Source organism: Pan paniscus, chromosome 5 (genome assembly GCF_029289425.2).
Source record: "Pan paniscus chromosome 5, NHGRI_mPanPan1-v2.0_pri, whole genome shotgun sequence".
Classification (NCBI taxonomy): domain Eukaryota; kingdom Metazoa; phylum Chordata; class Mammalia; order Primates; family Hominidae; genus Pan; species Pan paniscus.
Window position 1 is genome coordinate 168,708,705 of NC_073254.2, and position 576,716 is coordinate 169,285,420.

The 576,716-nt window shown below is 41.3% G+C and overlaps 1 protein-coding gene, 2 long non-coding RNA genes and 1 pseudogene across 3 annotated transcripts; 2 read left to right on the forward strand and 2 right to left on the reverse strand.

Annotated features, from left to right (window-relative positions):
• Positions 1-48,915: 48,915 nt before the first annotated feature.
• Positions 48,916-61,178, reverse strand: LOC117980733 (uncharacterized). The gene is made up of 5 exons (XR_004672216.3): positions 61,043-61,178; positions 60,236-60,296; positions 57,652-57,729; positions 53,483-53,653; positions 48,916-50,344 (listed from the first exon to the last, which is right to left on the reverse strand). It is a non-coding gene; the product is annotated as an uncharacterized LOC117980733 (long non-coding RNA).
• Positions 60,328-393,235, forward strand: UST (uronyl 2-sulfotransferase). Its single transcript, XM_003811525.4, has 8 exons — positions 60,328-61,333; positions 203,415-203,458; positions 257,378-257,533; positions 270,010-270,089; positions 280,549-280,702; positions 335,221-335,318; positions 337,409-337,566; positions 390,078-393,235. The coding sequence occupies exons 1-8, from the start codon at positions 61,087-61,089 to the stop codon at positions 390,359-390,361; spliced, it is 1,221 nt and encodes a 406-aa protein (XP_003811573.4). The 5' UTR covers positions 60,328-61,086; the 3' UTR covers positions 390,362-393,235.
• A 37,740-nt stretch (positions 393,236-430,975) lies between these two features.
• On the reverse strand, positions 430,976-432,336 carry LOC100993188 (U2 small nuclear ribonucleoprotein B''-like; annotated as a pseudogene).
• A 133,410-nt stretch (positions 432,337-565,746) lies between these two features.
• Positions 565,747-570,259, forward strand: LOC117980502 (uncharacterized). The gene is made up of 2 exons (XR_004671790.3): positions 565,747-565,837; positions 570,032-570,259. It is a non-coding gene; the product is annotated as an uncharacterized LOC117980502 (long non-coding RNA).
• The last annotated feature ends 6,457 nt before the right edge of the window (positions 570,260-576,716 follow it).

A 576,716-nucleotide genomic window follows, 5' to 3' on the forward strand; every position in this document is an offset into this window, starting at 1 on the left:
AGGCAGATCGCTTAAGGTCAGGAGTTCAAGACTAGCCTGGCCAACATGGCGAAACCCCATCTCCACTAAAAATACAAAAATTAGCTGGGCATGGTGGCGGGTACCTGTAATCTTAGCTACTCGGGAGGCTGAGTCAGGAGAATTGCTTGAACCTGGGAGGCAGAGGTTGTAGTGACCTGAGATAGCACCAGTGCACTCCAGCCTGGGTGACAGAGCAAGACTCCATCTCAAAAAATAAATATATAATAAAAAAAAATCTTAGAGTTTGAGGATGCAGAATTTAATTTAATGTTATCAGGGCAATGTTTTTTTCTTATCTTGGGGTTACTTAGCTTAAATACTTTTCCTTTTTAATTATTAGAGAGACAGTGTGAGATCCTAAGTAGATATTGTAGAATCTCATCAAGGTATCTCTGACTCTCAAAAAGTCATTTTTGAGACGGTTGAGAGAGACGAAAGGACAACATAGACAAACTCATCTTTTTTTTAACAGCTTTATTAAGGTATAATTGATTTGCAAAAAACCCTGAACATTTAATGTATACAATTTGATGGGTTTGGACATAGGCACACACCTCTCTATAACCACAATCAAGGTAATAAACATATCCATCACTTCCAAAGCGTTTTTGTATGTTCCTTTGTGTGTATATGTTTATTTTGCTTTTGTTTGTTGTTGTTGTTGTTTTGTGGTAAGAAACAAATCCATCTTTAAGTTCTAGGATCCAATCAACAGGGGCCAGTATACACAAACTAGTAGTCACAAAATGATTTTTAGCACTTAAAATGCTAAGAATAATTTTTCATAATCATTCATATTTTCTTTATCTCCCTCTTCTTCCTACACCTTCCCCCCCACTCAGCTTTGATTCTTTCCCGTACTTCTCTTTTCCTTATTTTACTATTTTTTCTATTTCATTCTTCCATCTTATTTGGCTGACCCAAACAGGCCACTTAATATTTTTTATTATTTAAAAAAGTTTTCCATAGGTTATTGGGGTACAGGTGGTGTTTGGTTACATGAGAAAGTTCTTTAGCGGTGGTTTGTGAGATTTCGATACACCTATCACCCAAGCAGTATACACTGCATCCTATTTGTTGTCTTTTATCCCTCACCCCCTTCCCATGCTTCCTCCCAAGTCCCCAAAGTCCACTGTATCATTCTCATGAACAGGCCACTTTAACATGTGATGGAATGACATGCTTTAAAGATGTTATGGCCAAACGTTCAAGAAAGCTGTTTCACAACACTATCAAAAGCCACGTGAATATGCAGTCTTGGAGGAAATAGATGATAACAAATAATAATTGAGTTCATACCATGGGCCAGGCACTGGCTTTCATAGAAGAATTTATTTAATCTTTACCACAACCTGTGCTGTATCCTTCTGATTTTGTACATGAGGAAACTAAAGAACAGAGAGGAGTTCAAGACCAGCCTGGCCAACATGGTGAAATCCCGCCTCTACCAAAAAATACAAAAATTAGTTGTGCACCCGTAATCCCAACTACTTGGGAGGCTGAGGCATGGGAATTGCTTGAACCCGGGAGGTGGAGGTTGCAGTGAGCCGAGATCACGCCACTGAACTCTAGGCTGGGTGACAGAGTGAGACTCCATCTCAAAAAAAAAAAAAAAAAACCCCAGAGAGATGAGGTACTTTGCTCAAGAGCACACAACTGGGATTTGAACAAAGGAAGTCTAGGTCTGAAGCTGGCATTCTTTACCAGGGTAATCCTCAAAGTGTACAGCCCTGTGCTGATATTTTTTATGGGGCTCCCAATTACACAAACAATTTTATTAAAATGTATTATACAATTCATGGGCCCATGTAAGGAATTGTGATTTATCAATGAAGATTTAGAATAATGAGTAGAGAGGAGGGGCCTACATGCTTTGTTATCGTCAAATCAGTTCAACCAGAAGACGATTCCTCATAGTGTCCAGGTACCATATCTTCCTGTGCAGATCCAGGAACCATCTTCCCAGACTTTATTTTCAAATGTTCCATTCCAGGCTAATTTCCTGTCTTTCCCAGTGAGATGAAAGGAGTAATACCATTGTGGTTCACAATGCCTTGACTTTTCAATTGGAAACGACATAGATCTTGTTGCCTCTGAAGGTCCTTAACACAATGTATTTCATCTGACTACATTATCATTCATGATGCTACATGCTCATCCATCCTCAGCTCATAAAAACTGGCTTCCAATGAGCCTCTCAGAGGCTGTTCCTGGGCTTCACTAAGTGACCGACTTGGGTGTCAAATGCAGGGGAGGGACAGAGTAAAAGAGTCCTGCAACCCCACCCCACTCCACTGCCCTTAAGTGCTGTAGACTAGTGGTGCCTCTGTGGTTAGAACTTACACAGGAAGAACTGATGCAGGTGCCCAAACATGTGTTCAATTCCAAGAGCAGATGGTAGATCCACAGTGATCATCAGAAGACTCAAGCCCTGAACCTATCCTGGGTCTGCAGTAAGAAAGCCCACTCTCAAAACAGATTATTAGTTATGTTACAAACACGTGCAATGCTCTGTAACTTTTTAAAATGGAATTTGAATACCTCTTGCATAATTTGCTTAATTTGGTAAAATTCCTAGAAATTTTGCATAGGTTAATAGGAAGCTACCAGAAGCCCTCTGAGAAATTGCTTCCCTTATGGTCCTTGATGTTAAAGTTTCTTTAGTAATCAATGATTTGTACTATTTGCATATTTGGGCATTTATTTTAAAAAATAATTATTTGTGCACTTCCTATGGGTCCTCACTATTTTAATTGTTTCACAAATATTAGTTCATTTCACTTCCATAACAATCCTGTTTCATAGGCACTATTATAATTTGTTTGTTGAGGAAAAGTCGAATTAAATAACTTGCTAAAGATTACACAGCTAGTAAGAGACAGAGCTGGGATCCCTACCCAGACAGTATGCACACTTAACCACTACACTCACCTGTGTCTACAGGATATAAACAATGGGTCCCCCAAAATGAACTCCTGTAGTCCTTGCCAAACCAGAAGCTGTCTTTTCTCTCTCTAGGTACCTGTCAAAGAGAAATGTTGATGTCCATGAATTCTTAAACACTTTTACATTTATACATTGTAAATTTGAGGCTATTTCTGTCAGGAGTCTGAAAATTTACTGGGTGTGATGGTTAATATTGAGTGTCAACTTGATTGGATTGAAGGATGCAAAGTATTGTTCCTGGATGTGTCTGTGAGGGTGTCACCAAAGGAGATTAACATTGGAGCCAGTGAAATGGGAAAGGCAGACCCAACCTCAATCTGGGTGGGCATCATCTAATCAACTGCCACCATGGCCAGAATAAAAGCAGGAAGAAGAACATGGAAAGACTAGACTGGTTTAGTCTTCTGGCCTACATCTTTCTCCCGTGCTGGATGCTTCCTGCCCTCAAACATCAGACTCCAAGTTCTTCAACTTTGGGACTCATACCTTCGACCATAGACTGAAGGCTGCACTGTCGGCTTCCCTTCTTTTGAGGTTTTGGGACTTGGACTGGCTTCCTTGCTCCACAGCTTGCAGACGGCCTATTATGGGACCTCACCTTATGATGGTGTGAGTCAATACTCCTTAATAAACTCCCCTTATATATACATCTAGCCTATTAGTTCTGTTCCTCTAGAGAACGCTGACTAATACACTGGGTAATGCTACTGCAAGTAACAGCCATTATGGGGAGTGTCAGGAGAGACTGCTAAAATAAAATCTAACTGTCAATGTATTTCAAAGAATGTCCTGCTGTGTTTCATCATTGCACAGGCTGTCTCTGTGTGGCAATATAGAAAGGAGCTTCCTTTCCATCACATTGGTTAAGTTCTTTGATAATGTGAAAAATAGCAAGAAAGTAAAGATCAGGGTTTTTCAATTACTTTTTAATAGGAGACAAAGGTGTTTGTGGTTTTTTTTTTTTTGAAACTAATAACAACTGGCTATAGGTCCTTTCCCATCTACCAATACTGTTCTCAACTTCAAGGTTGTATAGAGAAGTATTCTCATTGTCTAAACATTCATTATCAAGTCCCTGATATTATGAGATTGCAAAAGATGTAGCAAGCTGGAAAATTCTAACAATCACCTGACCCCATTTACAAAGCAGTCTCCAGCCATGCTTCAAAATCTTGGTTATCTGAGTATTGATGATAATTTTATGGTAGAAACATTCTACAATACAATGCAAATTAACTCAAAGAAAAATTGCCAATTTTGCCATCTATAAGATGACATAAAGTCATTGAAAAGAATACTAAAGAATTATCCTATTCACAAAGCCACTGGCAAATAAGGATCTCACAGAATTAGAACAGTTGACAACTGAAGAAGAGAAATTTGACAAGGATGATGATACTTGGAAAAGAATGATTTTAATAAAAAAGGATTAAGAAAAGATCTTGTAAAATGTGAGGATATTCTTGAATATATTTGCAAAGAAAAATGATCCTCTTTCTAGTTTGCAAAGGAAGACAAATGCAAACTTTGCTATCAGATAACTTTGTGGAAAAATTCTACCCCTGAAAAAGCAATAAGTAGTTAATTACTCTTTTATCCTAAGAATTATCACAACAGATACAATTATAACCTTAAAGTTTTTAATGTAATATAAAACAATTTTCATAATTTTAGCTTCACTTTTCATACGATCCTAGTCAAACTTTCTTTTTTATTTTCTATTTACTATTAAATTTTGGTTCCCATTTTGTGCAGATTCACTGTGAAGTGGATCCTTCCTGGTATCAATTATTCTTGGATAATGAGGACTTTCTGTACTTTATGCTGACAGAACAAGGGCTAAATGGGGTTACCAAGACAAGATTGCAGGCTCATCTTCAACTTCACTTCAGTAAAAAACTATTCTAAGGACCACAGAGACTGAAATGCAATGAGTTGAAGCACTTTTCACCTTGCTTCCCATTCAAGATTTATGTCCTCATGACAGCTTTGATGAAGGCCTTGCAGCCCTGCAGACAGAGGCTGATGCTGACATTTCTGGATTTAGCAGAGACATGGTAAAGACTCAGTTCTCCAGAGTAAACCCAGTTGAATCTGGGTCCTCAGGCAGAAAGGTCTTTTCCTTAGAAAATTATTCTAAGAATTCTTAGAAAATTATTCTAAGACTAAATACGCTGCATTGCCATGCACAGAGATGCATAATATTAACTGAGCAAGTTCTTAGAAAAACCTCTTTTTCTTTGTCCCAGAAATACTCTTATTCAGTTCTTACATACTACGGATAGTACTAAAAATGTGGGTGAAATGGTTCCCTGACATAATCAGATATTTTATTTACTTATAGATGCATCATGGTGTTATTTTCTTGCAAATGACTTAATAACAAGTAATTATTTTGTAAAATGTCTCTTAAAAATGACCTATAAACACATTCAGCTCTCCAGAATTCTGCCTCTCTCACAAAAATAATCTTCCTGTAGATTTTAGAATTTTTTGTTGTATACACTGTACAATAATCTTAGTTGATGAGGAAGTATAAATGCTAAAGATTAATCCTCAATTTAAATAATTTCTTACTTTTGGAAACTCCATTGAAACTGAGCAAATATCTGTTTAAAAGAGTACAAATTATATTTAAATATTCAACATACTAATATGAAAATAGAAGTCTTTCAAAAATCCATAAGCAGCTTTCTTTTTAGTCAATTATTTTTCCTCCTGGCTACTATAAAATGTGACTAATAAGTCAATAGCACCTTTCCTAAAAGGTTATAACCAAAAAATATAATCTTTGTTTCTGCTGAACATGAACTGTTTGAGTTTCTTGATGACAAGTCATGCCAATTTCACCTCTACTCAAAAGAGACAGACCTCCACTCCTCACAGAGTCAGAAACTATTCCATGTTAAACACAACTTACATTAGAAGGCCTTGTGGCAATGGTACTTAAAATAACATCATTTAAAAGAGATCTTTAATTTGGAAAACAAAGATTTAAAACAAACAAACAACAACGAAGAAAAAACCAAGCCCATTGAGATGTAGAGCTATGGCAAAATTGTCACGTGTCTGTACTGGAATATTAGTAATACAAGCATTAAGGCATCTTAATATTAGTCTCCTCTCAATAATTTTTTTTTTTTGAGATGGAGTCTGGCTCTGTCACCCAGGCTGGAGTGCAGGGGTGCCATCTCCACTCACTGCAACCTCCACTTCCCGGGTTCAAGTGATTCTCTCACCTCAGCCTCCCGAGTAGCTGGGACTAGAGGCACCCACCCACCATGTCTGGCTAATTTTTGTATTTTTGGTAGATACAGGGTCTCAACATGTTGACCAGGCTGGTCTTGAACTCCTGATCGCAGTTGATCCCAACCCCTCAGCCTCCCAAAGCGCTGGGATTACAGGCGTGAGCCACCACGCCTGGCCCTCTCAGTAATTTAGATGTTAGTTTGCCAGTCTGCCAGACAGTTTTCTTGTGTTTTGTTTTGTTTTGTTTTGTTTTTAGACGGAGTCTCGCTCTGTCGCCCAGGCTGGAGTGCAGTGGCGCGATCTCGGCTCACTGCAAGCTCCGCCTCCCAGGTTCACGCCATTCTCCTGCCTCAGCCTCCCGAGTAGCTGCTTGTTCTTTTGCCTCTCTTTTACCCTTGGTTTCCCTCCTTCCAAACACAAGGCCCATTGGAGCATCCACTACAAGGAGGATATAACAATTGGAAATGAAACTTCAATTTGTCTGCTTCAACAGTTGTTTGCAACTCTAATTCAAAGAGCTGAATTTAAAATGTTGATAGATTTAGGATCGTTTTTATGCACTTCCATGATTTGTACCGTTCCTGGTGAATTTTCTTTTTGTGTGATCAATGTGTATTCCCCTGCACCAAGTGTTAAGAAATGAAACATGCCATTAACTTCATTTTTTTTTCAAAAATACATGTAAATCTAACTCTGATAGAAAACTTAAAGGCAGTCGTCACTGGGACTCGATTCTCTATTTCTTTCTATCATCCCCAATTGCCACCCAGGATCCCTTTACAGCTTCCATGGTCTTACACAAGGCACAACATTTGGGAAGCTCCACTTCTCTGTGGCCCATTCCGGCCAACCTTGATATTGATTACACTTGCCTAAGGCTTCGTAAGCCTTGGGAGCTGCACCACAGTTTGAGTGCCACCCCTTAGACAGGAGGGTGCAGTGCTTTGGGATCAGCTGCTGGAGATGGGCACTCCCTCCTGCTCCTCTGAGGTTCTATACCCTCCTTCAGTTGCTAAAACTAAAAATCTAACTACTGTTCCCTTCTTGTCTAAATTAATCATTCTCTCTCATCCCCTTATCTTCTCCTTCACCCCCAAATTGGTTACCTGTCTCTGTTTCTTCTGTCAAAGACTCTCGATTATTTTGTTTTCAAAAACAAAACCCAGGAAGAGAGACTGTCCTCAGGCAACTTCCACTTGACTTTGAAACATAGAGTTCCCCAAGAAGGAAATCCCAAAGTCCATCACACTTCTTGGAAAAATATAAAGAAATAAATAAACGAGAAGAGTCAAATATAATAGATCTCAATAATGATCAATTATGACGTCGTTTAGATAAACAATAAGAAACATAAAAATGCAAAAAAAATTTGCAATGAGTAAGATGATGAATAAAGAACATCAAATGGAGGTGGAAAAAAGTTGTTTCTGGCCATCATTAAAAACTAAGTTGTTTTGATTTAATCTGAGCTCAGATTTTTTTTTTTTTTTTTTGAGACAGATTCTTGCTCTGTCACCCAGGCTGGAGTGCAGTGGCATGATCTCTGCTCACTGCAACCTCCATCTCCTGGGTTCAAGCAATTCTCCTGCCTCAGGCTCCTGAGTAGCTGGGATTACAGGCACATGCCACCATGCCTGGCTAATTTTTGTATTTTTAGTAGAGACAGGGTTTCGCCATCTTGGTCAGGCTGGTCTTAAACTCCTGACCTCATGATCCATCCGCCTTGGCCTCCCAAAGTGCTAGGATTACAGCCATGAGCCACTGTGCATGGCCTGAGCTCAGATTGCTGACAAAGATTGTGTTCACATGATTGCTGGATTCCACACCCCCAATTCAAAAGAGAATCTCCAGCTTTGATATTTTGGCCTTCAAAAATCAATTCCAATAACATTCAATGTTCCTTCAAGGAAAGGCATTGATATGGTTTGGCTCTGTGTCCCCACCCAAATCTCATCTGAATTATAACCCCCACATGTTGAGGGAGGGACCTGGTGGGAGGGGACTGGATCATGGGGGCAGTTCCCCCATGCTGTTCTCCTGATAGCAAGTGAATTCTCATGAGATCTGATGGTTTTAAAGTGTGGCACTTCCTCACTCTCACTCTCTCCAGCTGCCATGCAAGACATGCCTTGCTTCATTTCCTGAGGCCTCCCCAGCCATGCAGAACTGTGAGTCAGTTAAAACTGCTTTCTTTATAAATTACCTACTCTCAGGTAGTATCTTTACAGCAGTGTGAAAACAGACTAATACAGGCATGTACACCAAATGTTCTTCAAAATCACCAAGTGCAGATTCTTGGATCCTATTTGAGACTACTGCTCTGTGTCGTATTGATGACTTTGCACTGTTATAGGAGTCTACACACTCAGGCCCAACACATGACCTAATCAGAGCCAAGTATTCTTTCAGTCATTGTCCAGTTAAAAATGTCCATCTCACCTAGGCCTAAGGCAGCACTTGGTACCCTGTGCTCTCACTGGCCCTGCCAGTGGCCCAGCCTCTTAGGCCTTAATCTCTAACCCTGATCCCTTTCCCCAGGATTTCTATGTAGCTTGGTGTTTGAAAAACCAGGCTCTTGTAAACAATTCTCACCCTATGCTTTCTGTGAAAGGGTTGGCAGCAGGGACTGGCAGTGTTGGGGGGTGGGGGACACAGGTTCCTGCCCCCCCTTTGCTGGGCAGATGGTTTTCTGGTAACATCAGGCTGGAGTTGATGGGACTTGTTTGGAAGTTGAGCTGTTGGGGCAACTGTTTCTGTCCTCATCCATGTGACCAGGCAAAGCCAGCTCAGCAAACAGCCTGGTGCATAAGCTCACTGCTGTGGCCAAAGATCTGGGCATGGAGGCAGCAGACCCCTTTCCTGTCCAGTTATAAACACATTTATCCAACTTATCTCCGAGGTGGGGGCCCCTGGGGGTCTAATTCCTACAAGTCAAGTGTCTGGCTAGAAAACTTCCGTTGTTGGGACAGAGGAGGGGAAGAGAAGTTCTGAAAATGAATATCAAAGAGTCTCTGGGTGTGTCAGGGATGAGGGTTGCAGCCTCATGTTCCATAAGAACAATGGGGCCTAGGACACTGGCACTCGATGGCAGGGCCCTAGTGTGCTGGGCATACTGTGCTGTGTCTGGTGAAATCCAACTTCCCCAGGTCTCCTCACCCCTGCGGAACAGCCTTCCAGGCTGGGCACCTGCTCTGTCTCCTCATCCTTCTACTTTTTTCAAAAAAACAAATTCCATCTCAGGACTTCCATCCCCTTCTCAGCTTCTGTCATGTCCCCCTCTTTCTGGCTCGCCTCATTTCAAGGGCCTTGTTTGTGTCCGTCCCTGGCAGAGGCCGTGAGGACAGGTGAGTGTGTTGCTTACCTGGCTGGCCCGTCTGGCTCCAGGTTGTCTTTCAATGGCTCTGGTTATTGCCGCAAGCATCACTTTGTCACTGTCATCCCTGGAGAAAATCATCCCATCCTGAAAAAATCCAGACAAATTATCCATAGAATGCTTTTCTTTAAATATTTAGTCCAGTCTGTCTAATTCACCTTGGGCTGCATGCTAGGTGAAGCTCTTCTCCAGGTCCTCCAGGAGAGCTGACAGCTTTGTTTTCAGTATTGCTCTTGGTTCTGAGAGCTCACCTCTGCTCTGCACCCCATTCGAGGCACAGCTCCATTTTGTCATTTAGAATTGTTGTTATTCCGTGGTATAAACCTGCGTTAACAACCCTCAGCAATCCTAGACAAAGCATTCGAAATTGAGCAGGTCATGACTAGGGAAACCTTAAAATCATCTCAATCAAAACCTGCTGAGAGTGAAAGGGGAGCCACTGATCTCCCTGGGACAAGCGCCTAGCAGGACCATCCTGGGCAAACTGAAACGATCACCACCTTAGTCGGGACTGACGCTCTGAGAAGTGCTACCCTGGCCAGTTTCTCTTTATTTTTTAAAGACTGATCTTGACTTTCTGTTAAACCTCCATTTCTACTGATAGTTGAAAAAACTTAATTTTGCCATTTAAGACTAGCTTGATTCAGATTTAAAACATAACCCAGTTTCTCTATGAATCCACGCTCGGACTCTCGGTGCCCATCTCTCCTCCTTCCCTTTTCCTGGTAACATTTAGGTGCTGGTGGACGTTTCCTGAAGATTGTCCATTTCGGTGAGGATCCTTTGGTCTGAGGGCTGTCAGGCAGTCACTGCTGTGCCTGTTGACTTTTGGCTTATGGGCAGCCCAGCCCTCTAAGTCATTGGGCACGGGGTCCTGCCCTCAATGTGTCTGCTGCCCAAATGGCTCCACTGGAGTACCTTCCATTTTGTTTTCAGCATGATCGAAGCCCAGGGTCACCCGCCCTGCTACTTAGGCCTCACACTGTGTCCGGAATTGGTGGGTTCTTGGTCTCACTGACTTTAAGAATGAAGCCGTGGACCCTGGTGGTGAGTGTTACAGTTTTTAAAGGAGGCGTGTCCGGAGTTTGTTCCTTCTGATGTTCGAATGTGCTTGGAGTTTCTTTCTTCTGGGGGGTTCATGGTCTTGCTGGCTCAGGAGTGTAGCTGCGGACCTTCGCGGTGAGTGTTACAGCTCTTAAGGTGCCGCGTCTGGAGTTGTTCGTTCCTCCTGGTGGGTTCGTGGTCTCACTGGCTTCAGGAGTGAAGCTGCAGAACTTCGTGGTGAGTGTTACAGCTCATAAAGGCAGTGTGGACCCAAAGAGTGAGCAGCAGCAAGATTTATTGCAAACAGCAAAAAAACACAGCTTCTACAGTGTTGAAGGGGACCCGAGCGGGTTGCCACTGCTGGCTCGGACAGCCTGCTTTTATTCTCTTATCTGGTCCCACCCACATCCTGCTGATTGGTCCATTTTACAGAGCCGATTGGTCCATTTTGACAGGGAGCTGATTGGTCCCTTTTTACAGGGTGCTGATTGGTGCATTTACAATCCCTGAGCTAGACACAAAAGTTCTCCATGTCCCCACTAGATTAGCTAGGTACAGAGTATGGACGCAAAGGTTCTCCCAGTCCCCACCAGAGTAGCTAGATACAGAGTGTCGATTGGTGCATTCACAAACCCTGAGCTAGACACGGTGCTGATTGGTGTGTTTACAAACCTTGAGCTAGATACAGAGTGCTGATTGGTGTATTTACAATCCCTTAGCTAGACATAAAGGTTCTCCAAGTCCCCACCAGACTCAGGAGCCCAGCTGGCTTCACCCAGTAGCTCTCGCACGGGGGCTACAGGTGGAGCTGCCTGCCAGTCCTGCTGTGTCCGGTATTGGTGGGTTCTTGGTCTCACTGACTTCAAGAATGAAGCCATGGACCCTCATGGTGAGTGTTACAGTTCTTAAAGGTGGCATGTCCAGAGTTTCTTCCTTGTGATGTTCGGATGTGTTCAGAGTTTCTTCCTTCTGGTGGAGTTCATGGTCTCGCTGGCTCAGGAGTGAAGCTGCGGACCTTCGCAGTGAGTGTTACAGCTCTTAAGGTGGCGCGTCTGGAGTTGTTCGTTCCTCCTGGTAGGTTCGTGGTCTCGCTGGCTTTAGGAGTGAAGCTGCAGACCTTTCCGGTGAGTGTTACAGCTCATAAAGGCAGTGTGGACCCAAAGAGTGAGCAGCAGCAAGACTTATTGCAAAGGGCGAAAGAATAAAGCTTCCGCAGTGTGGAAGGGGATCCCATTGGGTTGCCACTGCTGGCTGGGGCAGCCTGCTTTTATTCTCTTATCTGGCCCCACCCACATCCTGCTGATCGGTAGAGCCCAGTGGTCTGTTTTGACAGGGCACTGATTGGTGCATTTACAATCCCTGAGCTAGACACAAAGGTTCGCACGTCCCCACCAGATTAGCTAGATACAGAGTGTCCACACAAAGGTTCTCCAAGTCCCCACCAGAGTAGCTAGGAACAGAGTGTCGATTGGTGCATTCAAAAATCCTGAGCTAGACACAGGGTGCTGATTGGTGTGTTTACAAACCTCGAGCTGGATACAGAGTGCTGATTCGTGTATTTACAATCCCTTAGCTAGACATAAAGGTTCTCCACATCCCCACCAGACTCAGGAGCCCAGCTGGCTTCACCCAGTAGCTCTCGCACGGGGGCTACAGGTGGAGCTGCCTGCCAGTCCTGCGTGGTGTGCCCGCGCTCCTCAGCCCTTGGGTGGTCGATGGGACCGGGCGCCCTGGAGCAGGGGGCGGGGCTGGTCAGGGAGGCCCGGGCTGCACAGGAGCCGACGGAGTCGGGGGAGGCTCAGGCATGGCGGGCTGCAGGTCCCGAGCCCTGCCCCTTGGGAGGCAGCTAAGGCCCAGCGAGAAATCGAGCACAGTGCCAGTGGGCCGGCACTGCTGGGGGACCCAGTACACCCCCTGCAGCTGCTGGCCCGGGTGCTAAGCCCCTCATTGCTGGGGGCCGGCAGAGCCCGCCGGCTGCTCCAAGTGCAGGGCCTGCAAAGCCCACGCCCACCCGGAACTCCAGCTGGCCCGCAAGCGTCGTGCGCAGCCCCGGTTCCTGCTCGCGCCTCTCCCTCCACACCTCCCTGCAAGCTGAGGGAGCCAGCTCCAGCCTTGGCCAGCCCAGAAAGGGGCTCCCACAGTGCAGCAGTGGCTTGAAGGGCTCTTCAAGTGCCACCAAAGTGGGAGCCCAGGCAGAGGAGGCGCCGAGAGCGAGCGAGGGCTGTGAGGACTGCCAGCACGCTGTCACCTCTCACCGCCATGTGCCCGCACTCCTCAGCCCTTGGGTGGTCGATGGGACTGGGCGCCGTGGAGCAGAGGGCGGCGCTCATCAGGGAGGCTCCGGCCGCACAGGAGCCCACAGAGTGGGCGGGAGGCTCAGGCATGGTGGGCTGCAGGTCCGGAGCCCTGCCCCTGGGGGAGGCAGCTAAGGCCGGGTGAGAAATTGAGCACAGCAGCTGCTGGCCCAGGTGCTAAGCCCCTCACTGCCCGGGGCTGGCGGGCCGGCCGGCCACTCCGAGGGGGGGTCCCTCCGAGCCCACGCCCACCCGGAACTGGCGCTGGCCCCGCAAGCACAGCATGCAGCCCCGGTTCCCACCCGCGCCTCTCCCTCCACACCTCCCGGCAAGCTGAGGGAACTGGCTCTGGCCTTGGCCAGCCCAGAAAGGGGCTCCCACAGCGCAGCGGCAGGCTGAAGGGCTCCTCAAGCGCAGCCAGAGTGGACGCCAAGGCCGAGGAGGCACCGAGAGCAAGCGAGGGCTATGAGGGCTGCCAGCATGCTGTCACCTCTCAACACTGCTGCAGTTTCCTCCCAGGCCCACCTCTATTTAGGGTCAGGCTGGGTGGAGAGGATTCACCTCTCAGCCTTGCTTCAGAGCCTCCTTGGCTTCCTCTGGAGCACTTCCTGGAAGATCTACTGCAGACCCTGCTAGGGCATGGGAGAATATCTGGACTTCTTGGGCACCACGCATGGGCTCAGGGTGAAAGGGGTGGGTTGGAGAGGTATTTCTTAAGCAGTTAAATCCATGATCTACTGCTCTTCTTTTTTTGACCCTTCAGTTACTTTGTTCACTTCTCTAAAGGATTTACATATTTTGAGTTTTTTTTTTTTTTTTTTCAAAGACAGGGTCTTGCTCTTTTTTTTCAAAGACAAGGCCTATCTCCAGGCTAGAGTGCGGTGGTGCGATCATAGCTCACTGCAGCCTCGAACTCCTGGGCTCATGGGCTCAAGTGATCCTCCTGCTTCAGCCTCCTGAGTAGCTGGGATTATAGGCATGTGCCATTGCATCTGGCTAATTTTTTAAAAAGTTTTTTGTAGAAATGAGGGGTCTCACTTTGTTGTCCAGACTGGTCTCAAACTTCTGGCTTCAAAGGATCCTCCCCTGGCTTCCAAGGATCCTCCCCTATGTTAACTCTCTTCATCTTCACAGCAACCTTATAGAGTACATGCTATTAACACCCTGAGGTTATGGATGAAGAAACAGGTGCAGCGAATGGGTGATTTGCCTAAGGTTGGGCAACAAATCAGAAACAGGTAGGATTTGAGCCCAGGAATCCTGGTATCAGAGTCTGTACTCAGAAATGCTAGGCAGAGAGAAAATTCTTGAACTTTGAGAGTAGGCTGTTAAAATGTGATTATTCAACAATAAATTTCTCTTCTAAATAAATTATTTAGATGTTAAAAATTCTTCTGACATGAGCAAATACTCTTGACAATAGTTCAGAGAATCTAGGTCAGATCTTTTACTCTGCTAACCCAGTTCTTCACTAAAAAGCAACATCTACTACCATTATTACCAATAATTAAAATAATAATGGCAATGACTTCATGGACCTGCTGCTTATAAACTTCACTGATATGATATTATAGTAAATATAATTTGTTCAGAATTAGGAGGCTGACCTCTAGTGTCATGATTTTAATTAGCTGGATGTTAATAAATATTGGGATCGTTTTTAGTGCTTTAAGTATTTTTTTTAATAAAAAGTCTTCTCCTTGAATACTTGTGATTTTTTTCATTCTTTTTTCTTTTCTTCCCTTAAGAAAGCAAATATTTATTTCACATACAGAGAAATTAGTCACTCTGTTTTCATTGTTCCTTTATTTTTACATCTCGAATTTAATCTTGTACTAATTCCAAAAAGCAATTGTGCAATTTTGGGTTTTTCTGAAATACGTCTCATTCATTCCCTAAAGCTTTGGAAATGCTCCATGGTGCTCCTTTCCCCAAGCCTTTTTGCATTTTAAAAAATTCCCTTTCTGTTTTAGAGCCAAACTTTGCCCTTGTCCCAAACTTCTATATTTTAAAAATACTCTTGTCTTATTTTCTAATGATTGGGTGAATTTCATTTCTACCACTTTTCTATTTTTTTTTCCCCTGGATTGTTTTGGTGATTTAATTTCTGGGCTCCAAATGTATAGTTGCCAGATTTTTACTGCTATTGGCCATAAAATCCTGCCCAGTCACTAGGCTGTAAAAAAGCAGATGCAAAATTGCTCCTACTGTCGGCTGCCAGCTGTGTAGCCCCGCAGCCAGAGGCAGAGAGGCCGTATTCCCCCCACTTTCCTTAGATTCAGGAGCCTGTTCAATACACACTGCCTATGTCACGACCTGCATAGCTGCCTGTCAGTAACCGCCTAGGGCCTCTTATTTGTGTAAATAAGTTAGTTTCATTTTCATTTTGTTTGAACTTCCACATTGCCACTACATAGAGAATGTTTTCTTTATCTTTTCCTACTGAGTTGTAAATAATTGTTACCCTAATCTTGCAGATACAATGATGCTGCCTTGATTCTGGTGTGTTAGGTTCAGTTCACAGGAGCTACTCTCCTTTTCAAAGCAAGCAGCATCAGCACACTGATTCTTGGCTGGAATTCGGAGACCCGGAGACCTGGGCAGGAGACAGAAGCAGCATTGTATGAAAGGATGAAAGAGAGACAAGAGGCAGCATCCTGGGTGTGAAACCAAAATAATATCATCTGTCTTGTCCAAATGAACTGGCAATGCAAGGGGGCCAACCATAGAAAGAATCTATGTGGTAAGCAATGGAGTAGAAACCAGATCAGATGAACGGCCAAAATGCATGTTTATTTTCTCATTGGATTCTCATGGTCTCACCTCCATGGAGAGACAGAACTAGAATTTGACCCATGCAGTGTGACCAGAGGGCCTGGACGCCAAGTCTCTGCTTGACTGCCCTGGTTTACGGTCTTTGAGAGGTTATTTTCTGCCCAAAAGCATCCATTAGTACATGGGAATCCAGACTTGGAACATGCTCTGTCTGGCTCCAGAGTCCTCTAGGTTTTCAAATATTCTACTGAGATTGAGGCAAAGGCTCAGGAAACATCCCCTGAGCTGGAAAGGGCTGCTGTAATTGGTTTTCATAGGACACCTGTATAGTGGGCTGTTGACCCAGCTTGTACACAGTCTCAGTGAGGGTGATTTTTTTAAGGGTTATTTGTGTTTTTGCTTATATCATGGCCCTTTAGAATACTCATTTGATTGCCTTGTAGTGGTTGTTATTTTTCTTTTATTTTGAGTGGGTATGTTATTTTCCTTTCTGGCTGCTTCTTTTCCTGCCATTTTGGGGTTTGACCCAATTTACTACAAAATATAGATGTTCCTAGTAATTTTTTTCATGTATTTAATCCTCTTCTAGTGTGTTCATGTGTTTAATGTCAAAGCTTCTGTCTTACCCCAAAGTTTATATGGTTATATGATTATATCTCTCCCTTTACCCTTTCTTTGGAATCGATTTTTAAAAAATTAATAGACTTCATTTCTTTTAGCAATTTTAGGCTTACAGAAAAACTGGGCAGAAAATACAGAGCTCCTATATTCACCTTCCCCACTCCCACACACCGTTTGTGGAAAAGACTATCTTTTTTCCACTAAATTGACTTTTCTTATTCATCAAATATCAGTTGACCTTATTTGTTTGGATCTATTTCTGGGCTCTGTACTCTGCTCCACTTATCTGTCTATTCTTTCACCAATACCATGCTGTCTTGATTATTGTAGCTTTATAGTACTTCCTGGAGTTGGATAGTGTAAGGCCTCTGATTGTATTCTTTTCTTTCTTACTTAATGAAACCCAATACTGGGTTGGCTATTCTGGGTCTTTTGCCTTTCCATACAAACTTTAGAACTAGTTTGTCAAAATTAAAAAAAAAATTTAAACCTTTACTGGTATTTGGATTGGAATTTCATTTAATCTATAGATCCAGTTGGGAAGAAGGGATATTTGACAATATTAAATCTTATCCATGTCCATGGTGTATCTCTCCATTTATTCATATATTCTTTGGTTTCTTTCATCAGAGGTTTATAGCTTTTATCATATAAATCTTATACATATTTTGTTAGATTTATACCCATTTTTTGGTGTGAATGTAAATGGCATTATTTCTTAATTTCAAATTCCAGTTGTTCATTGTTGATATGTAAGAAAGCAATTAACTTTTAAATATTAATCTTGTATCTGCCAACGTTTACATAATAGCTTACTAATTCCAGAAGGGGATTTTTGTTGTTGCTGATTCTTTTGGATTTTCTACACAGACAATCATACCATCTATATACGAAGACAGCTTTATTTCTTTCTTCCCAATCTGTACGCTTTTAATTTCTTTTTCTTGTCTTATTGCACTAGTTAGGACTTCCAGTATGATCTAAAATAAGACTGGTGAGAGCAGATATCCTTGCCTTCCTAAATTAAAAGGAAAGCATCTAGTTTCTCTTCATTAAGTATGAAGTTAGCTGTAGATTTTTTGTACATGTCCTTTATCAGTTTGAGAAAGTTTCCCTCTATTCCTAGTTTGCTTGGAGTTTTTACCGTAAGTGGATGGTGGATTTTGTTAAATTCTTTTTCTGCATCTATTGATATGATCATATAATTTTTCTTCTTTAGCCTGTTGTTGTGATTGAATACATTATGATTTTCAAACATTGAACTAGTCCTGCATATCTGGAGTAAATCCCATTTGGTCATGGCGTATTGTTTGTTTTATACATTGTTGGATTCAATTTACTAATATTTTATTGACGATTTTTGCATCCATTTTCCTGAGAGATACTAGTCTATTGTTTTCCTTTCCTGTAATGCCTTCATCTGGTTTTGGCATTAAGGTTAGGCTGGTTTCATCGAATGAATTAAAACATATTTTCCTCTGTTTCTCTTTTCTCCTTGTTTGTTTTTACTTCTAGCTTTTTTTTTCCCATGCATCCAAAAATGGTCAATAATTCTAAACTCATGTCTATTAAATATGGCTTGCCTTACCCTGTATGTTGCATCGTATTTTATGCAAGGAAACAGGGACAACTATTAGCTTTTAATCATTTTGTGTCCTGATGCTTTAACACTGTGGCTTCTTTTTCTAAAACTCCCATCTAAGCCAGAAATGTCTTATTATCAGCAATAGCGTAAAGAAAAATTTTCTGAAAGTCATCTTTGTCTTGGATATCATCTCAAAATCAATTGTCAATAATTCTATCTTTTTGGCATCATTGTAAATCAAGCAAAGTCGCTTTCAGAAAATTTCCCTTATAGGAATAATGCTTAACTGAAGAGATGTATACTCAGAGAAGAAGCAGCCTTTTGTAAGGAAAATTTCTCTGAATAAAACTGTCTTTAAAAGACTTTGCAACAACAAAAAAAGAGCTAGCTTCTGCAGGAGGAAGAAAAAAACAACTCCGACTCTAAATCCAAGGCCAGTGACACCACACTGCATATAATACAGTTTCTTTTTTGCAACAGTAAGAACATGAGCACAAAGGGAACATTTATGAGAGCCAACATGATCAATTTGAGGAAAACAGCAGTTAGAAACTGCAATCCAATTTTTTTTCCTGTCTAGAAAATCAATGAACCACAAACATCTAATAAATCGGTCAATTATACACAGATGCCAGGCTGTACAAAAGATGTATATTAGTTTTAGCAAATCATGACTGTCTCATAGAGATTTTATGACAGAAAGTTCCACTGATTAAAATGTCAGTATAAAACATTGCCTTTCATTCAAATAGCTAGTCCAGACTCAGCCTCTGTAATGATGGAATGTAATAATTAAATAGTGGGCAAAGCCCACATGTTAGCAAACAACAACAAAAATAATCAGACTGCTCAAAGAAAAGGAAAGAGCTGGTGAAGCACAACTGAGGTGGTCTCGGGCTTAGCTCCCCAGTGAAAGCATCCAGAGTAACACCCAGGTACTCAGATGGCAGGCACTGCACATGTTTCCATGACAACTCCAAGGACCTGGCTGGGGACTTATCACTGGGGTTGCAGAGTTGGGATTTCTCTGAAAGAAGAAGTAAGAATTGTGTTTTAATTAAAGAAATATTTTTTAAAGTATGACTCTTAATTTTAATTAATTAATAAATATTTTAATAGTATTAATTTTTTATGTTAATACCATTAATTGTTTTAAAATTGATATTCCTGCTTGAGCCCAGGAGTTCAAGGCTGCAGTGAGCTATGATTGTGCCAATGCACTGCAGCTGGGGCAACAGAGCAAGACCCTGTTTCTAAAATAAATAAATAAAATTTAAAAATAAAAAAAAAGAATATTTTTATCCCTAATTTTAAAAGTTAGGGATCATTTAAAAAGCCTTTTAGTTTTTCCTTGGCCTCACTGCCTGGGGTACCACAGTACAGCATGGCAAGTTCCCCTTTATATTCTGTAGTAAGATGTTCTAGCATAGATGTGGTCAGAGGCTTCCTGACTTCCCAGCAGGGCCTGCTTTGTTTGTACTCCCAGCCACAAGGCCCCAAGAGTAACTCTGGGCCTGAGTGAAAAAACCCTTTGTAGAGGGGTAATGGACCAGATGAAAGTCTTCACGTAGAATTTTCCCCACTCCCCCTTTTTGGATCTCGCACCTTTATTCGTATCATCTTCCCCCATTGTCCTCAGTCCTGACTATTCAGGCACCAAAAAGGATATCTCTCTTTGGCTTCTTTCCTCATTATGTGGGAAAACTCAGCTGAAAATCCACAGGCATCCTAATATTCAATAATGAGAGATGCTGTGTTCAGCACTTGTCTCCAGATCTTGAGTGACACTCTATCCCAGAATGCTGAGTGACACTCTATCCCAGAATGCTGAGTGACACTCTATCCCAGAATGCTGAGTGACACTCTATCCCAGGATGCTGTGGTCAGTCGCTGTTAGGAACTAAATGTCTGGGTTCCCCCCAAAATTCATGTTTTGAAGTCCTAACCTCCAGTGTTGCCGTATTTGGAAAGGGGCCTTGAAGAATTCATTAAGATACAGTAAGGTCATAAGAGTTGACCCCGATCTGATAGGATTAGTGTCCCTAGGAGAAGAGACACCCAGAGCTCTCTCCCCATTCCCCCACCATGAGCGTGCACTGAGGAAAGGCCATGTGGGGACACAGTGAGAAGGTGACCAGGTGACCGTCTGCAAGCCAGAGATTCCTCACCAGAAACCAAGTCACCAGAACCTTGATCTTGGATTTCCAGCCTCCAGAACATCGAGAAAATATGTTTTTGTGGCTTAAGGCCCCCAGTCTATGTTATTTTGTTAAGGCAGCCCAAGCTGGCGAATATAATGGCATCAGAGAGGGAGACAGCCATCACATAAGACTCCCTCCATCAGACACGAATGGTATCAGCCAGGCAGTCCCAGAAGCCTGCAATAGAAAAGCACCATTCACTGACCCTCATGTTTGGAGTGATGGTATGTTCTCCCATACATACAAATGTGTCTAGAAACCCCAAGGTAAGACAGCATGTCTAGTGAGTTCTGGAGAATGACTGCCCTGTGTCCACTTGGCTTATGTGATGGAGGCTACTGGAGCCTCAGGACACAATTGTTGGACACATTGAACATTGCCATAACATCTGACAGACGGAGCACAGATGTTCAGCGACTTCCACCAAGGCCAGGCAACCTGTGGATAATCCGAAAAGAAACCATAAGGGATGTAAAATCGAACTCTGCTTTTCTTCTTGATCACTGGGTACCACTTTGGGCTACAAAGTAGAGAATTTATTTTGACTTCTTTAGCCCCATCAAGGCTCGTGGTTCTCCCTGACACCCCTCACCACCTCATGTCTTCATCTGCAGACTGTGCTGGGATGCTAGGCTGTTCCTCCCATTAGGAGCAGCTCAGTGGGAGCAGATTCAAGTAGAAGGAGAGAGGAATCTGCATGCATTGGGCTGACAGTGATTTGTTCATTTCTTAGAGTAATCAGTAACATCTTGATTGATGCATTCTTAGTTTAGTGCTCTGGTTGTTACTGCTTACTGAGAATATTATTTTCTTCCATTTTTGTCTCTTTCTTGTTTTCCATCCTCCAAGTCAAAATTCTTAGAGTTCTTTGACTCTGAATGTATTTTCAGCTTATGAACTATAATACATTGAATTCTAAACTCCATGTGTTGTTAAAGTATATCACTGGTGACACTATTGTAGCTATTCATTTTAAAATAAATGTCTCTAGGGAGCTTAAGGTTCATCCTTGTATTAGTCAGGGTTCTCTAGAGTGACAGAACTAATAGGATAGATGTATATATGAAAGGGTGTTTATTAAGGGGATTTGACTCACACAATCACAAGGTAAAGTCCTATGATAAGCCATCTGCAAGCTGAGGAGCAAGAAAGCCAGTGGTGGATTAGTCTGAGTCCCAAAACCTCAAAAGTAGGGAAGCTCACAGTGCAGGCTTCAGTCTGTGGCCAAAGGCCAGAGAACCCCTGGCAAACCACTGGTGTAAGTCCAGGAGTCCAAAAGCTGAAGAACTTGGAGTCTGATGATGTTCGAGGGCAGGAAGCATCCAGTACGGGAGAAAGATGGAGGCTGGAAGACTCAGCAAGTCAAGACCTTCCACATTCTTCTACCTGCTTTATTCTAGCCATGCTGGCAGCTGATTAGAAGGTGCCCATCCAGATTGAGGGTGGGTCTGCCTCTCCCAGTCCATTGACTCAAATGTTAATCTCCTTTGGCAACACCATCACAGACGCACCCAGGAACAATACTTTGCATCCTTACATCCAGTCAAGTTGACACTCAATAGTAACCATCACAATCCTCCTCCATGACTCTTCAGATGCTGTTTTCTTTGAAGGAAACACTGTGTATGGACCTCGTTGATTTTTCACTCTAGTAGTTCTGTTGCTGGTAAATGTTTAATAATTGGTGCTCTCGGGGTGTTTGCCAAATTCCATGGTGTATGATCAATATCCCCACTATTTATTAACCTATTTTGAGCCACCAATATGGTGTCACTGAATGTGAAATTGGGGAAGAGATTCATACAATTGGCTCTCCAGCCCCTGCATGCTGTGGTTAGGGGGTGTAATTAACTCTCCACCTGACCTTTCATAAAAGCCCTGCTCCTAGGGGTTTCTTGTCTCTTAAAATCAACCTTTGTCAGGAGGGTCGCTTAAGCCCAGGAGTTCCAGGCTGCAGCGAGCTATGATTGTGCCACTGCACTCCAGCCTGAGCAACACAGTGAGACCCCTTTACTAAAAAACAAACAAACAAACAAAAAGAATAGCCTTTGTTACCTGACCTCACATACGAGTGGCTCCCCAAACATGATGGAGAAAATATAACAAGGATTTTAAAACACAGGAAAATCGGAGTGTTTTCCCACACCTTTCTTCCCCTAGGCCGCATCCTGACCTCTTTAGCTCAGAAACAATATTTCACCATACAGAACCATTTCCACCATGCCTATATGATCCAGTTCATTCATTAAACACTGATAAATACAATTTTCTGCTTCAGTGGAAAGTGGAATGACATTGGTGAAATAGTGATACATATTCAATTTGATTATAAAAATAAAAAAGAGTAAAAGACTTTCTGTTGCATGTTCATGTCAAAAGCAAGGAAATGGTTGATTGTATCTGGTGTATCAAACATCTAGTGGTCAGTGCTTGGGGCCACCACAGTGGTTTTCTCACCAGAGCTGCTCTGCGCTGGGGTTTCTGGGATTGTTCCTGGCTATCCAGTCCAGTGCCTAGCTCTCCAGCATTCCCAAAATTCTGTGGGCTGCCCACTATTCTTTGAACAGCTCTCTTTTCTGCTAACTTGAACCAAGTTGGCTTTTATTGCAACTCAGAACTCAGGCTCTAGGGCAAGACAGCTTTGGTTCAAATTCCAGATGCCTCAGCTACTAGCTTGTGTCCTTAGGCAAATTTCTCTCCACAAATTCATCATCTGTAAAAGGGGGATAATACTTCCCATTAAGTTATTATGATGCTTAAATGAAGTAATACGTGCACATGTTATAGAACAATACGGGGCACATAGTAAGCGCTCAATAACTGTTAGCTATTATCATCATGTTGGGTACATTACAGCAAAAATTGGTTGACGTCAACCAATTCCAAATACAAAGGGAAAATGAACAGCCGTGAAGCCACTGCTTTTGTGTCACATATTTTATGTGTTCTCAAACATAAGAAACCTCTTCATAGTATAATAGCTTCAAACTTGGTACAGAACAGAGAATATGTATTTACTTTTTCCATGGTAATCAGCAGTTTAGAAGTTGATCACTCTTTAAATCCAGCATCTGTTAATGTTTAAAGCAATTCATAGTTTTCCTCAGAGCGCATGATTTTGGACAAAGACAACAACAAATAAAAGTGCCAAAATGGGCTCACTAGCCTGTGTGCATAAAATGAAGTAATTTCAACAAATTCTCTGTATGTACTATGTATGTACTTATTCTATTCCATGTTAACAAAAGCTTTTATTGTCCTCCTCAAAAATTCCTCTGATATTTGCCTTTCAAATTCTAGAATGGCAATGCTAATTTTAATGTCACATTCTTGTTTCCTTCTTGGCAAAATGTATTGTTTTGCTTTAGTGTTCTGAATATTTTTAAAATGTTTCCAACATTTCTAACACATGGGCAATTTGAAAAACTCTAGCCTTTTACTTGTTTTTTTTTTTCCTCTTTCTTTTGATTTAATAAAATTAGGACGGAAACCCTCGCATTTTCTTTCTTTTCTTTCTTTCTTTTTGAGACAGAGTCTTGCTCTCTCACTTGGGCTGGAGTGCAGTGCCATAATCACAGCTCACTGCCACCTCAACCTCCCAAGTTCAAGTGATCCTCTAACCTCAGCCTCCCAAGTAGCTTGGACCACAGGTACATGCCACCACGCCTGGCTAATTTTTTATTTTTTTATAGAGATGGGATCTCCCTGTTGCCCGGGCTGGTCTCAAACTTCTAAGCTCAAGCAATCATCCCACCTTGACTTCCCAAAGTGCTGGGATTACAGGCATAAGCCACCATGCCTGGCCACCCCTTGCATTTTTCTAAAGCCTATTTTACAATTATCTCTTTGGTTGGTGCAAAAGTACCTGTGTTTTTCTCCATTACTTTTAATAGTGAGCTAGTGGCTTTTATAGAGATGATTTATCTATTCATTCAACAAATAGACACAGAGCCCTTATTTGGAGCAGGGCTGGGCTAATGCCAGGATGTTTTGATGAACAAAGCATGACCTTATCCTCAAAGAGTTTACAGTACGGTAGGAAGAGAGAGAAAGAAACAGGCTGTTCCCATAACCTGCAACTAGAGGTAAATTCATGATGCTAGGAGAACACAGCAGAAGGGCACCTAATCCAAACTCAGGGGATCAGGAAAGGATTCTCAGAGGAAATGACATTTGGCAGAGACTTGTACAATAACTAAGAGTTAGCCAATAAAGAATGGTATTTTTCTTTAACCTTCTTGTGGAAGGGTGTATAATTAAACTATGTCATGCTCTGAATGTTTCATAAATCTTTTTTTTAAAAAATGAATAATTTTTAATGTCCTATAAATATTCCATTTCTTTGAAAAGCAGGATGTAAATATAGTGGATTCCATCATTGAGAACTTTACACATATTTGCAGCATTAATTGTACTCCCGGTTCCAAAATTCTGAAATATTTTATATACGTATCTTAGTCAGTTGGGGCTACTATGAAAAATATCATATAATAAGTGGCTTCAACAACAAACACTTATTTCTCACCGTTCTGGAGTCTAGAAGTCTGAAATCAGGATGCCAGCATGGTCAGGTTCTTGGTGAGGGCCTCTTCTTGACTTGTAGATACCTGCCTTTTAGTTGTAACCTCACATGGCAGAGACAGAGAGAAGGCTCTGGTCTTTTCTTCCTTTTATAAAGGCACTAATCCACCACGGGGTCTGTACCCTCATGACCTCATCTAAACCTATTGACCTTTCACAGGCCCCAATACCATCTCATGGGAGATTAGGGATTCAACATATGGATTTTGGAAGGACACAGTCAGTCCATAGCAATGCTCTATTGCATTTATTTTTCTCTTCCTCCTCTCCTCTCCTCTCCTCTCTTCTCTTCTCCTCTCTTCCCTTTTCTTTTTTCTACAGTCTCACTGTGTTGCCCAGGCTGGAGTGCAGTGGCGTGAGCTTGGCTCACTGCAACCTCCGCTTCCTGGGTTCAAGCGATTCTCTTGCTTCAGACTTCCAAGCAGCTGGGATTACAGGCATGCACCACCATGCTGTCTAATTTTTGTATTTTTACTAGAGATGAGGTTTCACCATGTTGGCCAGGCTGGTCTCGAACTCCTGACCTCAAATGATCTGCTGGCTGCAGCCTCCCAACATGCTAGGATTACAGGCGTGTGCCACTGTGGCTGGCCATGTTTATTTTTCTTATGTGAGAAATAAATAAGTTTACTTTAGTCACATGTTTCCCTACTAATAAATTACATTCATTAAGATGAAACATTGAATTTTTAAGCCCAATACACATTAACTTCAAAGCAATTTCTCTAACTCACGATGCAAATTCATGCATAAAATTAAACATAAGTTTTTAAATTACAAAATAGAGGTAACAAAATTATTTTCCAGTTTTGCTCATACTTCTGCAATGTATGCAGTGGCTATTTTTTAAAAATAACCTCCTTGAAGAAATCTTTTTTTGAGATGGAGTCTCACTCTGTCACCAGTTTGGAGTGCAATGACACAATCTCGGCTCACTGCGACCTCTGCCTCCCAAGTTCAAGTGATTCTTTTGCCTCAGCTTCCCCAAGTAGCTGGGATTACAGGTGCCTGCCATCACGCCTGGCTATTTTTTGTTTTTTCAGTAGAGACAGGGTTTCACTATGTTGGCCAGGCTGGTCTCGAACTCCTGACCTCAGGTGATCCACCCGCCTTGGCCTCCCAAAGTGCTGAGATTACAGATGTGAGCTACCATGCTCAGTCTTTGAGGAAATTTTGCACCCAGTGCTTCTATTTGTTTTGAAACATTACATTTTTCATGTTATTCTAAGATGCTAAAATATGACATATCAAAATTGTTTACTCTCATCAATTTTGCCTGTCTCACCTTCCTGCAACACAGCACTTCACTGGTTAACCCTGACTAGATCAACTTTCTACTTGCAAAATGTTGAATCTGTCATTTCAACCAGCTTAACAATTGACATTTTATTCATAGCCACAAACTTCAAAAGGCACTCAATACTGCTCAGTACCCCTGTTTTCTAGTAAGTTTATTATTCTCCTCTGTGATAATATTTTAAATCTTCTTTCTCTGCTTAAACAGCCCATGCACCCTATCCCTCCCCACCCTCAATTGGTGACTCTGCCTTATTTTTCATTGTGGTAACAGAAATATTGTAGAAACAAAATTTACAATCATAAATGCTGGTGTGAGAAAATAGACTTATTTTTCTGAACTGAATGAGTTTTGCCTCTAACTCTCATTCCACTGATGATTCAGAAAATTGAATTCCAGATTTCTTTAGTCACTTCAGATTTTCTCAGTATTTTCAAACTCAGTCCATTCAGGACTATACAAGTCCCGAATGGGACTTCCCGGAGTGACATTTAAGATCCAGAAGGTTTACATTGTGTAATCAGGAAAAGACATATATTCTACTTTTGAACACTGAAAAAACCTGGAAAGAATGACCAACCGTAGCAATGTTGATTTAGATACAGTGTTTCTCACTAAAAGGTACCAGGGCTTCTGAATTCAAAACTACAGGGTGTTTTGCTTAATTTTTTCAATATGAAACTTGTTCCTCCGTTCACCCATACCACACATCCTGGTTGTCAAGAATGGGGATGATAAATGAGAATTTCACATAATTACTCATTTGGCTTATTCTAAATTACACATAAAACAATCTAAGATTAACAATATCATGTTTTTAGCAATATGATTCTGAAAATACTTTTACGTTTATTTTTCTGAGAATTCTTTCCATTCATTTTAGTTATTCTATTTCTGTATTGTCAGAAGTTATATTAACTTACTTTTTTCTTCCTTTCATTTCTCAGTTACTGTTAATTCTCCATATAATTATATATTTAGAGCTTACCACTAACTTTATGTTGATTTTTTTTCTATGATTCTCCAGTTTCTCAAGGAAGAACTGATGAGAACAGTATTTTCTGAATTTTTAAATTTTGATCATAGTTTGTCTGTGGTCTTTAACACTCGGCAGCCATTTTGGCTAGATATAAAATTCTTGGATCCACATTTCCTCTTCTGGAGCATCTTAAATGTTATATTCCATTTTTCTTCTAGCATAAAGCATTGCTGTCAAACCTTTATAGGGCAATCTATTTTATTTCCTTCATGTAGGTGACCCAGCCTTTTGCGAAGTGCTCAAGGAATTTTTTAAGTCCAATTATTTAATTCGAATCTATTTTAATATTGGTCACTCTGAGTTGGTTTTTCTGAGGATTCACTGTACCTTTTCAATATGTAGTATTAATCTTTTTATTGTTACTTAGAATAATAAAATGTTTCCTTTCTTTTTTGTAGTTTTTATTGTTTGTTCTGTTCCCTAAATTTGGTTTTCTTCTTCAGAGCTTCCTATTACATGTATGTTGGATCTTTCTTGCCTGCCTTCTGTATCTGTGGCTTTCTTTATAACCCTTTCTACCTCTTTATTCTTCCATTATTTTTATATTAAAGTTTTACTCTTCTTAATTTTAATTTTTCTGAAAGCATTTTCTACTCTATTTATTCATTATCTTTTTTCTGGCTTAGATATTATTTCAGAAATAAATTTTTTAGAAGTTTTACTTGTTTTCTGAGTTCTGTCTTCTCATTCCTGAATTTTCTTCTGCTCTATTCTGTCCTTTCAGATATTGCATCATTTTTTAAATGTCTTTTATAGTGTTGTAAAATATCAGTTTATATTTTTCATCTATTTGTGCACATGTCTCTTTGGCATGCTTTCATTGTTTTTAGGAATACTATTTTGCATTTTTTTCTTTTCCCCTTAATATGACCTTAATTCCTTTATCTTGCTCATTTTTATGTGAAATTAATTTTTTGAATTTTAGATTAATGTTTCCAACTTCATGGATCCTAGATCTTCCTCTTCTGTTGTTTTGTAATATGTTTCAAAATACAATTGGCCCTCTGTATCCATGGACTTTACATCCATGGACTCGACCAATCAAGGACTGAAAATATCTTTTTGAAAATATTTTTTAAAATTGCATCTGTGTTGACATGTTCACTTTTTGTCTTGTCATTATTCCGTAAACAATATGGTATAACAACTATTTACAAAGCATTTGCATTTTGTTAGGTATGATAAGGAATCTAGAGATGACTTAAAGTATATGGGATGTACATAAGTTGTGTGCAAATACTATGCTATTTTACATCAGACTTGAGCATCTGCAGATTTTGGCATTCTCAAAAGGTTCTGAAACCAATCCCACATGGATATCCAGGAACAACTGTACAATTGCTTATATTTTGAAATTTCTTGGCTTTGTTCCCTCTTGCTATTTTTAGCCAGACTTTCTTTTTTCCTTGGTCTCTGTTGACCCTCTCCTGCTCAATTTTGATTTGATTTCCAAGAATTTCACCTCTGTGTGGGGTGTTGTCCTGGAAGGAGGCTTTTGCTAGTTAGTTTTAAGGGTTCATAGGTCCAGACCACTTTAGCAACTTAAGGCCTTACAATTGGCTTGCTATTGTAGGGTGAAAACTCTTCCCAGTGTTAGCTACCATTCTCAGATTGACGTTCGGAGCTGCAGGTGAGCCCTGTGGTTATTCTGAAGTTTCTTCAGTCCATCAGTTGTACCATTGTTTCCATCTGCTTTCTCCTTCATAAACGCTGATTTTATGCATATTTTAAAGCTGTCAGGATAGAACTCACCTATATTTTGAAGTTAATGAGGTTACTTTTTCATTTAGTTTTGTTATAGATATTGTCCGGGTTTTATGTGCTTGTTATCCTAATTGCTGTGGGCTTTTATGAGGGGATTTAGGAAAATTAAAAACCAGTAGCTTCTTGCCAGCTATGTGTCCCAACTTTCCCCAGTTTAGTCCCTTAAAACTGTAATCCAGAAGGTGACATTATTTTGCATATAACTTTTTTTTTTTTTTTTTGAGACAGCATCTCACGTCACCCAGACTGGAGTGCAGTGGTACAATCATGGCTCACTGCAGCCTCGACCTCCCGGGCTCAGATGATCTTCCCACCTCAGCCTCCCAAGTAGCTGGAACTACAGGCATGCACCACCATGTCCGGCTAATTTTTGTATTTTTTTTGTAGGGATAGGGTTTTGCCATGTTTCCCAGGCTGGTCTCGGACTCCTGGCCGTAAGCAATCTACCTGCCTCGGCCTCCCAAAGTGCTGAGATTGTAGGTACGAGCCACTGCGCTAGGCCCACTTATAACTTTTTGGTGATTTTGCCTCATATTTAGAAGATATGTGAAGTCCTCACTATCACCTCAAAGATCACACATAATCTCGCCTCTGCCTATCTCTCCAAGTCCACTTTCTACCCATTTCCCCACATTCTCTACAGTACAGATGCACTGATTTGTAATAAACTAAATTTGTTCTGACTTTAGATTTTTTGTTTGTGGTTTCTTTTTGTTGCCATCTAAGAAAGTGTTTGTCTAGCTCTTCTGACTGCATCATTCTCATCCTTTAGCTCTCAGTATAATTGTCATTTTCACAGAACGGACTTTCCTAAATACTCTCTCAATGATCATGTTAGCTTAGCATCAGCCTCAGTCGGGGAATCTGTGCTTCTTGTCTCTGCAATTCTGTGCTCTGTGGGTTTAGAGATTCTAATTCACAAACAGAAATGCTTCTACCAAGGAACACATCATTAGTCCCATTGATTTATAAGCTATGGCTGTTGTCTAGGCACCTAAGGCTTCATGTGCCAAAGGACCAGCAGGAAAGAAAAGGAGTGACTGCCTTGTTACGGAAAATGGACCTTGATCATTAGGAGAAGGTTGGCAGCTCTTATATAATAAGGGCAGGAAAGAAGGTGTTTGGTACTTGGTGATCCACTTAAGCATCTCTCAGTAGTCCCTCACCCGGTTTTGAGGGTGATTGCTGCAGTGGTGGCCTGAGTAAGGCATGGTGACCAGCAGCTCAGACCCCTCAGTGGTGCAGATCTGGGTCACACTACCAGGTAAGCCACTGAGACCAGCAAACGTGCCAGCTGAAGGCAAGGGGAATGTAAAATGGATAATAGAAGAAGGATTTAAAGAGCTTCAGTGGCAACTCCAAGAACAGATGCAGCTCTTCCTTTCTATTAAATATTTTTGGGGCCATAGTTTACCCTGTTAACCTTTTGCTTACAAATTTCTCCCAGGAAAAGAGACTTGATGGTATCCAAGGGGGCTGGTTGTGAAACTTGCATTTATAAGTGTATTCGAGGGGCATATATGATGGACAGCTGTGGGTGCTATAATGTGCTTCCCTGATTCTCTTTTAGGAATGAAGAACTTATTTCCCATGTTTCTGAAAGTGCTGTCCACAGACAGCATCCCATTGTCAGCCCTTTTTAGGAATTGACTCATCTGGAAAGAGTTGTCTCAACTAAAGTCATACTCCTTTCCTTGGGCACCTGCATTCAATGGCTAGGCATTGCACATATATAAAGGCCCAGCCCCATCTATCCACCTTGAGACAAGGCTGAAGGGCCATCCCAGGCTTGGAATTTTTCCCTCTGCATGATCCACAGGTGCTGTCCCAAGGACACTCCCTAATACACTTTCTGCATGCAAATCACTGCTTCAGAGTCTGCCTCTAGGGACCCCAACCTGCAACAATCAGACTCACCCTAACTGGTTGTAGGGTTTCTGACATCATATGACAGAAACCCTACCACCAAGGAGGCACTTATATATCTCTAAGTAAGTGGTGCATTGCTCCCTTGGCAGCAGCAAGAAACCAGGTTTCTTCCAGCTCCCTGCTCCCTCTCTATATGAGTGTGGCTTTCATATCCACAAGAAAAGACAGTTGCTCCACTTCCAGGCATCACTTTCATGTTTCTAGGCAAGAAGGATGAAGAGTGAGGAGCAAAAGGCAAAGGAGCATGACTTTGAAATCTTTTAAAGAAGTCCTATCTGATGACTTAGACTTATGCCAGAATGGGTCAATTTGCTATCCTCAAGTCAGAGGAAGATTAAGCAGATATTTTCAGTGGTGCACATTATGACCCTGTACTACATTAGGGCTCTAATAGCTAAGAATAAGGCAGCAGGAGGTTACTGGACAAGCAGCTAGTGGTGTCATCCTCCTCTTGGAGCATAGAAACTCCTGAATGGCAGAGTCTTTTCCTGCCTTCTTCACTACTCTATTTGCACAATGCTGGAACAGTGCCTGACCCAAAATAGTAAACAAGTACTTGATGAATGAATGATTGCAGAACTTTTACTTTGACTGAGATGTACTTTGTGTTACCATATCATGTTGAAAACAGAATAATCAGAGGAATGTGTGGTTTGATTAGGGGAGAGGAGAGGAATATGAATACCCTAAACAGAAATTAAATTTTAAAGCTTCCTTGTGGAAAGGATCATAGAAATACTAAGTTATTTAATTGGTCCTTTGTCATTCTTTTTTTTTTTTTTTTTTTGAGACGGAGTCTTGCTCTATTGCCTTGCCAGGCTGGAGTGCAGTGGCGCCATCTCAGCTCACTTCACCCTCCACCTCCCAGGTTCAAGCGATTCCCTGGCCTCAGCCTCCTGAGTAGCTGAGACTACAGGCGCGTGCCACCAGGCCTGGTTAATTTTTTGTATTTTAGTAGAGACGGTGTTTCACCATGTTGGCCAGGATGGTCTCGATCTGACCTCGTGATCCGCCTGCCTTAGCCTCCCAAAGTGCTGGGATTACAGGCGTGAACCACCATGCCCAGCCTCCTTTGTCATTCTTAAATACAAAGCACGGCAAGATTTCAAATGAAAAACAGGCCAGTATGCAAAGCCTTCAGGCAACTTGAGAAATGGAGCCAGGGTTATTTGTCCTTACATCCTTAGCACTGACTTGAGAGGGATCCCATGAGTATTTGTTGAGTGAATGTTGATAGGACAAGTAAGTGAATTAATGGGATACAAGTCATCTGGATATTGTCACATTCTTACTTAAAATAATCTCTCAAATATTTGAGAGAATGCACTTTAGTCATGTAAATTGTGATATTAACATATATATAGCCCTAAGAAAATAAAAAATGGAAACCAAGCTGGTTCAAACAACTTTGTACTAACAGAATATCATTAAATTTTAATAGGAGTGTATTTTTATAAAGAAGTGCCAAGAAAGATTTCTCCACAATCTTTTTTTTTTTTTTTTTTTTTTTTTTTTTTTTTTTTTTTTTTGAGACGGAGTTTTGCTCTTGTTGCCCAGGCTGGAGTGCAATGGCACGATCTCAGCTCACTGCAACCTTCACCTCCTGGGTACAAGCAATTCTCCCACCTCAGCCTCCCAAGTAGCTGAGATTACAGGTGTCCGCCACTACACTCGGCTAATTTTTTTTTGTATTTTAGTAGAGACGGGGTTTCACCATGTTGGTCAGGCTGGTCTCGAACTCCTGACCTCAGGTGATCCGACCACCTCGGCCTCCCAAAGTGCTGGGATTATAGGCGTGAGCCACCATGCCCAGCCCACAATCTTTATATGTTGTTCTGATGATATAGAAACAAGAGTTAATTAAAAGGGAAGGATGAGAACAGCTAGTTCGCATCAGTCTTCTCTTTTTTTTTGCTAATAGGCTGTGTATAGTCTCACTGCTATAAAAAATTACCTGAGACTGGGTAATTTAATTTATAAAGAAAAGTGGTTTAATTGGCTCATTGTTCCACAGGCTGTACAGGAAGCATGGCTGCGGAGGCCTGAGGAAACGTTCAGTCATGATGGAAAGGGAAGCAGGCTCGTCTTACATGGCCAGAGCAGGAGGAAGAAGAACAACGCAGGAGGTGCTATATACTTTTAAACAACCAGATCTTGTGAGAACTCACTCACTATCTCAAGCACAGCAAGGGGGAAATCCACCCCCATGATCCAATCACCTCCCACCAGGACCCTCCTCCAACATTGGAGATTAAAATTTGACATGAGATTTGGGCAGGGACACAAATCCAAACCATATCAGGCAATGACCTCCGTTGCGTGTTTACTTCTCTTTTCTCTTTCTCACCTGGAAAATCCCTGTGAAGGGGTAGGAAGGCCCGCTTTTGGATAAGGAGGAAAAGAAAGAAAAGCTAAGCTAAAATTTTACTTTTGAAGTAAGATAGGCATCATTCAATAGCTGTTTATGGTGTTTTCAGTGCCTGCTGGGTCCAACATGTGTGATTAGCTGAGGACAATACAAACACGACTTCATCAGAGCTTTTGCCTTTTGAAGCTTCATAGGAAGCTGAAGGAAAATGCCAGCTTCAGGGAAAATCCTGAAAAATCCCGGAAAACGTTATGAGCATTTGCTTATAATGAACAAGAAGAGAGAAAGGACCTGCAATTTCAAATCACTCTGTCTCTTTTGTTCTCCTCTCCTCCTCTCTGTTGTCAGTTCTGCCATCCTGGCTCTGAGAGAACAATCCAGGAAGGTCAAGAGCAGGCCTCAGCAAATTCATAGGGACAGAAAGTAGAATAGAGGTTACAGGTTGAGAAGGGAGGGGGAAATGGGGAGTTTTAGTTTAATGGGTGCAGTTCCTGTTTGAGATGACAAAAATCTTTTGGAAATGGATAGTAGAGATGGTTGCACAACATTGTGAATGTATGTAATATTACTGAATGAAATACTCAAAAATGGCTAAAATGACATATTTTATGTTATATGTACTTATGAAAGAGAAAGAATGAAAAAAAGAAAGTTTTTTTTTAAAAAAAGAGGGAGAAAGAGTGGGTCTCAGGAATTTTCAGTTTATTTTATTTTATTTTATTTACTTTTACTTTTTTTGAGACAGTCTCACTCTGTCGTTCAGGCTGGAGTGCAGTGGTGCAACCTCGGCTCATTGCAACCTCCACCTCCCAGGTTCAAGTTATTCTCCTGCCTCAGCCTCCTGAGTAGCTGGGATTATAGGCACCCACCACCACGCCTGCCTAATTTTTGTATTTTTAGTAGAGACAGGGTTTCACCATGTTGGTCAGGCTGGTCTTGAATTCCTGGGCTCAAGTGATCCACCCACCTCAGCTTCCCAGAGTGCTGGGATTAAGGCATGAGCCACTGCACCCGGCCAGGAATTTTCAATTTAAATAGGTGCCCCTGGTGAATCTAACGCAGTCTGTGCATAGACCACAATGAGAAATGCTAGAGTTTAGACCCTAAGACAAGGACATTGGAGTTGTTTATGGTCTAGAAGTCTGGTCTGCCTCTCCTATTATAAATGTTTCCCAGGCCATCATTGACCTCATTGGGTCCCCAGTCCTTTTGAAGTTCTTCTCCTTGGTGTCTTATCAATTACTATCTTCCACTGTCTTCAAACATATTTCCCAGGTTATTCTTGTATATAGGACACGTTAGAGCCACTATATAAACTGTCACCTTACAAATTCATGACTCTAGATTTTGATGATTTTTTTCAAGTTTACACATAAATACCTTGGAGAAGAAATTACCATTAACATCAGATGCCTTAGTACAAATCAAGTTATCATTGGAACTCTGGGATTTCCAACCAGAGCAGGAAATGAGACCCAAGGGTAAAGGGGAAGCTTGGCTATCTAACCCTTGACTCCCTACCCAACCAGTGGGCTACACTCATTGAAAATGTACACAGAGCCAATTGTTCATGATGAAAAATAGTAAAGAGAAGAGGTTAGGAGCAGAGGGAAGCAGAATAACACAGACGAACAGCCCTGGATTGAATCACCAAAGCAAATTCAGATTTGCTCCAGTGTTTTCTGGGATCAAAACTCCCACTGCTGTGGCCTCAGAGACATTCATTCTGAGTAATCCAGGAAGTCTGTTGATTTCATTCTTGCTCCAGTGCTTCTGCTCTCCAGCTCCAGCTTTCCTGGAAAGCCACGCTCCTTCTTTTTCTCTTACAGTCCACATGGGATATGTATGTGGGGGAGGAGGGCCAAAAAACTTAACAACAATTCATGTATGGAAAAAATAAGACTTCTTTACTTAGCCTACGTCTATTACAGTCTTCCTCATAAGCTCCCAATCACTGGCTAGCAGTAAAAAAATAGTGAAATGTCCAATCTGGTTTAAAGTTTAGTCCAGTTTGGTGTTTTATGTTGACTCTCTAGTAAATCAAACAGTTCTGCCTCTCAGATAGACTTCCCCTCCCCTGCCTTTCCTGTAAGATAAAGCAAGGATATGAGCAGAGAAAGGGAACTCAGAGTCTTAAGCATGGTGTCCTCTAGTCATTGCCTCTGAGGCAGTGCCCTCTCCACTAGTTTGCTGGGCACCCAGCTGATCCCTGAAGCTGAGGTATGTAGCTGTTGAATTCATGATCTGTCCCTTTGGCTCAACCCTGCTCCCAGCACCACTCCCCTGGCTGACTCAGCCTCACCTTGGCTCCTGCTGGCTGCACCCTCAAGCCTTTGCCAGGGTCTCCAGCCAGCCATCCGGACTGACTGTCCACTCCCAATCTTCACTGTGAGATCACTTTGCCCTTTTCCCGTGGACCTGTGGCTGCCCCTGCTGCAGCTCCATTCACCATCTGCATCATTCAGTTAAAACTGAAGTCTACCCTTCCTGATCATATTGCAATATTCCATAGTTAATTAAAATTATACATTATCTGACTTGTAGTTACCCATAAACTTTAACTCTATTTAAATGTACACTTTTCTATCAATATCTAGAGTTTTTCATGAGCCATATCCTCTTTCCTCACCCCCAAACTCTCAGACTCTAGGCCGGCTTCCCTCTGTTACTCTCCTGATTTCCCTCTGTTACTCACCCTTCCTCAACAAGATTTCAGATCCTCTGGCCCATTCTGATTTGTGATATACCAGATTTACCAGATTTATCTACAAATCAATATTTTAAAGTTTACTTCACTGTTTAATTCACTCTACTGGCACGAGGGGCCACTTTCCTATTAGCCTGAGAATTTTCAGTAAAAGTAATGAGTAATATTCATTCACCAAATATTTATTGGTTACCTCCATGGGCTGAGGACTGGGGATGATGGGGAATACAGCTCCTTACAAGATGGATATGGTCTTTGATTTCACACAGCTTATTTTCTCTCAATGGGTAACTGACATTGGTCACCACTACAATTACGATGTACATTTCTAGTATGCATCAAAAGTTCCTAGAGCAGGCCCCCTCTCCTGTAGTCCTTCCCTGCTCCCTCTCCAGGTCTCCTTCCCTGCTCCCTCTCCTTAGCTCCCTCCCTCTGCTCTCTCTCCCTGTCTTCTTCCCTCTCACTGCCTTCTTCTCCACTCCCTCTCCCATCTGTCTTCTTCCCATGCCCATCTTCTTCCCTGCCTGTCTCCCAACCTGCCTGTCTCCCCACTTTTTCTTCCTCACCATCTTCTTCTCCATTCCCTCTTAAAAAAGAAAAGAAAAGAAAAGTTCCTAGGGCAGACTTATTTTAACTTGTTGTGAATGGGTATGCAAGGATGAATTGGTTAAAGCTGTTTATATTTGGGTACTATAACAGGACACTTTTGGCTGTACATCATAGCCTATTCAATTAGAGATAGCTTGAAGAACAGCAAATTAATTATTCATATTTTAAGAAGTCTGATAGTAGGGTCACACCAGTGTTGGTTGGTCAATTCAGTAGCAGAGCAATGTAGGGGGACCAACTCTTCTGGTTATTCCAGGGCTGAAAAATTTCTTGGGACAGAGGACTTTCAGTGCTAAAACTGGTACAGTGTCAGGTAAACTGGGATGGTTAGTAATCCTATTGTATCACCAAGCCAGTCCTTGGCTTTGTCCTCCTGGAGCAGCTCCAATTATTATATCTTCATCAAAAATCTTTTGAAAGTAGGACAGTGAGTGCATTTCTGTCTTATGTCCGTTTATATGAGAAAGAAAAAAACCTTTCCAGAAGCCACCTGGCAGATTTCTCCTCTTATATCATTGGCCAGGGTTTTATCATAAAACCATACTTATAATGATAATTCTAAATGGATATTAATCATGATTGATTAGGATTAATTAATAGTCATCCCTTAAAACTGGGAAGAAACATATGCAACATACATCTTACAATATGTGAACACATTCTGATTCTGTTAGAAAGGAAGAAGTAGAGAGAAAGGCTTCCCTGTAGATAATCAATGGCACTGTTTGCAAAACATTAGGATAGACTTTTGCTGCTGTTGTTGTTCATCGTGTAGGTTACGTGTTTGTAAGATCTTCACAACCAAATCACTTTTAGTATTGCTCTTTAAAAATGTTTGAGGTTCTGCAATTATGTAGTTATACTTGTAAGTTCCTAGGTAGGATGACAAGGTCTGTGTTAAATTTCTTTCCTGTCTCCAAGCAGAAAACTAGTGAAAAACAACAACAACAAAAAAAAAACTGGACAAAACCATTAAAAACAACCATCACAAGGTACTAGAAGATGACCAAAGGCAGACAACAAATTAAGGAAAATCTACTCATGAAAAACTGCTACTGCATGAAGTAAGATCGACAAGACTGTGGGCTTTTTACTTGAAAGGGTTCTCATCCTTTCTCTTCCACAGCTCAAGTAGTAAAGACCATTATCCAGTAGTAGTTGAGTTGTTGTTAACAGGTGGTGAAAACCTGTTTTTTCCAGGTGGAGATGACAGATTCAGTTTGGGGTAGGAGCACAAAATTTGTAGCTTTATCAGACAGTATCAACTATTTCAATTCAAGGAAGATGGCAACCAGCTAGAAATTTAAATGTGAGATATTGGAAGTGAGAGCCATAGAAGGGCTGAAATAAAACTCTCCACAAATCTCTGAATGATTGCTAAACTACACATATATGGAGAACCCAGAGAGCTTGTTAAAAGTGAGGTCAAAGGGGACTTTGTAATTGGCTGTGCCTTTGAAAGCACTCCTCAACTTACACAGAGCTTGAGTAACAAAGGATAGAAGCTTTATGGGCCCAAAATGTCTAGGTATAATCTCTGCCAAATAATTAGCCAACTGCTAAGCTATGCAGGCACAGGAAGACTTATGGAATGAGGCTAAAAAAAGCAAACATAAATCTGAGCAAAGACATCAGAAGTTGTGTGTCATGGTGTAGACATTTCTCAGCTTGAATAGAGGTAAGTTACTATAACAAACAAAAAACAACCCTCAGGAAAAAAATGAAATAAATATAGAGTTGCTTCAGTGTATTATCTACCATGTCCAGTTTTCACTTTAAAAATTACTAGGCATTCAGAGAAACAGAACAAATATACAGGTTTAAAACACACACAGTCAATGGAAACTGACTCCAAGTAGGTCCAGATGTTAGATTTTAGTGTAAAGAGACTTCAACATAATATGTTCAAAGAATTAATAGAAAATACACTAACAATGAGTCAAAATAAGAAATCTCAATAGAAAAATAGAAGCTATGAAAAAGGCCACATGGAAATTCTGGAGCTGAAAAAGTAAAATAATTGAAATTAAAAATTCACTACATAAATTTACCTTCAGATTTGAGATGTCAGAAGAAAGAATCAGTGAATTTGAATATAGATTAATAGATTACCCAGTCAGTCCAAAAACCACCAACCAACAAACCAAACAAACAAACAGAAAACCCAAATAGAAAAGGGATGGGAGAAAAATGAATAGCATCTCAGACATATGTGAGGCAACATCAAGTATTTCAACACTTGCACAAATGGGGTCCAAAGGAAAGGAAAGAAAAAAAAGACTGGAAAAAAATGTGAAGAAACAGTGGATCCAAACTTTCTATATGTTGTGAAAATATTAACTTACACATCAAGATGCTCAAAAAACACCAAGTTGGCTAAGTACAAACAAAACCACACCCAAAAATATCATAGTCAAACTGCAAGACAAGGAGAAAATTTTGAAAGTGGCAAGAGAAAAATGACAGATCACCTAAACAGTGAAACAATACAAGAAATGGCTGACTTTGCATCAGAAATAATGGAGGCCAGATAGCAATAGAATGATATATTCAAACTCCTGAAGGAGAAAAAAAGGTCAGCCAAGAATTCTATAGCCACCAAACTCTTCAAAAGTGAAGAGAAAATAAAGATATTTTCAGATAAGCCAAAACTGACACAATTCATTGCTAGAACTATACTACAGGAAATGCTAATGAAATCTCTTTAGGCTGAAAGGAATCTGCATCAGATGGTAACTTGAATCTCTGTTAAAAATATTTTTAAAATTTTAAAAATATATGTTTAATGCAAAAATTATGACAGATTGACAGATTGCATATTTAGTTCTTTCTCAGTAATTGATATTAAAAATAGAAAATCAGTAGTGATAAAGAAAACATGAACAATAATATCAACCAATTTGACCTCATTGGCATATATTATAACATTCCACTTCCAAGCAGCAGAATATTCATTACTTTTAAGTGCACATTGAGCAATCACCAGGATAGACTATATGGAGGGCCATAAAATTAATTTCAATAAATTTAAAAGGATTAAAATTATAAAAAATATATTATCTGTCCACAATGGAATTAAATTAGATATTAACAACAGAAATACATCTGAGAAATCCCCAAATATGTAGAACTTAACACACTTTTAAGTAACTCATGTGTCAGAAATCAAAACAAATGTTTTAAATTTTCTGAAACTGGATGAAAATAAAAATACAACATATGAAAATTGTTAAAGGTAGCTAAAAGAATGCTGAAAGGAAAATTTGTAACTTTATATGAGTATATTATAATAGAAGAAAGGTCTAAAAACAATACAAGTTCTTACCTTAAAAAACTGGAAGAGAAGATCAATAAAACACAAAGTAAGTAAGTGGAAGAACATTTTTAAAAGATCAGAGTGGAAACCAATAAATAGAAACTAATAAAATTTAAAAATATAGAAAAATAAATGAAACTAAATGTTACTTCTTAGAAAAAATGAACAAAAATAATTAAACTTTGGCTAGCCTGATAATAAAATGTAGGGCAGATACAAATTACCAATATCAGTAATGAAAAAGGGGACATTACTATATATCCCACAAAAATTAAAATGATACTAAGGAAATACTATGAACAACTTTATATCAATATTTTTGACAACGTAGAGGTAATATAAAAATTATTAGAAAGGCACCAATTACCAGAACTGACTCAGGAAGAAATAGAAACCCTGAAAAAAATCTCTATATGTAGTAAAGGAATTAAATTACCAATTAAAAATTTTTCCACAAAGAAAAGTTGTGGCACAGATGAATTAACTGTTAAATCAAACACCTAAGAAATAAATAATACCAATCCTACAAAAAAAAAATTTCCAAAAAATAGAGAATGAAGAAAACTTCTCAGCTCATTTCATGAGGCTAAGATTTCCCTCAATATAAAGATGAAAAAATATATCACAGAGAAGAAAAACTACAGAGCAATATACTTAATAAATATAGATGCAAACGTCCTTAACAAAATATGAATAAATTGAAACCTGCAACATACAAAAGGAATAATAGATCATGAATAACTATGGTTTATCACAGAAATGCAAGGTAGGGTTAACATTCAAAAATCATTTAATGCACTATACCATGTTAATAGAATAATTAGGAAAAATCTTAATAAACAGAGAGAAGACACTTAACAAATTCCATTGCCAATTTATGATTTTAAAAAACATTCAACAAAATAAGAATAGATGGGAACTATCTTAGTCTGTTTGTGTTGTTATAAAGAAATACCTGAGGCTGGGTAATTTATACAGAAAAGAAGTTTACTTGGCTCTCAGTTCTGTAGGCTGTACAAGAAGCATGGAACCAGCATCTGCTTCTGATGAGGGCTTCAGGCTGCTTCCACTCATGGTGGAAGGGAAAGGGAAGCCAGCATGTGCAGAAATTACATGGTGAGAGAGGAAGCAAGAGAGAGAAAGGGTGGAGGTGCCAGGCTCTTTTTAACAATCAGCTTTCATGGGAACTAACAGAGCAAGAATTCAGTCATTACTGTGATGATGGCACCAAGCCACTGATGAGGGATCTGCCCTCATGATCCAAACACCTCCCATTAGGCCCCAACTCCAACAGTAGGAATCAAATTTCAACATGAGACTTGAAGGAGTCAAACAAGCCAAACTATAGTGGGTACCTTCTCCATCTATTAAAGGTCATCAACAAAGAAACTACAGCTACCATCACACTTAATGGTGAAAGACTGAATACTTTCTACCAAGGGTCAAGAACAAAACAAGGATATTCACCCTTACCACTTCTGTTCAATATTATACTGAAGATTCTAGCCAGCAAAATAAGACTATTAAAAGAAACACATGGCATACAGATTGCGCAAGAAAAAGTAAAACTTAATTTACAAAAAGTCATGATCATGTATTAGCATATCATAGAGAATTTACAAAACACTACTAGAACTCATAAGTGAATTTAGATGGTCCATCCTCTAACAACAATCTAAAACTTAAATTTTTAAAAATGCCATTTATAATCACATTTAAAATACTTAGAAATAAATTTAAGAAAAGATTTTGAAGCCTGTGTACTGAAAACACAAAATATTGCTAACAAAAATTAAGGATAACCTAAATGAATGGAGATATACCATGTTCATAGACAAAGGCTTAATATTGTTAAGATGGCAATTCTCCTCAAATTCATCTACAGATTCAATGCAATTCCTATCAGAATACCAGCAGATATTTTCTTGTATATGGAAATTGGCAAGCTGATTCTAAAATTTGTATAAAATGCAAAGGACCTAAAGTAGTCAAAACAATTTTTAAAAAGAAGCAAAGAATTGGAAAACATACAATACTTATTTTTAAGACATATTATAAAAATTAGCAATCAAAGGCTGGGCACAGTGGCTCACGCCTGTAATCCCAGCACTTTGGGAGGCCGAGGCGGGCAGATCACCTGAGGTCGGGAGTTCGAGATCAGCCTGATTAACATGGAGAAACCCGGTCTCTACTAAAAATACAAAATTAGTCAGGTGTGGTGGCACATGCCTGTAATCCCAGCTACTTGGGAGGTGGAGGCAGGATAATTGCTTGAACCCAGAAGGCAGAGGTTGCGGTGAGCTGAGATCACACCATTGCACTCCAGCCTGGGCAACAAGAGCGAAACTCCGTCTCAAAAAAAAAAAAAAAAAAAAAAAAAAAGAAAAAAAAAATTAGCAATCAATACTGCATAGTATTGGTACAGGGATATACATGTAGATCAATGAAACTGAGAGTCCAGAAAGTCCACACATATATGATCAATTTGTCAGTGTAATTCAATGGGGGAAAGGACAGCTTTTTTGTTTCCTTTTCCCTCAATAAGGGGAATGAGAATAAGTGAACATATTTTGAGGGAAAATGAATACTCCTTTTTTATGCCATAGACACAAATTAACCCAAATGGATGATGGACATATACAACCAGGCTAAAGCTATAAAACTTAGAAAGAAATCAAACAAAAATCTTTATGACTTTGAAGTAAGCCAAATATTTTAGATAGGACATAAAAGGCATGAAATGCAAAAGAAAAATGTTATAAACTGGACCAGCATCAAATTTTTAAAATATATGCATTTCATTTTAAAGAAAATAAAAAGACAAGCCAAAGACTAGGAAAATGTATTAGTAAAATATGTATTTGAAAAAGAATATTAAAAAACTCTTACAACTCAATAAAAAGACTAGCAACTCAATTTTAAAATGGCAAAAGATTTAGAGGGATACCTTACAATAGACGATATATAAGAGGCTAAACCAAACATATAAAAAATGTTCAACATCATTGGATATCAAGGAAATGCAAATTTAAACCATGGTGAAATATCTTTACATAGCCACTCTAATTGCTCCAATAAAAAAAGAAAGAACTGTATAGTGGTTTCTCAAAAGGTTATGCATAGAATTTCCATATGACCCAGCAATTCTATTCCTAGAAATACACCCAAAAGAATTGAAAACCTGGACTCAAATATGCACATCAATGCTCATAGTAGCATTATTTGCAATAGCCAAAAGATGAAAACAACCCAAATTTCCATCATTAGATGACTGGATCAGTAAAAGGTAATCCAATAGCCATACAATGGAGTATTATTCAGCCTTAAAAAGAATGAAATTTTGAGATATGCTACAACAAAGATGAATGTTAACAACATTTTGCTAAGTGAAATAAGCCAGAAATGAAAGAACAAATATTGTATGATCCCAATACAGGATTTATATGAGGTAAAAATAGGTAAATTCACAGAGATAGAAAGTAGAGTGATGATTGCTAGGAGCAGAGGGCAGGGGTGAATGGAAAGCTAGTGTTTCATGGGTATAGAGTTTCCATTTGGAAAGAAGAAAAAGTTCTGGAAATGAATAGTGGTGGTGGTTGCACAGCATTGTGAATGTATATAATGCCACTGAATTGTATACTTAGAAATGGTTAAAATGATAAATTTCATGGTAGGTGTATTTTCCACAATAAAAAAGTACAAAAATAAATGAATGAACTGCTAACACATGCAAGACACGAATAGATCTCAAAAAATGTCATATGAGTGAAAGGAGCAAGGCAAGAGAGTACACTGTATGTCTCCATTTGCGTATCTAGAAAAGCAAAGTTTAGTGACAGAAAGCAAATCAGTGGTTCCCTGGTGCTGGGGGTTGGGAGTGGCAGCAGGGATTAATTACATTTTGGAATGATGGATTGGTCTAAAGCATAGTGTAAGGATGAGTTGCATGACAGTATACATTGTCTAAACCTTATTGAAATGCACAATTAAAATAGGTGAATATTATGGTATATAAATTATATTTCAATTAATTTTTTTCTGGGCTTTCTACCTATTCTGTAAGCACTCCAAAGTAGCATTGACTGAGCCCATTTTCAAACTATATGACTTTCTCAAAATATTTTGTGGTTCTAAATAATTGGGATAGGATCTCCTATTATGAACAACTTTGTAAGAGCTGGAATGTAATTATCCACTTTCTGAAGAATAAATTCCAGTTGGAGGAAAACTTTACATTTGAGCATATCTTTCAGTTTCTACTATCTAGTATTTCTAGAGATGGTAATTTGGTAGTGGGATTTTTAGGTTTGTCTCTTCATTTTTGCAAATAATGAAGAAGAAATATTCTACTTAAATAATGCTTCATCTTAAGGGAGTGCTTTAAATTTCCAGACAGAAAAAAATTCCCTCAAATTCCTGTTTAATGAGAAATTTCACTTCCCAGCAGCTAACAGGACAAAATTATAAGATGAAGGTTCACATTTAGGTTAATCTGTGAAATTAGATTTATTTTCACAATAAATAAAAGTATGTTATACTTGCCACTCTCCTAATTGTTCTTATCTTCTCAGACTTTGCTTCACCATCAAAACATACCTATTTTCGCTCACATTTCATTAGTACCCTAAGTAGACTGTTAAGCTGATTTTAGAAACTAAGCCATGTTAATATGTTTGTTCTGACAAAACAGTTCCTTTTTTGTTTGTTTGTTTTTTTAATTGAGGCAGAGTCTCGCTCTGTTGCCCAGGCTGGAGTGCAGTGGTGTGATTTCAGCTCACTGCAACCTCCGCCTCCTATGTTCAAGCAATTCTTCCACCTCAGGCTCCCGAGTAGCTGGGATTACAGGCGCGTGCCACCACGCCTGGCTAATTTTTGTATTTTCAGTAGAGATGGAATTTCGCCATGTTGGCCAGGCTGCTCTCGAACTCCTAACCTCAAGTGATCCCCCCAGTTTTAACCAGCCTCCTGGAAGAATTTAAAGGGGATATTTCAGTGGGGGAAGTTTCAAGTAGATCTGTGATGCAGACCTTTCTGAAGAGGCGGTTTTTTCGACAGCCCTCATCAAATAAATAAAGAGGACATAGGGGCCTTCCAGTAAGGCAGGACCTGAGAGAATTTTAGTTATAGCCTTGGCATCACCAGCAATGACAGTTACATGCGGTTGTTCCTCTTTTGAGAAATCTAATATCCACAAGATATTGTAATTGACTTCTTCAATTGTAGCAGGACTACACTGCAAAGTATTCCTAAGGTTATATTTTCTCCTGTATTTCTCTTATTTCCTTCCTCACTCACACCCTGCAAAGGGAACTCCCAGCCCACAATGAAGCAGAAACCAAGTCTCAAAGAGACTGCTGACCTAATTGTGAACCAAAAGATGAGGATTTATGCTTTCTAGCCAATCCCCATGCATCGTCTCCCCTCCATGATGCACCACATGTACCTGAGAGGAAATGATATGGAGCTGGGGAAGGAAAAGAGAAGGTGGTGAGGCACAACTGGGGAGCCAAGGAAGCTGTGGAGGGCCTGGATTTCTTAGTAAGGAAAGTAACCTTTTCACATTCAGCTGTACCTCCGGTCTTTTGGTCCCAGCCAGACTTATTATGAAGCCACCAAAGCCTAAGTTTTAGGGCCCCTGCCCAGCACAGGCCAGTGCAAGGCCTGGAAGGGGCTCCAGCTAAGTACAGTTGACGCTTTAAGAATGCAGTGGTTAGAGGTGCCAACCCCCTGCACAGCCGAAAATGCACCATAACTTTTGAGTCCCCCAAAACTTAACTACTAATAGCCTATTATTTCCCGGAAGCATTACTGATAGCCTAAGCAGTCAATGAACATGTATTTTGTATATGTGTTATAAACTGTATTCTTGCAATAAAATAAGCTAGAGAAAAGAAAATGTTATTAAGTGATGTGGTTTGGCTCTGTGTCCCCACCCAAATCTCATCTTGTAGCTCCCATAATTCCCACGTGTTTTGGGAGGGACCTGGTGGGAGATGATTGAATCGTGGGGGCAGGTCTTTCCCATGCTGTTCTCATGATAGTGAATGGGTCTCACAAGATCTGATGGATTTAAAAAAACGGGAGTTTCTCTGCACAAGCTTTTTTTTTTTTGCCTGCCGGCATCCACGTGAGATGTGACTTGCTCCTCCTTGCTTTCTGCCATGATTGTGAGCCTTCCCCAGCCTCACATGTGGGACTGTAATTCCAATTAAACCTCTTTCTTCTGTAAATTGCCCAGTCTCTGGTATGTCTTTATCAGCAGCGTGAAAACGGACTAATACATTAAGAAAATCATAAGGAAAAGAAAATCTGTTTACTATTCATTAAGTGGAAGTGGATCTTCATAAAGGTCTTCATCCTTACCGTCTTCATGTTGAGTAGGCTGAAGAGGAGGCAAAAGAAGAGGGGTTGATCTTGCTCTCTCAAGGGGTGACAGAGGTGGAAGAAAATCGGCATATAAAATCTGCAGAGTTCAAACCTGTGTTGTTCAAGGATGAACTGTATTCACCTGGTCAGATAATTTTTTGTGGCAAGTACATTCTCAGAGTGACTTTTAGACCATTCTACATGTCTTGATACAGACCAAGCAAATGTTTTAAAATTCATAACGATTAAAAATTAAAAGAGAAAAGACAGTCCTACTTAAAGAGAAAAAACGGGCAAAGGACATAGACTGAGACACTTCAATATATGCTCTTAGATATTTAACAGTGATGATGAAGAGTGATGTCCCTTTCCCTTTCCACTCTGCCTTCCCTCCTATCACACCTTTGCAGGAAGATGGTGTTGGAGGGGCTGTGGGCATTGTAGGGATGCCACTGAGGGAAAGTTTAGTAGGGAATGCATTTATATTGGGTTTAGTGGGGATAAAGGGCTCACAACCACCTGTGAAGAGAGTCATGTAATCGCCAGAGTCATAATGGCTGCAGGATTCCTCCTGCTGCCTGCACACTGGCTCCACTCTTCTCATGTAGTGACACAAAGTTGCAGGGCTGGGGGACTTATGCCCACAAGACCTTGTGCCATGTGGCCTATGCTAGCAACAGGCCTCTGCCAGCAACAGGTAGTGGAGAAGAAACAAGGTTAAAAATGTAGGGAAGCAATTGCTTCAGTGAAGCCTTTGTTCTCAGTGATGCCCAGGCAAAACAGAAGTTGTCTCCTGTCAACAAATATTCTCAAGGATGTAATGTACAGAAAATCACCCTGTGGATTTTTTTCTTTTATGATGGGAATCATGTAAAATAGAATTGATCAAAATTCCTGCAGTAGGACAGCAGAAACCTATAGCTATACTACAAAAAGCCAGGAGGTCGAGACCAGCCTGGCCAACATGGTGAAACCACATCTCTACTAAAAAAAAAAAATTAGCTGGGCATGGTGGCAGATGCCTGTAATCCCAACTACCAGGAGGCTGAGGCAGGAGAATCACTTGAACCCAGGAGGTGGAGGCTGCAGTGAGCCGAGATCACACCATTGTACTCCAGCCTGGGCAACAAGAGCAAAACTCCATCTCCAAAGAAAAAAAACAGCAAGCACATGGGTGTGTGAAATTGAAATCACATGATTTTTGCATCCCAGATATCTAGAGTTAAACATTTTTTCAGTTTCCATTCCCCATGCTAGAGGAAGGACTGAATTATCTATTTCCAGAATTTAAAAAATTATTACAAAATTGTTGTCATGTGAAGGGGTGGATCAAAGGGTATGCAACCAACACATAATATAATAATATAATAACGGGTTGGTTGTACACTCTTTGATCACCTTATATCATCTTTTATATGTATATTATATAAGAAAATATATAATAAAAGCATTTCAAGCAGTTAATAAAAATATGTACATTTTCTGGATTTGTTATGTTGATAAATATCAACATTATAAATTCATAATTTGTTAGAATTAATTTTGTCATTCTAAATCAATATTGTCTCATACCTAATTCTGTATTCATAATTTTGTCTTCTCATCTTTAACAGGGCTTCCCCTCAATTGTATTACTTTCAGGCCTATAAAATCTGGATTATTGTTCCCCTATTTCCTTATTTTTTTCTTAGTTTAGATTTCAGGGACTGTATGAGTTCGTTTTCACACTGCTGATAAAGACATACCCAAGACTGGGCAATTTACAAAAGAAAGAGGTTTAATGGACTTACAGTTCCATGTGGCTGGGGAAGCCTCACAATCATGGCAGAAGGGAAGGAGGAGCAAGTCACATCTTACACAGATGGCAGCAGGCAAAGAGAGTGCTTGTGCAGAGAAACTCCCCCTTGTAAAGCCATCAGACCTCACGAGACTTATTCACTATCATGAGAATAGCATGGGAAAGACCCGCCCCCATGATTCAATTACCTCCCACTGGGTCCCTCCCACAACACGTGGGAATTGTGGAAGATGCAATTCAAGATGAGATTTGGGTGGGGACACAGCCAAACCGTATCAGGGACCAACATCACACTGCTCTTTTGCAAGCATCCCTAACACTATTGGCATGTTCTCCATTTCCCTAATAAAACTTCAGCCATATCTAAGCACAACTAAACCCCTACTCAGCACCTACACACAAGACACCAAACTGAGCCACCAGAAAACACAGCACTGGTGCTGACTTGACTCACTTGAAATTCAGAACCACCAAGTTTAAATGAGCTCAAACTGTTCAGCAATCCTATGCACTTTCGTTGTATGTCTCTCACTCTGAAATAATCATGCCACTATGGGTTCTCTTTATTGAAACTTCCTACCTCTCTTCTTGCCCAAATCTTCACTCTCAGTTGCTGCACATTTCATTGATTAAATGGATGCCACCACATGAAATTTTCTGTATTTTCTCACCAATAAATTTTCTGGTACATCTTGCCTTCTTCGATGAATGAAGTGTCTTTGCTTGCATTAAAGACTATAAGCCCTCTACTTAATTGTGGCTTCATACTTTTCCTGTAAATTTCATCTGTCTTTCTGGCACCACAAATGAATCCCTTTCTACTGGATCATCCCAATTACCACATTAAATCTGGTATTTCCTATCTTTAAAAGAGAGAGAGGGGAAAGGAGACAGAGAGAGAGACTTCCTAAAGCCCTATAAGCTTCCCAGCTGCTGCCCATTTCTCTGCACCCCTATATAGTAGATCATCCCAAAGATGTTTCTGTAGCCATTCTATAGCCATCTCCAACACACACACACGTACACACATCCTCTCCCAAATCAGACTACTTCTCACCACCTTCACCGCTGTTATTCAAGCCCAAACCACCATCATCTCTGGCCTGGATGACTTGAATCAACCACTGATTTCACCCTTACCCTCATATTCAATATAGCAGCAGGATCAGTATTTTAAAATGCAAAATCTGGTTAAACCCCCTATGATGACTTCAATGGCTTCCCATCACACCTACAAAAAAATTGAAACCCCTTTTCCTAGTTTTCAAAGACTCTGATGATCTGGCATCTTTTTTTCTCTCCAATTTAATCTCCTTCATGCACTTTGATCACCTCATGTGCTGTGCTCTATAGCACATCCGATTTATTTCTATTCCTTAAGCAAGTGAATTCCTGCCTCAGGGACTCTGCAGTTTCTGTTCCCTCTTCCTGGTGTACTCTTCCCCAGGATTTCCACATAGCTTTCCCTTTAATTTCTATTTATTCAATTTTCTCAAAAGTACCCTTCTCTGAAATTCCTCCCCTGAGCACTGTTTCTAAAGTAGCACTTCCTCTCCATGATCTCAGCTTTATTTTCTTCTTAGCACAGGTCACTAGCTGGCCTTCACATTGACCTGTTTATGCGTTATCTGTTTATGTGTTTACTTTTTGTCTCCTCCACTAGAACACATGTGCCATGAGAACAAGGGCATTATCTCTGTTGTTTTCTGCTGTATCTCGCAGCCTAGGACAGTGCATGACACAGAATGAAAACTCAATAAATATGTGGAATGAATGAAAGAGTGAATGAATGGATTAGCTCTTCAGTCTACTCCTATCCCAGTCATACCTCTGAAATTGTCAAACTCACCAATCGGCTCCAGGGTGTTTCCTCTGTCATCTTTCTTTCTTTCTTCTTCTCTTTTCTTTCTTTTTCTTTTCTTTTTTTTCTTTTTTTTTTTTTTTGAGACAGAGTCTTGCTCTGTCACCCAGGCCAGAGTGCAATGGTGTGATCTTGGCTCACTGCAACCTCTGCTGCTGGGTTCAAGCAATTCTCCTGCCTCAGCCTCCTAAGTAGCTGGGATTACAGGCATGCACCACCATGCCTGGCTAATTTTTGTATTTTTAATAGAGACGAGGTTTTGCCATGTTGGCCAGGCTGGTCTCCAACTCCTGACCTCAGGTGATCTGCTCACCTTGGCCTCCCAAAGTGTCTGTCATCTTTCTTGATAGGTGAATTATTTATGGTGTGGGCTATGATGCTAAAATAGAGACCCCAAAATACAGTGATTGTAGAGAGAATTTAATTTATTTCTTTCACAAGGGAGTCCAAATGGCAGTAGGCAATCCACAGCAGATGGATGGCTCTGCTTAAGAGCATTCAGGTTCCCAGGTTCCTTTCACCAATTTCTCTGATATTCCTTGGAGTACTGTCCTCATGCACATGATTGAAGCTGAGCCCCTTCCATGTCCACATTCCAGCCTATGGAAAACCAGGAAAAGAGAAAGGTGGCGTGCACACCCAATATTGTAAGGCCAAGTATAGCAGATTGCATAAGCTCCTTTTTCTCACACCCCACTGACTTGAGCTCAGCCTCATGGTCACACCTAGCTGCAAAAGAGACTGGGAAATGTAGTCTCCATGTAAGAGACTGGGGAATGTAGTCTCCATGTAAGTGGCTTTGTGTCCAGCTACAGCTCAGTGGTTTCTATTACTAAAAGAAAAATGGAGAAAATGGGTACAGAGGACAAGCAGGAGTCTCTGCCACAACATCTTAGGAGCATTTGTTACAGAGGATCGTTCTCTCCTTCATGGAATACTTTTGTTCTTTTGGCTTCAGTGACACCACACTCTCCTGGTTTTCCTCTGGGCCCTCTGCCTACTCACTCAATCTCTTTTGCTGGGTGAACTTATTCTGTTTGACCTCTGCATGTTGGACTTCCTGAAGGCTTTGTCCTGTGCCATCTTTTATTCCTTCCATCTACATGCTTCTCTAGGTAATTTTATTCAATTATGTGATTTTATATACCACATTGATAGAAATAACTTCTGAATTTATGTCTTTAGCCATGACCTTTCCCTGGAGCTCCAAATTCATATATCCAGTTGCCTACTTAACATAGTTGATCATAACTCTTGGTTACTTTGGCCACCCATGTCCCTCTCCCAAGCCTGCTCCTGCTTCAGTTTTCTGCATTTCAAGAAACAGAGAAATAGCTTCAGCATCATTCCAGGTGCTCTGACAAAAACCTTAGGTATCATTCTTAGCTTAGTTCTTCTCTCACTTCCCCTCATCCAGTTCGTTGACAAGTTTATACCCTCGACCTCCAAAAAAACACATCCTGAGTTTAACTTCTTTCTGTCCTCCCCATTACCAGCCTGAGCCCAGCCAGCCTCACCATTTTACTGGATGACTCATCTTCCTACTGCCACTTTCACTGCCAACAAGCCAACCTTACACAGCACCCTAAGTGATGAATTAAAAACATGAATCAGCTCATGTTGATCATTGAACCCTTTCCCATCTCACCTTGAATAAAACCCAAACTCTCTACCCTGGTCTACAAAGCCCTACAGGGACTGGCACCACCCACCTCTCCAGCCTCATCTCATGTCACCTGTTTTCTCAATGACCCACTCCCATCACGGTGGCACATACCAAGTCTAATGAGGCAGAAAGACCTTAAATGGATGTTTTCTCTGCATGAAATGCTTGTGCCCCAGAACTTCCCCAGGAAGCTCCTTCTCATCCTTTAGGTCACATTGCAAAGGTCAACTCCTTAGAGAAGTTGTCCCTGTCCACACAGTCTGCAGTAGACTTGTCCTTTCAACCCATCACTCTTAGTTGCATCACCCTGTCTTATTCTCTCAATAACACTTAACACTACCTAGCATAATATATTTGTTTATTCGCCATCCATCTCCCCTCACGCTGGATGTGAATTTCATGGGAGCAGGGCTTGTCTTGGGCCCCACTGCAAATCCAGGGCCAGGCACACGTTGGGCCCTCAGTAAGGATCTGCTGAATGAATGTATGTCTGAATACAGCTCCAATTCTGGAATCTCTTTAGCACCCCAGGAGTATTTTAAAGACCATGACAGTGTGAATAAAAATTCTATATTTCCAACTTCTTTTGAAGACTTTTTCCAGACTGCTTTAGTACCATAAAATCTGCTTTTCTCTTCTGATATAAGGGCAAAAAATTAGATTCTTCTTTAGTAAATGCACTCAGGCATATTCAGGAGAGACCACAGCCTTTAGTGCTCAGGTTCTTAATCTGAGTCCATGGACCCCTAGAAGGTCCATGGGTGTGCTGAAATTATATACAGAAGATACATTCACTTTTCTAGGAGGTAGGTTCATAGGTTTGTTGGATACTCAGAGGAGGTCAGTGGCCGAAATGAAATCCATTTTATTGTGGAAAAAGTATTAGAGGCCAGGCACGGTGCCTCACGCCTGTAATCTCAACACTTGGGGAGGCTGAGGTGGGTGGATCACTGAGGTCAGGAGTTTTGAGACCAGTCTGGCCAACATGGCAAAACCCCATCTCTACTAAAAATACAAATATATATATATATTTTTTTAATATTATATATAATATAATTTTATATAAAATTATATATATTATATATTATATTTATATATAATTTATATATATAAAAAATATATAAAATATATATTATATATATTATATATAATATATTATATATTTATAATATAATATATATATAAAATTTTATATGTAAAATTATATATAATATATTATAATTATATAAATTATATATATATATATAGCCGGGCATGGTGGCAGGTGCCTGTAATCCCAGCTACTCAGGAAGCTGAGGGAGGAGAATCACTTGAACCTGGGAGATGGAGGTTGCAGTGACCCAAGATCACACCACTGCACTCCAGCCTGAGTGACAAAGTGAGACTCCATCTCAAAAAAAAAAAAAAAAAAAAAGGTTTAGAGATGGACTTGCGAGACCTCTATTTGAGTTCTGGTGATGTCAGTCACAAATAATGCAAATTTGTGCAGATTATGTAATTTATTTAGATTCTAGTTTTCTTGTCTTTAAAAATAATCTGACTTACATGTATTCTGACTTACATGTACCCACACTTAAAATATATTTAATCCCATCACGGGATGCTATGTGCTTTATCGTATCTCACAGGTAATGACAATGAGGCTCAGAATCTACTCAGGCTACTTGCCAAATCACATTTGTTCCCATATAAGTTGTGGATCAAGACCCATGTTTCTCCCATGCTTCAAATTGCCTGCTCTTTATTTTATTTATTTATTTATTTAGACACAGTCTCGTTCTGTCACCCAGGCTGGACTGCAGTGGTGCGATCTTGGTTCACTGCAACCTTCCCCTCTTGGGTTCAAGCGATTCTTCTGCCTCAGCCTCCCAAGTTGCTGGGATTACAGATGCCCGCCACTACGCCCAGCTAATTTTTGTATTTTTAGTAGACACAGGATTTCACCATGTTGGCCAGGCTGCTCTCGAACTCCTGATCTCATGTAATCCACCCACCTCCACCTCCCACAGTGCTGGGATTCCAGGCGTGAGCCACCGTGCCCAGCCTACTTTTTAAATAAGAGTTTGCAGTACCATCATTCTGCAGTCCAGTTTCTCTGGGTGGAATAATGTCTTGGACCACTTCACAGCAAGTACCATCGAGAAAAGCAGCCAGCTGGTGATGTAGTTTCCCAGCCAGGTAAGCGCGCTTCTGAACCAGACCAGAGCCCTGTGAACCCGGGAGTATGGGCTTTATCATCCATTCTTGACAGAAGAGAAAATGAAAGCACAAAGAGATTAAGTAATTGACTCTAGGTCAGAAGGTTAGTAATTTTCAGGGCTGAAAGATTATGCTTCACAATGTAATATTTTCTTAACTTTTCTACTAAAATGACCTTGGGAATCTTTACTAAGATTCTTCACTAGAGGGCTGACTCTTATCGTCATAGTTTAGTATTTGGCTGTTCTTCAAAAAATTATTTTAAAGTACTTTGCAAAGCTTGAGTAATATTTTTTTTCTAAAAGGACAGGAAGATATGTAATGTGCCCATTGAACAAGGATTAATGACATTGTTAGGAAGGAAGGAAAAAGGATATCACTTCTACATCGATTTCAGCTTTTATGCATTAACACCAGACAATGACCTCTAAAATGAGAAGAGCGCTAGCTTAACATTGTAAATTGACAAGGATCTTGGAAATGAGGAATTAAGGTTAGTCAGAGATTCGACTGTATAGATTCTACTCATGGCAGGGTAAGAGGCAACTGAGAATAACATGAAAGCCACTGGTAAGTATTTGACTTTTTTTTTTCCTTTCCCTCTGCTTATACTAATGGTCTATTATACTTCATGAAAAATAGAGACAGTACTGAGACTGTTTCCAAAAGAGCCTTTAGGTGGCTAATAGTGTCACACTGGCCGGTCTCAGGGACCAGTTGTGCAGTGCACTTTTGACTTGAAATACAGTTGTTGTTAAGCATAAGTTAAAAGCTGAGTTTTCAAAAGTTGTGTCATTGCATAGGAGTTTAAATATAAGCAATAGCTTATTGGCTACTAAGTGCAGTTTTTATAATCCTCCCATCCAAATGTGCCTCTAGATCATACACTCTGGTCAGATATGCTTTTGAGACACTGTTCAGGCAAAGGCAAGCACTACCTTCCCAGATGGTTTTCAGTGCATTTCTGCCCCAAAAACCAGAGCAACTCTCCAGTTTCTTTCTTTCTCTCTTTCTTTTCCAAGGTCAAAGCTCAGACAGCTTGGTTCTCCAAGAGACTGATGGCCCCAATCCCTGAAATGAACAGCAGTCCTAAAGAGCAGCAGCCTCTCTGGCCAAGGGGAATGGCAACACCAGGCAAAGCCAATAGACTCACATCTCTTTTATGATTCCATGAGGCGTTCATAATCACAGGCAGTAGCTGCATTGCTAATTAGGGGTCACGGAGGTGGTGAGGGCCTCATTCATTCATTCACCCTTTCTTTCAGTGAATACATCTTCAACTGCAAACAATTCTTTTGATGATTATCTGAATGCTCTCGCAGCACGGAGGCCTACTTTCTATGACCTCCACGTCTCATCCGCACTTGGCCCACCACGGAATCAATGAGATTTGACTCACCGAACATCAGACCCTTCCTATAAAAAACTCATCTTTTTATTCAACAAATATTTCTTGAGTGATCACTATCTGTGAGCACTATTCTAGGTACTGGAGAGAAAACAATAAACAAATGGGACAAAATCATAGCCTTCAAGATGCTTGTTTTCTAGGGGGGAGAAATATACAACACATACAAAATACTAACATTTCAGATTATGGTACATTCCATGGAGAAAGCTAAAGAGGTCAAGAGAATAAGGAATGTGGATGCACACGTGCATTACATAGAGAGTAGTCCCAGAAAACTCCTCTGATAAGGCAACATTGAGCAAAACTGGGAGGAAGTGAAAAGTCAAGCCATGCAGAGGTGTGGAAAAGAACTTTCTAGGCAGAGGGAAGTGTGAAAGCAAAGGTCCTAATAGAGGAGCAAGTTTTTGTCTTGTCTGATGAATGAGGATAGGTAAGGGTGAGCAGGAAAAGTGATAAGAGATGAGGTCAGAGAAACAATGGAGCCAGACTGAGTAAGACCTTAAAGGCTACTCTAGGATGTTGCCTTTTACTCTGAGTGCATTGGAAGCCACTGGCAAGTTTTGAGCAGCAATGGCTATTTTGGCTGCTCTGAGGAGAATGGAATATGAGGTGAAAGGCTGGGAGCAGGCAGACCAGTCAGGAGGAACAACAGAAATTGCTGATTGACACATAGTAGCCATCTGCCCTTTCTTTCTTTAGCAATAGAACTCTGATTCTTATTTGTGGCAGCAATGCACCCAGCTAAAGTCTAGATTTCCTAGATACTCTGTCCCCTGTCCCTTACAATTAGACAGTCATGTGATTAATTTCTGGCCAATGACCTATAAGAAGGTAGATTTATAGCACACTTTGGAGCACTGCTTAAAAAGAGCCTACTCAATTGGGAGGAGTTCTTTGCTCTTTTGCTTCCTTCTGCTGCCAACCTGGAACATAGACATAATAGCTGGAATTCTAGCAGCCATCTGCAACCATAAGGAGATCTTTTTGTTTTGTTTTGTTTTTCTCCCCTTCTGCATTCTTATCATTTATTTGTGGTAAGAACACTTAAAATCTATTCTCTTAACACTTTTCAAGTATACGATATGATACGTTATTAACTATAGTCACTACGTTACAGAACTCTTGAATTTATTCCTGCTGCCTAGCTGAAATTTTGTATCCTTTGACCAACATCTCCTCAATCCCTACCCTTCCCTCCTTAAACCCTGTTAACTGCAATTCCTCTCTCTGCTTCAATGAGATGGCCTTTTTTAGATTTCACATATAAGTGAGATCATGTAGTATTTGTCTTTCTGTGTCTGGCTTATTTCCTTTAACATAATATCCTCCAGATTAACCTGTGTTATTGCAAATGACAAGATTTCCTTCTTGAGGCTGAATAGTATTATCCATTCATCCATTGATGGACACTTAGGTTGATTCCATATCTTGGCTATTGTGCACAATGCTGCAATGAACATATCAAAGAGGTATGAAGATTTCATACCTTTTTGAAATGCTGATTACATTGCATAAGACGGCCTTTAAAATGGAAGCCACATGCTGAGGATGGTGGAACAGAAAGCTCAGGTGGGTCCCTGAGGATAGCATAGAAATACCACACCAAATCTGGACGGCCTATTTCTGGACTCGTTTCACATGAGAGAGAAATGGGCCAGGCATGGTAGCTCATGCCTGTAATCCCAGCACTTTGGGAGGCCGAGGTGGGTGGATCATTTGAGGTCAGGAGTTCGAGACCAGCCTGGCCAACTTGATGAAACCCCGTCTCTACTAAAAATATAAAAATTAGCCAGGTGTGGTAGTACACGCTTGTAATCCCAGCTACTTGGGAGGCTGAGGCAGGAGAATCACTTGAACCCGGGAGAAGGAGGTTGCAGCGAGCTGAGATTGTGTGGCTGCACTCCAGCCTGGGCAAAAGAGGGAGACTCTGTTTCAAAAAGGAAAAAAAGAGAGAGAGAGAAAAAAAATAAAGTTCTTTTCTGTTTAAGCCACTGGTTTTTAAATTTGGGTTTTTTTTTTCCAGCTCTATGTAGCTAAACTGAAACATGATGAATATAAGTAGCCTTTGCAACAATCCAGGTGAGAGAAGACAGTGGTTTGGCCCGGGGGGGTGGCAAAGGATGTCAGATACTGGACTTTTTTTTTGAATCCTATAGGATTTGCAGATGGTTTAGATACAAGAATGAATGAACTATTAATAGAAAAACTAAGACTTCTGGTTTGGGGCCCAAGTGACTTGAGAGTGTAATGATTTACAGAGATGCAGAAGGCTATGGAGGGGGCAGGCTTGGGTGTGGGACTGGGGTTGGTGGGAACGGCAGTCTAGGGCACACGTGGCAGCATGGCCTTGATAGAAGCAGGAACACGATGAAACAGGGAGGGAGGCCAAGAGCACGGGGCACAGATTGGTAGGAAATGAGTGAGCTCTCATCCTACTGCTTCTATTTTCTCAACAAAGGCTGATCCAGGTCATCCCCTGAGACTGAAGGGAAGAAAGCAGAGGGTGGAGATGGGAGGTTTGAAGAGAAAGACATTATGGAATAGTCCTTTTAGTGAGTGGGATTGCTGGGCAGCCATGGGTGTGCATCTGTCTGAAATCTGTGCTCTCTAATTTAAAGAAAAGCCACTTACCAGCGCTGTGTGTTTTTCTGCAATCCAGTCCAGTTGCATGGTTGGGTTTAACTGAGCCTGGGTTTCACCAGACAAGCACTGTAGGATATAAGATGAGAGAAATAGGGGGAATGAAGGGGTGTTTGCAAGAAGGAGATCAGAATGATGGATCAGGAATCAAAACTGGATAAAGAAAGAAGTAAACACATGAGATGGATGAACACAGAGTTGACAGTTCTTGAAAAGACCGAAAAACAGGGTGGGCTCCAAAGAAGCCAAACAGAAGGATAGAAGGTTGTGAAGGGGGAAAAGGAGATTTCGGAGGAGGTGCAATTAGTCATCAGTGAGGACAAGGTCAAATGAGTCACTGGAGAGAGAAGGAATTGAGAAGCTAAAGATATTGAACGGAGGTCAAGGTGCTGAATAAAGTATATTTCATTATAAGACTAATAATAAAATTCGTTCACAAGTTCCTCTAATTAGATTTGTTATCTGCTTTGAATAAAGATACCATTCATTAGTCTAAGTACTTTAAATTTAATTTTTTTTTCTGAAGGGATATTTATGGGACTTCAAAGAACAAAGTTTTACCCAAACAACTAAGTTTTTGTTGGGTGAAAATATAAAGCATTTTTTTCCATGTGAAACTTCTTTGTATCTTGATATCTCTTCTTTTTCTTCTGTGAGTTTTTTTAGGCAGTGAGTCTATTAACACAATCTTTTAAAGATTGACCTGTTTATTCTCTCTGAAATAGTTCATGTCATAGCTTGTTTCTTCTAAGCTGGACTTTGCCCCCTTGTACTTTCCTTGCAACTTTTTCATCGTTTTTTAAAACAACATTTATTCTCATATTTACTTATTTTCTCAAATGTTTGTTTCCTTTCTTCCTGCTCCATCTCCCTGTTCCTCAGATTCCTTTCCTTAGGAGAAAAAATTGGGGTATTTCCCACAGCATGCTGTGAGAAAAGTCTCTGAACTTCCTGGGGGTGGGACTTGTGAACACAGAGGGTCTTGCACACTATTTTATATCCAGTGAGTGTTCAGATTACAGGGCCAGGCCTCAGATACAGGTCCAGTTTGTGGAAGGCGGTCCCTGAAACATTATGAACACTGCTTTGCTCCTTCTGTCTCCTAGTCCCTCTTCTTAAGCTCAAACGTTATTAATTGGGAGTCTGTTCTGGGCTACTCATTGTACTGATTAAAGTAATTCACATTAATGGGCAATGACTGATCTACTCAATTCTCTTAGGGGAAGTCACATTTCTAAAATGTGCATATTAATCCAAATAAAACCCTGATTCATGAGATAAATGTAAAGCAAATGATTAACACTCTATTCAGGGTTTTCTGTGACAGAACAAAAGATTTTCTCTTCTCTTGGGGCCCCAAAACAGCCTTCTCATCCCTTAGAAAGTGGGCTAGGACAATGTAAAATTGGACAGTAGAGTTGTGTGTGTGTACGTGTGTCTCTGTGTGTGTGCAGCACCTGTCACCTCATCTACACATCTCTCTAGCTCATGATATATGTTTCAAATCATGAACCAGAGACATTCATATATGAACATGGTTAAGACATATTCATTCATTCTTTCTTTCCTTTATTTATTTATTTATTTTTTTTTTGAGACGGTGTCTTGCACTGTCGCCCAGGCTGGAGTGCAATGGCACGATCTCGACTCACTGCAACCTCCGCCTCCCGGGTTCACACGATTCTCCTGCCTCAGCCTCCTGAGTAGCTGAGGTTAAGACATATTCTTAACGAGTAAGTTCTTTGTCTAGGATAATATTTTGTAATTTTCCACAGAAAATTCTTCAGATGCCCAACTTGATGAAGGTTTTCAGGAGCCTAGTCTTAGAATCATAGAGGTTCTTGGCTCCTGGTTCCTTAAATCCAATTGTTCATTACTGGAATATACAAACGAGTAGGGAGCCAGAAATGATAGGCACCAGAAACTGAGGTTCCCATTTCTCAACGTGGCCTGAACTAAATGAATTAAATCTCATCCTCCTATGGGACGTGAAGGAAAAGGGCTCTGGCTGGGAAGTACTGCTGTGCAGTGGTTAGTATAGTGGGTCTGAGGGTCAAATAGATTTGAGTGCAACTCCCAACCCAACTCCTACTACTAGCTTTGGGACCTCGGGTGAGTCACACAGCCCTCAGGTGCTACAGCTTCTATAAATAGTGATATAGTATTCTTACTTAAAGTGTGGCTGATCAGAGCAGCCCTTCCGTGGATCAACCACCCCATCAGAGGATCTATGTCTACGATGGAGCCTTTTCTGCCCCGGGAGGTTCTTCCAGGTCCAGAAGCTTTCCCATGGAGGGAAGAGAGGCAGCAATGAAATCGGCGTATAGGCGGACTGGGCCATGTCTGCCAGGGCAATGACCTCCTAGAGTCCGCTATGCACCCCCCACTTGCCTCTCTGGGCACTGCGAGGTGGAGCAGTTGTAGGACCAGGAAAAGCAAGAACAGAGCGTCCTCTTCGGCTACTCTACCCGGGAGTTCAGGCGCTGCGCCTGGCCCTCTGGGGCGTGTTTGACCATAACTCGCACCGCTTGCTCTTTTCCCATTTCAGCAAAGTCTTGAGCCTGTATTTTAGTACCTTTTATCGGCCTTGGGTAAGCAGCTCGCACGGGGTATATAAGGAGAATCAACTTTCTGAACTGAAAAAAATGTAAATAGTAAAGTCAGTCGTGCTTCTTCCTGCCGGTGACTGTTTACAAGAGGGAAGTCAGCGGGGCCCCCAAGAGGTCGCTGGTGGCGCAGGAACCGCATCCAGATTGTAAAGAACGGGGGAAGGAAAAAAAAAGAAAACACCCAGAAACTTTCTTCCTTGTTGCGAATAATCGCCGCCTCCCCCCCTCCGCCCCCAGCAGAAGCAGTAACGTGACACCCGAGCGAAATCCCGAGACCCGAGCGGAGAGGGAGGGGAGAGGGAGGAGAGTGCTGCGGAGCGCCGGAGGGAGAAAGGGGAGGAGAAGGAGGAAAACCCCTGTCAAGGAGGTGGAGCGAGGGGATGGTGTCCGCCTCCTGTTCCTCCCTGCCGTTTTTTAGAGAAGCCTGAACCGGGACAAAACACGCCGAGACCTACAGACACAAAGCCGGGGGGTCCACGCTGGCGCTGGAGGCGAGCCCCGGCGGCCGCAAGCGAGCCCGAGGCGCGGCGGGGCGCGGGGCGTGGGGACGCTAGCGGGCGCGGGACGGGCGCGGCGCCCCGTCACGGGCAGCGCCCCGAACCGGGGCCGGACACCTCGGCCGCTCGGGCCGCGGCGGCGGGGACCATGCCGAAGAAAGTCTCCTGAGCCCGGCAACTTCGGCCCCTCCCCGCCCCCACCCGGCTGCCCTCCGCGCGGCCCTCCCCATGTGCAGCCGGCCAGCCGGGCTCTCCTCCTCGCGGCGGATGGGTGACCTTTTCCTGGCACGGGCAGGCTGTGCGAGGCGGCGGAGCAGGCGATGAAGAAGAAGCAGCAGCATCCCGGCGGCGGCGCGGATCCCTGGCCCCATGGGGCCCCTTTGGGGGGCGCCCCTCCGGGCCTGGGCAGCTGGAAGCGCCGGGTGCCCCTGCTGCCTTTCCTGCGCTTCAACCTCCGGGACTACGGCTTCTGCATGGCCACCCTGCTGGTCTTCTGCCTGGGCTCCCTCCTCTATCAGCTCAGCGGGGGACCCCCTCGCTTCCTGCTCGACCTGCGGCAGTACTTGGGTAAGGAAGCTGGGCAGGCGCTAGGGCGGCGCCGACTGCGCAAAGTTGTGCGGCGGGGAGAGGGTCGCGGCGGGGACTTCTCGCGCTGCCACCGCGCGCCGCCGCCGCCCCGGGTCTCTCCAGGTGCTAAGCCCGTAAGCATCTGTGCCGCGGTCGGGAGCGCCTTCTTCCTCCCGCGCGTCCGACTGTCCTCACCGAGGCGGGGGCGCCGCTGGGTTGCGCTGCCGGCAGGTACCCCGGGGCGAGGCACCGCTCACCTTCCCCCCGCCCCACCTCCGCCATCCCGATCCGGACTGGGGCGGAGTGGATGGGTGTGTGGGGTGTGCCGGAGTGTGTGTATCTTCAGGCCTGGCGGCGCGGGGAGTGGCGAAGGGAAGGGACGGTCCGCTCCGTGGCATTGTTAGTGACCGCAGTTCAGTCCCGTCCCGCGCCCCGGGGAGTGTGGGTGGGTTTAGCCCTTTGCCACCGTCCGCTCTGAGAATTCTGTCCCGCAGATCCCCCGCCTGCCCCCCGGCCCTAGTGGCTCCGCGCTGTCCCCGGGCTGGCTTGTCCCTTGGCTGCCACTGCCCACCCCGCCGCCCGCAGCTAGCCTGGCGCGGGGAACGGGTTGCATCCAGGGGTTTGGGGATGCCCGAGGGCGCTGGTCAGCCTGGCCAGCAGTGTCGCCCCCAGTAACCCGAGGATCCTCGGCGCTGTGTGCGTCTCAAGCTCAAGTCAAAACTTGTGTGTGTGTGTGTGTGTGTGTGTGTGGTTTATTAGGAGAGAGGCCGCCTGTCTTTAACATAAGTAAGGAAGGGGTTTGACGGGAGGGAAAGAGCCGCTCCAGCGAGAAGGCGTGACCCCGCAGCTCCCTCGTCTCGGCTGCGGGAGCCAGGGGTGCCAGGGACAGGCGAGCGCAAGCCCAGGTCGCAAGGACGATGCTGGCACTCGCGTTCGAGCCAAGGGAGGATGCAGATCCCTCCCAAGTCTGTGGCCAGAAGAGGTCGTGCGGGGGTGAAGGCTGGGAGAGCTCCAGCTTCTTGCAAGCATCCGAAGTGATAAGCCTGAGCATCTGCACGATGAGAGCGAGTGCGGGGAAGCAGAGCCACCGAAGTGCTGGAAAGAAAATGGGCCAAATGACCCGGGCCAGCTGGAGGCTGCCACAGTTACCCCAAACGTCACTTCGTGGCAGAAGCCACAGGTCTAGATAGTAGACCGTTTGGAGAAAAGAGAAAAGAAAAGGAAAAAAAAAACCCCAAAACAAACACACAAAACAAAGCAAAACAAAAACAAAACCACATCGGCCAAGTTACAAATGTGTTAGGGCATTTGGAAATGTAGATGTGGATAAAATAATATTCTTTACCTTGTACAAGACCTCATATTTTAAAAGTTACACTTTTATTTCTTTATAAACTTTGGGGAACTACAGATTACAGGAAAAGTTGGCCCAAGTAGATTTCCATAGCATTTGGTTTCATAGAGGATTTGGGGCAATATATCCTTTATTAGGGAATCAAACCTCTTCTTTTCATAAGTTCTGTATTGTGGAGTCTCATAGCTTCCTCCACTCTCTGACACCTGCTAGTGCCACAAAAGTTAACAGTATTTTCATCACCAGCAGCAATCCCTGTTAACAGGCATTGGGAGGCAAGCGTTGAGGCTCAGGGTCTTTCTCCATTAAATCTGACAGTGAATTCTTGTGGAAGTTCTTTTTAAGTAATAGATGGAGGCCAGGGGTGTAGGGAAAAGTGTAATGGACCAGGATGGAAGTCATCTGTGCTCATTGTCCTCAAAGCACCTGGCCTCGTGTAGGGTACTCAGACTTCATAGGCCTGGTGTTTCATGGCAGAATTAGAAGCCACACCTGACTGTCAATGAAACCTCCACCCAGCTCCTAAAGTTTTGGGGTTCTGACACCTTTCTTGAGGAAGGGAAATTCTGGGAGGAGGAAGGAGCAAAGGTACTACTGAGGATAAAATCAAGACATTTCAACATATATTGCATTAACATTTTCACTTTATATTTCCAAACAATGAGGCCTGATAAATTTGGGTGGTCAGTTGGTAGAAGGGTGAATTCTCAGCTTCTGCTCAGGAAACTAGGAAGAACTGAAAGATTGAATGCTGCTCCTGTTACTAGCTGATCATTATATTTCTGACTGATGTGATAGGTTCAAAATGACATCATTGTGAACTGAAAATAGAATACCCTTGGCCAAATTTGTTCCCTGTTACGTAAATATAATGATTTTTGGGAAAAGTGGGCTTGTGGTATTTTGGATGGCCTAAAATATACCTTTAAAAATATAAGGCCACTGTGTCTGCAGAATTACTTTCCCCTGTTTTCCTCCATTCTTTTATTTTAGTGTCTGTCAAAACAAAACTTGTGGTTAGTAAACACATCCTCTCAATTTCCTCAGCCAATTTTGGCAGCAAGTATTTTTCGTAAATGTAAGTTCATGTAAAGTAAAAATTTTCCAAATCAAAATATGTTTATATCAAACACTTTTCTTTACAGAGTATTATTTCAGTATACTTATACAATATTCTATGTCTGACACACAATGGCCACTCAATAAATATTGGTTGAATTAATGACCCAACCTGTTGTATCAAACAGGTAGTGTGATATTTATCGTACTGAATATTCTCATAGGAAAGCCAAGAGACAGTAGCATTCATAGTAAAAGCTAATATTTATCACGCATGTGCCAGTCAGTGCATACACAGGGTGACATTCAATCTGCACAGCAACACTGTCGGTAGGTTCTATTGTTATTTCCATTTTCTGTATGGAAAAAATGAGGGCAAAGAGTTATGAAGGACACATAGCAAGTGAGGCAGGACTTCAACCCATGTCTGTCTGATTGCAGTACCCATTGCATAGCACTATAGGCAGTTTAAGGGAGAAAATGGAAGGACAGCCAAGATGCAAATGGGAATCTAAAGATCGGGACTGGGTAAAAACGATCCATCACATTTACATCCATAATTCCACTTTCCTTTTCTTGATACTTGTACTCTGAGTATCTTGAGGAGCCAGCAGAGAAGGGAAATAATTCAAGCAGCTGGTCTGCTTTAACTCTACCTTTCCGTATTAATCCCCACTATGTGGCCTCCATTTATTTAGGGAACTAGACCCTCCCTGAGCTGGACAACAACTGGGAGTAATGTTGGTTGGACTCGCATCTTCCGGGCATTTTCTCTTTCTTTAGCAGTTGTGCTATGTGTAGGCTAGTGGTTCCCAATGTGGGTCCTTGGACCTGCCGCATCAGCCTCACCTGGGAATTTGTCACAAATGTACAAGCTAAGGTCTTATCCCAAAGCTGCTGAAGTCTGGGCACAGGGCCCAGCAATCTGTGCGTCAGCAAGTCCTCTAGGTGATTCCAACGCAGAGAATTTGAGAACCATTGTTGTTGAGCAACAACAAAGTATTGCTTTCTGGAGGCTTCCCATGTATTTGAGAGAAAGGAGGAATGTGAGGCGGGGTGGGTAGATTTATAAAGTATTTAAAGGTACTTTAATACTTTAAAGTATTTAAAAATGTGATTTAAAAATGTACATGGTTTCAGTTTTTAATTTCAACTTTTAAAAATGCATCTTGTTTGCTACTTAAGCCCCACCGTTTTGAGGGAAGGACCAGCCAACGGCACCCACCCCAGCTGGCTTTAGACCTTCCAAGGTTAGGAGAGGTGTGACGTGAGGAGTAGGTGAGGAGTAGGCTGACGTGGGGCAACCGGAAAGCATAGTGTGGGGAAGGACAAGAACAGAGCCACTGATGATGCTTTCTCTTCCCCATAGGAGACAGTGGTGAACAGTCCTTCTTCCTAGTCAATTTGGGGAAAGGCAGAGTATGTTCTACTTAGAGAATGTTCTGCTGTAACACATTTGAAAAGAGTAAAGGAAGTGATGGGGAGGAAAATCATGCAAGGATAACTGTTATCTTGATTTCCCACCCTGAGATTGGGTGGAGGGGAGCACAAACATACATTGGGGTAAATAGAAATATATAGCAAATGCTACACTTAAGCTTGGAGACCATGGTCTTTCCAATTCAGTGAATTTTTTTTTTTGAAATGGCATTCAAACTTTGTTTTGCTATGGAAAACAAACAAAAAATCAAATAAAATCTCCCCCAGAAATTAGGTTATGATGCAGCCTTGCTGCCAGTAGCCTTATTACTTATGAGCTGTGGAAATATCAAAAACTTGGAATAAGACTCATTGATATAAACAGAATAAGCCAGATGGCTTACTACTGATCTTGTACAACCGACAAACTCTAATGATTTATCATCCAGCCTTGGATATGTGATTTAGACTTTATGGGAGCTAAACTTGTTGGACTCATTCCAAGCTGATATGCTTTCCTTTCCATTTTTAATTTATACCACTTTAAATGGAGATATAGAACTTTAGTTCTCAGAATTGCCAATCTTTACATATATTATATATGAGCCTGGCAATTTAGAGTCAAAAAATGAAAAGTATGTCATGTTATTGAATTTGAAATTCTCTAAGTTTAAGTGCATTTAAAGGAAAATGTGAAAATAGAGGTCCATATCTGTTACAAAATAGTTTCTTTGAAGCTAAAAAGCCAAATTTTATTTTTCTTCTGCATTTTACACATGGTATAAATATAGTACTTTAGGCTCCAAACAGTAATCTAGGAAATGAATGCATAAAATATGACGTTATCAATAGAAATTGTTGACATAGAAAAAATGATATTCTTGTTCATAGCTACAAGTTTATATTGTGGGGTTGGTTGGGGACACAGTGGCACTGTATTAGAGAAAGGGTAGAAAATGGAATTCAGCTATGGTAATCCGTTCTGTAAACAAATAGCATGAATGGTGAAAAGCAATCTGCCTTGTAAACTATTTTTTAATGTAGACTAGTCTTAGTATGAATTGTCTAAGAACACATATAAATGTGGATTATCTAAATACTGTCTTTCTTCAAATTCCCTGTCATCAATCCAGGCTTAAGACAGTGGTTAGTTTTGTTTTGGAGAAACTGGAAAGAAAGTGGTCAAGCTCTTTGAGTCCCAAAAGAAATAGTATCTTTTGCTTCCTCAGAGGGAGACTGAAGGAGCAAAAGCAGTAGCTTGGCCTGCAGCTGTACTGGTGGGTGTCCATGATGGACAATGAAAACGCATCTTATTTGATGGATTGTAGCTGCTAGAATTATTAGGAGTTACTGCTTGTTTTTTGTTTTTTGGAAAGAAGACTTGACCACAAATGAATTTTGTCATAAATATATTTATTTGTATTACATAGAAACTCAGCTTTAAGCAAACAGTGATATACATAAATCCCTTTTTTTTTCAGAAATAGGGACAGCAACACTAACATTTCACAAAAATTCTTATTTGCAAAAGTCAATGTAGCAACTGTTTTGCAAGAGAATTCCAAATGAACTACATTTCAGCATTTGCTATTAGTTTTTAAACAGCTTTGTTGAGATATAATTCATATACCATATAATTCACCCATGTAAAGTTTTTAATAGTTTAATAGCTTTTAATATATTATAGATATGTGTAACCATTACCACAATTTTAGATTTTCATCACCACAAGGAGAAACGCCATACCCTTTATCCAACACTTTTGCCCCATCAACCCCAGTCCTAAGCAACCGCTAATTTACTTTCTGTCTGTATAGATTTGCCTATTCTTGGCATTTTATAGAAATAGAATAATATAATATGTGGTCTTTTGTGACTGGCTTCTTTTACTTGACATAATGTTTTCAAGGTTCATCCATGTTATAGCATGTGTCAGTACTTCATTCTTTTTTATGGCTAAATAATATTTCCTAAGAATTTTTTTTATTGCGGAATAAAATGTTCCATAAGACTGTATGGATATTCCACATTTTGTTTATCCATTCACCCATTAATGGACATTTGGGTTGTTTTCACCTTTTGTCTACTGTAAGTAGTGCTGCTATGAACATTTGTGTTGCAAGCTTTTGTTTCAACACCTGTTTTCTGTTCTTATGGGTATATACCTAGGAGTGGGATTGCTGAATCATATGGTAACTCTAAGTTTAAGTTATTGAGGAACTGCCAAGCTGTTTCTACAGTGGCTGCACCATTTTACATCCCCCGCCAAGAAAGTATGAGAATTCCAATTTCTTCACATCCTCACTGCCATTTCTTATTTTCCATTTTTTTATTATAGCCATCTTAATGGGTATGAAGTGGTATATTCATTGGCGTTGTGTTTTGCATTAATGATGTCGAGTATCTTTTCATGTGCTTGTTGACTATTTGTATATCTTCTTTGGAAAAATGTCTATTCACATTTTGCTGATTTTTTTTTTTTTTTTTTGAGATTGGAGGCTCGCTCTGTCGCCCAGGCTGGAGTGCAGTGGCGCGATCTCAGCTCACTGCAAGCTCTGCCTCCCAGGTACATGCCATTCTCCTGCCTCAGCCTCCCAAGTAGCTGGGACTACAGGCGGCCGCCACCATGCCTGGCTAATTTTTTTGTATTTTTTAGTAGAGATGGGGTTTCACTGTGTTAGCCAGGATGGTCTCGATCTCCTGACCTCGTGATTCGCCTGCCTCGGCCTCCCAAAGTGCTGGGATTACAGGCATGAGCCACCGCGCCCGGCCACTGATTTTTTAAAAAAAATTTATTTCCATAGGTTTTAGGGGAACAGGTGGTATTTGGTTACGTGAGTAAGTTCTTTAGTGGTGATTTGTGAGATTTTTGTGCACTCGTCACCCAAGGAGTATACACAGAACTCAATTTCTGGTCTTTTATCCCTCACCCCCTTCCCACCCTTTCTCCCTGAGTCCCCAAAGTCCATTGTGTCATTCTTATGCCTTTGCATCCTCATAGCTTAGCTCCCACTTATGAGTGAGAACATATGATGTTGAGTTTTCCATTCCTGAGTTACCTCAGTTGCCTATTTTTGAATTGGGTTGTTTGTATTTGTGTTGTTGAGTTGTAAAAATTATTTATATATTCTTAACAGTAGACCCTTTTCAGATATATGATCTTGCTATTAATTTGGGGGTTGGGAAATATGATACTGACTTAAATACAATACCGTTATGTATTGTTCACTATATTATAGGTGTTCACCTTATCAAGGAGCAAGAAATTAGTTTTATATGTAAATGAGTTTTAAAGTGTTAAGTACTGTATCTGGGTATATAGTAAAACCTAAATAAACTCTAAAGATGGATTGAAAACAAGGATCTGTTCTAAAGAATCCTGGGGGTCTTGTTTTACAGTTATGGATTACTTTGAATATTAAACACTTTACATTTATCTCTAAGGTATGATAATTCATGGATAGTTAACACTTAACCTATTTTAGAGATGTCACAAAGATTGCTGTGACTTGTATGTGGAATATGAATTTAGCTAATTTTTGAACAGCAGATTATAGTACAATGGTTATATTTTGTCTTTATATTTGCTCACTAGAATGGAGCCGATGAGCTCAGCAGGAGAAAACATTTGGGTTTATTATGTTCCTTATACAATATATGAAGCAACCAAGGAAATCTTAAGCATTCTCATGAAATTGGAATTCATATGCAATTTATTTTGTATTCATGTTGTGGTATAATATGAAGGACAAATATATAGGAACAGTATTTGCTACGTATGTTTCTCTTGAGTAAAATAACTTATGAGTTTTAAGAAGAAATATTGTTTTTACAAAAATGACAGAAAATTTTAGGTTTCAAAAATATATATAATCAAAATAAGAAGCTCTAAAATAACTGCAGTCAATTAGATGCTGCTTGGCCTCAGTTTGAATAATTGGCAACACTCTCTGAAATGGTCTGCCTCTATGTCTCTACCCAAATCTCATCTTGAATTGTAGTTCCCATAATCCCCACATGTTGTGGGAGGAGCCCTGTGGGAGGTAATTGAATCGTGGGGGCGGTTAACCCCCATGCTGTTCTTGTGATAGTGAGTTCTCATGAGATCTGATGGTTTCTTTTTTTTTTTCTTTTTTTTTTTAATACACATTCCCCAAAACTGGATTACTGGGGTCCAGTATTCCAATTATGAGCATTTTTAATTTATTAAATTTTGTTAAATATTTTAGATCAAAATGTTGAAGTAATTTACACATAATTCACATTTCCTGCCACCTCCACAGAGCTAGATGTCATCTCTATAGTTCTGGTAATCATCCAGGTGAAAAATGGTAATTTTTTAAAATTATACTTTAAGTTCTAGGGTACATGTGCACAACGTGCAGGTTTGTTACATACGTATACATGTGCCATCTTGGTGTGCTGCACCCATTAACTCGTCATTTACATTAGGTATATCTCCTAATGCTATCCCTCCCCCCTCCCCCCACCCCACGACAGGCCCCGGTGTGTGATGTTCCCCTTCCTGTGTCCAAGTGTTCTCATTGTTCAATTCCCACCTATGAGTGAGAACATGCGGTGTTTGGTTTTTTGTCCTTGTGATAGTTTGCTGAGAATAATGGTTTCCAGCTTCATCCATGTCCCTACAAAGGACATGAGCTCATCCTTTTTTATGGCTGCAAAGATCTGATGGTTTCATAAGGGGCTTTTCCCCTTTGCTCAGCACTTCTCTCTCCTGCCACCATGAGAAGAAGGATGTGTTTGCATCCCCTTCTGCCATCATTGTAAGTTTCTTGAGGCATACCCAGCCATGTGGAACTGTGAGTCAATTAAACCTCTTTCCTTTAAAAATCACCCACTCTCAGGTATGTCCTTATAGCAGCATGAGAACGGACTAATACACTGTCATTCAAAATTACCAGGGAACCAGATATAGCTGCTTAGTCTTGAAGCTACACCATACCTCTTGGTCTGTCTCAGGGTTTATATTGATTGTCTATAATTTCCCCAAAACTGCCACTGGTTCATTTTTGTTGTCTCGCTGCCTGCTTAGACTTCTGCTAATGTCTTTGTACTGGTTGTTTAGGAAGGTACAATTCCAATTAGGATCTCTAAACTCCTGTAAGTATTTGTTTATTTCATGATTTCTTATGAAGTTTTGACATTCTACCTTGTATTGTGATCATCTGTGAGCAAGCACCTTGAAGGGAGGAAGCTTATTCAGTGCTTTGCATCCCTGCTCTGACATCTCTTCTGGGTGCTCCACACAGGCCCTCAGGAAGTGGCTGTTGATTCAGTATATTTGCTGAGCAACTGTTCTTCACTAGGATTCCAAATCCTGCTTTGTTTGGTCTCTATTTAGAGAATATGGGGAGGGATGCCAAGAAGGACTCTAGCTCAGTTGATGCCTTTAGCCTATTTCTTTCTTGCTCTTTGAAGCTGATGCTCCAAGCAAATACATTACAACCACTTATGACATATGAGTACATATAGTTTTGTTTAGAGGTGGTTGCCCATTCTAGAGTGTAGTGGTGCCATCAGAGCTCACTGCAGCCTCAACCTCCTGGGCTCAAGCCATCCTCCCACCTCAGCTTCTTGAGAAGCTGGGACTACAGGCACAAGCCATCATACCTGGTAACACAAACATTTCCTTCTGTGCACAGAGATAACTGTCCACTTCTTACCTTTGGGCATTTGGAATTACACTTTTAGAGCTCTCTCTGTAATTAAGAATAGCTGAGATCAGTTTAGAGATTTGTGTGCATACAGTTAGAATGCAAACTTCTTGTTACTTGTCATTTTCTGAAATCCTAGACCAGTTGTTTTGGAACATTGCAGAATAGCTGTTATTTCTGTAGGTTAGTGTCTTCTTTAGGTAGCAATTTGTGTTAAATTAGCCAGTATGTTTCAAGCATGACTTTAAGTCATGAAGGAGATGAGACCGTGGAATGATGTGACTTTTGAAATAGGGACTGAACAGAGTTTAATCTAGAACTGCAACATGACCATACTGTAAAATTAGGTCTCAATGCACCAACCCATTTACACTTGTTTGGTGAAAGATACTATAATAACCTTAAGTCATGGCTTTGATTAGGCAATTCTTAGTTAATTCATTAATAGATGATTTAAATAACCTATTACCTTTAACTGTACTGCATTTCTGGAAACACCATTGCTGTTTTTTAGTTCAAGGAGTACAATTTTCATAATCTTGATGAAAGAAAAATGAGAATATTCTGAGACATATGAATTCCTTTGTTCAGTCATTCAACAAATATTCACGGAAGGCCTTCTTTGGGGCAGAAGCATCAGGCAGTAGGAAGGATATAGGTTTTGGAGCAGAGCTCCGGGTGTGAAGCACTGTGTTACCATTTATTAGCTGGGACAGCTTGAATAATTTTATTAACTTCTCTGAACCTCTGATGTTTTGATGTATACAATAGGATTAATAATTGCTGTTTTACAGGATACTTCTCTAACCCAAGGCCTGACATTTAAGTTCAACAATTGCCAATTTTCTCAGCTTGTTCTTTGCTTCCCTTTAACTCCCTCTTCATTTAGCACACATACACATATGAGTGTACACACACACTCATATCAGCACACAGCTGGGGGAGTATACAGATTCACTGATAACCTGGCTTCCAATTGAAAGAAGCAATCAAACCTAGAAATACACAATTACTTCACTAGTATTTGGCAAGGGCTCTTCAACACCTGACAAGTTCCGGTAATTCATCCATCCCACTAATTACATATATGTACCCCTTCCTGCTTCTTCTCTTCTGCTTCCTGGAGATAGTCTTTAAATGACACATTTTTTGCACAGCCTGATTTCCTCTGTTTTGAATTTATCCACACTACTTTTTTTGTTCCTGCATTCACAAAATAAAAATAGCTGTGTGGAGGGAGTATGCTGGCGCTTACTCTCTGGGATAGCCAGCTGTTCTAGGATTGCACTAGTGATCCATAAGATACACCCTTTCAGAAATAATCACAATGCCAGGCATACACTGTGCCTGCTCCCAGAACTTCCCCCATTCATGACGAAACTACCACGTCCAGTAGTACGCCCGCTTTCTCTTCTCAGTTCCCACTTCCCTCTCATTGACAGTCAGAGCAAGAGCAGTGAACCGCAGAAGCAGATCTTGTGTCTTCACTTGCTTGTTTCCCAAGCTCAGCCTCTCTGTGTTGCCTTGCTCTGTTAGCCTCCAGTAGGTGTTGCGGCAAGTGAGAGCCATACCATCTGGCATGGCCAATCACCCAGTTCCTTGAGCAGTTGAAGGCAAATGCTGATTTTACATTATTTCGTAGAAAGTTGTATTTTGTTTGGGGACCTTAAAAACCCTGACCTTGTCATCCAGCACAGAGCTTCCTGCTTTAACACAAAGGCCGTTTGACATGAATGCCTTCCCATTGGATAAACAGAACCGTCAGGCAGAGCCATGCGGCTGGATGGAAGGGGCACTAGGCCTGGGTGTGCAGGGCGACCCGACAATAAGTCAGTTGTCAGTGTTAAGTCATGTGAGCCTCCAAGGCTTCAGTGTCTTCATCTCTACAATGAAGGAGTTTCATTAGATCCATGATTCTCAGCTGTTTCCGTTCCTTAGGATCCTCATCCATAGCAGTGTTTCCATAGGGTCTTGACTGTCCCTATGGGAATACATCTCAGTGGCCAGGAGAGGGAGAAAGGGCATGGCATTGGAAGTCCTTTTAAAAAAGTCCCTGAGCTCACGCCTGTAATCCCAGCACTTTGGGAGGCCGAGGTGGGTGGATCACGAGGTCAGGAGATCGAGACCATCCTGGCTAACATGGTGAAACCCCGTCTCTACTAAAAAATACAAAAAAATTAGCCGGGCGTGGTCGCGGGCGCCTGTAGTCCCAGCTACTAGGGAGGCTGAGGCAGGATAATGGCGTGAACCCGGGAGGCGAAGCTTGCAGTGAGCCGAGATCGCACCACTGCACTCCAGCCTGGGCGACAGAGTGAGACTCCATCCCAAAATAAATAAATAAATAAAAATAAAAAATAAAAGAATGCGGCGTACGCGGTGGTTCATGCCTGTAATCCCAGCTCCCTGGGAGGCCGAGGCGGACGGATCACAAGGTGAGGAGATCGAGACCGTCCTGGCTAACACGGTGAAACCCCGTCTGTACTAAAAATACAAAAAATTAGCCGGGCATGGTGGTGGGCGCTTGTAGCCCCAGCTACTCGGGAGGCTGAGGCAGGAGAATGGTGTGAACCCGGGAGGTGGAGCTTGCAGTGAGACAAGATCGCACCACTGTACTCCAGCCTGGGCGACAGAGCGAGACTCTGTCTCAAAAAAAAAAAAAAAAAGTCCCTGAGGTAATTTTTCTGTGCACTCCCAGGGGAGAGTGTTTCTTTTCTCTTGAGAATCACTGAAGTAGATCGTTCTAAGATCTCTGCTGTTCTTCAGATCATGTGCTGAAAGAGACAAGAGGTCATATAATTGTAGCAACTGAAACAAATATAAGGCTATTTTCTTTGGACCCAAACACTTATTTTAAAAATTGCAGAAGTCAAGTGACCAAGGCAAGTAGAATACACAAAAACATTTTAGGCCATCATTGTCATTTTCTGAGTCTTAATCATAGTTAATTTTTTTCTAAAATTAAAATCAGCAGCGCGTTTCCTCCACCTCCGCCAGAACTTGCTCTAGAAATTAGGGGAAGCAGAATGTCCCCAGGAAGTCTTAAGAGAGAAGAAGCAGAGTAAGACATGGGTTTCCAGAGTTTAGAGTCTCACTATGTGATAGGTGAAAGCTGTGTTGTTGATGAGGATTTGCACAGCCTCCTCCCGGTTGCCTGCTACTGACCATCCCATTTCACTGTGGGCAGCTCCAGTGGATAAGAGGGTTCTTCACAGTGTGGTGAGCTACTCCTTTCTAGCCTCCATCCATTTTTTGCTGTTCTTCTGGAAGCTATATAGGCTTGTCTATTGGACTTTATAGTCTTCAAATAATTGAAGATACTAAAATGACTATTATGTCTACCCTGCTCTGCTACACACATAAATCTTGTCCAGACAAATAGGTCTGTTTACCAGTACTTTCTCATCAGAAGTCATTTGAAGACACAGAAAGTAAAAACCACAAAGAAAAAAAAAACTATATTAAAGTGTAAGCTCAACAGTAACACCCCATAACCATAGCAAAACAAAACAAAACAAAACAAAAAAACCCACAAACATCTCCCCAGGAAATGGAACTAATATGCAGGTCTTTAAAATTCAGTTTATCAATGAGAAAAAGATAAACCAACTCACGAGATAAATGGGCAGAGTACAGGAGCAGTCACAGAAGAGGAGACACGGCTGGCCAGTAAGCACAAAGAGAAATGAAATGGTTTTGATTCCCTTACACATCTTAGCCCCCTTCCTCTGTCTACATGGCCCGTAAAAGCCACAGAACTGAACAGTTTTCCAGTTCCCTCAGTGAGCCTACTTTGTGCAGTGGTATGTTACTGTCAGAAGGGATCCTCTTCCAAACTGTGGTATTTGAGAATGACTGCTCCTCCCACCGCTTTTCTGAGGGTGTTAGCAGGAGTGCAACAGAGCCTGGCTTCAAGGCCCCCAGCGGGCTGGCTGGAGCCCTGCTTCAGCTCCTCCAAGCACGTGCGGCCAAGTTCTGGGAGCCACGTCGATGTGGGTTGATGGGTCCCCTGAGACGCCCTCTCTGCTCAGAACACAGCCAGTAAGCCATGGGCAGATCACAACAAACAGCACCCTGCCTTCTGCTCCGCCTCCCTCCATCTACCACACTGCCAAGTTCCTAAGAAGCTTAGGGGAGAAGGAACTGCTGTGGTGCTTAGAATGCAGTGTCTTGCCTGGAAGTATTTTCTCAGTCTTCGAGAAAACAGTGGAACTGACTCATCTGGTCAGAGCTTTACAGAAATGTGATTGCAGATCTCTTGCAATTTCATTCTGCTTTAGTGTCAGAATTCATCCGACAACGTGCCAAAAAAAAAAAAAAAGTGTGTAAAATCACATACAGATTTAGATACTTCAAGAGGAAGTTATTTTTACCACAGTGGGGAAGAAACCAGAAAGTGCCGATTGGTGGAGAACGCCCGGCAGGGCTGAGGAAGGAGGGTGGGCACCTGAGCAACCTGGGCCTGGCCACACTCACCCCTGCAGCCTTGCCAGCCTGGCCCAGGGATTGTGGTGTGGTCACCTCTTAACAGGTGGAGGGAGGAGTTCCTGTGTGGAAGATCTGCTTGAAGGAGGAAATGTTGATATAACCCCCGAGCGTGGAGCCAACTTCAGCAGTGCGGGGTTAACATGGGTTACTCTTGAAAATGTGTTGCGTGCTCTCCCAACAGTCCATAGAAGCAGCTCTCTAACAGCTGCATGGGACGCGAAGGTAAAAATGGAGAAACGATTCCAGAAAACCACATAAATATAAAACCAAATGGCGCAGTGTCTTTATTTTGTTTTGGCAGATAACAGGATTGAGGCCACCTTGTTTTCTTTGCTCATGCATTTCCCAACTCAAAAGGCTGTTCTTGTTTGCTTGTAGAGCAGAGATCCAAGGCCTGAGAGACCCTGAAATGTTTGTAGTTATATTCTTCATTCGTGCTGCGAGATAAAGAGTTTTCCCAGAAACTAAAGGGAGGGAACAGGAAATATTTGTTAAGATCCGTAACCTCTGGCTTTTGTCTCCTCTTTTCACCTGGGCAAAGGATATCAGTGATAATATTTTGGGTCTCATAAGATGATGAATTGTTCAAATGTATTTGGAGAATACTTTATTCAAGCATCTTTGTCTTTCTCTCCTATTCCTTGTGGCTGAAGAGAGGCATGTGCTTTTTATGCAAGGGTCTTGAAATGTATGCAGTTACCATGGTGGCACTCTGTCTCTGACCCAAACTCTGGCATAGAGTGTATGTTTAGCCATGTTTTCAGGGGTGCTTCCTAGCGTGGTCAGGAGAAACTGCTAGAGCTGAATTTGGTTGCTGGGCAGGCTTCTATCCTTTTTTTTTTTTTTTTAATAGATGCAGGGGGTATAAGTGCATGTTTTTTACATGGGTATATTGCATAATGGTGAGGTTTGGGTTCCTAGCATACCCATTACCCGAATAGTGAACACTGTACACAAAAGGTAATTTTTCAGTCATCAAGCCTTTTCTCCCTCCCTGCTTTTGAGAGTCCCCATTGTCTGTTATTTCCCTCTGTATGTCCATGTGTACCCATTGTTTAGCTCTCACTTAGAAGTAAGAATGTGTGGTATTTGAGTTTTTGTTTCTGAGTTACTTCACTTAGGACAATGGTCTTCAGCTCCATTCCTGTTGCTGCAAAAGACATGTGTATATAGACCACATTTTCTTTATCCAGTCATCCGTTGAGGGACAGTTAGGTTCATTCCATGACTTTGCTGTTGTGAATAGTGCTATGATAAACATACAAGGGCAGGTGTTTCTTTGATATAATGATTCTTTTCCTTCCCGTAGATACCCAGTAGTGGGATTGCTGGGTCGAATGGTAGTTCGATTTTTAGTTCTTTGAGAAATCTCCATACTGTTTTCCATAGAGGTTGTACTAATTTACATTCCCACTAACAGTGTGTACATGTTCCCATTTCTCCCCATCCTTGCCAACATCTGTTGTTTTTTGACTTTTTAATACTAGTCATTCTGACTGGTGTGAGATGGTATCTCATTGTGGTTTTAATTTGCATTTCTCTGATGATTAGTGATACTGAGCATTTTCTTCTTCATATTTTTGTGGGCTGCTTGTATATCTTCTTTTGAAAAATGTCTGTTCATGTCTTTTGCCCACTTTTTAATAGGGTTATTTGCTTTTTTCTTGTTGAGTTGAGTTCCTTGTATAGATTCTGGATATTAGTCCTTTGTGGGATGCATTTTTGCAAATATTTTCTCCCATTCTACAAGTTGTTGGTTTACTCTGTTGATTCTTTCTTTGCTGTACAGTAGCTCTTTAGTTTAATTAAGTCCCTTTTGTTTATTTTTGTTTTTGTTGCATTGCTTAGCCATATATTCTTTGCCCAGGCCAATGTTCAGAAGAGTTTTTCCTAGGTTTTCTTCTAGGATTCTTATAGTTTCAGGTTTTACCTTTAAGTCTTTAATTCATCTTGAGTTAACTTTTTATATGGTAAGAAAAGGGGTCCAGTTTCATTCTTCTGCATATGGCTGTCCAATTTTTCCAGCACCACTTATTGAATAGGGTATCCTTTCCCCATCGTATATTTTTGCCAACTTTGTTTATGATCAGTTGGATGTAGGTAAGTGGCTTTATTTCTGGGTTCTCTACTATCTTCTATTGCTCTATATGTCTGTTTTTGTACCAGTACCATGCTGTTTTGGTTACTATAGTCTTGTAGTATAATTTGAATTCATATAATGCTATCCCTCCAGCTTTGTTCTTTTTGCTTAAGATTGCTTTGACTATTCAGGGTCTTTTTGGTTCCATATGAATTTTAGGATTGTTTTTTCTAATTCTGTGAAAATGACATCGGTAGTTTGATAGGAATTGCATGTAATCTATATGTTACTTTGGATAGTATGGGCATTTTAATGATATTGATTCTTCCAATCCACATGCTTGGGATGCTTTTCCATTTGTTTGTGTCATCTACAGTTTTTTTAATCAATGTTTTATAATTCTTGTAGAGATTTTTCACCTCCTTGGTTAAATGCATTCCTAGGAGTTTTATTATTTTTTGTGGCTATTGTAAATGATACTGAGTTCTTGATTTGGCTCTCAGCTTGAACATTATTGGTGTATAGAAATGCTGATTTTTGTACATTGATTTTGTGTCCTGAAACTTTACTGAAGTAATTTATCAAATCTAGAAGTCTTTTGGAGGAGTCTTTAGGGTTTTCTAGGTATAAGATCATGTCATCAGCCTACAGAGATAATTTGACTTCCTCTTTTCTAATTTGGATGCCTTTTATTTCTTTCTCTTGCTATCAGGGGAACCCACCCCCTGATAATTCAACGTGGGTTCTTTTCTATTTCCTTAAGTGTCGGCTGGTCTGAGAAATAAAGGGAAAGAGTACAAAAGAGAGAAATTTTAAAGCTGGGTGTCCGGAGGAGACATCACATGTCGGCAGGTTCCGTGATGCCCCCTGAGCTGTAAAACCAGCAAGTTTTTATTAGCAGTTTTCAAAGGGGAGGGAGTGCATGAATAGGGTGTGGGTCACAGAGATCACATGCTTCAAGGGCAACAAAAGGTCACAAGGCAGAAGGTCAGGGCGAAACTAGAATCACTAATGAACTTCCATGTCCTGCTGTGCACACAATGTCAGGGTTCAAGAGCAGAGAACCGGTCTGACTAGAATTTGCCAGGCTGGAATTTCCTAATCCTAGCAAGCCTGGGGGTGCTGCAGGAGACTAGGGTGTGTTTCATCCCTATCTACATCTGCATAAGGCAGACACTCCCAGGGCACCCATTTTAGAGGCCCCGCCCTAGGAATGCATTCTTTTCCCAACGCTGTTAATTATTAATATTCCTTACTGGGGAAAGAATTCAGCGGTATTTCTCTTACCCATTTTGGGTAATAAGAGAAAGGCAGCCAGACTTTAAGGTTATCTCCCTTGTTCCCTGAAAATCGCTGTTATCCTGTTCTTAAGGTGCCCAGATTTCATATTGTTCAAACACCACTTATTGTTTCAGCACCACTTATTGAATAGGGTATCCTTTCCCCATTGTATATTTTTGCCAACTTTGTTTACGATCAGTTGGTTGTAGGTATGTGGCTTTATTTCTGGGTTCTCTACTGTCTTCTATTGCTCTATATGTCTGTTTTTGTACCAGTACCATGCTGTTTTGGTTACTATCATCTTGTAGTATAATTTGAATTCAGATAATGCTATCCCTCCAGCTTTGTTCTTTTTGCTTAGGATTGCTTTGACTATTCAGGGTCTTTTTGGCTCCATATAAATTTTAGGATTGTTTTTTCTAATTCTGTGAAAAATGACATCGGTAATTTTCAAACACACATGCTCTACAAACAATTTGTGTAGTTAATACAATCGTCACAGGGTCCTGAGGTGACATACATCCTCAGTTTACGAAGATGATGGGATTAAGAGATTAAAGTAAAGACAGGCATAGGAAATCATGAGAGTATTGATTGGGGAAGTGATAAATGTCCATGAAATCTTCACAATTTATGTTCAGAGATTGTAGTAAAGACAGGCGTAAGAAATTATAAAAGTATTAATTTGGGGAACTAATACATGTCCATGAAATCTTCACAATTTATGTTCTTCTGCCTTCAGCCAGTCCCTCCATTCGGGGTCCCTGACTTCCTGCAACATCTTGCCTAATTGCTCTGGCTAGGACTTCTACTATTATGTTGAATAGTGTAGTGGGAGTTGGCATTCTTGTCTTGTTCCAGTTCATAGGGGAAGTTCTTTTAAATTTCCTCCATTCAGTATGATGTTGGCTGTGGGTTTGTCCTATATGGCTTTTATTATTTTGAGGTATGTTCCTTTGATGCCTAGTTTGTTGAGGGCTTTTATCATGAAAAGATGTTAGATTTTACGGAATGTTTTTTCTGCAGCTGTTGAGATGATCGTATGGTTTTTGTTAGGCTTATATCTTCATACTTCATTTGTTTTATGGCATAATGCGTGTCTGTGCCAAAATATAGCCTCTCTTCCCCAGATTTTTTCCCTGTCACCTTGTCAGAATGATAGTTGACTTTGTTAATTGCAGAGTAAGTCTTGCTCACAAGGCTTATTCTTCATTGAAGTCTCACATCAATGAGCCTTAAAGGATCAGAGACACATGTTCTCCTATCGCTCTCACCCACTCACCCACTTGCTCTCACCCACGCACCCACTTGCCCTCCTTTACATTTAGCTTGGCAGTCTTCCTCTGTTTTCTTTTCCATCTAGACAGGTTCATTCCTTCAACAAATGCTCATCAAGCACCAGTTATATGCTGAGTGCTAAGATAATCACCGTATTCATGGGGCTGTGTTGTACCTGGAGGGACAGAGAAGGACTTAAGATCCCGTATGAGGTGTGTTGAACAGGGGGAGTTAAAAGAGGTAGTAGAGGCAGTGATTGGTCATGCCTGGATATGGTTAGACTGATTATCTCTTTCCTAAAGGCCCTGTTGATGCTAGTAGATCAGGAGGTACTCAAGACTGGCTGCATGATAGAATAACCTGGAGAACTTTGGAGAATATAGATATGTGTTCATTTGGTCAAGGGTGTATGTGTTAAAAGCTCCATGGGTAATTCTAATATGCAACCAAAGTAAAGAACCACTGTAGCAGATACAGGGTCGGAGAGTTTTGTTTGTGCAGTAAATCCTCTTACAGTACTATTTAGGGATGCTTTATCCTAATCTATAATCTTTATTTGTCTATGATTTATAACACTTTAGCTTACAGCTTCTCTACTCTGGCATCTCTCAAACTTTAATGTGCATGCAAATCACTCGAGGATTTGTTAAGCTATAGATCCTGATGTAGCAGGTCTGGAACTAGGCTTGAGATTCTGCATTTCCAGCAAGCACCCAGGTGTAGCTGAGGTTGCAGTTGGAGGGCCACATTTTGAGTAGCAAAGGTCTATACCATAGCATTTCTGGGAAATAATGAATACCTGTAAACAACAAATATGACAGGGTTCAGCTTAGCTCATTAAAGATCTGTGCTATTAAGCATTTCATAGATATCTTTTAAACTGAATTTTCATTCACCAGTTTGATTGTTCCAATTTAAGAACATTAAGTATTTCTTAAGTGAGAATCACACCCTTGTATGATTTCAAGTTTAAAATGGCTGTTTTTATTTATCTTTGGATACTATAGTATTAAAATATAGGCTATTTGGAGTTTTGTGAACATACAGATTTTGACCTAATGTCAAGTTTGTTAATAAGCATTGAGAGCAAACCAACTGGTCTTAGAGATGAAGTTTCTTCAAATAGTTGTTGCAGATTCGGTACCGTTTTACCTTTTGACTGTTAGGCATACTATCAGAATTCATTACCAAAGTTTCCTGACATACAAATATTCTAGGTAAAGTTTTTTTTTTATAGCCAGAGAAAATAATTGGATGCACATAGAGTGAATAATTAGAATGATTCTGTGTAATTATTTAAAAACACAATTTTAAGAATTAATTAAAACTGTTAATACATGCTCATTGTAAAATACTGGGATACAGGAAAAAAACACAAAGAAAATAAAACGCACATTAATTTCTTTGTTCACAACTGCTTTGGTTACATGCTTCCTCCACTCTGTAGTATCATAGATATCGTTTCACATCTTTATATATTTTTTTACAACATTGGTTTTCATGGTGGCAGAGTGGCCTGTGAATGTACTATTAATTCCTATAAGAAGGCTTTTTTGATATTTGGCCCATTTCTAGTTTTTTTTGTGGTTGTAGATAAGGTTGTGGTGAACATTATTAAATTGTTGCAGACTTCCCTATTGCCTTGGGATAAATTCCTAGACTTGGAATTGCTGGTTAAATGTATACCAATTTTTAAACTGATTTTACAAACCGGCACATTGATATGGCTTTGTATATTTCACTAGGAGTCTATTACCTGTTTTGCCTATACCCTTAAAAACACTGGATGCAATCTTTTAAAAATCCTTTACTCATTTGATTGGTGAAAATGATACTCTTATTCTTTAATTTGCATTTGTTTCAATATTAGTGAAAGTGAACCAGTTTATGCGTGTAAGACATGGGTCTTCTTTTGGGAATTGCAGTTTTAAATTTCTTTTGCAATTTTTCTCTGTAGATGTGTTCCTCTTTCTCTTATCAATTCTAAGAGTTCTTTAGAGATGAAGGATATTAACCCTTTGACATACATGCAAGTAATAATTTCCTGGCTTTTTATTTGTCCTTTTGTTCTAAAAGTCAGTTTCTTTTATTTTTCCTGTGCATTAATTACATTTTCCCATTTATTATTCTTTTCTTTGCTTTTAGGCTTAGAAAAGACTTATATCCCATCAGATACAAATTCTCTATATTTTCTTCTCATTCTATTGTTATTTCACTTTTTCATTTACTTTTTAAATCCCATTGGCATTTATTTTGGTGTAAAGTAAATTAACTCAATGATATTGCATGTCTGTCTGGAAACAAAGTCGTCATTTTGAATGATATCCTTCTTTAACAGTAAATGAATTTTTAAAACATTAAAATGAATTGATTTGAGTTGAAAGCTTTTTAGAGGACTTTTGAAAGCCCTGTTTGTTGTTTGATCCTAAATTTTGGCAGTGGGAGTGCTTCTGAGGCCATCTGGTCCCTCTTCGCGATACTAGAACCTGTGCTTGGGCCTCTCCCTTCTGCTGCCTCTCTCAGCTATGATTCTCAGCACAGGTCCACAGATGCCCTTGTTCCTGGAGAGAACTTTTGTCCCCACATCTGTGGAACCTGTAGTTGCTAGCTCTCAGGCCAGGCAGACATGGCCACTGTCCTCCCTGGACCTCTGTTGGCCTGGATTGCCCATGTGCAGGATTGGGTAACTGTATGGATCTCAGCCTCCTGGATTCCTACTGGGTCTTGAGCAAAAAACACAACCCCTGGACAGCTGCATGCAGCCTTGCACATACACCCTTTGGGTGAGCTCCTCAACAACAGCCTGGCTGTCTGTTTGGGGTATCTCAGGAACACAGACAGCACTCATTTGAACACTATTTGTATAAGCAGCTAGATGGTGATCATTTGTTTAGTTCCTGTGAATTTTGGTCCTTTTTAATGTCTACAAAATTCAAGGCACCACAGACATTTAAAGGCCAACAAGATGGACCAGTAGAGGTATATTTTCTGTTTAGGAAATTACATTTTCTTCTGTGAATTTGCCTTTAATAGGATGTTTCATATCACAAGAGGCAGTGTAGTGTTAACAAAACATTGGGCTTCAAATCAGAAGTCTTCTGTTTGTGTCCTGGCATTGCCACCGTGCAGCTGTGTGACCTTGGGTAATTCACTTAACCTCTCTGAGTCTCTGTTGGAACTTTAGAGGGACTCTTTCTGTTCTATAACAACCACCATCAAATTATAAAGAGACTGCTGTGTGGTATTCTCCAGCCTGGAATACTGTGGAAATTTGCATTTGTAATACCTGTTAATACACATACATGTCTTCAGTTTAGTCAGTCACTCAGAAGCCTGAGCACAGCAGGTGGCAGATGGGAGTATAGGAATGTAGGAGCCTGTGTTTGTGTGTGTGTGTGTGTGTGTGTGTGTGTGTGTGTGTGTGTGTGTTGTCTTCAAACAAACTCATAAAAATTCTGCCAGTAGGCATTCACAAACAGTGGTTGTTTGTTGTATAGATCCCTACTCTTTCTGTCACTTTTTTTTTTATAGGAAAAGACCTTCTAAGATTATGTAAATTACATTTTCGTTTACTGGCTATTTTTATGCATTTCCTGTTCTTTCAAAGGACTAGATAAAAATTTTCTGTATGTCCTAAGATCTCTGACTGCCTCACTTTAAATTGTAAAGAACGATTAAGAGTTCTAAAACATTCACCCTGCGATCATTGGATAAGATTTTAATTTTTTCAAGATTAAAAAAATTGAGTGTGCTAATGACATAAAGCTTCTTGCAAGAGCTGCTGGTCTATCCTCTGATACAGATGTGTATAAATTCATCATCTTCGTGCAGACATTATTGGTAATAGAGATTTGCCCACATAACATGGGGAGCACAGAGGAGAAGAGAGAAGGAGAGGGATTCAGGGAAAAGGTGACACTTGAGCTGGGCATTGAAGCATAAATAGGCATTTTCTATGTAAAGATGTGGGAAAAGGGCATTCTAGATTCTAGAAAGAAGAGCACGTGCAAAGGCAAGCCACTGGGCAAAATTGTGGCATTTTTGGGCACACGAAGCAGTACGGAGTGGCTGGCCAGAAACCATGGTAGGGGAAGGGAAGAGGGTTGCTGCAAGGTAGGTGCCTACAGTAAAAGGAACTTGTATGTTACACTAACTGGTATGCAATGAGAAGCCACCGAACATTTTTAGACCACAGAGTGAGAGCAGATTTCTTATTCACAAACTCAACTCTATAAACAGAAAGGAAGAGCTGAAGCCATGAGAGAGCCTAGGGCAGGCGTCTGATACAGTCCTCATATTTGAACTGTGCTTTACAGTTTATAAAGTACTTGCACCTTTGTTGTCACGTGCACCTCTTCCCTCTCCTGAGTGGTGGGTGTTAAGCTTCCTTTGCAGACAAGGACCCGAATTCAGAGACATGAATGGCCCTGGGTTGCTCAGCTGGTGCAGCGGGCAGAGGGAGAGGTCAACATGTCACCGAGGTCCTTTGCCTTTTCGCCTCATGCCACAGGGAAGCAAATTTCAGCAAAATACTGAAATATTTTTCCAACTTTTTAAATGAGATTTGACTTTCAAAGTAACTTTAATCTTGATTTAAAAAAAAAAGTTTGACAAGACAAACAACTTTTATCCTGCAGGTATTGATTTAGTAGAACAGAGTCATGTCACTGTGCCTTGTTGCTGACATTTTCCTGTTATGATAGCCTTCTACAAGCTGATGGTTTGTTTTTTCTGATTAGCTAAAATGGAAAGAAAAATCTCCAGTGTGCTTTTATTAGGATAGGATATAACATATCTTGAATTTATGTTTCAGTTATTTCAATAACTTTGATCATACCATTTTGTCATAGATTAAGTTGGCATTGAGGCTGTAATTTCTTGCTGTTTGGAAATGACTCTTTATTGAGTAAGGCAGATTTATTTTCTTTGTGCCATTATTGAAGATTATAGAAGTGGCTCTGCTTCCATTTTACCTAAAGTCGCATAGGCTGTGGCTCTTGAGCTTGCATTCTGAGCGTAGCTTTTTGTAGAGCTGTTCAGCCTTCCAACGCTTGTTGGATGACATCCAGCCCCACCCTGTTCTGCCACCTGCTCTGGAGAGGTCTAAAGCAAAATGTTCCAGTCATTTTTGTTTCTAAACCAGAAGCAAGTTTCTACATCTTTAATTTTGTTAAAATATAGTTGGAAGAGAGTAAGTTTAGGTCACAGAAAATTGAACTGTGCTGAGATGGAGTGGGTAGGTGGATAGTCCTTTAGATAATGAGTCGACTATTAGAATTTAAGGGCATCTTTCTAGAGAAGAGATGAAGAAGAAAACAGCTCTAACAGGTGCTCCATGCCCCAACTGAGCCTGTCTGAACTTACACATGGTCTAGAATTTATTGGATGATCTATGTTTACTAAGGTACTTATAACGTGTACCTGAAATGAGAGAGTTTTTGCAGGTAACTACTAAATTTGTAGTTGAATTTTCTGGAGGCCAAAGCAAAAAGGGAGTGAAATGTATCATATGTTACCATTGTCCAGTCTAAGGTGCACACTAGCTCATTGGGAAAGGGTGGCCTCTGTCTTCCTACCTCCCCCAAAAGGAGATATCTATTCGATCTTAGAGAATCATAGGGACAATACCTCCTTCAATATTTTTTTTCCCCCAGAAATGGGGACATGTTCTTCATGAGGCTGCGCTATACATTGGCTGTTTATAAAAGTGAAAGCGTAATATCAAACCACAGCTCAGTGGTGGTATTTCCCTGGGGAGCTGAACCTTTACAGTTTAGGTGTCCTACTTTTCATTGGTTTTATGTGTTTAGAAAGGAGAGAGAATAGAATATTGAGTTTGTGCCTGGTGGTTTCTCTTTATCGGTTTCTGCAGCCTTATTTTTGGCAGGAACAGGACAGCAGTCAGTTGAAGGATGCTATGTGCCCAAGGTATAACAAATCAGTGTGAATCGCACTGGGTGGGTGATTAAGGAGCCAGGCGATGTGCTGGTTCCTTCTTCCCTCTTATTGAGCAGCCTGCTTGGGGTTGGCTGGGCCTGGTGGAGAACTTACCTTGGGTGGGCCCTTCTGACCTTTTTTTTTTTTGAGTTGGAGTCTTGCTGTGTCACCCACGCTGGAGTGCAGTGGCACAATCTTGGCTCACTGCAACCTCTGCCTCCTGGGTTCAAGCGATTCTCATGCCTCAGCCTCCTAAGTAGCTGGGATTACAGGTGTGCACCACTATGCCCGGCTAATATTTGGCATTTTTAGAAGAGACAGGGTTTCGATATGTTGGTCAGGCTGGTCTCAAACTCCTGGCCTCAAGTGATCCTCCCACCTCGGCCTCCCAAAGTGCTGGGATTACAGGCTGGGCCACCGTGTCCAGCCCCTTCTGAGCTTTCAGTGTTACTCCCCAACCCTAAGACATGAGATCTGGGCCAGAATCTTTCTCAGAGGGGAAAATTCCAAATGAACATATTTTGAATGTCTTAAAACCTTATCTGTTAGAGGAACTTTTAAGAAAAGATCAAACATACTTCCAATTTTACAATAGTTGTCAATTAGAGGATGGAATTGATTTTACTATTTTTCTACAACTTTATTAACATTTTTTTGAGAACCTCTTTTTCCAATTCAGCAAACTTTTGCAAGTCTTGACATATTCTTATTCTAGGCATTGGTGGGTACGTGATCTCACAAAATTGTTTAAGGAATTTTTTTAAAAATTATAGAAAATAGGATCTATGTTGAAAGAATTATGAAGTGCGTTACAATTTGAGACTTAAATTTCCATATCTTTTAATTTTACCTAAATTTATATGAATTTTAAAATGGTGATTGTTGGCCAGGTCTGGTGGCTCACGCCTGTAATCCCAACAATTTGGGTGGCTGAGATGGGCGGATCACCTGAGGTCAGGAGTTCGAGACCAGCCTGGCCAACATGGTGAAACCCCATCTCTACCAAAAATACAAAAATTAGCCGGCTGTGGTGGCAGATGCCTTTAATCCCAGCTACTCAGGAGGCTGAGGCAGGAGAATCACTTGAACCCGGGAAGTAGAGGTTGCAGTGAGCCAAGATTGTGTCACTGTACTCCAACCTGGGTGACAAGAGCAAAACTCTGTCTCAAAAAAAAAAAAAGTGATTGTTTTTCATGTTTGGAATTATATGACATGTGTGTATTAAGAGTCTAATTTATTTTTCAAGTATAAATGAGGTAAATGCAAATCCCAGAAGACTGTTTTCTATGCACACACAAAACTACATTTCTTTTAGTACACAGGGAAAGGTAAATATTCAAATTCTTTCCGTTGGGTGACATTTTGTTCACATATTTTTGTAGGGCATCCATACTTTTGTTTTACACTGAACAAAAGGACAGTGTGAGGGACAGATGTCAGAGTGAAGGTGTGAATTTGCACCAAATGCCAGGTTTAGGGCTCAGAATAGCGTTTTTTTGTACGTGGGGCGCCATGAACGCAAAGACTTCCAGCGGGGCGGGCGTTGAGCAGGGATTGTCTAAGAGGAATCAAATTGCCAAATGTCTGCTGCCAGATTATTCTTCCCTAAAACTGATCTCCCTGAGAACTTGTCTTGCGGCCCAATTCCCACCACTTTCCCTCTGTCCTCCCCGACTTTATAAAGAAGCTTATCTGACTCTATGCTGGTGTCAAACACCTCCAGGTGCCAAAGGAAGAATTCAAAATCCTGGCATGGAGAAAGTGAATGACTAGTGACTACAGCAAACCCTTTTGCAGGTCACGTGGCTCCTATTCTTGGCTTTCAACCAAAGTGAAGGAGGATCTAATCTAGTTATCCCTTCAGGTAGATCACCAACAGATCACTATGGGATTTAGAAAGATGTTAAAGAAGCGTGTGACACGGCTATAACTAAACACTCTCCATTCCTGTCTGTTAAAGCGAACAAGGTTATTTTATATATATATATATAAAATATAATGAATAAATAGGAATAACATTGAAATCAGTGAAATTTACTTATAGGCAAGGCCCTATTCAATGTATTTATGATCAGATTCCACTTTTGATTTTAATTATTTGTGAAATGTGTAAAATTTTTATATTGTTTTGATCAACTGTGAAACAAAGGTAATCTTAATAATAACTCAAATTCAGGATATATAGTTTAAACTCTTAAAGCATTATGGTCACAAGAATTTTTTTTAAATGAATTTTACTTTGCCTACATAGTTTTGTCATGTAGAAATAGAACAGAGAGATCAATACAGTAATTTCAAGCGTGAAGTATAATCTGTTAGAACAAAAATCTGTGGGGGGAATGGAATGAAAATACAAGCTGAAAAAATTGTTACTCAGACTTTCTTTTCAGCATTTTTTAGAGGATTTGTGAATTTCAGAGAAAAATGAGTGCATGAGGTCAGGTGCGGTGGCTCACGCCTGTAATCCTAGCACTTTGGGAGGCCAAGGTGGGTGGATCATCTGAGGTCAGGAGTTCGAAACCAGCCTGACCAACATGGTGAAACCCCGTCTTTACTAAAAATACAAAATTAGCCAGGCATGGTGGCAGGCACCTGTAATCCCAGCTACTGGGGAGGCTGGGGCAGGAGAATCACTTGAACCTGGGATGCGGAGGTTGCAGTCAGCCGAGATTACACCACTACACTCCAGCCTGGAGTCTGACAGAGTGAGACTTCATCTCAAAGAAAAAAAAAAAAGAGTGCATGAAAGAAAAGCTTGTTAATTCCTCCTTGACTTCATAATGATCTCACCTCTAACAAGGGTTTCCCAATATTGAGAATATCTTAAACATACATATGCTATCCTCTCCGTCCCTCCCAGGCCCGCCCTCTACCTGAGGTAACTAGTATTCTTGGTCTTGTATTTATTGTTCTCTGCCAAGGTTTGCAGGGCTTGAATATTGCGTGAATTTGAGAGCTTCCTTTGGGACAAAGAATAAAACATTGTCAGTTAAAAAAAAAAAGCCCACTCCAGTGCAGTGTCGCCCAGCGTGAGAGGTTGTGTGGAGAAGGGGAAGTTAGGATGGAGCGAGGTGGTGGTCTTTACCAATGGCCGTTTCCTTTTGCAGATTTTGCAAAAAAAACGTGAGCATGTGCGTTTATTGTTAGAGCCACCCCTCAGACTTGGAAAGGAGCTCATAAAAGTAAGGGCTCCTGAAATTTAAACTTCAGTCACTGTGAAACTACCTCTGTGTATGTGTATGTGTGTGCATGTGGGTGTGCATACACACATACATCCCTGAAAACTGTGTTGGTTTTAGTTGATTGTAACTCTTTTTTTTAATTAAATTTTTTTTTTTTTGTGGGGGAGAGAGTCTCGCTCTGTCCCCCAGGCTGGAGTGCAGTGGCACGATCTTGGCTCACTGCAACCTCTGCTTCCTGGATTCAAGCAATTCTCCTGCCTCAGCCTCCTGAGTAGCTGGGATCACAGGCACACGCCTCCATGCCCAGCTAATTTTTTTTGAAATTTTTAGTAGAGATGGGGTTTCACCATGTTGGTCAGGCTGATCTCGAACTCCTGACCTCAGGAAATCTGCCTGCCTCAGCCTCCCAAAGTGCTGGGATTACAGGTGTGAACCACTGCACCCGGCCTGGTAAAATATGAATTTTATACCTTGTTCTAGGAGAACAGGACATATATATTTGATTGTTATTGCTATTGTTTTATAACTTGGAGGAATTATGAGCTGAAATTTTATTACTTACACTTTATTTTCTGCATTTTTTAAAGGACATTGTGAATTCCAGAGAATTGTCCTTATTTATTTTGGCTGAATTAATAGGGCAAATTTGCCTCCTCTGAAGGAAAAAAAATAGACAACAAAGATCTCTTTAAATACCAGCCTGGTGTTGTTCTGTGTTAGAGAAATTCTGGCTTTTGCTTTAGACCTCCAGTCCTGGTTTCCAGAAGAGGAGCACTTTCTGGTTCTCATTCAGGCCCTTAGTGGATCTTCTTCCAAGATTTTTAAAAATATGACCATTAGCTTACATTTTCCTATGTGTTCAATCCTTTTCTCAGCAGAAGTGTTTGTGGTGGATTTTTGAGGGTGGGAGTGTGGTCAATGACGCAACTGAGCCTTTCAGGGACTTGGAAATAAAGCTGTTTTATTGTGACGACCAGTTTTGTGCAGAATCATCTCATTCTTTTCTGCACGTGGTGAGTTTTGAAGTGAAACTTAAAGTTTAATGAGATACAGCAGCTGGAGTTGGGCATTTTGAAAAGACGTAAAGAGAGATAATTGTAGTAAAACATACTGTAAGGCCTTACTTATCTGGAATAGCATGGAATGAAGAGCTCCAGATAATGGTGTTTTCTAGAAAGTGAAAGTTTAGAGCTTTAACCATCATACCCTCCCCTTTTTTCTTTAACCATTTGTTGGAAATCTCTTTAAAACATATTACACATGGCTTTCTTCTCCAGTGGAACTATTAGTCATCGTTTGAATCTCGTAAGACATTGTTTCTGGAATCTGGCTGTGATACAGTCATCTCCTCTGGATCCGTCATGATGGGTGGGACCCGCTGTCCTGCCCTTACCTGGCCTTGGTCTGTCCTGCTGGGTGCACTCTTGGGTCTGTTGTAGGTTTGCATCTCCTGTGTGGTCCCTTGGCCTTGTCCCTGCTCTCAAGTGGCTGGTCGTAGCAGCTCTCCATCCCACTAACCTGCTGATTCTAACAGGCAGTAAATTCAGGGAGCAAATACAGAACGTGTTGGAATTTGTAAAACAGCAGGAATGGCCCTCACTGGAGCTCCGAGTGCTTGCTGGATGTTTCCTCTCCTGGAGACAGGAGCCGTTTTTTCCTGGTGTGCCGGCTCACTTACCGCACTTAATACCGACTGCTCTTAATGAATAAGGGAACAGCGTGCCTCATCTTTATCTCTTTACCTCTTTTAGACGTTAGGCCATTAGCTCTTATTTTCAGTTGTGTTCTACATAAGCAAGCCTGATGGATGACTCTGAATAAGTAAATAAGATTTAATTGAATTATGCAATTTTCAGTTTCTCTCAGATAATACCAAATCAAACAAAGGTGAAGCCAAACACACATAAAAGATTCGTTTTGCTAAAGCACAGTGTGAATATTTTAATTGACTTTTATTGTATAGTCATGTGCCACATAATGATGCTTTGGTAAAGGATAGATGCTTATTCTGATGGTGGGCTCATAAGATTATAATACTCTATTTTTACTGTACCTTTCCATGTTAATTTTTTGTTTTTTGAGACGGAGTCTCGCTCTGTCACCCAGGCTGGAGTGCAATGACACAATCTCAGCTCACTGCAACCTACGCATCCCGGGTTCCAGTGATTCTCCTGCCTCAGCCTCCCGAGTAGCTGGGATTATGGGCACCCGCCACCACGCCCAGCTACTTTTTGTGCCTTTTAAATAGAGATGGGGTTTCACCATGTTTTCCAGGCTGGTCTCGAACTCCTGACCTTAGGTGATCTACCTGCCTCGGCCTCCGTAATCCCAAAGTGTTGGGATTACAGGCATGAACCACCACACCTGGCCTAGGTATATTTAGATACACAAGTACATACCATTCTGTTACAGTTGCCTGCAATATATTCTGTACAGTCACATGCTGTCCAGGTCTGTAGCCTAGGAGCAATAGGCTATACCATCTAGCCTAGGTGTAGAGTAGGCTGTACCATCTAGGTTTATGCAGGTTCACGCTTTGGTGTTTGTACAATGATGAAATGCCCTAACAATGCATTTCTCAGAATGTGTCCCCATTCTTAAGCAATGCATAGTGGTAGTTACATATCAACAAAATTGAAAAGTAAAAAATAAAAATAATACAATAATTGTAATGATAAACTGAAATTTTAACCTTCACCTTAGCTATAAGAATAGAGGTATAGCCTCCTTTCCCATAAGGATTTCCTGGAGTACAGAGCCCTAGTTCCAAATTTTTTTCCGAGGCCACTCAGAAAGGGTTGTTAAGCTTCTTTGTTTTCTGTTTTAAACAAGAATTTCAGAAGCAAGGTGTGGAGATTTTGCCTATTAGAGATTTTTTTCTTGGTCTTATTTTCTTTTATATCAAGTGATTTGACTAAAGGACTGAAAGTCCTGAGTGAGGATCCAGGGCCCAGGCAGACATACCAGGGCCTTGTGGGTGACAGAAAAAGGCACTCCTTGGGACTAATTCTACAACGGTGCCCTTCCTGAGGCGAACACTGGCACCATGGCTTGTGAATGGAGCATGGCCTCTCTTTCAGCCCCTGACCCCTCCTCCCAGGCCACGTCAGGCAGGGCACTCTGGTGTGGGGTGCAGCCCTGTGACAATCCCTGCATCAGTGTGGGGCCTGGCAGGAACATGGTCGGAGGCTCACAGACCTGAGTCCTAAGGCTCGCAGGGTCTGTCCAGGGCACCTGTAAGTAAGCCGTCATCACTGACATTGTGTTGATTTAAGAATTGAAACTCCAGGCCTGGGGCAACTTGCCGAGGGTTATAAAGCCATTACATGGTAGGGAGTGGGGCCTTGAGCCAGAGCTCTGGTCATCTCTGATGACGACCAAGGCCTGCCCCCCTCTGTCCCATCCAGAATCCAGATTGCATTGGTTGAGCGTATCACCCCTCTCTTCCCTCTGTTTTCCATCCTCATGGTGGTCACAGCAGCTCAGCCCATTGCCCTCATCTGCAAGGCCGAGCCCACCCTCCTGGGCTGCAGCCATAGCTGTGGCTGTCCTTACCCGCTGTGGATGCCGCTGTGGGACTTCTCTCTTTTTCTCTCCACAAAGAACCAAAGAATGTTCTTTGTGGCACATTTTTTTTTTCAACCAGAAAGTGCTACCTCAAGCCTCCTGGAAAATTCCTTATTATTTCAGAAACATCACTGTACTTCTTCCGTTGACTCAGCACTTTTGTCTCCTTTTCAAGTGTGGATTTCAGACCCTTGTCATTCTATTGAGCAAATGAAATACAGTCTTGAGGAGAAGCATTACGTAACATTAAATTTCATCACAGCTCTTTTCAAGAATACTTTGAGAATTTCAGAGTGTTTTCAAGGGAATCTCTTTGACGTTAGTTCCTCCTCTTGGTTCCTCACCAGATAAAGGAAATCTCCAACTCTGGGGAAGACATGTGAGGGAAGTCTGGGAGAATGTCGTGCATTGACACCCATGAACTTGCTGACATCTGGAGGAATGAGCAGGCCTGAGAGAATTCCGGTCCTGGTCCTGCCTCTGTTGCTCCCACCACGCCAGGGAAATAATAATTCCCACTCAGCCTGCTCCACGGGATGTCGTAAGGACAAAATGAGATGTGATATATGTGGAAACACTTGGAAAATTCAGACGTTAAAGTGACTCTAGAAATGTAGGTGTCAATGGCTGGAAATATTAGTATAGCTTTGAGAGAAAAGGACATTTTTGGTCAAATAAGTTTACAGAATAGTGAATTATTCTTTCCTTGTGGGCTCTCAACACGTCTTAACATTTTAAAGCCTCCCCTAAGTCCTGCAGGAAAGAAATCCTTTTCAATTCTGTTTAACTTAGTGTTTCTCAGTGTTTTTTCCCCCTCCTGTTAGCTGCCTCTGTGAACTGCTGTGAGTGGAGTTCTTGGAGGGCATGTGAACTCAGCAGAAAGACTTTGTGATATTTATTTTGGCTGCTTATTTACTCAGGTTTATTCCAGATACAGGAGGTCTCCAGACACTGAGTTATAGATCAGTGAGGTATTATTGTATTTTATTATAGACACATACATATACAAATACATGTGTGTGTATATATACACACACACACACACACACACTTATGCAGGAATACCTTGTTTTATTGTGGTTCACTGTATTGTACTTCACAGATAATGCATTTAAAAAAAATAAATGGAAGATTCGTGGCAAACTGTTGTTGAGCAAGTTTATCAGCACCACTTCTCATTTTTCTTTTTTTAAAACTTTTATTTTAGGTCCAGAGGTACATGTGCAGGTTTGTTATATAGGTAAACGCGTGTCATGGGAGTTTGTTGTACAGATTATTTCATCACCCAGGTACTAAGCCTAGTATCCTATAGTTATTTTTTCTGTTTCTCTCCCTCCTCCCACTCTCCACCCTCCAGTGGAGGCCCTGGTGTCTGCTGTTCCCCTCTTTGTGTCCATGTGTTCTCATCAATTAGCTCCCACTTATAAGCGAGAACATGTGGTATTTGGTTTTCTGTTCCTATGTTAGTTTGCTAAGGATAATGGCCTCCAGCTCCATCCACATTCCTGCAAGAACTTGATCTCATTCTTTTTTACAGCTGCATAGTATTCCATGGTATATATGTACCACATTTTCTTTATCCAGTCTGCCATTGATGGGCATTTAGGTTCATTCTATGTCTTTGCTATTGTGAATAGTCAGCACCATTTTTTCTGATAACATATGCTTACTTAGTGCCTCTGTATCATATTTTGGTAATTCTTGCAATATTTTCAACTTTTTCATTATTATTATATCTGTTATGGGGATCTGTGATGAGTGATCTTTGGTGTTACTATTGTAATTGTTTGGGGGAGCCACAAACTGCACCCATATAAGAAGGCAAATTTATTCAATAAATATGTGTGTTCTGACTGCTCCACCTACCTGTGGTTCCCTGTCTCTCTCCCTCTCCTTGGACCTCCCTATTCCCTGAGACATAACAATATTGAAATTAGGTCAGTTAATAACCCCACAATGGCCTCTAAGTGTTGAAGTGAAAGGAAAAGTTGCACATTTCTCACCTTAAATGAAAAGCTAGAAATGATTAAGCTTAGTGAGGAAGGCATGTTGAAAGCTGAAATAGACCGAAAGCTGAGATAAACTGAAGGCTGGGTCTCTAGCGACAGTTAACCAAGTTTTGAAAGCAAAAGAAATGTTGTTGAAGGGAATGAGAAGTGCTATTCCGGTGAACACGTGAATGGTAAGAAAGCTAAGGAGCCTCATTACTGATACCGAGAAAGTTTGAGTGGTCCGGATAGAAGGTCAAACCAGCCACAACATTGCGTTAAGCCAAAGCCTGATCCTGAGCAAGGTCCTAACTCTCTTCAGTTCTATGAAGGCTGAGAGAGGTGAGGAAGCTGCAGAAGAAAAGTTGGAAGCTACCAGAGGTTGGTTCATGAAGTTTAATGAAAGAAGCTGTTTCTGGAACATAAAAGTGCAAGGTGAAGCAGTGAGTGCTGATGTAGAAGCTGCAACAGGTCATCTAGGAGATCTAGCTAGGATCATTGTTGAAGGCAGCTACACTAAACAATAGATTTTCAATGTAGACATAACAGCTTTCTATAGGAAGAAGATGCCATCTAGGACTTTAGTTACAGAGGAGAACCCGGTACCTGGCTTTGAAGCTTCAAATGACAGGCTGATTTTCCTGTTAGGGGCTTATGTAGCTGGTATCTTAAAGTTGAATCCAGTGTTTATTTACCGTTCTGAAAATTGTAGGGGCCTTAAGAATTTGCCAAATCTACTCTGCCTGTGACAGCATATCTGTTTATAGCATGGTTTACTGACTATTTTAAGCCCCTTATTGGGCTTTAAAAAAATAGTGCTCAGAAAAACAGATTCCTTTCAAAGGTCACTGCTCATTGACAATGCACCTAGTCACTCAAGGTCTCTGATGGAGATGTACAAGGAGATTAATGTTGTTTTAATGCTTGCTAGCACAACATCCATTCTGCAGCCCATGGATCAAGGACTAATTTTGACTTTCATATCCTTTTATTTAAGAAATACATTTCTTTTTTTTTGAAACTCAGCTCTGTCACCCAGGCTGGAGTTTTTATAAGGATATAGCTGCCATGGATAGTGATTCCTCTGATGGATCTGGGCAAAGTACATTGAAAATCCTCTGGTAAGAATTCACCATTCTGGATTCCATTAAGAACATTTGTCATTCATGGAAGAAGGTCAGAATATCAGTATTCACAGGAGTTTGGAAGAAGTTGGGATGACATCGAGGGGGTCAAGACTTGAGTGGAGAAGTAACTGCAGATGTGGTGGAAATAGCGAGAGAACTAAAATTAGAAGTGGAACCTGAAAATGGGACTAAATTGCTGCTATCTCATGATCAAACTTGAACAGATGAACAGATGAGGAGTTGCTTTTTTTTTTGAGACGGAGTCTCGCTCTATTGCCCAGGCTGGAGTGCAGTGGCGCGATCTCGGCTCACTGCAAGCTCCGCCTCCCGGGTTCACGCCATTCTCCTGCCTCAGCCTCCCGAGTAGCTGGGACTACAGGCGCCCGCTACCACGCCCGGCTAATTTTTTGTATTTTTAGTAGAGACGGGGTTTCACCGTGTTAGCCAGGATGGTCTCGATCTCCTGACCTCGTGATCCGCCCGCCTCGGCCTCCCAAAGTGCTGGGATTACAGGCGTGAGCCACCGCGCCCGGCCCTTTTTTTTTTGAGACAGAGTCTCGCTCTGTCACCCAGGCTGGAGTGCAGTGGTGCGATCTTGGCTCACTGCAACCTCCACCTCCCGGGTTCAAGAGATTCTCCTGTCTCAGCCTCCCGAGAAGCTGGGATTACAGGCGCCTGCCACCATGCCCAGCTAATTTTTGTATTTTTAGTAGAGACAGGGTTTCACCATGTTGGTCAGGCTGGTCTCTCGAACTCCTGGTCTCGGGTGATCCACCTGCCTCGGCCTCCCAAAGTGCTGGGATTACAGACATGAGCCACAGTGCCCGGCCAAGTTGTTTCTTATGGATAAGCCAAAAAAGCGGCTTCTTGAGACGGAATCTCCTCCTGGCGAAGACGCGGTGAACATTGTTGAAATGACAACAAAGGATTTTGAATATTTCATAAACTTAGTGGATAAAGCAGCTGCAGAGCTTGAGAGGATTGGCTCTAGTTTTGAAAGAAGTTCTACTCTGTGTAAAATGCTGTCAAACCACATCATATGCTATGGAGATCTTTCGTGAAAGGAAGAGTACATCAATGTGGCAAACTTCGTTGTTGTCTTATTTTAAGAAAGTGCCACAGCCACCACAAGCTTTAGCAACCATCACCCTGATCCATTAGCAGTCACCAACATCGAGACAAGACCCTCCTCCAGCAAGAAGATTATGACTCACTGAAGGCTCAGATGATTGTAAGCATTTTTAGCAATTAAGCATTTACAATTTTTATATTAAGGTATATACATTATTTTTCGACATAAGTGTATTATTGCACACTTAATAGACTATAGTGTAACATAAACATAACTCTTATATGCCTTGGATAACTAAAAAACTCACTATATTGTCATATTTGCTTTATTCTGGTGGTCTGGAACTGAACCTCCAATATCTCTGGCACACATATACACAAATAACATTTCTGTAATCTGATAGTTTTGCCAGATAAGTCATATTCTCATTGACTAACAGCGCAAGTTTTAATCAACCCAGCAAAAAGCATTTCTCTCCTGGAGTTTTTCCCATGTACACCTTTCCCCTGAAGAAGCAGACGTATCATTATTTTAAATAATTCTTCCTTCTCAGGAAAAATTATGGGCATATTTTCTTCTCACAGCTACCAAATGTCCTTGATATCTGTGCACGCACATTTATATGTAAAATCAGAGCTTCTTGTGGTTTTAGAATTGGAAGAGGCCTTAGAGATGAACTTGTCTGGTGATTCTCAACCCCTAAGCATGTTCTTAATATGAACACTTGGGAGTGGAAGCCTGGGGAACTTGAAATAACTACACATTTCCTGCTAACCTTCTAATTCCTAGTCTGCCATCCTTGCAGTAGTAAGGTTCCCCTGTGCAGTGGAAATTTTCTGTCCCCAAGGGGTTGGGGACAGAAAAATGTTGCACTATAGATCTCATCCAACCCCACATTTTACAGATGAAGATGATGAGCTACAAGATTCAATGATACCTTCAAAGTCACACAACCCGGCCTAGAAATAGGCTGCTGCTGATCAATCCACTGCTTTCTCTGCCTATGAGTTTTCCCCAATGTCAGTGATTTCTGTCCTACCTCCGTAATTTATGGCATATCATGAAACCCCAACCCTCATACGCTTCATCATTTTAAATATAGACTGACTTTTATATGTGAATAATTTATAAAAGAAACTGTAATCCATATTCGATGTGGAAATGTAACCACATTTCACTCACTGTGAAAAAGGTAACACTAAAAATAAATGCTATGAAAAAATATATTAAATTTTAACTAAAGTTGCCCACTTAAGTTTCTGAACCTGAAGTTTTCTCTCTGCTAAAAAGAGAGATTATCAAGTTATGAAGAGTTTAAACATAACACTAGCCCCAAACGATGACACTCTTTTTATGTAATCGGAATTATTGAATGAAAATTTTGAAGGAAATAACATTCTCTCGACATAAGTCCAGGCAGTATTTACTAACCAACACACCATCTCAAATCCTCTCAAGTTCCACCAGTGAGTGAGATGTGTACCCATTCACGAGGAACTGTCTCCCAAAAGGGAAGCTATATCAGGCAAATCATACCTCTGTCTGTATCTAAGCTGGCTGGAAGGTATTAGATTTGGTGGCAATCAGAGTATTAATTGGAAAGAACAAGTGGAAAATTGTATATATATTGGCTGTTTATCTTGTGTGTGTGTCCACAGACACCCTTAGAAAAACTGAAAGCACAGTGCCTGCGATATGGTAAAAGCTCAGTAAATATTTGTTGAATGAATGGATGAATGCCTGGTGAATGGCAAGCATTCTGCCTCAAGTCAGGTAGGAACAATAGACTGGTAAAAGCAAGTTGCTGCATTTTGTTTCAAGGCACTTTGAAATGTCTTAGCAGTGGACATGAAGTGTAGAAGACTTAGCAGACTCAGGAAGAGCAGAGCATGGCCATGGAATATTTAACGGATAATGAAGAGCATATATGTGGCCGGGCGCAGTGGCTCATGCCTGTAATCCCAGCACTTTGGGAGGCTGAGGCAGCCGGATTGCCTGAGCTCAGGAGTTCGCAACCAGTCTGGGCAACACGGTGAAACCCTGTCTTGACTAAAATACACGCCGGCTTGGCGGCATGTGCCTGTAGTCCCAGCTACTAGGGAGGTTGAGGCAGGAGAATTGCTTGAATCTGGGAGACAGAGGTTGCAGTGAGCCAAGACTGAGCCACTGCACTGCAGCCTGGGTGACAGAGCAAGACTCCATCTCAAAAAAAAAAAAAAAAAGCATACATGCATTTAGGCATTAAGATGCTATAGACCATTATCTTTTATAGTCTGTGTCACACTTCATGTTATGCATCAAGAGGAGAAAAGCATCTCAGCCCAAGATTTGATTCCTGATTTTACTACTCAATAGCTAGATGATTTGGGGACAACTGCATAATATCTTTGAGACTACTTAGATATACAAATGAGGACTATGATAATGCCTACCTCAAAGGTTGTTGTGAGGGTTAAATGAGGCAATGCAAATGAAAATTGCTTTATAAAGACTAAAGTGCTATATTAATTTGCCTTTATTGAAATTACATACTATTAAAATGACCAGTGAACTACCATTTGTGCAAAGTGGTTGAAGAATATGGCACGCTGATTATTTGAACATTCTGGATAATAGAAGTATAGTACATGTCTTTCTGGTTAAAAAGAATTACAATAAAATATTCTTAACATCAAAGCTATACTAACACAATTAATCGTTTGGATGAGATTTCAAGATATTTCTATATATTTTGTGGGCAGCACTTGAATACTTGAATAGTATAAGATGTTGAGGAAAAAAATGCTTAGGAAAAGAATACACTCTAACTGATACCCAAACCATGTATGTTAAAAAAGTAGTTCCTTAAAATATACGTTTACTCATTATTGATCCCTTGCTTATAAAAAATGTATGAATTGAGCAACCGTCATTGGATATAGAGAAGTAGAATTATAGAATTTGTTTTTATGGGTATTTTGAGGGGTAGAAAACAAGAATTATTTTATTTTGCCCTGTTCAGACAAAAATATCATGTTAGCTTTTTAAATAATATAGTACCATTGGAACTCAATCTTAAGACATTTTTGCTTAATGAAAATTCTACCATGACAGATCTTTTTTTTTTTTTTTTTCTAACAGGATGTATATGATTCTCTTTTCATTAAATTTGCCTCAAAGAGTTTCAACTCTCAATTTTTAGACTAACTTCACTTTAGATAAAAGGGTTTTTATACTATTATTTCTTTTTTTAAATTTCCAGCTTTTATTTTAAGTTCAGGGGTCCGTGTGCAGGATGTGCAGGTTTGTTACACAGGTAAACATGTCCCTTGGTGGTTTACTGCACAGATCATCCCATCACCCAGGTATTAATCCCAGCATCCACTAGCTATTCTTCCTAATCCTCTCCCTCTTCCCACCCACTGCCCTCGAAATGGCCCCAGTGTGTGTTGTTCCTCCCCATGTATCGATGTGTTCTCATCATTTAGCTCTCACTTATAAGAGAGAACATGCTGTATTTGGTTTTCTGTTCCTGTGTTAGTTTGCTAAGGATAATGACCTCCAGCTCCATTCATGTCCCTGCAAAGGACATGATCTCATCCCTTTTTATGGATGCATTGTATTCCATGGTATGTTTGTGCCACATTTTCTTTATCAAGTCTATCACTGATGAGCATTTAGGTTGATTCCATGTCTTTGCTATTGTGAATAGTGCTGCAATGAACATATGCGTGCATGTCTGTTTATAATAGAACTACTTATACTCCTTTGGGTATGTGTCCAGTAATACGATTGCTGGGTCAAATGGTATTTCTGCCTCTAGGTCTTTGAGGAGTCACCACACTGTCTTCCACAACCAACAGTGTAAAAACATTCCTTTTTCTCCACAACTTCACTAGCATCTGTTATTTTTTGACTTTTTAGTAATTGCCATTCTGACTGGTGTGAGATGGTATCTTATTGTGGTTTTGATTTACATTTCTCTAATAATCAATGATGTTGAGCTTTTTTTCATGTTTTTTGGCTGCATGTATGTCTTCTTTTGAAAAGTGTCTGTTCATGTCCTTTGCCTGCTTTTAATGGGGTTGTTTTTTTCTTGTAAATTTAAGTTCCTTATAGATGCTGGATATTAGATCTTTGTGAGATGTATAGATTGCAAAAATTTTCTCCCATTCTGTAGGTAGTTTGTTTACCTATTGATAGTTTCTTTTGCTGTGCAGAAGCTCTTTAGTTTAATTAGATCCCATTTGTCAATTTTTGCTTTTGTTGTCTTCATCATTAAATCTTTGCCCATGCATATGTCCTGAATGACATTGCCTAGGTTTTATTCTAGGTTTTTTATAGTTTTGGGTTTTACATTTAAGTCTTTAATCCATCTTAAGTTGATTTTTGTATATGGTGTAAGGAAGGGGTCCAGTTTCAATTTTTTGCATATGGCTAGCCAGGTCTCCCTGCACCATTTATTAAATAGGAAATCCTTTCCCCATTGCTTGTTTTTTTCAGGTTTGTCTCAGATCAGATGGTTGCAGGTGTGTGGCCTTATTTCTGGGTTCTCTATTCTGTTCCATAGGTCTATGTGTCTGTTCTTGCACCAGTACCATGCTGTTTTGGTTACTGTAGCCCTGTAGTATAGTTTGAAGTCGGGTAGCATGATGCCTCCAGCTTTGTTCTTTTTGCTTAGGATTGCCTTGGCTATTCAGGCTCTTTTTCGGTTCCATATGAATTTTAAAATAGTTTTTTTCCAATTCTGTGAAGAATGTCAATGGTAGTTTAATGGGAATAGCATTGAATGTATAAATTGCTTTGAGCAGTGTGGTCATTTTCATGATATTGATTCTTCCTATCCATGAACAACCCAAATAGTGACAGTGCTATTAAAAAATTGTAATCAAAGCCACTGATATTACATGACAAATCTTTGTGAGTACTTTCTTCCTGTTAGATCATTTTAAAATAGTTTACATTCTTGAATTTTTAAGTCAGTTTTAAAAAATAGATTGCTTGTATTAGTCTGTTTTCATGCTGCTGATAAAGAAGTACCCGAGACTGGGAAGAAAAAGAGGTTTAATGGACTTACAGTTCCACATGGCTAGGGAGGCCTTACAATCATAGGGGAAGGTGAAAGGCTCTTCTTACATTGCAGCGGCAAGAGAGAGAATGAGAGCCAAGTGAAACGGGTTTCTTCTTATCAAACCATCAGATCTTGTGAGACTTATTTACTACCACGAGAACGGTATGAGAGAAACTGCCCCCCAAGATTCAATTGTCTCCCTCTGGGTCCCTCCCACAACACATGGGAATTATGGGAGTATAATTCAAGATGAGATTTGGGTGAGGACACAGCCAAACCATATCATCGTTCAACTAGAAAATATATATATATACACACACACACTTAGTGAAAGTTATTTTATTAATTAGCCAGGATAAACCTTATTTAAACTATTTAGATATGAGCCACTTTGAGGAAAGGTTATTATATGAAAATATCACTGAAATAATCAGAAATTTCTTTAAAAAATGCTGTTATTATGCTATAATTCATTTCATAAAGTTCTGCTTACATTCATAAACTTGAGCCGTTTGTACAGATCACTTATTATCCTCATATAATAATTTTCTGACACATCCAATCTGCGTGGCTGTGATAAAAAATGATCCAAAATGTTGACCTATAACGTGTCTTAAGAGCTCTTAAAAAAAAGATAAAATCCTTGAATGATGCCAGGCATCTAGAATAAAATTGTCAAGAGAAACTCAACTAATTTTGAGATCAAATTTTAAGATCAAATCTTACTCCTTTATTACAAATGTTCAGTAACGATCTCATCAACATGATGTCTGTAGCAAATTATTTTTACTTAAGGGCTCAGCTCTGACATTTGAAGTGAATGGTTGTGAGTGCCAGTTTAGTTCAGGAAAATGCTGTGGTTAAGGGCTGGCCCATTTTCACATGGAATAATATTATTCAGGTCTTGTTTTGTGGTATTTATGTTGTAAATAATACATCCAGAGTCCATGTAGCTACCTATGCCTGCCCGTGAATGATACCTACTTAGCGTTGTCTTAGATCCAGTGGCAATAACGTTTAAATGCTGAAGGAAATATCTTTTGGTTTGCTGAGAGTTTTAATTAGGGTTCACTTTGCTGCTAAGACAGCAGCATTTAAGCTAGTAGGTTCTTGGCACAATATTGTTTCCATATTTCTTTTTCTTTCCAGAAGGCTTAATTATTTCTTCACCTGAATTTTAACAACCATTTTAGCTGAATGATCTAGAAACTGTCCTCCTCAATGTGTGTTCTGAGTCAGCAGCATCAGCATCACCTGTGAACTGTTAGAAATGCAGAATCTCAGGCCCACCCCAACCCCACTGAATTTCTTAGAAGCTGCATCCAATGGAAGCATCTATATGAACCACACTTTTGAGTAGCAAGGATCTAGAGTTCTTGTGCAGATCTCTCTCTCTCTCTCTCTGTCACACACACACACACACACTTTCAAAAGTATTTTATTTATATAAATGTTTTTGATCATTGAATTAAAAGAAAATAATGCAACATTGAAAATATATATTTTTTGAGACAGAGTCTCACTCTGTCACCCAGGCTGGAGTGCAGTGATGCCATCTCAGTTCACTGCAGCTTCTACCTCACAGGTTCTAGTGATTCTCCTGCCTCAGCCTCCCGAGTAGCTGGAATTACAGGCGCCCACCATCACACCCAGCTAGTTTTTGTATTTTTAGTAGAGACAGGGTTTTACCATGTTGACCAGGCTGGTCTCGAACTCCTGACCTCAAAAGATCCACCCGTCTCAGTTTCCCAAATTGCTGGGATTACAAGCATGAGCCACTGTGCCTGGCCAAAAATATTTTCATAATGAAGACTCATAAATAAATATCACACATGTCAGTGAAAACCAAAAGCTTTTTTCTGTCATCAAGATTTCAGGATTCTTTTTTTTTTTTTTTTTTTTTCCAGCTTTAAGTGCCTATCCTTTTTGTCTGGGAAGGCTGATTTCTTTAGCTCTTTTCTTTCTCTGGGAATAATGCATTCGCATTGCTATCGTAGTTATCCTTGCAGCGGTGTCAGACTTTAGCTGCTTCCTGTAGCTCGTTCCCTGACAGTGTTCATGTAGCGTCTCCTCCTAAGGCGGCAGCCTCGCTGGGTGGATTGAGTGGTTACCTTGGATCCCTTCATGCCCGTGCTAATCTCACTCCGTGCTCTTCTGTGCCTCCAACTTGAATGAAAGCTTCTGGGAGTAGAGACCCCGTTTTGCTGTCTGCTCTCTCCAGCGCCTCATGATGTCAGATGTAGAATAATCCTTCACTATATTTGCTGTTTCTGGAATAGTAGAGACCACAAGGTTCTGAAAAAGAGGCCACTGGTTCAGATGAGGGTAAGGCAGTTGCCCAGGGGTAGATGGCATACCTCCTTGGCGAATCTGATTTTGAAGTCCGTGCCCTGAATCACCTCCACGTCCCACCTTGTGCCTGGTGAATGTCAGCCCTGCACTGTTAAGGTGCTGTAGCGGATGCTGTGATGTGCCACCATTCAGAGAGGCACTCAGGCTGCCAGCTTCTGAGCATGGCTACTGATGTGTCATGGCTGGGTCCCTCCTTCAGCCTGGAAGGAGTGCTGTGCCCCGGGTGGAAGGAAACCTCCTTGCCCAAGGTTATGCCTCTCCTCTCGGGGCATCCCACATCCAATGCCTGGTTGATGTGGGGATACAAAGGTCTGATCCCCTTGCGTCAATCTGGGACAACTCTGATGGGCCATCCCAGTTCCAGAGCTCCTGTGGGACAGGCTGAGCTCCGTTGCAGCTGCATCGCAGTTTGCCTTCTCTCTCTGCCCGTTCCTGCGTCTCCACTCCTTTGTAGGTTGTATCTGAGTACATGCACATCTCTCCCTCAGGGTCTGCGCAACAGTTAAAGGTGCATGCGTTAGTGGAACCTCACAACACATCAGTGACCAGGGTTACAGTTCGCTGACTACTGAATCTGGACTGGAACCTTTTTCAATCCAGTGCTTTTCTGACTCCACCACTCTGACTCCCTCAAGTGCAGTGGTTCTCAACAGAGGTGACTTTGTTCTCCAGGTGACATTTGGCATTGCCTGGAGACTTGAGATTATTACTGGCATCTAGTGGGTAGAGGCCAGGGTTGCTGCTAAATGTCCTGCAATGCACAGGACAGTCCCCGCAGGAAGAATTATCTGGCCCCAAATGTCAGGAGTGCTGTGGTTGAGAAACTCTGCTGAATGTATGGATGAGCATTGGTCACAAAGATAGAGGAGAAGAATTCAATATTGCTCTTCCATTATATTTTCCTAGGATGTGGACTCTATGTTTTAGACAATCTTCCATATTAAAACTATCATGTGAATAAATGTATTTTTGTTACATATGTTTTCTGGAGTTTACATTTATTGGTGGACAACACATAAGAAGTGCGTAGGGTCAGAGAAATGCCACTCGAGGTCATTATTTCCACTCAATTGCTCGTTGGGGAAAAAACAAACATGAGTTCTATTCTGTAATCAGTACTGCTGGCAACAGTACTGATCACTAAGCACTGTGAGAAGCACATTTCAGTACAATACTCTTGTTGTCCTAAGTTCTGTGACCACTTTTCCTAGATTTTCTGTTTTTCTTGGGATGGAAATAATAAATACTTCCTCTTGCCTCCTCTCAGTCTAGAGTAACAATAAGGGGGACATGTAAATCCAGGAATTTCACACCAGGATCCTGGAGGTTAGCTTTCCTGTTTTCTTCTTGCCAGTCTTATGCATTGCATGGGAACTCATATCTATCAGCACAAAACTCAGTAAACGATTGTTGAGCGAGTAAGTCAGGACCAACGCGTCAATCACATGATGCAGGATGCTGTATCTAAGCTTGCACACTTACTTTAGGAAACTCAAATGGAAACCCCACTCTCAAATAGTCTAATCTAATTACCTTTGGTTCTGGAAAGCAGCATCCAAGAGGAAAGAGATTGTAAAATCCTCAGAGGAAGCGGAGAAAGTGGGTCTGAGAAGAGGGGACGAGAGCCTAGGAGTCAGCAGGTAGCTCAAAGGATGAGATGGATGTCTCTCTCTGCTTCTTTCCAATCTTATGGAATTTCAGGATATTGGTATTCACTGTTGCTGATGACCTAGAGAATGATACTTCCCATTAATGTGAGTTTGAAAATAGTTTCTATCCTTGAATAAATTATGCTTGGCACCGTGCAGACCAAAATAGATTCAAGTTATGTGAGTTTCATACTTGACCAAAAAGCAAGAGGCTGCGCGTCATTCAGAGCTGACCCCGGGCTGGCAATGAGAGCTCACAGTCTTGCTCTCCTGCTAACACCAAGCCCCTCAGTGCTCAGCAAACCCCAAAGTCGCCTGGGCCTGTGAACTGTGTAAACTATCCTCCCAGACACTTCGGACTGGAGATCAAGACAACTTTGAAAAATCTTCCGAAAGGGAACATGAGGTCCACCTGGCCATAAAGTGCCTTCCCTGTGTCACCTTTTTGCTGTCAGCTTGTGGCTCAAGGATGTTGTCCAAAACTGCTGGAGCTCACGTTTCAGGCAGAGATGTGTGTCTCATGTAGCTGGGCCTTTCAATTTATGGGAAATGTTATAGTTTAACTTTAGCCATTTTCTGGGATCTATTTTAAAACTCCTATATGTGGGGAGAGACAAATTTAATGTTTAACACAACATTGCTTTGACTGTCTTTTGCTGTACTATTCAAAAATTAATGTTACATGAATAGGGACTCAAACACAGCTGATAGGAAAGTAAATTAGCAAAACTTCCTCCTGGGGATAATTTTTTAAATATCCTTTGATCTAAACATTCTTTAGAAAATTTATCTTAAGGAAATAATCATAGATGTGGTTAAATGTCTAGCTACAGACATGATTCTTACAGTGTTGATTGCAATAATGATTAATTATAAGCAACCTAAACATCAAGAAAAGCAAGGAGTAATTAAATAATTTATTGTACTGTATGTGTATGGTATGACTTGTGATACAGCAGTTGAGAAAGATGGAGAGGACCACTTAATGACATGAAATGATTTTTAATATTAAGAGAAACAAGATTATAGTGATGGGGAATGATCCCTGTATATTTATTCTAAAAATGTAGCCAGTAGTTATCTCTGGGTGAAGAGATTATGAGCAAGTAATTTTTTTCTTATGTGTATTTTTAATATATTCTACATTGAATAGGAGTTACTTTTGTAATATGTAAAAAAAAAGTTACTAAAAATAAGGGTGATGTTTGTGAAACACATAAAGAAACGTACACAAATCGTAAGTGACAGCTTACTGAATTCTCACAAAGTGAGTTCACCTATATAACCCAAACCAAGCTCAAACAGGATAGACCAGGTCCCCAGAAACCCCGCTCCTCACCCTCCACCGCCTCTAACTGCAGAGGGGAGTGCCTGTTTTTTGGAACTTCATATGCAGTCATGTGTTGCTTAATGATGGGGACACATTCTGAGAAATGTTATGTGCTAGACTTTGATATGACTGACAGTGCAGCGGGTTTGTTTCCACCAGCATCACCACCAACAGGTGAGTAATGCAGTGCACTACATCACAATGGCTATGACATTTCTAAGCCATAGGACTTTTTCAGCTCCATTATCATCTTGTGGGCCCATCATTGTATATTTGGCTCATGACTGCAATTGGAATAATATAGTATGTCTCCTTCTGAGTTCGTGGCTGCTTCTGCTCAACATTATATTTGTGAATCATTCATATTGTTTCTTTGGCTGCAGTTTGTTCAATTTCACTGCTTTACAGAGTTCCATTGTTTGCATATACCACCTTCCATTTTACTGTTGATTGATGGACTTTTGGGTTGTCTCTGGTTTGGCACTATTCTGAATAGTGCTGCTGTGAACATTGTTTTGGTTAACATCAGCGCATATTTCTGTTGGGGAGTACCTAGGAATGGAAATGCTGATTTGTATGGTATGTTTCTGTTCAGCTTTCATAGACACTGCCAAACAGTTTTCTGGAGTGGTTGTACCAACACACACTTACACTTCTATATTTTCCAGTGCTGATCACAAGATTTCTCCAAGATACTTTCAACTTTCCTGAATTATTTGATGCTGTCATATTGGGAATAATTTTTATCTCTGTTAGTTGAATATCAAATTGATGTTCTAGAAAACTCTTGAGTCATTACCTACATTTTTTAGGTGAGTGGTGTTTGATGGCTCAAGATGAACCTTCTCTTTCCTCAGAACAGCTTTAAGTTTCTTATACTTCTTGTGATTGAAGAGCAGGTGACAATGTTTTTCTTCTAGTAACTGCATTATTTGAATTTTGAGAGTATCTTACTTTTTTATTCCACTGAAGAGAAATTTATTTTTAATGAAGCTGCTTTTTGAGTAAAAAATGCTAGAGTGGTGTGATTAGAAAATACAGAATCCTTTTCTTTCTTTTGTAAGTGTTGTCAGCTTTAGGAGATTTGATGATCTTATAAGACAACCTTTTTTTAAAAGTCAGTGTCCTCCCATTTAGAAATAGTTGATGAACTCCTGGGAGACCAGCAAGCCCTACTGCCAGAAAATTTAGCTCCTATGTTGCTTGCTCGATCCCAGAGCCAGACCATTTACCTAGCTCTGGCCAGATAGAAGTGGCTGCTTGTACAGAAAGAACATCGGGTGGAATAACAAACTCAGAACATTGGATGATCCAACAAAAGCTTTGTGTGGAAGGTCTTTCATTTGAGGCCCTTAAATACATGGAATAATTAATGAAGGGTGGAAGTTGGGGAACTTATTCCTTCTGTTTCTACCACACTGCTGTGGGTATCCTTCATCCTTTAAACACTCCTTTTCGTCTCTGAGCATTCACTGGCTAAGAACACAGGTCCACAGCCTCTTTGACGGCTGCGTTGTCTTTTCCACATTCTAAGGAAAGGCAGTCAGTCATACTAAAGACTGACTCATGTTGTTTTTAAATATTAAAGGGCTCTGTTGTTGAGGCAGAGCCTAACCAGTCTTCAGTTTCCTGACTTCTGTTTCTGGTCCAGTTGCAAAGAAGCCTTTCTGTAATTTTCTGTAATATGATTTGTACTATGTTTTTCATCATGGAAAATTAAATTTCAAAACTTTACAAAGCCATAGTAAGAAATATTTGAGAAGTAGGCTTGGGATGGAGGTGTGCGCTGAATGAGAAGGGACAGGAGGGTGTCCCCAGCTTGTGATACCAATGTGTGGCTGGAGACAGAGGCTCAGTTGCCTGGTCTTCGATGTGTTCAGGAAGTGCCCTGACGGTGAGAGGCCTGTCCTGGCTGGTTAACTTTAAGGGTGGCCTGGCCTGCTGCTTTGCTCACAAGCACTTGCATCTCATGGCAGATGTGCTTCTGATTTGTGATGCAAAGTATCTCCTTGTTTGATTTCTTGGACTTAGTGTGAACGTGTTTTCTTAAGGAGTAGGTTTTGGGCAGGGCACATTACTAAGTCTTAAAAAGTTTTTTTTCTCTACTATATATGAAAAAAAAGTCCTCTCAACGCCTGCCGTATTTTACCCAGGGACTTTTAAAAAAACCCAACTATACCCTTAGGTAGAATAGCTTCTTCCATTGGGGTTGTGGGATGGGCGTGGGTCTGTAGTCCATGGTTTGTTCTGCTCTAAAATCTTCCATCTTTGCTGAGATGATGTATTTTTGCCTTCTAACAGACCTACAAAACCATGACACAGACTTGATTTGTATACCTGTTATGTCAGGTATGATAAATGTTAATGTAATAATATTGACTCATTTATTTTGCCGATTCATTATGGGCTGGTTAAAGTGATAAACAACCATTAATTTTGTTTTATTTCCAGAGACAATTTATTATAAGCAGAACAAAAGGTTGGCTTTTAACTACACCTGCATATGCTATCCTCAGGAAAATATTTATAGTTTAGTTAATCTTGTTTAGGCCTAAAGTAACTGTGGTTTAATCACTGAACAAACAAGATAGGACAGCGTGGTGGATAACTGAACCAAAATTCCCATTGAGATGCATGGGCAGACTGCTCCCATGTGGTTTCACAGCCCAAGAAACTGAAGGGTAGTTTTGAATCCTCATCCTCTCTAGGATGAGGATTGAGATGAGAAGCATGGCACTTTGCCCTTTATTTCAGTATATTTATCCATACACCTACAAGGGACATAAGATTTTGGTCAAACATTTCTTGATAATTGTATATAAGTTGAAGTTTTATATACAGAAATTTTCTTGATAACAGAAACATTTCTTGATAATTGTATATAAGTTGAAGTTTTATAATTCAAATCGTAGGTTCAGAGCTGGAAGGGAATCCCAGCATTTGGGAGGCTGAGGCAGGCAGATCACAAGGTCAGGAGTTCGAGACCAGCCTGGCCAGCATGGCGAAACCCTGTCTCTACTAAAAATACAAAAATTAGATGGGCATGGTGGCACGGGCCTGTAATCCCAGCTACTCAGGAAGCTGAGGCAGGAGAATCATTTGAACCTGGGAGGCGGAGGTTGCAGTGAGCCGAGATTGTGCCATTGCACTCCAACCTGGACGACAGGGCAAGACTCTGTCTCAAAAAAAAAAAAAAAAAAAAAGAGCTGGAAGGGAGAGAGTGAAGCACACTGAAGTGAAAAACTGATACCCGTTAGGCTTCAAGGTGAAGCCCAGGTACACCTGCTTCCCCGGTACAGGCTCTCTTCATGCCGCAGTGTTGCCCTTTAAAAACCAACTTTCTCTGATAATTCTTTTTTTTTCTTTCTTTTTTTTTTTTTTTTGAGATGGAGTCTCCCTCTGTCACCCAGGCTGGAGTGCAATGGCGTGATCTCAGCTCGCTGCAACCTCTGCCTCCCCAGTTCAAGCAATTCTTCTGCCTCAGCCTCCCGAGAAGCTGAGATTACAGGCGCCTCTCATGATGTCCGGCTGTGTTTTGTATTTTTAGTAGAGACGGGGTTTCACCATCTTGGCTGGGCTGGTCTCCTGACCTCAGGTGGTCCACCAGCCACTTCCAAAATGCTAGGATTATAGGCATGAGCCACCGCGCCCAACCTTCTCCGATAATTCTTAATAGTTTAGAAAGCACTGTCAGCTGGGTGTTGTGGCATGCACCTGTAGCCCCAGCTACTCAGGAGGCTGAGGTGGGAGGAGCACTTGAACCCAGGAGTTTGAGGCTGCAGTCAGCTGTGATCACACCACTGCACTCTAGCCTGGGCAGCAGAATGAAACCCTGTCTCTAAAAATGAACGAACAAAAACCAAACAAACAAGCAAACAAACACACCCCACAAAAACAACAGCAACAACAAAATAATAGAAAGCACTATTTTATATGCTGCTTTATATACTTTAGTTCTTACAAATAAATCCAAAGGTCAATACATTGTAAAAACAAAGAACTGTGTCAAAAAACATTCCTAATATGTTATTGATTTATTCAGCAAGCTTTTATGGAACACCTGCTATGTGCTAGGCATTGTGGTATGCATTGGGAATACAAAGCCTTAATGATTTTAAGCACCTGTTCTGAAGGGAAGACAGTAAGAAAAGTGAGTGTTCAGAGTACACAGTGATAAGGTATGTGATGGAAAATGTATGCTTCGAATGTTGTGGGAGCGTAGAGGGTTGGTAGTTGGAATAAACGTGAAGGTCTTCCCAGAGGAGGTGATATTTGCATTGAGTTTTGAAAGACGACGAGGAGTTGTTCATAGGAAGGAGGGAAGGAAGGCAGTTCAGACAGGAAGAACAATATGCGAGAAGGTCAGTGTGATGATTTTGAGAACAGCCCACCATTCAACATGTCTAGAGCCTAGGGGATGAAGAGATGGGTGCTAGGAGGGTAGGAGTGGTGGCAAATGATGAGGCCAGATAGGTAAAGCAGTGGCAAGTTTGTAAAGAGCACACTGGTGTACTCCATTAAGGGGTTGGGAGTTTGGCCATCATTCTAATGGATGGCAAACCATTTGAAGTAGGTGGGCAACATGGTCAGGTTTGAATTTGAGAGTGTTCACCCGGAAGCCAGTGTTGGGGGAATGGTGTGCAAGAGATTGAGGTGGAGGCTGGGGGCAGATATACAAGTAATCCAGCCCAGAGAAGAAAAGAGCCTGCACCGAGCAGGCACATGATGGAGGGCAGAACGGGACATTAGAGAATGAGAATCTCCTGGACTTGGTAGATTGAATGTGGACTCAGGGTGAGTCTAACCACACAGCTCAGCTTTGAGCTTCCCTCAGAGCCAAGGGGAAGAGTGGCTACTTTTAGAAAGAAGAGATTTCATTGGTTTGTTCTGTTTCCCCATTTTGCTAATATATGAAGAGGAGTGGGCTTAGTGGTGGGGAATGGGAGGGAGGCTAACGGGCTGTGTTTGGGGAAGGCTGAGTTTGTGGTGCAGGTGGGTTGGGTTATCTCAGAGGAAATGATACAGATCACGCTCTCAGGAGCATGCCGTGGCCTGGAGATAGAGGCTGTGGATCATCAGCATGATTGCCCTGTAAATTAGAGGATGGGGATGAAGTAGCCTAGGAAGCGAGTGTAAGTGAGAACTAGGACCAAGGATGGATCCTTGGGGACCACTCATATTTAAGTGATGAGCCTCAAAAGGACACAGATGCTGGAGGACAACCAGGACAGTGATGTTATGGGGGCCAGGGAAGGGGAGAGCTTCGAGAAGGGATGCTCACCAGGGCCAAACACTGCCGAAGGTGCTTAGCCCAGAGTCAGTGCTCATAAACATTTGTTACTCTTTAGTGTTAGGATGACAGAGGAGAGGGAAATGAACGAGGCTTGGAGTGGTCAGGAAAAGCAATGCAGGAGGAGATAGGATTTATTTATTTATTTATTTATTTATTTATTTATTTATTTATTTATTTGAGATGGAGTCTCGCTCTGTCACCCAGGCTGGAGTGCAGTGGTGCGAGCTCGGCTCGCTGCAACCTCTGCCTCTCGGGTTCAAGCGATTCTCCTGCGTTGGCTTCCCAAGTAGCTGGGACTACAGGCATGCACCACCATGCCCGGCTAATTTTTGTATTTTTCGTACAGATGGGGTTTTGCCATGTCAGCCAGGCTCGTCTCGAACTCCTGACCTCAGGTGATTCACCTGCCTTGCCCTCCCAAAGTGCTGGGATTACAGGCATGAGCCACCGCATCCGGCCAGGAGATAGGATTTAAATAAAGGCTTTAAAATTTACGTAGGTTTGGATAATAGAGGGAAGGTGGGCAGGCATCCCAGGTTAAGGTAGTAATTTAGCGTGGTCACACACTAAAAGACTTCTCTGAGGCATGGGATGGGGGAGTTATTTGCTTACAAGTTGTTATCTCCACAGATTGACGCTCAGCTCCCTGATGGCCAAGGCAACTGTGTGCTTTCCTTTGTGTCTGTCAATCATTGTAGCAAGGTTTTTGGCCCAAAGTGGTCAGTTAATAGATACTAGCTGGAAGCATTGATAAGGTGGGCGAAGTTGGTGGTTCCCGGCAACTGAGTGGTAAAACTCTACTCTCAGGGGTCCCTTCTTGTTCAGGGAATGTATTTGCATCCCTCCCTACTTAAACCATTTAAGAAAAAGAGTGTTCTAGTTTGCCTTTTTTATCTGCACTTAGGTCCCCATCACTCCTTTTCTTTTCCAACCCCGTTCCCTCCTTCCTTCCCTTTTTCTCTTATTTTCTTGCCAATTTCTTACCTCTCTCTTCCTGCAATTCCTATTTGTATACTCATTCTTTATCAGAAAGTACCTAGATGCTGATAAAGCTTGTACTTAATCCTTTATTTTACCTATATGCAAAATATTGCTGGCATCCTTTTGATTGGTGGTGATGTTCATTGCAAAATATTTTGAATCTTAATCTTGGCCTGTATGGGGAAGTAGAATTAGAAGGAGGTATCAGAGGAACTCTCTCTCTCACACCCTCTCGCCCTCTTTCTCTCTCTTGTGTTTCAATAAATATCAATGCTATTAAATTTGTCAGGTACCATTATAAAAATAGTTGACATTAAAATTGCAAACCCTAAGGTGAATACGAGAGCTGTCTGCATCCTGATGAGGAAGATTCTTTACTTTCCTGGCTTCCATGAGTCTTTAATTTGAATATGGATTTTATGAACAGAGTCTAATAAAAATGCTGGGCTTTGGCATCAGAAAGACATGGATAAGGCTCTTCCTCAGTGGTGCTCTATGGGCAGTTACTGACCCTCACTGGGTTTTTAAATCTGTAAGTCTGGTTCAGAAGCCAGCCTCATAAGGATTTTGTGAGGATTCACTGAAATACTATTTGCAAATTACCGAACACAGGGCCTGTATCATAGTCAGAACTGAAGGTTCCCTTCTTTCCCTTACTTCACATTTTTACTTCATCTTTCTTCCTCCCCCATCTTTTGTCCTTAATTAGAGCAGAGCATTGAAAATCAGTCAAATAATCTTTTTATGCAGGAAAAGAACTTCCTTTCCCCTTATTTATTTAAGAATCTGGCTTTGAGTTTGAGTTGGAAAGTGTCCTTGTCTTATGGTATGAGAGTTTGGGCTATCATCTGTGACCTGTGTTACTGGTTACCAGGAATGATTATATAGTTGCTTATAATGGGCCACTTTAGATTTTTGCAAGGTATATTTGTATCATCTCTGATTCACAATTCGAGGGATTGCCAAAAAAAAGGGGTAGGGTTTTTCTTGCATAGTTACTGTTTTGGTTGGCACAGAATGCAGCCTCCTCACCCACCCTCTTTTTGATTATAGCCAATGATTACATAACATTTTCAGATCAGATTTTTTTTTTTTTTTTTTGGAAAGCTTTTGGAGACACGTGGCTCTGGAGGAATCCTCATGGAATCTTAAAACCCTGAGGGAATTCAAGAAGAAAACTATTCCACTTGCTTGCCTCTGGCTGCATCTATATATAAATTATCTAAGAAAGATATTGGTAAATTCTTCTATTTTTAGGAATTAGAGGAGCTTCCACTTTTCTCTTAAAATCAAATTCAAAGAGCAACTTTTTTGACAAGCTGAATAGATCTTTGAAGTTAATGAACTGGAGCATAGCTTGCAACTCCATCAGTGAGGTTGATCAGGAGTGAAGCTGCCTCATCAGCTTAGTCTCTTGGAAGTTAAATAGTAGAAAGAACATTTGGGTTTTGAGAACATGAGGATCTAGTTTTGCTGTGTATTGTGTCTATTGATGCATTCCTGGGGGATTTTTCCCCCGGAGGTATTTTATAGCTTTGATTTAATTTAATTTTATAGCTTTGATTTGATTTCAGTGTACTTCATCTGTGGGATTTCATGGGGTCTTGTTAAGGGTGTTTCTCTACAGAGTTGTTTTAGTGTTTACTTCTGACAAGTGCTCCAGGACATCTTTGATCTGAGACCACTTATGTTAATCTCTTATAATGAGGGTTCCTAGACTAGATGGTAGGGTAGATTTTCACAACCCAAATGGCAGTGAGCTTCCAATTATGAATTTTCTGGGAGGATTTTTCTTTTTTCTTTCTTTCTTTTTCTACCCAGAGCCCATAATGAGGCCAGCATCCTTGCACAGGGTGTGGTAGATGTGTGAAGGTCTCTGTTTTACAGGAGGTACTTGCTTCTCATTCCACTCCACTTTTTGCAGCCAAGATTAAACCCTCAACCCTCTTTGGCCATCAACTTCCAAGCTCCTGGTTTCTCACCTTCATCCTCCTGGGGCTTCCTGAGCATCAGCACGTGCTTAGCAGTCACTCTCCCCTTTCTTTTTGGCCCCGGCATATCTCATTCTCTCTCTGAGCCCAACCAAGCTTGTAATAGGATGTTTATTATATTTTATCCAACATTTCTAGGTATTTTTTCTTGGGAGAGTTTCCAGGTTGTCAGGTTGACTCTGTCTGTCAGGTCAAATAGATGGAAGTTGAAGTTTGAAGATTTGGGTTAAAGTACTGGTTCTGCTAATTGTTTCTCTGGCTTTGCATGAGTGATTCTATCACTCTTAAATTTCAGTTTTCTCATCTGTAAAGGGAGAGGGTGCATAATACCTCACAGACCCTTAATATACTGAAAAGTTTTCCATGTAAGCAACTTCACATTGTGAAAACAGCCTGTAGTGCATGTTGCTGACATCCTGCCCAAGTCCCCATGCGGGGCAAATGCTCCCATTGCCCAGCGCTTGTTGAGTGTACATTGCTAAGGCTCATAGCTGCTGCTTCTCTGGAGAACTGCATCCAAATCCCTATCCCAGACTCTGCTTCTAGGGAAGCTAACCTAAGGCATCATCACAATGCTTCCCCCCAACCCCAAGGAATTGTAGTTCTTACAAAGATGAATTACTTTGAAAGTTTAGATAGAATTTAATAAATCAGCAAATCAAGAATAAACCATCTGCCATATTTTTGAAATTATCTTTTTGTCATTTTAATTTTTCACTTGTGAGAACACAATGTATATGTAAGTTTATTTAAGGCTCAATGGAGCAAGACTTTGATGGATCTGGGCATAAAAGTATGGGTAGGAAAGATTATCTGCAGCAACTCAATTCAAAATTAAGGGCTAAGGGCTTCAGAGATCACTTTAAGTCGCACATTGATTCATTTTCTCTCTCTCTCATGCTGTTTCCCTCTATATGGAGAATTTTATATACACTCTCTTGGCTCTTAACTACAGCCAGATTTGTAAGTGATGAGAATTGAGGGCCAGGGTGGGAGGAAATGCTAATATATTGTCCCAGGTTTTATGCTTGGGAAGCATGAAGAAATTAAAAGAGACCAAGGTGTTCTCAGGAGTAAACATACCCCTTCACCCAAATAGGCAAGAACAATTTTAGAACTGAAATCGTGAAAGGGGTCTTAGAGCTTTGAGCAGAACGGTAGACCCAGAAGGAGGCTATTTTGGTCCCCTTGCTAGCACAGATTTTGATTCAACATCTCTGAGCTTCATTGTTTTGTAAGGATTAAACATGCCTGTTAGATTGTCTTCTACAAGGCTCTGAATAAATGGTAATTATTTTATATTATTGATGATGGTGATGGTATGAACTTTTTTATTATTATCATCATTTTTATTATCGTTAGAGAGTGTGTCTTCCCAATAAATCCTGTGGCAGGGGCTGGAGTTTTGATTTTAGAGTCTGTGGAATAAGATGATACTGTTGCAATTGCTGACTTTTCAGATTATAGTATTTTCTGCCAAAGAAGGCTGGTACTTTGTAGATCCATAGAATCTCCCTAGAATCAAGAGTAATTCTCCTTCCCCTCTCTTCTTTCTCAATCCATTTCTCCATTTCTACTCTCCTTCTTGGAAAAGGAAGAAAGAAACCTTAGGCATGGTATCAAACTGAATTACAAGATCTTGATTCTCGGTTCTTACCATTCCTGGGATATTCTAGAGACCTGGTTCTCCTCCATGTTGGCCAGAGTCCATATTCATTTTTGGGCATCAACCCTAACAGAAATTTATACATAATCTATCATTAGTCCTGATGACTTTACTTCTCAAATACCTCTTGTTATTACTTCTGTCCAACTCCTCTATTAACACCATTATAGAAGCCACAAAATTATCTCCCGTAGGTTTCTGTAGTAGTCTTCTAACTAGCTTACCTATATCAACTCAGATTTCATGCTGAATGTTCTCTCCTCTGGAGCCAGAATAAAATTTCCAAAATGTAAATCAGATAAAGCCTCCCAGCCCCCACAACTCTCCCACCCTGCCCCCAAACCCTCAGAGGTTTTCCCTGACTCCCAGAACTCCTTCAGTGTGGCTGAGGAGGCCCTACCTGCTCCTCTTGCTTCTCCATCATTCCTCACTTTGTTCTGGCTCTGGCCACACAGGCCTTCTTGATTTTCCCCTGCTACGTCCTACTGCAGGACCTTTGCACATGCAGGATTCACCTAGGAAAGTCTCCTGACATTACTTAACCCCGACTTGTCCTTCAGATCTCAGGAGAGTCTTCCCTGAGTTGCCTTGTGAAACTCTTTCCTAGCACTCCATCATCTCCCTGGCTTGATTATGCACTTCGTGCGGCCAGAGAATATGTCTGGGGTTTGTCTCCACTGTATCCTCAAGGCCTACAATGGCCTGGCACATAAGGACCCCGTAAATGTTTGTTAAGTGAATAAATAAAAGAAATGAGGGAAACGCAGGAACTGAAGACAGGGCAACTGGCCTTCTTTTGAAAAACTCTTGCAACTCGGGACGTGGCTTGTATGAATCTCTGAGTCATTGTCGTATCAGGAGTCAGATGGAGTGACCAATATAGAATGCTCTCATCTCATAGATGGAGAGAGGGAAATGGTCCTTCTCTTCACATTCAGGAGTTTACAGCTGATTGTGTTTATAAACCCTCCCAGCAAGATGATGCCCTCTAAATGTTCCCCTCCCCCACTCAGCTCCATATCCCCTGTTGTCTGTCTGCACTGTGTGTGTGTGAGGGGGGGGTCATGGGCCCCTCTTATTCCACCTGCTGTAAGGCCACCCTTGGTGACTGCAGTGCCACATGCAAGGGTGAAGTGGTCTGGTGCTCCTCTGCGTGTTTACAAGGCTTAATTAATAAGTGTCCCATGTAAACAGCCTGCACCATGTACGTGCCATCCTTACATTTCCTCCCTAAACAGGCAAGGCTTTCTGGAAGTGTGTTTCAGGGGGGAGAAGTCAAGCTGGAATTTTATCATTTGTTTTCCAATGAGTATTAAAAACATTTGTCTTTAAGGTTTATGTGAGAATATCATATACTGGAAATGTGATTTCATATTATTTTGAAATCAGAGTTCAGATTCATAAAATAAATATTTAATGGGAAACATGAAATTGTAATTGCTAAGCACTTTTTCGGTGTGCTTACTATTTTTATATGTAAATATATATATAAATATATATATACTTCATTTTATGAACCATCTATATGGTTCATAAAATGAAAATATACTGGCGAAATATATAAAATTCTAATTTTTGCATATAATATTTTTCCAATATATAAACCATGTATATATGGATATGGTTCATAAAATGAAAATATACTTGCAAACTATATAAAATTCTAATTTTCACATATAGTATTTTTCCAGTGTGCTGTCCCTCTATGTTTGCATATTTATATTTTTGAGTTTCACGTGATGAAAATCCTGTATCCGAGGGTTGATATGCACATGTACATAAAGTAGACCATTTCGTATAGCTAAGGGCTTCACATTTTTCTTCCCATATAATTTTGTTTATTTCCAATTTCACATTTGAAGGATATTCTTCAGTATCCCCAAGTCATTATGCAATTTGGTTGTTTATGTAAATGTCCTCAAGGGATTCTGAACGAGAAATATTTCACTGTTTGTTACGTTGTATAGAAATGTTCACAAATCATGTTAATTTGAAAAAGAATAGGAAATGAATAATCTGCCTGCAGTTTTGATTCCATGATCAACTATCCAAAGTCAACTGGAAAAAGCCTGAGATGTTGGAAAATTAGTGGAAGTTTTTGTGTTTTTGTTTTGTTCTTCTTCTAAAAGGTATGTAGAAAAGGCATGACATAAAAAGGGGAGAAAAATTCTGTCTTTAAAACTCAGTATCGTAAAAGGTCATTTGATTATAAGTGAAAATGACAATAAAATGGTGAGGATTTCTGGAATGAGTTTCCCAGAATAGAGAGTACCTCTCTTTTTAAGGCTATTCACATTTGGAGAGGAAATTGAAAGTTGATGTAATTTTCCAACAGTATTCAGAATACAGGCTTTAAAGTTTCATTTTCTTAAACTTTTCATAGTCCTTCAAATCATTTGGCACTTTGGAAATTTTAAATTTCCTCTGCTGTGTCTTGAAAAGTGGTGAATGATTGGAACACCCAGATTATGAAGGAGGTTAGAACACAGGTTTTATAACTTCAAAACATTTTTCACATTCTTATCTCTACTGAAAAACTTTATGGAGCCTGTGAATAGAGGCTTTAACTGCAGAATTCTACCTTAGGTGCTCTTAAGCAATTGTCGGTCTTTTTCTATTATCTTTACAGATGTACTAGAGCTTATTCAAGGGGAAAAAAAGATGTGGGCTCAGCTTTACAGGAACTGGGAGGACCAGTTTCTTTGCTGGCCTAAATATACATTTTGAGAAATCAAAGGGACACTTTTTTTTTCTTTTGTCCATGCATATAGTATAATTGCAGCTTAGTTTGAAAGTAGCCCGTGCTTTACTGTTTATAACCTGAACCATGTCTATTCAAAGTGAATTTTGAGGAGAATATTGAATTGGATTCACCTTTTGGTTGTTGTAGACTCATGCTAAATCAGACTAATCTTTAGGCATTTGCCTCATGTCTATATTATTTTAAAAGTGGTCACTATCCAAGCTTAGTCTTGAAACTTAAAAGGATTTACCTTCCCTATGCCTTTCTTTGTTTTTGAGACAGAGTCTTGCTCTGTCACCCAGGCTGGAGTGCAGCGGTGCGATCTCATCTCACTGCAACCTCCACCTCCTGGGTTCAAGCAATTCTCCTGCCTCAGCCTCCCAAGTAGTGCCTGTAGGCACACACCACTGGCTTTTTTTTTTGGTATTTTAGTAGAGATGGGGTTTCACCATGTTGCCCAGCAGTCTGGTCTTGAACTCCTGACCTCAAGTGATCTGCCTGCCTCGGCTTCCCAAAGTGCTGGGATTACAGGCGTGAGCCATCGCACCCGGCCCCCTATGCCTTTCAAATTCATTTTTATCTTAGTCTGTTGCTGTAACAGCATGCCTGAGCTGACTCACTGGTCTGGAGGCTGGGAAGTCCACGATTGTGGGGCTGCATTTGGTGAGGGCCTTCTTGCAGCATCAAAACACGGCAGAAGGCATCACATGGCGAGGATGCAAGTGCATGAGATAGAGAGCAAGAGAGGGAGGGCCCAGGCTCATCCTTTGATCAGGAACCCACTCCCTTGATAACTGACCCACTCCCACTATGGCGACATTAACCTATTCATGAGGCCAGAGCCCCCATGACCTGGTCACCTCTTAAAGGTCCCACCTTTCAACACTGTTGCAAGAGCAATTCAATCAAAATGAGTTGTAGAGGGGACATTAAACCACAGCAGTTTCCTTTTATGTCTCTCTTAATCTCTATGTATTGAAAGTAGCTAAGTATTCAAGTTTCTAAGGTATAAAGGAGTGGAGCGAAGGAAAAATCCCCCAAAAGAGGGAGAGTTACTTTGTCAAAGCCTAGAAAATACCTCTCTTATGAGTCTGGTCAGTTCCTCCATTAGCTGCAGAGAGTGGGAAGCATTAGCCCCTTTACTGATACATTGGATAGACAACTGGAAAAATACATCTGATTAAGCCTCTGCCACATTGCCTAATTGGAATGGAGAGAGGCAACACTGCTCTCATCATCCTTACCTCTTTAGGCCTTCAAAGGAGGAATCAAGGAATGGAGGAAAAGCCAGGCCTGTGGGGTTAGTGGTTTCAATCCCAGTTCTCCATTTACCAACCATGTGGTCATTAACAAGTTCCCTGAGCTTTTGTTTCTTTTGAGGGATAATAATGAAGTTATGAGAATGGAGTGTATATTTGCCTAGTATGTGTGCAGTAAATACTGGTTTTCCTCTCTCTTCCCTCTGGAAGGTCAGCAAGCAGGTCAGGAGTAGGAGACAGGGAGCTGGAGCAGTAAGATGAACTATGCCAGGGGCAACTCAGGGTGAGACAGTGCGTGGTACATTGACAGATACAGCTTTGATTTCTTCAGCAAGGGTGTTAGGGGGCTTGGGTAAGAAGCAAGAAGGAAAGGCTGTATTTTCATATTGGGAAATCATGATAGGGTGGCCCGTAACCAGCTTGGGATGTGTCTAGTATATCTGAAAGGGATTGCAGAATCACCCTGGATGCTTGTGATATAACAAGATGTCAGGTGTGGATATCTATCGATGCTGTGGTTTAAAGAAGGGAATGGGAATAAGCCCCCTGAACTCACTTTCTAGCTGAGAAGAAACCATCCAGGAAGTAGCAACAAGACACCGCCTTGTTCATAGAACTGAACTTTGAGCCCTGGTCAATGAATACTTAACTGTAGGCCACGAACAGAAGCCGGTGGGGAAGCCAGGGTGGGAGGCAGGGCTGGGGCTGGTTGGGGTTACGGGTATCAGTGGTATGGCTAAGACATCCAAGGACAGGCACCCTTGTGCTGGAGTTTCCATGGGCATTCTAAGGTGGAGAGGAGTAAGAGACATTCGTGGTGGAATCAGTGGGTGTCCACACACAGAAAGGGTGCTCCAGGCAGGCCGTGAGGGAGCCTAGTGCCCCTCTCGGGGACATTCGCTTTTCTTACCCAGTCACTTATGTTCTGTGGCTTTGGGACCAGCAAGAGCAACAGACACCCTATTCCTCCACCCTCATAGGCAAATGTTTTCCTTCCTTTACTTTTCTTAAAAATACTTTTTACCAGCATAAGATCCTAAACATGACCCCTTTCCTAGGAGAGATGGCTTTTGCCTGCTTGTGAGGGGGGTGGGCTTTCTACTCCTGCCCTGGCAGCCGCCACCCTTTACCTGGGATGGGGATAGGTGGGTGGGAGGCTTTCTTGCCCCACGCCTAGTAGCATATGGCTTTTGCCTCATGCTGAAGCAGGGTCAGGTGTGGAATGTAGGCAGGTTTCTGTCCCTCCCCAGCAGGAGATGGCTTTTGCTTGATATAAATTAAAGAAGCGTTGGGATATGGGTGGATTTAATACCACCTGTTATGGACTGAATGTTCTAGTGTCTCCCCAAATTCATATGTTGAAGCTTCAGCCCCCAATGTCATGGTATTTGGAGGCGGAGCCTTTGGGAGGTGATTAGGTTTAGATGAAATCATGGAGATGGAGCCCTCATGATGGGATTAGTGCCTTTATTAGAAGAAGAACAGACACCAGAACTCCCTCTCTTCAGCATGTGAGGACACAGTGAGAAGGTGGCCATCTGCAAGCCAGGAAGAGAGCCCTCACCAGGAATTGAATCTGCTGGCCCTTTGATCTTGGACTTCCCCACCTCCAGAATGATGAGAAGTAAATATCTGTTGTGTAAGCCACCTGGTCTATGGTATTTTGTTATAGCAGCCCATGCTGACTAAGACACTGTCCCTCACTGGCAACTAATCATCACCTTGTACTCGAGCGAGGCCTGAAGTGCAGATGGGCTTGTCAGGAAACTCCTGTCACCAACTCAAACCTTAGCAGGGCCTGTGCCCTGAGCACAGCTCACTCAGGCCTTTGGCACTGTCCTCAGAGTTTCTCAGGGGAGTTCAGAGTCCTGTGGAAAAAGAGTAGGAAATAGGGACAGACTTCTCGTGTTTGGGGATCTCAGAAGTCTTAATCTGTCACACTAAACCACACGGAATTTCTTAAAACCTTAGTTTTTTTTTTTTTTCTTACCTGCTTTTCTTGCTGCCACCTCTTTCTCCCATACACTGTCAAAGCTGAAACAGTGCTTGTGTCCTTTCTTCCTCAGAGGTGCGTGTCACCCTTTGAAAGTCAGTTCAGTTGGTTGCCTTTCCATCTCAACACTCTAACGTGCTCAAAAAATTAGATTTTGTGGATTATCTGCTTTTCTTATTGTTAGGGCAGGAGTGGTGGCATTCTCTGGCAGTCTTCTATATCCTTAGCAGAAACAGAACTGGGAAGGGTATTTGGAAAGTAGAAGCTAGGAGCTAGGTGTGCTGATTGCCTCTGAGGTGTCATTGTTTATAGCAGTCCTACGTTTTCGGATTATCTCAACCTGCTGGAAGCTTCTCTGTCTTTTGAATACCTTTGCCATTCATGTACATACCCATCAGTGAGTCTCAGGGTTGGAAGACACCATAAATGCCACTTCATCCAAAGCCACAGTTTAGTCTCCAGTTCACATGTACTGCCTTGTGGCATCATTCCAGTGGTTGTCTTAATCTTTTTTTAAAATATTATATTGTTCAGCCCAGTGTGTATACATATCCATCCTCACCCCAATTCTGCTGCTGGATATAAATTGGCAGCTGCAACAGTATCATGTACAGAAAGTTGGTATCAATTTGAGAGGGAAGGAGTGTTCTCTGTTGGAGGACAGGGAGGAGACAGAGCCATCTTATCTGTTTTTCCCACATTTTAAAATGCATTGCCAAAGTCAATTTTAGGATGCAGTTGGGTTAAATTAGTAGCTAGAAGATAAAACCCAGTAGCCAGAAGCAAGCTGAACATTAAAACTTTGGGACTCTGACCACAGTATTGAACATTATGGCTGACCATCATGGGGTTAAAAGGTTAGGAAGAGAGTGGACCAGTAGCCATATATTTTTAGCCTGCTTAGAATTATAGTTGCCTTTGGAAATTTTTGGTAAACTCCCATAGATCAGGATTAGAATAAAGGCCATAAATATGGTTCAAAAACTGTACTTTCAACACTTCATTATATGGTTTGCTATTGGCTTTAGTGGTAGTGCATTATCTGAATTGATGTAAATAGTATTTAAGTTTGTCTTTTCCTATGAGTAATAAGTATTGTATGTAGATATTTCCGTTTCTATTACTTAAATAGATCCCCACAGTAGTTTGGTACATAGTTGCCATGCACATAATTACTGCATGGCTATTATTAGGAAAATTGTGTGGGTAAAATCCATCCTGCTATTTGGCTCTGTTTGAACCTTGATGCCCATCTGCTAAGCAGTGTGGGGTCAAAATAAGTACCAGGGTAGTTCTGGCCTTGGCCTTTTTGGATGTGGGCTCAACTCTCTTTTCTCTCTACAGTCCCTAAAACTATAATACAAGGTGTCACCAGAGAGGAAGAGCAATTTTTTTTAAAAAGCCTATAAAATTATTACTACCAGCACCATACATTGCCAGTGAACCTGACTCTGGTGTTAAAACTACTTCTCAAATAGTATCCCTTCATATCTATCCTTATGAATTACAGATTATCAGCTAAAATACAAAATAATTCCCCAAAGAAAGTTGGGAGTATTGTATACTAATTAACCTGCATCAAGTCATAAAAGAAATCGACATATGTGAGGTGATGACATTGAGTTTTTCCAAGCTGACATTTTCAAGTTTTATGAAAGGTACACCAGTTTATCTATACATTGATTTAATGTGATTATTATATCAGCTATCTATTGCCACAATAATGCTGTGTAACAAACAACCACAAAAGCCCACTGGCATACAAAGGATACATCGATTATTGCTCATGATCTATGGGTCAGCTGGGCAGTTCTTCTGGTCTTACCTGGGGGACTTACTTATGTGTTGTGACTCCCCAGCTGGTTGGTCTGGGAGTAGTTGGCTCACCTGTACGTGGTCCTTCATCTTCCAACAGACAAACCTAGGCTTGTTCTTTTAGTGATGCCTGGGTATTATGAGAGTGGAAAGGCAGAGGCTATATGAGGCCTAAGCTCAAAACCAGCACACCGTTTCTTCTCTGCACACCACAGCAAGCCACAAGTCCAGCCCAGATTCAAAAAATGAGGAAAGAGACTCTGCTTCTCAATGTCTTATAGCAAAAAGTATGGATATCGGAATGGGTGAGAATTGGCGCCATTTTAAAAATTGGTCTCATTCTGGTTACTATGGCTGCTTAGCACATTCCCTAAAACTTAGTGACATGAAGCTATCTTATTTTGTTCACAGCTTTGTGGTTTAGGCATTTGGGAAGGGCTCAGCTTGGCAGTTCTCATTTGGGAGTCACTTGGCTCACCCACATGGATAGCAGTTGGTGTCTACACATGGCTTTTGCAGCATTTGAGTAGTCAGACTTTCAGCATGACAGGTGACTTCCCTCAGAATGAGTGTCCCAAGGGAACCAGGCAGAAGCTGTAGGACTCGTGTGATGCAGTCTTGGAAGCTGCGGGTCTTCACTTCCAGTAACTTCTATTGCTAACAAACAAGCCATTAATAAGCCCGAATTCAAAGGGAGGCAAAATACATCTCACCTCTTGGTGCAAGGAGTGTCAGAGAGGTTGCAGGCATGTTTTAAAATCTCCGTTAATCTACCACGATTATTCATGGAGAGACATCAGTTCCCTCATTCTGCAATGTCAGGTCACAGTGCTATGATCTTTAACATTCACCATTAAATAGTGCACATTAAATAGTGCATTTGCAATTTATATTTGCAGATTTTTTTTTCTTTCTTTGTATAGTTCTGTATATTTAAAAGTAATCCAGGAAATGATTAAGGGTAGCTATTTATTTAATTCCAAATTCTCAGTGATCTTTGAGAAAATGCATACATGCATACTTTCTATATTGTTTAATTAGTGCATGTATCTGCACTTTGTTTTTTCAAGCCATTTTGTACACACATGCTTAGAGAAAACACAAAAATGCTTGTAATTTTAAAAATATCCATGAGTTCATCAAGATAATATATCATAATTTGCTTAGCAGTTTCCAAGTTTGAGTACCTCTGTTATTATAATTACACTAACTTGATAGCACCATGTATTGGTTATTTATTGCAATGTAACAAATTATCCCAAAACATAACATCTTAAAGCAATAAACATTTACTATCTCATGCAGTTTCTGGGGGTCAGGAATCCAAGAGTGGCTTAGCTGCTCATTAGGTCTCTCATGAGGTTGCAGTCAAGCTGTTGCCTGGGGCTGCAGTCTCATCTGAGGGCTTCACTGGGGCTGGAGGATCCACTCCCAACTTCACTCACATGGCAGCCAGCAGGAGACTTCAGTTTCTGGCCACATGGGTCTCCCCATAGGGGTGCTCATGACATGGTAGCTGACTTCCCCTGGAATGAGTGATGAGAGAAAGAGAAAGAGAGAGCGCCCTCAAATGGAAGTCATGTTTTTTATAACCTAATCTTGGAAGTAATATAGTTTAACTTCTGCCATATTTTATTGGTCGCACAGACCAATCCTGATACAGCATGGGAGAGGACTATTCATGGGTGTGAATGGCAGGAGGTGGAGATCACTGACAGGTCGGCTTCGAGCCTGGATACTACACATTGCTATAAACATCTTTCAAAAAATTCCTTTTTATTGGTAAATGATAAGGGGGCATTTACTTTTAGCATATCCCCCAATGCAGAATTATCGGATCATAGAGATCAACAATTTAATAGTGCCTCTTTTTCATGTAAGGTATTCATGTATATATACACACATGTATGTACACACACATGTATTTACATTGTAAGATTTTCTTATGTGTTTGTATTTTATATTTTTATGTAATTATTCTTATGGTTTTAATGTGCACATAAAATTCTCTACATTTTACAAAGCATGTAGTTGCTAGTGAAATTCCAGTAAGTGCCCTCAGTTGGCTATGGTTTGGGATGGGAAATGAGAGAGGGAAACTGCTGAGTCCTATTATCTCCCAGAACCCTTTTTTTCTTTTAGATTTTGTGCCTGGTTTCTATAAATTAGGCCATACTGCCCCCAACCTAATATAAGCCATTGCCACCAATAGTTCCTATAACAGAATAATTTTTTTTTTTTTGAGACAGAGTCTTGCTCTGTTGCCCAGGCTGGAGTGCAGTGGCACGATCTCAGCTCACTGCAACCTCCACCTCCCGGGTTCAAGTGATTCTCCTGCGTCAGCCTCCCGAGTAGCTGGGATTACAGGCGCCTGCCACCGTGCCTGGCTAATTTTTGTATTTTTAGTAGAGAAGGGGTTTCACCATGTTGGCCAAGCTGGTCTCAAACTCCTGACCTTGTGATCCACCCACCTTGGCCTCCCAAAGTGCTGGGATTACAGAAGTGAGCCACCGTGTCCAGCCCAGAAGAAATTTTAATTGGCAAGAAACTTGACCATTACGAAATAGAATGTGTCCTTCACCATTTATGCTGAATTTCAGTTGTGCCATCTTTATATTTCTGAGGCAATGTAAAGCAAACCTGCTCTAGACCAGGGTACTGAAAGGGCCATTCTATATCAGGCAATTTTTGAAGCCTTTATTACAATCTGTGAACTAATTTAATATGTTATAAATGAATACTCAATTAATAGTCATACATTTTGAGTCCACACCCCCGCTTTGCCATTTATATGAGATAAAATATAACTGTTTCATTTTCATGTCTGTAAAAATCTTTTCGGCCTTTCCAGGAACCCATCTGGATTCATTTACACGATGCACTTTCCATCATTTCAAAATTTAATAAATTTTATAGCACCTTCCATGTTATGGGTGCTCAATAAATTGCCATCACCAAGTTAAATGATGGGGTAATAAGGACAGGACTCTGGTTGTTCACACTAATGACACAGTTTGCATTGATGATGAAGTCCCCAGAACAGAGGGCAGGAGGAGCCACCTGTATGAGGGGTGTGTGGGGAGGAGCTGTCCTTTACAGCCCGCTGTAAGGATCATGCTGTACAAATAAACCTAACTGTGTGGGTGGTCCTTTCTCTGCCCCCTTCTGCTTTTAGAGACTTAGAAGAGCTGCCAAAGTACCTATAGGAGGTGTTTGATTTAAAAGGAAACACACCAGTTATGCCTTCTTGTAGGGGCATGTGAGCCAGTAGAGTTTGCAGCTGCATGGAGAGATGAAGCAAAACTCTGAACATTTAACTGCATTAAAAAAAAATCATGCCAAGAGGGCCTTTGAGCAAGAAATTCTTGCAGATTTATGACACCCGATGCCTGAACTCTGTGTGTGACATCAGGGTTATGACTCTGTAAGCTCTTAACCCTGCAGCTGACCCAGTCAGCTTCTGGCTGCACTAGGGGTTGATGTGGTTCACTGTGGTTGTTTGTAGACCTCAGAAAAGCACGATGATTATTTACAGATTTCCAGAATCTCTACTGGATTCTTTGCTTTTCCTTTCTCACAAGGAAACTTTCCAGGATACAGAGCACAACAGGATCTGAATGGCAGTGAATTCTCTTCAACATATCTCTTCAGGGTGATGGGGGCTTCACTGGTGTAGAGGGGTCAGGGTCAGCCCCTGTTGTTTCTGCTTATGGGTTGGAGACCCCCTGTATGTGCAAGAAATACACTAAGCCAACTTACTCCATTAATGATGATAGCATGGCTTTGTATATTAGGATGTGTGTGCATATGTGAATGATAGGATATACGTTAATAGTTTGTAATAATAAAAGATTGAAAGCAACATAAATCTGCATTAAAGACACTTATTTAAAAAACCATGGTATATCCACACAATGGAATACTATGTAGCTATAAACAAGATGCACCAATATGGAATGAACTCCAACACTTACTTGTAAAAAGCAAGGTACAAAGTAGAGCATATACATGAATATTGATTGTCTTTAAAGAAAAGGAAAGAGGGAGAATATGCTTGTTTGCTTAAATAGTATAACATTTGTCTGGAAGGCTAGATAAGAAGCTAATAGTATTAGTTGCCTCTAGGGAGGAAACTGAGGAGCTTGACGACACACATGGAAGGGATGCTGTTCACTGTACAGCCTTCTATGCCTTTTGAATATTGAGCTGAATAAATAAAATATTGAAAGAAGACAATGTTGGAATAAGGCCTGGGGAATTGAAGCTTGGGGTGGAGGTGACAAGTGAACCCCAAGAGGGCAGGAAGCCAAGCCTCTGCCCCACTCCCCTGCTTTTTTTTAACCATACGGTCCCAGTGTAGATGTAGCTAGCACATGTAGATCCTCAATAAATATTTGTTAACTGAAAAAATACATACCACATAGAAAAATCACCCTTTAATTTTAATGTGTATATTACATACTTAAAAATATCATTGCCATTAAATATGAAAATTGTCTTGGCCAGAAAGAAAAACAAAAACAAAAAAAGAGTTCAGAACAAATAGTGGTCTTGGTCAGGAGAAAATGAGTTCGGGTTTGGATACATTATTTTTATCAGTGTTTCTCATGTTTTTCCTATTCTGTGTGAACTCCTGTCTTCAGATTTAAATAGTTGATTATATGAACTGAAATTGTAGAATGGGAGAATTTTATTGCTAATCAGATTATCCTAGGCTTTGTGGTTAGAGACAGGCTGTGAGTCCTGAGTCTGCTTTTCTTTTCATTATACTCAGCTTCCCACCTTTTTTCTTATCTTCCTGTCTGGGACATTTCATTGCTTATGAGCTACAGACCTGATGTGTTTCATGCCAAAGCATAAACTCTTTAAGGGAGATTGGCTGTGACCTACACGGCACCCACATTCTGCAACACGGGATTGTTGGGTGCCTCAGGATGGGCCAGCTGGGGTGTAGATAGAGCACTTGAAATTACACACTGTGTTGTTTTCACTGGGATTTGCACACTTGAGTTAAAATTCTCAGATGTCAAGAAAAGCAAACCAATGTTTTGTAATGCACCACAGTCCCCTGATTGGTCTCAAGCAGTGAATTGCAGCCACATGGTCACCATGAGGAGGAGGATGAATGACAGCTGATATCAACATGATCATTTCAGGAGAAATATGACTAGACACCCAGAGAGACAAGTGGATTATGCAAAGAGGGGAACCCTTGCACACACTTGAGAGGTGTGTCTCAGTTTGGGGAAGAATAATTAAATTCCAAATTGAGCATGTTACTGAAAGGAGAGACAGGATAAAAAGCAACTATCTTTAGACCCCTGATGAGGGCATTTCTACAAAGCCTAATGTGTAAAAGAAGTTAATAGAATTCTATACAACATAGTAAATAGCTGGTTCCTATTAAAAGAAAAGTTTTCTGAGAAACCAAAACCCAACAAAAGAGTCATGCCCTCAAGTATATGTGCATGGACTTGTGAGGAGTGAGTTGTAAAGTATTAAGCAATTAAGGTTTATATCCACTTACTTACATATAAGAAAACCAAAGCTGAGTTTAAATGGCTATGATATCGGAGAAACAGAGAATAGGATATGGAACATTTATTTCCTTTTTTTTGTATTTAAAATTTTTTTTCAACAAACAGCTGAATGTTACACTCATTTGTGGGGTAACAAATGGTCCCTGGAATGAATATATCTCTCTTTTGAGCTTTCTATTTGGATAATAGAGTTGCCACAAACCATTACCCCCAACAGATGCAGTCCTATCTTCCCTTGAAGTCATGGCCCTTAAGGTCTTAAATTTGGCGCTGTAAGAGTTAACAGGGAAAGCTGTAAACATCCAGATTCCCGGGCCCCACTCCTGGTTATCAAGATTGAGTAAATTGGGATTGGAGTCCAGAGATAGGAATGGTTTTGAAGTATGCTAGGAGATTTTGGTGCAGGTGGCACGTGGCCTACTCTTTCAGAAACCCCTTTCCAGTGTTTCTGTTTGTTTGTTTATTTTTGGTTTTGGTTTGGCTAAATAAAGGCTAACTTTCACTAGAAAGCAAAGCCAAGAAATACTAAAGCTGGGGTCAGCAAACCTTTGGCTGTGGGCCAAATCTAGCCCTTCTTTTATTTTTGTAAATACTGCTTTATTGGAACGCAGCCATGCACATTTGCTTAGGTATTGTTGACGAAAAGAGTCAAACTCTGTAAAATATTTGAAGAGATTTATTCTGAGCCAAATATGAGTGACCATGGCCCATGACACAGCCCACAGGATGTCCTGAGAACACGTGCCCAAGGTGGTCGGGGTGCAGCTTGGTTTTATACATTTAGGGAGACATGAGATTGAAATCAGGTACATTAAGAAATACATTGGTTGGGTTCAGAAAGTCAGGACAACTGGAAGGGGTGGGGGAGCTTCCAGGCTATAGGTAGATTTACATTTTCTGTTGACAATTGGTTGAGTTTATCTAAAGACCTGGGATCAATAGAAAGGAAATGTCTGGGTTAAGATAAAGGATTATGAAGACCAGAGTTCTTATTTGCAGAGGAAGCCTTCAGGTAGTATGCTTCAGAGATAATAGGTTGTAAAGTGTTTCTTATGAGACCTAAGGTCTGTGTTGAGATGAATGCTGGAGAAGTATCATGAGGCATGTCCTACTTCCATCACGGCCTGAACCAGTCTCAGGTTAAATTTTAAGAGTGCCCTGGTTGAAGAGGAAGTTCATTCAGACAGATGGGGGACCTTAGGATTTTATTTGTAATTTACAGTATAGTCTGTGGCTGCTGTCACACTACAATGACAGAGTTGAGTGATTGCAAAAGAGACCACAAAACCTAAAATATTTACTATCTGACCCTTTACAGGAAGTTTGCCAACCACCTGCTAAAGGATGAACATTTACCTGATGTGTTACATTTACTCCCCTTAGAACAAATAAGACCTTCACCAGGAGACTTTGATACTTTGCTAGCCTGTCGGAAGTCTGTCTCCAATAGCCACATATGATAAAATGAGCTAGAATGGAGCACGTTCAAAACACAAGATTGAAGTGAAGTGGCATACATCTTGCAGTCGACGATGTGTCTTAGGCCACTGAAATAAATGATTTCATTTTATTTGCCAAAGTGTGACTTGGGGTGAAGGAGACACCTGGCCTGGCCTCGTGCTAGGTTGGACCCTCGGTGTGTACACACGACTTGTTCTAATATCACTTTTCATTGGAAGTAGACAGGTGCAATTAAGTGACCTAGAGAAGGGGGTAAAACACAGGTCTTCATTTTCCCATTGAGAGAGAACTCTGTCCCTAATTCACTTGGTGGGAAATGGATTTCTTGGCTTTGATAATTAAGCTGGCAAAGCAAATTTGGTTCCAACATTTTAATGAGCCAGTGTGGGTGGCCAACAAATTGCAGGTTCAGACGTAAATGTTTCAAACCTGGGTGGCTGGCTTTTAACCCTGGGGCAAATTATGTGATTGTAAGGAAATTTTAGGCTGGTAGCCAAGTTCAAAGACTCTTTGCCAAATATTAAGAAAAATGTGAACTATTTGAGGCAATTTTAAGTTATTTGAGGACAGGATTATGTTGTTCATTGGATGTGATTGAGATGATAAATTAACATCATTTGAGTCCACTCAAATTGTATACTTGTGAACATTCATACCTGTGTTTTTGTGTCTGAACTTCATACACAGAGGATTATCTTGAAAGAGAGGGAGACATGAGAAAGGAGAAAGTGGTCTTGCTCCTCTCTTCCTGCTTTCCAGTGCCCAACTGCTAAGGTATTCAGGCCCATATAGTATCCTGGTTTTCTGTCTGGGGATAATCAAAATCTGGGTTCTTATGTAATGTAAGACCACTCTTTGGGGAAAAAAATGAGTTCAGACCTGAGAAATGAAGGGTTAATACTCATTGAATTTTCACTTTCATGGAGAGGCTGCATTTGAAGCAAAACCCCGCTGGGCTCTGTGAGCGAACTTTGCATCACAAAGGTAGGGCAGATTTGCAGAAGAAAGTAATAGATTTCAATTTAGGTTGCTTTTCAGCCTGAAAAATAGTCTGAATTCTATTACTGATCCTGTTAGCAGAGATAATAATGAAATGCAAAGCAAGTATGGTTTAAATGTTAAAAAAAAAAAAAAACTTGTAAAAATACCACTGTGGGTTCTTGATTTATGCTTTCTCATTACTCAGTAGGACAAAATACGATTTGACATAATGTTCACTGTGTGGTTACCCTGGGGTCAGAAAACTAAGCCCTGTTACCTAATACTTCTTACATTTGCAAAAGTAATCACGACTGTGACTCGAATCGGACTGGAAAATCTATTGACTTAGAGATAGAAAGATATTAGGAATCTCTTACGTTACTTTTTCTTATTCACCTACTGACAACTTATACAGACTTTGTAACTTTTCTGATGAAAGGGTATCCAGGTGGATAATTACGTATTTTATGCTCTTAAACAAGTTAAGAACTGGAGTTGTATTTTTTGCTATTGTTTTTAAAAGTCAATATGTTGTGGCTGTTAAAAAGCATTATTTTGTGTATGTATCACTAATAACTTATGTTAGCACATAATGAGTATGACCATCAAGATCAGTAACACTCTCTTCTTTCATTGTACCAAACATAATGTAGCCTGCCTGGAATCTTTTTGTGTATGAAAAAGAAAAAAATAGCATCTTCCATTGGAAGTTCTGGTTAAGAGTAGCCTTATTATCTACACCTCCTTCCATGAAACTCTGCTTCTGATTTCCTAACTCTTCTGGGGGTTTATACCCTTCAGCTTTTTCCACGAGCTGCTATTTCTTTCTAGAATGCTCCAAAGGCCCATCTGTACCCATGGGGGCCTCTCTCTTTGGGTGCCAGCTTAGTTTCAGGTTGTTCACATCGTATTATCTGTGTTCCCCTGTTCCTCTAGGTAGCTAAAGGTCAGGTCTGGCTCCTTTGTGTTGCAGAGCGTGGCATGCAGTAGGTGCTTAGTGACAACCGTTTGAAGATATCGACATACTAAAATCCTCTAATCTTTTTCCTTTAAATATACTTATTCAGAAATAATTACAAACTTATGGAAAAATTGCAAGAATATAACAAAAAATTCCCATATGCCCTCACTCAGATGCCACAAAACTCAAGGTAATCATACTTGTTTTCTCTCTCTCAAGACATGTGTGTGTGTGCATATACACATTCTCTTTCTGTATATCATTATTATTTAATTTTCTGAACTATATGAAAGTTGGTTGTTGACACAGTGCCTCATTTACCTCTCAAACTTGTTCTCCCTCTAAAAATCTGTTTTCTAAAAGATTCAGAATTCTCTTTTACCTAACCACAGAACAACCATCAAAATCAGGATATTAACCTCGACATAACTCTACTATTGAATGCATAAACCCCATTAAAAATTCATTGATTATCCCAGGCCGGGCACGGTGGCTCATGCCTGTGATCCCAGCACTTTGGGAGGCCGAGGCAGGCGGATCACGAGGTCAGGAGATCAAGACCATCCTGGCTAACACGATGAAACCCCATCTCTACTAAAAATACAAAAAAAAAATTAGCCAGGTGTGGTGGTGGCCACCTGTAATCCCAGCTACTCAGGAGGCTGAGGCAGGAGAATGGCGTGAACCTGGGAGGTGGAGCTTGCAGTGAGCTGAGATCGCACCACTGCACTCCAGCCTGGGCAACAGAGCGAGACTCCATCTCAAAAAAAAAAAAAAAAATCATTGAGTATCTCAATAATGTCTTGTATAGATAGATCTACAATCTGATCCAGGATCATGTATTACATGTAATTGTCATGTAGTATTTTTTTTTATTCCTTTTTCTTTTTTTTTTTTGAGATGGAGTCTTACTCTGTCACCCAGGCTGGAGTGCAGTGGCACGATCTCGGCTCACTGCAACCTCCACCTCCCAGGTTCAAGCAATTCTCCTGCCTCAGCCTCCCAAGTAGCTGGGATTACAGGAGCCCACTACCACGCCCAGCTAATTTTGTGTATTTTCAGTAGAGATGGGGTTTTGCCATGTTGGATAGGCTGGTCTCGAACTCCTGACCTCAGGTGATCCACCTGCCTCAGCCTCCCAAAGTGCTGGGATTACAGGCTTGAGCCACCGCACCTGGCTGTATTTTTTTTTTTTTAAGTCTAATCCAATAACGTTGTAGAATTACCTTGTCCCTTAATTTGGTAGTGTTGGATGTTTCCTCATAGTTAGATGCAAATTATGCTGTCTTTTTTGTAGAAATAAATGGTGCAGAAGGGAGGCTGAGTTCTCAGTGCATCATGTTAGCAAGTACATGAGGCTGACTTGTCTTATCACTGGTGATATTAACTTTTATCACTTCAATAAAATGGCATCTGCCAAGTTTCTACATGATAAATTCAAGTAACAAGTATTTGGTGCTTAGTAACTAACAGGTAGTTAATAAATATTTTATAAGGAGCCACTAAAAACTATGTAAATATTCTGTTCTTCATTAGAATTTTATCTACTCATTTTAGCATCCGTTGATGATTCTCGTCAGAATCAATTATTACCAAATGGATGCCATTATTACCAAATTGCTGCCAAATGGTGATTTTCTACCTTCTCATTCTTTGTAGATTTATAAGTTGGTATTCCACTGTGAAGTAGAAGTTTTTCTCCCCCGTTTACTTATTATTCATTCATTTATCTTTATCAGTACAGATTCATGGCATCTTACTTGATTCAATGGTCTATATTCCATTACTATCTGCATTTATTTTGATGCTCAAGTTTTCCCAGATTTGGCCAGTGGGAATCTCATCAACTTGTGTCTTGTGTTCTTTCTACATGTCCCCGTCATCCTTTGAGCGGTTCCCTTACTTTATAATAAAACAAGATGTTTCAGACTCACCTTTTATGTTCCCTGCACTATAATCAGCTATTTCTTTAAGGCTGTCTGGTTTTTTTAGTAGAGAATAGTGTTTATTAACCAAGATCTGGGTGCTGTGTTTGCACATTGCTACTGGAAGGTTGCTGCTTCTAGGGAACAGAGATAGAAAAATATTTGAGTGTATACACATGCACACACACGTCTATATCAATTTCTAGATGTCTGTCTATACTTGAAAAATCTTATGCTTACATTGGTATTCCAATCCTAATCTAACACTCTAGGTTTGTTCTACTCTTTCCTCTTTCCATATTTAAAACTCCCTCTTTGAGAAGAAACTGACCTATGTTGTTGTCAATATACTTACATTTTTGCTCAAGCCTCTGTGTACACCCAATTCTTACACTTATGGGCTGCCTCCTTTGCTCTGATCCACTGGCCCTGACCCCAAAAAGACGTGATAATTCTTAATTGACAAGATAGATGAAACTGAAGTAAGGAGAGAAAGAGACTGAATGTATAGAAAGAGAAATGAGAGAGAGAGAATATAGGATTCTGCATAGTCTGTAAAACCAAGCCTCATGCATTGTCTCAAGGCAGGTTTTTGACTTCTACAGCCTCAGTAGCCATGAGGTATGAAATATCTCTGTCGGGGAATATGAGTAATTTGCCATTTCTTCAATGATACAAACAAACCTGATTTCCCTTATTTTGGGAGGGGGTTTGTGATCTCAAATGTGAAGCATAGTTAATAAGGATAAAACGTTACTTTTGCATTGAAAGCAAAAATCTTAGTGGAAGAACTTGAAAAGGCAAACTATATATATTATGGATAGTGCAAACATTTCTGTGTGTGTGTAAAGAATAAATAAGATTTTAATTGTTTTTATTAATAAATTAAATAACCTAACCAGTAAAAAGTGCTAATAGAGCTGATGTAATGTATTTACAGCTCTTACTTACCTGGCTCTTAAATGACTTGGGTGTGTTTGTATTTGTGGGTAAGTGGGTATATGTGCACATGTGGACACACACTGAGAGTGATGTGTTTCCCCACATCTGTCTACATCACCAGAGAGGTAGAGATAATTTCCTTTAGTTTTAGAAGAGGGACTTGGCAGAGACTACTCTTTTAGTTGAAAAATGTAAAATATCACATGAAATGTTAATTTTTGGAGTACTTTTCTTGCATAACTACATGCTTTTTCAGACTACAGAAAGGTTAATGACAAAATCTGAAAGAATGATTTAGAGAGATTTTTATCTAAATAAAGCAAACTAGAAAGAAAGGAAGTTTATCACTGACATTATAAAAGTTACCCTTGGGAAAATAGTTACCTATAAATTAATCTGTGGCCGTTTGCTCTAAGAATGCCTTTTATATCTCCAGCTAACATCAGATCTTCTTGAAATCAATAGTAATCCGATTGCCTCCAGAGAACAGTTGCCCTCCTGTGTTTTAAGCCACAGAGGAACTGTACCTTTTTTGTGATAAGCATAATTTAGAGGAGAATTATATTTTCTTTCTTAATCTATTACCTACTGGTGCTGCCTTATCCTGTTACTCACATTTCCTTTTCATCATTAAGTTGATAGCACAGAAAAAGAAATGTGATATTAGTATTGGTAGCAGTGTACCTTAATTTGGAAGGGTAGGAAATAATAGCTTTCTTAAACTGTACCTCATGTGTTACAAAGATTAGCCCCCGTGTCTAGGGTATCAGTTAACATTGCTCTCTGGTGGATTTTATCTTGTGTTCTGTAGACTGCGAAGAGATTTTTATAGAATTTTAGATGCAGAATGAATGAAAGGAGAAAAATCACCTTCAGTTGATGATGCAGGATGTTCGATGCTATTCCTCCTCCAGGTAGACTTCTAGTCTTCCACTATTTGTCTGCAAGCAATTTTCGTGTCACTTACAAATAATCAAAAAACGGAATCCATGTTAGGTTTAAAGAAAGGATTTAGGAATCTGAGCACGGCTTTGACTGATACAAGGAGATAACAGAAAAAGCTGAAATAGAGGAAGGAAATGAGAGTGGAGGACTAATAATAGCAGGAAAATTTGAAGATATACTTAATGTTCTGAGAATTTTTCCACTGCAACTCAACTATTAGGCTTGTTAGGAGCATCTGAGTGTATTTAGCTTCATGAACTTCAACTCATATTTCTGGACGCCTAAGTTCAAGTTATGTCGAAGAAGCATGCTTAGATGGTCTGGAGAAGTTAGGTGTTGAGGGTTGAATCACAGGAATGTGTTGGATAACCCTGGGTGTTACCTAGCTTTGAAAAGAAGATGATTCAGGCCAAGATCTATGTCCCAGTTACTAGGTGATTGTGCAGTATAGGTACAGTAAGAGACATTTCCTTGGCCTCCTGCTCAACAAGCTCAGAGCCAATGTACAGTACTTGGTCAGCAAAACAAGAGTCTTCTTTGAAGACTTAGACTGTGCAGTATAAGAAACTTGCTGCTATTGGAGAGCTTTGGAGATCCACCTCTGGGAGGGGTGGATACCATTCTGACACATCCAATCACCATCATCAGTAGAGATCACTGATACATTGAGGAGGTGTGAGCTACTGGGAGATGGTTTTTGCTAGGAGGTTTACTCATTATTTATTTTCACTACCGCTGAGTCAGATTCAATGGGGGTAGATGGTATTTTCTTAGTACAGAATCTGGTCAATAGAGTTTCCTGGGTCACTTGAATCATGGTTACCTGTGGCATGGTATGGGGGTGAGGGGTGGGGTGACACATCCCCTTTCTAGACTTGAGAGACAGGCAGTGGACACCAAAAGTGGGAGGGATGTGGGTTGGCAGTCTGACTAATATGTCCCCTGATGGTAGGCCAGCACATTCTGTTATTTCGGTTGGAGGCTGAAGTTATTTTGCTGGGCAGGCTGTATTTAAATTGCTTGTTTGGCTTCAGTAGTGGCAAAGATAGGAACACAGGTCCTTTGTGCATCCCCTTTGGAGGAGCACATTGTTAATTAAACAGTGGGTGCCTACTTACCCAAAAAAGCATTGAAGTTAGATACAAAACATTTTTAAGCCTAGGACTTGAGCCATGTAGGCACTTAAAGAGAAGTCTAATCCTTGGCATAGCTGGCAAATACTTTATGGCTTATTGTCTGTACTTTCCTGAGTCTCAAGCACCTCCTGGAGTTCACAAGCTATCTGAAATTGCCCAGGAAGAAGTTCTGGTAATGCATTATGGGACCATCCATCTTTCCACGGATCTGCTGGTATACAAATCTCAAGAGAGCAAGATATTGGCGTAACATTGCCATGAGCTCAACAGAAGCTGACTCAGCTGCCTTTATGCCCAAAGGAAGAGTTCTCAGCCTAATAGATGCAGAAGAGAGTGACCAGCTTCTCCATGTTTTCCCATGGTGGGGGGAGGAGAAGGCTCTAGAATGTGGCATCTGGGAAAAGAGGAAATACAGGGAAGGTTGGCCTCAGTGTGAATTTCTACAAGGGGGAAATACCTCCCTCATTTGAATTATGAGAAGCAGAGTTGTAGGTAGGGGTGTTGCAGGAATAGGGTTGAGGAGGGGGCAGATAGAGCTATTAAGAGGTGTCACAAAGAGACACTGAGAGCTGCTAGTCCTGCAAGATATCATGGAATGAGTCAAGATTGGGACCTGGAAATCAGAGACAAGAGCATGAATTTGACAGTGGATAGATAAATGAGTTCTGTCTAAGAGCATCCTGTTTTGTTTTGTTTTGAAATGGAGCCTTGCACTCTGTCACCCAGGCTGGAGTCAGTGGTGCAATCTCCACCCACTGCAGCCTCCGCCTCCCAGGTTCAAGCCATTCTTCTGCCTCAGCCTCCCAAGTAGCTGGTACTACAGGCATGTGCCACCATGCCGGGCTAATTTTTGTACTTTTAGTAGAGATGGGGTTTCGCCATGTTGGCCAGGCTGGTCTTGAACTCCTGACCTCAGGTGATCCACCTGCCTCGGCCTCCAAAAGTGCTGGGATCACAGGCATGAGCCATGGTGCCCAGGCTCCTGTTTTTATTCATCATGTTTTTTTTTTTTAATGAATTAACTACATAGGTTATAGAATATTCACTTGATTGTCATTATACAAAAATGACATGTACTTTTTATATTGAATTGTTCACAGTTTTGTTCTTCTTTGAACACTATTCTTCCTAGATACCTAAACTTCATGAGCCATTTCAATTTTCTGGGCAATCATTGGCATGGTGTAACTTTCAACTTTATGTACCTGTATTAGTTTTCTATGCTGCTGTAACAAATTGTCACAAATTAAGTGGCTTAAAACAATCCACATACCATGGGCTAAAATCAAGGGGCCAGGAGGGCTGCTTTCCTTTCTGGAAGTTCTAGGGCAGAATCTGTTTCCTTGCCTTTTCAGCTTCTAAAGGGCTGCCTGCATTCCTTGGCTCATGCCCCCTAATACCATCTTCAAAGCCAACAAAGTCAGGTTCAGTGCCTCTCATGTTGCATCTTACTGACCCTGCTCCCATCATCACAGCTCAGTCCCTGACTTTCTGTTCTGCCTCTCTGTGATTACATCGGGCCCACCTAGATAATCCAGGATAATCTCCCGAAGTCTCTTTTGCCATGCAAGGTAATACATTCACAGGTTCTGGGAGTTAGGCCATAAACATCATTGAGGGCCATTATTCTACCTACCAATAAATAAGGGCATTGTTGATACCGCCTGAAATGCAGAAGATGCTTGTTGTTCTATAGTGCATGTGGTTTATGTATGACATAAATTATGACTCACTTTGGGGTACGCTGGCAAATGGACTTTTGGACAGTTCCAATTATCATCGGAATAGATTTGCTAATTTAATTCTACTTTGTAGAGTGGAATTAGATTCTGAATTTTTAAAATTACGTGAGATTTGTTCTTCTAACAGAGGAGTCTGTAGCCTTTCATTGAAAAAAGAAGAGTCTGGGGCCGGCCGCGGTGGTTCACACCTGTAATCCCAGCACTTTGGGAGGCAGAGGTGGCCTCACTTGAGGTCAGGAGTTTGAGACTAGCTGGACATCATAGTGAAACCTTGTCTCTACTAAAAATACAAAGATTAGCCAGGCATGGTGGCGCATGCCTGTAATCCCAACTCGGGAGGCTGAGGCAGGAGAATTGCTTGAATCCAGGAGGTGGAGATTGCAATGAGCTGAGATCACACCACTGCACTCCAGCTCGGACAACAGAGCAAGATTCTGTCTCAAAAAAGGAAAAAAAAAAAGCGTCTAAACTCCCAAAGAGAGGATTCAGTGAGAATATTAGTCATGATCCTGGCTTGCCATTTTCTTAACTTTGAAATTATTCTAGTTTGTAAAAAAAAAAAAAAAAAAACCAACAACAAAAACACTAATTGTGAATTAGATTGTACTCTGTATTCATTAAAAGAAAAACTTGACATGATATTTAGATGAACATATGCAGTTTACTAAAACAGATGGTAGAGAATTTTTACCCTCAAGCATGTATTTTTAAAAGTGTGTTTTTGTTTTTATGACTTTTTGAAGTGATTGGATTAAGGAGAGTAAGAAATTCTTCCTATAACAATCTATTTTCATTTGTTCTTTTTGGAGAAAAAAAGCTTTTTTGTAGAGGTTGTCAAATGTTGCCATATGTTTAAGAATGAATTTGAACCATTCACTTTCTGAATCTTAATCCCTTCTGAATTATACGTAATTTGACAGAAGTCAAATATGTTGACTTCTGTCAAATATATATATTTGTCAAATATATCTGTCAGGATATATGACGTCTGTCAAAGTACATATTTGTTCAACGTAGGTCTGATGGTGGATGCTCCTAAATACTTTGTTAGTCTATATTATTTATTTATTTATTTATTTTTTACAAAGAACACTATAATTGTGCTCTTTCACTGGTTTTTATTTTAATGCCTGACTTGACGTCAAGAATTATGTGTAGAAAGAGCACAGACAGAACAAAATCGTAAGTTAATAACGCCGTTATATTACTGGAAAAATTAAGCATGCAGAGCTAGTTATAGCAGTATAATATTTTGGGAAAATATTTAAATTATCGTATGCTCCTTAGGTTTTAAAAACCCGTGTTTCATTCACTTAAGACAAGCAGATAATGTGCTATTGAGAGCACAGACTCTGGAACCAGATTGCCTGGGTTAAAATTCTTGGCTCTCACTTTCTAGATTTATGTCCTTGGCAGGTTACTTGGCACCACTTGGTTTCACTTTTCTCACCTGTAAAATGGAGAGAGGACTAAATGAATTTATGCACATAAAACACTTGGAGCGAATAAAAGTATTTGCAATGATGATGATGATTGTTTATTATTATTATTAAGCTTTGGAGCAAAAGTATTCATTAAGTAATCATTACTGACCACCTACTAAGTATCAGACACTTTTCAAGTCTTAATGAATCATTAAATTAATCAGATCAACATCAGAAACAATTTAATGTTACAGTAACATTTTATAACCAATAGTACATTGCGGTTAACTTTTCATTAGTGCTCCATTTGAATAAGTCAGCTGAAAACAGATTTGCCTCTTCCTTAAAAATTAGAAAGCACATGCTATTTATTTGGGAGGGAACAAGCAGGAATTACTCAAAATATACATAACCTACCAGAAACACAATGGCACCAATTCCTTGGAGTAAGAAGTGGAAAATTCATTTAAGAAGAGATGTGCCCCAGATCTAGCTGAGGGTACCCAGGGACAAAGTGGACATTTCAAGTTAAGCCCTGGGGTGGATGGATGGATGGATGGATGGATGGATGGATGGATGGATGGATTGATTTTAGTGACGTTTAAGATTAACCATGTTTCACATTGCTAGAGGAAAGAGGTCTTAATGTACATCTTTATATGGGCGTGCACCTCTGCACCTGGGTCCGCTGTAACCATGCATATGGCTTTGGCCTTGCTCATCCCACACAGCCATGTGAGCAGGCACCCTGTGCACTAATGACCATCTCTAGGCCCAACTTCCCTATCTGGAAAATGCAGAAATCTTCAGCCACGTGTGAGCATCATTGTGAAGCGGGCAGAGCACATGGGCTAATTATATATTGTACGAGATTCCAGACACAAGAATTAAGTGTTCTCTGTGCTGTTCAGTCTACTTCCAAAATCCAGCTCGAATCCACCCCACTCTCACCATCTCTACTTGCCCTTTTGAGGCCATCATTTCTCTGCTGGACTCTGCACCAGCCTCTCCCTGTGATCACTGTGTTCTCCTGGTTTCATGACTCACAGACGAGTATTCTCCTTATTTTTACCCTCAGTTTGTTTGGAATGGTGGGGGGCTCACTTTTATATATTCAGAAACACTTGTTTTAAGACTTTGTTCTTTGTATTCCTCTTCTTTCTAATAGTTACTCATAGCTTCAATTCTCAAAACACAAAACAATTTTACCAACCCATCATTATGTATTTCTCTGCTTGCTTTGGTCTGACCTAGGGACTATTATTTTGGAAGGTGTTTTAAAAAGTAATTTCATAGTTTGTGACTTAAAGTGCAAGAACATCCTGGGATTAGTAGCATGGGAAAAGACTTGCATATCACTCTGTTAACATTTAAAAACCACCAGGCACTACACTTTAAAGATGGATGATGAATGCCACATAAAGCCTACAACTCCTGAAGGAAGCCTCTTGTCCATGAGGCTGGGTGAGTGAAAAACAGCAAAACCTGAGATCTGTGATTTTTAAGGTAATTGGAGAAACCAATACCTCCCTAAAATAGTTCCCTTAATAGAGTGACTTACTGAATTGCTCAAAGGTCAGACATGAGGAGGTGCTTTGTAGAATTTGCTGGAAACTGGACCACACCCACCAATTTCTTGCCAGCTTGTGGCAAGTGGGCCAGGTTTTGTCTGGCAACATGATGCATGCATTCAAAAATTGTATTTTCTATTATCCTTTCATTTCTACATTTATAGTATAACTAGTTTAGAGCACAAAAGAGATATGGCAATTAATATGGGAAGTGATAGACCCAACACATATTCTATCCAATTCTATCCCCACAAAGACGACCGGACTGAGCAGCAGCCCCAGGGTCTTGCCGCATCGTTTCCTTTCGGGAGCACTCACCCACAATGTGTTGGGTGCCACAATGCACTGAAAATGTGACCACTGCCCTTGATCATAGAACTATGGAACCTTAGTGCTAGATGAGACCTTAGAGGTTTTCTAGTCCAGTGGTTTTTTGGATTAGAAACTAGGAAGAGCATTACTTGGGGACTGTCAAGTAAAAACATTTTTAAAAATTCTACCATCAAGAAATTACGCTAAGTGAAATGAGCAAGATGCAAAAAGACACTGTTTTATGATTCCACTCATTTGAAGTACCTAGAGTAGTCAAATTCATAGAAACGAAAATAGAATGGTGGTTGCCAGAGACAGTGGGGAGGAGGAAATGGGAGCTGTTGTGTAATGTGTAGAGTTTCAGTTTGGGCTAATGAGAAAGCTATGGAGAGGGATAGTGGTGATGACTGCACAACATTGTGAATGTATTTAATGCCACTGAACTGTCCACTTAAAAATGGTAAATTATATATGTATTTTGCCACAGTAAAATTCTGCTTTCATCACCATTGCATGAAAGAAAAGAAATTTTTACATTGAAAAGAAAGGAAAATTAAAAGAAAGATGAAAGAAAAAGAAAGAAAAGGGGGGGGTGGGAAGAATCAATCTTGAAGGAAATTCCTTTAAAATGATTAAATATAACTTCAGGAAGCAGATCAACACATTGCCCTTTGTGCCCTTTGCTTTCGTCTTTCTCACAGACTAGACCAGCGCCGACTGTTTCGCAGCCACATACCAGCATCTGGAAGCTACTGTAACTTCTGCGGTACAATTCTCTCATTTTGCAGATGAAAAAATTCAGGTGCAGAGAGAGGAAGTGTCTTTTCCACAGCCACAGGGTGTATTTGTGACTGGGGCAGTCATTTCATGACTCACAGACAAGTATTCTTTTTACTTTATTATTATAGGAAATTCGCCTTATAGTTTAGTTTTGTTTTATTAAGTCTTTATTGCTATTGGCTTCAGATTTAGTTATCACTTATAGAATCCCTTCTGAGTGCCAGGCATTGTATTTTCTATTTTCACTTAGCAGACATTTATATAGTGCTTATCGGAAGCAAGACATTGTGCTAAGTGCCTGACAAATAAGAAGTCATATAATCCTAACAGTAACCCTCAGAGATGAGAACAATTGTTATCCCCTATTTTAAAAATAAGGAAAACTAGCTGAGTGCGGTGGCTCATGCATGTGGTCCCAGCTACTCGGCAGGCTGAGGCAAGAAGATTGTTTGAGCCAAGGAGTTTAAGGCTGCAGAGAGCTATGATTGTGCCGCTGCATTCCAGCCTGCACAGAGTACAACCCTATCTCTTAAAAAAAATAAAAAAGAAAGTAGGTGGGGTGGAACTGAGACCCAGATTGCTTAAATACTTTCCCGAAGTCATATATAGGGCTAGTAAGTGGTGGATTCCAATTCAGTTTTGACTCACTGCAGTTAAACTCAATTACCCAACCTGATGATAAACAATGGGTCTAATACTTATAAATACATTTGGTAGAATATTAATTGACTTTATTTATTTATTTATTTGAGACAGTCTCTCTCTATTGCCCAGGCTGGAGTGCAGTGGCGCAGTCTCAGCTCATTGCAGCCTCCACCGCCTGGATTCAAGCGATTCTGCCTCAACCTCCTAAGTAGCTGGGATTGCAGGCATGCACCACCATGCCCAGTTAATTTTTGTATTTTTAGTAGAGACAGGGTTTCGCCATGTTGGCCAGGCTGGTCTTGAATTCCTGACCTCAGGTGATCCACCTGCCTCGGCCTCCCAAAAGAATATTAATTGACTTTAAACCAAACACCTTAAATGTGTTCTTCCTGACTCTGAGATGTATCTGAGGATATTGTGAGATCTTTATTGAAATCATCCAAAATGGGATGCCAAGTTTTGGTGTGCATATTAATTTTTTTTTAATCCTTGAAAAAACTATCAACTGAACATCTTGCTTATGGATATAATTTACGTGTCTTAGTACGAAGCCCTTAGGATCTGAGTACAGCACAAGTGTAATTTAAAGATGTAGCTGAGACAGACCAAAAACTGATCAGCATCCCATAGAGTGAAATAACCATGTGCAGCACATCCCCAGGTCTGCACTGCCGCATTAGGTTGGGGTGATGGTGTCAGGACTATCACACATTGAGTTGGTTATAAACCTGATGGTGATTTAGTTGTTTGGAGGAGCATTTTCAGCAGAAGTCCAAGTAATCTTGCATTGGAAAGTGAATTAGAAAATGCAAATCCAGTGGCATGAGCCTTAGGATACAATACCTTATTAGAGTTGGGATACCCAGTAGTGCAGTGTAGTCAATTTCTATTTGGAGCTCGGTCAGATGAGTTTTAGTTGATATTTAGGTAAGGACTCAAAACTCCTGAAGTATTATATTCTTTGATTTGTTTTTCAACTTGCTTCTTAAAATTAACAAGCAATGCCAAGACAGTATTGTATTTCTATCTTTTCTTTGTCATAACTGTCAGAACAAATAGCCGGTAGAAAAGCATGAGAAAAAGCCTTCATCTCAAATTGTTAATAACAAGAAAAGAAAGTATAGGAGCTCCCTTATCCAACACCATTTGATGGAATCATTCTTGACCCCTTGTCCTCCTGAGAAAAAGCACCAGATCATTCATGACCTTCTCACCACTGCTTCATTTAGGACTATGAAGACAGTATCATAGGGTATAATGAAACAGTTATCTACAATGATAGAAAAATAGTATAAGCATGTTTTTTAAAATTGTGGAACCTGACCAGGCGCAGTGGCTCATGCCTGTAATCTCAGCACTTTGTGAGGCCAAGGCAGACGGATTGCTCGAGTTCGGGAGTTGGAGACCAGCCTGGGCAACACGGCGAAATCTGTCTCTCCAAAATATACAAAAATTAGCCAGGCATGGTGGCATGTACCTGTGATCCCAGCTACTTGGGAGAATGAGTTGGGAGGATCGCTTGAGCCCCGGAGGCAGAGCTTGCAGTGACCTGAGATCGTGCCACTGCACTCCAGCCTGGGTGAAAGAGAGAGACCCTATCTGAAAAAACAAAAACCAAAAAATGAACCCCAACTGTGGAACCTATAGAAAGAAAACTTAGCCTAGGCTTTAAATGAGGAGAACCAGAAAGTTCCAGGGAGAAAAAGTATATGTTCAAGATGAAAAGGATACCTTGTGGTCAGGGAAATTTAGATGGAGGACAAGCAGGTTATAGATGTTCTAGTTTTGCTGGAAATAGTGTCACCTTTCCAACTGCCCACCTATAAACTTCACAGAGTTGTTCACTGTCTAGATCTCCAGCTCAGAGAAGCAGAGTGATTAAAATTCAACATGCATGAATCTCAATATTATTTTTGAAAAACATGCCTTTAAAACCACCCATTTCATCAAAAAGGTTAAAGGGAAAAACATTTCTCAAGATCTAAGCACAGTCTTAAGGGCTGGCATAAACCATGACAGTTTAAGAATGAAGTGTTTTTCTTATCAATATGAGCATTCTGTGAAATGGTTGATTTTGACAGAGGTAGTTGCTGTGTTGACCTTTTCACCATCTTGTTTTTTGTTCATAAATTGATGCTGTTATTGAAACAATATGGGTAAGAGTCTGTCTTAGATATGTAATTTTTTCCATTTATTGTCTCCATGGTTTTACTTTGTTTAACAGATTTTAAAGACTTCAAAAGAATAGCACTAATATACCCAGGAGAAAAAGTCACATAAAGTTATAAGGTTCATTTCATTTTAACCGTGAATACATTTAAACAAAGATAAATAACATCCAATGTCAAAATAATCTTAATTCCTTGACCACATTTTAAAAATAAAACAATTTATTACCATTTAGTTACATCTTACAGGAAAACCCTTAGATACCAGTAGGTAACCATTAGATTTTTCTAGGTGAAAGTAAATCATTTCTGAGGAAGCATTCTCTTTACCAAAGCAGCATTATTTCCAATAAGGAAGCCACTCATTCATTTAGTCCTTGGTTTATTAAACAGTTACTGAGGCTGGGCACAGTTGCTCATGCTTGTAATCCCAGCACTTTGGGAGGCCAAGGTGGGCAGATTGCCTGAGCTCGGGAGTTCAAGACCAGCCTGAGCAATATGACGAAACCCTGTCCATACAAAAAATAGAAAAAGTAGCCAGGCATGGTGGTGCACGCCTGTAGTCCCAGCTACTCAGGAGGCCGAGGTGGGAGGATTGCTTGAGCCTGTGAGAAAGAGGTGAACCGAGATTGCGCCACTGCACTCCAGCCTGGGCAATAGAGAGAGATCCTGTTTCAAAAAACAAGAAAGCAAACAAACAAAAAACAGATACTGAGGGCATACAATGAGCTAGGCACTATGCTATGTGGGGGGATTTTTAAATTTGAAAAATACAGACCCTGCTATCATGGCATCCACACTTTTAAAGATAAATTTCTTCCACAGTTTGCTAATAGAAAACAGCCATTTAGCATGACCTATTAATATGCAGTGCCCAAAGTATACAAATAAATAGTCAATCTTTAAGGCAATATGTTGCTACCAACTCTAAATTTTATCCCAAGAAACTTGAAAACTTTTTATTGAATTAAATAGGAATATAAAACATGTTATGATCCCTATGCAATATACTAAGCCCTCTGGATCCTCAGGTTCTGTGTCTGTGGATTCAGTCAACCAATGATCAAAAATATTCAGAAAAACACAATAAAAAATAATAATATAACAATAAAAACAATACAAATAAAAATTACAGTATAACTATTAATACATAGCATTTACATTGTATTTAGTACTATAAGTAATCTAGAGATTATTTAAGGTATACTGGAGGATGTATGTATGTTATATGCAAATACTATGCCATATAATATCAGGGACTTGAGCATCCTTAGATTTTGGTATCTGTGGGGTTCCTGGAACTGGTACCCCTTGGATACTGAGGGATGACTGACATAGAAGGTGGTCAACAGTCTATTTTCCAGTTGGGAGAAAGGCAGTAGCCTAGTAAGCTTTCTCAGAGAGTCTGTGTCTTAATCAAACATGTCCCTGGTCCCCTGGTATTGAATATTAGTCCCTGGTCACCTCTTGTCTTGGCTTGTTAAGGTTTAATGACTTATCCTTCAAGTGGTTTTGTCTCGAAGAGCTCAAATGCCATCATTTTCTGAGTCTCCAATCTGTCATTTGTCATGTTGCAAAATGGGCACTCTGATTGTACCAAGCCAGGCATCCCTGGCACTCCGGGAATACTGGCCAGTCTCCATGACTTGCGGGGGGCTTTAGTGTTTTCCAAGATGAGGCCTGGTTGATTCATTTCTGAATCCTAAGTATTGAGGTTTGTGTACAAATACGGAAGTGTGTGGGGTAGGAAGTTCCGAGCAATCAGCTTTCCTTGGAAAATATTTTTCCTTTTCAAATTTATGGCTGTTTTTTAAAAAGGGATGTTAGAAACTTTGGTTAATTTAAAGATGGGTATGTGTTTTCCTCTAATGATGGCACACAATTATGTTCAGTGAGGACTCAAGGAAACCACCTTTTTTGTTGTCTGGCCAATAACTTACTGAAATGAGCAGTGCTGATTTACAGGTCTGGGTGGTGGTGACTGAAGGCAGAATTTTGGGGAGTTTCATTTTTTCTTTAATTTGAACAATCAGAGTTCATCATGTTTTGCGGAAGAGGAGGAAAAGCAGCCCAAACCCACATGGGAGGGTTGGGGGAGCATCTGCTTGACAGCACTCTCTGTTAAGCCCTGCAGCTACGTGTGCTCAAAGATGTTCTCGCCAAAAGCCAATGCTAATTTAATGTGTATGGAAATTATTTATTCTGAGTCATCAGTTACTTTTCTTAGCTATAGTTGTTATTGGTACTGTAATGACTTGGCAGCGTTTCATCATTTTTTCTTATGTCTGGCTCACATTTGCGTGTGTTAACTCCATCTCACAAAAACCCAAACAAACACAAATTTCATAGGACCTACTTGGCATCTGGCAGTGTTTGACACAACTACCTAATTCCTTTATTGAAATTCACGATTGAGATGGTCCATCTTGAACTGATTCCAGCGTTCAGGCACGGCCACCTTTTCGCTGAGTCGCCTTGGGCCAATCACTGAACTTCTCTGAGCATTGGATTCTTGGTACAGGGATTGGATTAGAACTCTAAGTTACATCTAGCTCTGAAGGAAATTAGAGATTTTTGAACTTGATGAACATTTTCTAATTGTTCCTAGGGTAAATCTGCCACTCTTTAAGACATGTTACTATTTTAAGATGCCACTGGAAACACAGAGGCCCTGCAAAAAGATGGACATTGGGTCCACCAAGTATCCAGACAGGGGAGGGGTTGGATGGTCCAGGAGTACACAGGTGACCTCCTGGGGAGCCAAGGTATTTCCCCCAAGGTGAGTGAGAAAGCAGGACATTTTCAGGTGAAACAGATGCGCAACAGAGCCAAGCTTTGAAGACACTTACATTTGGGGGACTGGATTACAAGAAAATATGAGTAATTCTCTTTAGAAGTGGTAATGGAAAACCACAAGAATCAGGATCATTTTCCTCAGCTGATAACTCATGAGGGCATAGAACAGAATTCTAGATCATTCCATGGATATTTGAGGAAGACTTATAGTTCTCAAATGATCCCATGTATACTGATAGATATTATCAGTACACCTGATATATATACTGTGATGTGTGTTAGCATTTTAGGTGGCTTAATACATAATACCCCTTTAGTTATCTCCTGAATTTTGGAGCAATTTTGGACCATTGAAGACAGGTAATTCATGACAAAAAAAATGGCTTTTGATTTGCATCCCAAAGACTCCCTAACTCTCCTCCAAATTGAACTTATCCCCCTCAATCCATATCCTCACCCCTTCCTGGGACAAAGCCTACTCCATGCAGAGAACCTAGTAGCAAAGAGTATCAGAATCAAGGAGATAGGTTTGTTCTAAAAACCAGAAATGTTTTCTTGCTTTCTCCAAAAGTTCATCTATCAGACAGGTTACTAAAAGGAGATGGGAGAGATGTCAGGCCAGGAATATCCTGTAGCTGAAGTTCCTTCACTTGGAATCCCAAGGGGTGGGAAGGAAAGACTCTTTCTAACAATTAGCATTGAACTCATTGTTGCATTGGGAATTGCAGTGGAAAAATATGAAGATATGTATTCAACAAATATTTATTAAATGCCTACTAAGTACAAAGCACTTTTCTGGGTTCTAAGGTACAGCAGAGAACAAGAGATACAAGGTCCCTCTTTTTTTTTTTTTTTTCCTTTTTTTGAGACAGGGTCTCACTTTATCACCCAGGCTGGAGTGCAGTGGTGCAAATACAACTTACTGCAGCCTCCACCTCCACCTCCCTGGGCTCAAGCAATCCTCCCACCTCAGTCCCCCAAGTAGCTGGGACTATAGGCACGTGCCACCATGCCCAGCTAAATTTTGTATTTTTTGTAGAGACGGGGTTTCGCCATGTTGCTCAGGCTGGTCTTGAACTCCTGAGCTCAAGCAATGTGCCCACCTTGGCTGGCATGAGCCACCGCGCCTGGCCAAGGTCCCTCTTCTTATGGAACTTACATTCTTGGAGGGGGAAGGTAATAAGTAAACATATGAATAAGATCTTTTCAGATGTTCACAAATGCCTTGAAGAGATTAAATCAGTATCATATGATAGAGAGCAACTAGGGATAGAGTGAAGGAAGGTGACTCATTAAATAGGTGGCCAGGTCAGGCCACTCTCAGGAGGGGCCGTATGGGCGAAGGAGCCAGCCACGTGAAGGCCTGAGGGCGGGGTAAGAGGGAGCAGCTAGTTCTAAGGCCCCAGGTTGGAAAGGGCAGGGTGGGCTCAAGGAGCAGAAGGAAGGCCAGCGTGTGCAGGTGATGGTGAGTGTGGGGACAGTGCCAGGACACGAGGTCAGAGAGGAAGTGGGTCCAGATCAGCTAGGAATGTGAGGTTTCCTCCTAAGATAACAGAAAACCTTTAGAGTATCCAAACAGGTGTATTCCAATCACCTAGGGACTTCAGCTGAAGACGATGATTCAGGAAGCCTGGCAGGGCCTGAGATTCTGCATTTCTAACATCTTCCTGGGATGCTGTTGCTGTTGCTGTTGCTGTTGCTGCTGGTCCATAGACGTCACTGTCAGTGTCAAGGCTCTCCTTCTCCTTTAAAATGATCACTTTGGGCCAGGCATGGTGGCTCGAGCCTGTAATCGCAGCACTTTGGGACCCCAAGGTGAGAAGATCACTTGAGAACAAGAATTTGAGACCAGCCTGGGCAACATAATAAGATCCCTGTCACCCCTGTCTCTACAGAATTTTTTTTTTTAATGATCACTTTGAGAATCACAGAGGAAGAAGAGTAGAGGCGGGAGACCAGTTAGAAGCTGCTGAACTGCATGTGAGGGCATAGGCATCCAGGATAGTGTGACTGCAGTGCAAGGCTCCAAAATAAAGGGTCCAGCAGGCCCCCAGCAGGTCCCCTGAATTGTTCTGAATAGGTATATGCCCCCGTGTGCAGCTGTCCAATATTCAATTTCATTATCTATTTAACCGGCTAATATTCGGATTCAACTGTTGTTCATTGAGTACCTACTATGTTTTAGACCAAGCACTCCTCAAACTTTAATGTGCAGAGTAATCACCTGGAATCTGGCAAAATGTGGATTCAGTTAAACAAAGTTTATGGGAGGCCATTGTTTTGGATTAGCCTCTTGCACTTGGCCCCGGCAGAATAGATCAAACCAGAATGGAGTCACTTAGTGCTAAGTGCCGTGTATACAAACTGAACTTTGAAACAGGCCAGTTTTCCTAAAAAAGAGGAGGTTCCAATCAACCTGAGTCAGCATAATCAGGAAGGCCCCTCTCCTTTAACCCTCTGAGGAAAGTAACTTTGAAACCACCAGTTCACTTTTTTGTTTTCTGTCTCTGCTTTCTTTCACCCTTTTCTGTCTCTAAAGCCAACCTCTCTGCTCAGCTCCTTGGAACACCTATTTTGTTTTATATAGAATGAGGTTTTGCCTGATTCTAGAGTCAAAAATGAAAGCTTATTCAATCTGTAAAATAAATCTGTTGTAATTTCATCTTTTGACATGATTTCATAGGGCTGAGGTGAGTCCCGAGAGTCTACCTTTCTAAGAGGTGACGTTGATGCTGCTACACCTATGGTTTTCAAATCACACTGTGAGGCAGAGTCACTTGGGAAGATTTTGCAACTACCAATGCTTGGATCCCACCAGAAATGGATTATCAGCTTCTCTGATATCAGCTTCTCCTCCAACATTTGGAGGATCCCAAATGTGGTATTTTTGAAGAAGTTTCCCAGATGATGCTATGGTACAGTTAAGGCTGAGAACTAGAACTAGAAGCTTTCAGCCAATTTCCCTGGTATGTGGCTAGTATTGCTTCCATTGTACAGAGAAGGTAAAAAGGGGTAACTTCCCAAAGGTCTTTTGGCCAGTAAATGGTAAGGTGGAGGTTTCAACTTAGTTCTAATTCCAAATCTAGAGCTTTTCTCATGGTACCACACTACCTCCCTACTTCCCTATTTTGGGCAAAACTCACTTTGCTAGGTATTGAAGGGAATGTTGTCTGAGTCGGACTCCAGTCAGGAAACAGAAACTCGTTGGCTATTGCAAACAGAGGGTATCTAATACAAGAGGTTTGGTACAATGATATTGAGAGGGCAAGAGGAACAAAAGGAATAGTTGCAGAAGGAACCCAAAGGAAGGTACGTTCCCAGAGATCAGGCAACCTCTAGGATCCTGGGATGGAAACTTGGACTTTGCATCTGGGGCTGCACTGCTAGAGATGCTGCTTCTGGTGCTCATGCTGGAACCACTGGAGCCAGGTTTCTCCCAGACCCTCAGCCCCATGTGAATCCAAACCCTGTTTCAAAAGGAATGTCCAGGGGAAAATGCGGTTTGATTTACACGTTCAGTTTTCAGGCTACATTTGCTAGAATGCACCTCTTTTGTATGTGCAAGAATGCCAATAGGTGCTCTGAAAGCTGAATTCTTTAGCTATTCGTCATATCCTAGTGGTTAGCATCAGAAGGAAGCCAGTACAGTTGGCTCTCGGTATCTGCAGGGGATTGGTTCCAGGCCCACCTGCAGATACCAGAATCCAAGCATACTTAAGTCCCACGGTGGACTCTGAGGGACCTGTGGATACGAAAAGTCAGCCCTCCGCATCCACAAGTTTCACACCCCAAGAATATTGTATTTTCAATCCGTGTCTGGTTGCAGATGGAACCTTTGGATATGGAAGGCTGACTGTATTTTGAAAAAAATCTGCATATAAGTGGGCCCGCCCAGTTTGAACCTGTGTTGCTTACGGTCAACTAATGCTCTTTGGCATTTTGGGACTGCCCCTCACCTACTGAGTCCTTCACCTGTGGAGCCCCAGCAGCTGGACACCCGGGTGCCCAGTCTTCCACTGCGTTCACTGCGTCTTCCCCTTCAGTGGTCACCCTGGTGGGTGGTGGTCGCACAGCTTGGTGTGTGTCCTTACCATGCTGTAGCCTCTGGTATTTATTAATGAAAACTTTTCTTTGTGCGTGACCATCTCTGCTTTGCATTCTTCCCAATGACCAAGAACATTTTGAAATGAAAAAAAAAAAAAACCCAACAAAAACAAAATTGTAAAATTACAATGACTCTTCTTGATATTTTGATAGATTAAAAAAAAAGACTAGTAAGATTTGAAATAGAATAAAATGTATTTCTTATAGCTTGTGAAGAATGTTCTTAAAAAGCAGAGAAAGATCTCCTTTTATTAAGTGAATACATAAAAATGATGTTAGAAAATTTCTTATGGCATCAGTAATTAATTTATATTCATTAAACAAATTTCCATACCTGCATGTATTTACATAATTTCCTTCTCTTATAATTAATTTAATGCTTAAGGAGAAAATGAATTATTGATTATTTTAATGCCAGAATTATACCCTGCCTCAAGTTTCATCTGTGGGAAGTGCTATTCCGTGTAACTAAGGAGACAGAAAATCCCCTAAGTTGATAGATTGGTTTGTTTCCTGTTCTACTTTGGTTTAATTACTATTTGATAATTACTATTTAAAAATTTCAAAGCACTTTTCATTTTCTCCCTAGCTGTGCTTTATAATTTGCTCAAGGGGGTCTGTTTTTTTTTTTTTTTTTTTTTTCTGTCATGTGTTTGAATAAATAGCAAATTGTTGCTGCTTTTTCCAGGGAAGATGCAAAAGAGCTGTGTCATATTTCTTTGTGTAAGCAGTTTTCTGAATTATTTTCTTTGGTCTACCTAGAACAAATAAGTCTCTGAAGAATAAGAATGAACACTTAACTTTTCACTACCCTTAAAATACTATAATAGCAGTACATTAATCATGTGTCAATTAAAAGCCAAAGGGGGCCGGGTGCAGTGGCCCAGACCCATAATTCCAGCACTTTGGGAGGCCAAGGTGGGCAGATCACCTGCGGAAAGGGAGTTCGAGACCAGCCTGGCCAACATGGAGAAACCCCATCTCTACTAGAAATACAAAAATTAGCCGGACGTGGTGGCACGTGCCTGTAATCCCAGCTCCTCAGGAGGCTGAGGCAGGAGAATCACTTGAACCCAGGAGGCAGAGATTGCAGTGAGCCGAGATCTTACCAATGCACTTGAGCCTGGGTGACAGAGTGAGACTCTGTCCCAACAACAACAACAAAAAAAATCAAAAGGGCCTCCCAGAGCAGCACATAGTGTTTTTGCTGTCATTCTTAGGATCTCTAAAGTCTGCCATTATGGTATAGAAAGTGTCAGTGAAATAAGGAAAATTTGTCTTAATTACTTTCCAGGAAAAAGCAAGGTAGGCCTCAGTTAATTTGTTGTGTAGACAAGAAGGGGCTTTCCAACCCATCCTTTCTCATCTGTGTTTTGAGGGACAGTCAGACGGTCATATGCACACATCTGTTATATGTAACTGTCTTACACCAATCATTATTTTATTTACAAGATCTAGCTATTTGAGAGAGATTGCAAAAACTGGTTTTAGCTGCTTGTGTTTCAAGTCAGAAGTGCGTGAAGGAGGTCAGGCCATGATCACTACAGTGTGGAGGCCGCCGGCTGACTTTGTTGAGGAAAATGGGGTCCAGCCTGTAGAAGGGAGCTAGGGAGTACAGAGCCCGAAGGAAGGTGGTGGGGAGTTTTCTCATCTGCACATCCCTCCCTCTGTGGTTATCCCAGCAAAGTGGGAATATTATTTAAACCATGTACTGCTTTATTTTGCTGGAGCATTTGATATGTTTAAAAAGTGTCAGACCATTTCCTCGGCAGGCATATGCTTGCACTTAGCCTTAATTCCTACCCTTGGAGAAGGCAAATACAGCGTGGCCCTCGTCTGTATATTTTAAGAGGTTTCTTATAACAGGCCTAGTCTGTGGCGATCCTGGTGAGTAGTACTTAGTGGGTTTACAAACCACTCTGTCGCGGTGATGACATACTCTGTGTGGTTCTGGGAGCTAAATAAAACGCCGGAAATAGATATTAAATAAAATAAAGAACACACCTATGTAATTATTGCCAGAAATGAAATTTTGCAACCCTAAATTTGAATGTGGTCTAGGCACCTGAAGATTCCTGTAGCTAAACAAACATCATTTCCCAGATTAAAATTTCAGGAAAGCAACATCTATCAAGTGTCTTATTTGGGTAAAATATTTTGAAAATGTTTTGACTGATCACAGGGGGAATGGGAGGCAGATGGTAAGTGAGACAGGTGCCCCTAAAGTCCACATCCCCTTCTGAATGGCTCCATTTCCTATTACATAAGACAGCAAAGGCCACTGGCCCAGGCCAATGTCACTTATGTTCTGCTAGGGGACTTCTGGCCAACTCAGAAGATATTGGTCCTTACTGTGGAATTGTTTTGTGATTTTAAAATATAGATCTCTTTAAACCCTGAAAATATATATTTTTAAAAGGACTAATTTTTTAAATGGCAGTGATCCAATCAATATGATTGCAGTTTCAGCTTAAGGGGCACTATTCTCACTCAAGTCTTTGGATTTTTCTGTAGCCTTTCCCAAAAGTGAGCTAATGTTTTCAAGTGTCAGTTATTTACTTTGGTTTTGTCTGGTGGAAAATACACAGGTTGTCTCATTTAATCATGAAGATAACTCTCTTAGGCATTTTGCAGGTAAGAAAATTGAGGCTCTAAGAGGTGAAGTAATTTGCAGAAGCCACTGGAAAGTGGCTGATTCCAGATTCCAGACCCAGCTCTGTCTACCTAAAACTACATCATCTCCCTAAAACACCTCACTAGCCATGCTCCAATGCAAATGGGCCTAGCAAGTTCAAATACATTTGTAATTTGCCTAGGTTTTCCATTTAGCTGAAATTAACCACACTTCCAGTATAATCCAGGTATTTATGGTTTTTGTGTTTTGTTTTTTTTTCTCCCATTTACAGCACTTAGCATAATGTTCTGCATAGAGCACATACTTAATGAATACTTGCTGAATTAATTCATTTCAGATACGTTGAGCCCCGTGAAAGCTGCTTAATTTAGAAGGCTCAGAGTAACTTTGGTTAAAAAGGTTCAGGGATGGATCCTCTCCACCCTTTCGTTCACCTGGTAAAATACTATTTCAAGGACTAATTTATACCATCGTCTCCTTTAGGTAGCTTTCTCTGACCCACTTTGTCACTGAGGCAGAATTGTTTCCTCATCTCTGTATGACTTAGCACTGTTTATGTACTTCCATGTCACTTTTTTAAAAGCAAGAATGAAAATAACTTTTATTTATTGTGCAATGTGCTAGACATTAAACTAAATACTCTACACATTTTTTCTCTTTAATCCTCAAAACAGCCCTGGGAGGTAAGGCTGTTGTCCTATGTTACAAGCGAGGACAGTGGGGCTTAAAGAGAATAAGTTACTTGCCCCAGGTCTTACAGTTAGAGAATTTCAAAGATGCAGTAGGAACCCAGTTCTCGCCTGTTTTCAATATATTCTTTTCTTATTAAGATAAAATTTGCAGTAATGTGCATATATCTTACATGTACAGTTTGATGAGTTTTGATAACACACATATCTGCTTAACCGTTGATCCAGTCAAGATGTAGAACATGTCCACTGATCAGAAAGTTACCTCATTCCCCCTTCCCTGTCTGCTCCAGCCACTCAGGATTAGGGCTGCCTGTTCTTTATTTAAATCAATTAATTTATTTCTTATTTTATTTTATTTTTTCTCTCAGTTGAGTTTTATTGTATTTTTTCCTGCTTTTATTTTAGATACAGGGGTACATGTGTAGGATTGTTACATGGGTATATTGGACCCAAGTAGTGAGCATAGTACCCAGTGAGTAGTTTTGCAACCCACGCTCCTGTCGTTTCCTGCCCCTCTAGTAGGTTGCAGTGTGTATTGTTCTCATGTTTATATCCATATGTGCTTAATGGTTAGCTCCCACTTACAGGTGAGAACATGTGGCATTTGGTTTTCTGTTCCTGTGCTAATTGACTTGGGATTATGGCCTCCAGCTTTGCTGCAAAGAACATGGTTTCATTGTTTTTTTTTTTTTTTAATGGCTGCATAGTATTCCATGGTGTATGTGTACCACATAGTCTCGATCCAGTCCTCCACTGATGGGCACCTAGGTTGATTCCATATCTTTGCTATTGTGAATAGCATGGTGATTAACATAAGAGTGCATGTGTCTTTTGGTATAATGATCTGTATTCCTTCGAGTATATACCCAGTAATGTGTTTTGCTGGGTCGAGTGGTAGTTCTGTTTTCAGTTCTGTTTTCAGTTCTTTGAGAAATTTCCAAACTTGTTCCACAGTTTGAAACTAACTGAACTAATTTACATTCCCACCAACAGTGTATATGCGTTTCTGTTTCTTTGCAGCCTCATAGGGCTGCTTGTTCTTGAACTTCATAGAAATTGAACTCTAGAGTATGTATTCTTTTTTCTCTTCCATGTCTTTTACTCAAAATAATATTTTTGAGGTTCATCCGTGTTGTGATATGTAAAGATATCCACTACATCAGTGGTTCATTGATTTTTATTGCCGAGCAGTATTCCATTTCATGAATATATCACAGTTTATTTATTCATTGTCCTATTGTTGGGCATTTGGATGGTTTCCAGTTTGGGGCTATTGTGAATAAGGCCACTATGAATATTCATCTATGTACAAGAATGTACAAAAATCTTTTTGAGAACATATGCTTTCATTTCTGTTGGGTAAATACTTAACTGTGTAATCCCTGGGTCATAGAGTGGAAACATGTTTAACTTTATAAGCAGTTGCCAATTTTCCAAAGTGTCTGTATGACTCTGTACTCCCACTAACAATGTATGAGTGTTCTAATTGCTATCTTTCCCAATATTTAAAAAGTTTTATGCTACTTTAAAATAGTCCTCTTTCATTTATGCAGCCAAAAAACACATGAAAAAATGCTCACCATCACTGGCCATCAGAGAAATGCAAATCAAAACCACAATGAGATACCATCTCACACCAGTTAAAATGGCAATCATTAAAAAGTCAGGAAACAACAGGTGCTGGAGAGGATGTGGAGAAATAGGAACACTTTTACACTGTTGGTGGGACTGTAAACTAGTTCAACCAATGTGGAAGTCAGGGTGGCGATTCCTCAGGGATCTAGAACTAGAAATACCATTTGACCCAGTCATCCCATTACTGGGTATATACCCAAAGGACTACAAATCATGCTGCTATAAAGACACATGCACACGTATGTTTATTGCGGCACTATTCACAATGGCAAAGACTTGGAACCAACCCAAATATCCAACAATGATAGACTGGATTAAGAAAATGTGGCACATATACACCATGGAATACTATGCAGCCATAAAAAATGATGAGTTCATGTCCTTTGTAGGGACATGGATGAAATTGGAAATCATCATTCTCAGTAAACTATCGCAAGGACAAAAAGCCAAACACTACATGTTCTCACTCATAGGTGGGAATTGAACAATGAGAACACATGGATGCAGGAAGCGGAACATCACACTCTGGGGACTGTTGTGGGTTGGGGGGAGGGGGGAGGGATAGCATTAGGAGATATACCTAATGCTAAATGACGAGTAAATGGGTGCAGCACACCAGCATGGCACATGTATACATATGTAACTAACCTGCACATTGTGCACATGTACCCTAAAACTTAAAGTATAATAATAATAATAAAAAATAAAAATAAATAAATAAATAAAATAGTCCTCTTTCCCATTTGACTTTGAGCCTGTCAAGGTCGGGAAACATGTACCATTCATTTCTGCATCCACCATGCTTAGCTCAGTGTGTGGTGCAATAAATATGATGCACATGAAACTATAATTTGAGAACTGTAGAAACAGTTGTCAAAGTCCCTTTCAGCAGTGACAATCTGGAAACCTAACCATGTGCCATGGGGCATGCAGGTAGTTTTACACTGAAAAGACTTTGGATAGTTGCCTTCAGAGGGTAGCAGCCTTTCAAAGGTGAAGTGGCAGATTGGTGATCTCCAGAAGGAAGTGAGTGACCAGCCAGGCATGGGCTCTCCTGAGTGAGGCAGGCTGGTGAGTCCCACTGTGAGCTGGGAGGCCATGCTTCAGCAATATGTCCGTCTGACATGAACAGTCCACTTGGATATCAGTGGAAGCCATAATGTCTTAGCTTGTCGACCTCTGACCTGCTATCTTTTAGGATGATGTTTTAGTTATCTGTAGCAATATAACAATATGGGAAGGCACTTAGCAGCTTAAAGCAACACCTTATTCATTGCAACACATACTTATTATCTCCAGGTTCCTGTGGGCCAGGAGTCTGGCATAACTTAACAGAGTCTTCTGCTTCACAAGGCTACAGTCAAAGTGTCAGCTGGGGCTGTGGGTGAGTCAAAGCTTGACTGGGGAAGGAGCTGCTAGCAAACTCAAGTGGTTGTTACAGGATTCAGGTCAACTTGGGCTGGTGGATTGTGGGCCTCAGTTGCCTGCTGAATGTTGGCCAGGGGCCGCCCAAGGTTCCTTGCTGTTATAAATTTGTGTAATATAGTTGCTGCCTCAGCATTCATTTTCAGGCCTGACATAAGATGTTTGAAACCCAGTCACTCCCTGTCACCTTTGGCCCAGTTAAAATTTCCCCTCGTGTGGTTGTTTGTAATTTGGCCTCCTTATTCCTTACACAAGGACATGAATACCAAGAGGTGGGGAGAACTGGGAGGTTCTCTTGGAGTCTGTCACAGATGGTCCATTAGAATTCTTTTTAAAAAGTGGAAGTAATACAGATACTGTGAGGAAAGTAGTTGTTTTGACCCAAAGAGAATATTATATTTTTTACTGTTCTAATGAATAGTTTCAGGGGCTCCAGCTTTATCTCCAACACAGAGAGCCTGTTCTGGGTAAATTATCTGCAGTTCATGTTCACTGGCACAGAAGATTGATTGGAAAACATGAAGTGATTTCTGGATAAATACTCATCAGTGGGTTCATTCAGTGCAGATGAATTGAGTCTTTTCTATAATCTCCCGCTGGACAGAGCTTTTGCTTTGAAATTTGCCATGGGTTAAAGAGATTGGCAGGGTGACCCCCTATAACCTAAGTGTAGGAAGCCAGATTTTTTTGTCAGCAAATTTGCTTATCTGGAATGGAATGATTGGCCCTGACCAGACACGGAAAAAAATCTTAGGGTCATATAAAAGTAACTTGTCATACCTGTTGGGAGAATCTTTTTAAGAAGTAAGTCACATGTATGAGAAACAGAGCAAACAAAATATTTTACTTGTTAGGAGATACCTGGAAGATGTTCAGGCTTTAACACTTAGCTTTGGTGAATTTAGACAGTCAAGGAAGACAGCAGAGTCTTGTTCTGCCCTGACCATGGTATAGTTATTCTACCCATTCTTGGTTGTTAAAAAAAATTCAATGTTTTTTCCCGCAAATTTGAACTAAGCACAAAGGCTTATTTTCAGTTATAAAAAACATGATTAAGGCTGGGCATGGTGGCTCACGCCAGTAATCCCAGCGCTTTGGGAGGCCGAGGTGGGCGGATCATGAGGTCGAGAGATCGAGTCCATCCTGGCTAACATGGTGAAACCCCGTCTCTACTAAGAATACAAAAATTAGCTGGGTGTGGTGATGCGTGCCTGTAGTCCCAGCTGCTCAGGAGGCTGAGGCAGGAGAATTGCTTGAACCTGGGAGGTGGAGGTTGCAGTGAGCCGAGATCGCACCACTACACTCCAGCCTGGTGACAGAGCAAGACTCCATCTAAAAAAAAAAGATTACACTATTCTAATAGGTTTGAAAGTTTTGAGAAACTTTCAAACTCTGTTTCTTATACACAGAGAGAGAGACATATGACAAGAAATTGATTACAGGAATTGGCTAACACATTTGAGGAGGCTGCAAAGTTTCCATAGGCTCTCTTTGAGCCGGATAACCAAGAGGGGCCGGTAGTGTGGCTCAGTCCAAGTCAGAAGGCCCAAGAACCAAGGAGGCTAATGCTATCACTTTCGGTTTGAGGCCAAAGACCCTAGAGCCCTAGGGCCCACTGGTACAAGTCCTAGAGTCCAAAGGCCAAGGAACCTGGAGTCCTCGTGTCCAAGGGCAGGAGCAGAAGGGTGTCCTGGCTCTGCAAGAGAGACAATTTGCCCTTCCTCCTCCTTTTTGTTCTGTTCAGGCTCTGGATGAGTGGGCGGTGCCTGCTTTTGTTGAGGGTGGATCTTCCCCACTCAGTCCACCCACTTACATGCCAGTCTCCTCTGAAAACACCCTCAAGGACACACAGGAAGCAATGCTTCACCAAGTCATCCAGGCATCCCTCATTCCAATTAAGTTGACGCCTAAAATTAACCATTGTAGCCATAGAGCTGAATGTAAAAATTTAAAAATTCATCTCCTTCATAAGCTGCATAAACCTCCTTCTTTGAGTATAAGAATTAATCATCCCAATGAAGTAGAAAATAGTATATTTATATCATCTAGTTGAAAAAGGCAATATTAATAGGCATTTGCAAACTCCTTTTGCCACATTTCAAGTTTATTCCGGGCAGTTTACCTTGAGAAAAAAATGCCTCTTTTGATGGATGCTGTATTAGTCCGTTCTCACACTCCTATAAGGACATACTTGAGACTGGGTAATTTTTAAAGGAAAGAGATTTAATTGACTCCCCATTCTGCAGGACTGGGGAGGCCTCAGAAAACTACAATCATGGTGGAAGGTGCCTTCTTACAGGGCAGCAGGAGAGAGAATGAGTGCTGAGCAAAAGGGGAAGCACCTTATAAAACCATCAGATCTCGTGAGAACTCACTCACTATCATGAGAACAGCATGGGGGAAACTGCCCCCATGATTCAATAACCTCCACCTCGTCCTGCCCTTGACACGTGGGGATTATTACAATTCAAAGTGAGATTTGGGTGGGGACACAGAGCCAAACCGTATCAGATGCAGACCGAAAGAGCAATTTTATTTTAGTTACAGCATAATAATGGTGTTATATAGTGTATAACTATAGTTATATAGTTACATATATATAGTTATAGTTATACAGTGCTTACTGCTTATTATGTGCCAGATACTGTTCTATGTGGTATATGTGTGTGTGCTGGGGATATATACCCACTCTATGATATATACTAATTCTCACCTTGCTGGTTCCCTGGTTAATGAGCTAAATAAATATTTGATGCCTACCCACTTTATATTTCTATGAGTGTAGTGTTTTCACTTTTTGAAAATTATACTTTAGTCAATTCTGTGATATAGGTACTATTATTATTCCAGTTGTATGGAGAGGCACATGAGACACAGAGAAGTTGAGTAGCTTCCCCAGGGCTTCATAGCAGCCCATGGTGGAGCCAGCATTTGAGTGCCAGCAGCCTGGACCAGCGTTTGCTCTTAACTATCATGCTACACCCCGTCTTGAAGAATTTATTTTCTTTGCATATGTAGGCCATAGCCACCCTTCTGACACTAAAGAAGCAGAATCAACCAGAGTCCAAGGCAAACCAGCACATTTCATCTACGGAGAGCAAACTAACCAAAAAAGCACGCTTGCTCCAGCCTGACCCAAGCATCTGGGTTAGGACAACCAATCTAAGAAAGCCCACACTTCACTATTTTAAAGAAAATAAATCCTTGGCAATAGTGGCCTCATTATGACTCTGAAGGGCAACATAAAATGCTTCCCAGATGAATTAGTAAACAACACCAAAAGTTGCAGGAATGGATGGAGGTCTGTGAAGTGTCTCAATGGGCAACTGGAAGTGCAGCCTCCAGGTTGACATATGGGATTACAGAGGAACGAAGAAGGGAAAAATGATGGAAAGAGATGAGCAGTTTCTGAAGTGTGGTTGTGGTATCACTGATGTCGTGGACTCTACACTGATACCTGCCCTCACCATGATTCCCGTTGTCCCACTCGGATGAGGCCTTCAACAGAGCTGCATTTAGAAGCCAGAGAAGATTTTCCCATTGTATCATCTGTGGTCTTTCTACTGGCAACCCTCATGGGATTCCTTGGCTGGAGGGTAGAGCAAAGCATCAGAACCCCTAGGCTCTGCCTTTGAAACTCCCCATATCATTCAGAATGGGCTTTAAATGGCATCTGTGCCATTCCAGAACTCACCCTTGTGAAGCTGATGGCTCAGGACTTCCTGCTCTTGTTTGGAGGTGGTGTTAGTAGGGGCAGAGGAAGGCTCAGCCAGTCTTTGTGGACCCTGATAGCCAGGCTCGCTCCTGCTCCTGGACATTTTGAGCAACAAATGGTTATTGTCATGGATTTTTAGCATCCGTCATCCCTGACATGTAGCCTCGGGGCAGACTAGCCAGCTGGATTTACTTTAAGAAGTATGTATAATATATTTGTATACACACACATATATATACATACACATTTACTTGTAGTTTTTACTGATGATAAAATGAAATGTTACCAGTATAAAAGCAATTTGGACATCACAAAAAATTATGAAGAAAAAAATGCAAATCTTGAACTAGAAAAAACAAGGTAGAAAATTCCTGGAAATCCAGCCACTCACAGATACTGCTTTATTTACTAAAAAGGGAACATTAGCATTTTAAATACCTTTTCATGCAAATCTCTATGCATATATACATATAATGTATATCTCTATGCATACAGATACAACTGTGTGAGAATTTAACTATGCTAAGCAGACTGTTGGCAAACTTTTCTGCTCAGCCAGGCGACCTTTATGGTCAATCAATGCTGATGTAAATCACGATTTTAGCCCATAGAAATAAGAAGAATGTTGTGACTGGGCTTTCCTGTGGTGAGGTGATGGCTGGGAATAGAATGATCAGAACATCTGGGTTCGTGCAATTTTTCCTGAACCTTTGGAGACTTTATGTGTACATGGGGACGAGGGAGTCACTAAAGCCGAGGGGAGCCCTCCAGCTCACTGCTCCGACAACTTAGAGGGCAAGTGCCGAAACAGAAGTGGCTGGTGTTGACCGCATGTTTACCGTGGCTGCCAACTGAGGGGCTGCCCCTGATGAGGCCGAGTGAGTGAGGCCCACACTGCATGTGGCTGGGAAAGGTTTCAAACGATGACTTCTTACCTTTGTTCAAACCAGATGCAAGGAATCCGAGGATGATGTCTGGGTACTGATTTAATTAGCAGCAAAAGGGATTAAGCAAACCAGCAATCATGCTCTTTCATCTCTGTCCAGAAAAGGCGTTTTTACCTGCACCCACGGTTGTGAATCTGTGACTGATGCCAGTGTTGTCATTAAGAAAGGACCTCAAGCAAAGCAGAGTCGGGAACATTTTGTGTTTGAAATGTTTAGAAACAAACATGGACAGAGCCCACTGATTTTTCCTCTGGGAAAAAGACAGTCACTGTAAATAGACAAATTACACTGAATCTATCGGAAACATATGTTGCGTTTGGCTAAATGCTAATCTCTTATTTGCCCTCCTGCTGCCAAGGCCTGTGCTGCGTGCCCTGGATCTGGATGTGTGTTTAAACGATTAGAGTTCAGGAAAAGAGCCTAGGCCTGTTCATGTTCCATTGAGGCTCCTGTTCTCAGACTTACTGATTTTCAATCTGGAGATTTTACTGAAATATATATTACAGTCTCTCACCATGTAAGCCAAGTCTGTTTTTACTTTATCCATTTGTATGGAGAAATATCATAATCCTCAGAGATCTGGAGCATAGGAGATTGCTTTGAGGGCATGTAGGGTAGGAGCTGCCTAGTGAACTGTTCACTTGGCCTGGAATGTCTTTCTCTCTTGCCAATCCCCACCTTTATCCCTTAATTCCTATTTATCTTTTTTATTGAAGCTCAGGTAGCATCTTCCCCAGGAATCCTTTGCTGACCGCCCTGAGCCTGAGTTGGTTATTCCTCCACTGGGCTTCCCTAGCTGCCCACTGCTTTCCTATCTCCAAACCTCCCCAGACTTGTAAGGTCTGTGAGGGTCAGAACCCCCCAACCCCCATGTGTTATGCCCAGCACCGAGGACAGTGCCTGTCACATGACTTTAGTAAATACCTGTTGAATGAATGAGGACACTTGTCTTCTTTTCTTTTCTTTTAAAATTCTGGGGTACATGTGCAGGACATACAGGTTTGTTACATAGGTAAACGTGTGCCGTGGTGGTTTGCTGCACCTATCAACCCATCACGTAGGTATTAAGCCCCACATGCATCAGCTATTTTTCCTGATGCTCTCCCTCCCTCCCCCAACAGGCCCCTGCATGTGCGTTCCCCTCCCTGTGTCCATGTGTTCTCACTGTTCAGCTCCACTTATAAGTGAGAACATGTGGTGTTTGGTTTTCTGTGCCTGTGTTACTTTGCTGAGGATAATGGCTTCCAGCTTCATCCATGTCCCTGCAAAGGACGTGATCTTCTTCCTTTTTATGGCTGCATAGTATTCCATGGTGTATATGTACCACATTTTCTTTATCCAGTCTGTCGTCTGTCATTGATGGGCATTTGGGTTGATTCCATGTCTTTGCTATTGCGAATAGTGCTGCCATGAATATACATATACAGATATCTTTATAATAGAATGACTTATATTCCTTTGGGTGTATACCCAGTAAAGGGATCACTGGGTCAAATGGTATTTCTGGTTCTAGGTCTCTGAGGAATCGTCACACCGTCTTCCACAATGGTTGAACTAATTTACATTCCCACCAACAGTGTAAAAGCGTTCCTGTTTCTCTGCAACCTCACCAGCATCTGTTCTTTCTTGAGTTTTTAATAATCATGATTCTGACTGATATGAGATGGTATCTTATTGTGGTTTTGATTTGTATTTCTCTAATGATCAGTGATGTTGAACTTTTTTTCGTATGTTTGGTTGGCTGCATGTATGTCTTCTTTTGAGAAGTGTCTGTTCATGTCCTTTGCCCACTTTTTAATGGGGTTGTTTGTTTTTCTTAAAGCCATTTGTTCTTCAGAAGGGGACTCCTGTACTCCAAGAGTACACTTTCTGCTCCCAGAGCCACTTCCCTATCCCCTGCATACCCAAAATACTGGGGTGATATTTTAGATTTCCAGTCCTCCAGATACATAAGGACAAAAATGTGCAACCTTTTGCATCATATAAGAAAGTTCTTTCTTTCTTCCCTAATAGATATCACACATGATTAAGTCTGATAGCTAGTGTCGGGTAGTTGACAGAAAAACAAACAAAAAGGTTTTTTTAAATAAAAAAGCAAGCCTGTGGGTCTTCAGAATAAGATCACTTTGATTCAGTTATAAAAATATGACTTAGAAACATTGCAGTGAGCATTGCCAAATACAGCTCCTCTGCTACCATCTGTCCTGGAGCTGCGCACCTGTCCCTGTACCGCTGAGCCCACGCTGTAGGATCTTGGAATTGGGGCGTGGACTTGTTCATTGTGAGCACACAGAATATGGACATGATTCTGAATGTGTGGCTGTGTTGGAACTTGCCCAATCTATTTCAAGATGATAAATTACATACTTCCGGAAAGGCTATTCTATTTTCCCCGCAGAAGATCTTAGCTACTCTTTGTCTTCTCCTTTTATAGAACTGAAAATTTAATTTTGTCTAAATGTGCTTTTCTTCATATTTACTTACATTCTCAGCATTACAGTATACTGTCTACAGAAACACAGTCCTAGTTTTTCATTTTAGGAAAAGGTGATTCATTATGGAACAAATCTTAATTTTAATATTACCTTGCTTTGGTAGAAGTCAGTGTTGGCAAACTCTAGAAAGTATTGCCTTGGAATAAAAATATCAGGTGGGGGAAGGAGCAAGGATAGCTGGGGGAGGGCTGAGCTTCTATTTCCTGATGAATTGAAGTTCATATGTGGATGGGTGAGATCATGGTGTAATACACAAAACCTGGGTCAAGAGGGTATAAATTAAAGGTAGGAAAACATTTTAGAAGCCTCTGTTGCTGAAATATTTTTGCATTGTAGTAGATATTAATTATTCCGATGTTAATTATTCTCTAGGGGTCTGTGTTAGTCCATTTTCACGCTACTGATAAAGACATACCCGAGACGGGGAAATTTACAAAAGAAAGAGGTTTAATGGACGTACGGTTCCACGTGGCTGGGGAGGCCTCACAATTATGGTGGAAGGCAAGGAGGATCAAGTCACGTCTTTTTTTTTTATCTTTCTTTTTTTTTTTTTTATTATACTTTAAGTTTTAGGGTACATGTGCACATTGTGCAGGTTAGTTACATATGTATACATGTGCCATGCTGGCGCGCTGCACCCACTAACTCGTCATCTAGCATTAGGTATATCTCCCAATGCTATCCCTCCCCCCTCCCCCTCCCCACCACAGTCCCCAGAGTATGATATTCCCCTTCCTGTGTCCATGTGATCTCATTGTTCAATTCCCACCTATGAGTGAGAATATGCGGTGTTTGGTTTTTTGTTCTTGCGATAGTTTACTGAGAATGATGGTTTCCAATTTCATCCATGTCCCTACAAAGGATATGAACTCATCATTTTTTATGGCTGCATAGTATTCCATGGTGTATATGTGCCACATTTTCTTAATCCAGTCTATCATTGTTGGACATTTGGGTTGGTTCCAAGTCTTTGCTATTGTGAATAATGCTGCAATAAACACACGTGTGCATGTGTCTTTATAGCAGCATGATTTATAGTCATTTGGGTATATACCCAGTAATGGGATGGCTGGGTCAAATGGTATTTCTAGTTCTAGATCCCTGAGGAATCGCCACACTGACTTCCACAATGGTTGAACTAGTTTACAGTCCCACCAACAGTGTAAAAGTGTTCCTATTTCTCCACATCCTCTCCAGCACCTGTTGTTTCCTGACTTTTTAATGATTGCCATTCTAACTGGTGTGAGATGATATCTCATAGTGGTTTTGATTTGCATTTCTCTGATGGCCAGTGATGATGAGCATTTTTTCATGTGTTTTTAAGTGGATGCCAGCAAGCAAAGAGAGAGAGCTTGTACAGGCTTTTTAAAACCATCAGATCTTGCGAGACGTATTCACTATCACGAGAACAGCACGAGAAAGACCCGCCCCCATGATTCATTTACCTCCCACTGGGTCTCTCTTCCCATGACGCGTGGGACCTGTGGGAGTTACTATTCAAGATGAGATTTGATGGGGACACAGCCAAACCATATCAGGGTCTTTCCTGGTTTTTACACAGTGTGCTTCAAACAGTCATTGCTTTGCAGCCTACTTGCCTCGCCAGGGATTTGTTATCTCCTCTCATAGTGCTCTAACAATTTCCTTTTGTTCTCAGATCACTGCCCTTTCTCACCAGGGGAGGATTCACTCACAGAAAGCAGGTAGTGGGCTGTCTTAGCTAAAGAAATACCCACTTCTGGTGAAGGCCAGGTGAGGAAGGCCAGTGGGAACAGACGGGAGAGAAGGAACAAGCTCTCTGCTGGGAAGGTCACTGTTCCCAGGGAGAAGGACTTATTTGGAGCCTGAAAGCCAGATAACTAAGAAAATTAAATGGCAGTTTCCAATCAGAGTAAAAAAGGATCCAAGGAAGGTGGGGATGAGTTTCTGGAAGTGGTTTTGGCAGAAGGCAGTTTCATCTTTCCATGCACTTGCACACAGGTAGAAATCTGCATTTTTTCACCTGAGTTTTGCTCACTAATGTTCATAATATTAATACTTCGGGAGAAAAAGGAGACCCTTACGATGAGATTCACTAGAAAGCCCAGCAAGACATGTATCCTGGAGTTGGCCACGGGTACCACTGCAGATGCTGGGCAATACAGTTTGTGTTGTGTAAATTATACACACTTGAGCTGGCAGGAACTAGGGCAGCACCTGGACCTGACAAAAAAGTCAATTGATAGATGACACATTTCCTCTTTTGTATGTTGGTGATCAATTCTAACTTTTTACAACCTAGTCAAATTGCTTACAGCTGAAAAATATGGGGTTTTGTTTTGTTTTGTTTCGTTATGAGACGGAGTTTCACTCTGTCACCCAGGCTGGAGTGCAGTAACGCGATCTCGGCTCACTACAACCTCCACCTCCTGGGTTCAAGCGATTCTCCCACCTCAGCCTCCCAAGTAGCTGGGATTACAGGTGTGTGCCACCATACCCGGCTAATTTCTGTAGTTTTTAGTAGAGATGGGGTTTCACCATCTTGACCAGGCTGGCCTTGAACTCCTGACCTCGTGATCCACCTGCCTCGGCCTCCCAAAGTGCTGGGATTACAGGAGTGAGCCACTGTGGCCAGCCGAAAAATATGTTTTGATTAATATTATGTAAGGTAAATAGGGGAAACATTCACAAAGATGATTCATGCTAAACAAATAAAACCAGAACCACATTCATCAGCATAACGTAGTGCAATAAAATGTTATATATCAAAGTACGCATCTACTAAGTCCTATTCGTCGGAGACAGCCACAGGTGATAGGGTATGTGCAGAGGTGCCACCAACCTAGCATGTCCTGCATGGGGGCTTTTCCCTTAGTCAATAAAGGCCAGTGACTAGGCGGTAGCTACCTCTTGAAGAGATGGGACTAGGGTTGGGGGGCGGGCTTTCCCATGTAATCTCTTGTGGGATGTCAGAGATGATCTGGGTAAATCACGTGTTTATGCATGAGTTATTTGCCTTGGTCAGGAAGGCTGCCTTTGAACTGACTAGAATAGAAAAATGACAGGTATAAACTTGCCCTAAGTTACATTTCAGGTTGGTCTTCATACCAAAGCTTATGGAGAATTGGGATCTAAACTGTTACTGTGGTTGAATCCCTGACTTTCTCTTTTTTCCTCCTTTTTTGAGGAGGAAAATCAGAGATAACATTTTAGAATAAATAATTTATTATAGCTGAATTACTTAATACTGGCAATGAGAGCTTTGTGATATATATATTACATTATATAATAAATTACATATATTATTACATATATTACTTATATATACATAATATATAAAATATATGCCTATTATATATAATTTAAAGGAGGGAATGAATGTAGGTGTAGTAGTATGTCATCTTAGAATTTTTTGGGCTTTTCATAATTTTTATGAGGAAGTCAATTAACAACATCTTGAAATTGTTAAACACATTCAGTGAACAGAACTTGGCTTCAACTGTGAATTTTCACCACAAGCTCTGCAACAAATTGTAGGGATGCTCTAAGGAGAGCCGCAGCTACTCTCACGGTCAGAGCCCCCTAAGCACACACATACACACCAAGCTGATTCTGCCTGTCATTCTCTTGACTATACGGTTTCCCACTGTAAATGTATATTCCTTTTATCACAACTGAGTTGAGTCATAGCCATCCTTTAAGGCACAGCGAATGTATTACGCCCACCGTAAGTTCTGCCAACATTATATCTACTCCTTCCCGTGAATGCACAGTCAATTAACACAACTTGGTAAGTGTATCTAACTTACCAAGGGCAGAACTTAGAGCACAGACTGTATTTGCACCATGACATTAGATACTCGGTTATAGTCATCTTAACTCCAATTCTGCATATGAGGAAAAGGGACTCAGAAAAGCTGAGTGGCTTGACCGATATTGTAGAGCTTATTCATGGTGAAGATTCCAGGTGGTCTCGAAGTGCTCTTACCCCTTATGAAATTTCCCAGATGTGAGGCAGATGTTGCAGTGAGCTGAGATCATGCCACTGCACTCCAGCCTGGGAGACAGAGTGAGTCTCCATCTCAAAAAAAAAAAATTCCCAGATGTTTGAGGAGGAAGAAGCACAGCAAGTGCTTCTCCACCTTTGTTTATTTTTTCTGTCTGATCCAGGTCTGGGTGGCTAGTGGTTGAGAAACCACAGGATAGTGGTTTCTCCTGTCAGTGAATAGGAATCTTCATTAGGCAAAAAACACTTGGGCGAAAATGAAAAAAAAACGCAAGTGTGTGTTGATTGCAAAGAGTGTGTTTACTTGTAGCAACATTATAGAATATATTGTGTAATGCAAACATACACAATGCCTTCTAAGACTGTGAAAGCATTTTTGTATTAGTCAGTGTTCTGTAGAGGCACAGAACTAATAGGCTAGATGTATATACGAAGGGAGTTTATTAAGGAGTATTGACTCACACGATCACAAGGTGAAGTGCCACAACAGGCCATCTGCAAGCTGAGGAACAGGGAAGCCAATCCAAGTCCCAAAACCTCAAAAGTAAGGAAGCCTACAGTACAGCCTTCAGTCTGTGGCCAAAGGCCTGAGAGCCCCTGGAAAATCACTGATGTAACAAGAGTCCAAAAGCTGAAGAACTTGGGTCTGATGTTCGAGGGCAGGAAGTATTCAGCATGGGAGAAAGATGGAGAAAGCTGATTTGATGGTGCCCACCCAGATAGAGGGTGGGTCTGCCTCTCCAGTCCACTGACTCAAATGGCAACGCCCTCACAGACATACCCAGGAACAACATTTGCATCTTTCTTTTTTTTTTTTAATTATACTTTAAGTTCTAGGGTACATGTGCACAATGTGCAGGTTTGTTACATATGTACACATGTGCTATATTGGTGTGCTGCACCCATTAACTCGTCATTTACATTAGGTATATCTCCTAATGCTATCCCTCCCCCCTTCCCCCACCCCACAACAGGCCCGGGTGTGTGATGTTCCCCACCCCGTGTCCAAGTGTTCTCATTGTTCAGTTCCCACCTATGAGTGAGAACATGCGGTGTTTGGTTTTCTGTCCTTGCAACAGTTTGCTCAGAATGATCGTTTCCAGCTTCATCCATGTCCCTACAAAGGACATGAACTCATCCTTTTTTTATGGCTGCATAGTATTCCATGGTGTATATGTGCCACATTTTTTTAATCCAGTCTATCATTGATGGACATTTGGGTTGGTTCCAAGTCTTTGCTGTTGTGAATAGTGCCGCAATAAACATACGTGTGCATGTGTCTTTATAGCAGCATGATTTATAATCCTTTGGGTATATACCCAATAATGGGATGGCAGGGTCAAATGGTATTTCTAGTTCCAGATCCTTGAGGAATCTCCACACTGTCTTCCACAATGGTTGAACTAGTTTACAGTCCCACCAACAGTGTAAAAGTGTTCCTATTTCTCCACATCCTCTTCAGCACCTGTTGTTTCCTGACTTTTTAATGATCACCATTCTAACTGGTGTGAGATGGTATCTCATTGTGGTTTTGATTTGCATTTCTCTGATGGCCAGTGATGATGAGCATTTTTTCATGTGTCTGTTGGCTGCATAAATGTCTTCTTTTGAGAAGTGTCTGTTCATATCCTTTGCCCACTTTTTGATGGGGTTGTTTGACTTTTTCTTGTAAATTTGTTTGAGTTCTTTGTAGATTCTGGATATTAGCCCTTTGTCAGATGGGTAGATTGTAAAAATTTTCTCCCATTCTGTAGGTTCCCTGTTCACTCTGATGGTAGTTTCTTTTGCTGTGCAGAAGCTCTTTAGTTTAATTAGATCCCATTTGTCAATTTTGGCTTTTGTTGCCATTGCTTTTGGTGTTTTAGTCATGAAGTCCTTGCCCATGCCTAGGTCCTGAATGGTATTGCCTGGGTTTTCTTCTAGGGTTTTTATGGTTTTAGGTCTAACATTTAAGTCTTTAATCCATCTCGAATTAATTTTTGTATAAGGTGTAAGGAAGGCATCCAGTTTCAGCTTTCTATATATGGCTAGCCAGTTTTCCCAGCACCATTTATTAAATAGGGAATCCTTTCCCCATTGCTGGTTTTTGTCAGGTTTGTCAAAGATCAGATGGTTGTAGATGTGTGGTATTATTTCTGAGGGCTCTGTTCTGTTCCATTGATCTATATCTCTGTTTTGGTACCAGTACCATGCTGTTTTGGTTACTCTATCCTTGTCGTTTAGTTTGAAGTCAGGTAGAATGATGCCTCCAGCTTTGTTCTTTTGGCTTAGGATTGTCTTGGCAATGCAGGCTCTTTTTTGGTTCCATATGAACTTTAAAGTAGTTTTTTTCCAATTCTGTGAAGAAAGTCATTGGTAGCTTAATGGGGATGGCATTGAATCTACAAATTACCTTGGGCAGTATGGCCATTTTCACAATATTGATTCTTCCTATCCATGAGCATGGAATGTTCTTCCATTTGTTTGTGTTCTCTTTTATTTCTTTGAGCAGTGGTTTGTAGTTCTCCTTGAAGAGGTCCTTCACATCCCTTGTAAGTTGGATTCCTAGGTATTTTATTCTCTTTGAAGCAATTGTGAATGTGAGTTCACTCATGATTTGGCTCTCTGTTTGTCTGTTATTGGTGTATAGGAATGCTTGTGATTTTTGCACATTGATTTTGTATCCTGAGACTTTGCTGAAGTTGCTTATCAGCTTAAGGAGATTTTGGGCTGAGACAATGGGGTTTTCTAAATATACAGTCATGTCATCTGCAGACAGGGACAATTTGACTTCCTCTTTTCCTAATTGAATACCCTTTATTTCTTTCTCCTGCCTGATTGCCCTGGCCAGAACTTCCAACACTATGTTGAACAGGAGTGGTGAGAGAGGGCATCCCTGTCTTGTGCCAGTTTTCAAAGGGAATGCTTCCAGTTTTTGCCCATTCAGTATGATGGTGGCTGTGGGTTTGTCATAAATAGCTCTTATTATTTTCAGATATGTTCCATCAGTACCTAGTTTATTGAGAGTTTTTAGCATGAAGGGCTGTTGAATTTTGTCGAAGGCCTTTTCTGCATCTATTGAGATAATCACGTGGTTTTTGTCATTGGTTCTGTTTATATGCTGGATTACGTTTATTGATTTGCATGTGTTGAACCAGCCTTGCATCCCAGGGATGAAGGCCACTTGATCATGGTGGATAAGCTTTTTGATGTGCTGCTGGATTCGGTTTGCCAGTATTTTATTGAGGATTTTTGCATCGATGTTCATCAGGGATATTGGTCTAAAATTCTCTTTTTTTGTTGTGTCTCTGCCACGCTTTGGTATCAGGATGATGCTGGCCTCATAAAATGAGTTAGGGAGGATTCCCTCTTTTTCTCTTGACTGGAATAGTTTCAGAAGGAATGATACCAGCTCCTCTCTGTACCTCTGGTAGAATTCGGATGTGAATTCATCTGGTCCTGGACTTTTTTTGTTTGGTAGGCTATTAATTATTGCCTCAATTTCTGAACCTGTTATTGGTCTATTCAGGGATTCAGCTTCTTCCTGGTTTAGTCTTGGGAGGGTGTATGTGTCCAGGAATTTATCCATTTCTTCTAGATATTCTAGTTTATTTGCGTAGAGGTGTTTATAGTATTCTCTGATGGTAGTTTGTATTTCTGTGGGATCGGTGATGATATCCCCTTTATCATTTTTTATTGTGTCTATTTGATTCTTCTCTCTTTTCTTCTTTATTAGTCTTGCTAGCGGCCTATCAATTTTGTTGATCTTTTCAAAAAACCAGCTCCTGGATTCATTGATTTTTTGAAGGTTTTTTTGTGTCTCTGTCTCCTTTGGTTCTGCTCTGATCTTAGTTATTTCTTGCCTTCTGCTAGCTTTTGAATGTGTTTGCTCTTGCTTCTCTAGTTCTTTTAATTGTGATATTAGGGTGTCAATTTTAGATGTTTCCTGCTTTCTCTTGTGGGTATTTAATGCTATAAATTTCCCTCTACACACTGCTTTAAATGTGTCCCAGAGATTCTGCTATGTTGTGTCTTTGCTCTCATTGGTTTCAAGGAGCATCTTTATTTCTGCCTTCATTTCGTTATGTACCCAGTAGTCATTCAGGAGCAGGTCGTTCAGTTTCCATGTAGTTGAGCGGTATTGCGGGAGTTTCTTAATCCTGAGTTCTAGTTTGATTGCACTGAGGTCTGACAGACAGTTTTTTGTGATTTCTGTTCTTTTACATTTGCTGAGGAGTGCTTTACTTCCAACTATGTGGTCAATTTTGGAATAAGTGTGATGTGGTGCTGAGAAGAATGTATATTCTGTTGATTTGGGGTGGAGAGTTCTGCAGATGTCTATTAGATCTGCTTGGTGTAGAGCTGAGTTCAATTCCTGGATATCCCTATTAACTTTCTGTCTCGTGCATCTGTCTAATGTTGACAGTGGGGTGTTAAAGTCTCCCATTATTATTGTGTGGGAGTCTAAGTCTCTTTGTGGGTCTCTAAGGACTTGCTTTATGAATCTGGGTGCTCCTGTATTGGGTGCATATATATTTAGGATAGTTAGCTCTTCTTGTTGAATTGATCCCTTTACCATTATGTAATGGCCTTCTTTGTCTCTTTTGATCTTTGTTGGTTTAAAGTGTGTTTTATCAGAGACTAGGATTGCAACCACTGCTTTTTTTTGTTTTCCATTTGCTTGGTAGATCTTCCTCCATCCCTTTATTTTGAGCCTATGTGTGTCTGTGCACATGAGATGGGTCTCCTGAATACAGCACACTGATGGGTCTTGACTCTTTATCCAATTTGCCAGTCTGTGTCTTTTAATTGGAGCATTTAGCCCATTTACATTTAAGGTTAATATTGTTGTGTGTGAATTTGATCCTGTCATTATCATGTTAGCTGCTTATTTGGCTTGTTAGTTGATGCAGTTTCTTTCTAGCATCGATGGTCTTTACAATTTGGCATGTTTTTGCAGTGGCTGGTACTGGTTGTTCCTTTCCATGTTTAGTGCTTCCTTCAGGAGCTCTTTTTTTTTTTACTGTTATTTATTTTTTTTTTTAATTGATCATTCTTGGGTGTTTCTCGCAGAGGGGGATTTGGCAGGGTCACAGGACAATAGTGGAGGGAAGGTCAGCAGATAAACAAGTGAACAAAGGTCTCTGGTTTTCCTCGGCAGAGGACCCTGCGGCCTTCCGCAGTGTTTGTGTCCCTGGGTACTTGAGATTAGGGAGTGGTGATGACTCTTAACGAGCATGCTGCCTTCAAGCATCTGTTTAACAAAGCACATCTTGCACCGCCCTTAATCCATTTAACCCTGAGTGGACACAGCACATGTTTCAGAGAGCACAGGGTTGGGGGTAAGGTCACAGATCAACAGGATCCCAAGGCAGAAGAATTTTTCTTAGTACAGAACAAAATGAAAAGTCTCCCATGTCTACTTCTTTCTACACAGTCACGGCAACCATCCGATTTCTCAATCTTTTCCCCACCTTTCCCCCCTTTCTATTCCACAAAACCGCCATTGTCATCATGGCCCGTTCTCAATGAGCTGTTGGGTACACCTCCCAGACGGGGTGGCGGCCAGGCAGAGGGGCTCCTCACTTCCCAGTAGGGGCGGCCAGGTAGAGGTGCCCCTCACCTCCCGGACGGGGCGGCTGGCCGGACGGGGCGGCTGGCCGGGCAGGGGGCTGATGCCCCCACCTCCCTCCCGGACGGGGCGGCTGGCCGGGCGGGGGGCTGACCCCCCCACCTCCCTCCCAGACAGGGCGGCTGGCCTGGTGGGGGGCTGACCCCCCCCCACCTCTCTCCCGGATGGGGCGGCTGGCTGGGCGGGGGGCTGACCCCCCCCACCTCCCTCCCGGACGGGGCAGCTGGCCGGGGGGGTGCTGACCACCCCCACCTCCCTCCTGGACGGGGCGGCTGGCCGGGCAGAGGGGCTCCTCACTTCCCAGTAGGGGCGGCCGGGCAGAGGCGCCCCTCGCCTCCCGGACGGGGCGGCTGGCCGGGCGGGGGGCTGACCCCCCCACCTCCCTCCCGGATGGGGCGGCTGGCCAGGTAGGGGGCTGACCCCCCCACCTCCCTCCCAGACGGGGCGGCTGGCCTGGCGGGGGGCTGACCCCCCCACCTCCCTCCCGGACGGGGTGGCTGCCGGGCAGAGACGCTCCTCACTTCCCAGACGGGGTGGCTACCGGGTGGAGGGGCTCCTCACTTCTCAGACGGGGCGGTTGCCAGGCAGAGGGTCTCCTCACTTCTCAGACGGGGCGGCCGGGCAGAGACACTCCTCACCTCCCAGATGGGGTCGCGGCCAGGCAGAGGCACTCCTCACATCCCAGACGGGGCGGAGGGGCAGAGGCGCTCCCCACATCTCAGACAATGGGCGGCCGGGCAGAGACGCTCCTCACTTCCTAAATGTGATGGCGGCTGGGAAGAGGCGCTCCTCACTTTCCAGACTGGGCAGCCAGGCAGAGGGGCTCCTCAGATCCCAGACAATGGGTGGCCAGGCAGAGACGCTCCTCACTTCCCAGACGGGGTGGCGGCCAGGCAGAGGCTGCAATCTCGGCACTTTGGGAGGCCAAGGCAGGTGGCTGGGAGGTGGAGGTTGTAGTGAGCCGAGATTACACCACTGCACTCCAGCCTGGGCACCATTGAGCACTGAGTGAACGAGACTCCGTCTGCAATTCTGGCACCTCGGGAGGCCGAGGCTGACGGATCACTCGTGGTTAGGAGCTGGAGACCGGCCCAGCCAACACAGCGAAAACCCATCTCCACCAAAAAAATACGAAAACCAGTCAGGCATGGCGGCGCGTGCCTGCAATCGCAGGCACTCGGCAGGCTGAGGCAGGAGAATCAGGCAGGGAGGTTGCAGTGAGCCGAGATGGCAGCAGTACAGTCCAGCTTCGTCTCGGCATCAGAGGGAGACTGTGGAAAGAGGGGGAGGGGGAGGGGGAGGGAGAGCCAGGAGCTCTTTTAAGGCAGGCCTGGTGGTGACAAAATCTCTCAGCATTTGCTTGTCTGTAAAGAATTTTATTTCTCCTTCACTTATGAAGCTTAGTTTGGCTGGATATGAAATTCTGGGTTGAAAATTCTCTTCTTTAAGAATGTTGAATATTGGCCCCCACTCTCTTCTGGCTTGTAGGGTTTCTGCCGAGAGATCCGCTGTTAGTCTGATGGGCTTCCCTTTGTGGGTAACCTGACCTTTCTCTCTGGCTGCCCTTAACATTTTTTCCTTCATTTCAACTTTGGTGAATCTGACAATTATGTGTCTTGGAGTTGCTCTTCTCGAGGAGTATCTCTGTGGCATTTCCTCTATTTCCTGAATTTGAATGTTGGCCTGCCTTGCTAGGTTGGGGAAGTTCTCCTGGATAATATCCTGCAGAGTGTTTTCCAGCTTGGTTCCATTCTCCCTGTCACTTTCAGGTACACCAATCAGACGTAGATTTGGTCTTTTCACATAGTCCCATATTTCTTGGAGGCTTTGTTCGTTTCTTTTTACTCTTTTCTCTCTAAACTTCTCTTCTTGCTTCTTTTCATTCATTTGATCTTCAATCACTGATACCCTTTCTTCCACTTGATCGAATTGGCTACTGAAGCTTGTGCATGCATCACGTAGTTCTCATGCCATGGTTTTCAGCTCCATCAGGTTATTTAAGGTCTTCTCTATGCTGTTTATTCTAGTTAGCCATTTGTCTAATCTTTTTTCAAGGTTTTTAGCTTCTTTGCGATGGGTTCGAGCATCCTCCTTTAGCTCGGAGAAGTTTGTTATTACCGATCGTCTGAAGCCTTCTTCTCTCAACTCGCCAAAGTCATTCTCCGTCCAGCTTTGTTCCATTGCTAGCGAGGAGCTGCATTCCTCTGGAGGAGAAGAGGCACTCTATTTTTAGAATTTTCAGCTTTTCTGCTCTGGTTTCTCCCCATCTTTGTGGTTTTATCTACCTTTGGTCTTTGATGATGGTGACGTACAGATGGGGTTTTGGTGTGGATGTCCTTTCTGTTTGTTAATTTTCCTTCTAACAGTCAGGACCCTCAGCTGCAGGTCTGTTGGAGTTTGCTGGAGGTCACTCCAGACCCTGTTTGCCTGGGTATCACCATCGGAGGCTGCAGAACAGCAAATATTGCAGAACGGCAAATGTTGCTGCTTGATCCTTCTTCTGGAAGCTTTGTCTCAGAGGGGTACCCGGCCGTATGAGGTGTCAGTTGGCCTCTACTGGGAGGTGTCTCCCAGTTAGGCTACTCGGGGGTCAGGGACCAACTTGAGGAGGCAGTCTGTCTGTTCTCAGATCTCAAACTCCATGCTGGGAGAACCACTACTCTCTTCAAAGCTGTCAGACAGGGACGTTTAAGTCTGCAGAGGTTTCTGCTGCCTTTTGTTCAGCTGTGCCGTGCCCCCAGAGGTGGAGTCTACAGAGGCAGGCAGGCCTCCTTGTGCTGCGGTGGGCTCCACCCAGTTTGAGCTTCCCGGCCACTTTGTTTACCGACTCAAGCCTCAGCAATGGCAGGCGCCCCTCCCCCAGCCTGGCTGCCGACTTGCAGTTCGATCTCATACTGCTGTGCTAGCAGTGAGCGAGGCTCCATGGGCGTGGGACCCTCCAAGCCAGGCGTGGGATATAATCTCCTGGTGTGCCATTTGCTAAGACCATTGGAAAATCGCAGTATTAGGGTGGGAGTGACCTGATTTTCCAGGTGCCATGTGTCACAGTTTCCCTTGGCTGGGAAAGGGAATTCCCCGACCCCTTGCACTTCCCGGGTGAGGCGATGCCCCGCCTTGCTTCGGCTCACGCTCCATGGGCTGCATCCACTGTCCGACAAGCCCCAGTGAGATGAATCTGGTACCTCAGTTGGAAATGCAGAAATCACCCGTCTCTGTATTGCTCACTCTGGGAGCTGTAGACTGGAACCGTTCCTATTCATCCATCTTGGAACTTCCAACACTTTGCATCTTTCAATCCAATCAAGTTGACACTCAATATTAACCCTCACAGGAATGTTATGTGTTGAGGCAATAATTAGTAGTTATCCTTGGTTGTTTCAGAAAATGTCATGATCAATAGTTATAGTAAAGGGAGGAATTGTAACTTGACAAAATAGTTTGGTCTAGTGTCCAGTTTACAGGGCATTGAGATGGTTTTCTGGTTTCCATTGTTTTGCCCTCAGTACACAATGCTCAGTATTCAGAAAGGCTGATGTCTATTTTCTCCACAAGTGCTAATAAAAATTTTTAAAATGTGGTGTGCATTATTTATATAGTTGTTTTATTCATAAAAGATTTAAAATCTAGGTAAGCTAACTCAAAATGCGACTTTGTACTCTGCGATTTTTAGGCCTAGAAGTGGTCAAAGTTCATTTGGTCTGTACTGCAGGTGGCATTTGGATGAAAGCACAGGTGGTACATAGAGTACTTCGATGACTCCATCTGTTTGGTGTGGCATGTTTAAGAATGACTTCTGTTAAAGGGATTTGACTCGAAATGCAAGCCCTCTTTCCTGGTGTGTTGGTCATTTTTGTGACATTAGTGGTGGAAAAGAAGCTCAAAATGGTCTCTGGAGTGGAGTAACAGCAGGGCTTACTTTTGAAATTGTCTTTCAAATGCCCTTTTGGGCATGGGGTCACCGTGTTTAAAGCTTTTGAAAGACTCCCCACAGAAATGAATCATGTGTTGCATTTTCAGTGTGGTGTCTAATTTTGTGATCAGAGGTACTGTAGAGAAAAGTCGGGTGTTTTCTTAAATTCCTTGTTCTTTTTGGAAAAGTCATTTACTTATTACGTTTAATATAAAGAATGTTTTAAAAAAAGAGAGCGAGAGAGAGAAAACACCTGGTTGTTAGACAAGCTGGCTGCATGCCAAAGTGAAATGAAACATACAGCAATCAAATGTGATTAGCATCCAGGTCCGGCGTTGACCCATTCTTTCCTTGCTGAAATTGTGTGTGTGTGTTTTTGTGTGTGTGAATTCAGAGAAGAGGCAAATTAATGTGGCTTAGAGTGTTGAAAAATGGACTTAAGAAAGAAAATGGGGATAGGAATGGCTAAAATTTGGATAGGTGGAAAGATGGGATAAAAACACTCCAGGTGAGGAAACAAACTTTTGTTAACTTGACTTTAAATATTTTGGGGAATATGCATGGAATGTATGTCTGAGGCTTTTAAATTGAGAAAGCATGCTTTGTTAGACAATTATCTCTTACATGTATGCACAGCCTTATGTGACATTATTTATATAACTAGAATATATGTGTGTGTATGTATATGTATATGTGTGTGTATATATATGTATATACACATACATATACATATTGGGGAAAGAAAGAATTAATTAGACTTTAAATTCTCCCCTGCTTTGTTCCATGACAATATTGATTATTTTATAATCAATATTTAGTGATAACTAAATAAATGTAGTGATAACTAAAAAATAAAATAACATTCTTTAGAAAACCTACGATGAGCTCCCAAACCTTATTTCTCTTTTATTTATTTGAAAGACATTTTTCAAAATCTGCCCCTTTATTAAATTGCTGATGTTATACAGACAGAAAAAACCAGTAGTCGGGGGTAGATCTGTAAAATAAGGAAGTCAACTATGGGCTGTGGAAACCGACTCTTCCAAATCTGTGCTGCGTCTACCATTGGCTAGTTGTCCCTTCCTGGGGAAATTTTTTGACCCCTTGAGGGTTGTTTCCTCGTCTACAAGATGCGAAAACCACATCTACCTGAAGATTGAATGAGAGCACTACCTAGTGAGTTGCCTAATGAACAACTCATGATAGACAATAAATGCCAGTTGCATTCTATTTTCCTGTACCTCAGAAAAATATCAAGGCTTCCCTACCTAAACATTCATTTTCCACTGCTTCATATCTCTATTAGCTAGTATAACTTCATTCTCTCTTTCCAGCTTTCATCAGCACAATTTCATTATAATATTCAATTTCTCATTTATAACCCTGTGTTATTATTTTTATAATCCTTACAAATTGTTTTTGCTTCAGTGCCTCTTTGTACTATCATGAAATATATTTCCTCCATTGCTGAGTGATTTCTTCAATTATTCTCTGTTACATGTACCTTCCTTTGATTTATCTTTTTACGACCTCCACAAGGCATTTTTTTTTTCTTTAGGTTTGTAATGGCTTTGCTTGATTCTGAAACGGTCATGGCCTCGAGGGCAACCAGAGTCTTGTTCTTCCTGCCTGCTCTATGGCTTCTCTAGTAAAACCTCAGCTGTGAAAGCAAGTATCTTTCACTTCTCCTATGCTCAACTAACTTCAGTCTTTGTGTCCTGAGATCAGACAATCTCATATCCACATAACCCCAGGTCCTACCACTGCACTGGGCATAAACCAACACATTTGCCTGCTAGTCACAGTAGAGAAAAATCTGTGAAACCTTTGTCATTTGGCAGGCATAAAGTCATTCTTGAGAGAAAAACCCAGTTTGCATTAATCAAACAGCTTTCCCTTCCCATTTCTACCTTTCTTTGAGGCATTGTTGAATATATATTTATATATACACACACATACACACACACATATGTACGTATGTATGTATTTTTGAAAGCCATTTTATTTGCAAAATTCTGTGCTATAGCACCGACTCTTTATAAAGAGTCATACCCATGTTAAAATGTCTTCTTGATATCATTAATATCCTTCTTCTTGATATTTATTATTCATACTTTGATATGGTTTGGCTGTGTCCCCATCCAAATCTCATCTTGAGATTGGGTGGGATGGAGCTGGTGAGAGATAATTGAATCCTGGGGGCAGTTTCCCCCATACTGTTCTCGTGGTAGTGAATAAGTCTCATGAGAGCTGATGGTTTGATAAGGGGAAACCCCTTTCGCTTGGCTCTCATTCTCTCGTCTGCCACCATGTAAGATGTGCCTTTCACCTTCCGCCATGATTGTGAGGCCTCCCCAGCCACGTGGAACTGTGAGTCTATTAAACCTCTTTTTCTTTATAAATTATCCAGTCTCAGGTATGTCTTTATCAGCACCATGAGAACAGACTAATACACACTTGTTTGTAGGATTGAAATCTACATGATAAATAAGGTGATTTTTAAAAGACGAGCAGTTTGCTGTGCTTGTTGCTGTAAGGGATCTTCAGGGAGTCCCTGAATCTGAGAATTGGAAGTAAGGTTGGAAGGTCATCCTGTGCCTCCCTCCATCCAACACAGTAATCTTCTTAATGTCTCAGTCAGAGACTGCTCATCACTGATGAGCCTGCCACTGATGAGCAGTCCTGGCATCATCACTTCCTCTGCGAAGTACACTGTGATCTGGGGCCCCACTCCATGTCAGGCCACTCCTTAGACAAAAGCTCTGTCTTCTGATGAGCTTCTGCTCCCTTTTGCACCATGATAATGACTTTATTTTTAGTAAGGATAGACTCACTCAATTGATGTTTTCTGCTTTTGGGGAAAAATTGTTTTATTAAGAAGCATTTTCCAACAAGTAAGTTGATGTTAAGTAGGTTTGGATATATTTGGAATTCACGAATGTCTTTTCTCCATTAGTTCCCTGAAAACCAGAAAACTTGATGTTTGTTTTGATGCAAAGATGAACTCTGGTTTTGTCCAACAGAGCTAGTGCTGGCCTTTGCTTTCAAGCCCTGTAATCTGCATCAACCCTCAAACTCGGTGATTCAAAAGTAAGTGACTCACTTCGTCTTTGAAAAGACCGTGAATATTTCTAGATTTATGAGCAATTCAAAACAGCCAGGCTTTTAGAAAGGATATCCCAACTCATTTTGTTGAAAGGTAGGACTAAGACTTCTCTAGAAAAGAAACCGATCTACTAAGTACTAAAGAGTATTTATGAGCCACAGTAGACTTTATTTTTCAGAATCATACTACAAGTGTAGGAATACCCAAACCTTGCCAGGGTTTTGAAAATTACATTAATTTATGCCCAGGTATAACCCCCCCATCATAAATCCTGAAAAATGTGCAGGAAGACTGTGACAGGCCATTCTAAGAGCGTAACAAGGGCTACATCTTTCAGCACCAGACTGATGTTTATGTATGTGACTACTTGGAAGATGTTTTACTTAATGCACCATGTTCTTAAATTGGCTCTATTTTAAATATAATCGTAAGAGTTACACTTTATGTTTGTATGCCAGGTAGTTTATAAATGACGATTTTAACCACTCCCTGTTTCACACCTCCCCAGCCTTATGAGGTAAGTTTTATTCTTCCTGCTTTACCTCTAGGGAAACTAAAACTCAGAAACTGCAAGACCTTGCCAAGGTTACGTCCAATAAGTAGATCACTACCTTGGGCTGTTGGCTGCCATACTCACATTCTTCCCCTGCATTCTTTCCCTTGTGCCTTCAGCCTATCTTTGGAAAGGAATTTCTGATGTTAAGGCACCTATTTGTTTGGCTTTGGTGTAGTTTTGTTTTTTGGTGTTGTGTTTATCTGTGCATACAGAGTAACATATGGAGGTCTGGGAATCCTCGTTTATCTTCCAAAATTATAGTTCTGTGAACCACAAAATTTCACGTAAATCCTATTAAAGCTGACGTGAAATAGAACTAGAGAGATGATAGGAAAAGGAGAGTGATGAATTTATTAAAGCTTACTCCCTTTTAATAGACACCATCAGGGTCATGTGTTAGGTTGCTAGTTAATTTTGTGAGGATTACCTTTCCAAATGACTTCAATAATTTCCACTGCTCTATTCAAAACCTTATTTTACATTTGAAGGCCTAATAAAGAAGAAACTATGATCCTTTCCTTGTGTTACTTGAAAGTTTATAGGAAAGCATAATCCCAGATGGGATGGTTCTATCTGTCCCACAACATCTGTATAAGACCGACGCTGGCATCAAACGCATTTCATCCACACGCTTCCTAAATCAGCATCAGCATTTATGAGCAACTCTTCAAGTCTCTTGTTCACATGCATATCATTTTAATGCAGTTTATTTGAAACATCCGGTAGAATGTTCCTTCTTACCCGTTTCCCTAAAGCATGAGAAGAATTGGCAAGTGATGAGTCATTTCTCTGTCAAACATAGGATTGATGCATTTAGAATGTGGAAGACACAGTCATGACCAGTCACACCAGGCCATGGGCCAGAAACCCATCAAACAGGAGGCAGAGCTGGAAGCACAATTTTATTTTACCCATTTAAAATTATGTGTGCATTGACAGCAACCTTCATGCACGTGACCCATAACCCAGCAAGAATTATTTCATTCATAGAAAGTCACCAAGGCCTACTTAGTCCTCACAGACTACTTCTATTAGATTCTGGGTTTAGCTTTCCCCCAGCTTCACAGTGGTAATGTTTCACACACACACACACACACACACACACACACACACACACACACACAGTGGCAGCAGGAAACCAGTCTACCCATTGCCTTGCTGTGTATACCGCCCTGGACTGAGACTTGAACCCAGTCTGAGCCCAGCTCTGACACTACCCAGCCATGTGACCTGGATTCAGCTTCCTTTCCTGTGAAGGGTGAGAGTCTCAGTGCCCTCCTGACCCCTGGGGTTGATGGGAGGGGCTGCTGAGATGATGTGTGACAACATTAAAGTTCTGCACGCATGTAAGCTCATTTCAGATGTGCCCCAATCCCTTTGGCATCTTTGCGAGGACTCCCATTTGCCTTTTGAATGAGACTACCTCTTCTGATCTTGGTTTCAAGTCGTAAACACATCTTTAACTTAGACTCACCATCCAGCAGTCCCCTGGGTATGCAGATGCCCTGCACTCTTCCCAGTGCCATACCCTGCTGCAGGTGCATGGTGCCCTGGCCAGGTGCGCCTGCCCTTCTCTTGCTGTCAGCGTCCCTCTTTTCTTCCAGATACAGCTGGGGAGACTCCCTTTACATGGAGCTGTGCCTGACTCCACTACAGGATGCATTTACTCCGGTCTTCTCTTGGTTACTCACAGTGGCCTGTTCTCTCCTGACCTGGGGCCCAGCACAGGCTGCCCACCATCTCCTGGGATGCTCTCACCCTCTTTCCTGCTCTTCCTGGAGTTCAGGGCCTCTGTTCTCCCTTCTCACATACATCACTCTGTATTTACTCTTTGAAAGACTCATCACACTCATAAATCAATACTTATTTTATCATCCTTTGTTTAATGTCTGTCACCTCTTTTTCTGCAGACTTCGGAGGGACAGTGCTATGGACTCAATGGCTGTGTCCCTCTAAAATCTATATATTGAAGCCCTAACCCCCAGTGTGATGATATTTGGAGGTGGGGCCTTTAGGAGGTGATTAGGTTTGAGGGTAGGGCTGCCATGATGGGATTGGGGGCCTTATAAGGACGAAGGAGACAGCAGAGCATTCTCTCCCTCTCTCTTTCTCTCTCTCTCTCTCTCTCCCTCTCTCCCTCTCTCCCTCTCTCTCTCTCTGTCCTTCTCTCTCTCTGTCCCCCTCTCTTTCTGTCATGTGAGGACACAGGCAGGATGAGGGCTCTCACTGGAACTTGAGCATGCCAGCACCCTGAACTTAGACTTCCTACCTCCAGAACTGTGAGAAATGTTTGCTATTTAGGCCACCTAGTCGGTGGCAATTTGTTACAACCGTCCAAACTAAGACTGTATCCCCAGGATCCAGCACAATGCCCAGCATAGAGATTTTCAGTAAATCTTAGATGGGTGCAGTGGTGACTGTCCTGCCTCTGATTTCTACCTGTCACCTGTCACACTCCCTTTATATTTTCCCAGACAGCTAGCATTTCACTCACATTGCTGCACAGGCCTGGTCTCCTATGAGTTTGAGTTATTTACTGAAATTGATATTCACAAGTATTACTTCTTTTCAACAAGCATGCTAAAGCATGAACTTCTACATTAGTGTAGTAACTGTGGTAGGCTGTAAACTCCCCGCAGCCACATGCAGGACACTTGGAGTATTGCTTTTAGGAATTGACTTCAAGGCTTGAAGCTTTTAAGAAAAGTTCTCTCAATGAGGATATATGTGTGTCCTTAGAGAAAGAATTTCATTACATAAGAGAAACCCACTCACTCCAATTCAAGTTTGGAGAGTAAGCTAGGTAAGCAAGCTTGAAAACTGTGACCACTTAGGGTCAAAAATGGCAGGTAGTAAGGTTGTCATGTTGTGGAGTGAGCAAGCACCTGGGGCTGTTCTTAGCCTTCACTACTAACCAGCCGTGTGTCTTAGCTGAATTACTTAACCTCTCATTGCTTTATTTCCTCTGTAAGTTGAGGGGTGTGGTGTACTATATCTATGGTTATTTTTCTGTTCTGAAATCGTGTATGTGGCTGTGTGTGTGCATGCACGTGCATGTCGTGGGTGAAATGTACTGACTCGTAACAAAGCTTGAGAGAAAATCAGGCTTAGTACAATGGCAGTTTGGTTGGGTTAAAGCCCCCTTTCAAAGACAACACTCTCATTTGTTGATGTTCTATGTATTTGTTAAGTAAAGCAATACATCAAAACTTTTCAAATCATGGAATATTTAAAAAATGATAATATTTTGATGGTACACTGAAGTAAACTGGTGAGATGATGGTGTCTATATGAGGCTTGATGAAAACTTTCACCACATTTTATTATGTAATTATTAGTAAAACAAAATACAAAATATTAGGGAAGATATTAAATTTTGAAGTTGTGGGAAACCTCCAAATAAAAAATGTATCAGTTTATAATTGAGAGTGATGACCTCTCTTCCGATTTCCAACTTGAAATGCTTCATTCAGTTCTCAGATGAGCCTTTTGGATAAATGTTTCTTCAAATTCTTGAGAGAGTCACCACTTACAAGAAATTTTGCTCATAGAAAGAAGTGACAAAAAATAAAAAATCATTTTCACAACTATTAACTTCCTATTGCTGCTGTAACAAATTACTATAAATGTAGTGGCTTAAAATAACACAAAATAATTATCTTACAGTTCGTCTGAACTGGGTTTTAATGGGCTCAAATTAAGATGTCAGTAGGGCTGTGTTCCTTCTGGAGGCTCTAGGCAAGAATTTGTTTTCTTGCCTTTTCCAGCTCCTAGAAGCTGTCTGCATTCCCTGACTCGTGGCCCCTTCCTCCATCTGCAAAACACATCACTCCAGTGTCACATCTCCTTCTCCCACTCTGACTGTCTTGCCTGGCTCTGACAACGACACTGTGATTACATTGGTTCGTCCCAAGTAATCTAGGATCTTCCAGCATCCTGGAGGCTGCCTGCATTCTTTGACTCGTGGTCTCTTTTGCCACATAAAGTAACAGACTCACAGGTTTTGGAGATGAGGACGAGGACAACTTTGGGGGAATCATTGTTCAGCTTATCGCAACCACCCTTCAAAAATTCCCATCAACTGAAATTATGTTTAAAGAATCAAGCAGAGTTTCCTTTTCTGTTGCTGACAAATGTGATGCTGAAATTTCTTGCAATAATGTGAATGGATTTCTAATCCAAGATCGCTTTTTATATCAAATATTTCAAAGTAATGGTGACTCTGCAGAATGGGCACACCCTTGCAGAGCAGCCATCTTGTAGCTAACCGGGACCAGGAAAAGGACACGTCAGCTAGAAGAAGACAGGAGGTGGCCAGAGGCTCTGAGTGGCTGCTGAGATGGGGGCCCCCATCTCACTTGTCCCTCTCCACCCCCTGTTATCACCCCGCTGAGTACTGTGCTGGCTCCCTGGGTTCCCGGGTGATGAGGCTCTTCAGCAGCCCTTTGTCTTCGATGGGTGAGGGACACTCTGCCTGAAGTACATATCTAGCTGGGGGGGTGCTGGATGTTGCTCCCAGAGCTGAGACCCCACTCTGCTTAGGCCACCCCTGATCTAGACAGATCAGCCTCAAAGGGATGAAGATCTCACAAGCCTGCCGTGGCCCCCAGATGGGAATCTAAGCAAGGCAGGGAGTGTGTGGGTGTGGAACAGGGCTTCAGAGTCAGGCTACTGGTGTCAAACCCGGGAGCTCCTGATGATTAGCTGCGTGACATGGTGCAGGTCACCTCACCTTCCTGAGCAGCTTCTATTGTAAACTGGGGTTCTTGCCTCCTAGGTTGCTGTAGAATGAGGTCCAGAGAGTGCTTTGCACAGTGCTGAGAACAGCATCAATGCTGATCGATGATGAGAATGAGGATGCTGGTGTTTTCAGCCTTGTCTTGTTTTCTTTCTTCCAGGGTAGATTCTTAGTCATCTTCACCTTACCTGCTCTGTACTTATCAGGGGTGCTTCGTGCAATAAGCACATGATGGAAAGTGTCAATCGTTGTGGCAGCCACATGACACCTAGGTCCTGATAGAAGAGGCCCTACCCGGCTGTTGGTTAGAGGCTTGCCATGTGCAGGGCTGGGGCTGCTGCGTTAGTAGGTGTGTTAGCGTTCCACAGGTGAGATCAGTTGACTGTAGCAATTACTTCAAATAGAATGAAACAGAAACCTTAAGTGATTCCATCTCTCTTTGATGCTCCATTTCTACCTGCATAAGATCATATAACATTATGATGAATTCCTGAGCTAATTTGGAAATTATACATATTTATATTTCGGTTGTTATTATAGCAGCAGTGCACTGATCATTTGATTCCGAAAGTAATTTCCTTCTACAAATTTACCCTTGACATTCTAAAATGTATATTCAGATTTAATGGGGAAAAAAGATGTGTTATAAAACAAGGCAGTGTTTTTGAGCCTGAAATAGTAAGGGAAGAGCATTAATTTGCTTTTAAGTTTAATTAGAAATGGAATGACTTTCTAAATCATAATTGATAGCATTTTAATTAGGATATTATTTTTCAGTGTCTGGAATGCTCATTTTTCACATTTGAGATCAAGAAAGTACTTTTCGGGATATGTTTGCCTTTGTTAACCGGTTGGGTGAGCCTTCCAGATTTTTTTAAGCAGATATTTTTGTAAAAATATTTAAATATTGATTGTTAATAAAGCCATTTGTTTTAATTCAGTGGAAAATAATTTTATTAAGGCTTAAATAAAGCTGTGCCAGCAATTTTCCTTCATCACAGCGTTTTGGGGCTGCATTAATTATAAGCAATGGAGCTGCTGGAGACATTTACACAGCACACAAATTCCTCATTGTTAGCAACGGCTGGTGTGTGCTGACAGCTACCTCTTAGAGAAATGCAACCCATGGTTTAACAGTGGAAAGTGTGGCATTAGCATAATTTCTTGGCAGGGACAAAGCTGGGGTTGCAGCATTGTCTTCAACAGTGACTCCTTCGTTAACAGTGTCTTATCAAGGCCCGGACTCCCGGGGCGACATGCCGCCACATGATCGTGTCATAGGTAACCGGAATCCTGTGGGAAATGGCTGCTTCTGAATAAAAGGGAAAGGATTTAAATTGCTTATGATTATGATTTGAAAAGGACCTGTGGAAGAAAGATTCTGAAAGGAATTGCTTGTGTTTGATCAAAACTGACACAGTGTCACGGCAGCTTCTTTGACATTGACAGTAATGCATGTTATAGTTTCCATAAGGTGATCTAGAATTAAAACATTGTATTCTTCAGAGACCAATTCAGACTAAAATAGATCTGCTAATGCAAGGCTTCAGAGTCAGGAATAAATTATAGCCCCTGAGGTTCTGGAAGTTCATTTGAATATTGTTAAGTGTAGTTCAGATAATTGCAAAAAATTTTTTGTAAATTTTAGAAGATATATCAAGACAGTATTGGAAAGTAATAGAAAATATCAAATAATTATTTTATATTAATATTTGTCCTTTATACAATAAACTATTCCCTGACCTCAGGATTCCTTTTGATTTTGTGTATAATAAATAGAATTGTAAAACTAAATATAACTGGCTGGGTGCGGTGGCTCACGCCTGTAATCCCAGCATTTTGGGAGACTGAAGTGGGCGGATCACCTGAGGTCAGGGAGTTCAAGACCGGCCTGGCCAACATAGTGAAACCCCATCTCTACTAAAAATACAAAAATTAGCTGGATGTGGTGGCACGCATCTGTAGTCCCAGATACTCGGGAGGCCGAGGCAGGAGAATTGCTTGAACCTGGGAGGCGGAGTTTGCAGTCAGCCGAGATCGCACCACTGCACTCCCGCTTTGGCGACAGAGCAAGACTCCACCTCAAAAAAACAAACAAACAAGGAAACTAAATATGACTGATAAAATTTGGTAATATAAGATGAGGAAGTAGCGACCATTTATTGAGCATTTACTATATCCTGGACAGGCAGTGTGATAAGTGCTGCACACATTTAATACATTCAATTTACATTTGATTTTAAATTTAAATTTACATTAAATATATATGTTAAGCCGTTCTTGCATTGCTATAAAGAAATACTGATGACTAGGTAATTTATAAAGAAAGGAGGTTTAATTGGTTTGTGGTTCTGTAGGCTGTACAGAAAGTATGGTGCTGGCATCTGCTTCTGAGGAGGCCTCAGGAAGCTTACATATGCATGGCAGAAGGCGAAGGGAGAGCAGGGGTCTCACAGGACTAGACAGGAATGGGAGCAAGAGAGAGAGTGGGGGAAGTGCCACACACTTTTAAACAATCAGATCCCACAAGAACTCACTACCACAAGGACAGCACCAAGCCAGGAGGGATCCACCCCCATGATGCAAACACCTCCCACCAGGCCCCACTTCCAACACCGAGGATTATATCTCAACATGAGACTTGGAGGGGACATCCAAACTATATCAATATATTTAATTATCTTAACTCTGTGACTTACTGTCCTCAAGTTGTAAATGGGGCCATTAAACATCAAGAAAATTAAGTGATATTTCCAAAGTCACTCGGCTAGTAGAGGGCAGGTCTGAGATTTGAACCCAGGTCATTTGATTCTGGAGCCTGCAGGATTGACTCTACAACCCCTGGGCCATGTTCTTTGTCACTAGTCAGTTCTACTGAATCCATTAAGTGATTCCCCTGTGGCTCCTTTTCACCATCCCTCTTGCATAAGCGTGATTGTGTCTGATTGTGGCTATTTAAAATACACAGCACCCTGATCATTCATTTCATAGTCCTTTCTCTTGTCAGCAATTCTACCAATTTCTTCCTTATTCGTTTTGTTGTTTTTGTTGTTGTTGTTCTCTATTGGATTCACGTGGGCATGGCATTGGGCTCCTCTGTGCTGACCACATTTCCTTATCTCCTCTCCATCCCAGTCGTACAGCCTGGAAAGAGGGGGTGCGTTTCAGGGATGAGACCAGAGGGTATCTTTGCTTCAGATTTTCCAGAGCCTTCTTACTTTCGGATCCTGTGGGCCCATGAAGTGTGTGGGGGATCATGTATGAGCGTGGGGGGTCATATATGAGTAGGGGGGGTCATGTATGAGTGCGGGGATCATGTATGAGTGTGGGGTTCGTGTATGAGTGGGGGGTTATGTATTATTGTGGGGGTCGTGTATGAGTAGGGGGGGTCATGTTTGAGTAGGGGGGTTGTGTATGAGTGCAGGGATCGTGTATAAGTGGGGGCATCATGTATGAGTGTGGAGGTCGTGTATGAGTGCAGGGGGTCATGTGTGGGTGGGGGGATCGTGTGTGGGTGGGGGGATCGTGTGTGGGTGCGGGGGGTCGTGTGTGGATGCGGGGGGTCGTGTTTGAGTGCGGGGGGTCGTGTTTAAGTGCGGGGAGTTGTGTATGAGTGCGGGGGATCGTGTATGAGTGCGGGGGGTCATGTATGAGTGTGGGGATCGTGTACAAGTGTGGGGGGTCATGTATTACTGCAGAGATCGTGTATGAGTTGGGGGGTCGTGTATGAGTGTGGGGGTCGTGTATGAGTGCGGGGGTCGTGTATGAGTGCGGGGGATCACGTATGAGTGGGGGGATCATGTACGAGTGTGGGGGGTCATGTACGAGTGCTGGGGTCGTGTGTGGGTGCAGGGGATCGTGTTTGAGTGTGGGGATCGTGTATGAGTGCAGGGGTTGTGTATGAGTGCGAGGGGTCGTGTATGAGTGTGGGGTCGTGTATGAGTGCGAGGGGTCGTGTATGAGTGTGAGGGGTCATGAATGAGTGCGGGGTCGGGTATGAGTGTGAGGGGTCATGTGTGAGTGTGGGGTCGTGTATGAGTGCGAGGGGTCGTGTATGAGTGTGAGGGGTCATGAATGAGTGCGGGGTCGGGTATGAGTGTGAGGGGTCATGTGTGAGTGTGGGGTCATGTATGAGTGCGAGGGGTCGTGTACGAGTGCGGGGATCATGTACGAGTGTGGGGATCGTGTATGAGTTTGGGGGGGTCATGTACGAGTGCGGAGATTGTGTATGAGTGGGGGGGTCGTGTATGAGTGCGGGGGTCGTGTATGAGTGGGGGGATCGTGTACGAGTGTGGGGATCGTGTACGAGTGTGGGGAGTCATGTACGAGTGTAGGGGTTGTGTATGAGTGCGGAGATTGTGTATGAGTTGGGGGTCGTGTATGAGTGCGGGGGTCGTGTATGAGTGGGGGGATCGTGTACGAGTGTGGGGATTGTGTACGAGTGTGGGCAGTCATGTACGAGTGTAGGGGTCGTGTATGAGTGCGGAGATTGTGTATGAGTGGGGGGGTCGTGTATGAGTGTGGGTATCGTGTATGAGTGCGGGGGATTGTGTACGAGTGAGGAGATCGTGTACGAGTGTGGGGGATCATGTACGAGTGCGGGGGTCGTGTATGAGTGCGGGGGTCGTGTATGAGTGCGGAGGTTGTGTATGAGTGTGGGGCTCATGTATGAGTACGGGGGATCGTGTATGAGTCGGGGGGTCATGTATGAGTGCGGGGATCGTGTATGAATGGGGGGATCGTGTACGAGTGTGGGGATCGTGTACGAGTGCGGGGGGTCATGTACGAGTGCGGAGATTGTGTATGAGTAGGGGGGTCTTGTATGAGTGTGGGGGATCGTGTATGAGTGGGGTGTCGTGTATGAGTGTGGGTATCGTGTATGAGTACAGGGATCGTGTATGAGTGCGGGGATCGTGTATGAGTGTGGGGGGTCATGTATGAGTGCGGGGGGTCATGTATGAGTGTGGGGGATCGTGTATGAGTAGGGGGGTCGTGTATGAGTGCGGGGGTCGTGTATGAGTGTGGGTGTCGTGTATGAGTGTGGAGATCGTGTATAAGTGTGGGGTGTCGTGTATGAGTGCGGGGGTCGTGTATGAGTGCGGAGGTCATGTATGAGTTCAGGAGTCGTGTATGAGTGCAGGGGATCATGTATGAGTCGGGGGTTCAGGTATGAGTGGTGGGGTCAGGTATGAGTGTGGGGATCAGGTATGAGTGTGGGGATTGTGTATGAATGTGGGGATTATGTATGAGTATGGGGATCATATATGAGTGTGGGGATCATGTATGAGTGTGGGGGATCGTGTATGAGTAGGGGGGTCGTGTATGAGTGCGGGGGTCGTGTATGAGTGCGGGGGATCGTGTATGAGTCGGGGGTTCAGGTATGAGTGGTGGGGTCAGGTATGAGTGTGGGGATTATATATGAGTGTGGGGATCATGTATGAGTGTCTCCAGGACTGACAGAATATCCCCTGGTGGTTTAAGTCAAGTGGGGCCCAGAGAAACTCTGGACAGATAGAGGGTGATGCTCTTAGTTCCTCTTTTTACCCATAAAACAAGAGGTTCAACAGAACAATACATTGTTTGCAGGAACAATATGTTCTGAAATTATAAGCTCTGAAATTTATTCTTGAAAAGATCTTTAGGGCCCCAGAAAGGTTTAGGCTCCCATATGGTTTAGGGGATAAGCTCTATGCCCGGAGGTGCCCTGTGCCAGCCCACTCCCAGGCAACCTGTGAGCTAGGCCTGGCCCTTTCCAATTTCCTTGCACCCCCTTGGAGCAGGTGCTGACCAGAACAGCTTGATCACCCTCCCCTGTCACTGGGAGTTCTGTGATCATCCACGCTCCATCAAGCATTCTCTTTTGACAAGAAGCTTGTTTTGTATAATCTCCCACCGGAAATGATGGAAGTGGCCTGAGATGAAGATGAGCCTCAGTAAAATCTGTTATGTTTTACTTCTGGAAAGTGGGATTCAGCCTGGATTATGAAGTACATGAATTTGTGTTTTGCAGCTCAGTGGCTCTCAACCTTGGCTAGACATAGAATTATGTGAGGAACTTTAAAAATACCAAATACCATAGACTTGTCCCAGAATAATTAAAATCAGAATCGCTAAGGCTGGGCCCTGACAGCAACATTTCTTAAAAGCAGGCGAGTAGAATGTGCAGAGAGGGCTAAACCTTGAGTGAGAAGATGGTGAGGCAGTGAAGGCGGCTCTAGTACTGCTACTGCTACTTGTAGTAGTGCAGCTAGTACTGCTAGTGAACAGTTACTAGGTGCCTATCATGTGCTGGCGTTGTTCTGAGCATTTTTCATAGAACAAAATTATTCTCATGCATTCCTTACAATAACCTATCAGCTTATTTCATTTTCACTGATGTGTACTTGGAAAACCTTGAGGAGGTACAGCAGTGTATTCAGAGTGAAATTGTGTTTCGTGGGGCATTCTCTACTACAAAGGTGAAGTTTAACCTGTTTGTCTAGGTGCAAGATATCTGACTTTTCTTTTTTCTTTTTCTTTTTCTTTTCTTTTCTTTTTTTTTTTTTTTTTGACATGGTCTTGCTTTGTTGCCCAGGCTGGTGTGCAGTGGCACGATCTCGGCTCACTGTGACCTCTGCCTCCTGGATTCAAGTAATTCTCCCACCTCAGCTGCCTGAGTAGCTGGGATTACAGGTACCCACCACCAGGCTCAGCTAATTTTTGTATTTTTAGTGGAGATGGGGTTTCACCATGTTGGCCAGGCTAGTGTCAAACTCCTGACCTCAGGTGATCCACCCACCTCAGCTTCTCAAAGTGCTGGGATTATAGGCATGAGCCACTGCGCCCAGCCAGATCTCTGACTTTTCATATCCATTGTCTTGTCATAGAATACTTAGGTGGTCTTGGAAGGCAAACATGCCTTGGTTCTGCCAGCTGAGACCCAGGTGTAGTACAGTAAACAGTGATCTTCAGATTCTGAGTTACAAATCCTAGCCTCCTAATTCCTAGAATCAGACTTCACATGAGTTTCTTGAAATGCATCTTTGCTAAAAATAGTTTATAAAACTGCCAAAGTAAAGAGATCTTGATAACATACTGCCATGCAGAGACTCAGGTAGTACATACAAAGTCCTCCAAGTGCTCCAACTAACTCCTGTGTACTTGGATGTAACGCCTTTGTACCTTTCCATGTGATCCCTCATGTTACATTTACAACCTCCCTGGGAGGGCTCCATCATGAAGGGCTAGATGGATAAGGTGAAATTTAGATTGTGTTGTAATTTAGCTGGTTGCAAAATCTGAGATCACTTGCCTTCTAGTCAGGTCATTTAAAAAACATATTAGGCCGGATGTGGTGGCTCACACCTATAATCCTAGCACTTTGGGAGGCCAAGGTGGGTGGATCACGAGATCAGGAGATCGGGACCATCCTGGCTAACATGGTGAAACCCCATCTCTACTAAAAATACAAAAAGTTAGCTGGGTGTGGTGGCGGGCGCCTGTAATCCCAGCTACTCAGGAGGCTGAGGCAGGAGAATGGTGTGAACCCAGGAGGCGGAGCTTGCAGTAAGCCAAGATCACACCACTGCACTCCAACCTGGGTGACAGAACCAGACTCCGTCTAAAAAAAAAAAAAAAAAATTAAACCGTTAGTGTAGTGTTGTTGGTTTTGGTGTATTCTTCTATCAGTGTATAGAGTATGTAACCACCACCATCTGCAAGGTATAGAGCAGCAGCATGGAGTTCCCAGGGATGGACTAGGGCGTCAAAGCCACCTTTTGTCTCCTCCACTTACCTGAGGGGCCTGGTTAAGCTTAAATTTCTCTAAGAGGTTAAGCTCTATGGCCAGCCCTCACTAGTGATTTCTTGGCAGTTAGGTGACAAACTCAGAAAGTTTGGCTGATGATAGGAATGGGAATGTGTGAAGTTTTTCCCGCTTGACAAGACACTGTAATTCATGATCCCCAACAGAGGGACTTGAGCCATGAAAACAAGGCTGGAATCAAAACTCTAAAGGTATAGGTTACTTTTCAGAAAAAAATGAACTGATTTACCCATAGAGGCCTCTGAAAATAAGAATGTCCTGCCTGGCAGAGTGCTGCCGTCTGGATCTGAGCCTGGGGTGCCCTGGGTGGGTATACACAGGACATGTGGAGGAGGGTGTCAGGAGCGTGCTTGTCCTCTGTCCTGGTCCAGACCCTTGCCAGCCCACTTCCGCCTTTTCTTCCCTTCCGTGAATTTAGATCTTGAGCTCCATGCTCAAAGGCCTGGAGAATTTGGGGCTGCCCTTCCATCCCCACAACTTAACACCCACCATCGACTCCTTGACAAGGCAGAGTAGCCAGAAGCTCCTTTGATGCCTGGGAGCCTCTCCAGGTAAGCTCGTTTTGATAACAGCACTCATCCTTTGATCTCCACAGGGAGCAAGTTACCAACTTCATTTTTTAAAATTCTGACAGTTTTGTTGACTTTGCACTCTGATGAAAGCGTAAAATCCTAGGATGAAAAACTCTACCTAAATATCAAATAATAAAATAGTTATACCCTAGAAGAAGAGAAACTCACTGTCTCCTGCTAAAGAAATACCTTCTGTCTATGCAACTTTTCTTTCCCCCTTTCTATACCTCTCTTATAAGGGCAAAGCATTTATAGCCTCTGAGTTCTAAGAAACCATGGGAGCACGGTGATCTGCTGGTGAGATAACCGAGATAACAGGGCCCATGGTCCAGGTGCCAACACTGAGGACCCCCGTTCCTTTCTGTGCACAGAAAGAGGCATTAAAGAGAGTTGTCTCATTTCTGGTTGGGCGCAGTGGCTCACACCTGCAATCCTAGCACTTTGGGAGTCCAAGGCAGGTGGATCACCTGAGGTCAGGAGTTTGGGACCAGCCTGGCCAACATGGTGAAACCCCATTACTACTAAAAATACAAAAATTAGCTGGGCATGGTGGCGGGTGCCTGTAATCCCAGCTACTTGGGAGGCTGAGGCAGGAGAATTGCTTGAACCTGGAAGGCAGAGGCTGCAGTGAGCCGAGATTGTGCCATTGCACTCCAGCCCGGGCAACAAGAGCAAAACTCCATCTCAAAAAAAAAAAAAGAGTTGTCTCATTTCTGTGATGTGACATCTGATTATGAAAGTCTTCTACAGTGAAGGAATGGGGGAGGAGGAAGGTAGAAGGAGGGAAAAGAAAGAAAGAAGGAAGGGGAAAGATAAGAAAATGACGAATTATATTAGAATATTTTTGCATTTTATGGAGCAGGAGGTGTCAACAGTAGTCAGCCTGTATGGGTTTGAATTCCACTGTTTGTTTACTGGAGATGTGGGTAAAATGCTTGACTAATATTGCTTTGAGGGGCGCTTGTGAGGATTAGATAAAATGATCTTTACAAAGTGCCTGCCAAGTAGTAAACACTCAATAAAGGTTGTTATACAATCCAGTGGCAAAAAATAGGATTTTCATTTCTTATTTGGTTTCTAGATCCTTCTACAGAATAGGAGGTGCTCTGTAAATACTGATTGAATATGTAGATGCGAGAATGCCTAATGAGGAGGTAGAGAACTAGTGCAGCCCACCTTGCCCACATCTCTTCTTACCATGCTTAGGAACTTTTGTCATGCGTATCCGCGCATCTCAATTTTGAGGCAATGCTTAACTCTACCAGGGAAAGCATTTAGTGTAGACATAACTGTTAAGACAGCTGCAAAGCCAGTGTCCTTAAAACAAAAAGTCATTGAATAGAAAAGAGATAGAACTGACCATTTTGCTGTGATACACTGTTCTCTTATTTTCAGTATTTCTCACTTTTAGAACTAACAAAGGTTTTAACTGTTGAGTCAAAGGTATGCCATAGGACTTAGACCAATACCAGGTGGAAGGTAGTGAGAAGGATTGTCTAGAAGGAAGTGTGAGATGCCGTTAGACATCCAAGCCGAGGTGCTAAGGAGTTAGTAGGTACCCGAGCTTGGAGTTTGAGGAAGCAATCAGGCATTTAAATCATTCTTTTTAGGAGTTTTTAGGAACTTCAGTTCTTATGGAAACGTTGAGTATTCTACACATCCATGTAGAAGCTTAACAGACTGGACTTTCTGTTTCCACTGAGGTTGAATAGACAATGACAGTAACAACAGTCACAATATTTAACTTTTATCAAGGGCTCTCTTGGTGCTTGATCCTGACTTGGGTGCTCTGTATGCATTATTCCACTTAATCCCAGACCATGTCTATGACCTGGATACCATCATTCTCTTCATTTACACAAAAAGAGATAGATACAGAGAAATTAAGAAAATGACCCAGTATCATACAGATAGCTAAGTCATGGCATTGAGTTATAAGGGGATAAATTATGAGATGGACTTCTGCACAATGTGTGTCATCTAAAATAGGTCTTTTCCCCCAAACTCCATGATTAGTGCTTCTGTTCACTTATTAAAAACACTGGGCCAGGCGCAGTGGCTCACGCCTGTAATCCCAGCACTTTGGGAGCCCGAAGCGGGCAGATCACTTGAGGTCAGGAGTTCAAGACCAGCCTGGCCAACATGGAGAAACCCTGTCTCTACTAAAAATACAAAAAATTAACCAGGTGTGGTGGTGCATGCCTGTAATCCCAGCTGCTCGGGAGGCTGAGGCAGGAGAATCGCTTGAACCCGGGAGACGGAGGTTGCAGTGAGCCAAGATTGCACCACTGCACTCCAGCCTGGGCAACAAAGTGAGACACCGTCTCAAAAAAAAAAAAAAAAAAAAAAAATTGCAGACCCTTTGGCTAAGGAGCAAACTGGGCTAATGTACTAGTAATAGTTCCTTCTTACAAGCCATTGCTAAGATTTTGGTATAAAGAGTTAGTTAATGTGGTATTTCGTTCATTAAGTGAATACTGAGTACCTGCTATTTTCTAGGCTCTGTTCTAGGAACTGAAGCAATGAACAGGTCACACAAATCCCTGTTCTCATAAAGCTTGTACACTAGCTGAAAGAGAAAGACGGTAAACAAGTAAATGAGTGTGCTATTTTAGACAGGGTATTCAGAGTGGGCATCTATAAAGAAGTTCCATTTGAATAGAGACTGAATTAAGAGGGTGGGGAAGAGCTTTTCTGGAAGAGGATAGAGCCAGTTCAAAAGGCCCCGCATTGACAAGAGGCTGGAGTGCTCTGAACCACAGAGAAGGCTGTGGTGGCTAGTGGTGCATGGAGGGGGAGGTGGGGCCTGGGTGATGCAGGGCCTTACAGACCATGGCGAGGAGCTGACTCTTTTGTGTGTAGAGAAATTGAGTTTAAGCAGAGGGCTACCATGATCTAGTAGATAAGGTTGAACGATCTCTCTGGTTGCTATATGAGTAGGAGAGGAAATTAGTGATAGAGACACAAGGCATCTCTCATATGGCCCAGAGGGACTGGTGAGAAGTGGTCAGATTTGAGTTATATTTTGAAAGCCAAGCCAATAGGACTTGTCTTTGGGTTGGTACCTATAGCATAGGGGAAAAAGATGGATCAAGAACAACTCTTGGGCTTTGGCCTGAAAAATGGAACACGTTTAGAGGAAGGGATATACTGTATAACCCAATAAGGAAGACAGTGGAGGCAGAAATTTGCAGGATGGAATTGGAGCAAATAGGGTTCTGTTTTGGACAGGGGAAGCGTGAGATGCCTTTAGACATCCAAGCCGAGGTGCCAAGGAGTTAGTAGGTACCCGAGCCTGGAGTTTGAGGTAGGAATCAGGCATTTAAATCGTTCTTTTTTAGGAGTTTTTAGGAATTTCAGTTCTTATGGAAAATTTAGTATTTTAGAAATATTTAGTTGTTGAGGCTGTCTTCAGTCCTTGAGATTGATTCCTGGAGAACATGCTGGTGTGTGCTGGGATTTCTCACGCTTCCCCTGGGGAAGGCATATTCCCATGCTGAGCAGATGGGAGCTCCAGGCAGCCGCACCAGCTGCACGGTGCTAGAATATTTCTAAATAGTTCTCTAGGCACAGGCAGCTATTTTTCTGAATTCTTTGACACATATAACCTCTTTACTAAATCCAACATAGATCTTACATCCTATTCATGCACGCTCCCAGTGGTGCATTAATTAGGTCAGAAGTACATTAATTAAGGTCTAACAAATTGTTCATCATGTTCACATTTAAAAGGGTCCTAAAATAGCCCAATCATGGGCATGCTGGGTGTTTGTGTTTAAGTGTCTTGTACACTAAAACTGGACCCCGATGTTCCTTTACTATATACAAATGGCCATTGTGAACACCAAGTGGGCTATAAATCAGAAGATGACAAAGAAAAGGGGAAGGATGATGACTCAGTATGGAAAAACCTATAAGCCAGAACCCGCTTATTTATTATGTTTGGATACATTTCCCCAGTTCAAATGTCCCTGGCTTAAGCCCTGCTTCCCCCTTCTTAGTCCAGTTTCTTAAGTCATTTCTGCTCTCTGCTGTCAAAAGCACCTTTCATCCACTCAGACTAAGACACTGACCTTATTCCCCAATCATCTACTGTTCTCTAGAGGTATTCTTGCGGTTCCGTTCCATGATTTTCTACATTTCATTCCATTAGCTTGTTTGGTCATTTTTACTTTTCTGGTGAGATGATTTTCCCTAGACTCACAAGAGTTACCCCTCTTGGATAGGCGCCTTCGATTATACTGATTGCATCTTTGGCTCCCCAGGTGATCAGACGTCTCCAGATGGTAATGTTTACAGTGCCTGCCTCACACAGAAGCCTGAGATGGCAGGAAGGACTCTAGGTAGGCTTTTCAGATGGGTAGATGCCTGAACATGCTCTGGAAAAACCAGTCTTCTCTCCTCTCTGCAGTTTACCAGCTGTGTGACTGTGCACAGGTTACTGAGTTTCTCCAGGCCTCTGTTCTCTCCTCTGTTAAAAGGGGACACTTCTAATCCATCTCTGGTATTTGCATTAAATAGATAAATACCTGTAAAGCACTTAGCAGAGTAGCTGCTACTGAAAGGAAGTCAGTAAACTTTAATTCCCTTCCAAATCCCTCTGAGTCTTTTATTCATCAGGAAACAATAGCTGTGCACTCTGAATACACACATGCCAGTAAATGGCTATTAGTGAAGACAAATCAAGCTCCGGAAGCAAGCTAGCCTGAGGAGAGAAGAGAAACAGACAATTTTAAGGCAAATTGGAGAAAGAGAGTATGGGGTTCAGGACCGGCAGCATCAGTATCTCTTGGGAACTGGTTAGAAATGCAGGTTCTCAGACTGGGGCTGGGCAGTCTTGTTTCAACAAGCCCTGCGGGTAATTCTGAAGTACAGTAACATTTGAGTACCAATGGTCTAAGCTAAACTCAGCAGATAATGGGTGAGAATAATGGTGCGTGTTACTGCGTGTGTTATGTATGTTTGTGTGCATACATAACCATGTATGTAGAATGTTTGTAACAGCTGAAACTATTAATCAAACATGGTAATATCAGCAAAATCCAGTCAAACCAGTGATTAATTCCCCATTTTTCTTTGGTACTGTTGTCTGAGTAGAAATACTGTATAACTGGAATGCTTATCTTCAATAACTTTGCACTAAATTCATTTGGGGCTTAAAAAACGGATTCATCAACTTTTTCCTTTATTTTCTAGGAAATTCCACTTACTTGGATGACCATGGACCACCTCCTAGTAAGGTAAGATCTTTGCTTGTGATATAAGTCCCCTTTTTCTTTTATCTTACTTACAGCCTCCAACAAGCAGAACAGATCTCTCCTGGACGTGAATCATTCACAAGAAACAGTAGATGACATATGTGAAATTGATGTTTAACTTCTAACAAGGAGGAAGCAGAAAAGCATGATGATAGCCCAGATGACAGGGAGAAGGAGCCATTGTTGAATCAGTGGCTGTTGCTGCCCAGGCATTGGAGCCTGAGACTGACTTCAGACCTCTGGCAGTTTCTCCTGTGTGCACCTCATTTTCATTTGCCTTGGCATCGATGCTGGCCCACAGTGTGATAGCCACACCCGGCCTCCCCATCTTCGGGCTTTGGGGCTAGACTCACATCTGTCCTGTTCTCTCCAGCCTAACTGGGTTGGGATACTCCACTTGAGGCCCTGCCAATACCACCTCAAGGCTGCCCTGGCCTGGCCTGGGAGTCCACTTTTGTTTTTCCTGTAAGCAGATTTGTCTGACTTAAGGGGCAGAATAATCCTTTAGTATAGTTTCCCTAACACTGTTTACTTTCTTGAGCTTAATGAAAACCGAATGCTAATCTACTGAAAAGTGAGCAAACTAGAACAAATTGATCATTGTATATAAGAAAATACATGCAATGCAATCAATTACCCTTTATTCTAACCGTATGTCCCTTGTACTTTTTTGACATCATTTTTTTTCCTTCTAGGAAATGATGGGGATTGTTGATCAGTACTTGGGAAGGGGTTGTGCTTGGCAAAATAAGAAGTTGGCAACCCTCTATCTGTCACTTCAAGAATGTTCTTTCTGGCCTGTGAAATCCTAAAGTGTAGATACAAGCACTCTAGCTCTCCCTGTACTTGGTTATTTTCTTAGTCTTTGACCACTTAAGGTGATGCCTACAAAATGCAGTTGTAAATACACGGTGAGAAGATAATGAACCCCCAACCTTAGAGGCTTTGGGGAAATATACTCCTGTATTAGTCCATTCCTGCATTGCTATAAAGAAATACCCGAGGCTGGGTAATTTAAAAAATTCCACAGGCTGTATAGGAAGCATGATACAGGCATCTACTCAGCTTCTGGGGAGGCTTCAGGAAACTTTCAATCATGGTGGAAGGCAGAGAGGAAGCAGGCGCATCTTACATGGCCAGAGCAGGAACAAGAGGGATGGGGGGAGGTACCACACACTTGTAAACAACCAGATCTCACAGGAGCTCACTGTCGCCATGACAGCACCAAGGGGGATGGTGCTAAACCCTGAAAATCCACCCTCATGATCCAGTCACCTCCCACCAGGCCGCTCCGACACTGGGGATGACAATTAGACATGAGATTTGGGTGGGGACACAGATCCAAACAAATCAGCCCCAAAGTATGTTTAGACCACCCCCACATTCATGAGCATGAACTTTGGAAGAAGATATTTCTGGATTCAACACTGACGCTGCCACTTTCTAGCTGTGCGACAGTGGATGAATTACTTAATATTTTGAGCCTCAGTTTCTCATGTGCAGGGTGGGACTAAAAATACTGCTTACAGCACAGGATGCCTAAAATGATTGAATGAGCTGATGTACGATGAACACTTGACACTGACATGCGATAAACATTAAATCAAGGGTGGCTGCTGTTAACTGTACTGCAGTAACATTAAAATTATTGATGAGTGGTACAGCAGTATTTATCACAGTCGTGGAATGGTTCTACCACTTGATCCACCACCTGTTTATTGAATGCCTGTGAAGCTGCAGGTGGTAGAAATACAAATATGAAACAAAACAAGAACAACAACAACAAAAATAGCCTCTATTCTAGAGGAGCAAAGGAATATAGAGAATTATGTTCTCTCTGGGGATAAGGACCGTGTCTAACTCGTCTCAGTATCCTCACATTCTTGTATTAGCCTCAATGCACAGAGGCACATCATGACTATTCATTAAATTTCACTGAATTAGACCATGGAATCCAGAGCTGGAATCTGAATTAGGTCTTCTGGCTTCCATCCCAGGTTCTTTCACTGAGCCAGTATTCTCAAACTTTAGCTTGCATCGAAAGTACCTGGAGGCTTATTAAAACACAGATTACTGGGCCCAGGCCCCAGAGTGTCTGATTCAGTGGGTCTGGGGTGGGAGCTGAGCATGTGCATTTCTCACAAGCTCCCACATGATGCTGATGCTGTCAGTCTGGAGTTCACATTTGAGAGCCACTGTTCTAAAGGCCATGAATATAAAGAGAACCATTTCCTTAGACATTTTCTGTGGTGTTTTTACTGTTAATAGCCTAGAGAGAGTGATATGGCTATTATCTAAAGTTTATTTATTAATGTAATGATGACTCATCATTGTAAGTTTTCTTGTAGAGAAAACATTTTTAGAGGGGTCAGTTACCTGCCTAGGAGGGACAATAGAGGGGGAAAAGAAGAATGGTGCCGAAGGTCCTGGTAGGTGTCCTCACCAGTGACTTCCTTTTTCTCCCAAGTAGGGAGGGGCAAGGTGAAGCACTCCATAGCCCCCTGCCCTGTCATGATATTATTGAGTTGGATTAGGTGGCTCTGTCAATGGGACCCATCAGCTGTTTTCCTCAATGGCTTGTTGTTCCTGGCTTGATAAACAGGATTTTACCTGGTCTGAAGACCCAGACCCTTTTTTTATGAACTTGCCTTTTTGACCTTTTTCCTTGGTGGCCAGCCTGAGTCAACACTTTGGTCTTCCTGCTGGTCTTGCTGTGGCTGGGTTGTCTGTCCTGCCTGCCTCTTTGCTGGGACTGTCAGTGCCTAGATTCGGTGTTGGCTGGCTTTGCTTCCTCTTCTCCCATAGGGTCTTCCCTAGCTGTGCCTCTTCCCCCTGCCCCTACAGTCTGGTCTTCAACTCCCCCATATCTCTCCCAACCCCTAACTAAAGCTCCTTGTAATATGCAAAAATAATCAGGTTATAGCAGATTATTCAGACCGCTTTAGAGTAAATCCAGTTTTATAAACTCTTTACTAAGTTTGAAAATTGGGAGCATAATCTCTTTAAATCAGCAGAAGTTTACCTAATACAGAATCTTTCACTATAACTGTATTTTCATTATCTGGGATTGGAGTAGCAAAACACTTTTGATTTTCTAAGCAGTAGCCATAAGAAGAAGAATATAAAAACGGGTAAAAATATTACTGGTATGTGAACATCTTCTCATCCGTTCTTATTGCTTCTGGCAGGGTGGAAATGAATCTCAGAAGTGATGAGGTCAGACTTCCGCATAAAGGTCCCTTAAGTGTCCCCTGGGGTGGGGCCTCAGTGGTTTAGGTCTGTAGACCACTGGCTTATCCAGGGACAGGGTGGCATGCAGACGATGAGGACTCACACATGCCTGGCCTCTGGAATGAACCCTTACCCTGGCAGGGAAAAGCAAGACTCAGTCCAGACCCATCTTTTTCATATTTGTTTAGCGCTCAAAAATAACTTTTTGATGCCAAGACTGAAAGAGTTGAGATCTAGATAAAATAAGATTTTTAAACCCTGAAAATATACTGACATTACAGGCGAGTTCTCATTTTATTAAACGTTCAATTTCACAAGTTTCACATTCCACAAGTAATAGCCATTTAGGGAATGGGGTGTGCCACACAACACATACTGGGCCCCCGTCCTCATTCTCTCCAATATTTTCATAAGAAAAAACAAAGGCCTCTGATTTTCACTTGTTTTTAAAATCCACTTGAACCTCACAGCTCACCTCGGTTTTTGAACTAAGCCGCTATTTACAGGTCGATGTTAATATTTTCTTTCGGTTGCCACATTTTACCACTGCTTTGTGTGTACACAGAATACAGTGGTTTAAGGTTAGAGCACTGACTAAGAATCACCATGGAGATTTCTAGCAAATGAAACAGAAAGATTATTTTAAGTACAAAAACAAAAGCATGATAGCTCTTTTTGTGAAATTGCATGCATATGTTTGTATGTATGCCTACAGAGACAAGCCTGGAAAGGGTAATAGTGTTTTCTCCAAGTGGTGAGATTTTGGGAAGTTTCTACCCAGTTCCTTATACTTTTATGCATAATTTGAGTTCATTAAAGTAACACCTGCTCAATCTAAAAATCAGAAAAAGAAATTTTCTGGTATGAGAGAAGATTAAAGTTGGGTTTAAAGGCTTCAGTGCCGTGGCCTCTGCAGCATCATGTGCAGTGTCCACAGACCCGAGAAGCTGACATTTCCCCTCCTTGGCTTCACTTCACCTGGGACGTGGGTACGTGGTGCAAGCAGCGGGCAGCAGCAATGATAAGTTCTGTTGGTAACAAACAAGATGTGGATATCATTTCATATACATTGACATCCCAAACCCCATAGATAAGGAGAGCTGTTCTAACCGCCTCAAAGATAATAAAATCGCTATCCATATCTGTTTTTTCCTGTGTGCCACACACTATGCTAAGCAGTTTGCATGCAAAATTTAATCTCTATAAATGATATAAGAGAGGAAGTAATTTTTAAATCCTTACTTTACAGATAAGGGAGCTGGATTTTAGAGGGACAGGCTAACTTGCCAAAGGTCACACACTAAGTAAGCATTGGACTTGGGATTCTAGCCCAGGGCTGTGTATATAGCTCCAGTGCTCATGTTTTTAACCATTTCAAAATTACTAATTTAAGTAGAAATACAATAATTTTCTACCTTATTTCTAAATTTTTGCGCTTTTAAATAAGCAATCTGGTACATTGATTAGTATAATACACAAATTTTAACCTTCAGTATACCAGAAAAAAATAGTCATCACCATTTACCATTTGGGTTCAAAGGACACTTAATTTTTCAAAATCAATGCAGTGAACTTTTTCACATCTACTTTATCTGTTTTCTTCCAGTAACCTTTGTATACTTAGCTACCTTCAGCACCTGAACGTTTTCAAACTGTATATAAAGTAAATTTTGGTATACAAACTTGAAAAGGTGAAAGAATACCATCCCACATGCATTTAGCAAAACAGGATGGTCTGGGTTCTTTTCACAAAATATTATTTGAGGGAATCCTTCCTCTTGAACGACTGACTGTATAAGAATAGCATGTTTTCTTTTTGTCCTTAGAAATATATTGTTCATTCAATATATTTAGAGAGTTTAAGGGAATTAATCTATCATGTCATCATCTGAAGAGTCGTAGTCTGACGTTTCGTTTCCATGATCAATTTCATCATCATCATTAGAGTCTTCAGTGCCGTCATGTGATGGCTTGCATTCATCTCTGATGTTTCTGTTGTTTGTGAAATCTCTCTTTCTGTCAGTTATCTTCTTTTTGTCATTATAGGCAAGAATGAAAAATTTGAAATTCTCCACTCTAGTCAATGAAATTAAAACAAACTACAAAGATGATGTCTCTAGTCTCCTTTTATATCCTCCAAAAAGATGATGTAATACTTTGGGTAACACAATAAGAAAGATGGAGGATGATGCAATAGTGACAATTTATTTCACTAATGAATCATTCCCCTAGGCTCACACTGTTTAATATGGTAGCTATTAGCCTCAGGTAGCTATTTAAATCTAAATTAATTAAAATTAAAAAAAATAAAAATTCAGTTTCTCCATTGCACTAGCCACATTTCAAATTCTCTGTAGCTATATGCAGCTAGTGGTTACTGTCTTGCACAAGAAAAATAGAACATTTTCATCATCAAGGAACATTCTACTGAATGGCAGTGTTCTAATCCATTCTATTGTTCTCATATTTTTCTATTACTTTAGTCTTCTTAAACCTTATTTGGGAATAATTGATATATAACTGGTGGGTAATTGTTCCTGAGATGATAAAATAGCAAAATGTTTCAAGATATAGGAATAATAAAATTACAAAGATGCCATAATGGATCTTAGATTTTCTTAAACGGTCTGCTGGACCCATATGGTAGTTGCAAGGTAGAATGAGTTTTATTCTCTTTCTTTTTTTTAAAAAAAGTATTTTCTCTTTTTCTTTGGAATATCTCTAAGAAAGAATAAAGTTATAAAATATTAATCCATACAAATAGCTAGAACTGCTTGAAATTTATAAAACCTAAAAAACTAAAAGTGGGTCCAGTGGATGCTAATAGTATATTGAGGGTTAAGATATATTACTGATATCTACACTTACATACAAAAGCATTTTTATATATAAAATATTATTTTTGCATATAAAGTATTAGTATTCAAAATTCCGTTGTAAAATGGGTTCATTAGAAGAAGGCTTACAATTATTATGCTGATCCAGCAATCTCCAAATGAATGAGAAGTAGTAATATGAACTGAGATAATATTTGTATAGTGCTTTGCAGTGTCTGGCAGTGAACCATTGCTCAATAAAGTTGAGTCCTTCCTACCTACACCCCCAGAAGCTAATTTCCCTTTAGTATTGATTGTTTAATGCCTACTTAGTCTAAGGGATCAGGAAGACATTTAAAGAATTGAAGATGATCTCTGTAATCTAACAGCTTATAATCTGGTTGTGTCATGAGGTTTGATGGAATCAAAGACAGAGAGCACATGGTTCTGTGACTGATAGATTCTTAAGTCTAAGTGACATGCATTCATCCAAGTGTTTACTATGCATCAAATTTGTCTTGGGCTCTGTGCTGGGTGCTGAGGCTGTCAGGCCACAGAATGCACAGTCTATGCCCTCCAGGAGTTTAGTCCAGTCAAAGGACAGGCTGGCAAACAGATTCATACAGTAAGTATGCTAAGTGGGCTCCTGGATGCTATGATGAGGATGCACACTCAACACAAGGAGAATGCAGGAAGCTCAACTTGACCTTTTTTCCAGGTGCAAGTCCTGAAGTTTGAATAGGAGGAACTAACTAGGTCAGATAACCTGGGATGGGGACGGGCATGGTGGCTTATGCCTCTAATCCCAGCACTTTTGGAGGCTGAGGTGGGGGGATCGCTTGAGCCCAGAGAGTTGGAGGTTACAGTGAGCTATGATTGCACCACCACACTGCAGCCTTTGTGACAGAGTGAGACTCTGTCTCTTCAAAAAAAAGTCTAGGATGGAAAGGATGAGAAGGGATGGGCCTCACTGCTGGAGTTTAAAGAGTGGTGGGTGGGAAATTGAGATATGAACTGCTTTGAGGAGCTTGGCTTTAACAGGAAAGAGAGAAAAGATGATAGGCAGTGGAGTCCATGTCTACGTAATTGTGTAGTAGGAAAGGAATGATCAGTCACAAATCCAGTTTTGAATGGTGTCATGGATTGAATTATGTTTTCCCAAAAGATACATTGAATCCTAACCCCAGAATCTGTGAGTGGGATCCTGTTTGTAATTAGGCTCTTTGCAGATGAAGATGCGGTCATACTGGAGTAGAGTGGACCCTAAAGACAATGATTGATGTCTGTATAAGAAGAGGGAAATTTGGACACAGAGATAGAGACCCACGGGAGAATGCCGTAGGGACAATGGAGGCAGATTGGGATTATGCTGTTATGCTGCCACAGACCAAGGTACACCAAGGATGGCTGGCAGCCACCAACCAGGAGAGAAGCATGGAGCAGCTTCCCCCTCCAAACCCCCAGGCAGGAGCCAGCCCTATAGACACCTTGATTTCAGATTTCTGACCTCCTGAACTGTGACGATAAATTTCTGTTGTTTTAAGCCACCAAGTTTGTGGTACTTTGTTACAGCAGCCCCAGGTAGCAATGCAAATGGATTGAGTTTAATATCTTCAGTTACCAGGATACAATTAAGTATTATGCCTTTTAGGCATTATTTGGTTTGATTTAAGAAACATTGAAACCATTTTTAGAAGCTTATCAGGATAATTTCAGTGCTTTTTTTTTTTTGAGATGGAGTCTCGCTCTATTGCCAGGCTGGAGTGTAGTGGTGCAATCTTGGCTCACTGCAACCTCTGCCTCCCGGATTCAAGCAATTCTCCTGCCTCAGCCTCCCGAGTAGCTGGGACTACAGGTGTGCGCCATCATGCCCGGCTAATTTTTGTATTTTTAGTAGAGACGGGGTTTCACCATGTTGGCCAGGATGGTCTCGATCTCTTGACCTTGTGATCCACCCACCTCGGCCTCCCAAACTGCTGGGATTACAGGCATGAGCCGCTGCGCCTGGCATTTCAGTGCATTTTTAAGTTTTTTTTCCAACCTTCCATACCACTCAGGTTTTTCCCCCAACCTTCTTTCTTCACTTTTCCTCATCATTCTCATGTTTTTAGCTGTGTTATCAGCCCCAACATTCTCTCCAATTTCTTCTATTTAAAATTCATTCCTGCTGTTCAAATTGTGTTATCTTCTACACAAAAAACATATTATATTACATCATATTTTTCTCTGAAAAGGATCTCAGTGACAATTCATTTAAGACAAAGTTACCGAAGACGGAGATCCTGTTGCCACACAACAGAGGGACATGAGAGCAACAAAGAAAAACAGTAAGGAAGTCTGCTGTCTTTCTAACAATGTGCCCCTATTTCTACAGGAAACTTCTCAGCCTAACTAACCGTTAGGCTAACAATATGATACAGTTTGGCTGTGTCCCCACCCAAATCTCATCTTGAATTGTAGCTCCCATAATTCCCAAGTGTTGTGGGAGGGACCCAGTGGGAGATAATCGTGGGGGTGGTTTCCTCCATACTGTTCTTGTGGTAGTGAATACATCTCACAAGATCTGATGGTTTTATGAGGGGAAACCGCTTTCATTGATTCTCACTCTCTTCTCTTGTCTGCTGCCATGTGAGATGTGCCTTTCACCTTCAGCCATGATTGTGAGGCCTCCTTAGCCATGTGGAACTGTGAGTCCATCAAACCTCTTTCTTTTGTAAATTGCCCAGTCTTGGGTATGTCTTTATCAGCAGTGTGAAAATGGACTAATACACAAAACTACCACAAGTTCCTAAGAAAGATTACATTTTTTTCCCCTTTTAATAACTTCTTTAGATTTGGAGACACATTGACAGAAAGAGGTTCCATGTTCTATAGTAAAGAAACCATGATGTCCATTCCTTGCTTTGAGCTTAAAGATGAAAACCCAAATATATTATAATGATAGTAGGTAAATTACTTATAGAAGGTATTGGGAGTACAATGACCTTCAGTTGGCTTGGTTAAGCATTGGTGACCTTGGAGAAGATTTCTGGATCCAAAAGTCACCATTTCCCAGAGGGCAGGATTGCTGGATTTTGTGTGTATACACAGTCTCCTTTGGTTAGCATCACTTTTACTTGCAAGAGTAGATTTCAGAGAAAAACGAATTTCTTGTTTCTGTCTCCCAAAACCTCAAAGCCTATCCACCTGGTTTTCCTCTTCTCTGTGAGGACCTGCAAAAAGCAAATAAATCTCTGGCACAAAATTGTGTTGTGTGTGGGGCCGCCCTGCCTAGCATGCTTGCATGTGGCCACAGCTCCTGAAGCCATTGCTGCTGGTAAGAGGGTGCCCCTGGTTCCACGCTCCTATTCATTGTTCTGTAAAGAACATCCGATGTGGTAAAAACCCACATTGTCTGATTTTCTTTGAAAAACAAAGAACTGGCATTCTCAAGAAGTTTATAATACTTTCTTATTTTTGTCTAAGGCTGAAATGATGAAACCTCTTTATTTTTAACTTTTCAATTATTTTTAATTATGAACTATTCCAAACACAAAAAAAAATGAATGAGACTAATAAAATATATATCCAGTATGTCCAATGCACTCACCCACCCCTTAGGCTGAAAACATGTGACGGTGTTAATTTGCTGCATGCTTCCTTCTGAACTTTCTGTTCATTCTTGGTGCCTGGGAGGAGGCTGAGAAGCATCGGTTTTAGAATCAGATCTCCGTTCAAATCCTAGCTACGTCACTAGTTACCCTAGGTACTCTAAATGAGTACTTCACCTCTTTGAGCTTCAATTTTCTATTTCTAAAAGAGGATAGTAATGCCCACCTCTTAGGATTGTGAGGCTGAAATGAGATCACTGGAATGCACTTAGCATGATGCCTGACACATGGTAGCACCCAGCAATGGGTCCTTGGTTCTATAGCTGTTTCCTTGATGTAGATTCTGGTAACTCAGTTTGCTATAACTTAGAGCCAGCCTAGTTCCCAGTCCCCCACCCCACCCCACACCCTATTTTCGTTGGAGTTTCACTTTTATTTTATTTTTTAAATTTTTTAAAAATTTTTTTGAGACTGAGTCTCACACTGTCATCCAGGCTGGAGTATAGTGGTATGATCTCGGCTCACTGCAACCTCCACCTCCTGGGTTCAGGTGATTCTTGTGCCTCAGCCTCCCGAGTAGCTGGGATTACAGGTGTGCACTATCATGCCCAGCTAATTTTTATATTTTCAGTAGAGATGGGGTTTCACCATGTTGGCCAGGCTGGTCTCAAACTCCTGACCTCAAGGAGTTTGAGACCTGACCTGCCCGTCTGGGCCTCCCAAAGTGCTGGGATTACAGGCGTGAGCCACCAGGCCCAGCCTTATCTTTTTATTTTTATTTTTATTTTTTAGAGACACAGTCTTGCCCTGTCACACAGGCTGGAGTACAGTGGCACAATCATAGCTCACTGTAGCCTTGACCTCCTGGGCTCAAGCTATCTTCCTTTCCCTAGCCTCCCAAGTAGCTAGGATTACAGGTGTGTGCCACTATGCCCAGCTAACTTTTTTTTTTTGGTAGAGATGGGGTCTCACTCTGTTGCCCAGGCTGGCCTTGAACCCCTGGCTTCAAGTGATCCTTCTGCCTCGGCCTCCCAAAGTGTTGGGATTATAGGCATGAGCCACTGCAACTGGCTTCTTTGGATTTTTAAAAGCAATTACATGCCAGTTGACAGACCAGATACGAATCTCTTACCTTATAAGAACATTGAGGTCTTGTAGGTATCCCCGCTTTGATGCCTTTGGGCTAATTCAGGACACTAAGCAAGGCCTTTCACGATCCCCTGCCATTTTGTTTTTCTTAAGAATATATTGTTCTCTGTTTCAAACCTGACTTTACCGAAAGTCCTTTAAAAAAAAAAAATCCTACGAAAGTATAAAAGTGAAGCTGCTTTTCATTTTATGGAAGAATCAATTGCACTGGGTAATAGATTTGTGTTTAATGATTCATGATAAATATATCAGGTTTAGAGAAAGAGAGACTTAGCAAGACAGAATGAGGCTGGGAGTTAGGAATCAGTTTCACTCTGATGAACATGACCTTGAAAGAGTCCCTTCCACCCTCTCATTTTTTTTATCATTGCAAGTGATAGGAAAATTACTGATGTGAACATTTTATTTTTAAATAATTATAAGAGCTTCTGAGACCACTGTATGCTATAAAGAACTTTATGCTTTGGTATTCTGTTGGAGATGGGTAATTAATAGCTTATAAGGTAAAAGAATCTGCAAAAGGAAAACAAATCAACCTTACATAATAGGGTTATTGTTTTTTAATCCCGAAGTCGCCTGTATTCCCACTTCACTCTTACTTCGCGCTCATCACATTTCTTAAACTATTTATGTGGAAGTGTTTGGCCCAGCTGGCTGCTTTCTGAGATTTCAACTTTCAGTGGAGATCCATGTCCAAGTTCAGACACAGCCCTAAATTTATCAATTTTATGAGCATGTAATGTGTCTACTCTTGCCCAAGAAGAACATAATGAATTCATTTCTTCCTCCACAAATGTTTAGTGCTATTAAGCACATCTTTCATTTTTTTAATTAAAAAATTCTGTGAAGCCACAGGTTTAAAAATATGTAGTTTATGTAATTGTTCTTTTAGTATCTTCCCCACCCCAATCCCCAGGGGCCAGTTATCATTGATAAGATGTTCACCAAGCCTTATCCAGACCAGCCTCAGTTACAAAATCATGAGCTTAACTGGTTGTTGGGGCTGGGCTGTCTATAACAAAAATGAAGGGCTTTAAATGAAGCATGAAATTTTAAAATGGCACATTGTTGTTGGAAAGCATATTTAATCAAGAAACTGCTTTAGCAAATTAAGAAAACCCATGCCACCATTCCTTGGCAGAGTGGCAGTTGCCTCAGGGCTCTGAAAGTTGTAGTAACTTAATCATCTTAGCAGTTCCCAATATAGCATATAGCTACCTAATCCTTTTTTTTTTTTTTTTTTTTTTTGAGACGGAGTCTCGCTCTGTCGCCCAGGCTGGAGTGCAGTGGCAGGATCTCGGCTCACTGCAAGCTCCGCCTCCCGGGTTCACACCATTCTCCTGCCTCAGCCTCCCAAGTAGCTGGGACTACAGGTACCTGCCACTACGCCCAGCTAATTTTTTGTATTTTTAGTAGAGACGGGGTTTCACCATGTTAGCCAGAATGGTCTCGATCTGCTGACCTCGTGATCTGGCCGCCTCGGCCTCCCACAGTGCTGGGATTACAGGCGTGAGCCACCGCACCCAGCCTACCTAATTCTTTTCTTTTTATTAGATTGTATGATCATTTCTTTGTTTTAAAAATTATGCATGCTTCTATTGTGTTTTAATTTGGAAAGTACAGAAAATTATAGACTAGCAGGAAAAAATAATTACCCACAATGCCACCACGCAAGGGCAACTAAAATGAACCATTTTCACCCATCTAGTCTTTATAGTATATTAATAATATTCAAGGCTCCTGTCACATTTGTTGCAAATATTTCATCAGTCCTTGTATGTTTAATCAAAGTCGTGCATGCACGTAACACACAGAGTTTACACAACCAAAGTGCTCGTTGGAAAACAGTGGTCCCCGATGGCGCCCTGCACGTCACTTTCTGCTCTTTTATCTGGTTCTTTAGTATTAACTTCATATCCCTGGTTAACCTGTTATGTTGCTGCTTCCGGATTTCACTCAGCTTTAGGCATTGTCTGTGCAAGAGAAGGATTTAGCTCTTTCACTGCAGCTGACCCACCTCCCACCCCCATCACCCTTCTGTGCCATCTATCCTTCTTGCCTAGGTGTATGTTATTGGGGCTAAATCAATGCCCAGTGATTTTATTGTTGCAACTAGGTAGACAGGAGTGACAGCTGAGCCATTATGATTATGTCTCCTTTCCTGCTTATCTTTTCATTTCCTTTATAACAAATAATTCTCTTGTTTTGTAAATTTATTTACATACTTTTCTATGATCCCCAATTTATCCTTGAACTCTTCTTCAGTTGTGTAAATCTCCCTGGAGCCTTCACACACATTAGGTGTTGTGTCAGTGTGGAGTTGATGAAGTCTCTCCTGGGGTCTTCTTGCCTGCTCCCATCAGAACGGGTTGCTTGCTTAACCTCATGTTCAGGTGTGTCTTGGGATCTCCTTTCACTCTCTTCTGTATCGATATGGTTTGGCTGTGTCCCCACCTAGATCTCATCTTGAATTGTAGCTCCAATAATCCCCACGTGTTGGGGGAGGGACCCAGTGGGAGGCAATTGAATCATGAGGGTAGGTCTTTCCTTTGCTATTCTCGTGATAGTAAGTCTCACGAGATCTGATGGTTTTATCAAGGGGCGTTTCCCTGCACAAACTCTCTTATCTTGTCTGCCACCATGTGAGATGTGCCTTTCACCTTCTGCCGTGATTGTGAGGCCTCCCAGCCTTGTGGAACTGTGAGTCCATTAAACCTCTTCCCTTTGTAAATTGCCCAGTCTGGGATATGTCTTTATCAGCAGCATGAAAATGAACTACTACATGTATTCACTCCTATTTCCTGCATTACCATGTTGTATTTGTTCCTTTTTGCTGCTGTAACAGTTACAGCAAGCTTAGTAGCTTAAAGCAACACACATTTATTGTCTTACAGTTCTGGAGGTCAGAAGTCTGAAATGGGTCTCACTGGGCTCAAATTGAAGAGTCAGCAGAGATGCGTTCCTTCTGGAAGCTCTGGGGCAAATCCATTTCCTTGACTTTTCCAGCTTCTAGAGGCCACCAGCATTTCTTGACTTATGTCTCCTTTATCTTCAAGGCCAGCATTGCTGCATCCTCAGATCTCAGACTCTCCTTCTCCTCTCTCCTTCCTTAATTTATCAGGACCCTTGTGATTACATTGGACTCACCTGGGTAATCCAGGCTCCTCTCCTTAGCTCAGGATTCTTAACTTATCACATCTGCAAAGTCCTTTTTGCCATGTAGGGTAACATATTCACAGAATTTGGAGATGAGGACATGGGCATCTTTGGGGGACCATCATTCTGCCTTCTTTCCTCAGCCTCCAGTAGCTTCTCAAGAACAGGCGCATGGGACAGAAGTCATCTGAAATACTGCATTTCTGAAAATATCTGTATTTTATCCTTGATTGTTTGACGTGATATAGAATTCCAGATTGGAAATCCATATTAATCAAGATAGGTTAGGGTGATGCAATTATAATAAACTCCAAAATCTTAGTGGCTTTGCACATTCGAGTTTATTTCTTGCTTGTATAAGAAATAGCTTATATAGCTCAGGGATCCAGGCTGTTTCCATCCTGTGGCATTACCATCTCAACACAGGACCTCCAATGTTACTGTGGCACAGAGCAGAGAGGAACTAGAGGGGCACGTAGGGAGACTTTTCAGCCCTTCAGCCCAGAAGTGACCCGTGTCACTTTTTTTTTTTTTTTTGAGACAGAGTTTTGCTCTTGTCACCCTGACTGGAGTGCAATGGTGTGATCTTAGCTCACTGCAACCTCTGCCTCCCGGGTTCAAATGATTCTCCTGCCTCAGCCTCCTGAGTAGCTGGGATTGCAGGCGCCTGCCACCACGCCCAGCTAATTTTTGTATTTTTAGTAGAGATGGGGGTTTTGCCATGTTGGCCAGGCTGGTCTTGAACTCCTGACCTCAAGTGGTCCACCCGCCTCGGCCTCCCAAAGTGCTGGGATTACAGGCGTGAGCCACTGCACCTGGCTGACTTGTGTCACTTCTGTGAGCAGTCCATTAGCCAGAACTTGTCGCAAGGCCCCACTTAACTGACAGAGGGCTGCAAGATAGAGCATATGAATACTCTGAGCATTGACTATCTCTGCCACAAAATCATGTCCCCTCTGAGTATGAAGGTTTTGCCAGTTTTATTCTAGCTTCCAGTATTTCTGTTGAGAAAACGAATTCCTGATTTTTTATATGAACATCTAATCTGTCTCTGTGGAAGCTTCTTATTCTTTGTGTTCTAAAGTTGTATAATTCTGTGTCTGGTGTGTATAAGTTTCATGTACCATTCCAGATACTTGGTGGACTTTGCAGTCTAGAAACAGATACCCTGTTCTGGAAACTTTGCTTGATGTTTTATTTTCCAGAAAGATAGGATTTCACTCTGTAACCCAGGCTGGAGTACAGTGGTGTGATCACAGCTCACTGCAACCTTGAACTCCTGGGCTCAAGTGATCTTCCCACCTCAGCCTCCTGAAGAGCTGGGACTACAGGCATGTGCAACCATGCCTGGCTAATTTTTTTTTTTTTTTAATTTTAATAGACCCAAGGTCTAGCTATGTTGCCCAGCCAGGTCTTGAGCTCCTGGGCTTAAGCGATCCTCCCGCCTCAGCCTCCCAAAGTGCTAGGATTACAGGCATGAGCTATTGCATCTCGCCTGGTTTTAATTTTTACATTTTTTAATGAATTTTGAGTCTCACGTTGTTGCCCAGGTTGGTCTTGAACTCCTGGCCTTCAGTCATCCTCCTGCCTCAGCTTCCCAAAGTGCTGGGATTGTAGCTGTGAGCCACCTTGCCTGTTTCTTCCTCTACATTTTCATTTTTTGTCATTCTGAACCTACTCTTACTTGGATTTTGGACCTCCAGGAGTAGTTGTCTGTGTTTCTTGGCCTTGTTCCTCTCATTTTTTCTTTTCTTTGTCTTTTTTGCTCTACTGTCTAGAAGAGTTTTGAAACTGTCTTCCGCTCCTTCTGTTGCATTTCTTCCTTGCTGTTCTCATATGTTTAATTTACAAGAGCTTGTTGTTGTTGTTGTTCTCTGAATGTTCCTTATTATAACATTCTTTGGTTCTATACGGGGTCTTTACATTTCACACTAAAGGTTATTATAGGTATTTTTATTATTTTTTGGTTGCTATTCTGGATGGAATATTTTTCCACTATGTTTTAAATTTATGGTTGTAATATTGAAAAATTACTGATATAATGTCATGTTACTGAACTTTTTATTTCAATAATTTTTCAATTATTTTATTTTTCCTTTTTTTGATAGAGAATCACATAATTGACAAAAGCATGCATTTTATCTCTTTATCCAATTCTGTTTTAAGTTTTATAACATTATCCAGAATAATATTATGTAATGTAAAGTCCATGGTGGGAGACTGTGTATTAATTATCATGTCCCCCACATTTAGGACATGTACCTATTTAGTTGACAATAAGTACATGTCAAATGAATGAATGATGGTTATAGACAGTATCTTTCTTTTGCTTCAAGTTTTAATAATATTAAAAATGTTCTGTCATTGAGTATAATTGTAATTTTTAGTTTAAGATACATATTCTTTATCATGTTAACAAAATATTATTTTTAAATTTTCTGAAAGCATACAGTTATTCAAGAAAATATGTTTCCTTTGTGGGTTGTGATCTTGCACTCAGGAACATGTGCTGAATTTGTTTAATTCAACTTTATTTTATAAACTAATAGGGGTAAAAACTAATGGGGACAGACAGTTTGAGACGTGCAGACAGGCACTATTTCTCAGTATTTGATTCGTTGTAACATTTTTACTGGTGACCTGGAAGAGGAAATGCTCAGAAAAATCTGAGTTTGCAGGTGACTCTAATATGCAGGTGACTCTAATATTTTTTCTGGTACTACTGAACCACAGGACTATCTACTAAGCTCAGAGTCTCTGTCACCTGTAATGTAGGGGCTTCCTCCCAGGACAATACTGCAGCCCAAAGAGGCTGTCAAAGTACTGGACACCCTGGAGCACAGAATATAACAGTGTCTTGTGCAAGCCATGATTTATCTATGTCAGAGAGTTTCTATGCAGTTTTAGTCAACAAAGACCAAGAGAGGCATAACTGGCTGGAGAACATTCAGAAACTAATAACCAAAATGATCTTGGGAGGTAGAAGCAAAGACTAAATTAATTATGATTCTTGCCAGAAGGGACATTGACTCTGGAAAATCATCAAAGCCTATAAAATCAGAAGCAGTGTGTTTGAGGTGAACACAAAACTCTTCACCAAGGCCTTGAACACAACTGTGGTCTGAAATTAAATAGACTCAAAGTGCCTCAAATCTTAAATACGATATATCAAAGACAAATTGAAGGACATTTTGTTTCTTGTGGGGGATAGTAAACAGCTGGACTTCATTTGCCCAAATGACAGTACAGGCCAAAACTATAAATCAGTTCCTATAAAAGTTGATATATATTCATGGATGATGAATCCACAGTAGATTAGGAAAAGTGCAATGTTGTTTAGAGGGACAGCCTAATACTTTGGAGTTGATGTTCTTGAATCTAGTAAGATCATTCTTATTTTATATATATAATAAAATAAGAAAATTAGCAAAAATTATTTCCAATATGAATATTATTTAGTGGTTATTGACTCTTATTTACAATTTAGTAATGCTTTTCTTTTTTGAGACAGAGTCTCACTCTGTCACCCAGGCTGGAGTGCAGTGACACAATCTTGGCTCACTGCAGCCTCCACCTACCAGGTTCAAGTGATTCTCCTGCCTCAGCCTCCTGGGTAGTTGGGATTACAGGCACCCACCACCACACCCAGCTAATTTTTGTGTTTTTAGTAGAGACTGAGTTTCATCATGTTGGTCAGGCTGGTCTCGAACCCCTGACCTCAAGTGAAGTCCTCAGTCTCCCAAAGTGCTAAGATAACAGGTGTGAGCCACTGCACCCAGCCAATTTAGTAATTTTTGGTTCTTGTCTCCAAAGCATTCACTGGGTGCTCCTGCTCAGATTCCCCATCTTGTAAGGCTTTCCTTGAAGCCTCCACCTCCTGCAGCTGCCCTAGGCAGAAGCTCAATATTGGGAAGGCATCAGCAGCAGGAGTTTGAAGATCCTGGTCCAAGTCCCGGCTCCTACTCCTCCTAGTCCTCATCCTGGCAAAGCCAAGTACTCTCTCTCTGAGTTTTGTTTTTCTCACTTATAAAATAGGAAGTAATGATTTCCCAGTATTCTTCACATTCACATTTTTGTGAAAAGGAAATCTAGTTAACATTTCTAGACGTGCTTTGGGAGCCATAAGGTGCTGGCTTCGCACTGATGGGTACAGATGGACTGGCCTGTTTTCCAAACCTCTGAGTCATTACTTCTCTCTTCCCAGGTCCCTGACACCCTGCGAATGAACCCCCATGTGGCCTGTTGCTCTGGCAAACTGGTTTGATTATGTGCAGGGCTCCTCTGCCCCTGAAGCCTAAAGCCTAGTGAAAGACAGACTGGGTGGAGACCCTGGCAGTTCTCTTCTAGGCTCACACCCTCATTTTGACCTTCAGCTCCCCTTCCTCCACCCCATGGAAACAGAATTGTCAATGTATCCCCCTAAAACCTAGGGTAGAGCAAAACCAGCTGGACCTTCCCCCCCTGCCTTTCCCTGGGGTGAGACCTAGACTCCCCATTGGCTCCCATCCCCTCCCCAGCCCCCATTAAGGGGAAATTGGGAGTCATTTACTTTCTGTACTAGCTGTGTGGGACATGAGAGAAAAATGAGCAATGTGAAGCCAGCCAACAACAGAAGGAGACCCAGGGAAGGAGCCAAGTGGAAAACAGCCTGAAACACCTTTGTGCCATCCTTTGAGAGTATCATTTCCTACCACCAGAGCCTAATTCTGTCCTTGAGGAATATATGATCTTAAGACTTCACCTCCTCTAAGAGGAAGGCAGCCTTGGGCTCCTGTTAGAGATCTTAGTGTGCAAAACTGCAAAGCACTTAGAATGTCACTTCTGACCTTATAATATTCTTCTGTAACAATAGCTGGCACACATCATTATACATCATACTGTTACCAGTATGCATATATTGTTATCTCCCCAGCTATATTGTAATTCCTCAAGGGCATGGAACATATTTTATACATCTTTTTTGGCTTAATGGATATGTACTAATTATATGTACCTAGAGGAATCCTTTCATCTGGCAGTCAGAGGTATCCAGAATGAACTTGTCAGTTACGTAAGCCCCATCCAGCATGATTCCATGATGCAGTGCCTCTAGCGCGGTGCTGTAGGACGTGAAGCATCACAGGTGATTTGGAGAGGTGGATGCTTCTTGCCCAGAGTCACTTACCTGCCTGGCTTTGATCTTCATGCTTCTCCCGTTTCTTTCTTCCTCTTCAAAACCAGATGTCTTCCTCCCCTTGGCCAAAAAGAATATACCAGTGAAGTGGTATGTCAGGGCATTAATAATGAGAAGTGTGCAGACTGTAGTTTATGAGGACTTCAGGTTCTTTGATTTAGAATATGATTGTTTGCTACAAATTAACTTCATCATGTGTGAATATAGCAAAAAATGGGCAAAAATAACTGATCTGGGCTTGTCATCTGTCCACTTAATGGACAAGGTATGAGGGTTATCTAATTGATGTTTCTAAAGTTTCAAAATGTGTTCAGATACACGATAGTCACTGAGGAGAGATGTTATTAGCTTGACTGCCATTGTATTAGGTTGGTGCAAAAGTGATTGTGGTTTTTGTCATGAAAGGTGATAGTATAGTAGTTGGGGGCTTAACTTCTGAAGCTTAGTGAACCTACATTCACTTGAAGACTCTGCCTCTTACTGTGTGATTTGGGACAGATTTCAGAATTTCTGCTATCCTGTTTCCTCATGTACAAAGGATCCTATTTGATAGAGTTGTTGAGAGAATTAATTGAAAGAAACCATCTAAAATGCTTAGCACAGGCCTAGTCTATCCTGGATTAATGAAAGTCTAGTCAGTTGTTGGCATGGTATGAGTTAGTGGGTTTGATGTGCACATATAAATGCCTGTGCAAATACTGAGGAAGGGTTCTAGGAGTCACAGCAACAAGCAGAGTTTGAGTTATGTAAGCCTTCAAAAGTGTGTGTTCTGACCTCTGATGTTGCCATTTCAAGTTATTCTGAACTGGTTAACCACAGATGGGATTAAAGCAAGAATTATGAATATATTTTATTTATTTTATTACGGTAAGACAAAATAACTGATTTTCTTTAATGTGCACACAACAAATAATGTGAGAGAAAAAAAATCTGTTTGGTAGGATTAGTGTTTTCACTTGTATTCAGTCTGGCCAACACGGGAATTGATGCTATTTTAAGTATACTTTTCAGCCATAATTATCCAAGTAAAATCAAAAGCAGTTGTTTATTGAAAAGTACTACATTTAAGATAAGAAATTTAGTATATTGCAGACCACAGTTTGGAGATCACACTGAATTATATCCTACAAGGAAATATCATTCTAGATACCTTATAGAGGTGTACTTATACTAAATGTTACTCCAGATCTCAGGAAGCATATGTTGTAGGGATACCACAACACACATAGGGGAAAAATGCACTTTTAATGAGCCCTACTAATTTGACATTCATAATTCAGAAGGGAGATAGGCTGACATGGGCCTTTTTCTCTATAAAGATCAAGAATGTGACAGATGATTGTAGGAACAACTACATTACAAAAGAGAACCACCTCATTTCAAGGACCTCTTAGTGCAAAGAAAGAAAAGGGTGACCATTTTCTTGTGGCCTTCAGTCATTTCTTTGGTTTATTTAGCACTGGCTCAGGTACTAGTTTCAGGGTGTAAAAATCCCCGATGCAGAGAACATTCTGCAACTCTGCAATACGTAGAGAGCCCTAGAATGGAAAAGTGCTAACGAATTTCATGACCTAATTTAAATTCCCCAGTGTGGCTAATTGATGAACTGTGTTTTACTGATCTGAATTGCTAATTTTTATAGATATTATTTTAACAGCTGTCCATTTGTAATTTATGTCAGGGTGTTTCCAGGGCTTTTTTTTTTTTTTTTTTTTTTTTTTGACAGAGTCTTGCTCTGTCACCCAGCCTTGAGTGCAGTGGCACGATCTTGGCTCACTGCAAACTCCGTCTCGCAGGTTCAAGCAATTCTCCTACCTCAGCCTCCCGAGTAGCTGGGATTACAGGTGCCTGCCACCACGCCCAGCTAATTTTTGTATTTTTAGTAGAGATGTGGTTTCACCATGTTGGCCAGGTTGGTCTCAAACTCCTGACCAGGGTCTCATTTTAGCTAAGTGTAATTGTACATGTTTTGTGGCATTTGGCTCGAGTCAAATCAATTTTAAATCTGCCAGAAAAGTTTGTTTTAACTAGTTTTTATTCCTAGTAAAAATATGCTCTCATTACTAATTATTTTGAGTAGGTATATATAGTATATTTTTAATTGATGATATATTGGAATACCCTTTTAGAATAATAATGTTTCATCTAATCAGAAATCTAAACAACCACTTGGTGATTATTGTGTACTCAAAGCCAGTTAGTACATTAGCGAAGTCACCAAAAGAATCGTTTCCATTTCAAAATCTTGGGTGTTTGGTGGTATATATTTTTATTTTAGTGTATGAGAAAGTCTACCATTGCTATCCCAAATGAAAGAAGTTATTCTTTTGCTTATTACATTTAATTATTTTTCTTTGCCATTTAATTGAAATACAGGGCTTCTATATTTTGAATGTGTGTTAAACAAATTTAGATTTATAATTTTATATTTTAATGATTAATATCAAATTCTCTTTTTAACTCTGTGAACGTGAGTCATTTGAATTACTGAGTTATGCAGACAACATATTTTCAGCTACCTATATCTAGTTCAAAACGTGCCAATGAAAGATCAGTTTTCCCTTATTTTAGTTACAAATGATCTTGTAATTAGGATTAGTTCAAAAAGAACAAAATATTTTTACAGCATAACAAAAGGCTGTTGATGATAAACCTGAATCATCCATTTGTTGGAGGTCCAAGAACTTAAATTAGTCTATCAGTTCATGTGAATCTCTTTCTTAAACCTTAGCAAAAAATATTTCAACAGTTTACTCTTAATCATCTAATTATTTACTGTTGATTTTATCGTTGTATGACCATTGAATGCTTGAATTATAGCTCAAAGCTATCATTCACTCAAAATTAAGGATTACAAGTGTTTTCATATATTGTTTTGTATTACGCTACATTTCACTTTTTATTGGAAATAATATTTATCTTGTAATTTTCTCTTTGAGAATAAGTATATTTTGGTAAAATTCCTCTTCAATTCACTTTGTGAGAAATTCAAATTTAATAGGCAGTAATTGAACTTTTTAAAAAGAGCACTGATGTTTAATGGTAATCATTGTGATGGCTGCTAAAGGATATAATAGGTAGTTTCATTTGCCTTTGGTCCTGAGCAGTCTGAACAACAGAATTGCAAAAGTCCCATTCATATAGAGAGATGCCCGTGCGCTTCCTACCGCTCAGATACGGTCATGGTTTCCTTTTAATGGTGGTAATGGCACCAAAAGTAGATGTTTGATTTTTTAATATTCTTCCACATATATGTATAAAATAAAAATTTCCCATCTTACTCTAAAAAGACTCTATTTGTATTCCAATTGCAGGCACCCAAAGGTGCTTTGTGCGGGCAGTTTTTGTTTAGTTTTTGTTTTGGCAGTAGAGCCTGTAGGTCCTCAGGGATGCAGCGGCTCTCAGGATCTACATTATTCATGCATCGTTGTTTAACGTGTCGTTCTAGCAGCAAGGACGTGTGCTGGCAGACCACCTCCACTTCCACTTAGAAAATTGCCAGCCAGTGCTCCTGCCTTCTAAGTGATGACTTTGCTGTGCTCAAAGTATCTATATGAAGATAAATCTTTTGCTAGGTAGCAATTCCTCAAGCACTGTCCCCCCCGCCACAGCAAAAATGATGGCAGATATGGTGTGTTCAAATGACTGCTAAATAGGCAAGCTGCATTTTCACAGGATAGTGTATAATATTTTAAGAACTATTGTCTTAATTATGCAAATATAGAAAGAACTAGCAAAGCTTACTGGGGAAAAGCAATAGGCACTGTTCTGCATTGTTTTTGGGGAAGAAGTGTTTGCTATTTAATGATTTGGAAGTTTGCTTCTTGTTATTGGAACTTAGCATTAATTTGATTACCTTGGGAAATACACATACATTTCACAATCAAAATAGATTATTTAAATCTCCCAAGGTAGCCTGGGATGCCTTTTTTTTTTTTTTTTTTTTTTTTTGAGACAGAGTTTCACTCTCATTGCCCAGGCTGGAGTGCAATGGCATGATCTTGGCTCACCACAATCTCCGCCTCCTGGGTTCAAACGATTCTTCTGCCTCAGCCTCCCAAGTAGCTGGGATAACAGGCATGCACTACCACACCCAGCTAAGTTTGTATTTTTAGTAGAGATGGGGTTTCTCCATGTTGGTCAGGCTGGTCTCAAACTCCCGACCTCAGGTGATCCACCCGCCTGAGCCTCCCAAAGTGCTGGCATTACAGGCAGGATGCTTTTTTGACACCCCCACTTCTACTCAGCTTTCTTTCCTTCCTTCAGAACCCTGTTCAGGGTGTGAAGGACAAGTTAAGCCATCTCCGTCTCTCTCATACTGCAGCCCACCTGTTCTTTAGGTCATAACCACAGACTCACATCTTTAAAGAAAGTTAGCAAATCAACTCAGAACCCTTACATGGGTCTTTCTCTCCTGCTGTCTCATCAATCAGAGCAAGTTCAACTTTCTACTAAGTTTGTCTACATTTATATATGTATATTTATAAAAGGTATGAGTTAGGTGTGCAAAAATGTAACATTATGGGTTAAATAAGGTACATTTACATGATTTAAGGTATTACTAAACATGCATCCTAAGGTAAATAAACCCAGCACAGGAACTGCCCATTTCCACTGATGATAGAAAGGTGTCTATTTCTAATCGTTTAGTCTCAGCTTCTCAGGGGTCTCCCCATCTCATTTCTTTCTTCCTTTCTCCTTCCGGCTGATCCAAGTTCCCAGGGGGCCTTTGGGGAACAGAGCCTTGTCCAGGCGCTGTCCTCTGTCCAGGATTGTCTCAGTTCACTAGGCCTGGTCTTGGGATTCAGCCCATTGCTTCCACATCTGAATTGGCTGGCCCTGGCCCCTCCAGGGTCTCTGGTGAAGCCCAGAGGCCCTGCATCCCCCCTTGCCCTGACCCCAGGCACCTCTAGCCCTTTTTCAGAGCTTCAGGAAAGTTCCAGAAATGTTCTTATCATGAATTGCCCCAGGATCGTGTGTCTGAGAAGGTCACTCAGTCATCACCACTCTGAAGCTCAAGCTCTAATGAGAAGCTGGACCTCTCTCTGAGAGGTAGAGCCTCAGAGCTCACACCCTGGGAGGCCAGCTTCTTGTTCTGTAGGACTCCCAGAACATTATCTGCGATTTCTGTCAACCTGTTCCTCCCTAGATCACTTGGCCCAAGGGAGAGAACCACTAGACCTTTTCCTAGGGACCCAAACAGCTTCTGAAATCTGATCTTGTCCCTCTTTATCCTTATCCTGTTGACTAACTGAACCTTTGTCTCCTTTTGGGAGGCAACTAGCTCTTACCTTATTCTTAGTAATCTTTGGTTCTGTTGATACACTTGATGCCTTCCCCTTCAAGTTTTACTCTTTAGAATTCCACATCACTCTCCTCTCAATCATTTGGCGTTGGAAAATTTTGGCTTTCAGGACAAATAGCTTTCCCAAAAAGTCACAAATGAAAATTTAGAAGCTAAAAAGAGAAACAGAAGATAGAAAGTAATTATCAGAAAAAAAAAAAAAATCAGACGTGAAACCGGAATTGTCTTCTTTTCTATATTGTCTCCATTCCTTTTTAAATTACATCTTTCTTTTGTTCTTGTATTAATTGTCTTATTAATTCCATGCTTTTTGGAGGGGAGAAGGATGGAGAAAGTGGTAAACAGCCTCAAATCCTTTTTGCCAGCAAAGAAATGATCATTTAAAATAGATTCAGGCCGGCCATAGTGGCTCACGCCTGTAATCCCAGCACTTTGTGAGACTAAGGCGGGCAGATCACTTGAGGTCAGGAGTTCAAGACCAGCCTGATCAACATGGTGAAACCCTGTCTCTACTAAAAATATAAAAATTAGCTGGGCATGGTGGTGAGCACCTGTAATCCCAGCTACTCGGGAGGCCGAGGCAGGAGAATCGTCTGAACCTTGGAGACGGAGGTTGCAGTGAGCCGAGATCATGCCAATGCACTCCAGCCTGGGTGACACAGCGAGGGTCTATTTCAAAACATAAAATAAAATAAATTGGAATACTCTATCTATGCGTCTTTTATGTGGCACCTTGTGTGGCTTTCCTGAGTTCAAATAAGCCACTGAAAAAATACCTCAGTGAAAGTTTCAATCCGTGAGTTGTTTCTTTTCATCTCAAGGCTGCTTATCAGAGGACATAAAACAGCATTAACTGTGACAGAAGAAAAGGACGAAGGCAGAGCAGGCTCATATCCCTGCATAAGTCCTGAACCATGCTTCGTTAAAGTCTGTACTTTGAAGAGTTTCGGGCCTTGTTGTTAATCAATAACTCTAGCCATGTAGTGTGCAATTTAAGAGAACACAAGGATCAAGGAGAAGCAACTCTTATCTACATTGCTTTTGCCTGTAATGGCTTCCATAATTTATCCACAAGGAGAAACAAGCAATGAGAAAAATCCTCCCTGACCGGTCAGAGCCTGTTCATATTTTGGCAACAAATGAAGCTAAGGAGTTGTCAGGTGTGGTAGATTATTCCCAAGAGGATGTGTTTTATTTTTATCTTGTGATGAAACACCCTCTGATGAGCACAGCAGATAGCACTTTTAACAAACTCTCTTTGGAGAATAAGTATTTAATTCTATTACAGAATGCCAACAAGGTGGCTGTTTCACAATGAACTGTCCCCTGTGAAGTACTATAGAGCAGATACAGGGCGCACCTCAGTTGTTATTTAAAGGATCAGTTATCAGTGGTAATGTGCACTTAAATCCACTGGGAATCTTGTGAAAATGCAGTAGGTCTGGAGAGGGGCCCAAGATTTGGCATTTCTGACACACTTCCAGGTTATTTTAATGCCTGGTCCCTGTTTCTCACTTCACACAGCAAAGTTTTAGAGCACCTTAGAGATCTCAAATAACTCTGTGCAGAAATTTCTTACTGGATTAGTGGAGCCAGTAAGGACTTGCAATGCCAGTGGCTTTTATGGGCCCCTCAGCTTGCCAATCATTAGGGAAATTGCCCAACTGGAAACTAATAGCTTAAGCAAGGAAAATCCTGTCCCTGGCCAGGACAGCACCTCTGCAAACATACATCCGGAATTGATTCTGATGTTCTGACTGTGCATCGGAAGGGTAGCTTGAAGAATGCCTTTATTTTAGACTCTGCCCACCTGCAGGCTACAGGACTCATTTCCAGGACTATGTAAAACATTGTATCTATAGGAGCAAGCAATTTCTACAGTCCGTATTTGGGACCAAAAATCTTTTTTTTTTTTTTTTTTTGAGGATTGGAATGACCAAGGAACCAGTTAGAATGGATCAGATGTATTTCTGTTGATTTACAAAAGATAATTTCATTGTCAGTAATGAATGTCCCTAAATGTTTTGGACACAATAAGGAGTTTCAGGAGAAAACCGTAATAGTGAGTAGTTATCCTTTTCCTAGGATTTTGATTTCTTAACATGAAATGCTGATTCCAATGCTTTGGCTTTCCTGTGTCAGTTCATACAAACTTCTGATTTTATTAATTATTGCTTCTGTAGAGAAGAATCTGCCATATTAGACGAAAGTCATTTTATCAAACCAAGGAAAAATATTAAGTCTACTAGAAAATATAAGAGTTTTATTGACTATTGTCTTTAAATTTTTTTAAAATTATGGAACAGTTTAAATGTACAAAAATGAAAGTATAAGTTACAAAGCCCTATATACATCCATCTTCTAGCTGTACTGGTTACCAACTTATGGTGCTAGGGGCTAAATGTGTCTCCCCAAGATTCATATGTTGAAGTCTAATCCCCAGTGTGATAGCAGTAGGAGGGGAGCCTTTGGGCAGTGATTAGTTCATGAGGGTGGAACCCTTATAAATGGAATTAGTGCCCTTATAGGAAGAGATACAACTTGCTCTTGGACTTCCCATCCTCCAGAACTATGGGAAATAAGTTTTCATTCCAATGCAGTATTTTGATGAAAATGTGTCATAAGTGGTGCTGAATGTTTTCCATTGTACCGCATTAGGAGATACATAAGGTTTGGTTTCTCTTTTTTTGCAATATTGTTAAATACAGTCTTAACTTTCAAGTATAGTCTTAACTTTCATACTCTCATACGAGAGTTCAGAAATCTTACCCGAAACTCGATTCTACCTTTGATAAATGAAATATGGCAGTGGTCCCCAACCTTTTTGGCACCAGGGACCAGTTGTGTGGAAGATAATTTTTCCACGGATTGGGGGGTGGGTGGGGAGGATGGTTTCAGGATGAAACTGTTCCACCCCAGATGGTCAGGCATTAGATTCTCACAGGGAACATGCAACCATTAATATATCCCTTGCATATGTAGTTCATAGTCTTTTCTATGATATGTAGTCCAATTTAATTTGCAATGGTTTGAATGTTTGTGTCCTCCCAAAATTCGTATACCAGAACCTAATCCCTAATGTGATAGTATAAGAGTTCACGCTCCTATGAGAATATAATACTGCCACTGATCTAATAGGAGGCAGAGGTCAGGCAGTAATGCTCACTCGCCCGCCCACCACTCACCTCTTTCTGTGCAGCCCAGTTTGTTACAGGCCACGGACCAGTACCAGTCCATAGCCCAGGGGTGGGGGATCCCTGAAATATGGTATATAGAACTAAATATATAAAATCTAATATATACATTGATATTTATATATGTAATATAAAAGATTATGTTTTTCAGGCTTCTATAACAAAATACCATAGACTGGGTAGCTTATAAACTACAGAAAGTTATTTCTCACAGTTCTGGAGGGTGGAAGGTCAAAAGGTCAAGAGGCTGGCCGATTCAGTGTCTGATGACTGCCTGATTCCTGGTTCACAGATGGTGCCTTCTCACATGGTGGAGGGGGCATGGCAATTCTCTGGGGTCTTTTTTTATAAAAGCACTAATCCCGTTTATGCCTCAGGACCTAATCACTTCCCCAAAGTCCCACCTCTTATACTATCACATTAGGGATTAGCTTCCGGCATATGAATTTTGGGAAGACACAAACATTCAAATGATAGCAGATTAAATTGGACTACATGTCATAGAAAAGACAAAATTAAAGTGGCCTATACAAGATAGAAGTTTAGCAAATCTAAAGATAGGTACCTCTGAGTGGTATGACATCCCCACAGTCATCCAGGAACCACATTTTTGCGTGTATGTCTTCCATGCTTAAGATTGCCTCATGTTCCAAAATGGCCCCTGGAGCTCTAGCCATCATATCTGCTTCTCTGGCTGGTAACATAAATGGAGATGAGAGGGTAGGAAAAAAAAGCCCTACCTCCCAGGTCAGCCAGTCCCAGACCCCAAACAAGGATGTCTGCATATTTCAAAATGGCAATTCATACCTTCAAAAAAAGCAGGAAATGTTGGAAAGTCAGGATTCCCACTGTGGAAAGCTGTCAAAATATTAATAAGGTATTTCAAAGACTTTGGGCAGCCACAAATGATAAACGTCCATTACATGTAGTTTAGAATTGTATCCTAGTGCAACTGTTATTATGTGAACATGATTACCAAATCTTGGAAGGAAAAGATTGGCTCAAATATGAAAAATAGAGGAACGCATAAGAATCCAGAGAAATCCTTTGCTAACATATTGTCAGTATTTGATAAATTTTTGTCCTAACACCAGGCTGAAATGGAAGCTCAACTCAGGTTTGCCCAAGAAGAAGCAGGACTCCTGATTTGAAGGGTGGTGTGGGGGAGGGTTTTTAGCAGGGAATGGATGCTTAAGCCAGTGGTGGGACATAGATGTTACCTAGTTTTACTCAGTGCTATAAAGAAACACGAAACAAATAGCTTCTCCAGCAACCAGAGCCAACAGACTGTCACTTCTCTAAACATTTAAGCTGCTTTCCTGCAGTTCTATTTTGAAAGTAAATGATCTATTCAGCTGTTTGCTTGTGTTGTTTGTTTTGGCAGGAAATTTGAATAGGGACAGAATAATAGCTAAAATGGATTGAGTACTTACTGTGTGCCACACACTGTTTTGGGTAGTTTACATTTAAACATCACAGGCCATAATATTGGCATTATTACTAGCCATTTTACGGATGGATAAACTAAGGCACAGAGAGGTTAAGTAATTTGCCGAAAGGGATGCTGCGGGTAAGAGCTAGAACTGGGATTTGCACTCTGGCACTATGCTGTATTGTAATAGATCCACTGTAACACATATCCTCCCGTGAGTATATTTTGCAAATTGTGAAGGGAAACAAGGGGAGGGAGAATGGGGCATTGGCTCTAAGTTGCTTCATTATAGAGAGTGAAACGGGGAGAAGAGATTGTCTGGGGTTCACAGTATTAGTGCAGACATAGTTCTGGATCCTGGGTGCCGCCCCCTCTTTAATGCCTCACTCACTGGCGGATCTTTGCCCAGGAAGCTGAGGGCAACCTTAGGCCCTAGAACTTGCCACCCATCTGAGCTCCCGTCCTCCTTTCTGCCACTCCTTCACGTCCTCCACTTCTGAGAGCAGTTTTGAGTCACGCCCCTTGTGGAAGATGCCTCAGCCCTACCCTGAAACTGACCCCTACCCCCACATAGCCCCAGCACCTTGCATTTGAGCACACCGCTTCCCAGGTTGTGTAGGCCTCAGATTTTGAGTACAGTGTTGTAATATGTATTTGGCCTGTAACTTGCGCTGAGATGCATGGATAAGCCATTTTAATTTAGCTGTATAGCAAAACCCATCCTTGACAGAAAGTGTGGACTAACACAGAGGCAATTTCTTCCTGCCTTGCTCATCACGTTGCATAGTTAGAGCCAATCCCTCAAGCCCTCCTTCCCCTCCTCCCTTCCAGTTCCCACGTGCTCCTCTGGTCTGATTCGACACCATGGCCTAGTCTTGTGCAGTGTGCAAAGAGGAGAAAGGAGTGAAGAAAGGGAAGAGGAGGGGAGGGGTCCTAGGCAGGGCTTGGAGGCTGTGACAGTCACCCTGTAGGCTCCAGATTGTGACAGTGGCCTGGGGAGGAAAGGCTGCTTAGGGCAGCAGCACCCCCCCACCCTCCTTTCTTCCCCCTCAGCCATTTGCTCTGTTTTCTGGAATATCTGCCTCTCTCTCATCCACCAACTGTATACACTGCTGTGAGAGCTGGGACTTACGTTCATAGCTGCATTTAGCCCATTACCTAGTACACAGGGCCATGCATATAGCAGGACCTGAATAAACATTTAATGAATAGAATTCAGTATTTATTATCACAGTCCTTGAACTCACAAAAACTGAAGTCACATACTAACTGTATATAAAGAGACCGTCTTTACCCCATGAGTCTTAAAAGTGGGGTTGCTTGGACCATTCCTCAATGGAAGAATTACCTGGGGTGCTGTTAAAAATATAGGTTCCCAGGCTTCACCTGAGAGTGTGATTCTGTGGAGCTGGGGATCTGAATTTTTAACGTGTGTCCCCAGTGACTCTAAGGCAGGTAGACCGTGGAACTCATTTTCAGAAATGACCTAAGCAGCATTTCTTGATCTTTCTTAAAACTCTGTCGCTCTTGCTTGATACTCTATACTGCCCTCTCTGTGCATTGATAACTGTGGGTCCTGGGTGGCTGCAAACCACATGTGCCATGCACCAGAAGGGGCATTGTTGTGACTGAGGCCGGATGACCTTAAGAATGAAACCCGAGCCCTCATGGGGTTAAAATTCCAGAAGTACCTTAGTATTTGCTGCAAAACCATCGGTAAGGAGGAAAACCCCACTGCTCTATGAATTGAATACTAACCTGGAACTACTCCCAAATCAATTGGACTTTCGTTTCTCATTCAGAATCTTCACTGAATGTTCTTAAGTGAGTTTTAAGATACCATTTCCATGTAAAAAGCTTATAAAGACTTGTTTGAGAGTGTACTTGGAAAAGAAGCATTTTTATCCTGTCTTACATACGTAATCAAAATTAATCGCCTTTCCCCCAGCCTATCTCTGCTACTTTCAGCTGTTAAAGAGCCATTTGATTTAATATAGCACCTCATTCTTCAGTGATCTTCAGCAGCTGACACCTGAATTTGTCTGCAGACAATGTGCTTTTTAAAAAATTGGCCTGCTGGTGCTTTTGATGTAAATTTTATAGGGCCATCATCTTTAGATTTTTCTTTATCAAACAAAATACTCTCTTTTTTATTATTCTTACTTGCATTCTTATGATGATTAAAATATCACAGGAAATGTGTGTGGTTGAGTCCGTATTTCCTAACTATATTTTATGATTAGGCTCCTCTAGATGGCTCCTACCATACATAATAAAATGTCAGAGGTGCAGCGGTAACCTCGTTATGGTGTGCATTTGAACTCAGTCCTAGCACCGTGCTAGGTCCCTAGGCACATCCTTTTTTCTTTACTTTCCGTATCTTATTATTTTTATTGTTAAACTTTTTTTAGTTCTATTTTTAATTTGTGCATTTTTGTTATTTGGAAGATAGCTTTGTTAGCCACCTTGCATCCTTTCTGGAATAGACTAGGAGATGTATAAATATGTATCTTTAATGAATATGAATAGAGAAAACCAAGATATTTCTATTGTCCAACTTTTGGTTCATTTTGATTCCCACCACCATCTTTGCATGGCTGTTGCTGTAAGCCTGTGATCTTTACTATAGTACTCTGATTTCCTGCAAGAAAAATGAAACTGAACCCCCTTAATACCCAGTCTCCAACTCCCAAGCATTCCCTACATACAAATGCTTCCTCCCACACAGTTAGGATGTGTCTTTCTCCTCCAGATACCTCTACCATGGGGTGCACCTCCACCTCCTCTCCAGCATGGCTGTCAAGGGTTCTGCTACCTCCTCACTGCCACTGAGCGCCTTCCAACATGGCTGCCACCACCAGAGGTCTTGCCAGCTCACAGCTGTAATAGTTCCTGCTCCCACTACCTGCTCCAGCCCAGCCAAAGGAAATGTCAGAGTCAGTTAGAAGCTGGGAGAACCCCTCTATCTCTCCATAGTGTGCTCAGTGTCAGAGCCGTGTGTGTGTGTATGTGTGTGTACACTTCTGTTGGTAGGGGCTACAAGTAGATGACTATGAACACCTGCTTCTATAGCCACAGTGAATTCCCAGTCCAGCAGGGAAGAAGGTATGTCTTTAAGGTTTTTCTACATAATGAAATAATTATGCTTTCATAATCTTGTCCCACAGGTACCATGGTGGTCATGGCAAAATGCAGAACCCAAAAGTTTTCAAAATAGTTTGTCTTCTGAAGACTGTTATTCAGTGCCAAGTTTGTTCTTGATGTTTTTCTTCTAAATATTTTGTCCTGTTTGATGAAACAAGTAATCTATGGTCATTATTTCTAAAACATATTTCCTTTTTTAATGGCTATGGCACCAGTTAAGCCTTTTAGACTTTCCAGGGTGTTGCCAGGTGGCTTCTGACTACTGTCATCCATTAAAATGGCTTAATTTGAGTTTGAGGACTAGACAGGAAGACACAGGTTTAAAGGCCCATATTTACTAGAATAACATTGTTAAAAGGAAACATTTTAATAAATTAACAGTTTATTTGAGCAAAATATGATTCATGGATCAGGCAGTTTTCAAAATCATAAGAGGTTCAGAGAGAGCTGTACTCTGCATCATGGGCAGTATTTATAGACAGAGTAGAAGGCAGGTACACAAAAAACTTGATTCCTTACAGCTCAGCTTTGCGTTCACTGGATGTGGTCTGATCAGTTGGTAGCCTGTTATTGGCTGAAGCTTAGACCGGCTTGTGATTGGCTGAGACCCAGCTATCTTTACACAAATTAGACTCCCAATTATGTTTCCATTCATTTAAATACATGGTAGATTTTGTTTCATCTTCAGGGTTTTTGATGCTAGCTGTTGACCTTTAGAGGACACATTGTGAGCCTCTTGGTCCTAATTGCTGTACGTTTTGAGACAGATCTTGCTGATGTCTTTGGTTCCAGCCTCGCCCCCACCACTCCATCCTCCACACTGGCCAATGTGGTCTCTCTGGAGGCCCCCTGCTTCACCCTCTTCTGATGCCCTGAGGATGGAGGGGTAGGAGCAAAGTTCTTCCCTCCCTTTTTCCACTCCAACCCTCCTGCCCACCCTCGAGAGGTTTCTTTGTTTGCTTTTATTTGTTTTTGAGACAAGATCTTGCTCTGTCACTCAGGCTGGAATGCGGTGGCCCAATCCTGGCTCACTGCAATCTCAACCTCCTGGGCTCAAGCAATCCTTCCACCTCAGCCTCCTGAGTAGCTGGGACCACAGGTGCATGCCACCATGCCTGGCTAGTTTTTGTTGTGTTTTGCAGAGATGAGGTTCTACCATGTTGCCCAGGCTGCTCTCAAACTCCCAGGCTCAACCTATTCACCCGTCTCAACCTCCCAGTGCTTTTGTTTTTTAATAATTCCTTGTGATTTCTTGCCTGCTCTTTTAAAAGCAAGACTGGGACTCTTTAAGAGATGGTAAGTTATTTTTAATAAATCTCTGTACCCTGACCGTGTTCCCATCAGGAACGTCAGAAGGACAAACAGCAGCTAAGTGAGCCTCTACCAGCGAGTGTTACAGACCCCTTTATAAGCTCTCCTCATTAGGCATTTCTGTGACCTAAAATAGATGGCTGGAGAGGTAATTAGATGCAGTTACTTGCAAAAGTCTCAGAGGCATTTTCTTGATAGTACACAAGAGGAGTCTATTAATTAGTTCTAACAAGGAAGGTTTAAATAACATCAGTTAATGGCCAATTGCTGGTGGCAACCACGCAGACAGAATCCAGAGTCCCTGGGCTGAGCTTCATCCTTTGCCTGGAAGGGGAAGAGTTCCGTGAAGACAGAGCTCCTGCCTGTAGTCTCTCTGGGAAGATTAAATACATACAGATTAAGGAGTTGAGAATAATTTAGTGTCAAGCTCTGTACTAATAATGTAAGTCCAATGAGTGAACAGGAGAATCCCCCAGAGATGGAGAAGATGTGAGTGTTTGGGTCCAACAGCAATCATAACTTGCTTTTTCCTAAGTGATTTTGTGTGTTGTATAGTATGCTTGTTGTTTGTTGGGTGGTTGTAAAAAAGCATTCCATCCGTATGGGGAGATTAGGCTGGAGCCCCAAAACAAAAACTCTACCTCTCCAGGGACTCTCTGTCTGGCAGCCTACGAGGAACAGGTATTGTGTTAGAATTAATTAAGCATTTCCCTCTCTGGAGCCATCCTTTGGAATGCATACATCCCTGGGAGGAGGGACCCACCAAGCTTTCTGCACTCCAGGTGAACAGCTATAGAGAAACTTCCTCTGAGCAGGATGGACCTGGAGCATCCTTGTGGGTTATGGAAGCACAGGAAGGGGACAGAGGCCCTTCAGCATCCAGTCGCGGTCATGAAGTGCCACTCCCCATGGTCTGGTGCCTCTGGAGCCCCATCTCCCTCCAGTTTGCTGTCCCCACTGCCGCCACCCATGCCCCACTCTTCCACCCTGTGCCCCAGCCATGTGATGCATCTCTACCCAGAGCAGGGCTCCAGTCCCCACCCTCTCCTCAAACACCCAGCATCATCAGAGCCAGAATTAGTAAGGAGGACATCGGCCACAGGAAACAACCTCAGATTTTAGCATGAGAGGGGAGTGGGGAAGAGAGCACTGGAAAGTCTCATGGTGGGGAAGAGAGATAAAATGTACACTATTTTTTTCAAAAATGTAATTCTATTCACATACCAGGAAATTCTCCCTTTTAAAGTGTACAATTCAGTGGTTTTTAGTATATTCACAAAATTTTGCCACCATTACCACTGTCCAATTCAAAGCATTTTTGTCACTCCAAAAAGAAACTCTGTACCTGACAGTCACTCCCCACAGCCCCCATGACCCCCAGCCCCTGGCAACCACTAGTATGCTGCCTGTCTCTATGATTTTGCCTACAGGATTCTGAGCATTTCATATAAATGGAATCATACAATATACAATATGTGGCCTTTTATGTCTGACTTCTCTTACTCAGCATAATGTTTTCAAGGTCTGTCCATGTTGTAGGAGGTATCAGTTCATTTCTTTCTATGGCAGAATACTATTCCTCATTTGCATAGAGATGATCTTTCTTTTTCTTTTTTTTTTTTTGAGTCGGAGTCTGGCTCTGTCCCCCAGGCTGGAGTGCAGTGGCACGATCTCGGCTCACTGCAAGCTCCCCCTCCCGGGTTCACACCATTCTCCTGCCTCAGCCTCCTCAGTACCTAGGACTACCCAGGTACTTTTTTTTTGTATTTTCTGTAGAGACGGGGTTTCACTGTGTTAGCCAGGATGGTCTCGATCTCCTGACCTCGTGATCTGCCCGCCTCGGCCTCCCAAAGTGCTGGGATTACAGGCATGAGCCACCATACCTGGCCTTCTTTTTTTATTTTTATTATTATTTTTTATTTATTTATTTTTGAGATGGAGTCTCTCTCTGTCACCCCGGCTGGAGTGCAGTGGCACGATCTCGGCTTACTGCAACCTCCACCTCCCAGGTTCAAGCAGTTCTCATGCCTCAACGTCCCAAGTAGCTGGGATTACAGGCATGCCCCATGACACTTGGCTAATTTTTTAATTTTTAGTAGAGATGGAGTTTCACCGTGTTGGCCAGGCTGGTCTCGAACTCTTGGCCTGGCCTCAAGTGATCCACCCATCTCGGCCTCCCAAAGTGCTGAGATTACAGGCATGAGCCTTTTAATGTCCAGCTGCCTGTACCCAACTCCCACCCTTAAAAAAAATGCTTATGCTTAAAATAGTGACATTGCATGGACATACCATGTTTTAGTTATCTGCTTATCATTTCATGGGCATTTCAGTCGTCTCCACTTTTGGGTTATTATGAATAATGCTTCTACGAATATTTCAATACAAGCCATTGGGGACATATCTTGGGTATACACCTAGGAGTGGAATTTCTGGGTCATATAGTAACTCTATGTTTAGCTTTTTGAGGAGCTGCCAAACTGTTTTCCAAAGTGGATGCACCATTTTACATTCCACCAGCAATGTAGGAGGCTTCCAGTGTCTTTGTATCCTTGCCAACATTTGTCATTGTTCATCTTTTTGATTATAGTCAGCCAGGTGGCTATAAAGTGGTATCTCATTGTGATTACTCCATGTTTTTTAATCAGTGTTTAAAGGGTTAGCATGTTCTGTGTTTCAGGGATATAAGCAAAATGCTAGAGTCTCTTCCTAATTATTTTTAGTTACAGTTTTAAGAATAATAGGCTTTGGCTGGGTGCGGTGGCTCATGCCTGTAATCCCAGCACTTTGGGAGGCCGAGGCGGGTGGATCACAAGGTCAGGAGATCGAGACCATCACCTGACCCAGGATGAGGGATTGGCCAGTAGGGTGTGCTCAGAATTTTAGCCCCTCCCCACTCCTGGGGGCCTTTGTCCAGGGCAGGACTTAGATATACAACTGTACTTGGATTGTAGTTGGTCGCTTGGAAGCCAGATAGGCCGGGGTTCCTGTTTTCAGCTGGGCTGAGGGCTCTGACATTCAACAAAGGATTTAATGCCCCTGGACCTCGGTTTCCTCGTCAGTAAATAATATTGATAATATTTCCTTCTGATGACTATAGCCCTCTTATGGTATTGTGATGATTCAATGAAATGAGCTTTATAAAGCAGCTGGTCTAAGACCTGACAAATCCAAGTGCTTACTAAACAGTAGTTAATTTTATGTCTTATCCTAAGGGACTTGACACAGGTATTATTTTCTCTAGAAGATGGGTCAGCAAACTATGACCCATAGGCCACATCAGTGTAGTATTTTACCTCCCACAAGCTAAGAATTGTTTTGACATTTTTTAAAGGGTTGTAATCAAAACAAAGAATATGTGACCTAAGTTTCCTGATTCTTGCTCTAGGCCCTTCTCTGACAGCCCCTCGTCCCTGCCCTGCTCACCCCCACTTCAGGGCCAGATGTCCCTACTCATTGGTCCCTTATCACCTTGTACTTATCTCTGACATAGCCCTTTTCACAAAGAAATCCCTAGGAAACAATCAGCAGCTTCTCCATCACTGCATCCTCAGGCACACAGTAGGAAGTTAGCAGCTGTGAGTTCAGGGAATGAAAGGGGAGTTGGGGAGAAGAGGACACTGAAGACAGTTTTGCCAGCCACACAGTTTTGCTTAAGTCCTAAGGGGAGAGGAGATTGGCACTTGGCTTTGGCTGTCCTCCTGTGCATTGCATTTGAGCAGAGCAATGCCCTTGCCCCAATTGTATCCTCAGATACGTTAGTGTTGGGGGACACTCTGAATTTCCCCTAGGCCGTCACATGTGGGCTGGACTTCCCAGGAACACATTTCTTGGTAATTCACAACTCCCTTCCGGAGAAGAAACTTGGCCTGTGGGTAACAGACCCCAACCCAATAGCTCTTGGGCCTCTCCTGGAAAGACACAGCTTTCTCTCAGCCAGGCTGCATGAATTCAGGATTTGCATTCTCTTGGTTGGGGCTGGGCTGAGAGAAGGTGGAATGCGTGTTTTTGAGATTCTAAATAAGAAAAGCAGGCGTGACTATGCCTGCTTGATTCTATTACTTTGGGGCATTTTTAAAGAATTTCTTGTCTCCACTTATTTTTCTAATATTCATGTTTATGTTGAATTCCTCATGCAGAAACTGATGCATTGCTTTTACCCCAGAGCTTTCACTGACGTTTGATGGAATTAGTTGTGCAAACACTGCTGACATGATGTGCCCTCCTGTTTTGGTTCCTTCTGTACTAAACATGATTTTTACAATGAACTTGAGCTCTGTGTGTATGAGAGAAAAAGAAGGAGACTGATTTGTGACCTGACTACTTGCCCCCGTAAAAAAGTCCAGAAGAGCCCACCGATTAAAGCATATAAGATGAAGGCAGGACAGCAACTGTCTGAGGGGAGCAGATGTTTAAGGTGCTTCCAGCAATCTGAGTTGAGCGGTTTACAATTCTCAGGCAACAGCAGGCACAAGCTTTTTCAACAGATAAGGAACAACTTTAAAAAGAAAGGGACAAATGCAGATGAAGGACTTGCAACTCACAATGACTTTTAAACTTTCTACCAAAAAAAGAAAGAAAAAGAGAAAAAACCTTTAAAGTTTATAGTAGTAGGTTTTTTCCAAAGGTTGCCAATGTGTAGATTGTTTGCAAACATTGCCCAGTGGAAGAAAGGGGGGAATATTTCCAAGTCACAATTCTACACGTTTAATGTCAAAGCCTACTAAATATTACTCCTCGTGAACCTTCAAAGGAATTGTGTATAAATTCCTGAAAAATAAAATTGCATTTCTGCCCTTGGATGCAAGTGATCCTTTGGTCACTCCCCGTGATGACTGGATGAACATAGTTTAACCTTGAGAGCAACTCTCACAACTAGGTCAAAAGTTGTTTATTGACCACATAATTTCCAGGTGCAAGATACTTGGAATTTTTAATGCGCTTACACTAAAATTACACAGGGGCTGAAAGATTGTTTAGCTGGACTTCTGAGCAAATGAGTGTGGTTGTTATTGTTGTTTTAAGTAGACCACATACATTCACAGAAGGGAGCTTTACCGTGACCCAGCAGATTACAAAAACTACAGTGAGTTCCTTTGACAGCTTGTGAGTAGAGAAATATATTTATAACAAACATTTCTTCTTCTCCAGCTACCTTTGGCTTCCAACCATAAATATTTTATAAACTACCCCCAGAAATGTTTAATGACAGACTTTTAAAGTAATTGAAGAAAGAAAGCAGCACACTTTATGAGATCCTTTCCACTGACATATTTTGATCATCGATACAGCATTTCGAAGCTAATAGTGCTGTTACTACAATGTCAGTGTACTACAGGATCAAAAGGAATGATATGAGACTTAGAACCCTTTTCACTGTGAGTGCACTTGATTTTGATTTTCTCAGAGGATAATACCTGTAGCCATTTTTAAAAATGAATAAAATTAGCAAAAAATTAAAAAGAGAAAGGCCTATATCAGAAATGCATTGGGCTAACAAACAGAAAACCTGACAAGAGTGACCCGCACAAGTGGAGAGCCCTTTTTATTTCATGCATTAAGCAGTCCAGGTCTGGTGTGGTGGCACTGTGATATCACTGGGGTCTACCTCTTATCTTCGTTCTCTGTCTTCATTAGCTTGCAGATCTTGGCTTGTAGCATGGCCCTCATGCTTCTTGCCTCATGGTCACAGGATTGCTTCTGCAACTCTAGGCATGGTGTCTGTGTTCCAGGGAGGAGAAGAGAATGGAAAGTCAAGGCAGAGGACTGAAAAACAATGCCAGAGGAATCTGTCTGTCATTAAAAATTGCCCAAGAGGCCAACTCAGCAGTGTTCATTTATAACTCATTCATTTGTTGAATGAATGGACAGAACTCCATCACTCTATCACTCCCAACTTCAAGTGAGTCTAGGGTGACTATTTTTAGCTGGGCATATTGTTACCTAGAATGAGGTCATGGTTCCTTTAGGAAGAGAGGAAAGTAGATATTAGGTAAGCAACTAGCAGAATCTGCTATAGGGGGTTGTCATTTCAAAATATTCTATATAGTTAGTAATAGGTTTGAAAAAATGTTTTTTTTTCTTATTGAAGGTGAGGACTCTATGGGGATGAAAGAAAGCAATTAACAATACAATAATGGGGTATATTTACCTTCTGAATTTAAAATATTCTCTGAAGACATTACTGCTGGAGCATGGTAAGAATTCATCCATCATTCAGTTGTCCTTACATCCCCGTTATGTATTGAGCTAAGTACAGTTGCAAAGAGAGAGAACAAAACAAAGAGAGAGTGAGAAAGAGAGAGAGAGAGAAAGGGGAGGGAAAGGGGAGGAGGAGGACCAGTGGGAGGGAGGAAGGGGAAAAATCATAGAAATACATTGAAGTCTTGGCCTTCCCATAGCCTTACAGGCTAGTGAGTTCATCAGGTTAGCGTAATTGGTGAAAAAACAATTATATAAACCATCATACCACTAATTGCCATAGTTGAACAAACTTTACTTTGGATTTTCTGGTAGCCAAGAAAAAATGGGGCCATAAATGGTAATGTCGTTCTCATTTTCCATGAGAAGAAAAAATAATACAGTCATTTGTCCTACAGTGTAGTGGATTAGAGAGCTTGAGTACCAGCTCTGGAATAGACTTTGAACAAGTTATTTAATCCCCCTAATTCCCAGCCTTTTCTTCTTTAATATGGGAGCACTAATACTCATGGTTGTGAGGTCATTTTACAAATTAAGTGAGATATTGCGTGAAAGGCACCACCAAATTAAGAGCCCTGGGATGAAAAAAAAATGAGAAAGATAGAAGACAATGTGCTCAATGACATCCCCATTCCGAAACAGAACTGGATTGTGAGATGTCCTATCATATGGTGTCACTTGAGAGCTGCCAAGGATATGATGCCAAAATGTCACTCAGTCAAAGCAGCTCTAGATGGGGCCAAGAAGTTATGCTTCAATAGACAGCTTTTTGATGGTCCAACTTGGACCAAGGCTAAAAATTCAAAATTTACAGAGAAATGGATGGAGTCTGTGTCCTCAAACAATCTCCCTTACTTATGACATCTTTCAGCCAGCCCTTTGATAGACATAAGCAGCTCTCCATCCAAGGGTACAGTCCCCAGTGAAGGCCTGGAGGGGAGGTATTCGTGTCACTGGTGGAGGATGAGCTCCTGCACTACAATGACATAGGTTGGACAGTGGCCTTACCCAGACTCTGACCCAAGCAAGTGCTCAACCCATCACTAAGATTTTTTTTTTTCACTCTATTGCCCTAGGGCAACTACAGTCTGAGATCAGCAATAGACTCTTAAAACCTGGGGCTCTTGCCCTCATTTTAAACTTCTGTTTCCTTCATTTGTTTCTTTAACTAAACTCTCCTGATGAGGATTTTCTTATTGCTTAGTCAGGTCCAACTTCTTGACCATTATAGGGGAAGTCAGAAGTTTTATATCCATCCAGTGAGTCTAGCTATAGAGACAATTGTTGCTCTATAAACTGTCTTTCTCTTTTCCTCTTTCTATCAGATCACAAAATCCCAAGAGATGGAAAATATCTGTATCAATTTATAAAAATATTTTTTGAATAATGATTTATTTTATTTAGCACTGTTTGATAGCCTGAATGTAATAACAGTTCCCTATAGGAAATGGGTTCCCCCATCCATCCTGGTGGAGATTTCTGAAAAATCTGTTGACCCAGGACCAGGTAACAGATGAAAGCAAAAACCAGCCGATAGATACTGTGGAAAAGAACATTCCATGATCAGATCTATGCTGGTGGATTGCGTCTAGATTCCATGCCACATTTGTTCAAAATTAATTCATTTATGAAAAAGGTATACTTGTGAAAAGCCCCCAACATGTAGGCAGTTAAGACATAATTTCATCTGAGAGCAATTTAAATGTCTTATTGCCATCTCTAGCTAAAAATACCTTATGATTTCTGGATTCTTGTGTGGAGTTAATCTCCCAGCTCAAGTTCACCTTGTTGCTAATTCTCTATCTCATTTCAGTGTGGGAAGCAATGTCATTTTATGTAGAAAGGAATGTATTTCATCTCTCCTCTTCTCCAGCTATCAGCAAATCTATGCCTAGGGCAGGGAGCAGCTGTGGGGATATGGATAGGACACAGCCATGGATCCTTCGCACATGTTGAGAATGTCCTTGGTGTTTGCTGCTCTTACTCCCTTTTCTGTAGATGAGGAATGGAGATTTTCATGAACAGGTGTTTGAAGAATCAAGAACAACAGGGCCTTTGAGTGGTGGGGTACAGCAGACCCTACTGGTTACTTACTCCATATCCATTCTCCCACAGCCTCCCCAACTTTAGCAGAAATCTGACTTGTTCAAGTTTTACCCTAAGAGGAAGGCAGTTCCACCCTAGCTCATGAGTGAGTCCTGATTAATCTAAGCCTAGCATGATTGTCTTATTTCCTTTGCTCATGGCTAGTTGAGATGTACACTGGAAGTTAGACCAAACCAACGGAACATGAGAAATTTTCTCAGGGCCTTCTAGGTAGGATTTTCAGATCTTAAAGGAAGCACCCAGGAAAGATAGTCTCTTCTTGCCCCAGACTTTGTAATTCTGCATGGGATGGCTGGAACTGCAGCAGCCGTCATGAAACATAAGAAAAGCTAGTCTGAGGACAATGCTGACATTTCCAGGATGGAAGAGCGAGATGGAACAAAAGTATGGAATGAGGCCTACAACCTCCATACCTAGGGACTTTTGTAAGAGAATGTATTTTCCTATTTATTTATGAGAGAATGTGTTCTCTTTATTGTTTGAGTTTCATTGGGTTTTTGGTTACCTGCAGATACAAGCATCCTTGTATTGATACATGGAGATGTAACATAAAGCAGAGAAGTTCTTTAGCTCTGTTTAACCCATTTGTTCTTGAGCTGCAACTCAGTTGTCCTGCTGTGTTGCTATGCTCGGTATGTATGAGGGGAAACACTAGGCCAGAGAGTTGATGAATTTTGTATGGTGTGTTTTCCTTGCATATCATACGTGCAACACACAGACACACATACAATGTGAAAAATGCCAAGAAGCCAATTCCACATAGCCAAATCAAACATGGGAGGGAGGCTAGAAAGTTTCTTATTGATGCAAATCAACAAGAATTGGGTAGGTGTACTTTGCAAAGGGAAAATGGCTATCGCTTTGAAGCCATACAGTTTCTAGAGATACCAAGACTCCGTTCAAATGCCGTGTTCTCTGTGACCCCTTCCCTGAGTTCTCAAGGCCAAGTTGATCACCCCTTCCGTTCTCATACCACTGTATGCATATCTCTAGTGGGGCACTTACCACATGGTATCAGCGCAAGCAGTGTCAGTGTTCAATTCCCTTGTTAGATTGTGAGTTCTTACAGGGCAAGAGACTTGTTGTAACCTTTGTTGTATTCACTTATTCAACAATTATTTATTGAGTGCCTACTATGTGCCAGGCATTGAGCTGAACACTGAAGATACAATAGTCAGAAAAAGCAGATGTGGCCCCTGCAGTCACGGAGTTTAAAATCTAGTGAGACAGGCAATCAGATAATTACAGCAGTCAACCAATTTCTTATGCCTAACCAAATGACTAGCACACAGTAAGTGCTCAATAATTACTTGCTGAATTTAGTCACAGAATTTTCAATATTCTGTGCCACCTTTTATCTTCCTGGAAGCTAGCCTAAGTTCATACGATGGTGGAAAACCTCCTAGGGGAAAGAGAGGTGAAGCCCCCACATGCAGGCTGTTTTCAAGCATCTGTTGTATTGCACTTACTAATGTCTTAATGGCCAAAGCAAGTCATGTGGCCAGTCTAGAGGGCCGTGTGGAAGGAAGTTACACGGTGCAGGGATAGGAAGAGGTGTGACTGGTCAGGGGCCATTATCGTACCAATCTGCCACACTATTTTAAATTATGGGTTATGTTATATAAACCTAAAACTCAGCTAAGAGATTTAAACAATGATCATTTGAATCTAAGAATAAGTTTCTCAGTACAATTCACACTCAAGAAACTAACATTTGATTCAGACATTTCAAATGGAAAATAATGATGTGATTCACAGTGAACAGTATATCCAAGCTTTTGGTCTTAAAATCTTTGCACAGTGCTTTGATGAGAGAGGAGTCTCGGCAGCCAAGTGTGGCTGTTTCCCCAGCCTTTATACTATTTTCAGTGAGGGCAGTCTCTTCTTCTGAGGGTTGTAATGAGAATAATGGACTCTTTCCCCACTAACATCCAGAGAAGATCATTCTAAATCGAGTGGTTGGCCCATGCCAACAATATCTGCTATAAATTATGAAACCTCCAATCAATAATCAATACTTCTCCTCTATTTGTATAATAGCAAATGAGTTTTGAGGTTGGACTCAGAGTATAAATTGTTAACTAAAACAAAATAGGATAAATATAGAGAAATGAAACTTAGCTTTAGAGCAGACTCTTAAACCTTAGAAGTCTGTATAAACAAAAGTGTCTATGCATGTTTTATTTGGAGATTTGTGTGATTAAACAAAAATGTATTACAGATCTGAATGGAGAGTCAAATTAAGTGTGTGGGTCTGGTGGAGAGATTATCTATCCAAATGCATTTTTGTAATTCCGTACTCTGGTCCAAAAGTTAATGTAAAAAGCCAATCGAATTGATTAATACTAAAAATGGAACAACTGCAGACTAGAACTAATTTGAGAACCCTCCTACTTTCATCCTCAGAGTTTGTCTAATAAGGACTTTTGGACGACTGAATACATAGCATGTAAGAAAGTGTTAGAAATGGCTACAAGTCTGATGTGACTGCAACAATATTACTCATAATGTTTTTGAGCACAACAAAAACATACAGGGTACATCCACATGCATAACATGTTCACGGGAAGATGAGGTTAAACAGGACTTCCACGTCCACATGGGTTTCTCCACTTAATTTTGATCATAAAAGCCATAGAGAAGTTGAAAGGGCTCTTAGAAGAGTGGACAGAAGCTGTCAAGCACAAGTGCAGTAGGGCTACCGTGTGTATGCAAAAGGAAGACAAGTCCCACTTGGAAATATGCCTTCAGGAAGGTTTAGCCTCGCAAACTTGCACTCTCCCATTGTGCTTACATTTCATGTGTGTGGCATGTGGATTTCATTTCTCTTTCTGTCAAACATACAAGTATTCCATGGATTCCTATGGACCAAACTGCAGTTTGAATTTTAGAAACTGTAACATTCTTGGCCGAGCGCGGTGTCTCATGCCTGTAATCCCAGCGCTTTGGGAAGCCAAGGCAGGTGAATCACTTGAGGCCAGGAGTTCGAGATCAGCCTGGCCAACAGGGTGAAATCCTGTCTGTAATAAAAATACAAAAATTAGCCAGGCATGATGCTGTGTGCCTGTAATCCTAGCTGTTCAGGAGGCTGAGGAATGAGAATCACTGGAGGCTGAGAAGCAGAGGTAGCAATGAACCGAGATTGTGCTCCTGCACTCCAGCCTGGGCAACAGAGCAAGACCTTGTCTCAAAAAAAAGGAAACTGTAACATTCTGTGGTAATGAGATACCCAGTTTATGGCTGCTTTTTGCCTATTATTTGTGTACTGACCACAGAAGCTTAAAGGGTACTGCGGCATTAAAAGTGAATCTCTTTGTTCCTCATATGTATATTTTTTCATATTTGTTAATTTGAAATTTGAAAATATTCATCTTTTGGTCTATGGCATTGATAGCATTCACCAGTGTCACCTGAAATTTGAGTTCCTGCTCAAACTGGAAGTCTTGTATTTTTTTCCTGGAGCACTCTTCAAGGATCCAACTATGGTAGCTTAATCATTACATCTAGAAAATGACTTATGGCTCCTTGTGAAAATTGCTTCTTTGTATGAAAATTCTGGTACAGTATGCAGGCTGTTGTGTTCTGGGAATAGCATAGTGATGATGTGCGTTATGGAGATAACAGGACATTAGATATACAGAATGGAATTAAGATTTAGAAGTGCAGGATGCCAGTCAGATAACTCTGTGGTCATCCATAAGTATTGTGTAGCCCTTGGTTAACATATGGCACATGGACAGGGAGGAGCCTTGGGAATCATTAGGTTCAGTGCCCTCATTCTATACTCTGAGGAAACTTTGACTTAGAGAAGTTGTTCAGGATCATTTGCTCATGTCACTCAACTACTTAGAGTGATAAAGCCAAGGGGAATGCCAGAGTTTCATAACTTTCAGTCCAGGGAACCTTTGACTTCAACATACTTTTTCTTCTGTAACGTAGCAAATCAAGGGTTTCAAAATATTATGAATGTTAAGAAAAAATGGGTAGATTTTCTTATAGTTTTAAGAGATAACTGAAAGAGCATCCTTTATAATAATAAATATGACAGCATTGGTTCTACAGCACTTACTATAATCGTATTTTCATCCCAATAGTCTAGTCTATACTCTTTATTAATTATCCACTATATACATAACAGATAGATTATTTTTATTAATTATCCACTATGCACATAACAGATAGACCCAGATGGACTTGTAAATGATCTATGGCTATATTTATTTTTCTGTAGGTAGCATTACACATGGAATTGTTTCAAGTGGGAACAGGGGAAGAGAAGAAAGCCAAAGGTTCAGATTTGGCATAGCTCTTGGAGAAGATGGGCCTGAATAATGAGAAGCACGCAGGATGTCATTTGAGAGTTGTGGATGGAAAGAGCCTTCTGTTCAGGAGGATTGCAATGAGGGGAAATAGAATTCTGAGATGGGTTCTGTGTATTTCCTCCCCTAGAATTCAGGAAAGGAGACTGGGAGCAGGAGAGATGATGGTAATTAGAAAACAGATGTGTGTGGCTCAGATGGTTTGACGGGCAAAGGCCAGTGAGAATCACTGCTGAGTTCTGGGAGGCTTTGGCAATGATCTCAAAATGGGAAGCTTGAAATGATTAAAACTGTGGAAAGGAAGAGAAAGATAAAAGGAAGATAAAGGTAGATTTATAATGGGACAAGCCCAAACAAGAATAGGACAGCCAAGGTTTCCAAAATAAAACTGGGAACGCCTATGGAGTTGGAACCCATGTCATCAGCACAAATTACTGGAACTTTGTTTTTTCTGTTTATTTAATGAATATATTCCACAAGGAAACACGGTAAAATCTAGTTTTAACTTTTAAGGCATTTTCCAGATTATATCTTGGTAGCAATATAGACTGAAATTAATTTAATAGCTTCAGAAGAAAATATCATTTATTGGGTTATAACCTAACTTTCCCCTTTTTATAAGTGAGGAAACTGGGGCTCAAGGATGTGAAGTGACTGGCTTCTAGCACCACAGTGTCCTAGGAACTTTAACATGAGGATTTGCTGAGTGGATTTAAACTGCTCACAGTCCTATGGACAGTGAGGAACAGAATTGTCCCTGAATTCAGGCCTTGCACAGCCCTGGCTGTGACTCTTTCAAGTGTTAGTTTGATTAACCATGAAATGGAGTTGCTGAAAAATCATGAACTGCAGTTTTATTCGTCAAGCAAAGTCAGTTCAGTCAGTATAATATTCGTGCTAAGGGTCTAATGCTTTGACAGCGTTTAGTATAAATTTCAGTTAACCTACACATTCAGTTAACCAGCACACCTGTTCTCTAACCAGCCTGGGAGAGTGTGAGCATACTTATGCGGTTAATTATGACTGGTAAATGTGAGTGGAGCTCATCAACACACAATGAGACCCCAGGAAGACACAACAGTGCCCTTCGCCCCAACTGCTCTCCAGGATCACGCAGGCAACCTTCTCCCCAGCCTTAATCCCTCAGAAGGCTGCAAGGACCCACTCAGCCACTTAATACAGAAAGCTGGGAGTCCTCTGTGACAGCACTTCCTCAAAGCTGATGGAGGTGGCAGAGGGCCCTGGTGAGCTTTTTAGAGAGAGACTCCTGACTCTCATCCTAGACTGTGATTCAGTTCGTCTTAGAGTGTGGCCCAGAAATCTGCATTTTTAAAGGTTCTGTGAGGAATTTGAATATACAGTTATTTGCGAACCACAGCTTGTACTATATTAAGTATCATTTTGCAGAGAATTAAAAGCAGCACTGATGTTAATTCTTCCAACATTACCAATCCCCAGAAGAGCTCTATAGACTCTGGGTCTCATAGACTATGAAAGTCTTGGTCCAGACCACATTTACTTTTTACCTAGAAAGCCTTCCTTCTCTTCTCCCCATTTCAAACCAGGGCTAAGCTATTGAACTTGTGGATGTCATCTGGTGGTGGTTCCTGTCGTGCTCAGGATCTTGGAAAGATTTCTGTTTATCTGGCACGCTCCACACAGGCCTGTCAGGCTCTGGGGATTTGTGGCATTTGCAGAACTTACAAGGCAGGCAGCATAAAAATATATAATTCATAGAATGAAAGATTTTGGAGGCCCCTTCACTTTTACAAATTGGCCATAAAATAGAAATCACAGACATAACATTCATATAACCACAGTTGCCAAGAATGAAGAATCACTTGGGGGAGGGAGAGGGTGCTTGAGGAGTTTCATGTGTACTTCTCTATAGGGCACCTAAAGAAAGAGTGAGCGTTCAAACTCTCTGTGCAAATGATAATAGGAACATTAAAGTAGAGGATAGAGTTCTCGGCTTGACAATTGCAAGTATCTGTTAAGGATAATGAAGATTTCGAGATTGATCCTAAGAGGTCTTTAAAAGACTTTTCACAGTGATTGAGTTTATCATTTGAGGGCATTTGCTTGTCCTGATAGACATTCCAAATATACTTTGGATTTTGTATACATTTTACTGTAACTTACTGCTTCTTGGTTTTTTCCTTTCCCAGTGGAAGCAGTTGACAATATTTGAGGCAGCTGTCTACTTTGACCGCCTGTGATATATCAGGGGAAGGAGGGAAGGGAAAAGTATACATCCTGCCACCTTCTTCTCCAATTAGCTGCGTTGACACTCTGGGCTTCCATTAGCTTTCTAGAAAGAGTCCTTAGGAAGGAGAGAGAGGCTAATCTGCTCCTGTCAGTTCCACTTAAGCCTTCCGGGGACTTGAGTCACGGCTGAGTAATGGCTGATGATACTGGTTGTGATCGCCGACTGTTGAAAAACAGTGTATTCAATGAGGTTGGATACATGCAAGACATAAAAAAGGAAAGAGGATCTCTGTCACAGAAGTCAAACTAAAAATTCTCTTCACTATTTGATTTGTATATTAAAGAAGTGTCATCTTAGGAGTCAGGAGAGCCGAGAGCTGGGCTTTCATGGTTATGTGTCACTCTAGCTTTGTGACCTTGAAGATGCCAAATGATATTTCTGGGCTTCAGTTTACTCATGTAAAAATAGTTGTAATATCTACATAGTGTAAAGGAAAACTTCATCCAAATCAAACACAGATTGGGCTGGAGATGGGGGTGATAGAGGGTGATAGTTGTGGCTAGGGGGTGTTGAATGGATGGATTATTCTAAATTGCTTCTGGACCTCAAACTCCATTATGTTAGGAATCTGTGATCCACGGGGAGTATGGGGGGCACACAGAGGGAGTTACTTGGATGCTACTAATGATACTTAAGCCATTTGATAATTTACACTCTTAGAGAAATGCACAGCCAGAGTAAAAGACAGTTATGCTGTTTCATTCTGTATTGTTAAACAAGGATGAAAAGGGTTTACATGGCACACAACCTAGGACAGGGTCAGTCCCTCCCTCCTTAAAAATCAGTCCTTTTTTTTTTTTTTTTTTGCCATCTTTCCAGAAAGTGCGTTTCAAATAAAAGGTGATGAACATTTTTAAAGCAGACCTTCAGAAACAAATCTATCTTATTTTCTTTTTGTTTATTTATTTTTATTTTTTTGAGACTAAGTATCACTCTGTCACCCAGGCTGAAGTGCAATGGCGCGATCTCAGCTCACTGCAATCTCTGCCTCTCGGCTTCAAGCGATTCTCCTGCCTCAGCCTCCTGAGTAGCTGGGACTACAGGCACCTGCCACCACTCCTAGCTAATTTTGTATTTTTAGTAGAGACAGTGTTTCACCGTGTTGGCCAGGCTGGTCTCGAACTCCTGACCTCAGGTGATCCACCCACCTCAGCCTCCCAAAGTGGTGGGATTACAGGTATGAGCCACCATGCCTGGCCATCAGAAACAAATCTATAGTTCTACCAGGAACAGGAGGAATCTGCTTCTTGTTAACACTGTATCCAACATCTACACATTGATCTAGCTGCTTAATTCGGCAAGTTTCAATGCATTACATAGGTTCTTTTAGAAAATGATTAAAAACCCCACCCTAAATTTCAGACAGGTTTGCTTAACGTTTGTGGTAGTGCATTAGGTGTCTTTAAAACTCACAAGGCTGATTCCAGAAATTTTAGTGAAAACACATTTCCTGCTTTTATGTTCATATCATGTAGGTGTGTATTGGTATTTAGAGAAATGATAGAAGTACCGTCACAGTGAGGATGTTAAGCCCTCCTTTATCTCAAGTTATTACCATAGACCCAGCTGCAGAAATGATACAGGATGTTTTGTTCTTATAGACGCGTTCTTTTTAAATAACAAACTTTCAAACTATTAGTTGGAAGCTTGCCACAAACTAATGAAACAATTAGAATTAACATCTTTTAAAAAATGAATTACCCAATAGCCTAAAGGTAAATAACATCTTTGGTTATTAGTAAAAAGAATCAGATAGATACTAAGCCTGCTACTGTGCTGATTACCCAAACAATTCAGGAGAAATTAAGTGATTTCACCTAAGTTTTCTAGGTAAGTGCCTCAGTTATTCACTTAAACTGTCCAAGATGCACCTGTACTCTTGTAATAAAGTACTTACCTATGTGTTAACTCCCATCTTCTAGGTCATTAATTCAGATGTAACACATTCTTCCTTCCTATTCCATAATGTGCTATGAGACGGGGAAAAATGCACCTATCCCAATTGTTGGACAGTTTGTTTCTATGGAGGAATTAAACTCTGAGTTTATGTTAGCAGCTCTGTCGTAGCCATAGTTTCATACCCCAGCCTGGTTGTAATGGAAACTCCAACTTATAAATGCTATTTGTATCATTAAACTAAACATGAAACCTAATTCAACCTTCCTGATCATAACCTTGTAGCCAAGAATGTAATTTATTTTTCTGAATATCTGGACTTCTGTAATTGTTGCCAATGAACAGGCTTTTGAAGTACTCACTGATTAAACCATAAGTAACAATGACCTATTAAAATGAACATCTTTTTATTTTCTCTGATGACTTCAAATAGCCTTTGGTCAGATAAAGCAGCTGTATTTGAAGATTCTCTTGGTTTCACATTTTAGTGAAATCGTTGTGTTAATTAGTGTTAAGCAGCACATTAAATTCCTCAGAGCAGTCAGGACTCATTCAGTGTCTGTTTAGGCTCTTTATGTACAAAGCACATTCTAGGCACTGTGAGGACACATAGTAGACTGGCCCTCAAGAAACAAGGTATTACTCATAAGAAAAAAATACATAATGGAAAAATTGCACCAAAATGGCGTGTGACTGGTTGTTAAGTGAATGATATAGATATTATATTTTATTCCAGTGACAACTAGCCTTTAAGCTTCAAATTTATTAAATGCTACCCTGCATACAAATATTTCAGGAAAATTAAATTAACCTATAATTGCAAAGGCAAAAATTCAAATGACCTACCATAGTATATTTATGTTTGCAGTGTATTTATGATTTTCTACTGTGCTTTATTATTTAGTTTTGAGCTTTTTAAAATGACCTTCTGTTACGAGTATGTGCTGAATGAAGGAACCCTTTGATTATTGTCAGTTGTTGATCAATGCTGAGCATTCAAAATGGAGAAATATCTTTATTGCAGATAAAAATGATTAATCATAGATGCTTTTCATAATAGCTATGAAAAGTGTATAATAAAGTAGATAATAGTATAAATAGTATATAATATTGTATCAAAATAAACAGTAGTATATCAAGATAAGAAGTAGATAATAGTATATAAAAATCATTGTCCACTAGGCAATTAGAAAGGAAAAAGAAAGGAAAGACATTCATATTGGAAAGGAAGAAGTAAAACTTCTCTGTTTGCACATAGCATGATCTTATTATAGAAAATCCTAAAGAATCCACACAAAAAAACTATTGGAATTAATAAATGAGTTCAGCAAGATTGTGCAATATAAGATCAATATAGAAAAATCAGTATTTTTGTATTTTTACCAATACAAAAAAAAATTGTATTTTTACCAGTCAGTCCAAAATGAAACTAAGAGAAGAATTCTATTTATAATGACATCAAAAAGAATAAATTCAACAACAGCAGTATAAGGCATGAGCAATGAAACCAACAAAACATCAAACGAATTAAAGGAGAACTAAATAAATAGGAAGACATCCATGTTCATGGATTGGAAGACAATATTGTTAAGGTGGCTGTCGTAATCAAATTTATCTACAGATTCAATGCAGTCCTTATCATAATCTCAACTACTTTTTTGGGCAGATATTAGCAAGCTGACCCTAAAGTTCACATGGAAATGCAAAGGACACAGAGTAGCCAAAAACAATCTTGAAAAAGAAGAACAAAGTTGGAGGGACTTACCCTTCCCTTCCCAATTTCAAAACTTAGAACAAAGCTATAATAAGACTGTGTGGTACTGACATGGGTATAAACATATAGATTAAGGGAATAGAATTGAGAATCCAGAAATAATAATGACCCCAAATACACTTACGGTTAGTGAATTTTTGACAAGGGTACTAAACAGCTAAGTGGGGAAAGAATAGAAAGAGGAGTCTTTTCAACAAATGGTGCTGTGACATTCGGATATTTGCATGCAGAAGAATGAAGTTAGACAACTAACTCACACCACACACAAAAGTAGCTTAAAATGGATCAAATACCTAAATGTTAGAAATAAAGCTATAAAACTCTCAGGAGGAAACATAAATGTGTATCTTTACGATCTTAGATTAGGCAATAGTTTCTTAGATATGACACCAAAACCAAAACAACCAGAGAAAATTTAGATAAATTGGACTCAGTCAAAATGAAAAACTTCTGTGCTTCAAAGGACACCATAAAGAAAATGAAAAGACAACTTACAGGATGGGAGAAAATATTTGTAGATTATGTATTTGCAAATCCAGAATATATATACGGAACTCTTAAAATGCAATAATAAAAAGACAATTTGTAAATGGATGATGGATTTGAATAGACATTTCTCCAAAGAAAATATACAAATGGCCAATAAGCACATGAAAAAATGCTCAACATCATTAGTCACAGGGAAATGCAAATCAAAATCACAACGAGATATCACTTCACAGCAACGAGGATGGGTATAATAAACAACCAAAAAGACAGTAACAGGTCAGGCGTGGTGGCTCATGCCTGTAATCCCAGCACTTTGGGAGGCCGAGGCCAGCAGATTGCTTGAGTTCAGGAGTTTGAGACCAGCTTGGGCAACATGGTGAAACCCTGTCTCTACCAAAAAAAAAAATTACAAAAATTAGCCAGTCATGGTGGTGTGTGCCTGTAGTCCCAGCTACTCGGGAAGCTAAGGTGGGAGGATCGCATGAGCCCGGGAGACGGAGGTTGGTGAGCCCAGGATCATGCCACTGCACTCCAGCCTGGGCAGAAGAGTGAGACCCTGTCTAAAAAAATAAAAAAATACATATATATCAATAACAAGTGTTGGCAAGGATGTGCAGAAATTGGAACCCTCATATGTTGTTGGTAGGAATATAAAATAGTATAGCTGTATTGAAAATGGTTTAGCAGTCCTTCAAAAAATTAAACCTACGGTTACCATATGATCCAGCAATTCCACTCCACTCCTGACCTGTTACTGTCTTCTTGGTTGTTTATTATACCCATCCTCATTGCTGTGAAGTGGTATCTCGTTGTGATTTTGATTTCCATTTCCCTATGACTAATGATGTTGAGCATTTTTTCATGTGCTTGTTGGCCATTTGTATATTTTCTTTGGAGAAATATCTATTCAAATCCATCATCCATTTACAAATTGTCTTTCTATTATTGCATTTTAAGAGATCTGGAATTCCACTCCACTTCTTGATCACTCTATAAATTAAGTTGTTCTGATAAAGCATAATTGCAAAAAATATTCTCATTAAGGAACATATTTATGTATTTTGTTTTTAAAAAGAAACAAAACAAGTTTGATAATCAATCTTAGAGACTGCCTGAAATTTCATCAGTGCAGAGAGTTAAGAAGACCAACATTTCTCTTGTTATATCATGAAGATAAATATAGTTTATCACTTCTGATGAACTGATATACATCCTTTTTATTAATCTGATTATAGGCCTTTTTCACTCAGATTTATTATATGCAACAGTTATTGTTCTGAAATTGAGGGAAGAATCCTAAGTATTTCCATACAGACGTTTCATGTTTGTTCTCTTGGTTTTTTTCCCAGGTACTACCTTTCCCAAGCCAGGTGGTGTACAACAGAGTAGGCAAGTGTGGGAGCCGTACTGTGGTCTTGCTTCTGAGAATCTTGTCGGAGAAACACGGATTTAATTTGGTCACATCAGACATTCACAACAAAACCAGGCTTACTAAAAATGAACAAGTAAGTTGACTTTGCACATTGTTAAATTGTGTTTTGCTTCAGCTCATTTGCATAACTAGTGGGTGCCTTACAGGTCATCCTTCAGACTCCTGATGAGTGAATACCAGAGTTTTGATTTCATGCTGTATTTTTGCCAGAATGTGGAAGGAAATTTAAGTTAAGGGTTCCATAAGAACTCTATAAACCAGGGAATTTCCATGAAGGGATACTTCCATTAGGACTGATGAAGGACTGTATGTACTTGCCCTTGTCTAGTTAGCTAAAATTAGCAATATATACATCTCAAAGGGTCACACCACCAAGCTATAAATAATGCTGACATCTTCACCATCAAAATGAGAAGATTTTATTTTAATATTCTTCCCTCTTCATTTTCTCACCAATGTCCAGGATCTTTATGGTTGTATTGGTTGATGAGGGACATGAGCTTCCTGCTATGGGAAACTCAGAGGATCTTAGGCTTTGAGAGCAGCATTTGGAATGTTCAGTGGTAGGAAAAGAATGACCCCACTTCACAGGAGCAGTTTTGCCCTAGTGTAGCTGAGCTGTACAAGTGGACGTGCTGATGGTAGGATGGGAGTGCTGTCCTCTACCAAGAAGCTATGAAGGTTTACTTTGCAAACCTGTATAGAGGTAAGGGCAACAGTCTCTGTGGGGGTCCTTTGCTAATGTAGAAAAGTCAGATAGAGTGTTCTCATGGTCATTTTACAGAGTTGGGTTTGTCATCCTGGTCTCAGAAACTGGCTTCTGTCCCCTTACATACATAGGATGAGCAGCCACCCAATGAGTGGTACCTGCATGTTGGGAAGAAACAAGGAACATGGCTCACTATCAGGTTGAGATCATCATTATAAAAATTTCCTCATGCCTGTAATCCCAGCACTTTGGGAGCCCGAGGATCGAGATCAAGGCCAGGATCGCGACTATCCTGGCCAACATGGTGAAACCGCGTCTCTACTAAAAATACAAAAAAATTAGCTGGGCATGGTGGCACGTGCCTATAGTCCCAGCTAATTGGGAGGCTGAGGCAGGAGAATCACTTGAACCCGGGAGGCAGAGGTTGCAGTGAGTCAAGATTGCACCACTGCACTCCAGCCTTGAGACAGAGCGAGACTTTGTCTCAATAAATAAATAATAAATAAATAAGTAAATAAAATAAATAAATAAATTTCCATCCATGTCCATTTTCTTTGGACATAATCTCCAGCTTTGAGACATTCAGAACCTCACAAACAGAGGGAATCTCATTCTTAATTTACCAATTGTGTATTTCCATTTTATCTTGGGGGAAAGTAGAACTGTTTTAAGACAGTAACATAGCCAACCATACTTGTTCTAAAGCCACTATGTTTTGTGTCTTTTATAATACAGAGATCAAATTGCCCACTCCTTTGCAAACTTCCATTAAAAAATCACTCAGTATCAAGTTTAAATAGCCATTACCAGCACGAATAGTTAAAGAGTCATTACCAATCAGCAAACAATATTTTAAGGTTATACCTTGTAGGTTCCATATTAGGGTCTCCATAGAAAAGAATGATCTTTGGTGGCATTTAAGGATATTGCATTTTATGTATAAGATTGTATAGTATGGGCAGGTTCTCTTTGATTACCTTACTTGATTGAAGAGCTAATGTGATTAGGCTGGTGATGCCTTTTTAACTGCCTGAAAGAAAGGAATTATAAATAAATACATTATTGCGATTTTATTATAATTATTAAATTTGGTGTTCTTTTGAATCTAACTCTTATGGCCTGCTTATCTATAGGATTACACTTAAATATAATATCATCATACTCAGTTCCCAGATGCCTCATAAAACACAGTTGCTAGATTTTAGTTCCCACTGCAGGAGAGACAACAAACTACCCGCAGAGAGCAGGACAAAAGTAACTCAAGGATTAGACATTGGGATGTTCAGGAATTGTTAGAAGAAAGAACACAAAGTACAGTATTTACATGTGCCTTGGGATTTTATAGAGATCAACCTAGTTTGTTTCCTATGAGGAGCAAACATGAAAAAGTAAAATACACTTGTAGCTATGAATGGAATAATTTAGAATAAAAATTAACAGCAATTTACTAACAATGTGTAGATTGTTAGATCCAGAAAGGGTTAAAGGCGAAGTCATCCTTCTCTTCTAAAATATAGGCTAACTCTCATCTGTTTGGAATGGTTGGCTTGTCTGGAAGCCAGAGAAGAGACTAGACAGTCTTTTAAGATTCTTTCCAGCCCTGTGATTCTGTGATATATTTGTACAACTTCTAGCATAATCTGTGTATTGTGTAGTTGAAACATTTCTGATTCCTGTGGTCAAAGTGACCTAGAATATATTTCATTACTTCATTATTCCAGATTTCTATTAAATTGTAAGGCAGTTTTAAAAACGCATGGCAAAGGTAAAGATAAGGTAGAAAAAACAAATATATAATTTTAATGTGAAAACAAACATAATAACAGTAACTATTACCTCTCCGCAGCCATCTGGCTCTGGCATGCAGAGAGAGAAGCCAGGAAATAAAAGGACAAGAAACCCAGTTTGAAGTTCAACAACATTTAGAGAAACACTTTTTTTGTCCTTGTATTGCTTTTATTAAAGTTTCAACGTGCATAAACAGAAAAAATATTATTTTAATATATATTCAAGAAATAATTTGTGGTATGAATAGCTCCTTTTTTGGTAATTTATTAGAGGAATGAAGGGGGAAATGGTTTAGAAGACTAGTGGAAATTGTAGTCAGTTGTTCCCACCTATAAATGGTAGAATTCTGAAAATTTGTTCCCATAGAATCATTGTCCTCTAGAGTTAATAACAATTCCACTTCAGGTGCAGTATGACTTAAACAGGCTCTTGTGGGCTGGCCTGGGACTTTATCCACCATGTAGAGAATTTCTTTTATGAGAAAATGTGCTCCAAGTTTCAAACTACTGACTTACAAATGAACTTTGGAATATTATCCATTTCTAAGACCAGATTATCTATTCATTCATACAAAAAGGCACCTCTCTGGGCCACAGTCAAATTCACACATGCATTGCTCTCTGGAGGGTAGTTGTGATCATACACACACACACACACACACACACACACATACACACACACAGCTAAATTTTTTAAATCTATTAAATGGAACAAGACACTGAAGGGATTATTAAAAAGGAAACGGAGTGTGAAGACACCAAATGTTAGAATGCCTATAAAAATCCCACTACATCTGTCCTTATAGAAATAGAAATACCTTTGAAGTTCATATTTTGGGAAATGTCGCCTCAACAGCAGAGCATGGGCAATGGCTGCTGGGCAAGTGTTGGACTTTCGCACAGCTCATCATGCAAACCTGTGATGACATCACTGCATTTATGCTCTAAAACTAGATTTCAGGTCTTAAGCTGGCTTAAATTATCTCTTGAAAAATGGAGATTATATACAGCTTTGAAAAATAGGGAATTTTTTTCCCCAGAAGACATGGCATGTGATTGCCAAAAAAACACATAACCATCTTTGGTTAAGACGTGACACCATCTTTCTGAGCATTGCTCTAAATACAAGAAAGGTCAGAGTGCTGCAGGTGTATTACAACTATGAGAATCCATAATTACTTTCATTCTCTTTAAAGAAAAGCAAAAGTTACCAGCATATTGAGAAGGCACATAATTTTACTATTTCTATTTCTGTTGAAACTGAGGATTACGTGTTGGATACAGCACCTACAACATGCATTGCTTTTCTTCATTGTTTCATTGAACTTTTTGGACCTAAAAATTTACTACTGAGTGGGTATGATTCCCTGTTTTATGGGTGAGACACCTAAGACAATCAGATTGTAACTTTCCAAATACATTGTAATGACTATCAGTGGCTCTTGGCCTTGAACCTAGGCCTTCCTTAGTCCAAAAGCCATTCTCATCATGCAGTGTTTATCTCCTCTGGCTGGACAGCAGAATCTCAGCAGAGCCTTTTAAAACCTAGAGTTGCAGTGGCCCTTCTCCTGGAGATTCTGGGGTAGAGCCCAGAAAACTTTTTCTTTAATGAAGTGTCACAAGAGATTTTATGATGCAGCCAGGGTTAAGAAGCTCTGTCGAAATCATCATACCAGCATTGCCCTAGGTATGTTCCTGAGAATCCTAGTCCTCTAAGACATTGAAAGAAAAAAAATATTATGGTTCAATAAATTTGGTAAATGTTGCGTGCCTTGTCCCGAATGAATCAATTCACAATGATTATTCGCATTTTGAAGACTTCGAAAATTAAAAACAAAACTGCAAACAAACTGTTTGCCTGGATTTCACCTAGCGTTTTTGCAGTCTTCATTGTTCAGGGGAGTCTTAATGAGTGTTTGTGACTCATTTGCATTCTGCAGAACTCCAGTTCATTGTCTGTGAAATACTAGGCAAGTCCACATCCTCCCACCAGTTGTAACAGTAAAGGCTACTATATCACTATAAACGTAACATCTGTTCTGACCCTCCAACAGCTATTCAAATTATTAAAACCTTGAAGAGTTATATAAAGGGTGGAGGAGAGAGAGATCCTATGCCCATGTGCCCTAGATAGCTTTAGCTTCTTTATCAAAACACTATTTCCTTACAATATTTTAAACTTCCCTCTCCTGCTGCTCTTGCCTCCTGCAAGTTTCAAGTCTGAATGGTGGCTAGAAAGCAGTGAGACTTAGGGGGAAAAAACCCAACTCACCTAAAAAAATCATGTTAAGTTTGTAAAAGTCTGCAGGCTACAGGGATCCCTAAGGCATGGTTAATCGGGCCTCTGTTTAATCAAGAAGGTGGGCCAGGCATGGTGGCTCACGCCTGTAATCCCAGCACTTTGGGAGGCCGAGGCGGCTGGATCACCTGAGGTCAGGAGTTCGAGACCAGCCTGGCCAACATGGTGAAACCCTGTCTCTACTAAATACACAAAAATTAGACGGGCGTGGTGGTGCATGCGTGTAATCCCAGCTACTCAGGAGGCTGAGGGAAGAGAATCACTTGAACCCAGGAGGCAGAGGTTGCAGTGAGCCGAGGTTGCACGACTGCACTCCAGCCTGGGCGACAGAGCAAGACTCCATCTCAAAAAAAAAAAAAAAAAAAAGGCGGGTGTGGTGGCTCATACCTGTAATCTCAGCACTTTGGGAGGCGAAGGCGGGCGGATCACGAGGTCAGGAGATCGAGACCATCCTGGCTAACATGGTGAAACCCTGTCTCTACTAAACAAAATACAAAAAATTAGCCAGGCATGGTGGCGGGTGCCTGTAGTCCCAGCTACTTGGGAGGCTGAGGCAGGAGAATGGCCTGAACCTGGGAGGCAGAGCTTGCAGTGAGCCGAGATTGCGCCACTGCACTCTAGCCTGGGTGACAGAGTGAGACTCCATCTCAAAAAAAAAAAAAAAAAAAAAAAAAGGTGCACTCATTCATTTTTACAGCAGATTTCTCTGTTTTTTGTTCATTCACTTTGATGAATATTTATTGAGAACCTAGTATTAATGTGCGTATTAAACCCCAGACAGCCCACTAGATATTAGTGCACCCTATTTCTAATCCTCGAGGCAACATTGTTAGGAAAGCATTATTGCCCCATGTTAGAAGGAGGAATAAGTATGTACAGGAATCTGGTTAAAATATAGTGTAAATTAAGAATAATGTGGAAGAATAAGACTTGAAAGCAAACGGGGGTCAAATCCCGAACTTTAAATGCTGGGCTTCAGAGTTGGAACTTTCTTCTGTAGACAGTGGGAAGCTATTCCATTTATGCCTGAGGTAGCAATTTTTTTAAATTTTTGCAATCAGACCTTGGCAATGACCTTGAGCAGTAGGATGTAAATAACTCCCACATGCTTAGCGTTCCAATAATGGAACACTAGGCATACATGGGTTAATAAAAAATTGTTCTTAATCACGATAGGCACCAAAATCTGCTGGGGAGCGTTCTCACAATATGTGTATTCAGGTCCCACTGCAAAATACAGAGCTAAACTTGTAAAGGCAGAGCCAAAGTCATTTGTATTTTGCAGGGGAAAAACTCCCGAAGAGGTCCTCACGCACAGCCCTAGCAAGGAATGATTTCACAAAAGCCTCTGATTATTAGAAAGTTTTCCTTTTATTGAAGTGAATCCTTTACTACGCTAGGAAAATCCCGCTGTCACCTGAGACTCTCTCAAACCCCTGAAGACTCCATGCGTCCCTGAAGATTTATGAAGTGTTGTCTCCTCATGAGCCTCTCTCTTTATCCCAGGAACCTTTCTCTGGCTTGACATGTTTTGGAAAAGCCTCGCTTAGAATGACCGTCAGAACTTCCCGACTTTATAGGAGTGGGGACAGTGTCCACAGGCATGAGAGTGCTCCAACTGGACCTTAGAGTCAAACCAAAGAGAGGAGCCTGGTCCCTTTCCACGCCACAGGGATTAGTTCACACAGCCCTGCAGACGTCTAGTCTTGGAGCCCTACAGACAGAAACTGAGTCCGCTAATAGAAACTTGGTGGAAAAAAAAAAAGAAAAACAAGGAAGAAGCAGCAAGGCCTGCAAAAATAAAATAAGTTTTTCCTTTCCTTCCAGTTGCAGCCATGAGATTTTCTCTGTAATTGAGACCCAGGCTCTTTGCGTTGATCATGTCATTGCTCCCCCTGGTGGACTTCTTCTTCATTGCAGGCGTGTGTTGCGCTGACTGCTTCCCGCAGGCCATCCTGCCTCCTGCTTACAAGGGCTACCCCATACTGTGGGAAGTGGGAAGGGTCACCGGAGCCTCCAGCCATCTTCCCAGGCTCTGAGGTTCAAGGGCCAAGGCTCTTCCTGTGAGCTACTCCTTATTTTGCTTTGATATGTTAAAAACATGTCCTTTCTGTAAAATGCTTTGCAAAATTATAAGACGTCTAGGTGTTCATGAGTGACACAGAATTCACTTATGAACCACGTAGGGTTAGATACCGCCTCTGCTGACAAATATTTGCCAAGAAGTCAGGAGCAAAGTCTGACTGTGTTGGTAGAACTGCAGGTAAAGATTTTCTGCTGCACCATCCCAGCCAGTCAGGTTGAAAGCAAAAGATTAGGAATTACTTACTGATATGCTGTGATCTGATTTTTTTCTTTTAGATATCTTTCATTACATAGTTATCTTTTTTAGTATTTAAAATTAATTTTCTGTTCTTGTTAGGATATATACTCAGTTTTCCCACCTAGAACTTTTAAAAAGTATTATCTCTGGCATTTTAAAGCTTTTATTTTTGTATTATTTCATAATGCTTTTCCGTCTGTTAGAACTTTCTTTCAAATTTTCAGCACATCACAAGAAAAGAAGAAAATTTATATTCCATAAACCTTCTTTGTTCTTCAGACTTTTGTGCTAACCAATCTGTTCCTTCCATTTTGAAAGGTTATGTATAGATCAAATCTCGGTGGGAATGGTGAATAGATTGCAGCCAGTAAATAAAAAACAGGGTTTAGGGTTTGGAAAGACTTGGATTTCAATCCTGGCTTTACCTCTTGTGTGGATAAGGCTTTAAGCAACCAATGCAGCCTTTTGTGCCTCAGTTTCTTAACCTCTACAGTAGGGATAATAATACTTATCCATGGCTGGGCACGGTGGCTCACACCTGTAATCCTAGCACTTTGGCAGGCCAAGGCGGGTGGATCACCTGAGGTCAGGAGTTCAAGACCAGCCTGACCAACATGGTGAAACCCTGTCTCTACTAAAAATACAAAAATTCGCTGGGCGTGGTGGCAGGTGCCTATAATCCCAGCTACTCGGGAGGCTGGGGCAGGAGAATCGCTTGAACCTGGGAGGGGGAGGTTGCAGTGAGCCAAGATTGCGCCACTGCACTCCAGCCTGGGCAGCAGAGTGAGACTTCATCTCAAAATAATAATAATAATAATAATAATAATACTTATCCGTGGGGTTCTTGTCCACTGCACTCCAGCCTGTAGCAGAGTGAGACTTTGTCTCAAAATAATAATAATAATATTTATCCGTGGGTTTCTTGTCCACTGCACTCCAGCCTGGGCAAAAGAGACTTCGTCTCAAAATAATAATAATAATAATAATAATAATAATAATACTTATTCATGGGGTTCTTGTGAGGATTAAATGACACCATATGTATAAAGAGCACCTTGGTGCACTCAGAAAATGGGAGTCTGTTTGATGGTGTTATGTCCTGGATGTTATAATGGTAAGACTGTTTGCTCCATGTGACACCAGGATAATGAACATATGGGTCTGTCTCAGAAAGGCGAAATTCATAGCCTGAGTGCTAGATAATTCTGTCTTCAGTTAACTATACATTTCTTGACTCCAAAAAGGATTTCTAAAGATGATAGCTTCATTTCATAAATATTTGTGGGGTGTATGTTCTGTCCAAGTACCTTGAGTAGGCTTTCTAGGGGATAAAGCCTGCCCCCAACCCTCACAGAATTTACATTTCAGCTCAGACTCGTGCACAAACTCAACTACAATGTAATGTAGAAAGTGCATGTCCTGAAAAATTTTCAGATGCATTGCTATGGAAGGTCATGTTCAAAACCAAGCCCATTTCCCCCCTTATCTGCAGCCAAATTTTTTCCTCCCCCAGCATTGCCCATCTCCATGAATGGATACCATCACGTATTTGGTTGTCCTAGCCAGGAATCTGGGAAGGAAGCTCTCTTGGCCACTTGCCCTGCCTCCCTTCCATTGGCAGGTAGTCACCTCCTTAACCCTCCCGGAACCTCCCCTTCTGTCTTACTTACATCGACTTAGTTCAGTGGTTCTCACACTTTTGTGCCTTAGCATCCCTTGGAAGGCTTGGCAAAACACAGACTGCTGGCACCCCTTCCCCCAGAGTTCCTTCTAATTCAGAAAGCCTGGGGCGGATCCTGAGAATTTGCATTTCTAACAAGTCTCAGGTGATGCTGATGCTGCAGGTCTGGGGACCACACTGAAAACCACGACCTCAGTTCATGCCATTGTCATTTGCTGTTGGGATTATTGCCCAGTCTTCCTGGCTGTGCTTCTGTATCTAATCCTTACCCTTCTTCACATTCTCCACCCTGTCCTCAGATCTGGAAAAAAGAATTTTTTCTGGCTGTTGATCACCCACAGAATAAATGTCAGAATTCCTGCTGTGATCTGCAGTGCCCTCCATTACCTGACTCTTACCTGATTCTCTAGTCTCACCTGCTACTTTGCTGATCCCATCTCGGATCACTGAACACCTCTGGCACACTGAACTCTTGCAGTTCCTTGGTGCCATATCATTTTATGTTTTGCCTTTTGTATCTGCTCTTCATTATTTGCAATGCCATGAATCCCTTTCTTTCCTGGCTAACTCCTCTAGGCCCTTCCAGACTACTGAGGGAAACCTCCCTGGGGAAGCATTACCTCTCCATCTGAAAGTAGAGAGAGGTGCTTCACTTATCTACCATCTACCTCATGGTGGTTATCACATGATTGTACCTGCCTCTTAGTCCACCTCACCCACAAGACTCTGACAGCTTCCTAACAGCAAGAACCAAATCCATCATCTCTATAGCCATAACCCTGAGCAACATTGCCTGATACAGAGGGGAGATCAAAGGATGTTGAATGAAAAGGGCTATCCAGAAAGGCTACTTGGAGGGGTAGATATTTTAGCCAGAGGTGAAGAGTGGTTAGTATTTAGACACACAAGGAGTAGCAGAAGAACATTCTAAAAGAGGGAACTTAAACTGGAGCTTGGACTTGGTCAGGCTTTAGTGTGAGGAAGGAACAAGGAGGGCTCTCATTTGGCTGGCCACAGCATGTGTGGTCCTGAGAGCCAGTTGAGGGAAATAGCACAGGTGGAATTCACATGGCTCAACACACCATTGAATTATGGGAGTCCGGGAAAGAGCTGGATCAAAGGTGGGAATATGCCGAGCACCAGTAACCTGAACCAGACTGTCCAGAGATGGATGAGGCTGGATAAAGAGTAAAGATGGGTGAGGATTAAGTGTGTTTGTGGCCATGGTGGAGTTTGAGGGCACCATTAGGACATATTCCACTGTCTTCTTCATGTGTCTCCCCACCCATCTTATTCGTGTTTTTATCTCCAGTGCCTAATAAGTACTCAATGAATGATGAGTGAATTTATGCCATGGAATCAGAATAAAGGCCAGGAGTGGTCCCGCATGAGCCAGGGAGAGGAGAGGTGGCTCGCTGGTGATTTTAGGTGGTGCCATTGTCACCCCCGATGCCTCTCCTGCAAATAAGATTTAGGTGAAGGAAGAGGCAGGCTGCTGGCCATGGGGGGAGGACCAGGCAAGAGACCTCAAGCGATGGCAGCAACGAGTTCAGAATATGACTGCTTGTCGCCAGAAACAAGGAAAGTCTTAGAATTTGTGAAGATCAAACCGGCTGAGAGCTGAAATGTACCCTCTGCCTTCACTGTGCTAATACAATAAACACGAGCATTAGTACCTTGATTCTATGTTTAAAGATACGTCTAGAAAGAGTTATACATTGTCACTGCTAATCCATTTTTTTCCTCCTGAAATAGACAGCTTTATGACTATTATGACACTGTTCTCAAAATCTAACTACTACTATTCTTCCATTAAATTTAACACATTGACATGTGTTTAGAGAATATAATTTAATGTGGAATATGTGAAAGAAACGTTTTTCCTTCTGACCTGTTCTTCCAGTTTTCTTGTACAGTACTAGGGGGCTTTCTTGTATGACTCTTCTGTGTGCAGAGAAATATCTGAATAAAATAACCTAGAGATAAAAGCGTTAATGGTCTTTACATTAAACATACACACAGTCAAGAGTTATTTTTCCAAGCAGGCACCCTCAGAGATAAATTACCTATGGTTATGTCTCCAAACCAGTAATTCCATTAGTAAATGCATCAAAAATCAAAATGAACAACGTGACCACGCAGGAAGTTTTACTACCAAAAACAAGCACTTGCAGGTGGTGTGTCGAGGATAAACAGTAGATAAAGAGGCAGGATTCAATTTCCTTTTATACTGAGGCTTGAGGACAGACAGACCATTATTCACTCATACCTGCCACTGACTAACAGAAGCACAGGGTTTATGAACTGCGAGTCATTTACCTTTAAAATTCAATTTCATTCCTTCAATCGTTGTGAGCTTGAATATCTAATTACAAGGTTTATACACTGAGATCCTAGTGTAATAATCTATAAAGCGTGTACTAGTTGGAGTTAATTCATTGAACAAATATTTATCGAGCACTTATATATGTGTCAGCCCCTGTGTTAGACATGAAGGAACAAGGCAGACTCGGGTTTTCTGTCATGTTTGAGACAAACCTGGAGTTCCAGACTCTTATTTTATTGTTCTTGTTGCTACTGCGGTTCACATGTGAATGACTGGTTTTGTTTCCAGTTTTTCAACTTGAACTATTTCATAAAACATGAAATGTTGCACTTCTGACATTCATCCAAAGTAGCAAGCTGCAATGTGCTTTTAAAAAATTCCACAGTGTGTTCATTTTGATGGGGCCAACCAGAAAAACTAGGGAAAGAGAAGTTCAGAAAGTTAGGGAGTCATAAGAATGCTTGGAATTTCTAACAGATTTTACTAAACATTTTCTGTATCATGACATGTTCCAGAAGGCCATAAAAGTTAGTTTATATGAATATAAACTACTTTTTGCCTTGCTGATAACTGCAAATAAATAATTCAGATGACCACACACCAAAACACCAAGACATTTGGGGGTTTATGTGTTTCCTATAGAATATTTTCCTTATAAATTTCATAGTCAAGGAGCACAAGAATGAAGTAGTACCTCATTTTATTCCATTTTTAAATTCTGCAGCACCTGTTTCAATATTTTTGTATATCCCAATAATATCATTACAGAATAAGATAATGACTAACCTCCTTCCTTGATTTGACTTTAAAGGAAGGGATAGAAGGCATTCTTTTATTTACATTTTAGTACAGCAACACACTGATTTCTCCAGTCGAAATTACTTAATCTGTCACGTTGCTTTCATGGTAACAATCAACTAAATGAGACACAGGACTATCAATTTGGATAGCACTGTTTTATTCGCTAAGGAGCCTTATGTAAAACTTGATAAATGTTGCACTTATACCGCTGGTCCAGTGGGAATAAGTGGGAATAAAAAGAGTCGGATATTGGCCAGGCGCGGAGGCTCACGCTTGTAATCCCAGCACTTTGGGAGGCCGAGGCGGGCGGATCACGAGGTCAGAAGTTCGAGACCACGGTGAAACCCTGTCTCTACTAAAAAATACAAAAAATTAGCCGGGCGTGGTGGCGGGCGCCTGTAGTTCCAGCTACTCAGAGAGGCTGAGGCAGGAGAATGGCGTGAACCTGGGAGGCGGAGCTTGCAGTGAACCGAGATCGAGCTACTGCACTCCAGCCTGGGCGACAGAGCGAGACTCTATCTCAAAAAAAAAAAAAAAAAAAAGAGTGGGATACATAACCTTTAACTTAATATGGCTTGGTAAATTAGATCCTATATATGCTAATTTTGTACTTTTTTTAATAGATGGAACTGATTAAAAATATAAGTACTGCCGAACAACCCTATTTATTCACCCGACATGTTCATTTCCTCAACTTCTCAAGGTAAGACATTTTCCAGTTTAATGGTTCTTTCATTTTCTTCTAATGAACAGTTACTTTAGAAATCTACCTTTATTTACAAGGCAGTGCAATTGCCCTTGAAAAGACATTTTTAATCCGTTTATTTTTGCTACGGAGGGATCAAAATTTGAAATATTTGAACAGAAACTTCATTTCTTCCTAGACTACTGTCTTAAATCTTATAAAAACTTGGAATTATTTTTAATGAGAAGCCATTTTACCTAATAGCTCTTTTTTAAAAAGGAATCAGATTTTGTATTGAAACAAATAAGAAGGCAGGAGATGGGTATTTTAGCATAAATATTTTATTGCACATTTTTGTACAATTTGAACCTGCACAGAACTCTAGAAATAATTTAGTGCTAGAGTAATGAGTATTTTCTAGGATCCAAAGTACCAGCCTCTGTCTGTCTTTTTAATACAATCGTGTGCCACATCACGACATTTTGGTCAATGACAGACCTCATATATACATTAATCCATAAGATTATAATATGGTATTTTTACCATATCTTTTCTATGTTTAGATACACAAATGATTATTATTGTGTCACAGTTGCCTCCAGTATTCAGTATAGTCACATGCTGTCCAGGTTTGTAGCCCAGAAGCAACAGGCTGTACTCTACAGCATAGATACGCAGTAGGCCGTGCCATCGAGGTTTGTGTATGTACTCTATGATGCTTGCACAACCACGAAATCACCTAATGATGCATTTCTCAGAATGTGCCCCTGACATTAAGCAATGCGTGACTGTAAACCATTTGATTTTCTAAGCCTCACATGTTTGATGCTGGGGAGGTATTTAAAATTCTGGTTTTTGTTTCCAGCAGCTGTGGTCTTCTGATAACAATGCAAATCTTCAAATTCAGGTGTTTAGATTCCCTATTTGTTAAATTACTAGCTTCAGGTTCTGAGTGTCCTCTTCCCCAGTCTTTCATTAGCATAGGTTGATTGTCACTGTGCCTCACTCCTTTGCTGATGGCCCTCAGTGTTTTGCTCTCCCTGTGCTGGCTCAAGTCTGCATACACAGCTGCTATCTAATAGCTGACAGATCACTGGATCCAGAGGCAGATCTGCTGGAGACCAGCCTGGGAACCTCCGGGCCTCCCTTGTCAGCCATCTGACGGGCACTTCTGTCATCTTAACATGGGGTTGACAGTTCCTTGCAGGTCCACACGAGAGCACCAAAGGACCCAGGGCAGCAGGCAACATCTGCTAGTTAGTGCTGACCCAGTGGCTCCTGCAGGCGAGGCACCAAGGGAGCTGGGTCTGGAGGAGCTGCTGCTCTGGTCCAGGGTGCCTGACAACCCACCTGGCTGGAAGAAGATTTCAGCCATCCAAGGACTTCCCTGCTATGCAGCAGGTCCTGTGCAAGTTAAGTGCAAAGAATGAGATTCAGTAAAGCAAGTTATTAAGCAGAGAAAAGGAGCTGCTGCCTTATCTTTAAAAGCAAGTGTTCCCTGAAGTTTCCTGGGCCTTCCTGATAACCAGAGTTCCTGGGATGGTAACAGGACTCCTGCAAATTTTCCACAGTAATCCAGGGCCAGGTGCTGGGCAGCTAGGACTGTGTTTTCAACCACATTTATAAAATGGCTTGTTACTGGATTATCCAGGGTGTGTGCCCTGCCTCTTAATTCCAGAAGGCCACATGCATATTATTAGACAGGATTAGATAACAAGGCTTATTAGCTCTTTCAGGCATTGTATTTTATGACTTGCAAAGAGAAAAGCGCTGCTTCCCTGATCCTTGCTGTTCTAGAGCGTTTCCTTCTGAGTCACCCCTGACATCCTTAAACCTCATTCATGAACACTTCTTGCTTCATAGGTCAAATCTTTACAACCAAACAGATTGCAATGCAACAAATTTTAAATATTTATCTCTGAACAGTGTAAAACACAAATTAGAAGCCATGGCCAGTATCTTAATTGGGTTGGCAGATCACAGTATGGTGGCCATATTCTGTGATGACCTCTACCAACAAACACGTGTACAGGAGTTTAGTCTTCATTTAATTCTGAAAGGAAAAAAAATGATAAATGCCTTTTAGAAGATACCATGTCTACAGAAAACAGTGCTGGCCTGGCCGTCAGGACCTCTGGTGTCAGAACTGGCCTCCCAACTGGTCATGATTCTCAGCAAGCTGTTCAACCTCTTGGGGGTCTCTGTTTTCTATTTTTCCATCTGTAAAACAAGGACAGTTCTCAGTCATCCCTACCATATAGGGATGCTCTGAACCTGTGAAGGAAAGGCCTTCTGAGAGAAGGATGCTGTATTGGTCCGTTTTCATGCTGCTGATATCCAAGACTGGGAAGAAAAATAGGTTTAATTGGACTTACAGTTCCACGTGGCTGGGGAGGCCTCAGAATCACGGCAGGAGTTGAAAGGCACTTCTTACATGGTGGCGGCAAGAGAAAATGAGGAAGATGCAAAAGCGGAAATCCCTGATAAAACCATCATATCTTGCGAGACTTATTCGCTACCACGAGAACAGTATGGGGGAAACCACCCCATGATTCAAATTATCTCCCATCAGGTCCCTCCCACAATACATGGGAATTACAGATGTACAATTCAAGATGAGATTTGGGTGGGGACACGGAGCCAAAACATATCAGATGCTATATACATTCAGAGTGGCAGTTAAAAAGGCAATTCTGTAGACGTCTCAGGCTGAGCCCACTGCCCAGCTCCTGACTCGGTTTCTATGGAAACACCTTGAGGACAGGGCTGGGCTCTGCTTCTCCTCCCTCAGTTCTATTTTACTCAATTAAACACATGTCTATGGATTACCTTCTCTCTTCTATACACTACATGAGAACTGGGACTTCTGCAGTCAACATTAAATGTTTTCCTTGCCTTTGGGAGACTCTAAGTTCTTCTTCCATTAAAGTGTGACAGATGTAAGGAGAGGGTGGTCACAGGGCTTCCCCTAGCGGAGGTGGGAAGCAGGAACTTCCCTGTGGGATGAGGACTCTGGGAAGGTGTTTCTTCGGGGAGGTGAGGGATGGGTCAGCTTTAGACAAGTGGAGGGGGAGAGCATTCCCAGCACAGCGACCAGCAGAAGAGCAGGGCCAAGAGGAACTGAAAGGGATGCAGTGCAACCCAGGATGGACACGACTGGACTGGAACAGCAGTCAAGAGTTTTAAGCAGAAATAACAAGAGACTGCCTGACCAGCTTTGCTGCTTTCAATAAAAAGCCAGAACTGACTCCCCAGGAGCAACCTCTTCCTCTCTTCACACCCACATACCAGGGCCTGGGCCCTTAGCTACCAGCCTTCCATAAAAATGAAGAGAATGATCAGTTGAACTTTAATATATGACAAGATTATGATTGTTCCACTCATAGAACATGGGACATTAAAAAATCAGCTTTTCATTGTTTAAGGGAGTAGCTTTATTTAAGGAAAATTTCTCTGTCAATATGCAATTGACAGAGAAAAACAACTAAGCTGGAACTTCTTAAGAGGCCTTTGACATTACTTTTTTTTGAGATGGAGTCTTACTCTGTCGCCCAGGCTGGAGTGCAGCGGTGCAATCTCAGCTCACTGTAACCTCAGTTCAAGCGATTCTCCTGCCTCAGCCTCCCGAGTAGCTGGAATTACAGGCATGCACCACCACACCTGGCTAATTTTTCTATTTTTAGTGGAGACGGGGTTTCACCATGTTGGCCAGGCTGGCCTCAAAACTCATGGCCTCAAGTGATTTGCCCACCTCAGCCTCCCAAGTGCTGGGATTACAGGCGTGAGCCACCATGCAAAGCCAAGGACATTAACATACTTTAAAAAATAACTTTTAGATGTATTTTGACTGATAAGTTATAAAGATAATGAAGCTGATCTTAAGAAACCTACCCTTATAGCTGCTGACAGACCTATTGCTTGTTTCAGGATAATGAGGTTCCCATGAGAAGAACTGACACTGCAACCTAATATTATTGTTGATATTTCCAATCCTCCACACATCGTTAACATGCCGCATGGTACTTGCTGGCAAGCAGACTGTAAAGATGAAAGTCAGGCCTCCCTCCCCACACTTTTTTTGCACACAAATGGTCAGAACTTTTGAAGGGTAAGGCATTATACCATAGCTAATTGCCCTTTCTTTTTTTATTCCATTAAAGATGGCATTTTTACCTTGAAATTTAGACAGTCTTGAGTCATGTACAATGCGATCCCGTGAGCACTTGGTGTTTCTCTAGCCGACCTACTTCGTTTTTTTTCACCTTCTAGGCTTCTTGTCCTGTTTCTTCTTTTTCCTTTTTTAGAGTTAGAAGGAACCATATCTAGTGTTATTAATCCAGAGATGGGAAGTAATTGGTTCAGACTGATCAGGTGTTTTGCCTCAGGGAAGGTTTCCTGCCCGGGGACTTATGCACAGCGAGCTCTCAGCAGAGATCTCAGGCTTCAGTGGGGATTCCTGACTTGCACACTGGGTTGCTGTTGCACACAGTTGTGGAACTCCTTAGAAATTCAAGCCAGGCAAATGTTTTTCACCTGGACTATCTGGAGAATTGAGTTAAAACTACCTTGGCCTAAAAGGTGCTTCTCTTTGTTAGGATGTTTAGGTAGGATTTTTAATATTTGCATACTATGGTTTCAGGTATCTTTTTTCAGTTTTCAGAGTTAACTTTAAGAAGCAGTTTCTGAAAAAGATCAACTTTCCAACATCAACAGCATCCCTCCAAATCTATCTTAGATCCACACACTAGAAAGCCTTGCGACAGACTACAATTCAAATTTATCTGTCCCCTGCCCCCAATTTTGTTTTCTAAGCTTTTATTTTTTGGGGGGGGTATAAATATTTTTGCAATCTACAATGCCCCTCACCCTTCCAAATGTGCTTTTGCAGGGAAACCCTTAAGAAGCTTTGCCTCAGAACCCGATGCTGTCAAAATAGTCCAAATGCATTATGAGAGACACCAATATGCTAAATAATTTCAAGCCACCACTTCCCTTATCCTTTTTTCACATCATTCTTCCTTTCTCTGCCATGACCCCCTCACCTTCCTTTGCTTCCATTTCTGTCTTCTCCTGTATCTCAGATGGTGGTTCCGGTGCCAATAGTAACTTGCAAAAACAAACAAACAGTGTGAAAATTAGTCAATCACCAGAAAAGCAGTGGGGTGTGATGTGCAAGGGGGTGCATTTTGGACACCTTTTCTCTTCCCTACAAGTGAAGTCTCAATTACTGATGTGAACAGCGTTTCTTGTATCAACTTTTGTGAACAAACTCTGCCCTCTGATGGCATTATTTAACAAAACAAATCAGACTTCGCTAATTCCACAAGTCAATTTGGTTTTCACATCTTATTTGTAAATGTTGACTTTTTTATTCTTCTTAGCCAAGTGATCCATTTCAATTCTGTGCCCTTCAAATCTCTTATCATTTGACAGACACTGCAAACTCTGAAGAAAGCACCAAAGTAAAAATCGGTATTAGCAGTTAACACCGTCTCTGCCTCCTTAAATACAGCGCAGAAGTTCCATTTACAAGTGCGAGTTTTCTCTGGGTTTTGCCTTTGTGAACCCTGGCTGGACTCGTCTTCCTAAATTGGCACTTTCTTCCTCATGTTTCTGCTTTTCCCTCTACGGGGAGTGGATCTCTGCCGCTGCATGGGCCACCAGCTGTGTTGGCCCATCAGGGATGAGTATAATCTGGACTTTCCCTCATTTCCTGATTATTCCTTACTGTTTATTTCATGCCTTGTCAATTCATCTTCCTCTGTGAGTGGGAGCCCTGACCCAACTACCCACCTCCTTCCCCATTTGTCTCAGCTTCTCACAGCAAATGTTTCCATCTCTCCTGCCTTGGGACAGACCGGAGAGCAGAGCCCAGCTGTCTCTTCTGCTTGTGTTTTGTGATGGATGGTGGGCGGGGGGGAGTCTAGTCCTGGGCAGAGGAGATGGAAGTGCCCACTGCAGGGGGTGTGAGGACAGAAGCCAGACCTCCCCACCATGCTGGCCCCCACTGGACGTTCAGGGACTCTTGTTACTGTGACGGGCTCCAGCAAAGGGCCCTTTAACAGCCAGCTTGGCTGGGCGCAGTGGCTGACACCTGTAATCCCAGCACTTTGGGAGGCCGAGGCAGGCGGATCACTTGAGGTCAGGAGTTCGAGACCAGCCTGGCCAACACGGCGAAACCCCATCTCTACTAAAAATACAAAAATTAGATGGGCATGGTGATGGGCGCCTGTAATCCCAACTACTTGGGAGACTGTGGCAGGAGAATCGCTTGAACCCAGGAGGCAGATGTTGCAGTAAGCCGAGATCACGCCATTGCACTCCAGCCTGGGCAACAAGAGCGAAACTCCGTCTCAAAAATAAACAGCCAGCTCTACCCCTCTCCGCCTCAGCCACTCCTCACTCTGCCCCCAAAAGGTCCTGTTCTTTTCCATGATGGCCTTTCTCTCACTTCAAAGTGTCTTCCTCCCTCACTGACAAGGGTCAAAGCCCTGGGCCTCTGGCCTATGGTACTTTTCACCCTTTAATGTAGATAGTGGCACAAAGATAACCTCTGCTTCCAGGCCAGAGGCTAAAAAGGAGGTAGGCTTTTGGCAGAATGGTGGTTACCAGGGGTGGGGAAAGCAGGAAAAGGGATTTTTTTGTTGAATGGGCAGAGTTTCCATTTGTGAACGTGAAAACGTTTTGGAGACGGGTGATAATGATGACTTCACAACAATGTGAATGTTTTGATACCACTGAATTGTACACTTTAAAATGATGAAAAGGGCAAATATATACATTTTACTAGAATTTCTTAGAAGAACAGGATATACTTTCAAAAACTGATTCCAATCACAGTAATCTCTACTATAATTGGAGTACAAAACAGTCTTAATTCTCCGGGATAATTCTGGTCTTAAGTATTGATTTAATATGTGCAATAATTATTACCTCAGGAAGAATGCCTTTCAAATTTTGATGAAAATATACCTAAGATTTTTACCCTAGTGCTTTGTGTAGCTGTTGAACAGGTGACTAATATTATCGATGGGTTGATTAATTGATTGAGGTAGCAGTGTGGGACCAATGCTGATGAAAATGCTCAGAATGAGGTGTTCGGAAATGCCTCTCAGAGTGAGAAACATGCAGTTATGCTTCCTAGAAAATTATTCCCTGCTGCAGAGCTTCATCTTCTCATCAAAAAAAAATGAGTAAAAATTTAAAAAATACGACACAGTTGCAGAGTCCAAAGGAAGCCCAGAGGAGTGCTTACAGAGTCGGGGAATAGGATCTGTCAACAAATGTCGAAGAAATTGGTAATGCCTGCTATTTTAGGATGACTTAAAAGAGAGCTTCAAAGATGCAGGAGTAATTGTGGTGACTGAAGGACAAAAGGGTGTGTTGTTGAACAAAAAACAAAATATGGCCTGACTCTTCTACTCTCTAGTGTATGCACTACTTAGAACCTGTGATCAGCCGTAGTCACCACAATTTTTTAGCGCTCCATAAAGATCAAATTAGAGCTTTAGATTATAAAATGAAGGGAAATAAGTCTTAAGATAAAAGCCAAAGGAATGTTTGAAAGAAACAACAAAAAGTTAAAAGAATTAAAATTGAAGTTGAAAAGGCTAAGCATTGTAAAAGCATAGGAGACGCAAATCCTTTGTGTCAAATGGTTCAAACAAAAGGAAATGTGCATAAAAGGAAAATGTTAAATATTGGCTGAGTATAAGAAAGACTTTTCAACTGATACAGTGGACTTCACAGGGAGGTTGTGGAATCTTCTCTCAAGGCTTTTAAAAATCACTGTATGGGATGGTAGGGTACAAACCATTCTCAGCCCCAAAATGAAATCATGAGTGAGCAAAAGGTTCAGGTGACCCAGGGACTTTATAAATAGTAGCCAGAAATTCTGACCAGAGTTTTAAATTACTTAGAGGAGAAACTGATGCTGAAAGAAGATGGAATGAGGGTAGGGAAATTGCTTCCCTACTCAGGCACTAGGACATGTGCTATGCTCTGGTCCCTGATGGTAGCATGGTGGTATTCTGGCCTCTTCTGTATAACGGACGTGTCACCCCAGATTTTCCCAATTTGGCGGAAGCTGTGTGTACAGAGGGTTGGCAGCCTGCAACCATTATTGCCTTCTGCAAAGGGGAAGATATATACAAGACACCTGTTTGTCATAGTTAGAAACTTCTAGAGAGAGCCTACTATATTATCTGATACTTGACAATACATTCTTAAGCCATCTAAAACTTCCATTTTGGAAAATTATTCTGGAAGTCTTGCATCGGGTTGCAACGTGCAAACAAGAGCAAGTCATCCATGCTCATCAAGACTTCCCAGTCCTTACTTCTCTCGCCATTGATCAAAGATGGCAGTGGTGAGGCTGAGAGCCATCTCCTGATGGGACGCTGTGCATGGATTCACATGATTGGGCATTTCTGCTAACTAGCACTAGCAGTCATTCTTCACATGACCATAAAAGAACAGTTGAGGTTTTTAAAAGCATGAAGCAATTTTGAGGGTCTAATTAGGTGCATATTTGGTATGCAAGCCTTGTCTTCCTAGTCCCTAGCTTTATTACTTTAGTTGCTGTTTATCATAGATATGAAACCCAATTTAATTTTAAAAGGGGGATAAATCTGGGGTGTGTACCGTAGTTAGCCAGTGGTTGGCACAGCTAACTCCTGGGACTCCAGTTAGTTGTTCATCCAGTTACATGAATGTGTATTTCTGAGAACCAACAAGATTTGCATTGCAAGGCTAATCTCACCCATGAGCAGTGTGTGTGTTCCAATGTGGTAGTATTTAAGGGCTCCAGGGTGTCATTCATATGTCCTGGTGCCTGAAATTCCACTATCTCAGAGTTGTTCCTTTGGATTCTTCTCTCTGAAGATTCTTTTTAAAAATGCAGATAAACCAGGAACAACATTATATGAATTCATACACAGAAAAGGATGGGGGCTTGTTATTACTTTCCTCTGACAACAGAGCCCCATGATATGGGAAGAAACGTTAACAACTGAGAGGCACACACTCAGATGTTCATTTCTTCATTTGGTCATCATTTGTTGAGCACCTACTGTGTGCCACACACTGAGCTAGAGCATGTCGTTCCTGGCTGCAGGAGGCCCACAGTCTGATGGGAGAGGCACACATTTCCACACAGTACAAGAGAGAGGGCCCGGGGCACAGAGGAGGGAGGCATGGACCCTGGGTTGGGCATTAATTGCTGAGGGATGTGATGTGACTCCAGGCTGGGTTTTGAAAGGTGAATGGAGTCTGCCAGCTGGAGAGAGGCAGGAGCGGGGTCCTGTTGGTTTGTTTTCTCTTAGTTCTTTCTGACCCCTGTCAGAATGTCCAGGCACGTTCCTCAGAAGGTCACAAGGCCATAGGGCTAGAGAACCCTGCAGGCCCCTCAGGAGGTCACCAGAGCATGACCTCTGCCCAGAGACTGGGGCACTCTCCCTGGACTCCTCAAGGCTACTGCTTTCAAGCAGTTCAAAGAGAAAAAGAAGGAATCATTAAGACAAATCCAGCCAATCTCATCACTTTGCCTCGGGAAGACCTTGTTCTTGGGCCAAGATTTAGTGGATTCATCTAATCCTTTCATGGAAGGAATTAAAATGGAACACCTGGCTATTTGCTTTATTTTTATCTGAAGCCACTTGCCATCACTTGAGGATAATTATGTTGAATTTTATTTCATTCTTGATATCCCACACAAAATTTCCTCAACTCCGGAAATCACTTTTCCATAATTAAGAGCATAGATTCTAGAGCCAGATTGCCTGGACCCATATCCTAGTTCAGCTACAAGTTATGAACCTTATTCCTGCCTCAGTTTCCCCAAGTGTAAATGAGGATAATTATTTTTTCTACTCCATTGACGTGTTATGGGGCTTCAGCAAGCTGGTTACATGAGGTATTTAGAACAAGGTGAACAGCGAGTGCTCAGTGAAGACTGGCTGTTATTCACTCCCTTACTGCAGAGCACCTGACCCGGAACTGTTTGAATTACAATATAGAGGAAGTGCCATCTCACCCAGCAAGGCAGTCAGAACCTACCAATCAACTGAAACATTCACCGAGGGCCAATTGTGTCCCTGTGGGCTCTGTTCTAGCCATTGGAAATACTAAATCCAATACAGAGTGGCCCCCATCCTCAAGAAACCTACAGCCTGGTGAGAAAACTAGACACCATCTCTTCCTTAACATGCACAATGGCGTGGTTTGTACCGTGCTATACTATGAAATGTCCTCACAGCCCCTCAACAGGTACCTGGAACAGGTATCATCCTCCCCACTTCCTGCATGATAATAAAATGCCTATCAGGAAACACCGTTTGCTTATTACGTGTCATTGGCACCTTAGCATAGGAGGTCATCTTTCAATAAGTTAACCTAGAGGGGAGGGGAGATGTCGTCTAAGTAGGCCCTGTTTTCCTCCTGCAGTGATGGGTTGTAACGAACTCAATGTTTGTGTTAGGTTTGGAGGAGACCAGCCTGTCTACATCAACATCATTAGAGACCCCGTCAACCGGTTCTTATCCAACTATTTTTTCCGTCGCTTTGGAGACTGGAGAGGGGAACAAAATCACATGATCCGCACCCCCAGCATGAGGCAGGAGGAGCGCTACCTGGTAAGTCCTGTTGCATGCAAAAGGCGGTCTCCCCACTGCCTGAGGAGTGGCCCCTCCACCAGGGAAGGCTCACTCTTCCCTTCCCAGGCCTTCTCCTTGGCGCCTCCGTGGAGCGTGGCGCAGAGAGGGTGCTTCCGCAGGAAGGAGGTCTTGGCGAGAGAAACTGGTTCCGGGTGACCCAGATCCTAATGAACATTTCCTCAAATTATTTTCTGATTTTGCTTTGCTCAGTTGTCTTTAGTGCTAGGTTTTGGGACCCAGAGCGGTAACAGTCTTTCCTAAGGAGTCCTGACTAGCACTGTAGTGCTTAAGAAGAACAAAGGTGTTGGGGGGTGTCTGTTAGAGGGCGGCAGAGCCCCTTCTCATCCCTCAGCCCATTCAGTTCCCATGACCACTCTGGGAGGGGGAGGTGTTTTCAGATGAGGATCCTGAGATTCTAAAGGTTGTGGGATTTGCCACAGTCACCTCTCAGGTAAGGGCGCAACTGCGACCGACTGTTTCGGGTTTCCTGCCTTCACAGTCTGGGTTCTTTCCACCACAGCGCGATAGAACCCTGTCATTGCACCAGTAATTGTTTGCTTTCTCCGGACTTGTTTTGGGACCCTCAGCTCCATAAGGGATGTTAGTCTCGAGCCCAGTAATTATTTCCGCAGCACAGAGGTTGGTAACAAAAACGGAGGGCGGAGTTGCGCGTCTTTCTTTCAGCACCAGAACGAAAGGTACATTTCCCATCCCTGTGTTGAGAAACATGTACTGAGGAGCTGACAGCCTGGTGCCCAGGAGGCTGAAATCCTGGTCTCTGTGTCTGAGACAGCCCTTGGGGTTCACCCTGACCCATCCTGGGCTGTTGTCGGGCACAAGCAGGAAAGAAGGAAGTGTTGAGGATCAGTCAGAGGTGTTGTTCCCAAAGCTGGAAGATCGCCCAGAGCTGAGGCCACTGCTGATGCGCCGTCAGCAGCAGCCTTGCCGCTGGAGAAAAGCACCGAATCTCAGGGCCACGGCCAGGACGGCTGCTTCCTCATCTCATTTTAAAAACATAATGGAAGTGGATGTTCAGAGGCTGGGAGCATTTGGGGATGATGTCCCCTCAGTGTCACGTTCATGTTTTCAAATCCATGATTAGAGTAGAGAAAACTGAGATACAGAGAAGTTAAGTGTCTCAGCCAGGGCCAGACGACTACACCAGACCCACGGCTTTCCACTCACCTTCAGTATTTGATCAACTACCTAAGGCTTCAGTGAAATATTTTGATGATTTTATTTTTATTTTTATTTTCTTCCTTTGATGATATATTTTAAAAGTGGCTTTTCCCATTTTTTTTTTAGTTTTTATGGCGAAACCCTAATCTATTTCTTTATAGGTTATGAGGCCGGGCGCAGTGGCTCATGCCTGTAATCCCAGCACTTTGGGAGGCCGAGGCAGGTGCATCACTTGAGGCCAGGAGATCGAGACCAGCCTGGCCAACATGGTGAAAACCTGTCTTTATTAAAAATACAAAAATTAGCCGAGCATGGTGGCGCGTGCCTGTGATCCCAGCTAATTGGGAGGCTGAGGCAGGAGAATCCTTTGAATCCGGGAGGCAGAGGTTGCAGTGAGCCAAGATCGTGCTACTGCACTCCAGCCTAGGTGCCAGACCGAGACTCCATCTCAAAAAATAATAATAATAATAATTAAAAATAAATAAAATAAAAAACTATAGGTTATGAATATGACTATATGTTTTTTATTTGGTGAGACGTGTATTCAGAATATAGAAACACTACAAGAATAATGTCTTCTCTATCTTTATTATTTGTTTTGGACCTTGATTAATATATCTATATGTTCTTTTAAAAACAGCATACATTCCATTTAATCCAGACAATTTTTTCATAGTTCTGATTCAATCCTCGTGCCAAGAAAGTTAGAACCAAAGGACAGCAGAAAATGCCAAAAAACCAACAATACAGAAACACGTCTTATGAACACTACTCTTCAAATATTAATGTAAGAGTTGAGAGGAATGCTCTAGCTTCTTCCGCTCTGTCAAGCTTCTGTTGCCATCCTGTAAATCATTTCATATAATGCAGTTTTCACACACTCACACAAATAATAAGCTGCAATCATTAGAGAGAAAGGTGGCAAATGTGAGGGGAAAAAATTATGGTTTGGAGTTTCCATTTGTTCTTTTTTGTTTTTGTTTTGAGACACAGTCTTGCTCTGTTGCCCAGGCTGGAGCGCAGTGGCAAGATCTCTGCTCACTGCAACCTCCACCTCCGGGGATCAAGCGATTCTCCTGCTTCAGCCTCCCCAGTAGCTAGGACTACAGGTGCTTCCCACCACGCCTGGTTAATTTTTGTATTTTTAGTAGAGGCGGGGTTTCACCATGTTGGCCAGGCTGGTCTCGAACTCCTGACCTAAAATGATCCACCCACCTCAGCCTCCCAAAGTGCTGAGATTACAGGTGTGAGCCACCTTGCCCAGCCTGGTTTGGAGTTTTTTTAAAAAGGTCATAAAATATTGAAAGTTGGTAGTTGGGGCAAGTGTTATATTTTTGAAGAGCTGGTAACTGCCTTTGTTATGTGACTTGAGAGATTGTAGAGAGATTTCCCTGCCTGGAATTCTGCCCTTAGAAATTTGTAGGGGCTCCTTTCCAAATGTAAGCACCGTGTTCGGGAAGGGTCTATGTCAGATGAGGTCATCAGATCTATCCTTGGCAAGGCCCCAGCAGGAAAGCACTGGGCTTCCCAAAGCAGCACAGCAGAAACTCGGGGGGCTCAGATTCAAGAGAGGAGAGCCTGGTGGTGGGGGGGAGGGGTGTCCCCTTCATGATCTGGTTCCAGCCTGACCTGGTTAGAAGGCTGTCTTCTTGTTCAAAGGATAGTTTGTTTATTTGGAAGAAGACGGTCTATTGCCTTTCTTTAATAGCTGAAACTTTTAATTCCATCTCCTTGGTCCCATTAGACCCTTGAAATAAAATTGCCCCCTTTCAGAAGAGTCTGTCCTCATTTTGGCAAAGGCTGGGTAGTCAGTTGTTTGACTCAAAAGAGGGTGTTGTTTATGTCTCAGCGGGGCGCAGGCAGCTGTGAGGAGCCCACTGTCCCCTCCTTGCGGGCCACCCCTCCCCTCGGAGGCCCTTCCCTGCACACCGCATGCCCACAGGGTCTTGGTTGCTGGCCTGAAATGGGTCTGCTGATTTACCACGTCGTTCCAGATCTCAGTGCTCTAAAGCCCCTTGCTTTATCCCATTGCCAAAATTCGGGCAGTTCTGCCCCTGGCCCTGAGCCTCACAGAGCTGCTTAGCATACAGCTGGGAGTGGCCAGCGCCTGCCTCCAAGCCTGCTCTGAGGATGAAATAATATCATCTTGTGAGGCAGGGTGGTTTGGAAGAAAATGGAAAGGGTAAAGGAATCCTAGGATTTGCAGGAACCCCAAAGAGGATGAGGACTCTCTCATTTTACAGGTGTGGGAACGGGCCTGGGATTCGGGGTGGGGTGAAGTCCCTGCCAGGAGGAGAATCCAGACCTCCTGATTCCACTTCGGTGCTGTTTGCCCACTCAGACCTTACGTTCCTGAAGGGTAAAGGGAGAAGAGGACTGGGCTGAGTCCCACGCTTTTGAAGCAGAATCATTTGATGTAACATCGTCTCTCCATCTTTACAAAGACATCGCTGTTACAGCAATTTGTTTTCAAATATTCAAGCATCTTATAGCTATACCTTATTTTCTGGGAACAGCTAGCTTTTCTCAAACTTTCTATTTCTTTCCAAACTCTTCTTCCTTTGCATTTCCTGGAAAATCATTTTTAAATAAATTAGTGCTCGCATAGATGCAAGTTCAACTTCTAGCAGCCATACTGTGAAAAGGCAGTTGTCTCAGGCTCATTTCTTTTTGTCCAGAGCTGGAAACTCCCCAATGTGGAGGTGGCTGCCTCCTTTTTGGGGGTGGGGGTCCTCTGAACCCAGGCACACTTGGACACATCCCAGCACCTGAGACTCTTCTCCAGCTCATGTCCAGCCTCCTTTATTTCCAGGGTAGGGAAATACCTGGCACACAGACCATATTTAATGAATGGTGGAAAGCTTTTTCTAATGAAGAGCAACTGTTGTCATCTCCAGATGAGGGAGAACATCTTATTCCTGCTGAAGCCACTCCCTTTTCCAATCTTGGAGCTTCCATGAAAGCGGATTTCTTATGCTGTCATTTTCACGCTGCTGGTTACACATCAAGTTCTCAAAAATGTCAAATTGGGCTGCTGCCCTAACCATTATTGCCACTTCACTAGGCCATCCTCCATTTGAAGAATAGGAAGAAAAGGGAGAAAATCTTCCCAGAGAGAACACTGCCTCTGTGACACTGTTTATTCGGCTTGGCTGTAAAGTGTGGAAAGTAATGCATGTTTAAAAGAAAAGATGTGTAATTTACAGCTTCTTAATTCATAAAGAATTCAGTGAATCATGTTGGCCCTGTTGGATTCTGGAGAAGTCTGAAAATTGGCCAGAGTCAGCAAAGGTTTTTAGAAAGCTATGCATTTTAATCGACTTGAAAGTTTTGGACTCTGAATGTCCTTTAACTTTGAAAGTATACATATGAAATACCAGCGTGTGGAAATTTCCACTCTGTCCCAACCAGCTGAGACTGTCCTTTGAGCGAAAGAAACCTCAAGCATTGCCTCTATTTCTAAGGCATTGTTTTTCTTAAATAAATAAAATGAAGAAGGGCTTTGGATTGTCTGCTTTTTAAGTGTTTCACTAAATATCTGTGTTTTCCAAATACGTGACGGTAAGAAAGTTACGCTCTTGGTCTTCAACTAGTTCAAATTTAGCTTCCAATTGTAGGCTGAGCCAGGGGCCTAAGATAAGGTGTCTTTATATTCCCTTCTCAGCTGCCTTAGCTAGGTGACTTGGATTTAGCCTCTGTGAACCTTGCTTGTCTCATCTGTACAATGGCACCATATTACCTACTTTGCCTGCATTACAGGGTTGTTGGGAGAGTCTATTGAGCATTCTACACAGAAGTGCTTTGGAAGCTAAAACTCTCCAGAACACATTTCAGTATTGATGCTCCCACCCTCTTGGCTCCGTTACTGGCTCCACATGACCTAAAGGGGCCATTTTTCCTCCAGAACTGGAGCTCCTCTGCTCAGGGAGTCCATAGAGGCTGCTGTTTTCCTGGGGCTCAGGACATACTGGGTCCTGAACCCTCAGGTCTGCTTCTGCTGTGGTCTCAAATTGCCTCACTAGATTCCTTCCCCCGGGAACCTGTTTCTAAGGAAACTACTTCTCTTTGTGTTCCCAACAGCTGGAGATGTGTTTTGATCCCAGCCCGCTGGCATACATTTGTCTTGTGTTTATTTACTTGGAAACCTAAGCTCCTGTAGGCCCTGGGTTGGAAAGTCATATACACGCGCACTCTCCCGCTCCGAGGAGTAATGAGAAAGGCACGCCAGAGCCGAATGCTCCGCCAGGCTGAGGCAAGCCATCCAGGAGCATGGAGGACCAGGAAGCCCCAGCTTCAGAGATACGCTGCGAAATACATTCGTCCTGGGTGTATCTAAAGCAGGAGTCACAGGTGATTTTAGGACCAAAGGCCACTTCTGGGGGTTAGCAAGACCTGAGGGTATCCCTGGGAGTTTCAGGCAAACAGAAAACAAGATGGGTGAAGGAAGGGGCAAGGGAGGAGAGGAGGGACCAACAAAGGGATTTTGGAGCTAGAATAGAATGCTACCCCCTGCCACCTGTGCTACCACCAAACGGCAGCCATGTGTGTAGTGTGTAGCAGGTTAGCATGCTTTGCCTCATGTTAGGGCGTCCGCCCTCACAGCCTCTCCTGGTGTAGGTATGAGCACTCCTCATTCCCCTCTTATGAACCAGGATGGCGATCCCAGAGAAGGCTGAGTGGTGGTTAAGATCAAACCACAAATAAGGGGAACTTGCATGAGGCTACCTTAGTTACAAGGGGCTTACGAGTCACCCAGGTTACCTCTGTATCAGGAGCCAGGGGGCAGGAGAACTGTGGGAATGAAGACAAAAGGATTGCAGGCCAGTGAAGACTAGGAAACGAATGCCAGGCAGAGCCAGGCCCCATGGGAAGCACATGAACCACAGCACAGCTAAGCCACATGGAAACCAGAAGTTGTTGAGACCTAGAGCCACTTCCAGCACCCAAGTGTCAGTGCCCAGGCTGCCCAGGGGTTCTCAGTTCTCTTTAGCCATCTTCAAAGACACCAACGGTGGGTTGAGCCCCTCTTATGCTTCACACCTCTCCTTCTACCATCTCATTTCTCTAGCCCAGCTGGAAAGGGCTCTCCACTTTTAAGGACTTATGTCATTAGATTGGGCTCACCCCGATAATCCGGCATAGTGTCTCCTCTCAAGGTCTGTAACCGTACTCACATTTGCAAAGTCCTTTTTGCCATACAAGGTAACATATTCACAGGTCCCGGGGATTAGGATATGGACACCTTCGACGTCCATTATTTTGCCTACCACAGTGTCACCAAGGACAACTTAGCAGGGGGGAGAGGGAACTGTGGAGGGGACATGGGTGTGACAGGCATTCTGACACTTGGCTATGCCACTTATAAGTGCTTGCCACTGTGCATTCTACTATGCAGTGGCACCAAACCATGGCTTTCCTGGCCCTAGTCTGCAAAACTAAGTGGCCAGTCATACATTTTTTTTTTCTTCTGCTAGTGACTCATCCACCAATCCATCCGTCATTCATTCATTCCCTCAATAAACATTGATTTAGTACTTTCTGTGTAGTAGGAGCTATTGTAGGAACTGGAAATAAAATGTTGAGCTAAAATGGACACTGTCAGTCCTCATGGAGCTCACAGACTGCCAGGGAGACAGGCATTCATCCCAAAAGCATACAGATGTATGTGAAGTAGTGGCTGCATCACATCCTACATGTAGGATGTAGGCTGCATCCTACAATGCAGAGACATGGCGCTGTCCAGGCATTGAATGGGGCAGCTGGCAAGTCTGGAAGTCAGAGAAGTGTTGGTTAAGCTATATCTGAAGGGAAAGAGGAGAAGGAAGAACACCCAGGCATAGGGCACATACAAAGCCCTGTGGCAGAAGGGAACACAGCACGGAGGAAGAACCAGGGAAGCTGAAGCAGGGCGAGCTGAGGAAGAAAGGAAAGAGCTGGGTGCAGTGATGTGGGCAGGCAGGTGGTGGGCCCCACAGAGCCTCCCAGACCGTCTTAAAGATCCCTGGGGAGGCACTAAAGGACTTAAAGCAAAAGAGGCATGTTTACAGGACATCCTGACTCTTTTACATTTTGTGGGAGGAATCACTTTGGCTACAACATACAGAGTAGAGAAGGGCTTCAAGTCGATGTGGATAGACCAGCTAGATAGATCAGAGGCTACTGCAGTGATCCAAGTGCAAGATAAACCAAGGAGCAAGTTTTTATGGGACATCAACCATGTGCAAAGAGCAGCTCCAGGTGGGGTCAGGGGCAGCAATGAGGGAGCAATTACAAAGACATTGAAGACTCATCGCTGTGCTTCAAGTTGCTTGCCGCCTAGTTAGCAACAGAAGACCCAAACTTGAAAAGCTTAATACCAACAAGGAGATATTAATAATAGCTCAGTGCAGCCATATAGGACTTGTCATTGGCTGGGATGTGTTAAATTAGCAATCTGAAAATTGCGGGGAGGAACGAAACCAGCAAGAGTTGGGGTTGTTGGGAGCGGCTTCCCAGAAAAGGAGAGGCGGACAGAGGAGAGGTGGGTGCTGTCTTTAGGGGTAGAAGAAGATGCAGCAGAAGTAAGGCTCTGGGGACAGCAGGAGGGGACTGTTCCAAGTGAAGTGACACTTTAGAAAGTGTGTAAAAGCCTGAGAGCAAGAGGCTCACTCTGGTGAACCGCCTATTTGGCAGGAGCGGAGGGCTTAGGGAGGTGAGGAGCTTGGGTACAGTAAAGTGTTTCTCCAGATGTCCCAGTTGTGGGGGAAGCAACGCTGCTCTGATGGCTGCCAAGGCAGGTTTGCCTGACCTGCTGTCTCCATGCAAGGTCCCATCAGGAGCACGCACCGCAAGGGCCGCCAGAGCACAGCCAGGTGCATCCGCCGGCCACCTGTCAGCTGAGCTCATCTGCTGTGAGCCCCGCCCCTCGCTGTGAGTCAGCGGAGCTGCTGCAGCTGTGTCCCGCCGCTGGCGCTCAGCGCTGCACCCCTACTGGGGCAGGTGGCTAACATTTACTAAGGCGGTGGTTCTCAGCCTTGGCCACTTGTGGAGGCTTTAAAAACTACTGATGCCTGGGTCCCACACCCGAAAGTTCTGGTTTAATAGGTCTAGGGTGCAGCCTGGGCTTTGGGATTTTTTTTTTTTTTTTTTTTTTAAGCTTCAGAAGTGAGGCCAACGTGTAGCTGAGGTTGAGAACTACTGAGGAATTAACAACGTATCCGTTCCTGACTGTATTAGCAGGAGCTGTTTTCACTGAGAGAAGCACCCCCTGAATGCCTAATGGAAGCTTACCTTCTTATCCTCTGCCCATTTGGAAAAACCTGTATTTGCCTTCTTCCCCTTAGACATTTTTATTTGTTAGGCTTTTCAATGGCATATGCAAATAAATGTCATTAAAGAGGTTTGATGATATAGTGCAATATTATGTGTTGTATTTATGAATATTCTATAAATGTCTTAAGTCAGACTTTCTTCTGAAGTTGAAGTAAATAATATTTCTTATCCAGAAACCAAGGCGTGCATTATAGTATACATTTCAGATCTCACTTTAGGAAGCCATGCTTTAAACAGTAAAACAGAATGAGCACTTTGATGAATGAAATATTTTAGCATCTGGACATCTTTTTATTTAGGTTGACGAGGCACTTGGAGTCCATTGCCATCTCTTCAAAGAGACATGTGACATTCTTTAAATGCAGGCCAATTCATACAAAGACATGTAAATGCTAAATTAAAAGATGTGGGTGAGTAGAACTACATTTTAAATGCAGTCAGGAAATGCTCTCTGAATGCAGTCAGAGGGCTTGCTATTGAAAGAAGCTACGGGATGAAGTTTTATATAAAGTAAAAAACTAATGGCTCCATTTAACTTTGTTAACATTTTGAATTTTATACCCCACACTTATTTTTGCAGAAGTTGGCATGCCTCTATAGTTGTCCTCAATTGCTTTGCCATTTGTAATGTTTTTTTCCCTGCCCAGCTGTTTTACATACACAGTATAAATTCCCCAAAGGCTGAATGATCTCCAAACGTGTTCTTCAAAATATTTTGCAAAGTCTGAAGACAGGAAAAGTAAGTGTAAAACATCTAAGAGATTTGTTGGAATCTCAGCTTGAATTCTAATTGCGAGTACTTATGAAAATGTCAATATTAACATGAAATAGCTGGCAGTTTTTCTAATAAATGTAAATTGAATTAGATAGTGTGTAATTGGAAAAATACTTGCTTCACTCAGGCTTCTCAAAACAAGACTCAGGATTTGTTAGCTGCGGCAGCCTTGCCCTCTAATGGCTGGAAGTTGAAGGACAGGACTAAAATACTTTTGACTATAAGGAGGATGGAAAGTAAGAAGAGGGAATGTCTGACCATTTATCACCATATTGAGGGCTTCTTCCCAAAGCATGGGGCATGATGTCGATGTTAGCATGAGCTTATTATTAAAAGGAGGTGGGTAGGTGGGGAGCCAAGGCCATGCTAAGTATCTTGGAGCTTCAGAATAAGCTTGGATAGAAACAGGTATTTTAGATGCCTAATCTCCTGAAATGCAGTTGAAAGTTCAAACTTGCCTTATAATATTAAAAAAAATAAATACCTGAACAAGTTATACAATAAATAATCTAGTCTGGACATTGTGATGGTCTGGTTTATAGTCATTGAGATTTGCTAAGCACATGTAACAAACAACGTTTGTTCCCTTTTCTGATTGACCAATGAGTGTTTCAGACAGCGTAGAAATGATACCAGTAGAAGTGGTTTGGCAGAAATTTCATAAGAAGTTTGATTTCATCCCATGTGCTTTCTGGGAAAGCAGCCAGGAATAAATGGAACAGGTGGGGGCTTAACTGGCTACAAAATCACACAGCCTCTAGAACAAACCGCTTTTTCTCTGATCCTAAACCCATGCAGATATTCACAGTTGAATGAAAGAATTTTAACCAAAGCTTACTCAATTTCATGACAAGCAAAGCTTTTAAAACACCGATCTGCAAGAAGCCCCAGCCGCCTAATGGGTAAGGCATTGGCTCCTAAAAAATGGCTCTGCATTTCATATTACAAAGTAAAAACACAATGGAATTGTATCAACGTTCAGCTAAAAGTTTGCATATGCATCTCCCTTTGCATTAGAGGTGAAATAACACTGGTTTGACTTTTATAGTAAGACGGCTGTCCCGTTACCCTCTGCAGAGCATTATTCACTCACTTCCGGGTTTTGTAATTAACCACTTGGATAAGACTTGTAGAAAGAGTCAGCAGATGTATAAGACAAAGTTATCAAGTTCAACAACTAAAAAGGAAACTTTGATGATAAATGTCAGGTATAATCGATGGCATTCTATGTCTTATCACTATTAATAAAAACCCTGTGAGATGAAGACAAGGGTCCTAAACCAAGGCAATAAAATTAGCCGAAACCAGCCTTGATGACCGCTCATCTTTATTTCTCTTGGTAACTATTACTCAGGTATTTCTTTTTTACATTCTCATACATTGCTTTTTAAACCCTTCAAATTATTTCATGTCTGTAAGTCTTATGTTTTGAACTAAACTGTAACTTGATAATAGAATATCATCTTGTCTCTCAGTACCCGTCACAGCTCCCTGTTAAACACCCAATAACAGATGCGAGGATGTGTGGAGCTCCAACAATGTTTGCCTCTTTTCCCTACTTGCATGTGCAATTTCAACATATTCTGAACACCTATAATGTGCCAGATACTGTCAACCTGTCTCCAGTTCATCTTCTTCCAATCCATGATCAAAGTGTCCAGTGTGTATCTGACTTTGTCATTGTCTTGCTTAAAACACTCCTATGTCTTTCTGATCTTTAAATGTAATATTAGCTATCATCATTATAATAATATTATTATTATTTGATCAAAGAGCCTCACAACTGCATGTGAATTTACAGTTATCTCAATAAAATTTCAGTTAGAAAAAAAAGCATCATGCACCAATAGAGAAAAGATAGGTTTATGAGTAAATAGTGTAGGAAAAATTAGACCGTTAAGGAACCCAACATACATCAAATAAATTCAGATGGATTAAAAAGGTAAAATGTGAGAAATCAGAAGGATGTGTATCTGAGCCACGGAGGCTGTGAGTTGTCTATCCTGTGGAAGGAGACGTGACTGAGCTAGAGGATGGCAAAGCACATAGGCAATGGAAGAAATCACAAAAGAAATGAATTTTAGATTTGTCTTTAGATAATTTAACAGTTTATTTCACAAAAAGGCATTATAGGCAACATTAACAGGCAAATCGAATGGAGACAATATTTACAAATATGACAAAGAATTTATTCTTAAAGATATTAAGATATAAGAAGTCTTATAAATCAGTAAAAAAAAAGACTAATTCCCCATTGAAAAATTACAAGTAAAATTCCAGATAATCTAAAAAATGCTCAGCCTCATCTATAATTTTTGAATTGCAAATTAAAGCAATATGTCACTTTTAAGGTATTAAACTGGCAGAGACTTCAGAAATTATAAGTAGTGGTATGCTCATAAATGTTTAATAACCACCTCTGGCGGGGGTGGGGGGTTGTTTAGTAACTTTGCCAATTTCTGTGGTGTAAATACTTCTCACCATGGTGATTTCAAACTACGAACATGACATCACTGAATACAGCAGAGTTAAGAGATGGGCATTTGCCTCTCATAAGCTGTTACTATCTGGCTCCAGCACATTTCCAATTCATACTCTGCTGTCAAGGGTACATCAGAATGGACATGTCCATGTATTTCTGGTATCCAGATTCCGGGAGCATGGTCCATCTTGTGCATCATTCAGTTCCTCAGCCCTTCACCTGCACACCATGTCATCATACGTTTTTATCTTTGCCAGGCTGAGAGATGAGAAATTATGTGTCAGTAGGATAAGTTGCATTTCTCTCATTATGAGTGAAGTTGAGCATCTTCTCACATGTTTAAGAGGCATTTGTATTTTCCTTTCTCATCTTATCATTGCCCATTTTGCTAACATTCTGATTTCTAGAAACTTTTCAGAAAATTACAGAAATTTGCCCACTATTTTTGATATAAATTGCAAGTATTGTTTTCCTAGTTAGTAATCTCTTTTAACTTTCTTTCTGATGTTTTTTACATGCAGAATTTTATTTCTTTGTGGTCAAATTTATCAACCTTTTTCTTTTTATGGCTTCTGAGTTTTGTGTTACACTCAGAAGGATCTTATTAACTCTGAAACTATAAAAAATATTCTCCATGGTGTCTTCTAGAGTTTTGTTGTTATTCATGTTAAATTAAAATCTTTAATACTTCTGAAATTTATTCTGGTGTCAGGTATAACATATCAATGTAGTTTCTTTTTTTTCCAGATGGCTAACGAATTATCCCATTTATACAATAATTTGTGTTTTCCTCATTAAAGTATCACCTTTATTATATAAGAAATTCTTGGTTTTAGAGGGATCTGTTTTTTCTTTTGGCTTTTATTTTGTTCCATTAATGTGTATCTTTATATACAGAACACTATTCTATATATTTATATATATACACACTGTTGTAACCTATTGTATAATTACATAATACATATTTTTATTATGTAATATGCAATAGTATAATTATATAGAGTAACTATTTATATATACAATTTATTATCTGGCAGGGTCCAGTCTTTCCTCTTTACTCAGCTTTTTCCCCAATTGTCCTAGGTCTTTGTCTTTGTTCATTTTTCCTTAGGAACTTTAAAATCAGCTTGTTCAGGGTCGGGCGTGGTGGCTCACGCCTGTAATCCCAGCACTTTGGGAGGCCAGGGCGGGCGGATCATGAGGTCAGGAGATCGAGCCCATCCTGGCTAACATGGTGAAACCCCGTCTCTACGAAAGATACAAAAAAATTAGCCGGACGAGGTGGCGGGTGCCAGTAGTCCCAGCTACTCCGGAGGCTGAGGCAGGAGAATGGTGTGAACTCGGGAGGCGGAGCTTGCAGTGAGCCAAGATCGCGCCACTGTACTCCAGCCTGGGTGACAGAGTGAGAATCCGTCTCAAAAAAAAAAAAAAGAAAGTAAAGAAAATCAGCTTGTTCAGCCGTCCTCTACCCCCACCCCACATTCATACCCAGAATACCCTATGTGTTGGGTTTACTTTGAGCTTTAGATTAAGGTAGGGAGGATTGACGTCTGTATGTGGAGTCTTATTATTTGAGAATGTATTTTGCCTTTCCATTTGCTCAGAACTTCTGTTATATCTCTCCAGAGTTTTAAAGTTTTCTTCATTTAGATCTTGCACAGTTCTTAAGTTGATTTCTAGATATTTGGTTTGCTGTTGTTGCAATTTTACATATTATTACTGTTACTAATTTCTATATATTACCTTTAACTCAGTCACCTTAGTAAGTGAATTCTATGTTTGTCAAGAAATTTTCACAGATTATTTTCAGTTTACCAGATAAAATTATATCCCCAGGTAATAATTTTATCTTTCTTTTTTCTAGTTTTTATAACTCTTATCCATTTGTTTTTGTTGTATCTCTAGAACAGTGTTAAATATAATGTTGATAAAAATGACCCAGCAATCCCATTACTGGGTATATACCCAAAGGATTATACATCACATACATTTTATAGTATATAGTCTTTACATATGCTGTAAAGACACATACACATGTGTGTTTATTGCAGCATTGTTTATAATAGCAAAGACTTGGAACTAACCCAAATGCCCATCAATGACAGACTAGATAAAGAAAATGTGGCACATATATACCATGGAATACTATGCAGCCATATAAAAGAATGAGTTCATGTCCTTTGCAGGGACATGGATGAAGCTGGAAACCATCATCCTCAGCAAACTAACACAAGAACAGAAAACCAAACACCGCATGTTCTCACTCATAAGTGGGAGTTGAACAATGAGAACACATGGACACAGGGAGGGGAACATCACACACCGGGGCCCGTCAGGGGCTAGGGGGAAAGGGGAGGGAGAGCATTAGGACAAATACCTAATTCATGCAGGGCTTAAAACCTAGATGACAGGTTGATAGTTGCAGCAAACCACCATGGGACGTGTATACCTGTGTAACAAACCTGCACGTTCAGCATATGTATTCCAGAACTTAAGGTAAAATTTTTTTTAAAAAAAATTGGTTTCTCATAGAAGTCAGATAATTGAAGTAAAAGTTAAATTGCTAATTGCCAAATTTCGCTCATTTCTACTTTTATTCTACTAGAGTATGATGTCTAGGATCCAGATCCTTTGGGATTTCATCTCAGGGAGAATATAAGCAGCATCAGTCTCAACAACTAGTAATAGAAAAACCTAAGGAAAAAGACAAAGATTATCATATTAACACCCCTCGGCCCCGCATGCACCTGTAACCTACGTGTCCTTTTTGATAACCCACCACTTCCAGAGTGGCTTCATTCTCAACCACCTGTGTCACCAGAGTAAATTCAAGTGTGTCCTTTCTTGAGGTTTCTGGACTGGATGTTGTCTTGTGTCCTTTCCCATGGGTGTGGTTTCCCTGGCAGTCAGTTCCTCAGTGACCACATTTAACAAATTGTAATAAATGCAGACTAGAACCGTAATTCACAGTTTTGCAATACAAAGGAAAGATGAAAAACAACTGGAGGCTTAAAGTCATGTGAGATACCCATTTTACTTTGCTTTAATTACGGCAGCAGATGTAAATTTGAATTGCTCCAAGCCTAGGTGGTCTTTGGCTAGGGCTCATTCACCTCTGACACAGAGACCCCACATCTCCCTGACTTCTGTTGAAGAAGTACTGGGAAGGTCTTTGAATTGACCCTGAGCACACTTGACATTGGAAAAGGGAGAAATCTTTGACTAAGACCCTGTACTTTGAGCAATTTTCAGTCCATCCATTCAGCTACAAATGTGGAAGCAAGTATGCCAAGGTCCTTGAAAAGAATGTTGATGCTTGATTGCACGATGTTTCCCTTTAAAGTTTTGGCCTTGAGAACTTCAAAGTGATGACACTGTTCTTCCTGCCATGCCCACTCTTAGCTCTGTGTGGTCAGTAAGCAGCGACTCTTATTTTTCTTTTATTTTTGGAAACTAAGTTGGAGTGAGGGAATAAACCCCCTCACTTGAGTTGTTTTGGCTTAAGATGTATCTGAGATTTTAACTTTGTTATTTCCAGCTGCTTCCCTCATTAAATTTAGGTCATTAATTTCATAAATCAGCATATGCCTTTTACTTTTATGTGCAAAGCCCAGGTGTTAAAGTAACTCTTTGTTTGGAATGGTGGGTTTCGTATCTGGCCCATCCCAAATGGGCTTATTGTGCCTCACAATATTGCTTTCCTTCCCTAAGTCCTTTGGTCCTTCATCTTTATCAAGGACTCACAGTCTCTCTTGGGTATCCGATAAGAGTTTGTATGGTCAGTTTCGTACATCTTGCCTAATCTATTTTTGTCCAATATGATTGCTTGTTACTTAAAACTTTGGAATAACCTACATATATCACCTATATACCATGCTCCTGATTTTTTAAAAAGAGTTATTTCCTTAATCTAGTCAGTCCAATCAGCAGTGAAATTCTTTTTATTTTTTTTTTAGAATGTCTCTCAGATGTCCCCATCTTCTCTCCACGGCTGCTGCCAACACCACAGTCTTTAACTTTTTTCAACTCTCCCATACCTCCTAACTGCTCTGCTCAAATTCCAGACATTCTCCCTCTCTTTCAGCTTGCATAGTGCTGCCAGATTAGCCTCCCAAAGCAGCACTTCACATCATATCGTTTAATTTCTTGCTTAAGAAGCTTGGTGACTTTTGCCCACTGTGGTGAATTCTATAGGCCTTTCTCTGGCTTTCAAGGCTCTTAACAATCTGGACCTATCCTGCCAGCCCTGACATATTGCTTTCCCAAATAAACGCTAATCCAACCAAGCTTCTGACATCATCTTCCAGAAAAAGCTCATCCTCGTCTCTATTCTTGTCCTTATGCTGACAACCTAAGTTGAAAGGCCTTTTTTGTCTTTTTCTTCTTTTTTTGAGACAGGATCTTCCTCTGTTGCCTAGGTTGGAGTGCAGTGGTTGGGATCTCAGCTCGCTGCAGCCTCTACCTCCCAGGTTCAAACCATCCTCCTGCCTCAGTCTCCCAAGTAGCTGGGACTACAGGCACAAGCCACCACGCCTGACTAATTTTTGTAATTTTTTTTTTTTGTAGAAATGAGGTCTCACTATGTTACCAGGCTGGTCTCAAACTCCTAAGCTCAAGTGATCCTCCCACCTAGGCCTCCCAAAGTGCTGGGATTAAAGGCATGAGTCACCACACCTGGCCTGAAAGACGACCTTTGTCTTTTTTCTCTCCACCTCCTATCCATCGTTCAAATTCTCATCTGCAGTCTCTCATGATCCCAGCCTTTGAGATGTTCTCCCTTTTCTAGAATTCCAGTTGCCCATGTGCTTTACACCATTTCTTTTTCCTGAAGTCACACTATATTCCAGGTACTGTTTAGCACTAGAATCCTCAGCTTAATCCTCACAATGATCTTATGAAAAGGTGTGACTGTGATCTTGTTTTAGAGTTGAGAATCCTGATGCTCAGAGAGGTTAAGTAACTTGCCTACAGTGAAGCCGCCTCCATTAAGTGATAGAACCAGGATGCTCACCCAGGCAGACAGGCTTCAGAAGCCTTGTTCTTAACCACTATGCCAAACTGCTTCTTTTTGTCCTATGTGACACTGTCATTGATTCCTTAGTCCTTCCCAGCCTGACTGTCAGCTCCTGAAGGGCAGGTGTCATCTTCACTGCTTTATTTACATGCCATTGCCTCCGTGGAGCTTATTGCATAGGAAGGTCTTAGAATTTGCTGCATGTGGGTAGGGAACTTTCCTGTCTTTTTCACCTGTACTCCTTCAGCACCTAAACACACACACAGGGTCTGACACATAATAAGTGCTCAAAAATTATTAGCTCAGTAAATGACTAAGTGCATACATATTTGATTGATTCACAGTTTGAAAAATATATGATCACATCAGTGCATCCTTTGCATATTTTTCATTCATATAAATGTGCATATCTGTATTTCCTGTGCAAGCATCTCCGGTGCCTCTGGGTCACTGCTGTTGATTAAGCTGGACACGTCTTTCTAGGCTATAAAATGGATATGTCTTTATCTGTTTGTGCTGCTGTAACAAAATACCTGACGCTGGGTAATTTATAAAGAAAAGAAACTTCTTTCTCACAGCTCTGGAGACTGCTAAGTCCAAGATCAAAGTGCTAGCAGGCTCGGTTGTCTGGTGAGGGCTTCTGTCTGCTTCTAAGATGGTTCTTCTGGAGGAGAAGCATGCTATGTCTTCACACTGAAAAAGGCAGAAGGGCAAGCGAGTGAACTCCCTCTATCAAGCCTTTTTTTTTTTTTTTTTTTTGAGATGGAGTCTTACACTGTCGCCCAGGCTAGAATGCCATGGTGCAATTTTGGCTCACTGCAACCTCTGCATCCTGGGTTCAAGTGATTCTCCTGCCTCAGCCCTCCAAGTAGGTGGGGCTACAGGCGTGCACCGCCACACCTGGCTAATTTTTTTATTTTTAGTAGAGTCGGGGTTGCTCCATGTTGGCCAGGCTGGTCTCGAACACTTGACCTCAAATGATCCGCCCAACTCGGCCTCCCAAAGTGCTGGGATTACTGGCATGAGCCACTGCACCCAACCTGTCAAGCCCTTTTGTAAGGCCACCTAGTCCCATTCACAAGGGAAGAGATCCCATGGCCCAATCACCTCTTAAAGGCCCACCTCCTAATACTATGACACTGGCAACACCTGAGTTCTGGAGTGACCACATTGAAACCATAGTAGGATGCTTTGTTATCCTCAGCAAAGTTAATTGTTGCTTGTTCAATCTCACAGTTTCTACCCAGGGCACAGAGGGTCTCAGAGTACATCACTCCATTATAGCTGATGAAATTAAGCTACACCAGTTTACTCAAACTAATACGTTATTATCAAAAAGAAGCACTTCTGTTATGCTTAGCAGCCTTAACAGTGCTTTTAAACTTGAGGTTTATGATCACTTGCTTTTAGATACTAATCATTACAGGTAAGTAAAATGTTGTCATTAGTCCAATAAATCTTCAGAATTTAATTTTCAAAAAGGTTTCCTTTTCCTGGGAAAGCTCTTCTAAACTGGGGCAAGATATTATTTGTTTCATTCCCTGTACCTAAAACTACTTGGGCCTCCCTTTTTAATCCAGTATTGATTTAAATGTTTTTGATAAAAGATACCTCATTTAATTCTCTCTAAATGTGATTAGAGAAAGTCAGGTTTCTGCAGAGCACAGTCTGTATTTAATTTATTTGCAAAGCCATATTGAGCACTGAGAATTTTAAGATTCAGTCAAAATAAATAATTTTACATTACGGCATCAGTTAACACCAAGTTTTCAAAGGGCTTTTCGCTTTAAAAAACTCAAAACACCTCATTAAGTCAACCGTCTTCCAAGAATGTGCTATTCACCAAGATAGCCTTATTAGTCCCTTTTTGCAAGTGACAAAGCTGTGGCAAGAAACAATTAAACATCTTACCAGCGGCTCTTGGAATGGAGTCTTACTGGGTAGGCCCTTGACCTGTGAGCCTACCGTCATTGGCACAGTAGAAGAGGAGGCTAGGAACAAGGCAGGAATGAAAACAATCAGAAGCAAGAAGCCAAATGGAAGAACAGGATTCGTCATCAAGGTCTTTTAACATGGGATCCCATGGAGTTGATAAAAGGAAAAAAAAAATCATACCTCAATTAGTCATAATATTTCAAGGCAGAAAAGAAACATAGAGGTTATCTCATCTCAGCCAGTCATTTGAGTTGTTACGGCTGGAGCAGGAGGGTTGGAAATGTCACACAGAGTTAACTCCTGCTGTCATGCTGCCAGCAAAGGCTGAGCCCTATGGGGTGTTTACCAGGAAAAGCGAATGTAGGAAATAAAATGTCAAGAAGAAATTTGTGAAGTACAAGAATGTCTGAAAAGAGCGTTTGTTAAGTTCTGAAACAAAATGATAAAACTCAGAAGTGACAGCTGTTACCTAAACTTTTCCAATCTGTTGTTCACCAATCTAAAGACAGCCTAGTGCAACCTCATTCCTTGTCCAGAAAAGGAGGATGTAGTTGTCAAGGTGACCAAATCACCATAGGAGACCCTATCGCCACCACCCCCACATCACACAGTGTACACATGCATGTGTACAAACACACGATAACATCGATGCCAGTGGCTGAAATTTGACTTGTTCTTTTTTAAAAAAATTAAACTGTTCTTCCTGGGTTTTTTCCTTTAACTATAAATAAACCCGGTGGGTCTGGCATTTTGTTACCAACATCTTTTCAGGAACCTACCCATCTGCAACTGATTGTTATATACATCATGTGCATAAATGTTTAGACTACTTATATTCTGATATGGTCAATTCCTTCATTCTTCCTTTCAACAAATGCACAGCACCTACTCTGTAGCCAGCCCTTTAGCAGATGTTGAGAATGCACTAATGAAAAACACAGATGTGGTTCTAGCCCTCCCAGAGTATATAATCTATCAGGGAAAACAGACATTAAACAAGTATTGGGAGAGATGATCAGGCTGTGGGAACAATATGTGCATAGGTCAAGGGTCCCAAGTACTGCAAGAATCTCATATGGATGAGAACAGGGGTGTGATATGAAAGCTGGAGAGGTGGGCAATAGATCAATCATCAAAGCCCTTAAAAAGATATTCTAAATATTTGAAGCTTTATGCTAAAGACAATAAAAAGTCCTAGACATCATGACATGATAGGATTTGCATTTATTTATTTATTTTTAATTAATTTGTTTTTTAGAGACGGGATCTCACTCTGTCTTGCAGGCTGGAGTGCAGTGGCACAGTCATAGCTCACTGCAGCCTTAAACCCCTGGGCTCAAGCAATCCTCCCACCTCAGCCTGCCAAGTAGCTCGGGCTACAGGTGTGCACTACCCTAGTGAATGGGGCCTTGCTGTGTTTCCCAGGCTGGTCCTGACTCCTGGCCTTGAGCCATCTTTCTGCCTTGGCCTCCCAAAGTGCTGGGATTACAGGCATGAGCCACTGCGCTCAGCCAAGATTTTCATTTAGAATCTTATGCAAGGGGAGGATGTTTGGAGTAGAGCAAAATAAACTATTTTGGTTTGAAATAGGATTGTCATGGTACATGAGACCAAGAGGAATGGATAAAGACATGTCTATGTAATAAGATCAACAATTGTTTCATGAGTAATTGGCTATGGAGCTAAAGGATGAAGAGGCGTTCAGGATGATTCTAGGTTTCTAGTTGGAGTAAGCTGATGCAAGGTACTGCTGAGGGTAGGGAATAAAGGGACAGATGTGCAGGAAAAATAAATTCTGCTTTGGATATGCTGAGTTTCAGGTGCTTGCAGTACATATGAATGGAGACATCCAGCAGGCAGAAAAGTGGGCTGTGCTGAATATGTGGAATTGGAAGTTATCAGTATCCAAAGAGAGGGTAATCAATCTACTAAAATATTCTGTGAAGGTTGAGATCATGTCTGGAACAATGTTGGTGCTCAGTAATTATCTGCTGAAGTTGTTGAATTAGAGCCATGGGGTGCGTATCAGGGATGAGGATAAAAGAGCCCAGAGTCACCCATTTTTTAGCACCAACTGAGGACTTTGAAGCAAAACAACAACAACAACAACAACAACAAAAACTGAACAAGAGTCCCAGGAAGAGTACAATATAGAGGTGTGGTGGTGTCAGAGAATCAGAGGAAAAAAGTTCTGAGAGGTTCATGACTGTCAGAAGCTTCAAGGAAGAATATCTAAAATGAGAATAGAAAACGTAACCATTAGATTTCTACTAATCTTGGCAAGAGCAGTTTCCATTTAGTGACAAGGGTAGAAGCAAGATGGATATGCATATGGGGCAAGAAAGAAGTGGAAAAAATGAAGATAGTGGTGGGGAAGTCTGGTCTGCATTGGCCTGGTGAGGCATGCAGAGGTATGCACGGGATTGTCACGTTCTCTTTCAGGATCACTTACCAAAGGAAGAGGTAGGTCCTCAGAACCTAAAGGGCAAGGAGATTCCACATTACTCTTCTCTTAAAAAACAAATACTATTGAGCACATACCATATACACAACCTAAAGGGCTTCTTCAAGATGCAGATACCAAGATGAGATTGGATGTGCAAGAGATTTATTGGGGGAAATGCCTGTGAAGGGAAAAGGAGGCAGGAAGAGCCATCAAACCCATAGTAGATCTGATTCCTATAAAGAACAGGGGAAGGACTATTGGGTAAGGAGAGCCTCAGAACACAGTGTAGTTTTAAGAAAGTTTCAGTCAGGCCAAGGGGAAGTTGTCAGCCAAAGTCATTCATCAGAGGAGTCCTGTGTGTTGCAGGAATGGGCCTGCCTTAGACAACTTGTCACACTAGTCACTGCCTGATATTAGCCTACGGGAAGCATGCCCTTGGCACAAATGAGGTGATAAAATCGAACAAAGCAGCTGGGACCATTGGTTACTTACTCTTCCAGCAGTGGGAGAGATTCATGGCTGCCACACATATAATATCTCATTTAATTCTTACAGCATCCCCCTAAGATTGGTATTATTATACCTGTTTTGCAGATGAGATGCCAAGGATTACAGAGGTTAAGTAACTTGCCTCAGTTCATACCACTAGTAAGTAACAGAGCCTGGATTTCAGCTAGTGGTGTGTTAGAGCTGGCTCAGACTAATCGAGTCAATTTTTTATTTTTAGGAATTGCGCTAGTCAGTTGACACAAAGACAGTAGCTTGAAAATTTGGCCATATAGGAGTATTTACACCATGGAAATCTGCATATGCTACACATCAGACCTTTGTTTGTTTGCTTGTTTCTGAAAAGATGGTTGTTACGCATTTGCCGGTACACCACTGATTTGAAGCCGGGTCATCTGATGCTACAGCCGACTCTCCAACCTCTATGCTACAGACAATTGGCTTCATGATTCCCTGACACATTTCTGATGCAAAAAATTCCGGAAACCACCCTCCTCCTCGGAATCCCTGTGGAGAGCTTGCCATGCCCTGTGTTTTGCTTTTCCCTGAATTGCCGTCATCATCATTTTTATGTCTCCCTACCTGGATAGAAAGTTCCTCAAGGACAGAGAGTGCAATCACTTTATGCTCCCTGTCTTTGCAGTGTCCTGCACACCACACTGCTCAGTAACTATTCACTGTTGAAGGTGATGCTGATTGATATACATCACCCTACTGGTGATTAAGGATTGGTAACATCTACAAAATAATACAAAAGATTGTGCTTCATACAGATGTATCTTTCTGAATCTTACATTTTATAATGGCAGACACTATTGGAAAAATGTGTTTTAACCTCAAGATGACCATTTAAGAGAACTGTGACATCCATTACAGCCCAGGGATCTGGTTGATTTGCTTCCTGCCCACTCCCACCCACAAACCAGGAGATACATTAATTACTTGCCTCCCTGGCCACTCTCAGTTTATTGGGAAATTGTTTATCCTCCCAGCTTGTCTAGAAAATAAAATATGCATGCTGCTTGGAAGCAGGGAGGTATGCAGAAGCTTCCAGATCTCCAGGCTCTTCTCTCACTGCGTCTTGGGGCCTGAGAGCTTAGCTCTGCAAAGAACAACCCAGGAAGGGTCAGGATGGACAGGGCGCTGCAGTCTCTGCACCAAGTGGTGTGCCCTACATGGCCCTGAGACTTCAGAAGACTCGGGTCTTAGGCTCACTGCAGACTGTGTAACGTGAATAACAAAAAAAAAATTTCTACTGCACATGAGTAAGCTGCAGAAGACTTTGTGCCTTGAAGCTTCCTTCCAGAAGAAAAAGCGGGTCTCTCATGAAAAGAAAGCTTGCCTTCAAGAAAAGCTCTTTAAAATCTTTTGACATGGCAAAAGAATCTGTAACTTGCCACTTGTACATCACTTCCAAAAATGTTTCTTCCTTCTTAATTTATTTTAAAAATTTTGTTTCAGGACCCACCGTGTGACAGGCACATTTTCCACCATTTGGGAAACATCATTGAATAGAATGAGAATTCCTACTGCCATGACACTAACACTGCAGTGACATCTGTAGCTCCAAAACTCTTGATCTTCTTCATCATGTGTTTTCATTCATCAGACGTGTATTCATTCAGCCAAACAGACATGGGCATCTACTTTGTGCCAAGCTCAGTGGTGAGGGCTACAGCTTCAAAAACAGAATATGGACTATGCTCTCGAGGAATTGTCTAAGGAGAGAGGCACACACAGCTAGGGTTCTAACATCAGAGCTTTATCTAGGAGCACCACCAGAGGTGTGGGGAGCTCGTGTCTGTGAGGCTTCCTGGAGGAGGTGTCACCTGAGTTGAGTCTTGCAGGATGAGTACAAGGTCCAAGCAGAGAGGGTATAATTTGAAATAGCTTGATACAGAGGAGGAACTAAAGGCAGTGAAGGGTGCTGGGGTATAAAGTTTGAGGCAGGAGGTAGCAAGAACTGAAACTTGACATTGAACAGTTAGGCAGAGCCTGCATCATGCATCAATTACCTGGTTTACTCCCTTTAGTCAAAAAACAGGCTGGGTGCGGTGGCTCATGCCTGTAAGTCCAGCACTTTGGGAGGTCAAGGCGGGTGAATCACTTGAGGCCAGGAGTTTGAGACCAGCCTAGCTAACATGACGAAACCCCGTCTCTACTAAAAATACAAAAGTTAGCCCAGCATGGTGGCGTGTGCCTGTAGTCCCAGCTACTGGGGAGGCTGAGGCACAAGAATTGCTTGAACTTGGGAGGTGGAGGTTGCAGTTAGCCAAGATCACATTACTGGACTCCAGCCTGGGTGACAGAGAAAGACCCTGTCTCAAAAAAAAAAAAAAAAAGCAAAAAACAATAGCAACACCTATAACCACAATTAACTTTCTTTCTTGTGTTCTCCGAAAGATTGGCAGGAAGGCAGATGAGGATGTTTCCCTGGTCTCTAATCTGAAGCTGTAGATTCCTACAACATGTAATACTGTCCCACCCTCCCCACCTCTTCCCAACCAAATGCCAATCCACTCCGCTTCATCATTTCCAAGTCCACCCTTCAAAGTAGACTTCGCCTATTCCCAAGGATGCAGTTCCATCTCTCCTTCTCCTCCTTGTCCTCTGCTCCTGTTAATTCACTGATCCACTGGGCAGAAACTCCAAGTCTGTCACTCTCTCCCACCCTTATTCCAATGCTCCTGTGCCAACAAGGAGTGACCCAAGCAATGAGCTTTACAGCCAGCACCTGCTCCTTCTGGAATGGCCCTTCTCAGAAATGCAGGAACCTCAGCAGTCCTTCCTCAGCCAATAAAAATGAGGTAATAGAGGTTCAAAGGCTTTGAAAACACAAGAGGCACATAATTCAGTGTTTTTGTTATTATCATTTGAGGCCTCTAGACTTCTGAAGAAGCTACTTCTGGTCTGTGAGAACTTCATGAAGGTGGAATTACTTGACTTCAGTAAAGGCCCCCCCCCCCCGCAAATGAAAACCTTGATTAAAAAGTTTAAAAATTCAAAAGGAATGGTGAAGATAGGGAAGGACTGAGAATGAATTATTAAGAGGTTGGAAATTTCAGAGCCTTCCTTTTTGAAGAAGCTGGCTGAGTTCCAAAAGAAATCCAAGTCCTGAATTTCTATTACTTCTAACAAACTGCATTAGCATGTTACCAACACTTATAAACTGACTTAAAAGAAGACTAGGGCATTAAATTAAAAAGTAAGCCATGAGACTATTACCAAAATAAAAGGAAAGCAAGAGGGATTTGCCTTTGTCCTTGTTCAGAGAAACTGAAAACAAACTTGGATTGCATTAACAGAAGTATCTGTTCTACCAACTGCAAAAGTGCCAAAGGAGATCATATAGGTCCCCAACTCTGTCATGAGTCCTTCCAGGTGAACAGAGACCTTGTTAAATTAAGGCAATCGCATTCAGCCTCCCAAGAAGGGAGCCTATAAAACTGAGAAGCCAAAGCTAATCCAGTCCTTTCCCATTCTAATTAAAGAGGCTGAAGGGCCTGTCTCACCTAACACTGTCTCATCTTCATGCCGCTTCCTCAAATAAAGGAGTCAGTGAGAAGTTACCAATTCACATGGTAAATAACAAACTCTCCTGAGTTTTTTGGATAATCAAATGAGTTTTCCTTTGTTCATTCCATCCCTCCCCATTTGGAATTTAGATGGAAGAATGTCTAAGTCAATGAAAATCCAACTAAAGAAACATTGGCCTCTTTGTGGAGGAATCTCACATTTAAGTACAAAAAAAATTAAGCGTTTAGGGGAAGAAAGTTCAAAGACTTTTGCTTCCTTTGTTCTTTTAAATATTTTATTTGGAGTTCGGCATTACAGTCAGGACAACCTACAGTAAGAAAACCAGGCTTTCGTATAAAAGTTACTGAAAGGTGCTATACACCAACATACTTTTATATCTACCATATTTTTATATTCTTTATATCTTTCATTTTAAAAGATTTATTTGGTGTGGCAGGTTTATGGTAGCTTTTTATTGTCCTCTTTTTGCTTGGCCATATTTTATATAATAAACAGGAACTGGTTTTATAATAAAAGTATTTGAAGACAAAGAATAAGATTTGATGCCATGAGATCTTTCTTTCTTTTAAATCCAAATAGTTAAGCAGATCAACCTATGAAGAGCGAGAAGCCAAAGGAGATGTTTCATGATAAGGTAACTAGATGGTATTTTTCCATTAGCTGCTTGACCTCTTTCACGTGACACCAGTGTGTTTTCCTGGATAAAATTACAATCCCAGATATTCAGACGTTCAGATTCATATTTTCCATCTTAGCCCACAAAAGCTTTACTTTGGGGATTTTGCAGAAAATTCTGGCTTGTGTTTCAGTCATTTGCCTTTTCTCTGTGGAAGCCAGCAGGAAACAGTAGCAGATCCTGACAATCCCCAGACGTCCCAGGGAAAGTGCAAAGAGGCTCGGCATTAATTGATTAAGAGGTTCTTTCAAAGCTCAACTTCTCTCTAAAACTACTCACTTTAAATCATGAGACTAGCTGCAAACTGCAATATTTATAAGAGACATAAATATTGAAGAACACAGTGACACTCTCCTAGGAGCAGGAACTAGAAGTGGAAAGAGCAGTGTTCCACGTAGACTCAGTAAGACTTGGAAGCTGATCGTATCTATTCATTCACTCAAGAAAATATTGGCTAAGCGTCTCCTGTGGGCTGGCACTCTCCTAAGCCCTGGAACAGGAGTGAACAAGGGAGACAAAGCCCCACCTGTCATGGAGCTGACATCCTAGTGAGGTGAGGCAGGTAGTAAACAGACAGATAATTAATATATATCAGGTGGTGACCGAAAGCTAAGAAAAATAAGAGGACAATGAGTAACTGCAGATGCTATTTATGTCAAGAATCAAAAGTTTGTTCTGAGGCAGGTGTTCTCTATATGGGGTCCACAGATCCCCACAAAAAGTTCATGGGTAAATTACAGAGGATCTGTGAATGATAGTGGCAAAAAATACATCATAGTTTTACCAACTTAACGTTTGCAAATGTTCATTTTTGAATGTAGGCATCAAACAGTGGCAGTATTAACAGTACCTGTCATGCCACCAATAGAACTCATAAATTTTTTTAAATTTTTATTTTTATTATTATACTTTAAGTTCTAGGGTACATGTGCACAATGTGCAGGTTAGTTACATATGTATACATGTGCCATGTTGGTGTGCTGCACCCGTTAACTCATCATTTACATTAGGTATATCTCCTAATGCTATCCCTCCCCCCTCCCCCCACCCCACGACAGGCCCCGGTGTGTGATGTTCCCCACCCTGTGTCCAAGTGTTCTCATTGTTCAATTCCCACCTATAGAATTCATAGATATTTTATATCAACTGTTACTGGAGATGTCTCAATCATTCATACTAACATAATTCTTGGATCAATGTCATGGTAGATATTAGACCCATTGAGAAATCTTGTCATTCAATACATTGAATAAGCATATATGTTACTTATCACAACTTTGTAGTATTTTGATAAATAATTCAATGGATTAGGTCTCCTTTATAATCCTGTTTATTATATACATTTAAGCATATTGCCCTGAAAAGTGAATCCTTAGACTACATCAAACTGCTAGGAGGTCAGTAGCAGAAGTGCTTTATGCAAACTTCCCATACTTCTTCACACAATATTAAAAATATGAGTACTCAGGGGTTGACGTTTAGAACAATAAATAATTTTTACTGCTCCATCAAGAACATCCTTAAGATAAACTGGTGTTTTTATTGTCGTGAGTGTGGTGGTGAAGAATACCATGACCTGTGGAACAGTTTGGTCCACTGTCTGCATTCTTGTGAATGAGCCAGCTGTTTATGATCATAGCCTTGCTCCATCCACACAAATGTCAACACCATCAAAAGGCAAAGAACACCTTAAGATTCTTATGAAAACCAGTTGGTTCTTGTGGACCCCTTAAAGAGTTTTAGAGTCCCGAGGCCGGTCGCGGTGGCTCACGCCTGTAATCCCAGCACTTTGGGAGGCCGAGGCGGGCAGATCACGAGGTCAGGAAATCGAGACTATCCTGGCCAACACGGTGAAACCCCGTCTCTACTAAAAATACAAAAAAAATTAGCCGGGCGTCATGGCGGACGCCTATAGTCCCAGCTACTCAGGAGGCTGAGGCAGGAGAATGGCGTGAACCCGAGGGGCGGAGCTTGCAGTGAGCCAAGATCGCACCACTACACTCCAGCCTGGGCGAGAGAGTGAGATTACGTCTCAAAACAAAAAACAGTTTTAGAGTCCTGCCGGGGGTCTGTGGACCTCACTTTGAGAACCACTGTGCTAGATTAAATGGCAAATACAGATTCCTTTAAGCATTTGGACCACCCAGAGGACTCTATTTGCATGAAAACTTGGTGGTGGTTGTAGTTTTGCTGTCCAACTCTTTGAAATTGAAGTTTTAACCAAGCGTTTAAGGTAGAATTTTAAAAACCTCAGTAGAAAATAATCTTCTGTTGACTTTTTCTCATGGCCGCAGAGACCTAGCATGAGAATACAGGTCAGGAAATACATTTTACAGCAGGAGCACATGGATGGCCCCTGCTCAAGGAAAGAAATAACCAATACTTGAGGGAATCTTAACCTCTTTTGTGTCATGAACCTCTTTAGCAGTCTAGTGAAGTCTACAGACCTCTTCTCAGAATGTTTTTAAATGCATGTCATAAAATACTTAGGATTACAAAGAAAACAAATTATATTGAAATACATTTCTATCCACAGACCCCTTTGGGCGGCTCAGCATTCAAGGCTAATAACCACTTGCTTCCTTCAATCCCAACTGGCAAGGAGGAGCACCAAAGGAGGTGACATTTGTTTCTTAGTGCATTTGTTTCTAGGTCAGTTAACATCTTAAATGCCCAAATTCTGAATGTCAGTAAGTTCGATTTCTACGTCTAACAAGGCCAGGGCAAGAAAGTGGAATAAGAAGAATGAGTTTCTCCTGAGCCTTCCATCAGACCTAGTGGCACAGGTCATCAGCTAAAAACACAATCTTCCTAAAGGAGGGTGGCCCTGGGCTGGGGGCCAAGAAGATCTTGGGCACCATCTGCATAATAGTCTAGTACCGTTGAGAATTCTCCAGTGGGAGTTTTTAAAAGTTTGGTTACTCTTTTTGAAAAAAAAAAATTGTTTTATATTGAAACTTTATTTTTCTCTGTTTTTTAAACCAAACTAGCATCCTTAGACTTATTATACTTGGAGAAACTGTCTAGAACTTAGTGCTAAAAGTTAAGGATAAAAGAATTTAGAGACTTGTGTGAGTTACTAAAGGATAAAACCAGTAACAAGCTGATACTGTTTGTATATTTGTCCCCACCCAAATCTCATTTTGAATTGTAATCCCCAGTATTGGAGGTGGGGCCTGGTTGGAAGTGATCAGATCATTGACGCAAATTTTTCATGAATGGTTTAGCAGCATCCCCTTGGTGCTGACCTCATGATAGTGAGTGAGTTCTCAGGAGATCTGGCCATTTAAAAGTGTGTGGCCCCTCCTCCCCTGAGCCTCACTTGCTCCTGCTTTTGCCATGCGATGTGGCTGCTCCCACTTCACCTTCTGCCATGATTGGAAGCTTGCTGAGGCCTCCCTAGAAGCTGAGCAGATGCCAGCACCATGCTTCCTGCACAGCCTGCAGATCACTGGGTCAGTTAAACCTCTTTTCCTTATAAATTACCCAGTCTTGAATATTTCTTTCCTTTTTTTTTTTTTTTTTTTTTTTGTTGTTGAGACAGAATCTCACTCTGTCACCCAGGCTGGAATGCAGTGGCATGATCTTGGCTCACTGCAACCTCTGCCTCCCAAGTTCAAGCGATTCTTGTGCCTCAGCCTCCCGACCACCTGGGACTACAGGCATGCACCACCACGCTGGCTAATTTTTTTTGTATTTTTGGTAGAGACAGGGTTTTGCCATGTTGGCCAAGCTGATCTCGAACTTCTGGCCTCAAGTGATCCACTTGCCTCAGCCTCCCAAAATGCTGGGATTACAGGCGTGAGCCACTGTGCCTGGCCTCAGATATTTATAGCAATGCGAGAGTGGGCTAGTAAACAACCCCATAGTAAAAGTTTCTACATTCTTGGTGGAATGGTTGTAAATTAATGAAAAACAATTTATTCACTTTAATAGGAGAAAATGTTGGTTCTGATAGTGGAAAACTGCTGATAATCCAAAGAGCCTCTCTGTTTAATCTTAGAATTAATGAAAGTATTCTAGCATCATGGTCTCCTCTGATTGTGTTTTTTGGGGGACTAATATTGAAGTGAGTTCTTATTCTCTGATTCAAGGGTAAGGAGGTCAGTTGGTCACTTGAAACTATTCCAAGACTGGGAAGCCAACCTGTGGTTTTAAATTTGCCACAAATAATCCACCAGGCGGATATTCACCTCTTCGCTAGTCAAGAGTTTCATTGTGGTCTTTACAGTCCTACTTTGTTTCCTCATAAAGGAAAGCACACTCTCTAAGACCCCACAGCTTTTCTTTCTGTCCCCACCACCAGGCTCTTTTCCTTTTTCCCGTTTTCCTTGCCCTGCTCACTGCAGTTTCTCTTTCAGGGCCAAGATGAATCCTCAAGTCCTTGCATTTCCAGGACCACTTCATCCAATGTTGCTGAACCCTTCATAGCCCTTAATCTATAGATTCAAAACTCAAAGTGCCTGTTCACCCCTTACCTCTGCAGAATGCTATCTTGTAGTCTGTAAAGCATTTTCACATATTTTTTCTTTAATCCCCATAGCCATCCTGTAAAAGAATTTGTCCTATCCTTATCTTGTGTGTGTGTGTGTGAGACAGAGTCTCACTCTGTCACACAAGCTGGAGTGCAGTGGGGCGATCTCGGCTCACTGCAACCTCCGCCTCCCGGGTTCAAGCTATTCTCGTACCTCAGCTTCCCAAGTAGCTGGAATTATAGGCACGCACCACCACACTTGGCTAATTTTTGTATTTTTGGCAGAGATGGGGTTTTGCCATGTTGGCCAGGCTGGTCTCGAACTCCTGGCCTCAAGTGATCCGCCTGCCTCGGCCTCCCAAAGTGCTGGGATTCCAGGCATGAGCCGCTGCGCCCAGCCTCGGTCCTGTTCTTATTTTAGAGGTAAGAAACCTGATGCTCAAAAAGATGGAGTGCTTCACCCATTGTGACTCAGCAGCTAGCACAGAAGCAAGACCCAAACAGAGATCATCTGATGGCTAAGCCAGGGTTTTCTTCTCTATTTCACAGATATCTTCTGTGTTCCAGTCGCATTACAAACTCTACTTGTTCCTTATCTACTAGCATTATTCTTGCCAGAAACATAGTACAGCAGGTTATAAAATCTTATTTTGAAGTGGCTATGACTAAAGACAGTGGGGCATAAACCAGTTACCTGTGGGTCACATGTGACTTGCCGATGTGTTTTGTTTCATATATGGGTTTTGTTGTTGTTTGTAGTACCAACATTTAAGAATTGAGAGATCTCACACAAAGATCCAAATTCAAATTTCTAGCTTCTCTTGACAGGTGAGAATATTGGGCAACCCTGGGACAAATTTTGTGTGGCAGAGACTGGCTGGAGCTGAACAGCATCTGCCCCCTGGAGACAGGGCGTGTGCATTCCTAGTTTGCCCTGCATTTCTCCACCCCTCAGTATCTGCAGGCACAGGGCCCTATTCATGCATTCACATGACCTGGCAGGCACCTGTGGGCATTGGTAATTGCTGTCCCAGCTCTGGAGCCTGTATTCAGCAGGGGGTGGGGGCAGAGTGGGGACAGACTGCACACAACACAGTGCCCAGCAGATGTTGGGAACCCAGTAAGAGCAGCGTTGAAGGATGCTACATTCACTGAGTGTTATACCTTGAGTGTTGAAAGTGCTGAGATCGCCATAGAGAATTGATTCTTCCACTCTCTGGCTTTGAAAACTGTTCATGATAAGAAAGAGGAAGAGAAAGAGCCCCTCCTAAATATTATATGTTTAATCAGGTTTGTTATGGTTATTGTTGTTTCTGAGACAGGATCTCACTCTGTCACCAGGCTGGAGTGCAGTGGCATGATCTTGGCTCACTGCAGCCTCTGCCTCCCAGGTTCAAGCGATTCTCCTCCCTCAGCCTCCCAAGTAGCTGGGACTACAGGCACTTGCCCCCATGCCCAGCTAATTTTTGTATTTTTAGTAAAGATGGGGTTTTGCCATGTTGGCCAAGCTGGTCTTGAACTCCTGACCTCAGGTGATCTGCCTGCCCCGGCTTCCCAAAGTGCTGGGATTACAGGCACAAGCCACCGCACCTGCCCTGTTTAATCAGTTTTTCACCAGGAAGACTGCTTTTCCTCCTACAGACTCTTTCTCTTGTGTGTCTAAATGATAAATATAGTTCTACATTTACCCTGTGGAATTGATCTCTTCATCATCAGAGTAATTAACATATTTTAACTTGAGTGTATATTTGCTTTTCTTTGGCTTTGGTTCTCAACTTGAGGAAAGATAGATCTGGGAAATTCTGTTTTAGTAGTTCTTCATTTCAGTACTAATGTGTGTAGAAGTTATTCTAGTGACTTGAATTTTTTGTGTGTTTATACAGCCTTGGTCTGATTCATGGGTAGTTAACCTAAAAAGGGGAGGGAATATCAATAAGAGAAAGGAAAGAGTAATAAGAGAAAAAAATGCTATTATAACACAGCCTTTATTTTTTATGTTTTAATTAGAATTTTTATTTTATATTCAGGTTGTATATGTGGAGGTTTGTTGCAAGGGTGTATTGCATGTGTTTGAGCTTCTGTTGATCTTGGCACCAGATAATGAACATAGTACCCAGTAGGAAGACTTGCAGCCTTTGCCGTCTCCCTCCCTGCTTTTGGAGTCCCCGTGTCTGTCCTCATCTTCAGAGGATATGAACTGGGGTTTATGTTGGTTCACTAAATGTATATACCCTAAGATGTACCTGCATATAATAAAAATAGAGAACATTCTATAAGAAAGCTATGAGAGAAATCTCAAATACCAGCATAATAAAGGGGCTTGATTTTGTAGCTTTTTTTCTTGGGTTCCATGTAGTCATGTTTTATTTTAGAAGAAAAAGAATCCAGGAAGCAGGACCAATGAAAGGGTCAGAAATGAGATCTCTAAACAAACTTAGGATGGAAAACTATAAAGGTCTGAGGATTCATAAAGAACCTGACCCACTGAAAACACAGTCCAAGAAGCTTTAAAGTAGAGTGAGACAGATGGAAAATGAATGAGTGAATGAATGAATGAATGAAAAAATGAATTAGAAAAAGGGAAAATGAAGGCAGGAAAAAATTGAGCTTCCTTACAGAATGTTCTCTAATATTTTTATTATATGCATCTATGTTTTAGGATATATACATTTAGTGAACCAACATAAACCCTGGTTCATATCCTCTGAAGATGAGAACAGACACTGGGGAACACACTATACTAACAGTCATTTGTTTTTTCTGGGATTTTTTTGTTTGCTTTTTATAACATTATGGAAAATTTTAAATACTCACAAAAGAGAATAGTCCAGTGAAGCTCCATTTCACAGACAATTCTTAGTCACTCATGCTACTAGGATCTTGAGAAACCGAAGTTCCCTGTTAATTTAAAATAATTATTTTATTTAGGTTCAGCATCTCTTTATTGAACTTATTACAAGTCCTTAATGACCTTCTAAGTCAGGATCATGGAGCACAGAAAGGAGAAGCTGTGGGCCGGCCTAAAAAAAAATCCACAAACGTGCTGTTTATACCCTGGATAACCAGAGGTTGAAAGTGTGACTTTTGTGGTTTGTTTTGCGTTCTTAAGCCAAAACTATTAGACTATTGCATGTGAAAGAAAACAAAATTCTGAACCTCTTCAGCTAAGAAGGCAAAATCATTAAAATTCTGAGGCTAAGACAGTTTCTGTGGCTTTTCAAAACTTGTGTGGCCCAAAGGGGCCATAAATAACTTTTATGGTATAAATCCCTTAAAGAACATTCTTGGTTTCTCAGGAATTCCTGCCGTTCTTACAGTCACAAAGCTTCATTTTGGCTGGGAAGATGTTTGAGCTTGAGTTTTCTGTTCAGTACTGCCTCCAGGAAGTACTAAACCGTGGAGACGTGGGCTATGCTGTGGGCTTCTTATAACAGGTGAAATGAACAGATTTGAGGTGAAGGATTCTTTTCTCTCCACCTCATAATTCAACTTTTCACCAAAATCTGCAGTATTCCTTCTGATCTCTGGCCTACGTTTTATAAACACCTTTTCCTTCTGGTATTACATGCAGAGCACAAAAAAGTTAAAGTATATTTCCATGATTATTTTAAGCTTGAGAATAGCAAAATTGTAGCCCCCATAGGATGCACTGGCAGTGCATTCATATAATATCACACTGCCCCTCCTAGAGAAAACTCACAATGGTGATCTCTCCATTTTCTGTGTGGCTAAGTAGCGGGTAGGGATGCGGGCCCATCCATAAACCTGACCTCCTGCTTATTTTAAGAGTTTCATCAGCATCTCAAGATGAGTCAATATTAGAAGGATAGATAGTCCCATTGACTGTATGCTTCAGAATATAATCAGCGCAGCCCCTTATAGGCCGAGGCTGCTGCCATGTATGTGCTGGTCTAAATGCAGCAAGCAGCATAGCACTGCAGCCCAGGTGGCTGGTGCATGCCTGGTTAACCAAGGCAGCACTCACAGCAGTCAGCCAGTGGCAGAGATCCAGCCATGTGGCTCCTTCTGGGCTGTAGAGATGAGAATCACAGACAACCAAGATGCAAAATCCCGAAGTCGTTATTCCTCTAAGTGGAGCCCGCATCTGGAATGCACCTTTTCCAGCAGGGAGTAGTTTATAGGTCATTTAATGTCATTTCAGTCATGCAGATATCTAGCAAGAAAAAGTATCAACAATGATATATCTTTATCTATATGATCACTTAAGTACTTTTTGTTCAAAATTTAATGGTATTTGTATTCTGGACTTTACTGGTGAAATTTTTATGATGTTGTTTATTGAAAAACAGTAGTATCATCTGAAATCTTTCATTAGACACCCAGACTTCCATGGTGATTTGCTAGGCATAGCATAATTCAAATAAAAATTTCATTATCTTCAAAGACCACTTTTAGAAACTATAATAGAACACCTATCTGGCACTGGGTGGATACCATAATACAGAGAAGCAAATCTTCTAGGTTAGAATATAATTCTGATACAGAATATGTAGAACAAAGATTATAACTTTTTATATTCATGGCATACTTCAAATATTGGAACTTTTGGCAACATGCAACACTAATAATAGACTCAAAGCAACACCATTAAGACAAAGTCACTGCTATGATGTAACAGTGTCTCACAGGGTCTGTAAGAAGAACCCTCAGGAATAATGCTGTTTGATGTCTGACTTAAACTGTGCATTGTCCTTTACCCTCTGACATATAGAGCAAAAATGATTATGTTTCTCTAAACATGTGGCCTTGCTTTGGCACAGACTTGACATCTTACTCAACTTCTTTCCTCTGACTTTGCAAGTTTCACTCCTTACATCCCAGGTTATCCATGCCTCTACACTCAGCATTTCCTCTGATAGACCTTACTGTAGCAAAGAAGCATGAATAGCCCATACAGGGCTCCCAATCAAGATGGTATACTGAGTTCACACTCTCTTGACCCCAAATATATTGTAATGATTGATAGAATATAAAAAGAGGGAATCCAAAGGATTTACCAGCTTTATTATAAAATAAGAACATCCTCGTGCATGGAGGAATTCCTGAGTGGTGAGCAATGATGAATCCACAGGCCAGCTGGGCTCTGGTCCAGAATCCAGTAGTGGCAGCCAGGAATAGGACAAGGTCAAGGAGACTAGAAGTGTCCTGGCTAACAAGAGGGCCAGACCAGGCTCAGTGCTTTAAACCAAGGCATGGGGTGAGAAGCCACACTTCCCCTCACTTTCCAAGTAAAGGAAGTTAAACGTAGCAACTGCTCATCTTCTGCCTGGAACTATGCCTTTATAAGAGGCTAGAGATATACAGAGGTGGAAAAACAAAACCACAAACTCACAAGTAAGAAGTGAACCAAACTATTTGCTCCTTTGTAAGCAAATGTGTAATATTCTCATTGCTCTCATAAGATGGGAAGTAAAACTAAGACCTGATTCTGGACTCAGGACCCGGGAGTCCAGATGGTAGAAGCCACAAAACCACTAGAGTAAGACAGAGGGTGAGAAGGAGGAAGAAAGAGAGACAGGGAGAGGAGAGAGGCAGCAGAGAGAGGAAGGAGACGGAGACAGATTATGAATCTCCCACCCAAAATGAGCCTACAGACCATACATTCTAAGGAACATGGAAAAAAAAATCCAATACCAAGAAAGGCAGGCAGCAAAATCTAGTATTGGAATATGAATACACTCCAGATGGCTTTAAGGAACAACCTGACAAAGTCTTTAAAATAAGTGTGCCTAGGATGTTTGAAAAGACAAAAGAATGAATAGCTTCCATTTAAAAATAGCAGAAAATTATAAGAGAGACATGAAACAAGGACATGAGGATATCTTTAAAATAATTAAGTAAAATGAAAAATATGGTTATTGAAGTAAAAATTTAATAGATAAGCTCTAAGCTAAATAAAGTTAAAGAGAATATTAATTAATTTAGAAAATAGTCAAGAGGAATTCACCAAGAATGCAATTCAGAAACAGATAGATAGATAGAGCAGTTAAGAGACATGGAAAAAATATTGTAAAGTTTCAACAGGCATCTGATAGGAGATCCAGAAAAAAGAGAATAGAAAAATGTTAGGGAAGAAATATTTGAAGCAATTAAAGGACAAAACATTCTAAAATTGGAGATGATTTTTTTTTTTTTTTTTTGAGACAGAGTCTTGCTCTGTCACCCAGGCTGGGGTGCAGTGGCATGATCTCGACTCACTGAAAGCTCTACCTCCCAGGTTCATGCCATTCTCCTGCCTCAGCCTCCTGAGTAGCTGGGACTGCAGGCACCTACCACCACGCCTGGCTAATTTTTTTGTATTTTTAGTAGAGTCAGGGTTTTACCATGTTAGCCAGGATGGTCTTGATCTCCTGACCTCGGATCTGCCCGCCTTGGCCTCCCAAAGTGCTGGGATTATAGGCGTGAGCCACCGCGCCTGGCCTGGAGATGTGATCCTTCATACTAAAAGTACACTGGGAGTACTGAACAGATTAAACAAACTTAAATATTCACACAAGTATTTTAGAGTGAAGCAAAGCAGATGACCAATGAAGGAATCATAGTTAGGCTCATAGCAGACTTCTTGTCAGCAACAATAGATATCAGATGACAGTACAGTAATATCTTCAAAGTGTTGAGATAAAAAAATTGTGAACCTGGAATTTTATACCCAGCTAAACAATCATTCCACTGACCTTTTTCAGACACAGAGAGTTTCCTACTTACTGAGTTCATTAAAAGCATTATTAAAAGATGAATTATGGGGGAAATTAAGGTACAAGGGCATAATAAGCAACAGTGAACAGAGCTGTTGAGTAAAACAATGTTAGTAAAATGAGTTGAATATTAAGTGTTAAAAGTTGTTTGTATGTTAAAAAAAGATTACAATTAGGCAACTTTAAAAAGAGGTGAGTGGTGTTGAATGGATAAAGTTGCTAAAATTCATCTCAGATTTGGAGGAATATAAGAAAACCAAATTACTTCATGCTTTATTAGAAAAAATTTAATCAAGTTTGAATGTTAAAAAAAATTTAATGACTTTTCCATTTACTTATCTTTCTCATCATCTATTTACAAATGAATTTTTAAAATTCTGTTCCCTTCCTCAGACTCTCTCAGTAATGAAAGTATCTTAAGCTCCTTTGTTATTTTTATTTTCTTAAATTGTAAGAGTCATCCATGTGTTTGAAAAAAAATCTTACAATGTTAAAAAAAAAACTTAAGGGTAAAATGTAATCCTTAGATTCTAAAACAGTAGAGGACAGGGAAGGGATATTATTAAAAACTCTATTAAACCAACAGAAGACATGAAAAGAAAAAAGATGCAGGAAAAAAAGAATAGCAAATTTTTAAAAATGCAATGTAAGGTGCAGAAATAAATCTAAGTATTTTAATTTCACTAAAAGTAAATGATTAATTTATTAAAAATAGAAAGGTTCATTTACTAAAAGTAGAGGCTGAAAATAATGAGACTGGGGAGAGTTACCAGTTAAAAACTAAATAAATTTAGTGTAGGAATAATAGCATGATACATTTTTATTTTTACTTTTTATTTATTTATTTATTTATTTTTTGAGATGGTGTCTCACTCTGTCACCCAGGCTGGAGTGCAGTGGTGCAATGTCAGCTCACTGCAACCTCCACCTCCCGGGTTCAAGCAACTCTCCTGTCTCAGCCTCCCGAGTAGCTGGGACTACAGGCACAGACCACCACGCCCAGCTAATTTTTGTATTTTTACTAGAGGTGGGGTTTCACCATATTAGTCAGGCTGGTCTCGAACTCCTGACCTCAGGTAATCCACCTGCCTCAGCATCCCAAAGTGCTGGGATTACAGGCGTGAGCCACTGCGCCTGGCCATATGACACATTTTAATATAAGGCAAAGGCATTAATTTTAAAAAATCATAAAAATAATGAGAACTACCAAGAAGATATTCTATATAAGTATTAGCATAGTTACATATTATAAACTACAAATAAAGGAAAATCAATCCAATTATTCATTGGCCGCTTAAAGCCAGAGTGCTTACTGTGATGCCTTATGTACAGTAGATGCCTTAATTCATAATGTAATTAAAGAATCTTGGCATTCATTGGTTGGAGATTCCAGCTTGAATAGTTTAAACACAATGAGCAAATCATTTTGAACTACCCTAAATTAAGAATCTCTGAAATAAAATTGCAGTAGACCATATCGTGGCATGATAGAACTATGGCCTATGGAACTATACCTTTATAGAAGGCCTTTAAACTGTATTAGAATAGTATGGTTGAAAACTTGAAGTTAGAATCCCAAGTGAAGTTTACCTTGCGTTTCATTTCTAATCAATGGCATTAAAGATAATAATAGTGCTCTCCCACCCCTTTTTCCTCAGTATTCAACTAACCACTGGATTCAGTCCTTATAATTTATGATTATGTAAAATTTATGCCCCAAAATTTTTGCCAAAATATTTTAACGTCATTTTGATGTCCAATTTGGTAAAAAAAAAAAAAAAAAAAAATTAAGGCACCTAGTAGTTTTATAAATAATTCCCAATGGGGCTAACCTCTGCTGAAAGACATTCTTTGTGCTAAGGTTTCTGACATCATAGACAGAAGGAAAATGATTGTTAGCCAAAAACACTATAATGGTGAGAATTAGTGACTGATAATGTATTCCACTTTTACCTTTGAAAATGTTTGTACAAAACTGGGTTGGGCCCAGTGGTTTTGCACTAAAATCTGTAGACTTTTATTCGCCTAATCAAATGACCACATAACCTGGCAAAATTCTGCGTATTTGGCAGCTCTTCCTGCCCCGGAGCCTGGAAGAGCATTAAATCTGCAGGTGTGGCTTTTAGAAGGTTCAGAGAGTGGAATTAGGGGAGCCAGCCCAGCACCCCACCTGTGTGCCTTCCTGAGGGCCAGGCTGGTGTCCCCAGCATTTAATAGACGTGCAGGGCCTCTATTCATTCCCAATAGATAATGACAACCAAAATAATCAAGGAATTGACACGCTTTGCTGGAAATGCCTGATAATGACATTATAGACCGAATTACAGCAACTTAAATTTCTTTCTAGTAAATGATGCCATGTTTTTTAAAAGATATTTTTGGCACTTAGAAAATAGATCATAGTATTTAATGCTATTGAATATAGTATTTAATGTATTTAATATAGTATTGAATATAGTATTTAATAGAACATAGTATTTAATGCTATTGTACACACAAAAAAAACCTACTCTTCCCCTTGTTAACATGGATGTGGTAGCTCCCTCTTTTCTTTGAAGGTAAAGTGGGCAGAGGAATAGAATTGTCAACAGCTGGACTGCAGAAGGGAGAGGAAGAAGAAAAAGGTTTTCTCACATTTTTGTTTTTTCCACAAGATGCTCTTTAATCTTGGGAGCCAGCAGTCATGACCCAGTTATTGAGATCAGACTTCCTGGACCTGCTTATATAGAGAAGTGGGGAGCAGTGTAAGAGCCGGATGTCCACACTGAGGCAGACAGAACACAGAGTGGCAGTGAGCAAGTTGAAGCAGCAATGACATGATGAAGGGCCCATGGTGCCCCAGGAAGGGGCCCCAAATCCAGGAGTAGGTAACATAAAAGTTCACGCTAATAACTGGACCTGGTGACTGGCTTGATATTCACAAGCAAGACTCTATTCCACTGGAGGTAGTACCTAGTGAAAGCAAATCAGACCACACTCTTATAGAATCTAGATGAACCAGGAGTACTGAGCAAGCTTGTAAGACAGAGGCTCAGATACAGGCAGCAAAACATGGCTTCAGTTAAGAAATGGAGAACCAGGTGGGCCCGAATCTCAGAAACAAGGAAGAAGTACAATGGGCAGAACTAGGGCACAGGAATAGGGTCATGCTAGCTGATCACGTGCCTTTTGTGTGTGTGAGAGAGACAGAGTGTCACTCTGTTGCCCAGGCCGGAATGCAGTGGTGCGATCACAGCTCACTGCAGCCTTGACCTCCAGGGTCAAGTGATCCTCCCATTTCAACCTCCTGAGTAGCTGGGACTACAGTAGGCATGAACCACTATACCTCCAGCTGATTTTTTTTTTTTAACTTTTTTGTAGAGACAACTTTTTGTTGCCCAGGCTGGTGATCAGATGTCTTGAGCCTCAGCATGCTGGCCTAGAGCAATGATTCTCAGATCTAGAACCTTTGTATCAAATGAAGCCTTACAGAGAACCCAATATGTAAACCCAGGCAAAGCAGAGCTCTTCTGGCTTGGGTAGGGCAGGAGGTCTTGGAGCCCTGCCCATCCAGCACCTCCCCAACAGACCCTCTGTGTATGTTGACGTTTCCTTTTACTGGGAACTCCTTACATCCCTCTCTTCTGGGTCCAGGATTAGCCATAGAATTGGAGAGGGTTGAGCGGCCCTGGCTGTAGAGGAAAGAAGACTCCGGAAGCTGGAGAAGAATTCGGGATCTGACAGGAAGTTCAAGGTGACCTCTGGGAGCCTTCTGAGAAGAAAAAGGGCGTGCAACCTCAGCAGTGTCTCTCTGCCTCTCACCAAATTGACAGTGGGCCCGAACTTTGCTCATTTAATGAGATAGAATTAGTAAAGTCTCCAGTGTACTTTTCATTCCTTCCACAAGCTTTTACTGAATAAAGTGATTGGTACTCAATAAAGGTTAGTCCCTTCCTTCTTCTCTCCCTCCCTCTCTCCACCACCATTAGACCTCATTTCTTAAAGGACTGATTTCCACTAAAATGCAAGTATTTCTTGGAAGCACATTGAGCTTGATAACTTATTTCTTTCTTCTTCTGTGTGCATTAATTTATGAACTCATTTCCACCAGACACCTAGCTGAGAGCCATGTTTGATGGATGGGAATCAGAGAAGAAAGCCAGAGAGAGCCCCAGATGACTGAGGGATGAAAGGCCCTCAAGAGACTGGGGAAAGGCAGTAATGACCAGGTTCACACTAATACAATCACACCCAGGACAGCAGCAGATTTGAAGAGGGAGCAGTGCAGACCTGAGGGTGGCTGAAGAGGGTTTCCTCAAGGAGGGTCCCCACTGTGGCCAAAGAGGTCCTTGTAACTAACTGAAAACAATTGGACAGGACCACCACCTGCAGTCCACTCACAGTGGGCATTTCTTGCACTCATCCTATACCATAATATTTTATAAATTTTATTTTAAGTTCCAGGATACCTGTGCAGGACGTGCAGTTTTGTTACATAAGGAAACATGTGCCATGGTGGTTTGCTGCACCCATCAACCCATCACCTAGGTATTAAGCCCAACATGCATTAGCTATTTATCTTGATGCTCTCCCTCCCCCAACCCCACTGACACGCCCCAGTATGTGTTCCCCTCCCTATGTCCATGTGTTCTCATTGTTCAGCTCCCACTTATAAGTGAGAACATGTAGTGTTTGGTTTTCTGTTCCTGTGTTAATTTGTTAGTTTGCTGTTAGGATAGTGGCTTCCAGCTTTATCCATGTCCCTGCAAAGGACATGATCTTGTTCGTTTTTATGGCTGTATAGTATTCCATGGTATATATGTACCATATTTTCTTTATCCAGTCTATCACCGATGGGCATTTGGGCTGATTCTATGTCCTTGCTATTATGAATAGTGCTGCAGTGAACATTTGCATGCATCTACCTTTATAGTAAAATGATTTATCTTCCTTTGAGTATATACCCAGTAATGGGATTGCTGGGTCAAATGGTATTTCTGGTTGTAGATCTTTGAGGAATCACCACACTGTCTTCCACAATGGTTGAACTAATTTACATTCCCACCAACAATGCAAAATGTTCCTATTTCTCCACAGCCTCGCCAGCAACTGTTGTTTCTTGACTTTTTAATAATCGCCATTCTGACTGGTGTGAGATGGTATATCATTGTGGTTTTGATTTCTATGCCATAAATATTGAACTGATCTTCCATTTTGCATTTTTCCCACTTTCCATAACCACAGAGTCAACATCGTCTCTGTCTTGGTATGTTATGCTCATTTATTATCTTCTCTCTGTAGTTGACAGGTTTTTCTGAATGATTTTAGGAACTTCAAGTTCCAGTAGAGAGAATGAATGAATGACTTCTCTTAACTGGACTTCTATCACAAAATCATGGCTAACTTCATGCATTCAACTACTGTTTTTTAAACATTCCAAAAAGTGATGAAGACGTCATTCCAGGTAAACTTTTTTTTTTTTTTTTTGAGATGGAGTCTCACTCTGTTGCCCAGGCTGGAGTGCAGTGGTGTGGTCTTGGCTCACTGCAACCTCCGCCTCCCAGGTTCAAGCGATTCTCCTGCCTCAACCTCCTGAGTAGCTGGGATTACAGGTGCACGCCACCACACCCAACCAATATTTTTTTTTTTTTTTTTTGAGATGGAGTCTCACTCTTTTGCCCAGGCTGGAGTGCAGTGGTGCAATCTTGGCTCACTGCAAGCTCTGCCTCCTGGGTTCACACCATTCTCCTGCCTCAGCCTCCTGAGTAGCTGGGACTACAGGCGCCTGCCACCACACCCAGCTAATTTTTTGTATTTTTTTTTTTTTTTTGTAGAGACTGGGTTTCACCATGGTCTCGATCTCCTGACCTCGTGATCTGCCCGTCTCGGCCTCCCAAAGTGCTGGGATTACAGGCGTGAGCCACTGCGCCTGGCCTTTTTTTTTTTGTATTTTTAGTAGAGACGGGGTTTCACCATGTTGGCCAGACTAGTCTTGAACTCCTGACCTCAGGTGATCCACCTGCCTCGGCCTCCCAAAATGCTGGGATTACAGGCGTGAGCCACTGCGCCCGACCTCCAGGCAAACATTTAAGACAGGGGTTTTTTTTTTGGCTGTAAGAAAGAGAAGCCAATCTGTCCCTACTCCTAAGGAGCAAAGGAGCCTGAAAAACCAAGAGGCCAGTTGCTTCCTCTTGCTATCTTACATTTTTGTATTTCATTTTTCTTTCTAAGGTGCAGTGAGAGCCCAGATCTATTTGTTTAGTCTGTCATACTCCCAAATTTCTATTTAAACTTGCCTCCTGGCTTCTTTAAGAGATAAACTGTTGCTGCAGTAAGGTTAGGGTAAGGAAATTACCTTACTTAACAGCTGGTAAGTCACCAGCTGTTGCTGCTGGTTATGGTGCCTTGCTGTGCAGTCCGTGAGCTAACTTATTTAGTGAGAGATTTTCCTGCCAATTTTCTATAGCCTTGAGGGGGGAAAACTGAAATCTCCCACAGAGGCAGGAATTTATGTTGCAAAAAATAAGGCATTTTTAATATTTATAGACATTTTAACATGTGAAAATGTTGCATTAATGTTTGAGTCAAAAGATAAGATTCCATTTTGAAGTTACAGGGATTTGCAATCAGTATTTCTAAGGTCTTAGATGTTTGCCATTAAGTTTTCCTTTGCATTGATTTTATTTCAGTTTCTCCATCTGTACATGATTCATGGTGTGTGTGCTTGAGGTGGGTGGAACCCGCCCTTGTTGGACAATTTTCAGCATAAGAAGGCAAGTGGGCAGCACTTAATTCTCTCCTAACCCTTAAGATGATAATAAGGACATGTTAAAGGGTCAGACATGCAACAGTGAGCGGAAAAACAAGGTTGAAACCCTTGTACCTGGGAGAAGGCCTACAATGTTGGTAACTGATAAAGTTGGGCCAGGAAGCCACAGTCTAGAGTGCATTTGGAGGAGAAAATACAGCTGAATAAGACTCCAGGCTTATTTGGAAATGCCAGGGACGGTGGATAAAGCAAGAGGCTGACAGCAGAAGGATGGACTGGAGCTGTCTATATGGAAGAGAAGCCCTTTATTTCATCCCTACCTGGGAAAGCCCAGCACCCAGCAGCCGTCTATTGGGTGAAAAATTGATTCATTCCCAAAGTATTTGAATGTTTCCTGAGAAAAGACCTCCCAACCTGGCCATTAAATAATCACCAGCAGGATGGTGCAGCCCACTGGTTGATAAACACTACCAATGTCAGCACAGCTCTCCATCAGTTTTTCCTGACTCATCATTAAATACGAATGGACAAGAAAACATCCATAGCTATTTGAAGAAAGACTGCACCTTAAAAGACAGGGGCTAAAATAAGCAAATGGAAACAATAATCCTAAGGGAGACAAATTTCAGGAAAAAGAATAAAGCTTTAAGAGGGAGCTTTACTTAGTTTCCTCAGAGAGACTGGAGAAAATGTTGCATCCATAGATAGAGCAGGATGCTATAAGAAGAAAATCAGCATGCATCAAGAAAGAACGCTTAGACATTAAAATATGATTGTCATGATCAAAAATTCAGTGGAAGGACATGGAAGATGAAAAAATCTCTTAGAAGAGCAAAAAGACAGAGTAAGAAAAGATGAAAGAGTAACGATTATAAAAGATCATTCAAGTTTCAAAAGCCAATTGGAAAACTAGAATTAAAGAATGCAGAAAACGAAGGAGAGAAGATTATTTAAACACATACACACACACACAGAAACCAATATCTTAAGCCTGAAAGACATGAGGCCCCAGATTAAAAGGGCCTGCTAAGTGTTCAGCACAATGCTAGGTCTACCATGTGAGATTTCAGAAAATCAGGGTTAGAGACAGAAATGTTAAAGAGCACTCAATCTTCTCTGATGTTAAAACACACACGCACGTACACACACACACACACACACACAGACACACACAGACAGACACACATCACCTGCAAGTTATTGAGAACGTTATTAGCAACAAATTCCTTGTAAGCTAGAAAACAGCAAAGCAAAAAGTTACTTGAGGAATTACTTCAGCAAAACGAGGGAGTAAAACAAGCAAGTCAGACATAGAATCCAGCTAAATGGGATTCTTAACCTCTGAGGGACGCAACTGAGAGGCAGAGAGGCATAGAACAAGAGACAGTTGCTTTCATTATACCTTTTTTCTTTTTTTTTTTGACATGTACATATTACTTTGACAAACATTTTTGAATTTTTTTCAATAGCATATATACATCAAATAAGATTTTAAGACCAAAATAGAAAAAGGGGGAAATCTTTTATTCTACCATGTTAGATCCAATCATTTAAATTTTTTTAAATTTATTTTATTCCCATCTATCTTTAAAATATAAGTTTTTTTAAAAAAAAACTAGGGTTGTAGTCATATTATATATATAATTTTATCCTGACTTTCTCAGGTAAGCATTTTTCCTATAGTTACATATTCTTTGTAAACATTTTAAATGACTGCAGTTATTTACAATGACATGTACTACAATTTCCCTAATCTCTATAACTGAATTGGAATGTAACTATGATAAATATTTTGTTATAGAAATAGAAGCAACCAGTTTGTCTATTAGCCAGTTTGACTCCATCAGGATGTGTTATTTTTGTTTGGTTAGGCTCCACGTGTTTTCCAGACTCTCTGTGAAACCATTGTAGTTGTGGGCTCCACATCTCTGAAAAGCATCAAAACCCCTTGAACCTCAAAGACTGCGGTTCCTTGTTTGAGTGACACTGTGTTAACCAGAAGAAGTGCAGGGATATTTCTGGGGGAGAGGCACTACAGCTTCCACAGGGTCCTGCCTACAGGCATCTCAAATGCTTAGTAAACTTTGCTGTAGTTCATTGAAAAGAGCCTACCAAAAATCTAATGAAAACTGAGCTGGATACTAGATTGGTCTTCATCTTATAATGGAACATTTCAGCATAAAACTGTGACTATTTTGGCCGGGTCCAGTGGCTCATGCCTGTAGTCCCAGCACTTTGGGAGGCTGAGGTGGGCAGATCACGAGGTCAGGAGTTCAAGACCAGCCTGACCAACATGGTGAAAACCTGTCTCTACTAAAAATACAAAAATTAGCCGGGTGTGGTGGCACGTGCCTGTAATCCCAACTACTCAGGAGGCTGAGGCAGGAGAATCGCTTAACCTGGGAGGCAGAGGTTGCAGTGAGCCGAGATCACGCCACTGCACTGCAGCCTGGGAGACAGAGCAAGACTCCGTCTCAACCAAAAAAAAAAAAATAACATAACTGTGACTATTTCTTTGTCTTTAGTTCAATGCAATAGAAACTGGAAACTCACACTCTTGGAATCCAAATGAATGACTTCAAAAAATGTTTGGTCTCTTGTGTCCGTAAGTGTTTCAGTTTCAGAATTTAAGAGCTCCATTGGACTAGTGCTCCCAATGAGTGAGGATATTCGCTAAAATAAATGTTGATATGCCGCCATAAAAATGAATGAGATCCTGTCATTTGCAACGACATGGAGGTCATGTTGAATGGAACTGGAGGTCATTATGTTAAATGAAATAAGTCAGGTACAGAAGGACAAATTTTGCAAGTTCTCATTTATTTGTGGGAGCTAAAAATTAAGATAATTGAACTCATGGAGATAGAATAGAAGATTGGTTGCCAGACGCTGGAAAGGGTAATGGCGGTGGCGGGGAGAAGTGGGGAGGGTTAAGGGGTACAAAAACATAGTTGGACAGAATTAATAAGACCTAGTATTTGCTAGCACAACAGTGTGACTATGGTCAAAAATAATTTAATTGTCCATTTTAAAATAATTAAAAGTATATAATTGGATTGTTTGTAACACAAAGAATAAATGTTTGAGGTGATAGATACCCCCCCAAAAAGCATGTATGCTGACAATTCCAAAGACATTTCTGTTTTGGGGGGAGGCCCAGGAGGGTGGATCCCCTGAGGTCAGGAGTTCAAGACCAGCCTGGCTAACATGGCAAAACGCTGTCTCTACTAAAAATACAAAAACTAGCCGGGTGTGGGTGGCACATGCCTGTAGTTCCAGCTACTCAGGAGGCTGAGGCAGGAGAATTGCTTGAACCTGGGAGGCAGAGGTTACAGTGAGCCGAGATCGTGCCACTGCACTCCAGCCTGCGCGACAGAGCGAGACTTCATCTCAAAAAACAAACAAACAAAAGGCATTTCCATTTTTATTTTCCCAATAATTTTAAAGCCAGTTTGTTTATTAAGGATTTACTTAACTCATATGAAAAAGAAATGAAATAATTAAAGGTAGCATTATGTCTCACTTATCCAGAAATTCTTTATCTGCCATCCTGCCATCAGACACATAGCCATAAACTCAGAAGTAGTGTAAAGGACCACAAAGCCACTACGGTAGATGCCACAGATATTAAATATCCAACATCGCAAGCTGTGCTTACAACAGGGAGAGCAACGTGCTTCTCTGCCTGATGCTGGTGCTTCCTGGATGACTGTATTGAGAATTCTGAAGGACACTTCCCATCTCAACTAGAGTGTGTCATCAGTGATTCACGCTAGACATGAGCATGGAATGGGAGAATGATGGTATCTGGCCATCTGCCACTTTCAAATCCATTAAGCCTCACTAAAAAGTCTTGTTTGACTCCTCTGGTTCTGGCTCAGATTTTTTTACAAGGTTGGAAAAAAGCCTTTTACAAGGAAGAGTGTATGAGGCAATAAAAGTTAACTTAGACCACATCCATTCCATTTAACCCATTAAACTTGTACTCTGATTACCGTGGTCCACTTATGGGTCGAGGATTTGGGTACTGCCTCAATGGTGAATGACAGTCATTTTTCTCTCTCCCACTTCTAACACAGCCAGCGTAAGAAACCGTCCTTTTCCATAATATCCATATTTTTAGCGTGTGAAGACTGGCTCCAAAAATCAATTTTAAATCCACATTGAAAAAGAGCTTTTTATATCATCGTGTTACATTGCGTCATGTGCAGAGTAAGATGAGCTATAAGAAGTCCAAAGTTCCACAGTGGTATATTTTGCATAATACTGTTTGTGTTTCCATTAAATTGTATTGTTGTTTTGACTGACATAGATAGCACATTACATGTTTCTATATTTTTCTTCCTCTCTGTTTTCTCTGTGAGTTAGCCAGAGTCACTATTTAAAAAAAAAAAAAAAAACTATCAGAATCACCAGGAATGGTGTTTTTGAATATAAGATTAAGTAAAAAGGAATGAAATGCTGAAGGTATAATAAAGATGGCATAATCTTAACAGGTGAGTGGCAGGTAAAGTAACTGGTATAAATGATTTCTAATCTTAGCAAAGGGTCTATGAGGCAAGTATTATTGTCCTCATTTTACCAGATGAAGAAGTTGAGCTTTTGAGAAGTGAACATTTGCCAAAGACTCCACAACTCACAAGAGGTACAGCCAAGATTTGAACTGAGGTTTTTCTGATACCAACCTTGGTGGTTTTCTCTCTCTGCCGTTCACGAAAGGTGAAAAAGTTTAAATGATAAATGCAGAGTAAAAGCCTTGTATTAACTCGTAAGTTTTGGTATCTAAGAAATTACAGCTTTTTCTAGATCTTGAGATTATAAAACTATTCTTAAAAGTTGGTTATTGTCAGGCGCAGTGGCTCACGCCTGTAATCCCAGCACTTTGGGAGGTCAAGGCAGGTGGATCACCTGAGGTCAGGAGTTCGAGTTTGCCACTACTAAAAATACAAAAAATTAGCCGGGCATGGTGGTGGCTGCCTGTAATCCCAACTACTTGGGAGGCTGAGGCAGAAAAATCACTTGAACCCAGGAGGCAGAGGCTGCGGTGAGCCAAAATTGCGTCATTGCACTCCAGCCTGGGCAACAAGAGCGAAACTCTGTCTCAAAAAAAAAAGAGAAAAAAAAAGTTGGTACCAGGTACGTCCATCTGCAGTTTCATCGACTGAGATTATGTAGCTGAGAGAAACTGAGGCTCAGAGATGGCACGATTTAGCTGAGGACACCCAGCTAATTAATCTTGGAGCTAATTAATCTTGGAGCTGAGACCAGCATCCAAATCTCCTTTTCCTCATTCAGGGAACTTTGCATATGGCCTCTTAAGGATTCTGCTATTGAAAGCAGCCAGAAATCCTGTCTTTGAAAGCCATGGACCATATGGACAAAACTGATCCATGTTTCAAGCATGGAGCTGTGTCAAAACACCAATAAGTCTTTTTTCAGTTCAGTGGCTTTCAGACAAGGTGCTGTCTTATAAAAGGATAAGTAAAATATGAATTGTCTCTAAGTTCACCTTTTGTGATAAAATTAACTCCACCTGGGAATTTCTTCCTTCCACCCTTTCTAAAATTAAAACTGAAATCCAAGAGAGGAAGCAGTTGTCTAGTTCTTGATGTACAGAGAAATAAAAGAGCAGTTTTATGTCTCAGGCAGAAGCAGACGAGAGGCCTGTGGGCCTGGCAGTGCAGAGTGAGGAGAAGGAGGCAGGGCTGTGAAAATTCGCTGACAGGGAGGGAGTAGGAGGTGTCCAGGCCTCCAGCGCAGTGTCTCATCTCTAGAGCAAGCCCTCATGTGGGTGAAGCAAGTGCCGATACACAGAGGAGCCCCTGCAAGGTGGGTGGGAAGGTTATTTCAGGATGCCAGGAGCACTCAGGCCAGCTTGGAAGTCCTTTCATGGGCACCATGAGGAAGTCTGTCCACTTCTAAAAGAATTCTGGCCACTCCCGATGTTGGGAGCAGATCTAGCCTAAGAACTAGAACTAGGTTAGAGTACCAGGTCCCAGCTGATGGATGAGGTTCCAGACAGACCCCACTCCTGGAGACATTTGGGTTCCAGCCAACAGGGAAGAGAGTATGCGATGTGGCACCTGAGCCCTGTCCCAGGGACCCCATCTGCCAGATGTGGCTGGCAGTGAATGGCCAGCATGGAAGGAAGCCCATGGTCCTATCTGTCTCCTTTTCCTGGACCCAAGTGAGCACTAGCCCAGGTGGACTGGGGTATGTTAACTCTCCCCGCCAGAAACCTGGGCCTGCTATTGAGACTAGGTGAGGAGGGAGGTGGCAAGGGAGAGGAAGAGCAAAGGCATGAGATGAATCACCTAATACACTGACAGCTCATGAAGAGTGACCATCCTCTCAGAGTCACCAGAGTTTCTTTCAAATGCAGATTCCTGGCCCTGCATATCAAATGCCCTGGAAGTCTGGCCAGGGAAATCACAGTTTGTTATCAGGTGCCTCATTGTTATCCCTGTTGCATTGTCAATAGGAGTCCTCCAAGGAGAGCAAGGAAGTGCAGACTGGGGCACCTCTGGAGGCTGCACACAGGGAGGAGAGGTGGAAGGAAGAGCTGCTGGCTGAGAAGCTGCTGTCATCATCCTGTGGGGGTGAAGAGGGGGTGTGGAAGTAAGGGTGAGAGAGGCCTCAGGAAGGACTCTCTGGAACTGGAGGCAGTGACTGGAGTTTCCTCTGAGACCAGCCGGCCCTTTAGACTCAAAAGATGAAAGTCACCCATCACCATCCATCTGGTGGAAACATTACAGGAGCAAGTGGATAAAAGATGATTTTGCTGTAAGATCAGAATGGAAAAAGACGAACCCACAAAGAAAGTCTAGAGGGAGGAAAGCATATGGTTTTTAAAATAGTACAGTTTAGAATACATTGCAACACAAATGGATTAATTTTTGTACAGTGTTGGCAATGAAAAGGATTCTCATAGTTATCTGGAATGCTTACTCAGAGAGATGATCTCATTTCCCTAATAATGCAAAATCTTGAGCAGCGTGGGGTCTTATGTTAAGACCCAATGATAAAAAGGGCTAGACTTGGCAGGGAGGGGCCCTGCAGGGGTGCCCATGGTGTGTGCCAAGACTCAGGAACCAGAGGAGCAAGTCGTAGATCAGGTGCTGGCAAGCAGGCTGGCTTGGCTAAAGTCATCAATGCAGTGACAATCTTAAAAGTTTGAAATCCATATTAAATGTTTTTTTTTCTTTTTTTAAAAAGCAATCTTACCCTAGAAGCACTACATGGAAGGAAAAAATGAAGTTGCATAATCATTTAGAAAATATATGTGCTGAGAGAACTTTAGTATTAAAAGGTGATTGTAAAACAATGCAGGATAATAAATCTTAGACCAAAGATAAATCATGAACACCAGGGCAACCAAATGGTCCTAGGAGACTGAAAGGCATCCGTCAGAACAGGCCACTGTAAGTGCAGCTCATTGGTCTCATTTAGTTTCCCAGGAGGCTGAAATGTTGCTCACTGAAGGTCTCGGTTCTGCTAAGAGTGGACTGGGTAGGAGGTGCCAGGAGCAGTTTCCTGCAGGCCCCTGGTCCTCAGGCTGCCAGGCAGCAGCATCCCCATTTATTGTGGTTGTGGCCAAGCAGTTGGCAGCTCCATGCCTGGGGCTTCTCAGCTCATTTCTGCTTCCTCTGGATCTTCCGGTCCAGTCATCTTTATTTATATCCTCCTATAGCATCACCATAGATGGGTTGTGATGAATGCCGTTCATCAACCTAATGGGCTCAAATGGAACTCTTTGAAATCCCCCAGGATGCGTCTTGGTCTAAGAAAAGAATTGTTAACTGCACTTTTAAAACTAGGAATTTATGTCTTCCTATAAATTGACCTCGTGAGGTTATTTGTGGATTCCAATAGGGAAGTGGCCTTCTTAGGCCCCAGCGCCTCCTCCGCCCTCCCCTCACCAGCCAGCTGATGCCCTCTGTCTACTCCTGCGAGCCCGGGGTTGCTGAGGACAAAACCCTGGCAGTGTCAGCAAATGGAAGAGGTGTCTGCTTCCTTTCTTGCTCTGGAGCAGTGTGCCTTGTCTCTCTCCTTCTGCCATTTATTCACTCACTCATTCAGTATCTATTGCACTCCTGCTTTGTCCAGGCAGGGTGCTGAGCACTGGAGATGCAGTGAACAGTCTGTGCTCTGAGGGACCTACAACCTAAACAAATAAGCACACAAGTACTTGCTCAAGGGCAGCTCTGGAGAAGCAGCAGGTGCCACGAGAGCCTCTGTAGGAGGCTCTGGCGGTCTCTGATGCCCTGCTCCTCCTGTTAATGCAGGACTCTGGGGGGCTGACTGCGTATGTGACAGTTCTTTGGATGTTCCCCATCACTTTACTCCGTCCTTCTTTGTGAAATCTCGACCTCAGCAGATGAACACTGTCCTGGCCAGAATCACCCTAGGCTCTGCTTCTCACCCAGCTCCTGGCCCCCTCCCTGTTGCCACTGCTGCAGAGGGAGGCCACCAGGGTTATTGGGTCCCTCGGACTAAAGGCTCAGGTTCCAAGGGGAGGCCAACTACCAGAGGACACCCTCAAATGTGAGCAGGGCAGGGGGCTCAGAGCATCCTTAAGGCAAAGCACAGGCACCCGCCCACACAAGCTTTGGTTTGTTTCACAGTGTGTAAATCTCTGTACAGTTTTCTCACAATAAATGTAAGATGCAGCCGGGCACGGTGGCTCACGCCTGTAATCCCCGCTCTTTGGGAGGCCGAGGCGGGCGGATCACAAGGTCAGGAGATGGAGACTATCGTGGCTAACACAGTGAAACCCCATCTCTACTAAAAATACAAAAAATTAGCCGGGTGTGGTGGCGGGCACCTGTAGTCCCAGCTACTCGGGAGGCTGAGGCAGGAGAATGGCGTGAACCCGGGAGGTGGAGCTTCCAGTGAGCCAAGATCACGCCACTGCAGTCCAGCCTGGGGGACAGCAAGACTCTGTCTCAAAAAAAAAAAAAAAAGTAAGATGCATACATTGTAATAAAAGCTAACACTTCAAAAAAGGAATAAGGAAAAATTCAGTATATTCTCATCTTCCTTTATGCCAACCACCAGAAAAAACTGCTTTCAATCGTGTGCTGTGTCTCCTTCCAGATCCTTTTGTGTTTATGTAAACATGTTGATTTTTATATTGTCCTACATGTTTATATTGTCCTGTAGTCTACTTTCATTCACTTGAAAATTTATCCAAGACTTTTCAGGATAGCACACACAGATCCTTCTCATTCTTTCCAGGTATCCAGTATTTCAGTGTGTGAATGTACCATAATTTCTCTTAAAACCAATCCCCCGTTCGTGAACATGTAAGTTCTGCCATATTTTGTTGTAATAAATAAACTCATTGCAGCAATGAATATCCATATATATATATATATATATACACACACACACACACACATCTGTCAGTGTCAAACTCTTCTTAGAAAGGTATTTCAGGTCTAGTGTCTTGCATTTTAATGGGTTTTCATACACAATGAGATGCTCTTAATCACCCTCACCACATGGCTGGACAGACATATGCACCCCCCATTCGCTTCTCATATGTTCCTCCCTGGAAACTGCACCTCCGCCTCTCATGGTAAACTCAAGTGCTTGAGTACTCTCAATTGTGTTTTTTGCAGATTCTGTTTATTTCCGTTGAATTTGTTATTGTAATTGTGTAATTTACTTAATTGGTATATAAACTGAAGAAGTATGAGGGGATTATTGTTTTTAAGAAAAAGCATAAATTATATTTCTCTCATTCCCAATTTGAACTAAAAAAATTGTTACTAGCTAAACACCCACACCTAAACACCTACACCCACACATGTATATCAGATACAGTAGCTTCTACCGACTCATAAATTTCATCAACCATATTTGGGAGTTGTGTCCAGTCTTAATCTGCCTTGCCAGTATAGTCTCTGGAAAAACATCCTACAGCTGTTTGGTTTATTTGTAGATTGAGTTATCTTTTCTCCTTAGAAATACCTGAGAATGAAGCATGTCTTATTTAGAATCTCTAATATAATCTACCTTGATAAAAGTTGGTTTTGAGCCCTTCTGCTTACCCCCACCAAGCCATTTCAAGCTCTGGTAATGCCCTCAGAAACACCATGTCCAACCTCATATAAGAGAAATGGAAAACCTGGAAGTCACAACTGTTGCCTTTGAAAGTGAGAAGGTGTCTGTATATAAACATCCTGCTACTTTTTAAGCTAATATAATGTTAGAAGTGATTTTACAGCTGCTCTAAAATTTGCAAACTCTTATGAGACTATTGTAGGTACTTAGTTGTTGGATGCATGGATACACAGAGAAGCCCTAAATTCATGCAACGAACATTTATTAATTGCCAACTGTATACCTAATTGGCTGGCAACTGGTGGCGCCACCACGAAGCGCAGTGGGTACCACTGTTCTCCCAAGGCCTGTGACCAAACTTAAGACTCGGAGCCACCAGGAAGTGCAGAGATGCAGTTTACTCAACAGAGCATGCACTCTCTAAAATGGCCCAGCCCTGTGTGTGCCTGGCCAGTGGAGCAGGATGCTGGGAGGCAAAAAAGAAGTTTTCTCATGAAATCTATGAATTCTCTTCATCTTCTCAAGGCGTGCCTGTGTAATTCAGTCATGAATTTTACTTAAACTGTGTGGCATTTGATAGAGCCTTGCAGAGACTACATGACATCTGACTGCTGTATTTTCTCTTCTAGGATATCAATGAGTGTATTCTTGAAAACTATCCTGAGTGCTCCAACCCCAGGTTATTTTACATCATTCCGTACTTTTGTGGACAGCATCCCAGATGCAGGTAAGGGCTAAAGCAGGCTCATGGCATGCACGTACGCACAACAAGGGCAAGAACCCCACCAACCTGGTACTCGGCGGGAATCTTTTGTATCCCTAGTCTCTCAACCTTCTGGAATTCAGTTCCTGTTTACTATTAATCTTTCAAGATAATATTTGAGACTCCAAATGTCCTATAAATAATGAAATTTAAAAATCAAGGTCTGTAGAGGCCTCAGGAGACCACCATATAAAGCTTTGTAACTGGAACCAAACCCTTGTTTATACCTAAAACATACTTGTCACTATTCATCCCATGTTGTTTGTCTTTCTCTTTGGATAAAATGACAAAATGTCACATAAAATGTGATCGTGAAGACCAGGAACGAACACCCAGCCTGCTCCTGTACAGTGACTGACTTAACCAACAACCTGCCCTCGTGGCATGTGTCACTGGGTCTGAGACGCTGGAAGCCCACACCCCAATCCCATAGTGGACATACTTAGTAGGCAGAGAAGAAAGTGTTTTATAATGATCACCTGTCAACCTTACTTGAAGGCACAACCTTCTTTAGAGAGTGACTTACTCAGAGAGTCAGGACCCCCAGGGTGTGATCTGCCCAGGTCCTGCATCAGCACCCCTGTATACTTGTTAAGAACCCCCACCCAATCATAGTCTCGTGTGTAGCAGCCTCCCCAGATGCTTCTGGTGTAGCTATAGTTGAAATCTACTGTGCTAGACAAATGTCATAGCCTGGAGAAGAAATGGCAGCAACAATGAAGCATTATATTTGCTTGGTAGGAAATCAACCCCTGCTATCAGAAGTGACATTATTCCCCAAAGGAAACATTAACTAGAGGGTCCTTGTGTTTCTGAAAAGGCCAAAGGAGAACTGCTACTTCTACACCGGCAACGCATTCATTGTACTTTTTTGCTTATGCTATGATTTCTGCTTCGTTTTTAGGCGTATTGTTGTTATTCCTGTCTTGTTTCATTTGCCATAACAAAAGAGTTTGCTTATAGTCCAAATTATAGAACTAGGAGTGTTGGTTTTTGACTTCACCATAAGCCCCCTGAGTCCAGGTGGCCTCTCCCCTGCCCCCGACCCTTGCCTCAATAACAAATACCTCCTGGTTAACATTTAGTGCTTCAGGTATTGGGAAGATTTGGGGCTGGATGACTCACTTGCTGATCACAGTGAATATCTTTATAACAGGAAACATGATTTGAACTCCCTAAAGTATTTTTTAAATCGTGTAGTATTTTTCAGATTTTTAAATTTTCTAATCTTGGAGAGGTGACTCATGACACCACACCTTGATACACACACAATGATTTTTATAACTCTTTCATCATATCACCTTGCACAGTCTTTACAACAATGCTTTGAACTAGGTAAGGGTGATTATTACCATTTTTCAAAAGAGAACCCTGGCTTGCCCAATTCCCCCAAATGATAAATGACAGCCAGGCCTGGAGCCCCACTCCTGGGCTTTTCTCACTCGCCTTAGTGTCAGTTCAGAGAGCTGGTCTACAAATCAGCTCTCTGATTTTTACAAATTAGGCTGTTTTCCTTCTGCAATCTAGACAAACAAAGTAAAACAAAACAAAAATCCAAAGATTCCTCTTTAACTCTTCCAAAGAATAAGATGATTAATAGGCATGACCTGACAGCTCTTTTGAGTTCTACATAAATACTATGTCGGTAAGTTTCATATTTCAAAACTCCTAAATTCATTTAATTGGTTCAGTTTGGTCCTCCTATTAAAAAACCATTCTACTCACCCCTTGATTAGTATTTGTTAGAACCTAACTGCTTGTGCCTGCATTCATTTGTCCACAATACTTAGGCAGGGCCTCTGAATTCAAGGCCCTGGGCTTGGCATGAAGCATGGATGAAAGTGACAGAGAAGGAATGGTGAGCAGGGCAGGACACCAGTTGGAAGGACTGGGAAGGCCCTGGATGGGGCTACATCTGGGCTGGTCCTTGAGGGAAATAGGATTTGGACTTATGCAAGTGAAGGTGGGAGGTAGAGGGGGTAAACTCTCAGCATCTTGTTGCTGCATTTCAGATATGAATGTCTGATTTTAAATAAATTTTTATATCCATAAAGGGAGCCTGGTGAATGGGCCCTTGAGAGAGCAAAGCTGAACGTGAATGAAAACTTCCTGCTCGTGGGGATTCTTGAAGAGTTGGAAGATGTGCTGCTGTTACTGGAAAGATTTTTACCTCATTACTTCAAGGGCGTGCTCAGTATCTACAAAGACCCAGGTAACTTCATTTGTAAGCAAGCTCTTCTCCATGAGAGGTCTGTGTCCAGGGCTGCTCACCTTGAAAAGGCCTCAGGAAATAAAGGAGTGAAATGATCTCTTCTGATGACAAAGGGCAGTTAGTTCCCTGGGCTTGCAAAGGAAAGTTAGAACCAGGAGCTGCAGATGCCAAAATCTTGAGCTTCATGTTCAGACATAAAAGCACCATGTTCCAAAGGCTTAATGGCTCCATTTCTCCCTGTGGAAACTGAAATTCGCAACATTCTCCATCAGCCTTGTCTTGAGCATGTTGCTGGAAACTGAAATTGGCAACATTTTCCATCAGCCTTGTCTTGAGCATGTTGTTGGGGTGGGTACAAATGAATCCGTGTGTGTGCACCTGGACTCCATTGATGGAAACATGCGTGAGTACGAAAGAGCCATCCTTGTGATGAATTCTCTCTGGCCCAACTTCCATTTGATAAAAGCACTCTAGTGTATCAAATCCTGACAGTGGAATAGATAGAGCAGCAAATTGAAAATACAATTATGATTTTATCCTAACAAACCGAGTGGTCCCCAGATAGCAGCAAGAAATAGAATGTGGCAAAGCAATTACAAGGGCTGCCTGTGGTATCATCGTAAGTATAATTACTTTCAGAAATCCATCATTTATTTTTTCATTGTCATTTTATCCAAAGAGAAAGACAAACAACGTTGTTTGTTTTTTCCTATTCTCCTTAATCTACTGCTGTGACAACAAGCCTTGAATACACATTCAGTGATCTGTTTATTGTTCTGTTTTGTTGTCCTGAGATGGAAGAAGGCATTCTGCCCTGTAGAAATAAGCAGCAGATAGGCCTGGTGCGGTGGCTCATGCCTATAATCCCAGCATTTTGGGAGGCCGAGGCAGGTGGATCACCTGACGTCAGGAGTTCGAGACCAGCCTGGCCAACACGGAGAAACCCTGTCTCTACTAAAAATACAACAATTAGCCAGGTGTGTTGGTGGGAGCCTGTAATTCCAGCTACTTGGGAGGCTGAGGCAGGAGAATCTCTTGAACCTGGGAGGTGGAGGTTGCAGTGAGCTAAGATCGCGCCACTGCACTCCAGCCTAGGTGACAAGAGCGAAACTTCGTCTCAAAAAAAAGAAAGAAAGAAAGAAGGAAGCAGCAGATGAAAGCTCCCCAAATGCAGTCTGCTGCCTCACATTCCACAGGGTTCCCGAACCCCACCTGCATCACTGGTAGGTCCCAAGGCCCAGGGAAACTGGTCTTTGCCCAGAGAGCCCTGGATCCCGTTGCACAAGGTCAAGGTGGCCCTACCACCATCAGGGACTTGCTGAAGGAAGGTGGATAGTTGGTGGAGGCTGCGTTAGCCTCCCAGCTCTCATTAGAGTTCAAATCCTATTTACCTGAGTGGGGTTGTGAAACTAGGATTTCCTTTGTCTTTTCAACAACAAGCCATTTAAAGAGTTTATAGAATTTTAATGTAAAGAGTTTGATGTGACTGATTTTTATTTCTAGAAGACAACATAAACTCCGTTCTTTGTGCAAGGAGAGGTCTTATCCTAAATTAGACTCCTTTGAAGAAGAAAGGTTTATGTTAATCATTTTCTCCTTTTGACTTTATCTTGTTGTATGGTGTGTGTGTGTGTGTGTGTGTGTGTGTGTGTGTGGTGTGGTGTGTGGTGTGTGTGTGTCTCATACACAGTCTGAGATAAAGGGCAAACTAAATCCTGGTGACACATAAGATGAACACTCTCCATAAAAGATATTATGGCTTCCAACTTTGTTACTGTCTGCTCAGTCATTTGCTCTGAGAGAGATCAGCTGCTATGGATGAAGAGAGGTTCACATAGTGAGGAACTGAGACCTCAGACCAAGAGCCACGTGTGTGAGCCATCTTGGGAGCAGCTGCTATGACCCCAGTCAAGCCTTCAGATAACTGCAGCCCCAACCAACATGTTAATGGCTGTCTCATGAGAGATCCCAAGCCAGGACCACCCAACTAAGCTACCCCTGAATTTCTGACCCTCAGAGCCAGTGTACGAAATAAATGTATGTGTTTTTATTTTATTATTATTGTTTATTTTAATGAGCACTCTCTTGTCCCAGCATTTGGGAGGAGGAGCCAACGTGAGAGTCCTCTTCCAGTTACATCACCATCCATCCTGAGGTCTGGAACACACACCATTCACAGGATGCAAAACCCAGCACAGGGGTTGTGGACCTGAGAACCTAGATGAGGGTATTTTTATCTTCATGCTTTTGAATACAGATAAACCACCTATAAAAAGCTTAGCCCAGAGGACCCACTTAGTGGCTCTTGTCATGGTATATCATATTGACTTCCTATTTTCTCCATTTAAATATGTGTCTTCTCAGAAATTATGGGCCTTTATTCCGTGATCTGAAAGTTCATTAATTCAAGAGAAAAGATTTCTGAAAACCAAGTTACTATTAACTCTTTTACCTTCAGCCATGATCTTTCCACCCATAAATTAAAGATTATTTTTCCCTCAGAGTTTGGCATAGTAAATATCTCAAAGAGAATAAAGGACATCTGGTTTTCCTGTGTAGTGGGATGAAAGGTTTCCATAAGCCAGGCCACTTGGCCAGTCCACGTGGTCCAGCTGGACTAGCGGTTAAAACAGTGAAACACTTCTATACGGCCTTCAGGGTGCACCTGCCAACCTGGCTGCCCGTCCTTGTTACCCCCGCCTTTTCCAACAGTGACGTAACGAAAGGACTAATTCATGGCACAAGAGGGATCTTCAGGACCCCAGGCCAGTGTCACACTCAGCGACTGTTCTGAGTTCAGTTCTTGAGTGGAGCTGGTTGTCAAATACTTTAAATATCACCCTAGCATAACTCTCTCAGCTGCCACACATTATATGCCCAATAAAATGAACCTTTGAGTTGTTGCTTCAGTAACTTCTACTGTGTTTTGTGTTCTCTTGGGCATCTTCTTGTGATATGTTTCTACGGTAACATTGAAGACCAAGCTAGTCCACAGTTCCTCTATCCCAACAAGTTTCCGTGTCCCCTGAGGCAGAGGACAAGAGATCAACACACACTCCTGGCCAGTTTCTCAATATATTTTAGCCTCAGGGAAGACTTAGCACCCATATTGTTTTCTCATCACCACAACTGAGTTGGTGTCAAGTAGGTTAAAGAAAGAATAGCTGCAAGTTTCTAGTTACTTCACCATCTCATCTTTGTATTTTTAGTCTAAGTTCATGTCTTAGGGCATACTAAAATCATTACTCTTTCCCTTTATTGAAGAATTTGATAACTGAGTAGATTAGAGAACAGAGAGAAGAAAAGCTAAAATCTAAGATACTGATTTAAGGGATCTAGTGACCCTTAACTCATTGTAGATTAACTAACCATCTGAAGAGCTGAATTAAGATGCAAAAACACCACTGGCCATTTTTCTTTGGTGTTTGTCCTGTTATTGAAAAACAAAAACAAAAACAAAAAATAGGAGTTTGCTGACTTCTGGTAACTCCTCTCTAGCAATACTAAAAATATGTATACCAGTCTCATTACAGAAGAAAAAACACTAATAGCAATGACTATTCGGAGAGCTAGTAAAAATCGTAATGTCTGTTAGTCATATGGGTTGTCACTTATTTTAGATTGAAATGATATTCATTGATTCTTTCAAATCAATACTACTTGTCCCAATAACTCACCATTTAGACAGGTTAATAACCTTTCTCAATAACAGCATAACTGTCTTTTCTTCTGTTCCTTTCTTGTAGAAATATATGCTGACATCAAGTAAATTTGTCTCCTACCAAAAATATTGGAGAAACTTAGCCTTTAGAACTTTTTTTAAACAGTCATTTTATGTTAATATTTGCATTTTATGGAGACAGAATAGAGTATCTCAGAAGCTTAGGATAGTAAGTACTTGAGATGAAATAAAAATTAGAGTTTTAGCAAGATGGATAACCAAGAGAATATGCTTGGTATTTCTTCCAGCCGGTGCGCAGCTGCTGCTATTAGGACAAGTACTGTGGAGTGGGCATTCAGAAAACACTGCTCAATCCTGACCATGAGTTTGAATTAGGGAATATCAAGGCCCCAGCAGGCTTTACTCGGTAGGAGCAACCTCACTGGTTGAACATATACATAATTATTACATATGATCACATATGTCATCTTATACATAATTATTTTTTATTGATTAATCTCTATTTGTTTGTTTATTACTTATCACCTTTTAAAAATGAGAAACTGAGGCTGGGTATAGTGACTTGCACCTGTAATCCTACCATTTTGGGAAGCCAAGGCAGACAGATCACTTGAGGCTAGGAGTTTGAGACTAGCCTGAGCAACATAGCAAAATCTCGTCTCTACTGAAAATACAAAAAAAAAAGCCCAGGCGCGGTGGCTCACACCTGTAATCCCAGCACTTTGGGAGGCCAAGGCGGGCGGATCACGAGGTCAGGAGTTCAAGACCAGCCTGGCCAACATAGTGAAACCCCATCTCTACTAAAAATACAAAAAATCAACTGGGCATGGTGGTAGGTGCCTGTAATCCCAGCTACTCTGGAGGCTGAGACAGGAGAATTGCTTGAACCTGGGAGGCGGAGGTTGCAGTGAGCGGAGATTGCACCACTGCACTCTAGCCTAGGTGACAGTGTGAGACTCCATCTAAAAAAAAAAAAACAAACAAAAAACAAAAAACCAGGCCTGATGGCATGTGCCTGTGGTCCCAGCTACAGGGCAGGCTGAAGTGGGAGGATCACCTGAGCCTTGGGGAGGTCGAGGCTGCAGTGAGCTATGATGATCACACCCATTGCACTCTAGCCTAGGTGACAGAGCAAGACCTTGTTTCAAAAATAAAATAAAAGTAAAAATGAGAAACTGAAGCCAGGCCAGAGAAGTTGAGAGAATGATCCATAGTCATCCACAAAAATGTGTAAGTAAGGGGCAAGACTCACATATTTCTGAGCAGTGAATATTAATGTATTTCTGAACACTTTTTCTCCTTAACTCTTAAAGACAATGCTGTGAGCCATCAATATTTTTCTAGTCATAATTTTTAGGAGCTAAAATCTCAGTGGTGGTAAGGGCCAAAATAAATAAACACATGAAAGACAAGGAACATGTGAATATGTGTAATAGGAACAGTCATATGAGCATCCCTCTATAAACCCTTGACTTGGCAAATAACCGAGCTGTTCTGGTTCAATAGTGCCACCTAGCATCCAGACATAGAACTCTATGACCTAATATTAACCCATTACCTTCTCCCTTCTTAGCGACTTGAAAACTCATGTGTCCAATCCTTTTACCTTGTGTTTTAGATACTTTCCATGACTAGCACTACATTAGTATTCATTTTCAACACGTTTCCATTACAAATGTAAACACTGGAGCCACAGTAGGGAATTTACTAGACTTTTGTGGGCTGCCTTAAGAATATGGTCACCAACTATTACAAAGGAAAAATATGTAACGAATTCCAAACGAGTGACTTAAATCCTAACTTTGAGGATTTAAGTTCATTTATAAGCTAAGTGCTTTGTTTGGAATATTTATACTTAAATAGTTTTATAAACAATCACAGAGTACACATTTAAATATTATGCTTTTTTTTTTTTTTTTACTATGCATGAATGATAAATTAGACCTCCCATTAGAAGGATGGTAGTGTGCTCACTGATTTCATTGACGTTGCAGTTTTCAATTTTGAGGATATTTGCTAGAAAATGATAACAAATATGTAGAAGAAAACTTTTAAATAGTATGCTACAGAAATAATTCAAATTTTAATCCATCAGTAAAAATATCAGCCTGCGTTCTATACTAAATAATAAAAGCTTGGTCTATTTATAATAAAGAACAGTTATTCTTTAAGGAAAGGACATTGAGTTGGGAGTTAGGAGGAACTTCTAGTTCTTTGTCTGCCATGGTTCTGCCCATATGACCCTGAGCAAATCCAGTTTTCAAGTGGATGGTCTTTAAGATCTTATTATTCTAATACCAGTGTATCATGCAGAATGTGTTAAGGCTGCTTGTTCTGTCTTTTGTTACTTAGCACAATTATGGGGTGCCTTTACCCCCTCAAAAATATTCCTAGGCAGTCCCCATTGCCTTAGTAATCCTCAAGTTTAGTTGTGGGGGTGGTCTCCACCTCTTGGTGTCCTCTAGGACAGGATGAAATCCTAGCTGGAGAGTTCCTCCTTCAGAATGTGTTCTTCCCTGGAGCTGCTGATGCTCAAGTGATCAAGACAGGGGTCCCAACTCCAACTCTCTGGTCACGATTTCCATCCCTCTCTCTTCATAACACACACACACACACACACCTGTGGAGAAGACAGTACGTCATAATGCAGTCAAACACTCTACCACTGAGTTATCCCCCCATCTTTTTTTTTTTTTTGAGACAGAGTTTCACTTTTGTTGTCCAGGCTGGAATGCAATGGCACAATCTCGGCTCACTGCAACCTCTGCCTCCTGGGTTCAGGCCATTCTCCTGCCTCAGCTTCCCAAGCAGCTGGGATTACAGGCTCCCACTACCATGCCCAGCTAATTTTTGTATTTTTGGTAGTGACGGGATTTCACCATGTTGATCAGGCTGGTCTTGAACTCCTGACCTCAGGTGAGCCACCTGCCTCGGCCTCCGAAAGCGCTGGGATTACTGGCATGATCCACACACGCCCAGTCCAGTATGTCATAATGATTAGAGCACAGGCTCTGAGATAGACAGCCCGCATGCTAGACCCCCTCCTCCACTTAACTGCATAACCAGAGGCAAGGTATAGCCCCTCTAAGCCTCAGTTTCCCCACCTGGATAAGATGCATAAATAATCTTATGTACTTCATAGGTTCTTGTGAGTCTTGACTGATCAATCCATGTAGAGTCCTTAGGCCAGCCTTACTATATGGTGAGTGTTCAGTAATTAGCCTGCCCACCAAGCCCATCACAGGAGAGACAGGGCTGTCCCTGAGAGAAACTGGACTTGAGGTTCTCTTTGTAACTTCTAGGTGAAAGAGGAAAAAATTGGAAGGAACGAATGAAGGAAATGATTATCCTTGACCTGTTTCACCAGTTACAGCTGATACATTACAAGGAAATCTCATGCCTTTAAGAAACAATATTTCTGTATTACTGACTTGGGCAGAGAGGAACGAACAATTATATTCTAGTCAATAGCCTGTTCCAGAAACAATTGCAAGGAATAAGTTAAGTGGAAATATTACTACAGTGACATGCTAAGGGGCTGGAAGACACACATAATCCAAGTTAATGAGGTTTTTATGCCTGAACTCTTACCAGAAATATTAGGGAGCTAAGACTTTTCACTAAATGAAACCCACTGTTGAGACGTTATTGGGGCCAATTACCCTTAACTTATGCTGAATATTGAATTTTGCTGACTGTTATATACCATGTTATTTAATAGACATAGAATGATAATCGAGTTTTTTTAAGTAAGATTCCTAAGATTCAGCTCTTGAAAAACTGTTTTCCATGTGCAGAATTACGTACTTCAGAACACTAAATTAATGAATTAATAACTTCTGTCCAGCAGGTGGCGATGTCTCTCCATTTTCTCAAGAAAGTGCACTAGGTTCCCTAATAGACTTTGCTCTGCAGACGGGAGTTTACATAACGCTTGCACACAGATGTACAATTATGTCCAATTTGAGGCCTAAAAATGAGATTTTTGGATATGAAAAGGATTCCAAGTCCAATTGATTGCAGTAGTTCAAACTGCACTTTATGAAAGCCAGTGGCGACTAGGGGAAGAGGGTGGAGTTTTGCAATCAAATAAGTTTATGTGAGTTAAAAGTATATATATGTATATCTAAATTATATATAAATTATATGTAATATATAATGTATATGTTGTATGTTATATATTATATATAAATTATATGTAATATATAATGTATATATTGTATGTTATATATTATATATAAATTATATGTAATATATAATGTATATATTGTATGTTATATATTATATATAAAATATATACATTATATTGTATACATTATATTATAATATATAATATATTATATATACATTTTATATTATAATATATAATATATAATATAATATATAATGTATATATTTATGTTATATATTATATATAAAATATATACATTATATTGTATACATTATATTATATTATAATATATAATATATTATATATACATTTTATATTATAATATATATACATTTTATATTCTAATATATAATATATATAATATATAATGTATATATTATATAGATACACCACTAACTCTGGCTTTAGTTTTAAAAACTAACATTTTAGAAAGCCTGAATTAAACAAATTCTCTCTTTCATTTTTAATTTCCATTTTTATTTTCCACTTCTATTGCTTCTGTGCTACAGCAAAACTCAAAAATATTCTGGAAACTCCCAAATATACAATGATGGTTAGGAGGAATTCAGATTTGCTATTTTTAGAAGGCAATTAAGTTGTTTTTAAAAACTCAATTATCATTGATGAAAACAGGACTCCAATTTGCTATTGGTTCATTTACCATCGATATTCTCTATAAAGATTTTTTTTTTCACCAGTCATGTCCCAGGCTCAGATCCTAATAGTGTCAGCACTGGATCTTGTGTGTGTGTGTGTGTGTGGTGTGTGTGCACCTACCCATGTTCAAACAACTAGACTCCTTATTATATAGCACTCATACATGATGCAATCATCTTAAGATCACAAAATCAGTAAGTTTCTAAGTCATAATTACTTGTATAAAAATTTGCAGTTATAAAACACTTTCATATAGATGATCTCATTTGATTCTTACACAAATCCCCTGAAGTTGAGGAAGACAATTTTTTTTTCTCATTTTCTAAACAAGGAAACCAAGGCTCAAAGAGGCTGAACAACTTGCTCACAGTCTCGCCAAGTCCTAAGGGACAGCACTGACATTCACGCTTCTGTCTCCAGGCTCATCACAAAACATAAATTTGTGATTTCTCTAAAACTCTTCTTTATATTTAATCATTAATTCAGAAGTTAGTGAGTACTAAGCATTCATAGTATGTATTGCCATTAAAGGCAAGAGCTTAAAAATAAAATCTAGGCTGGGCACTGTGGCTTATACCTGTAACTCCAGCACTTTGGGAGGCCAAGGCAGGAGGATCACTTGAGCCTAGGAATTCAAGACCAGCCTGAGCAACAGCAAGATCCTGTTTCTACCAAAAAAAAATTTTTAAATTAAATATATAGATTATCTCTGTCCAACGTATCTGTCTATTCACTAAGAAACATGAGTTTAGGAATTATCATAGATGATTGTTTTTAAAAACTCAATTATCATTGATGAAAACAGGACTTCAATTTACTATTGGTTCATTTACCATCGATATTCTCTATAAAGATTTTTTTTTTCAGCAGCCATGTCCCAGGCTCAGATCCTAATAATGTCAGCACTGGATCTTGCGTGTGTGTTATCTTAACACACACACAAGATGTGTTATCTTAAGCCAATACGAGGCAATACACACAGAAAAAAATAATTTTGAGAATAGATCTGTTTGACAACACCTGACGTCTTTCCAGTGGGGGTTGCGGGGACATAGGGAATAGCACTGCAAGGTCTTTAAGATAGTGTCTAAAAATCTAAGCTGGGCTAGGCATGCTGGCTCATGCCTGTAATCTCAACGTTTTGTTAAGCCAAGGCGGGTGGATCACAAGGTCAGGAGTTCGAGACCAGCCTGGCCAACATGGTGAAACCCCATCTCTACTAAAAATACAAAAATTAGCCGGGCATGGCAACACATGCCTGTAATCCCAGCTACTCAGGAGGCTGAGGCAGGAGAATTGCCTGAGCCCGGAAGGTGGAGGTTGCAGTGAGCTGAGATCGAGCCATTGCACTCCAGCCTGGGCCACAGAGCAAGACTCATCTCAAAAAAAAAAAAAAAAAAAATCTAAGCTGAAGGCATATAACTGTTTCAACTGTAGCTACTGGGCAAATAGTTCATTAAAAATGAACACATAATGTAAACCCCTTTAAATTAACTTCTAAACACTTGTGATTTTTTTTAGTGAACATTTTTCTGAGGGGAACAGTATAACCACAGGCTGATAACATCATTCAGTTTACACAAACATCACCAATTCACAAGAATTCAGCCTCTAGGCTTGTTTAATTTACTTTTTGAAAGCTTAAATTGCAGCATAATATATGTGCGTTTGGCCTATTTCAACTATTACTATTTGTTTTATTGGAAAAGATAATTACTTTAAGTTATGTAATCTTTAAACATGTTTTACTCTTGCTTACTGATTTGTTCTTGCGTTGGGATCATCTCTCCTCCAGGAGAAAGCATTTCCAATTTTATTATGAAAGATTAACAGGAAAATAGAACTTCCTTCACAGACATTGATGTTCTAGGAATAACTTTACAAAAATATTTCTCTTCTCTGAAAACTAATATTTAAATAGGTATAATCTGAAACTACCAGAAAAATTCAACAAACACCTCCAGCAAATAAATATCTGAGTGTCTGTGATGTCCCTTTCCTGGGGAAGGGCAGTATAAAGATGAAAATCATGTCTAGCTGGAAGGCCGTCACTAACAGGGCTGGGGCGCATAACCCTGTGGAGACATTTGTGCCCGGCCTTAAAGGGTGCGTAGGAGTTTGCCAAGTGGACGTGGAAGGAGGCATTTTAATAAGAGGAAAATAACATGATTGGAAGCGTGGAGGTGAGAAAGCATAGAAGCACTCAGAGTGAGGAGAGCTGGGGCTTGGGCCAGCCCCCGTCAGCCCTGCCTGTGGACCCAGCCTCCCGGAGCCAGGCTCACTTACCCTGCCTTTAAGACGGCCCTACCAGAGGCAGGAGAAGGATCCGCAGCCTCAGCTTTCTGTGGCGCAACCTGGCACTGAGTCACTCATACCAATCTCAGTGCCAGTGGCCAAGCCGCTGCTGCCAGAGGGTCTGTGTCACCCTCCCCCCGTTTCCCTGCCCTCTTCCCATCCTCACCACCACCCAAGCTCCCTGGCTTCCTAACAGTGTGGCAGGGATCCTCCCAGGCCCCCATCCTCCTCCAGCCTGAGTTCTTCCTCCCTGCTGTCTTCCCAGTCTTCCCCACTAAGATCCCACCACCCTTCAGACCCGGGCTCACACCAGCTCCTGCTGGCCCCATGTGCCTCGCACCGAATACAGGAGGTCGCACACTGCATCCCCAGACACCAAGTACTGCCCTGCTTGACCACCTATGTTCCCCTGGGCCCACCAGCATGGACTCTCCTTCTGTTACCAGTCACTGCCTGATCCAGGCCTGAGCTGCCTGTGTCCCCCGACATCATCCTCCTGGCACCATCCTCTGCTCTTCCTGGCCTTCTTCGCTGGGAGCCATCGGGATCATCCCTCCAGAACAAGTTCTTCCAGCCCCACCTCCCTCCCACCCTGTGCACCCAGGGAAATTCATCCCTTCTGGGTCCCAACCTTGGCCTCGGGAGAGCCCCAGATGCCCCCCTCTGTGTCTACCCCAGTTACTCAGTGTGGTCAGACTTGGGGGTTGTACAGTTTTCTGTCTCATGATTCATTTCCCCAGGCAAAAAGCTGGCTAATAATATCTGGGTGTGCGGGGGAGGTACCAGTGTGTTTCTGTGTTTGGAGGTGAATTTTTTTCTACTTTAGAATTTAATCACTTCTACTTTGAGCAGTTTTTAGCTGAGCTGACAGTAATATGCTCTGCATTGAGTATTTGTAGGGGGTGGAATTAGTCACCACAAATTTCAATTTTTGGACTTTCCTGATAACTCCACAAAGCTGAAAGGCTTCTAAAGCTTGAGCAAAGATTGGAAACTTGACCCCAGGGGTTGATGGTTGATCTTTATAAAAACGACCTTGTGGTCAGTTTGTTCTTTTATGCTTAAATTGTCAAGGTCCCTGTCCACCCCAGGAATTAATGTGGTGATGTGGAAAGAGCACTAGACAAAGGATTTCAAAACTGTCTTTGGGCCCTTGGCTCGTGGCCTTAGCTCTCTGACATTCTTTGCTTATAAAATGTACCCCCTGCCGGGGCGAAGTACAATCCTTACCCATTTTGCATGACTCAACATTTTATAATGGAAGCTTCTATTTTTGTCTGGCTAAATCTTTTTCAAATAAAAATATTTCTTGGTCTGTATATTTTTCATGTCTCAGACATTTTTATCAATACATAATGTCCTAGCTTTTCACATCTTGCAAATGGCACAGAATTGTGAAAGAATACAGCAAAAAGCTAGAAATATACCTGTGTATATAACATTGCTGGGGATTTTTATGTGTGGTTTCTTGTGGGTTCTAGTAAGCACGTTCATTTCATTACCTACAAACGCATAGAAAAATCCAACATAATCCCCCACTGATGAGAAGAAGAGAGGGTTGTTTGTCAGGTGGGGTAGTTTCACTTGACTTGAAGGTCTCACCCCGCCCCTCGTCTTTACCATAGCATACGCTTCTAGATGCTTCTGCTGCATTGTCAGCCAGACTCTACCAGAACTGTTTTTCAAAACATGTGTACCTAGGATTTTACCTCCCTGCATTTTTTGCTATATCTATTAAGTAATGCATGTATATAATTAAAAATCAAATAGTCCTATAAGATGTATAATGAAAAGCAGCAGTTTCCTATTCCAACCCTCCCAAAGATGAAGTCTGATGTTGCAGAGCCAATCACTTTCAGCGCAGCTAGATGTTTCTTTGGATAATCACCGCGCTATCTGTAACTAGTATGCACAGGCTGCTGTTTCTTGATTTACTGGGGTCATGATCTCATTCTCTTATTCCATTACCTTTACTTCTACTTCCTTGCTCCTCTCCATCTTCCTAAGATGGTCATACCCACATTTGAGATGCATGGTCCTGCTGACGTTGCTGTGACTATATACATTTTGTTGGCTGCTGATCTGAGTAGTACATCATGATTTTGTTTCATTTCTTGCACAACTTAATTGTTTTTCCTGGAATTATTTATTGCCTTCATTTATTTGCCTAGATTTATTTGTACCTATCAAAAATTTTGTATGTGCCAAAATTTTCGTATGTGCCATTAGATCTGCTGCATTCAGTATTACTTTTGGTATTATTTAAATATTAATTACCAGATAAGTATGTCAGTTCCATCCCAACCTGCCCTCCCTTCCCCCAGAGGCCCTCTCCTCTTTCCACCCAGAGCTCTTTAAGCTCCATCGCAACCTGCCCTCCCTTCCCCCAGAGGCCCTCTCCTCTTTCCACCCAGAGCTCTTTAAGCTCTATCCCAGCCTGCCCTCCCTTCCCCCAGAGGCCCTCTCCTCTTTCCACCAACAGCTCTTTAAGCTCCATCCCAACCTGCCCTCCCTTCCCCCAGAGGCCCTCTCCTCTTTCCACCGAGAAAGCTCCTGCTCCTAGTATATCTGGGTTCATTACTCTAAACACAGCTTTACTGCTGCTTCCCTTTACTATATTTCTCAGTTGGGTCCAGTTTTCTTAATCTCGGGGATGCTATTTCTTGATTTAATAACTCATTTTACTTCAAGATGTTCCTAAGTTGCCTCCTCATGAAAGGTGCATGGGAGGGAAATTTTTTTGAGTCATTGAAGGTCTGAAAAGCTCAGTATTCTACTCTAACTTGATGGCTAGTTTGGTTCTCATATTCATGCTCATTCTCTCTCTCTCTCTCTCTCTCCCCTTGGATTGTCTCTTTATTCCTTTTATGAAATTTTACAATATGACTCGGTATGTGTGCTAAATATTTAGTGGATACTTTCAGGCTTAAAACTCTTGTCTTCTATTTCTGGGAATTCTTAACATTTTGTTTCTTTGATGATTTTACCACCATGTTCTGCTTCTTTTCTGGAATGCTTTTAGTGGTCAGATACTTGAACCTCTAGATTCATCCTTTCTATGCGCTTCGCTGTTTTTTCCTCCCTCAATTGCCATCTTTTGAACATTTTTTTCTCTGGAAGAGTTCCTCAATTTGTATTCCAGCCACTCTGTTGAATCTTCTCTTTTTCAGCCTTTCTTTCTTCTTTTTATATAACATCTTGTTCTTGTTAGTGGATGGATGCAATATTACCTTAAAAGTCTAAAAATTATAGAGATTGGTTTAAGCGTTTTCATTTATTCCCCGCTGTATCTCTGTTTGCTCCAGATTCCTTTGTACTGTTTTGGTTGGTTTGGGCTCTCTTTTTCAGTCTGAAGGCTTTCCTCTGCTGACACTTGTCTGTCTTTCATTTTAAGAGTGAGGCACTAAAGAGCTAATTGCAGCCGGACATGGTGGCTCACACCTGGAATCCCAGCACTTTGGGAAGCCAAGGTGGGTGGATCTCTTGAGCTCAGGAGTTCAAGACCAGCCTGGACAACATGGTGAAACCTGTCTCTACAAAAAGAAAATACAAAAATTAGCTGGGTGTGGGGGTGTACAGTCATAGTCCCAGCTATTTGAGAGGCTGAGGTGGGAGGATCGCTTGAGCCCCAGAGGCAGAGGTTGCAGGGTTGCTGTGAGCCAAGATTGTGCCACTGCGCTTCAGCCTGGGTGACAGAGTAAGACCCCATCTTTAAAAAAAAAAAAGCAAAGAAAAGCTAATTGCAAGTGCTGTGCAATGAAGGAGGCTCATTGGCCAGTGGACCTCGCTTGAGGATAATCAAATAGCAATAGAGGTTTTGCTGGAAAAATATTTGTTAGTGATTGTAGTTTTTTTCTCTCTGGAGTTTGTCCAGTTTTCCCACTGAAAAATTATCCAAACATTTGCTTTGGGGATGGGAGATGAAGTGTGGTAGGAGAGTGGAGCATGCATGCAACTGGTTGCTGGTGTGGGAACAGGCGCTGAAGGTTCTCACTGAATGCACCAGTTTCCCCAGTGCTGGGATTTTAGCCCATACCTCTCCTTCCCGCTCCTCTGGGTTAGCAAATCAGTATGGAGCCTCTGCCCAAACTCTCTGGAGACTGATCCTAAGATTGCCTGCCCCTGCCTATGGAGGGAACTGGGGTCCCAGCTGCTTCATACCTAGACTGCCAGCCTCAGACCCAGCTCTCCTGTCGGGGACACCCAGTGGTACTCCATCTCTGACTCTCAGCTGGGTGAGCTGACACTCCCGCGCCATGTCCCTTTTCGTCAGCACTTCAGACTCTCTTCGTCTGCTTTGCCTAATCGGATGCGTGCCTCCAACCGCATTTCATCTTCCAGAAATTGGTGGAGGCCTGCCTTCCACTGATAATCCTTCTCCAGCATTTTATCCGTCTTTTAATAAAATGCCATCTTTAATAAAATTATCATTCCTTCACTGTCATTTTAGAGAAGTTTTTCAAAGGACAGGCATTGAAGGCATGTAATCAGCCCACTACATTTAACTGGGAATGTTCTAACTACCTGAACTTTAAGATTCTGCTGCCAGTTTTGTGTTTACAGTTCTTAGCTAGATCTGTCACACACATATCTTTTATGCAGTATCTGTGTAGCCATGATGTGAATCAAGCTACCGTAGCACTGCCTTCAGCATCTGTATCTTGGGATTATAGTACTGGTAAAATTTCAAAAGCAAAACTAACAAAAACAAGATCCTTTAACGGTAATTGATTAATTAATCCCTTTTGGATTTTTACTGGATGACATTACCATGATGAAGCTCCACACTTAATACTATGATTTTAAAATTACCTAGAAGACAAATCAGGGCTGTACTGGAGGTTTCTTGTGGGAGGAAATGTAAATTATAAGAACTGATAAAAAGAGACTCCTGTGATCAGAGGCAGAGCGTATGACCATTTAAAGGTATCATTCCACATAACCTGGTGGAAAAGGACATCTTTGTTTCCTGTGCTGTTAGGTGTCAGTTTGGGGGAAACGTGTTCCCCAGGTTATGCACAGATGGCGGCACAGGCATGGAGTGGGGGAGTGAAGGCCTCGGGGGGTGAGCACAGCCAGTCTGCTCATGGACAGAAGGAAAAGCAGCCATCGTGAAGGCTCGTCTGCCGCAGCTGCTCCGGTAGCAGGAGCAGCAGCTCATATAACAAATGTTTCATGACGAATGCAAACAAAAGCCAGCTCCGAAATTCCAGCCATGTTATGTCCAAGCCAGTTCAAAATCGTATAACCACTCCATTTGAGTTTTTTCCCCTCTCTAAATACATTCCATATGAGCCGTGGTGTCAGGGTTGCTGGGATCGCCTGCGTTCACTCAGAAAACTGTTGTTAAAGCCCAGACTGAAGGGAAAGTCAATCAGTGGGAAAACAAACTCAAAGAAAACACGGAGGCCCAGGTGTGGGGGAGGGGGTTTTCCCCAGCCAGGCAGGACCCCTGGAATGAGGCTGGAGGCTGGCGAACACTCTTCCAGCACAGAAGGAAGAGTGTTCTTGCCTGGGAGCAGGAATGTGTTCAGTGGGGCCCCTGTGCCTGTGGCGGCCTGGCCACAGCCAAGCACCGCGACTCAAAGTGTGGTCCACGGACCAGTGCCAGTCCGCAAGCTGCTTGCTACCAGCCCGTGACGAGATAAGGGCAGAAATTAAGAAGCAGCATTTGGAAGCTTTGATGGGAATTTTACGTGGCTGTGGTCATTTTTCTGACAATTTATTTTTATCGTCATTTACAAAAGTGTCAATCTGAAATGGATTAGGTAGGGAAAACAATCCGAGGTTATTGGAGAAGCACTGCCGTAGATTTTCCTCCCAGCGTGGGCTGCCTGGGTCAGCAAGGTAGAAGGCCAGCCAGTGGGCAAGACCACTCCTAAGGCATCTGGGGCCTCCGAGGCGCCATGATTCTTCCATAGGGTTTGGCCTTCTTGGCTTCAAAGCTCAAACATGTGCTGCCCCATAGCAATGGCCAGACGCCCAAACCTAAAGAGAGAGAAACTCTGTCTTCCTAAAACTGGTTCCTTTTTGACCCAAAACCTTTAAAAGTGGCAATTTGCATTTGGATAGCGCTTTTACAGTTAGCAAAGTACCTTAGACTTACATTGGTTCACTTGTTCACATCTCTGTTAGGTAGTGTTGTGAATCCCCTAACGTTACCCAAGAATTGAGACCCCTTCCCCTGTAAAATATGTTGAAGTCCTAATCCCCTATATCTGTGAATGAGACCTTATTTGGAAGTAGAGACTTTGCAGATGTAATCAAGTTAAGATGAGGTCATACTAGAGTAGGGTGGACCCTAAATCCAATGACTTGTGCCCTTAAAAGGACAGAGAGACTGAGGCTCAAGGATGAAGGCCAGTGAAGATGGAGGCAGAGACTGGAGTGATGCTGTCACAAGCCAGGGAGCACCAAGAATTTGCAGCCACCCCTGGAAACCAGAAGAGGAGGAAGGATTCTCCCCTCGAGGGAAACACAACTCTTCCTACCCATCAATTCTAGTTTTCAAAACTATGAGAGGATAAACTTCTGTTGTCTTAAGCTACCTGGTTTGTGGCAACTTGTTATCATAGGAAACTAATGCAGTTAGAAGTCCTCTTCCTCCCCGTTTCCAGGGGAAGACCTGGAGGGTCTGTTCATGTTCAAAATCTGCCCACGTTCAAACAGCTATGAGGAGCAAACCCTGCATTAGGACAAAGAGCCTTCAAAGATGAACATTGTCCTCTGGATTGCCTTTCTTTGTTGTAGAAAGGAATGGGGGGGGGGGAGGGGAAGATGTCTAATATTTGGGGAAAGCTTTATAAGTGATTTTACAGTGATGCAATGAAATATAGTGAGGCGGTTGGAGTTTTAGTTTGAAGAATGTTAATATATTGGAAAATAGAAAAACAATGAAAAATCTGACACAATATTTATATTTATATTATACAATATTTTTATGTATTTGTTGTATACACACACACACAATATGCTTAGCAGAACAAACTAGAAGGAAAAATACCAAGAGAACTGCAGTTGTTAGTTGTGGTGGTTTCTGCATGGTTTTAGTTTCTCTTGTAGACTTTCCTGTGTTCTCTGCCTTTCCTGTAACACATGTGCATTACAGAGAGCCACATGTATTAGGGACCATCCCTGTCCAGACACTATGCGCTGTGATATATGTACATATTTCTTTTTCTTTTCATTTTTTTTTTGAGATGGAGTTTCACTCTTGTTGCCCAGGGTGGAGTACAGTGACACGATCTTGACTCACCGCAACCTTCGCCTCTCAGGTTCAGGTGATTCTCCTGCCTCAGCCTCCTGAGTAGCTGGGTTTACAGGCATGCACCACCACGCCCAGCTAATTTTGTGTTTTTAGGAGAGACGGGGTTTCTCCATGTTGGTCAGGCTGGTCTCAAACTCCCGACCTTAGGTGATCCACCCGCCTCAGCCTCCCAAAGTGCTGGGATTATACATGTGTATTTCTAATAGTCACAGCGGCACGGCAAGTTAGATATTAGCATTGCTATTCTACAAAGGACAAAACACAGCCAGACAGTCTAAGGACCATACTCAGGGTCTCATAGCTGGTGCAAGGCAGAGTCTGTCTGGCTCCAAACCCTGTGGGCTTCCCACCACGCTTTGTAGCTTTTTCTATTTTTGTGATCAAACAAAAAAAAGGACGACAGTGAGAAGGGCCACAACTGAGCAGCGAGGAAACTGTCGCTGTGGCCCCTTAAGGGAGGGCTTGCTTGTGCTCTGTCCTCTGTCATTTGCACGAAGTGCAGGAGTCCTCTTTTTTTTGGCAGTTAACTCTACAGGGGCTTCTTGAAGACAGGGGCCATGACCCGTCACTTCCATCAAAAGTCGTGACTGGCTCTCCTTCTCCCATCCTTCTCTCCTTTCTGACCTCCTGCCTGGCAGAGTTTTCAGAACAGCATGTAAAACATGGTTACTCACCGAGCGTGTCTGGGACAAATACCTGGACATGCCTACCTGGGTCACTGGGTGGCCTGTTCCTCCACCACCCCGAGATCTGAAGGCTGGTTAGGCATAAAGATAAAAATTGCCACTGTTCTTTTTCATACAGCCCTGAGCTCTTCCAACTCAAACAACTCAAACCTTGGCGGTAACAAAGTTAAGTATTTAATAGCTTTTTAAATAAAGTACTGAAACTAGTTTGATTCCATTTGTATATCACAGTGTCACCCTAGCATTTTAATTTTCACTTGTCTCATTCTTTCTTTCCAGTATTTTGATCTGATTTTTACCTATATTATTTGTATTTTTTCCTGCAAAATGTCTGTAGATACTAGCAGGTAAGCATTGTAAAAATAAAACTGTAGGCCGGGCGCAGTGACTCACCCCTGTAATCTCAACAGTTTGGGAGGCCGGGCGGGCAGATCACGAGGGCAGGAGTTCAAGACCAGCCTGGCCAACATGGTAAAACACCGTCTCTACTAAAAATACAAAAATGAGCCAGGCATGGTGGTGCATGCCTGTAATCCCAGCTACTCGGGAGGCTGAGGCAGGATTATCGCTTGGACCCAGGAGGCGGAAGTTGCAGTGAGTTGAGACCATGCCATTGTACTCAGCCTGGGCAACAAAAGTGAAACTCCTTCTCAATTAATTAGTTAATTAATTAAAATAAAATTGTATTTTGTATGTAGTCAGTCAGTGAAAGACCTGCGATTCAGTGCATTCTCCAGCATGTGGTCCCCCTAAGCACAGGTGCCAACAAACTGAACTCCACGGCGTGGCTTTGTAAGGGCTCAGAAACATCCAGGTAAAGACTCCCAAGGCCTCTCCTTACTGATTTCTGTTTCCATGATCTGAATGCATTTTCTCAGCCATCTTACTAAGTTGTCATAGTAGAGACAGACACTCTTTGCCCCAGTGAGTGGATTGCGTGACAGCCTCCTCCTTGCTGTGAGATACAGCCTGTGCATCCCCGTAAGACCCTGGGTGGACCTCTGTTATACAGAAACATTGCCCTTTTAAATAAAACCTAAAGAAAGTCCATGTTTCCCAGGCCGGCCTTGAAAAGGAAATTTCCTGAGGGAGAGGCAGCTGGGCCATTTATTTAACAAACACTAGTGATGGTGCCCTTACTGTGGGCCAGACAGCATCATAAGGGCTTTATGGATATTGATGCATTTAATAGTCCTGATCTCTGTGCTGACTTCCTCCTTGCCTGGGACCTCTTGCTAGCCACTGCTGGCTGCCTGTGATCCACTCCAGGAGGAGTTGGAACCTGCTGGCTCACTAGTGGGCAAAGAACACCTCCTCTTGGACCTCCAGCCCAGCAAGCTATCACTGCAACATCCTGCAGGAGAGCAGAGGGCAAAGGCATGAGATAGGAGCACAAATGCAGTGTGGCCAGTAAGTCTGACTGGCCTGTTGAGGTTCATAGCCAAGGAAGAGACCTGGAGCTGGGATGTTCTACCTTTTGTCCCCTTGTCCATGCCCCTTGCTCTTCTGGAGGGAACCCTTCTCCTCCAGGGTAGCCCCTGCACGCCAGGCCTTCAGTTTAGTCATGGAGATCCTTTCCACAGTGACACAGAGTGTTGGTGACAATCTCTGGTCATGGTGAAATGCGCCGCTGTTCAGATGCCTCTTCATCGCTTGTTCTCTCCCACAACTGGAGACCGTGACCAGAACAAAGAGAGTTTCTCTTCTGCATCCTCCTACTCCATCTTCCTGGACAGATTCCCCCGCTTCATGCCTGCCTCCAGGCCTCCATTCCCACACCCTAGACCACCCTCTCCATGCTGACCACCCTTGGCACCAGAACCGTCCTCTCCTAAAACTCGACTGTCCTGTGGCCCACTCCCCGAGGACCCTAATAGATCATTCTAGAACAAAGATCTAGAATGATCTAGAATACAATATATTGACAGCTGACAATAACACAATTTGTCCTTCCCAGGGGAATTTCTAATAATGAGAATAGTGATCACAGAAATACTAGAACGGTACTTTGCACGTAGTGGGTATACAGTGAAAATGTATTGAATTAATACTGAATGCATGTACTGTGATAAACATTTTATGTGGGCTACCTAATGTAATTATCAGAATAATTCAGTGACTTAGGCACTTTTATTATTCCCATTTTACAGATGAGGAAACTGAAGTTTGTATATGATGTCACTATTTTATGGGGAGGCTCCTTAGAAAAAAAAAATCATTTTAGGCACTTTTTACTATACATGTACTGATAATTATTTTAAAGAGCTTTTTTTTAGTAGGAAGTATGTTATTTTATTCATCTAAATTTGGTGCACTAAAAATACAGGTGATGTGATGTGAACTGTTGGCCATTTAAGCAGGTTCATTATCTCACATCTTTGGCCCTTCCTGCCATTCCTCTCATTAGCAATGTGGGCAGAGGGTTAAAGCTTGGCTGCCGTGGGATATGGTGAGAAACCCTATTTGTGCGTAGCTTGCCCTGGTCCACACTGCATCAGGACCTGGACCCAGGCATAGCACTGCGCCACCCTGCCACCCGTGGTCCAGCAGGGCCATGAGGTAGGGCACTCCACTTCAAAGGAAGGAGTCATTCATGGTGGATGTCCAGGCGTGGCCTGTGCTACTAAGAGTGAGGGCTTTTTGCAAAAGAGCAGATTTTCAGTAGTACTTTTCCTCCTCGCCACAAACTATGCCATTCCTACAACACTAAGTGTGGCCCACAGCAGAAGTTCTTAACCTGAAGTCCACCACATGGTTTTCAGGGAATTTTTATTTGATTTGATATAAATTTTTTCCTAAATGTGAGATGGGGTCTCACTGTGTTGCCCAGGCTTGTCTCAAACTCCTGGACTCACGTGATCCTCTTTCCTTGGTCTCCCAAAGTGCTAGGATTATAGACATGAGCCACCACACCTGGCCTTTCAGGGAATCTTTCAGCTGCTCCATCACCATCCTTTTCTTTCTTTCTTTTCTTTCTCTTTCTTTCCTTCTTCCCTTCTTTCTTTCTTTCTTTCTTTTTCTTTCTCTTGTTTCTTTTCATTCTTTCTTTCTTTCTTTTTTCTGGAGACAGGGTCTCACTCTGTTACCCAGGCTAGAGTATGGTGGCATGATCTCGGCTCACTGCAGCCTCAACCTCTTGGGACCAAATTCTGTCCTCCTGCCTCAGCCTCCCAAGTAGCTAGGACCACAGGTTTGTGCCGCCATACCCACTTATTTTGTTTATTTTTTATAGAGGTGAGGTCTCACTGTGCTGCCCAGGCTGATCTCAAACTCTTGGGTTCAAGCAATCCACCCACCTTGACCTCCCAAAGTGTTAGCATAACAGGTGTGAACCACGACACCTGGCTGCCATCCAGTTTATCAGAAAAAAATTTCATATTCCTGCTTTTTTTCTGGGAAGCAAAGAATTTTCAGATTTTCACAGGCATCCGCATCCCCTAGAACAGTGAGCATTCCAGTCTGTGTGGAAGGCCAGTGCTGTGGCCTCCTTTTCTGAGGGCTGGCCCTACCACGGGAGAGGAAGCACTCTGGTGGGAGCCTTGATGTGGACAGGCGTCATCTGATGGAGAGCCACCAGGAGGAGCCACTGGCTGCTGTCAGTCGGGAGAACTGGCCCGAGGCCCTGAGGCCGGCCATCTTGTTCAGAGCCAGGATGTGGCGCTGGCACTCCAAATGGTGACCAAGCCTTTTGTTTATGCAGGTTGACTTCTGGCTCTGCCATGCTTCTATATTTCCACATTATAACATAGGATATTGTTTGCCTAAGTATAATAGGGCATGTGCGTTGGTTCCTGGCATCAGCCATGGAAGATTAGCTTACTTTCACCAACTCAGAATCAGTCCCAGTGGCTATCACAAAAGACCACACAACTCCCAGAGTGTCTATAAGTAGATACAAAACCACATGTGTTATTAGTCTTGATCTTAGACCATATTATTATTAGCTTTGCTTTGGTTGAAAGTGGGCCCCATCATATTGTTAAAATAGAGTTTCACAGCCTTTAAGTGACTAGGGTACATCACTTTTAAGATGTTTTTCCAAAAGAAAATGTTAAATCCCAAATACATTTTTGGCTGAATGGTTGGTTTTAATGGTTCAGAGTCAAAAACTGTAACTTAATTCCTCGTAAAACTTGAATCAATTTCATGAGGGTTTTGCTAAACATTTCCCTCTGTTCAGCCTGAGACTTCTACCAGTTCTTAAATCTCAAGCAATATTAGCATATTCTTTTAAAATGTCAATGTCTTTTCATTTCAAAAAAAAAACTCTTGTCAGTGTCTGACTTCTGTTGACATACAGTAGCTTATTTGTGGCCTCCATTATGGTATTGTGGTTAAAGTCTCCCATTTCCCCTCACTCTCTTTTTCCCTAGTATCAGTGAGGAAACACAATATCAAATGACAGTCTGAACAACTGGATCTGTACTGCTGGCTTCAACCTCAAATGTAGTTCGCTGCATTTCTACATTTTGCTTTTGAGGGGGATGAGGGTCGGTGGGAATGTTATTCAGATATCAGCATCCATAGGCTGAACTTAATATGAAGTGTGACTGGTGCCCGCTCTGCCTCATTCGGCCATGGGGTTTACTGGGGAAATGGCGTCTGCTGCATGCCTGTGGCTCCAGCTTAATACCACCAGAGACAAGAATGCTGGGCGCAGCTGAAAGGCAGTAACCCATCTGGAGAGCTCCTAAAAAGGATCCAAGTTTGCTTAATAATGTGCTCAGTAGTCTAATGTTTTGGGCACAAATAGCGAAAAGCTCTTCCAATAACACGTGCTTTGGATATCAGATTAATCTGGGGCAGGAAACACTTGCAAAGTGGAATCCACCCAAGAGAAAAAGGCCAATATGCCAGCATCAAAGGCTTAGTGTTTTGTTTTGTTTTGCTTTACAAAGTGAGCACATAGTGAGCACACATTGCTGAAACAATCAATGTCTCAACTGTATGCCAAATTCTGTAAGTTGATAAGTACCTTTTTTTTTATTAGGGGTATAACTAATCGAGCACTGCTTTTATAATCTAGTCCTATTTTCAGATTCAGAGAGATTTAGGCATTCTGAAGTTAAGTCCCAGGGCAGGGTCTTTACACAAAGTGTGGATGTGTGGACAGGCTTTCCTGGCTATAAGCAGTAGCATTAGCTATCTGGGGCTCAGAAACCTGTGCATTTGAAATTTGTCATTTTTTGTGAAACTGGGTTGTTATTTTGAGAGTTGCTCCTGTGTTCCTTATTTTTCCATGAGTTCCCCTTCATGGTGTACTAAACTTCATTTTTACTTAAGATGCAATGCTACATAGAAATAAGGAAAAGGGATTTATTTGGTCCACAAACTCAATTTATTGTATTAGGTTGGTGCAAAAGTAATTGTGGTTTTTGTCATGAAAAGTAAGGGCAAACATATTTTTGAGCCCCGATGATGCACCCAACCCTGCTAGTCACACAATGAACAGAGAGGAGACGGATGGTGCTCACCAGGAAGTGTGTGTGGGTACCCTGAGGATCTCTAGGCACAGGCTTAGTAACAATTCTCTTGTCCACCGCAGGGAGGTGACTGGAAGGTGCCAGGAAGCCCCAAATGATTCTGGTTCACTATTGCCTTCTCATATACAGAACATCTCTCTCCTGCAGTTGAAAGACTGAGCTTAAAGCCAGCAAAAATCTCTGAGAAGGAGAGGTGGGGTTTTAAGAGCAAGGCAACCCCCTTCTAGTTCTCCATTTTCTTTAATCATCTATGTAGGATTTTGTGTTTTATTTATTTAAAGGGATGCAGATTACTCCACAGTGCCACAATTTTGCCAGTCACCCAAGTCTGGAAGCTTGAAGTCCTTTCAATTATACCTTAAAAAAAGCCATCTCCCAGAATATCTGCTTAGAAATGTTCTAGATATTTTCCCAGCTCACCATAGAGCTGGGAAACCATCACAGAAGCCAGATTGCTGAATGCCAGGCATGTGACTGTCAACAACTATTGTTTTCTGCAGGCCACAGTCAAGAAGTATTCAATAGAAAATTGGAAAGAGATTTTCCCTTCAAATCCATACACAGCTTTAATGCACTTAGAGCATACCTGTGCCTGGAGTATATCGTGCATCCCTGTTTATGGAGCCTAGAGTCTTATTTGGTGAACAAAATGTAAGCAAGAATGGCTTCAGTCCTATCCTGGAAGTTTAACAAAAGCAAGCTCAGAGGCTTCTTTCTGTTGGGAATATGCAGGTCACACACAATTAGTGTTATAAGTTGGTCCCAAAACCAGTCTACTGGCCAGGGGTAGGGCCACCACTGCCTGTTAGCAGGCCAAGGAGTTGGCTGATCTTTGGGATCCTGTTTCACTTCAGCTTGTTCTGGATCATCTGCTAGGAAGCTAAAAGCTGCTCTTTAACAAGAAGACATCTTCTATTTGTGAAGTTTTCTTCTCCTTTCCTGAGATGTGAAAATGGTATAGTACATAGGTCAATCATGGTCTTTGCAGTCAGTAGACATGGGTTTGAATCCCAGCTCTAATTCTTACCAGCTGTTTAACTGTCGGCAGGCTCCTTAACCTCTCTGAATGTCTGTTTCTTCATCTGAAAGCAGAGAATGGTGACTTCACAAAGCTGTTTTGAGGATTAATGGAGATAATGTGCCCGTGCACCGATGTACAGTCTCCAAGGCACTTTTCTAATCATCTCATTTGATTCTTCCATTTCCGTCTGCAATAGGGCAGGGTTTTCAAGTGCTCAACTTAGTCAAGTTTTTGAGTTTGAAAGGAGAGACCAACACAATTGTTCCAAAGTCTCTCATGATGCAGATTCCAGCATTCCCTGGTGTGATTCCTTGTGAAGTGTGGCATGAGGACTCTACTGGCTTCAGCTTTTCTGGTGGCAGTAGAATTGCCCATCTAGTGCCTACTGATCTGAGTGGACTTGACTTCTTGGCCGTGTCTCTGTTTGGAGTTAAAGAGGAATGATTTTCCTTGTGCATTATTTTGAAAATCACCTTTGAAGTCACTAGTTAGAGTTGTTTTCAAATGCAAATGTCAAGGTCACATGAAGTTGAGTGACCACATCCTGTGGCACATTCCCACTTGCTCTTCTAGTTTATTTTTAATACAAACCAAGAGTAAAAATATATACACACCCCATTTCAGATGCAAATTGAAGCCAGACTTTGTTTCTACATATCTGTGAAATGGAGTAAGCTAACTAAAGGGAAAAAAAATTATGCCTAATACTTAGACATAGTTTGCTAGTAGTTGCTAATGTCAAAATAGCATTGAGTTTTTAGGAAAAATTAAGGAATGTGTACAGAATGGTGCTGCAATTATAGTCTTTATGTCTTTAATGAAATAGATTTAGGATTTCATTAGAAATCCAATAGAAGTAGGATTTTCCACACTAAGGCTCATTAGTCAGAGTCAAGGAAACACATTTTCATAATCATTTATGGAGCATTTCAAAATTTAAAAGTCCTTTTGGCTCTCTGAAATCTAATCTTATGTGTTCTCCCACCCCTTGGCCATTTTGGGGTATTTAAATGAGGTCAGAGTTTTTCATTAACAGTTCAAGCCCTTGTGAGAAATTCTAGCCCAGAATTTCTACTTGAAATGTGAGCACCAAACTTTACTTTGGGAACAACAACAACCAAAGAAATGCAAACCAAGAGGACAGACCATGTTCATGCATGAAAATATGGAATATCACAAAAATGCCATTTTCCTCACCTTAGCATATAATTTAAAGTATTTTTTTTTAACTTAAAGTGATTCTCAAGCTCATCTGGAAAAAATAAACAAGTGACATGGCCAGTGATCTTTTTTTAAAGTAATGAGAGGAGATTTGCCCAACAAGATTCAAAAATACTAGAAAGCTCTTGGGTTTAAAATAATGGTGTAAAAGCACAAGCTCAGATAGACAAGTCAGTGAAACAGTAACAGAAACAGTTGCTAATGCAAAAGGTAATGTGCTCTATGGTAAAGATCATTAAAAAGAAAGAATAAATAAAGGTCTAAATTAGTTGGCTAAATGTTTAGGGAAAAAATAGTCTCCTTATATCATGGGCCTTAATAAATTCCAGATGGTCTAAAGAGTTATTATTATTATTTTTTTAATGAAAACATGAAAGGAATAGAGGAAAATATAGTTGACTGTTTTTTGGGGGGATGGGGTTTTGCTAAGGATTTACTGAGCATAAAAGCAGTAAAACACATATTTATACAAAGAGAAAGTAAAGGGCTGGCATGGTGGCTCATGCATGTAATCCTAGCACTTTAGGAGGCCAAGGCAAGTGGATCACTTGAGGTCAGGAGTTCGCGACCAGCCTGACCAAAACCCCATCTATACTAAAAAATACAAAAATCAGCTGGGCGTGGTGGCGGATGCCTGTAATCCCAGCTACTCAGGACGCTGAGGCAGGAGAATCGCTTGAACCTGGGAGGCAGAGGTTGTAGTGAGCCGAGATGGGGCCACTGCATTCCAGCCTGGGCAATAGAGTGAGACTATCTCCAAAAGAAAAAAAAAGAGAGAGAGAGACAGAGTAAAGAATAAATATGTTTAATTGAAACTTTAAGCATGTTTAAAACATACTTAAGTTGGCAAAATATTTGCAACAATGACATCATATGATTATATTTTACTAAAACATGAAGCATTTTTTACAAATCCATAAGAAAATCACTAACAGAAAACAATGGAGAAAGAGAAATACAAGTTACCAACAAATACACTAAGAAATAAGCCCAACCACATTCATAATCTAAGAAGTGCATATTAAAATGAGACCATATTTTCTATGAAATTATTATTGTCTGTTATGTGAACAAACACTGAGCAGTCATGGAGTCCCCGATGATGAGGATGAAGATAAATGGCGCCTCAGGAGACTCCTAGAGGGAGAGCACATTGTTAACCCCTGGGGTAAAGAGCAAGTTAGTGATAATCTTAAAAGCCTTCAAAATGTCCATAGCTGCAGAACTGATAGAAAAATCCTGTATCTTGATTGTGGTAGTAGGGGTATAGGTATATATAGCTGTCAAAACTCATCAAATTGTATATTAAAATTGATGTGTTAATTAAATATAAGTGATTCCTTGATTTCTTGGCTAGGAAATAATGTTTACAATCTTTGACCCATTTCAATGCTAGAAAAAAAAAATCATACAGGTACATAAAAACTATTATAAGGATGTTCCTCACAGGATAGTTTACCATTGTACAACAAAAAGACAACTGTAAAAATAGAAGAATAGCTAAATACATTTTGATATACCAAAAACAGTTAAATGACATAGCTGATTGCTTGAAATATGATGTGACATGAAGTAAAGGAGAAAAGGATAGTAAATCGTATTTACAATATGATACCAGTTTTACTAGAAAAACTATGTGAGCACAGGAAATGATTAAATTGAAATGCTCAGAATGTTGATGTTGTTAGTCATATCTCTGGGTGGTGGGATTATTAGTAATTTATTTTCTTCATTTCCCAACTGTTAGATAGTAAGCACGTAGCATTTTAAATTATGGGAAAAGCATGAATTTTAGGAAAATAATTGAATGTTCAGATACAAATTATATGGAAGCAGAAGGAGAGCCCACTGGCTTACTGTGGAATTGCTGGGAGCACACAGAATTTTTATCCCTCTCTCTTCCGTGTTCTTTCCTGCACCCGCAGCAACACTGATGAAAATGGGGCAAGTAAAGAACATCATTCTCGAGGGGGCAGCACAATTGTGTGCACACAAAATCCTGGGTTCCACTTTTTGTCACTTTACCAGCCCCTCTCTCTAAGATATCTAACCTCTTTTTGGCAACTGTCCTTTGGATTTCATCAGTTCACCTGGCAAATTCTAGCCAGTAGTTTTTTAAAAACTCACCTTGTCTCTCTCTCTCACACACACACACACACACACACACACACAGCCTTTTCTTGTATACAGAAGCTATAAAATGTGTGTAGATTTCTAGCCCTGAAATACTAAAGTTCTATAATTCTGTACTTAACTCTTCAATAATCTTGACATTTTATCTACCATATGAACTATGGTAAAAACACCATTAAGGGCAGGACTTGGCTTTCCAGGCCTGAATGCAGGTATTTAAAATAATTGAATTACAAGAAGGTAGCTCATAGATCTTTTCCATTGCAGCATAACTGTCTTGAATCTGAAAACACATTGTCTTAACTCTGCAGTAGCTGACACACCCTCCTCCTCACAAGTCGCTGTAGTAGTAAGATTAAATATTATAATGATGGTTTAGCAAATCGGATGGGGACTCATCAGCTATTTTCATATCAAGAACTGAGGTTGAAATATGCATCCTTTATTTGTTTTTCATTGAGTGATTACAGATGGCACCTAATAAAGTCTTCATGCTGTGATATCTTGAAGCCATTGATTTATGTTTGGTAAGTGTGGACACTCCAACTCTAGTCAACCTCCTTCACATTACATACCACAAGGAATGTTAAAATGACATTTGCCTATTTGCTTTTTCTAGTGACTGATGAGGATCCTTTCTGAGAGGTAAACACCAGCATTATTCAGGAGTGAAGTTTAGGCTTGATATTTTTCAATAAAGTATATTCCTCATTATACTATCCTCCAAAATAAAATGACAAAAATAAAACTTTGGGCTTTTCTTTGGATACATATTAGCCAAAACCATCATGCCTCTGGTAAATATAAATTGATTCTGAGTTTTTATAAAATAAATCATGAATTGTACAAAAACATTGAGAGTCAGAAGATGTTAGAATACTGGATGTGGAGGTGAATTGGTGTGCCTTTTCTTCCATTTGATTTGGACTATGGTGTGACTGACTATTTTAGCATCTCTTCCTAATTCTTTCCTTTGTTGAAAGTGTTGTAAAGGCCCACATGCCAAGGCTAGTTGTGGGGCCAGAGCCAGGGAGACTGCTGGGCAGGTGGTTATCTAGGCAGGGGTGGCAGTTGGGCAGAAGGCACAAGCAGTCCAAGCTCTGGGAACATCAGGTGGCTTCAGTCTAGAGACACAGATCAGGCAACCCAGGGAAAGATGGTGGAGTTGAGGAATAATGCTAAGAGTGAAGGCCACAGACCAGCATCGACCAGAAGCCTCCATGGTGAAATATGGATTCCATGAGCTTGGACTCAGCAGCCAAGAAAAGTCTCATTTAATAGTCATTGTGATCTCAATTTCACAGCCATATCGTTGGAGAAACATCTATGCTCAAGAGGAGAGAATTCCACAACAGCTTACAGCCACACACTGGTCATCCCTGTGAAAGATGCAGCTGACCAGACATGATGTAGAAAGTCAGGCAGGCCCTCTGAACACCATGGGTGCCTCTGCCAAGTGGTGGCGAGCATTCTGGAAAAAGTGGAAAGGCCAACACAGAGAAGTGACAGGCCTGCAAATGGTCCTGATTTTTCTAACACCAATTCAGGGGCACCATTGGGTCTTTTGACCCAAGATCTTAAGTGGATCCTCTGTGCATTTCATTACTTAGTTAAATAGCATGTCATTCCGTAAGAAAGCAAACCTGAATTGGTTTTGCCTAAACTACATAGCCCAGGAAATTGAGCAGAGGATTGAATGGCACAGTTCCTGATCTCAGCAGGCTATGGTTTCCCCTTTGTATCTCCACTTTGTATCTGACTGCATTTTCTCTTTGCCCTAAACCATCCAGCTATTGCAGTGGCGATGGGGGGGTGTCTGACAAAACTTTACTTTTCTTCCTTTTTTATTAAAGTGTTTCAGATGCTGCAGTCATGAATGATTTTTGAATGTTTATTATTTACCTAATACAGGCAAGAAGATATAGTAGAAGATAAAAAATGAATAGAAAAGAGATAGTACTACCCAAATGGAACTCTATTAGGGAGGGAAAAATATGTGAAACATCCAAAATATATTTTTGACATTTTTACAGAATTAAATAATTATAGATTATACGGTATTCATGATCAAGAAGTGCTTTGGAATTTTATGCAGCTAATGAATGTATAGGTGGGGAAAGTTGATCTATAAATGCACATGTATACTGTAAGGGATATGAATCTTTACTTTCACTGAACCACCAGACCTTAAAATTTTATAGGAGCAGAGCATCTCAAAGTCTTGATGTCTGTAATTTCATAAAGTATCATTAACACATTAAGTTTCAACTAAATTGAAATTAATTGTTTCATTTGGGGAGATTAGCATTTTTCTATTTCAGTGGCAGAATACTGATGTTTCAAGGGAATATATTTTGAGGATAACAGTCATAATATTAATAGTTGTTGTTATTATATTTAACACTCATTGGGAGCTTCTTGTGTCTCAGGAATCTTGTTAAGTCCTTTAGATGTACTATTTCATTTAATCCTAGGAACAACCCTGTGAGGAAGATACTATTATTATGTCCATTGTACAGATAAGGAAACCACCAACTTAGAGATGATTCATAACGCTTCTATGTTACTGAGCTGGTCGCTAGCAGCACTCAACTGATTGAACATTCAACCCAGGCCCAGGTGACTTGCAACACCGTGCTCGTAAGCTCTTAACTGGTCTCTCTCTCTCTCTGAAAAGGGCAAAATCTAAAACATGATTATCTGAGGGAGATGGGGTAGCTAGTAAAGTAGGATTCTATGAAATGTTTTTCTGCTGAATTCTCAAGAACACAGTGTTTCTGGAAAGCTTAGTGGTTCTGTTGAGGTGATGTTCATTGATATTCTAAATGTGTTACTTTGTTTAATTTTTTTGTCGGCGGGGGAAGACTTTACTAGTTGGAATTACTAAAATCGCTTTAATAAAGTGCTTGCAAAGACTCAATCTGGTTAACAGTAAAGCCATTTGTTTCAGTCATGTCAGCAACTTTGGTTTTCATAAGGGTTTTAATGAATCGGAGAGTGGAATTTAAGAAAGCAAACAATCCAAGGAATACTCCTTATTTTTCTAAAATAGCAAAGCAAAAATGGGAACCCTTTCCAGTTTAGTTACAGCAAGTATCTATTGGAGTTTTAAAAATTCTTAGAGTACATCATTTATCATATAGAACAAAACTTGATTAATGAACACTTTTTAAAAGTCTTTTTAGGGTCCTATTATTATTTTAGTTGTTTAGATATAAAAATATTTTATGACATATTCACTGTTAAATTTATAGTGAATTGACATTCAGTGACATTTGTTTTTAAAGTTGTTTATTGAAATATGTAGTCTACCAGAAATAAGTATGGTTACCAACTACTGAAATCAATTTAATAGTAATTTGGTCTTGTCAGTCTGTTAAAAAGAATTATTGGCCTTCAGATATTTCCACAAAGCCCTTTGTTACTCATGAATCCCATCAAGATGCTATGAATAAAGACTGTGAATATCAATAAGTTTGAAAACATTCCATGCTCATGTTCAGGGTCATATTTTTCCCTGTCTTCTATGTTCCTCTTTGTGGCTATAAACCCAAACTTATGTGTTGTGTGTTTTTTCTATGACAATTATGGATATGACTTATTTACTATATGCTCTATGAGGTATAACCTAATGTCAACTGATTTCAACTATATTTGCCATACTTCCAAAAAAATAGCCACTCATGTATCTGTCTGATCAGGAGGTGAACCGATGGTGCTGTATGAAATTGAGAACTAATTATCTCATAAACATTCTAAGTGGATATAAGGAATTATGTGCTCAGTTGCAACCACTAATTTATCGAAGCACCGGGTCTAAATACCTCAGGGAATGCACAGAAGCCTGATGGTTGAAAAGCCTTCAAAGCATTCTCTCAGCTAAAAAGTACAAGAATTGGGGCTCATATCTAGTGCCTTTCTGGACAGTTGGTCACAGAAGCTTAGAAACATTGGCACAAGTATTGTCAGGCGGAGCCTGGCCATGACCTCTGTGAAATGGCTGTCATGAGCTTGGCAGGGTGGGAATAATGGCTCTCCTGCCACCATCTGTCACCCATGTCCAAGACACCAGCACAATTTGAGAGCAGCTGTGGTTCCCTACCCTGTTCTCACCCCATCCCCCCATGCCCAGCAGCTCCCTCCCTGGGACTTTGGACATCGTGGGAAAAAAATGGAGAAGGAGGGAAAGAAAAGTACTTGAGGGTTTTGTAAATGTTCAGAAAGGGAGGGGGGTGCGGTAGAATTAAATCTACCCAAAGAAGAGCCAAAGAGCTTTCACTTGCTTTCCCTTCTAGCCAACCAGTAACCAGTAGGCCTTCATTTTATTGTCACATGTAAAACTCGAGAAGTGATGAGTAAGTAGCATTCAATTAGAATTTAATCTTTTTTGGTAGAAATGGTGTAAAAGTTTTCAATGAAGATATGCTGATTCCTGGTTGCATGTTCCACAGCCTTTGATGTTCAACCACATCATCTTGCACTTATAGCTAAAAGGTGTCAGACACCTAACATTGTCTTAGCAATCTTCTGTGGTTCCAGATACTGTGTGCATCTTACAGGCTGGAGCTGGGGGACACCGATGCTTAATGGGAAAACTAATGACTTTATACAGATCTTATAAAACTCTGCTATTGTGGGGGGGAGGCATTTAGTAGATTAAGTTTGTAATCTAAGAGAGGAAACTGGGCAGGAAAGACAAGAGTGAGGTGAAGCAGCACCGTGGACCAGAAAAAGGCTTGAAATTAGAAGCCTTTGGCAAAAGTGTGAAACTTTGCCACTTTACATTGTTCCGTGGGTCAGAAATTGTCAAAGATTTTCTTTTTTCTCCAAAGAGAAATGATGAGGAAGGAGAGACATTTTTTGTTTGTTCTGGGTGTTTGTTTATTGTTTGTTTTGGACAAGGTCTCACTCTGTTGCCCAGACTGGAGTACAGTGGTGCAGTCACAGCTCACTGCAGCCTAGACCTCCCCGGCTCAAGCAATCTGAAAGAGAGACATTTCAAAATTGAACCTAAGACTCACGGTTTATCGCATGAGAACCCATGGCTCTCACAGAAACTCAAGAAATGTCTTAGTGAGGGGACTCAATCCTTTACATTTCGAGCTGAAAGGACGGCAGTCAGCCCAGCCAGGAGGTTACCTCAGCATAGACCAAGTAAATAAATCATTTGGTAGAAGCCATTTGAGAGTAAAGGTTACTAGAAAGTCATAAATTAACCAGCAAGTCGATGTATGGTTTTGCTAGAATGTAGGAGCAATTAGAAATTTTTAGAAATATTTCTTTAACTGTGCATGACTTGAGGAAGAGGACTATGACCTAACTAACCAGTTACTATTATTATATCAAAATGAGATTTTAAAAAATACGGTATGGATTTAATGCCGGTTCACTTATTCAGTTTTATGCAGTTAAGTTGTTGTTTTTAGAACATCATGAAATTTCATTTCATGCCCCAATAAAACTAAACTAAAATGGAATGGGTTACAGCTTTTCCATTTGTTGACTTTTCTCTTTCAAACATCTTTGATTTTCCATTCATTGAACACACTTTTTAAGAATGCTTTGAATGTCATTCAAGTTACCCGTTTCTCCTGTCCCCTCCCCCACCTGTCTCTAATGCAGTTTCCAAAGTGAACCAATCCTAGAACCTAATGATACCTATGAGCACGTTTCTTAGTAACACTAGCACCTCTTTCTTACCTGCTTCTAATTCACGTAATGGCCTTTCTAGCACTGGCTGATTGTTTCTTTTTCATTTCCCCTTTATCACTCCCACCCATGTCTTATCAAAGGGGAAGGTTGGTGGTTAATGGTCAGTGCATTGCACCGCAATTTCATGCTTGTGCTGCATCAAAAGTCTGACCTGACAATCAGTCCCTTCTCTTCCATCTGACATCAGAAGCTTCTGCAGTTTCTCACAGCTGTTGGCCATGAAAGTTCAGATCAAGAAGTCATCTCAACTACCTTCATTTATAGCCTGTTGTTGACCTAAAACCTAATGCATGTCAGTGCTCTTCTCTTTTTCTTCTCTCATATGTCAGAAAAATGAAAGAACTTAATTAAAATGTTTTAATTTTTTTCCCAGACTGCATTTGCAAGTTTTAATACGTCTGTAACATTTTTATAGTATATCAGTATCCATACCAAACATTTAACTCTGTTACTCTGCTTTTCTTTTTTTTTTTTTTTTTTGAAATGGAGTCTCGCTATGTCGCTGCAGTGCGGTGGCGTGATCTTAGCTCACTGCAACCTCTGCCTCCCGGGTTCAAGCGACTCTCAGCCTCCTGAGTGGCTGGGATTACAGGCATGCACCACCATGCCCACCTAATTTTTGCATTTTTAGTGGACACGAGGTTTTGCCATGTTGGCCAAGCTGGTCTCAAATTCCTGACCTCAAGTGATCCACCGCCTTGGCCTCTCAAAGTGCTGGGATTACAGGCCTAAGCCACCGCACCCAGCCTACCCCTGCTTTTCAAAGTCATAGCCATGATACCCAGTCATTTTTCCCTCACATGGTCCTGGTGTCTACTGACATTAGCTTATCAATTTCAAACTTTCCTTAAGCAAAACAAATGGGCCTCCTATACAAATGGGAAGGTTGCAGTTTCATCTCATTTTTTCTTAGAGTTTTGCCTGGTTAAAGCAATTTGGATGTTTTTAGATATTCACACTGTCTTATTTAGTGTGCAGTTGCAAATCTGATTTTTAACAGGGAGAGAAGGAAGAGGTAGGACTGTTAATTTGCATTCCCCTAAGACTGAGTACTACCAGTGGGCTACAGGTTGCCCAGATAAAGTACATTTAATTTTAAAGTAACATTGCAAACTCTCCCAGTAGAATTGACAGCATCCTTGGAACTTCATTTCACACTTTCCTGACTTGGGAATGGTTATTTTGAGTAGCACCTCCTATTAACCTAACTTCTTAATGCCTGGACAGAAGGTTAAATATCTCACTTATCTACATGTTCGGCCTCCATGAACAGCTGCTTCATTCACAGCCCTTCAAGGGTTTATCAAAATTTCCCCATGTTTAACATTCCAGAGAGAACATCCAGGTTGTTGGCTCTTGAGACTCACCATTGGTTCACTCACTGAGGCTGATGATTGTGACTAATATAATCTTAAAACAAAAAATGCAATAGGATACATTCTGTTAAAGAAAATGCATTTTGAATTAACTATAAAAATACAAAGTTCTGTGATAGCCCTATCTGAGTACCCAGTTCATAGAATCCAAAAATGAGAAAAGATTTCTTCTCTGTGATTGTAGTCATCATGTGGTGTAATTTGCTAAGAATTTCAAGTGCACTAAATGTTTTACGAGCAACCATACTCCCATATTAAGGGCACTGCTGTACTCCTTTACATTCTCAGAGTCAGGAGATGCAGGATTTCAAAAGGCCCTGTGCATTTTGAAACTTTAGCAAGGTAGGTGATAGATTGATTTCATGTAACAATAAAATGTCTTAAAGTTTCAGGATCTCTGACAATAGAAGATAGGTGGTATCTTAGAGTTGGCAGAATTGAAGACCTTATCAGCTATAAGAAGAAAAGTTACTGCTCAATATCTGAAGCTGCCATTGACCTTAGGGAAACAAGCAAAAAGGCACATGATCGCTTATGAACAAGGATGTGCATCTCATATTATTGAGAGTCATAGAAACAGAAAACCCAATCATCTAACAGTAGCAGATGGTTATATGACCTTTAAGGCATCTATAACATGCAGCATATAAAAACACATTGCAAAATGTAATTGGTAATAATTAAAGATATAGGAGAAATGGTCATGGTTAGTTAAATTTTAAAGATGATAAAACTAAATAAACAATATGGCACAGATGTGTTTTACAATGAATAGGCATAAATAAGAAAAAGACTAGAAGGAAATGTACTACTACAGTCATAACTGTGGCTTGATTAAAAGTTATTTTATATTCTTGTTTTCCTAAGTTTCCTAAAAACTTTACTATGTATTTGCATATGTATATATGTACATATAGGTAAGTATATACATATAGCTGCACATCATGTATACATGTACATAGTATGTTTATATGGGTACATCACAATCAGAAAAATAAATGTTTATGTTTTAAATTATTTTTCTCCAAGAAATAAGGTTTAAAGCTCAAAGCTTATAAACTTCCCAAGGGCTTTCTGATGATCCTGTGTGGATCTAGATAGTAGCTTGATCTGTATGAAACCCCAGAGAAAAAAAAGTAATAGACCAACATGAAAAAATGAGACAAGGAACTGTCCTGTGGCCATATCACCATCTGTGGAGTGCCCAGAGTGACGGTGTCAGCAACTGGCTTTAACATCATCAGGGCTAGATGTAGGTAATGAAGTGTGATTTCAAGAGAGGGCCTCCTCCCTGCCAAAGGAGGAGCATGTGTGTGTGTGTGTGTGTGTGTGTGTGCACGTGTGTCTATGTGTAAGAGAGGGAGAGAGAGAAGTACCCTAGGCCTGCAAATGCCACACAGACTATGAGGAGTAGAGAAAAAGAATCCTGTCCATAAAGCAAAAGCAGAGCTTATGAAATTGTCAGATACCAAAAGAATTTAGAACTGCTGCAATAGTATTTCTCTCGATCTTCTTTATCCAGATGAAAAACCAGTTTGATCAGGATATCCTTATCAGTCACTGGGTCTAGCCTTCATAATACGATTTCAAATAAAGTAACAAAAGTAATAAAAACACATTTCTCAATACTTATATCAAATTAAAAGTATATTTTAAGAAAGAGATACATTTTGTTGTTGATAAAGACATAGTAATTTTTCCAATAAGTTTTTTTAGAAGTAGATATTTTTAAACAGAAATATCTGCTTCAATTGTTGTTGTGAAAATAAATCCTTCTTTTATTGCCATCCTCATATATAAGCCAGTATTTTAGTGGTAAAAACTGTGCTGAGGAAAACACACACGTAGCACATACTTTCAAACAAATTTTACCGTAGCACATACTTTCAAACAAATTTTACTGTAGCACATACTTTCAAACAAGTATGTATTTACCGTAGCACATACTTTCAAACAAATATGTCAGCTTTTTAATGGTCTGGGCCATGATGCTGAACTTGGGGAGAAAAGAAACATAGCAACTTGCCCTTCATTCGGTAAATACAGGCAGCAGGGAAAGCCAGGAAGCCAGAGCTGCTGACTTAGGGGGGTGGTTGTGGAGGGAACTGAAGCCACCCCAGGACTCATTACCCTCAGTGTGTGTGTCTGGGCCAGGAGGAGTTGAGCTTGGCCATCTCCTCCAGCCCTGTCATGTTCAAGTCTAGGCATTAGGATCTGAGGGTGAGGTTGGGAGGCTCCCACGTCAACAGAAGCTGGGATGCTGATCAGCAACTCATGAACCGAAACCTCTACAAGTGTCGGGCCCTTCCGGTGAATTGTTGCACATTAAGTTTGTCCGGCAAGGTGTTCACCTGGCTCTGCAGAAGGACACGAAAGGTGGACATCTGCGGCCATCAGTGCCACCTCCTTGTGATCCCCCTTTCTCTCCCTCCTGTGGTGCCCCACTGTGAGGAGCATCCTTCCCATCCGCAGTGAAACAGAGATCTCCAGATTGCCCAGGAAGTTGTTGGAAGGATTGCACATTTGCTCTCCCTTTATTGTGTACTCCTTCTAGAAGAAATAGCCTGTGTTTTTAGCTTTTATTTTATTTTATTTCTCTTATTTCCTGGAATCAAGCATTGAGCTTAGTCGGTGCTCAGTACAGCATTGATGACTAAGCAAAAAGAATCCAGGCAAGAAAATAACTAACTACCACCACCGCCCACCCCCGCTAGCAATTTCGGCAGATTCTGAGCATAAGTAGTGTGGAGTTGGATCCCCCAGGCAATAACCTAGAAGCCCGTCCAACGAGCTGCCCTCATCTCCAATTCCATGGGGTTAGGACCCGCCTCCGTGATGTTTCTGAAAATGCATTCCTCCTGATTTCCGTTCCACAGGGCTGATTTCCATTCCACAGGGGCCCAGTGCCCTGGTTTTGGTGGGCCCTCAGCGACCTACCCCACACAGGCCAATACTTTCTCTTCCTGGTTCCTTTTACTGTGTTCCCTGCTTCCAAAAATCCAAGCAAAGTGTGTGCATTAGAAACCCTTCATTCTCTTTCATCAAAGGAACCTAGCGGTTTCTGCATTTTTAAACAACAAGAAAGTAAATCATGAACTTTTACTTGGCTACATAGATCAAAGATTCTCTTGAAGGTCCAAGTGATCTCAAATTATTTTTAATTATTTATATTTCCAGATCTGAATAAAAGACTGCAAAACACACCCCAAAAGTTTTCTGTTTACTTTATCAACCCTCAGCACCAAGGCAGCCATGAAGTGCTTTTTGTTCTTTTCTCCCTTCGTGGCCATACCACCAGGAAGGTGGTCTTAACATGCCATCGATCATATCTGAGTGGCAAATGTAGCGCTGGCCCGGCCAGCCCAGCACATATCGCTGTGAGCCGCAGTGACACACATTCATTTCCGCTGGAGGCAGCCCTAGGGAGTCCGGCGGCCCTGCAGCTGTATTTCATCTCTTTGAACTGTGTGGCCTCCCCTATAATTCAGGAAATGAGTTTACTCTATCTGTGACAAGCATCATGTTCACACAGTTTTGGGAGCGGCCAGCGTGGTGCAGGGCTGTATGGGAATGGAGGTGGCAGGCGTTTGCCAACCCTGGGGAGTACACCGACGGTACTTCCTCTCCCACTGCCGAGTGCTCCACTTGACCGTGACTTTCGGCACACCTGTTGCCTGAGAAAGTGTGCTTTATCCCCATGTGCTGGAAATCTCTGGCTGTAATCTAACCTGAGATGAGTAAGTCAGTTTCTTAGACAGGGCGCATCTTAAAACAGCAAGGCCTCTCAGTTGATCACCACTCAGCTCCCCTGAAGCTGTAGAATTGATGCCTGTCTTTTGACCATGCTTATTTTTTTTCGGTGGTAAACTTTGGCCCCTCTTTTGGTTGTTATTAAACTAGTATTTGTTTGGTGCACATAATCTCTGCTGGACCAGGTTAAAACAAGTGCAGATTGTTAAGGGAAGAGGGCTCTGGTCAGCGCGGAGTGTGCATACACTCGGATCAAGGAAAGGAATGCCAGAGCCAGCCCAGCATCAAAATACACTGCAAGTTGGTGGTGAGCTTTTGTTATTTTGCATATGGTTAACCATCTCGGAGGTCATAAAGCGAGGCCTCTGTCCTCCAGTGCAGCAGCTGGGTTTATACAGTATTTCCAGATTGTTTATTCTGGCCCAGAGCCAGGGCTACATCATTTTTCCATTATGCATGTTTGACAGATGAAGAGAGGTGGGAAGGGGGACTCCCAGGAACAGGTCTGTGATTTCCTTTTTATTTACATTAAAGGGACTTTTAGGAGTACTGAAGATTATGAACCAGTTCAAACATATGTCAATGCAGCAGAGGTAGAGAAGCTGCTATGTTTGCAAAAATGTTCAGATCTTGGGCAGTAAAACAAAATCAAAGCAAAATCTTGGGCAGTGAGCACATCGTGCTTGTCACTGCCCAGTCTTGCATGCAGACAGGTTACTGGCGAGTGATATTTATCATCACATCCAGAAGTTAAGTTCCCAGTGTTTGTTTGGCAGGGCATTGGGAGGAGCCCCTGAGTTGGCAAACCAGAATCTGTGTGCAATCCACTGACATATGCATTTCATGCAGATGGGTGTGCCTGGTGCCGGGCAGAGATGTGTTTCCAAGGTCCCAGTAGAACTTTTTCCCTGCAGCCTTTTCCCTGAGCCACCAGCTTTCTGTGGATACTCCCAAAAGCCTGGGCTAGGTTCTTCCACCAGGAAGTGTTCAAGACTGACCAAAGAGCCACAGTTCACATTGTATCCACAGCAAAGTCCTTGGCACATAGGTCAAATGAATGTGATTGAATGACTGTTTTCCTTCTAAATAAAACACTTTCATTTTGCTAATGGAGAAACATCACTAAAAAGTACCAAAAGTGATGGCAAGTTAAGTAAGTGACCAGCATTCATACAGCAAAGTCAGGTCACACAAATAAATGTCTTTTTACCCAACAGTGTTTGAATCTTCAGTTAATGGCTGGGGTAAATATCACACCCAGCACAAATTCATTAGCTGCAAGACGGTGGCTTCTACATAGCTATTTGTGTTTGTGGTGAACCTTCCTTATCATGGCATGTCTTAAGCTTGGCTAAGTATTTGCAAGCGTTCTGTCACCATAACATAATGTTCTTCAACAGAGTGTCTAAGAAAAGCAAATACCACTACCTCTCCAGAACAACCTGTGATCCAAACCTTCTCTGTCAGCCTGCTATCCAGAAATTCAATTTCCAGAAATGGAAAGTTTGCTCAGGAAGGACCCTCAACTAAGGAAGGAATTTAGCTAAAAAGTGAAGTATGCATAGTCAACACTGAAAGTTGCCCTTTGGGTTAATCCAGTCTTGCAGATGGATTTAAAATACAGGTTTCAAATCAACAAACATTTATGGAGGGTGGTTAGGTGCCAGGCATGGAGCTGGACACTGGGGAACTAAAAATGAAAAAGACACAGTCCCTCTCAGTGTGAAAACATTTTTGCTGGCTTGTAAGTTTTTCACCAGATCCTCCCAGACTTACCAAAGCATTCCCCTCATCTTAGAACACTCAAGCCCTTCTTTTCAATGGATTCCCTGAATGCCAGAATACACACAGGGCAAGGAGAAGTGGGTGGTTATAGATTTCCACTCAATTTGGAAATTAACAACCTGTGGTGTAGCAAAAAGGTGCAAGGCTGAGAATCAGAAAGCCCACTTTCCAGTGCTTGGACTGAAACGTCCTGGCCGTACAGCCTTGAGCTGGTCTTGTGACCTCTGGGGCCCTTGGTATCTGTAAGTAAAATGGGTACTGGGAAGATTGAGCAAGGTAGTGAGGGGCGATGTGAAAGCACATTAATCCACAGAGCCCTATGAAAATGAGAGGGATGTGCTTCTCCGCAGGACTTGTATGAGAAGTTGCACTGTTCGGGCCACTATTTGTAAAGTTTTAATAATACAGAAAGCAGCCCCCTCCTGGCCTCATGCCAGGTTTTATTCTCTACCAACATTGGGTGGCCAACTACAGATTTTTATGTCACTGGGTGCTGGCTGTTAGAAGAATCTCCACTCAGGACCGTAACTACTCTGTAGTGTCCCTGCCACTCCCTCCCCAGGGACAGCGCAGAGCCTGGAAGTCTATCCCCCTGTGGCCCTGACTCTATGGCTGATTGGACATGTCTATAAAGAAAAAACAATCTCTATTGTGTTCTTTAAATACAAAGGTCAAAGTTTGTTTTTTTACTTTGTTTTCCCTCTTCTGAACATTTCATAGCTCAAAACCAGTGCCTATTTTGAGGAAAATTTCAGTAATTATCATGAAATTAACTAAGGGGATTATTTGACCAACCCCTAAAGGTAATAAGAAAAAACTTTTTAAAAAAATATCAAAAACATCCTGAAGCCACAGCTTCTTTTTGCCAAAAAGTATTGATGAATTAAAGTAGAGAGGCAGAAAAATGTGCCTTGCCAGCACTATTGGTCCCAAAAGGCAACCAAACCACAAAGTTAAACACTGAAATGTACAGACCCCAGCCAGATGGGAGGGTAGACTGCTTCTCGCTAAGGACCCAGCATTTGTGGGTCTCCTAGGAATTTCTGTGAAACTCCTTCAGATACTGCCTTTGTGCCCAGCTAGCTGTCTGTCTCCATCTCACAGACACAGCCAAGCCTTCCTTGAATCTGACAGCACCCTCGTCCTTCTGATGGTTTCTTTTATTCCCTCAAGAAGCCTGTACAGAGGAGAACTGTGTTTCCCCAGGTGCTGCGCTGTGGAAATACAAAGATAAATGGGGTATCGCTTTTGTCCTGATCACTCAGTATAAAAAGCCTCTTTGGAAGAACAGCTAAATGAAACCTGGTGGAGATGTTAAGAATAAAATCTAGAGAAAATTTTTTAGGAGGTGGATAGTGCCTCAGAGGCCTCCTAAAAGTTTTCCATCTCTTGATTGAAACACACACAGAATCTATACTCTCAGACGTGCACACACAGCACATACGGCAAATCTTCATGATCTTATAGTAAGTATGAAAGACCCAACTCCATGCAGAGTATTTAAGATAAGCCCATTAAGCCTGGTCTCCCTGGTGAGGATTTCTGACCAAACAGAAGAAATGTTGACTCCAGCAAATGAATCAGAGTGAGATGCCCTCTCTGCCCCCATGGTGACAAGCCTTGTGAGCAGGCATCTCCCTTAGACTGTGAGCTCCATCCACTTGTCAGCAATGTGGAGAGTTAAGAACCTGGGCTCATTAGTCAGACTTCCCCACACCCAACTTCGGGCTTCACCACTTACCGGCTGTGTGAGCCTGCACAAACTTCTAAATTCCAATGCCACAGCTTTAAATGGTGATAATAAGAGACCTCTACAGCACTGGGAGCTTTATAAGGATTAAATGTGTGTTTAGATATCTTACAATTCTTGGCACAGAGAAAGCTCTCAAAGTGCCAACTGATGATGATGATGATGGTGATGATGATGATGCCCCATTCACTGCAACAATTCCTGTGCATGGTGCAGAATAGCTATTCAACAAATCTTTGCAGAAAGCGGAAAGGAAGATGATATTGGGCACACCAGTGAGGCCTAATTGAAGCCTTGATTTTGACGAGAAGCACTTACTCTCTAGGTTTATGAAAGCCTAAATTTTAGAATCTTTAAAGCAGAAGCATAAAACTCGACTTTCTATAACAGCCAGTCAGGTAACATAAAAGAATGAACCGGCATTTAGGGTCTGAGGCAAACTGGAAAGCCCTGGCCTCTTTCACGGGGGCAGTCACACTTGGCTCCAGAAGAATGTAGCCGCCCTTTGAGAAAAGCCAGAAATCCAGCTTTCCATATGAAATAGACCAAGCCTTACAACAACTGAATCCATTTCTAAAAAAAAAATACCCCACGGGCCAAACAACACATTGCCTGCCAGTCCGATCTTGGGCTGCCTTTTTGCCACCCTGCCTTAAAGGGAGGAGCTCTGTATTCGTCTCTTTCTTTTAAAATGTTTATCAGTGGGCACAAGAGACATGAGCCCCTTGAAGTTACTCTCAGTTCCTGCTAGGATCAGAGAATGCTCATGGAGTGAGGTCTTCACTTCTTCATGGTTAATCCGACAGTATGTGCTCACCTAACGAGGGCTTCTTCCCTTCCCAAGGAATGCTACTAATAAGTATAGATTTTTAAAGCATAATTGTTTTGTGGCTGAAATAACAACAGTTTGAAAAAAAATCCTAACAACTTCCTCTAGAGCTGCTATTATGGCAATCCGGAGAGAGGCTGATTCCATAGTCCATGTAGCTTTGTTTTGTTTGGATGGAAAGTCTGGCATTTTACAAAAATGTGGAACACTTAGCAATGGAATGACTTTTCCATAGCACCGATTATCGTACAGCAAGACACACATCCATATGTCTTTGAAATGAGATTTTTAAGAATTCTCTGCTTATTATACAAGACAAACCACCTCTGGTCTTTCCATATGAAGGTGATAGTTTTCTACAGGCTCATGAAAGCTGCCCTGGTTATGGTGCAGTACTGAAAGTTAGGGAAAAATCTCAACATAGATGGGGACCCAGATTCAAATTCGTTTTTTCACTTACCAGCCAGCTATGTGACCTTGGGTAAGTTTCTATTTCTCCATCTGCAAAAGAGGGGTCATGATATTCACCTCACAGGGTTATTGAGAATATCAAATAAAGTAATGTATATGATGATCCAAACTCATAATGGGTGTTCCCCATCAATATTGGTTGAATCTGAGTCTCTGTTTCTCCTGGCACAAAATAGCACTCCTGTTTCTGACCGCGACATAACCCTCTGGCAATGTCATTAACCTTACTAAATTTGGCAGCTCTGTGGAAAACGAAGGTCAAAAAAGCTGTCATTGTTTATATAAACTGTTCATTTTGTTGTTCACAGTGCTATGAGGACTAAAGGATACAGGGTTGGATGCTGCCACCCAGGGAGTAACCAGGGAGAAGGGAAGAGGCTGGAACAGAGCCTGAGGAGGACTGGTCTTTATAAGACAGGCTGGGAAAGAGGAGGGCGTAGAGAAGATGGAAAGGGAGTGATCAGAGAGAGGTGAGGGTGCCAGGAAAACACTGTTGCAGATGCAGGGGGAGGAGAGGGCTTCAAAATGGAGTGTGTGGCCCACAGTGTGATGGGGTCATGCTGAGAGGCGCCCTCTGAGCTACCAACAAGGAAGCGAGAGTAACTGAATGGAGTACAGAAGGAACAGAAAGCAGGTTTTGGTGAGTTCAGTCACGTACGTAAGCTGAAAATGTTATAACAAATGTAGACAGCTCTTCAGGAAGTTGGGCTGTGATGGGGAGGAGAGAGAAAAGATGAAAGAGGGAGGGTGCATGAGACAAGGGTTTTTTCAAGAAGGGAAGTGAGTTTTGATGGCAAGGAGCCAGTTGAGAGGGAGAGGTTGACAATGAAGAAGAGGGGGTGGATGAGGGAGAGAAGGAAACTCCAAGGAGGCAGGGTGGGTAGATAAATGAAGCAAGAATTGGATATTAATGCAAAACTAGAGCTTGGGGAAACATTAGATCCCATAAGAATCTGCCAAACCAGCTGATACTGACCCTCATGTTTAGACGGGGGTTTTAGGGAGGGATTAAGAAGAGTAAAGAAGACTGAAGTAACTGAAATACACGAGACAATCTGTTGTTATTGGAGGGGTAACAGGAAAAGCTTCTCCTCCACCCTCTGAAGCTTACTTGAAAATGAACTTACAATAGGCAGATTAACAGGAAAAAAAAGGAATAAAATTTATTAATATGCATGAAACTGAGCATGGTAGCTCACTCCTGTAGTCCCAAATACTCAGGAGGTTGAGGGGAGGATCGCTTGAGCCCAGGAGTTTGAGGCTGCAGTGAGCCACCACTGCACTCTAGCCTGGGCAACAGAGCAAGACCCTACCTCTTAAAAATAAAATGCTACACAGGAGAAAATCACAGGAGAGTGGTTACCTCATAACCCAGGGAGGTCCAGCTTTTTCTATACCTTTCTTCATAGGGAAAGGGGAAATGGAGGTTAAATGTGGCAATTTTGAAGAGTAGTAAATGATATTTAAGGGGAATGAATGGGCCCAATGCTCAGACAATGGAAGGTAAATAATTCTCTTTGGGAACTGAATGGGACCCAAGAACAGGCAATAGTTTGGGACAACGTTCATCTGAGCTCTGAGTGTGGTGTTTAATCTTCAGTCCCTTCCTCTGTGACATGAGTTTTGATCTTCTCTGGTTAATGAAATTTTAGGGGAGGCGACTGAAGGCAATTTTGTTCCTCTTTGGCAGGTCCAATTTCTAGGTAGATAAGGGAACTTCAGAGAACAGCTTCATCCAGGATGTACTGGTCTCCAATGGCCTTCAATTTGAAATATCGCCATACCAAGTTGCCATATTTGGCAGTCACCCTCCCTGGATCCTTAACTATTCAAGAAAGGATCTTTTAAAGCTCTTGCCTTGTAGCCAAACATGAAAAAGTCCCCCTTCCCTCTTGTCTTAAAAGTCTGTCCTCTCTGTGGAGTGTTCTAGCAAACATAGGGCTGAGCCTCCTCATGTTCTGACTAGCACTATCAAATAGCCAAAGCACTTTTGTCAGGCTGGTAAGGTGACATGCAATTAAAATTTGGTTGGAAAGGCTACCTGGGATCTTATCAAATATCAATCTTATTAAGACCTCTCATTACTGTATAAAAGTTGGATAAGATATGTCAACATAGGGGGCTCTGAGTGGAATCATAAGAGCCAGTACTTTCCAGTCATAGAGTCGATGGAGTGCACTGGGATTTTAGATGCTGGTTATCACCAGAAGTCTGTCGTTTTCCGAACATGGTAAATCCTAGGTCAATTTCTGCCTGGGATAGAATGTTTCCTACTGGAAACACATAATTACAAGTTTAATCTAAATAAACCACCAGGACGCAGTTTTACCTCTCAGGTGGAACTCTCCAAATAGTGGTTGTTGGGGTGGTTTTCATCACTGACTCTGAGTATTGGACCCAGAGATGATCGTGCCCAATTTTTTTTTAATCGGCCCTTTTCTCCTCCCAAACTATAAAGCCATTAGCCATTCCCTCCAAAACACCTGCCAGTTTCCTGTGAGATCTGTTGTTAAGTTTGGGTGCCTCAGTCAGCATGAGGAGTAGTAGGCTCTAGGCCTGGACATTGACCATTATGCTCTACCACACTGTGAAGAAAGGTGTGAGAAGCAGTAATAGCCCTCTCACCTGTCCACACCAAGAAACAACACAGCAAAAGCACAGCAGCTGATTGTCATGAGGAGCCTCCTACCTCTGCCACTTTCTGGCTGCATGACCTTGAATGAGTTATAGTCTTGGCCTCAGTTTCCTCATGTGTAAAATGGCTCTTCCATCAAGGGGTTATTGTGAGGATTAAGTATGATTGTGTGTACAAGTGCTTAGCTCAGTGCTTGCTACACATTAGTTCCCATTAACTGTAGCTGTTACTATAAAAATATACCACAAAGCATTAGGCTCAGCCAGGACTGTCACCATCTCGCACCATATCAGTTAACTAATCACGCAAATATGTCCTGGTTCTTTTCACTTGTACTTGAAGGACACAATATCACATTTTATTGATATACAATATTTTACATATTTATGGGATATGTATGATTTTTTTTCCATGCATAGAATGTGCAATGATCAAATCAGGGTGTTTAGGGTATCCATCACCTTGAGTATTTATCATTTCTATGTGTTAGGAACATTTGAAGTTTTTTTTTCTAGCTACTTTGAAATATACAATACATCGTTGCTAACTATAGTCACCCTACTCTGCTATGGAGCATGAGAACTTACACCTTCTATATAACTGTACATTTGTACCCATTAACCAACCTCTCTTCAGCCCACTCTCCAACCCAGGCACCCTTCCCAGCCTCTGGTATCTATCATCCTACTCCCTCCTTGTGGTCAACTTCTTTAGCTCCCATATATGAGTGAAAATACACGATCTTTGTCTTTCTGTGCCTGGATTATTTCATTTAACATGATGACCTCCAGTTCCATCCATGTTGATGCAAATGACATGATTTCTTTCTTTTTTATGGCCAAATAGTATTCCATTGTGTATAATACCACATTTTCTTCATTCATTCATTGATGGACACAGGTTGATTCCATATCTTTACCATTGCGAATATTACTACAGTAAACACGTGAGCATGCGAGTGCAGGTATCCCTTTGATATGTTGATTTCATTTCCTTTGGATAGATACATAGTAGAAGGGTTGCTGGATCATGGTAGTTCTATTTTTAGTTTTTTGAGAACTCTCCATACTGTTTACCATAGTGGCTGTTCTAATTGGCCTTCCCACCAACAGTGTATAAGAGTTCCCTTTTCTCCACATCCTCACCAGCATCTGTTATTTATTGGCTTTTAATAATAGCTATTCTAACTGGAGTAAGAATGATAGCTCATTGTGGTTTTGATTTGCATTTCCTTGATGATTAGCATGTTGAGTTTTTTCATATACCTCTTGGCCATTTGTATGTCTTATTTTGAGAAATGTCTATTCGGAAGGATATAATGTCACTTTTGACAGAGTTATTTACCTGCTCTGCCCATCCACCAACTCCCCCATCCTAACCATAGAGGAAGGCATTCAGGGAAGAGAGTTTTATTGTCACGAACTAGGAGTAACCTTATGGCAGTTGACCCAGTCACCTAATCGTAATCAAAGAAAGAAATGTATAAATCTATTATGCTGTAACTTTAAAGAATATTCCCAAAGTTTTTCTGGCCTGAAATTAATAATCATTTATATAGCAAATCAACTCAATCCATTATATAGACCAACATTTTGCAAGTGATTGAAGACTAGTAAAATGTGATTGGTATTTCTCAGATAGTTTTGTACTCAGGGTATTTATATGATTACACTTGCTGTCCATTGTTTTTAGGAAATTACTGTTTCAACCTTACGACCAAGAGCTTTGAGGCTGTGAAATAGAACAGATTTCCAAATTACTTCTTTACAAGGATCTAGGCTCCCCTTTGCTTATCCCCTTGGATCCTTTGCCAGTTTGGGCCAAATAATTTAAGTAATGAATTTATTTTAAATCACAGGAGTCTTACTTTTTTGTGTATCAGATAACAAAACCCTACACAATGTATAGTGCTCTAAGAGGAAGGGATTGAAGGAGGCTTTCAATGAGAGAATTATTTTTCCTCTGCCTCTCAATGTTTGACTTAAAACTCTTTATTTCTTGTCTGTCTTTCATAAGATTTTTTAGCTCTATTTAAAAAACAAAAATGAACACCTAAGACCTGTGAACAATGACCCGCCCCAGATTAGCTAGAGTTCATATCTTCAGAGAAGACAGATATTATAAAATGTTCTGTTAGGAGCCCATTTCAGAAGAGTCTATGCCAAGTTATTTAACAGAAATTCTAGAGTGTTCAATGTGTGTTATGTTTTTAATTTCAATGAAGACCATGTTATCTATTTACAAGGATCTAGGTTCCCCTGTGCAAAGGACCCAACCTGGCAAAGGACTTTCAAAAGAGTCAGTTTGAAAAGTAATACCCTTATTCAATGAGGCTGTTGGCCACATAGAGAATTTATTTATTTTTTATTTTAATTAATACCTAATGGGGTACATGAGATGTTTTGATACAGGCATGCAATGCATAATAATCTCATCATGGAGAATGGGGTATCCATCCCCTCAAGCATTTATCCTTTGCATTACAAACAATCCAGTTATGCTCTTTTAGTTATTTTATTATTATTATTATTAATTTTAGACAGAGTCTCGCTCTGTCGCCAGGCTGGAGTGCAGTGGCGCAATCTCAGCTCACTGCAACCTCTGCCTCCCAGGTTCAAGCAATTCTCCTGCCTCAGGCTCCCGAGTAGCTGGGACTACAGGTGCACGCCACCATGCCCAGCTAATTTGTGTATTTTTAGTAGAGACGGGGTTTCCCCACGTTGGCCTGGATGGTCTCGATCTCTTGACCTCGTGATCCACCTGCCTCGTCCTCCCAAAGTGCTGGGATTACAGGCATGAGCCACCATACCCGGCTCTTTTAGTTATTTTTAAATGTACAATTAAATTATTATTGACTATAGTCACCCTGTTGTGCTATCAAATAATAGGTCTTATTCATTTTTCTATTTTTTTTGTACCTATGAACCATCCCCACCTGTCCCCAATCCCCCACTACCCTTCTTAGCCTCTACATAGACAATTTTTCAAATTCCTTCTTTAGAATTGCTACTGGAGGCTTCAGAAGGTACCTCAAATATCCTAAAAATTGGGAAGTCTATGTCCTTTCAGATGAGTCTGATTTTGGAAATAGCCATTTGGAACTGTATTTAGTAAATTATATACCTATTCAAATTTGATGACAAAAATTTTAGTCAAAAGCAAGATTATAAAAGAAAATGTGAGGGCAAATCTTCATGACCTTGGATTTGGCAATGGCTTCTTTAATATGACACCAAAAGACAGGCAATAAGAAGAAAACAGATAAAATGGTCTCCATTACAATTAAAAACTTCTATGTGTCAACCTTGGATTTGGCAATTTTTTTTAATATGACACCAAAAGTCAGGCAATATGAGAAAAATGGATAAAATAGTCTTCATTAAAATTAAAAACTTTGATGCATCAAAGAACACTATCAACAGAGTGAAAAGACAGCCTATGGAATGGAAGAAAATATTTGTAAATTATATACCTGATATATGTGCAGATTATCTAAAATATGTAAATAACTCCTTCAACTCAACAATAAAAACAAACAAAAGCAAACAAAAAAAACCCACTTCAAAAATGGGCAAAGGACTTGAATAGACATCTCTCTAAAGAAGATATACAAACAAACAGCATTTGTTGGACACATGCTTGTCAAAAAGCACATGAAAAGGTCATTAGAAATTAGGGAAACCATTAGCATCAGCATCACTACAGGAGTCATTAGGGAAATGCAAATCAAAACCACAGTGAGATACCACTCCACACTTACTGGGATGGCTACAATTTTAAAAAGGGAGGAAAATAACAATCGTAGGAGAGAATTCGAAGAAATTGTAACCTTCACACATTGCTGGTAGGAATGTAAAATGGTGCAAACACTGTGGAAAATAATTTGGCAGTTCTTCAAAACATTAAACTTAGAATTACCGCATGACCCAGCAATTCTGCTCCTAGGTATATACCCAAAATAAGTGGAAACAGGGACTCAGATACTAGAATGCAAATGTTCATTATAATAAGCAAAAGATGGAAACAACCCAAGTGTCTCTCCAAGGATGAAAGGATAAACAAATTGCGTTCTATCTATACAATGGAATGTTATTCAACCTTAAAAGGAATGAAGTTCTGGCCCAGGCATGGTGGCTCACACCTGTAATACCAGCACTTTGGGAGGCCGAGGCAGGCGGATCACCTGAGGTCGGGAGTTAGAGACCAGCCTGACCAACATGGAGAAACCCCATCTCTACTAAAAATACAAAATTAGCCAGGCATGGTGGTGCATGCCTGTAATCTCAGCTACTCAGGAGGCTGAGGCAGGAGAATCACTTGAACCCGGGAGGTAGAGGTTGTAGTGAGCCAAGATTGCGCCATTGCACTCCAGCCTGGACAACAAGAGCAAAACCCCATCTCAAAAAAAAAAAAAAAAAAAAAAAGGAATGAAGCTCTGATACACACTACAACATGGAAGAACCTTGAAAACATGTTTAGTGAAATAAGCTAGACAAAAAAAGGACAAATATTGTATGATTCCGCCTACATGAAGTACTGAGAATAGGCAAATTCATAAAGATAGAACATGGATTAGAGGTTCTATCTAATCGATGGGGTAAGTAGGGTGGGGTAAGGAAAGGAAAGGAATTGGGAGTTATTGTTTAATGGCTATCAAGTTTCTGTATAGACTCATGAAAGGATTTTTAAAACAGTGGTGATGGTTGCACAACACTGTAAATATAATTAATGCCACTGAAGTGTACACTTAAAAATAGTTAAAATTGTACACTCTATATATAACATTTTCATGCTATTCAGCAATGAATATAAAATATTTTGTTATTAAGCATTAGTATAAAATTAAGCATATTTTATTTGTATATATTTTACCACAATAAAAAACTTAAAATTTACAAGGGTTAAAATTATATTTAGACTGGGTGCAGTGGCTCGTGCCATAATCCCAGCACTTTGGGATGCCAAGGCAGAAGGATCTCTTGATGCTGAGACCGGCCTGGGCAACATAGTAAGAACCTGTCTCTACAAAAAATAAAAATAAATTTTAAAAATTTGTAAATTATACTTAAGAAATCTGGCAGCCCTTCCTTTCCTTTTCTGGACAAATGCATTGTTGAAATAGTAAAATGGAAATGGATTTTGTATCAAATTAAACTTTATGTCAATATTTTAAAACTTACAAAACAAGATTATTAGAAAGTGGTTAGACAGCTCTTCCATGCCTCCTTCTGAGGGTAAAGCCGTTTTCTGGTGTATCAAGAAATAAAAGAGGGAAAATGGATAGATTCTGCTGTTCAAAAGAATGTAGAACTCAGAGTTAACAATTGAATTTGGGCCAATCGCATGGTTCACATCTGATGAAAGGAAATTTGATAGCTTGTGCTTCGTCAACTCATGTTGACATTAACACCTAGAGTTGGTAAGTCTTTCCAAATCTTGTCAGGAACCCTTCTTCTCTTCTAATACTTGGATATGCAGTTGCTTCTTTAGGTGCTACCAGAGTTGTACAGGTAATGTGGGTCCTCGCCGGGATCCCTTCTAAGCTACTGCAAATGATGGCTCATGTGCGACCCTGGTTCTCTTCCAGAGCACAGGAAGCTTGGAAACATGACTGTGACGGTGAAGAAGACTGTCCCCTCTCCTGAGGCTGTGCAGATCCTCTACCAGCGGATGAGATACGAGTACGAGTTTTACCACTACGTCAAAGAGCAGTTCCACCTGCTGAAGCGCAAGTTTGGACTTAAGTCTCACGTCAGCAAGCCCCCCCTGAGGCCACACTTCTTTATCCCAACTCCACTGGAAACCGAGGAGCCAGTCGACGATGAAGAACAGGATGATGAAAAGTGGCTGGAAGATATCTATAAGAGGTGATGTGACTGTGTTGCCTCTATGGCTTTATCTCCCTTTTCCAGAAAGTTCTTTGTTTGGGGAAGTAAAATCCTTAAGGGACTAAATTAATGCTTGGGTGCATTAAAAAGAACAAAACATTCCCACATGTTGGGGTCATTGGGAGATGCCCGGTTTTGCGGGTTTTATTTGTTTAATTTTATTCTGTGTTTTCTCTTGGCTCTTTGGGTCTTTCCCGGGTACACTAGATGGCTCCATCCCAAGGCATCTTGTCATAAAACAGCTTTCCCCGCACCCCATATCATGGGAAAATGGGGAGAAATATAGCCCCTAGCCTAATAACTTATCATTTGTAAAATGACTTATAAAAATATTACCTCAATGGTAGGAGACATCCAGACTTGTATATTTCAGTGGAAATACAAAACCACTTCAGAGACCAGGGTATCTCCTCTGGAAGGATCTAAGAGAAGGTAAGACAGATTAGGACATCGAAAAGGAGGATGGAGCCAGGTGCCATGGCTTGAGCCTATAATCCGAGGCTGAGGTGGGAGGATCACTTGAGCCCAGGAGTTTGAGGTTGCAGTGAGCTGTGATCACACCACTGCACTCCAGCCTGGGTGACAGAGTGAGACTCTGTCTCAATTAATTTTTTTTTTTTTAAAGGAGGAGGATCTCCATGGGTAAGTGGTTTCTACCCGCATGGGTAGAGTTCTGCCTCTGGTCCTTCTCAGGGGGCACTTTCACCAAGAGCAGTGTAATTATCTCTGAAAGAGCAAGTCAGCTTGTGCCGCATCCCCAACCAATCCACAGCCTGGAGTACCTTTCAAGGTCAAAGTGCATGGCCAGCTCCATTGAGACATTCCATTTCAAAGCACCATGCTGACAGATATCAAAGTACTCTAGCAGGGAAAATAATTTGTTTGCTGTGTAAGGAAGAATGTAGACAAGACCGATAAATCTGAAGGTCATGTGGCATCAGGGAAAGGGCATGGCTGTGTCTTTTGCACCCAATATGAAACATCTTCTCCCAACACTGCTTTAATGGAAGTTCTAGGAACCAATTTAGCTCAGGCATTTGACTCCTACAGCAGAAGTTCTGAGCCTGACCACAGATGGTGTGTAATCTATCAAACACACCCTGGCCAAGTTGGGTCCTATAGGACCTGGTACTATGTACTATTGTAACTTCTAGTTCCCTAAGAGGTACCTGTTTTCAGTAAAAAGGGGTCCTGAGTTCTGTGCAGGTGGCAGAGCTACCCGAGAACTACCTGAGTTCTGTGCAGGTAGAGTCCCATTTCTTATGGGACCTGTGTGCTCCTGAGAACTCTTACTTGAGACATCAAAAAGAAGCAGCAAGAGCTTCTGGGACAGAGACTGCTTGGCCAGCTTTGTAAGTAAGTGGCTGCCTCCAACGTGATGTGAGTACATGTTGGGCAGTCTCACTGTCCTAAGGTATGTCTTCTTTCCACCTCCCACTGCCCCTCCCCTGCCACCTATCAATGATGCCTTGGTTCAGTCATTAGAAATCTGTTGCTTTGAGTTCTGAAATATTTTCACCTTAAAAAAAATGATGAAAATACACATTCTCCTGGGAAGACGATAAACAGCTAGCTAAGAAGCCGAGGTTCAGTGGTGGCAGCAGGAAGGATACTTGCAACAAATTTTGTCTATTTCATATTTGTCCCCTAGAGCCAGCCCTAGCAAATGTGTGAGTTGGGAGTAGTTAATAGTAAATAAGACTCTGACTTTACACAAGCTACACATTTTCTACTTTTCATAAACCACCAAGTCTCTCGAATTTTTTCTGCCTTCACTAAAATTGGACTGTAGCCAAGATATAAAGCAAGTCATTTGGAACCTGCCGAGTGAGCACTGAAGCTACTTTATCATGAGACGTTTGTTAAGAAGGCTGCAGCCCACAGGAGTCCAGGGAAGGCGGGGACCACAGAGGCACAGAGTCCAGCACTTGGCCGCTCATGGGCCTTCTTTCTGCCTCAGAGGACGGGGGCAGAGAAGCGATTAAGGGAAATGTTCTCAGAGGAGGAAATATCCTTTGTCCTGTTCAGAGAGACCAGGGCCCCACCATTAGGCATACTTTCAAAAGCAACCTGGAGAACAGCTATCAATCATATTCAAAACCAGTACCAGAACTGCTGCCTGGTACCCTGTGAGTCATTTCTATGAAATTCCATATAAAGAATGATGATAAGTTTACACACTGTGCAATCTCGCAATCTGAAAATAAAGTTGAGTTGGCTGTGTTTTCTCTGCTCTTGTCAGAACATTGGGACAATTGGTCGTTCAAAAACATTCATCCTCTTACTGCAAGTTTATCTGGGTACTTTTACCTGTGTGTTCAAAGGCATTTCTTTTCAGCAGTGATCATTATAACTTCACAAAAAAAGATGCTGACGGATTTACTTACAGGGCCTTAATGTTATTTTGTCCCAGCCAACACCCTCTAGGTCCTAAAAGTCAAGGTACTTCAGTTTATTTGGCAAACATGACAACATTTTTTTTGGCCCTGGGCCCAACAGTTTGTACTTCATGAAACATATTGTACATTTTACATAGTTTAATTTAAAAAATACCTTTTAAGCTAGTTGATCTTTGACTGTCTTATTTATTATAACCTTTCAGCACATTCCAAGGTTTTAGTTACTCAGGAAGGAGTTAATTAAAATGATTTTATTTTGGTCTGATGGATGTTTTTTAAAAGGAAAATTATTATTATGAACCTTCAGCCTACTTTCTTGAGTGCCGTAAAAGTGCTTGTAAATCTTTTTTTTTTTTTAAGAAGAAAGAAAAAAATGGTGTTTGACATTGATGGAAATTCAAAAATATATATGGAACTGAAACATTAACTTAGCTAAAATAAAAGCAATCTGTGTTTGAGATGAAGCGTTCCTTAACTTATTCATCACCCATATAAATAAATAAATATACATAAGTTGACATATTTTTTCCATCCTCTTGACAGCTGGAAATAAAAGTGCCTGCAGTTCCTCCCCTCAGCCTTCTTAATTGGCCAAGCTTTTTTCCTCAAGATGGGATTTTGAAAAGCTGTATTTTAAAAAGTGTATCAATTTTCATTCTTGTAATTATACGACAGCAAAAAAAGGGGGCTGATAAAATGAACTAGTCATTTACTCATGTTGTTGCGTATTTTAAAAAGCAAACAGGTGATTTTATCAGTATTTCCACAGTTGGTTTCATGTCGGGGTGCTACATCTGAATCACCTGTCTCTGTTATCCAGCATCTACGGGGCATGTCTACCGTCAGGTAGGAAAGGAAGGATGTGCCCCAGTTCTCAGTGTCTACGATGATCTGTTTCTCAGACATGTAGCACTTCAAAACCTGGACCACTCTAAGCTCTCAAGTGAGTAGTCTTGATCTTGAAACACCGTTCTTGGGACATTTCACTGCTGTGGTCAAATGGAGCTGACAAAGAGAAACAAACTGTGCTCCCTGTGTGTCTGATGCTACATTCCAATTATATGTGACTGTTATATAAAAGAATCAGAATGCTGATACAAAAGGAAAGAAAAATCCACTTTGGTAATGGCATGCTTTATTTCAAGTAAGAATATGAGAATCTTAAACAGCAGGTGATAAGTGGTGACCTTTGTTCATTTTGTTTGTCCTTCTGTAACTCAATCAAATGATGTTTGACTCAATCAACTTTAGAGCCAAAAATACTCAAGAAAAACTGGACCGTGCCGTATCTGGGGTTGCTTGTGTGGTCTGAAGTTCTTTATACATGTGCCATCACCTGCGGGTTTATCCAATGAGCTATTTGGCCTTAAATGAATTTTATAGATAATGACAGTATTTCTTAAAAGGCAGGATGACAGCCGAGCGCGGTGGCTTATGCCTGTAATCCCAGCACTTTGGGAGGCCGAGGCGTGCGGATCACGAGGTCCAGAGATTGAGACAGTCCTGGCTAACACAGTGAAACCCCATCTCTACTAAAAATACAAAAAATTAGCTGGGTGTGGTGGTGTGCGCCTGTAGTCCCAGTCACTCAGTAGGCTGAGGCAGGAGAATCACTTGAACCTGGAAGGCAGAGGTTGCAGTGAGCCGAGATCATGCCACTGTACTCCAGCCTGGGTGACAGAGCGACACTCCATCAAAAAAAAAAAAAAAAAAGAAAGAAACAAAAAAACAAAACAAAAAAAAAGCAGGATGACAATCCATAGCTATTAAGAAAAATAGCCCTCTGGGTCAAAATTGTGAAACCCCCTTCAAGTAAAGATAAAGAGGAGTTATTTTACTAACACGGCTTATTTCACATCAGATGATAAAGAAATCTCTAAAAAATAAACAAACATAATGTTTTAAATATCCTGCTACAGAAAAGTCTTTTTTGGGCTAAAACCAAAAATCCAAGTCTGTTAAGAAAAACACACAGAACTTCTTTCACAGCCCAGCACATTCATTGTGATATCACGTGGTGTTAGTCAGCTAGGCCTACCGTAACAAAGTGCTGCGGACTGGTTGCCTTAAACAACAGAAGTGTATTGTCCCATAGTTCTGGAGGCTGGAAGTCCGAGATTGAAGTGCTGGCAGGGTTGGTTCCTCCTGAGGCCTCTCTCCTGGGCTTGCAGAGGGCACCTTATCCCTGCATCCTCCCGTGTCCTTCCCCCGTGCCTGTCTGTGTCTTGATCTCTTCTTCTAAGGACCGAAATCATATTGGATTAGGGCTCACTCTAATGACCTCATTTTAACTTAATGACTTCGTTTAAGACCCTAATATGGTTTGGCTGTGTCCCCACCCAAATCTCATATTGAATTGTCCCATAATCCCCACATGTGAAAGGGACCCGGTGATGGATAATTGAATCATGGGGGTGGTTACCCCCATGCTGTTGTTCTCGTGATAGTGAGTTCTCATGAGATCTGATGGTTTTATAGGGGGCTTTTCCCCTTTTGCTGGGCGCTTCTTCTTGCTGCTGCCACCATGTGAAGAAGGACATGTTTGCTTCCCCTTCTGCCATGATTGTAAGTTTCCTGAGGCCTCTCCAACCATGCTGAACACTGAATCAATCAAACCTCTTTCCTTTATTAATTATCCAGTCTTGGGTATGTCTTTATTAGCAGTGTGAAAACAGACTAATACAGATCCTATTTCCAAAAATGCTCACATTCTGAGATACTTGGTTAAGACTTTCATATATGAATTTGTGGGGGACACACAATTCAGCCCATAACACCCAGACTATAGCAGAAAAGTTAGGGCAGAGGAACTGAATTCCTACTAGGAGAGAAGCAAGCCTCAAAGTGCAGATTCCTATAGTTGCATTGGGGCTCTGGAGCAGTGATCTGGTCCATTCCCTCATTTTACAGACAAGGAAAACCAAGGTCCAAAGAGGAGACACAAATATGTCACATGCTAACTTTGCCCATTGAGGGTTCCCTTAACTTTTGAAACAGCTACCAAATTAAAACTTTAAAAAGATGATATAGCCAAAGCCCATCTACAGACCTAGGATCCAGAATGAAAGTGATGAGGCACTTTCAACCACACCCACTGCCACCTGCTGCACTGGAGCAGCCTCACCATAGGGCTCTCCTGGGAGCCAGGGCTTTGGAACTCGCCTTTCCACAGAGGGAGGGGAGGCCCTATTGGTTTTCAGTCACTTAAGACCTCAGAGACAAATCCCAAATAAATATTTTATTTTTAATTTTTCTGTCTGCTCAAAAGACACAGAGAGGTTCTTGTTCCTTGGTAAACAGACTTGGAGCATGTTTGCCCATCTCAGATTACAGAGTTTTATTTCTCTTAAAGGCAAAATGAAGATTCTTGTCCTACTTCCTGGAACGAGTTTCAGATGGACCCACCTCCAAAAATATAGTCAAAATGCAGTTCATAAAACTAGGGGAAGTCAAGTACAGACATGTCCCAGGAAAGCAGAACCAGAGGAGAAGCAGACCCCGGGCACTCGCAGGACTATTTGACTCACTGGAGAATTCCCTTCTGCCAGGGCAGGCTTGGCTCACTGCTCCAAGCACTGCAAATTCCCAAGGAACACCCAGGCCCACAGATGTTCGTGGGTCACAGAATTGTGAACTGACCACTTGTGCATTTTGGATTTCAACTTGTAAACACGGGGATTCCCTTTTTACAAAAAGAAAAAGGAGAGGATGAAAAATCACCATGCAAAGGAAAGTTGTGAGCTAAGTTTTTCCTTTTGGAATCTTGGCATGCGCATTTAGCTATCTTCAATCTGGCTTTCACCAGACGCTGTGTGCTTTGAGCAGGGGTGGAGCAGTCTGCCCTGTGCCGCTCTGCCAGAACATTCAGACTTGACCTGTCACAGGCCTCTTATTCCAGTCATGAGCAGACACGGCCCAGGAGATGGGCCCTGCCAGACACAGCAGGCTGCCTTTGAGGTGCAACCAGAGAGGCAGTAAAAACCTGGGAGGAGAGCATTTGACTGACTAGGCTGGGGGCTGCCCACCAGTCAAGTCCCTGAGTTCAAGTCCCAGCTGTTCTGTTTCACTGGGCATCAGTGTAAATCATTTGACCTCCATCTGTCTGAAATCGACTCAGCTGGAAAACATTAGAAAGAAAATAAAACATCTACTGAAAACCAAGAGCTGCTTCTGGGATGAACCATTTCCCACCCTTGACCCCTAAATGCTAAAAGACTGAGCCACAACACTTCCTAAGCTGATAAAAGGTTTGTTCTCACCACAAAACACTGTATCCCCAGCAAGAGGGCATAGAATTACATATAGTCATTCCAGGTTGCCTGAAGCCCCCGTTCCTTCATGTCTGCAAGTGGCATTGCCCAGTATGCTGTGAGTCGATGGACAGCAGCATTTCTGAAATGTGAATTGAGCTCCCAGGAGTAGGCACATCCTCCTGGGCATGAGATAGAGCAAATGCAGCAAGGACCTGTCCTGAAGAAGCATCGGTCCCTTCCTCCTGGCCTGGTTTCCACTGTTCTGTTTACTGTGCCATTATCCAAGATAAACCAGGCTGTGGAATTCCACTTTTCTCAAGCATTCTTTGGGACGAGTTTGTCTAGCTGCAAGTTACAAGATTCAGCTCTAATTCACAGCTTGTACTAAATACAGGCTTCCTCTAACTTATTTAAACTACTGTGTGTATCTGTGATCCCATGACTAATGGTAATAATGAGCCTAAAACATCCATGTGAATTAATACAGGTTGTGCACAAAGAAAAGTGTTAGTAAAAATTGGAAACCTGGCAGGACGGGGGTACTAAACTTCTTGGAGGGTCATTTCTCATTCTCAGAAGTAGCGTTAGTGCTGTGATGTGGGAAAAATCTGGCAATGATTTTGTGGGCTGGTGATGTTTCCAGCATGGTTGATTCCCCATAGGACTGCCATGTTGAAAAACTTTAATGTGTTGTATTACTAATCTTTCAAATGCAGAAGAGAGTTAAGACACTGACCACAAACTTCCTTATAGTCACCTTAAGTTTTGCACATATCAGATTTACTATTTGCTTTTTCTCCTTTTGGCACACTTTCCTATATGGTGTCCATCTTTGGAAACTAGTGAAATTCTAGTCCAATGTGTATTCTCAAAGGATAATTCATGAACCAAGTGTGTGAGATAGGCATGAAAAAAATCGTGTTAAATAATTTTGGAAGTGCTGCAGTTCATAGTGTGGTGTTACACAGTATGGTAGTATATTCAGAGTATACTAAGGACTCATGCGTACTGAAGCATTTTTAAAAATTAATTGATCTTTTGTTGAATTTCAAATTTCTCAAAAGTATTTGCCATGAAACCCTTATTTGCATAAGACCCATTGATATCCTGTGGAAGTAGTGTTCTGGAGACTACACTTTGAGAAACAATGCTTTAATGCAAATTATTGGATTACATTTTTCCTCATTGGAAGAGTTGTTTTCCTTTTGCTGTGGTTCAATTTTGGTCCGTGCATCGTGCTTGAAGAAAATATATTTGCATCAGATGACGAACATGTTGATAAAAAAAAAAGATGGGGACAAATAACATTTTTAGAAAATAACAAGGAATCATCTTTCAGTTTTGCTTATTCTCCTAATTACATTTCTCTATCTCGGGAAAAAGTAGAAACTCTTTTCAAGGTAAAATTTTTTATACTTTTCAATATTATTTGGGTACCTTGAATTAATTCATGACTCCCATGAGGATCAGTGATTAAATCCAACCAAATAAAGGACATCTGTCCCCCCTTCTTCCTTGGGCTACAGTTGCTTGTGCAGTGGAAAGGAAATCTATGATGAAACAGAAATCGCAGGTGTTTCAAGTAAGGTTGGTGATGGGGATGAGATTGCTCAGCTCCGGAGCTCTCAGCTACTACACACTGGGGCACCTGTGTTGTTCAGTGCACTAGGGGGCGCCGTATCCATAACAATTTACTCAAGAAATCACAAGTTCTTTCCAAACCTCCTTTCTCTCTCTCACTTGCTCATTTTCCTTTATTGCTTTAAAGCAGTATGGCCCAGAAGAAACTCATGGTTGGTGCATTTACCTGGTACATTTACCAGTGTACATACACACTGTTGATCAATAAGTTATTAGCGTTCCCAGGTCTTCTGGCCTGATTTAAGTTTTGTTGCTATTATTTTTAGATTAGCGTTGTATTTTTAAAATCAGTCTTTATCAGATCATCTTTCCTGAGTTTGTTGTATAACTAAAACATGATGACAATTCTGGTTCAGTAATCAAGAGGTGACCCATGCGATGACTGTCCCAGATAACCTTCAGGCAATACCATAATTGCCACAATAAAGATAAGTAGAAAGTGTGTTTAATGCAAAAAACAAGGATATAGGAAGATGTCAAGAAAGAGGCATTGCCCTGTTATCAAGGCCGGCCACACTAGAAAAGGATTCAGGTAACTCTCAGTTCAAATTATTTTCATCTACAAAAATTTATTGGCACACATAGGGGCTACATGGGAGGTCAGTAAAGACCTCAGTAAGGAGAAGACCTCATGTGGGATTTGAGCTAGAGCAGCGGAATTTGCAGATAATAGCAAGGCAGATCATAAGCAGAAATATCACTCGGCCCTTGCAGCAGATTTGCAAGAAAGAGGCATTGTCATCCCTATGTGTATAACAGGAAACAAAGGCTCCATGAAGTTAAACAATGAGCCCATGACAGCACAGTAAGGAGCAAAACCAGGATGCACACTCGAATGTAACATGCTCTTGCTTTTTTTTATTGCTTGTAGGAGGCAAGATAAGATTGAGCCAGATTGCTAAAAATTTTGGAAGAAATTTTTATTTATTATAAGGGCAATGAGTAAGCCTTGGGCATTTCAGAACACAAAAGTGACATGAAGAAATCATTTTCCTTCTTCTAAATTAATTAGCACCCTGTGTATCTCCCCCAGCCCTGCCTACTTCTTTGCAGATCTCTAATCTCTGTGTAGATGGTTATATGGATTAGGAAACTAAGGCTCAAAGAGGCAAATTGATTTTCAAGAGGTCACATAGTGGGTATAGTTGATTCTAGAACCTTCTGGCTGCTTATCTAGCACTCTTTTGTCTACATTATGCTGCCATAGCCAATGTATAGAAAGTCATTTTCATCATTCATTGAATATGTTTATCACATAATAACTTCAGGGTTCCTCGGTGAACAGCAGTTGGACTCTTGGTCTGAGAGTTTGATTAAACATAATAGAGACAACTACTGTTCATTTGGGGCAGTTTTGAAGGCTCTAATTCCAGACACAAACCTGAAATCAGAAGACCCTACCAAACTAAAACCTGTGTCTTACCTGATTTGATCTTTACTACATTCTACCTACGCCTTTTTGCACAAATCTGAATTTCAAGGATGTAAAGAGAAAAAAGGGCAGTGTGGTTAGATTTAGACATAAACTTGGTTGAATACAAATTAAAAATGTCCCCTTTTCCCACTCCCTGTAAATCAGTATCCAACTCTTGGGTGCAGGATATCGAGTGGGGAAGAGGAGGAGTGGGGCAGAAGGAAAAGAAGTCAGGAATCCAGGCTTCGCAGTCTCTCTGCCACTTAACCTCCCTTCCCCCAAAGACTCCTCTTCATTTCATCTCTGGATTTCCAGGTACTTAACCCCTGTGATGGTCAGGTGAGATAGGAGAGGTTCCTGTTTCAGTTATAACTTGCACTGGGGCTGTTGTCAGCAAATCCAGGCCTCTAGCTATTTTCCAGACTGGTCAGAACACTAACCTGAAACCCAGAAGTAACTGCCAGGGCAGAGGTAAGTCACTGGAGGCTTCTGCCTCTACATAGAGCCTTGGATCCCCCAAACACTCTTAGATCCTGGGAGTACTGATGTTTGCCTTTTCTATCTGCCCTCTTTTCTTGGCTTCTCCTTTCTTTCTTTTTAAAATAGCATAAATGAAAAATACAATTCAAAATTAAAATGAGTTTATTACTTCAAATATATCTTTGTGCTCCAGTGAATTGACAGGATTTATTTATGCTATCAAAGTAAATCAAATGAATTTGATTTTGGGGGTGGAGATGAACTTTAAACATAGGCAAAATGAAAGAAATCACAAAGAAAAAAATACTAGAATCTCTGAGTTTCAAATAAAAAAGAACTCAGTTAAAAAGTAAACAAATGAGGGGAAACATTTGTAGCAGACATGGCAGATAAAAAACTGAAACTGCTAATCTTAAGGAACTTACATAAATCAATAAAAAGAATAAAATGTGCAAATGACACATTCATTCTCGGACCTTAGCTATTTCAAAAGCTAAGAAACAAGAAAAGTGTTCATCCTCATTAGTAATCAAAGGAGTTTGAACAGAAGCAACGTGGCATCACTGGAGATGCTTTGGGGCAAACATATTTAGGTATGTGAATGCCTGAGATGAGGAGAGAGGTTAGTGAGGTACTCACTCTCGCTCTGCTGATGGGAGTAAAATTGATACATTTCTGAAAAGTAATTTGGTAACTCAGATAAAAACCTACAATAAACACTGAGATTTTAACTATTTTGAAAGCCCTACCCCGAATACTTATTTCGTAGCTATAGCATCAAATCCAAAATCTAGAATCATCTAAAGATATTAGTCATGTAAGATCAAATTACTCAAAGTCGTAGTCTAAAATGCTTTGATAACAATATCTCTCAACCTTCAAGAAACGTGAACATAGCTTTTACTTGAATTAGAATATGTAGGTTATAGTACATTGCCTAAAGAAAAAAATTGAGTCTAAATTTAGTCTAAATGAGACTAAAAAAAAATTTAATCTCATTATCTTATAGTCACTCTAGATGTAAACCTCAAAACTCTTTCCTTCTGATTGTGCCACCATAACCAGCCTCCAAAGGTGGAAATGATTTCATCATCACCAGCTTAGCACACTATCCTGGACAGGCCATTTCTAAGCCCAGTAGAAACATACATTTGCCAAAGGCAGATATAATTTTCCACACTTTCATAGTGGATACAGGTAGGACCAGATTTGAAGTTGGAGCTTTTCACTTAGGTGGGTTATATTTTAATTAAGAAGGTCATTATGAAATTCCACTAGGTCAAATGTTTCTAGAATATTGTCCCAGTATCTCTTGCTAATTTCATTATAGTTAAACATTTGTTGAAATAGAATTGGTTGTGAAGAGCACAAACCCATGTGAGAGTAATTATTCTTGTAGAGAATCTCTACAGATTTGCTGGATTTTCTCTTTAGCAGAGCTCAGATATCTTCAGTTTGCCAAGTTAATGCAGAGATTATTTTCCAGCTCATTAAGTTAGAAAAGATATTTCTCTTTTATACCCATGTAAATGTGTTATCTGAAGCATCACATTCATAAATGAGAGAATAGACTTGTAATTTAAATGGTCATAACCTAGGGTTTAAACAATCCCCTATTGTCTGTTTCTGCATAGAGCCAAGAAGACAAGTTTTGCCTCCTTAACAAACGAGATGATTTCAGGATCTGAACCAAAATTTTCAATTTGTCTGGGTTTTTTTTTCCCCCTCCCTCTGTCCTGCACAGGGCCAGGCACACAAAGCCAATCACTTTTTGTGTCAAGTAATATTGGTGATTTTCTGTACTCCACAATTGGGGTTATAAATATAATCCAAGTTATATTATATGACTACTTATACTTTTGTTAATTGTATGTACTTGTTGGTTTCGGGTGCCAGAAATAATCCAACTCTAACAAGTTCAGACAAAAAGAAAATCTATTGGAAGAGCAGAAGGGTATCTATAAAATCAGAAAAAGAATTGAAAAAGCAAAAATGCAAGCAGGACAAGGGTGCAATGGGGCTCAAGGGCAACTGGAACCAGGGACTGAAATGCTACCTGGTGTTTCTCCCTCTCTCTCCCACCCTTCTCTCTTTTTCTCTTTTCCAGACCAGCAGAAAATGTGCCCCCTTTCCCTTACCAAAAAATAAAAAGCTTCCAAACCTCACTCTCACAGCTTCTGTCACCACAGAGGAGCTGGCTTCTTGCTAGTTACAGTTCAGAAAAGTCTTGGGGAAAGACAATGATTGGTTTAGCTAGTCAGGGACCCCCATCCTTGAACCAATCAGAAGGCCAGGAGGAATGTTCCCATGGTATAAATCACTAGATCTCAGAGACTGGTAAATACAGTAGTCCTCGTGGATAAGGAAGATATGTTCCAAGACCCCCAGTCGTTGCCTGGACTCAAGAATAGTACCAAACCATGTATATGCTTATGTGTTTTTCTATACATACATACCTATGAAAAAAGTTTAATTTTTATTAATAAATTAGGCACTATCAGAGATTAACAATAACTCATAATAAAATAGAACACTTATAACAAAATACTGTAATAAAAGTAAGTGAATGTGCTTCCCCCTCCCCCAACCCACTACCACCCACCCCCAGGCCAAATAACTTAATATTTTTGGACCGAGGTTAACTGAGGGTAACTTAAACTGCAATAAGTGAAACAGAGAATACGGGAGACTACTGTGAATAGAGCCGCCACCCAAAAGAGGTTCCACTACAGGGTCTTTTTAGATTTGCTGTCTGTCACCCAGGCCGGAGTGCAGTGGCGCCATCTTGGCTCACTGCAACCTCTGCCTCCCAGGTTCAAGCGATTCTCCTGCCTCAGACTCCTGAGTAGCTGGGATTACAGGCGCACACCACCATGCCCAGCTAATTTTTGTATTTTAAGTAGAGATGGAGTTTCACCATGTTGGCCAGGCTGGTCTCGAACTCCTGACCTCATGATCTGCCCGCCTCGGCCTCCCAAAGTGCTGGGATTACAGGCATGAGCCACCACGCCCAGCCTAGATTTGCTTTTGAAAGCTCTGCCCAGTATTTCTATAGCCTGTCACAAGGCACAGCGACACTTGTTAACAATAAAATAGTGAAAAAATTTTCAAACAAGACTTAGAGAAGAAAATTAAGATCACCCACAATCTCATCACCCAAATATAAGCACTATTTACATTTTAGTGCATATCCTTCCAGTCTGTTCCATGTGCGTATATCCTTTTCTATACATATAATATTCATTGAGATCATGTTAAATATACAACTCTACATACCACCATTCACTTAATATGTAAAAAGAATACTCAATAACATTTTATACTTATAAATCTCTATATCAGGGAAGCTGTGACATCAGAATATCTGTGAACTTCTTGAATTTGTGTAGAGAATCATAAAGGTATAAGCATATTGGTGTGTACTTCTTTTGGGAAGGGGGTCCATATTTTCATCAGATTCTCAAAATGGTCTGTTACCAAAGAAAAAGGTTAAACACTACAGCATTTAAGTTTTCAAAGCACTTTCACATAAATTACAATACACTCACAGCTGCTACATATTTAATATTTTACTTTTAACTGATCTCAGGTGACATTTAAAGGTTCATTGACACAAGGCAAACCGTACCTTGCAAATGCATGCACTTGAACCACAAATGCTCAAGCCAGACCCTTAGCTTGTGGGTGAGCCGTCCCGTTCCCCAGCCTCCCATCGCAGGAAAGCTCCCTTAACCTCACATCATGCCTCACTCTTGTGAAATGGTTAAAACAGCTTACAAAGGCGTGGATAGAGCTGACCCAACCAGTTTAGCCCAGAGCTGTTCCACTGCCTCAATCACTAGGGCTCCTGGACAGAGCTTGATTTTAGGGCAAGACTATTCAGATCATTTAAACCCAAAATTGGATCTCTCAGGCAAATTATTGATTCACCTATGTAAATTAAACTTAGTCAGCTATTATTCGAGTCTCGCTTCCATAATGAATTGTACACAACTTCAGTGGACTCCACCCTTCAGAGCCCTCCTTGAGTCTGTTCTGGTTACATTTATTTAACGGTGACAAAGTTTCCTTTCCACTTTGTGCAGCATAGCTCTCTTCTCTCCACTTCACAGAAGTCACGTTCTCTGTCCCTTGGCACACGCTTGTATCTTAATCTTTATTTTTCCAACTCAGTTGTGGAATTCCACCAGGAAAACCCTTTCTTGCTCAAGAAGAACTGCGGGTATAATTTCAGCTCACCTTGGGTCTGTGTTGCCCCAGGGAGCCCAGGCTGAGGGTGAACAAGCTGCAGCTGCCACTTGAACAGCGCTTTCTCAGGTCTTGAGCCGCTTTGCGTCATCTCTGTTGCTTCAGTGCCTCCATTCATTCCATCCCATTCTCTGCCATACTGTTAGGTGTTCATCACAGTCATTTTCCTCAGAGATGGGAAGATCCACTTCTCAATTATAAAATTATTTTAGGCTTCTCAAGTGTTTCTTATTTGATTCCATTCAGCCCATGTGAAGCAAAATTTAGAGTTTACATTGATGAATAAAAAAGGTATGTTGATCAAATAGGTTCTTTGCCACTTGGAAAGCAACTGGATCAAATAACTGAGAAAATCCAGGGGAGACAGCTGGGAATTATAAGGCCCACGTTGTATTCTAGCTGATCCTCGGAACGCCATCCTGATTTTGAGACAGGCTCCCCTGGGCCTAGTTTCTCATGTTTTTAATGATACAATGTCACCATCTCCTCCTTGGAATGTGAAGAGTAATTCTGAAATTCTGCTGAAAAGGGCTTTCTTTCCAAAGAAAATGACCTAATATCACATAAGAGCACATTGCTAAAATAGCTTTCAGTTCCACTAAATATGTATGATGAAAAAACTTGCTCTTCTCCTATGATTGAGTTAAAGTATTATTCTATATAGTAATCAGGGTTTCAGTAAGCCAAATCCACTTGTGTGGATAAAAAAATACTTGTGAATGATTTTTTTAATCCCTCAAATGTCACTTACTTCCATTTCCATAAATGTAAGAGCCTATGTTGTGTCAAAGTCCCTATTTACTATCTTCTGTTTTCTTTATTCATTAATCTGTTATTTCCAGACCTAATACTGATATCTCACAAAAATTGCTTCTATTTAATTACAATCCTCAGGAGCTATTAGTATGTCATAAAAACTAACGTTGCATTTTCACACGACAAACTGACATTAAGTGCAATCTAACATCCAACCGAAGTTTATACACAAATGTCAGTGGGCTCTGGGCTCCTGATCCTTAAGCCTATGACAATTCAATTTTTTTCAGCCCCCGAACCCAAGTTACTTAAGCAATCTTGATTATATAATAGTAAAAAAAAAAAAATGTACCCAAGGAAGTTGTTGCTGATGGAAATATTCATTCATTTATTCAACATATGCTTATGAAGACCCTGCCATGTGCCAAGATCCATGCTAGAAGAGGAAGATTTAGCAGTTACCGAGACAAAGTCTCTGACCTCAAGAAGCTAACATTCTAAGGGAGAAAGGTAATAAATAAGGAAACAAATAAGAAAGATAATTTGATAATGATGGATATTATCAGGAAAATAAAACAGAGTAATATGGTAAAAGATCATTGGACTGGAGTAGGCTTTAGTTAGGCAGCTAATTCATTTATTTAAACAATTTCCCTTACAATTTCAGGATGAATTTCAATTAAACTCTTCTAGATGCCAGAAAGAGGAGTGGGTTTTTTAGAAAGCTTTTTTGTGTATATATTTTAATAATTTATTTTTATTGAGGTATTATTTACGTAAGGGAAATGCACAGATTTTATGTGCTAGAAATCAAAATCAATTTTTTTCCAATTACTAGGGAAGTTTTGTTAGAGTTTGGATTGTCACCTGATTGGTTGGCTTGGGCTTTTTTCTTTTATTATTATTTTTAACTGACATATAATTGTACATATTCATGGGGTACATTGTGATATTTCAATACATGTATACAATGGATAATAAATCCGGGTAATTTGTGTTGAGAATATTCGAAGTCCTCTCTTCTAGCTAATTGAATATACACACTGAATTGTTGCTACTTATAGTCATCCTATTGTTTAGATTTTTAATCACCAATTTCTAACAACCGTTTTCATTGCTTTTCATAATCTAGCTGGAGGACAGATTCCCATTCTCTTCTCCCTTTTAGAGATTAAGGGAAACCAAGACCTTTGACTAAGAATAATTGCACCTGTACTAACTAACAATCAGAGTAGCCATGTATGGCCTCTTTCTGACGCAGCAGCCAGGAAAACGTACCGAATGCCATCCTGTGTTAAAATTGCCTGACTTGAATTTTAACAAACCCACATCATGGAAAGAAGGAACATGTACATGATGTAACTCATGGAGCATAGTCCACTTCCTGCTAAGATGTTTTTCTGTTCTCTGCATCCATGTATTCCTAAGTATGAAAACGGATTCAAGGAGTGAAAAGAAGACTACAAAGCAAAGCAAGTTTGATCAGAAATGATGCTTCAACTCATTAAGGTAAAAAGTTACTTCCAGAAATCTTTTATGAATACTTGAATGGCAAAAATATATCAAAATAATGCTCCCATCAAGAGAAAAAGAAAAATCAAAGGGCAAGAGACAGTGTTGATCTTGATTTTGAAACCAAAGATTCCTAAATTCTTAAACTCTTAATTCAGCACCTTATTTTGGTTTTGGGGAAAATCTAGTCTCAGTTCAGTGATGCTTTTAATTCACAAGAATATGAAAACTGGATTAATTACGAGAAACAAGAAATGAGTAGTACACACACACACAAGAGCACACAACACAAAACACACGTACACACTCAAATCGCCATTTGCACTTTTGCTTATTTAACTGCATCAAAATCAGGCATCTCTGCCCCTTTAAGGGATGCGCTCTCAGCTTCTGCATGCCATTATTTCCTCTACCTGTCACATCTGCCACCAAGTTTCCTATCATGGTCAGATAACCAGTTTAAAGTCACCAAACAGAAAACATAACGGCCCATAAGCAAAGATTCCAGAGAGCCAAAGACACTAGCATTTGCCTAGCTGCCTGGCTCCCTCCCCAGTGCTGAGGACTCAGACTTCAGTTTAGTGCAGGCCTCCTGGAAGCCCTGCCTGGCCTGGCCAAGGCTAGACAGGGCCCCTTGGTGCTCTCCCCCAGGGTAGCACTCACCATGCTACATTGTAAATGCCCATTTAACCATTGTCTCACCCCCCAGACCACACCCTCTGTGAGGGCAACACCTTGTCTTGTTCACTGCAGTGTCCATGGCACTTAAATGCAGCATTCAGAATGAAGGAGTGAACAAATGAGCCAATGGGTGAGTGGCTGAATGAATGCAGTGAACTAATTCTTTTTCACTGAGCAAAGGAAGGCGGAGAACTTGGAGTGAGAAACAGGAGGGCAGAGTAAACAGGAGAGATAGAGAAAGAAAGTGACAGAGACTTGCCACGTCTGGGAAACCAACACTAGTGGCCCAACATGACCAGAATCCCCCTGGTCAGCTTCTAAGGAACACTCTATGGGTGTTGTATGTAAACATTTCACATGGCTCACGCCTGTAATCCCAGCACTTTGGGAGACCAAGGCGAGAGGATCACCTGAGGTCAAGAGTTCGAGACCAGCCTGGCCAACATGGTGAAACCTCATCTCTACTAAAAAATACAAAAATAATTAGTTGAGTGTGGTGGTGTGCACCTGTAGTCCCAGCTACTCTGGGAGGCTGAGGCAGGAGAATCACTTAACCCAGTAGGTGGAGGTTGCAGTGAGCCGAGATCGCGCCATTGCACTCCAGCCTGGGCGACAGAGGGCGACTCCGTCTCAAAAAAACATTTAAAAAATCTAAAAAATAATAATAAGTGAAGAGGGAAAATCATTCAATATGAGAATCCCCCTCTAAAGGAGCCAAGCAGGTAGGTCTAATAATTCAGACTGTTCCTCTGCTCCATGGTGTGTGGAATGATTTACTGCATCCATAAAGGAAATTGCAGGACTTAGAGCTGAGAGACACTCCGGAGGCCCTGAAACTGGTATGGCACAGACACAGAGCTGTGTCTGAAGATGTGGCTCCCGGGACTGGAGGGTCTGCAGCTGCCCTGAGCCCACAGGTGATGGTGTTCAAAAGAGGAGCGGCGTCAGCAGTGGCTCTGTCCCACGGCTGATTAACGCAACGGAATGTACAGTCAGCAAGGGGAGGCTGCCTGTCAGGCTGTGGACTTACTGTCTGTCCCAGACTGGCTTTGTTCAAGTTTAAGGGCATTGTAATATTTAATATGGCCTGTAGCAATTTCATACCACTTGTAAAAATCATGAGAACATTTAATATAGAAAAAATATGTTCAAGCTTCAACCTAGAAAAATAACTGTGTATAGAACAGAATAAAAATGAGTTCAGAAGAATATTAGCTGATTAACACATTCTATTGAGTTAAGAAACTAGAACCCAGATATACGGGCACAACCAGGAAGGAAAGTGGGAATCTTAAAGGAAGAAGAAGCTTCAGGTTAGAGAAGAGATGACCTTTGACTAAGAAGTCCCTAGTAGTCATACTTAAAGCTTATCACCAAACTCGAACCAATTGTACAGTGTCAGTTAGTAAATCCTAAATCGAATGATCAGCATGTTACCTAGGACACGGCTGCGGCCCTGCGTTCCAGCCGCTATGCTATTCTTTCGCTATGATGAGTTACTCTGTGTAAAGCAGGGGTCCCAGACTTTTGATTTATGAACCAAGAAAAAAAAATTAATAGAAACATGGAACCAAAATAGGACTGTCAGCTTCCTTTCCCCATTGGTCAAGTAAAAATATGAAGCAAAAAAAGGAAGAGGAGAGAAGGGAATTACTATCTACCGTCACCAGGATTTGGGGCAAAGAATAGATATTTTCACATCAAAAAACTAAGACCATAATCTCCAAATTTAAAAAGATGTGATTTTGTATTTAAGAAAATAGTCATTCATTGTTCTTTTCTCACAGGCAGGCTTTGGGGAACCAGGGGATGGAAGAGTGGAGAAGAATATGGGCTTTGTAGTAACAGTTCAAATATCAATCCTGCCACCTATTAACGAGGGCAGGTAACTTCAGGTTCCTGAGACCTAGGATCTGTCTTCTGTGAAAGAGGCATATGTACTTCACAGGTAATTGTGAGAAGGAACTGAGACAGATACATTAAGGCGTAATAAATGCTAGCACCTTCTTCTGGTGAGGATTTTTGGCCGTCAAGACTAGATGTGTGGGGTTTGGAGACATGGGGAGAGAGAAGGCCTCACTCTCAGTACCCTGCTCCCCAGTGTGAAGACTCACCTCTTTTGAATCACAAACTCTGCTCAGGCCTGGGTTTTGTGGAGTCTTGTCCTCTTCCTCCCTGTTAGAGAGTCTAATTTAAACCTGATCTCACCTGGCTAAAGAAGATACCTGAAGAGGAGAGTTAAGAGGGAGAGGGGCCCTCTGCATCCTCCCATCCTCAGTTCTCCTTGGCCTGGCCAGGAACTGCTAGGACACCCATCATTTTGATTTAGAATAAAACTGATTTGCCTGTCAGCTATCAAGACAGATGGAGTAAGGGTTGCCAAAAAACAGAGAATTTGGCAGTGGCTATTTCTTATATAGACCTTTCCAGCTACAAGATTGATATCAGAGTGTAACATGCGGCTGCAAATGTAAAGAGAGTTAGGTTTGATCACAGCCCTCCCTGTTTCCCTCCTGCAGGCAAATGACAGGCAGGTTTTTAAGGAAAAAGCTAAGGCTCTGGGTTTGAGAGTCGGACGTTAAGTTAGGGACAAAATGATTTAACCTTCTCCCTGGGATATGCTGAGATACTATTCCAAATATTAATTTGCTCAGAATTCAAATTGAACTCTGCAGCTACCTCATTTGAGAGGAAAATAGAGCTCTGAGAACAAAGGCTTTTCCCAGCATCTCCTTAGGAAAACCCCCTGGACTGGCTGTCAGGAGACCCGGGCTTGAAACCATGGCTTTATTGTTCATCTTTTATGCCACAGTTTCCCAATAGGAATATATGACTAATACTAGTGTTTTCTTCTGACAAGACTATGGTAAAGACCAAAGAAAACTATACATTTGAGAAAGTTCATAGCACTAGTACAATAAGCTATAATTTTGATTATGGTCATGTTTATGGAATTTTCAGCTTCATTCTTTCTTTTAAGGTTTAAAGTTTAAAATAAAAACACTTTAAATAAAATTTCAGGTGCAACGGCTCACATCAGTGGTCCCAGCTACTTGGGAGGCTGAGGTGGGAGGAGAGCTTGAGCCCAGGAGTTCAGGACCACCCTGCAACATAGAGAGACTCCATCTCAAAAAAAATAGTAAAATAAAATAAAATAAATATTGTTCAGGCCTTCAAGACCTCACTGAGAACTTAGCTTTCAGCCGTGGCTTACTCAGAAGCCATCAAGGGGCTCTGGCCCCTTGGAGAGCCAGGCCACATGGGCTTCTGCCCCACCACGAATTCCAGTTCCTTAGCCTGTGGAACCTCAAGATGCTCCTTAGGGTTCTTGTGTTTTCTAGAGAGCTTTATCTTTTTGTGGCCTCTACGCCCTTTGGTTCCTGCTTCTTTGGATTCAAGGTTTGGGGGAGGGCAAGGAGGGAATAGAGAATAAACAAAGACAGGCAATGCATGGTCGCTCATGCCTGTAATCTCAGCACATTGGGAGGCCGAGGTGGGCAGATCACTTGAGGTGAGGAGTTCAAGATCAGCCTGGCCAACATGGCAAAACCCCATCTCTACTAAATATACAAAAGTTAGCCATGTGTGGTAGCGGGTGCCTGTAATCCCAGCTACTCGGGAGGCTGAGGCAGGGAGAATTGCTTGAACCTGCGAGGCGGAGGTTGCAGTGAGCTGAGATCACGCCACTGCACTCTAGCCTGGGCAACAGAGGAAGACTATCTCAAAAAAAAGATAATAAACAAAGACAGGTTTTACAGCACACAAGGAAGCCCCATAAAACAAGCCTTCACATGGATGGTTGGCCCCTCACCTGCCTGGCCCTTTTTCTCATTCCTTTCTTCTCACCCTCTTCATTCATCTGCCCTCTTCTTCAGGTGTGAAACCCTCCAATTCCCCAATGTATACTGAAGAGCATGTTTCCTTTCCTGACATCTTGCTGCTGGCTGGCATCCAAAGGTGTTGCCCATCCAAGCAGGTTTTTAAAGGAATTTTTTCAGACAAAGGAAGATCCTTCCTCAGGAGGAGTTTAGATGCCAGCTGTTAAGAGCCGTTGAGTAAAACAGTGCTGTCACCAACTGCTATGTGAATAAACCAATGCTTCTCAAAATGTGGTCCTCACACCCCAACACCAGCAGCCTCAGCATCACCTGGCCACTTACTAAAAATACAGATTTGGGCCAGGTGCAGTGGCTCACACCTGTAATCCTAGCACTTTGGGAGGCTGACGCAGGAGGATCATGAGGCCTGGCCAATGTGGTGAAACTCCTTCTCTATTAAAAATACAAAAAATTAGCCGGGCATGGTGGCAGGCACCTGTAATCCCAGCTACTCAGGAGTCTGAAGCAGGAGAATTGCTTGAACCCAGGAAAAGGAGGTTGCAGTGAGCCGAAACTGCGCCACTGCACTCCAGCCTGGGCAACAGAGCGAGACTCCATCAAAAAAAAAAAAAAAAAAAAAAAAAACAACAACCAATTTGGGGACCATCAGACACTCTTGGAAGTGCAACCCAGCAATCTGTTTTTAACAGAAGCCTCCAGGTGATTCTGATACTGGCTGAAGTGTGAGAACCACTGACCTGTCAAAGGACCAGCAGCATGCCCACCTTCCACCAGCATAGTGCCTGTGGATAGCAAAGGTTCAATAAATACTTGTTAAATAAACGAACAGGCAAACTACTGATGCCGTGTGAAGAGGAAGAGGAAACAATATAAAACACAATTTCTGCTCCTGGGACTTGAAATAAGCCCAGTGAGAAAGCAATGCACAGATTTGAAGTCTTTACAGCAACAAGTCAACTTACAGATACTGAGCCTGTGTTTCTAATGATGCAGAGGAGGATACCGAGACAGTACAACTGTAATGGTGCTCAGGAGCAGAGCTGCCCTGGACACGGCTGTCAGCCCCCCAGTCCCCCATCCTGTGCCCAGGGAATTCTCAGTTCCACACTCCCTCTTGAATGGTTCATGTCAGAGGATAATGAACTGCTGAATTTTATGGTTCAGACCCGAATCTGCAAGGCTCACAGGGAGAATGCAGTGTGGGCTGCAGGAGTTGTGGAACTCATGCTGAGTTTTTGTTTGTTTTTTTTTTTTTTCAGAACAAGAAAGATCTGGATGAGCAGAGATTTATGGAATTTACTTTTCCAGTTTTGGTAGCATTCCAAAGCCTGGGGAGGAAACGTGCAGCAAGCTTTTCTTCATTGGGACTAGATTGTATTTGCCCAAAGAAGGAAGACAGATCCAATAAACCAGGCCAAGATACCTGCAGATACCCCAGGCCTAGCGTGAAACTGTGGCTGGGCTCTTGTGCTACTGCCCCTCTGCAGTAGCTCTGAAATGTGCCTGGTCTCCTCCAACCTTGATAGGAGGTTAGCTTTTCCCATCACCTTGATGCTGCTCCTGGCTTTCTCATTTCTCTCTTCTTGGGCATGACTGCCTCTCTTCCTTTGTCCATGCATTCATGGTATATTGATCATCAGCAGTAGTAAAGTCTGCCTGTGTCTTTGAGAGGTTCCTCCAGCCACAGGTCCACAGCACTGCTGGCAAAAGGCCCTCCAAGTGGTCATGACCTTGGAGTACTTGGAGTTTGGATGGAGGAGAGTGGGAGGTATGAAAAAGCCAAGTGAAACCTTGATGATTTCCCTTAAAGAAAGTAGGCTGGTGCCCAGGGGAGGTCCAAAGAAAGGAATGCTGAATTCGCTAATTCTGAAAAGAATGGCTAAGCTCTAACCTACAGCACATTGCAGCCTGCAAGTGACATTTCCCATAAAACCTCTAGCAGCTAAACCTGACACACTACGCAAATAATTTAATTAAATAAGAAAGGAAAAAAGGAAGAAAATGCCTATAGAGCTTTTCAAGAACTTGAAGTGTGACACACCCATGCAGGAGTTAAAAGTTGTCTTTCAACAGCATTATAGCTTGGTAAGCAATGGAGAACCCAACTAATCATTAATAAGTGGTTTTGTTAGAATTTTTGTTAAACTAAAGATAAATACAGTATGTTTAGCTACTGGGGTAATAACCTAAACTAGTCTGTGAAAGAAAAGGTTAACTGAAATTGGGATGCCTGCAAATCACCTAGAATTTTAGTGGATCTTATTTGTTAAAAACATCATCACAGATTTATGTGTAGAGGGAAGTGGTAAGTGAAACAGAAAATCAGTAATTAGATAGCAGAGCTTCCAGAGGTTAAAAAATACTTTCCAAGTTATACACAGAACAATCCTCTGCAATTATGCTGATTACATGGCAAGTAAATACCTGTGTATTCTGACTTCGGCAACTACAGTATTACTGTCTACTGGGGGAGGAAAGCACACTTCTGAAGGTCACTGAGCATTTGATGACTAGAAATCTAGATGTCCTTGATAGTTAAACAGCAACATACTAAAGATGAAAAACACTATTTCTTTCATCTAATTTTTTTCAGGTCAGCTCACTCAACCTTTTCATGTAATTTTTGAGCATTCTTGGAAGGAGATCAAGATTCCAGTAATGTAACTGCCATGGGGCCAGTGTGCAGACTCAGGGCTCTGATTCAAGGAATCTGAAACAAACCCTCGTACTACCCAGAACTCAGGAAGTCTAATTCTTAGCCTGAAAAATGACCTGAAGTTACATATTTCTCCCCTTTGAGTAACAGCTAAATCCACTCACTCAATGGACAAGCATTTCGTGTGTGTGTGTGTGTGAAGTATATAATTTTTATAATTTTAAATAACATTTTAGATAGATAGACATCCTCAAGCAAGAGCGTAAGTGTTTTGTTGGGCTTCATCTATCATACTAGTTGCTAAGAGATTTTAAAGGAAGCTGAACATTAACTCTACAGATACCAGGTTAGATACATCTTCATAAGCTGAGGAATAATTGGGATCACAGGAATCAAACAAATCCATACATTGAAAATCACAGTCACTATATAAAGAAAAGGAAGCTGCATAGGAAAGCTTCTGGCACTGAGGTTGAGATCACACTGCAACAGAAATTATTTGAATTCTAAGCCAACATAAGAAAAAAAGAATTTATTCTAAAATTTATTGAACAAGTTTGGAGCAAGCATCAATGACCATATGCTTGGAAATGCTGCGTGGGATGATAAAGGTTTATTATTGTTCCCAGACAGGTCCAGTGTAGTTAAAAATGGTGGACGCCAGCTGTCTATTGATGTGTATACTTTGTATAGAAAACATTCAAGGTCAGAGTGGCTGGTGCCCTGAGTAGAGATAGTGCTTTCCAGTGTTAAGGAGGCTTAAAGCACGATGGGATAGATCTGTGTGGTTTTCCCTTCATGCATAAAACAGAAAGAAGTGTGCTCCTGTCCTATCTCCCCACACATCTCCCCCACCACTACCCCTGCACACACATTCTTTCCCAGCAGCCTGCACCTTCAGAAAGGGGAAATTCTCATCACACATTCAACTCTTAAAGAAGCATAAGGAAATGACCAGTCTTAAGGACCCTCCAGGGACACTGTTTCTCCTGTCCTTCCCTTTACTGCTGTGTCTATTCTCTTCAGCCAAAGGGTGTCATGGAAAAAAAGAGAAGGGGCACCCAAGCCAGACTCTCAGTCATTAAAGAAGCACCAATCATTGAGACTGTAAGAACTAAGCCAATACAATGACCATTCAAGTAAGATCTTAGGATTTCTGGTGACTGTATACTCAGCTATGTGCTGTTTAACTGAGAATCTCAATGATCCAGGTGTCTTTGTCCATGTTCAGAGTGAAGAGCCTGGAGGTTACAGATAATGAATCCCCATTGATCCAAAGTTATTGTGGATAAAAGCATTCTAGCTAATTGTCTATTCATTCTAATAGCTATTTACTCAGTTCTATTAATATTGCCCTCAGAGTTTGCATTCATGTCTGGCTCCCCCAGCTACCCTGTGAACTTCTGCAGGGCTTATTCCTTCATTCACCTACCAGTGGCTACTCAGAACTTCACATTTGGAGACATTCCAAAAATGTGTATTACCTCCCACAGCTTCTTGCCCTTAAGGCCCTGCTCCTTCTGGTAAGCCGAGGGTGCCATTTTGAGAATTTAACACTGTGCTATGCCCCACCCTTGGTTTGAGTTCAGGCTGACATGGTGGCAGCTGCTGCCCAGCCAAGGAGAGACAGGGAAACCAGGCTATTTTATGCACATCCAGGAGAATACTCACTGCCCTGCAGTGGGATGCTATGAAACTGAGATGTGAGTAGATTACACTCCCCACAGCTTCTGGCCTATGCTGCTTGCCTGGGATGGATACCATCCTCCCTGGTCCCAAGCCCAAGACACTATTTTAAGACATTAATGCTGGGCTTGAGACTTTTGGGCTGAGCTTGGGCTAACATGGCTGCAGCCACCACCTGGCCAAGGAGGGACAGGAAAACCAGGTTCCCCTATGCATACCTAAAACAATATCCACCACTCTGCTATGGGCTGCTATGAAACTCAGACTTGAATGGGCTGCACTCCCCATAGCTTCTTGCACACACTGCTTGCCTTAGTGGGCCCTCATATTCTCTTGTCACAAGCCCACAGCTAGCATGATTTTTAGAGTTTAACCCTGGGCTGTGCCCCACCCTCAGACCAAGTAGAGGTGATGAGGCTGCAGCTGCCACCCAGCCAGGGAAGGGACAGGGGAGACCAAGCGCCCTTAAGCACACTTAGGACAATACCCACTACCCTTCTACAGGCATCTGTGGGGTGGAGGACTGGCTCACCCAACCTATTGCAGCTTCTAGCAATACCTATTTGAACTGCTTGGGTCCCAGTGGGTTGCTCCACCACTGCTACTGCCATCACCCACATGACACCAGCTTCCCAGGGGCCTGAGAACCCACCCACACACCTAGCCCACTACTATTACTACTAGCTTCTAAGCAAGCCACCTGGAGCCCCAAGAATCAGTGCTCCAGAGTCCACTAACACCAGAGCCAGTGCCTAAAAAGAGGCACATTTATTCCACTGCTGATACTTGGGCCTGAAGACTGGCTCAGTTGGTGTCCAAGTCCCCAGCAAAACTTCACCACAACCTCAACTAATAACTGTACCCTAAGTCACCAAGGAAATCACAGATACCACTGATACTGTATATTGCCAAGGAAGTCACACAAAGATCACAGTACCACAGGCAACCAAAATCAAATTCAAAGTAGTTTACTCAATCAACATACATACATTCCTAAGAAAAAATTCTCCCCCACAAAAGCAATTTCAAAAAAAATGAAACAAGCAACTACTATACTAGATGAGCAGATATCAACAGAAAGACACAGGAAACATGAAAAACAGGGAAATATGGCATCATCGAAGGACAATAAGAATTGCCCAGCAACAGATCCCAATCAAAACGAATTCCCCAAAATGCCAGATAAAGAATTCAAAATATTGATTTTAAAGAAGCTCAATGAGATGCAAGATAATCTGAAAACCAATACAAAGAAACTAGAAAGTCAACTCAGGCTATGAATGAGAAACTTACCAAGCAGGCAGATATCTTTTTAAAAGGCAGAAATTCTGGAACTAAAACATTTATTGAAGAAAATGCAAAATACATTCAAAAGATTCAATAATAGATTACACCAAGTAGAACACAGAATCTCAAAACTTGAGGTCAGGTCTTTTGAAATAATCCAGTGAGACAAAAATAAGGAAAAAAGAATTTTAAAATGAACAAAGTCTTCAAGATGACTGGCACTATATAAAACAAGCAAACTTATGAATTATCACTATTCCCAAGGAGGAAGAGACATCAAAACGTTTAGAAAACCTATTTAAGAAAATAATTGATGAAAACTTCCCAAGTCTATCAAGACATTTAGACATCGAGATCCAGGAAGCCCAATGATCTCCAGGTAAATACATTGCACAAAGGACTTCATCATGGCATATTATATTTAGAATGTCTAAAGTCAAAGTGAAAGAAATAATTTTAAAATTAGCAAGAGAAAAATTGTCTAGTCTCCTATGAAGGAAACACCATCACGCTTTTCAGCAGAAACCTCACAGGCCAGAAGAGAATGAGATTGCATTTTCAAAGTACTGAAATGAAAAAAATAAAATAAAATAAATAACTGTCAGTCAAGAATTTTATATCCTGCCATAATAAGCTTCATAAATGAAGGAGACATATAGGCTTTCCTAGACAAGCAAACGTTGAGGGAATTTGTCACCACTAGACCCACTCTACAGGAAATGTCCAAAGGGATCTTAAATATGGAAACAAAAGGTCAATATTCACCATCACAAAACACATGGAACTGTAAAATGCACTGTTCTTATAAAACAATCACACGAAGGAGGAAAAGAAACGAATCAAATGACAACATGATAGAATTTCATCCAACCACAAGGACAACAAGACAGAGAAAAAGAGAGAAATGAACTTTTAAAAAACTAGAAAACAATTAGCAATATGACAGGATCAAAGCAATGTTAACCTCACATATCAATGTTAACCTTGAATATAAATAGATTAAATGCTCCACTTAAAAGATACTGATTGGCAGAATGGACAAAAAGTCATGATCCAAGTATATGCTGCCTATAAGAAACTCACTTTACTCATAAAGACACATATAAACTAAAAGTAAAGGGGTGGAAAAATATTCCACACAAGAAGAAACCAAAACTGACGAGTAGCTATACGGATAACAGATAAAACAGACTTTAAATAAAAAACAATTTAGAATAAGATGAAGGAGGTCATTATGTAATGATAAAGGGATCCTTCAACAGGAGAATATAACAATTCTAAATATATAAGCACTCAACATTGCAGCACTTTAATTCATAAAATAAATGTTACTAGACCTAAAGAAAGAAATAAAGCAATACAAATAAGAGTGGAGCATTTTAACACCCAACTCACAGCACTAAACAGATTGTCAAGACAGAAAATTAACAAAAACATTGGGGTAAATTGGATTTCAGACCAAATGAACTTAACAGACATTTATTAAACATTTTACCCCAAAACTACAGAATACACATTCTTTTCATCAGCACATGAAACAGTCTCCAAGACAGATCACATGTTAGGCCACAAAACAATCCTGAACAAGTTTTTAAAAATCAAAATTCCATGAAGTATCTTTTTGCATCATAGTGCAATAAAGCTAGAAATCAATACCAAAAGGTACTTTAGAGCTTTCTCATACCAACCCCTGGACATTAAAATTCATGCTCCTGAAAAACTCACTGTGTCAATGAAAAAATTAAAACAGAAATTAAGATATTTTTTGAAATGAATGAAAATGAAAATAAAACATTCCAAAACCTGGGAGATACAGCAAAAGCAGTGCTAAGAGTTAAATTTATAATATTAAATGCCTACATCGAGAAATACAATAGTAGGATGACTATGGTCAATAATAATTTAATTGTACATTTTAAAATAACTAAAAGAGCATAACTGGATTGTTTGTAACACAAAGGATAAATACTTGAAGGGATAGATATCCCCATTTTACATAATATTATTATGCATTATGTGCCTGTATCAAAACATCTCATGTAACCCATAAATATATACACCTACTATGTACCCACAAATATTAAAATTAAAAAATACTTTGGAAAAAAAGTAGAAATAACAAATAACAACCCAATGTTGCACCTCAAGGAAATAGAAAAGCAAGAACAAAACGAAGCCAACGTTAGCGGAAGAAAAGACATAACAAAGATCAGAGCAGAACTAAATGAAATAGAGAACAAAATAATATAAAGGATCAATGAAATGAAAAGTAAGTTCTTCAAAAAGATAAACAAAATTGATAACCCACTAGCTAGAATAACCAAGAAAAAGGAGAGAAGATCCAAATAAACACAATCAGAAGTGAAAAAGGAGACATTACAATTGATACCACAGAAATACAAAAAGAAAAAGAAATAATAGCCTCAGCAGAGACTATTATTATTACTGTATGAACAACTATATGCTCACAAACTAAGAAAATCTAGAGGAAATGGACAAATTCCTGGAAACACACCAACCTCCTGAGATTGAACCAGGAAGAAATAGGACTCCTGGATGGAGCAATAGTAAGTAGTGAAATTGAAGCAGTAATGTAAAAAATCTTCCAACAAAAAAAGCCCAGGACCAGATGGATTCACAGCCAAATTGTACCAAATATACAAAGAACTAATACCAATCCTCCTGAAATTATTTTTAAAAAAATTAAGGAGTAAGGTATTCTCCCTAACTCATTCTACAAGCCAGTATCAACCTGATACCAAAACCAGACAATGGCACATCACAAAAATAAAACTATAGATCAATATCCCTGATGAACATAAATGAAAAAATCTTCAACAAAATACTAGCAAATCAAATCCTACAGTGCATCAAAAAGTTAATACACAATAATCTAATCAGTTGGGTTGTGTCCCAGGGATGTAAGGATGTTTCAACATATGAAAATCAATAAATGTTATACATCAAATAAACAGAATTAAGGGCAAAAACCATATAATTTTCTCAATAGATGCAGAAAAAGCATTCAATAGAATTCAGCATGCCTTAGTGATAAAAATCTTCAAGAAAGATGAAAAGAACCTAGGCCTGGAAAGAATTTACTCCAACATAATAAAGGCCACATACAACAAACCCACAGCCAACATCATATTTAATGGGGAAAAGTTGAAAGTATCCCCTATAAGAACTGGAACAAGACAAGGATGTCCACTTTCTTTTTTATTTATTTATTTTTTTTAATTATATTTTAAGTTCTAGGGTACATGTGCACATCGTGCAGGTTAGTTACATATGTATACATGTGCCATGCTGGTGCGCTGCACCCACTAACTCGTCATCTAGCATTAGGTATATCTCCCAATACTATCCCTCCCCACTCCCCCCACCCCACAACAGTCCCCAGAGTGTGATATTCCCCTTCCTGTGTCCATGTGATCTCATTGTTCAATTCCCACCTATGAGTGAGAATATGCGGTGTTTGGTTTTTTGTTCTTGCGATAGTTTACTGACAATGATGATTTCCAATTTCATCCATGTCCCTACAAAGGACATGAACTCATCATTTTTTATGACTGCATAGTATTTCATGGTGTATATGTGCCACATTTTCTTAATCCAGTCTATCATTGTTGGACATTTGGGTTGGTTCCAAGTCTTTGCTATTGTGATTAATGCCGGATGTCCACTTTCATAATTCTTATTCAACATAGCAGTGGAAGTCCTCACCAGTGCAATCAGGCAAAAGAAAAAAAAATAAAAGGCATCAAAATCAGAAAAGAAGAAGTCAAATTATCCCTTTTTGCTGATGATTAATCTTATCTCTAGAAAACCCTAAAGACTCTACCCAAAAAATTCTTAGACTTGATAAATGAATTTAGCGAAGTTTTAGGATACAAAATTAACATACAGAAATCAGACACATTTCTATACAACAATCATGACCTAGGCAAGGACCAAATCAAGAAAGCAATCCCATTTACAATAGCTATAAGAAAAATAAAATACCTAGGAATACATTTAACCAAGGAGAATAATGGTCTCTATAAGGAGAGTGACAAAACACTGATGAAAGAAATCATAGATGACACAAACAAATGGAAAAACATCCTGTATTAGTTCGTTTTCACACTGCTATAAGGAACTGCCCAAGTCTGGGTAATTTTATAAAGGAAAGAGGTTTAATTGACTCACAGTTCAGCTTGGCTGGGGGGGCCTCAGGAAATTTACAATCATGGTGCAAGGCAAAGGGAAAGAAAGGCACCTTCTTCACAAGGCAGCAGGAAGAAGTGCCCAGCAAAGGGGGAAGATATCCTTATAAAACTATCAGATCTCATGAGAACTCACTCACTATCATGAGAACAGCATGGGGGAAACCACCCCCCTGATTCAATCACCCACACCTGGTCTCTCCCTTGACGTGGGGATTATGGGAATTAGAATTCAAGTTGAGATTTTAACAGCCAAACCATATCACATCCCATGCTCTTGAACAGGAAAAATCAATATTGTTAAAATGACCATAGTACCCAAAGCAATCTACAGAGTCAATGCAATTCCTATCAAATTACCCATGTCATTTTTCACAGAATTAGAAAAAATGATCCTAAAATTCACATGGAACCAGAAAAGAGCCCAAATAATGAAAGTAATCCTAAGCACAAAGAACAAATCTGGAGGCATCACATTACCTGACTTCAAGTTATACTACAAGGGCTATAGTAACCAAAACAGTGTGGTACTGTTATAAAAATAAACACATATATCAATGGAACAGAATAGAGAACCCAGAAATAAAGCCACATCCCTACAACCAAGTGATCTTTGACAAAGTCAACAAAAATGTACATTGGGGAAGTGATATTCTATTCGATAAATGGTGCCAGCAAAATTGGATAGCCATATGCAGAAGAATGAAACTAGATCCGTACCTCTCACCACATATGAAAATTAACAAAAGGTAGATGAACAACCTAAACATAAGACCTGATACTATAAAAACCCTCGTTTTCTTAAAAATAAGAAAACCTAGGAAAAACTCTTCTGGACATTGGCCTAGGTAAAGAATTTATGACCAAGTCCTGAAAAGCAAACACAATAAAAACAAAGGTAGACAAATGGGACTTAATTAAACTAAAAAGCTTCTGCACAGCAAAAGAAACAATCAACAGAGTAAACAGACAACCTACAGAATGGGAAAAGTATTTGCAAACTGCGCATCCAACAAAGGGCTAACATCCAGAATCTGCAAGGAACTCAAACAACTCAAGAAGAAAAAAGCAAATAACCTCATGAAAAAGTGGGCATAGGACATGAATAGACATTCATCAAAAGAAGACATAAAGTGAGGCCAGGCTCAGTGGCTCACGCCTGTAATCCCAGCATTTTGGGAGGCTAAGGTGGGCAGGTCACAAGGTCAGGAGTTTGAGACCAGTCTGGCCAACATAATGAAACCCCGTCTCTACTAAAAATACAAAAATTAGCCAGGCATGGTGGTGCACACCTGTAGTCCCAACTACTAGAGAGGCTGAGGCAGGAGAATCGCTTGAACTTGGGAAGCAGAGGTTGTGGTGAGCTGAGATCGCGCCACTGCACTCCAGCCTGGGCAACAGAGCAAGACTCCGTCTCAAAAAAAATAAGACATAAAGTGGCCAACAAACATATTAAAATATGCTCACCATCACTAATCATCAGAGAAATACAAATTAAAACCATAATAAGATACCATCTTACACCAGTCAGTATGGTTATTATTATTATTAAAACTGCTAAAAACAATAGATGTGGGTGAGGATGTGGAGAAAAGGAAATGCTTATACATTGTTGATGGGAATGTAAATTAGAACAACCACCATGGAAAACAGTATGAAACTTTCTCAAAGAACTAAAAATAGAGCTATTATTCAATCCACAATCCCACTACTAGGTATTTATCGAAAGGGAAAAATATTATTATATCAAAAAAATGCTGACTGGGCACAGTGGCTCACATCTGTAATTCCAGCACTTTGGGAGGCTGAGGTGGGTGGATCCCTGAGGTCAGGAGTTCAAGACCAGCCTGGCCAACATGGTGAAACCCTGTCTCTACTAAGAATACAAAAAAAAATTAGCCGGTCATGATGGTGGATGCCTGTAATCCCAGCTACTTGGGAGGCTGAGGCAGAAGAATCACTAGAACTTGGGAGGCAGAGTTTGCCATGAGCTGAGATTGCACCACTGCACTTCAGCCTGGGTGACAGTGCAAGACTCTGTCTCAAAAAAAAAAAAAAAAAAAAAAAAAAGATACCTGCACTTATGTGTTTATTGCAGCACTATTCACAACAGCAAAGATATAGAATCAACCTAACTCCATCAATGGTGGACTGAACGAAGAAAATGTGAGATCTACATCTAGATCTCATATTTTGGATCTCATATATATATTAATATACATATATATACACACACATATATATATCTAAAAGATATATATATATAACTTTATTCTTTTTTATGACTGAGTAGTATTCTGTGGTGTGTGTGAATACTACTTAGTCATAAAAAAGAATGAAGTCATGTCTTTTGCAGCAATATGGATGAAACATCCATGGATGGAACTGGAGGCCATTATCCTTAGTGAAATAACTCAGAAACAGAAAGTCAAACATCACATATTCTCACTTAGAAGTGGGAGCTGAATAATGGATACACATGGACACACAGAGTGGAATAATAGACATCGGAGATGACAAAAGGTGGGAAGGGGTGAGAGGGTGAAGGTTGAAAACTTACCTATTGGGTAAAATGTTCACTATTAGGGTAATAAGCACACTAAAAGCCTAGACTTCACCCTATGCAATGTATGCATGGAAGAAATCTGCACTTGTACCCACCAACTATATACAATTTTAAAACTTTTTAAAATAAAAATATATATTAAATGAGTACTTTTTTCACATTTTACAGAAATACATGTTAACATTTTTAAAAATATGATTACATCTTTGCTTATTCAGGTTCTTTCAAGATATTAAGTTTCTCTGTATAGTGAAACACACAATGAAGAGTACCTATTTTATGTCTGTTATTTGTCTTCAAGGCGGGTAAGTTCTTACAGAGCAACAAGACTCTTTTAAGAGGACTCTGGATGTGATAATAACTAGCATTCTTTGATGGTCTCAAAGTGCACATGCTATTAGATTGATGCAAAAGTAATTGCGGTGTTGCCATTAAAAGTCATTTCGAAAACGGCAGTTACTTTTGCATCAACCTAATAGTTGAGTCCTTACAGTAATTCTGAGGGGGTATTATCTGTATTTCACACATGTGGCCACTCAGATGCAAGAAATGAAGTAAATTACCCGAACTCAACATTGCTTAGAAGAAAGCAGAGCTGGGATTCAAATCGAGGTCTTCTGATTCCAAATTCCATACACCATACATCATGTACCAGTATTCCTTCTAACTTAACATTCTCAATTGCAGAAGACACTGAATATTAGAAAAAGGGAGGTGACTAAAATCAATTCTCACTTCCAAGCATGCTGTGGGGGCTGCTTTTTTTTTTTTTTTTTTTTTTAACCAGTTCCATACGTGTGTGTCTACTTGCCATTTCTCCCCTGTCCCTTCCTGTTCCCTCCTCTTCTATCCTGTCATCCACTCTCTTCTTCACTCTTATCTACCTTCCCATCTATCATCTTCTCTTACATACATCAATAGACTACAGGTAGACACTTTTTATTTCACCATAGCAGTAACTCAGATTTCCGATAAATGGAAAACAACATTAAATGCACTAATTTTAACATGCTATCATTGAGCTTGCAATGAGTTTTTTTTAAATAGTATTGATTACCTGAAAGTGTACTTGAGAAAGTGACTTACATATCATTTTACAAGATTGGATTGGGTTAAGGACAATCTTCCTGAGTCTGGACCACATCTGTCAACCAAGCTACAGAGTTTGCAGGGAGGCGAGAATGGGTTTGGGCTGAAGGTCTTTGGGACCCTCACCCTGGAGGGCACATCTTTGAGTTTCTTCTTCTCCTAGGAATTCTCTTTTCAGGGTGAGTCAAGTTAATTTGAACATACCTACCTGGCCATGAAGGGTTTGGTGCTATGTTACATGAAAAGAAATGTCTGTGATTATGAAGATGATTAATATTTTTACTTTCAGATTGGTCCCCAAGGAAGAGAAATAATAGTTCCTGAGCCAAATGTATCTTCCACTGAGAGTGAGAAAATGTAAGTCACTTAGGGGAGAAATCTTGTTCTAGCCAAAAGGACAGGCAGTGGCTGCGAAAAAACAAGTTGTTGCAGTGCTTACAGCACTGATTAAAGCATCAGCCCCTCAGCTTCTCCAATCCCACTCTAAGTCACCACTAATCTAATTCTACCAAGGCTCTCCAATAGATCCCATTCTGCAGTTTATATATTTGGTGGTAAATTTGTGTGTAAGTGATCCTAAGAAACTGCTAACCCACAACAACCATGATGCTTAAAGAAGATGGGGAAAGGGTTATCTCTTGTTCTCTTTGACAATAGTGTCATTGGAAGGAAAGTCTGACGTATTCCCAGTTGGTTTTGTGCCAGACTCAGAAATCCATCTTAGGTGGGGAAACAGAGCACATTAGAAAATTAAATGATCTGGTAGTCTCTGATCCCAAAGGACTAAAAATCCAGTTGGAAACCAAGATCTAGACAGAAGAAAATCTAATAGCAAGCAAAGGGCCAATGACAATAAAGCCAACAAAATAAAAAGTAAGCCAGAACACCAGCCATAAGTTCAGGAAAGGGAGAAAAGAACATAACATCCTACAGAAGATTTTTTGGGGCAACATTAAAGGTTTTGAGCATAATCACACAGTTCACCCCTGTTTAGAAAGAGTATAGGTTTCTGCTAAAAGGTTGTAAGGGCCACAGGTAATGTTGGCATGCTGGTGAGACCTAGACTTTTGCACTGTTCCATCCACTATGCCAAGCCTGCTGCTCGAGATACAAGGGACCCTGTAATTGCTTTAATATTGCTGCTAACATGGAAATTATTAAATTCATTCCCTGATCCCTCTAAATTCCAAGTCAGTGTCCCAATTTAAAAAAAAAAAGTTATTTCTTTTTTTTTTTTTTTTTTTTTTGAGATGAAGTCTTGCTCTGTCACCCAGGTTGGAGTGCAGTGGCACCATCTCAGCTCACTGCAGCCTCCACCTCCCGGGTTCAAGCGATTCTCATGCCTCAGCATGAGATGCATTTTTAGTAGAGATGGGGTTTCACCACAGGCCAGTCTCGAACTCCTGACCTCAAGTGATCTGCCTGCCTTGGCATCCCAAAGTGCTGAAATTATAGGCATGAGCCACTGCACCTGGCTGAAAAATATTATTTTCATTTTAGTTTAGTTTGTTCTTCTTTATAGGTCATGAAAAAAAGAAGCAAAAGTTTGTCCTGTGTCCTACTTCAGTGGCAGAAGTAAAATGGCCACTTTTCACTTGTTGGTTTCCCTACAGTGCACCATATGGTTGCTGTGCCGGCGGGCTTAGGGGAGGAGGGGAAACCATGAGCCTCCCATGGCCTCAGCTCCAGCACTTGCCTCTCAGGCCTGCAGGACTGCAGGTCCCCACCCTGCGTTTCTATCCCAGACCATCCCAAGTCTCCTGTCGTTTAAAAGAAAGGAATGTGTTTACTTTTAAGACTAGAACCTTAAGCCTGAAATATAATTGGCTGCCCTCGATAAAGCAGAATTTGGGCCAAACAGGCCCTATCCTGAGAGAATGCATGACTTTTAATAACTAAAAACCAGGTACAGTTGGTCGTGAATGATAACATACTAGGGTATTTCCAAATAACTCAAAGACCTTTTGCTGTTGGGAGACTGGCTACCTTGACTATTTATTAGATCCAATTGCAAGTAGAAACTACTCTTTAAAAAAAAACGAAAAACAAAAACGCAGCTGTCTATAGTCCAAAACCATGGAAACCAGCTCTCTCTGCAAACAATGAGCCTGCTTCCCGCCAAGACAGCCAGAGCTTCTCAGTTCTCATGACTTTCTTCCAAATCCCAAACACCAAATGCCTTTAAAATGCACAAAAGAGCAAGGAGCCTACTGAATTGGCAGTTATTCCTGCTCCTTTTTAGTCAATGTCTGTGTAAAGAAAGGAAAGGCATAAAAAGATATGTGTTTTGCTTGGTTAGGGTTTCCAAAGACAAGATGGCCTCAGGACAAGTTAAGCCTCTGCTTAGAGAGCTGCTTGGAGCAACCCAGGGAGCGCTTCTGCATTTTCATGGCCAATGTATGTTTTCCTTCTCAGCAAAGGCCTTGTTCCAGGGGAAACTGAAATGTATGAGGTCCAGAAGGAACCCCATAGAAACCACACTGCATCTCAACAGGGCCACAGTCAGCACATAGTTTCCAGGTTATAAACCTCCCTCCCCCTTCACCCTTTAATCCCAGAGAGTCTGCAGCCTGCTTTACAAACACTCTTGCAACATATGACTAGAAACCCATGTGAACTGGAATCTTAAATACACACCAAAACGCAGATTATGCTATCAGGGTCATCCTGCAAGGCCCCCTGTTCCCCCAGAGGCCAACCCAAGCAAAACTGAGGCACAGCTGAGGCCCCATGCTGGAAGAGGCTTTCCACCTCCCACCTCAGCAGCCTGCCCACGTCCACAGGCCCAAAGCAGTGTCCTCAGGCCCAAGGCAGTGTCCTCATGGACTGGGACCCTCTGTTCACACAAGATGGCTAGCTGTTACTCAAGCTACATCAGCACAGCCCAGGATTGCTTATCTCTTCCTGAGAACCTCTCCACTGCCTTGGGGTCAAGTTGCCCCTCAGTGCTCCCTGTATCTGCATATTGCTCCTACTCCAGCTCCTTCACCAGGCTGTGAGCTCCATTCTGTTCACTGCTGCATCCCTGGTCCTTAGTTCAGTGCCTGCTACTCAGCAGAAGCTCAATAGACATTTCTTGAAAGTTGTTGGAGCGTCAGTGTTGGAGAGATCCATGCTAACTATCCATTCATTAGAATGAATCTCTATCGGTAGAAGTTCAGTGAAAGAAATGTGAGTAAAAGAGATATTTGGAGCAGAGGGCAACTTCCAAAAATCCATCAGATAGGCTGCCACCTGTGTATCAGCCTGCCCTGTGCATCAGCTGTAACCTTTATTGTGTCTTGGAGTTCTTTGAGAATGTGATTAAATCTATACACCCTTTATTCAAAAATACACACACACACACACACACACACACATACACATACATGCATTGTTGTCTGTAATTTCAAGAGTTTTAGAGGATCCCCTGAAGCACATTTCTGGGACCTCAGGCTAAGAACACCTGCGCCATCTTAAAATTTGATACTTTTCTCTGCTTCTATTTTAGTCTTCTACCTCCCTGAGGGCAGGAAGGAAATCTTAGTCAACTCTGTGTCTACCATCATTCCTTGCACATAGTGGGGATCCCTTGAAAAAAATGCACACAAACCGAGAAAGCAATGAACCAGTGACTCTTGAAATACAGTAATAGCACCGATCCTAAGCAATCCACCATTTGCTTCTGTACTTTCCCTCCACCTACCCACCCATGGAAGCATGTCTAAGACTTGCAGAGTCAGAAATAAGGAGTGCTTCTGACATCTATGCAGAGCAAACTACCAAGAGTGCCTGCCCCAGGACATTGTCCTCTGTGGTGAGGGAGACGGTTGCAGGACTGTCCCCAGAGGATGCTTTCTAAACCTATGGGGGCATGTTTTGGTTGTCACAATAATCAGGGGGCCACCGTCAATGTTTATTGGGTGAGACACCAGACATGTTGCAATGTCTAGGCTAATTCTGCATTGCAAAGAATTGTCCAAAGTCTCACATGACTCCCAATTGTACCATCAGATATTCATATCTGATGAAAACATATTTATAGATCTGTGATTCTGGATCCTAACTCTGTGTTACAAAGTAATTTTTGTACAGTTCTAAAGGTACACTGAATTTTCCAAAAATGCAGCTACCACATAAGTCCATGTGAGATTGTAGATTGTTTGGTTGGAAATTTACCAAGAGCTGTTCACCTTTTGAAAAATCTCAATGCTAATGTCTACACCTCTGTTGGGATTTGAGCCAGTGGCGAAGCACACCTGTAACATGCTACATGTGAGAACCATTATATTCAGTGATTCTACATAGGTATGCAAGCTCTGACTACTTTATCATGTCATCTGTTGTAGTTGTACCCAAGCATTTACATATTTAAATGTATATTCTTCTTTAAAATTATTTTTTAACATTTCTCATTTATATTCCAGTAAGAATATTCTATTGAATTTCAAAATTATGTTTAGAAGTTTTGTTACCTAGATGTTTAATTTCAAGAGATTAAAAGAAATGTTACAAAAAGTTTCCTATAAAAAGGAAATTAAGTCTGACAGTGAACTACAGCAACACCATTTATATGGTGAATCATTAAGGATGCTTTTAGATGCAAGTAACATCATGCTAAATGTGGTTTGAAAAATAAAGATGTTAGTTTTCTCATAAAACAAGAAGCCCAGAGGTAGGTATTTTCAGTGTTGGCTTAGTGGCTTAATGAGGTGGAAAAGAACCCAGGTGACTGTCATCTTTCTGCTCGGCTACCTTCAGTGAGTTGTCATTTATCTTCAGGATTGTCCCTTCGAGGTTGCAAGAGAACTGCTGCAGCTCAGTCTCTATCCAAAAGGAAGAGGCACTAATTTTCCCTTGCATAGATCTTTTAACTAAAGAGGAAGGTTTTTTCCAGAAGCTCCAGGGAAGACTTTCATTCAGGTTTAATTCACCGGGATTTAACTAGATGCTGATGGCAATAAGGGGAGCTGGGAAAGCTAGTGTTTTCAGTATTAAATACAGGTGGCTCTGCTGGTGAGGCTCTGGACAGGGGACTCAGGGGGCACAGGTGCAAATGGCTGTTGGTTGCAAACATAACTGCTTGCTATGATTACTCAGAACAAAAAACACCTAACAAATGGTAGGTTTTAGAATGATATATCTATATGTTTATACATCAACCAAAAGTTGAGACTATGTTTAATGGTATTGATTCTCCATACCCTTTTTCTTCCTAGTTGCCACAATTTATTGGTTTTTGTTTGTTTTTTGTTTTTGTTTTGTTTTTCTTTTTTTGAGACAAGGTCTTGTTCTGTTGCCCAGGCTGGAGTTCAGTGGCACGATCACAACTTACTGCAGGCTCAACCTTCTGAGCTCAAGCCATCCGCCTACCTCCAACTCCCAAGTAGCTAGGACTACAGCTGTGCCACCATGCATAGCTAATTTTTTCTTTTTCTGTAGAGACAAGGGTCTCTCTATGTTGCCCAGGCTGGTCTTGAACTCTTGGACTCAAGTGATCCTCCCACCTCGGCCTCCCAAGATGTTGGGATTACAAGCATGAGCCACCATGCCCAGCTCTAGTTGCCATAATTTGATTTTAAATCAAAATGGCATGTTCTATGTTCAAAAATGATTCAACTGTGCCACCTACCTCATGGCTTTGGTGTGGGTGACAAGTGAGAATATATGCAATTACACCTCTAAGATATTCTTGATCTGATAGCATTATCCCCAGAGAATGCATATGAAGCGTAGCTCTAAGTTTATTTATTTATTTTTCACAGAATACAAATCAAAGTTTATTGTACAAAATTAAGGCCTTCGTATTTCATAATTCACCAAGGCTAAAGAAATACTAGATAATTTAAGTCCTTCACAAAAATTTCACTTTCACTTCCCCTAATCTCTATTACAATGACCCAACCAAATGTTAGCAAAACAAACACTATAAATAACACCAAGTCCTTTAAAGATGACTCTCCCAAATGTTATTTCTTGGCATAGGTGATCTTCATAGCATGGGATGTTGTGATCTTAAATCCCTGTAAAGCATCCCTGGCAGCTCCAGCCTGCCCATCATTTTCAAATTCAACAAAAGCAATGTCATGCCTCCCTGGTACTAGACGTACTTCCTTGAAGCCAGGGAACTGATTAAACAGCATGGATAACATCATCTCATTAGTCTCTTCTGGTAAGTTATTAAGGAATAAAATATAGTTTGGAGGGTAATCGAGGACCTGAGGATTTGGTGTTGAATTTCCTTGGGTACTAGCTGAATTTGGAGTTCCCTAGCCAGGCCTTTTGTTTGTGGTTGTTGCAGTCTGTTCCACAGTTTTGGCTTTTTTCTTTTCTTTGTCAGCAAAAGTGCCACACATTTCAGATATTATATCCAAATCTGTTTTTGCATATGTATTCGCATTGGTTTACCATAAAATGGAAATCCTTGTGACTGTCTCTAAGCATTTGTGGATGAGCCCAGTTCCTTAAATATGACAAAGCCCTGCCCCTCATCTTCATGGTCTTTAAAGCCACAAAGTCCACCACATGACCAAACTGAGAAAACAGGGCATATAGGCATCTCTTCAATTCTTCCTTTTTAATTTTGTCATTCATATTGTTGATATAAATTGTATGATTTGGTCCGATATCCATGTTTGCGTTAAATTCTTCAGAAAGAGACAGTAAATAATCTAAGGCCTATGCCATCTCCCGTAAGAAACAAAAACTACTCTGTTTATTTTAAGCTAGGTTTCACAGCCTAAACGAAAATTAAAATGGAAAAAAAAATGTGTGAGACTGAAATTTTACGATCTAACTTTCAAATTCACACAGAGATCTGATAGGCTAGACTACTAGAATATTGAGAATGCAACCTTTAAAAAAATGGAAATAGCAAAAAGGAGAATCTTCTGTCCTGTTTTAATCCCCACTGGCCGTGCCCTGTCGAGATCTAGAACACAATTAGGCACCAGAACCAGGAGCCAACAAAGGGTGATGCTGTTCTCTCCAGCTGCCACATGCTGAGCATCTCCATGCTCTTTGGTGCTGCTCAGTGGAGCCAGAGCTAACCCCAGGGACCAGATGTCTGGGTTTGCCCAGGAAGGTCTCACTTCACTCGTACTACTGATATGCACAGGAGGCAAGGAAATACCGGGTAGTAGAGGGTGGTTCCCCAGCAAAGGCCCCACCCTCAAGCCTGGACACCCAAGGCCTTAAATGGGAATAGGCATTCCTGTTTTTGCCCCCAACTGTTGCCTTTTCCAAGACCACCCTGGCCCACCACACCCCCCATCCTGTACCCATAAAAATCTGCTCCACGAGCAGAAGCATGGCAGAGCAGCAGAGCGGCATGGCAGAGAATGAGAGAAGAGAGGAAGCACCTGAGAGGAGTTCGGCTGGGGGCAGTTGGAGAGGAGATCAGCTTCAGGATGGCTGAACTCCAGGGGAAGATCATCTTCCCACTCCATCCCCTCTCCAGCTTCCCATCCCACTGAGAGCCACCTCCATCACCCAGTAAAATCCCCGCATTCACCATCTTTCAAGTACATGTAACCTGATTCTTCCTGGATGCAAGGCAAGAATTTGGGATGCACTGGGTGCAGAATCCCAAAAAGGCTGTCACCCTGACTCTTCACTGAGCTGTTTAACACTTAAGCCATCCCTGGACAGCAGGGCTGAAAGAGCACTGTAATACTCGTAGACACTGCCATGGGGCCAGAGCCCAAAAGTGCTCACCCTGGCTCCGGCACCTGCTCACCGGCATGCTCCCCTCCTGTAAGTGGTTTGAGCATGTGGTGGCAGAGCAAACAAGCCACACCCCTGTTGAAAGTCCCACAAAGGGGTCCAGGGAGTCTCCCATTTCATTACTCCTACCCTAATTAAAACTGTGCTGGTTTGGGGATAGTTACCCCATCAATCAATTTGGAAATTCTAGACCATAAAATCTCGACTCACACCCAATCCCTCAGCTGAAGAAAGAAAAGCTAAAAGAAGGGGAAAGCTGTAGGGTTGGGGAGTTGGAGCAGAAGAGGGTTAAGCAGGAAGAAAAAAAAAGAGTAGGCCATTAAGAAAATAAAAACTCAGGCCCTACATTAGGAAGAACAAAAATTCAGAATGCCATTCCTCCAGGTATTCTGCTTCTTGGCTCGGAGGGCTGGTGGGGAAGGAAAATTTCACAACAGCCCAATGAATGGATGGCTTGTTTCCCTCCAAGGAGGCTTACAGCTGGACACCAGTAGTCCGAATAGCGGTCCTGTTTCTCAGGCAGGCTTCCAAGGCCGCCAAGTGTTACAAGCCCTTCATAGAGCAGTGGATTTTAAAGGTGAATTGAAACTATTTTAAGATCCCTCTTGGGTAGCAGATGGACAGAATGACGGATTGTTACTATGGTGTAGTTGTTTTCATTCCTGGCCCAACTGCCACACTAAGCACATAGCACTGTGGGCTCCACAAGAGACAGGCATGGTTTGCTCTCTCTGCAAGCACGATGTGTTCTGTAAAACATGCAAAGAAAGAAGAATGGGAACCAGATTACAAGTTCTTCTAAACAAAATAGAAAAACATTTACTAGGCCATAATAGGACTACGCAAGCTAATGCAGAATTTCACTTTGATATTATCTTTGAGAGCCAGTTGGGGGAAGCGGGGTGACATGTATGTGAAATTGTACTTTCAGGAGTTTTATTCAGTAAGCCAAAAACTAAGAAGTCTTTTGATTGGATCAGTGTTACCCAATTTTGGGGCCAAAATAATAATAATAAACTTTGGTATAGCTCAGTGGTTAAGAGTTCCAGTTCTAGGCCGGGAGCGGTGGCTCATGCCTGTAATCCCAGCACTTTGGGAGGCCGAGGCGGGCGGATCACAAGGTCAGGAGATTGAGACCATCCTGGCTAACACGGTGAAACCCCATCTCTACTAAAAATACAAAAAAATTAGCTGGGTGTGGTGGCGGACGCCTGTAGTCCCAGCTACTTGGGAGGCTGAGGCTGGAGAATGGCGTGAACCCGGGAGGCGGAGCTTGCAGTGAGCCGAGATCGCACCACTGCACTCCAGCCTGGGCGACAGAGCTAGACCCCATCTCAAAAAAAAAAAAAAAAAAAGAGTTCCAGTTCTAGATTAGATAGCCTTGATTCAAATCTCAGCTTCATCAGTTACTAGTAACTCTAGGCAAGTTCTTTAACCGCTTTGTATCTTGGTTTTTTCATCAGTAAAATGCCGATGTTGCCTCTGTCATAAGGTTGTTGGGAAGAGCTGATAAATAAAATGCTTAGGACACTGCCTGGCACATCCTGGAGCTTGTTAATGTCAGTTGTGGTAGTTGTCACTATTACAAGGTATAATTTCAAGGTTCCATTGTAATCTCTTAAATGTGCTTAGCTATGCTCAATTTGACAGCCAGGGAAAAAGGTTTTTTTCAGAGATAAGCTACTGATATTTTGATAATGCTCCCAGTTTCCCTCCCTTGAGTAGGTCAGGAAGGAGGAAGGTTTGTGAAAGAACGGAGCTATTATAAAACATAGTTACAAGGTTGTATAGCTCTAGAGGGTTTCTGTGCTGCCCTGGTTACTTCTCTTGCTGAAAAAGAAGGAAGTGTTTGGGAGGCTGAGGCTGGCAGATCACGAGGTCAAGAGATCGAGACCATCCTGGCCAACATGGTGAAACTCCGTCTCTACTAAAAATACAAAAATTAGCCAGGTGTGGTGGCATGCGCCTGTAGTCCCAGCTACTTGGGTGGCTGAGGCAGGAGAATTGCTTGAACCCGGGAGGCAGAGGTTGCAGTGAGACGAAATCACACTGCTGCACTCCAGCCTGGCGACAGAGCTAGACTCTGTCTCAAAAAAAAAAAAAAAAAAAAAGAAGGAAGTGGTAAGAATTCATAGCAATTAGAGTCACCAAAGCTGGGAAGGTAGGACTGAAATGTGTTTGTTCCACAAAAGTTTTCTGAGCCTTTGCCTACACAAAGTACTTTATTAGGACATTTCCGTGCTACCTATGTGATGCTCAAGGACTTCATTCATTCACTCATTTGTTTCATGAGTCTATGAGCATTAACTATGGATCAAGAACTGTCTTAGGGGCTGGAGATAGAACAACAGACACAACAGGGTCCTAACCTCAGGGCCTCACAGAGTATGGGGGATGCTGACCATTAGCAATCATTAGTGATAGCTCAGGAACTCAGGTTGCAGAGAGGAAAGGGCCAAACTCATCACTTGATGCATGGGAAAGCAATCTCAGGTACCAGCACAGGCAGAGTCCACATATGGAAGCGTTTCAAAGTGGAGAATTCCTGGTTTGATGTCAGATTTAAAAGAGCAGGTAAAACTCAGAGTCAATTTAGTATGAGCAGTGAGGGGAGACAGGGGAGTTGGCAAGGCAGGGAGTAGGTACCACTCATTAGTTCTTTGCCTGCAGCGTGACCAGCGTTGTGCTAAGCCCTTTCCGCCATGCTCTATGACAATCCACTGAAGTCAGGATGGCTGTTGTCTTTTGACAGATGAGAAACCCGAAGCACAGGGTATTTAGGTGGCTTGGTCAAGGTCTTCCAGCTGCTTAGTTGTGCTGGATTAAGCAAATGGCTGTGGCTTCAAGCTTTGGTTTTTCCACTGCCCGATGGGGGCTTGGTTCCAGGAAGGCAAGTGGAGTCCATCCAGGATATTATGAAAGGAAAACTAAGAGCATGTTGTTACATCCAGAATGATGGTAATATGTTTAAAGTTAGATTATATTAGGAAACTGGCAATACTATGTGTCCCTAGGTGTGATCCAGCCCGGATGGCAAGCCAGGCAAATAAAGTTCATTATCGATTGCCTGATATGCCCAAAGTGTTAATTTGCATATAGGACTTGCACTGGCTGCTCAATCAGGCTACTTGTGATTTCTCTTTCCCTGAGATACCCATTTGGCCCAGGGATGTATGCAAATAAGTTCTGGATGGTCATAAAATCTCTGTCTCCCCACAAAATGCAGATTGCCAAGTGTTGCATCTCTTCCAACCAAGTTTTCATTCTCATCTCTTTGGTTCTTTGATTGATTTTGCTACTCCATTTCTAGAACCTTCTTCACCATCACCCCATCTTGGGTTGGTTAGTGTTTATGTTCAGCTCTAAGTAACAGAAACCTGACTAAATAGTGGCTTCAAAGAACCATGAGGTTTAATTTTTCTTAGTGGCAGTTGCTAGCATTAGTGGAGATGTGAAAATGTTGATCCTGTCAAGAAGTAAATTGCTTGCATAGATGGTAAGGTATTTCATGCTGCCCCGAGTCTCCAGATTGTTATTTACTGTCCTAGATGGGGCCATTTAGTTTTCATGACAGGCTGCTGACTTTATAGTTACTGTCTTCTGTCTAGCTGGCCTGGCTCCATTCTAATTTCATCAGATTCAGTCTATTATTGGGCCAACCTGGAGCTTCCCTGGGAAGCTGCTCCACTTGCCAGTGGTTCAGAATGTAGGTCCTGGGTTAGCTCTGAGATGCCCTTGGTTTTGAGTTGCTGAAGCAGAGCCTTCACACACCCTCAGTCCCATGCTCTTCTGAGGGCACAGAGAAACCATGACATGGGAACAGGACATCATTGAAAAGCCTACTGTGTGCCAGGTGCTTTAGACACTTTCTCCCTGAAGCCTCATGAGAACCTAGGAAGTGAATCCTACTATCTTTTCCATTTGGGAGATGAGGACACAGGTTTAGCAAATGTAAATAACAAGACTGTATGGCCAGCACGGGTCTGTCTGATCCCAAACCCTATTCTCTTTCCAGTCACAATGTGCTGAGCCCTGAAAGTTCCAAATTGTCCTAAGTTCCTTAAATACCCGCATCAAGGGTGGGGCAGGGGCGGAGAGGAGAAGGCAGAGTAGACACCATATCTCAGAGAACCTGGGATCAGGCCAGAACCCCAGGGGATGTGTGCTACAGAAGAAATTTCCCTGGAGTCTGCTAGTGACACAGACTAAGGTCTCTGGTGATTACATAACAGCCATAGCTCCCCCAGACAGCTGGTATCCACAGTGGCAGAAACAGGGGATCCCTTAGCTAGTTTAGATATTCTATAAGAGCTAGGAGAAATCATACCTAGTTCTGCACTACGGTTAGGCAGAAAAGTTTCAAAATGCTGAGTTGCCTTGCTCCTGGCAAGAGTCACATCAGCTCCAGGTGGTGGCCACTTATCTTGTGCTCATCAAAAACTATAATCAGTGGTTCTATATCTCTCTCTTTTAAAAAATGACTTAGATTTAATAATCATTTAATAATCATACAGGGGGCAGTACACAGACCCTCACTGCCCCAACGGCATTTGCAAAAGGCACTGGGGCAGAAAGGGTCTGCGTACTGCTCCCCAAACTGATCCCCATCAAGTAAAGATTTCCACAGTGGCCCTTGTGTTCTGTCTCTGGAAGGAGAGGTAGCAATCTGCTGATCCTGTGGGCTCAGGTCTCCTTGCCCATCCCTCACTCCTCACCAGCATTAGGAACCCCCATACCCCTCTCTGGTCATCATTCTTTGTTCTATGGCTTGGGGCAGTGCCACTGATCCACAGAAGAGGACTTCCATGTCTATAGTGGTCTTCGCCGTTTCCCAGCAAATGGCCACAAGATGCCCAGTTCTTTCATGTCCTCCCAGGTAGACATCATGCGTGTCTACCCCAGGTCTTACAGTTCTCTTGGGAGTGCTTGGCCTGAAAGGGAAATAAGCGGATGGCTTGTCTATACCATACCTGTTTACAAAAGTTATTTCATGTGGGGCACTGAAGAAAAAAGTTGGAACAGAAAGGAAGATTCTGTGTATCGAGCCTCTGGAAACGGGAATCAATGAAACTTAAGTTCTCCCAGAAAAGTGTGGGGTGCATTGTACAACTGAACTTTAGGGAACATGGTCCAATACAGTGCTTCCCATCCTCTCTGTTGTCATGGTGCATGGGAAACATGATCGTATTTGAACCACACACTGGGGAACAAGGTAAATAAGCAGGGCCACTCACAGCCAGAAACAACAGGCCAGGAAGCTCTGGAAACCCCATAACCCACCAGGCCTCACTGAGAAAAAGGAACCCAAGTCTGGGCACACCATTGGGAGCCTGTAGTCCAGGTAATAGAAGGGTTGATGAAAATCCAGAGGAGCCAATCCTGTTGTCACAGATGTGTGTATTTTTCCCCTGGGCAGCTCAGGAACCAACACAGCTACATGGTGTCTGGAGCAGCTTTCTAAAACCTTCCCTCTCTGAGCCTCGACTTCACCTCAGTCTAAAAATCACTCAGCAGCTCTGAACTCCCGATGATCAAGGGTCATTCTGATCATACATTATCAATTCTGTTTCTCTCTTATAGCCAAAAAGTCAACAGTCCCCTAGGAAATGAAGGAAGAGAAGTTGTATGATTCATACCATTACTGGGCAGTTTGTACTTTATCTCTTCCTTCCATAAAGCCTGTGGCAAAAAAAAAAACTGTTGTATTTTGATTGGTGACACCCCACCAAAAGGTCTCAAGACACATCTTCTATTTTGTTTTTAATAGCTCCCACCTTATTGCATCTTACTGCTAATGTAAAATGTCAATCAGTACATTTTTAAGAGGGCATTTTAAAAACAGTTTATTGCACCTTCAATTAAATTTATGACATAACTAGATATTGCAAAGACATATGAAAGTCATGATTGGAGTCCACAGAATTGATGCTAAAAATAACCTAACAAAAGGAAGAATTGACTTAAATTCATGTATATGTTTATCAAATTTAATTTAATGAGTAGCTTTGAAATGACCCAGCAATTCCACTCCTAGGTTTATGTACCTGAGAGCAATTTGTCCATAGATCCACCAAAAGATATGTACGAGAATGTTCATAGCAGCTTTATGTAAAATAGCCCCAAATTGGAAATAGCTCACATGTCTGTCAACAAAAGAATGAATAAATAACTCATGCTATATCCACATAATAAGATAATACTTAGCAATAAAGGCAACACACTTCTAATACTCACAACACAGATGAGTCTCACAATAGAAGATAGAAGCCAGTCACAAAATAATATGTCTTTTATTATTTCACTTATATGAAGGTCAGGAGCACATGTCTGGAGTGGTTACCTCCAGGTGGAGAGGCAGGGATTGACTGGAAAGAGTATGAGGAACTTTCTGGAGTGCTGGACTTGTGATGCCTTGATCCAGATGGTGGCTACAAATATGTACACATGTTTAAACAGTGAGCAACACACTTTAGATTGGTGTAGTTTATGTACTTGTATATCACAATAAAAAATTAAAATATATTTGACATATATTGAGTGTCTGGGAAATTTTCCCTAGGCACCTAACTTTCCTTTTTGGTTTAAAAAACAAAAGTTAGAAGTTGAATTAGGCAAGGCCAGGACCCTTTGGAAGAGGAACAGGGATTAAACATCACATCAGGGTCAGCTGGAAAAACTATTCAGCAAAATTCACAGAACTTTGTCTGCTGACCTGGCCCATCCTGAAGTCTCTCAACATGGGGCTCATTCTACCCTTTTTTGCCTCCACCTCTCATTTTCCTGATTTGGGGATTGTTACGGGCTTAATTATGTTTCTCCAAATTTACATGTTGAGGTCCTAACTCTCAGTACCTCAGAATGTGACAGTATTTGGAGACAGGGTCTCAAAGAAGTAACTAAGTTAAAATGAGGTCATTTGGGTGGGCCCTAATTCAATCTAACTGGCGTCCTTATAAAAAGAGGAGATCAGGCCCCAGGGGAAGGACCACCTAAAGATGCAGGAAGAAGATGACCATCTACAAGCCAAGGAGAGAGGCCTCTGAAGAAAGAAATCCTGCTGAGGCCTTGATCTTGAACTTCTAGCCTCCAGAACTGTGAGAAAATAAATTCCTGTTATTTAAGCCACCCAGTCCATGGTACTTTGTTATGGCAACCCTAGCAAATTAATACAGGGCCTTTCTCCTGGTTGCGACCACTCACATTCCAACTCTGGCTTCCACGTGGTATGGCTACTTCACCTAAGTAGCCTTAACTTTATCCTTAATCTGTGTCCAGACCTCAGTTCCAGAAAATATTTGGCACTCTGGATGCAGAACATACTCCAAGAACAAACCGCTTTAGACAAATACAGGAAGCCCAAGTTTTACTTTCTGGAAAAAGAAGGGTAGGGGGTGGAGTCTAACAAACTCACAGTGACCCAAGCAACATCGCAGCCTCATTCACGTCAAGACTCTCCCAAAGGGAAGTAATTATTTGGCCTTATTTGGGGACTCTTTTTCAGAAAAAGAAAGAATTGGACAACCAATCAGAAGAGATCTAGAACATCATGTATCTTTCCATGTTAACAGCATTTGTCAAACCATGAAAGACTGACTTCTACTTCCCAGACGATGGGGTAGAAGTGTTTTCCCCTATTCCTTCTGCTAAGTACTTCTAAAAACCCTGAACATTCTGTATAAAACAAACATCGGGAAACCCTGAAAGGTAGAAAGAAGAGGGCAAATCAGCTGGAGAACTTGAGACCCAAAGAATGACATGGTGGTGAGTTCCCTGAGTTTTCTTCTTCCCTCGTAAAGCCCAGACTTGGAGCTGAAGAAGCTGGCAACTGGGAATGCCAATGGGCACAGACAAAAGAAAGTCTCAATCAAAGCCTACTTTCTCTAGCCAAAGGGCCAGGAAAGGGCATCCAAGTAGGACTGGTTATTTTAAACAATAACCACTCTCCTACAAACACCGCAGAAAAAACTATGGCTCACTCACACCAGAAAAAGCCAAGAGGGGAGCCTAGACTTTCGTCTTTACAAACTGCAACAAGGTACCCCAGCCCCACTCTCCACCCCTACCTCATGCCAGGGTGATGTCAGACAAAGCTGAAAAGGGGACAGGACTTCACCCCATAGGATAGTAGCAACACCACCCATCAACTGCAGAATGCACATTCTTTACATGCGCCTACAGAACATATACCAAGATAGAACATACCCTGGGTCATAAACACACACACACACTCCCAATAAATTTAAAATAGTTGAAATCATACAGAGTATGTCCTCTAATCACAAAAGAATCAAACTAGAAATCAGTAACAGAAAGATAAGAAAATCTCCAGAGACTTGGAAACTAAAGAAGAGTGAACTATTATGTCTTCTTGATGCATTGATATTTTGATCATTATATAATGTCTTTATCTGTGTCTGGTAATTTTCTTTGCTTGAAAATCCACTTTCTCTTTCTCTTTTTATTTCCAACTTGCCTATATCCTTATACTAAAGCAAGTTTCTTGTACATAGGATAGATTTTGGTGATTTTTTAAAATCCACTTTGCCAGTCTCTGCCTTTTGATTGGTGTGTTTATATCATTTACAAGCGTTGAACACTTTCCACCTAAGATTAGGGACAAGGCAAGAATATCCACATGCACTACTCTAATTCAACATAGCGCTCCAAGTGCTAGACAGAGCAATAAGTGAAGAAAGAGAAAAAGAAATAAAAGGCATGCAGATTGGAAAAAAAGAAACAAAACTGTTCCTATTTGCAGATGGTAAGACTGTCTACATAGGAAATCCCAAGAATATACAAAAAAACTTCTAGAGTAAATAAATGAGTTCAGCAAGTTCACAAGACACAAAATTAACATACAAAAACCAATTATATTTCTATATATTAGAAATGAACACAAGGGGACTAAAAGTAAAAATATAATGTAAATTAAAACCACCATAAGGTATCATTTCACACCTGTTAGGATGACTATTATCAAAAAGGAAAGTGATAACAAATGTTGGTGAGGGTCTGGAGAAAAGGGAACCCTTGTCCACAGTTGGTGGGAATATAGATTATACAGCCATTATGGAAAACACTACAGACATACTTCATTTTGTAATGTTTTGCAGATTCTACTTTTTTTTTCTTTTTTACAAATTGAATGTTTATGGCAACTCTGTCAAGCAAGTCTATCAACACAATTTTTCCAAAGCATGTACTCACTTCCTGTCTCTGTGTCCCATTTTGGCAATTCTCACGATATTTTCAAACTTTTTCATTATTATTATATGTGTTATGGTGATCTCATCAAGGATCTTTTATGTTGCCACAGTAATTGCTTTAGGGCGCCATAAACCATGCCCATATAAGATGACAAATTTAATCAATAAATGTGTGTGTTCTGACTGCTCCACCAGCTGGCTGTTTCTCCATCTCTCTCCTTCAAGCCTCCATATTCCCTGAGATACAACATATTTAAATTAGGCCAGTTAATAACCCTACAATGGCCTCTAAGTGTTCAAGTGAAGGGAAGAGTCTCTCATCTTTCACTTTAAATCAAAAGCTAGAAATGATTAAGCTTAGTGAGGAAGGCATGTTGAAAGCCAAAACAGACCAAAAGCTAGGGCTCTTGCACCAAACAGTTAGCCAAATTGTTAATGCAAGGGAAAATTTCTTGAAGGATATTTAAAAGTGGTACTCAGTGAATACACAAATGATAAAAAAGCGAAAAAGCCTCATTGTTGATATGGAAAAGGTGCTAGTGGTCTGGATAGAAGATCAAACCAACCACAACATTCTCTTAAGCCAAAGCCTTATCCAGAACAAGGCCCTAACTCTCTTCAATTCTCTGAAGGCTGCGAGAGATGAGGAAGTTGTAGAAGAAAAGTTGGAAGCTAGCTGAGGTTGGCTTATGAAGTTTAAAGAAAGAAACCATCTCCGTAACATAAAAATACAATATGAAACTGCAAGTGCTGATATAGAAGCTATACCAAGATATCTAGAAGATCTAGCTAATTGATGAACATGGCTACACAAAACAACAGGTTTTCAATGTAGACAAAACAACATTAAGTTGGAAAAAGATACCTTCTAGGACTTTCATTTCTAAAGAGAAGTCAATGCCTGGCTTTAAAGCTTCAAAGGACAGGCCGACTTTCTTGTTAGGGGCTAATGCAGCTGGTCACTTTAAGTTGAAGCCAATGCTCATTGACCATTCTGAAAATCCTAGGGCCCTTAAGAATTATGCTAAATCTACTCTCCCTGTGTTCTATAAGTGGAAAAACAAAGCCTGGATGATAGCACATCTGTTTATAGCATGGTTTGCTGAGTATTTCAAGCCCACTGTTGAGATCTACTGCCCAGATGAAAAATATTCCTTCCAAAAGATTATTGCTCATTGACAATGCACTTGGTCACGAAGACCTCTGATGGAGATGTACAAGGAGATGAATGCCTGCTAACACAAGATCCATTCTGCAGCCCATGGATCAAGGAGCAATTTAGCCTTTCAAGTTCTGTTATTTAAGCATACATTTTGTAACACTATAGCTGCCATAGATCGTTATTCCCCTGATGGATCTGGGCAAAGCAAATTGTAAGGCTTCTGGAAAGGATTCACCATTCTAGATGCCATTGAGGACATTCATGATTGAAGAGAGGAGGTCAAAATATCAACATTCACAGGAGTTTGGAAGAAGTTGATTCCAGCCCTCATGGATGTCTTTGAAGGGTCCAAGACTTTATTTGAGGATGTAACTGCAGATGTGGTGGAAATAGCAAGAGAACTAGAATTAAAAGTGGAGCCTGAAGATGGGACTGAATTGCCAAAATCTCATGATAAAAATTGAATTGATGAGGAGTTGCTTTTTAAGGATGGGCAACTAAAATGGTTTCTTTAGATGAAATCTAAGCCTGCTGAAGATGCTGTGAACATTGTTGAAATGACAACAAAGGATTTAGAAGATTACATAAACCCAGTTGATAAAGCAGCAGCAAGATTTGAGAGGATTGACTCCAATTTTGAAACAAATTCTACTACAGGTAAAAATCCTATCAAACAGCATTGCACACTACAGAGAAATCCGTCATGAAAGGAAGAGTTTATTGATGTGGCAAACTTCATTGTTGTTGTATTTTTAGAAATGGCCATAGCCTCCCCAACTTTCAGCAACCACCACTCTGATTAGTCAATAGTCAACATCAAGGCAAGACCCTCCACCAGCAAAAAGATCATGACTCACTGAAGGTTCAGATAATCATTGGCATGTTTTAGTAATAAAATATTTTTTAATTAAAGTATGTACATTGTGTTTTTAGACAAAATGCTATTACACACCTAATAGACTACAGTACAATATAAACATAACTTTTATTTTTAATGGAGAACAAAAAAATGTGTGACTCACTTTATTGCAATATTTGCTTCATTGTGGTGGTCTGGAACTCAACCCACAATATCTCCAAGGTATGCCTGTGTGGGGGTTCCTAAAGAAATTAAAAATTAAAACTACTGCATGGCCTAGAAATTCCTCTTTTCTGGTATATACCCGAAGGAGATAAAATCACTACCTCATAAAAATATCTGCTCCAATGTTCACTGCAGCATCATTCACAATAGCCAAGATATGAAAACAACCCAAGTCTCTGTCAATAAATGAATGGATAAAGAAAAAAAGAAAATGTAGTGTTGGTGTATGTATCCACACACGCACACAATGGAATATTATTCAGCCTTAAAAAAGGAGATCCTACCATTTGCCACAACATGAATGGACCTAAAGGATATGCTGAGATAAACCAGACACAGAAAGAAAAATGTTGGATGATCCCACTTATATGTGGAATCCTTTTTTAAAAAAGTCTAAATATACAGAGATATAGAATAAAACAGTGGTTACTAGAGTGAGGGACAGGGGAAGGGAGGAAATGGAGAGATGGGGTCAAGTCACAAAGTAGCAGATACATAGGATGAACAGGACGAGAGATCTAATGTACAGGGGAACTACAGTTAATAAAATCATATGGTATTGAGAATTTTTGTTAAATAAGTAGATTGTAGCTGCTCTTGTTATCTATAGTAACACAACTATGTTACCATAGATAGTAAAATATTTGCTATAGTAAAACAAATTTACGTATTTATCATCTCACAGATGATGATTTTACTATCTATATCTGTCTCATAACATCATGTTGTAAATCTCAAATATACACAATTAAATTTATTTTTAACAAAGAAAATTAAAACACATATAATACTATTTATGATTACTTTAAAAATTAAATACTTAGGTGTAAATCTGGAAAACTATATATGTGATCCATATGCTGAAAAATGCACAATGCTGATCAGAGAAATTAAAAAGGATCTATATAAATAGACATATATGCACAGATTAGAAGACTCAACATAATGATATCAATTCTCCCCAAATTGGCATAAAGTTTGAATGCAATTTCTATCAAAGTCCTTGCAAGAGAGACAAAATATTGTTCTAAAATATATATGACAAAGCAAAGGAACTAGACTAGCTTAAAAAATTGAAAAAAAGAATAGTGGGAGAAATCTATCTAATTTTGAGCCATTACATAATATGTAATGTTAAATGTTACTTCTGAAATAAGGAATATTATATAAGTAATCAATACTGTATGGTATTGGCAGAGGAATGGACACATTGATCAATGAAACAGAATAGAGAACCTAAAACTGGACTCACACAAGCCAGACACAATAGCTAGTGCCTATAGTCCCAGCTCCTCAGGAGGCTGAGACAGGAGGATCGCTTGAGGCCAGGAGTTTGAGGGTGGGGTGCACTACAATTGCACCTGTGAATAGCCATTGTACTTCAACCTTGGCAACGTTGTGAAACCCCATCTCCAGAAAAAAAAAAAAAAAGGAAGAACTCAACTCAGACAAATATGCCCAATCGACTTTTGACAATGATGAACATGCAGTCCAGCAGAGTAAAGAGTCATTTTCAATAAATGGTGTTAGAGCAATTGGACATCCACAGGCAAAAAAAATGAACCTAGACCTCTGTCTCACACCTTCTCCAAAAATTAATTCAAAATGGGCCACAGGCTTAAATGTAAAACTATAAGATGTTTAGGGGGAAATATAATCAAATTTTCATGATTTAGAGCTAGGCAAAGACTTCTTAAGCTTGATACCATAATCATGATCCATAAAAGAAAAATTGATAAATTTGATTTCATCAAAATTAAAAGTTTTTGTTTTGCAAAAAACACTGTTAAGAGGTTAAAGAGACAAACCACAGATTGGGAGTAAATATTTGCAAACCACATATCCAACAAAGGATTAGTATCTAGAATATATAAAGAACTCTCAAAACTCATCAGTAAAAAAACTCAACAGTCCTGGTTGAAAAATGGGGAAAAGACATAAGGGGCATTTCACAGAAGAGGGTATTCAGATGACAATGAAGTTAAACAAAAAGATATTCAACATCTTTTGCTATCAGGGAAATGTAAATTAAAACCACAATGAGATATTACTGCAATCTATCAGGATAACCAGGATGCAGAGAAACTGCATCATTCATGCATTGCTGGTGGGAATGTAAAATGGTATAGCCACTTTGTAAAACAGTTGGCAGTTTCTTAAAAAAATAAACTTGCAACTACCATATGACTCAGCAATTACATTCCTGGGCATTTATCCCAGAGAAATAAAACTTACATTCATACCAATACCTGAGCACAAGTTTTTATATCTGATTTCTTACTAATAGTCAAAAACTAAAAACAACCTAGATGTCTTTCTTTTTTGTGGGGGAAGGAGTCTCACTCTGTTGCCCAGACTGGAGTGCAGTGGTGCTATCTCGATTCACTGCAAGCTCTGCCTCCTGAGTTCAAGCCATTCTTCTGCCTCAACCTCCTGAGTAGCTGGGACTACAGGCACCCACCACCACACCCGGCTAATTTTCATATTTTTAGTAGAGACGGGGTTTCACTGTGTTAACCAGGATGGTCTCTAACTCCTGACCTCGTGATCCGCCCTCCTCGGCCTCCCAAAGTGCTGGGATTACAGATGTGAGCCACCACACCCAGCCAACCTAGATGTCTTTCAATGAGTGAATGGTTAAACAAACTTTGGTACATTCTTACCAAGGAATACTCCTCAGTAATAAAAAGAATTTAGCTATTGATACACATAGTCTCTAGAAAATTATGCTCAGTAAAAAAGCCAATCCCACATTTAATTCCATGCATATTTAAATGACAAAATTATAGAAATGGGGAACAGATTAGTGGGTGGCAGTGGTTAAGAAGAGAGGGAAATAGATGTGGCTATAAAAGACCAACACGAGGGATCCTGACAATGATGGAATTGTTCTGTACGTTGACTATATCAATATCAATATTCTGGTTGTGATACTGTACTACTGTTTTATAGAATGTTAATATTGGGGGAAACTGGGTAAAGGGTACAGGAGATCTCTCTTTGTTTTTTTTTATAACTGCATGTGAATCTATGGTTATTTAAAAATAAAAGGTTTAATTAAAAACACACACATGAAAGAGAAAAAGGTCATATAAACAGTAGAAGGAGAAAATTCTCAAATGAGACTCTGGTTCAGCACACTATTCGTGATCCAGGTGCATTTTATAAGCACAGTCTTTCTTAGCATTTTGTTTGTAATAATCCAATGGGGAAGAGAAAGGAGTAAAACAAGGTCAGCAGAGTGAATTTGTTTTGCCAACGCAAACTTGCTGCTCACCAGCAATTGAGCCTTGAGTGAGAAAGGGAGCACAGCTTTTGGTGGTGTTCAAGCCCCACCCACAGGAGGTCCTCCAGCTGTGTGTTGGCTTCTTCTTGTAAACAGGCAATGGGGGAAGAGCTGATAAGGGTCCCGCTTTGCTGAACCCTGTGTTCCTGATTCCCAGAAAGGCAGGAAGTGTGGTGAAGTGTGGCACAAACACATATCAAGACCAGAAAGGACTCTTCTCATCTTTTGACAGTTTTGTGGTGTCGTCAACAGACAGCTGAGATGCAGACGAGCATGGAGAGTAGCTCCATTTCTTCCTGCCCAGAGCACTGGGGAGGGAGGGCAACCCACCAGTGGTGGGGCATCAGGAGCCCGGGAAGGACACAAAGAGTGACTGAGCAGCCACGGTACACAGACCCTACTTCTGGGATGTGGGCCCCAGCATCTAAGGAAATGCTCCCTCCTCACCCTGTGATAAGGCCACTGGCATGACCCAGCTCTGCCTCTGTATTAGTCAGGGTCCTCTAGAGGGACAGAACCTATAGGACAGATAGATAGATGATAGATGGTAGATAGATAGATAGATAGATAGATAGATAGATAGATAGATAGATAATAGACACATACATACATAGATACATAGATAGATACACAGATACACAGATAGATATAAAGGGGAGTTTACTAAGTATTAACTTACATGATCACAAGGTCCCACAATAGGCTGTCTGCAAGCTGACAAGGAGAGCCAGTCAGAGTCCCAGAATTGAAGAACTTGCAGTTCGATGTTCGAGGGCAAGGAGCATCCAGCGCAGGAGAAAGATGTAGGCTGGGAGGCTAGGCCCATCTCTCCTTTTCACGTTTTTCTTCCTGCCTTATATTCGCTGGCAGCTGATTAGATTGAGCCCACCAGATTAAGGGTTGATCTGCCTTCCCCAGCTCAGGGACTCAAATGTTAATCTCTTTTAGCAACACTCTCACAGACATGCCCAGGATCAATACTTTGTATCCTTCAATCCAATCAAGTTGACACTCAGTATTAACCATCACAACCCCTTTCCTATCCTTGACCATACTAGAAAAAAGGAGGTAGAGCAATGGTCGAAAAAAACATGACAGGAGATTGTCTTATCAGCACCTAACATCTGACCTCTGACCTCTGGCTTCAGTGCAGGGGAACTGAGAAGAGGAAGAGGTAAGGCACGCCACTGTAGCTCTTACATTTTTCATCAGAGTACTACCCCAGACATCAGAGGAGGTGAAGTACATGCCCCAGGGGACCCCAAGGTGCAGCTTGAAGCAATTCACTGCATACTAAAAATTCTTTGATTTTGCATGTTTGCGTAAGACTCCATGCTACATCTGTTTTATCATTGTAAAAAAAAATGATGTGTCGAACTACTCATCATTGAGCAACAGGAATTTTCAGAGCGGTGGCCATATTTGACTCATGGCTTTGGGCACAGATGTCATGTCATGCTTGGCTGAGAGTCTGGGCTCTGGAACTAAACTGCCTGGATTCAAGTTATGTCTCTACCTCTTGCTATAACAGATACTTTGGGCAAGTTCCTAATCTTTCTGTGCCTCAGTTTCTTTTTATCATGGGGATAGCAGCAGTGCCTACCTCAGAGCATTGTTGAAAGGATTAGGAGTTAATATGCATCAAATACTTGGCATGTGTGTTCACTAAATGTTCATTTTTATTATTATGAGTTACTTTCTGGAACTCTACACCAGTCCCTAGATCCTACTTGAAAAGCAGTGGATGACACAGCAAAGATAAACTTGCCAGGGAAAAACCTGAACATTGATTCCTATTTCAGAGTGTTTTTGCTGCATTTGCAAGAACCTTTCGGCATAGACTTGTGTTCTAACCACATTCAAGTCAGAGTCCTGAGTTCATTACAAATGAAACGTGTCTCCCCTTTTTTTTTCACCAAGCTGGCTAAGGAGTCTTGCTCCATGAAATGAAATGCTGAATAGTATAAAGGAGAGTGCACAGGGAATTGGCCCTGCAGTTTTATGTATTGACACTCTCCATACTCCCCCTTTTTTCCAAGTGGATAAACACTATGTTTCCACGATGGTGACAGTATCCATGTCCTCCGTGGCAGCTACTTTGTCGGCTCCATTAGGGAAGTCTGAAAGGTTGTGGAGAACATCAACAGAGTTCAAATGCAGGCCTCCTGTGGCAGGCTCTTAGTTGGAATGTGGTACAACGAGAACCTTCTGAAGCTCGCCCAAGTTAAACACAGGATTTGTCACACACACGGCAAGGACATAAAACTGGTATATGGTGGTGCCTCTGGTTTTCTGAAGTGCAAGACCCTAGCCCAGCAGTTAGAGTTGGGGCCCCAGAGCTCTGCAATGGGGGTGGCTGCTTTAGTGAGTTTCCTTTTAATTGAATAGGCTTAGAAGCCAGAATCCTTTGTTGTATGCAAGAAACAGTCACCAGCTGTTTTCTGTTTCCACTAAGGGCAGGACAAGAGGAAATAAAATGGATCAAACAACACGGACAGGATTTAGCTTAGATACAAGAGAAAACATCCTGATAGTGAGGATTATTGAACAGTCAAGGAGAGTTATGTGATGAAGTAGACAATCTCCTTCCCGAATATTTTTTTAATAAAACCCCAACATGGCTGAGGAGAAGGCTCTCTGAATCAGTGACTAGCAGCCAACAGTACTGATTTACTAACTCCTGATTTTCTGAAATATTGGTGGAGAATGAAAGGCCCTCCAAGCTAAAAAATGTACCACATTCTACCATAATCTTGGTTAATGGGCTTCTCTTTTAAAAGGTATTAAATACTGCCAAGTGATCCCATATATCAGCCATTTCTACCAGTAAATATCAGCAGAATCAGATGACCTCCTAAAGCCCAATCACGATGCTTCTCCCAGGGAATGAGGTTTATTGAGCTCATGAGAAAAGGCCTGGATCCATCCTGGACCACACACTGAAGGTGGCCCTGGGTACCAGAAGGAAGGGCAGCTGGGAAGTTGGAGAGGATGAAAGGGAAGCAGGAAGACCCTGCACCCCTCATCATCTTCATTATGGTTTTATCAAAGTCCCCATTGACCTGCTGGGCTGGAGAGGAATGCTGAAAATCCTCTCCAGCCCAGCTCTCGCTCCATCCTATGAATTTCTAATGTGGGAATTAGAAGACTGTCAAGGTTCCTTCTGGACTTATGCTCCGATCCTGCAATGCCTCTTTTTCCCCAAAAGCCACACATTCTATCTACAAAAGAAGCTCAGAGAATCCCAAAAGGGAGGAACCCTGACATGAACCAGGGCATGGTGAAATCATTAGGGATGCCATTGGGCCACCATAGGAGAAGAGCTTATACTAGGAAAAGCAAGAGCTTATATATACTTTAATGAAAATAGTTGACATTTATAAAGCCAGTAAAATATTCCAACAGCTTTTATACATTATCTCATCTAATTCTCACAACAAGCCTCTATTATCCCCGTGCTAGAATTTGAGGAGTTATCGCACAAAGAGGTTAGAATCATTCCAACTTTCCCAGCTACGGGTGGAGGAGTTGGGCACACACTCCTTATACTCCCTGGGAGTGTGACGTATGAGGCTCTGTTCTCTTTCTTGAGTCTCTGCTCCCTTGGTTCTCTCTTCACTCTTCTTTCCAATGAACTTATGGGGTGAGACTGGATACATCAGGACTGGGAGGCACCAAAGAGCCCCTGAGAAACATACCAAGGAATGAGAGGCTCAGACCAGGAATCAAGGGAGAAGGCTAATCCCTTTGCCTTTCAATCATGTCCTCCTCTGGTAGCAGAAGAAGTAAACCCAAAGGAAAACACTCTCGCTGCCACTCCCCCCTCCCATAACCAATCACTCGCTTGTTGGGCCAGAAGAAAGCTTCAAAATCTTTGTTAACTTCTCACTCTAGGTGCCAGTACTGGGACTAGCAATCAAAATGAAACCTGTTTGCTGTTCCTCTCCTTACACACAATCTGTCTTGTTTTAAGACATCTCAGACCCATTTCTAACTCAGGCATACATTAACCATAGCAGCAACGCCCAGTCAGTAAATCATGATGACAACAATAAGGGTGTGACCAGCTGGTTACACCAGCTCTGCTGTGCCACCACCACTGCAATCCCCGTGCAGCCCCTGATAATGTTCAGAGCACCCCATTTTGCTGCCTAGGCCAATTAAGGGAAGAGGTAGAAACAAATACCTGTGTACAGAGAAGAGTGTGCTGGAGAGGGAGATGGGGAGCTTGGCCTCAAACTAGTATTAGATGTGGAGGGTCCGTGAGGCTTCTCCAGGCTTACTACAGTCCTGCAAACCACCTGTGGATCTTGTCACCAGCAGAAAGCAGAATGTCTTGAACCCTACTCCTGGAACTCTCTTGGCTTTTCCACATGGTGTCCCCTTTTACAGGACATCAGGCACCGTGAAGCTAAGCTTGGCCTTCTGGCTCCACTTTGATTGTCTTCTTGCCTCCCCAGTTCAAAGAAAGAAAGGAAGTGGAGTGCCAAGGGAGGCCAACCCGTGGGAAATGTTTGACTCTTGAAAGGACTTGAAGTGAGAGAGGTCATCCTAGACATCGAACAGGGAATGTTTCAGAAGAAGGAAGAGCCCAGCAGGAGAGAATATGGAAGACAGAAGAAGGGGTTGACCCTTGGTCACAGCAAATACGGCCAGATTCTCTCTTTCTGTCTTTCTTGAAGAAAACAGAAGCGTCTGGGAGCTGCTGGTGTCTCTCAGATAAACAAAGCAGGACATTGTGCTCATTCCTTTACATTTCAGTGACTGCCCTGAAAGGAAAGATGTCCATAAAGCAGTAGAGGAAAGGTTTGGGGTTTTGGGTTTTTGTTTATTTTTAAAGTGACTAGCTAGTTACTTTTGCTGCGTGTGAGGATTTAATTCCAAGCTCACCTTCTCACATCAAGTCCAGAATGGTAACAGTAGACCTTTTCAGAAAAAGAAAAGGCATTTTTTATGATATGATTTAAATAAAACTTCAGAAAACGAAGATGATGTGGGAAGAGGACAGTTGCCCTGACTCTGGCAAGAGGCTTAAAATGAGAAAAAGAGATGCAGGCAGGAGCCCACAAAAAGGCCAAGAAAGATAATGAAGGAAGAAAAAACAACGGGGTCACAAAGAATGTGTGAACAGTAGAAGGTCTGACCCACCATTTGTTTATCCCTTCTTCTAGTTCTCCCATTGGGCAAGGTTGAATCCAAGAGAATTTGTAGGACGATAAGTGGAACTCAGTGTTCCACCATCCTCATCCTCATCCTCCATATTCAAGCACGTACTTGATAACCCAGCTCACACTTTCTTCCATGAGAAACCAGAAAGGAAAGAGTCCCAGCAGATTCACAGGAAGTGCTGTGGGGCCAGCCCTTGACCAACTCTGTTGAAAGTCAGTGATGGGATGGAGAACTACTTAGAATTTACAGCGAGGCTCAAAGCCCCAGAGATGGTACAAATGGGTGTTTTCTTCTTCCACTCAAGTTGGCTTCTATGTTGAATCCCTGGATTTTGAGATAAGTAAAATGTTCCCTGTGAAAGTAGCCTGACTTTCACATCAGGCAACTTTCATGAGTTTTAGGTTTATTAGGAACAGAAAACCACTAAGAGGGTCTTGTCATGATCTAGGAGCCTCAAAAGTACAAAAAGATCTAATACTCAGTAGTCCTTAGTGGTGGCTCTTGAATGGAAAAAGGGACAGACTGGGGGGTCTGGAAACAGGCAATAAAACCTGAGTTTCTGAAGTTTGCACAGGGGGTTTTAACATTCTAAGTGTATACAAAGATACTGAACAAACACATTGAATTTTCCACTGTTAATTTTTTGACCTATCTAAAACAAACAATTAACAAGAAAGAAAACCTGTATAAACAAAATTTTCTGTTGACTAGTCCATTAAAGAGCATTTAATAGCTGCACACCATCAAACTGATAATCATTAAAAGGAAGGATAAGAAAAAGATCTCAAAGTTGGGGGGAGAAGGGGAAGATTCTAGATAAGGAGACGTGTTTCCTACAAACAAGTATGCAAACAAAATAGACCCTGCAAAAGGCACTGCTTAAGAGAAGGAAGTTAAACAATGGCTTTATTGATTTAAGACATGTGGATTTCATTAGGGAAGCAGAATGCACAAAAATGGGTTGCGATATCTGAAACGAGGCAAGGAGCAAAATTAGGTCACAGGGCTTCTCGGACAAAAGGAATGATGAATCTTTATTAGGTAATTGGACTCAGAGGTAAGAGGAAAAAAAATAACTCTTTTCTTCCCAACCCCACTTCGGATAGTTTTTAAGCCTTCAAAGGTAAATCTACATGCTGAACTGTATGGCAAATCCCAGGGACCTACTCTTTTCGACACAGCATCTGCACTGCCAAAGAGTCCCTCAGCCAGAAACTAGAGATTCCCTAGGAAAAACTCATGCTGATATGGAAATAAATAACGTAGAGATCAAAGCAATGCATGTAAGATGTCCCAATGGCCCCAACACGAAGCTTCAGCTGAATTCAAAAGTAGTAAAGTAGCAATAATAATATTTTTTTTTACTGGGATAGACATTTTCCTCTTAAGAGCTCATAACCCATGGTAGCTTATATAAAAGCTGATATGCTATTCATGTGGGAGATCATTTTTAAAATAATGGACAACGAAGCAAAAATCACTGAACTGTTCTAGTGAGAACACTTTCACTTCAACAAATACTTAGAAAGTGTGATGGGAATACTTTTGCACAAACCTCTTAGTTCAGTTTTGACCCTATGGCCTGACATGCCCAGCCAAGGCAAAAATGTTTAATTAAGAGAAATGGGACTTTTAAGTTCTGTCAAGTTCTGTCTTTTTTCCTGTCTCCTTCCTTCCCTGCATTCCTTTCTCTAAAATTTTCACTTTTATCTTATGACCTAGCTGCCTCTTCCTGCTTCCCACCAAGAACTTGATCCCATAAAACTGGCCCTTCCCTGATACCCTTGCACATCTGGTCTCCCCAGGATTCCATTTCCCCTAAGACCAGCCCAGGGAAGAGCTATTCATGTAAACCAACCTCAGGAAGAAGTTATTGGCCTAGTGATTTTTCCCGATCAGATGAGATTTACACTCAAATGGTTGCCTTAGATACATTTCAACACACAATGTTATCAATTGAGCCAAATAACTATGGAAGAATTTACTGACCACAAAATCTAGTAGCCTTTTTATATCAAAGAGAAATAAATGATTTTTTAGAGCACCTGATTTGTACAAGGTGTCCTGTTAAACTCTTTGAAATGACACAAATACAGCACTTAACCATCCTGAGTCCGAGGACTGCAGACTTCATGAAAGAAGTAAGCCAAGCATCTTCAGTGTGGGGCTGGTATGTGGCACAGGGTGGCATACAGAGACGTGTATGGAAGTTCTCTGTATGGAGGAAGGGCTTGAAAGGGTTTTCCCCTAAGTGAAGGGACTGAGGAAAGATTTGCTAAGTAGTGCTTTTGTCTGCGTTTTTTTGAAGGGTTGAACTGGTATAGGGAGGATTAGGGCAGATTAAAAAATCTTGAGCAAACATGTGAAAAGTCCTACCAGGTGGTTTGCTCCCTTAGACAGCCCTCAGGGATGTCACAATGATGGAAGGCTTTGATGGCATAGACAAGGAAAGAGGGCTCCCGATGTCAGGCTTCCAACTCACAGCCTTCCTGCAAACCAGTGAAATCCAGGCTGGGAACCCAATTGCCTCCTGATGGATGTCATGGATAGAGCTATGTGGGAGAAGAAAGGGTCAGAAAGACATGTTCAGATTCCATGTGACAGGCCCCAAATGCTATGCCAAGGAGTTTGAACTTAATTCCACGGGAAATAGGGAGCCTCAGAAAGCATGAAAATGTTTTCAGACTCCCACATGGGCAAGTGTGTGTGACTATGTGTGGGTGTATGTGTGAGTGTATGTGCAGGTTTGAGTCTGTGTGTGTGTGTGTGTGTGTGTATGTTCATATGTGGATCTGTGTGGGTGTGTATAAGTGTATGTGTCTGTGAGTGTGCATATGTGTAGATTTGAGGGTGTGTTTGTGTGTGTGCAGGTACGTGTTACGTGTCTGAGTGTGTGTGTTAATGTGTGAATAGGGTATATGTTAGTCCATTTCAGGCTGCTACAGTGAAATACCTTGGACTGGGTAATCTATAAACAGCAGAAATGTATTGCTCACAGTTCTGGAGGCTGGGAAGTCCAAGATCAAAGCGCCAGCAGATTTAGTGTCTGGTGAGGGCCCATTCCTCATAGATGATGCCTTGTATGTTCCTCACATGGCAGAAGGGGAAGGGGCAAACAAGCTCTGCCAAGCCTCTTTTGTAAGAGCGCTAACCCTATTCATGAGGGCAGAGCCTTCATGACCTAATCACCTCTCAAAGGCTCCACCTCTTAAGACTACTGCATTGGGGATTTTGTATCAACATATAAATTTGGGGGGGGCACAAACATTCAGGCCATAGCAGGGGACAGGGACAGTGGGGGAAGGTGCTGACAGAGACAGCCTAGTCAGTGTGGAGGAGAACTGAGCTTCATGCAGTGGGGACTTGATGGACTCTGATCTCAATCAATAGTTCCACCTGATTCTTGATGTATCCCAGCCTTGGGAGGGAGGGCTGTCACCCTGAGGGCCTCTGCGGCCCAACCAGGAGCCAAGCCTCTGGCATTGACTCTCTCTGACATCCCCTGCCTGTCACTGAAGGCTGTCATTCACCCCCGCTTGCTTCTTCCCTTAGGGAATTGCAGGTCTTCCTCTTCTCTTCTTCCTGCCCTATTTTTATTTTATTTTATTTTATTTATTTTTTGAGATGGAGTTTCGCTCCTGTTGCCCAGGCTGGAGTGCAATGGCACAATATCAGCTCACTACAACCTCTGCCTCCCGGATTCAAATGACTCTCCTGCCTCAGTCTCCCGAGTAGCTGGGATTACAGGTGCCTGCCACCACGCCCAGCTAATTTTTTTTATTTTTAATAGAGACAGGTTTCACCACGTTGGCCAGGCTGGTCTTGAACTCCTGACCTCAGGTGATCCATCTCTCTGGGCCTCCCAAACTGCTGGGATTACAGGCTTGAGCCACCACACCCAGCCCTTCCTGCCGTATTTTTTAAAAAGCATGTATGCATACACACATACACAGATACGCACAGGCACTCATATGTACACACATATACATATATACATGTGTGCGTACATATATAATTTTTAAAACAGAGAACAAGGAAGAGATATGTGATAGGGTTTTATTTTAATCCTGTTTTTTAACCTGTCATTGATTTGCAACAGGACCTTGGACATGTTATGCAACTCATTTCTTCACTCTATAAATGTTGGCCAAAAGCCTAATGCAGCCCAGCACTGTGTTGCCTCTTGCTGGAGTTACTTTTAGGAACAAAAACGGAGGCAGAGCTTACTAACAGGGGAGCTAGACATCACAACAAATTACGCCCATCTGGCAACTACGTGGAGGAAAGGGCTGGGATCAAATGTACAGGGTACTATGAGAAAGTGTATTTGGGGGCCCTAATTTCATCAGTGGGGATTGAAGGAAGGGTCTTCCTCTGATAATTGGGGGTACTGGCACTGACCTGAAGGGGCTGCTGTGAAGATTACACCTGACTGTGTGTGCCCTGGTGCCTGATAAAACGGTGGTGATTATTATTGTGGTGGAGGCCCAGTCCTGGAGCACTGCAGGGAGGCAGCAGGCTGGGACACACAGAGACCACAGCAGCCAGACACGGTCACTCAGGGGCAAAAATGTCCAAGAACTGAAGCCCAGACCTGCGAGAGAGGCTCACAGAGCCGAGCCCGGGGAGGCCTGCCAGCAGGCAAGCCAATTCCCCTACTCCCAGTACGGTAGAAGTGCGCCGTAGCCACGGTCTCCAGCCCTCCCACCAGACGCAGCTCTAGCCTCTCTTTTCCACCAATCCACAGCAGAAACCAAAAGGTGAAATGCACATGAGAAAATCAAAGCCACGCACAGTTTTCCAAGTTATAGCTGTCTCTCAGGTCAATCCCCAGTTTGAAGTCTCCCTTGCTTCTGAAGGGTTCAAAGTAGCTGAACACAACTTTTCCATTACCCAGCAGCTCCCAGTAACAGGAGATGCTCTGTGTTCCCTGAATCATTGGCCTATTGAAGATAATTTTAGTGGGGTGCTTTAAACTATGGTAAAAAAAAAAAATAGCATTTTTAACCATTTTAAGTGCACCGTTCAGTAGCAGTAAGTACATTTACATGTGGTACAACCAGCCCCCCATCTATCTCCAGAACTCCTTTCCCCAACAAAATGAAACCCTATACCCATTAAACAATTCCCACGCCTCCTGCCCCAGCCCCCGGCAGCCATCATTCTACTTTCTGTCTCCATGAATTTGCCTATTCTAGGGACGCCACGCCAGTAGAATCAGACAGCATTTGTCCTTTGGTGTCTGGCTTAGTATAACGTCCTGGTGGTTCTAGAAGTTAATGCAGCTTCCACATGTGGATGAACCTGGGAAACAGGTTAAATGCTCAGCGCATCTGGCCAGAGAGTTATTATATTACAGCAGAGCATCACGAGAGTCAGCAGCGCTATAGGTCCGGCGTCATGAGCTGTGTGACTGGGGGAAGTCACTTAACCTCTCTGTGCCCAGGCTTCTTCACATACGAAATGGAAATAATGACAGTACATATTCATAGGGCTTTCATAAGGATCAAATAAATTACTATATGTAAGACACAGTAGTACCTGGCACACTGGGGACACTGGAAAAATATTAATATAATTTAAAATAAAGCACACACATGAACATATGTCTAAATACATGATTACAGGCTCATGCCTGTAATCCCAGCACTTTGGGAGGCCGAGGTGGACATATCACCTGAGGTCAAGAGTTCGAGACCAGCCTAGCCAACATGGCGAAACCTCATCTCTACTAAAAATACAAAAATTAGCTGGGCATGGTGGTACATGCCTGTAATCCCAGATACTTGGGACGCTGAGGCAGGAGAATTGTTTGAACCCAGGAGGTGGAGGTTGCAGTGAGCCAAGATTGTGCCATTGTATTCCAGCCTGGGTGACAGAGCGAGACAACGTCTAAATAAATAAATACAAATATAAAATTATAAAGTTTCTATCCTCACAAAACACTTAGATATTTTTAAGTGATTATGATTAAAAAAATAAAACTACTCTCAAAAAGAATACCTTATATTCATTTAGAAATTAAACATGAATTTTCTATTGGAAACATAGAAAGAAATTTAAATTCATCTATGACAGCCCTCAATCTTAAGAAAAAGATAAGCTCTAGAAGGATTCTAAGCAAGTTTAGAAAAGATATGCCCCAGACTTCCATTTGACAGTCTCTACAACCATTCAAGAAATGAGAGGTAAAACTTAAAACACTCAGTGATGAAGCAAAATGTTGCAATATTGGTAATGTTCACAAGTTGAGATCTAGAAATACTATAAGCAGTAAACTTCAAAGGGAAAAACATCCTCTATTACTGCATATTTATGGAAGAAATTTCCCCATACTGAACAAAGAGATGTCTCTTTATCTCAGATAAACCCATTTTATGGATTTAAAAAAAAAACAACCTAAAAGATCATTTTGAGTGTAGATTTTGCAATCAAAATCTTGACCACATTTTAACATTCTCCCTTCAGTCTTCTAATTCTCAGTCAGAGGTCATCATTGTCACTTTGTGGCTTGACTTTGCAGCCATGTCTTCCAAAGGCCTGTTGTCTTCTCACCCCAGCACCCGCAGGACGTCTGCAGGGAAGCTATGTTGCCTCCCTGAGGGCCTGCAGGCCTGCTGTGATCCAGCACCGTCATAGCCAGGTAAGAGTTGCATTGTCTCTTCATCTGGTCACAGACGGGCTTTTCCCTTTTTATAAATTTGACACACAATAAACTTTGAGTGAGACCAAAATCAAGGAACCCAACGTGTGTACCAGGGATCCATTGAGAGGGTCATTTGCATCAGGGCATGAGTTTTAGAGTCCGACAGCTTGGAGGCAGGTCGTTGCTCTTGTTCGGGTCAGAAATCTGGTAGTTCTTCACTCCCAGCAGGACTGTAAGGATGAAGAATTCAACTGTTTTGACTCTACACTTTCAGAAATAGAGCTTTCCTTTTTAGAGAGAATAGTCATAATTCTCTCTTATCTTACGCTTTCACTTGGCCTTTTTGTGTGTGTGTGCTGTGCTGGCCTGATTAGAGTCTGTTGTCTTTAAGGGTTTTTCTGAAACGTTTACTCAGGAAACACATGGAATGCACTCTGACAAGTAGAGCCCACATCTCCACTATTTACTGAGGCTTTTTGTTTTCACATATTAAATATCTCATGCCTTACCCAAATACTTTATTTGCCAATAAAGACCCAAGGCTTCAGGTGCAAGGAAAGGAAAGGGAACCAGTGGAAATCAGTGGAATCCCAGTAAGAGGGGAAATATTTCATGAACTTTATTTTTAAAAGCAGGTTTTTAGGGGTACTAGAAAATTCCCCAGACTTGTTTCATTAGAAAGAAAACACAGTATGTGTCAGAGTATGAAAACAGGAAAGGGTGAGAGAGTAGCCGTTGTTTGATCATCTCAATCAAGGGGAAATTTGTCTGAGGTAAACAGTTCTCAGAAACAGCAATAGTTTCACAGACTTGATTTTTAAAATAGTTTTTGTATCCTCCAAATCAGGCCTAGACTAAAAGTCTGCACTCCTTAGGACAATGAAGGCCAGTATAAGTCTTGCAATAATTAGGACTTGCAATAATTACCTTGGAACCCAAAATGGTGATGACTTTTTTTTTAATCATGAAGTAACTTAGAGATAACAATGTCTAATTTATGGAGATGAGAAAATAAAAACCAGACTGAGTTAAATATAGCTCTTACCTGCTGACAATAATAGCACGTAAATTGATTGAGAGGTAATTGAAGGAAAAGCATATGGATATATTTAGATTATTCAAGAGAATAAAATATTCACTAACATTAGACGCATTGATTAAATATACATGAAAAAATTCTAGGGATACACTAAAAGACTAGAAATAAACTGCATAACTTCCAAACTAGTAGAGGGAAAAAAAGCAGTACAGATAAGGCAACTTATTTTATAAATTTCTATAATCATTATGTTGATTATATTTAAGAAATAAAAATTAAAGATGACTGCACTAAACATTCAATTTAAGAAGTTAACTTTGAAAAACAATATAGACCCAAAGATAGTAGGAAAAAAGAAATAATAAAGGCAAGAGAAGAAGTTAATAAAATAGGAAACATAAAAGCTATAAAGAGGATCAAGATGCTAAGAGTTATATCTTTAAAAACACTAATAAATGGATAAACTTCCAGCAAAACTGATCAAGAAAAGACAGAGAAGTTATAAATAAACAATATTAAGACTGAGATAAAAAGAGGACCAAACCACAGATGTAGCAGTAATTATAAAGATAAAAGAAGAATATTATGAGTAAGTTTATAAAAATAATTTGAAAAATTATATGAAGCAGCCAACTTCTCAGAAAAATATAAATTACCAAAAATGACTCAGGCAATAATAGAAAATCTGACTGGCTTGATAACTGTTAACAAAATTAAGTCAGTAATTAAAAATCTTCCCACAAGAAACTCTAAGCCTAAATGTTTCTACAGGTGAGTTCTCACTAAATTTAGGAATAGATACTTTCAATCTTACCAAATTCTTCCAGCAAGCAGAAAAAGAGAAAACATTATCTCAACTTATTTTACAAAATTTGTAAAATCAGGAAAAAAAACTAATGCATAAAAATAGAAGCAAAACTCTCAACAAAATATTGACAGACTGAATTCTATATAATATAATCCTACATAATATGTATTATATCACAATCAAGTTAGGTTTATTCTAGGAATGCAGGGTTAGTTCAAACTCAGAAAAATCTATTAATATAACAGATCTAACAGATTAAAGAGGGCCAATTAATCATCATAGAGATTCAGGAAAAGCATTCAATGAAATTCAATATGCAATAGACTAAGAATAGAAGAAAACTTTCTAGTTTGATCAAAGACCTTCACAAAAAAATGACAGTAAACACCCAATGTTGAAATACTACAAATTATTCCCTTTGAAATTAGGAGCAATTCAAGAACATTTACTCTCACTTCTATTCAATATTATTTTAAGAGTCCTAGTCATCCTAGATAAATAAGAAACAAATGAAAGATATAAATATCGGGAAAAAAGAAACAAAATTGTTACTATATGCAAATCATATAATTGTATGCATAGACCACCTAAAAAATTTACAGATATATTATTAACATTAGAGCTTCTAGCCAGCTTACTAGCTATAATACCAATTTGTATTCTATATACTGATAACAAACATTTAGAATTTTACATTTTTTAAAAATACCATTTATAATATCAAGAAATATATACAATACTGATGCATAAATATGAAAAAGATGTGCAATATTTTTCTGCAAAAATATTCTACAAACATTTATTGCAGAGATTTTTAAAATAACTAAATGGAGGAACATACTAACTTCATAGATCAGAAGGCTCAATTTTGCAAAGATGTCAGTTCCTAGAAAATTGATTTATAGTATTAACAGAAAAACTTCAGACAAATTAAGTTTAGCAGAATTTATTTGAGCAAAGAACATTTCATGAATCAGGCAGCACTCAGAACCAGAAGAGGTTCAGAGAGCTCTACCCAGAAGCATGAGCAGTGAGCTATGGAAATAGACTGAATATGGAAGCCAAGTAGAGAAAGCATCTGAATCGCTACAGCTGGCATTTGGCTTATTTTCTCATGATGTAATCAGTTGGCTACCTGTGATTGGCTGAAACCCAGCCATTTGTTAGAAAAAAGTGTTGAGTTTAGTACACGCTAAGTTAGGCTGCAGTTTGTTGCATAGGAAATCAAGGTACAAAGACAACCTCAGTTTACTGGCCTCCTGCTTATTTAATTTAACAATGGATTTCATGAATTTCTAATCAAAATCCCCAAGTGACTTTTCCTGGCAATTGATAAACTAATTCTAAAATTTATATAAAAGAGTAAAGATCTTATGGTCATTAAAACACCCTTAAAGAAGACAAAGTATGTAGAGAGATTTCCCCAGCCAGATATCAAGACTTACTACAATGCTATAGTAATTAAGATAATGTAGTCTGTCTTAATAGGACAGACAAACAGACCAAAGGGACAAACTGAAGGGCCCAGACTCAGATCCATGCACATGTGAAATCTTGATATTTGTTGCAAGTAACATTACAGAGGAAATGTTGGATTATTTGCAGAGAGTGCGGGACTCTTAGATATCTCCATAAAAATTTATATTGTATCTCTGCCTCATAACTTACTCAAAAATGAATTATTGATGGACCAAGAATTTAAATGGGGGAAGCAAATTTTTTAAACTTTTAGAAACATATCCCTATTCCTAAAAAAATATATTAGAAGCATTTTGGGTAAAGGGCCATGATTTACTTACTTTACCATTAAAGGTTTCAAGAAAGAGATTTTCAAAAGTTGAGAGAGAGAATGCAAAAGAAAATGGGAGTAAAATGTAAATAATATGTGCATCTGGGAACAGGGTATACTGAGGTCCTTTGTACTATTTTTATCTTTTCAACATATCTATTAGCTTGAAGGTGTTTCAAAATAAAAGGGTGTTTTTACAAAAAATCTTTAGAAGAAAATATAGGAGAATATCTTTATCACCTCAGGGTACTTAGGCCACTCTTGAACACAATTCAAAGGATAGAAATTATAAAGGAAAATATTGACAAAATAAATTACATTAAAAGAATTTATGTTCATCAAAAATAGCCATTAAAAGAGAGAAAAAATACATACCATCAACTGGAAGGAGATATTTGCCACACATCAAACTGACAAAGGACCAGGATCATGAATATATAAAGAACTCCTATGAATTAATAACACATACAATATGTATCTCTTCCTGTGTGTCAAGGTCTATTAAAAATAATAAATAACCCAATGAAAAAATGGGCCAAAATGAATATTTCACAAAGGAAGGAAACCAAATATTAAAAACATTAAAAGATGCTCAGCACATTTGTAATCAGAGAAATACAAATTAAAACCCCACTGGTATAAAATTTTAGTCCCACATGACTGGCAAATATTAAAAATCTTGGCACTATCAAGTATTCATAAAGACATAAAGCAACAGGATGTCTCCTATGCTGATGTACAGCAGAAATCAGTACAATCTTTGGCATCACCTATTTTAATTCACCCTTCAATTCCAATCCTAGACATTTACGGATACTAGCAAAAGTCTTGCATGTGCAAACAGGTGATGAGTATAAGATTATTTATAGTAGAAATTGCTTATAATAAATAAAAAGCTGAAAACAACCTGAAATTTCCATCAGTAGTAAAATGAATAAATAACAGTGGTACATTCATAGAATGGAATGAATATTAAATGACTACATATGGCAATATAAATGAGTCTAAACAATGTGGGGGAGAAGAAAGACCTTGAAGAATTCAAGCAGTTATGAAAAGATGAAACTTTGAAAAATGAGGAGTGAGTTAGACATTCCAGTCAGCGTCTAGGAACAGCATGACCCACATGGGAACTGCACGTGCACAACCCGTCCCTCATGGCACGTTTCCCCAATGTGGAACTCGGTCTATGTGGACTAAGTTACTCTGTGTCTCTGAGATCACAATGGGAATTATCATTGAAGTTCTTAAAAACCAGAGTTTGTATGTCCAGAAAGAAAGATTCTGTCTGCTTGCCCAATCATTGACTGTAGCAGGATTTAACATTAGTATTCAAGTTATTAAAGCTATAAATTAAGAATCTCCATTTTTCTGAACATTTAAATTCAGTTTGCAAATCTTCTTTCTTTTTTATTTAGAAATATAGCAATTGTCCAAAAATCAGAAGAGCTATTTTCACATTCCTTGATAAATGTTTAAATTAGTTCATAAGTTAAAAAACTAAAATGTCCTATCTTAAATAACAAAATTTTCTTAGACACTTTGAACTACAATTAGGTATTTAACACATCTGAATTGCTCAAATGCCTATCATGCAGATTTAATAAATTTAATAAGAACGTTCTTTCCTAGCATTCAATCTATATGATAACTCTAATAAACTTTAAAATATAATAAAGCCAATAACTTGTAGGTGTGTGTGTGTGTATGTGTTTTCTCTTTTTTTTTTATCATTAATACTTTAAGTTCTGGGTTACATGTGCAGAACATGCAATTTTGTTACATAGGTATACACGTGCCGTGGTGGTTTGCTGTACCCATCAACCCATCACCTACATTAGGTATTTCTCCTAAAGTTATCCCTTCCCTAGTCCCCCACCCCCAACAGGCCCCAGTGTTTGATGTTCCCCTTCCTGTGTCCATGTGTTCTCATTGTTCAACTCCCACTTATGAGTGAGAACATGCAGTGTTTGGTTTTCTGATCTTGTGATAGTTTGCTGAGAATGATGGTTTCCAGCTTCATCCATGTTCCTGCAAAGGACATCAACTCATCCTTTTTTATGGATGCATAGTATTCCATGGTGTATATGTGCCACATTTTCTTAATCCAGTCTGTCATTGATGGACATTTTGGTTGGTTTCAAGTCTTTGCTATTGTGAATAGTGCCACAATAAACATACGTGTGCATGTGTCTTTATTGTAGAATGGTTTATAATCCTTTGGGTATATGCCCAGTGATGGGACTGCTGGGTCAAATGGTATTTCTAGTTCTAGATCCTTGAGGAAAGGCCACACTGTCTTCCACAATGGTTGAGCTAATTTACACTCCCACCAATAGTGTAAAAGCATTCCTATTTTTCCACAATCTCTCCAGCACCTGACTTTTTAATCATCACCATTCTAACTGGCGTGAGATGGTATCTCATTGTGGTTTTGATTTGCATTTCCCTAATGACCAGCGATGAGGAGCGTTTTTTCATATATCTGTTGGCTGCATAAATGTCTTCTTTTGAGAAGCCTGTCTGTTCATATCCTTTGCCCATTTTTTGATGGGGTTGTTTGCTTTTATCTTGTAAATTTGTTTAAGTTCTTTGTAGATTCTGGATATTAGCCCTTTGTCAGATGGAAGGATTGCAAAAAATTTCTCCCATTCTGTAGGTTGCCTGTTCACTCTGATGGTAGTTTCTTTTGCTGTGCAGCTCTTTAGTTTAATTAGATCCCATTTGTCAATTTTGGCTTTTGTTGCCATTGCTTTTGGTGTTTTAGACATGAAGTCTTTGCCCACACCTATGTCCTGAATGGTATTGCCCAGGTTTTCTTCTAGGATTTTTATGCCCAGGTTTTCTTCTAGGATTTTATGCCCAGGTTTTCTTCTAGATTTTCTTCTAGGTTTTCTAGGTCTTATGTTTAAGTATTTGATCCATCTTGAGTTGATTTTTCTATAAGGTGTAAGGAAGGGGCCCAGTTTCAGTTTTCTGCATGTGGCTAGCCAGTTTTCCCAACACCATTTATTAAATAGGGAATCTTTTCCCCATTGTTTGTGTGTGTCAGGTTTGTCAAAGATCAGATGGTGGTAGACGTGTGGTGTTATTTTTGAGGCCTCTGTTCTGTTCCATTAATAAAGTCAATTACTTTAATCTCACATATCTTAAAATCAGATAAAGCATATTTAAAGTGGTATAGTAATGACAAAACTTACTACATTCATACAGTCCCTACAAATACATACCCTACATAATAATAGCAATATTACATTAGAATTTTTGTTCTGGATTTACACACTTGCCCAGTGAAGGCCAGCATTAGCACCTCTGGCTGGCCACAGGAGCTGGGACATGTCCACTTAAAGATTTTGACATTGGACTGGCCACTGCTGACCAGATGATACTGCCCAAGCCACAAGCCAACAAGTTGAGCCCTGATTTAACTTAGACTCTGTCTTCTTATCCAATCACTTACTGAAATACTTTCATAACGTTTTTCTGCATACCCACACTCCTCTCCAATTCCCTGCCCCACCCAGATTGCAACACTTTTATGTCTTTTCATTTGTGAAATTCTGTACCCTTTAATATTTTACTTTGACATTTGTTTTCTCATTTCTATAATCATTTGTTTATACAAGGCTAACTCAGGGGGGAATTAATTTTGAATTATAAATTCACAAAGGCATTAGACACTTGGCTAGAGGATGAGCTGGAGATAAAAATTATTCTTAGACTATAAAGTATCTAAAATAAAGAAAAAAGAATTTACAAACATCTTGAAACTATGGGTTAAGGAGTTTCCAATTGTTTCTGACATGCAGGGATTGACAAATAAAAAACACTTCAGTGCTGGTTGCTAGCTTAAGATTTGTAAAATGTCACTGCATTTGTCTCTGTCCAATGCGGACCTCACTGAGGATATGCAGATGCTGTTACAGTAACAGCAATAATCCAAAATGTAATGACTTATTACCCCTACCTGCTCGTGCAAGACCTTGGGCACCTCTAAATTCCATCCAAATATTTCCTGGGGTCCCCCACAAATGTCTCACATGTTTTCATAAACAAAATCACTTATGCAGTTGAGGCAACATTTTTATTTTTCAGAGATAGGATCTCATTCTCTTGCCCAGACTGGAGTGCAGTGGTGTGATCATAGCTTACTGCAGCCTCGACCTCCTGGGCTCAAGACCTCTGAGTAGCTGGGATTACAGGAATGAGTCACTGCACCCAGTCCTAATTTAATTTAAGCATTTTTCAGTGACTGCCCCAATGTGCTCCAGACCCTGGATGACATGGGTTCATTCTGCAAGAAGGTTTCCAGATTAGAATCCCTTTGGGTACGGAATTTGGGGAAATAGTTTGGGGAAATGATTCTTTCAGCTTTTCTTTTAGCTTTTAGCTTTGCAGGGATTCAGCTAAGACAAGAGCTAAATAGGGCAGGCAGGGACTGGGAAGGGAAATATAGAGAAGAAAAAAATGTAAGAGATGATAAGCACCAGCATTCACACATGAAGATGACACCTTATGATGGATTGTGGTGATGGGGATTAAAGAGGAGTCAAAGTGAAATTAGAGTTTCTCGGCTGTTGCCAAGACAGTAAATAACAAAGAGGGAGGATGGATTGTACACAGGAGAAAGATAAGAACTTTTCTCTTAACTTCCTTCATGTACTTCAGCATGCCTTCACACAAACCTCACCTCAACGTTTTGAGAAGGAAATGTATTTGTGGTTCTTCAGTTGACATCTATTTTCTCATGTGTATTTTGCAAGCTTTGTAGCCCTAGGATAAAGTCAAAACAATGAAATTCTGTTTATTAGTGTTGTTACAGTTATTAAACTCCATTTTCTCTTTTGGGAAACATCAGTTCCATTAGAATTAGAAGATTGTCCCCAAAAATGTTTTCACAAGGATATTTGAGGATGCTTTTTTCATGATGGAAACGAATCGAAACAAATGTCCACCAGTGAGTGAACTGGGTAAATTAAGATCTATAAAGATGATGAAGTCATTAAGAATGATCCATTCATCCATTCGTTCATTCAACATTTTTTTTTTTGAATGGTAACTGTATGTCAGGCACTATTCTAGTTTCTTCAGAGGTAAACAAAGCCGGCAAAATGTTCTGCTCTCCTTGACCTTACAGTCTAGTGGGGAGAGACAGTAAACAAAATAAGTAAGGAAAATATATGTTAGATGTCAAGAAGCACTATGGATACAAATAAAGCAGGCAAGAGGACTAGGGAGGCCAAAGGAGGATGCATTTAAAATAGGGAGATGAGGGAAGGTGACATTTGAGTAAAAATGTGAAGGAGAAAAGGGAGAGCCACATGGATATTAGGGTAAGCTGCCTTCTAGGGTTATGGAACAGCAGATGCAAGGGTGCTGAGGCAGGAGCAAGCCGGCTGTGCCCAAGGAACAGAAAGGAGACTGGTTGAATAAGAGAAGCAAGTGAGCAGCAGAGAAGTAAACTAGAGGATCAACAAGATCAGAGATGCCAAGTTACACAGGGCTTGTCATAGACTTTAGCTTTTATTCTAAGTGACATGGGAGATCTTTGGACAATTTTGAGCAGACAAGAGCCATGATCTTATTTATGTTTTACAGGATCCCTCTGGCTCCTTTGTTAAGATTGGGTATAAGGGGTTGGGCACGGTGCCTCATGCCTGCAATACCAGCACTTTAGGAGGCCAAGGTTGGAGAATCACTTGAGGCTAGGAGTTTGAGACCAGCCTGGTCATCATGGAGAGACCCCGTCTCTACAAAATACTTTTAAAAATTGTTTTAAAGTATGGCTAGAAGGAAGATAAAGGCAGTAGAAAGGTTACCAGTTAGGAGGCTATTAGAATAACCCAGGTGAGAAATGATGATTCAGAATGGTAGCCATGAAGGTGAAACAGTTTGAGTAAGATCTGGATACATTTTGAAGGTAGAGTAGATGGAATTTGCTGACACATTGGTTTAGAGGTCTGAGAAAAAAATAAGGAGGAAAAAAATGACTCCAAGTTTTCTGGCCTAAGCAACCAGAAAGATGGAACAGCTATTTACCGAAATGGGAATTCTGCAGGAAGAACAAGTTCCATTAGGTTAAACTCTAGTGCCATTTTTGCAGGTTCAAAACATTTGAATACCCGTCTTTTCATATAGTTTAACCTAACGTAAATGTATCTATGTTGACATAGAAAGATATCCTGGAAATATTTTTGAGTGGAAAAAGGAGCATACAGAATTGCCAAAAATCATATTATTCTATTTACAAAAAATTGAGAGTGCGTGGGGGACCCTAAGACTTGCAATGTGAAGATTTGTCTTGATGTGCTCAAGAACTTTAAAAATCCAGAGCATTTTGGTGCTCTGGGATTGCAGAAGTAGTCTACTGCCTTCTACTAAGACTGACATTGACCTCTTGCTTGAAGACATTACAGGATCCTCTAACTTAAAGACAGCACGAGAGCCTCTCAGGATCTACCCTATCTGTCCTGGACATCACACCAATACACAGGATCAAGTCACATGAGCCAGCATGGGAAGTGCTGAGCTTATTAAGCCAGGACAGGGTCTCTATGCTTAAAAAAAGCCACAAGACCTAGCCGACTAGTGCTAGCTAGAGCTGGGGTTTGGGGGACATGCATGGGGCTGGATCCCAAGGTGATGCGTCAAGGAAGACAAGATCAACTCAGATAAGCGGGGGAGGGCTCATTGATATGGGAGCATCATCTTGTAATTCAGAATTCAACACTCCTGCAAGGATTCCAGAAGATGATGCTGATATGCTGCTAGGAGGCTCTCAGCCTCTTGAAAATATATTTGCGATAAATGTAGGAGAAATGCTAGAGCTGCTGCAGCAAACAGTCAAGGGGAGAAGAGGCTTGTAGAGGTGAGCATGCCAGAATGGATCTTCCACATGCAGCCAAAAAGCCTGTTCACCTGAGCAGCAAGGACAGAGCTGGTTAGAAGGGAGCAAGCCTCACTAAGAAGCTCAGCAGCATGCCCAACAGCAATGCATCATAAGACGGCAGTGGTACATCTGGATCAGAGCGCTCAATGAAGCTGCATGAAGAGGTGGCCCAACCCCACATGACATCTAACAGTACCACACATGCACTCTCCCTGAGCTCACCAATTCAGCTGCATGGGGGAGGGAGATCCTTTTGAGAAGCTAAAGGAATTTTTTAAAAGGCTGAGCAGGGTTCACCCATGGATGGTTGTCTTGGTGTGTGAGTACAAGCTAAAGACAGGTGGCTTCTGTGTCACAGCCCCTCTCACAAATGGCACTGAAAGCAGCAGTGGGGAGGGATCTCCCAGTGAGCAGAGCTTTAGGCAGCACACTTAGTCATCCACGATGTGGTAAGAGAGTAGCTTGAGTCAAGATGATAGGTGGTTTCATGGACAGTGATAAACCATGTGACTGGTTGGTTGGATCTGTCAAAAGAAAGTTTGGAAGGTCAGAGACAAGGGGGTCTGGAGAAGAGGCTGCAGATGGACATAGGGGAGCAGAAATCACGTGGGAGGGACTTTGTTTCCCATGTTAATGTCCATCACAGAACATTCATCATAGAAGACTCACTAAACAACCAAGGAGATGGAATGATTTGACCCGTTGACAACAGCCAGCTTCTGTCACCAGCTATGCCAAGTGTTGGCACAATGGGCTCATGGACAGAGGCCATGGGGGCAGGAATGCAGGCTATATTTGGGCCCAATAGTGCTGCTATTGCTGCAACCAACTTTACAGGAACAAAGCCAACATTGAGACCCCAGTTTGGCACCATCCCTCAAGGAGATCAGCTACTTGGTGACAACTTGACTTCAGTGGACCATTTCTACCCAGGAATGAGCAGTCATTCATATTGACTGAGAGCAAATATGTATTTCAAGTACAAGTTTGCTCTCCTGCCTGCCAAGCCTCAGCCATCACCATGATCACAGGCCTTACTGAGTGTTGGACCATTGATATGGGATCTTGCTTAACATCGTCTTGGACAAGGGTCTTACTATGCAACAAAGGAAGTATAGCAGTGGGCACTTAACCATGGGATCCACTGATTCTATCACATACAGTCCCGCCTAGAACATTTGTGCCTGATAAAAATTAAACAGCTTTTTGAAGGTGCAGCTGAGGCGCTAGCTTAGAAATGACACTCTGCAAATATGGAGCACTCTTCTCCAGAATGCTGTACACATCCTAAATCAATAAACATTACTGAGCTGTGTCCCCTGATATATTCTATAACCCAGGTCCAGGAGGAACCAAGGGGTGGAAGTAGGAGCAGCCCTGTTTATCACAACTCCAGCATGGGGACTTGAAATTGCCCATCCCTGCAACAGTTGGCTCTGTAGTCTAGAGATCCTGATCCCCAGAGGGCAACGCTTCCACCAGGGAACAAAGTAAGGGTCTCAGTAAACCTTAAACTGTAGCTGCCACCCAGTTACTTCAAGAGCCTTGTGCCAAGAGACCAGCAGACAAGGAAAAGGTCATCATCCTTGATGCTGTAAATCATCTGGGCAAAGTGACCCAGATCATCACAGGTGTGACTGAAGTGATACAATAGGGCAGGAAGGAATATATTGGGCACCTAAGTGATATAATGAAGCGTCTCTTTATACTTCCAGGCCTAATTTTAATGGTAAATGGGCAAATGCAGCAGCCGCAGCCTAAGCAGGGCATTGTGGCCAGGGGCTCAGACCTCTCAGGAATGAAGTCTGCTCACACCAGACAAGACACCTCGACCAAGACAGGTGCTAGCCAAGGGTGAAGGGAATCAAGAATGGGTCATAGGAAAGACAATGTGTATAAGTTGAAGCCTCAGGACCAGGTGCAGTAGCAGGGGCTATAGTTTATCCTAATAACCTATCTTTGGCAGAGTTATCCAGGAACCCTGGAGGAGCTTATCCCAGTTGGGATAAACTTACTATATGAAGCAAGTGGCCCCAAGTGGTGGGAGGTGTGGACTCCAGTGGCTACTGTGGTGCACTGCTCAGATCCCCCTGGATGAGGCATTTGCTTCTAGCTGTCAGGAGCATTGGCTGCAAACAGCTCACAATTGAACCTCCACAGGAAAAGTTCTAAGTAGAAAGAAGCTGCTTTGCCCAAGGTTATGCCCCCTGCTGAAGACACAGGAGCAGCCCACATCCAATGACTGGTAGATAATGCAGAGTATAAGGACCACTCCCCTTGCCTGAATTTGAGCTAACTCCGAAGGGCCAGCCCAGCTCCAGAAACCATGAGATCAGCTGAGACCTCTGTTGTAGCTGTATTGCAGCTTCACTTCTGCCTTTCCCAAACCTGCTTTATTTATTTCCTCATAGATGCTCTTTCCAAGAGTGCTTCCTCGTGATCCTCCCACATGCACACCTCCATCTGCTGTGGTTTAAATGTGTCCCCCAAAGTGCATGTGTTGGAAACTTAATCCCCAATGCAACCAAGCTGAGAGGTGGGACTTTTAAGAGGTGATTAGGTCATGAGAGCTCTGCCCTCATGAATGGATTAATGCTGCTATCATGCGAGTAGTTTCATTATTGTGAGAGTGGGTTTATTAGAAAAGCAAATTTGGCCCTCTCTTGCTTCCTTTCTCCCATGTGTCCCCTTTCTCTTGCCCTTCTGCTCCTGCCATGGGATGACACAGCAAGAAGGCCCTCACCAGATGCCGGCCCCTCAGTCCTGGATGTTTAGCCTTCAGAACTATAAGAAATAAATTTCTGTTCTTTATAAAATACCCAGGCTCTGGGTGTCCTTTTACAGCAGCCCAAAACAGACTAAGACACAATCTCTGTGCATTTTCACAGAAAACTGTGCCTAAGATACTTCAGTATTTCAATTTTGGAAGAAGATGGGGAAAGAGAAACAACAACTTCTGCTGTTTCCTCACCCTGTCCCTTCACTCTTTTCTCCTACAAAAATTGCATCGTCTTCTCCTCATCTATATTTTGCTATTCCAAAATAAAAGCAAAAGCCAAAGCCACTCCAGCCTCCCCAGCGTCTTGTCTCAGTTCTAGTGTATACGTTATCTAGATAGCAATGAGCAGGAGCTGACATCCCTCAAAGTGTGTCTCACCTGTCCCATCCCAGGCTCACACTCTTCTATGCACAGAGAGCTTCTTAAGAAAATGTGAATAAGAAAGACTTGTTCTTGCTATTTCAACTTTAAACCATGTAACAAATATTTTTTATCCCACTACCAGATTAAAATCACACCAATCTGGACAATGTGCAGTTTATTACAACTCTGTTCCCACTGGGATAGCAGAAAGAGCTAATGTTATTGTTTTAAGTATACTGAAGCCAGGTTTTTTTGGGTTATTTTTTGTTAGTACAAGCCAGTAAGACCAACTAGCTCATTTTTTTTATCCTCCAGAACAATTGGGAGGTGTTTGGGTTTTTTGTTTTTGCTTTTTAAAATCTCAACTGACTCATTTGGTGGGAACAAATTCACATGTCAGCATGTGGTCTGACCAATATGACCTATCTACAGGGAGAAAAAAAACATTTTCAAATTAAGGTACATTCAGCAATTATACATTCTTGTTTTAAAAAATATATACTGACCAGCACCTAGCCATATAACAAAGAGCATGTGCCTTAGATTGCCACAGTGGGAAGATTGATCAACATCAGTCCCATTGTTTGAGTCAGAATAACTTGCTCACATTTCAGTCAGCTTGAGTAAAAGGGAACTTATTGCAAGATGAGAGGAGTATTTCATGAAACTTGAAGAATATACACAGGAAGTCAAATCTTTGGTAACTAAACGCTTGCTCTGTCTATTTTTCTCTCCCTTCCCTATCCCACCCCAATGTCTCTCTGCTTCCCTCTGTCCCTTTGCTCCCTCCTCTGGCTTCCTTTGCAGATTGCCTCTGGCTCTCTCTGCTTCATCACCAGTCCTCATGGCCCAAAAAGGCTGCTGCAGCTTAGTCTTCTAGAAGAAGTCACCTTCATGGAATATAGTCTCGTAGCCTCTTAAGTCAAACTTTTGTGATTTCTATCTGAGTGCTTTGGGTAGAGTCAGATATCCCTGATCTACCTGTTATAAAAATAAAATGCCCAGCCCCATTGTTCAGGAAAGCTTATGCAGACACCTGTCTAAGGATGGAGGTTGACCTTTTCAGGCACCCCAGAAGTATTTGTCACATTTCTTGGATATACATTTGAATCCCTTAGCAAATTCCACCATATTCCTTCTGGCAGACAGTGAGGCGAGAGACAAATTATCCATCTCAGTGAACCTATATATCATGTTTGGTTTTATATGGCAGCACCCAGTAGAGATGGGACTGATAATCCTGAGGTTCAAGGGATAATGCTTATCTTTGAAAGAAAAGTAGATGGAGGGGGGTAATTATTATAATAGTTTTCAATGTATTAGTAGAAGCATCATTTATTTTTAACAAGAAACTTACTAGCTAAAACATGCACAGAACCCTTTGACTTAGGAATTCCACTTCTCAGAATGCATACTAAGGAAACAATCATAACAGTACTGATATGGTTTGGCTATGTCCCCACCCAAATCTCTAATTGTAGCTCTCATAATTCCCATGTGTCATGGGTGGGACCCCATGGGACGTAATTGAATCATGAGAGTGGGTCTTTCTTGTGCTGTTCTCCTGATAGTAAATAAGTCTCACAAGATCTGATGGGTCTATAAAGGGGAGTTTCCCTGCACATGCTCTCTTGTCTTCTCCCATGTAAGACATCCCTTTGCTCTTCCTTCATCTTCGGCCGTGATCGTGAGGCCTCCCCAGCCTTGTGGAAATGTGAGTCCATTAAACCTCTTTCTTTTATAAATTACCCAGTCTCAGGTATGTCTTTATCAGCAGTGTGAAAACAGACTAATACAAGTACATAAAACATTATAAAGAGATATTCATTATAGATATGTATTAATATAAATGAAAAGAAGTTGCATATCTATTAATAGGAATTCCAATGATGAATTTATGTTCTATGCATGGGGTTGGCTATTGTGCAGCCTTTACAAATTATCTTTTTGAAGAGTATTTACTCACATAGGAAAATGTTTATAATATGCTAAGGGAAAAAAACAAAATCATATGCATCCTCCTAATTGTATTTTAAATAATTTACCTATAATGCATTTAAAGAAGATAAGAAGGCAATATATCAAAATGTTAACAGCGATTATTTCTGAATGGTGAGGGATGGGTAACTTTTATTTTCTTTTTTATTATTGGCTTATTTTCCAAATTATCTCAGATGGATGCATATTGTTTTTATAATTAGTTTCTTCAGCCTTTCACCTCACAACAGTGAATGCAATAAAATGAACATTCAAGAAGAAAAGAGAGAAGAAAAGATTACTGAACTACCATGAAGCATGACCAGAGTTGACTTTTATTTTTCAGCTCATCTTTTGTTGTTGTGGGAAGGGCCCACAGAAGCCAACAGTTTTGGTGGAACTCCAATCTGACAGTAGATGCTTCTTATTCCTTGTTATGAACTACAAATGCCCTGACCTCGTGTTTATGATCGCCAACAGTCACTTGTGCATTTCTGTCTCCACTAATGCATGGTGTGGCTAATTGGGTTTGTGAAAAAGGTCACTTCCATCTTTTTTTTTTTAATGAATGTTTTAGTTTATTATTACGGTGGAGTGTTGACAAGCATGGCAGAGACTAAAAATATAGTTCCTTTTCAAAATAAAATATTCAGCATTTTGACTGGCTGCAGATTTATTTGGCAGTAATTTCTTGGTTAAAATTCCCTGAGGTTTCTTTATATGGCTATTTTGGTTCTTTATTTTAAGTATATCAGCATTTTTCCACAGCTTCAAGCTATTCTCATCTCAGCATGTAGGAAGTTAATAGGTAGCACAGAAGCTTGTTACTCCAATTCCAGTAAAAACATAATTGGCTCAAGCAGCTAAGGTACGAGCACCATCCTTTCTGCTACCTTGAAGGACCAGCAAGAATGGCCACAAACTCAAACTCATCACAACAATCAGGCCCATTCCAGGCAGTGCCCATGAATATGGAATAAGGACCACTTGGAATTTTGTTTTTTAGTCTCAAAACTTTGTAAGGTTTTTTAACAATATTCATAATAGGAATGCAATTCCATTTAAGGTGGTTGCCCACCTAGATACACACATATTCCAGTGGTACCACCATTCTTCGAAACATCTGTGAAATTTCTGTTTTGGAATCGCTTTCAGATATAGTTTATGGAGAAATACATCAGAAAATTAGTCTCGTTCATTTCTAATCACATATGAATCAGATTAAAAAGTTAGATTACTCAACTTATTTACCAGACTGGGCACCAGATGCCTTTTGCATTTTCTAAATAGCAGATTCTCTCGCAAAACCAAAGTTTGCCACCAATAAATCTTTCAAACCACATGCCTTGGTCTAGGATAGGAATTCCAATAAGAGAATTCCAAAAGGGATTAGATTAATGGTAGAATCATTGGAATAAGTGTACAGTCTTCCAATCTAACAACTCTGAACTGGGCATTTGGATCACTTAAAAAAAAAAATTAAGTGAGTTCCAGGCTCTGTTACAGGGGCTGCAGCAGCACATATATATCAGGTTTAGCCTTTGCCCTTTGACAATATCAGTCTTAAGAGCACTGACTTGAAGAAGTGATCTAAAATAGTATCTTAGAGTTATGCTAATTTGAACTACCCCAGTCAGAAAGATATGGAAAAGCGAGAAAGATGGAAAATGTTTTAAAGGCCTTTTCTTTGTCTTTCTCTCTCTTTTTTTTTTTTCTCATTTGCAGGACATTGAAACAAAACAGGGAAGTGCATTTGCATTCAGCTAAATTTAATTTGCATGCCTAGACAACCTCTGGGAATTTGGGAGGCTACCTTAGCTGGAATGTGCAATTGTAGCTACCTATTTACGTCACATGTTTGTTATGAAATAAAGGACTAAAACCTTAAAATGCGGTTCAATTTAAATATCTTGATCATCATCAGTAGCAGCAGCAACAATTCTCTCACAGATTTCATCCTTGAGGAAAAGGCAGGAAGTCAGTTAAACTTAATTCGGCTTCCATCGACAAATATAATTTGGACATCAGGAATGGTGCCATGCAAAGACACACACTCTCGTTCAACTCCTTCAGCTCAAGGAACTCATCCAAGTCACCTCAAGCATTAGGGTCTTACTGTGACTATAACAGGAATGCATACTCTCCCAGGCCCTGATGTTATCAAACCAAACTGGACTCCACCTGCCCAGCGCAGTAAGATGAGATATCCACACTGAGGTTTGCAGCAGGAGAAAGGAAGGCATTTATTCACAGGGTGCTAAGCAAGGACAATTGGCAGCTATTGCTTAAGAGTCAAACCTCCAGATGGCTTAGGGGTAAAGGCTTTTTAAGACAGGGGGCAGAGGTTGCAGGCAAAGTCATAAATTAATACATGGATGCTATACATTGGCTGGACCTCAAAAGGTGGGATATCTCCAAGCATGAGCCCAAGCAAGATCATAAGTGGATTCAAAGATTTTCTGATTTGCAATTAGTTAAGAAGGCAAAGCGTCATCTAAAAATTTGAGATTAGTAGAATGTTCTGGGCCAGGGATGTGACCTCCTCCAGGCCCCTCAAGAAGAAATTTAGAACAAAGAGTTCAGTCTTTGGTTCCCCCTTATCTGGAGGAGATCCATTTGGGTGGGGGTGGGGGGTTCTAGGATTCTGAAAAACAACTAAGGGACATAGGCTAAGATGTTATCTTTAGTTTCTGTAGAGGAGCCAAACATTTCGTGATTCTAACGTCCTTGGATACTGTTTAAGCTACTATTACCTTCTTGCTTATCAAGTTGCTCATTTACTTCTCAGGGCTAGCTAAGTGCCTGCAACTTCCCTTGAAGGAACTCAAGATTTTCTTTTAATTCCATTCTTGTTGGGTGGTGAGGTGGCTGCAGGTCCCCAAGAGGGGCCCCTGCTCTGTCTCACTAGCTAGGAACAGTTCCAGAAGCTCATCCCTCCCCTTCCACCCATCTAGATACCTGGAGGGCCCTAAGCTTAGTATAGTCTCTGTCTAGGAGAAATATTCTTGCTCATGAGATGGCAGTCGTTTGGCAGGCAAAATCTAGAAAGACAGGTGGCTTGATGTTCCCATTTAGAAAATGACCAGTATCTTAACAAAACAGAATTGCCTCGCAGCGGGAATGTCAAAGTGCCAGTTATATCACAAAGCTTCCTGTCATGTTGGGTGGAGCCCTTGGTCCCCCCTGGGAATTCAAGGACTACCACTCAAAGTGCTTCTCTTATTTTTCAAACCACCCCTAAATTTGGGGGTGAGGGACAGTCTGCTGATCCCTAGAACCAGGTATCCTTTTCTCTGCATCATTTCCCAGGCCCCACTCTTCTCTCCTTCAGGTCCATATCAGTCCTTTCTCATAAATGCCATCATTACATCTAAGAAACCAAAGTACCTGATCTTATTGATCACGATCTTGATTTCATCTGTTTCTCCTGAGTCCTAACGTTGACCTTTTGAGATGCCGTGTGGCAGGTGTCTCTTACTGTCTTCTGTGCTTGCCCCCATCCTCAAATCTCCTTGATGAGTAAGTGGTGCAAATGTTGATACTGAATCTCAGAGTAAAGAACACTACTCATCTAGTCCGGAGGTTTTCTCTGTTAGAAGTTATGATCTAATTATTTCCAACTCTAAAAATTATTAACCAATTATACCCAATTGTCTAAAGATCCATTCCTAAAATCCCATTAATTCAAATTAATTCCTCCCTACTGGCTTGATAAAAGATGTTTTACCCCTCACTTGAAATACAAGTTCCTTTCAACACAGAGGCCTGTGAATATGCTATTAGTATATAAATTCTCCTTCTAAGTTGCCATTATATAAATGAGTAGTGGGAGTAACTGAAATTTAGGGATATATTATAACTGGCATTATTTTGTTCATTAAATTAATTTGAAATAAGAAATGTACATTCGGGTTGGGTCTGGTGGCTCATGGTCGTAATCCCAGCACTTTGGGAGGCCAGGGTGGGAGGATCACTTGAGCTCAGAAGTTCAAAACCAACTTAGGCAACATAGTGAGACCCTGTCTCTATGAAAAATTAAAATAGTGGCCAGGTGTGATGGTGCACACCTGAAGTCCCAGCTACTTGTGGGCTGAGGTGGGAGGATTGCTTCAGCCCAGCAAGTTGAGGGTGCAGTGAGTTGTGATGGTGCCACTATACTCTGGCCTGGCAGACAAAGCAAGATCCAGACTCAAAAAAAAAAAAAATTTACATTTAGTAAACAAATTATTAGGGTTAATGATTCAAGGTGGGTAATAATTCAAACTATTTCCTCTCATAAAGGAAAATTTTGTGAACGAAAATAGAGGATTTGAATTGACCTGTGACACTGGCTTTTTCTGTGACCTTACTAATATCCCAAAGAGCAAAGAGCTTTAAGAAAATATTTTTAAATAATGCAAACTTGTATGCCTTTGACATTCCAGTCACCCAAGTGGCCAGGAGTTTAGGTAATGAATAATCGGAATGAAAGTTGCTGTAACTTGTCCAAATCTAGAGATAACGATTTAGATTTGATTTAAATTAGATTTTTCTTTTTGAGCCAAAAAAGAGCCCCTTGCTGTATCTTGTCTTCTAATATTATATCACACACCTATTTTGAATCTTTGCATTGGTGAATGTTATATTTATTCCTTCAAAGTATCTTGTAACTACATGATCAGAATATAAGTAGACTTCAGTCATTGGTTTATACTTTTATTCTTTAGACAATATATAGTACCTAATATGTGCCAGGCATTCCATTTGACTTTGAAAAATGTGAAGATGAAGACACAGTCTCTACCCGCAAGGGCTTAAAGTCTATTTGTGGAAATAGGTGAATAAATTATTAACAATGACAAAATGTGGCTAATACATTAACGAAAATATGGACTAAGTGCTTTGGAGGCATAGAGGAAGTAGTGAATAATATATTCCTCAAAAGTTGAGAATTAACCACAATTAAATCTGCCTCCTTGGGACTAGACTGGAATGGCAGTTGTAAGGTGAATGAATTGTGCTGACCCCAGCCTAGTCTGGTACATTTACTGGTTTTCCTCTTTCCTATAGACACCTTTACCTTGTTTGCTCAAGAATATTGTGCAACAGTGGACCTTCATGGTTTCCAAGCAGAAAAATGCTGTTTGACCACTGAGCAAATTCTTCTTGACTGCTTTGGATTAAGAATTGCTACTCTGGTGAAATTAAGCCAAAGTGTCGTTCAGGAAGCAAGATGTTTCGTTTGAACAGAACATAAATCAAAGCTGGAAGTGGGGGCTGCCTAGACTCCCTGTTCTGAAGCCCTCTTGACTCTGTGAATTCCATCACCAAATCCTTGCTTCCAGACCTCAGGAACATGGCTTCAACAAGTCTGTCTATGCCAAACCCATGCTTCCCATTGCTTTCATTCTGAAGCTTCTAGGGCTGTTTCAAGAATGCAATGCAAAATTAAAATTTCATGGAATATTACGCAATTCTTTCTAATAGAAAGCCAGTAAAATTGTCAAATTTCATTGATTACCAAGCCATGTAGATGACTGGCCAGTTTGAAAGGTCCACACTATGGTTTGAATCTTCGTTTCCTCCCCAAAATCCATGTTCAAACTTAATCCCCATTGTGGTGATATTAAGAGGTGTGTTCTTTGGGAGGTGATTAAGTCATCTATGGCATTAGCACCTTATAAAAGGGCTCAGGGATGAAGGGAGCACCCTCTTGCCTTCCTATCTCTTCCTCCATGTAAGGACATTGCTTTCCTCCTCTGGGGAGGATGCAGCAACAAGGCGCCATCTTGAAAGCAGAGAGCAGCCCTCAACAGACACCACTTCTACTGGCTTCTTGATCTTGGACTCTCAGCCTCCAGAACCATGAGAAATAAACTTCTGTTCTTTTATCAATTACCCAGTCTTGGGTACTTTGTTGTAGCCACACAAAAATGGACTGAAACAGTCTATTAAATTAAAAATAAATGAAATTTATTGATAAATTCCTGATAGAGTTTATTCCTCCTGATACAGATATGCAAAACACTGAACAATGACTGACAAATGAAAGTCACTGTTACCTCGGTGATGTTTCTCTTAGATGAGTGCACCTCCCAGAGGTAATGGTGGCCAATCAGAGCTCAGAGCTCTGCCTACAGCTGCATTAACTCACTGTGGGGAGTTAGTCAAGCTATTTTAACTTCTTCCTAGCTTAGATAATCCACCTGTAGAAATAAATGAGAAAAACTATACATTGAATTTTTGGAAAATCAGATGAAAGATGATATAAGAATAGAGAAAACCCCATTTTTATTTCGTTGAGATACAATATTATTTAGAAAATGATTAAAGTGATACATTAGGTTAGAGGTTCCCAGATTTTTCACAAAGAAATTCTTTGTTTGGCTTTGTGAGATCTTTACATTTCTCTCCTTTCCAAGTATATATAAACACCTATATATGTACTATATAAAAATTATAAATATATATACAAAGGCACTATATAAATTATATGTATAATTTTTATATAGTATGTTTTTAATGATAAAAGTGATACATGTTCATAGTAAGAAATTCAAATAGTACAGAAGGTTGAAAAGAGTATGGATTTTTACTACAACAAAAAATGTTACAATAAAAGTCCTTATCCATTGGATGCATTCCCGGTGGTAGAAATGATGGATCAAAGAGCGTGTGCTTTTTAAATTCTAATAGATATTTGTCAAATTACCTCCAAAATGTTTGCACCATTTTATGCCCCACCAACAGCGGCTGTTTCCAGGCACCTTCCCCATCCCTGGATATTATCAAACTTTTAAATTTGATATGGCCAGTGGAAAATAGGAAAGAAGAATAAGCTAAAAGAAGCCATGGTAAATGGAAAACATGAAATCAGATGGCAGAAATATTTATTATATATTCTAATATGATGATTATTATATACCATTATATATCATGTTATACATAATGTAATTATTAAAATGTCAAAGAGTTAAAACAGATCAAAAGGCAGAGACTTTTAGCATTTATTATTGATTATTAATATTGGTAATAGCTTATTTGTAATTAATATTACTTATTAATATTACTTCCAAGACACATGTTTTTTAAAAATACAGAAAAGTTGAAGTGATGGAAAAATAATAAACTAATCAAATATGGATCAAAGAAAGATGAGACAGCAGTTTTAATATTAACATATAATATATTTAATCTAATACTAATATTGGAGAAAATAGAATTTAAAAGTAAAAGAAATCATAAGATATATTGCTTGCAAAAAGATGGATTATTTAGAAAAGGCATTGGCTTATTACATGAAAAATAATAAATTTAGAGGCCTACCTCACACCATTAAAGGATAAATGGTCTGAGCACAGTGGCTCATGCCTATAATCCCAGCATTTTGGGAGGCTGAGGCAGGAAGATCACTTATGCCCCGGAGTTTGAGACCAACCTGAGCAACATAGTAAGACCCTATCTCTACATAAAATTTAAAAATTATTTGAGCGTGGTGGCATGTGCCTTGTAATCCCAGCTACTCAGGAGGCTGAGGTGGGAGGATTGCTTGAGCCCAGAGGTTGAGGCTGCAGTGAACCATGATCACACCACTGCACTCTAGCCTGAGTGACAGCGAGACCTTGTCTCAAGACAAAATAAATAAATAAATGCAAAAATAAAAATATAAAATTAATAGAAGAAAATGTTGGGGGATTTTTGGGAAAATCCCCCAAAAACATAAACCAGAAAAGTAAAAACTGACAGATTAACGAAATCAAAATTAAAGATTTGGGGTCAACAAATAAAGCTTAATATTTATCAAGCAAAGTTGTTAATGTGTATTGATTAAACTAATCTTCCTAACGCCCATAAGAAGTAGAAACGCCCATAAGAAGTAGAAGCTGTCATTACTGTATCTTAGAGGTGAGGAGTCAGGCACAAGTCGGTTAAATAGCTTGTCCAAGACCAAATCAGTAATTTAGGAGCTGAAGAGAGAGCCCTCGGGTTTAACCACTACACTACATTGCCGCCAGAAGACAACAGAGACAAATTAAACACGTGGGTGATAGACTGGGGGAAAACATTTTAAATATCTATAACTTACACAAAAGAATATACAAGAAACCCCTGCAAACTGGCAAGGGAGGAAAAAGGAAAGCCTGTCAAACATGGGCAAAAGATACAAACAAGCAATTCATCAGAAGAGAAAACCCAAATAGCTAACTAGTATGTGAACAGATGCTCGACGCAGCTGGTAATGAAAACATGCAAAGTTTTAAAAAGACAGGCTTTACTGGCCTCGCCCCAGAACCTCCCAATCCTTGCCTGCTGAATGAAGTGGTAAATGAGTGAGTACACACTCTTTGAACAAGAGAACCACACGCCGGCTCCTCTGTCTACCTGTGCCTCTTCCAGTCCCAGGCAAGAGGCACAGCTAAATCTCAGGCCCCCTTTGGACTTGAGCGTCTCCCATCCTAACATCTCCAGCTGGATGTGATTTCGTTTTCTTCAACCTCTCAAAGTTATGGCTTGTACCGCTGTAGGGGCACTCAGCCTATGTTGCTTCCCTCTGCGGTTCTTTGTGTCTGTGTCCTACAGTTTACCCCCCAAGGACAGGAACTAAGTCTTAGTCATCTAGAATTCTCTGGAGTACTCCCATAATGTTTTGTGCATAACAGGAGCCCAATAAATATTTATTGAATTGAATTTCATGGAAGTGCGGTATGTTAAGCTCCCAGTGAGTAGTCGGGAAACCATGGGAGCTTTGAAAATGAAGAAAAATTAGGGGGAAAAAATTGACAAAGTTGGACTAGCTCAGCGCTTACTGAAGTGTTCTCTGCAGAACACAAATCCTATAAAATACTACCTGAAGGAAGGGTCTTGGGTCAAATAATTTTGTGGAGCACCACATGATCTATTCCCTCCCACCCAAATCCTTTTGGGGACCATAAGCAGTGGTGTGCTGGAGCTAGCTTGTTCCAGCTTGCAAAAGTCAATTGTTAAATGTCTAGGAAGTTTGTGAGCCAGTTTTTAAACATGGTCATTATTCAAAATTAAACTGCATAAACTTCCAATTAAATAAACTCTATTAAAAAGGCAATGATTACAGAACACAAGACTTCCTAATTAATTTACCACCTTTTACTGTTAGGTGTGCTCTTGTTTATGTCTATTGCACTGTCTTGTGGAAGTGCTGGGGAATGTGTGCTGCTATGTATCTCTCCCCAACTTCACAATCATTGATATGTTGGTAGCTGGATATTGGCTGTAGTGGGAATATTTACACCACAGAAATCAGCAGCTGCTGCAAAAGCAGGGCTTTTTCTCCAAAGAACTGGTGGTCAAGCATTTAGCAGCATATTCCTAGTCCCAAATATGTCGGTCTGTTAAACAAAGCATGGTGGCTCACACCTGTAATCCCAGCACTTTGGGAGGCTGAGACGGGTGGATCACCTGAGGTCAGGAGTTCGGGACCAGCCCGGCCAACATGGCGAAACCCCGTCACTACTAAAAATACAAAAATTAGCCAGGTGTGGTGGTGGGTGCCTATAATCCCAGCTACTCAGGAGGCTGAGGCAGGAGAATCACTTGAACCCAGGGGGCAGAAGTTGCAGTGAGCTGAGATCTTACCGCTTCACTCCAGCCTGGGCAACAGAGCAAAACTCTGTCAAAAAAAAAAAGAAAGAAAGACAGAAAGAGAGAAAGAGAGAGAGAGAAAGAAACTCCTGATCTCCGGATAGCCCTACGGTAAACACACCCGTTTAACTGTATAAGTGACTGTTCTGAACTTTATCTGATCATGAAATTCTCTTAATGCATAACATCTACCAACACCTTAAGACATATACTTTGGGAAAAACTGGACTAGCTAATCGCTAAGGCCCTTCCTAGTTCTTGCAATATATGAAAATGACAAGCCTTCACATACAAACTTATCATCCTCCTTTCTTAGATTTTCAATGTATTAAGAAGGCGGATATGAGTTAATCAACCTTCTCGTTAAAAACAAAGTCAAAATAAATTTAAAGGATTTTTACCTCCTAGGAAATATTATTGACTGATCTTTGTTCCTCAGTTCCAAGCAATTTGATTGAGGGCAAAATATTACATAGAAAGATTTTATTTACATTCCACCACTGAGCAAGGAAATCAATGTCTCTAAATGTCATTTTCTTCATCTGTAAAGTGGGATACATTACAGGATTTTTGAGAAAGCAGCCCAAGATTATGCATGAAGAATTACTTGGCTAGCTGTCCAGTTTTTACATATAAAAGGAAATATGATTCAGGTGTTTCTCTCTGAAAGTGGTGTGATAAATATGGTTCATAAACAATCTTTAGCTTAGTTTGCCAAATCTCAGAAGCCTTCCCCCAAATGCCTGTAGCAAAGTGGATAAAGTCTTGGCTCAGACTCCAAAGTAACCTAACCGTGCTCCACTGTGACAGCTCAAATGTGATTGTTAAGATGCCTCCTGGCTTCGTGGCTCAGCTCCACAGGAAACTGCAGTTACGTTTTCAAAAGATACAATCAAAGCCAACTGTATCCAGACTGATAGTAAATGGGAATGAGGCCGGGTGGTCCCAGTGCAGATGGAATTTGTGGTAGGGTGTTTTCAAGAAGTGGCCCTTGTAATTGCAAGTCATTATGGTTCAGAGCCCACATGCAATTTGACTTGAGCCCAAGAGGTGATTTTTATCTCTCAGGTCAAATTAATGTGGCATAGATCCACTTTGGAACATTGATTTCATAAACATAGACATTTTCATTTTTGCTAACGGCCTAGAAATGTTAACCTGCCTCTGAAGAGGTAACTTTTCGAAGGTGAGGATGAGGAGGGGGAAGAAAGGAAGGAGGAAAACCTTGCTTGCTTGCTTTCTCTCTTTGATCACTAAGCACGTAAAAGGATGGCAGAATGCCCGGCTTATGCTTCCTGCTTTTGCTGGCCTACACCCAAGGATCTGGGGTCTTCAGCAAGTCCTGAGGGCTGCAATGCAGCTCTTCTGCTGCTGTTGCCTGCAGTGGTTATCTGAGCATTTAACAACCAGGACAGCACAGGCGCCGAGGGACCAGGATGGGCACCGGCCAGGGCTCTGCACGCAGCATCCTGGAGGCCTGGCCTGGGCCAGGTGTCCCTGCAGAGAAAACTGGGTGATTGGAGTGGCAGGGACCCCTGGAAAAGGCTGAGGACAACATCAAATTACCAACCCATGTGGACCTATTTCCATATTTTAACAACTGACAGGAGCATACAGAGCATACTGGCTGAATGTCAGCCTTGCCTGCCTGCACCCCACCTTAGTAACACATTTTCCAGTTTTTTAAATCTGCCCATGTAGAATAATCCAGGTATGGGCAGCCATGGGATCACCAGTGTACAGTAACAATGCAATGGCCAGCTATGTCTTGCTTAGGAATAAAAAGGGACACTGGTATTTATCTACCACTCATTTATGCACCAGACATGGTGCTCAGTTTTCATGATTATCTTACTTACTCCTCAAAATAATCCTATTGGATAAGTATTATCATACTTACATATGGAGAAAATGGATAAATATTATCACCTTCATATTATAGTTGGACCCTTATATCATAGATGGTCAAATTACTAACCCATATTCACACAACTAAAAATTGGTAGAACCAAAGTGTCTTTATGAGTCTGTCTGGCTATTTCTACTGTACTAGACGGGGTAGTGGTTGAGCATAGGCCCTGAAGCCACACTGCCTGGATTTCGAGATTATCTCTGCCACTTAGCTATGTGAGCTTAGGCAAGTTACTCAACATCTCTATGCCTCAGTCTCCATATATATATAAAATGTATATATATAAATATATATACATATAAATATATATGTATATATAAAAATATATATAAATATATATAAATATAAAATATATACATATATATTTATATATACATATATATTTATATATATACATATATATTTTTTATATATACATATATATTTATATATATATATATACACACACACATATATATATATTTTGAGACCAAGTCTCACTCTGTCATCCAGGCTAGAGTGCAATGGTACAATCTCAGCTCACTGCAACCTCTGCCTCCCGAGTTCAAGTGATTCTTCTGCCTCAACCTCCTGAGTCGCTGGGATTACAGGCACACACCACCACGCCCAGTTAATTTTTATATTTTTAGTAGAAATGGGGTTTCACCATGTTGGTTAGGCTGGTCTCGAACTCCTGACCTCGTGATCTGCCTGCCTCAGCCTCCCAAAGTGCTGGGATTACAGGCATGAGCCACCGTGCCTGGCCCCATTCCTATATTTAAAATGGGAATAAGAGTATTTTCCTCAAAGTTTTGTTGGAGGATTAAATACATTGTGAAGTCCTTGGAACAGTCCTGGCATATAGTAATCATTCAATAAATCTTAGACTTTTCTTGTCCTTGCATCTCTCAGGATGGCCACCCAAGCCCAGCCCATTTATGGCCTGGATCTCTCCAAGTCAATGGATCTCCAATCTCCTTGTTAATGTCACCTCCTTTCTGCTCCCAAGCCAAATATTGGACATCTAAGAAAATCAATTCTTCAGCTTTCACTGTAGCCTTAAATACATAATTTTAAGACAGTATTGGGCTCTTTTGTGACCTGGTAACTAAGTTCTTACTTTTATTTTGTTTAATGACTTACTTATCACCCAGACAATGTCTCTAATACTAAGAGAGAGAGGAGAGCAGTCAGAGGGGTGACCTAGGACTATGGGGACATGACTGGGGCAGGGCACTGGCTCATGAGATTTTTTTGGAACTGAATGTTTTAACAGACTTTGTTACTATTTAGGTATGGTGAGACCAACAGATTGAGAGACAATCGCCATTAAAAAGATAGTTTGTTACTCACAGTTCCCAAGGGGAGGAGGGCACAGCACCATGAGGGCCACATGGGGATGAACCAGGGACCATCAGGAGGCAGAGGGAGCAGAGAAACTACAGGCAAGCGCCTCGACTGTGGTTTCTGTGGGAAGGAACAGGAAAGACGGGGTAAGCTAGTTAGCATCGGATGGCTTGAATTATTTCAGTGGGCTCTGGGAAGAGGGTCTGTCCCTAGTTGTCTAGTACCTGGGCCTGGGGGGATTAGGGCAGATGGGTAGTGACTCAGAGTATGAGAGCCCAGCAAAGAAGGTGGTTGGGGTGTGGACTCTAGGTTGGTTGGTTTGTATTTGAAAATTGTGCCCTTGGGCGGGTTGTTTACTATCCCTACGAATTGGCTAACCCTGAAAGGGGCAGTCCCTCCAGGGGACACAAGGCTCCGGATGTCAAAGCATCAGAATAGAGAAAATAAAAGCCACGGTTCACACACTGAAGCACAGGGCACTACTGGGGTCCTATGGGAGAGGAAGGGGAGACTCCAGAAAGGCACGTGCACGTGAATGACCCCAGCTCCATAGAAGCACCTGAGTGGGTCTCTCTGCCTGACTCCTGTCCTCCTCCCCTCCCTTTTCACCCCCATCTCCAATGAGGGGACTCCATGAACTCGCATTTCCAGCTGTCAGCCCTCCCTCCCCCATTGTCTGTCTCTTGCTACGCCTGCTCACCTCTTCCTATCTTCTCCACAAACACTTGATTGCCAAGTCTCCAGGCTCTTCTGGTTGAGCCCTAGAAAACCTTGCTTTTCCATCCTCGCTTCCCCAGAACGCAGCAACTCTGTCATACTTAAACCCTTTCCACCAGCTTATACAAACAGGCCTTTTACAGAATACCCACTGGCAGCAAAGACATATACAAAGCCACAATGGGGTATATTCAGCAGTCAAATATGAACTTCTGGGTGTGGGCTTACATCTCAATGGGCTTTGTAAAATTGAGTGATCTGTGCCCTCCTAAAAGGGCAGGGCCAGGGCAGATTTCTGAAGCTGACCAGGCTCAGCTTTCGGGAAAATTGCCTAAATGCTTTCTGAGTATAGCTGAGCACCACTGAGTCATCTCTGTGCCACTCCAGCATGGTCAGAAGTGCTGGGGGACACCGAGAGGGCAGTCGCAGCTGCCCAGAGGGGCCATTTGTACTCCTCCCTTCATGTGCTGGCAAGCTGTGTGTGAACCACTTACTAAGTCACCTGGGGGAAGAACAGTGATTTAGGGTATGGGTGACAAGCAGGTTCCGTAGATTGTGAGCCGGTAGGAGGTCTGTCTACTAGAAGCCAGTTATACATGGGTGACTAAAATGCAGTCAAGCTCCCCTCCCACTGACACTTCACAAGCCAACACAAAGCCCTACGTCTAAAGCCATCAGCTTTCCCAACTGAAGGTACCATTCCAAAGTTCTGTTTTAGGATTGGGGAAGTTTCTGGGAAGTTCCTTCAGCAAGAAGCTTTAATTCTAGTAAGTCAAAGTATACAGAAATGAGATAAACATGAGTGTAATTACATAATTGTTTTCTCATTGAGAAACCTTCCCATGTGAGATATTTCAAACCACTTTGGACAAGGCAAAATTTCCTTCTATGATTTTTTTTAAAGACCTGATACAAAAAGACCTATTAGAGAAATGGTACAAGAATTGGCCTTTGAAATTCTGTTGTTTTTAATAGTTTTATTTCAGCATATATACACAATATTTTATTTTAAATTTTATAATAAAACATGCATTTAAACACATCTGCAGTAAAAAAGCCAAAACTGTCAGCAGTTAATACACAATTCAGACTTTTAGAATTGATTTTTTTTCTCCTGTTTCTCTCAGAGTATTTGTAAAATATGAAGTCCAAGTGCCTGAGCTTTTCTGAACATTACCACATAATTTCTGCTTCTCCTGAACACATTAATTTCCCCTCTGTGCCCTCTGCCCACGCCATTTAACCTGCCAGGAAAGACCCCTCCCCCGCCTGCGTCAACCTCCGACTCAACCCCTTGGTCAAGCCCTACATCTCTGACCCTCGCAGCCTGAAGTAATGGCTATCCCCTTCCAATGCAGAGCAATTACTGCTGATGGGATGGCCTTGGCAATTAGCCCAGGATCCCCATGAAATAGCTCTTCCATTGCTCTCTATTAAAATGTCACTCAAACACTTTACTGGCATTTGGTTTTCCCCTGAGTTACATCTTATCTCCCCAACTGGACTGCACTATTACTTTACTATTTTTTTGTGTCCCTCGGAAAGCCCAGCAGAGTCACCCTAGGAGGTGATGTCATTACCGTGAGGTCTTGTTTTTGCCCTTTCACCCTTTACCATTTTCTGAGTCCACATACAGTTTCATTAAATGCTAGATGTTTGACTTCTTTCTGGTAACCTGAAACTCTCAGTTCTGTTGGTTTTGGAACCTGGAAGACATGTCAACTGTGCTGCCCACAACTTTCTTTAAAATGGGCAGATTAGAAGATTTGAGTAAACAAGTTCTTTCCTATTAATGACTTCTGAAAACGTACAGACTTGTATGTTATGTCTTCATAATTTTACCTCTCAAATAGGTGGGACTTATATTTCCACATCCGGTCATCATCAAGCTTTCTCGTGCAGCCAGGGAAAGGGAAACACTTCCATAGCTGTGATCCAGTGACAGCAAGTGGGATGCTATTGAGCTGCTGAGGCTGAATTACCCCTATCCATTTCATATCCAGAAACATTAGAGGGCTCAGCTAACTGCGCTAATTTGAAATATACCAGGGAGACCCAATCTGTGAAAAGGTGAGAAAGATTTTTATTTTATAGCCAGAGTTGAAACCAGACCTGAGTGGTACTTAAAATTTCAGTTACATGAGGAGACGGGTTTCTTTACACTTGATGAGGGCTCTTACAGCTCTGAGGTGGAATAGTTTCAGCAAAGGAGATCCATGAGCCATATGTTGGCGGCCTCTACTCATTATGAAAAATGCATGCTTCTGCAGCTTAAAAGCAAACAAACAAGCTTAAATCCCCACTCTCCTGGGTTTCATATGTGGGGACAGTGCCGCAGTGAGTGTCCTGAGAACAAACACTACAAGCCTCTCTCAACCAGCAAGCAGTGCCATATACAATTGCAAGAGTTGCCTGTAAGGATGTTGAGAATTTCTCTAGGTTTCCTGTTCCCAACCTGGTGAGTCCTTCATCCTAGAAGAACCAAGGACAGCCTCTTTGCTCTGTTTGGAGAAGCCTCAAGAAGTCTCAGTGGCCAGCAGTCAAGTTTCAAATGCCACCATTGCAGATGGGGGCCTTGGGGTTAGAGCACCACTCCTGGACACAAACACACATTTATGTCCAACCCTGGACCAGGAGAAATCGCAGAACCAGCATCCCAGGCCTGACCCTCACAAGGCCTGGCCTGGAGCCTGCCTCGGACAGAGACCCAAGCCACTCTGACTCTCTCCACAGCCATGTCTCTTAGTCAGCCCGGCTGCTATAATGAAATGCCAGACTCTGGGTGATTTAAACAACAGATACTTGTTTTTGCATCATTTAGAGGCCATAAGTCTGAGATAAAAGTGCCAGCAGATTCAATTCTTCATGAGGGCACTCCTCCTGGCTTACAGATGGATGGCCACCTTCCTGACATGTCCCAATATGGTCTAGAGAAAGAGAAAGGAAGAAAGAACAAGAGTACATGCTTTGATCTCTCTAACTCTTCTTATAAGAGCTCTAATCAATCCCTTCTTAGGGCCTTCCCCTCCTGACCTCATCTAAACCTAAAGACTCCACTTCCAAAGGCCATCATATCGGGGGTTAGGGCTTCGATATATGAATTTTGGAGGGACACATTCAGTCCGTAACAGCATGTGAACTAAGTAACATGATGAGAATGGGTCAGTTCACAGTGGACCATAAAGCTGAAGGGTCGTGAGGCAGAATCGGGCCTGGAAAAGCCAAGTCCAGAACAAGCTGCACTTGAGCCGGGGAGGGGAGACAGGGAGCAGAACTGAAATCAATGAATAGAGATTGGAAGCCACTTTTGCTGTGAGGCGAGAAAAAAGCCGTACTCCAAATCAGGTTAAGGGAAGAGCATAAGAATACATTTCCACAACTGTGACTGCTGAAGTCCCCAGGACCTCCTGAAATCAGTAATCTCCTTCCAGCTCCAGCACGCACGAGGACAGACTCTGCTAGGCTCCTGCCCTAGGATGTTAACGACTTATTTTTTAGGTGTGTATTCCTATCACAGGCTTCCCTTTCCCTGAGTTTGTCTGACTCAAGGCTGACTATTACAGTCACAGGGGGCAAGTAACATCTCAAAGGCCATCCCCAGCTGAGCAAGCTGAGGTCAGATCCCTAGAGAAAGGGGCTGTTATGGGTTCAATTGTGTTCCCCAAAAAGGTATGTTGCATCTTAACCCTTGGAACCTATGAATGTGACCTTATTTGGAAATAGGATCTTTGCAGATGTTTTTAAGATGTAAATTAAGATGATGTCATACTGGCCTAAGGAGGGCCTTTTATGCAATATGACTAGTGTCCTTACAAAAGAGAAGAGATAGAAGCACAAAGACACATAGGAAGAAAGTCATGTGAAGATGGAGGCAGACAGGGGAGTGATGCAGCTGTAAGCCAAGGAACACTAAGGATTGCTGCAACCTCAGAAGCCAAAAGAAAGCCAGGGAACACTTTCTCCCCTAGACCCTTCAGAGAGAGCATGGCCCTGCTGACACCTTGATTCAGACTTCCGGCCGGAAAGAATAAAGATATGTTGTTTTAAGCCACCCAGTTTTTGGTAATTTCTTACAACATTCCTAGGAAACTAGCACGGGGACTTAGGTGTTTTTAGAGAGTGAATTCAGAAGAAACCCAGAACTCCGAGATTTGGCCAAAGAGGATGGACGTGAACAAGAGCTATAGCTGGAGACTTTGTATGTAGGGGTCTTGTGAAGATGCTCTCTGCCTGCCTGGGGCAGGGGAGGCAGGAGGAAAAGAGAAGGTGGAGGTTCCTATGCAATAACTCTCCATTGAAGTTGTTGCCTCTCCCTCTACCAGTGATCACTGAAGTTCCAGGATGTCCAGTGAGTAAATACTGACTACAATCAAAGAACAAGAAGGAGGAAGGAAAGGAGGTGAGGTGAGGCAGGGAGAAGCCTTTGCTCCAAGTATATAAAAAGACTGCTTATGATTGATTTATTCAACCAAGATTTCGTGAATGCCTATAATGAGCTATGTCTTATACTAAGCACAGAGATTGCAAGGTTGAAAAGATGCGGTCCTTCCCCTTCAGCAGGTCACCATCTGGGTAAGGTGATGGGTAAGTCTGTCTAGCAAATGTATTATAATAGAGCAAACGCAAGTGCAGCCCTTGCAGCTACAAGGGGCTTCTCTTTGGGTGCTGAAGTTTGCAGGGTAGACTCTATGGAAGGGAAAAGTAAGCTGAGTCCTAAGGGAGCTGTGGAAGTTGGCCTGACAGATTGCTCAGTTGGAGGGTAGGACATTGAAACTACACCATGGAAAGGAAGGCAACAAAGACTGCAGCCCATGGAAAAGCCTGGAACCTCATACAAACAACATCTCAGATTCTGTCTCTGAGCTTCCTCAAAGTCCTCACTTTGCTGAAAGGTACTCTGATAATCATGCTTTTTGTGTGTTTGGACTCGGTAAAGGACCCTTCTGCACAGGCCATCCCTCTGAAGTTACTAATCAGTGATTTGGTTTTATAAAATTTTGCACCTCTTTCTTAGATTTCATCACTCCATGGAAAGGAGCCCCACTTTCCAATGCTCTTACTAGGCACTTAAACAGTAGTTGCCTAGCTAGCTTTTACCTGTTCACAATTTCTTCCTTTTCATGCATGCTGAAATGGAGATTCTGAAGCTGCCTTGGACTGGTTCCGATAAATGTTCCCATATAAGAGTTTTCAAACATGGAAAAGCTCTTTAGAGGCTACTCTAAAATAATATTACATCAGAAGCAAGTTCTTCTCTCCAGATTGCTATAGGTCAATTTTGAGAGGCTAGAATTTTTTTAAATGCCTTTTGTGTGGCAGGGATAACAAATGTGTACTACCCTGTCACTCTCTGTCCCCATCCTGTCACCCAGGCCAGGGTTATCTCCAGCAGTGTCCCAAGGGAAGGTTTGAGAGCCCCTGCTCTCCTTGGCAGCATACTCTGATATTTTGTGCCTTTCCTGTATCTGGTTAGGTATATTTATGAATCACAGTACCTGAGTTTAACCAAATAAACCACCTCAAAATAGACAAGCAACTTGAAAAGACCGAAGACAATGAATAATGCAACATCGAGTCAACACCTAAAGGATAGCAGAGCTGCCACTTCCACACATTACTTGAACTCTTCATCAGCTAAAAACCAATCACCCACAGTAAGAAAGATAAAAATATTAATAATATTTTTGTAGGAGGATTATAATGGAATAAGCTTGGGTTGGTTTTTCAACAATATTTTAATGTTAAAATGAACCATATTCATATTTGAGTATATTTATCAAGAAAATTTAGAGAATTCTCTGCTCAACAATTCATAGATCTGTTTTCTATTGTTGCTATAACAAATTATCACAAACTAAGTGGCTTAGAACAATACAAATGTATTGTCTTACTGTTCTGGAGGTCAGAAAGCATAGAATCAAGGTGTCCGCAGGTTGTATTCCTTGTGCAGTTTCTAGGGAAAATATTATTCCACTGCCTTTTCTGTTTCTGGAGGTCGCCAACATTCCCTGCATCTTTTCCTCCATCTTCAAAGCCAGCAACGTGGGGACCTTCAGATCTTTCTCTCTGACTTTACCTCCTGCTCTGTTGTCACATTTCCTCTGACTCTGACCCTCTCGAGTCCCTCTTATAAGGACCCTGTGATTACATTGGGACCCCCAGATAATCCAGGATAATCTCCTGCTTTGAGCAGGAGGGAAATGTGAACTGCCTTTGCACCTGTATGAGTCTCCTATTGTTGCTGTAGAAAATTACCAAACACAGTGGCCAAAAACAGCACAAATTCATTATCTTACAGTTCTGGAGGTCAGAAGCACAAAACGAGTCCTACAGTCAGGGTGTATTTGTCAGGGTTCTCTAGAGGGACAGAACATATATATATATATGGGAGTTTATTAAGTATTAAATCACATGATCACAAGGTCCCACAGTAGGCCCTCTGCAGGCTGAGGAGCAAGGAGAGCCAGTCTGAGTTCCAAAACTGAAGAACTTGGAGTCCGATGTTCAAGGGCAGGAAGCATCCAGCACGGGAGAAAGATGTAGGCTGGGAGACTAGGCCAGTGTTTTCACATTTTCCTGCCTGCTTATATTGTAGCTGAGCTGGCAGCTCATTAGATTGTATCCACCCAGATTAAGGGTGGGTCTGCCTTTCCCAGCCCACTGACTCAAATGTTAATCTCCTTTGGCAACACCCTCACAGACACACCCATGATCAATACTTTGTATCCTTCAATCCAATCAAGTTGACACTCAGTATTAACCATCACACAAGGCGTTGTCAGGGCTGCCTCCTTTTGGAGGTCCTAGGGAAGTATCTATGTTTTTGCCTTTTCCAGCTTGTGGAGGCTACCTGCATTCCTTGGCTCATGGCCCCTTCTTCCATCTTCAGAGCTGGCAGTGTTGCTGCATCTTCCCATCTCTCTCTGATTGGCCTTCTACCACACTCCTCCACATTTAAAGGAACTTTGTGATTACCTTGGGTTCCCCTGGATAATCTAGGATAATCTCCTTGTCTCAAAAATCCTTAATTTAATCATGTCTGCAGAGATCCCTTTACCATATAAAGTATTAGGTTGGTGCAAAAGTAACTGTGGATTTGGCCATTACTTTTCATTGCAAAACCCACAATTACTTTTGCACCAATCTAATAGCATATCACAGGTGCCTGGGATTAGACATCTTTGGGAGGCCATTTTTCAGCCTACCACAGGCTCTTTAAGTAGTGCATATTCACAGATATTCAAATGTGCCTCTCTTTACTACAATAAAAATAAAAGATTACCCTTAAGTTAGATCATAAAATGATAAAAACGGAACCTACTTTTCATATTTATTCTACTGATTTCTCCCTTTAATCACTTATATAATGCCCTGGAAGAATAAATAATTACCTGATAACCTCAATGATTAAACAATCCCAATCAATAACAAATGTTTATTGAGCCCACATCATGGTTTAACAAATTTACCTTGCTTCGTTTTCCACACAGGAACCCCAGGAAGGCTGTAATCAGTACAACAGTCAGCTGCTGCCTTCACTTGGCAGTTTGCACTACGGTGTTAGGTCACTTAACAAAGGGTCAATTCAGAGGAGAAAAAAAAATCAGTCCAATTGCTTGTTTGACTTTCACATAGGCAAAACAACAATTTGACTGATGGAGTCTTTCATTTTCGTGCAGTTATTTTAGCACCTTGTAACTACAAGCTAAGTGTGCCATTTACATAAACATACAGGAGTCTATTTACAGGGTTATCAAATGTTTTAATTCATCTGTGAAATCAACATTAACCACTCCCAACACTTTTATTTACCTATGGCACACCCAACTCTCACCGCCTCTCTATACGCCTTCCTCCCCCAACCTCCTGTATTTCTCTGTGAGCCCTGGGCAGAATTCTCCATCCAATCGGGTCTTTGTTATTTTTTTTATTTTTTTATTTTTTTATTGTTATTATTTTTTGAGATGGAGTCTTGTTCTGTCGCCCAGGCTGGAGTGCAGTGGTACGACCTAGGCTAACTGCAAGCTCCACCTCCCGGGTTCACGCCAGTCTCCTGCCTCAGCCTCCCCAGTAGCTGGGACTACAGGTACCCGCCACCATGCCTGGCTCTTTTTTTTTTTTTTTTTTTTTTTTTTTTGGTATTTTTTAGTAGAGACGGAGTTTCACCATGTTAGCCAGGATGGTCTCGATCTCCTGACCTCATGATCCACCCACCTCGGCCTCCCAAAGTGCTGGGATTACAGGCGTGAGCCACAACCCCCGGCCAAGTATTCCCCAAAATGCCTATTACGTGCCAGGTACTGAGTTGGGTCCAAAAGCAACAACAACAACAAAAAAAAAAAAAAAAGGTAGCAGGATGCATAATGATGCTGACGTTTTTTAGCAAGAGACTCTAATGGTCCCCTAGTAGAGTGGGGGAGCTTGACAGGTTGGAGAACTTTCTAGGAGCTCAGGGAGCAGTCATTTGAGTGGCCTACTTGTAGTGTTCTTGGTTAGGCAAGAGTGAGGTGGGCAGGCACCAGGACTCCGGGGAAGCAGTACTAGATCTTACTGTGGTGTGTGAAACTGCACTTTACAAAAACATCTTGGGGATGCAGATCTGTTCACTGAGAATACACACAGGCAAATTTACAAAATCTTCCCAGGCAGCTCTTCCTTGTTAAGGTTCTATTTTATTGGGAAGTTATCTAATAAGTTAGAAGGGTCTTTACTGAAGTCTGTTGGTAGAAGAGGAGCCCTAGGTTCCCGGGACATTATCAAGAAGGGATGAGGAGTTTGGACTGATGGTCTAGTCTCAACTCCAGGACCAACTAGATGGAGGGGAAAGAGATGGCCTTCTGGCACAGAGTATGGCAGAGGCTGCAAACCCCTCCAGACACGGCCCTTCTCACACAGAGCTTATGCTCTGGGATCATTTGGTTGGGTGTGTGAGCATAAACTTAAAAAAAAAAATCATTGCCAATGGTGCCAAGACGTGGCAAATCTAGATGAGAAAGAGCATTCGTAAAGCATTGAACAAAGACACATTGGCCCACACAGGACCATTTTCACAGTGATTTCACTAAAGGGCCAAAAATGAGTCCTGGTATCCATAAACTGGGGCCCTCTAGCAGACTAATCAGAATTCCCAGGTCTTTACCTACTGGCATTTGGAGACAAGACTGACCTCCTTGGACTGAAAAGGTCTCCATCATGCTTAAGTAATTGTAGAAGTGAGAATAGGGAAGAGAAGAGCAAAAATACAAATTTCCTGCTAAAGGAGGGAAATGGTAGCTCAGCATGTCTCTGGAGAAATGAAATAAAAGATATGTGACTATATTTGTACCCCAAGATGGTAGCATGGGTAATTCACATCTGATTGTCAGTATCTAAAGCTGAACAACATATCCCAACAATAACCAGGATGATGGTTGTTGCTACCAACTTCTGGGCCAGGAAAGAGAGTGGTATGTCTATGGGAAGGGAGACAGAGTGGAGGAGGTGAGGCAGGGAGGGTAAGGAGAAGTGGGAGATGAGGCTGTAGAACACAGGCTGGAGCAGGAAGACCTTCCATTCTCTAGGATTTGCAGGGTCCTTCTTTTCTTCCCATAAAAAAAGCCAGAAAGTGCTACTGGGTCAGAGCAATGGGTAATAGTTCGTGTCCATCAATGTGGCTAGTCTCTTGTGGGTAATTTGCATTCCTGGAAACCTCCAGATAAATATTCATCCCAAAATCTCCTACTAGAAAAGTGCCCTGAGGCCATTTCCTTTTGGTTCTCAATTTAGCAAAGGACTATAATACCAAATTTCCTTTGTAAAAAGATACAGTAACACAACTAGTTAATGCTCAGTTAAAGTATAGTAACAATGTATTGCATACTTGAAAATTACTTAGAGAGTCATTTTGTTTTACGTGTTCTTACCACCAAAACAGGGTAAATTTGTGGAATAAAGCATATGTTAAAATAAATTGACTTAGCCATTTCAAAATGAATACAAATATCAAAACATGATGTTATGTACCACATATATACAATTTTTACTTGTCAATAAAGAAATAAATGTCAATTAAAGTAAATCCTCTTAAAATGGGGACCAAAATTTCATACTAAGCATAGAAACATTTTGATAAAAACTTAAACTAAAACTTATAAAAGATAAATTTATATTATATTCAACCAAATATAGGCTAAAATGTAATTATGCCTTAACTTTTGAAAAGACAAATTGCATGAAGGCTTTTGTTGAGGAGGGCATTATTATATTTTAAATAAATTGCATGATAGCCTAAAATGACAGAGTTTACTTGACATTTATGTTTGGCTTTTGCAGTAGGGTCATAAAGAAAGGAGGCCAAGGAGGGCAGGTCACCTGAGGCCAGGAGTTCAAGACCAGCCTGGCCAACATGGTAAAACTATGTTTTTACTAAAAATACAAAAGAAATAGCTGGGCATGGTGGTGTGTGCCTGTAGTCCTAGCTACTTGAGAGGCTGAGGCATGAGAATCGCTTGAACCCAGGAGGCAGAGGTTGTAGTGAGCCGAGATCGCACCACTGCACTCCAACCTGAGCAACAGAACAAGACTCTATCTCAAAAAAAAAAAAAAAAGTAATTAGAAAAAAAATTCTAGGAAATTATTAGTTTTCCCACTGTGTCCCTTAATCCTTTGGTGACCAAATTATTTTCTGCCTGTGGTTATGTCCTGCTGTACCTTTCCTAAATTTTTCTCCTTCAGTTGTTCATCAGGTTAACTCTGCGGAACTCTCATTTGTCAACACTTTGAGTGTGATGCCAACAATTCTCCAACACTACTTTGATGGATTTTATGAATTTCTGGCTCTCATGAATTTGTACTTTATTGTTGAACGTTAACAACATCTGACCATCAGCAAGAGAGAAGCTACAAAAGGCCTTGACATGATGAGTTGAGAAATACTCCAGCATTAAGCTGGAAGGATTGTTTGTCTAAGGACTAATTTCCCCAGTGGTCAGATCATTAGCAAATGTTTTCAGGTCTTGATGGTTTCTGCTTGCCTCTGACTCTGGTTTCCCTCTGCATCCTGCAACCTCATAGCTGAAGGGACTCCTCTAATGAGTATGGGATTAGCAAGGACCCCCTAAAGTCTGAAACTCACATTGTATCAGAAACTAAGTTCCTCATGTAGCCCCAAAGCCAATTTAGCTCCTAATATACACAGACTGGAGTAGGATGACTTGTTTGCAACTTACCTCGCCCTCATTTGGGAATGATTTTTATGAAAAATGCATCCTGTGTTGCGAGCGTACCAGGAACATACTTTCCCTTCCAAACAGAAAGCAACAGCTGTAGCAGCAGCCCCCAAGGCACAAAAAACTCATTAAGTCTACAATAAATAAATGAGGACACTGATTATAAAATCCTTTGTAGCTCTAAAAGCTTGTGGCAAGTTGACTCTCTACATCAGATGAAGATATCTCTCTGGAGGGGTCAATCCAGGTATTCTAAAGCAGGACCCATAAGCATTGGTAGGTACTGACAGAACCCTCCTGCTCAGAGATGACTATGGACTCAAGGCGGTCTTGACATTTATCCCTATGTAGTCTCACTGCCTGATTTCTTTAACTACATCATGGTTTATTTTTAGGCACTGGGTACATGAGCAATTATTCATGGTTGGGACATAGTCTACCTCGATCTTTTGGTGAAGACTATCCATGTGTATACGTCATTTAAAGCAAGCAAATCGGTACATGGAAGCAGAAAAAATAGAAAAGGAACAGAAATACCAACTTCCTTAAGCAGTTTCTGATATGTGCACAATTTATTTCTAATTATGACTAAAATCTACCCCATTTTCTATTCTGTAGGGTTTGGATTTATTGCTGTAATATTAGGCAAAATGCTTTTTCCATATTAATGCTGAAGCTGCTATTCCTATCAAGGAGTATAATATATTGTATCTGAAGATACTGGTAACCACTGAATTACATCTAAATGCTTGTAGGTTTTTAACCATAAGATGTCAATAGCCTTATTTTTGTTCAGTGCAGTGAAGGCCCTGTTTATAGAAATCAAATTCATATCATAACAAAAAAACTTAATCACAAAGTGAATTCAAAACCCTAACAATGTTTAGTTTAACATATACTTTAAAAATAAAAATATAAAAGCTCCACTGGGAGAATCTAGAACTATCCTTTGGTCATAAACAATTAGAAAACTGGACAAAATATAGGAAACGAGAATTTTCAGAAATTGTGCTACAAGCAGTGCAGGACTGTTCTTCATGAAAAATGGAAAATAAGCAAAGTGAGCCCCACCACTGACAAGGCTTTCTGCCCGGAGGAACTTTCTGGACTTTAGTGTAAGATGCTGGAATGGAAACAGAGCCCTGGAATCTTGCTGAGTTGAGGAGACAAAGATGCAAGGTTAGGGAGTCCAAGGCAGCTCTGAGGGGGAATAGCTGCAAGGAGGGAGTCACGCAGAGAAAGAGTTCCAGAAACCTACTCGGGAGTCCTGTGGAGTCTTTAGCTGAATGCCAGTCTGCGCATGTGTGAGGTGATAACTCATAAGGCCAGGCAAAAACAACTTCTGCAAAAAGAACAATCACCAGAGAACCGTACGCTGACAATTCCCAGAGTTCACACAGACTTGGCAATAGTTCCATTTCTCATGAGGCAAAGTAGAAAGACCTCACTGAATACGCAAGGCATTTAGTAGATATTCCAGGAGGGCCAGGCCTTAGAAATAGGGCTGTCTCAGAGTAAAGGCTAGGTTAGCCCCATCCCAAAAGAGTTTAAAAATAAAACACAAAGGGGCCGGGCGCGGTGGCTCACGTCTGTAATCCCAACACTTTGGGAGGCCGAGGCAGGTGGATCACCTGAGGTCATGAGTTTGAGATGAGCCTGACCAACGTGGTGAAACCCCGTCTCTACTAAAAATACAAAAATTAGCCGGGCGTGGTGGTGCGCCCATAATCCCAGCTACTCAGGAGGCTGAGGCAGGAGAATCACTTGAATCCAGGAGGCAGAAGTTGCAGTGAGCCGAGATTGCACCACCGCTCTCCAGCCTGGGTGACAGAGTGAGACTCCATCTCAAAAAAAATAAAAAATAAAATAAAGCACAAAGAGATTAAGCCAATCTGCAAGTAACTTAGCTGCCTGACATAAAAAACCTAACACTCTTTAAAAGAATGTGAAAAAAATCCAACCTTTAACAATGTAAAAGTTGTAATGTCTGGTATTTGGTCAAAAATTACCAGGCATGCAAAGAAGGAAAATATAACCCATAACCAGGAAAAACAATTAATTCATAGAAAGAAACTCAGAAATGGCAGAAAATGGCATTAGCAGTCAAGGATTTTAAAATGACTAATACAAATATTATCATTATGATCATGGTGTAAGAAAAATGTGAACATGATAGCGTAAGAAACAAAAGATATAAAAAAGACACGAATGGAAATTCTAGAGATGAAAAATATTATATTTGAACAGAAAAAATATACTTGTTGGGATAAAAAGCATACATTACAGAAAAAAAGTTTATTAAACTTGACCATAGCAATAGAAACTATGCAAAATGAAGAACAGAGAGAAAATATTTTTTTAAATGAAACAGAATGATAGTGGCCTGTGGGTCAATATACTTGATCTATATAAATGTGATAAGGGTCCCAGAAAAGGAGGGATAGATATAGAAAAAAAATTTGAAAAAATAAGATTAAAATTTCTCCAAATTTAGTGAAAAGCATAAACCACAGATACAAGAAGCTCAAAGAATCACAAGAAACATAAAGAAAACTACACAAACACCATTATAATCAAATTGCTCAAAACCAGTGGTAAAGAGAGTAACTTACAAGTAGCTGGAGAAAAAATACACACTATGTAGAGAAACAAGAATTAGAATGATCACAGACTTCTTGTTAGTAACAAAGTTACAAGAGAGTAGAACATCTTCAAAGTACAAAAAGAAAAAAAAACTATAATTCTAGAATTCTAAATTTAGAGAAAATACCTTTCAAAATGAGGGCATGGCCAGGTGCGGTGGCTCATGCCTGTAATCCCAGCATTTTGAGAGGCCAAGACAAGCAGATAGCTTGAGCCAGGAGTTCAAGACCAGCCTGGACAACATGGCAAAACCCCATCTCTACAAAAAAATACAAAAGCTAGTGGGGTGTGGTGGTGCATACCGTAGTCCCAGCTACTCAGGAGGCTGAGGTGGAAGGATCATTTGTGCCCAGGAGGCAGAGGATGCAGTGAGCCAAGATTGTGCTGCTGCACTTCAGGCTGGGTGACAGAGCCAGATCCTGTCTCAAAAATAATAAAAATAATGATAATAACAAATAAGGGCAGAATAAAGATTTTTTTAGACAACAACAACAAAAAAAAACCATGAGAGTTCTTCACCAATCAATGTTTTCCCCCCCTTTCCACTTGTTGTTTTTTTTTATTTCAATAGGTTTTTGGGGAATAGGTGGTGTTTGGTTACATGGATAAGTTCTTTGGTGGTGACTTCTGAGACTTCGGTGTACCCATCACCCAAGCAGTGTACCCAGTGTGTAGTATTTTATCCTTCACCCCTCCCCGTCCTTACTGCCAAGACCCCAAAGTCCATTGTACCATTCTTATGCCTTTGTGTTCTCATAGCTTAGCTCCCACTCATAAGTGAGAACATACGACGTTTGGTTTTCTATTCCTGATTACTTCACTTAGCATATGGTCTCCAATTCCATCTAGGTTGTGGCAAATGCCATTATTTCATTCCTTTTTATGGCTGAATAGTATTTTATGGTGTATATATAGCACATTTTCCTTATCCACTGGTTGATTGACAGGCATTTGGGCTGGTTCCATATTTTTGCAATTGAAAATCGTGCTGCTATAAACGTGTGTGTGCAAGTGTCTTTTTCATATAATGACTTGTTTTCCTCTGGGTAGAGATTGTTGGATCAAATAGTAGATCTACTTTTAGTCCTCTAAGGAATCTCCACACTGTTTTCCATAGTGGTTGTACTAGTTTACATTCCCTCCAGCAGTGTAAAAGTGTTCCCTTTTCACCCCATCCATGCCAACATCTATTATTTTTTTATTTTTAAATTATGGCCATTCTTGCAAGAGTAATGTGGTATCTCATTGTGGTTTTGATTTACATTTCCCAGATAACTGAGCATATTTTCATGTGTTTGTTGGCCATCTGTTTATCTTCTTTTGAGCACTGTCTATTCATGTCCTTAGCCCACTTTTTGATGAGATTGTTTCTTTTCTTCTTGCTGATTTGTTTGAGTTCCTTATAGATTCGGGATATTAGTCCTTTGTCAGATGCATAGTTCATGAAGATTTTCTCACACTTTGTGGGTTTTCTGTTTACTCCTCTGATTATTTATTTTGCTATGTAGATGCTTTTTAGTTTAATTAAGTCCCAAGTATTTATCTTTGTTTTGGTTGCTTTTGCTTTTTGGTTCTTGGTCACAACGCCTTTGCCAAAGCCAGTATCTAGAAGGGTTTTTCTAATGTTATCTTCTAGAATTTTAATGGTTTCAGGTCTTAGATTTAAGTCTTTGATCCATCTTTAGTTGATTTTCATATAAGGTGAGAGATGAGAATCCAGTTTCATTCTCCTACATGTCACTTGCCAATTATCCCAGCACCATTTGTTGAATAGGGTGCCCTTTCCCCACTTTATGTTTTTGCTTGCTTTGTCAAAGATCAGTTGGCTGTAAGTATTTGGCTTTATTTCTGGGTTCTCTGTTCTGTTCCATTGGTCTATGTACCTATTTTTATGACATCACCATGCTGTTTTGGTGGCTATTGCCTTGTAGTATAGTTTGAAGTCAGGTAATGTGATTCCCCCAGATTTATTCTTTTTGCTTGGTCTTGAATTGGCTATGTGGGCTCATTTTTGGTCCCATATGGGTGGGAGTTCAGTCAGGCTGGTGGGAAAAATTTTAAAGATAGTTATAAGTAATAGATACAAACCTTCCTGGAAGGCCGGGGTTGTTGCATAAGCTTCAGTAACAGATCTGGCTGAAGGCAGCCTAATCCTTATCTTAAGTAAATAGCTTAAAGTAGGTACAAAGGAATGTTAAGGGAGTTTATCTAAATAACTTGTTTACTCATGTGGTCCTAAAACTAACCTTCGATCATTCTCAGGCAGGATGGCTGTCCTGTGTGGAGGGCTACCAGGTTAATTACTCTCTAGTGGTGTTGACTCAAAGCCTTTGTCATTTAGTGTGTGCTGAATAAATGCTGGCAGGGCCAGCTAGTCAGGCAGTGGCTGCTACAACTCTTTCGGTCAGTTGTCTGGCCCCCTACCCTGCTCTTTCACTGAATATCAGTGTCTGAGTACATTATTCATCTGTCATGCAGTTAGGGTCTGTGGGACGGACCCTGGCACATATGAATTTCAGAATTGTTTTTTTTCTAGTTCTGCGAAGGATGATGACGGTATTTTGATGGGAACTGCATTGATTTTGTAGATTGCTTTGGGCAGTATGGTCATTTTCACATTTTCTACTCATCCATGAGCATAGGATGTGTTTCCATTTGTTTATGTCATCTGTTACTTCTTTCAGCAGTGCTTTGTAGTTTTCCTTGTAGAGGTCTTTCACCTCCCTGGTTAGGTATATTCCTAAGTATTTTATTTTATAGTATTTTATTTTGTTTTACTTTATTTTATTTTATTTTGCAGCTATTGTAAAAGGGGTTGAGTTCTTGATTTGATTCTCAGCTTGATCGCTGTTGGTGTACAACAGTGCCACTGATTTGTGTGCATTGATTTTGTATCCTGAAACTTTACTGAATTCATTTATCAGTTCTAGGAGCTTTTTGGATAAGTCTTCAGGGTTTTCTAGGTGTATGACCATATCCTCAGTGAACAGTGACAGTTTGATTTCCTCTTTACTGATTTGGATGCCCTTTATTTCTTTCTCTTGTCTAATTATTCTGGCTAAGACTTCCAGTACTATGTTGAATAGAAGTGGTAAAAGTGGACATCCTTGTCTTGTTCTAGTTTCCAAGGGGAATGCTTTCAACTTTTCCCCATTCAGTATAATGTTCACTGTGAGTTTGTCATAGATGGCTTTTATTACCTTAAGGGATGTTCCTTCTATGCCAATTTTGCTGAAGTTTTTATAAAAGGATGCTGAATTTTGCCAATTGCTTTTTCTGCCACTATTGAGATGATCATGTGATTTTTGTTTTAAATTCTGTTTCTGTGATGTATCACATTTATTGACTTGCATATGTTAAACCATCCCTGCATCCCTGGTATGAAACCCCCACTTGATCATAGTGAATTATCTTTTTGATATGCTGTTGGATTCAGTTCGCTAGTATTTTGTTGAGGATTTATGTTTCTATATTAATCACGGATATTGATCTGCAGTTTTCTTTTTTGTTGTTGTTATGTCCTTTCCTGGTTTTGGTATTAGAGTGGTACTGGCTTCATAGAATGATTTAGGGAGGATCCTCTTTTTCTAAATTTTGGAGTAGTTTCAACAGAATTGGTACCAATTCTTCTTTGAATGACTGATAGCATTCACCTATGAATCCATCTGGTCCTGGACTTTTTTTGTTGTTGCCAATTATTTTATTACCATATCAGTCTTGTTGCTTGTTATGGGTCTGTTCAGAGTTTATATTTCTTCCTGGTTTAATCTAGGAGGGTGGTATGTTTCCAGGAATTTATCCATCTCCTCTGGGTTTTCTAGTTTGTGTATGTAAGGTGTTCGTAGTAGGCTTGAATAATCTTTTGTATTTCTGTGGCATTGGTCGTAGTATCTGCTGTTTCATTTCTAATTGAGCTTATTTGAATATTCTTTCTTCTTTTCTTAGTTTCACTAATGGTCTATTGATGTTATTTATCTTTTCAAAGAACCAGCTTTTTGTTTCATTTGTCTTTTGTATTTTATTTGTTTCAATTTCATTTAGTTGTGCTGTGATCTTAGTTATTTTTTTTTCTTCTGCTGGGTTTGGGTTTGGCTTGTTCTTGCTTCTCCAGTTCCATGAGCTGTGACCTTAGATTGTCTATTTTGCTCTTTCAGACTTTTCTGATGTAGGCATTTAATGCTATGAACTTTCCTCTTAGCACCACTTTTGCTGTATCCCAGAGGTTTTGATAGGTTGTGTTATTATTGTCATCCCATTCAAATAATTTTTTAATTTCCATCTTGATTTGATTGTTGACCCTACAATTATTCAGGGGCAGGTTATTTAATTTCCTTGTATTTGCATGGGTTTGAGCGCTCCTTTTTGAGTTGATTTCCAATTTTATTCCACTGTGGTCTGAGAGAGTATTTGATAAAATTTCAATTTTCTTAAATTTATAGAGGCTTATTTTGTGGCCTGTTATATGGTCTATCTTGGAGAATATACCATGTGTTGATGAATAGAATGTATATTCTGCAGTTGTTGGGTAGAATGTTCTATACATATCTGTTAAGTCAATTTGTTCTAGGGTATAGTTTAAGACCATTGTTTCTTCGTTGACTTTCTGTGTTGATGATCTGTCTAGTACTGTCAGTAGAGTATTGGAGTCCCCCACTATTATTGTATTGCCATCTATCTCATTTCTTAGGTCTAGTAGTACTTGTTCTATAAATCTGGGAGCTCCAATATTAGCTGCATGTAATATTTAGGATTGTAATATAATGTCCCTCTTTGTCTTTTTTAACCGTTGTTGCTTTAATATCTGTTTTATCTGATATAGTAATAGCTACTCCTGCTTGCTTTTGGTGTCCATTTGTATGGAATATCTTTCTCCACCCTTTTACCTTAAGTTTATGTGAGTCCTTATGTTAGATGAGTCTCTTGAAGGCAGCAGACATTTGGTTGGTGAATTGTTATCCATTCTGCCATTCTGTATCTTTTAAGTGGAGCATTTAGGCCATTTATATTCAGCATTAGTATTGAGATGTGAGGTACTATTCTATTCATCATGCTAATTGTTGCCTGAATACCCTGTGGGTTTTTTCTTCATTGTTATTGTTTTATAGGTCCTGTGAGATTTATGCTCTAAGAAGGTTCTATTTTTGTGTATTTCGAGGTTTTGTTTCAAGATTTAGAGCTCCTTTTATCAGTTCTTATAGTGTTGGCTCGGTAGTGGCAAATTCTCTCAGTATTTGTTTGTCTGAAATAGACTATATCTTTCCTTTGTTTGTGAAGCTTAGTTTTGCCGGATACAAAATTCTGGGCTGATAATTGTTTTGTTTAAGGAGGCTAAAGATAAGACCCCAATCCCATCTAGCTTATAGGGTCTCTGCTGAGAAACCTGTTGTTAATCTGATACATTTTCCTTTATAGGTTACCTGATGCTTTTGCCTCACAACTCTTAAGATTCTTTCCTTCTTGACTTTAGGTAACTTGATGACTATGTGCCTAGGCAAAGAGCTTTTTGTGATGAATATCTTGGGTGTTCTTTGAGCTTCTTATATTTGGATGTCTAAATCTCTAGCAAGGCCAGGGAAGTTTTCCTCGATTATTCCCTCAAATATGTTTTCCAGACTTTTGCGTTTATCTTCTTCCTTGGGAACATCAATTATTCTTAGGTTTGGTTGTTTAACAGAATCCCAAACTTCTTGGAGGCTTTGTTCATTATTTTGATTCTGTTTTATTTGTCTTTGTCAGATTGGGTTAATTTGAAAGCCTTGTCTTTGAGCTCTGAAGTTCTTTCTTCTATTTGTTCAATACTATTGTTGAGGTTTTTCCGTGTATTTTGCATTTCTCTAAGAGTGTCCTTCATTTCCAGAAGTTGTGACTACTTTTTATTTATGCTATGTACTTCTCTGGAGATTTTTCCATCCATATCCTGTAACATTTTTTAAATTTCTTTAAGTTGGTATTCACCTTTCTCTGGTGCCTCCTTGAGTAACTTAATAATTGACCTTCTGAATTCTTTTGCTGGCAATTCAGATATTTCTTCTTGGTTTGGATTCATTGCTGGTGAGCTAGTGTGATCTTTTGGGGGCATAATAGAACCTTGTTTTGTCATATTACCAAAATTGTTCTTCTGGTTCCTTCTCATATGGGTACACTATGTCAGAGAAAAGATCTGGGGCTCAAGGGCTGCTGTTCATTTTCTTTTGACCCACAGGTATTCCCTTGATGTGGCACACTCCCCTTCCTCTAGGGATGGGGCTTCCTAAGAGCCAGAGTGCAGTGATTGTTATTCCTCTTCTGATTCTAGCCACCCTGTGGAGCTACCAGGCTCTGGGCTGGTACTGGGGAGTTTCTGCAAAGAGTCCTGTGATGTGATCCATCTTCAGGTGGATACCAGCACCTGCTCCAGTGGAGGTAGCAGAGGAGTGAGGTGGACTTTTTGTGGGAACTTTGTTGTAGTTTTGTTTAGTGTGCTGGTTTTCTCTAATGCTGGTTGTCCTGGCAGTAAAGTTGTCATGTAGACAGACTCAGGACCTCTGGTTATCCAGGATGTTACAGGCAGTAGAGTTAGCTATTTTCTCCTTTCTTGGGACAAGGCTGTTCTTTTATGAGTTGCTGTAATGGTTTGTGTTGATTGGCCTCCAGCCAGGAGGTGGCGCTTTCAAGACAGCATCAGCTGTGGTAGTACAGGGAGGATATAAGCCTGCCCTAGGTTGGCCAGGTGATGGGTGAAGCCACAGAGCTTCAAAGAGATAATGTCTTTTGTCTTTGGCTACCAGGGCAGGTAGAGAAAGACCATCAGGTGGGGGCAGTGTTAGGCATGTCTCAGCTCAGACTCTTCTTGAGCAAGGCTTGCTGTGGCTGTTATAGGGGATGAGGGTGTTTTTCTCCAGCTGACAGAGTTATGTTTCCTGGGGGATTATGGCTGCCTCTGTTGCATCATACAGGTTGCCAGGGAAGTGGTGGAAAGTTGGCAGTGACAGGCCTCACCCAGCCCCTATGCAACCAAAAAGGCCAGTCTCAATCCCTCTGTGCTCCCCCAACAGCACCAACTTTATATCCAGGCAGCTGGTGAGAAAACTTTTTTTTAAAAGATCATTTTTCCTCAATTTTAATATTTAAGAAAATATATTTATTTATAAAAATATTTTTTAAAGAATAAAACATTTTTAAAGTCTTCAACGCAAAACCAATAACAATGTATTGGCAAAAATCATGATGCCAGAGTAGAGGGGCTAAATTAGCCCTAACTAAAGGATGTGGTGGGCCCACCATAACAAGCTTAAAAGAAAGTCTTAAAAAGATAAAACTGATCCCAAGTAACTTAACTGCTAAAAAGGAAAAAAGTCGGTATTCATTAAAGAAATACAGTAAAATGAGCAGTCAACAACGTAAAATTGACAATGCCTAAGATTCAATCAAAAATCACAAAGCATGTAAAGAAACGAGAAGAGATTACCTATAACCAGGAGAAGAATCAATCAATTACAGACTCAGAAATGCCAGAGATAATAGAATGGGTAGAAGGACCTTAAAAGATTTAATATTGAAAGATTAAGATTTTAAAATCTTATTAACATGTTCAAAGATATAAAATAAAACATAAAGATAATGATAAAAGAAATGGCAGATATGAAAAAGATCCAAATAGAACTTGTAGAGGTTAAAAAAAATCTGATATGAGAAATCCAAATGGAACTTGTAGAGGTTAAAAAAAAATCTGATAGGGGAAATATAAATGATAAGATTAACAGCAGATTAGACACTGCAGACAGGGGATTGACTGCAAAGGGTAATGAGAGCCTTTTGGAGGGCCATGGAAATGTTCTATGTCTTAACTTGATTGTGGCAGTGATTACATGATTGTATACATTTATCAGGTCATCAGACTGTTCACTTAAAATAAATGAGTTATACTGGGTGCAAAGTATACCTCAATAAAACTAGTTTTTAAATACTACAGCAAATGAAAGACGTCAGACATAAAAGAATACATACTATAAGGATCCAAATATATGAAACTTCTTCACCTAATTTATAGTGACAGAAAGCAGACCAGTGGTTGCCTGGGTGCAGAGTGAGAGAACAGTAGGAGGATAACCACAAAGGGATGATGGAAATATTCTATACATTCACTGACATGGTGATTACATGGGTGTATACATTTGCCAAACTCACCCAACTCTACAATTAAAATAGATGTGTTTTATTTTATGTAATTACACCCCAATAAAGTTGAGAGATAAAGCAAAGAAATGGTTATATGTAAGTCTTCCTGTAAATGTGTGTTGGGGGGAGTTGGCATTTTTCTCGACAGGTCTGGACTGGTCAAAGCATTTTAAAATTTCAACCAATAGTATTTGGACTGAAGACCCACTGTTCTATTCCTGGAAATTTCCCCTATACTGAGAATAGTTATTTAATACTCCAAGGAATATTAATGTGTGTTCAAAATGAAGATCACTGATGTTCAAAAAACTTCATTAAAAGCAATAGTGGAACACCTTTACAAGCCTCTAAAAGGTAAGTTTAAATAGCAAGACTTTTAAAGGTAAAGGAAGGAGCAGCTACCTAGGTATTTTTTGACCTATTGGACTTCTCAGTGTTGTTAGTGTCCCTGCTCGTAGTCATCTAGGGATCTAAGAAAGCCAGTATCAGTGTAGTGGATGTTGTGGTACCCAGCCAAGCCCTTCCCTTCAAGACCAAGACACTCAGTTCCCCAGCACCCTGGAGTGTTCACTTCCAATGGCTGCTAAATTTGCTCTCTGTTAAAGGGAACTGTCTGGCCCAAGTTTACATCCCCTCCTCCATGGTAACCCACCTCCAATGAGGGGTTAATGTGGGGGTACAAAGGCCTTGCCTCCTTACCCTAATTCAGGACAACTCAGAAGGACCATCTCAGCTCTGGAGCTCCCTGTGGGAGCAGCTGAGGTCCCTGTTGCAAATTTGCTGCGGTTCATTTCTCCCTCTCCCAATCCTGTTTCCCTCTCCCTCCCTCACCCCTCATTCTTTTCTTTTCTTTTTTTTTTTTTTTTTTTTTTTTGACAATGTCTATCTTCTCCCAGGCTGGAGTGCAGTGGTGCAATCTCAGCTTACTGCAACCGCTGCCTCCTAGGCTCAAGCAATCCTCCCACCTCAGCCTTCTGAGTGGATGGGACTACAGGTGCATGCCACCATGACTGGCTAATTTTATGTTTTTTGTAGAGACAGGGTTTCCCCATGTTGCCCAGGCTAGTCTCGCACTCCTGAGCTCAGGTGATCCACATGCCTCAGCCTCCCAAAGTGCTGAGATTACAGGCATAAGCACCGCACCCAGCCACTCATGGATGTTTTCTTGAGGGAACACTCCCATAAAGCTTCTGCACACAGACCTCCAACTTCAAGTCTGTTTCCCAGGGAACTTGACCTAAGGCAATGAGTAAATAAGAGGGGAATTACCTGTGTCTGGTGGGATCGTTCTATGCCCAGGTAAAAAATAAATATCCAATGTCACTAGCTCTTTTATTTCCAATTGATCAGTTATAAAATGTAATGGAAAGGCCAGGTGTGGTGGCTCATGCCTGTAATCCCAGCACATTGGGAGGCTGAGGCAGATGAATCACGAGATCAGGAGTTCGAGACCAGCCTGGCCAACATGGTGAAACCCCGTCTCTACTAAAAACACAAAAAATTAGCTGGGCATAGTGGCGGGCTCCTGTTATCCCAGCTACTTGGGAGGCTGAGGCAGGAGAATCACTTGAACCCAGGAGGCAGAGGTCGCAGTGAGCTGAGACCGTGCCTTTGCACTCCAGCCTGGGCGACAGAGTGAGACTCCATCTCAAAAAAATAAAATAATAATAATAATAATAATGAGGAAAAAAAGCCAATCACAAAAACAAAAAAAATAGGGAATATACCTAGGAATAACCTTAACAAAAGACAAGTGTGCAACATATATTGATAAAACTCTACTAAAAGTCATTTTAAAAGATAAGAAAGAAACAGAGAAAAGTACATTTTTTTCTTGTATAAGAAAATTCAATCCTTATAAAGTGAGAGTGATTTTCCCTAAATGAGTCTATAAGTTTGATATAGTCTAAATTGGAATTTGATTAAAAATAATACAAAGTTCATGCAGAAGAATGAACATAAAAAATAGGGAAATTAAAAAAAATAGAATGAAAGATGGACAGTGAGTTAGCCTTGTACCACCAAATTTTGTAATATAAAGCTGTGGTCATTTCTTGCAGGACTCTTTCTTTTTCCTAGGCTCTCTGCCCTGAGACTCAGACCCTCCGATGTGTTCTCCACCTCCGCCCTTTCCTGCTATGTAGCAAATACCTGTTCATTTTGTCTCTCTCATACTGCTATAATCTCTTAATGGGACAATCTATGCTTTTCAAGGTATGTCTTCAGTACCCAGCCTGCACAAACAATGCTTGTGCAAAGTGTTGAATGAAGGAATGATCATCAAGTGAATAAATAACCAACTCAAAGCCAAGCACAAAAATGGCCACAGTAGAGCTTAGTTAATTCCTTCCTTTGCGAGATCCTGGAGCCACTGTCATTATAATCTAAGCTGATACCAATACCATCAAGTAGTAAATACTTATTTCCTGCAGATATGCCCCTTTTGCTCTATGTGCAAAATTACACTTAAAATAATACAGGTGGCCGGGTGCTCACGCCTGTAATCCCAGCACTTTGGGAGGCAAGGCAGGCTGATCACCTGAGGTCGGGAGTTGAAGACCAGGCTGGCCAACATGGTGAAATCCCGTCTCAGCTAAAAATAGAAAAAATTAGCCGGGCGTGGTGACGGGCACCTGTAATCCCAGCTACTCAGGAGGCTGAGGCAGGAGAATCACTTGAACCCAGGAGGTGGAGGTTGCAGCAAGCCAAGATCATGCCACTGCACTCCAACCTGGGTGACAAGATCAAAACTCCATCTCAAAAGAAATGATAAAAATTAAAATTAAAATAAAATAATACATGCACTTGTAAACATGTCCACATATACATGATAACACTGCACATCAGATTACATTCTTAAGTCTGCCCAGCAACGAAGACCTTTAAAGACCAGTGTCTCAGCTGCCTTTACAAGGAAGATGTTTTCAATACTGTCGTTGAGAAATGAAAGTCAGTGTCATGAGCTCTGTTTTTCCCTCGGGAAAGTCAAGGAAGGGCACTGCATTTACACCAGGATGTGTTGACAATGTCTAACTACATCGAATCTTATCTACACCAGCAGTAAATCCCCTCACCCATCGAGCTGGTAAGAGGGCCCGTTTCCTTCATCACTGCTGCCAGCCAAGGTTTCAGTCCTTCCGCTCCCCAAGAGATTTCATTTCAGAACTGAGATGATAAAGTACTCAAATGGTGCAATCCAAGTCCCAAGGAATTTTAACAATAACCCCCTTTGCAAAGCAGGGGAGAGAATGCCCTGTCCTACTGTAAACTTCCTGGCGATTCTCATAGTCATTTCACCACCTGTGCCCATACCCATTACCAGAAAGCAGGATTCACCCAGTCCATGAAAACTTAAAGCTGGACTTAAAGCTACAAAACCCCCAAGCACATTTCATTTTGAGTTGTTAATACAGTCCCAGTCTACCACCTGATTACCGAGTAGGTTTTCAGTTTCAGCTTTTATCAGTGTAAAGCTCAGAGCTACAGAACGCCAACTGAGCAAATGATTTAATGAAAGCAGAATGAAGGCACAGGCTTGGCTACTACTAAAAGACACAGTGGAAGTTTGTTTTTTTGAGGAAGATATGTAAATCTGATGAACGAAAACTGTAGTTGAGTGCACCCCTGGAAATATAATGAAAACTGCCCCTCAGTTAGAAGCATCCATACACATTTTGGGTCTCTCAATACGTAGCTTTCAAATCCTTGCAATTTCAGGGCCTGTGTACTCCAACTCTAGATATGCCATTGATTTGATCTGAATGCCGTAATGAGAATTCAGTCTGTGGTCTTAAAACTTGGAGCTGGACTCTCTAAAGTCTGGACCTTTTAAAGAAAACAAGCTTTTTGGTGTTTATGTGTTTTCTTTGTTGCTTTGGCCTCAAGCTCCTCATAAAAGGGCTTGAAGAAAATTTATAAAACATGCACAAATAATATGCATAATGTGCAGAAAAGGCCTTGAAAACATGCATACTGAAGAATGTCCATAAAATTTAGAGAAGCTTGTACCTTCTTAAATCTTCTTAACAATGCTACAAGGTAGGTACTGTTATCACCATAACCATCCCCAAGATTCAAAAAGAAAATACTTGAGGAAAAGGCTGGCTGAGTTACCCCAAAGAAGGGAAAGGTAAAACTGCCCCAGTTTCCCTGGGGATGAAGACAAAACATCTCCTAGAAATCTCTTTGAGTCTGGTCTGCCTATAGCTGTTTCTGGGAAAAGCAATCAGGCTGAATCAAGAGTAACATACTAATTCCAAATCCTCACAATTACATGTTGAGAGCCTGCCTAGATATTCTGGGTGCCACCTTGCAATTGGCCAGTTGTGTTGCTGACAGCTCGGTGCATATCAGGGAAAAGACACACTCTCAGTTGGCGCCTCTTACAGTCACATTAATCCTACTGAAGTGTGGTTCTGGAACACAGCCAGTCTACCCCACTGAGGCAAGGCTTGATGGAGCACAGGCTAGCATGGCTGCACCTGACCAGCTCAGGGGATGAAGGATGGAAGAAGCAGGACAGTTTAAATGTCTGTATGGTGAGTATTCAGGCATCACTATTAACTAAAAAGACACATGGAGCCAGTAGCCCATGGGATAGCTGTGGAAACACAGACAGGCACCTGGCTCAGAAGAGCTGACAGGGATCCCAAATCGGCTCATTTTAAGTGTAAGTCATGCGGGCTTCAAGACAAAGATGCTAATCCATGAGCACAAACAACCTTGGCTCACATAGAGTCATCAACCAAAAGACAGTTTTTATGCTTCCAGAGTGGTGATAGCAGCAAATATTCATAGCTCACCTAACTCTCCCAGCCTCAAATAAGACATAAGAAAAGTTCCAACATAGTCCTTATCTGGAAGGAAGCATGTCCAGCTAGCAAGGTAAAAGTAACCCTAACCAAACCAGGAGAAGATGTACCACAGCAGATTATGTCTAAACTCTATTGCCCAAATAGTAATGGCCATAACCATTTTGAGGATGCAGAAATTCTTAAGGGTGAGCTGGACCCTCCAGGGTAAGCGATTTAAATTGAGACACAGGCAAGCATCTCATGTAGAAGGAACAACGAAAGCTGAGGCATGTAAAAAGAAAAGAGACTATTGGACATTGAAAATATTGAGAAAGTCAAACCATTCAGTGAAGACAAGGGCCCCCAAACAAGAGATTTACACTTGATAATCAAACCAGAAATTTTCAAACAACTCAAAAATTTCTCAAAGTAGACATTGCAAAGAGTAATGAGAGCACCTGTGGAACATTGTCCTCCCCATCTGGCAGCCCCTACTCAAATATGTCTTAACCAGCATATTCAGGTTTTGTCTGTTTTATGTATTCAGATTCCACGTGAGATTTTGTTTTAGAATAAGTTGCTTTAAAATATTTTTAAACGTTATAGAGACCTTAACAAGGAGAACAAGCAGGATAAGCTACAAAATCATAGTTTTTTAAAAGACAAACATTTGCAGATCAATAAAAGTTGACTTAATTCATGTCCAGCAAGCCAGCACAACAAGAAATGTTAAAAAGTTTTTCAGGTCCAATGGAATTGATACCTGATGGAAGCATAGATCTGCTAGAAACAATAAAGGGTACCAGAAAGACATTTTAAAAAATCAAATACCTAGGAATAAATCTAAAACAATAGCTAGAAGTCCTCTACACTGAAAACTAAAGAATATTTGCTAAGAAAAATTAAACAAGCTGTACATAAATGAAGACTTATACCATGTTCATGGATTGGTAGACTAAATATAATTAAGAAGTCCATTTAGAGTCTCTCTCTTTTGGACAAGATAGGGAAACATAATTTTCCTTCCCACCTGAAACAACTAAAAAACTAGACAAAATATATAAAACAACAGTTTTCAAGAAAATGGATATCAGGCAATGAAGAAAAATAATTCCTAAGAAAAAACGAAAAAAATAAGTGAGTAAAGTGAGTGCTATGATTGCTCCAGCATATAACCTTGTATTTCCAGGCCATGACAGAGGGAGTGGTAATCTAGGTAGAGCCCAGCAGATTCCTTAAGTTAAGGAGATGAAGTTGATATTCTGGGGACATCAAGGCAGCTAGAGTTCAAGGGCAGAATACGGGAAAGGAGAGAGCAGCACAGAAAGAAAACTCCAAAAATCTGAGGTGATCCCTTTTGAGTATATATACCAATTTTTTTTTTCGGTCTACTATTTGTCTTTTGAATGACAAAAGACAAACAATTTTTTAACAATGTATATAATCAAATATGTCTCTCCTTTCCTTTATGACTTCTGGGTTTGCTGTCTTGCTTAAAAAAGTCTACTTCATTTCAAGACATTTTATTTTATGAACTTGGCTCAGCATTTTAAGGGCATATTCTTTTGGGGGGCCTACAGCACTAGACATAACAACCTTAAAGACAGCAAGAGCAGGAAAGGAATATTTTCAAAAAACCATGCCTGCAGGTGGGGAACCATTTAGTTATATAGTGGTTAAGAGCTGTAGAGTCAGATGGTCCTGGAGAGGAGTTCCACTTCCTGAGTGAGAATCCTGGGTGAATAACTCTGGGGCCTTTAGGCAAGTTACTTAACCTCCTCTGTCAAAAGGGAGATATTAGTAGCTACTTGATATGCTTATGATAACTAACAACAATGCATGTAAAGCATTTAGCATAGGGCTTAGCACACAGTGAGTGTTCAGTAAGTAATGACTTTTATTACTACTATTACTAGCATAGAAAAACTAGGAGAGGCCGGGCGTGGTGGCTTATGCCTGTAATCCCAGCACTTTGGGAGGCCAAAGCGGGGCAGATCACCTGAGGCCAGGAGTTCAAGACCAGCCTGGCCAACATGGTGAAACCCTATCTCAACTAACAACACAAAAAATCAGCCGGGCATGGCGGCACACAGCTGTGATCCCAGCTACTTGAGAGGCTGAGGCAGGAAAATCACTTGAAACCAGGAGGCAGAGATTGCAGTGAGCAGAGATCGCAACATGGCACTCCAGCCTGGGCAACGAGTGAAACTCCATTTCAAAAAACATGAAAAGAAAAACTAGGAGAGAATTTTAGAAAGATAGGCTGGGGTTAGACAGTTTGAACTTCGATCTGTGAAGGATGGAAAACAATGGAAGGTTTACTAGCCAAGGAGTAATATGAGATAGGAAGTATTTAATAAAAATCCATCTCTCTTTAAGGATCTATGGTATCCTTAAAAGGCCATATTTATATTGACTTATGTATCTTTTTATCTGAAAATCCTATCTCAGAAAAAAAAGCACTTCTTAAACACTGTTACACTTTAAAACTTCTTGTGATTTGATCAGATAATGATTATTTCATCAACCTACAGCTTATCTTAGGTGAAGATTCTTGTTCCATAATCAAAAACATATTAAATCTTAAAACTCTATAACTTGATTTTTCTATGTTCTTATTTGTAGGGCAGTAGAAATTACTAATCAGCTAAGAACAACTGAGTGGTCATCTCATTGGCTTTCACTATATACCTACAGGCAGATAGAATGTCACCTTCCAGCAGAATGTGTCTGCCCTCTGCATCTGTTATGGACTGAGTATTGTGTCCCTGCAAAATTCATTTGTTCAAGCCCTAACTCCCAGTGTGACTATATTTGGAAATCAAGCCTTTAAGAAAATATTTAAGCTTAAATGAGGTCATAAGGGTGGGGCCCTAATTCAATAGGATTAGTGTCCTTATAAAAAGAGACACCACACAGCTCTCTGTCTCTCTTTTTTCCCTTTCGCCCTCTCTCTCAGAGCATGCATGGAGGAAACACCATGTCAGCACACAGCTATGTGGTGGCCACCTATAAGCCAAGAGAAGAGGCCTCAGAATGAAACCAAATTTACTGGCACCTTAATCTTGGACTTTCAGCCCCCCGAACTGTGAGAAAATAAATGTCTATTGTCTCAGCCACCCAGTCTGGGTATTTTGTGAAGGTAGCCTCAGCAGACTGAGACAGCATCTGATCAAGTACTGACATCCAGAGTCAAACTCTCATTCTATGTTAGATACTAGGATCTTTTAATCCAAATTAAAGTTATTTTAAAAGATAAGGTTTCTGTTTCTCCATTCTTTCCAAACCAAGGTTGCTCTTGTCTCCAAGAAAGGGATCTCTGGAGCCCACAAGCTGAGGCAAGGTGGAGGAGCACCCTTTCTTCCCATTCGGCAGGGTGCTAGGTCCCTCCTGAGAGAAGCATGGGAGAATGTAGATCTAGAAGCCACGTGGCTGAGTAAATCAAATACTCATGAGAGTTATAAAGCACAAAGAAATATCAATTTCAATTTTAATCCGTATCATGAACTCGCAGTTACAGTGTTTTCCTAAAGAAATGACATGGCTTAACTCATAAGCTCCTCTTCCCACCTGCCATTCTCCTTGTTTGGGGTTACTGTTGAGAGACTGAATGTATCATCAGACAACAGCCAGACTGTATATGAAAACAGGTCTCTAACCCACAACCTGCTCAGGAAATCAAACCCCTTATCTCCGATAAACAACCCAGGAAGCCAGCCTGCTATAAGTCTGACTTGGGAAGCCAGATTGCTATCTCTTTAAACAATCCAAAAAGGTAAATAATAACTTCTGTAACAATCAGCCCCAAGTGCCCAGGACTTGATTAATAATAGATAACTTCCCTAATTTTTGTCCCCACTTCCAATTTAGGACCAACCAGGGAATGCCCTAGCCAATCACATGAGTGATTGGCTCCTAGATAGCCCACCTGCAGCTCCCCCTGCCAACAGCCTTCAGCTGGGGCACACGGGAAGCTTCTCTGTTTTCCACTAAATGCCTTCCCAGTCCTCTGCCTGCCTTTGATTCTCTGCCAAACGCAGTGACACTGGCTGACTCCTTTGCAATTGCAATCTCTGAATAAATAGCCTCTGCATTTCTCATTTAGTTGGTTTTTGTTCATTTCCAGTGTCTTTTCATCTATTCCCTAGAAGATTGAAAAGATTTTTTCCCTAATTGCATCTTGAAACATTTTCTTTCATATTTATGAGGCAGATATTGCTTTTTTCCACAATTACAAATTAAAGGGCATATTCCATCCTTTTGACAAATGTGAACTTAAAAAAAATTTTTTTTTATTTTACTTTAAGTTCTGGGATACAAGTGCAGAACGTGTAGGTTTGTTACATAGTTATATGTCTGCCACAGTGGTTTGCTGCACTTATCCACCCATCAAATGTGTACTTGAAAGATAGCCCAGAGGTTCCAGGTCCCAGAGTGATAGTTCTAGGCCAGCGATGTGCACACAGGGCTCCTGACCACCTCCCTGTTCTACCCTAGATCCACGTCATTTTTTGAAAAGTATTGGTAGTGACTTCCTCGGTAAGCCTGAATTCCCAGATCTGACCCTGGCACCCGCAGCTCCCTGTCTTCACTGTGCCATTGCTCATTAAGCTGCGCTGGTTGCCTGACCCCCCAGGTGTCCCCCCTGGGGACTAGGCACACAGTCTAGGTACTTGTTTTGCTCAAGCCAATGAAAAAGGCATGAGGAACACTTCAAAGGAAGCTTTCAAACTGCTGATCTTGGCAGTTCTGCTGTTTTCAAAGACAACAGAACAGTGGGAAGGAGGAAGATTTCATTTCCCTGGAGCTTCTCTGCTTAGCTCTGGAAACAATAGTAACCAAGTGCATTTTGGGAGGAATCATTTGAACCAGGCCCTTATCTGCATTGCTTGGAATAAGGTTTTATAAAAAACAAAACATCAACGACAACAAGAAAACTCCCCACTTAATTCAAACGCCACATTCATTTTCGTCTGGTTTGTTTCTCATCAATAAAAATGCATAATTAACTCCCTGAAGTTAGGCATTGCTAATAAATAGAAATCCATTTCAATGAATTCATAACCTGTGGGATTTCTGATGTAACCCTGTAATCTACTTCATTGACAAATTTTAAATGACTTGATGGAAGAAAATGAAGGTCCTAAGCTGCTGTTTGATGCTCAGTAGCTTGTTTCTTTTGTTAGTAGGTAGGGAGGCGGACTTCTCAGGCTTTACTATGGCTTACCCTAGGAGGACAACAGCACTCAACATAGGCTCAACAAAGCATCATATTTTTAATCCATCAGCAGTTTTCCAGAAGAATGTTGCTCATAATTAAATAACTTAAAGTAACAGAGAGTTAGCAAGGGAGGAGTCAACACACGCACAATCTACCCGTCTATCCTCACCCATCTTTAGATATTGGTCAGCAGCTGTCATGGACTGGAGACTCCTGGGACCAATGGCCAATGACTGTGAGGATTGGAAACTGTAGTTCCTTGCTTTGTGTGTAGCTCTCTCCTCTGACTTGAGAATTCTGTTGAAAACGGTCTAGGTATAGTTCTAAACAGCTGACTCATCATTAAGGACAGGTGTCTGCAGAGAAGTCAGCAAGTGCAATTAATGTTAAAAATAAGATAACCTTTCAAAATACTACCCATGCACTACACCTGGCGTGTGGAAAAGAGGGGGCAGTCAATATCCCCTACATGGCCTACTGTTAGCCAGCCGAGCATACACAGAGTATAGGAAAAATATGTAAAACAGATCTTTATTTTGAATTTGAACCATGCATTCTATTATGGGTCCTACTCCAGGTGTTGTCCCATTGTATTCCAGGTGCCTTTCCCAGTTTCCCAGGGTGCAGGCCTGGTAATTGATTCTCTGAGTGACCATGTGGTCACTCCCTTGTAGCCAGTTGCCCTCTCTGACTCTGACCTTCCACCCATCCTCCGTTTCCTTCGATCCTCCAGACCTTGGAATCTCTTCTCCTCCTGGCAAGGACTCCTGTCTTGGATGAACTTTAGTCAGGCTCCTCTGAGCCCACAGCTAGGCCTCATCCTTAGTCCTGGCCTTGGCCTGCTGAGCCCAGTTTTAGAGAAAAAAAAAAAAAGTCCTGCTAAGGCAGCTTATCCAAAATCCCACCCTTGATATCTAACCAAGTTCCTCTTGGTAACTTTCCATTTCACCTCCTCAGCTGCCTGTTGGCTATACACCTCCTCTTGTTTCTGTTGTATCGAGAGTTGAGTTCAACTTCTCTCCCCTATTACAGTAGTGTTGAAGAAAGCCTTCCTTGCCATTTTTAACAAATGTCAGAATAATTTCTCTTTAACCCTTCTCAAACCCAGGGCCCCACCTCTTCTGCACCTGGAGTTCTCTTTGTCTTTAAGTGCTCACCTCCTTCTTCAGATTAACACCCACTGCCAGGTGCTGGGGCATTGAATCCTGAGTGCTGGAAGAGAAGATAAAGGAAAAGCAGCTTTCTCAGCAGTCTGTTTTCAGGGCTGGGAAGGTGGGATAATCACAGCTTTCCCACTCCTAAGTTAACGGTTCTGTGGCATCTCCCTTCGTTTTGCTAAGAGTAGCTGTCTTCTTAGTAACCCTGGTCTGGAACCCCAGGAGAAAAACAGGGGAATTAAAAAAAAAAGCAAGCCCTCATTTGTGATATCGGAAGAACTGAAAAACCTTACTCCCTGTCCACCACAAAAGAATTATCCTGTATATGGAATTAGAAATAATTAATGTGATTTGAAACTGGTACAAAGCAAACAATCAAAAGGCTCTGCTGAATTACTGGTGCCGTGTGGAAATAAATGGGTTTGGAGTCAGATGGGCCTGAATTTAAAGCCTGCCTCCCCCATCTAGCTTGCCAGGACCTCAAGCAAGCAGGTTAACGCTGGAACCCAGATGCCTTGTCTGTAAAAATCTCTTATCTCACAAGGTCAGTAAGAGAAATAGATGAGCATCTAACACCACGCTTAGTGCAGGGTTATTTTTTAAAGGTTCATTTTCACTTCCTGACTCTCACTCTGTTTGAGAGACAACAGTCTCTACGGGGCCCATTTTGGAGACTAGAAAAATATATCGTTCAAAAAGTGCGTGATTTTTTTTATCTTCCATGCTTTGATTTTGTGATTTATCTGATGTTAACATTATCATTTAAGAAATCACAATATTTTTGTATGTCTTTTAATATTTTATAAGGCAATTCTATTTCTTTCAGTGTAAAATATAGGGACATTTTAAAACATAGTTTTATTTTTTCTGAGCTAACATGTTTTTAGACAGAATGAAGTTATAGTGCCACAATGAGTGAGAGGAAAATAAGAAATTTAGTAGAATGTAAAGTGATAAAACAGTAAACTAAATGTTTACATTTAAGTTCTATTATTTTTCTATGAAAAAATCAAGACATATGCATAAGTAGAGAGAATAGTGTAATGAACCCCCTTGTATCTGTCACCCCGTCTTAACAATTACATTTTGCCAATCTTGTTTTGTCTGTACATCACCCTGCAGTTCTCACCATCCTCTTCACTGGAATGTTTTAAAGCAAATTCTCAACATCATATTTTAGTGCATATTTCCAATAGAGAATTCTTCTTATTTTATATAATCAAATTACTACTAATATAGCTAATAAAATTTAAAAATAATTCCTTATATAGTTCCTATGTATTCTCAATGTCCACTCAATGTTTAAATACCCTGATTGTCTCAAAAGCATCTTTTTACAGTTGACTTGATTGAATCTGGTCCAAATAAGAAATTTGGTTGATATATTATCTAAGTCTCTTTTAATCTATATCATTCCTCCCTCCTTCCCACCCCATTTGTATTAGTCTGTTCTCACGTTGCTGTAAATACCTGAGGCTAGGTAATTTATAAAGAAAAGAGGTTTAATTGGCTCACAGTTCTGCAGGCTGTATAGGAAGCATGATTCTGGCACCTGCTCGGCTTCTGGGGAGGCCTCAGGAAACTTACAATCATGGCAGAAGGCAAAGGCGAAGCAGGCCCTTCTTACATGACCAGTGTAGGATGGAGAGAAAGGTGGGAGGAGGTGCTACCCATTTTTAAACAACCAGATCTCATGAGAACTCTATCATGAGAACAGCACCAAAGGGGGAATCTGCCCCCATGATCCAATCACCTCCCACCAGGCCCCACCTCTAACATTGGGGATTACAATTGAACATGAGATGTGGGTGGCAATCCAGATCCAAACCATATCACTATTCATGCTGTTTATTTGTTGAAAAAACCAAGTCATTTGTCTTATTGAATTTCCCATGCTCTGAATTTGGCTAATTGCATCATTGTGGTGTCATTTAACATACTCCCCGTCCCCTGTATTTCCTGTGAGGGTGGTTGGATCTAGAGACTTGATCAGATTCCGGTTCAATTTTTCAGCAGAACTTCATGGAAGGAGCTTGTACTTACTATTGATCACATCAGGAGACACAAAATATCTCTTCTCTAGTGAATTTTCAACTGAGCAGTGAAACAAAAAGTTATTTGGATTCCAATCCAGGATAATAACTCTCCATTTATGGTGGAAAGACAAGATTTTTTGAGTCATCCGGACTTGAGACAAAACACTGAACTGTGGCACTATGGACAAGACATTGTGGATTTTCCCATGTTGGGTGCTGGATATTCTTGTATTCCTATAAATATTCTTGAGATTTGTTCTGGGATGCAGTTACATTACTTGGAAACAGTTTGACTCTTTGGGGTGTTGTTTTTAATATTGTTAGATGGGTCTGGAGCAGCATTAATCTAGAGCTAATTTTGTGCTACTGCTGAAGCAAGCCCTTTGAGTTCTCTACCCAGTGCCCATGCATTAGGAGGGTTTCCAGTCTGGCTGGTGGCCTGTGTGAGCACAAGGCACCGTTCCCTCAAAGCCTTTAGGATGGTTCTTTCCCCAGCCTCACACACAGGCAACGATCAGTCCTCTACTAAGTACAGTATTACAGGCCTTGAGGTACAGACACTGCAGAAGCCAGACAATAATTCCCATTCCTATGAAATATACAAGTATTGTACAGATTACAACTTCCAAATAAAATCAAGCAAATGTTGCCAACTTAAACCTCATTCACAAATGGGATTATCTCAACAAACCAAGTCCATTCCCCATGAATGCAGGAAAATAAACAAATATGTGCAAGAGCCCTATCAGATCACAGTATAGAAGGTCTTGTTGAAAGGATTTTTTAAGTAAGTCCCTGCTTTCTCCTTCTCTCATGTAGAAAAAAGCAAAATATACCTTTGCAAGGAGTATTTCCATTGGAAATCATTTTGCTCTCATGGAGGTGGAGAAAAATAATTTAAAACAGATAAAAGAGTGGATCTGGATAACTTTCCTTTTCTTTTAGATCTTAAAAACCATTCACTTCAATACCACAAGCCCATGTAAGAATGCCATTTAAAATAATGATTTTACATTCTCTAAATCTTTGGTATTTGTCATTTTGAGGGAATATCATGTATCATTAAGACTGCTTTTATTTTCTTCCCATCAGACAAGATTATCCAAAGCAATTACTAATTAGCTGATTCAGGGCCCATGATGAGAACATACAAGAACTTTAGAAGTTGTGTGGCTCCATGGCCCCTTTAAACCTGGGGGGTCTGTAGGTACACAACCAGTAATTTTTCTTAGTGCCAATGGTCGTGTCTCAGGCAGTTTGTACCACATGGTTTGTTGTGGTGGTGGTGGTGATTACTGATGTTCTTTTAAGAACTTTTAGAAGTTCTAGAAACACCGAGAATCAGATTAGCTGTCAGAAGGAGCAGAGAGATTATCCAACATTGGTTATGTATAAGGGATATTAAATAATATTGTTCTCAATAACATTAACAATGAAATATGACAACTTAATAATATAAATCTTAAAGACATACCAGGTCTCTTTAGAGATGAGATAGTTATCTTTATAGTTATGCCCTAAGCATTTCAATTAACCTGACAAGTTATAGCGATAAATACATAAAAGATGCAAAAGTTACATCTTCAATAAAGGGAATGTAGTGATTTTCTTAATCCAAAATTTTGTTTTTTGTATGATACGCCCAATGTTCTCTGTATGTGTGATTGGAAGACGCCATTGCTGGACAGGAGGAAATGCAGATGCCCTAAACATTTAACCAGGTTCACATAGAACAGTAGGCTCTGCTTTAAGAGGGCAGATTAAGTGCATGTATTTACTTGCTTTCCATGGAATCCCACTTAAATAACACTTGAACAAGTAGAATAAATTCTTAACAGTACTGAGTGCTGTTTTTGACATATTCCTGAAAACCAAATACATGGGATCATATTGATACAAAATCATAGCAAGGAATGACAACTCTTTTCCCCAAAGAGCCCTGTGCCCATCTGCATTAGATTCCCAAGGCTGCCATAACCAAGCACTGGTGCCACAAACAGGGAGGTTTATAACACAGATGTATCTTCTTACAGTCCTGGAGGATAAAAGTTCGAAATAAAGGTATGAGCAAGGTTAGTTCCTTCGGAGAGCTCTGGGGGAAAATATGTTCTGTGCCTTTCTCCCAGCCTCTGGGGTTCCCAGCAGTCCTCGGCGCTCCTTGCATTGTAGACACATCGCTCCAGTCCCTACCTCTGTGGTTATATGGGTTCTCCCTGTGTGTTTCTGTGTGTCTTCATCTCTTCTCCTCCTCTCCTCCTCTTTTTTTTTTTTGAGATGGTATCTCACTCTGTTGCCTAGGCTGGAGTGCAGCGGCGTGATCTCAGCTCACTGCAACCTCCGCTTCTACAGTTCAAGCGATTCTTCTGCCTCAGCCTCCTGAGTAGCTGGGATTACAGGTGCCCAACACCATGCCCAGCTAATTTTTTTGTATTTTTAGCAGAGACAGGATTTCACCATGTTGGCCAGGCTGGTCTCAAACTCCAGACCTCAGATGATCCGCCCACCTCAGCCTCCCAAACTGTTGGGATTACAGGCATGAGCCACTGAGCCTGGCCTTCTCCTCTTATAAGGACACCAGCAATACTAGATTCAGGGTCCATCCTACTCCAATATGATCTTATCTTAATTACATCTTCAATGACCCTATGCCCAAATAAGGTCACATTCTGAGGTAGCAGGGACTAGAACTTCAACATATCTTTTATCTTTTAGGGGGGCACAATTTAACCTGTAGCACCATCATTCACCTGTTTGCGTTCAGATTCATTTCCTACTCTCTCTCTCTCTCTCTCTGTCTCTCTCTGTCTGCTCTTTCTGTGTCTCAAAGTATTAACTCCTACAATCTATATTTTCCAGACTCCCTTGCCAAACTGGCTTCTGGCTGATGTCAACCAACGGGAGGCACTAGCAAGGGACTGGCAGGAGGGAGAACCGAAGAAGCCAGAGTGATTCTCCCCTCTATCTCTGCCTTGGGCAGTGTCTCCAGTAGTAGCTACATCTATTCCATGATTCTAGTTCCTTCTGGAAGGCTTGCTGTAGCTGGGAGGCTCTCCCAGTATGCAGCAAGGGGTCCAGAGCTGCTAAACTCTGTGAATGCCATCCTCCAACTCACCTCTGCTTCTAAAATCTGAGTTGCTTCATTCTTCAGTTTGCTCTGTCAGCTCTTCCAAGACTTTTATAATTAATTCCCCTAATTAAATTCCCTCTATTGAACTACCTGGCATAAGTTCTGTTTTCCTGACAGACCCCTGACTGATCAAGCTTCAGGCGATGCCAAGCTCTGAGTCAACTAGTAGAGAACAGGAGTGGGCCAGGGGGCAGACATCAAGGCAAGTATTGAAAGGACCACCAATGGGTAAGAGAGCAGACCCCGGTGCCCCCCTTCCCTCCCCCTGCAAACGCAGCACAACTGTCAGGAGACGTGTGTGGGAAATAATAGCTGTGTGCAAAATCCTTCACGTTTCTTAGTGGGCAGCCAGTAGATACTATCCAATGTTGTTTTCAAAAGGAACTATAAGCATATTTCTAGTGTAATGATGTTACAGTAGACACCAAAATTATTTAAAACATCAATAAATAAAAATTATCTCTCAGGACTTAGACTTAGGGTAGGCAGGAATGGGCTTATTTTGGTTTATTTTCTCTCCTTCTGTGCTATTTGAATGTTGTAAAACTTTTGCCTCTATTACTTGTTGTTGTTGTTGTTGTTGAGACGGAGTCTCGCTCTGTCACCCAGGCTGGAGTGCAGTGGCGAGATCTCGGCTCACTGCAAGCTCCACCTCCTGGGTTCACGCCATTCTCCTGCCTCAGCCTACCGAGTAGCTGGGACTACAGGTGCCCGCCACGGCGCCCAGCTAATTTTTTGTATTTTTTAGTAGAGACGGGGTTTCACCGTGGTCTCGATCTCCTGACCTCGTGATCCACCCGCCTCGGCCTTCCAAAGTGCTGGGATTACAGGCGTGAGCCACTGCGCCCGGCCACCTCTATTACTTCTTTAATGTTTTAAGCACTAATTTCAAAGATTTGACTGGGTCTTTGTCTAGCTAAGGAACAAGTGATTTTATATCAAGTCTTATTTCCTGGACATAGAAGGGGGAAGGTAGAGATGAAAGAGTGGAGAATTTTGAAGCAGGCATGTGAATAAAGAAGGTAATGACACTACCCATTGACTAGGTAATTGCTTTACATGTTACACTGTGGATGGGGAAAATCCATGCAGAGGGTGTTTCATGTTAGGAAATATGCCACTCTTTCCAAATGTGATATTTTTGAGAATTACTGTGTGTTAGGCCATTCTTGCTTTGCTATATAAAAAAAAACCAAAACCTGAGGCTGGGTAATTTATAAAGAAAAGAGATTTAATTGGCTCACTGTTCTGCAGGCTGTACAGGAAGCACGGTGCTAGCATCTGCATGATGTCCGGGGAGACCTCAGGAAGCTTACAATCATGGCAGAAGGCAAAGGGGGAGCAAGCATCTCACATGGTGACAGTGGGAGTAAAAGAAAGAGTCGGGGGTTGGGGAGGTGCCACACACTTTTAAACAACCAGAACGCATAAGAACTCACTCACTATTGTGAGGACAGCACCAAGTCATGAGGGATCATCCCCCATGGCCCAAACACCAGGCCCCACCTCCAACACTGGGGACTACATTTCAACATGAGATTTGGGCAGGACAAATATCCAAACCATATCCTACTGTTCGTTCTTGGGAGATGTGTGAGTGCATTTGATCTATTATTTTTAATCCTCACTCCTACTCCTGCTGTCCAAGACCAGTAAGAAGGAGGAGGCTCATCTACCCCTCCACATGGGCAGAGGGCATGGAAAAGACAGAGCTGAAAGGGCTCAAGACTGCTCTGAACATTTATAGTAAGCCCAGGCATAGCTGCACAGGGTAGATAAGTAGTGCTGGAGTGATTAGAAACTTTCATCTACAACAGCACAGCATGGTTTTAAAAAAAATACATAGGCTTAAGAAAAAGATAAACCTGGGTTTCAATCTCAGCATTGCCATCTACTACTTGTACTTAAATTCTCTGAACTTCAATCTCCATTTCTGCCAAACAGAGATAACATTTAGTCAACACAGTTCATGAAAAATGAGAAAATACATGCAAGGAATTTTATAGAATGTCTTGCACGTAGGAGGACCTCAATAAAACACATCCATTGCTGATGAGGAAATAGGTCAAATAAGGCTCTGCATATCTGGATATAAACAAAAGGTGATTGAGAGGGCTTCTTAGATATTTGTAGGTTTTTCAAAGCACTGACTTGCTTAATACTCCTGCTTTTCTTCCAGGCAGTCAAAGCATATTTCCTGACAATTGTACTGAGTGTTTTAAATAGACTGACAAACAACAGAGACAATCCCATGCAAAGCCAGCCTTCTCAGACCAGCTTGTTGCTAGTTGTGGTTGCAGGGAGCAGATTTAGATGAGTCATATGTTGTAGAAATGGGCAGAAAAGGACTGGAGTCCTCGAGACATAACCCCAGATTCAGAGTGTGACACTAAGTCTGGGGCTCTATTTGTAGTGGGTAGATAGCAGGAAGGTATTATCCAAACTGTGGCCCAGTGAGGGGACCCAGAGTCCCTAGTCATCTGTTTCCTAATCTCCAAATTGCACTGTCCCTCCTGGAGTCATGCAGACAAAATGGGAAGGGCCTAGGCCAAAGAGAGTCAAAGAGTGAAGAAAAATGGTTAAGAATCTCCTAGGAAGCTTAGTAAACTTCTAACATCAACATTAACAAAATGTTTAAGAGAATGATAATTATAGGTGTCACAGGGCTCACTGTTAGCCTCATAAATAGGGCTAGATTCAACGTGTCTGGCATGTATCTGGAAAACTGGTGAGGTGGACCTGACAAAAGTCTCTTGGATAAAATGTATTCTAAAAGTGAAGAAAATGAGACAGATGGCTTGACTTAGTCATTGTAGGAGGAAGTAAGTCTGAGTACAGCACTGTGTTCTCACTAAGTTTATCTACCAGTTGTGCCCAGCAAAAACGGAAGTAACGCCAAACTACAGGTGGTCCCTGATGGCCTCAGACAGACTCAGCAATAGGCATGTACAGGGTGAGCAGGAAGGAATACCTGGCAGAAACCTAGTACCCCATGGAGGGGCCTGCCACAAAAGAAGAGAACAAATGAGCATGACATTTGAGAGCTGTAGATGATCAGACTTGTTCAGTATTGAATGGGAGACATCCTATAGAGATGCCCCATAACAGGACCTGTACCACTGGGCAGCAAAAAGAGATAGGGAACCGTGGGAGGCTATTGTGATCACAACCACTGTTTACTCATAGGCGAATGTGGCCTTGGGAAATGCCAGCACATGAGTAAATGACCATAAATGGTCATTCTTTTGAATGCTAGTTGATGGTTGAAAGCCTCAAAGAAATATACTATAGTCCACAATAACAACTAAATGCAAAGACCTCTGGAAATTTCTACAGATGTATAGACTCTGCTGTTAAGTCAAAGCAGACCTTTGTCTAGACAGCTCTGAGATAGATAACTCTTCTATTTCCTTCTGGCGTCTGCTATCTCTGGGGACTTATAAAGGACCTTGTCTTCCCTGATAAGGTGATATCATTTGATTTATGTATTAACTGGGTTGGGATAGGCTTTGTCAGTAACAATTTTCTAAAAAAAGAAATCTCAATGGCTTAATGCAATGAAGACTTACTTCTTGATCACATAGTGCCTGATACAAATTGGGCGGCCCTCCTCCATCTTAAATATATTCCAACTACAGCACATGGTCTCCATGATCATCATAGAAGGGAAAAGAGAGCTAGAGGATCCACAGGAAGATTTTCAGTGCCAGGCCTACCTAGAAATGTTCATCTCACTCCTGTCCATTTTCCCATTGGCCAGAATTGTCCAAGACCCACCTGGCCCATGAAGGCTTGGAAAGGGAGAGGGACACCTGACCACTGGGTGAGCATGAAGAATCTCTGCCACATATTTTCCTTAAACAATTCATCTCTCTCATTAGTTGCCTTGTTTAAATTGCTGTTGTTAAATACATTTAGTTAAGTATTGGGGAATGAGTTAGTCAAGAAAGGAGAAATATATTCATCAAGGTTAAAAAAAAATTAAAAGCCAGTACCAGACACATCTTCTTCTGAGTCATCTCAGTGTGATTTATCTAGTAATGAGTTAAATGTTTGCTGTATATTTACCACGGAGTGAGACAGAGCAGCCTTTATGTTCTCAGCAACAGCTTCGAACGCTGCCAGCATTAGAACCTATTTGTTTTATTGAGAAGAGGGATTGTTGGCTGGAACACAAGGGCTCCCCATTACTCTTTCTGGAAAAAGCAATGGGAACTTTAACTTTTCTCTGGACAGCTACCAACATCTATCAGAAGAAACAAGAGTGTAACGTCTCTTTCTGAAGGGCCGCACTTAGAATGCCTAACAGCCTCCCAGCCTCTACTGGTGTCAGCAGTGGATAGAAGTCCAAATGCAAGCTATTCTGTGTTTACTGGAAGTGCTAAAGTGAATCAACCCTATAAACGGAAAACAACCAACTGACCTGACCTGGAATACTAAATGAAACCGAAGTCCAAAGGTACCAAGCTCAAAATCAAGAGCAGAGGCATTCAAGTGTACCCTCTTCCCCCCAGGATTAATTCTGAGTTCAGACAGAGACATATTCTATGACCTCAAGTAGAAGACTTCATGTCTCTGCACTTCGGCTAACTCAAGGTCAAACTCAAGTCTCTTGGGCAGAGAGGTTTTTCCTTGAAGGAAAATTCTAGAGGTCAGGGTGAGCTAGAAATGAATATCAAAGTTTTCTATTTCTCAAAGTTGAGTTTTCTAAAACTCTTTTTTTCAACTGACTGCTGACTTTAAATCTTCCACATGGCTTCCTTCAGCTTCAGTAGACTATCTGCTTCCTCCTAATTCACAGAGAAAACTGAGAAACGAGTGAGAAAACTCCCAACTCTGTCCACACTGCCCACAAGTTTTTCAGCCAAGTATTTTCCACTTCCTGTCCTGTTCATTCCTCCACCCACCACTGCCTGGTTTCCACCTTCGCTGCACCACTGAAGCTGCTCTGGTTAACATAACACTGCTGCTGCCTTAACCTGAAGAACACTTGTAAATCCCTGTCTCATTTGACCTTCCCTTGGCATTCAGTACTGCTGTTGACCATTTCTTCACTTTCTACTCTGCTGGTTCCTGGTTCTCCAGGTTTCTGGTTCCCCTAACACCTACCAAGTCTCTTTAATGCCTTCTTAAATGTTGCTGTTGCCCCAGGTATCCCATTTAGCTCTCGGCTAATTCATTGAACAAGGCTTTCTTGAATGAGGAAGAACTTAGTGGAAAGGCTAAAGCCAATCAACTCCTCAGAATGAAAACGGGCACAAGGGTTGGCACCAGAAAAACAGAATAGAATAAGATCCATGCCTGTCCTCATGGACCTATGCTCTGGATCTCATGTAATGGCCCCAGCATCTACCCAGGTGCCCAGGCTGAAAGCTGTCACACTCACAGCCAAAAGATCACCGAATACAGTCACATCTGTCTTTTGAAAATCTTTTGCATCTGCTCACTCTGCTTCCTCTGCCTGGTCATCAGCTGAGTTCCAGCTTTTGTCATCCATCACCTGGACCAATGGCAATAAATCTTCCTTGTTCACTCTGACTCCAGCCTCACGTCCCTCCAATCTTTCCTGCATATTGCATTCACAATGATTTTTAAAACACTCAATGTGGTCACATCATTCTTCATTCAAATCTTTTCAATAGTTCCCCCATCATCTCCTTACAAGGCTTCTCATGAGCTGGCTCTCACTAACTTCTCCTGTATCTCTTCTACTACTCTCCTGCGCACATCATAGCCTCCAAAATTAATAACCACCTTAGAGTTTCCCTGAGTGTTGACATGTTATCACACTTACACAGCAATAGCCTTAAGAAATCCTTTACGATCATGTGACTGAGATTCTTCATATGTTATCTATGTAGTTTACTTTTTATACCACAAGTCTTCCACATAAAAGCACATTGACTTACTCATCTAACAGGCATCTCAAACTTAACTTATCTAACACAGAAAAACCTGCTCTTTCCTGCTCTTCTCCATCTTCACTGCTCAGACCCGAAAACTCGGAGGCAAACACAATTCCTCTCCCTTTCCAATATGTCCAAATCAGCCGTCAACTCCATACCCAATATATAGCCCAAAGCAATCCACTTCACTCCATCACCATGGCTGTCTCCACAGTCCATGTCACAGTCTCCAGATGACTATAAAACTTCCCAGCAAGTCTCCCTGCATCCAGTCTTGCCCCCTTAGAATCCATTCTCCACACTGCAACCCACGTGATCATCTAGGAACATAAATCCTATCATGTCACTCCTTGTTTAAGACCCTCCAATGGTTTCCTTGAAACTTAGAGGAAATTTCAAACACTTTCAGAGCCCTGTGTGAATCGGTCACACCCTCCCCACTCCTCCTGTGTACCCCTGTCTTTCCCGCACCCTCTGTGCTCCAGTCACACTGAACTTCCTTCTGTCTCAAACACACCAGCCTTATTCCCACCTCAGACCCTCACAGTGGCTGTTCCCTCTCCATGAGATGCCCTTCTTGCAGAGGCCGGCTCCCTCCTGATGTCAGATGCCAGCTTAAATATCACCTCTTTAGAAAAGCCTTTCAGGATTACCATGCCTAACGCACCTTCATCACATCACCCTGTCCTATTGGTATTATGGCTCTTACCACTGCCTAACTTTAAATCAGCTCTCTCCCCTCATGAAAGTTTAAGGTCCCAAGGGTAGGAACTTGTTTATTACTATATCTAGTGGTGGTATCCAAATTATTTAACAACAGGTCTGGCATAGACTCCAACCCATCAGAAGGGATGCCCATCTGTAAACCCTCAGCTGGCCTGACTGCAAAGTAGCCACTGGACATCAGCCTTCTTGTGCCCTGCATCTGAACAGTGTGACTCTCAATACATGTCAGTTGAATGAGTGAATGAACAAATTAACAACTGTTTCTTGGTTAGGTTCACTGTTCCATCAGGAACACAGGCCTTCACTGTTTTTTTAAAAAAATATATTTGTTTATTTATTTATTTTTGAGACTGGGTCTGGCTCTGTCACCCAGGCTGGAGTGCAGTTACATGATCACAGCTCACTGCAGCCTCAACTTCCCAGGCTCCAGCGTTCCTTCCTCATTAGCCACACAGGTAGCTGGGACCATAGGCACATGCCACCACGTCTGGCTAATTTTTGTATTTTTGGCCGAGATGGGGTTTCACCATGTTGCCCAGGCTGGTCTCGAACTCCTGAGCTCAAGCAATCCACCCGCCTTAGCCTCCCAAAGTGCTTGGATTACAGGTGTGAGCCACCGTCCCCAGCCACAGGTCTCCATTACTAAAGAAGGGTGTACTGAGCCCCTACATGTCCAGGCCTGATCTGCACCCCCTGAGAGGCCCCTCGGTTTTCCTGCACAGGTTAATTCTCTTCGGGGACTGTTGTTGTTTTTAAATTTTATTTGAACCAGTAGCTCTGGAATTTGGGTAGGATGGATTCTGCCCAAGTCCTTGACATCCACCAGTGTTTACTTCCTTTTTGTGCATTCTGTGGGCACCCACGGCTGAACAATAGTGAGAGGGGCTCTGAAACTGATTTCAGAAGATGGGGTTCAAGGTCAAGCAATATCACATGCCAGCTGTCAGTCGTCAGGTCTTGGGCAGATTATTTAAGTTCTCTGAGTCTACTTTTCCATCTTTAAAATAGGCACATAATAATGGCCTACCTCCCGGGATGGCTGAAGGACTGTATGAGATGGTACACAGCAAAGTATCAAACCAGCCACACCTAGCATTTGAGAGCCATATGTGTTAATTTCATTTTGCTCACCACTTCTCTTCAGAGTTTTTATGAAAATCAAATGAAATAATACACATGCAGCTGCTCTGCAAACCATATGTAATGTTCAGATTATTGATAATAAATTATCCCTGATTTGAGAAATCAGGTGGCTTTCCAGAAATTATGAAGAGCTGGAAAGGAACTTTAGGCCTTGTGGTGGCAAAGTCAGTGCTCCAGCCAAGGAGGCCCCTGCTCTGCTTAGCTAAACGGCCCTCCCTGGAGACAGCATCATTGCAGGGCAATCTTAGTATGTCATACAAGGTTGCTAGGTGCTAAAAATATAGACTTGCCAGTTTCCTACAGAGGAGGGTTTTCTGCTGGGTTCAAGCATTACTCTAGCAGCAAGATCTGGGGGCACCTTCTCTTTTATCTCTCTTCCCAATCAAATGTCTTGCCCTTTATTTGAAAATAAAGCTCTCCCAGCACTTTGGGAGGCTGAGGTAGGTGAATCACTTAAGCTCAGGAGTTTGAGACCAGCCTGGGTAACAAGGCAGAGCCCCATCTCTACAAAAAAAAAAAAAAAAAGAAAGGAAAAACACTTAGCCAGGTGTGGTGGCACTTGCCTGTAGTCCCTGCTACAAGGGAGGATGGCTTGAGCTTGGGAGGTTGAGGCTGCAGTGAGCTGAGTTCGTGCCACTGCATTCCAGCCTGTCTTAAAAAATGAAAGAAAGCTCCCTGGGGCTCTCACCTCTCTCATTCATCCAGGCTTTCCCCAGTTCCTGGAATTCTGTCTCCTTCTGCCTTCTCCGGCCACTAGACCACCTCATATGGAAATTCAGACCGTGACCTGAGCAGCCCTATGGAGCTGCACATGTCGCTTCATGCTGTCTTCATAGTCACATGCTAGTACACAGCAGCCCTGACCTAGTCACAGCTACCTGCAGTGGGGCCCTCACCCTAAAAGCCCCACCAATATCGACACACAGCCAGTTACCTTGATTTGGAGACATTAAGGTTCTCAGAAGATCACTTAAAGAAGCCCTTAAATCAACAAAGTAGTTCTTGATGCGGCTCACAGCGAGGTTTCTTACCAACGCTCTGTCTAACAGCTTCTTCCTACTTCAACCAACTATTTTTGCTAACTAGGTACTAAACTTTTAAAGTCATTATTTAAGTCTTTTGTGCCTCCTAAATTCACTGCCTTGGAGCAAATCCCTGGTCATGAACCTCTGGTTGCCCCCTTGCCCAGACTTTCTCAGAGAGAAAGGTAGGAATGGGTCCCAGAGTTGATGTCTCCACTTAAAACCCATCTGCCACTTACAAACTATTGACCTTCGGCAAATCATTTAATTCCTCCATGCCTCCGTTTCCTCATAGATAAAATTGGTGATGATCATGATGATGTTACCTACATCACAGAGTTTTTGTAGGAAATTAAGAAAATGTCTGTGAGGTGCTCAGCTCAGCACAGTGCCTCGCACATTCACAGTAAGTAAAGAATATGTCTTAATTTTAGTATTAGTATTACTGTCTAGCTCAGGAGTAAGCAAATTAAGGCCGAAGTGTCAAATCCTACCACGCGCATTCATTTACATATTGTCAATGCATGTTTTCACTACAATAGCAGAGTTGAGTGATTGAAACAGAGACAGCATGGCCACAAAGCCTAAAATATTAACTAGCTGGCCCTTTACAGAAAAAGTTTGGCAACTCTGGGTTTAGCCTGTTGTATCTCTCCTTCCTGGCCAGATGGTGAGACCGGCATAAAAACCACTGGTGACAGAGGCTGTTAGTTGCCTCCCAATACCCAGTTTTCTCTTCCTGTATAGTAATAGAATCCTCTCCCCTTTTTAGCCTGCACATGATGCCTGGAATAAAGACTGCATTTCCCAGACTCCCTTGCTACTAGATACAGCCATGTGACTGAGTCCTGGCCAATGGGATGTAATTTTAACTACTTTATGCATTTTTTCTTGGGGGAAAATAAAATTCTTATAGGACTTCCTTTTCCTCCTTTCTGGAGTCTGAAATGTTAAGTATGGAGGCAAAAGCTGAAGCTGGAGCAACAGTCTCAGAATATGACAACAACCATGAGAATGGAGGCCATTCATAGCAGAACTATGAGACAAGAGGAGCCTAGGTCCCTGAGCTGCAGAACTGCATACTAACCTGGTATGCATCTTATTTGAGCAATTTTGGGCTTTCTGCACTCAGTGATGATTTGTTAGTCTTAACAAATATACTAGACAAATCTTTAAAGAAGAGTAGAAAGCTTATCGTTAGTTAGCCCTCAATGGCTCTTGTTTGACACTACCTAAAAATTATTTGCAGTAAATTTTGTACTCGGATAGGTTGGTTCTTGGCCACACAGAACAATGTATTCTTGCAGAAGGCCAAAAGAACACTGCACATGTTTTATGTTTATTCAGGGAAAAGGATTAATACTCATTCAAGGAAAAACAGATTTATTAAAAGGCTTAATCAGGGACAAAAAAGAGACTCATTTGGAATTAAGATTTAAAAGAAGATGAAAGAAGAAGCAAAAGAAGAGTGGCATTAAGCCTGAAAACAGAATCCAAGTGTTGGACTGACACTGGTTCAAGTTGGGTCTCTGGCTCATGCTTCCAAAAGGAGCTGTCCTCTTAGAAGCAAACCCTCCAGTGGGACAGGGTCAGGGTAGGGGTTGAAAGACACTCTTATATTCTTACAGATGAGAAGACTAATGCTCAGTGAGGTGAACTCCTTCAGGGCCACAGCCTGTAAAGATCTAAACACCATCTGATCCAGTTTCAATATGACTACCTGGATGAAGAAGGATTTGAGACTAAGTTTATTCCTCCAAAGCAAACCAACTGAGAATGCAGGGAAGGCAGGAAACAGTCATTGTTTCTGGAAAAAGGATCTTCTGTGATCTTGTGTCCGAAGTCTGTTTGAACTTCTGTAGAAATGCCTGGGAAATGCACACTGTGAGTAAAGAAAGGAGACCTAGTACTTTTTAAAATGCCATTGAAATCTGTGACTGTAAAGGAAAGAGACTGTTGCATCCTGCCAGCAAAAAACAGATTTAGAAAAGAAAGAGCTGTGTCCAGGAAACTTGTGAACTTTCTGTTTGGATGGCATATATTTTCTTTATAAACCCTCTTTCATTGTCACTTATTCAGTTACTAATTACAATAGTCTCTGGGGATGATTGGGCTGGGAGTATTCAGTGACAGCCAGATAGTTAAAGAACATACAGAACACTTCCCAAAATTCAAACCACTACAGAGCCCAGAAGCTTCACAGTTAGAAAATCTCTGTTCTCAATGAGGCAAGGCCACCATTTCCCATAGTTGTGCCAAATCCGTTTCCAGGGTTAACTTTTGCTTACCAAGTGTTTCATATTTTAGCATTTGTGTGTGTGTGTGTGTGTGTGTATGTGTGTGTGTGTACTGGGACAAGTATATAAGTAAACAGTGTCACACTTTATAACTAACAACTGTATGTGTTATTACCCCATTTTACAGATAAGGAAACTAAGGTCAAACTTAAGAGACTAGTTTGCCCAGATTGCACAGCTAGTAAAGTGGCCTTATTGAGATACCAACTGAGTTATTGTTCATTCAAACCTGCTCTTTAAATTATTTCTCTTTTTTAAAAATGAAGAGCTGAAGAAAATTTCTTATGACCAATTAAAGTCAGAGAAGTCTGTGCTGTTTTGTTTTCAAAGTTACCCAGTACTTTATGTTGCCTTTATTTTTAATCAGTGGCTCTGATTCACCCGCTGCACCTTATGCATTGATGTGGTATCCTAGAAACAGTTTACTCTTGTTTCAAAGAAATTATTCTCCATATCCTGACTGGCCAAATTCTTTCATTACTTTCGATAGTTCCCAGTGTGTTTCTGATAGACCTGAAAGTCCCAAGAGACCCTTACCATACTCTGTAGACAAGCAATTCTCAATTTTTTTCAAATTCAAGACCTCTTTACGCTCTTAAAAATTATTGAAAACCCCAAAGAACTTTTGTTTATGTGGGTCAGATCCACTGACATATACCATTCTGGAATTTAAAACTGGGAAATTTTTAAACAATTGATTAATTTATTTTTTAAAAATAATAACCCTATCACATGTTTGCATAAATAACATTTTCATGAAGCTTAAGCCATGTTTAAAAAAATGAGTAAGATGTGTATGTTTTTATAAATCTCTAAAGGCTGACTTAATAGAAGACAGCGTATGGGTTCTCATACCTTCTTTTGCATTCAATCTGTTATGATATGCTGTCCTGGTTGAAATATGTAAAGAAAATTCAGCTCTATACAGATATGTAGTTGGAAAAAGGAGGAATATTTTTATAAACCTTTCAGATACTTGTGGATATCCTTCTTTAATGCCATTCAAAAACTCAAAACTCAACAAGTGGTAGTTTTTTAAAAAAGATTAATTGCAAATGGAATCAAATTCAGTATCAATGAACTTTTCCTACTCTGTTACTTTAAACTCCATTGGACTATATTTCACTATGAATACACACACGATTACGGGACACCATGCGTTGGTCATTTGGAAGCTCACTGAGCTATTCAGATCTTCCAAATGTTGGCATATTGTATTATATAATATCCCCAAAGATTACATCTATTAATATCACTACAAATAGCATCAGAAAAGTTCTGAAGTTTTGGGAAGCTGTCAGGCCCACAGTGGAAAATCCAAGTTGGGGTTTTGATTGTTCATTTGCTTTTTGTGACAGGGTCTTGCTCTGTCACCCAGGCTGGAGTGCAGTGGCGCAATCTTGGCTCGCTATAACTCTGATCCCTGGGCTCCAGCAATCCTCCCATCTCGGCCTCCCGCGTAGCTGCGACTATAAGCACACCCCACCATGCCTGGCTAATTTTTGCATTTTTTATAGAGACAGGGTCTTGCTATGTTGCCCAGGCCAGTCTCAAACTCCTGGGCTCAAGCAATCCACTCGCCTTGGCCTCTTAAAGCACTGGGATTACAAGCATGAACCACCACACCTGGCTGAAGATTCAAGTTTGTAAAACATCTGATTTCCACTTGAAAGCTTGAATTGTATCATTGGCAACAAATAATGTCAGTTATTTTCCTTGAGATGAAAACTTCACTTAGTTATTACAAGAAAACTGCTGCCATGTAGCCAACTGTGAATTACCACAGTTTGCCTGTCAGTCATTCTGTCAAGTAAAATGGTGCTCCTCGAACAAAGCAGCACGTTTAGCTCACAACTCAACAACCACACAGCAGTCTTCCCCCCGCCCACCATGGCACTTACATTAATATAAGCAGCAGAGGTGCTTTATGTATGAGTATTGTGCGAAAATACTCAAAAGACCTGTAACCGAAGGTCAAGATTACTACAATTAATTTCTACTGCTTCCTAAGGGCATTCTTAAGTGACACTAGCATATTTTACAAGCCAGAGTGTGACAATGAGCACAATGACTGCTACCACAGCTTGCTGCCAGCCATTGCCTTGACTTGTCCTAAAACACAGCCATTTTCATCTGCCTCCATGGCTACTGCATCATCAGTGCAAAGTCAACCCAGTAAAAAAGGCAAATAGCATCTCCGTGTTATCATAAAAATAGTTTTGACCTCATGGCTCCCCTTAAAGGGCTTGGGGCATCACAGAGAGCCACTGCTACAGCCAACTGAGAGAGAACTCTCAAAAGCCAGGCTTTTTCTGTCCCTGTCCTTCTCACAGTGAAACACTTAACGCACTCTCTGATTGTGGCTCTTAACTCGCCGGGTAAAAGTCCTTCTGTGTAGTCTAGGAAGAAGGGCAAGGGCAAAGGGAGGACTTTGTTTATGAAGCCTAAGTAGAATATGCTCTGCTAGATAATCAGTCCTGGAATGAAGGAGGGGAGAAGTGAGTTTCTGATTGTCTGAGCCCAGGTCTGATGTTGGGAAATGCCAGCATTCCAACCCCTGATTTCCATTCCCACTACCAGACTTAGGAAAAGTTACTCACCCGTTCTTGACCACATAAATGTATGTGTGATGGCTAATTTTATGTGTTGACTTGACTGGACTAAAGGATGCCTGGATATTTCTGGAAGAGACTAAGATTTGAGTCAGTAGACTGAGTAAAAATTGCCCTCACCAATGTGAGTGATCCTCATCCAATCTGTAGACGGCCCGAATGGAACAGAAAGGGAGAATTCACTCTCTCTAACCCAGAACAGCCATTCAGCCATTTTCTCCTTCCCTTGGACATCAGCACTTCTGTTTCTCTGGCCTCCAGATTATGACTGTGACTTACACCATCGGCCTCTCTGGATCTCAGGCCTTCCAGTTTGGACTGGAATTACACCACCAGCTTTCCTGGGCCTTCAGCTTGCAAACAGGTGATTGTGGGACTCTTCAGCATCCATAATCACATGAGCCAATCCCTCATAATAAAACTTTCCTGGCCAGGCGTGGTGGCTCACGCCTGTAATCCCAACACTTTGGGAGGCCAAGGCAGCCAGATTACTTGAGGACAGGAGTTGGAGACCAGCCTGGCCAACATGGTGAAACCCTGTCCCTACTAAAAATATAAAAATTAGCGAGGCATGGTGGTGGGCACCTGTGGTCACAGCCACTGAAGAGGCTGAGGCAGGAGAATTGTTTGAACCTGAGAGGCGGAGGTTGCACTGAACTGAGATCATCCCACTGCACTCCAGCCTGGGCAACAGAGCGAGACTCTGTCTCAAAAAAAAAAAAAAAAAGAAAGAAACTTTTTTTTTCATATCTCTATATGTGCCATTGGTTCTGTTTCTGTGGAGATCCCTGGCTAATACACTATATAACAATTACTCCCTTTGAAAATCAGGAACTCACAGATGATTCAAAGTGTGACCTACACTTTTCTTGCTGATGCCTGGCCACAGGCAGCAGCGCAAGACTGTGTCTCTCTCTCAATCTCTCTCTTTCACATCTCAGGTTTCTATGCAGTTAGAAAAGCTACTTTTCTAGAATCACTTTTTCCTAAGTAATCCATATCACATCTGTTAGGAATCACTAATTAATAAGCAAAGTTAACCAAAAAAAGAGAGTATTATAAATCCATCTTTCTATTAGATTGTGATAACTGCCCCCTTCTATTCATTATTTCCTGTACCAAACTCATTTTATAAACTAAGATCAAGTCTAATAAAAAAATTCTTTTTTGTTAAGTAGCAACAAGCATGCCACATGAAATATTGAAATATATTGAGTTTACAAAAAACAAACTCAAAAGACTATCTTATTAAATTCAAAAGGAATGTTTCTTCACAAAAAGCTTTTTGGGTAAGACAATGAGGATTCACCAGCTCTATTTTATTACAGACACCTGAGTCTGTTTTATGTTTCTGTGGTGGAATTTGGTTCTCAGAGCTTTGTGACCTGTCAATGAGGACATCTCAGTCAGTCTTTTCCAGTACCTCTTTTGTTTGTTTTAGTTTGCAGAATCTGTGCAGCTAAAGAGAAATTAAAACAACTGATTTCTAAGACTCATCCAGCTCTGACATGAAATGATTCTAAGAACCCCTGTGAATATCCAAATTATAGCCTGTGTTCTTGCTGTCCATTGTCTTGCTATTTTGTAGAGTATGATCCAGATTCCCTGCCTGTCCTAATCTGTTGGAAAATAGTTTCAATTTGAAAAGCTGGATGGATAAAAATGACAATTATCTCAACTCCAGTCCCCATTATGCAGGTTTTCTGTGGCTTAGGGGGTTAAATGCCTGATACAGACTGATTGCCCCTACCGTTTTAGAGAGTTCTCATGTTGTTTCAGCTGCTTATGTGAAAAAATGTTAAGCTGTATTACCATCTGAGTACTTGATTTAGTGATGCTTTCAATGACTGCTTGCATTTTCTGGACATGTAATTCCATTTTTTATATACCATCCCTAGTTAAAACCTTCAAAGCCATATTTTAAAAGCATCAGTAGCTGAGGCTGAATGTAAATATTCCTTTAATCTGGCTGAGACTACACACCTCCCCCTTTAGGAAAAGAAAAAAAAAAAACTGTAGAGACTGTCATAAATAACTTTACTTAAGTGAATGCTGAAATTAGGCACCACATTGCTTGGCTCCTAGTAACCTCTTTGCAGCCAGATATGTAGAGTACCCACTGGCCAAAACTTCATCTTTTCAGAAATGGAAAGCAGGGAAAAACAATGTGATCACCTTTTAAAGGGGCATGTTGGACCCAGTTCCAAAGTTCAATATGCAGTTGAACTTTGCAGAGAACTATGACATGCAGAGAACATGCAGAGAACTATGACAGTTCTCAGTGCAGTAACTACAGCTGACCTTGGAAGAAAATGATGTTTATAGCAGCCCGTGAGTCGGGAAGGGTGATAATGAACGAAATGTAATCATGTATTCCTGGCACACACTTTGAATAGTACAAGGAGCTAATTGCATTTAAGTATTATCTTACAATACAGTGACCCAATCATCTTGGAAGATAGCCAAAGCCTCCCTTTTTAGAAGAGGAGGAACTTTTTAGCAAAAATTCATTAATTTTGACCTCTGAAACTCCAAAAACTTTTTCCTGGATCAAGTCAAATGGCACGGATTTTTCCTGTAACTCTTCCTATCTGTACTGTCAAATGCTGACATGTATATCAGAGGCTCCTGGGCTGAACTTTGAAATGATGGATCCTGTTATGCTTTGGCTCCTGGTAATCCTTGGTTTAGTGTAACTTGTGGCACCACTTATGGCGGTTCTCACTCAGATGACATGAAGGAAATATTCATCCTGCTAAAGTCTGGTGCCTGTCCAGGGAAGAGTGCCAGCCCACAGTGCCACAAGAGGTAAGGGAGAGCACAAATGTCTCAAAGAACAAAAGAGCAACAGGAAGAAACCAGTCCTAAAATGGCATGTAAGAATATACTTTGCTTTCCCTTTTCAACTCGTAGGTTGATACGTAGATTAATGCCATCCTACATACCTTTATGTGGGAGTTAAGCAGGCCCTTGAAAAATAAAAGGAGAACTGACAAAGGAATTAAGGTATTTTCTTCTACATACACATTTTTTAGAAAGTGCCAGTGTAATTGATAGCATATGCTGCTTTTTGGCCATTTTTCAGTTCTATGTATATAAAGGATGTTGGAATTAATTGGTCTCTTTCTGGAATTCGTGTTTTGGTCAAATGCTTAAAATTTCTTTTAATACTTTTCTATCAATACTGTTTTGTGAAGCTGGCATTTTTAGCTAAAACATATTTGGGACTGCAATTTGCTACAGACATTACAGCCAAATTGAACAACAAGATGAAGACACTGACTCTGCTTTCAGGAGCTTATACGCCAAACACCGGAAATGGAAAACTTGTAATTATTCGAAAAGCAGGCAACAGGAACACAAACCTTTTGAAATATCAGAAATATCAACTTGAGAAGTTGCTTGTAGGCCATCAAAATCCATCTGTGTTTGACAGTTTTACCATAACTAGATCCAATTTGTACATCAGATAATTGGAAGGTACTTGACTAGCGGGGGAAAGAAAAAAAAAAGAATATTGGAAAGAAAAAGAATATGGATCTATTAATGAAAAGAAGTGAAATTCTATGTCTAAGGGAAATTTTTTAGAGTTTGTCAGATTCCAGAGGTAGTCCAAGGTTTTTTGACATGACCCATGGAATACCAGGCAGAAAAAGAAATAAAGCCAACATCTTCTTGCAGCTGGCAGGCAGAGTCAGACAGAGCAGGGCAAAGGACAGTTTGGGAACTCCTTTTGGGCTTCCCTCCCTCTTGTGGATCAATCATGGTGTTAGAATACAAATGGGAATTTTATTTGTCCCATAGCCAATGATAGGGGACACAATTTTTAAACTGGACAGATTCCAAGTAAACTCCACCCGCTATAAAAATCACCAGGCAGTCGGTGAAAAGCAGCCATTCTTCCTGCTGGAGGCTGTGAATGAAAATGTATGTTTTGGTGTTAGGTACTCCCTAACCTAAATTTTGCTTAAAAATTGGGAAATACCAGACCATAACATTTCAAGTATTCCAAAAACAAGCAGAATTTGAGAAGCGGAATACTAACAGCTAAGAATCCGAGATCAAAGCACTAAAAGTTCAAGCAGAATAAGCAAGGGAACACAAGCAGACATGAGGCCCAGGAGGGTCGCTGAAGTGAAAGGGGCTTGAGTCCCACTAAGGCCTGTGCTCTCAGAAGCTCTGAAGCGAAACAAGGGATTAAACTGCCCCAGGACAAAAGCGATTCATAAAAGTACACAACAGCCACCACCAGGAACATAGAGGGGCTCTCATTAAACTGGGCTTAGATCAGTGAGAATGAATGAGAGGATCCTGCACTCTAGCCATCCAGGGTGGAGACTGTTGTTTGGTATAGCTTGGGCACCTGGATTTGGAGGAAGGCCTGCCCATTATAGGACACAGAAAATAGCTCCAGTGAAGGCATGGCTGTAGGCTGAGAGTGAATCAAAACTTAACGGGTAGGAGAAGTGCGAGGACCCGCGTGCTTCCGCTCTTCAGTGACTCCAAGGAACGTGGTCCTATTAGTCCTCGGGTGTGAGTCTGTCTGTCCATGCATAAAAACCATTAACTGGCATCCATAATCCTCTCCAATCCCTATTCTGTGGTCAGTCCCCACCTCCGCAGATACCTGCTGTGTGATGCTCACAGACCCTGATGTGCTAACTTCTGATGATTTATTCTTAGAAATCTACAATAATATTTTCTTCCTTTCCCTGGTAAAAACTGTTTTATCTTAACTGAGCCTCCTCGGGAACAAGTCAGAAAGCAGAAAGATAGGAAGATGGGCAGCTCCTGGACCCTTCAAATCCCACCACAAAGCAGTGTCTGTTCACTTAATGCTGTGTTTTTGTTTCATTTTTGTAAGATACTAGGTGCAAAAACAAATGTAAGACACTTGCATTTTCCTAATATCAATGTACTTTTATCCCAGTGTAATCAATTTCAGTTACTGAGTTCCATGAGGCCATTGCTTAGAAAAGCAACATTCCAAACAGACAATGCTGGGTGCACCTAAACCCAAATTTAGAAAATGTACAAATCAACGAAGTGTTTAGAGCTCAAAAGTGTTGGATAAATGAATCAGTCTATGAACAAATGAATTAACAGGGTGGTTATTCACTTTTCAAAAGGGTTATTTGGTTCTCTAACAGATTTATTTCAAAATCCCTGTGGAAAACTCCAGACCCAACAGAAATTATTTATAACTGCCCTTCAAAGAAAAAAAACCTGGTGAAATAGTGTATGTATAGTTTTTGCAGGAAGATATATATTGCTAAAAGAAAGATTCACTTCTTCTAAGAAACCTTTAATATTAAAATGAGGGATTTTTCTTCTTTCCTGGTTATATGAATTACAGAAAGTAGAAATGGTCAAAAATTATTAAATTAAGCCTTTTCCTATAAATGACTAGGTACTATGTCAAGGTCATTTTTTAATTACAATCTTCTCTTTGCTCCAGTAAAATTTAATTATCCTAACTACAATCTTCAGAGTCTACTTTTGGTTGAAAATATTAAAAAATGAGTCAAGATTGCTTGTGAAAAATCTGACCCCTTGATGTCCCAGACATAGGCTGTTCAGATACTCAAAACACTTGATACGGGCTGCAAGAGAAAGAGCGTCATGTTACCACCAACAAGCAGACAAGGCAAATTCCCACGATGCCAGGCCACTGGCTAAGGGCTGGAGGGAGCAGAGGCACTTCAGGGCATGCCTTCAAGACACTGGTTTCCTATGTGATGTCACTCGGGGGTGAGGCCGGCTTGCCACTTGCCCACCCTTTCCATAAAACTGCAATTGCCCCCAGAACATCCCCAGTGAGGAATCTTTTCTGGACCTTGGGCAAGATATAAGTCATCCTTCCTGAAAATCAAGAAGAGCTGCTAACATGCTGAAGTATTTACAAATGAAATGATTTGTAAAATATGGAATTTACTTTAAAGTAATCTGTGAGATGGGAGTGGTCGCCTTGATCATTGTTATTACTGGGTGATGGGTTCGTGAAGGTTGTTTATACTTGGTCTCCTTACTTTTTGTGTGTGTTTGAAACTCTTCATAATAAAATGTTTTTTAAAAAATCTGCTAACATAGTTGGGGCAAGAAGCCAGCGTAGCCACAGAGAGAGAACAAATAAAATGTCTATAGTCACCTCATTTCTCAGGATGAAAAAAGCAAATCAGTACCTATTATTGAGTGAAACGTCCCACCATAGCACCACCCTATCTGATCAACACTGCCTCAAAGCCATTAAGCCCAGCGCCAAGTCAGATAAAGCAGCTGCAAAAACAGAACCTGCCCCAAACTTGAAACCTAAGGAAAATAATAATTTAAAATTTAAAAAAAATCTGAAATGAATCCATTTCTCCCTCATTTACAACAACTTTTCTCTTAAATTAAGCATCACCATGACCATTTGAATTACAAATGTATAAATTATTCATTATTTGCAATGCGGCTAAGTGTTCTGGCCCCACGTGTTGAAAGCCAGTGCTAAGCTTGCCTGGAATCTGGCTGACAAGGTGAGGGTGGCATCTGGGGACCCTGGGGAGGCAGATTGCCCGTCAGAACCCTCGGCCACCAGGGTGTAAGAATGGAAGAGTGCATTATACTGTACGGAGCTCTCAACTCTGACTTCCTCACACTGTGAACCGTCCCCACCATCTCCTGGCTCCCCAGCCTGTGACAGCTGCTACCCACTGGCACCACCTACATTTTAAACCAGCTGGAGACAGGGTTCTACGTGATAAGCCTGTTATATTTGCAGAATAAGCAGGAACACCTAATGGCTTAGCCCCCTAACGATTCAGGCACCAGCCTCTGACCGGCTACAGCAATGTGCACTGGCAAAGCAGAGGAAAAATAATTAAAAGAGCCTTTGTCAAAGCTCTCTCTAAATCAACCCTTTAAATGTGTTCGGTTTAAGAGTCCCAATGTACCAATTCAATCACATGGGCCTGTAAGAACCACAGGAATGCCAGGATAGCCATGGCCAATTAGTCAAGCAAGATGGATGTGTGTGCGTGCATGCATGTGTGTGTGTGAGTGCATGCGAGCATGTGCACACTCACATACATGCTCAGAGAATCCACACAGATGCTGAAAGCATTCTCTGGAGAGAGGGCACAGGGACCCCTCACACAACTCTTCTTGTTTGAGAAATGGAAAAAAGGGGAAAATAACCATTGGAAAGATGGCAGCAAAGAGTGACACTCACAATAAAATAGAAGGGAGAGCAAAGTTAGCACATACAGATCCATTAGAAGAATAAAGCTCAAACAAGCATTTGTAATGTAATCCACGCGGAAACAAAGCAAGCCAGCCGTCTAAAACCTAAGGATAGGGCAGGGAGCAGGGAGAGACAGATAAAAAGAAGAAAACACCAGAGATGCCAAAACCAAGGGGGAAGAAAAAACATGCGGTGTCAGTAACTAAACACAAGAATAAGGCTGAAACTGTCAACAGTGCAACGTAAAACCCTGAACTGGCACCGTGCTTCTACTAACAAAGAAAACGTGTGCTCCATGCAGATGGTACCCAGCAAACCTTTAAAGACGTGTGTGTGTGTGTGTGTGTGTGTGTGTGTGTGTGTGTGTGTGTGTAATTTTTTTCTTTTATTTTAAGGGGTGAGGGGCTGCTGACAACAGTGGGGAGTCTGCACAATTGATCATGGCAAAATGTTTTTCTCCTGATATCTGCAGACCTACACTGTGCAGAATGAGCAGGCCAGAAAGAAGCATGGCTTCTTTCCATGAGGGTCACCGGAGCCTGCACAGAGTCAGCAGGGCACGTAAAGGAGGCCTGGCAATAGGTGGTGATCCAGCAGGGCAGGGATTTAGGGACCTGGTGGGCACTGTGGACACTCAGACTCTCTCCTGTACTCTCTCTGGGTCAGTGAGACTGAACCCTTGCAAGTCCCCATCTTAAGTTCCTTATTTGCACCACAGGGGGCCTAAAATGTCATCCTTGACTCCAATGGTGCCCTTGTAGGTTAAGTTTGCAAGCCATTGAGCAGAGTGCTGTCGAGTTGGTTTATTTGTTCTTTGAGTGGTCATTTATTATTTGGATCCAAGTTTTAAATTTCCCTAATTCTAATTGCAGTTTCTGAGGACCTTGGCTCGTTTCAAATTCTGGAAATATATTTGAACACCTCTCCCAGAAGTGGGTAAGAAGTTAGAATAACGGAAAGCCTTGGCTCCAAGTTCAGTTGAATGTCAAAAAGCCCAAGTTTGGCAGAATGGACTTTGTGTCGTGAAATCTCAGCTCCGTCTCTGTTCTTCTAGGCCAAATACCTACTGGATGAAACTGATAAAATTAAACAAAGAGAGAGGCTTGTGGTCTGATGCATTTATTGCAATTATGAGTACTTCTTCAGTTTCATCCTGCAATAATGTTTGCAATCATTTATCAATTCATCTAATCACATATTCAACATGTTGAGCCCCATCTATTTGCTAGTCAGGACACAGACAGTGATAGTCCCTTCATCAGAAGTGATGAACTTCCCTCTGCACTCATCTTAGAAGTATTGGCCTGTGGACACCCCTAAGCTCCACAAGTCTGAGAATCACAGCTTTTCTGCCCAGTAAGTCCACGCTTGTTAGTTTTCTACTCCTGCATTCATCAGCGGGGCTTGAGTTCTTCAAACTTAAAAGGCCAATAAACTGATTTGGTCCAACTTAGATCAATAATAGATATCTCCTAGGTCAAGTACATGAGGCAAGGAATATAGAGTGTAAAAATAAATGTATCAAGTTTTCTAGACAGCCACCAGAGCAAGCTCAGTGGTCCATGTGATGCTTGACTCCAGGTCCTTGATAGTAAGCTCATTGACAGTTCTAGGCAGTCATAATCCACACAGGACAGGGAAATCTGTAAATTGGATGGCTTCAATGGAAGCCTCCTTGCCCTACAAGGCCATAAGGATGAGCTGTCATGAACTAGAAGGTCTATTTTCATTCTAGCTATTGGACCCCGCTTTTGACACACTGACATTCACAGCAAAGGTTAGGAAATTACAGTAAGTGTTTTTCTATGGTCAGGCTGCTATTCTGGCATTTTAGGGGAACTGAAAACAGGCCCCTTGGCTTCCTGCATGTTTTGTGCATTCACAGTCCTGGGTTTTGCTGCATGAGAGAGATGTGCTATGGGGTAGGAATTGGACAAGCTCACTTACTGAGCTGGTCAGCCCACTTCCCAATGGGCGCTCTCAGAAGGAACCCTGTGAGATAGAAAGCAGGTCTCTCTGCCTTCAGGATACCTACATTCTAATCAGAGGCTGCCACACTAAACTTGCAGCCTCACCTCATTACAATTCAGTTCTTGTGCTTCTGAACTTTTACACCAGTATTTGGGGAACATTAGGAAGGGGAGACGAAATGTGGACAATGATTCCCTTTTATTACATATGAAAAGGGCAGTGGAGCTGATGATTAATAACTACCGCATGCCTTGTGAGCTTGAACAGTCACCACTTTAATGTCAGAGACTTTATTTTCTGTTCCATAGAAAATGGTGGAAAAAGTAGCAAGAAAACAGCATGCATCTGTGGTTATATACTTATGCAATCAGATACTTAATTGCATTCTGTAAATTGCATGTATGTATGTAGGAAGCAATCGTTTGTTTAACAACTCTTTGTGGTGTTTTCTTCTAATTTTCCTACAAATTAAATTTTAAACTTGATTTGGGGGTGATACCTAAAGTAAGTTGAACACGCTTTAAATGTCTTTTCTATATAATATTGACAGGCTTGGGAAAAGCACTTAATCACTGCATATGTACATATGTAGATGAGTCTAATTTCTCTTGAAAGAAGAAATTTAAATAAGCTAAGCTAGAGCTCCTATATTAAAACACCTAAAATTAAGCAAAGTATTTTCAAAATGAGTGTGAAAATCTCCTTTGGAAAGTTGACCGTGGGGAAGACATTTAACTGTATCTCTGGTCCTCAAGTAAGAGGATGCTCAAACATCAGGGGAGCAGTGGAGATGTTTACATTTCTTCTTCCAGTTGAAGTTTCACAACTTTGGAAGCAAAAAAGAGAGGAGTGAACAGCTGGCTTTTACAGAGTATCGGAGAGCAGGGTTTCTGGACCAGGGCTCCCTACACAGAGCAACGGGTTACTGGCAAAGGACAGCGAGAGGATCTACAAACGCTTGGGAAAACATGCTTAACAGGAAGCTCACTGACCTGATTGTGAGGATCAGAAACAGAAATTTGAGGGTGGAGGGGGAAAACTCTGTGAACTTACAGGACAGGGAACAAGACGTGCGCTAGAAAGAGAAGAATGATTGGGGAGGTGTTCCTTAATGTTCAACAGAAATAAGGAAGAGGGAAGAGCACGAGGCTAGGCCTCAGGGACCACCAGCCAACCCACAGACACAGAAACAAAGGGAGTTTGATTTTTTTTTTTAGACGGACTCTCGCTCTGTCGCCCAAGCTGGAGTGCAGTGGCACCATCTCAGCTCACTGCAACCTCTGCCTCCCCAGTTCAAGTGATTCTCCTACCTCAGCCTCCCAAGTAGCTGGGATTACAGGCACACAACACCACGCCCAGCTAATTTTTGTATTTTTAGTAGAGACGGGGTTTCACCATGTTGCCAGGCTGGTCTAGGATTCCTGACCTCAAGTGTTCTGCCTGCCTCGGCCTCTCCAAGTGTTGAGATTACAAGCGTGAGCCACCACCCTCAGCCCAGGAGCTTGATATATTAACACAAGACAGAACTATGATCTCACAGTGTCACTGAGGCAGGAACAAGGCCGATGACAGGAATACCACTGAGGGAGGCTATGCCTTGTTCAAACCATAGAAGTGGTGGGAGGGTATCACTGAACTGGATAATAACACTAGGTGTAGTTAGCTGTCCCTATATAGCAAGCATTGTGTTTATTGCCTTCTATTAGTTATTTCCTTTAATCCAACAAAGTAGAGTTCCATTTTTCAGATGAGGAAACTGAGGCTTGGAGAAGCAGGCTCCAAGCAGGCTTTCATCCTCTACACTAAACTGCCTCCAGAGAAAGTGCCCCAGAGCAGAACAAGCCTTGGAATGCTGTCGTACCCCTGGCCCATCCTGAGGGATGCTGCTGTACTTCCCTCACAGCGACCTGTGTGGAAGTCGAAGCCCAAAAGGCAGGCACAGCTGACATCCTGGCCGGGAGTACCCACTCCCATGCCAGGGCATAGTACATAATAGCCCTGTTTCACCTGCCTGGTGTCCACCCCTCACACCAGGAGTGATATATCCTGCATGCAGACCCACCAGCCAGAAGATGGAGGTAGCCAGGCACTCATGGGTGGGGACAAATGATGACAGGAAATAACCAAGGAAGTCATGAATGCCATGGTAACTACCTGGCGGGGGGTGAGCAACAAGGGCTTTCCAGCACAAGTCACAACTTGGGCACTTAGCACAGTGACCAAGAATCTGTCATCCAGGGTCCGAGATAAACCTCCCTCCGCTCAGTGTGCCTCCTCAGCTTCTCCACTGAGACGCCTCTACTGTAGGCCAAGAAAGTTGATCCTGAAAGCTCACCGCAGAAAGTAGCAAACTAAACCTCCTTCCTGCCTGGGCCCAGAGCCACCCAGGGCCCAGCAACCAGTTCTTATCTCTTCATCTGATTTGTCACACATAAGTGTCATGGTTGAGCCATTGGTTTGTCTCCTCCATTATATTATGAGCCTCTTAAAGGCCAGAAGTGGTTTTTTATCCCTGAATCACCAACATGTAACTGCCCCCTAACAAAGCACTAAGTAATTGTTTACCAAATGACTCATGGATCTGACATTCTTCAAATGAAAACCCCCTAGGAAGGTTTTCTCCAATGGATTAGTCCTGCTTTCCTTTACACTTCACAATATACTTGTTTATTAGATTGTAAATTTCTCAAGGCCAGAAACTCACCTTAATCTATTCAATTGGTGCAAAAGTGATTGTTGTTTTTGCAACTACTTTTAATGGCAAGAACTGCAATTACTTCTGCACCAACCTAATATATCCAATGCTTGATCCATAACGGGCTCTACATAAACAATAATATAATTTTTTTACCACCATGAAGCCCTCCAACCCTCCCCAAATGCTGTTAGGTTGGACCTCTCAATCCTATACTTGTGTAATTCGCTTATGAAATGTAAATGTGGCATTTTTACATTTATTCCTATGAAGTTCCAACAGTCCTTCACTTCAGTTTATAATGATTTTTTTAACCTTTTAACAATGATAATCATTCACATTTTTGTCATTTGTATTTTCAACCAAGTCTTTAAGAACTATATTGAACAAGACACCTATGATTCACAAACCGCTCCTAGTATGAAGTTTTCACATGGGAGGTTTTCAATAACATTTTTAAGATAAAAGAGAAACCTACTAAAAGCAGACTATCTGATAAAATCTTGGCTTCCCCTGCTGACATGTGCAGACTTGAAGACAGAAGAAGTAATAAAGGGAACTCTTGCTACTCGGATGTTTTAAATCAGAATGTTGAAATCATAACCCCCTAGAGGTCACCCCTTTCTTGAGAGGTGCCAGGAGGAAAGTAAGAGGCTGAAGAGGGGTTGGCTGAAGGGCACTGGGGCCAGCAGGAAGTCAACCACTGCCCACCCACACCCCAGCTTCACCCTGAGCTACTCACTGCCATCTTGTATGTATTAGGGTTTTGCATAAGGTTTTGTTTGGGAGAAACTGGTGCCCACAAAAAAGAAAATGGAAAATCAACCTCTGCATTTCACAGTTGCCCACCTCCTGCCACATGTACCTTGCAAATGACGCTGTCAGCCAGACATCCCAGGGAGCTGCTTATTCATTTTCTTGTGGACAAGATGGGAAAATAGAGTGCAGTTAGGTTGGGTTCTTAGCAGACAATACACTGTGCTGAGATGATTAATGAATTGATTTCAACCTGGAGGGAGGTCCCTGGGTTGTGTCATAGAACTGCGTGAGATTTTTTTCAGTGATTTGAAGGAAACATCAAAGGCATGTGTGCCAGATAAGTAGATGATAAAAAGATGAGACGACTAAGATTAGAGAGTGTCAAAAAAAAAACAAAAAACACACACTCATTTTAAAAAATGGCATTGGCCTAAGAATAGACCAAAAACAAAGGCATACCATGTAACAGGAATAAACACTAAGTGCCACTTTTAGATTTTCAAAAACAATTGCAAAAATACAAGATGAGGACATCTGACTTCAGCACTTTTTATTAGAAAGCCAGGAGGTTTATAATTAATAATAACTCCAGCTTTTTAAGTGTGCGCTCTGTGCCACTCAATCTGAGTTCAGAGTGGAGCATAAAAATAAAAGCTAAGGCAAGTTCTGTTTGCATTCATATAAATACAACATTCAAGGCAAGGAAACATCTGATCATAATCTGAACTGGCTGAAACACCAAGTGGGTTTACGGTTTCAATCCCGGATGACACACTGTAAGAGGGACCTTGAGAAACTGGGCCCTGTGCCAAGGAAAACAGAATGTTGAAGGCTCCATAAGCCACAATAGTGAAGAAGTGTTAAAGGAAATGGGGATATTCTGTTGGGGAAGAGCAATCTTGGGAGGAACGTGATAGATGTCTTTAAAAATTTGAAACATCCTATTAAAGGGGGATCCTATGTGTTTGGTGTAACAGCAGAAAGAGGAACTAGGATCAGGAGGGTGAAGTTTGAGGTAGCAGCCTTGTTTGGTCTTGAGCACCAAAAAATCATCTGACTAGCTTGAGCAAAAAGATACATTGGTTGGAAGAACATGAAGGAGTTCACCATTTCCTAGCTAGGCCGAGGAACCAGACTGGGGGTCCACAAGAAACAGAGGGCTCCAGAAAGCCTTGATATCAGGAACTTCTTGACCATCTTGCTTAGCACTGCCTCTACAATTAAAAGAATTCCAGCCATTGCCTTGGTGCTTGTGTCACCCTGCTCAAGATTCATGTCCTAGGAGCATGAATTTCATTAGACATGCGTAGGTCACACATCAGTTCCTTGACTGTCCCAGGGAAATGAGAGGAAGAGTCTGGCAGAAGGACCTTCAAGAGGTCCCTTTGACTTCCACAGGGGGAGGACACCTAGATTTATTTGTCAAACCCAGGCTGGCTCTAGTGGAAAGCAGTTTATTCCCCAAAAGAAAACTATGGTCCTCTTGGGAAGGGAGAATGGATTTAAGGCACCCAAAAAGTGAAAAATGACCATGACGCAGAGCTCAAGATGCAGAAATACTTTCTAAAGATTAAAGTGGTCCAGGACATTGGAGACTGCAAAGGGTGGGAGGGTGAGAGGGAGGTGAGGGTTGAAAAATTACCTATTGGGGACAGTGCTCACTATTTGGGAGATGGGTGCACTAAAATACCAGGCTTCACCACTACACAATATATGCATGCAAGAAATCTGCACTTGTGCCCCCTAAATATATAAAAATAAAATAAAATGGTCCAGGAATGTAATGACCAATGAGGTCACCCTCATTTGAGGTATTCAAGCGTAAGTCACAGGATCAAACAATAGGAGGTATTGTTGGCTGAAGCTTCTATATCTCTAAATAAGTAGTTTTCAACTTGGGAACATGTCAGAATCATGGGAGGAGCTTTTTCAAATTATTTCTGCCTCGATTTCTTTCCTGTTCACAAAGATTCTAATGCCCTTTTACCATTCCTTATTCCCCATTGCCAAATGAGAACCCGATACAACACCACATCTGAGGTTTCTACTCACTCAGTGCTTTCTGTTGGTGAAATGGCCCAGAAAAAGAGATAGGAGGCTAATCAAGTGAGGAAGTTCTTTTTTATATAAAAATTTTTTGAGTAATAGGAATGTCTACTTTGTAGAGTTAGGCAGCATAAGACATATCTGTTAAAAAATGAAAAGGAACTCGGTTGAAGAAAATTAATAGTTGGAGTTATCTAGCAATGCTGCATATGTTGGCTTCCCTCGGCTACTGTTATTTTGTTTGGAAGGGGTCCAATTTTCCCCTTGCATAAAAGGAGACAAGAGCTGTTTGAAGCCATTAACAGCACCAATAGGAGGGACATTTGAATTAATAACCAGGAGACCAGTCAGCCAGGAGCAATTTTCAGCATAATCTTTTCCTTTGACTTTTGTTGGAAGACTGATATTTTGCTGCATTATATTTGGTCCAACATGCCACAGCAGAGCCAAATAATTTATCTTCCCAACTCTTTATTTTTTAAATTGGCCTAAGTAAAATTGTTTAATTTATTTGCACGGCGATCCCCTCTGTGGATCATGTTAGGCACTGTGAAGTATTATACCTGAGCATAAAGAATTCCTCAGAATTTGGCAAGAAATAATATGTATAAGGGTGTACAAAGGTGCTCTTGAAATAACGCTAAGTGAGCAGAATGAGACAAAAACCATGGATAATACATGAGCTTCCTTTTGTTTCTTTGAAACTAAATCTATACAGAAGTTCATTTTTTTCTTCCTCTATTTTACTCATCCCTACTTGCTAATTTACAATCCCACCTCTTGCAAAGTCTTCTTGCATTGTATTTCTGGAGGCTCCTGGAGGACTTTCACATCTGCTAAGGAGCAAGTCCCTGAAGATGCAATGTGGTCCCCGATGCTGGTTTCCTCTTCTCCAGCTCTGGCCTCCTCGCCCTGAGAGGCATTGCACACAGGTGCACCACCTACTATGCACCCCCATGACGATACAATGGAGCTACCAAGGTGCCAAATCCAGGCCTCTTTCCATGCGTAAGTGGAGAGGCAGTCAGTCCTGCCTTTCTCCTGTTTATAAAACCTTCAATGGCTTCCTAAGACCCATGCTTTAACAACAAACCCCTCATCCATCCTCTAGGTGGCCTCACCTCAGTGGCTGGCAGCTACTATTTCCTAGAACTCACCTCTCCTGGAACACCCCACGGTGCCCCACACCTAACGGCATCACTTTTGACAGCCAGTCCCCTCCCACTGTGGGCGCTGGCCATCTGCCGAGCATAGTGGGCTCAGGGATGAGCAATGATGCCTGTTCCCAGCAGGCTTCTGCTGGTCCTTCTGCCCCAAGCACCACCCCACCCCACTCCAAATCAATTTGTTTGAAAAACATCCACTTTTTCTTCAAAACTTGGCTCTAAGATTTGTTTTTCCGTGAAGTTTTCTGCCTGCTCCCCAGCCCCACAGTGTGTGCACCCCACACTCAGCGTTCCCATAGCACTTTGTTCCTTTTTCCTCTTCCTCTCCATGGTATTTAGCCTACCTTCTACTAGCACCTACTTATGTTTGCTTGGCTCCCACCTTCACTAATTCGTGAGCTTTTCCTGGGGAGAGATCTTTTCACCATGGGTAGGGACCTGTCTCCCATCACTTTGGAGTTCCCAACACCCAGCACGGTGCCTGGCCAAGTCTGCGTGTCCAGGGAAATAACAAAAAGGTAACTAAGAACCAGGAAACTCCACATGGAATCACTGGCATCTCCAAGACCCCCTGGCATCTTTAAAAGTCTGTGTTTCTTTTCTCTTGCTCTAGAGGGCATCTGGCTCCTCTTCTTCTCTGCCTTTCTGTACCCCTTTTCTCCCTTTTCTTTACCTGGGAGGGGAGACACAGGGTGGGCTTGCTTCCTGGCTTGAGCTTCTCTGGGGTTCCAAATCGGGGTACATCTCCACAAGGCACAGCAAACCTACTATATTCAAACTTCCTGCAATTAAGACTCACCCTACATGTTCTGGCCCAGTGGCTCAGTGCTGAACAAGGACATTGGCCAGACAAACACCCATTGCCCTGGGCCCTGGCCTCCCAGAATGGCACAAGATCATGGCTCCCCGGCTCCTCCAAGGATGACCATGTCCACCACGATACTTAACAGTTGCCACACCAACCATGTCTGATCAAAGTGATTCTCACTGTGAATCACTGTGAGACCTGAAGAACAAAGCCTGCACATCCCGGAAGCTGTCTGAGGCTGCTCGGGGCATATTCTCTTTCTCTTTTAAAACACAGACTTGCCTTTGCTACCTTCTGTAGGCTATGTGAGCACAGCCAGATGTCCTATTCAAAGGAAGCTTCTTGACTTACTCATGGAGACTGTCACATCTTAGACGACAGAGCCTTCGCCAATGTTCATGTTCAAAACCATCCCACTTGACAGATCTAGGGCTGAGGGAATGTCTAATCTTAGCAGTAAAACTCACATTTATCATATTCCGATGACCAGTTTAGAAGAGAAGACAGCGGCAGTGGAAATATCTCTGGGACCCCTACAAGGAATTAACTCAACTGACTGTGGAATGCCAGTGCCTCACCAACTGATATCCAGCTATGAGTGTATTCTCCATCTAAAACTCAAGTGACTCTTAGAAAGGGATCACTGCAGATACCACACAGGCAGAGCATTTGTGCTTCCAATGAGGCTGGCGTGTCTGGCTGTTATCAACACAATTGTCATATGATCGCTTGATAGACAAGCCCAAGCTAACACTGGGCCTAGCCTCTTGGTCGCCGTGACTTTAAACCTGGCCTGGAGTTGCCATGACCAGAGCTTACTGAGATTATATGGTGAGGTCACCTGAGTCAGGAACACAGCCAGGAAGCAGAGGCTAAGCCATTTGATGGGCAGACCTCTACTCCAGCCACGACATCACTATCAAAACGAGGTCATGGACAAGTCTAGAATTCACGGTGATCAAAGGTGCTCTAAGCACTGTGGCTGAGGCTTTGCCATAATCCCAGGCTTTCCATGAGAAAAGTATATGTACATGTTTTGACATGGTGTTGGGATATTTCACTTCAGTTTAGTGAGCTTAGGTACTGGCAAGAAAAACCCAACTGTATTTTATTCGAGCTGCTTCTACACACTTTATTTTGTTCTCTTGTTATTTTTCAATAGTGTTAACAAGGGGTGAATTATCTCCTGAACTTGGCACTTGGTTACTTCCCCAAGACTCAGAACTGTGAAGTGTGAGTTCTCACTCAACAAATAGTTCTTGAGCACCTATATGTGCCAGACACTGAGCCCATCCTAGAGACACAACACTGAACACAGCCGAGGGATATTCTGTCTTCGCAGGGATGATAGCCTAGTAGACAGTGTGTCCAACAGGTAAACTTGACCTATTAGTCAAGCTTTTCTGCACAGGACCAAGGCCAGTCTATTCAAATTCTCAGTCACAGGACTAGAAGCATACTCCAAAATGAAAAAAGGGCACCTGTGACCACAGCAGATGGCAGAGCTATGGACAGCCCTGGGATTGAAAGTAGCAGAAAGCAGCAGGAGTTTCAGTTCCAGAATGCCCAGGCTGCCCCTGCTGAAGGTAGTTCCAAACTGCCCCGTTGTGCTATCTTGATTATTATAATTAATTCTAAAAACTACATCTTATAGAAGATTCCCTAAGGACTGGGCCCCCGGCTCAGGGCCTTACCCATGTAATCTGAGCATGGCAGGGCTCCTCTTTACCTGTTTGGCAGGCATCTTCCTGCTTGGCTCAAGAAGAGGGGAAGGGGAATCTGAGCCTTCAGTCTGAATGTCCCTCTGCCAGAGAAGTCATCTAGTTGGCCACCTCCTGCCGTGGTGGCAGGTTCCTCCAGTCCATGAAACAAGGGGGACATTTCTGCACCCACAGAATGCAGAAAACTGCCCAGTTAGCCCCTCTCTGCTGCAAACCCTCCATAATTCAACAGACAGATGCCTTCAGAAGAGTTTCTGGAACTCCAGTATAAATAAGGTCAGGTGGATCAGAATGTTCTGTAAAGTGTTATAAAACTGTAGAATAATAGCATCATCATCATTATCAAAGGATAGTGATAACATCTTAGGCTTGCTGCCTAGAGAGATTCAAGAACAATTACTTTATTTTTCTACTCTTTCTACTATATTTTTATTCTGTCTTTATGGTAGTATAATTTGCATATAATGAACATGTTTTAAGTGTAATGTCTGTCCAATTTTGTTTATTATTTTTGGGCTAACATAAAGTCAAATATATTTTAAGGTACAATAAAATCAAATGGCTATATTTTAACTAATATAAATATGTAGAGCTACAAATTTAATTATGACACGTGTTATGGATTAAATGGTCATGCCCCTCCCCCAAATGCATATGTTGAAGCCCTAACCCCAAATGTGACAATATTTGGAGATAAGGCCTTTATGGAGGTAATTAAGGTAAAATTAAGTCGTAAGGGTGGGGCCCTAATACAATAGTGATAATGCCCTCATATAAAGTGGAAGAGACACCAAGAGCTCTCTCACTCTTCACACAAGCACAAAAAAAGAGGTCAAAAAAGAGGTTGTGTAAGGACACAGCAAGAAGGTTTCCACCTACACACCACAAGAAGAGGCCTCAGAATGAAATCTACCATGCTAGCACCTTGATCTTGAGCTTCCCAGCCCCGAGAACTGGGAGGAATAAATGGCTATTGTTTAAGACACCCAGTCTATGGTATTTTGTTAGGGCAGCCTGAGCAGACTAAAACAATAGATTTTGGGCTCAGTTTAATACTTACACTTGATGATATATGTAGGCAAACCACTTCTCCATTTTTTTGTTGTTTTCTAATAGTGGCTTTTTGCCTATACTCTTTTAATCAATAGGATGTTGATCCTGTGTACTGTAAATGATTTTTAATGTTTTTAAAGTGGCATTATAAATTGTTATATTTGTTTCTTTCTATCAGACACTGATCCAATAAATGCTTGAAAAGGTTGAATATTTGCAAAGATATTTTAGCTTAAATATGGACTTCTTTAAAGTCTGCTTGCAAATTGATTCCATTTGCCAGCCACCATTTCAATGCTGTGGGTAGAAATATGACGAAAATGAGATTAAATCAAAAGCAAGGCTGAACTCACTGCAAATTTTCAAAACTGCATAAAAGACTCCCAAGCAAATATAACCAGAAATTAATTCCATATTATGCTATCTGGAATGATTTACAGATGAAATTGTGATTTCTATTATAGCTCAAGCCAAAGCATTAGAGTCTGATTGAATGTATACCTAGCCACCGAATCAGACTTGAGGATGGCTTCTCTGAACACATACGAGTAGAAAGTAGAAAGAATAGGGGAAGAAGTGAACTGGACCTGAAGCCCACTCTCAGCCTTCCAGCCCGTGCCTCCTCTCTCTGCTGCCCAGTAAGGCTGCTCCTGGGGGCCCCGAGGTCATCCTTGGCTACTGCGTTCCCCACTCCCTTCCCCAGGCTCTGGCCCTTTCCTCCCTCATTCTCCCCATCAAACCTTATCTGCCTGGTGCCATTGGGCTCCAGCTTCCCATTAGGAAACTGAATCTCTGCAGGATATGGGTGTCACTGCTCGGGATGGCCCTCCTTCCTGCCTGTCCCACATATGTGTATTGAAACAATGCTCTTGTAAAGAACATGCCTAAACTAAGGGATCATTTTGATGATACCTATTCCAGTCTTTGGTCTCTAGCTCTATTGGTTTCATGGACCCAACACTCATCTTTATCAAGTTTGATTAATTTTTTTTCCACAGGAATATAACATCATAATACTCCCTTAAGGTTTGAGATAACTCAAATAATCACCCAGGGTTACAGTAATACTAGTGCCAATAGAAAGTAATCTTTAAGTATAAACTAAAACCTATTAGCACTTTGAAATCTAAATAAACCTATTTTTTCCTATGTATTGTTAGTAGGTGTTATTATAGAGTTCCTAAAGTTGCCTGTGAGTAGAACAGGAAATAAATTTCTCCCAATGAAAGAATATTGAAGACTTAATGACTGTCCCACAATACCCCAAAAGAAGCATTTCCCCTGAGGTTGAGCTTCCAAAAATGGAAATGCTCCAGAATGTATGGTTTAAGAGAATTTCGATGTGAGACACACACTTTTCTGGAAGAACCTGTAGCTCTTCCTTGTTGGCAGCCCCAAAGGCTATGAATCCCAAGATAGCCTCTGGTTCGGGATTGTTTTGCCATGGAGAAGAGAATGTGACGTAAGGATGGCCGCCCGTCTCTTCTCTATGGGGCAGTTAGACTCATCCCCAAAGAAAGGCATCAAATCCCCATGATGCCCAGCCCCTGGTCACACCACGCAAGGATGGCAGGCCTCACAGGTCTCTTCCCTGCTGGGAAATGACAACAGTTCTCTCCCAGAAGGTGCTTCTCCCATGGTCACTCTGGAAGCACCCTTTCATCACCTTGCTATAAACTGAAATTCCCAGAAATTAGGATCTGCATCTGTAATTCCATCAGAATCTCCATATAAGTTTGAATTCTAAAATGAAAGAAGGAATCGGCTATGCCTGCTCTTAGTCTCAGCCTCTGAAATAGCTGCCTGCTGACTCATAGTGTAAACACAGGGGTTCATTCCCTTCTCTCCGAAATCTGCTTGTATGCACCCAAAATTATTATTATCTATGTTCAATCATGGAAGCAGGACAAGCTGAAAGACTGCCAGCACGGCCTCTGCCTTTCTCGATTTAAATAAATAGATCTGGCTTTGGGCAGGCTCTTCAGACTGACACACTCTCCAGACGTAAATGTTATTTTATTAAGATATAGGGTGACATAAAAATATTTGTATAATCAATATATCTTGTTCTGCTTTAAAATCTGTGACAGGTCTTCAAGTAATCTCATTTTCACAGATCAAGTAGACTAGTCAGAAGTCTTGATGAATGTTGAAGGAGACATCATGGTAATTTACACTAGATTCACATTATATCCAGTTTCTGTGTGCAAAGAAATGGAAATAAGTTTGTACAAATCTTCCCCCACCTCCATAACCTAAAACACAGGAGACACCTTTAACTATATAATGTAATATTTCCAACAGGATGAGGATGGGCAGTACTTTCACCTTATTGACTTACCTTTAGCTTTTTGATTGGCTGAAGGGACTTCCTCAGAATAGACGGCTATTCTTTGAAATGATCCTCTTCTTAACACAGTTCATTTTAAATATCCTACTTTTCTTAATAGTTTTCAATGCAACCCGTCATCAAAGGGAAGGAGTTGATGAAAAGAAATGAAATTGAAACATGCACCTGGGGAGAAGTGATTGAAGGTTCTTCATTTAAGGGATTGGCTCCTTTTCTCTTATTATACTGTGAAATCTGAAAACATCTCTTGAAATTCTGGTCACTGTCTTCTGGACATCCCAAGGCGCACCATCTCCACAGTTCCTCCCTCCTAGATTATCCCATCCAGTGTGGCATCCAGTGTGGCAAATGGAAAAAGACTCTTCCCATGGGCAACTGAAAAGGACACCAAAGAAAGCAGATACAGCCCATGATCAAAGAAGCACATAACTTCAGTTTGGAACATGACTGATAGAAAGATCAATTAGACAATGCACACTAATCAAAGGTAAGCACCTATAGGTGCTATTGTACCAGAAAACAAACACAAAGGCTGAGGCTTTCCGGTGTTTGGGGAAACAGCCTCAATAAAAGGGATCTCAGGAATGGATTTATCCTTCTATCCTTCCTTCCACCCCTTCAACTGAGCCTCTACTACATGCTGGGCACTGTGCCAAAGGCCGGCAACTCGGAAATGAAGAGGCTTGGTTCCTGCCTTCAAGTGGCTTATAGTCCAAGGTGGTGGTGGAGGGTGGGTGGATAGGGAAGTTGTTGAGGGGAGACAAAGAAACGTGCAGTGAAGTTTACCAGAACATGGGGTGTAGGCTGCTGACGGAGCATGAAGGAGGAAGGAGACAAGGACTCTGGGAGTTCAGGAAAGGATGTATCCTGGATAGAGGTGATGCCTAGGCAGAGTCTGGAAAGATGAGTAATAATAAGAGCAAGCATACAGGAAGATACGGGCTGGGCGCAGTGGCTCATGCCTGTAATCCCAGCACTTTGGGAGGCCGAGGCAGGCGGGTCACTTGAGGTAAGGAGTCAGGGGTGCTGGTGGAACACTTGAGGCCAGGAATTCGAGACCAGCCTGGCCAACATGGTGAAACCCCATCTCTACTAAAAATACAAAAACTAGCCAGGCGTGGTGGTGCATGCCTGTAATCATAGCTACTCAGGAGGCTGAGGCAGGAGAATCGCTTGAACCAGGGAGGTGGAGGTTGTAGTGAGCAAAGATAGCGCCACTGCACTCCAGCCTGGGGACTGCAGGAGACTTCATCTCAAAAAAAAAAAAAACAACAAGATATGGCAGATGCTGCTGCCATCTGTACACAGTTTTAGATGTATTAACTCATTTAATTCTCTTAAGACCCCAAGTTTAGATATCAGTACTATCCCCATTTCATGATGCACAGAGAGATCAAGTAACTTGCCCAAGTCAAGCAGCTACCTTGGGGCTGAGCTGGAGTTTAAACCCAGGCACTCAGTGACAGCGTCCACACTCATAACCACGATGCTAAGAGTTTGCCAGACAGGTGGGAAGCAACATTTTTGGAAGAGGGTCAGGGCCATAGGTTTTGTGAAGTGACAGAGCATGACATTCAGATTCAGTAGGGCTTAAAGACCCAAGTTTTGGAAAGTAGAGGAGATCTGAACCTTAGCCGTAGCTTCTAGAGGTGGGCTAAGAGCAACCTGGGCACATGTAGTGGTGACCAGAGGACTTGCAGCCATCAAATCACTATGGTGTGCTGTTTATTTCTCCCAAAGACTCAGGAGGGGAGAGCTTTGATACTTTTTTCTCATGTCAGATAACTTTAAAATGTAGTTTTATATTATAGAATAGGATGTAAAATTACCATGACATTTTTCCTTGTTTCTTCTTCCTTTTGATATATGATTTAAATTGTTTCTTTAATGTATTTATTTATACTAAATAAAACAACTCATGGTTATATAAATTATTTCTCTTCCTGAAATTCGTTCATTCTTTTTCACTGAGATAGTACCTCTGTCCACGCTTATACAACTAGATATTGATGCATGTGGGCAAAATTAGGGTGTTTTTCTGTTTGTTTATACAGATATGGAAGCAATGCACTCTTTATTCCATGGCTTGCTTTGCTTACTTAATAATACCTCATGGATAACCCCCTAGCATCATCTTACTGAGAATCGTACAGTAATCCATACCGTCACTTTTGTACCATTCCCCTACAGATGGATGGTTTCCAGATTCTGCCTCTTCAAGCAAAGCTGAAACAAATACTTCTGTCTATACATTTCTCCCTCCTCTGCGTTTACACTTTAAAAATTATACAGTCGTTACTGGACTTTTTTTTTTGACAGAGTCTTGCTCTGTCACCCAGGCTGGAGTGCAGTGGCACGATCTCTGCTCACTGCAAGCTCTGCTCCGAGCTTCAAGCAATTCTCCTGCCTCAGCCTCTTAAGTAGCTGGGACTACAGGCGCCCACCACCACGCCCAGCTAATTTTTATATTTTTAGTGGAGACAGGGTTTCACCATGTTGGGCAGGATGGTCTCGATCTCTTGACCTCATGATCCACCCGCCTTGGCCTCCCAAAGTGCTGGGATTACAGGCGTGAGCCACCACGCCCGGCCGGTTATTGGACTTTTTACCAAAGGCCCACTTCTACCTTCAAGGGAAATGGCTCCCTAGCATTTGCTCCTAAAAGCAAATGGTCTGTTCAGGCCTAAAATTTCAAATTGTGTTCAATAGGCTACTTTTTACAGGACTCTGTTTTCCCTAGAAGACTGCATGAAACAATTTCCAGAAAATGTAAACTCCAGTCTTCATGGATAATTTCCTCCACCTACCTAATTTGCACCATTGAAACAAAGCTTTTTCTAAAACCGCTAATCAGAAGGTCTTATGTTGTTTTCTATTCAACCGTAGCCTTTTAAAATAACAGTTGAAATGTCAAAGAAATCCCAAGTTCACCGCAGGTGTTCCTGGACTGGGCTGTTAAGTCGTGACAGTCAACATGAGAGGGCCAAGGAAGGCGGGAACCTAGGGCTCAGGCGGAGGGGCCAGGTCAGATTCAGAAGAGCTGGGCGCTCTTTTTTGTATGAGCCTGGGTCTTGCTCTCTTGCCGGGCTGGAGCGCAGTGGCACAATCACGGCTCACTGCAGCCTCGGACTCCTGAGCTCAAGCCCTCCTCCCAGCTCAGCCTCCTGAGTGGCTGGGACAACAGATGCACCACCACACTCGGCTAAGTTGCTCTTTTGATTTCCTCTCTGCAATATTGAAGCTGTTTTCATCTGAAATTGATTCTGTTTGTCAAGGAAGACTAAAACCAAACAGAAAGTGCCTGAGTTCTGCTTCCTCCAAGCCTCTTGCCACAGCAGTCCCTGTTCAGCAGTCAGGGCCCACTCTCAGTTCCTTATCCCCAACCTTTTGCTGCTGCTCTGCCCTCACCACCCACCCGCCTCCCTTGAAGTTTCAACAGCTCCTGCTCAGGTAAGCCCTCCCTCTTCCCGACAACCCCCACCCCTCTCCCCCAAGGCTATCCACTCCCAACCTCTACTGCCCCCTCGTAAGTGTGAGCTCCCTGAGGGTAGGAACGTCATCATCCCGTGTGGCTCCCACCACATCCCTGGTGCCCTGCACTGGGTCTGCTTTACAGAAACACACAGGTAAGCACACAAATGGCCTCAGGCACGTCACAGACACCTCCTGCCATGGGCCAGACACTGTTCCAAGAGTTTCACACACATCATTTTGTTTAATTCTTAAAACCACTCTCTGGGGTAGACACCAATCATGTCCCCTTTGTAGGTATGGAAGCTGAGATAAGGCTCCATACGTGCAAGCATGGGGTCCTCTCGTCAGCCAAACACACTCCTTTAATCTGACTTAAAATGACTATAAGCGGCTTCTCCAGGCTCTTCAGCCGCTCCCACAACCCCCAGCACATTTTGGGTTTTTGCCTCTCTGATGCAAGTCTTACTCATGCCTTCTGTGCTCCTTATTGACTTCTATCTTGATTGTATCCTTTTTGCATCAGTTTCATAACTGCCCCTATGGGGTTAGAACTCATTAGAGAGCTGCCAGTGCAGCCACTCTGTTGGAGGGGACAAGTGGAGGTGTCTGTCTGTTATTTTCAGTAAGCTCGAGCTGTAACGACACAGGGTGAGTCCCAGGGAGAAGTGCATCCAGTCATCCGGAGGCCGCCTCTTCCAAAACCCTGGGCCACGGAACCGGTAGTGTCCATCTTTCCCCTGAATTTTAAGAAATGAGCATCTTAATCCGCTGGGATACAGGGAGGAGAACACACACGAGGGCCTGTTGAGGGGTAGGGGCAGCGGGTGGGAGAACATTAGGACAAATACCTAATGCATGCAGGGCTTAAAAGCTAGATGGTGGGTTGATAGGTGCAGCCAACCACTATGGCACATGTATACCTATGTAACAAACCTGCATGTTCTGCACATGCATCCTAGAACTTAAAGTAAAATAAAATAAAAGACAGAAAGAAATAAACATTCTAAGGTCAGGCATGGTGGCACATGCCTGTAATCCCAGCACTTTGGGAGGCCGAGGTGAGTGGGTCACCTGAGGTCAGGAGTTCAAAACCAACCTAACCAACATGGCGAAACCCCGTCTCTACTAAAAATACAAAAATTAGCCGGGCATGGTGGCAGGCGCCTGTAATCCCAACCACTCGGGAGGCTGAGGCAGGAGAATTGCTCGAACCTGGGAAGCAGAGGTTGCAGTGAGCTGAGATCGTGCCACTGTACTCCCGCTTGGGCGACAGAGCGAGACTATGTCAAAAAAAGAGAGAGACAGAGAGGGAAAGAAAAAGAAAGAAAGGAAGGAAGGAAGGAAGGAAGGAAGGAAGGAAGGAAGGAAGGAAGGAAGGAAGGAAGGAAGGGAGGAAAGAAAGAGAGAGAGAGAGAGAAAGAGAGAAAGAAAGAAAAGCATTCTACACATTTAGAGTTCAGTGAAAATTGTTCGCATCTGAGTCTCCCCACTGGCCAGCACACTCTTTCTCCCAAGGTGGTCATAAGTAGCACTGTATGCACTTGGTCATTTACAAGTATTGACAGGAGTAGTTTCCCTAGTTCTTCCTGTGCCCTCTGGAAAATGACGTCAGCAAGAGAAGTGAGGAATTTTCTGGAGGTCTGCTATAAAGGGAGTGATGCCCCGTGAGGCTCACCTTGACCAGCCCCCCAGTGCTGCTGTCCCTGCCCTGGGCCTGTTTTGTGAGCTGTGTCTGAGGCACCTGCCATTTTCTCTGTCTTGTCACAGGAGCAATCATGTCCCCACCCCCGGCCACAGTCACTGCTATTCATCTCCTGCCACAGTTCTGCCTCTTAAAGGATATGTGTCTACCCTCTCCCACACCTCACCATCCCCCATACACATACACACAGAGGCCAAATTACACAGCAGAGGAGTGATGGCAGACACAGCCATGCTTGCAAGATTCCTTCCTATATTTTATTTTTCTCTTGGCTCATCTAGTTTCAAAGTTTACTATACTACAGTCTCTCTTCCCTTCCCCCTGCAACTCTGCACACAGACACACACACATACACACACACACACACACGCACACACACACACAGACACCTACCCTACTAGAAGCAATTCTTGGCCACACCTCCCCAGAGCTTACAGCAGTGCCCAGGGCATGGGTGTGGCCCCAGGCAGACAGAACTCTGCTCCCAACAGTTCAACTTCACCTCCTAGAATAATCCCCTCTTCAGCATTGGACCCTCAAAAACATCCCATCAGGACCTACAAATCTAGGACCTGCTCTTAGGGACATCTCTAACCAAAGGTGTGCTCTCTCTTTAACTCTCTCTCTCTCTGTCTCTCCATCTCTGTCTCTCTCTGTCTCTCTATCTCTGTCTTTCTGTCTCTCTATCTCTGTCTCTTTCTCTCTGTCTCTGTCTCTTTCTCTCTGTCTCCCTCTCTCTTTCTGTCTCTGTCTCTGTCTCCCTCTCTCTTTCTGTCTCTCTGTCTCTGTCTCCCTCTCTCTTTCTGTCTCTCTGTATGTCTCTGTCTGTGTGTGTCTCTCCATCTGTGTGTATGTGTCTGTCTGTCTCTCTCTTTCTCTCTCTGTCTCTATCTCTCACGGCGCCCTCACTCTCAGGCTCCCGCTTTCCTGTGCAGATGCGTCTCCTGCCCTCATTTCTTCCCTCATTTACTGACAGTCAGTAACTGCCTACTCGGCTGCAGGCCCTCACTCCATCACTGGTCTTACAAACCAGTTCAAGAGATGGATAGACAACTACTACTACTACTAATAAAATTCTAAGTCCTGTACCTAAAATACAAACTGTTAGCTATTTGAAAACAGAGCAGAAAGCAATCATTTCTGCTTGGACTGTGAGGGAAGGCTGTGGTGAAGAGCTAACATATGAGTTGGGTCTTGAAGGATGTGTAGGAGTTTCCTGGCAAAGGACAGGAAGGGCATTCCAGGGAGAGGAAGCAACATAGCAAAACTCAGTGAGAAGGGCGTGACATGAAAATAATAAAGGACTGTGTGACTACAGTATGGGAGGTAGGGGCAGGGGGTGGCTTTTGTTTACCAGAGTATACAGATCTTGAAACAGCACAGAATAGGCCCTCAGCAAATATTTATTTTGGATATTGAAAGAAGAAGGATAAAGCCAGATTTTTATGCCATACAGGAAAGTCTAAAGTCTAAACCTTAGTGTGTAGACAGTGAGAATTCACCAAACTTTTTTTTTTTTTCTTTTGAGAAGGAGTCTAGCTCTTGTCACCCAGGCTATAATGCAATGGCGCAATCTCGGCTCACTGCAACCTCTGCCTCCCAGGTTCACACAATTCTCCTGCCTCAACCTCCCGAGTACCTGGGATTTCGGGCATGTACCACTACGCCCAGCTAATTTTTGTATTTTTAGTAGAGACAGGGTTTCACCATGTTCCCCATGCTGATCTCAAACTCCTGACCTCAGGCGATCTGCCCACCTCGGCCTCCCAAAGTGCTGAAACTGCAGGCATGAGCCACCATGCCCAGCCAACCAAACTTTTTTAAATTAGGGAAATGGCATTATTACATCTGGGTTTCAGAAAAGAGATTACTCAAGACTGTATATAAAATAGATTCCAAAGAGGAAGTTTAGGGGGCAGATGGCAGCACACCGGCTATTTTTTACCAGGTACGTTGAATTGATGAGGCTATCCTTTCCTTTCCTTTGCTTTGCTTCAAATCTTGGTTATTCTTGGGAACTCATATAACTACCTTGCATTATGAAAATCACTTCACTTGTTTAATATATTCACCTGTTTAATATATGGACATACAGGCCTCTGACACCATTCGTTTTAGTTCTGCCTCTCTTCATTGTTTTCTCCGAAACCTCGCTCACTCACACTTATTTCCAAAGGATATTTGCTGTCCCCATAGCAGCCAGCTTTCATCAGCTCTTCAAGGATTAATACTCCCTCTTTCTCCATTTTCATTTTAAATCCCACTCAATGCACAGCTCTGTCGCTGTGAGTCAGTTGTTTGCCAAGTTAACTCTTTCCTTTTGCCGGGTGCCTCCTGGAGATGCAGTACCATAATCAACCATAGAGATGACTGTAAACGTGGACACCTCAGACTCCAGGTCAGGCCATCACCTGAAATATGTTGAGCTAACACTTCTCACCACATGAGAATATTCTTATTTCTTCTAGGTTTGGTGCCAGCCTCCACCCTACCCTTCCTTTTCATAAGTCTCTGGGGGAAGCTGGACTCCAGGGGCGAGCATTAGAGGAGATGGAAAGGCGGTCATCACCCCATATGACCCGGCCTGTGACTCCCACTGGGACAAACTTAAGAAGAAATAAATTGTAGCTCTAGCATTTCAAGCTAGAGAAGAGATTTGCTTTTTCAATAAAACAATGATAGAATTTTGGACCCGATCATGTTTTCCTTCTTGTTTCCTTGAAAATTATTTCCTGCATAATTCTGTGGCAGCCCACGGACCCATGGCAGTTCCACACACAAGTCCTGTCAATTTTGGAAGTCTTTCCTTTCTGCCAACAGCTTCAGTGCTGGGATTAGCACATCACTCATCAAATAAGACAGGAGAATGGTCTCCCCACAGGAACCTCTGCTCTTGAATTCCTATACTCATCTCATTTATAAAAAGTTAAGCACTCGTGGCATAACTTGTGACCGATCCAAAAAGACTTTAGCCGTACTTTGTTAAAACATGTACCATATTTAAAATCTAAAAGTATTACGAAACTCAGTCTCTAGAAAATCATTGTACTACCTTACTAATTCTAATTTTTATGGGAATTGCACTAATTCTTAAACTAGCAAGCAAAGAAGGAATTAATGTACAAGAACCATTGAATGGAACATGATTTTCTTTTCTTGTTTTGTTTTCTTTTTTTAAACAAAAAAAAATATAAGGAATAATTTATCCTTAAGGATATTTTCTTGAGATTATTTCCATTCAATTTCTTAGAGACTTCCAGGATAAGCAGATACTTGAGCTACAGACCTGGAATGAGAAAAGCAATGAACCTTAAGAGGGCAGGCCGGGTGCAGTGGCTCATGCCTGTAATCCCAGCACTTTGGGAGGCCGAGGCGGGTGGATCACCTAAGGTCAGGAGTTTGAGACCAGCCTGACTAACATGGAGAAACCCATCTCTACTAAAAATACAAAATTAGCCAGGCATAGTGGCACATGCCTGTAATCCCAGCTACTCGGGAGGCTGAGGGCAGGAGAATCTCTTGAACCCGGGAGGCTGCCGTGAGCTGAGATCACGCCATTGCGCTCCAACCTGGGCAACAAGAGCAAAACTCTGCCTTAAAAAAAAATAAAAAAAAAAAAAAGAGGGCAGAGTTCTGTGTACATCTTCTAAGGCTGAGCATGGGAGTCCTTGAAAGGGGACGTTGTGGTTGGTGGCCTATGGTAGATTGAGTCATTAGCATTAATGCTTATCCATCCCTATACCGATCCTGTCTTTATTTAAAAACTTTGGTATTTTGCTCATCCCAAATGTTCTGCATTAACTTTGGTTTTTAAAAATATTTCATATTAATTATTTATCTTGATTAAATATCTTGACGCCCCTTAAACTTTTCACTGAAGACAAGTATTTGCTCGCCTCACCCTAGTCTTAGTACTGCTCACACCCTTTGCCATGTGATGTTGGAGTTCCTCCACTCACCAGACAGAATATATTTCTCCTCCTTTTGACTTTGAGGTTAGTCATGCGACTGGTGTTGGCCAATAAAATGAGAAAAGATGGTGTGTCACTTCCACTTGCCCTATTTCTCTTCCACTCTTACCATGAGAAGAACTTGCCTTTGGTCCCACAAGGAGAAGCTATATGGAGCAGAGAAGGAGATTTACAGGGAGCAGAGGCAGCCCAGCCAAGCTCTATCAGGTGCACCCAGCCTAGACCAGCCAAGACACAGAGACCTGAGCTAAATCAGTACTTACTGTTGGGATTTTCTCATTGTTTGTTTCACCGAAATGGATTACACACACCAACATACCAACAAACCACAACAATTATTTCAGCCTGGCTGGTTCGTGTGAGTTAATCCTGGTAATCCTGTTCCCTTTCCCCTTGTCAGTACTTGGCTGAGGAAGGGAGATGTCTAGGCCCATTGGGGCCAATGAAACATAAAAGAGATTTGCTGGAGTCTTCAGGATAAATTATTTCTTTCTTTTATGTGATATGCCAAGATATACTCTCTAATTCTCTTTCTTTCTTCTTTGTGAATAAGAAAGAATGTAGTTTTGGCCAGGCGCGGTGGCTCACGCCTGTAATCCCAGCACTTTGGGAGACCAAGACGGGTGGATCACTTGAGGTCAGGAGTTTGAGACCAGCCTGGCCAACACAGTGAAACCCCATCTCTGCTAGAAACCACACAACCATCAAAAATTAGCCGGGCGTGGTGGCACAAGCCTGTAATCCCAGCTACTTGTAGAAGAATCACTTGAACCTGGGAGGTGGAGGTTGCAGTGAGTCAAGATTGCGCCACTGCACTCCAGCCTGGGTGACAGAGCAAGACTGTCTCAAAAAAAAAAAAAAAATGAAAGCCGGGCATGATGGCTCATGCTTGTAATCCTAGCACTTTGGGAGGCTGAGGGGGGCGGATCGCAAAGTCAAGAGATCGAGCCCATCCTGGCTAACATGGTGAAACCCCGTCTCTACTAAAAATACAAAAATTAGCTGGGCGTGGTGGAGCACGCCTGTAATCCTAGCCACTCAGGAGGCTGAGGCAGGAGAATTGCTTGAACCTAGGAGGCAGAGGTTGCAGTGAGCCAAGATTGCACCACTGAATTCCAGCCTGGGTGACAGAGAGAGACTCCATCTCGAAAGAAAGAAAGAAAGAAAGAAAGAAAGAAAGAAAGAAAGAAAGAAAGAAAGAAAGAAAGAAAGAAAGAAAGAAAGAAAGAAAGAAAGAAAGAAAGGAAGAAAGAAAGAAAGAAAGAGAAAGAGGGAGAGAGGGAGGGAGGGAGGGAGGAAGGAAGGAAGGAAGGAAGGAAGGAAGGAAGGACAGGGAAGGGAAAGGAAAGGAAAGGAAAGGAAAGGAAAAAGAAAAACAAAGCATGCAGTTCTGATGACCAAATACGCTCCCCCAAAGACCTCCAGGGGAATGAGCCTGAGAACAAAGTCATCTATGGAGGAGTACAGAGCTGTGGCAATCACAGGAGAGTAAGGCAGAAGGCTTGGTAGAACCATATGAAGCCTGACCAGCCTCTGGGTTTTCATGCATGTGATTTGGTGCATGTCTTTATGGTTTAAGCCAGTTTGAGTTAGGCTTCTGTTTCTTGCCACCGAAAGCACTCTCTCTAGCTGATTCAGGTCATATGACTGTTTCTGAACTCACTTCAGTACTCTCTCTCCACATTATTCCAACTTTAATAGGCAACTGCTTGTGATCTGAAAGAGTGTTCAGGCATAAGGCTCATGGTCATGATTGACAGTTTCACAGTCCTTCCCTCACAGGGAGCTTCACATGGCTTTCTGCCTGCATTCCAGATGGTGTCTCTTCCTCCCTCAATGTGACCATAATTATACATGTCACTTCTCACTTTTCCCCATGATATCTCTACTTTAAACTGGACAAGAAAGGGAATAATGAAATCAGTTGAGGTATTTTCATATGATGGAACATCATAAATCCATTAAAAATAATTTATATATTAATTCAGCAAAGGTCTACTCAGCACTTACTGTGTTCCAGGGACTGTACTATAGAAAAATGCCTGATGATATGGAAAATGTTAAATATAGGCTACACAAAATTTTAGCTATAAAATGTAACTACCCTATCTAATTTAGATGATATTTAGATGAGACTTTGGACCTTAGACCTTAAAGTTGTTGCTGGAATAAGTCAAGACTTTTGAGGTTGTTGGGATGGAATAAATGTATTTTGCATGGAAGAAGGACATGAATTTTGGGGGACCTGGGGCCAAACGTTATGGACTAATTGTTGATATCCCTTAAAATCCATGTTGAAGCCCTAACCCCCAATGTAATTGTATTTGGAGGTGGAGCCTTTGGAAGGTAATTACGTTTAGATGAGTTCATGAGGGCTGGGCCCTGTGATGGGACTGGTGCCGTTAGAAGAGGGAGAGACACCAGAGCTCACTCTCTCCATCAGGAGAGGACATAGCAAGAAGTCTGCAAGCCAGGAAGAGGCCCTCATCAGGAGATGAATCTGCCTGCATCTTGATCTTGAACTTCCCAGCCTCCAGAACTGCGTGAAATAAATGTTTGTTGATTAAGGAAACAAATAAAACATAATTAACAATACAATCAAATATGTGAAAAAGGAGTGTGTATGTGTGTTTCTGCGTGTGTATACCTACAAAGAAAATAAGACTAAAAAACTATTCTAAAAATATTCATAAGAGTTATCTCTGAATTTTGGCAGAATGTGCAATTTGCTGCTTCTTTGTATTTTTCCAGATTTATCATATCTTCTATAATTAACATGTTACTTCTGTAAATAGGAAAAATATGCAACAAAAGAAATTATGCTAGTGTCTTTGATAAATCTAATAAATCTTGAAGTGTTTGTATTCTAGATTGATTAGCTATTACAATTATGTAATTTCTTTCTTCATTCAATGGGCCTTGATGTTTAACATATATTTACACAAAATTGCTATGTATATGAGCTAGAGAGGAGTATTTTTAAGTAATCAAGAAGTCATATTTACATTTAGAATTGCCTCTCTTTTCATGCCAGATGTAAAATTTGGAAAGAGAAAGAAGAACCAGGCAGTCGTTGCAGACCATATATACAACTGAGTCCTCCTCAAAAACCTCTCAGTATACTTCCAAGAGGGCAGGAAAAAGGAGAAAAAGAGAGAGCGTGTCATGAGACCCAGTTCTCTGGGGGCTCAAGAATGAGTTAAACTAACTCCTTCCACCCTGCTAGCAGGGAAGAGCTGACTGTACCTTCAAGCCTCTGATCAACCAGTATGTGAAAACCCACATACTGAGACACTTCCAGAAAAGAACTGGTTACTATTAAAAAGAAGGAAAGTTAATTTTAAAAAAAGGAAGTGAAAAGGAAGAGGAAACATTTTACAGTTTTCATTGCAAAATGACAATACAATAATTCATCTTAAAATATTATATAATAACTTCATCTCAAAACAATAACACAGTAATTCTGTTGTACTACCAGAGGGCATTGGAGTAAAGGAAATATATTAGAATTATATGGGTGGAATGTATACTTGCATATAGAATTTAATATTTATAAACTATATAAATTCAGAATTATAAACTATATTAATTTTGCTTCCTCTTTGATAAAACTCTTTCATACACATCATTGCATTAGATTCTCACAACCTCCTTTATGTGGTACTTAACACAAATGTTCTCCCCTTTCTTTATATGAAGAAGAGACCCATGGAGGCAGGGTAGTATTCAAGCCCAAGTCTTATGGTCAGGGGAAAACTCGAATATATTATTCATGCTGATGAGATACAGAAATATCTCATTTGCCTTCTTTTTAATATGTTTATTGAACTAGAAAAATTGATTACACTGGATAAAATTTTCCACATATGGAAAAGCACCCAGTACAGTTCCTGCATTTGGTGGATGTTCCCAAAATATAAGATGACTGACATGTACTTGATCTTAATAAGGAACAGACTTCTTTAGAAAATTATAGCCTTTATATTAGAGTTTTCATTACTCTTTGCTTTGCTCAAAACTCGCCTACATGCTACTGAAGGATTGCATCCCAGGGGATAAAAAACTTTGTCTCAAATATCAGACGACTTGAGGTCAAAAGCTCCTAAAGGTAGCAATTTATCTCTTTCTTTATAATCAAGTCAGTTTAAATTAATTTGGACCATAGTTCTAAAGAAAACCAATCTGATCCCAAACATTTCACGTGTAAAATGAAAAAGAATCAAGCTAGAAACCACACAACCATCTAAAATTTTTCCTGCTAAGAAAATTGCCACAGTCAGAGTGGTTGGTTAGCTGCTGAAAAACAAGCTGGGTTGCGTTTAGTGAAGATTGAATCTTCCTTTCAACAGACATTGTCTCTGGCTGTGAGGTTCACATCTTACAACACCCAGTAAGCACATCCATGGAAAGTAAAAAGTTCAATAAATCATTCAGATGGTTTCAAATACTCAAAATACATGGACTCAGGAGGATCCACTGTCTTGGCAGCTGTGTGAATTTTTCACATTTCCACCTGATAAAGTTCTTGGGGAAAAGTTTCCTCTTCTCTGGGAACCTGGGAACATGGTATTCTGCACCCACCTGTGTGTGGAATAGGCATAAATTTGTCTGCCAGATGGGGAAAAACCTTCTAGAAACTAAGATCCATGTTTCTTTAAAATGACTCTGCTTTTTCCCCACTGAGACCCTCAGTGTATGGACCGAATGCGGCTGAAGTAGGGTGGCCTGCCAGGCTTTCAGGGAGCTTCCAGACTGGGCAAGTCAGGGTGGCCCATGAACCCCTGGCCTTAGAATCTTGTCAGTGATGTCAATAATTAGAATTATGTCAATAATAATGTCAGTAATGCTAATAATAATAGTGCTTGTCAATAATGCAGATCCTTGGGGCTCACCTCAGACCTTCCCAATCAGAATCTCTGGGGGCAGAGTCTTGGAGTCTGCATTTTAACAAGCTCCCCTGATAACTCCCCTAAAATTTGGGCAGCACTGATCTCATAGCTCCTGGGGGAGCAAGACAAGCACAAGCGAGGGCAAGTGAATGCAACTCTAAGAAAGAGCACTGGCTCCATCCAAGCGGACAGATCAACGACGGGTACACAGACTGGTCAGGAAAAAGTTGCTAGACAGAGAGAAGTTCAAACAGTGGGGAGTGACGAAGAAGCAAGCTTTTGCCCACATGAGA

What these genes read in the sequence shown, in the direction of transcription:
- UST (XM_003811525.4), top strand. Translation starts at nt 61,087, where the DNA reads ATGAAGAAGAAGCAGCAGCATCCCGGCGGCGGCGCGGATCCCTGGCCC. An exon ending in CGACCTGCGGCAGTACTTGG is followed by an intron (nt 61,334 to 203,414) that starts GTAAGGAAGCTG and finishes TTTATTTTCTAG; the next exon opens with GAAATTCCACTTACTTGGAT. An exon ending in GGACAGCATCCCAGATGCAG is followed by an intron (nt 335,319 to 337,408) that starts GTAAGGGCTAAA and finishes ATATCCATAAAG; the next exon opens with GGAGCCTGGTGAATGGGCCC.